The sequence below is a fragment of the Erythrolamprus reginae genome, chromosome 2 (assembly GCF_031021105.1).
Source record: "Erythrolamprus reginae isolate rEryReg1 chromosome 2, rEryReg1.hap1, whole genome shotgun sequence".
Classification (NCBI taxonomy): Eukaryota; Metazoa; Chordata; class Lepidosauria; order Squamata; family Dipsadidae; genus Erythrolamprus; species Erythrolamprus reginae.
The window spans coordinates 66,728,893-67,296,392 of NC_091951.1; the positions used below are offsets into that span (position 1 = coordinate 66,728,893).

Here is a 567,500-nt window from a genome sequence, read left to right on the forward strand (position 1 = left end):
AGCATGTCACGGCCTAAGCAAATAGTCCACCTCCACCTCAGAGCTTCATCCCATGTTCCCAGCATCGTCCTTCGCCAAAACTCATTGCAGAAAAGGACAGAATCATTCCAACCAATGTGAAACAGGTATGGAGGCCAGAGAGGAGACCCAGCCTATTTCAGCAGGGGTAGAGGAGGCACAGCATGGCCCAACTCAGGGATTTATGTTCCAGTCCCAGTTTGAGAAAATGGTAGAATGGGTTGGTGGCAGAGGTTGGGCTTCTAAATCTCCCAGCTGTCCATAGGTTCCATAGCTGGGATTTGAACAAGGTCCTTATACTTTTAAAACTCTGTAAATAAAATTGTTTTGATTTGACACTATTGATATAATTCATTCCTTTTCCTGTCTAATACAAGATTGGGATAAAAAAAATACCCGGGCAATGCCAGGTAATCAGCTAGTATTTAATAAAGTGACCCAAGATGACCAAATCAGTAAAGACTTGATATCATGTAAAAGTCAACAATATTCTCATTACAGAGTGTTCTTAGCGATGAAGTAAAAGATAGGAGTATAATACATTAGAAAAGAACAAAAAATGATATTCTGCCATAAACATTGGACTTTTAAGTATTACATATTCCCTTTTTAAATGGTAACTCAGTTTCTTTTTTTAACGTCTTTATTATTTTAAAGTTATAGTGATGATTTCATATTGAAAATTAAAATTTTAAGCATCACAGAATTTTAAGACCAGGGTTTCCATTCTTAGCATACATCTGCAATTGAAATTAATGGTAGACAGACAATTAGGAATAAGAAATGTAAATTTATCCCACTTGTTTGCAAGTGGCCCTGAAACTACTGTGTTCACTTTTATGCAGTTTTCTCCAGCTAGGCTTTCCAAAAGAATATCCAAAATTACACTGAAATGACCTACTTCTCTTCAGAATTTTGCCACCATGGCAACTGCATTGGATTTCTGGTGAAAATCATCTGCTGCCTGTGCAAGCAGCCTACCTGCAAACGGTGCCAAACAGGACATAATACTCACAGTTCAAGACAAAAAACAGTGGCTGGATAGGTAACAAAGTCAGATTCTACATACAATAGAGGCATTTCCGGGTGATATTTGATATTTGATATATGTCCATGGCATGAATATGTGTGTGTGTGTGTGTGTGTGTGTGTGTGTGTGTGTAGTGTAGTGTAACAGATACAATGCCTCAAGTGGTGCATCATAACGCCGTGAGAAAAGGACAGTAATTCAGATTTTTTTTTTTTTTAAACTGCATAGAAACAATGACCATATCTACAAAAATAAATCCAAAACACACTATATATCAGGGAGAGTGCTAGCACGACTGATTTCCCATATTATGTGTCAGTTCATGCTTCCCAATCACATTCACCAGGGGTGGGTTCTTCTTTTCTTCGCTGCCGTTTTGCTCCTCAAGACGTTTCACGCGTACACATCTATGCACAGTGGTAAAAACCCAGCTTCTGCATGTGTACAGAAGCAAAAAAACCCCAAAAAATCCAAGATGGAATTAGCTGCATTCTTAAATTCTACAGTTCTACGTGGATAAATCCAATATTAAACAAAATTAATTTTGCTTGCTATTTGGGCTTGGTCATTCTAATATATAAATCAATATTTCAAGCTTAATCCTCCATAAATCCTTAGATGAAGTCAAAAGCTATGTCTATAATACTTGAATATGATGCTGAAGAAATCAGTCTCCTGGCTTATTGACTTTTATATTGTGTATGTAGTAAACTAGCACCCACCCCTCTCCCCAGAAGAATGAAATATTCTAGGAAATATTTAAACACCCAGAATATTATATTTCCCTCATAATAAAAGGAGAAACATGTTCTTGGAAAGCAACCCCCACCTTCGCTAATAGCCCTAGAAAGGCTGGGCCAGCTTATCTATAACACAAAAGACATGGTCCTAAGGATATGATAGGATTAGCACTCTAGCCATCTAGCAACCGAACTCACCACATGGCACCTCGGGAGGTTATATCACCCACCAAGATTCAACCAAGCTTGGGACTAAAGACACTACAAAGTTACCCCTGCAGGGCCCCACACGTGTCTGACAAACAATCAGAATATATTTCTTACACAGGAACAGAAAGCTCCAAGGCGGGGCCCAAGAGTCTCTGTCTCTCTCTGTCTCTGTCTCTGTCTCTCTCTTTCCCTCCCTCCCTCCCTCCCTCTCTCTCATACTCAAAACCTTGTGCTCCTGTCCACCATTAAACAATCTTTCCAAGCAGTCTCCATGCTTCCAGTGTCTTTCTTCCCATTTGGAACTGAACCCAGATGGACATTTTTTCCAACAACTGTATATAGCTTGAAGGGAGCAGGTCAAGGACAACATATAGCTAGGGCTTTTCATTTTAAAAATTGTTACTACTGCCATAGTAACTTTCTAAGGATATTTTAAAAACAAAGAAAATAAACAAATGTTATCTCTTCAGATTTACTTTTATATTTTATAGCCTGCATACTTACAAGAGGAACCACATTTGGCTAAACTAAAATTCTAAATTAAACAGAAAAATTGTCCCTGCCTTGCTAGGCTGCTAGCCAAAATAACCAGAATAATATCATTTTTCCATGCCTCCTAGATGATGTTCTGCATGCCAAAATGTCCTAATAATACATACTGAAAAACAAGGCAAAAGAAAAGTCCTCTAAAAATTACTCTAACCAAATAGGGGAAATCTTTCAAAGGAAGCAGCAGAGCTCAACAATTTGGGCCAGATGCCAGTCCGAACCTGCCTTTGATACAAACATCAGAGAGAGGAATTCCCAGTTCATGCAAAGATCATAATACCCCAAGTAGCTGCTCTGAGGATTGACATTTGACTCACAGTAGTAAAGCAAAACACACACATATACATAAACACACCCCAAATTGGGGGGAAAAACCCCACCACCCTGTTTTTCCTGCATAACATGCCATCCTACAGAAGGCATGTTGCTATTCTCCAAATGTTCACTGCAAGGGTATTATGTGCATGGTTTAATTCTTTATGTTTTCAGGCATGTCAATAAGTCCTATTCCATTTTAGACATTCTCTTTTCCTAAGACAAGCATCTTAATTTCTTTGAAGGGATACAGTAGCAGAATGAAAAGCAAATCCTTGTGACAAAGGCGCAAATTTCTCCTCTGCCTAGAAGAGAGAGATCAACCTAAGTTGGACTTGCTTTTCTACTTTATATCTGGATAGACAAGCATTACTCATGAAGGAACAGGTCTGCAACCTGGGTATTCTTCCAGACTCACAGTTCTTACCTGGAGACCGTGGCTAAAGGGTCCTTTATGCTGCACCAATTCCAAATGTACCTGGTGCAGAAGAACCTAATTACTGCAATACAAAACTCCATTATTACCCAGTTGGACTACTGTGATGCACTTTAATGGGGCTCCCCTTAGATTGCAACTAGTTCAGAATGCTGTGACTCACTGATTTTAGTTCTGGTAGGACGTAAATCAGTTCTGTGGGTTCTGCATTTGATTATTTCTTTCTGGGTACAATTTAAAGTGCTAGCATTAACATATATATAAGCAAGCAGCCATGGCGATTACCCTGCAGAAACTATGTAGGGATGGGCAAAACAATATGCTTTTGCACCCAGAAAACTGAGGAAATGTTAGGAAGAGACTTAGACTGGTTTCTCTCAGTGCAATAAAAATTTAGTTTGAAAATGACCGTATAGTCATGAAGGGGGATCACAAAATTTCTGGGCAGAGAGCCAAAGTTGCCAAGACAATTTCATTTAGGATCGCTGGCTGTAAGCCAAAATCAGAAATATGCCCACTAATTCAGAGTGTATAAAAACCAGAACTCTGAAGGGGCTAAAGTTGCATCAGTTCCATCTGGAGAGACAGCAAGTGTTTCATCTTCCATCTGTCTTTCCTGTGTCCATGATGCTCCCTTCGGTGTGCAAGTGCTTTGTTCTGTTTCCAGGTCTGATTGTTCCGATTCCCCCTCATGGTTGCCTGATCAATCTGGTGTACAGGAGTCACCTGCTTCTCCAAATAAGTGGAATATTAACTGACCTTACAGAGCTCTATTTAATTTTGTTAACTATGTTTCCGCCTAGACAATTTTTCAAATATTTCCACGTCCTAAAAGAAGCTGAGTTTGAATGTTTGTTCTCTTTTCAGTTCCCTTTGCCGACAGGATTGTGCATCTTTCCTATTCCAACTTCCACAAGCCACAGGCAGGAACTAACACCGTGGCCCTGTGGATTTGGATAGTGAGAATAAGGGTGGCACACACATCCCTAAAAATAGTAAAAGAAATGTAATTGTTACTAAGCAGGATAGCATGTGTGATTGTCTAAATAAATGGCCTTAAAAGGAGGTGTGGTGTGTGTGGAGGGGGAGACACACAGTCAGGTTGCAAGATTCTGCTGCAATAGTTTTTCTCCGTGAAGTATAGTTCTAGCCTTCTTGCGTAATCTGCTTCCTGATCTGGTTAGTCTCAAAGGCCTAATGTCAGTCTCGCTGGATGGTTGAAATGGAGTGATACATTACTCATCCCTGCCCTGTATTATTTAACTTATACAAGTTATTAATTGTTAGTTAATTAAATTATTATTAATAATGCATGTTTATTTGTACAAACCTATACGTAGATCAGATTTTTTAAAGCACTATTTGACTACTTTTATGTTTAGTTTAAGAGTAGTTTTCAAGTTTTCAAGTGTCTGAGCACAGATTACCAGAAATTCAAACACGAAAAATTCAATACATACGTGAAAAGAATTGATCAGTTCCAAAGTCAGTTACCATTTTCTCCAACCAGAGATGCTGGATTTAAAATAAACCCAACATGTATTGCCCTACATGGACAAGTAATATAATTTCACATAACATCAACAGCAGAAACAAGAGCATTTTCTCGGGCAGACAGAAATATTTTTTTGTCACATATACCATGTCATAGCTAAACACCACATCAATGGCTAAACTGTAGCTGAGGAATGTTTTCAAATTTTCTTCCTTGTGGTTTAATTCAAAAATTATATTTTTTCAATAAAGCATACAGGCCACAGGATGTATTCTAAAAAGCCCCATATGGTGCTTTAATGTGTATTATTTTTACTCCCGTGCATAGCATTTTCATTTCAGTGCATAAAAGAAATGTGTTAAGATGAAATACTCAAGTGAAATTTAAACTAATTATCTGTCACAACATTAAATCATCTGGAACTTTCCAACAGACTGCCAAAATGCAGTCTAAAAACACAGAAGTGGTTTCCAACATATGTTGGAAGGTTAATATAATAATAATAAATAATAATAATTTATTAGATTTGTATGCCGCCCCTCTCCAAAGACTCGGGCTGGCTCACAACAATAATAAACAGTCTACAAATCCAATATTTGAAAAACAATTTAAAAACCCTTATAGTAAAATAATCACACAATCCATTCAAACCATACATAGTTGGAGGATATGTCAGTTATGTTACTGTCTCACTAAGCATTCTTCACAGATATAAAGTCAAATCCCCATCAAATTAAGTTTCACTTCTGATGATCTGATTGTCTTTTAGGGACTAGCTCTTAATTATATGAAAGAATTCAGGTGGTTATCCAGTGATGTCAACAATACCAGAAGATGCATTGCGTATTTGTTCAGTTATATTCTTAAGGTAGAAATGGAGCAGGAGGCATCTCTGATACATACTGTTTCAGTTTTTAAAGATCTCAAATATACAAAAACCTGGCTTTTGACTCCTACTGCCTTCAGATTCATTTTTGTTATATATAGAAACATAGAAACATAGAAGACTGATGGCAGAAAAAGACCTCATGGTCCATCTAGTCTGCCCTTATACTATTTCCTGTATTTTATCTTACAATGGATATATGTTTATCCCAGGCATGTTTAAATTCAGTTACTGTGGATTTACCAAACACGTCTGCTGGAAGTTTGTTCCAAGGATCTACTACTCTTTCAGTAAAATAATATTTTCTCATGTTGCCTTTGATCTTTCCCCCAACTAACTTCAGATTGTGTCCCCTTGTTCTTGTGTTCACTTTCCTATTAAAAACACTTCCCTCCTGAACCTTATTTAACCCTTTAACATATTTAAATCTTTCGATCATGTCCCCCCTTTTCCTTCTGTCCTCCAGACTATACAGATTGAGTTCATTAAGTCTTTCCTGGTGCATTTTATGCTTAAGACCTTCCACCATTCTTGTAGCCCGTCTTTGGACCCGTTCAATTTTGTCAATATCTTTTTGTAGGTGAGGTCTCCAGAACTGAACACAGTATTCCAAATGTGGTCTCACCAGCGCTCTATATAAGGGGATCACAATCTCCCTCTTCCTGCTTGTTATACCTCTAGCTATGCAGCCAAGCATCCTACTTGCTTTTCCTACCGCCCAACCACACTGCTCACCCATTTTGAGACTGTCAGAAATCACTACCCCTAAATACTACATACGCACAGACACATACACTTGTAGTTATCATCTATGAAAGGTCATTTTATTTTTTTAGAATTAAGCTCTGTTCCTTCGTACCATATTTGTAGATATAGATTTCATTTTTGAAGGATGTTTGTGGGGGTTTTAACTTCCCATATCTCTATCTCCAACTCCATTTATATAGATAGTTCTTGACCTGCAACAGTTCATTTAGTGACCATGGCACTGAAAAAGCACTATATGAACATTTTTCACACTTACAACCATTGCAACATCCCCATGATCATGTGATCAAAATTTAGATGCTTGTCCAACTGATTCATATTTATGATGGATTGCAGTGATCTGGGGTCATGTGATCATTATGACCTTCTGACAAGCAAAGACAGGGAAGTCAAATTCATTTAAGAACTGGGTTAATAACTTAAGAATTGCAGTGATTCATTTTAGAAGTGTGGCAAGAAAGGTTGTAAAATGGGACAACACTCACTTAACAAATGACACACTTAGCAACAGAAATTTGGGGCTCCATTGTGGTTGTAAGTTAAGATGTATCAATATAGGTGTATCTACATCATCTACATCATCTACATCTACACATGCACACAAGCACGCACACACACAAAATACAGTCATCATCTTCAGGCTGATGCTTTTGTCCTTGTGCCAGGGCGAACACAAAGACAAAAGCACCAGCCTTAAGATGACGAGTGGGACCTCATCGAAATGTTGCCAAAAATCTCTGAAATTTACACGGGAAGAAACCCAAATATGCCAAGACCTTCATACCTGTACCTGTGAAAATCTACAATATATATATATAAATGTCCACCCCCACCACTATTTATAAGGAACAAATGGCAGTTGCAAACAAACTATATCTACAGCAGCGCAAAGCTTACAACTTTAGCCTGATGATGGTGAATGTGATTTCACCGAAACGTCGCATAGACACTCAAAATATTACACGGGGCAAAACCCGAACTCAGAACAATCTACAGATATATGAATATGTATATGTATGTATGTATATATATACACACACACACATACATACACACACACACACACACACAGAGCGTATGTATATATGTATACCTACATACCCACATACATACACATATACATTCTTCTGAACAAGCTATGTAATTAGCACAAAGTTTCACCCAATCTTGCAATTCTTCTCAAATGTGGATTCTCTGAAAGCTTTTTGTGAATGAGTTTCCAGGCCATTTGTCAGCTGGTTAGCACCAGGTTTTTGGAAACAATTGTTAAAATTAAACAAACAGGGTTTAAAGCTGGGTAAGGAGAAAAGGGGAGGAATCAAAATAAATGTACAGCACAGATTCTGTTGTCAAAACAGACCTTGTTCTAATTGCACATATTTGGATTTAAACCAGCACTGGTACTGTGGACACACATACCTATGACTCTGAACATTCAGTCTCTAAGACTGTCAAACAACGATGACAACACTTACTGTTTATAAGGAAGAGTACAGCTTTTGAGTGATTGAAGATGATATGGGCCATCACAACATGCCAAAAAAGGACAGAAAGTCACCCTGTTTACTTCTCAGGTTTTACATTAGTATCTCCTCTTAGAACACACAATTTCACAATACTAACACTGTCCTCAAAATTAGTCAAAAGCTTACTACTGCAGTAATGGTTTTTTTTAAAAAACTACAATTGTTTTTTCCAATTTTGAATCACTCTATTAGGTACAAAACAATATATACGACTTACAGCTTGATGAATTCCATTCTTCACTTCTTTACTCAGCATGCCTTCAAATACAAAGGAATCACCAAATCTTTCTGCCTGAAGAAAGAAGGAAGGAAGGAAGGAAGGAAGGAAGGAAGGAAGGAAGGAAGGAAGGAAGGAAGGATCAGATAATTAGATAGCAATTATCTTCACAATAGCAATTGTTAAAAAATATAAGTCAGGGTTTTATTTTGGGAAAAATATGGTAAATCCAAGTGCTATTGCTATACTGCTCGATAGTGCTTTATAGCATTTTCTGGGCAGTTTACAGAGTCAGCATATTGCCCCCAATAACCTTGGTCCTCATTTTACCAACTTTGAAAAGATAGATGGGTGAGTCAACCTTTATCCAAGATGTGGATAAAACTTGCCTGCAATTCTTCATTCTATTTACTGTGCCACCAGGGCTCATAATCTGTTCCTTACTCAAACTCCCCTTTCTCATCAATTTCCTTTTAAATGTAACCTCAGAATTGCTTTTAGAAGTATTATTATTATTATTATTATTATTATTATTATTATTAATTAGATTTGTATGCTGCCCCTCTCTGTAGATTCGGAGTATGCCTTTAGTGATGGCATAAATTGAGATTTTTCAAATTTAGATATACAAAATGTGTCTTGTGTTTTCAAGTTTGTCATATGTGTTCTGAACTACCGTAATAAAAAAATATAGGCAATTTTAGAAGTAGGTTTTTTCCCCACTGGTAAAAGCAAAAATGTTTGACCTGCAAATCAGCAATTGACTCTTAAATCTGTTCTATCCATATACTGCAATAGCAGAAGATGTAGGGAACAAATAGATAATAAGCACATACATCTGAAATAAACATACCCATAACTAATGATGATGTTTTTACATTGCTAGAAAGCAGCAGTTTTTTCAGATTGCTATAAAAAAATATCTACTTCTCTGGAACTGATGACTTTTTGTCTGGCAATACTATTTTGAAGTAAGTCTATCTCTGTGGCAACATAGAAAGATATTCAATGTACCAAAATTAGGAATTCTTAATTCCCAGCCGCTATACTATTTCAAAGATAATTGCACATAATCCTTGCAGGTTTACCAAGATCTTTTCTGTCCTGAAAAGTACATAGCAGTGTATTTCTCAGCTGAATGCATTAAAAGCATGCTAAGCCTAAACAAAACAGAGGTTATGATGGGATGCATAAACCAGACATTTCTGAACTGAAACTTTATTTACCCAGGAGTTTTTCCATTATAAAATATAGCAGCACATGTTAGTGTAACTAAATTTCATTAACTATAATTATATCAGGCACTGGTTGCAATTGATCACCAAATCCAAGCTCACTTTTTAAAAATATTTACAAAAACTTCTTAAAAATTAAGTAAACTTTAAAAAACCCTTTTTATTATTTTATTTTTATTAAATAATTTAACAGCATTCAGCATAATGTTGAGTTCTAAAAAAATTCTTTGGCACAATCTTTGTTATTAAATATTGTAGGCAGGTGAATCAATATTGTAACTATTTTGGGCCGATACATATTTTATATGTCAACATTTCCCAGGATTTTGCCTTCCAGGGGTATATAAATTTAGTTCCCATTCCAGCACGCTGGTTTGGGATGTCAGACAGGGTAGACAATCATATTTCAACATCATCACCGAAATAATGTAAAATAGGTTTTGGCATTTGCTTCAGGATTCTGCCTCCCCAGATTCTTCATTCTCTGCTGATTCCTCCTGACTAATGAAAACACTATTGGACAGCATTTGGTAACATCTTAAGAGACAGATTTGAAGAATTATTTGTCACAGATTAGCAAAGCTGAATGCCATATTGCTGAACTATAAAAATGCTGCAATCACAAATGTGTATTTTTCTAATTCATTCTAGAACTTGGACCCTAATTCATTTTGAATATAAGAGATCACATTATATAGAATATAATTATAATTATAATTATTATTATTTATTAGATTTGTATGCCGCCCCTCTCGGTAGACTCGGGGCGGCTCATAGCAATGATAAAAACAATATACAATGACAAATCTAATAGTTAGAATCTAAAATAACAATAATACATTTTTAAAAAGTCTAAAAAACAAGAAAACCCAATATATAAAAAACATACATACAGTCATATCATACACAAAAAAACCCTACATAGGCAGGGGGAGATGTTTCAGTTCCCCCACGCTTGATGACAGAAGTGGTTTTAAGGAGTTTACAAAAGGCAAGGAGGGTGGGGGCAGTTCTAATCTCTGGAGGGAGCTGACTCCAGAGGGTCGGAGCCGCCACAGAGAAGGCTCTTCCTCTGGGTCCCGCCAAACAACATTGTTCAGTTGACGGGACCCGGAGGAGACCAACTCTGTGGGACGTAATCGGTCGCTGGGATTCGTGCGGCAGAAGGCGGTCTCGTAGATACCCTGGTCCGGTGCCATGAAGGGCTTTATAGGAATAGAATAACTTTGGAGGTCTTCTAGTCCAACTCCCTGCTCAAGCAAGGAAACTTTGCACCATTTCAGACAAAATGTTATCCAACCTCTTCTGAAAAACTTCCAGTGTTGAAGTCTTCACAACTTTTGGAGGCAAGTTGTTCCACTGATCAATTATTCTAACTGTCAGGAAAATTCTCCTTAGTTCTAGGGGCTGTTTCTCCCCTTGATTAGTTTCCATCCATTGCTTCTTGTCTTGCCCTCAAGTGCTTTGTAATTAAGCACACTGATCTTTATTTTCATATCTTTTTCTAGGCTCTTTAGCTATGTACTTATTTTTCTTCTTCATTAATGCTTTTAATAAACAATATGTGTCTGGCTTTTTTTACTGCTAGATGGAAACTGTGAGGATATGATTAGGCTAAAACCAGCTCAGATTAAATCACACAATATCAGAACTGCTAACACAACTTAATTACATTGGTTTGCCCGAAGGAGCTGGTTTGTGACTAGGATTCCCTGGATTCTCAGCTCCTACTTAAACAGCAGATGGGAACCATGGCCTTTCCTTAGCTCCAAAGGATGTACTGATCTGTTGGGACCAATATATTCTGCTGATAATAATCCTGTAGTACTATGATACGTTCTGTACGAAGTGAATTCAAAATGCAGCAAATAAAGTATTGCTGGGACAACCCCAGCAAGCTAGGATAATTCTTATTTTGAAAGTGCTACACTGGTTGTCTGTAGATTCCTAGGCTCAATTAAATACATTAATTAAAGTTCTGTATGATTGAGTTTCGGAAATCCATAGTATGAAACACCCTGTCAAACTTGAACCTCTACTACTGATGACAACTAATTTGGTGATCAAGAGAGCTTTTGTAGCTGTCCTTCCTTAACAGGCCCATAAACAGATGATAGACCTTCTCAGTGCCGGTCAGCATTTTATGGAATACCCTTCTTCCAGAGGTATAGATAGTCCTGATTCAGCTAAAATTTTGTAAGCAAGCTAAATCAGCTTTATTCCAGTGTATGTCTGACCCCTAAAAGAGATGAGTTTCATTTTAATGATACCAATAGTATTATTTTTTTACTTTGTTTTTTGCAAATGATTTGTTGTTTCCCATCTATAGTTCATTACGAATAGGACTGCAAATATTGTAAAATAAAGTATAAATATAAATATTTGTTGTTTTTAAAGTTTTAAATAACTCTGTAATATGTGCAGAAAATTCTTGTTACTGGGTTAATAAATAAAATAAAGGAAGTCTGGTGGCACAGTGGTTAGAATACCATACCTCAGGCTAACTCTGCCCATATCCAGAAGTTCAGTCATGACTGGCCAATGTTGATTCAACCATCCTTCCAAAGTCAGTAAAATGAAGACCCAAATGACTAAGGGCAATATGCTGACATTGTAAACCATTCAGAGGGTGGTGTAAAGTACTATGAAGTGGTATAGAAGTCTATGTGCTATTGATATTGCAAAAGATCCAATAAATAGATACCTTACAAAAAAAGGCATCCTTACGACTGCTTTTTAAATAGCTCTTTTGGTCTTCTGATGGAAGACGGATGGGTTGTATCACCCACTCATATCTTCAATTCCATCTACAGACACCATAATGACAACACACTTTGTAGATATCAGAAGTTATCCAGAGGAACATGCAGAAGGCAGACCATTAAGCAGCAACCTTGCAGTGCCGATTGAAGGGGAAAGGAAGGGACATCCTGACCTACAGTAGTAAAATCTTTCCATATGCCACTTTTCTGGCAAAAATATGCAGCCCTTGCTAAGACTATAAGGCATGTCACTAACTATTGGCCCTGGATAAAGGAGGAGAACTGAAGGATAAATGGATCAAAGCAGGTGTTTGCTCTACACAGAAAATTTGCTGAAATCTTCTATCATCCTGGATTGATACTGTATCCTGAATCTGAACCAAACTGTCATCTATCATATACATTATGTACAATTTCCCAGGCTACGATTTCTCCTATAGCTCTATAATGGTAGGCAGAGAATAGGAATGTAAACTGTTGAAGATGAAGAAGAATATCCTTTCTGATGTGTGCAACATTTACCTGCTACTGTCTTATAATAAGCAATAGTGGTGCATGAAAAGTAGTGGTTAACTTTTCAATAAGCTCCTCTAAGATGCTGCTACTGATAACCAATCAAGGACCTCCTACCCTCAAAACGTCGCTACAGAGCACTGCACACCAAGACAACTAGACACAAGAACAGTTTTTTTCCGAACATCATCACTCTACTAAACAAATTATTCCCTCAACACTGTCAGACTTTCTACTAAATCTGCACTTCTATTCTACTAGTTTTTCTCATCATTCCTATCACCCATTTCCTCCCATGTTGACTGTATGACTGTAACTTGTTGCTTATATGCTAAGATTTTTATTAATATTGCTTCTTCATTGCTTATTTGACCCCTATGACAATCATTAAGTGTCGTACCACATGATTCTTGACAAATGTATATTTTATTTTATGTACGCTGAGAGCATATGCACCAAGACAAATTCCTTGTGTGTCCAATCACACTTGGCCAATAAAATTCTATTCTATTCTATTTTGTTGGGTAGTGCAAAAGCATTTTTGTTCAGTGCAGATTTTAATTTTTTCCTCCAGAAACACTATGTTCACTCAAATAGGTCAACTCTCAGTAAATTATGTCTTTGTGTGGGTTAGGCCATTTCCTTTGTGCAGAGTGTTCCAAAACAATTCATCTTTAGGAGATGCAGACTCCAAATGAAGAGCTTCTGGGACCTGTTTTTGACAGGATCCTTTCTTATTCTACAATTAGAGCAATTGTTATAAGAGATAAATATCCAGGGAATTGGATTTAGCATTCTGAAAAGAACAAGTACCTCTAATGCAGTGTTTTTCAACCAGTGTGCCGTGGCACACTAGTGTGCCGCGAGACATGGTCAGGTGTGCCGCGAAGCTCAGCAAGAGAGAGAGAAAGAGAAAGAAAGAGAGGGAGAAAGAGAAAGAGAGAGAAAGAAAGCAAGAGAGAGAAAGAAAGAGAGAGAGAAAAAGAGAGAGAAAGCAAGAGAGAGAGAAAAAGAAAGAGAGAAAGAAAGAAAGAGAGAGAGAGAGAGAGAAAAAGAGAGAGAAAGAGAGAGAAAGAAAGAAAGAAAGAAAGAAAGAAAGAAAGAGAGAGAGAGAAAGAAAGCAAGAGAGAGAGAGAGAGAGAGAAAGAGAGAGAAAGAGAGAAAGCAAGAGAGAGGGAGAGAGAGAGAAAAAGAAAGAAAGGCAGGGAAGGAGGGAGAGATAGAAAGAGAGCAAAAAAGAGAGAAAGGAAGGGAGAAAGAAAGAGGGATGAAGAGAGAGAGGAAGGAAGGGAGAGAGAAAAGGAGGGAGAGAAATAGAGCGAAAGGGAGCAAGTGCCCCATGATTTTGTATATGTATAAATACAGTATGCTGCAGCTCAAAAAAGGTTGAAAATCACTGCTCTAATGTATTGACAATACGAAGTAAATTGCTGGCACTGATAGGTTTTACTAGTATGTCCAAGGATAACAAAACCTTTTATAGTATTTGAGAATTCTTGTGGAGGAATATCTTCTCTTTTTCCCAGGCCAACTTGATATCACATAAGACATTCCTCTGATATAGTAAACACGTATCTTCAACTCTCAAGCTCTATTTGGACACAAACAAGACTGCTTTGCAAAAACACCAACTTCCTTCACTTACCTCTGTAACATAGCCAGTAGCATTCACAAACTTCTCAAACTCTGTATTACTGACTTCGTAGCGATCCATGAAAAAATGACCAATGTGGACTCTCCTTCCAGGCCCTTCTCCATCTTGTTTTATAATGGGCTCATCAGTTCCCATTGTAAAGACTCCAGCTGGAATAGGGGCCATCTGCAAATTGAAGAAGACTCTTTCAGACATACATAAATCTTTAAATGTCTTCTCTCTCTTTTCTTACAGGATGTAGAAATAACTATTGGTGCATATCTTCAAAGTTCAGAATACTATCAGCCAACAAATGGGTGGCACGTACATTTAATAAATAAACAAATAAGACATTGTGTGAAGTATACTCAGTGAACTTCAGTAACAAAACATAAATTGGGCAATCCATGTCCAGAAAACCTGTGCAATTAGGCAGATAAATCAGAGGTACAAAAAGTAGGAAGACAATCCAAATGACTGGGCAGGAATTTCAGCTGTGAGATCTTCAGTCAAAAGGATATATCAAAATGGTGACTATACATTGTATGTAGTGGCTAGTGGCAAATATTGTTAAGAATTATACAATTTTAAATCACACGTTCAGCTCAGAAAACACAACAAAATGTAACTTTTTTCACAGTTAATTTTCTGAAGTTGAGATTGAACTTACCTGATCATGGGCAATAATTTTTGGTTATAAGAAACAATACAGCTAGAGGCATTCACACTTCTGTGGATATGGGATATATGGGGAAAAGTGACAACCATGTTTCACTTCAGACATTCAACAGTCACCCAAATCAGGAAGCCAACCTTTACCACAGTTGCTAATTTGTACATAATTCATAAATTGGTCTTAGAAATATTCAGACTCCTATATCTTTCCATGTATTGCTTGTTCCATGTCTTTTTGGCATCAGTGTTTGTAAACAAGATCTTAATGGTACATCATTAAGATAGCTTACTAGAATAACAAGCAAGAAGAGATAAAAAATAATGATGTTGTTTAAATTCCTCTCTAGAGAACCATTTCAATAGAATACCTCAGTGGATACAACTAATTTGCTCTTGTCCCCAAATTATTACGTCAGACTACTAAAAACTTCTGTAAATCTGCAAGAAAGGTATCAATTTAAAGCTAACTTGTGGGCTAAATAATAAGATTAAAAAACATTGGGCTATATTCAGTTATAGTTTGTTTAAAAATTCCATCTTCTTGTAAAAAATACATCTTTAGTTAACTGTGTCACTTGAATTACTATCCTTTCCTTACTAAAACATGTTAAAAGAAATTAATTTTAATCGGTGGCAGTATCATAATGCTCCAAATGAGTTCTAGAAACATTGAGACAATTCTTCTCAAAGAGGTCATATAATATCAGGAGGAAAAGTTTTTCACTTAAGCTTGAGCCCAACTAATTTTGTGAGTCATGCAATGTAATGCAATTATCTTGTTTTGATTAGATTTTTGACACACATTTTTAAAAATACGATACTACTGCACTTGGCATCTCTAAATGTAATAATACCTACTGCATTATGCTAGAATTTCAAAACACTTAGGGAACACCCAAACACCCCCCCCCAAGTATGATTTGTGAAAAATTACATGCTATGAAAGCATAGAAAAACACGTATTAAACATAAAAAGATGTAAGTATGAAATATAATCAAGTTACATAAGCAAGACTAAATTTCTAAGCACATGATACCATATGGATTCCTTTTTAAAGGTAGATATTATTTATTTATTTATTTATTTATTTATTTATTCAATTTTTATGCCGCCCTTCTCCTTAGACTCAGGGTGGCTTACAACATGTTAACAATAGCACTTTTTAACAGAGCCAGCATATTGCCCCCACAATCCGGGTCCTCATTTTACCCACCTCGGAAGGATGGAAGGCTGAGTCAAGCTTGAGCTGGTGATGAGATTTGAACCGCTGACCTTCAGATCTTCAGTCAGCTTCAGTGGCCTGCAGTACAGCACTCTACCTACTGCGCCACCCCTTATTGATAAGATAGGGACCCCCAACTTTGGATAGTCCAGTAGATTAAAGTGGAATTCTCACAAAATAATTACCTGCCTCCCTTCTACTCATTAGATCAAGAAAATGATATTGCAGTTGAGCTGAAAGCAACAGAACACAATGGCATTCCTTCTGAGATCAACAATGCACTAGACCAGTGGTTCTCAACCTTTCTAATGCCGGGACCCCTTAATACAGTTCCTGATGTTGTGGTGACCCCCAACCAAAAGTCTAGTGCCAATTCTCCCAACAGAGCTTTAAGCTGATTGGCAGGAAGGTCAGAGGGACACCCCCACTGTAAATGCCTGATTGGTTGGATTGTAAAAATATGTTCCAAGGTGCCAGAAAAGAAGCTTTAGTTCCTAACACCATGGGAAATTTGTCCTTTCCCATGGTCTTAGGCGACCCCTGTGAAATGGTCGTTCGACTCCCAAAGGGTTCCAACTCCCAGGTTGGGAACCACTGCACTAGACCCAAATGCTTTGCAGGTTTTCCAAGACATCTTGGAAGACATTTGTTTGAAAGGGAAGATGCTGAGTGACTTTTATAATACCCTCATTTGTGGCTCTCAGTAAAAAAAAAAAAGGGGGGGGGCTAAATCAAATTGCAGAAACTACAGAGTACTGTATCTCTCTGAGATCTGTTGCAGGCAAGATTTTTGCCCACATTCTCCTTGAACAGGCTTGTCACTGCCTCAGAAAGGAAGTCCTGAAGGCACAGTGTAGCTTTCAGCCAGAATGGAATACAGCAGATATGTTATTGGCTATGAGGCAAGTCAGGAGAAGGACATTGAGCACAACAAGCTTCTTTACTCTGTGTTCATTGAACTGACAAAGGCACTTGACACCATAAACAGAAAGGCTCTTTGGATCATCCTGAGATGTTATGGATGTCTGAAGAAATTCATGAAGTTGATCAACTGCTTCATAATAGAATGACAGAACAGATACAACAGTCATTCATCGGCTAGATTTCCTATTTCTAATAGGATAAAACAAGGTTGTGTGCTAGATCCAGTCCTGTTCAATTTGTTCTTGCATGTTGTGATGTGCTGTCCAGGGTTTAAAAGAAGGTGTGTTTATCAAGCACTGATTGGACATCTCTGTCTTTGACCTTTGCTGCACAGAAGAAGTCTTTCAAGAAACCTTCTTTGATGACTGTGCACTTCTGGCTCACAAAGACAGCAGTCTATAGTTGATGCTGAACAAATCCTCAAATGCTGCTATGCTTTTTGGTCTCCTTATCAGCCTGAATGAGATTGAAGTACTTTATCAGTCCATGCGAAATACAAAGCCTAAAATCACTACTGATTACATCCAGCTGACAAATGTTACCAGCTTCAAATATATAAGAAGCACTGTCTCAAGTGCTAGGTCTTTGGACAAAGAAATTGATTCCAGGATCAGAAAGGCCAACCAGGCACTGGAATAGCCAAACTCACGCACTCACTCACTCTCTCCCCATCAAGGACACCCTACAAGATAAATAATAGGAATTTGATCCTGACTTACTCAAAGTTGAGTCAGCCTTCCATCTTTCTGAGGCCAGTAAAATGAAGACCTAAATTGTTGGTGGCAATATGCTGATCATAAATCTCAGGTGTTATTGCTATAGCCAACAGGACTCTTGTGCCTTTAAGTGGCACCTTTAGAAATTCAATAAGCAGAATATTTCTCAAAATTGACATAAAGTTTCAGCAGCTTTCTAGCGTAAAGCTATTTTTAAAAGATTCACAAGGACCCATTATGCCCAAAGCTTGGAACAGAAAATAAAAAATATACACTTATAAAAGGACTTTCATTGAGTCTATTTATTCCCAAAGTTTGGACTAGATATGAGATTAGCCATCTTTCCACATTTCTAATGAGCAGCAGGTGCTTAAGTACAGAGAAATCAGTGTCAACATCTGGGAAAGAAAAAAAATCTAAATTTATTTTTCTTAAACTTTCCCTTAATATTTTTTTTCTGTGCCCATCTTTGTTTTCTTTTGATCAAAACATTCAACAATGTATCTTTTCCTTTCTTCCTGACAGGTGACAATTAGAGTCCTTGTTCTGAGCTGAGCAGGTATTCAGAGATAAATTTGCTCAGTTGCTTTTGGAAAACACAGGAAAGCAGAATTTCAAGTATTTGGGGATTAAATCAACCAACAATGAGGAATCAGTGCAAAATCTCGCCTAATATTGCCAACCTGCATAAAAGAGGAGGAAGAGGATGAGGAAGAAGAGCCAGGAGGAGGAAGAGAAAAGAGGAAGAGGAGGACTTGGGACGTCTCATGGCTCAGCATTGCCTTAAAACCCTATTGTAGCAAGTTTTCACTCTGTACCCACATAGGTTATTTTAAATATAAATGTAAATCTATATTTTTAAAATCTTGGCATCTTTTAAGATATGTGAACTTCAGCGTCAACTCCCAGAATGTGTCACTAGTATAAATCATATACTTCCATTATACATCGTTATTAATATTACTCTTGAACATGAGGGTTGGTTAATTCTCCACTCAGAATTAAGACACTTACCAAACTTTTGATCTCCCCCCCAACCCAACCTCCAAAATAAGTCCATGAGTATATTCCACTATCTTAGTCCAATGGTTAAGGCATCCGCTAAAAACCAGAAAGTCTAGTCCAACCTCAACATGAATGCCAGCTGGGTGACTTTTGGCCAGTTGCCCTCTCTCAGCCAAAATCACGTCACAGAGTTGTTACAATGGTAAAAATGGGAGGAAGGAGAAGTTTTAGGTATGTTTGCTGCCTTGAATTATTTATAAAAATAATAAATGTGGGCTATAAGTAACTAACTAACTAAAATTTGCTTTGAAAGCTGCTTTCAGAAGGCAGGTTAGAGAGTTATTGCAATTATTCTTTGCTCTACTTTTTCTGAAGCAGTGATGGTGGCCCCATCTGTTACAAATAGCTGGCCCTACAAACTTGTAAGGCAGAAGGTTAGGAGTGGGAGGAAAATATCATCAAAGCTGGAAAGAACTGCAATGTGACAAAAGTACACACAAAGCTTCCTTCCTGCCTGCCTTTACAATTAGAAAATATGCTAATATTAATAAAATTATAGGCAGAAATCTTCAAGATTTTTTTAAAAGATTTATTTTATTTATTTATTGTTAGAGTTGAAAGGGACCATGACGGCCATCGAGTTCAACCCCCTGCCCAAGCAGGAACCCTATAGTACACCAGTCAAGTGTCAGTTCAATCTTCTCTTAAAAATGTCCAGAGTGATGGAATTCAAATATTTATTTATTTATTTATTTATTTACTTACTTACTTCTTTATTATATTTATTTGTTACCCACCTTGCCTCAAGGCAAATAGAGATAGACCATAATGGCTATTCCTAAAGTAATTTGATTTGATTACATGAATTTTCTTGTTATAATTTTGGAGTAAATCTGTTGTGATGCTACTATGTTTTAGTAAAAACATATACAAATATAAAATAAATGCCTTTATTTATTTTGGCGTAAGAATTCCCAGTTGATAAATATTCCATTTCAAATCCTCTGAACTTCTCTCCTCTATTGATACAAATTAAACTAGGAGACAGAATTCCTAATATTTGTAATAATAAAAATGTGATCAAAATAAATTTAATTCCAAAGCTGATTTTTGAAGTCTTTTAAATATTAAGTCATATTAAAAAAAATAACCTCTTTATTATGGTCAATAAAAAAAGCATAAAAATACTTCAGAACCTAAAAAATAATTATTATAAAATTCTACCAGGTATAAAATAGAAGGATATATTTAAAAATAAAAGTCTAAAAAAAATCTAAGAGAAGAAACAGGAGCATTAAATGGATGTAGGGTAACATAATGGTAATATATATGCAGACTATCACAATACGGAACACTGTAGATTGATGACCTAATGCCTATTAATGGCATAGGTCATATGACAGATTTTAAGTGCTGCTGTGCAAAACTGGCAACATTATAGGTTGTAAAGTAATAGGTTTGGTATCTGAAGATAGCAGGGAGGTGATGTTTCATAAATATCTAGTGGTTTTATCCACTAGATATTTATGAAATAATGCTGAGGTGAGGCTAATACAAATGTTACAATACAGGCACTGGAGTCTTACTGGATGCTCTATTGTTTCTGGGTGTCCAGAGTCACAGGGACATTGTCTCTCCAGATAGGGTATCTTTCTCTACAGATATTCAAGGACAGATGAGAGGACAGTATGACATCATGCCTATAGGAGACGAGCAGGGTGAGCTGAAAGGTAGGGTTAAATGTGTCAACAGTTTAGAATCATTGCACAGTCACAAGAGATCCCAGTCCAACCCCCTGTGAATTCCCCTGATCCCATCTAGCACAAATTAGGTTGAACTGTTGCTCAGATTGTGTGTATGCAGCAACAATAATTCATTCTATGATTTGAACTCCACAAATGTTCCAAGTAAGTTGGGCTGACAATGTCAGAGTGACAGCCTTTTAAGTTTACATACTTTGAGATTGGTTAAGTATGCCATAGGATTCACTTGTTGGATTCACTGTCAATAAAGTTTGGTAGCAAACAAATTAATTGAACACTAGCTTTAGTCAGAGGGGCGGCATACAAATCTAAGTAATAAATAAATAAATCCTGGCAAGATTTGAGAACCTTGTTGGTGTGGGATCAGTTTCAATATATGCACTTAATCCCAAAGTTATAAATGGAAAATATTTGGCTATAGCTTCAATTTTGACTAATTTCCCATGAGGACATGACATTAAGGGATTATCCCTGTTTAAAAATAATGGATAAATTCCTTTCCGCGTATTTTTAGTTTGGATCAGTTCAATTGTGAGAAATCCAATCTTAGATTATTTTTGGTGTGTGTGTGTGTGTGTGTGTGTGTGTTAGTTTTACATTAGTGTCTTGCAGTGTATCCAACTTGAACATTGTATTCAAGCAATGTATTCAACTTAAGCATTTACTTAAATGTCCTAGTACAGTATACCCTTCTCATAAAGTATATAATTCTACTGAATTTCTCTGTGATTCTTCTGAACATAGTTCTTTAATGTATAATACACAAACATTGATAAATACATGCAGCACCACACAAAATAATAGGTGTTTGATTTGTTCACAGTAAGAAATCTTTGCCTTCTAAGTGGCTTTTCATTATAGGTTGAATATGTTCATTACAGACAGAGTGATAGCAGTCAAAGAGTGTTTGTACGTTTAAAGCATTCAGGAGTGTAAGCGATGCCTTGTTAAAAACAGGAAAGATAAAAAACAGTAATAATACCCACTTCATCCTTGGAAAGTACCATTATTTTGCACTACCAATACTTCCTGCTGTATTGCCAGTTTGGTTTCAGATAACAGAAAAATCTCATAAATAAATCCATCAAAGCAAACATTGATACTTTATTTATCTACCCCATCTTTATTACTTCATAAATAACTCAAGGTAGAGAAAATACATAATACTCTTACCACTTATTTTTCTCAGAGTAAAAATTCTGTGATTTGGGTTTGTCTGAGAGAATTATTGGCCTAAAATAACCCAGAAAGCTTTCATGGTTAGGGCAGGCCTAGAACTCCCAATCACCTGGTTTTCAGACCAGCACCTTTATCGCTACACCAAGCTAGCTATTAAAACTACTTTCCCAATTATCTACCCTAAGGAGAACTATGAAGGATTAAGGTAAATAGTATAGTTCATGCAGTACATAAGAATAGCTCAAGTGAAGTTTAAAGAGGTCAAGTAGCAGGATCTTCTCCTCCAAGACAGAGATCGCCATGATAAAACAATCAATATCTTCAAAGGAATATAATTCACAAGATAAGATACATACTGTCTTTCCTGGGTATCCCCATCAGCAGAGAAAATGATAGCAAATTAAGAGAAGGATGGCATAGAAATCAAATCATATCAAATCAAATCAATAAATAATGTGTCTATCAAAAACAACCCATATTAACCAAGTGTCCATTATTAAAATAACAACCCACCCTCTCACAACAGGAGCTGTTTATTCATTATTCAGGCAAGCACATACAGTACCTTAGCAATCAAGAACACCAAAAAAGTCTACATCATCTTCCAACAAAATGAATATTCACACAACTTTATCAAAAAGTATCTGACCAATCAACTCAATACAGCACAGCCAACACAAGCTGTAAAAAGGATAACATCAAAAATATGAAGAATTTGGATTTGATTTAACTTCTCATTAAAGGACGATCACATATGCAGGTTGCCTAAAAGAAGACATGATAAGGTCCGAAAAGATTTTAGGATCAGCTGAGAACACAATTCTGATTGGCAATTACAAGTGCTGCAGTATCTGTTGAAAATGAATTTATGGCCTGCTGGTTTCCATCAGAGTAAGTTAATAGGCAATTCTCAGATAAGTGAAAGGCTTTACCTAATTCGAATGTAAAGATATGAGAAACCAAGTGACGCTAGAACAGCAGTTACCAAGAATAAGAGTGTCAAAAGGGAATAGCATCATGTCACATACAGTCAATGATCATAATATCTGGTTAGCACTAAAGGTAGTTAGGAGAAGATGATAAAGTGTTCATAACAGTGTGGACCATCCAGTTATTTGTCAATTGTTTAGTGCAAGAGTAGATGCGGCCTATAATGTTTTTAAACCATTTAACCTAGAATGATAAAGAGAAATAGGACTTGTAAAGGACAGGAGTAAGTCTATCCGAAACACCATAGGTTAGGTCACATCATATATAAAAGGAAAAATATATTAAGTGCATTATGCTATGCTTGTCTAGAAATGCAGGGAAGATTCAACATATGAATCTCAGCAAATCAGTTATTGTGGTTTAGAATTGGCAATGTACTTACCTGGTAAGTAAGTGTGTAAGTAAGTAAGTAAGTTTGATAAAACCTGGCTTATATTTGGACTGATGATTTGCTTTACTTTTCTTTTTTTATAAAACTTTTCTCTTTCAATCAGTCCTGTTTGTGAATTTCTGGTTTCAGTAGTCATGTGTGTGCTAGCCGGCTGATTTTCAGCCTTTGGAACGGCTGTTTTGCCCTCTGGATGCTTCAAGGAAACTTCCTTGAAGCCCTGGAGGCAAAAAAAAATCACCCAACGGACAAACCACAAGTTTGGAAAAATGTACTTCCGGTTTGCTGTTGTGTTGTTTTTTGCACTCTGGAGGGTTCATGGAAGCTTCCTGAAGCAAAAATTTTGGAAGGAAGTACAGAATGAAATAAATAATATGCTAAACATTAATTGGATAATTACGAAAGAATTAGCAGTACTAGTTAAATATGGGGAATTACGAGAATTTAAAGAAATCAAAACAGCAGCTTTGGAAAGCGCTCAAGCAGTAGTGGTATTAGGGTGGAAGGATAGCAATAAATGGACAATCCAGAATTGGTACTGGTACATCCACTTCAAAATTATGGAAATAAGATTAAATAACTTTAATGAAAATAAATTGGAGAAGCTGATGGCACGATGGAATACGGTGAAAAATTATATCTTAAGTAGAATTTATGACGACAATGTGAAAAATAAATTCCAATCACTTTTTGTATGTAAAGAAATATAAACTGGAGTTAAGGAAGAAATTGAAATTTATTGCAAATAATTTAACCTCCTAAATGGTGGTGGGGTTTTATTGGTGTTGGGCACGTTTTCTTTTAAGTATTTTTTTGTTGTTGTTGTAATAAAATTTAATTAAAAAAAATATTATATATAAAAAAAGGAAGCTTCCTGAAGCCCCAGAGTGCAAAAAAACCAGCACAACGGGCAAACTGAAAGTGCATTTTACTGAACTTCCGGTTTGCCATTTGGGCATTTTTTTTCATGTACCAGGCTTCAGTAATGCCTGCGCGCATGTGCAGGGTGTGAATGTATGAGAGGGAGGGAAGGGGTGTGAGCACATGCATGCATGCTAACACACTCACACCCCCTCTTCTGGCACGCAAACCAAAAAAGGTTCATCATTACTGCTCTAGTTGGTTGGAGAAAAGAAAGAAAAAAGAAATTCTAACCTAAAGTTTAGTGGAAAATGCCAAAACGCTGGAAGAGAAATGTTATCAAAGAAAAACAATAAAACAATAAAAGTAAGTACTGTATGCATTTGATATACTGGCCTTTCACAAAAGAACTTGATGTCCTTTTAAGGTGATTTTATTGTAAAATTATTTATTTTTTAGGGTGTCCTTGACATCTGAATAGTTTGTTTTAGCATCTGAACAAATATCATTTTAAAATGAGGCAAAAAATCATTTAGAAACAATCCATATATAGCCTGCCTTTCCCCCCCAATTGTTCTATACACACATACACACACACACATACACACACACACACACACACACACACACACATTGCTCCAAAAAATAAAGGGAACACTTAAACAACACAATATAACTCCAAGTAAATCAAACTTCTGTGAAATCAAACTGTCCACTTAGGAAGCAACACTGATTGACAATCAATTTCACATGCTGTTGTGCACATTCACCTTTGTACAGAACAAAGTATTCAGATCTAGGATGTGTTATTTGAGTGTTTTCGTTATTTTTTTGAGCAGTATATTTAAATTCCTAAAGATAAAACTTCTCCTGCATATGCATGCCAATTGTTTCTGGCTCCTAAATTTCTCTCTGTTGATAAATAATTGAAAACGAAGAAAAATTGGAATTTTTTAAAAAGTGTAATAAATGAGCAATAGAAGTTGAAATAGCCATCTATTTAATACCTTTCTGGTACAATGCCCCAAATCCTGAGCTCGTAAAGCCTTTTGTAAGTGGAAAACTACTTTTGCTAGAGCCAAAAAAGCTCTAAAACATTAAAGAGCATCTATAAAGTTAGTGAAGTAAAAAAAGTTGAAAATTTCCTTTTAGTGTTATCAACATAGTTAAATAGTTCTAGTACAAAAAGACTCTTTGCATCACATTCTAGGGCTGGGCCAGGTTGGGCTTTGGCGAAACAAAATATGAGCCAGTTGCCAAATATCTGAATTTTGATCACATGACTATGGGGATTATTAATGTATAAACAGAGTAATCCTTGTTTACCAAGGTTGTACACACACAGAAATGTTTAGATTGAGATTAGTTTTGAATAACTACTCACCACACAGATATACTAAGTTGAATTAAAGTTTACTTTGAGAAATAACATATTCAGATAAACAGTCATACACATAAGTCAGAATAACAATCCAAATACTGTATTACCAAGTAGTCTTTCTTACCAGTTGTCTTTATCATAATCAATAAACAAAGATATCAAGCTTAAACACATTTTAGCTGTAATACATAACTACAATACGGAGCATACAGAGAATTGCAGAGCAAACCTAACAGTGAGCAGCCAGACAAGGAGAAACAGAGAGGGTGACTCAGAGAAATAAGCTATAAACTACAGCTCCCTCTTGTGGCAGTCTACAGCCAATATATTACCAACCCAATAGTTATGGACAGTCCTAACAGGGATGCTGCAAAAATTATAAGAGTCCAAAAGGATCATAAATTACTTTTTTCAGTGCCATTGTAACTCAACAGCCAATAAAAGAACTGTTATAAGACGAGTAATATCTATATTACATGAATAAGAAACAAAGGTATGTTTTGTCTGCACAGATGACCCCATGGCTGCCGTCAAAACAGAGCTGAGATGCCCCTCTTGGCTTGCTCCATCAGCCACGTGAGTCCCCTGGGATGTGGGCATCACTGTGTTTCTCCGGCGTTCCTCCTACACAGCCCCACCCACTGCTCCTTCCTTAGCGTTGGCTTGCCAGCAACACAGTGGTGGGTGTGGTAGGGGTCGGGCATGGCACCTCCACCCAACCCCCACTATGCCTGCCGCTGTGTCACCAGCCAACACCGGGGAAGGAGCAGCGGGGCATCTGATCTTGCAGCCAGCAAATGCTGCCTCAGGCGCCTGAACCATCCGATCATTGTTGCCCTTCTCCCTGCAACTGCCACTGCTCTTCAGGGGTTGTTGGACTGCGCAGGAAGAATGCCGGAGACAGTACAGTGACACCCACAGCCCAGGAAATGCGCACAGCTACTGCAGCGAGCCAAGAGGGATGTCTCGACCCCGCTTTGGCTAAGAAATCTAATATGCTTAATACTTAGATGGGGATTATTTGAGAAGAAGATGGCCTAGACCAGGATATTAAAACAAAATCCAGGAATAGAGAATGGCAAAGGTAATAGGTGAGCTTGATTTGATAAGTTTAACTTTTAAGCAAAATTCACCTGTTCAAAAACTTACCTTGTTCTTAACTAAATAGTGCAAAGGGGAGGAATTACCATTCTCTGCTTGGTGCTAAAGGGATTAAAGTTCTCCCTTGAAGAATCAAGCAGAGCACTATGTGATCCAAGAAACTCTGACCTATAGCAGTGTGGGTGAACACTTTGATCTCTGCTGCTGAAATTCCATTCACTTCCTGGAAATTTGTGCTGTGAAGGGAGGTCAGAGTGTTCTGCCCCTCCCTTCGCAGCACAAATTGCCAATAAGTGAATGGAAGTCATCAAATGATCTATGATCCTCTGATCAGGCCTCCACCAAGTCAGTTTCCTTATGCTACACTATGCCATGTCTTGCTTTAACTATGGTTAGCTGATTTATCCACAATTTGCTGGAAACAAACAGACAGTACCTCCAAAATGTAAAAGAAAGTATATATTTTGCAATGCTTCCATTGCCAGATTGACTGAAAAGAAACATCAATTTATAAATAAATGGTACATATCATGATTTATAAATTTTTAATGCATATAGGATAAGAAACACAGAACTGAAAAAAACATCTAGCACGTTTTAAGTTATGTCAGATACTCCAGCAACGCTGTTACACCTGCTACTCGCCATCCCATCATTAAACCTTCATTCTTCATTAAAGCCACTAATCTATTACCCCGCTTACCTACCTTCATGCCCTCTTTTTTCGAGCGGTCATTTGGCTGCTGGGAAACATTCGCCTCCAGAGAGTATTTCCGTGCAGCTCTTTCCGCGCTGCTTGCCCGATTGTTGCTGCAACCACAGGCTCCCTGATCCTCTTCCCCGGGCTTCCCACCTTCTTCACTATCGTCTAAGCACTCTGCGAACCGCAGCCATAGAAGCCAGCAAGCGTAAACCACCCGAAGCAAACTGTACCTGGGCGCAGCCATACTGCAAAGAAAGTCACGTGAAAGAGGTCAGCTGACCACTTTCCTCCCTCCCCCGGTCCTTCTCCCCCCCCGAAAATATACAGTATTCGTACGGGATTTTCCTCCCAGCGCGCGACGGTGCGCGATGGTAGGAAAATCTGGACGCCTGTTTGTTTTTGCTAAATCACTTTATAAACTGAAACTAAGGATTGATTCTATTTTGAAAAAAAGCTGCTTCAGTTGCCCAGCTTTAGGAAGTGAAAGGAATACAAGGCAGAAAATAGAAGTGTTTAAATGAGTTACTAGGTGTTTTGTATTACAAGAGCTCCAGGAATATATATTTTTTAAATCGTATTTCAGCAAACGGAGTGGTTTATCTTCCACTGCATCTGGTGAGTGAATGTCTTTCCCAGTAACAAGACAGTCCCAAAATTGAAGAACCTATAAAATGAAACAGGACAAGGATGATGTGGCCCTAGGAGATTGGGAGAATTTTCTGAAAAAACTTTATAATAGAATAGAATTCTTTATTGGCCAAGTGTGATTGGGCGCACAAGGAATTTGTCTTGGTTAATCATAAAAGCTGAAAATAAATCTTTGCAAATCAGTGGAAATCATACACTGGCTATGTCTAATGTAATCTTAAATATTATAAATTGTCCAGCATGTTTTTGGAATACAGTGGCCTTGAAACCTAATAAATAAATACATTCCATTGAGAGGATTTTAAAATTAAATGAAATAGGATGAAACTCTAATCTGTGAGATTTTGCTGACTAAGTTCTTAGGAAATGAAAACATACACTTCTTTTGCTAAGCTTTACCTTTTCTTAAGAGCTTCTGAATTGATGTAATTCAAATAAGCATTTGCTTTAATTTAATCCAATTTTGGAATGCACCATTAAATTCTATTGCATACATTCATATGAGGCAAATTTTGGAAGATTTCCTATGCATGGGATAAAAAATATATATATAAGCATCAAGTTTCCAACTTTAAAAAGTTCCCATAGCTAAATAGTGTACACATTTTTTAAAAAGTGTCCTACCGTAGCTTATTCCTTGCATTGTAGTCCTAGGGATAAACACATGTAATTTTCAGATCACATTAAGCCAAAAAGATAGCATTTGTCTGTCAGATGTGATTGATTGATTATGTGCTGTCAAGTCAGTGTGGACTCTTAAAGCAATCACTGCGCTATTTCATTATGGTGATGGAGGATGGGATGTTCCTGGGAAGGATGATTGAAAAATTCTAGGACTGTATATAAAAAGGAATCTAAAAAGATTACCCAAAGGTCATCCCAGTTAAAGCAGTATAGGACCCCAGACTGGGATCCTATATTGCAGCAGTTTCACGTAGTGTTGAAAAGGAGGAGGGGAGAGAATAAAATTCTAGAGAATGCCACAAAGGAGAGATCTACCAACACCAACTGCACCAGGCCCTTGAAACAGGAAGAGAACTACTATAACACAGAACCCCCATGGAGGATATCTCAAAAGGATAATGTGGTCAATGAAAAATAAAGCCATTAAAGCCCTGGTTCCCAATGTGGGGCAATTTGATTTCTCATATTGTTCAATTTTTATTTTTATTTTTATCTATCCACTTATAAACTTTATTCCAAATAGTATAAAATTCAGATTCTTCTTGGTCATTCAACCTTCTTGTCATCATATCCATCTCTGCACAGTCTAAAATTTTCTTTATTACCTCTTCTATTTGGGGGATATTTTCCCCCTTCCAATTTTGTGCATAAACTATCCTGGCCGCTGTTAAAATATGAACTACTAAATACAAAATATATTTTTTATAATTCCGCTTAGTTACACTTAACAAATAAAATTCTGGGTTTTTTTCTATTTCTTGTAGTACAATCTCTTTTAACATTTTTTCTATCATTTTTCAATATGTCTTAACTTTATTACAGGTCCACCATTGATGATAATAATAAGAACCTATTTCCTTTTTACATTTCCAGCATTTTTGGGATAGATTTGGGAACATAAATAAAGCCATTAAGGCCCTGGTTCCCAATGTGGGGCACACGCCCCACAGTGAGGCAATTTGATTTTTAATTGGGGAAATTGGAACCTTGTTTAAACCAGGTTAATGGCCTTTTAGGCTTCCTCCACGTGAGTAGGAGTTCACTTTTTGAATAGTAAAAATTACCGGTATATGTCACAGGAGGAGGGAGCAAGATTTTAGGGATGGTTAGGTGGGGCATGGCAAAAAGAAAGGTTGGGAGCCAGTGCACTAAATAGAACAACAAACACCATCTCAATTCAAGCTTTTGGAATATTAATCTCTACTCTGAAACCTAATGAAACATATCTAGATAATATGCTCTTCCAGGGCACTTACCAGATTCAATTAAAGCTATCAGATGCATAAAGTAGCTAGATACCATGGGTAAATTCTCAAATGCAAGCATTACTATATAAACTTGTACTCTTCTTATCAGAGTTAACACAAGGCTGATCTTATTCATCATGCTAAACTAAGGTTGAACATGGTGAGACTGAAATCTCCAATTTTTATGCCAGAGAAAGTTGTTTTATAAACAAAGAACAGATGGCAGAAACTATTAAGATTAGGAAATGGGTATCCATATAGCTATTGACTCTAGAAGGCAGGAGAAAGAGATAATGGATTGAAATATTGGGATCAACGTGTTGACTTTTGGCTGATGTTAGATGGAGAACATACTGTATATACTACATATATCTTCCTAATTCTCAGCAATAAATTTTGGAACAAAAGAACATGAAACACAGAGAGAGCATCTAATCACTACATTAGGTATAAAATCTTTCCAGTATTGATTTTTGTCCATATTTACTGAATCATTTGGGCTGAGGACATATCATGAATGTGCTTTGAATTGTGTTCGCCTGTCAGGGCACTGACAGACTAGCACAATTCAAAGTGTACTGACTAATGATTTGAATGGTGATGAAATGTTTGCAACCAAATTCTCAAGCTCGGAACTCAGCCCAACAGCCCAACTATCAACCCGAGCCACATATATTCAAATATATTCCAATTACTTAATTAAATTTCCTTGAATTCATACAACATGCTAACAACACAAGGAAATCACATGTTTTAACTATGAATGAAACACTTTCAGTGGTATATGAATAATATGAAAGAAAATCACTCCTTTTACCTTAGATATTAAAACCTAATATTTATTAACCTTTGTACCCTGAAATAAGAGGTAAATTTAAAAACCCATTGGGTAATTTGTTCCTTGGAGACTGAACTAATAAACAAATGCATTCCAAATAAAATTGCTCAGTTTACTAACAGAATTAAATATCAATATCAAGTATGTTGAAGAAATCTTCAAATCTATACAGTAATACTATGGTTAAGATCAGCCGGTTCTCTTCAGATAAATTCCTGATTATAATCATAGTTTATAACTATAATTATAGTTCTTTTAATTAAAAATATAATTAACATATAGCACAGTGATGGTGAACCTTTTTTTCGTCAGGTGCCAAAAGTACTTGCACATGTTCTGTCGAACTCTCTTTCCTCCCCAAAATTCAGATACAAATTTCAGACACACACACACACACACACACACACACACAAACGTTTGAAAATTCAAAACAATGTTCTTTATAACAAAAATTCACTTAAACTAAGCACTCTTTTTGTATAGCAAAGAGCACTCGACTCCAAACAAACTGGTAATTGGTACAAGTCCCTTATCAGTTTTGAGATACTTAGCTTGCAGCTGTGAGGCAATTCACAGTCCTTCTTTCACAAAGTGAAACACCCTTTGCTCTGCTTTAGTTCAAAGCGGGGGAAAAGTAACACACCAAGGTCGAAGTCAGCAAGGCAGGCACGAAACGCAATGATCAGATAATCCTCCACAATGGCCAAACCCACACGCTGCTCTTTATAGCAGCCTCACTAATTACCACAGCCCCACCCAACCACAGGTGGCTTCGTTTTATTTGATAATAATCTCTCAGTTGCTGCTGCCTATGCATTGCTCTCTGCATGCGTGGCTGTATCATTAACTCTTGTTCCGAATCCAAGGAGGAGATAGATAATTTGATCTCCTTCTGAGCTTTCTGCCACACTCTCCTCCTCCCTGTCACTCATGTGTTCTTGGTCAGAGGAGCCTTCATCAGCAGATTCCACCAGGATGTCTCCCCCATATCCATTGTCCTTGGGGCAGGAGCTGGGCCAAAGTTAACCACAACAGTACATATGCTATCCCTCATGCACAAATGCCCACACCCATAATTCAATGCCTGGTGAGGGCAAAAAAAGCCTCCTCCACCCCCACAGAGTGGCTGAAGGCCGGAAGCGGCCCATTTCCCAACTTCTGGTGAGTCCAGTACACCTGTTTTTCACTCTCCTCATTGTCCACAGGCTTTCCTGGAGCTTGGAGAGAGAAAAACGCCCTCCCATGTCTCCCCAGAAGCCAAACACTTCCTCCCAGAGCCTCCGTGTGAGCTGAAAATCAACTGGCTGGCATGCATATGCACACTAGAGCTGAGCTAGGGGAATGGCTCACGTGCCAGTAGATACGGCTCTGCGTGCCACCTGTGGCACATGTGCCATAGGTTCGCCATCACTGATATGGCATCTGTATCAATAAAATGATTCTGTGCCCTGTGAACAATTTTTGATAATAAAAATAGTCAATGACTGCAACTTAGTGCTTTATTTATTTCTCAACTTATTCGCCACACCCAACAATTCTGGGTGGTTTTATTTGAGTGGTATCTCCATCTGCCTAAACAGAAGACAAAATTATGGGAACCACAAAATAAATTCAAATTTATGTCTTATCAAACACTTGGCTTCTTGTAACAGTAGTTTTATGAGAACAGCTAGGTCATTTCTCTAAAACTTCATGTGTTCACTGACCTCAAAAGCTGCCTATCCCTCTTCTGTGTGTATAATAAACATATGGTAAAGGAGAACAAAGTGAGATTACACATCTCTTTCACTAGGGGAAAATCTGAAGAGAGGAGAAAAACAATCCTCACCTTACTGAACAAATGTTTCTAAGACACCATGATGAAATGGCTACGTACCTGTTCATTGACTGTGCAAAAGTGCTAGGAACTGTACCAGAAAATATTTTTTAACAGAGAGATGTATTGAAAACAAAACATACTTTTGTCTTGCATCGTGATAAGATTGTGATTGACGTTTGTTTTTCTTTAAATTAAGCAATGAAGAAGGGCTCTAAGAATAATCATCATGCAAATAAGGATCTTCATGTAGCTGTGCATCCAAATTGACTGCAAATTAAAATTTGGCTTAATAATACGATATCTTGCATATTAACTGAAAAAATCTCATGTACAAAAATTTAAAAAACCCTCCAATATATTTAATATTTGGGACAAATGGCTTCAAATAAATCAAACTTAACATTTTTATTTATCAGTGTAATAAAGTACAAAACTAGGTGTAGATTTGACTTTGTATCATATAGTAGCTACGATCATCCTCCTATGAATGAGAAGTCTGTGGTACTTTATGCTTTTATCAGTTCTAGATGCTGGTGATATAGCCAATCAGAACATGTGTATTCTTGACTTTTTATTTGTTTGTTTGTTTATTTATTTATTTATTTGTTTATTTGTTTGTTTGATTTTTATGCCACCCTTCTCCTTAAATTCAGGGCAGCTTACAACGTGTTAGCAATAGCACTTTTTAACAGAGCCATCATATTGCCCCCACAATCCGGATCCTCATTTTACCCACCTCGGAAGGATGGAAGGCTGAGTCAACCCTGAGCCAGTGACGAGATTTGAACCGCTGACCTACACATCTACAGTCAGCTTCAGTGGCCTGCAGTAAAGCACTCTACCTGCTACCTAATTAAGGTAATGTTTGGATTTCATCCAAAATATGGCAAATATACGTGCAGACCATTGGAGGCAATCGCTAAATTTTAATTGTTTCTTATCAAATGTTCTCTGAGGTGTTGGGGGGGTGGAGCCCCCCCCCCCAAAATATAAGATTTATAAAGAGCTGATAAAGTAATAGAGGGAGACTAGGATAGATCTATTTCAAGCTTTTTAGCTCTCGTCAGCTAGCCATACCCTCATAGCATTCAAACTTGGGTTAAAGGTTCTAATCACTAGGCCAAAGGTTCTGCTAATTTTTATCACTTGAGCCAGGGGAAATTTAAATGTTTTCTGTCAAGTTACCTGGCAGATCCAAATATGGGAGGGAACTCACTGCTCCCTTTTGCCTCTCAGCCCCACTCCAATGGCCATCCCATATATATACTTACTACCACTCCCTAACAAACACAGACAGGGCTAAGTCCTAGATTCAACTATATATCACCAGTCTGATAATAACCCTAATCTATTCCCAAGACAGAGACCAGTGCGTCTATTTCATTTCTTTTCAACATGTTTTAAAAGAGACCTTTTTAAATGAGTACTGTACTTTATATAGAAATGTTTTATTGTTATTAGAAACTTGGATAAAAACTTATTGACGAAGTATGTTTCCATGGTTTGGGAAATCTCCAGTGCGCCGGGAATACACACTAACTTTCATCACCAGGGATTCTTTTCATTTGTCTTGGACCTTCCATTGTTGTGACATTCTTAGCAAAGCAAATGGATTAAACAAAAACAATGAATTCAAACTTAATTAGGGAGCCAAGCATTCTTTGGGGATCAGGTTGTGATATATTTCATTTATATTTTGTAATAATGATTTGGTTGGTAATGTTGGTGCCTTATATGCAATACACAGAACAACCAGTTAATTTTTCCAGTAGGATAAATGCCATGAAATTATAAAATGAAAGCCTTAGTATAACAAATCAAGTCCATCTAGCACCGTTTGCAATAAATCTCCCCAGAGAGCTACAAGTACAATTCTGTACTTGGCTGCAGACTCCATGTAGCGCAAGTGACTTGATCTGTCCAAGCAGCGGATGGCAGCAGAGGCACAGAGGAAGCACACAATCAGTCTCTGGACGCAATTTATGGTGTTGGTTATCACCTATAAAGCCTTACATGGCTTAGGACCAGGCTTTTTATGGGACCGCCTTCTTCTGCATAGCTTCCAGCAATCGATAAGGACCCTCAGGGTTGGCTAGATAGTGTCAGTTGGCGGAACTGCATGAGAGGGCCTTCTCTGTGATGGCGCCAGCTTTCTGGAACTAGCTGCCTCCAGAGAGACGTACTGTCCCATCCTACTGGCCTTTCGGAAAGCCGTGAAAACCTGGCTCTGCCTGCAGGCTTGAGGCCATTGAGCAATACGATAGAACCTTGCTCTGTCCAAAAGATATGAATAACTTTTATTCTCTTTTCTTTATGGGCTTTTTGCTGTTTTTATACTGTTTTAGATGTTGCACATTTCCTAGAGTCCAGAAGGAGTTGGGCGGCCTATAAGTTAAATAAATTTAGAGACTCTATCTTATCCCTTGGATTAATATTTTAAAATTAAGGGTTTTGTAAAACTGTTTCTTTGTTTTTACATTGCTGTTAGCCACCCGGAGTCCACAAGGAGTTGGGCAACATACAAATCCAACAAATAAACAAACAAACAAGTCTCCTGCAGTGAAAACAATACATCTTGGAACTTTGTAAAGTGGCACAGATTTTGTGTCATTGGAGGTGGGGTGGGTATCCTCAAGAATAAAGTCAAAAGGAAATTAAATCTACAAAGTGCCCATTGTTCTTTGGTAATTCTGTATTTTCCTTATTTTTACTATCTCTTTGTTTAATTCTGTAAATTCCCAGGAACTGTCTTGTGAGTCCGGCGGCATAGAAACACAACAAACAACATTTTATGGCAAGATAATCAGATTCCTTACACTTTAATCCATACACTTATGTGGAAAGCAGAAGGATACTGCGTAGAAGGTCATGTCTGGCAGCTACATTCCTTAGTGGAACAGGGATAGCTTGAGCACAGTAGCCCATACTCTGTTAACTTTCTATTGGGGAAGAAATATGTGGATCTGCTTTGAAGAGGACTCAGGAACTCTTCAACCACAGGAAGCAAAAATAATACTGATTTTAATAAGTGACAATTAAGTAGGAAGTCCTGGAGAGAATCTTAACAACTGATAAGAACCTCCAATCTTTATTTATTAAGACAGGGGTGCCAAACTGGATTTCTTTGAGGGCCAGATCACCATTGTCGTTCTCCTCCACAGGTCTACTGGGAAATGGGAGAGATTGGACAGTCGCCTCCTGTAGCATCCTGTCAAAACAGGGCACTCCAGGATGAAAATAGGTCATGGGACTCATTTTTTCACTAGCAGGGGCACTCCAGGCTGATCCTTTGCTATTTCTGGGTCAGTCCGCAGGCCGGATATGGCCTGCGGGGTGCTTAAATCTGGCCTACAGGCCTGGCATGGAAATAGCAAAGGACTAGCCCATGGTGCCTCTGATGGTGAAAATGAGGGGCCTACCAGACTTGAGTCTGACACCCCTATATTAGGGGACTGTTTGAGGCTCTTTCAATACTTGAAATCAATTCTTCCCTGCCATTTTGGAAGCCTGAACTGAACTGCCAGTAATCTAATAACAAAGTCCTCTTCCACGTTGGTTATATCTAACATTCTGGTACTTCCCCAAATTCTTCATTTTCTTACATTAAGTGGTGGGAATATAGGAATGAGACTGTACTTTGACCTAAATCTACCTTTTATCAAATGATCCCTCAACAAATGTACAACAACCTATACATTCAACCTTGTACAATGCTGTAACTAATCTGGGACTGAATCAACTAATACCCAATAACACTAGACTCAACAACTGCCTTGATCTCATCTTCTGTAATAATTTAAACTCAGTTTATGGATTACAAATAAAAGAACTCTTTTCCAACAATTATCACAGTATGATTGATTTTTATCTCAACATAACCTTTACAAAAATCAACATAATGATGGGATCCCCAGTTATAATTTAAAAAAAAACTAACTATGATCTCATAAATACTGACCTCTCATCTCTTGATTTTCATTTGCTGTAACACTGCCGAAGACCACAACATTTTCTTACTTGAAGTCAACAGAGTCATTAAGCAATGTATCATGAATAACGACCAAAAACAGAAAAAACAAACTACCTATAACAATTAGTATGTATGTATGTATTATTATTATTTATTGGATTTGTATGCCGCTCCTCTCCACAGACTCGGGGCGGCTAACAACAATGATAAAAAAAATAGCATGTAACAATCCAATTAATAAAACAACTAAAAACCCTTATAGTAAAACCAAACATACACACAAACATACCATGCATAACTTGTAATGGCCTAGGGGGAAGGAATAACTTAACTTCCCCATGCTTGGCGATAAAGGTGGGTCTTGAGTAATTTGCGAGAGACAAGGAGGGTGGGGGCCGTTCTAATCTCTGGGGGGAGTTGATTTCAGAGGGCCGGGGCCGCCACAGAGAAGGCCCCGCCAAACGACATTGTTTGGTCGACGGGACTCGGAGAAGGCCAACTCTGGGACCTTATCGGCCGCTGGGATTTGTGCGGTAATTAAATTGTCTTAGTTTTAATGATGATTTTAGAAATTAGCTTTTTTCCCTTGACTTCTTTTTATTATTGCTGTTAATTGTAATTTTTATACCTTTGTAAGCTGCCCTCTGTCCTTAGGAATTGGGTGGTATAGAAGTCAAATTAAATCAATCAATCAATCAATCAATCAATCAATCAATCAGCTCCAAGCAAAAAAAAGGTTTTTGGTGAAAGAAAATAACTGGCTACATAGCCAACTGCAAAAGCTGCTACAAAACATATATAATGGAACTGGAAAAGGTGCATATATAATGGAACTGGAAAAGGTGCAAGAATGATAAAGGAAATGGAGCATCTCCCTTATGACACCAGGTTACAATGCGTTGGTCTCTTCAGCCTTGAAAGATGTCGTTTAAGGGGTGACTTGATTGAAGTGTACAAAATCATGCATGGGATAGAAAAGGTGGATAGAGAACAATTCTTTTCTCTATCACACAATATTAGTACAAGGGAGCACTCCCTAAAGCTCATAGGTAAGAAAGTGAGGACAAATCAAGGGAAATATTTCTTCACCCAGCGGGTCGTTGGTTTATGGACTTCACTTCCAGAAGAGGTCGTGACAGCTGTCAGCCTTGATAGTTTCAAGGCAGGATTAGACAGATTCATGGATGGCAAGCATATAGATGGTTATTGAAACGGATGTCCAAGTGCTGCCTCTATGCTGGTTGAGGCAGGCAGGATTCCCTTGAGTACCATTTGTTGGGGGTCAAGGGAAAGGGAGGGTCTTGCCTTCTCTTTCTGCTCAAGATCCCCATGGGCAATTGGTGAGCCACTGTGTAACACAGAATGCTGGACTCGATGGGCTTTGGCCTGATTCAGCATGGCTTTTCTTATGTTCTTACGTTATTTAAAAAAAACTTTCCACAGCCCTATCAGAACCTCTGAACATAATTTTTGATATAACTTTCAGGACCAGCTCCTGAAATTTGCGTCACCTGCAAATTCATGGCATCAATCATTAACCAATCCATTACCCACAAACAATTTGGTTTCAGAAAAAAAATATACTGCAATCTACAATTTCTACAATTTATAGTCTACTGCAGGGTTGTCAAACTCCCAGCCTGCGGGCTGGATGTGTCACGCGCTGGCCATGCCCACACCTGGTTTAGCAAAGGGGGAAAAAGTCCTGATATATCAGGTGACACTGGCATGTCGATGGAAGTTTGAGACCCTGGTCTAGTGGCTTGTCCTGTTGGTAATAGTAGTGATTTCGTTCACCTTTAAAAGTAATATTTTAAGGCAACGGTATGATTCAATAAATTCATACAGCTTGCTAAACTGTAAGGTCAATTTCTAGTTTGACACCTGCCAGAATAGTTTGTTTATAATTCAGTAAATCACAATTAAGCAAACCATATCTGAAAAGTCATTGCCCATCCAATATTACAATAAATATATATTGTAATAATAGTGTTGTATATTAATATATAAATCTATGAAAAGAAATACAGTGATACCTTGTCTTACAAACTTAATTGGTTCCCCGACGAGGTTCTTAAGGTGAAAAGTTTGTAAGACGAGACAATGTTTCCCATAGGAATCAATGGAAAAACGATTAATGCGTGCAAACCCAAATTTCACCCCTTTTGCCAGCCGAAGCACTCGTTTTTGTGCTGCTGGGATTCCCCTGAGGTTCCCCTCCATGACCGCTTTGCTGGCAATGGAAGTCTGGAGGTGGGGTTTCCCAGCGAAGGGAGCATCAGTGAAATCGCAGCATTGCAAAAACACTGAAGTCCTCAAAACCCCACCTCCAGACCTCTGTGTTGTTGCGATGCTGCAATTTCACTGAGGCTCCCCTCGCTGGGAAACCCCACCTCCGGACTTCTGTTGCCAGAGAAGCGCCCATTTTTGCACTGCTGGGATTCCCCTGCTGGGATTCCCCTGCAGCATCACAAAAACACGGAAGTCCAGAGGTGGGGTTTCCCATGGAGGGGAGCCTTAGGGGAATCCCAGCAGTGCAGAAACGGGTGCTTCGCTGGCAATGGAAGTCTGGAGGTGGGGCATCCCAGCGGTGGCGGTGGGTTTGTAAGGTGAAAATAGTTTGTAAGAAGAGGCAAAAAAATCTTAAACCCCTGGTTTGTATCTTGAAAAGTTTGTATGATGAGGCGTTTGTAAGACGAGGTATCACTGTAAATCTATATATTATACAGTACAGTGATCCCCCGCTCTTTGCGAGGGTTCCGTTCCAGGACCCCCCGCAACGAGCGGGTTTTCGCGAAGTAGCGCTGCGGAAGTAAAAACACCCTCTGCGCATGTGCAGAGGGTGTTTTTACTTCCGCAGCGCTAGCGAGGAGCCTAAGATTGGGGGCGGCGCGGGTGTTTTAAAACATCCCCGCCGACATGAGGGGCTCGCTAGCACACCCCCAAACCCGGGTTGGGGGTTCGGGGGTGTGCTAGCGAGCCTCCCATGTCGGCGGGGATGTTTTAAAACACCCGCGCGACTTTCCAATGAGTCCCGAAGACAAACGCGTTGTCTTCGGGACTCATTGGAAAGTCGCGCGGGTGTTTTAAAACATCCCCGCTGACATGGGAGGCTCGCTAGCACACCCCCGAGCCCCCAACCCGGGTTTGGGGGGTGCTAGGAAGCTCCCATTGTTGGCGGAGACCTTTTAAAACACTCGCGCGGCTTCCAAACCGAGTCCTGGAAGCCGCGCGAGTGTTTTAAAAGGTCTCCGCCAACAATGGGAGCTTCCTACCACCCCCCAAACCCGGGTTGGGGGCTCGGGGGGGGTGCTAGGAAGCTCCCATTGTTGGCGGAGACCTTTTAAAACACTCGCGCGGCTTCCAAACCGAGTCCTGGAAGCCGCGCGAGTGTTTTAAAAGGTCTCCGCCAACAATGGGAGCTTCCTACCACCCCCCAAACCCGGGTTGGGGGTCCGGGGGGCGCTGTCTCTCGGCGCTTTCGTGCTGAGTCCGGGAGCGAACTCGCTCCCCGACTCAGCTGGAAAGCGCCGAGAGACAGCGTGGACAGGCCCGTTCCTTGGCGCTGTCTCTCGGGGCTTTCCAGCTGAGTCGGGGAGCGAGTTCGCTCCCGGACTCAGCACGAAAGCCCCGAGTGACAGCGCCAAGGAACGGGCCTGTCCACGCTGTCTCTCGGGGCTTTCGTGCTGAGTCGGGGAGCGAGTTCGCTCCCGGACTCAGCACGAAAGCCCCGAGAGACAGCGCCAAGGAACGGGCCTGTCCACGCTGTCTCTCGGGGCTTTCGTGCTGAGTCGGGGAGCGAGTTCGCTCCCGGACTCAGCACGAAAGCCCCGAGAGACAGCGCCAAGGAACGGGCCTGTCCACGCTGTCTCTCGGGGCTTTCGTGCTGAGTCGGGGAGCGAGTTCGCTCCCGGACTCAGCACGAAAGCCCCGAGTGACAGCGCCAAGGAACGGGCCTGTCCACGCTGTCTCTCGGCGCTTTCCAGCTGAGTCGGGGAGCGAGTTCGCTCCTGGACTCAGCTGGAAAGCGCCGAGAGACAGCGTGGACAGGCCCGTGCGGCGAGAATGAACGGCGTGGGCGGGCGAAGGGCGGGCGGCAGCGAGGAGTTTGCGTGGGCGGTGGGGAAACTCCTTGCTGACGCCAGCAAGAGGGGGAAGACCCAGGGAAGCCGCTGCCATCTACGCATGCGTGCCCGGCACGCATGCGTAGATGGTATTTTTGACTTCCGGGTTGAAAAATAGCGAAGTACCCTATTCGCAATGGTTGGGGACGCAATAAACGGGGGATCACTGTATATCTATATATCTATATCTATATATGTTTTCATAGATTTTCACAGGTATAGTTATTTAGGTCTTGGCATATTCAGGTCTTTTCCCATGTAAATTGGATAGAATCCTGGTGGCATTTTGATGATGTCCCACTCTGGATGTTCGCCCGAGCACAAAGCCAAAAGCACCAGCCTGAAAATGATGAGTGGGACCTCGCCGAAACATTGCCAGGATTCTATCAACCTTATACGGGACATATATATATGACATTTATTTATTTATTTATTTATTTATATTATTTACTTACTTACTTACTTACTTACTTACTTACTTACTTACTTACTTACTTACTTGTTTACTTATTTATTTATTTTATATGCCACCCCTCTCTGAGGACTCGGGGCGGCTCACAACATATAAAAAGAACAATGAAATACAAATCCTAAATCCAATTAATATAAAACCCACTAATCTAATCTAAAATCCCCATTATTAAAAATCAATCATACCCACTGAACCACAACATACTGTACATATAAATACACTTTTTCCCAGTTTTCTTAACAATATTATAACCACTACTGTGTTTGATAGTTTCACTTTCTCCATGCTTTATGTTTTAAGTGTTACTAATATTTTTTAATAATGGCATTTTAAATTTTTATAATTAGTGTATATTGTTTTGAGTATTGAATGCTGTCCCATGTAACTTCTTGGGAGATGTGCACCCATATAAACGCGATAAATAAAACAAAAAAAATGAAATAAAGTAAAATCCAGCTACATCACTGAATTCTGTGATGTTTTTATCCCAGTCTTTCAGGATGCCGAGGATAATCAGAATCCTTGACTTGTTCCAGGAAGTTCGGAAAAGAGTTGAAACAAGAGTTGCTTCTCTTTTACTAGTATCATGTATATAAATATTATTTATTTATTTATTTTGTCCAATACACAATGAAGGTTATAGAGGATATGCTCGTAATAAAATATATCATAGAAAGAATAGTGTTGTATATTAATATATAAATCTATGAAAAGAAATACAGACTATAGGAATAAAATATAGGAATAAAGGTATATGATATAAGAATAAAATATAGGAATAAAATATATCAATGAAAGAATAGAGAAAGGATATAGGAATAAAAGAAAAGATATATGAGATATACCACCAATATGTACTTGACAATTTTTTTTAATAAAAATATAAATAGAAAGGAAGAAAGAAAGAAAGAAAGGAAAGAAAGAAAGAGAGAGAGAAAGAAAGAAAGTAAATAAGTAAATAAGTAAGTTACGAAAACACTGGGGAGGGGGCTGGAGAGAAACACTCCCCACAAAACTTTCTCCCCTCCTTTTTTATAGCGGAACCGGGGTGAGGGAGTATTACTAGACCGAAGAATTGGCATAAACGGCAGTTGGAAGAGAAAAGCGGCGAAAAAGGGCCATGAAGGGAGAACTTTCGCTTCTTCCACCGTCCGCTTGCCGAACATTCCCCTTTTGATGTGACAGAGAAACATTGCTGTGTTTTGGTGAGCCTTCTCGAGCCGCCTCGTCCCTCCAGCCGGGAGCATGCTGGGAACGGTAGTCTTTTTCTCAGACGCCGTCGCCTGGCAGAGGGCGGCGTGATCCCTTCGGCGGGAACTACATTGCCCATGAAACCGGTCGGGAGTATATAACCAGCTGCACCCGAGCTGGAGAAGTGCAGTAACCATGTGGCTGTGCTGTTGAGCTCTCTTGCTTTCTCCCCCCCCCTCCCGCTGAGATTTTAAGCTGGAGCAGGAGCTGCATCCCTAACGGAATTCGGCAAATTCAGGGACATGGGATTACCGAGCTGCTAATGACCCTTTTCTTCCTCCAGCTCCAGGGCGAGCCGAGCCCCCAATGCAATCAGGTAAAAAAAAAAAAAGGCAACAGAGGGTGGTGGAGATGACATCCCGGATAAAGTGTTTCCCCCGCCCCGCACACTTGGGCTCTGCAAAGCTTCTTTAAACGCTGGTCCCCCCCCCTTGAACCCCCCGCCCCAAATTTTTCCTCATCGGGCTTCCTCCATGGTGGGATGGTGGCTTTGGGAAAGGAGCAACAGTTCCAAGGAAGCCGCTTTTCCGCCTGCCACTCTTCTTCCCACCCTAAAGTTTGCAAGACCCAGTCACCTGAATTCATAGAGCGGGGTTGGTTTTTTTGGGGTGTGGGGGGTGGATGGGGAGGGGTGCGAGGAGAAACAAACCTTGTTTAAAAGGCGTCGGGTGTGAGGAGAAGACCTCGATCAGTTTTGTTTTGTTTTTAAAAAGCCCAAAAAACCCGCTTGGCTGTTGCTGCAGCAAACCGTTATAAGGGTGCGGATAAGTTGAGAAAAATGTGAACGAGGTTGGGGCGTTATTTAGGTGGTGCTTAGTGAACGAAGCGGAGGAAAAGCTCGGTTCTTAAAACTCCCCTGTGGCTCCGCATCCGCTGCTTTAAACGGGTCTGGTTTTGTGCAAATGCCCGTCCTTAAGGTCCCGGCTTTTAAGAGGCTTCGTCCGGCCCGGCTGGGTTGGGACAGGAAACTTTTGACTTCTGAGCAGCGGCGGCACTTCCTAAGTTTCGATCGCGTTTATTTCAAGGCGAGCGGAAGAGAGCTGACCCCGATTGGCTGAATGAAGTTTCGAGTGAAGAAGTTGCGTTTGCGTTAAGATGCTCCGACTTAGCTCGGGGATTTAACTTTTGGGAGTTAATTAAGCGATCGAATTGTAACAAGCCTATTAGCATGTATTTCCTGGACAGGGAAAGAGAGAGAAAAAAAATAAACCAAGATACAGTCATACAAGCAATGGCAAACCCTGTTTGACACCCTGGCATTTGGGTGTCTCAGTCCTGCCTTGTTTGCATATGTAGAAGCCCCACCCCCCTCATCTTTCTTTCTCTCTCTCTCTCTCTCTCTCTGTGGATAAAAAGCCATTAAAGAGTCATGTTTTTAATAGGTTTTAGCATGGTGATACTTTGTGTTTATTTAAAGGTAAAACAAGCAGTTATATGAGATTAACTATTTTCTATTCTGCTGCATATTGAAAGGACATTCTTTTGTTGTTGTGCTTTCCACCACAACCCAATTCCTATGATTTTTTATACTGTGTCCAATTTTTGCTCTAAGCCATCATTTCTTTAATTGCTTTTTATTCAGTAAGCATAAATTGGCTGAGTTGATGAGATGCTAACAAAACACAATAATTAACTTTACACATTGTAGTAAATTAATAAGGACAGACCACTTTACAGCTTGCCATGATGTGTGAATGAAGACAAAAAAGTTACTCAACTTAAAGTAATTGCTTCACTTAAACAACCATTTTACATGAGCCTGCGGAGAGGGGTGGCATACAAATTCAAATTCTAATAATAATAATAATAATAATAATAATAATAATAATAATAATAATAATAATAATAAAACTTTGGCTACCATTTTATTGTCACCTGCCTTATAATATTTAGACATTTAAAATGTTGTGTCACCTGCAAACTTGCTCTCTTGTTTGCTTATCCTCAGGCAGATGTGTACAGCCTTTGGTTCCTGCTTTTGCAAAAAAAAAAAAAAAGACGCCTTAGTTGGGTTGCTTATTTTTTTTTAGCAATGAATATTTCCAAACTGTTTACTTGAATTGTGATTAACTCTTTATTCAATTCAGTTTTCTGACTGTACACAGCATGCTTGTCTAAAGTGTCATTGTGTTGTGTAAGCGAAGCTAATATGATTTGTTAGCTATGGCTTGAGTTAAATGAAATGAGCCAATTGTGGCTTAGTCACCAAACTGGCTTTGCACAAACCAAGGCTTACATTGTATGAAGAGAACCTCAAAAGCAATTTAAATAATTGCCCCAGGCAGAAGTCTTAGAGATTTCTCTCTGGATGGTTTCTCTTCCATCTATTTTCCATACAGGTATTATGTTGGCTCTTCTGTCATTTCCGTTTCTCTCTGGATTCCTTTTACAAAATTAATTTTGTAGTTAGTAGCTTCTAATCCCATGTATGAAGGCTGGTTTAATGAGCAAGGTTATTCATGAAGGTACTTCTTTTGTACTTTACATAACTCATGGTGCTTATAATAACCCAGCCATTTGCAGAACAACCAATCACACTTTGCATGTGGTCTCCAGACTGTACTTGGTGTAATCTTCCAATATCTCCAGTTTTCCTTTGAAGCCCACAGAGCAAATAAAGCCACAAGTTGTTTTTGCAGTTTGAAAGACTTGAAAAGGCAAAATATGAGTGTCTTAAGGCTAGCAATCTATGGAACCCAATTCATCCCAAATTCCTAAATGCAGCTCCAAAAGGGACCTTTTCCCACTCACTTTTGGAGACATGCAATATGAAGATTAAGGTTGGGCTAGCAGAAATACCTCCCTTTTTCTCCTTGACATCTGTGGTTTGTTTGGCTTGAGTTTGGGTTTACAAGCAGGTTGTATGAAAACAGCCATTCTGGATTTGCAAACAGTAATTAAAGAGAACATTAGGTTACCACTGGGAGTTTTAGCATTCTCATTTTATTAAGGAAAATGGAGCAGTTGCTACATTGGTTACTAAGAAAGTTTCAGGTACGGCTTGAAAGACTATTTTAATTTGAACAGTCATCTATGCCTTGACTTTAGCAAATCTCCTTCCTTGATAGAAGTCACCCAGCCTGGGCAAAACTTCTTGAGATCTTCCCAATCTCACCAGAGACGTGCAAGGACTGTTGCTTGAATATGGCCCCAAAATCCTGGAATAGGCTCCCTCTCAAACACAAATCGTGGGGATTGCAACCAAGAAATTAAAAGAAACTTGGTCCTGGGGAGGAAAGCTATGTCAAAAAAAAAAAAAAAAAAGCAGAGACATCACCCTGCCAACAAAAGTGCACATAGTCAAGGCTATAGCTTTCCCAGTTGCAATGTATGGCTGTGAAACTTGGACCATAAGAAAGGCTGAACACCAAAAAATTGAAGCCTTTGAACTTTGATGCTGGAGAAGACTTCTGCGAGTCCCTTGGACTGTAAGATGAACAAACCAGTCACTTCTAGAGGAGATCAACCTTGACAGCTCTTTAGAAGGCCAGATCCTGAAGATGAAACTCAAATACTTTGGCCATCTAATGAGAAGGAAGGACTGGAGAAGAGCCTAATGCTGGGAAAGATTGGGGGCAAAAGAAGAAGATTGAGGGCAAAACAGAATGAGGTGGATGGATGGAGTCACTGAAGCAGTAGGCGAGAGCTTAAATGGACACAAGAGGACAGGAAGGCCTGGAGGAACATTGCCCATGGGGTCATTATGGGTTGGACATAACTTTACAACTAACAACAATAACAAGCACAAGTCAGCTACCATTATTGATGGCCTTCCGAAATGCTTTTGAAGACTGAAGATTGGATAGCATTTTGTACTTGTATTTACTTGTACTTATTTAGTATTTAGTGCTTATTGATACTGTGGCTGATTGGTTTTTCGTTTTTTATTTTTCTTCATGATTCTGCACTTCTTCATTCGAAATTGGTGTAAATTACATGATTTGCATGACAATGTCACAATCTGCCTGGCCTGGTTCTCTTCCCTCTTTGCTCATCCAACTGTTAGGATGCAGTGTATAATTTTAGCCAAAGATTGAACTCTGGGGCACATGTCAGATGGAACTACAGTTTTCTTGGACTGTGTGTATTATGTGAACTATATGTGTGTGTTAACTAACTATGATTTGCTAAATTCATGCAATTCATTACGCTATCAATTGCATTTTATAAATGAAAGTGGCTGATTTTATATAAAATGCTACCATGCCATAAAATCATAGTTCATGAATGAAAATATTTGAGTTTGTACAATGCACACTATCTGTACAATATAGCACACTGTTTAAATCTACCCATATCACCATATCCCTTTAAGATAAATCTTGTCTCCTTTTAAGGTATATTAGATTACCTTTTGACATAAATGTGAGGCTTCTTGATAGCATTTTTTCAATGCTGTAAAATAAGTTTATGGATAAACTGAGAATTCAACTAAGAGCTCATCAGTCATTTCTCTCAGTTTTAGGCTGCATTCTGTATGCATTGAGGTCCTCTAATATTTTCCCAAGTCAAAAAGAAACTCTAATATTACCAGTATAATTATAAATATTAAATATTCTTTTCTAAAACAGAGTCTTCGGAGAGGGGTGGCATACAAATCTAATAAATAAATAAATAATAATAATAATAATAAATTGCAAATTTTCTTTTCTGACAAATTCCACTGCCATAAAAATGTTTGTGATATACATTAGAATAATAATTTGAGTGCTTGCTGGCTCTTGCTTCTATCAAGCTTTTAAAAATATTTGCTGTATAAGTGGAAGATTGTGTTACATAAACATGCATGAATGCTGTTTCAAATTTGACTATGAATAGTTTTAAATGATCAAAATGACTTCGATTGCCTAATTCTTTAAAGTCTTTAAAGTCTTGGTAACTAACAATCTAAATATTTAGTTGTTACCTGGACTACTATAATTGGACTTTTTAAATAAAAAGTTCTTACATATTGCTCAATGTGTATTTTGTAACTTCCTGTTGATATTCTACTGCTATTAAAAGAATGTACAGTTTGTAATACAGTATACAGTATACTGTATTACAATAGTGGTAATTCGAGCACATGCTGGCTCTTGCTTTCTTCCAATCCTAGGATTCTTATTAAAGACTAATAATCAGACAATGCTCAAAATACCTGACACAGAAAATGCAATTAATATCTCCAATATATAACAGAAAAGAAATATAATATGAATGAAATAGTTGTTTGATATTACTAAGTACATCAACATGGTATATCTTGACCTGAGTTGTTGTATCCTAGTACGTTAAATTAGTGTCTGGAAGTTAGGATGCAGAAAATTGCCTTGTACTGAAAGTACAAGGGACTATTGATCATGCTAGAGTCTAGACCGCCTATGGGGATCCAGCATCTGAAGCTCTTGAATGTTGTAATTCAGCAGTTTTTGAAGGATGTAGGTTCTCTATTCCTGGTGTATATTTTGCTAGATTTGACTACCATGTTAAATTTTGACTTATTTAACCTTGATTTATTTGATTTCTGTAGCTGCCAATCAAATATACAAGATTCCAAGCTGCTTACAATATGCTACATTTACTTCACACATTATCCGTCACACTACACATGATGTATAGCAGTGTTTTTCAACCAGTGTGCCGCGGTACACTAGTGTGCCGTGAGACATGGTCAGGTGTGCCGCGAAGCTCAGAGAGAGAAAGAAAGCAAGAGAGAGAGAGAAAGAAAGCAAGAGAGAGAAAGAGCGCGAGAGAGAAAGAGAACAAGAGAGAGAGAGAAAGCAAGAGAAAACAAGAGAAAGAAAGCAAGAGAGAAAGAAAGAGAGAGAAAGAAAGCAATAGAGAGAGAGAAAGCAAGGGAGGGAAGGAGAGAGAGAGAAAGACATAGAGAGAGGTAGGGAGGTAGAGAGAAAGAGAGCAAAAAAGAGAGGAAGGAAGGAAGAGAAAGAAAGAGGGATGGAGAGAGAAAGAAGGAAGGGAGAGAAAGAGGGAGGGAGAGAGAAATAGAGCGAAAGGGAGGAAGAGAGAGAGAGAGAATTTTATTGTCTAAACTTTTTTTAGCCTCCACACTCCCCCCGCTCAATGTGCCCCAGGCTTTGGTAAATGTAAAAAATGTGCCGCGGCTCAAAAAAGGTTGAAAATCACTGATGTATAGAATGGTTTGATTTATAGCTGTTTATAGTAGCCTGGCTCAATATAATGCTAAATAGACAGTAACATGGCTTAACAGTCTGTCTGAATTCAGTTAATGGTGATCAGTAAGGCTAGTTTCAAGACAACATCAGTTATTACAAATCAATATGGATTTAACAATACTGTAATCTATAACTCACTTAAGACTGGAATGGAAATATCCAGTCTTCTCAAAGGAGAAGGTGAAACAATTCAATCAATTGGATAGAGCTGGAATAGAGCTTCAAGGTCTTCTAGTTCAATTTCCTGCTCAAGCAGGAGATCCTATCTCTGTAATGGCAAACCTATGGCACGCGTGCCACAGGTGGCACTCAAGGCCCTCTCTGTGGGCACGTGCGCTGTCCCCAGGTGCACTTCTGGGTTCTGTATGCATATGTGCAAAGACCAGCTGGTCAGCGCACATTCACGTAATGGAACCCAGAAGAGAGAATATGGCTGCATGTGCAGGTTGTGTCACGCACATGCACAAAGACCAGCTGGCCAGCACGCATGTGTGCAACGGAACCCAGAAGAGAGTGGCTGGCCGCACACGCATATATACTGGCCAGCCGCTCTCTTCTGGATTTCAGTGGTCCGGCGCACACATGCGTGTTCCTGTGTCGGCGCTCATTGCCAAAAAGGTTAGCTACCATTGTCCTGCTACAATTGACTGCCCAGTCTCTTCTTAAAAACTTCCAGTGATGAAGCGCAACACTTCTGAAGGCAAGCTGGTTAATGGTTCTTACTGTAGTAAGTTTCTTCTTAATTCCAGGTTGCTTCTTTTCTTGATTAGTTTCTGTCCATTGTTTCTGTCCTGCCCTCTCCTCTTTGTGGCAACCCCTACAACACACATAGCTTCATCACTAGGAATAAACCCAAGTGGATTTTTTTAGTCTTGAAATGTACAGGAAGCTCGGATGGGGAAATATTTGTAGCACATGAAAAACAGCTGTGTCATAGTTGTCATGAAAAATCTAAATTGGGAGATGCACTGTAAGGAAGCATTAAACACTTAGTCAGTACATCAAGTGTCCTATGTGCTGCACAGTGGAGTAAAAAGTGGTTGTGCCAGAGTCATATAAAATAGAGAAAATGGAGGAGAAGATTTTAAGAAGAATGGAGCTATTATATACATCTTTGCTTCCCTGCTAATCTAAAATAAGGCTAGAGATTTTAAATGATAAAAGCAACAGATACGCACATAGTCTGGAAAAAAGTGACTTATTCCCAGAACCTATCAAAACAAAGTCCTGCCATAACACTCTGCCCACACATATTAGGATGCCGGTTTTATTAAATCAGGTCAAGATCACGGAATAGCATGCAAGCTTTTAAGTTAGAGAACTCTCTTTCTGGGAAAATGCAGCTAACGATCATCAAATCATCAAATGAGTCACCAAAACCAAGGGCCTTTCTTCCAGGTAGAGACACATCAACTTTATCATCTGAAATTAAAACATCTTTTCTCCCCCACAGATATAACATCACTTTTCAGTATCAGTGCTAGATCCAGAAGAAAGCCCAGCCTAAAAAAAAACCTTTAAGAGGGCATGCCCTTTTATTCTGAAGTTCAGGCCCCAGAGTCATTTTTAACTTCTCTGAATTAAGTTGGAGACGATCAGCTTTGAACTAGTTGGGTATTAGAATAATACCGAACTGTTAATTCAAAGTTAATTCAAAACCTACAAGTGATCTTGGGGTTTGTTAGGGTGTGATTCATTTAATGGAAGACAAGACTATTCTAATGTTCAAGCAGAAATTTCCCTTTAATGCTTTCTCTTTATGCTGAGGGAAATAGAAAGAAAAAAATGATCCAAACTCCCCAATCATCCCCAACCTCTTCAACAAGATATTGTGATGGATGCTATCATAAACCAATCAAGGGTTCCCTCTTTATCAACAGGATTGCAGTTTTTCTGACACTCATAGTATGTGGATCATTCTTCAGAGCCATCCTTTGAACCCAAACTGGAAAGGATTGGCATAATCATTTCATCTAAGAGCCTCTGGAACTGTTCATGATTTATATGCTATTCATAAATTTGGTCGCTCAGTTCTAAATATCTTTTGGCTGAGATCTAATAGAGCAACACATTTGTTATGAAAAATTGAGTTTCCTTGGAGATAGCTTGTATATGACACACACACTCTCAATATAGACTGGTGGGGTGGAGAAAATGGATAGAAATGTATGTTTAAAATCCATCCTTGATGCTAATGCATACCGTGGCACTGTTTGTACAACATGCACAGTATGCTTTAAAAGTACTCAGTCTTTCCCCCTTTTGGTTAGTGCTTTCTGGAGGAAAAAACCTGCCATGTGTAGAGAGGGCTGTGGATAAAAATTTCCAGTCGCTTTATGTTCATAATAAAGCTTCACCATTTTTTTTTTGGTGGGAAAATTGAAAAATGAAGTGGGAGCAATAAGAGCAATGTTTCTCCCTCCTCTTCACATCATTTTACTATTTGCTTAAGTCAAGGATCGACAAACCCAGGCGCCTGGTCGCCAGTGGCGCCTAGAAAATGTTGTCTGGCGCCTAGAAAATGTTGCCTGCTGTACTGTATGTATACAGCAGTGTTTTTCAACCGGTGTGCCGCGGCACACCAGTGTGCCGCAAGACATGGCCAGGTGTGCCGCGAGGTGGCTCCTGCAAGTGGGAGCTCCAGGGCTGAGGCTTCAGCCCTGGAGCTCCCACTTGCAGAAGCCGCCCCCCGGCTATTGCCCGCCGCCGCCGCTACCCGCGCACCCCAAAATACCCCCCCTGCGTGCCCTTTTCCATGGGCGCGCAGTCCCCATTCCCCTGCCTGCCTGGGGGGGGGGGCGGGGAGGCGCCGGCAGTAGAAGGCGCAGCCCCCGCCCGCCCGATCCGCTCCCTCTCCTCCTCTTCCGCTGAAAGAAATGCGCGGAAGCTGCCTGCTTGAGCCTCGCGTTGCTCCACCCCGCTTCGTCCTGCTTGTCATCCTCCGTTGCCAGGAAAGCCGGGTTTGTTTTCCGTGAAAGCAGCGCGCCTTTTAACACGCTGCTTTCCTGCACCAGCGACGTTTGGCTGCCGGGGGGGCGGGGAGGAGAAAATCCTCCCCCCCCCAGGAGCAGCAAAAGCCTAAGCGGTGGGGTGCGCCGTTTGCCTTCCGGCTCAGTCGCAGAGGCTTTTGCTGCTTGTGGAGGGGGGGGGGGTGTTGGCGGTGCTGATGCCAAATGCTTTCCCTCCGCGGTGGGGGGTGCAGGGCAGGCGCAGTCAGCCCCAGGAGACAAAGATGGAATGAGAGAAAGGAAAGAGAGAGAAAGGGAGGGAGAGAAAGAAAAAGTGAGAGATAGAAAGGATAGAGAGAAAGGGAATGAGAGAAAGGAAAGAGAGAGAAAGAGAGGGGGAGAAGGAAAGAGTGAGAGATAGAAAGGATAGAGAGAAAGAGGGAATGGAAAGAGAGAGAAAGGGAGGGAGAGAAGGAAAGAGTGAGAGATAGAAAGGATAGAGAGAAAGAGGGAATGAGAGAAAGGAAAGAGAGAGAGAGAGAGAAAATAAGAGAGAGAGAGCAACAGAGAGAGAAAGAACAAGAGAGAGAAAGCATGAGAGAGAGAAAGAACAAGAGAGAGAGAGAAAATAAGAGAACAAGAGAGAGAAAAAGATAGCAAGAGAGAGAGAAAGCAAGACAGATAGGGAGAGGAAAGGAGAGTGAGAGAAATGAGAACAAAAAGGGGAGAAAAAAGGAGAAATGAGAAAATGATTGAGGCAGAGAATGAGAGGAGAGTGAAACAAAAGAGAGAGAGAGGTGATTCTTGAAGCATATGGTAAAAAGCACCCAAATAATAAGAAAACCCCCCCAGCCCACACCTGTTTTTGAAAAGGATAAAAGAGAAAAAAACCCCAGCCCTCAACTGGTTTTGGAAATGGTTGGAGTGTGTATACATACACACACATAAGGGGGGGAGAGAGACAGGGATGGAAAAAGAGGAGAAGTGAGAGGGAGAAGGAATGAGGGAAAAAGGGAGGAAGAGAGAGAAATGGGAAACACGAGAGAGAAAAGGGGGAAAGACAGGAGAAGTACCCAGAAATGAGACAGTGGTATAAATTTCAGGAGGGATGATTGATGATTGACTGTATTTATAAGGGGATGTTACATGGGATTGTATATATGAGGGGGTTATTTATGTATGTATGTATGTATGTATGTATGTATGTATGTATGTATGTATGTATGTATTTATTATTTATTTATTTATTAGATTTGTGTCATTTTGGTTGGTGGTGTGCCCCAGGATTTTGTAAATGTAAAAAATGTGCCGCGGCTCAAAAAAGGTTGAAAATCACTGGTATACAGTATATTTTTCCCGCCTTGTGTTTACGCCCAGAAATGGTACATCTTGGCTTCCGTAGCTCCGCCCATCAACCTCGGAGCGAGCTGCTTTCCCAGCATCCCCTGCGCTTGCGTGCGTCTCTCCCTCCCCCCCTTGCCTCCATTCCGCCTCCTACTCGAACCCCTTCACTCCCCCCCACCGCACACAGACGCTCCGATCTTGGCCGCTCACCCGCCTTCGGAGAGAAGCGGAAGCCCCTCCCCTCCCGGCGTGAGGTTTTGTTCATTCCTCCTCCGGCCGCGTGCGCGGTGACTTCCGACCAGTAACCCCTCCTCCCCCCTCCCCCCCTCACCCGCGTCCCCGGCCCGGTCTCCCTTTCCTTCTTCTCTGTTTCGGTTTCTGACTAACGGTCTCCCCTCGGATCCCGACGGGAGTACAGCAGAGCCGGCTCGGCGGAGCCAGGCCTGCGCCGGGGGGGAGGGGGTGAAAGCGATGTCAGGTGGAGACTCGGCAAAAAACCAAGTTTGCTTAAAAAAAATTCTGGCTCCTAAATTTTTTGGCTGGCTCCTAGATTCTGAACAACTTTGTCGACCCCTGGCTTAAGTGAAGCTAGTTAACAACAGATTTACTGGTCAGTAACTCATAATTTGGTCCATAGTCTGGGTTCAGAAGACATTCTAAGATAAACTGTAATATAACTTAATATATGATGTGAGTTACATCACAATAAGTAACGTGTTCATTTGTACAAGTTGGGAAACTTGTTTTCTCATACTTTATTGGGATCAGGCTGCATTCAGCCATTTTTAGTTTTAACCATGCTTCCTTACATATACGCTGGTTGACTACTGAGTGCAGTAAAATATTTCCAGTTGAGAAATTTGAGCCATCTTGTTTGAGTGGGTTTGCAATTCTTGTGCACTTGTATTTGTCCAAAACTCAAAAAAGTAATGCAAATTATATTTATGGATATAAATTGTATAATTGGTGGCATGCTATTCTCTCTCTCTCTCTCTCTGATTGATTGATTGATTGATTGATTGATTTCTATGCTGCCCTTCTCCTGAGACTCAGGGCGGCTTACATCAGGATAAATACAAAATATGTAAGAAATCTAACATTTAAAATACTAAAAACATCAAAAATTATCAAAAGTCTAACAAAAATTATGTTCTAAAATCCCTAATTCATTAAAAAAAAAACTAACCATCCACGTTCCATTCACTCATAGGTTGGGGTATCTGTTAAAATTCTGTGACCCCAAGCCTGTCGGCAGAAGTGTGTTTTTAAGGCTTTATGAAAGCCTGGGAGGGTGGGGGCAGTACGAATCTCCAGGGGAAGTTGATTCCAAAGGGCTGGGGCTGCCACGGAGAAGGGTCCCCTAGGCCCCACATGTGGCATTGTCTGGCTGATGGGACTTGGAGAAGGCCAACTCTGTGAGACCTGACGGGCCGCTGGGATGCATTTCTGTTGGTTAGTGGGAAACAATGAAGTTTGGCTTATGTGGCATTTCAAAATTGATGCCAAATGAGACTTGGAGTCAAAATATATTTGTCAGTGTTTGGGAATGAAAACAACGATGATGTAAAGGTGCATTAAAACCAATATGTTACAACAATCCACATATACCCACAATTGTATGCGTTAAGGCTTAGCCTCTTGTGATCACATTTAAATGTGGCAGAACATATTTCACTTTCTCAATGCATTTTTAAAAATATAACAATGAAGGATGCTATTGACATGTGGTAGTTATCCCAACCACACATCAGTTATCAGACTGAAACAGGCTGGTTTAGCAGGCAGCAAGCTCAAGTTTTCTCAAGGCTGTAATGCAGCATCTGAGGAGTTGATTTGTGTAACTCACTGGAATAAAGGACCAAGTATTCTGTTGGTTCTCAGTTTGATATATTGTGAGAAGTGCAGTTTCTGTCTTCTTGGAGCTAATTTTGGGCTTTGACAGGCTTTCAGGTTCTAAATAAGGAATTATTTCTGTGAATATAAAACACCAGTGTGCATTATCTTATACTCCTGTTTTTTCAGTGCCTCTGCCTGAGACTCACAGTACTGACAATTAGTGTTGGAGTCCATGCTATAAATACTTAGCATGGCAAGGTGTTCTTCATGCTGAACTTTTTGGCAGAAAAATATGATTAACTATGGAAGCGCAATAGGGGAGGAAAGGGAAAATGTGGAGCAATGAGGGGGAACAAAAATGTAGCTCTTTTTTGTTAGTCAAATTACTTAGATGAATAGTGGTACCTCTACTTAAGAACGTCTCTACTTAAGAACTTTTATAGATAAGAACCGGGTGTTCAAGATTTTTTTGCCTCTACTTAAGAACCATTTTCTACTTAAGAACCCAAGCCTGGAAAAATTTCCCAGGAAATTTGAGAGCAGCACGAAGGCCCAGCCAGTTTCCTCCCATTCCCACTTTAATCCCAGCCATCTTGGGCTTTTCTAGGCTGCCAGAGAAGCCTTTCGGTGGCACTTAAGGAGGCTTTGGCAGTCTAGAGCGAACAAAGCATTTTCCTTTCTCTGGGCACTTGGAGAGGGAATAAATCTCTGCCAGCGCCCAGAGAAAAGAAACGCTCCATTTGCTCTGGACAGCCCTGAGCGAATGGAGTGTTTTCCTTTTTCTGGGCGCTGCCTCAGAGTCCCTCTTTTTTTTTAAGCCTTAAAGTTTTGGATTTTTTTGATTCCCCTCACCTCTTCTTCTTCCTTTAGCAGTGACTGTCCTCTTCCTCTTCTTCCTCCTTCTCCCACCCAAATTCCGAGCTTTTATTTCTTTCCTAATGGGTTTGCTTTTATTTGCTTTTAAAATGATTCCTATGGGAAAATTATTTCTACTTAAGAAAGTTTCTACTTACGAACTTGGTCATGGAATGAATTAAGTTCTTAAGTAGAGGTAACATTGTATTTTGATTACTTTTTTTAGAATTGGATGGGACATCTTGGTTCTTTCTGACCTCCCAGTGGCTTTTGTCATAATCGGTGATGGTATCCAGTTTACTGGCTCTGGAGATTGGAAATAGGTGGCACTGTATTATGTTGGCTCTCCATCTCCCATGATCAGTACTACTTGTTGTTGAGGAGGTACAGGGGCTTGGGGTTTGGGTTGTATGTGGTCTGCCACAGGACTTCAGATATCTCCCATCTTAACATGACACAGTTAAATTCATCTTACTGTTTGGGGTGAGATATCATCAATATGGCTATGTCACTCGTTTATGTTTCATCGTTCCAAGCTATATGAGTCATTCCATGGACATCCTGTCTCAGTGCCTGGAGGCTATGGAGATCTGGAGGGGATACAACAGGTTTCAGGTCAGCCAAAACAGGATCAAATGACTGAAATCCAGTACAGTACTAGGGATCTTGCATCTTTTGTCCTGGGTGGGCTGGCACTGTCTCAGACTGATCCAATGGGCAATCTGGTGGTCTCCAAGATGTTCAGCTCTTAGTTAAACAGCATACCTTCAAGTTGTGGTGTGGCAGATACTCTTGCAATTTTCCATCTGGACTACTGCAATGCACTTTACATGGGGCTGCCCTTGAAGGACATTTGGAAACCTCAATTGGTGCAGAATGCTATTGACATGGATAGTCAATAGCACTGTGCACAAGTGCCCACAATTTTGTAAACTTTTGTAAATAAGCACATCATTCTGGGTGATACCCTGTTTCCCTGAAAATAAGTCACCCCCGAAAGTAAGACAAAGGATAGGTTTCATAGAATTCATAGAATTGCCTAATATAAAGAATCCCCCAAAAGTAAGACGTAGGAGACATTTCATTTCGCAGCATCCCCGAACAGAACATATATAACACTGCTGTTCATAAATTGCATCCCCAAAGGCTGCATCAATCAGATTTAAAACACATCCAACACCCATCCGGATGGAGTGAGCCTACCCCTCAGAGAAGATATATAAAGCGCTTCACACACAGGACTCCACAAAGTTTCGGTCATGGTGCACAGGTTGTGTAGTGTAAAAAGTTATAATATCTTGGAGCAGGGTGGGCAAAGTGGGCTCTTCTATGACTTGTAAACTTCAACTCCCAGAATTCCTGAGCCAATCATGCTAGCTCAGGAATTCTGGGAGTTGAAGTCCACATGCCATAGTCCACTTTTCCTACCCCTGTCTTGGAGGAAGAGACTCTTTTGTTTATCCTAGTTTTGTCACACTAGATTTGTACGGTAAGAGAAGAAGAGCAATCTCTGGTAAATGTTCTGACTGCTTGGAGGAAACGAGGCAGTAGAATAAGGAATATTAATTAAAAATGTGAATTATTCTTCATTGAAAATAAACAAGACATCCCCTGAAAATAAGACGTAGCACATCTTTGGGAGCAAAAATTAATATAAGACGCTGTCTTATTTTCAGGGAAACAGGGTGTGTGTGTGTTCCAGCAATGTAAAACATGTAGGTAGCCCATGTGTTGGATAAGTTAAAGTGACTCATTTTGTATATTTGGCAATGCACTAAACTCGAGCTGCAGACTTATAGGTTTGCACTGCACAAGATCATGCTCTCAATTGTCACATTCCTTAATGCATTCTCTGAGGTACTAATGACTTCAGAATTCAAAATTAAAATAATGTAAATATTTAAAGTGCAGGATAACACTATGGATTTAGGAAAATGATGTTTTTTTCATTTTGTTTCATTTTTGATGATTGCTTTAAATTGATATCCCAAAGGAGATTATGATCTAAACTAGTGTCAAGTATGTCAGCATTGAAATTGCAAAACCAGGACTTCCAACTCTAGCACTGATGATGTTCACTAGCACTGATGATGTTACCTAGTTTGGGTAATGAAACATCTGCAAGAAAACAAGTAAGCTCAGAGAACACCAAGGACCCCTTACTCTGTATCTATCCATCTTCCCCTTTGCTTGTGGCTGGTCCAGCCTAACCTAAATTGGATATTTTGTGGGACCTCATTTGCATCATTATTTGTTGAGGGAAAAGTATTGCTGGATTCTATCTCCCTAGACTTGGCAGCCTCCATATACCCTAATATCTCCGGGACCGCCTTCTGCCGCACAAATCCCAGCGACCGATTAGGTCCCACAGAGTTGGCCTTCTCCGGGTCCCGTCGACTAAACAATGTCGTTTGGCAGGCCCCAGGGGAAGAGCCTTCTCTGTGGCGGCCCCAACTCTCTGGAACTAGCTCCCCCTGGACATTAGAACTGCCCCCACCCTCCCTGCCTTTCGTAAACTCATTAAAACCCACCTTTGCCATCAGGCACGGGGGAATTGAGACTTCTCCCCCGGGCCTATACAATTTAAGTATGGTATGTCTGTTTTAATAATGGGGATTTTAATGTTTTCTTTTTTAATCGTTAAATTATTAGATTTGTTATGAACTGTTATTTATTGTTGTTGTGAGCCGCCCCGAGTCTATGGAGAGGGGCAGCATACAAATCTAATGAATGAATGAATGAATGAATGAATGAATGAATGAATGTTGTGACTAGACTCTATGGACAAAATTTGCAACTATAGAGGAAATGTATATCCTGGCTTAGAGATGTGACATTATTTGCAAGTATTGGAGAAGGCTTCATGCAGGACAAATTTTCATTTCTCACTTTCTAGCTTTAGATTTTGGAGACATGTTTGGGTTATTGTGAGGACTTAGAGATCAACAGAAGAATATATTTGAATATATGTATTGGCTTCTAATATTTTTTCTCCTTCCATGTTGATGAAAGATGCTGTTTGTCCTCTCTTGCTGATGGGTTGTTCTTGTTAGATCTGTTGATGTAATGTCTTTGAATGAATTAAGAGTGGACATACTTTTATCCTTGAAAATGGGAATGCATGTGTGTCCTACATGTTTTTCTTGGCTGCTGCAGTGGTTAAGATGAAAATGGCTCTGATCTCTTTGTTTTTTGAATGTCACCGCTTCCAGCCCAGTAAGATTGAGAAGTGGTGATGTGGAACTTTTCTAAAAGATTACTGGCCTTTGTAGTAGTTGCCTGAAAAATGCCATAGGAGGAGAATATATCAGGTTGTGTTGAAATCCATGTTTCTTTGCCTTTTAGTCCTTTCATTCTTGCTCCCAATATCTGCTTCTGTATGTTTCATTTGCCTAAAATGGAAGTTTTCCTTTCAACTCAGGATTTGTAGAGCAAGGTCATATTTTAGAAAATATTTTGGCATACAGGAAAAAGGTTTATATTGGTAAAAGGTTTTTTGGTTGGCAATTTCTTGTGTCTGACTTATAGATCTATTATTCTGTTGAAGGACACTTAAAAAAAAAATTCTTCCTAAGAATTAGAGAGTGGGGTATGGATCTAAGAAACAGAATTGATGCTGATATAAGGTTGCTTTGTAATCAGCTGTTTCCAATTGAAAGATCTATCCAATGGAGTTAGATAAATAGATTGCATTTTCTCTATTAATATAAGAGGATTTTTCCTCAGTGAGCACTAGTCACCTAAAATGTTCCAAAAAAGGGGGTCAGAGGAGGAGTCGCTATGGTACAGAGATGCCAGTTGCTCATTAAAAATTATGACTTAAATTAAACCTTTTTACTAGCGATTTAAATCATGATTTAAATAGTGATTTAAATTGACTTGATCAAATCAAATCAACCCTGGTTACTGCTAAGGATATTCTACCCACTTATACCAAAAAGAAAAGAGAGAGAGAGAGATTTTGAAATTGGCTTTTGAACTTAGGAACCTTGGAAAAGCCAAAGATGCAGTTCTCATTCTCCAATCGTTCCTACTGTCCCTGTTCAAATATTCCCTTGTATTTGTACTCATCTTATGTACTCAAATAATGTTATACAGTACAGTACTTATGTATATTGTCAAATTGGTACTTGACAAATAAATAAAAACATACCACATGAGTCCCAGTGGCCGGTTAGGTTCCGCAGAGTTGGCCTTCTCCAGGTCCCATCAATTAGACAGTGTCGCTTGGCGGGGCCTAGAGAAAGAGCCTTCTCTGTGGGGGGCCCGGCCCTCTGGAATCAGCTCCTCTGGGAGATTCACATTGCCTCCACCCTCCTTGCCTTCCATAAGAGTCTCAAGACTCACTTATGCCGCCAGACTTGGAGCGATTAGACCTTAGCTCCCTGGCCGACGAATGTTATGTATGGTTGTTGTTTGAATGGATATCATTCATTTAAATATAATTAAGGATTTTAGAGTAGTTTAATTAGTTTTAATTAATTGGATTTAGCCTGCTGTATTTTATTGTTTCTTTTTATATGTTGTAAGCCACACTGAGTCCTCGCAGAGAGGCGGCAAATAAATAAATAACGCTAATCTATCTATTTTTCAGGCCATATTCACCTCTCCTCTCAGTTGTAAGTACTCTGAGCATTTTGATTGACATTATCTTTCTATTTTCTATACATAGTTAACATTAGTATTCAGTTCTGGTCACCACACTTCAAAAGAGACATTGAAACTCTGGAGAAGGTGCAAAAAAGAGCATCCAAGATGATTAAGGGACTGGAAACCAAGACTTACGAAGAGAGACTGAGGGAACTGGGCATGGATAGCCTAGAGAAAAGGAGGGCCAGAGCGGACATGATAGCAGTCTACAAGTATATGAGGGGATGTCACAGAGAGGAGGGGATCACTTTATTCTCCAGGGTACCAGAGGGCCGGACGATGAACAACAGCTGGAAGCTGACCAAGGAGAGATTCAACATGGAGATAAGGAGGAACTTCCTGACGGTCAGAGTGATCAACCAATGGAACAACCTACCAGCGGAACAACCTCCAACACTCTGGACATTTTTAAGAGAAGATTGAACTGCCTCTTGACTGGTGTGCTATAGGGTTCCTGCTTGGGCCGGGGGTTGAACTTGATGGCCTTCATGGTCCCTTTCAACTCTAACAATAAATAGATAGATAGATAGATAGATAGATAGATAGATAGATAGATAGATAGATAGATAGATAGATAGATAGATAGATAGATAAAATTAACCACATCAAATGGAATATTTTTTCCTCGTTTCATTCAGCCTATTCATAATAGGCTTTGAAACAAAATTGTCACCCGTGAGTTGTACAGTCTTCTACAAATTGAGACTGTAGAAGGCTTGTCTTTGGCACAGTCTTTGGAGAGGGGTGGCATACAAATCTAATTAATAATAATAATAACAACAACAACAACAACAACAACAATAATAATAATAACAATCATGGCTGGCTGGCTGTACAAGACCGTTGTGATGCCATCTGCTTATTTCAATTTGTGACCTTCAGTTTTGATACCAGCTGTCCATTCTTACATTCATGCGCATCATAAATAAATTCAGAGATACTGTATATTCTATTAACATATGCAGTGATGGGTATGCCTCCTTGTCTGTATTATTTCCCTATTCAGGAAAAAAGATACACCCACTCTAGTTCTCTACCTTCACTTCTTACAATAGTTTCTTGTTAACCATAAAAGTTCCTCAAAGGAATAATTACCGGAACGTATTCTGGCAGTCTTGCTAGCCTTAATATATTCCTTACTCTGGCGTATAGTCAACCATTGCTGTAGTCAGTAATGTAAAAATAATCCTCCTTGTATTTTTATTATTTTTGTACTATCCTCAATCTAATTTTCTCATTATTTTTTACTCTATTTCTTAATATCTTTTGATCCCTTGTCCATTTTTGCTTGGCGCTAGAAGTCTTAGTTCAGTTGTTCTGTTTTTGATGGTCATCATTGTCATCATATGTAGAGTTGTGGGTTGTAGTTGTGTTTTTTTTAAACTAATGTGATACGTACTTTGATCTGAAATTCACATGATTTTTTCCCTTTTTGAAATACTGGATTTTTTTAAAAAGAGTAACGGCAGATGTATATTCTAATTCTGAGAAATTCAGATTTTTGCAGCTAAATAGATTGTGGTTGTTTTTTAAATGGCCTAGCTAATTGGATGCATTTTTTAGGATCCATAGACAGTAGGTGTGCTGCAGACGTATGAAAGGCGATGTATCCATAGCGATTAACACACTGTCTCACTTCATCGTATTTGGAAGGATAACTTCAACCAAGCTTACAGATAAATGATATGCTCACTTTTTTTGCCAAGAGCAACAAGAATAAATCTTGCTTTTCCTTTTTTCCGTGTTGCTGAAATACCCCATGAAATAAATTTTGCAGATGTATTATGTGTGGAAATGATTATATTGTTTCTTTAGGATTGACTGAATTCAGGACAATATATATTTTTACTGAAGGTACAGTGGTACCTCTACTTATGAACTTAATTCGTTCCGTGACCAGGTTCTTAAGTAGAAAAGTTTGTAAGAAGAAACAATTTTTCCCATAGGAATCAATGTAAAGGCATTGGGGAAACCACAGGGAGGGTGGAGATTTCTAGAGAGGCCCCATGGAGGCTTCTTCCTGCCTTTTCCGACCCTGTTTCCTCCCAGGAGATTCCTAGAGAGGCCCCATGAAGGCTTCTCCCTGCCTTTTCCGACCCTGTTTTCTCCCAGGAGATTCCTAGAGAGACTCCACGGAGGCTTCTCCCTGCCTTTTCCGGTTACAGTTTCAGAGGCTCAGGTTTGTAAGTAGAAAATGGTTCTTGAGAAGAAGCAAAACAATCTTGAACACCCGGTTCTTATCTAGAAAAGTTCGTAAATAGAGGTGTTCTTAGGTAGAGGCACCACTGTACTTTTTGCTTGATGCATTTTTTCCAATTGCTGAATCCTAAATCCAGAAAACTTGCTGAAGCTCAACTATTTATAGCCAATAAGAGTGCTGTTGAATTCAGATGCACATTTTCTCTTTAGAGGTTGAATGAGGATTTGCTCAAACCTTGCTCATTCCACTCCTCACCCCACAATTTATTTTGAGCCTATGGTATAAAATTCTTTTTTTTTGCATATGTAGATTTGCAAGCTGATATTTATTAATTGAGTCTATCCTGTCCCTGAAGGCTTCACCTCAGCTTGAGCCCATCTGTGATTTGCCACAACTTTCACTGTGTATTTTTGTCTGTTTTTGCATAAGGTAAGGTAAAATATATGATAATTTTTAGAAGATAAAATTTCCTTTCCCCACTAATAGATAGAGGCTGAAGAAGAAGCCTACTATTTTTGTCCTTTATTGTTCCCATTGTTAAAAAGAGTGCTTTCACATTAAAATGTTTTTACCATGCTTTGAAATATGGGAACTTCAGATCAAAATGTCTCTTTTATTTCAGTGATTTGAAACTAAAAATGTTCCAGCAATTTGTTCTACTGAAGTAGAGGTCATTCTTAGCTACAATTTGCACTTCAGTTAACAGCCCAATAGTGAGTCTTCTACTGGTATTATGTGCACCACAGAGATGAAAGAAGCATTTCCTTTTTATGTGGTGGTCAGTGTGAAGATTGTTCTAGCTGGGGAACTTCATGCTGGTCTGTTGTTATAAATCCTTTTATCCTTATAGAAACCTCCTCAGGTGCCATACTTTGAGAGTGGCACATTACATGTTCTCAGGTGCTACATAAAACATTATTACCTGTAATAGAAACTGTTTCTTTTTCTAACTGATTTCCAGGATTACATTTCTCTTCACTATTGATGATTCTAAATGTTGCCTGCACAACCACCATTAAATCGAACATCAAAAACATTTTTGGTTTTGGCAAACAAAACTTAATTAGACAAGTATACCAAAAAAATTTCCTCTTCTTTTTCTTTGGTTTGGAAGAAAAGTCTAGAAAATTACTATCTGCCAAAGTCTTAGTCGCAACTGTTGTTCTATCATAATATTCCACTTGAAAACCATCATGGATCTACTATTAGACCCCCTGCAATTTGCATGCCAAGCAAATGGATCAATAGATGATGCTGTTAATATGGCTCTGCACTACATCCTACCACATCTTGAATCTCCAAAGACCTATGCTAGGGTCCTCTTTCTAGACTTTAGTTCAGCACTCAACACCGTCATACTGGACATTCTTCTAACTAAACTAAATCAGCTAGCGGTACCTGAACACACTTGTAAGATGATCACAAGCTTCCTAACAGACAGGAAGCTGCAGGTGAAGCTAGGTAAAATCCCATCAGATAGCTGTATAATTAGCACAGCCCCTCCCCCCTTTCTGTATTTTGTACTCTCATCACTTCTCTCTATATACCAATGACTTCATTTCAAACAATCCATCTGTTAAACTATTGAAGTTTGCAGATGATACAACAGTGATTGGTCTCACTTGAGACATAGAAACATAGAAGTCTGACGGCAGAAAAAGACCTCATGGTCCATCTAGTCTGCCCTTATACTATTTTCTGTATTTTATCTTAGGATGGATATATGTTTATCCCAGGCATGTTTAAATGCAGTTACTGTGGATTTATCTACCACGTCTGCTGGAAGTTTGTTCCAAGGATCTACCACTCTTTCAGTAAAATAATATTTTCTCATGTTGCTTTTGATCTTTCCCTCAACTAACTTCAGATTGTGTCCCCTTGTTCTTGTGTTCACTTTCCTATTAAAAACACTTCCCTCCTGGACCTTATTTAACCCTTTAACATATTTAAATGTTTCGATCATGTCCCCCCCTTTTCCTTCTGTCTTCCAGACTATACAGATTGAGTTCATTAAGTCTTTCCTGATACGTTTTATGCTTAAGACCTTCCACCATTCTTGTAGCCCGTCTTTGGACCCGTTCAATTTTGTCAATATCTTTTTGTAGATGAGGTCTCCAGAACTGAACACAGTATTCCAAATGTGGTCTCACCAGCAGTCTATATAGAGGCATCATAATCTCCCTCTTCCTGCTTGTTATACCTCTAGCTATGCAGCCAAGCATCCTACTTGCTTTCCCTGCCACCTGACTGCACTGTTCACCCATTTTGAGACTGTCAGAAATCACTACCCCTAAATCCTTTTCTTCTGAAGTTTTTGCTAACACAGAACTGCCAATACAATACTCAGATTGAGGTTTCCTTTCCCCCAAGTGCATTATTTTACATTTGGAAACATTAAACTGCAGTTTCCATTGCTTTGACCATTTATCTAGTAAAGCTAAATCATTTACCATATTACAGACGCCTCCAGGAATATCAACCCTATTGCACACTTTAGAGTCATCGGCAAATAGGCAAACCTTCCCTACCAAACCTTCCCCTATGTCACTCACAAACATATTAAAAAGAATAGGACCCAGAACAGACCCTTGTGGCACATCGCTTGTAACCTGTCTCTGAGACAACAATGAAACCGCATAAAGACAGGAAGTTGAACAACTAGCCTCCGGTACAATCTGGAACTGAACACAATAAAAGCCGTAGAAATGGTGGTAGACTTTAGGAGAAGCCTTCTCTTCCTACCACCTCTAACAATACTAGACAACACAGTATCAACAGTAGAGACCTTCAAATTTCTATGTTCTATCATATCTCAAGACTAAAATGGTCACCTAACATCAAAAACATCATCAAAAAAGCACAACAAAGAATGTTCTTTCTGCACCAACTCAGGAAGCACAAACTACCCAAGGAGCTGCTGATAGAATTCTAGAGAGTAATAATTGAGTCTGTCATCTGCACCTTTAAACTGCCTGGTTTGGTTCTGCAGCCCAACAAGACAGACGCAGACTTCAGAGGATAATTAGAACTGCAGAAAAAACAATTACTGCCAACATGCCTTCCATTGAAGGCCTGCATGTTGCATGAGTCAAAAAGAGGCTGTGAAAATATTTATGGACCCCTCGTATCCTGGACATAAATGGTTTCAACTCCTACCCTCAAAATGTCACTGCACAGCAAGACAACTAGACACAGGAACACCCCCACTCTGCTAAACAAATATTTTCCTCACCACTCTCAAACTATTCACTAAGGCCGTATTACTATTACTACTAGTTTTTCTCATCATTCCTATCACCCATCTCTTCCCACTTATGACTACATTACTGTAACTTGTTGCTTGTATCCTTACAACTTATATTAATATTGATTGCTTCCTAGTTGCTTATTTGAACCCAATGACAATCATTAAGTATTGTACCGCATGATTCTTGACAAATGTCATATTTTCTTTTATGTAAACTGAGAGCATATGCACCAAAGACAAATTCCTTATGTGTCCAATCATACTTGGCCAGTAAAGAATTCTATTCTATTCTAACTTGAGATATCATTCAGTAAATATATGGAATGTGTCAAATGTCTGTATTACCTTAACCTTTGAAGGAATTTTCATAGCAGTCTTAATGTAGGATAAGAGGAGAAATTTATTATTTTTTCAGATTACAATAGATAACATTTTTTGAAACATTTGGAATATTCAAAGTATGTCATGACCACTTATAAATTTTCTTCCTTAGGGAAGTTTGCTAGCTGACAGAATGGCTGCCATAATAGGCATGGACAATCATAAGTCATCTAGTTACCAGGTGACAGAGTACTAAGATTAGCCTGTGTCCTCTTCTCCAACTTTCCAAGTGTGTCCTACATTTTTGGGAATAACAGTACTGGAGGTTACCATAGTACAACCATTTAAAACAAATAGATCCACAAAGAATTAAACTGTAATACATTAATTAAACTGTAATTGCCATAAGATTTCCCTTTGCTAATATACCATATAGAGGTTTTATATTACCCAAGCAGTCCCAGCCAGATGTAACTCCCGACAGCTGACATTCATCTAAAAGGTGCACTGCAAGGATTACTACTGTTGTCTATAAAATAGTTATGAAGAATGAAGCTAAAATACTTCTATTTAATAATGCCTCTTTTTAAAGCAAGGCTGACAGTGTATTTTTATCTTTCCTTAGATATAGGATTTTTAGGAAACATACAGGTTGTAACAGTATGTATTGCTTGTTTATAGTGCTGTGATTAAGATAAATGTGCTGTAGCTGCCAAAAAGCCAACCAGTTCTAGACTCCATTAATAGAGGGATAGATTCAAGATCACATCAATTGTTAATACCAGTTTATAATGCCTTGATATGGCCACACTTGGAATACTGCATCCAGTTTTAGTCTCCATGATGTAAAAAAGCTGTTGAGACTCTAGAAAGAGTGCAGAGAAGAGCAACGAAGATGATTAGGGGACTGGAGGCTAACATATATATCAAGAACGGTTGCTGGAATTGAGTATTTATTTATATTAATTGGATTGTTTTACTACTGTCTCTTTGTATGTGCTGTGAGCCGCCCCGAGTCCTCGGAGAGGGGCGGCATACAAATCCAATTAAACTTGAAACTTGAAACTATATCTAGTTTGATGTAAAGAAGGACTAAGGGTGACATGATAGCAGTGTTCTAATATGTCGGGGGTTACCACCTGAGGGAGAGTCAAGCTATTCTCCAAAGCACCTGAGGGTAGGACAAGAATGGGTGGAAATTAAACAAGGAGAGAAGCAACTTAGAACTAAGGAGAAATTTCCTGACAATTAGAACAATTAATCAGTGGAACAACTTGCCTCCAGAATTTGTAAATGTTCCAACATTGAAAGTTTTTAAGAAGATATTGGATTTTGGATATTGGATATTGGATATTGCCTGAAGTGGTGTATGGTTTCCTGCCTAAGCAGGGGGTTGGACTAAAAAAATCTCCAAGGTCCCTTCCAACTATTCTATTCTATTCTATTCTATTCTATTTGCCTTTTTCACGGAGCATTATATTTCAGTGCAATATAGTATGTTTTAAAGGGTTTCTTTTTATTTGGCATATGTTCTATTAAAATTTGGACTACAGATTGCCCATAACAGTAGTGCAACCTCGGCTTTAACAGGGAAATTTAACAAATGGACCCAGATTGTGGGGGTAATATGCTGGCAATTTATTTATTTATTTATTTATTGGATTTGTATGCCGCCCCTCTCCGGATATGCTGGCTCTGTTAAAAAGTGCTATTGCTAACATGTTGTAAGCCGCCCTGAGTCTAAGGAGAACGGCGGCATAAAAATCGAATAAATAAATAAATAAATGAAATAAATGAAATACTGAAGAGACAGGTGTTGTGCTTTAGACTCTGCTGCTTGAGTAAGTTTTTAGGATTGGGTTCAAGGACTCTTTGGAAATGGATCTTCTTGCAACCTTTATTGATTGCTGTAAAAACAGTAAATGTTATGTGCATTATATCATTGCAGAGATTTTTTTTAAAGGAACAGACATGCATAATTTATTAAACATATCTTAGAATTCACTTTTCTGATTCAGTCCTCCCTTTAGGGACAAATCCAAGTTCGAATCAGCATACAGGGAAGAATCCAGAATCTATCTACATGGTGTTCTAAAAACAACCAACATCTAAACACTAGCAAGACAAAGGAGATAGTGCTGGATTTTCAGAAGCAGAGAGGAACCTGCCCCATTGTATATTAAGGGGGTATGGAAAGGGTTTCCTCTTTTAAATTTATGGGAGTACTCATTAATCAAGACCTCACCTGGAAAAACAACACCCCCCTGGTGATTAGTAAGGCTCAACCAAGACTTCATTTCCTTAGAGTCCTGTGGAAAAATCAGATGGAACAACAGCAGATGACTTCTTTCTATCGGTCCATGATAGAAAGTGACCTCACATACTGCTCACAGTCACTCATGCCCTCATCACCTCGAGGCTCAACTACTGTAACGCTCTCTACATGGGGCTACCTTTGAAAAGTATTCGGAAACTTCAGATCATGCAGAATGCAGCTGCGAGAGCAATCATGGGCTTCCCTAAATATGCCCATGTCACATCTCCACTCCGCAGTCTGCATTGGTTGCCGATCAGTTTCCGGTCACAATTCAAAGTGTTGGTTATGACCTATAAAGCCCTTCATGGCACCGGACCAGATTACCTCAGGGACCTCCTTCTGCCGCACGAATCCCAGCAGCCAGTTAGGTCCCACAGAGTGGGTCTTCTCCGGGTCCCGTCAACTAAACAATGCCACTTGGCGGGACCCAGGAGAAGAGCCTTCTCTGTGGCGGCCCCGGCCCTCTGGAACCAACTCCCCCCCAGAGATTAGAATTGCCCCCATCCTCCTTGCCTTTCGTAAGCTACTTAAAACCCACCTCTGCCGTCAGGCATGGGGGAATTGAGACTTTTTTCTCCCCCTAGGCCGTTACAACTATATACATGGTATGTTTGTATGTATGTTTGGTTTTTATATATTAAGGGGTTTTAATTTGCTTTTAGTATTGGATTTTATTGTATATTGTTCATGATTGTTGTTAGCCGCCCCGAGTTTTCGGAGAGGGGCGGCATATAAATCCAATAAAACTTGAAACTTGAAACTTAACAGCTGCGGACAGGAAGGCACTCCAGAGAGTGACTAATTCGGCACAAGAAACCATTAGTTGCCCTCTAACACCACTGAATGACATTGCAGGTGTTAAATCAGTACAGCAGGTTTCACTGTTTCAGTAGAGTAAGGATAATTTGCAACCTGGCCTGTGCCTCTTTTCACTTTTACCATCGTGCAGAACACACAGAAGTAGCCTGCACTGGCTGCCGATCAGTTTCCGGTCACAATTCAAAGTGTTGGTAATGACCTTTAAAGCCCTACATGGCATTGGGCCAGAATACATCCGGAACCGCCTTCTACCGCACGAATCCCAGCAGCCGATAAGGTCCCACAGAGTTGGCCTTCTTCGGGTCCCTTTGACCAAATACAGTGATCCCCCGGTTATTGCGTCCCCGACCATTGCGAACAGGGTAATTTGCGATTTTTGAACCCGGAAGTCAAAACACCATCTGCGCATGCGTGCCCTTTTTTCCTATGGGCACGCATGCGTAGATGGCGCCCGGCAGATCAGCTGCTGGGCGGCTTTCCTGGGTCTTCCCCCTCTTGCTGGCGGGAGGGCGAGCGGCAGGTATCAGCAAGGAGTTTCCCCACCGCCCACGCAAACTCCTCGCTGCCGCCCGCCCTTCGCCCGCCCACGCCGTTCATTCTCGCCGCTTCCCACCTGAGTCCTGAAGCGAATTCGCTTCAGGACTCAGGTGGAAAGCGGCGAGAGCGAGCGCTAGCGAACGGCTTGTCCGCTGCCCGCTCGGCGTCCCGCGCCCACGCCGTTCATTCTCGCCGCTTCCCACCTGAGTCCTGAAGCGAATTCGCTTCAGGACTCAGGTGGAAAGCGGCGAGAGCGAGCGCTAGCGAAAGGCTTGTCCGCCACCCACTCGGCGTCCCGCGCCCACGCCGTTCATTCTCGCCGCTTCCCACCTGAGTCCTGAAGTGAATTCGCTTCAGGACTCAGCTGGGAAGCGCGAGCGAGCGGCGCCAGTGAACGGCTTGTCCGCCGCCTGCCTGCCCGCTAGCGAGGAGCCGAAGATTGGGGGCGGCGCGGCTGTTTTAAAACGTCGCCGCTGGCATGGGGGGCTTCCTAGCAGCCCCCCAAACCCGGGTTGGGGGTCCGGGGGGTGCTGGCAAGCCCCCCATGCCGGCGGTGACGTTTTAAAACAGCCGCGCCGCCCCCAATCTTCGGCTCCTCGCTAGCGCTGCGGAAGTAAAAACACCATCTGCACATGCGCAGATGGTGTTTTTACTTCCGCAGCGCTACTTCGCGAAAACCCACTCGTTGCGGGGGGTCCTGGAACGGAACCCTCGCAACGAGCGGGGGATCACTGTAATGTCGTTTGGCGGGCCCCAGGGGAAGAGCCTTCTCTGTGGTGGCCCCGGCCCTCTGGAATCAACTCCCCCCAGAGATTAAAACGGCCCCCACCCTCCTTGTCTTTCGCAAATTACTCAAGACCCACCTTTATCGCCAGGCATGGGGGAGTTAAGATATTCCTTCCCCCTAGGCCATTACAAGTTATGCATGGTATGTTTGTGTGTATGTTTGGTTTTATAATAAGGTTTTTAGTTGTTTTATTAATTGGATTGTTACATGCTATTTATTGGATTTGTATGCCGCCCCGAGTCTGCGGAGGGGGGCGGCATACAAATCCAATAAATAATAATAATAATAATAATAATAATAATAATAATAATAATAATAGCCGTACAAACAAGTTTAAAAAACAGCTTCTACTCATGGGCTGTCAGATTCTTAAACACAATAATAGCACCATAAACAGATTAATATGACAAATTTCACTGGTGGCAGTGTAGTGTGTAATATACATATACCATAATATAAGCTCATACGTCACAGTAATATACATGTTGCACAGAATATGATGTACATATGGAAACATATGACTAGTTCCCTCCCCTGACTCACTTGTATAAGGATTATTTTTATATTATTCATGTTGCCTTGTATTCTTGTATGGACTGCACCAGTAGAGGCTAAATCAATTTTGTTGTATACATGATGTACAATGCAGGGATGGGTTCTAACTTACCTCGGTGCTGGTTCATTTCCTCCCATGCCACGTGGCCACGTCCTCTCTTTGAACGTGCGCAGGTGCAGTGCTGAAAAGTCCCCCAAAATGCCCCCCAAAAGTCAAAATCAAGATGGCGATGCATGCTCAGGGCTGGAAACTCAGTTTCTGAGCATGCGTAGAAGAAAAAAAACAGAAAAAATCCCACCACAAACTGGGTGAGACCACCCAAAGGTGGTGATTGCCACTGGTTCTATGGAACTGGTATGAACTGGGAGGAACCCACCTCTAGTACAATGACAATAAAGGCTTTGAACATCTTCAAAAGTTGAAAAGCAAATTCAGTTACAGCCCTCTGACTTACATTCTCCTTAATATGTGTTTGAGTAGCATGGAAAAGCAAGACTTATGTGGGCCAAAACAAGAAACTAGAACTTCATTTTAAAAAAGTATCCCACTGGGATTTTTCCTTCCTATTTTGAAAGTAGGTTTCTTGGCCACCCATGACTCTCTACATAAGGCACATGCCATACTGCTTTGGGGGTGCTGAACATCTGTCTTGCGCAGCCACTCTGAGACTTTATTACTGTACAGACTTTGGATGTTTGTTCAAGCAATTGTAAAGGAGATTAGTTTCCCTTGCAGTTAAGGTCATCTTTGTCTTCTAACAAGAGAGGAGAGATACAGCAGAGAAAAACAGCCTACTGCCTACGGAAATTTGGAAGAGCAAGCAGCAGTTCTTCAGATTTCTTCCCAGAACTTTGAAAGAGAAGAAGGTCCATGGCAGCATCTAAAATGAGGTGCTTTGTGGGGAAGGCAAAGGGGATTTGATATTGTTGGGCAAAGTGAAGGAGGCAGTGTAGATTGGAATATAATTTCGACTAAGCCCAGGTATGATGCAGTTTTTCCTTTGTTGGATGTCAGAGGATTTTTAACTATCAGAAATTTTAGGAAGAATTAATTTTATTTCATAAGTAGAAAATAAATGTGGGTAATGTAATGTTAGATGTAGTTTAAAATTGCTTTGAGAAAAAGGAAGTACAGTGATACCTCATGATACGAACTTAATTGGTTCTGGGACGAGGTTCGTAAGGTGAAAAGTTCGTAAGATGAAACAATGTTTCCCATAGGAATCAATGGGAAAGCGATTAATGCGTGCAAACAGAAAACTCACCCCTTTTGCCTCATTGCTGCCGGCATTCAGATCGTTCGGGGGTGGGTAGAGGAGGGGGGAGACGGGGGGGGGGGGGTGAGAGACAGTGCAGACTGCCCAGAGGGAGCCTCATGGGTGGATTGGGTAGACAGTTACTGTCCGGCTGCAATGACTCAAAGGGAAGGGAGGCGGAATACGGGAGGAGGAGGGAGGCAGCCTCCACGCTCCAGGAGCTAATTGGCCAAAGACGTTCCCAGCCCAGCGCTTTTACATTGATCCCTTTCTCCGCCTCCCTCCCAGCCTCCTGACCGCATTCGCCTTCCTCCCGCCCGCAGCCGACTGACCGTGGGATCCTTCCCGAGCTCGGAGAGCTTCCTGGGAATGAAAGCTCGCGAACGCAACAAGGGCGAAAGCCAGTGCTGCGAAGACCAGGCGGCGCTCCAGAGCCTCTGCGGCATGTTAAAGACTGCCTCCTGCCTGCCCCTGCTTTTCTGCCAGAGCGGGGACAGGCAGGAGGAAGTTATGCCGGATACGGGCGATGGGTGGGACAGAGGGGTGGGGTTAAGCCTCCTTTGGCGGCTGGGGAGCTGCGCGGCTTTGCCTTTTGCTGGGAGGGCAAGTGAAGGGCCGGATCTCCTGCCTCCTGCCTCCCCCCCCCAAATGTCTCCGCTGTAGCAGCTGCTACAATAGACTTCCACGCCTTTCGTCCGTGCCTGGCGGGAGGTGAAGAGTGCTTTGCCCAGTGCAAAGTTGACAGCAAGCAGCTCCGCAGTCGCCAAAGGAGGCTTAACCCCACCCCTCTGTCCCACCCATCGCCCGTAGCCGGCATAACTTCCTCCTGCCTATCCCTGCTGTTCTGCCGGCCACGGGCGATGGGTGGGACAGAGGGGTGGGGTTAAGCCTCCTTCGGCGACTGCGGAGCTGCGCGGCTTTGCCTTTTGCTGGGAGGGCAAGTGAAGCGCCGGATCTCCTGCCTTTTGCCCAGCCAAACCCCCAAATGTCTCCACTGTAGCAGCTGCTACAATAGACTCCCACGCCTTTCGTCCGTGCCTGGCGGGAGGTGAAGAGTGCTTTGCCCAGTGCAAAGTTGACAGCAAGCAGCTCCGCAGTCGCCAAAGGAGGCTTAACCCCACCCCTCTGTCCCACCCATCGCCCGTGGCCAGCAGAAGAGCGGGGATAGGCAGGAGGAGGTTATGCCGGCCACGGGCGATGGGTGGGACAGAGGGGTGGGGTTAAGCCTCCTTTGGCGACTGCGGAGCTGCTTGCTGTCAACTTTGCACTGGGCAAAGCACTCTTCACCTCCCGCCAGGCACGGACGAAAGGCGTGGAAGTCTATTGTAGCAGCTGCTACAGCGGAGACATTTGGGGGTTTGGCTGGGCAAAAGGCAGGAGATCCGGCGCTTCACTTGCCCTCCCAGCAAAAGGCAAAGCCGCGCAGTTCCGCAGTCGCCGAAGGAGGCTTAACCACACCCCTCTGTCCCACCCATCGCCCGTGGCCAGCAGAAGAGCGGGGATAGGCAGGAGGAGGTTATGCCGGCCACGGGCGATGGGTGGGACAGAGGGGTGGGGTTAAGCCTCCTTTGGCGACTGCGGAGCTGCTTGCTGTCAACTTTGCACTGGGCAAAGCACTCTTCACCTCCCGCCAGGCACGGACGAAAGGCGTGGAAGTCTATTGTAGCAGCTGCTACAGCGGAGACATTTGGGGGTTTGGCTGGGCAAAAGGCAGGAGATCCGGCGCTTCACTTGCCCTCCCAGCAAAAGGCAAAGCCGCGCAGTTCCGCAGTCGCCGAAGGAGGCTTAACCACACCCCTCTGTCCCACCCATCACCCGTGGCCAGCAGAAGAGCGGGGATAGGCAGGAGGAGGTTATGCCGGCCACGGGCGATGGGTGGGACAGAGGGGTGCGGTTAAGCCTCCTTTGGCGACTGCGGAGCTGCTTGCTGTCAACTTTGCACTGGGCAAAGCACTCTTCACCTCCCGCCAGGCACGGGTGAAGGACGTGGAAGCCTATTGTAGCTCGCCCATGGCCGGCAGAAGATCGCTCTTGCCCGGCTTCACACGAGGCATCAGGTCAGCATTCTGGGCGGGCGGGCGGCGGACGAGGAGGGGGAAAGTCTCCTGCAGCAGCTTCCACAGCCGCCGGCTTCCCTGCCGCCCACCCGCACAGAATGCTGACCTGATGCCTCGCGGGGAAGCCAGGCAAGAGCGATCTTCTGCCGGCCATGGGTGAGCGGCGGGGAGTCGGGGCTGCTGGCAAGCGCCCCAGCCCGGCTGTGACCTTTTAAAACAGCCGGGCGGCTCCCCAGCAGCCTCCCGAAGCCAAACGCCAAACCCGAACTTCCGCGTTCGGCTTCGGGAGGCTGCTGGGAAGCCCCCCCGGCTGTTTTAAAAGGTGACAGCCGGGCTGGGGGGCTTCCCAGCACCCCCCCCCAACCCCGAACCCGGAAGTTCGGCAAGAGTTCGGGGTTCGGGAGGTTGCTGGGAAGCCCCCCAGCCCGGCTGTCACCTTTTTAAAACAGCCGGGCGGCTTCCTAGGAGCCTCCGAACGCCGAACCCGGAAGTTCGGGTTTGGCGTTCGTAACTCGAAAAAAGTTCATAAGAAAAGGCAAATTTTTTCTGAACCCCGGGTTCGTATCACAAGTTGTTCGTAAGACGAGGGGTTCGTATCTTGAGGTACCACTGTATAGTAAAATGCTAGTCTTCAGTTATAAGTGAAGGGCAAGAGTTGACTGTGCTAGTTTATATGGAGATGAATGCATAAGTTGTGCTGTTTTTTGGTTTTCTTTAAAAACTTCTTGGCGTGTCTTTTCTTTTTAATATAATTAAAAACTGTTTGGCAGGATTGCTTCCTCAGCAGTTTGGTATTTTTCTCCTTCATACTCCAACCCACCTGCTCTGTTTCATTTTTCTTCAGCAATATGACTAAGTGTTTTCTATATTTAATTCATCTTTATGGCAGCCTTCAGACTGCGGTCCCCATAACCTGTGTCAGCATGGGCAAGATGACTTTAGGGAATAGAAAGTGTGTCCCATCAGTGTTGGGAGACTGTTATGTTGGAAAGTAGTGCTTTAATGAATGAATGACATTCCAGATCATAATTCTCTGAATTACAACATGACATAGAATCTTATTTACTACTCTGATTTGGTCTCTCGCAACATAGTGGGATTCTATTGTGCATAGAATCCCATTGAAAAGTTCTAGCCTACTCTAACTAACTATATCAATATCCATAGATGATATATTACTGCTCTTTGAGGTCATGGTTTGTAGTGACCTATTACAGACAAGAAAACCAATGATTAAATTAGAAGCTCTACCATTTTCAGTGAATGATACATAAAGGTGCAATTACTGAATGCCCACACTTATCTGGAGAAATTTGGTTCTCATTTTATTATGTTAAATTAATGGAAGAAAAGTACACATAGTACACAGTATTTACAAAATAGCATACCTTCAAAAAGGAGAAAAAAAGGATCCTTAAAAATTATGTCAAGAGAATAGCTGCAAGTTTTTACGGTATTGCTTGAAATTGCCTTCCTTGATATTGTATTTACCTTTTTCCTCCCAGGTCAGACATTTATAGATAACTCCTATTTCCTGGCCCACAAATTACTGTTTTTCCTTTTAATTGGCCTTTTAATTCCATCATTAATTTTAAATAATGTACACATAATCAAAACTCGCTATAAGCATGCTGTTTTAAAAATGATCAAATTCATTCATTCATTTATTTGTTAATTCCTTCATTCTGTCATGAAGGGTTTTATAGGAAAATAGGAACTCTTTAAATTGGAGTCAGAAATTGTGTGGCAACTGATGCTGCTCCTGTAATGTGGTAGTGCATTCAAATGTACACTCAAACCATGACAAAAATTTATAGATATAAAGCTCCCTCTGTACCTTGTCTTATTGGAATAATGATAGCACCGGTACTATCTCTTGTGATGGAGTGTAATATTATTTTTGACATTCCTGTCGCTTCCTTTAAGAATGTTTCATAAGAAAATGTTTGATAAGAAAATTGCAAGATAACTGTGATGGGCCAGTTTCACGTGTGAAGTCCTTTAATTGGCCCTTTAATTCCATCATTAATTTTAAATAATGTACACATAATCAAGACTCGCTATAGGCATAAGGTTACACTGTTGTTTATTTGCAGATATTACCTTAACATCTTCATAACAGTAACCTAATTAAGGAACTGCCAAGTCAGACAAACAAGCAATAAAGAATAGCTTAATCAAGGAACTTCCAAGGGAAAACATTATACGCTGATAAACACTGTCAGGAGAAGCTACTGTATATAAACAGAGATCAAACCCCATATTCTTCTAGTAAAGTAATAAAATGTCTGCAGACAATTAAGCTCAGAGAGCACCAAGGTATCCACCATTCAATCCTGAGTTATAGACATTTTCTTCTATTGATAATCACATATTTTATGCATGAAGGAAGATTGCTCACCAAGCCACCCTAGAACTAATTGTGTTATAATAAGTAACTGTCCTCATTGCTTCAATAAATTTTTTTAAAAAAAAACTTTATTCAGGCTGTTTCTGGGTTAAGAATGTCTGATTAAAGGACAACCGTTACATACGAACATCCTATTACTAAGAATGTCTAATGTCATTCTCCTTCTTCAAGACATCAATCAATTGAAGCCACATGATACTTTCAGGAACCATTGAAGCTGTGTGATTTTAATACACAGCCTGCTTTTAATAATTCCTGAGAAAATGGTGTGGCTTCAGTCTTCATGAGCTTGAGGAAGCACAATGGTGCCCAGCATTTTTAGTGTTGTGGTTAGCTCTGGCCCTGCTCCTGCCCCAAGGACTGTGGATGTGGGGGAGACATCCACATGCTGCAGGCCTGTTTTGCCCCCCCCCCCCGGTGGAATCTGCTGATGAAGGCTCCTCTGACCAAGAAGACATGAGTGACAGGGAGGAGGAGAGTGTGGCAGACAGCTCAGAAGGAGATCAATTATCTAGCTCCTCCTTGGATTCAGAACAGTTAATGATACAGCCACGCATGCAGAGAGCAATGCATAGGCAACAACAACTGAGAGATTATTATCAAAGAAAATGAGGCCACCTGTGGTTGGGTGGGGCTGTGGTAATTAGTGAGGCTGCTATAAATAGCAGCATGTGGGTTTGGCCATTGTGGAGGATTATCTGATCCTTGTGTTTCATGACTGCTTTACTGACTTTGACTTTTTGTGTGCTGATTTTTCCACGCTTTGAAACTAAACCAGAGCAAAGTGTGTTTCACTTTGTGAAAGAAGAAGGACTGTGAATTGCCTCACAGCTGCAAGCTAAGTATTACAGAACTGATAAGGGACTTGTACAAATTACCAGTTTGTTTGGAGACGAGTGCTCTTTGCTATACCAAAAGAGGGCTTAGTTTAAGTGAATTTTCATTATAAAGAACATTGTTTTGAATTTTCAAACGTGCGTGTGTCTGAAATTTGTACCTGTGCATTTTTGGGAGGATTCTACCAGAGAGCCCGACAGACCATTTAGTAATAGGAAGTCTGTTTATAAACACAAGTTCTGTCATTAAAAATAAATTTGAGTTAAAGACAATTAGGAATGGAACGTGTCTTAACTCCAGGGACTGCCTATATGCTGCCGTTCTCTACAGGTAAGGCATTGATATTTTAGGTGACCTTGATTTACTTTACTACTGCTGTCCTATATAGTTTTTATCTAAAGTTGGATGTGTATATAGCTGAATTTCTGAACACTTTTTTGTTTGTGTGTTTTATTATGTTCAGAAAAGGGAACTCAGAAAAGGAAAATTTGATGCAACAGCACTGAAAGATTAACACATCTCCAAAATGATCCACTGATGCAATGCAACAGCACTGAAAGATTAGCACAACTCCAAAATTGATAAACAATTAAAAAAACAGAGACACAGACCTAAAAAAATATGTTAAAAATAAAACAACTCCAGTAAAAGTAGCCAAATAGCTAAATCATTAACCCCTTGTCAAATAATTAAATAATAAGAGTTCCTTAATAGTGAGATACGTGGCATATACATTTAAAAATAAGTAAACATTTAGGGTAATAATAAGACTTAAGACTACTTCAAATATTAGCAAAATATTTAAATCATTATTTTTATTTATTTATTGGAATTTGAAAAACAAAAATGAGAACAAGAATAAGAGAATAAAATTACAACAATAGGCACTATACTGCACTTAAGCATACCCCCTGTATTGGCCCCTTAAGTATGAAGTAAGGCCCATAGAAGTCAATTTGTGACTCAAACTGTGAAAATGTGTAGCTGAGACAACTTGATCAGGTAGGGCAGTCCAGAGTTTGACAACCCTATTACAGAAATCAAGTTTACAACAATTTACATTGAGTTTAAAGCGGTTGTTTACCCACATATTATTGCAATTAAAACAGAAAAAAATCATTTACAGGTAACACATTACTACATATAATTTTGTATACAATAACTAAGTCTGACTGTAAGTGATGCAGCTCTAAGTTATCCAAATTACAGGTGTTAATGAATAAGGTATTTATAACCTGTTCTTATATGTAACCTGCATCTGCAAAACCATTTTCATATACCTTTCCCCATTTTTATTTCCACCTCCCCCCAATTTAAACCTTATCATCAGTCTGTTCATTGTGTCTAATAGTACATTGCAATTCATGAAAGTTTCTGCCTTTAAATAAAATGTGTTAGAAAAAATTCTAACAGATCTGTTCTGATTTTTTTTGTCAATAGAATAACACAACTCTTCTTCTACATTCTTTCCAATATTAAATAATAACTCATTTAATCAACTCCCATGCCTGCTAAACTCTTCAATCTCTGATGTTATCCTTAACAAGTTTTAAAATGTAGATATAGGATCAGTTTCTGACAAAATTATATTTCTCTTCTCTCCTTAATGATGGATACAAGGAACCTCTTAAGTCAGTGATGGCAAACCTTTTTTGGCTTCGGTGCCAAAAGGGCATGTACGTACGTAATAATGCATGTGTGTGTGCCCTCACCCATAATGCAGTGCCTTCCTTCCACGCATGCATGCACATATTCCCCGCTGTCCCCTGCGCATGCATGCAGACCTTACTGAATCCTTCAGACTTCCTGTAGGGCCGTTGGGCATTTTTCCACCCTCCCCAGACTTCAGGAAAGCCTCTGGAGCCCATGGATGGTGAAAAATGGGCCCAACGGACTTCCAAACTTCTGGTAGGTTCATTGGGCCTTTTTTGCCCTCCCCAGGCTCCAGAGGCTTTCCTGAAGCCTGAGGAGGGTGAAAATGGCCTCTCCCGCCCTCTGGAAGGCCAAAAATCAGCTGGTCAGCACACACATGCGCGCTGGAACTGACATAGAGCAATGCCTCACATATCTCAGAAATGGCTTGCATGCCACCTGTGGCACGCATGCCATAGATTTACCATCATGGCCTTAGGTGATCCTAGTTTGAATATATTCTAACAATTTAGGTCATGGGTGGAGAAGTATGGCCTCTTTATGACTTGTGTACTTCAAACCACAGAATTTGAAGAGGCAGCATGGCTAACTCAGTCTGCAGAGAGGGGCGGCATACAAATTTAATAAATAAAATAAAATAAATAACATTTTGAGAATTGAAGTACACAGGTCATAATGGGGCCATAGTTCCTCACCCCTGATTTAACTGAATGTATAATTTATTTTATAAATCATCCCATGACAAATTGTAGAAAGACAGCCTTGGATATGGAAGTCCACAACTTTCCTTTTTAGGGGAGTTTATTGAGAAGTTGCTCGAGTTTCTGATCAATTTCATTCAGATTTCTGACCTGCATATAGTAACGAGACAGTGCTAATTGCATTGTCATTGACCTCTTTGGTATGGGAGTGGTTTTCCTCGGTCCCTCTGAATATTTGAAGCAAATGATTGTGGTATCCTTCTGGACTATCAACAGGGTATGGGGTGGATAGCACTGGGTTGCAGTCCTTAGTTCTCTATGGTGGCCCCAATTGCAATGAACACAAGCGGGCAGGGAGAGTTGAACCAACGCCCTCTTTCTTGTGGAGTTCTTCAGGACTCAGTGCTCCAGACCCTTCTGTTTAAGATCTGTCTAAGGGTGCTGGATGAGATCATTCATTAGTTTGAAGACTAGTGTTCTAGTTGTCTTCTGTTAATTATGCTAACAAAATGTAGTCTGTTGTCAATGCTTCTGTTCCAAAATAATTATTATCATGATTCTATATTATATGCTTCAGTGTCTGAATACTTCCACTTTACTCCATGTAAAATGTTGTAACTTCTGTTTGTGTTGTTGGCTTATTTTGAAATAATATGGAGATTCTAAGAATAGAGTTTTGATGTCTCTACTGAGAGTGGTGTTTATGCATTATCATCTATCTATCTTTTTGAGATTAGGTTTACATGTATGAACAGGCTTATTTTTGATACTACAAGTTGTTTGATTCTAACGTTCAGTTTATATTAATTTCACTTTAAAATAGTAAAAAAAATAATCAAATCAAATGTTAGTTGTATAAGTTTGCAGTGTTCATGGGGTTACATAATAAATAATTGTTGTAAACCAATTTATTTATTTGAACCCAATGAGAATTGAAGCATAATATTGAACAAGCCCCTTAGCAGAATATTGGTGAATCTTTTGGATTTTTTTGTAAATATGGACAGAAATAATACATTTTATATGCTACATATCTTTATCTTTAAGTGCAATAGACATTTAATTATATCACCTTTGTATGGCCTTTGACTATATTGTTATTTTTAATTGCTTAATATGATGTAATCTCTATTTTTATTATAATAGGTGGCTTCCCACAAATAGATAGATAGATGATCTGTTATGATAAACAATGCATTAATTTAGGAGATCAAATTGCAAATTCCTACTACAGTATTTCTGAAGTGGAACTCTAATGTTTACGTTTTTTACAACCAACTGCTTCTAATTTTCCAAGTAATACTTGATTGCCTTTAACGGAAATGACTAAATGTGACCTTGTGCCCTCTTTGAAAGTCGTTTATTGGGAAGAGGAGAAGGAAATGACCTTAAAATAAAACTGCACTGGGATTTCTTTTTGAAATGGAGTGGCTGATATTCTTTTATAGTTGTGACATTTATACATGGCTTTTCTTCAGAATCTCAAGGCAGCGTATATGACATTCATTTCTGCTGGGTTTTTTTTTTAAACAATCACAATTCTGTGAGAAAAGTTGAAAATTACTGTTGCAAAGTTGCTTGGTGAGCTGAAGGATGATTAGAACCTCAGATTCTGGGATTATACCATGCCGTTTCTTAGAATTGGGTCTATACCCAATCACAGTCCCAGAACAAACACGGTCCCAGCATTTGAGATGTATTTTGGGTATGGATCCAAGAACGTCTGCTGCAGCAGTTAGAGCTGAATTGGGAATTCATACAATTCATGCATTATCCAAAATTAGAGCATATAAATACGAGCATATAAATACTGGTGCAAAGTCAATGAAATAGAGACTGATAGACCCCCACAAGTTATGTCTACTAACTAGAGCAAATAAAACTACGATCACAAATCTCCTAGATCATCAAACTAACAAATTTAGTTTGTTAGTTTGCCTACAGGGCATCGGACTAGATTACTTGACTGCCTCCTGCTGCATGAGTCCCAGTGACTGGTTAGGTCCCACAGAGTCGGCCTTCTCCAGGTTCCGTCAATTAGACAATGCTGCATAGCGGGGCCTAGGGGAAGAGCCTTCTCTGTGAGGGCTCCGGCCCTCTGGAATCAGCTCACTGCAGAGCAGGGGTAGGCATAGTTGGCTCTTCTATGACATGTGGACTCCAACTCCCAGAATTCCTGAGCTAGCATGATTGGCTCAGGAATTCTGGGAGTTGATGTCCACAAGTCATAGAAGAACTGACTTTGCCTACCCCTGCACCAGAGATTTGTACTGCCCCCCCTCCTCGCCTTCTGTAAGAATCTGAAAACCTATCTATGCTACCAGGCTTGGGGTCACTAGACCCTAGCCTTTGGCTGACAAGTATGAGGTATGTTTGTGGTTTGAATGTGAATGAATGATTTTTTAATGCTCCAGGAATTTTAGAATGGGTTTTAGAATAGTTAATTAGATTAATTGGATTTTAGTAATTTATATTGTAAACTGTTTTCTTTGATGTGTTGTGAGCTGCCCCGAGTCCTCGCAGAGAGGCAGCATACAAATCAATCAATCAATCAAACAAACAAACAGACAAACAATCAATCAATCAATCAAACAAACAAACAAACAAATTTTGTAAGAGGCTGTGGCCTTCCTGTCTCTTGGGCCACAAAGCAACTCAAAAAAAGAACTGCCCAAAGAATTAAGCCTACAGAAGCACAAAATGATATAGCTCTCCTTAGTAAAGTGGGTAACTTGAAATGGTTGAGTAAATACAAACGTACTTTTCAAGTAGACAGCTATTTGAAGTTACAACTGCCAAAACATCTTAGGGAGATATTTATGTGAACAAGATTTGAACAGCTTGACACAATGGTCAGATATGGGAGATTCCATTCTATAACCTACAATGAGTGTCTTCGCATTTGTGGAGTGTCAGAGGTAGAAGACCTGGCTCACATTCATTTGATTGTTGTTTGTATAGGAGGGTGAGAGACAGATACCTTGTTCTCTATACCAAATGGATGACCCATATCAAAACAAATTACCTTATGTGTAGCCAGAACCCAAAATAACATTTAACTCAGCACAATACTTAAATAAAATGGTTTGGTTGAGATCTTGTAACGTGGAACTAGCTGGGGTAGATTGGAGGGGTGATATTGAAATATAATTGTATCATATTTTATCTATATCTTAAATTATTGTACTTTATTCAATTTCATTTTAGACCATGTTTTATTCCAACCTTATTTTAAATCGTATTTTCCAATTTCATTGTATTTTATTCCAATTTCATTTTAAATTGTATTTTATTAAATTCCATTTTAAATTGCTTTTATCAAATTTTAGTCATAATTTATTTCTGGAACTTTATACTTTGATATGACCCAAGGACCTTTCAATAAAGACTCATGTCATGAAATATAGGGCAGCATACAATTTTCATTTAACAATAAATTTGAACAGTCCTACAATCAGACAAGGTCAACCAAACTAAGAAACATTATACCTATGTCCACTGCATGTTTAACCACTTAGTCCAATAATAGAGAGATTTATCTTCAGATCCAACATTCATCTTTGGAATCCTTATAAGGGAGTTTGTTTAAACAATTCCGTTGACTTCCTTGGATGCTGGATGCAGAAATACAATTAAAATATTTAGGCACTATATAATTAATGCCATCCTTTATCAGTAGCCCTATGCTGTAGGTTACTAATGTAGTATCCCATTGTTGGGTTTCTCTAGTTCCGAGAGTTTTTGAATACGGTAGGAATTAAAGTGAATAACAATTAAATTTCAGTTTTGGAATGTGTGATAATTTTTTTGACTGCTATTATTCCTTGATCTACCATTCAGATTTAATAAGCTTTTCTTCCACCTTTAATGTAAATTAGTTAGTACTCGGTGAAATGAAGTTTATAGTTTGAAGGCTGCATTTTTGGGGAAGTGCAAATCTTGCTGCTGAAACTTTGAATCCAAATAAGCAGAAATAGTTTTCATGCCTGCATGACTGATTTCAGTTTTAGTTGACAGGAGGGAGTGAAGGAGCCTTGACCACATTCTTGAAAAACTGCCGATTTGTTCCTCAAATCCATTTTCACCTTTTGCAGCCTCAAAGGATGAAAATGACTAAGCAGAGCTTTATAAAGACCAATGTTGATGATGTCAATGTTGAATGCTGATTTGCTGATAGATGCCAAATGTATTTCTTTAGTTTTGAGGTTAATATCACAAGGTTCCATGGCCCATTCATTTGATTATTTTCTTTGTGACTGTAAAGTTGACATTTTTTACACAGTTTTTAAGTACAAAGTAAAAAAAAATTGAAAGTTAAATCTATACAGTAATAATCGTATCCAAATTTGCTGTTATCATAGTCTCCATTCGTTAATGCTACGTTAACACAATTTGACTAATTTGTATTAGTTCTGCTGTTCTCATTCTTTTCTTTTAGCAGAGTTTGTTAGACAACAACCAGACTTCTTCTATGGACTTTTTGCTGATACTGAAACCAGACAAACTTTCACAAGTACTGTACTACAAATGGTATAGGAACTATACTGCATATAAAGGAACCATACACAAAATAATAATTTTTATCCTCCTTTATTATTTTAGAATAAGAATAGAGTTGGGGGGGCCCTTGGAGATCTTCTAGTCCAACCTCCTGCTCAAGCAGGAGATCCTATACCATTTCAGACAAGTGACTATCCAGTCTTTTCCTAAAAATGACCAGGGATGGACCACCCACAATTTCTGAAGGCAAGCTGTTCCATTGGTTAATAGTTTAAACCGTTAGGAAGTTTCTCCTTAATTCCATCAATTCCATTGCTTCTTGGCTAATTCCATCAATTCCATTGCTTCTCGGTAGGACTTGGGCTTCATTTGTTGTTATTGTATTTGTGGACCATTGTTGCTCACATTATAATGGAGAAAAAAACTACTACAGCAGTTGAGAGAGAAGCAAATTGTGGATTCTTTGTATTAAATTATCTGGACCCCTTCTAATTGGGTTTCAGTCCTGGTTTTTGGACAGAAACAACAATGGTTGCTCTTGTAGATGATCTCTGACAAGGGTGGGATGGAGATAGTGATATCCTTGACCTATCAGCAGCTTTCAGTACCATTGACCATGATGTCCTTTTGGGCTCACTGCAAAATTTGAGGCTGGGTGGCTGTCTTGCATGGGTTTGGTTCCTTTCTCCAAGGCCATTCCCAATCAATGTTGATAGTGAATGAGAGCCCACCTGCAGCCATTCCTTTGTGGGGTGCTGCAAGGCTCAGTACTCTTTTTGCCCCCTTTTAACATCTAAATGAAGCCACTGGGTGAGATCTTCAGACATTACAAGATAAGATATCATTGGAATGCTGATGATATAGAACTTTATTTCTCCACCCCAGATGATCCAAATATTAATGTCACTGCCCTTTCATGGTGCCTAAAGGCAGCGGAGACCTGGATGGGGAACAACAGTCTTTAGCTGAACTCTGCTACGTCAAAGTAACTATGAGCGCATGAAGCCTTGGGATGTAGGAGTTTAGTATCTTTAGACCCTGTGACCAACCTGAGGATTCTCTTAGATACGTGACTCCTGCTAAGAGATCAGGTAGTAATCATGGCTAGGAGAGCTTTTGTGCAACTTCATGTTATGCACCAATTGTGGCCTTTCCTGGACCCTGAGGTTCTATTCTCAATCAGTCTTGTGCTGGTCATGCCTCATTTAGACTACTGCAATGGGGAAATCCTTGAAAAATATTTGGAAACTACATCTGGCATAGAACATAATTGTATGGACAGTTCTGGGCATGAAAAGAAAAAAAAAGAGGGAGAGGGGGAAGGAAATGAAGGAGGGATGGGGAAGGGGAAGGAAAAAGGTAAGGTAAGGTTTTTTAAAAAATGACCCTGGAAAAGTTTCTTATATAATGTAAATTTTTAAAAAAGGTTTTGACAGTAGTATATCACATGACGCTTTAAAATTAGAAATACTGAAATATTTAATAGTTAGAACATACCATGCCTTATTATAATTTTTTTAAGTAACAATGGCTTGTTTGATTATTGCAACAGATATAAAAAATGCAGGTTACAATACCACAAATTAGATAGAGGTTATTTAATTTTGTCCTGCTGTGAACGACTGCTATCTTTAAAAGACAGAACTTTCTTATTATCTTGATATCACAAAGTTATTAATTTAATAAACTATATTTAAAGCCTTGAAATGCAGTGATTTCAAATGCAGTGATAACACAGGGAAAAAATCCCCTTGAGCTGGTTGATTCTTCTTAATAATAAAATATTAGAAAATTACTTTTACTTGGAGAATTGAAGTTAGAAGAAATGGCTTAATATCCCCCTTGTGTGTGGACAGTGAAAGCATGGCTGCTTAAAAAATATTTCTTTCCCTTATATTTCTCCCTTTTAATATTGTTGATATGGTAGACAGTTTGACAATTAAAAACAATTTCTAAGGCTGTACTACTTAAGACTTCTTAATTGGAATCCTAAATTCTGTAGCAACGCTTATTAGAACAGATTTGATCTAATACAATTTTGGAGCCAAAATCCCCCTGATCTAAGTATATATATAGTGGCAGGCTCCTACGGGTATGGTCAGGTACGCAGTACTGGCAGCAAAATTTTGATTTTTTCCCCCTTTTTTCCCCCCTTCTGGCTCTAGGTATGTTTTTCCTATTACAGTAAATGAGGTTGAATGTGTATAATTTTAGAAGAGCTGTGCGTGTATGTGTATACATACACTTTATATAGTAGATAATCAGGGGTGGGCTACTGCCCGGACGAGGGGGAACGCAGTGGGGTAGCAAAAATGGAGCTCCACATCCAATTTGCACTGAAAGATGTTGAAACAAAATGCATAAGCCATGCCCACAGTGTGGTAGTACAAATTTTGGTAGCCCATCACTGTATATATACCTGTATAAAAATGTGATGACAAATTTCCTCAGTAAGCCATAGTTATGTACATGTTCTGTTAAAGAGGATTCAGTAGAAATTACCTTTTTTTGTTTCAGTATTTTAAATACAATTTATTTATTTGTTTATTTGTTTGTTTGTTTGTTTATTTGATTTTATTTTATTTTATTTGTATGCCACCCCTCTCTTACTGTACAGATAAGGTGTTAACTTGTATTTTCTCTTCTCAGCCTAGTCAGGTTGTTTATCTATAAAGTCCAAAGAACAATCCAGCCAGGCTTGTCTCTGTCTGATGGTGCAAACTCCGTTTTGTGACACATTGGGATCCAGATTATCCTTCCAGTAGTTCTGCTCACATAAGCCAAAGATAAAAAAGGAAAAAAAGAAAAAGGATAAATCAAATGCAACAATAATTGTCTCTATGTAAAAACCCTGTTTATATAGAATCCATGACTGAATGTGGACCACAAACAAACCAGATTCTCTGGTCTTTAAAATAATAATAATAAAAAACCAATTAAAGGCTGAGACATGACACATTTTATCAAACAACCTTTGATGCCTGCCACATATGTGTTTCCCAGAACATTTAATGATTATTTTGGCAACAGTTCAAGCACAGTAAATGCGGGGAAGCAAAAAAAACTCCCCCAAACGCGCCCGCATGTGCAACCCTTTGCGTGGGATAGGTGCAGGTGCAGGAAGCATAATTGCGCTCGATCCCGCATTCACATTCCAGAGCGGCGGAGCTCTGCCCAATTAGATGTTCCAGCAGCAGGCCACTTCTGCCTGAAGGCATCGTAAATATGAGCCAGTTGCCAAGTTTCCAAATTTTGATCATCTGGCCATGCAGATGCCAAATTGATCATAATTGTGAAAAATGATCGTAAGTTATTTATTTTGTAGCACTAAGTGATTGGTTGTAAGTCTAGGTTGTAAGTCATCTGTGCTTGTGGGTAACTCGTGTGAATTTACATTGGTGACAAACTTTCCTTGAACATCAGCCACTGTGACAAACACTGTTGCTGAACCAGTTAATATTAACAGGTTCTTTCTCCCTCTTCCTAGAGCCAGCAAGCCCCAGATGTCTGACAAGATGTCAAGTTTTTTGCACATTGGAGACATTTGTTCTTTGTATGCAGAAGGTTCAACAAATGGATTTATCAGCACTTTGGGGTAAGAGCCACCATTTGCTGCATAGCATATATTTATTGACTGTTGTTTGAGAAATATGGAACTAGTAATCAAATAGTGTGTGCCAGTCAGAGGTGGTATTCAGCCAGTTTGGACCGGTTCGAGCGAACCGGTAGTAGAGACCTGCAGGTGGGCCTGCCTCAACATTATGTTGTCCTATTTAGGCATGTTTTGAAGCCACAAACATGCGTGCAAGCCATGTGCAAAGCACGTGCACAGAAGGCATGCACATGACTGAAGTGAGAGCATGCACATTCTCCAATGCACTTGCAAGGAGAGTCCAGGATGGGTAATTCTTCAGTCTGATTGGTCGGGACTGAGTTTAATTTAAATAATAGGCAGGTACCACCCCCCTTAGCCCTCCAGTCTAAAAACTCAGTCGCAGTATAGGGACTCTGAGTTTGTTTCTCTTCAATAAATTTATATTTATTGTTTATTGTTAATTATATGTATTAATTTAATTTGTTTTTCTCTTCTTTTCTTATCTTGCAGGTGCAGTTGGGGGAAAAATTTTTTTCCTCAGGCAGCCCTGGATTCAAACCTCCAGTGGGTTTATCCAGGGGTCTGCAGCTCCTCCTTTCCCAACCCCACGAGCTGGGTTGGCAGACTTGTCCCCGGAGTGAGCACCCAGGGAGACTACCTCCGAGGTAGACCCTGGAAGAGAGGAAGGGGTTGACGCCTCGGGAGGGTCCGTCCCGCCCGTGGCGAATAAACCCGAGGACCAGGAGAGGAAGGTCCTCAGTGAAGAGGGGAGCGCCTCTCGCACCCCCCCCTTACCATCGGCGGAGGAAGTCAAAGGGGAAGCGCTGAAAGGCTCGAGATGCCTTTATAATACGGCAGGGACTGGCAGCGAGGAAAAGCCTCGGCGGTCGCCGTTTTCCTAGAGCGCTGGAGGAAGGGCGGGGAAGCCAGGGGAGGCTTCCCGCCCGTTTCCATGGCAACAGCCGGCGGCCATTTCTAAGAAGCCCGAAATCGAGCGGGCAGGCCAGTTGCTGTTTGAAGGCATCATTGGTTGCCAGGGCAACGGCCCGGCGGCCATGTTTTTTTGAGCCCGACGCACAGCAGCGTCTCCCTCAGCAAGGCTGTTTTCGCGCCAAGTGTCCCCTCTGCCGAGAGACGCGCAGGCGCACAACACCAACCAGCAGTTACTGCCTTAGACGCCATTACTGCTAGCGGTTTGGAGCAACGATCCGGTTGTGGACTCTACCTTTAACAACCTTCGATTGCTGTTCAGTTGCTTGCGTGTGCAGAAGCAGACGATCCTTGCTGTCTCAACCTTTTCGTGAGTTATGGCTGACCAATCTATTCCGGCTGGGGAGGAAGCCAGTGCTACCAGGCCCCCTACCCCCAAGGAAAGGCCCCAGAAACAAAAATCTTCGCAAGGGGCTGCGCTCAGGGAGGCTGAGAAGAGGATTAAAGCGCTGGAGAAACAGTTAGAATCCTCTCAGAGGTCTGGAGGCACGCTTGCGCCTGCTCAGCCCCCCATTTCCATCCCTCAGCCAGCCTCCCCCTTATTTGCACCAGGGGTAGTAGGCTCGGCCTCGGTGAGGGACTGGTCACCGGAAAGATACTTCCAACCCTCAACTTCTTCCAGACCGGATGTCTTTTCATTTGGAAGACAAGCAGCGTGGCCCAGCACATCTACTGCTCCACAGCCAATGCCCCCTCAGGGTGGCCAGACTACAGCAGCCACATTCACCCCTACGGCTGCTGGATTGCGCACGGCGCAGGATGCCTGGCAAACCATGCCTCAAGCCCTGCAAGACCTAATTGTCAGCGCCTACACACAGGGGCAGGCTAGCGTGGCTCAGCAGCAGCAGGTACCGGCCGGCCCTGCTCCGTCGAGATTCAGAGACCCCTGGACGGCTCCAGCCTCTCAATCCATCCTGGAGTCGGGGGAGGAGGATGAATTTTCCAGAGAAGGCTTCAGCGAGGATGAGGATGAGTTATCCGGCGATGAACAGCCACCTGAGCAACCCGCCTTACCAGGCCTGTTCAAGGCCTCACTCTTCCGGGTTCTCCTGAACAAAGCCAGGATCACCATTGACCAGGCTGGTGAGGGAGGTCAAGGGGCTGCTTCTGCTCTAGATCAGCCTACGAGTGGTCTCTTTGTATTTCCAAAACAGGAGACTGTTAATGTTCCATCCTCCCATCTTTTTCTAGAGACTGTACAACGTCCATGGGAAAACCCAGCGACGGGTCAGGGCCCGTCTAATCTGGACAGACGTTTCTACACCTTTGACCAGCACATGGAGGACCTCCTGGAGCTGCCGATAGTGGACAAGCCGGTGACCAGCCTAGTCTCAAATGCCCTGGTCCCTTCAGAATCCCAGGAGGGACTAAAAGCGGAAGACAAAAGGGCGGACAATGTTGTTCGCAGGGCTCACCAGATGTCAGCTTGGGCCGTAAGAGCCGCCTCGGCGGCATCATTCTTTAATAGAGCTACGCTCCTCTGGATAAAAGACATTCAGTCCAGAGTCGATCCGCAGGATGCGAGACTACGCCAAGACTTAAACAAACTGTTGGCGGCCACCGAATTTTCGGCAGACGCAACAGTCAATGCCGCCAAATTCTCATCAAGGGCAATGGCCGCGTCGGTCGCCTCCCGCAGACTCATCTGGCTAAGGAACTGGCAGGCCGACGTGAAGTCAAAATGGGCCCTAGCTTCTTCACCGTTTAAGGGCAAGAAGCTCTTCGGAGACATCTTGGACGATGTGCTAGTGGAGGATAGGGATAAGAAGAAGATTATGCCCAACTCCAGTAAAAAGCAGGGACGGCGTTTTACACCCTACCAACGGCGGCAGTCCTTTCGGAATGATTCCACCTCGACCAACAACCAAGGGTCGAGGCCCTACTTTCAGGGATCCTTTGGTCAGGGTTCCTTTCGCACGGACAGGAACCCACAATTTGATCGCTCCAGGTCCTACCAGGGCCGCCGCCCCTTTAGAGGTTCAGGCAGAGGGTTCAGGAAGACCAAGTGACTTTCTTCCGGACATCCCTTTAGGCGGCAGACTAACCCATTTCTCCGACGTCTGGACCAACACCTCATCAGATCCATGGGCGACTTCAACAGTTTCACAAGGACTACAGATCGAATTTCTTTGCCCTCCACCTTGTCGCTACCTGCCTTGTCGCGCCCCCTTGGAAATGTCCAAGAAGAGGCTCCTATATCAGGAGGTATCTCACCTACTGGAGATAGGTGCCATCGAGGAGGTCCCTATACCTCAGCGGGGTTTGGGATTCTACTCAGCGATCTTCTTGGTACCAAAATCGTCAGGAGGGGCACGCCTCATTCTGAACCTGCGGAGACTGAACCTCTATGTAAAGTACAGGAGGTTCAGAATGCATTCTCTGCGTTCCATCCTGGCAGCCATCAGGCAGGGGGACTACATGACGTCCATAGACCTACAAGAGGCCTACCTTCACGTCCCCATCCTTCCGTCTCACCGACAATATCTGCGCTTCAGCCTGGATGGAGTCCATTTTCAATACAGGGCCATGCCCTTCGGGCTTTCATCGGCCCCAAGATCCTTCACGAAGCTGCTGGACGTTCTCACGGCAGGCCTCAGGCAGAGGTCGGTGCGCCTAATGGCCTATCTGGACGACATCGTGATTCTGTCCAGATCAAGAGACCTTGCGCTTCAGGACCTGCATCTCACGATCCAGACACTTCAGGACCACGGCTTTTCGATCAACTTCGAAAAAAGCCACTTGACTCCCACAACACGGCTGGCCCACCTGGGTACCAGTATAGACTCCAGGAAGGGCCTTGTTTTCCTGTCCCAGGAGAGGCAGTCCACAATCAGAGAGCTCGTCCGGAGCTTGGCGACACAGCAGTTCCCCAGACTCTCGTCTCTGTCCAAGCTTCTAGGTACACTGGTGTCCTGTATCGACATCATTCCATGGGCCAGGTACCACCTACGCCCTCTCCAGTGGTTCCTCCTACCATACCAAAGGAGAAAGACCAGCCATTCCCACCTTCAGGTGCACCTCGACCCGGCAGTTCGACGGTCCTTACGGTGGTGGATTTCCCCAGCTCTAACAAAGGGGTCACTCTTCCTAGACAAGCATTTTCTGACAATGACGACAGACGCCAGCCTGACGGGATGGGGAGCCCATCTTTCCTCGAATTTAGCCCAGGGCCTTTGGGACCCATCCGACCTGAGAGAAGTCAACATCAACTTCTTGGAGTTAAAGGCAGTTTCCCTGGCTCTCCTCAGCTTCGCGAACCTGGTAACGGGCCACCATGTCCTGGTTCGGACCGACAATGTCTCCACCCGGTCTCACATCAACAGACAAGGGGGGACTCGGTCTCGACGACTGATGAGGGAGTCAGAGTCCCTGTTCAGATGGGCAGAGGCAAATCTGGCTTCCCTGTCAGCGGAGCACATCTCAGGCGTAGAGAATGTGTGCGCGGACTGGCTGAGCCGGGAGACATTGGATCCAGGGGAGTGGCAGCTGGATCCAGCAATTTTTCAGGTCATCACTCGAAAGTTTGGGAGGCCAATCCTGGACCTGTTTGCTACCCGAAGCAACTCCCAGCTCCCACGTTTCTTCTCCCGCTTCCCGACCCCGGGGGCGGAGGGGGTGGACGCTCTTCGGATACTGTGGCCGCCAGGACTTCTATATGCATTTCCCCCGATCTCCATCATCCCCAGGGTCATGCGAAAGATTCTGGAGCAACGAGCGGAGGTACTGTTGCTGGCTCCATACTGGCCGCGTCGCCTTTGGTTTGCGGACTTGATGCAACTGTCAGTGTCACCCCCCTGGAGGATTCCAGATCAACTGATTTCCCTCTCCCAGGGCTCGATTTCCCATCCAGAGCCACAGTGGTGGCAGCTGACCGTATGGAGATTGAGCGGCAACATCTAAGACAACATCTCTTACCAGAGGCAGTTATTGATACAATCCAGGCGGCTCGCAGGCCTTCGACAAGAAGAATATACCAGGCTACCTGGGTTTCCTTCTCCAGGTTCTGTGAGGAGCGGGAGGTAGATCCACAAAAGGCCTCCCCTCCCCTGGTCCTAAGTTTTCTTCAGGCGGGCCTTGAAAAAGGTCTCGCTCCAAACACCTTACGCCGTCATGTGGCCGCTTTATCCACCATCATAGGAGGGGGCAACTCCCGCCCTCTGACCAGACACCCCTGGATCAGGGACTTCTTGAAAGGGGCAGCTAACATCAGACCACCACCGATCCATCGGTTCCCTTCTTGGGATTTATCCTTGGTGCTACACGCCTTAACGGGACCTCCATTTGAACCCTTTCGCCACATACCTCTCAGAATGTTAACCCTCAAGACGGCCCTTTTGGTCGCAATCACATCCGCCAGGAGGGTTTCTGAGATTGCAGCGTTCTCAATCAGGGAGGATCTCTGTACTTTTCACTCGGACAGGGTGGTCTTAAGACTTGACCCAGCCTTTCTACCAAAGATCAACTCTGCCTTCCACAGGGCACAGGAGGTAGTCCTCCCAGACTTCTGTACCCACGGGACTCACCCTTCGGAGCTTAGGTGGCATAAGCTCGATGTGAGACGAGCTCTGAAAATTTACATTCGCAGGACTCAGGGATTCAGAGTTTCGGAGGCTTTATTCGTGTCCTTTGCAACCAGAACGTTGGGCACTAAAGTCTCCCCTAGGACAATCAGCCGCTGGCTATGTGATTGCATTAGAGAGGCTTACCGGACTAAAGGATCCCCTGTGCCTCAGGGACTCACGGGACATTCCACTCGTAGTACGGCCACTTCAGCGGCCTGGAGCACCCAGGCTTCACTAGAGGACATTTGCAGGGCGGCCACTTGGGCGGTGCCGTCCTCATTTATCAGACACTATCGAATTGACTCTTTCGCTTCCGCGGAAGCAGCGTTTGGGAGGAGGGTACTACAGCGGGTGTGTTCCTTCTCAGAGCCCCCGGTCCGACCTTCTCCCTCCCTTGGTTAATATCTTGGGTATATCCCATCCTGGACTCTCCTTGCAAGTGCATTGGAGAAGGACCGTTGAAACTTACCTGAACGGTCTTCTCGATGCACTGCAAGGAGAGTCCAGACCCACCCAAAATTGGGACCAGGGTCTCTTTTCTGACAAGGGTGTGCCTTTGGGAGTTGTTTTTTTCTAGTTACCTTGAATGTTGAATAAATTTGTGTTAGCTATACTGCTCCTTCGTTTCCTTTAGACTGGAGGGCTAAGGGGGGCGGTACCTGCCTATTATTTAAATTAAACTCAGTCCCGACCAATCAGACTGAAGAATTACCCATCCTGGACTCTCCTTGCAGTGCATCGAGAAGACCGTTCAGGTAAGTTTCAACGGTCCTTTGCGAACCAGTAGGGAAAGTAAGTGAATACCACCTCTAATGTCAGTGGTTCTCAACCTGTGGTCCACAGCTTTCTTGGAGGGTCACAAAGGTTTGAAGGAATATTATGATTTAAATCTTGGGTTAAGTCTTAGGTTTCCTTGGCCATGGTCGGTGGCCACAAAAGGTATTTAAAGTGGGTCTATGATAAAGAAAAGGTTGAAAAACACTGGTGTATGTCATCATCCAGTGTTTAACAGTACTGGGTATCTCTTTTTCCCCCTACAGCCATAAATCCTGGGTTAAGACGTTTCCCAGGTGAGTGAATACATTTCAGCCAAATCTAAATATTTTTCTTTAACAAAATCCCTGCCTCTTACTTTCCTTCCTTTTTGATGCTTTGAGGACATTCTTAAAAGGGATATCAAAGAACAGAACTATGTAGATTTATGTTCTGAGTGGAGAATTGGGAATGAAAAATGTTTAGAAAGGGTTCTTGTTAGCAATGTTGTAATGAAGATGGTGCACAGTGGGGTGTTTCTTCTTGACACGTTATGAACTTGAGACCAATCTGTTATTGTAGACTTGCTATTAATTATTTTCAATCTTTTTTCAGTAAACGTGGAACTGAGGAATAGAATAGAATAGAATAGGCCAAGTGTAAATGAACACACAAGGAATTTGACTTGGTACACATGCTCTCAATGTGCATAAAAGAAAAGAGAAATATCTTTTATCTCTACAGTGTATAGCAGCTGCCAAAAAAGTCAATGCAGTTCTAGGCTGCATTCACAGAGAGATAGAATTAAGATCATGTGGAGTGTTAATATCACATGTGTGATATAATATGTGCCTTGGTAAGGCCACACTTGGAATAGTGCATTCAGCTTTGGTCACCACGATGTAAAAAGGATGTTGGGACTCTAGAACCGTGATGGCAAACCTATGATATGTATGCCACAGGTGGCATACAGAGCCATATTGGAGGGCATGTGAGACTCAGCCTTGGGAAAGGCTGTTTTGCTTACCAGAGGCAAAAAGTTCAGGAAAATGCACTTTTGGCTTGCCGTTGTGCTGTTTTTTTGCATTCCGGAGGGTTCAGGGAAGCTTCCTGAAGCCCTGGAGTGTGAAAAACAGTACAATGGTAAAACTGGAAGTGCATTTTCCCAAACTTTCAGTTTGCCCGTTTGGGCATTTTTTTTCACCTACCAGGCTTCAGAAAGGCTTGTGTGCGGGGTACAGCGCAGGATGGTGGTGGTACGCAGGCATGGGGTGAGGGAAGGGGTGTGGGTATGTGCATGCATCCTAGCACACCCACATACACCCCTTTTGGAACATGACCAAAAAAGGTCATCACTGCTCTAGAAAGAGTGCAGCAACAAAGATGATTAGGAGACTGGAGGTTATAACAGATGAAGAACGGTCCTAGGACCTGGGTATCTCTAGTTTAATGAAAAGAATGACTAGGGGAGACATGATAATGTTCCAATATCTCAGGGGCTGCCACAAAGAAGAGGGAGTCAGGCTATTCCAGAGGGTAGGACAAGAACCAATGGGTGGAAACTAATGAAGGAGAGAAGCAACTTAGAACTAAGAACAGCATTCCTGACAGTTAGAGCAATTGATCAGTGGAATAATCCTTCAAAACGTATATTTTCCTGGTAGCTATGAAAGCAGTGGTAGGATAAAAACTTGATATGAATGCTTTCTATAAGTTATTTCCATGTTAAGATTTGATTTCATGCTCTATCTAAACTTGTAGACTAGATTCTGAGACTGCTGGTTTTCTTAAAAGTTTAAGAATTTAAAGTAAGGAAAGCGAAGAAAGGGGAGAGAAAGATTTGATTTTTAAAATATGACAGAATATGTACACACACACACACACACAGAGAGAGAGAGAGAGAGAGAGAGAGTGAGTCACAGTCACACACACACACAAGTGGTACTTTTGAGAAGTGATTTATATAGTGTATATATAGTTTATATTATATTATCTACTAACTTCCCTTTAGAAATATGGGAAGCATGCTTTGTATGCTTTCAAAAGGCAATAAAATAATATAAAATGTTACATTTTGATATGGGACTTGGCAGTGTTTCTTCTGAAAGTAATTATAAAAAGGAATCAGAAGCAACAAATCTTATATGAAATACTTTTTTTTACAGAAGGCCTTAAACTAAGGGACTTTTGCATGCTAATTACACAAAAGAGAAACAGCATTGCTTTTCTTATATATCTATGTTGCTTTTCTGGCAATGTATTCATTGGATGACAATTTAAATATTAAACTAAGAAATACATACACAGAGGTAATAATTTTTTTCATAGACTTTTCAGAACCAAACAGCATTTAGTTTCTGGCATCTATATTTCTTCAGCAGAACAAAATCTCAAATATAACAAGATACAATATACAGTCTATTACTCAGGACTTTAAAAAACACAACAGTAGCAGCAGCAATTCTTAATTAAGTTCAATAGAAATTACCAATTGGATAATCTAAAGATGTTTATTTACATATGTAAATATAGGACAAAAATGATAAAATCAAATTTCACCATCCCACTGTATTACCACATTTTAAAGAACCTTCAAGCAATAAGAGATGTAGTACTGTATATAGAAAACAAATTTCCAAAATACTCTAGATGAAGCATTATGGATAAAAGATTCTGTTTCTTTGAGCATAGGAAGAGCCTGAAGTTTTTTAGCTCAGAGCATATGTATCTGGGATGGGAAACCGAGACTAATACAACATACAGACTTGGAGTCTCATCTGTTCTGGAGGATTTGCAGGGCTCAAAACCACTTATGATTCACAATTGAATATGATTTTTTAAAATGAAAATGCAAGTTATTGATGACTGCAGCAATCTCCACTTTAGAGGATGGTAAAACTACCTTGGCTGAATAAGAAGAATTTTCTTGTTACTATGAGAATGGGAGTATTCCAGGAATGTTAGCTAGATTGGGAAAGTGAAAGGGACATTTTGGAAGAAGACAGTGGCAAATCACTTTAGCATTATTGCCCCCAAATCTACATACCGGTAGATGTATCCATGTAATCATGGGCTTGACTCAAAGGAGTTGTTATCTATTTGTTTTTACAGTGTTTTTAAGTACCCTTGACAAAAGTGTTGACAACTGCAATATGCAATATCCCCTTTATTAAACATAATTAAGTTACTGAATTATACTTCTCTGCAGGCAACTCTACTATTATTGTAAACAAGAACTGAAGCACTTGAGAACTGAAAATGAATAGATGAAGAAAATTATGGGGAACTGAGAACCTTCTATTGAGAAGGCAGGAAGGAAATCGTTATAGACGTTGCAACTGCTTTATCTGCTAAAAGAAGCAGTTATGAGATAAACAGAGAAGTTAAATAGAATTGTGAATGCCTTCACAAGATCTTCAAGTATTAATACATAAACTGTTGTGATCACATAGATATTAATAATTGCCTTCTTTGTGTTAGCAGACCTGATCTGGTATTAATTCTTGGATAGTTTTACAGTGGAACCCCGACATAAGAGCTGCTCTACTTAAGAGCAACTCGAGATAAGAGCTGGGAGGGGAGAGATATTTTTGTTCTACTTACAAGCCCAAATTCGAGATACAAGCGCCAAGGAGCTGTCTCCTGAAGCCAAACGCTAACTTCCGCGTTCGGCTTCAGGAGACAGCTGCGAAGCGGCGCGCGTGTTTTAAAAGGTTGCAGCCGGCCTGGGGGGCTCGGGGGGGTGCTTGCAGCTTTCTTTCTTGCTCTTTTTCTTTCTCTCTTTTACCTTCCCTTCCTCTATTTCTTCTTTTCTTTCTCCTTCCCACCTTCTTCCCTCCCTCCCTCCCTTCACTCATTCCTCTCTTACTCTCCCCTTTCATAAGTTTCCTTGCTTCCTTCCTCTGTTCCTGTCCCTTCCCCCTTTCTTTCTTTCTTTCTTTCTTTCTTTCTTTCTTGCTCTTTTTCTTTCTCTCTTTTACCTTCCCTTCCTCTATTTCTTCTTTTCTTTCTCCTTCCCACCTTCTTCCCTCCCTCCCTCCCTTCACTCATTCCTCTCTTACTCTCCCCTTTCATAAGTTTCCTTGCTTCCTTCCTCTGTTCCTGTCCCTTCCCTCTTTCCTTCCTTCCTTCCCACCCTCCGTCCATTCATTCACCCATTCCTCTCTTGATCGCTTAAAGCCGGTCCCTGGTGCAAAAAGGGTTGGGGACCTCTGTCCTACAGGATTGGGTGGCAGAGAAGTTGAACATATGTAAATTTAAAAGTTTAAGAAAGTTTACAAGTTAAGTGAAAGAAACTTCATTATTCATTTATATGTACATGTACATTTCTTCATTAAAAACATGTCTTTCTGCATAATTTAGACTAACTTTGTGAGTTTTTTGAGGGCTGGAACCAATTAAAATTATTTACATTAATTCCTATGGGGAAAAGTCGTTCGAGATAAGAGCTGCTCGACTTAAGAGCCCAGGTCCGGAACGAATTAAACTCGTATCTCGAGGTACCACTGTATTAGGCGTCAATTATTTGAAATTTCACTTGAAGCTTTTGCTGGAAAAAGCTGCCATGTTGAATTGTAAGCCACTGCTTAGCCTGTGTATGAATATTTCCCAATTCTTAGGCATTATCTAATATCTTATAGCTGGTGTTCAAGAAGAGTTTTAAGCATGTGGGAAAAGATAATCCAAGGGCATGGGGTGAGGTATCATCAGCACGCTGATGATACCCAGTTGTACATCTCCACCCCATGTCCAGTCAATGAAGCAGTGGAAGTGATGTGCCGGTGTCTGGAGGTTGTTGGGGTCTGGATGGGTGTCAACAGACTCAAACTCAACCCTGATAAGACGGAGTGGCTGTGGGTTTTGCCTCCCAAGGACAATTCCATCTGTCTGTCCATTACCCTGAGGGGGGAATCACTGACCCCCTCAGAGAGGGCCCGCAACTTGGGCATCCTCCTCGATCCACAGCTTACATTAGAGAACCATCTTTCAGCTGTGGTGAGGGGGGCGTTTGCCCAGGTTCGCCTGGTGCAACAGTTGCAGCCCTATCTGGACCGGGAGTCACTGCTCACAGTCACTCATGCCCTCATCACTTCGAGGTTCGACTACTGTAACGCTCTCTACATGGGGCTACCTTTGAAAAATGTTCGGAAACTTCAGATCGTGCAGAATGCAGCTGCGAGAGCAATCATGGGCTTCCCTAAGTATGGCCATGTTACGCCAACACTCTGCAGTCTGCATTAGTTGCCGAGCAGTTTCCGGTCACAATTCAAAGTGTTGGTTATGACCTATAAAGCCCTTCATGGCATCAGACCAGAATATCTCTGGGACCCCCTTCTGCCGCACCTATCGACCAGTTAGGTCCCACAGAGTTGGCCTTCTCCGGGTCCCGTCAACTAAACAATGTCGTTTGGCGGGACCCAGGGGAAGAGCCTTCTCTGTGGCGGCCCCGACCCTTTGGAACCAGCTCCCCCCGGAGATTAGGATTTCCTCCACCCTCCTTGCCTTTCGTAAACTTCTTAAGACCCACCTCTGCCGTCAGGCATGGGGGAATTGAGACATCTCCCCTGGCCTATATATTTTATGCATGGTATGTATGATTTCTTCTTAGCCGCCTCGAGAAGGGTGGCATAGAAATCTAAACAAACAAACAAACAAACAAACAAACAAACAAATAAATAAATAAATGATTGATTAACTATTCACTGAGGTTTGGGATTTTCTTTGTTTTGCTGGCTACAACTGATCTGGCAAGTAGCTAGACCATTATAAGCTCTGAGCTTTAAATTGAAATGATCTATTTTGCAACAAAGACTAAAGCATTGCAGAAGTTTACTCTTTGCAAATCAGTGGAGGTTTGGCACTTTCTTCATCATAGGATAAGGTTTTTAAAAACTGAATTGAAATGAAGTAAATGTTAGCCCCAGCCCTGCAATGGTACCTGGGGCCACCATTCGTGTGGGGATCACCGTTCCGCTGCTGAAAACTGACACATACTGTGAGCATGCTCTGCTCAGCCATTAAAGCTGGGTCTCCACCAAGGCGCATTGAGGCATGCCCTTCACTTGGACTTCCCAGTTACCTGTTGAATGATGTCATAGGAATGCGCTGAAGCCGTTTCCTCACTGTCTACCCTAGGACGCAGTGGAGCAACCCAAAAAACAGCTGAAGGAGCTTGCGAGGGATTGGAGAGGTAGGGCTTTTTTCCAGTTGGAAAATGCTGTAGGGCTGAGGAAAAGTGGAGAGATTCAGTTACATGACAATGAGTGCACATTTGGAAGACTTGAAGGAATATGTTAGGGATAGATTGTCATGGAGAAAACCTTGTGGTCACTGCGGGTGAAAATTTGAGGACACACAGTCAATTAAATTTCTGATAGATGGAATAGAAATCAAAAAGCTTTTTTTGCTTCTTTTCAAAAGAAAATATGAAAATTTAGGAGGAGCCAGAAATAGTAAAAAGTTCAGATGTATAAAATGAGCTGCATCCTGTAGAAAGTTCTAACTCAGTAGACTGCAACTCTCTTGGATTCCTTGGAGCCAAAACAGAGAGGTCACCTTTGCCTTGTAAATTAAATTCTTCATCTCAGCAAAGATCAGCTTCATGTTCTATTGAAAGTTTCCATATTTATACAGTGAAACCTGCCAGATGTTAGAAATAGCCAAGACCATGCTAAATTTCATTTAAAAGCCACAACCCTTCTGTAGCCACAACCCGTCTGTAGCCTGCAAATATATAAGAATTATTTTTCTGTTTTTAGAATAGAATATCTAGACCAGAATATCTCCGGGACCGCCTTCTGCCGCACGAATCCTAGCGACCAGTTAGGTCCCACAGAGTTGGCCTTCTCCGGGTCCCGTCAACTAAACAATGTCGTCTGGCAGGACCCAGGGGAAGAGCCTTCTCTGTGGCAGCCCTGACCCTCTGGAACCAGCTCCCCCCAGAGATCAGAATTGCCCCCACCCTCCTTGCCTTTCGTAAGCTCCTTAAAACCCACCTCTGTCGTCAGGCATGGGGGAATTGAGATACAGTGGTACCTCGAGATATGAGTTTAATTCGTTCCGGACCTGGGCTCTTAAGTCGAGCAGCTCTTATCTCGAACGACTTTTCCCCATAGGAATTAATGTAAATAATTTTAATTGGTTCCAGCCCTCAAAAAACTCACAAAGTTAGTCTAAATTATGCAGAAAGACATGTTTTTAATGAAGAAATGTACATGTACATGTAAATGAATAATGAAGTTTCTTTCACTTAACTTGTAAACTTTCTTAAACTTTTAAATTTACATATGTTCAACTTCTCTGCCACCCAATCCTGTAGGACAGAGGCCCCCAACCCTTTTTGCACCAGGGACCGGCTTTAAGCGATCAAGAGAGGAATGGGTGAATGAATGGACGGAGGGTGGGAAGGAAGGAAGGAAAGAGGGAAGGGACAGGAACAGAGGAAGGAAGCAAGGAAACTTATGAAAGGGGAGAGTAAGAGAGGAATGAGTGAAGGGAGGGAGGGAGGGAAGAAGGTGGGAAGGAGAAAGAAAAGAAGAAATAGAGGAAGGGAAGGTAAAAGAGAGAAAGAAAAAGAGCAAGAAAGAAAGAAAGAAAGAAAGAAAGAAAGGGGGAAGGGACAGGAACAGAGGAAGGAAGCAAGGAAACTTATGAAAGGGGAGAGCAAGAGAGGAATGAGTGAAGGGAGGGAGGGAGGGAAGAAGGTGGGAAGGAGAAAGAAAAGAAGAAATAGAGGAAGGGAAGGTAAAAGAGAGAAAGAAAAAGAGCAAGAAAGAAAGCTGCAAGCACCCCCCCGAGCCCCCCAGGCCGGCTGCAACCTTTTAAAACACACGCGCCGCTTCGCAGCTGTCTCCTGAAGCCGAACGCGGAAGTTAGCGTTTGGCTTCAGGAGACAGCTCCTTGGCGCTTGTATCTCGAATTTGGGCTTGTAAGTAGAACAAAAATATCTCTCCCCTCCCAGCTCTTATCTCGAGTTGCTCTTAAGTAGAGCAGCTCTTATGTCGGGGTTCCACTGTATTCCTTTTCCCTCAGGCCTATACAATTTATGCATGGTATGTTTGTGTGTATGTTTGGCTTTTAATAAGGGTTTTTAGCTATTTTAAATATTTTAAATATTAGATTTGTTATACGCTGTTTTATTATTGTTGTTAGCCACCCCGAGTCTACGGAGAGGGGTGGCATACAAATTTAATAAATAAATACATTAGAAAACAGTACAAGGTATGCACACTGTTCTCTCTGGATCTTCTGCTTTTGAGTTGGCTCAAATTACTTCCAGAAGCAAAGTTTATTTCCAGTCTTGCAATATGTACACCTACACTGATATTTATTTACAGGAAGTAGCTTGCCCTGAGATAAGACATTATCTGGTTTCCTAGGAGTTAACAAACATGAATGTCAGTCAACACATGTAATTACTTATGTATATCTCTACAGCAAATGGGTTACCTTGTCAACAGCCTTTTGATGTAAAAGTTAAGAGTATTGAAGCTTCTGTAACGACAGTACCTTCTATAATCACTTTAACATTTTTAGTTATAACTGGTCATTTTGCTATCAGAAATTTAGTTCACTTTTTAAACTATTACTTTCTAGTAAGTCTTGCTGTGTGAATGGGAATGAATGAATTTAATGATTAGCTTTTTAAAAGTTTTTTAGCTGTATTAATTGGATTTTTCAGAAATGTATATTGTATATTGTTTTGATATGTTGTGAACCACCCTGAGTCCTTGGAGAGAGGTGGTACACAAATCCAATTAATAAATAATAAATAAATAAATAAATAATACATAAATAATACATAAATAAATAAATAGTAGAGCACTTATCTTGACTCTGTATGTACATGACGATGATACATTTACCACGATTTATGGTTTTCGATAAGTTCATAGAATCATGCAAACTACTTTCTGTCTTTAGATTTATGCAACTCATCAGTGATCACTGCTAGCTTACACAGGGTTCCCATAGTTTTCTTGCTACCCAAAGCCAGACGCATAAAATCCATGTTTGTTATTTCAAGCAAATTGTAGGTTGATGTATCCTTTCCCATAAATCAGAACTATTTCTTTACATGGGCATTTCTCTACATTAGAGCTAAGTTCGATTTGTGCATGCATGCGTAGGGTTTTTAATCACAATTTTAACCAAGTTATTTCATTATATAATGAAATATGCAGTCCTTAAATATAAAATTTTCAAGGGAAGATACAAGCATAAAAAATTCATATGTATAAGAAATTAAATGAACATCTTAGGTCAATAAGAGAGTAAAAGAAACAACATCATTGGAACAACACAAAAACTATATAATATGAAATATATATTAAACTTCTTTTGTACTACTATACAAAATAACACACACACATATACACACATTACTGTCAAACTGTTTACTAAATCTGCATTACTATTAATCTTCTCATTGTTCCCATCACCCATCTCCTCTCACAAATGACAGTATGACTGTAACATTGTTGCTTGTCTCCTTACAATTTATATTGACTGGTTCCTAATATGATTTGTTTGCTTATTTGTACCTGGACTATCATTAAATGATAGTCATTTAATGATAGTGTTGTATCTTATAATTCTTGATGAATGTCTCTTTTATTTTATGTACACTGAGAGCATATACACCAGGAGAAATTACACTTGGCCAATAAAATTCTATTCTATTCTATTCTATTCTATTTGTTGTGCAGTTTCTTCTCACCCAGGAAGTTTAGTAGGAAATATTCCTCTTTTGACTGGGTTTTTTTTTCATTAAGTGCTGATAGGTATTAAAAGTTTTTTTATTCAATGGGTTATAACAGTATTAATAACAATAGCAGTCCCTGATGACAACAATTGTGACCCAGGCAGTTGTTAAATGAATTATGTGTGATTTTACTATTTCTTGGGGGGGGGGGGGGTTTCGTGATTGTTAAATTGACTATTGCAGTTTTTCAGTGAATCATGCAATCACTAAGAGAATGTGACTTCACCCAATGATTTTGCCTGTTGGCACCTGTCTGGGAACATCACAAATAGTGATTTGATGACCCTAGGTCACTGCACCTGGGGTCATCAAATATCAATACACATTGGCTGCGAAGCACCCACATTTTGATTACATCACCATGGGGATACTACAATAGTGGGAGGAGCAGTTGTGAGTGTCTGTTTTCAATGCTGTTGTAACATCAAATGGTCGTAAGTCAACCATGTGTAATTAACTACAGTATGTGTAATTAGTAAGAAATAATAGCAGCCAAATAGCATATACCCATTCTCTCATGCCACACAGCAAGACACATTCATTAAAATGTATATAATTTGCTATCACTTTATCTTCACTGGGATAGTTTCATGAAATAAATTTAATTCTTAAGCAGTGGACAGGAATTTATTTTACAGCTATTGTTTGTGTCCCATTTTTGTATAAATTTGATGTGTGTGTGACCAAGGATGTCTATTTTATTTTGTGCAAAAAGAAGGGTGCTACTGTGAGTAGAAAAGTATTTGTATTATTTCTCTGTATATTCAGGGATACATCTATATGTAGATGTATGGTGGGGATGGGGGGCCGTGAGTAAAGAGACGTAACCCCGGCCAATGTTAAGAGTGGCTAAACGCAGTTGGGATGAATGCGGATATGTTAGGCATAAACAGGGGTTTAGGAATTTTTAATTTTTAGTATTTTAATATTAGATTTCTATATACTTGTATTGCTTTTATTATGTTGTATGCCACCCTGAGTCGATTGTATCATGTATCCCAGTGACCAGTTAGGTCCCACAGAGTGGGCCTTCTCCAGGTTCCATTGGCCAGACAATGTCGTCTGGTGGGGTCTAGGGAAAGAGCCTTCTCTGTGGTGGCCCCAGCCCTCTGGAATGAACTCCCTCTAGAGATACTTTCTGTACCCTCCCTCCTGGTCTTTCATAAAGCTTTAAAAACCTACCCCTGCCGGTTGGCATGGGGGCCATGAGTGATATGATTGGATTGGACTGGATGAATGAGTCTACGGAGAGGGGCGGCATACAAATCTGATAGATAGATAGATAGATAGATAGATAGATAGATAGATAGATAGATAGATAGATAGACAGACAGACAGACAGACAGACAGACAGACAGACAGACAGACAGACAGACAATAGATAGATAGATAAATACATAAATAAATGTGTGAACATATATGGGATCTTTTAAAATGCGTTTTTAAAGTAAATTTTCATAATTTTTATAGATATTTAAATTTCTTATATATTGTTATATTTAACGTTGTATGTTGCACTGAGTCGTCTCAAGAAGGGCAGCATAGAAATCTAATTAATAAAATAAATAAATAAACACAAACAAACAGCTTTCTCTCTAATATCAAAAATTACTCTTTGAAAATTCATATTTTTTTCACCTTTATTTCACCTTCTGGTTTTTAAAATTCAACTACACTTGCCATTAGCCTTACAGATATTCCTCGAGTGAAAGTGAATGAAGTTGCATTTTTGAGGAACGCAAATGAAAATAAGAACGTCGTGTATGGGAAAAGTCAGATAACTCAGCTGCTTTTCTAACTTAATCTTGGATGACTCTTTCTTTCTATCAAAGGGATCTGAAAAATACTAATTTGGAGAATGTAATGCTAAGTTTAATTCTGTTCCCCACTTTTGCTTATTGCAGACTTGTTGACGACCGATGTGTTGTACAACCAGAAACAGGTGATCTTAACAGTCCTCCTAAAAAATTCAGAGGTAAGACATTCAACTGCACGTTCACTTACACTTTTAAATCTCTGCTTGCGGATAAAGAAAATTAATAGTTTTACTGAATGTTAGGTTATAAAACATAAAGATGTTTGGTCACTTTTAATGGAATTTTTAAGGCCTTCTTTTAATCACATGTACTGTTTGAATTTTACCCATTATAGCAAGCATTGTTTACTTGTGTCCCTTTTTGTTTCACTGATTTATCTATGTTGACAGCTATCCTAATGGCATATTCCCACAACCAGTTTGAAGTGGTGTCCATCATCCTTGAGTCATTTGTGCACTGAAAAGTCTACTAAATGGTCCAGTTTTCTTCTTTAAAATCTCTACAGATGGAGAACCCATAGTAGCCCTACATAGGCAGTTCTAATGTTGTATATAACTTGTTATCAGAAAGTGTTCCCTTGTATTGAAATGAAATCTAGGCAGCAACCTATATCTATTTCTGGTTTTGGTTTCTGTAGCAATGGAAATAGTTTCTGTCTTCTCCATGGCACCCTGCAACGTACTTGAATGCTGATATCATGTGTCTCTTAATCTATAAAGTTCATACATATACACATACATACATCATCTTTCCTTCTGACTTTCTTTAAGAGTATGCTCTCAGACCCCTGTATTGTCATCATTGCCATCTTCTGATTCTAGTTTGTCATCCCCCCCCCCCCTGGAAATGTGGTTTAGCACAGTTATGGCAAAATGAGCTGGGGTGGCGCAGCAGGTAGAGTGCTGTACTGCAGGCCACTGAAACTGACTGTAGATCTGTAGGTCAGCAGTTCAAATCCACTCAAGGTTGACTCAGCCTTCCATCCTTCCGAGGTGGGTAAAACGAGGACCTGAATTGTGGGGGCAATATGCTGGCTCTGTTAAAAAATGCTATTGCTAACATGTTGTAAGCCACCCTGAGTCTAAATAGAAGGGCGGCATAAAAATCGAATAAATAAATAAACCTGTGGCACAGATGTCACAGGTGGCATGCAGAGCCGTGTCTGCTGGCAGATGAGCCATTAACCTAGCTCAGCTCCATAGTGCATGTGCTTGCCAGCCGTTGATTTTCAAATCGCCTGGAGAATCTGGGAGAGCATTTTCAGCTTTCAAAGAATCTCTGGTGGGATTGGGAAGGGCACTTTTGCCCTCCCCAGGCTCCAGAGAAGCCTGAAAAACAGGGCTACTGGGCCAACCAGAGGTTGGGAAATGGGCTGTTTCAGGCCTCCAGAGGGCCTCCGGAGGGGGGTGGACAGGGAGGCCATTTTTGCTATCCCCAGGCACTGAATTATGGGTGGGGGTATTTGTGAATATGCAGTAGCACGCTTTTGGCACCCAAGGAAAAGAAAGGTGCACCCTCACTGGTTTAGCACATAATCATCAAACTCAGAATAGGAATGCATCTGACTTAGGTTTAGCTTCAGCTCTTCTTCCTGGGTTCATTTTACACAGCATTCTGTCATAATTTGAACCAGATAAAGTTAAAAAAGAAAAGTCACGTGAGAAACTGAGTCACAAGCAGCACTTTTATTTAGCATTTCCCTCCCTTCACCTCCCTTACTGTTCCCTTCCTTCCCTTCCTGTGTATCTACTATCACTGGTATTTCATCTGCTGCTTGGGGCATTTTTGCTTGGCAGCTGGTTTATTGCTTCTTGTTCTCCACTTTCTAATAGAGTCAGGCCCAGAAAGCATTTTCTCTCTGCAAATATTTTTTTTATTGTGTAATCCCATTTATAAATAGTTTCTATATTCCAATGGGTTTTTTTGTGTGTGTTCTTATAACTTCATTGCTTCTTTTAGATTTCTTCCAGTACTGTTCTTCAATAGCCTTATCTGTAAATGTCTTTGTGATTTGCCTTTTCTTGTTATTTTTCTCTGTTGACATTTTCAGTTAAGATGTTATACTTTGTCCTTTTTTACTGGAAAGCTTACATTTAATTATAATACTTCCTGTTTGATTATGGCTTTCATCCACTGTTCTTTCTTGGTTTCAAGCTGTTTGGATCTCTTTTTTTACCATTTTTTTCCTGATTGATTCATTTATCTATTATCTCTTTACCTGCCCCTACAGATAGTCTTTTTGCTAGAATTGAAAGTATTAATTCTATATCTTATATTAAGCTTAAAGTCTGACGGTATGTCCTCCATGTAAAGTTTTGTTGGTGTATCAATAATCTTTTTTAAATCTAATACGTGTATATGATGCTTGTAATTCATGGTGTGTTCTGCTGCATCTGGAAGTATTTTGGTTGGCTGGATGGCTTTCTCCTCCACTTTTGTTTCTCATCATTATACAGTCAAATTGATTCCAATGTTGTCCATATGGTGATCTCCAGGCATATAGTATACATTTCCATTCCTTGAATCAGATGTTGACAATGAATATAGAACTCCTCTTGAAAGAAACTACTGTACTCCTCCAGACTTTAAATACTATGGCTAGACAATCTACAACTAAGTCGCCTCCGAACTGATTTAACTGTTGTTCATAAGAGCATACACCATAACGTCCTTTCTCTTGGTCGACTAATTCACCTTCAACAACAACAGCACAAGAGCATGTAATAGATACAAACTAAATGTAAATTGCTCCAAACCTGACTGCAGAAAATATAACTTCCACAACAGAGTGATCAATGCCTGGAACTCACTACCTGACTCTGCTGTTTCTTCCCCTAACCCCAAGATCTTCAACCTCAAATTATCTACTGTTGACCTCTCCACTTTCCTAAGAGGTCTGTAAGGAGCATGCATAAGTGCACTATTGTGCCTACCGTCCCTGTCCTTCTGTCCTATTATCTTTTTTATCACCTCTTTATACTTTGCTATGTTAATACAAACTTTAATTCTATACTTGTATGACAAATATATAAATAAATAAATACCTTTCCAAATATAATACCTTTATTAACTTTGCATAATTGCGTTTGCCCAGGTTCTTCTCTTTCTTCAATTTTAATGTTCCAAACACTACATCCTTTCTGGGTAATGCACTTAGATTTGCCATTGATTTATTATGTGTCATCAAGTAATTTTCCATTCCTAGAAACCATCAAGATCAATTTTTCATCATGACCATACAGCCCTGATTTGTTCTTTTCAATGGTGCACACAACACCACGATAATCCAAGTTCATCTACCTTGTTGTTGTTGGTTTTCTTCCTCTCTTTTTTCTACCTTTCATGTAATTCTTCAACATTTGCATTTTCAGTAAAGGCACAGACATCAGCTTATTGTTATTGTTATTGTTATGCGGTTCGGTTGTAACCAAGAACGTGTCTCTTTTCAATATGTGAAAATTATCCTTGCAACAGTAAATATCCATTCTGTAGGAAAAATGTTCTGCCTTTGTTTATCTGGTTGCAGTCTGTATAACTGATGTATTGTTGCTGTAAAGAAGTTTTAATCCAATTATAGAGAGTAAATCATTCAAACCAGTTAATAATTGGAGAAGCATATGAACCTAGTTAGGAAAAGAAATATTGCCATTTTATCAGTGAAAGAAAAACAGAAATGACAAGCAGAGACCACATATTGTATAACAAGTGAAAAAAAAAGGAAAACAATTTTGAAGTGTAATTATTATGATAAGCCTCCCTAAGAAAGGAAAGATGGTCTTCCTTGGTTTTGCAAATCAGGTTGCATGGCCATTCTTAATAAGCAGTATGGTTTAGATGTCTAATTCTGATAAGAAACAAGATTTGGCATGCTGAATAATTATGGAAATCCTGTGATATTCATTATATTATTACTGTTTTACATTTGTTTCCTATTTTCTTTCCAAACTAACTATTGAAGTTCTCTCTTATTTTGAGCTTGATTCCTGTGATTTCATAAAAATGCCACAAAATTTATTTCGCTGAATTATTTGCTGCAATTAACTTCTGACATACTGCTCTTATATCTCAGTCTAGCCTTTAGTCCTGGCACGAATAGAATAGGAATAGAATAGAATAGAATAACTGAGTTGGAAGAACCTTGAAGGTCTTCTAGTCCAACCCCCTGCTTAGGCAGGAAACACTACACCACTTCAGACAAATGGTTATTCAACATCTTCTTAAAAACTTCCAGTGTTGAAGCATTCATAACTTCTGGAGGCAAGTTGTTCCACTGATTAAAAGTTGCTTTTCACCTTGTCCTACCCTCAGGAGCTTTGGAGAATAGCTTGACTCCCTCTTCTTCGTGGCAACTCCTGAGATATTAGAACACTGCTATCAGGTCTCCCCTAGTCCTTCTTTTCATTGAAGTAGACATACCTGGTTCCAGCAACTATTATTCATATGTTTTAGCCTCCAGTCATGTTTGTTGCTCTTCTCTGTATTCTTTCTAGAGTCTCAATATCCTTTTTGCATTGTGGTGACCAAAACTGAATGCAGTGTTCCAAGTGTGGCCTTACCAAGGCCTTATAAAGTGGTATTGACACTTCACGTGATCTTGATTCTATCCCTCTGTTAATGTAGCCTAGAACTGTGTTGGCTTTTTGGGAAGCTGCTAAAATTTACTGCTGTTATCTAAGTATTAATAATAAAGGAGAAAATTTGTAGCTCAGGGTTGACATGAGGGGTCCTAGGTGCTAGTCTGATGTTGTTACCTAGTTTGGATAATGAAGTGTCTGCAAGAAAACAAGCAAATTCAAAGAGCACTAAGAACCCTACTGAATTCAGTTGCTACTTTTTGAGATGTTCATTCAGAGTTTAAGCATACATTAAAATTTATTAATGACCTAGAACTGTGATGGTGAATCTATGGCACACGTGCCGCAGGTGGCATGCAGTGCCTTCTTTGTAGGTACGCAAACCCAGTTCAGCTCCATTGCGCATGTGTGCATGCCTCCTGTTGGCTAGCTGGTCATCAGGTCTCTCTCATTCATGCGGGGTATGTATGAGGTGCATGCAGGGTGCATATGCATGTGCGGTTTATGTGGGTGTGGGTGTGCATATGTGGGGGCAGGGCATGTGTGGGTATGCGCATGCTTGCACAGGGGCAATGCCTGTGCAGGGGGTGCGCACGCATGTGGGGGTGGGGTGTGTGCGGGGGCAGGGGGCATGCAGGGGCTATACAGGCATGCACGGGGGCAAAGGCACATGGGAGGATATGCACCACATTGCATTTTAGGGTTTCAGGTTGTTTGTGTCCGCTTTGGGCACTCGGTCCAGAAAAGGTTAGCCATCCCTGGTCTAGAAGTATCCACATCCGCATTTTGAAGATCAATGTGATATAAACAAAGTCTGATGTTATAAATACACAATGATAGTATGGAGTTGTAATGAATATTTTTAATCATTTTAATAATTGAAGAATATAGTAAGTAGAACAATTATTCGAAATGCAACTAGAATATAGTGAGGACACATTGGGCAGGACTATGTCATAGAAATGGATGAAACATTCTGCATTTGATTTTGAAGTAGGCTTTTTTTTTTTAAAAAAAACATGCTTTGTGTTTTCCATCTGAAAATGTCAGGAAATTATATCATTTAACTCTGATCCCAGCCAGCAATCTTTGGAAAGAGGAGGACTCGGGACTATAGGAGGTGAACTGGAGGGAAGTCCTGACCAGAGAGTGTTGCAAGGGAAGTAGCAGGAGGAAAGATAGAATGACTGCCAATCTCTTCTGTCAAGTTTAACTACTGGGGCTCCTGGTATATTTCATAAAGCATAAGGTAAAACTGTGATGAATGTAGCATGGATTCCCAGGAGGGAGAGTACGCAGAGGAATAAGAGGCAACTTGGTTCTGATAGTTTGTGGGAGAGAAAGAGGCTGAAGACAGACCCTCCCTAATTGTTCCCAGAATGTAGCTTCATGTAGGTGGTCTGCTTCAGTTTGGCAAGATTTTGTCTGTAGGTGTAGAACAATAAAGAAATCTGCTTGGAAGAATCACCGTGTGCCTGTTTTAATTTCCGGAGTCTAACAAAAATCCAACTTTACAAAAAAAAACCCCACATCTATTAGCAATAAATAATCTGAAGGCAGAAAGTCGATATGGGAAGAGATGATTTCCTGTTCATTGCATAAAGTGCAAAATGTACAACTCTCTGCCTGTTTGGCATTGCTTATGTGTTTGTGCTCAGTGCCATGAGCTTCTGGCTGTCAGGAAGCAAGATTGGCTTCACTAGAGATAATACAGAGTAGGGAATGAAGTGTGATAGCTTTGCTTGATTCTCAGGATGATCACTCTTGGAGAAGAAGAACCTTTCAGGATAATGGAGGTGTTGTCACAGGGGGGATCCAGTCCTTGGATGATAAACTCATATTATGTATGAAAGATAGTTCTCAGGGGAATAAAATGCTTGTCAGGGTTCTGACAGATGCCCTAATTAAATCATGAGCCTCAAGCCAAGCTTCAAAAGAGATCCAGTTATTTATTAGGAGCTTCATGCTGGCATGGACTAGACGGAGCCAATTATGACCTTAGTTAATTGACACTTTGCCTCTGACCCTGTTTCCCAGTCTCTCCAATATGTGTTATCAGTCACATTCCCCAACAAAGCAATTTCACAGGCTATAAAAGTCACTCCCCTCTGGCCACTGTGGGTTTCCATGGAGACGACCTCAACATATCGGTTGGAGTGTGTTTTGTTTTGACTGAGATGCCAGCTCCCTGATACAGAAGTTTGTTTCCCCATTCCCTTTGCCTATGGCAACTCAAGAGCAAGTGCGGGATGCTTTGCGAGTTTGCAATGCTTTTGGTTGTTGGTGATTTATTTTTATTTATTTTATTTATCAAATCTATTTGCCGGCTGATTCAATATTAAAAATGCAGACAGATGAGTTTATGTTGTGTATAGGCTACTGTGAAATTGTGGGTGCCAGGGGCCTATGTTAGCATCATGGAAATCTATACAATCAATTCCGGAAACCACATTTAGGCTGCTGGATAGCGGAAGGAAATTCAAGACTATGTGACATATGTGTCTTAATGACCTGACATGGCAGCTGTTCTGCTGGTATGAGCCATCTATTGAAGCAAGTAAACAGAGGAAAAGAAGCAGGTACCTTTTGGCTTGCAATGGTAGTTGTGCGATCACAAGGACTGATGAGATGACCTGGCTCTAGGCAGGACTGTTGCGGTGAAATATTGAGACACCAGGCCCATTGACCTAGCCCAGGGGTAGGCAAAGTTGGCTCTTCTATGACATGTGGACTTCAACTCCCAGAATTCCTGAGCTGGCATGATTGGCTCAGGAATTCTGGGAGTTGAAGTCCACAAGTCCTAGAAGAGCCAACTTTGCCTATCCCTGGCCTAGCCTAATATATAGGTGTTAAGGACAGAATCCTGGGGGTAGGTGGACTCCCTTCTCCTCAACTTCTTGAGAATATGCTGCTGGTCTGACTAAAAATTGGAGAGAGGAGGAGGAAAAAAAACTGTACTGGGTGGCTGCAGATAAATTGCTGAAGAGAAAAATTAAATATATGGAATAGTCGCTGTGGAGAGTCATGGTGGTGCAGTGATTAGAATGTAGTACTGCAGGCTATATTTGCTGCCTGCCGACTGCTGCAATTTGGCAGATGGAACCTCATCATTGATTCAACCTTCTCTCCTTCCAAGGTCCGTAAAATGAGGACCCAGATAGTTGGGGCCAATATTCTGACTCTGTAAACTGATTAGAGAGGACCGTAAAGCACTGTGAAGCATTTTATAAGTCTAAGTGCTATTGCTGTTGCTAGTTGTCTGAGTGGGTGGCTTGCGGGAAGAAGGGGAATTAGGCCCCAGAGTAACCATAGCTCTACTAAAGACCCAGGAAAGAAAGGAGGAACCTGGCTGTCTGCAGGTGACAGCTCCCCCCCCCCCAAGGGGAATCTTCTGTTGGTGGTAAATTCCTGGTCACTGGGGAAGAACTGGGCAAAAGATCCTGGGTGATGTTCTTCCCCGACAGGGAAGCAGTAGAGTTAAGTTGAATAGTTCCAAGCTATAGTCAAGCCATGCTAAGCACACCACATCAAAAGTCCAGCTCCTTCCTTTCTTTTCAGTCTCTCACTTGTTAACCAGTAGGGAGGTGAATTGAATGGGAAGGGTTTTTTTAGTATTCCTGGAGGGGTCTGTAATATGGTAAATGATTTAGCTTTACTAGATAAATGGTCGAAGCAATGGAAAATGCAGTTTAATGTTTCCAAATGTAAAATAATGCACTTGGGGAAAAGGAATCCTCAGTCTGAGTATTGCATTGGCAGTTCTGTGTTAGCAAAAACTTCAGAAGAGCAGGATTTAGGGGTAGTGATTTCTGACAGTCTCAAAATGGGTGAGCAGTGTGGTCGGACATTAGGAAAAGCAAGTAGGATGCTTGGCTGCATAGCTAGAGGTATAACAAGCAGGAAGAGGGAGATTGTGATCCCCTTATATAGAGCGCTGGTGTGACCACATTTGGAATACTGTGTTCAGTTCTGGAGACCTCACCTACAAAAAGATATTGACAAAATTGAAAGGGTCCAAAGATGGGCTACAAGAATGGTGGAAGGTCTTAAGTATAAAACGTATCAGGAAAGACTTAATGAACTCAATCTGTATAGTCTGGAGGACAGAAGGAAAAGGGGGGACATGATCGAAAGATTTAAATATGTTAAAGGGTTAAATAAGGTTCAGGAGGGAAGTGTTTTTAATAGGAAAGTTAACACAAGAACAATTGGACACAATCTGAAGTTAGTTGGGGGAAAGATCAAAAGCAACGTGAGAAAATATTATTTCACTGAAAGAGTAGTAGATCCTTGGAACAAACTTCCAGCAGATGTGGTTGGTAAATCCACAGTAACTGAATTTAAACATGCCTGGGATAAACATATATCCATTGTAAGATAAAATACAGGAAATAATATAAGGGCAGACTAGATGGACCATGAGGTCTTTTTCTGCTGTCAGTCTTCTATGTTTCTATGTTTCTAGTAAAAAGAGGAGATTAAAAACAAAGCAGCTAGTAGGAGACCTAAAAGGACATGTCTTTAGCACACAATAGATGCATATATAAAATGTTTTTGTAGCATATAATAGATACAAACTTAATGTAAACCACTGCCAACTTGATTGCAGAAAGTACGACTTCAGCAACAACTTGATTAATGCCTGGAATTCATTACTCGACTCTTTGATTTCTTCCCCAAATCCCAAAAACTTTAACTTTAGACTGTCTACTGTCCATTGTGCCTACAATTCCTGCCTTATTGTCCTATTCTCCTCATTTATCTGTACTTAATTTGCTTATGTTTATACCTATACCTGCTATCTTGTACATGTTTGACAAACAAATAAATAAAAAATAAATGTGAATACTTGTAAGTAGTCTCCCTGTAAATAGTTTTTTAAAAAAGCATTAAAGCCTCATGTTTTTCTTTGTCAGTTTCCACTTTTTCAGAGCAAAATATGGCTCCAGTTTGAAAAGAACCCTATCACACTGTGACAGATTGTTAAGGTAGCATTTTCAGAAATGCTATGTTGTTATGCACAGATAGTGCCAGCTAGGTAGATTGGACATCAACATACTTAGAATGTGAATGTAATGGTGATGCCAGATGAAAAAGTTTAGATCTGATGGATCCTGGGGAATAATTTGGACAAGCTGAACTTGTAAAAGGGAAACAATTTGCATATTGAACAGTATCTTTTAAACTGATCCCTGGAGGAAAACAGCAGGTACAGAGCAGTATCTCATATAAAGGGATGTAAATATTATAGGATCTCTTGTAAGTGGTAGGATTAATATTGGAAGTGGGTTAATGAGTGATCGTGTCCATCAAGAGATGAAAAGAAAACAAAAAGACAGTGAAAATGGCCTGTGTCCTCAACATTTGAAAAATGGTATACTGTATTGTATAATTTCTGCATCAATGCCAGAAGTCTCTAAACCAAGAGGAGGATTAGAATAGTCGATTGCAAATAAGAACTTAAATGATGACGCAGCTGGGGCATTGGAGCAAATTCGGCCCTAATGATGTCTGTGGATCATTGATATATAAGCCACCTGAAGTCATTTACTGAGATGGGCAGCTATAGAAATTAAAGGGAAAAAGAGAAGGAAGGAAGGAAAACAAGAAAGAGAGAGAGAGAGAAAGAAAGAAAGAAAGGGAAAGGAAGGAAAGAAAAGGAAAGAAGGAAAGAGAGAAAGGAAAGAAGGAAAGAAATAAAAATATGCAATGGTCCACCCAAAAAGATTCTCTGCCAGAGCACTGGGGAGGATAGCAGTGAGACACCAATTTTTAAAAATAAACTCAGGAAAGATCTTTGAAAATATAAACCAGGCAGAATAATTCTAGATAAAGGGATAGAAATGACAGTAGAAGAGAGAAAAAGACCCATGGTATATAGAAGACATTGCCTTATTAATGAAACATCAGCATTGATCTGCAAAGGTCAGTTTTGGTTTCATCAACTTTAGAAAGCTGTTTCAGAATGTCAGCAGGCATATATATGGAGACGACTCTGTTGACATATTATAGTTAAGATTTTCAAAAAGCCTTTGACAAGTTTATTATCAAAGGCTCTGGAATAAAGTTAGCCGCCATGAATTAAGTGGGCTGTTCTGTTGATGGACTGTTAACTGATTAAAAATAGAATAGCAATAAGTGATTTTTTTTCAGTGGCGAAAAGAAATAAATTGTGTTCTTTAAGTATGAAGCTGGCCTAATGCTTTTCATTTGGTCATGAATGTTTCTCACATGAGCTAACCAACTTTGATGGTAATGAACCATTTAGAGTTCAATGGGATTTTAAAAAGACCCCAAAGGATTTATTTACACTAGTTGAGTGGTTATCCATATTGCAAATTCAATTCAACTTTATTAACTATGATACATGTTGGAACCCAAGCAATCCCTAACTTCTAACTGCATATAAATAGTGCTATCTGTTGTATTAATAAGGAAAAAGCCGCTCCGAGTCTCCGGAGTGGTGTTGAGGGATCAAAGTTATCTGTGGATGGGCAGTATGTTATTTTATTTTATTTTATTTTTTATTTTATTTTATTGTATGCATGTGTGTGTGTGTGTATGTATGTATGTATGTATGTATGTATGTATGTATGTATGTATTTATTTATTTATTTATTTAAATGTCTAGGCTATTCAACTCTCAAGGCGGCTCACAGCAAAAATATAAAACATCAATAATGGTACAAAAACTTCTAAAAACAGTTTAAAAACAATTTACAATGCACTTAAACCCCTGCATATTATTCATGGCCAGATCTCACTGGTTACCATCATAAGATCAACGGCCCCAGGATACTGCTTTCCAGAAGGCCAATAGGGTGGGGGTACCCCAGATCTCAGGAGGTAACTGGTTCCAGAGAGCTGGGGCAGCCACAGAGAAAGCCCTCACCCACAGATCTGCCAGTCGACACTGTTTAGCTCATGGGACCTGGAGAAGACCAAATCTGTGGGCCCTTACCTGTCACTGGGAGCTATGTAGTAGAAGGTGGTCTTGAAGATGTTTCCAACAAATGGTGGCAAATTGTGCTGATATGGGTTAGTACCATGAGTCTTTTAAATATGTACTTGGGCTATTCAACCTGAGCTTAATTTTTTATGTTCCAAGAAACGTTGTCCTGCACATGTAAGGTAAATCTGAAGGTGTGTAATCATAGTTTTTCCATATAAGGCTATGTATTATTAAAAATATTAACAGTACACCAATGTACTGTTGACTGTTGCCGCATTGAAAATGTGATTTGAGTGTCATTGCTGATCAGAAAAGCTTTGTTTGACTTCTTTACCCTGTGAACACATTACAATAGCATCTTAATTTGAAGAGAAAATTCACCTCCTCCCATCCCATTTCTACACACACAGGCCATATGTTTTCATCAGCAAATGGATCTTAGTAATATATTAGTGCCTTACGTATAGTCTAAAATAAATTAAGAGCTAATTTACAAGATTTGGTCAGCTACATGAAAGCTTCATTTGGAAAATGGGAAATCAAGATTGTCACATTAAGTAATATTAGATTACTCTATACATAATAACTCTCTTCTAGTTATAGCTTTTTTAGTTATAAAAGTATTTATATTTACTTGGAGAAAATCTCCTTCAAGGATTAACTAAGTTAATAATGCACTTGTAACAATTACCTTTACAACAGTGTAACAATACAATGACTGCTTGTGTCATTTAGTATCAAAAGTGTAATAGGCAAACTTCCTTCCTTGTTTAAAAACCTATTCTAGAAGAAATTATCTTTTAAAATGGATAGAATTTAGGGTATAATGATGCTTGGGTTGCTAAGCAACAATGAGGTGTTAGAGTCCAAGGAATGTATATACCCGTATATACTCGAGTATAAGTCGCTCCGACTATAAGTCGAGGCCCCTACTTTTGCCACAAAAATTGGGGTAAATTTATTGACCCGTGTATAAGTCGAGGATGGAAAATGCAGCGGCTACTGGTAACTTATTAAAATGGAAACCAATAAAATTACATCAGTTGAGGCATCAGTAGGGTAAATGTTTTAGAATATTTATTTCAAAGAAAACCAGTAAACTAGCTCTGTAAGTTTAAAAGAGGGTAAACAGGTATATGTACCCCAAGGCAGTATAGGCAAAAAAATTGCAAGTACTATACTTACCTCAATCCCCCACTGCTCCTGCTGGTTTGGGTTAGGGTTAGGATATTTGGCCTCTCCTTGCCTCAAAGAGATACAATTTCCCTCTCTATTTACTATTACTGAACATCCAAAATATACTATTTAATTCTATGTATATATGCCATATGTATACATACATATTACACACAGGCACACAAAAATATACCGTACATTGTTTACTATATAAACTGTATATGTACGGTATATTTACAGAGAGAGAGAGAGAGGGAGGGAGCTCTTGTAAAATTACCGGTATACTGTATACGGTACATTCAACCTCACTTACTGTAATAGGAAAAACAAACCCAGAGTCCACTTTCTGCCACACATTTAACCATAACTAGAACATTACACATATGGTACCTTCAGATGTACCAGTACTTCCCTAGCTTGCACATCACTGTTAGAGCTAGGAAATGCCCGGGATTGAATAAAATGTGGTGATTCTCACTGAACAACGCTTTTGTTTAACAACCACAATTTTGGGCTCAATTGTGGTCATAGGTCTGTCTGTCTTTCTTTCTTTCTTTCTTTCTTTCTGTCTCTCTCTCCTTCCTTTCTTCCTTCTCCCCCCCCTTTCTTTTTCTGTCTGCCTATCTTCTTTCCTTTTTCTTTCCTTCTTCAGTCCCTTCCCTCCCTCCCTTTCCTTTTTTGTCTTTTTTCCTTCCTACCATCTTTCTTTGTCTCTCTTCCTTTCTACCATCTTTTTTTCTTTCTTTCTGTCTTCCTTCTTTCCTAACTTCTTCCTTCCTTCCCTCTCTCCCTCCCTCCCTCTTTCCTTGCCGCCCAACTCCAACAGGACTCTGGATTCTCCCTTCTTAACCGGGCAGTTGCCGCTTTTTTGCTGTTTAGCGCTCGAACGCTGCGTTAAACAGAAAGAAGCGGCAACTGCCCGGTTAAGAAGGGAGAATCCACCCCCTAGCCAAACGGCTTTTTTACTGTTTAGCGCAGCGTTCGAGCGCTAAACAGGAAAAAAGCCGTTTGGCTAGGGGGTTGATTCTCCCTTCTTAACCGGGCAGTTGCCGCTTCTTTCTGTTTAGCGCAGCGTTCGAGCACTAAACAACAAAAAAGCGGCAACTGCCCGGTTAAGAAGGGAGAATCCACCCCCTAGCCAAATGGCTTTTTTCCTGTTTAGCGCTCGAACGCTGCGCTAAACAGTAAAAAAGCCGTTTGGCTAGGGGGTGGATTCTCCCTTCTTAACCGGGCAGTTGCCGCTTCTTTCAAGCTGAAAGACGGCTGTCTTTCTCTAAGCCGCTTGCGCCCTCTTGTGGTGACCTGTCAGTCACCCGAGTATAAGTCGAGGTCGGGTTTTTCAGCCCATTTTTTGGGCTAAAAAACTCGATTTATACTCGAGTATATACGGTACTTAAAAATCTCTACCTAAAACAAAATCTCTTAGTACTGTAAAGCTTAAGGTAAATATTTTTAAAGTATGTTTGCCTTTTAAATCTGTTCTGTTGAGGTTTAGCACTTACACTTATATACCACTTCACAGGGCTTTAAAGCCCTTTCTAAGTGGTTTACAGAGTCAGCATACAATCAAGGTGCTCATTTTACCGACCTCGGAAGGATGGAAAACTGAGTCAACCTTGAGCCAGTAGTAATTGAACATCTGGGGTGAGCAGTGAGTTAACCATCCTATCCTTCATTCTAACCACTGCATCACCATGGTTCTATATGATACAATAACGGTATTGTTATATACTGTATTTTTCAGAGTATAAAACATACCGGAGTCTAAGATGCACCTTACTTTTGGGAAAGGAAAATAGGGGGGGGGGGGTCTACCTACCAGGTATTTATCTGACTAGAGTCCTTAGTCTGTTCAGCTTCAGCACATTATTTTATCTCCTGGTTAGGGCTGAAAAAAACTTTTTCAGCGGGAGTAGGAATGAAAACAAGCCTGCAAAGACTTAGGGCTGGAAAAAACCTTTTTTCTGGGAGAGTAGGAAACCAGGCAGATCATTATCACCTAATTAGAGCTGGAAAAAAAATCTTCGGAAAAGCTATATTCGGGTATAAGAAACACCCAAATTTTCAGCCACTTTTAGGGAGGAAAAAGATGTGTTTTATACCCCAAAAATATGGTATACATTTTATAATGCTTTAAGAAACATCCAAATTTCAGCCTCTTTTAGGGAGGAAAAAGATGTGTTTTATACTCCAAAAATATGGTATGCACTTTTATAATGCTTTGGTAGCAACACACTCTTCCTTCTTAGCATTAAACTATTGGAGCAGGATATGCATATTAGATAGGCCGTTTAGAAAACTATTGTGTTTGTCTGGGTAAACCGTGATTTGAAATAAAAGATGCTTAGTCTCCTGCCCTGTAATAAAAAGCTTATAATAAAAAAAGAAGAAAAACAACTTTAGTTGATCTATAGATGTACTTAGTAGTCCATAATTCTTTCCAGTTGCCTGCTGATTAAGGTTTAGATACTCATATTTTATACACCTCTTTTCTCAAAAACACATATTGTGTGCTTCCTATTATTGCTATAGTCCAGTGATGGTGAACCTATGGCACGGATGCCATAGGTGGCACATGGAGCCATATCTGCTAGCATGCGAGCAGTTGTCCTAGCTCAGCTCCATCGTGCATGTGTGTGCTGGCCAGCTGATTTTTGGCTTGCCAGAGGTTCTGGGAAGGTGTTTTTGGCTTTCAGAGAGCCTCCAGGGGGTGGGGGTGACATTTTTACCCTCCCCTGGCTCCAGGGAAAGCTTTATTTATTTATTTATTATTTATTACTTAGATTTGTATGCCGCCCCTCTCCGAAGACTCGGGGCGGCATACAAATCTAAGTAATAAATAATAAATAAATAAATAAAGCTTTCCCTGGAGCCAGGGGAGGGTAAAACACGAGCCTACTGGGCCCATCAGAAGTTGGGAAACAGGCCGTTTCCTGCCCCCAGAGGAGCTCTGGGGGATGGGGAAGCTGTTTTTGCCCTCCCCAGGCATTGGATGTGGGCACTCATGTATGCGCGATAGCATACACACATGCTCTTTTGGCACCCAAGGAAAAAAAGGTTAATCATCACTGCTATAGTCACTTGTATCTGATTAATATTATGATTTCCCATATGTAACATTTGAAGTTAGTAGGATTACCCATTCAGCTGCTGTGACATTAATGGGGCAACTTTTCCCTCCTGTATCTTATATTAATCGTGAAGACTAACATTTATTTTGGCTGGAATCCAATGAATAGACATTCCACCTATTCTCTATTTCAAAAGTGATTTTGATTTGACACCACTGATGAAATAAGATTCCATCTAGAAGAAAGTACCAGCTAGCATATCGATGTGTAATCTAGCCAAAAATGGATGAATGCAGCTTTTTTTGCTATTTCAGGGACATTAGTTATATTTAAATTCTTCTTTGTAAAATGTGAAATTATTGATTGAGTTCATATTAAAATCAAAATAAGACTAATTTCTTTATCCAACATTTCTAGGGTCTTCTATTTTGTTCCTTTTATTTTAAAAAGTCAGATAATTTAAAAGTGATCTACTAGTGTCACTTATGTTTGGATTTTTATAGCTTTGACAGCAGTGATCTTTCTGATTTCATGGTACATTTCTACATATTGAGGACAATCCTTCCAACGGAAGTGTAAAGAATAAAGAACATAACCTTACCCTAACCCTAATCCATTACCAAACAAGGAGGGACAAACTTGAAAATGTTACACAATACTGCATGAAGATGCCTTTTTTAGCATTTAACAGCTACTTTCCAACATTGTCAACCAAAGACATAGTATGTTTTTGTTACCATAGTTTCTGTGACCTTCCCCTCAATGACATTCAGTTAAAAGAACTAGATAATCAGTTTTCTATAATTAGTGTGTACCCTACTTAATAACCTAGCCTGAGTGTGAATGAAATATTATATGTGGACAATAGACGTCATGAGGCTGATGTACCTTGATAAATGAAGAATTAAAATTGGGGCTGCTTAACCTACTTGTAGCTTTTATGTCAGGGAAAATAAAAAGCAACCAGTAGCTGAGAACACTATGTTTTAAAATCTGTACCTCAGGTTGCACACATTTGCATAAACCTACGGTTGCCCTCATTTAATCTTGCAGATTAAGAAAATTGAGAACATGGTCTTTCACAACTACATAAAGTGAAGGAACATAGGTTTTGGACATGAGAGCAAATGTATTTCTTTAGGAGATTGTGAACACAAAATGGGCAAAAAGTCTACAAAAACTCACAAGATTTTTGTGTGGGTGTGATATTTGGAGCCCAGCAAACTCCAAAATGACTGTTCATACCTGAAATTCTCTGATGGTTTGTAAAAGAGCGTCAAAATTTCATAAGATTTGCGTCCAAAATCATACATAATTTAGAGATTTCATGAGACTTGTACAATTAAAAAGATAAATATTTCATTTTTATTCTGGTATCAGGGAGCACTTAGAACCCCTATTATTCCCCGCGTCTTCAAACTATACATTTGAAACTATTAGTCTTAAAAAACAATTTCAGTATTTGCTATCTAATTCCAGAGGCCCTGATGTCTATGCTTGTTCTGTCTGGGTCCCTCCAGAAGCCAACACCAAACCAAAAAGAGAATCCAGACACACTGGTAAAAAGCAAAGGCAGTTTATATAATTCAAAGCAAACACAGGTAACAGAAACTGTTCTTACAGACAGGAACACGCTGGAACTTCACAAAGGTTTCACGAAGGCCATGAAAGAAAACAGGATTCTTGCTGTCAAAAACAACACTGGAGATAACAAACCCACGCCTCCCCCAAGTCTTCCAGACTTCTAGGCCACAAGCCAAGATCAGAGACGCCGAAAAGCAAAGCAGGGTCACAGAACTTCCAGTTGATAACGCTCCACAAGGCTGCAAGGGCGGGCCTGCCTTTTAAACCCTGCTGAGGAGAACCACACCCAAACCCAGCAGTTGCCAATTCAGTGATGCAAATATCTTTCTAATTGGTCCGTCTCTGAGCTGCATGTCACTGTCTCATGTCAATTATAGCCTGTGTTTCTTCATCCAATGAGTCCAGGCTACTAGCTGGGGAGAGCCCGGGGGCTCTCAGGCTGCTCTCCCTCCTCCTCTTTCTGACTTTCCTCTCCCCCGTCTGCCTGGTCCTCCCCCTCCTGTTCACTGTCCTCCTCCTCTGGGCATGGATCCAGCAGAGACGCAGCCGGTCCCTGAGGAGCCTCAGGCTGAATCACAACAATGCTGGTTGTATGTATATCACCAGCAACAAGTTTCAAGGTTTTATACATTCTGGAGAGTAGTTATTTATGATTCTGATGGAGAATAAGTATTATCTAAGGATGAGGTCTGATATGATAATTTCAAATAATTGCATTAGAAGATAGGAAAGATGAAGAAAAGGCAGGAAGGGCATCTCATAATTATCTCTTCCTCTGAAATAGGAAAAACTTCTGCGTGGCACATGGACAACTAAAATGGAATGTTAGAATCTTCTGAACACTGTTACAATTATATACTGTCATCTATTTAACAGGTGTAAAATGCTCAGTGCCTGTGATAATATTTTGAAATGTTCTCTTTGAAGAAGAGCAGAAGGGGGAGGTAAGGATGAAACAGGGGAAATGGCAGGGAAAGTGTAAAAAAGCCAAATAGGAAAGGCTAGTTCCAGAACTGTTCTTAAAATGTGTTGGGTAAAACAGATGGTTGCCTTTTCCTTAGCTAACTGAACTGAGTTGTAAAAAGGACAGACCAGAAGAAAATACTGTAGGTCTTCCGCTGGGTAAGTAGATGGGAACTGTGGAGTGTGAAATCTGTTCATAATTACTGCCGTGTTAAATTCAGCTTTAATTGAGTTGAGAGCTACTGTAAAATATGAAATGTTGGATTGTACATTGAAGCAAATTCAGAAAAAGTGTGTCCAAACATAGCCTCCTTTTTCCATGCTGATAATACAAATGATCTGCCTTTTGGAAGCTTTTGCCTTCATGGGCCAAGTGTTGTGGAAGAACAATTTAGTGCTTCACTGGTTTGTCAGTGTCTACTCACGGTTAAGTATATAAGGGATACTATGATCAAAAAAAGTATAGATGGCAGCCATGATAGTGCAGCTGGAGCTTCAGCTGCATCATTGGTGGCCGCTATTTTGACTTTTTATTAATGATCTTCTGCAGGCATCCCTGACACAGACACACCTACCTGATGTTACAAGAGTTTGTTTACTCATGTATGATACAAATCATGGCAGAGTCTTGATTTCAGCTCTGAACTACAGCATAATCTATAGTTATAAGATACTGTATAGCAAATTAGAATGAAGGAAAAATCTCCTGACAGAACAATTGATTAGTGGAATGATTTGCTTCAAGAAGTTTTGGATGCTCCAACCCTGGAATTTTTTAAAAAAAGATTGGACAATCCTTTGTTTGAAATGGTATAAGGTTTTCTTGCTTATGGATTGGACTAGAAGACCTTCAAGGTCCCTTCCAACTCTGTTGTTCTGTTCTGTTTGTTCTGTTCTAGTTTACCAAAGAAGTGCACTGCTAATGTGGCCTTTCCTGCAGACTTCACAAATATACTAGTGAGCTTCTTTGTATGTAGACTGTAACTTTGTTTATATCTATGCAGGAGAGCACTTCAGCTCTTGTTTTCTGCCCTTGACTTTGCCAGTCTCAGTGGTTTTGTTATGCAACCTATCAAAACCAGCCTATCCAGTTCCTCTGTGCCGGCAATCGTCCCATTGTCCTCTGTATGAGTTGTCAAGGTGACATGTGCGAGGATTGATGGATTTCATTGAGCCCAGGAAACCACAGAGTGATTCTGTCATCTCTTTGAAGATGGAGAGCTTTTATACAGGTCAAACAGATAAAAAACAAATCTAGAGCTAGGATTCAGTATAGAAGCATCTTTTTCAAAGATATTTTAAACCATAAATATTGGCTTATTTTTTTACCCAGTTGATCCAGTTGCCAAAGTATACTAATGGTTACTCTTTGAATTTTCTGTTTCTTCATAAATAAACTTATATCATGTCTCCTTTTTAAAGAAAGATTCTGCTTTCAGTAAACAGCCTCATAGTTTCTGCTCTAAACAGAATGTACTATTTGGTTGACTGAATCCTTGTATTACTTCACTTAGATTTGCTATGTTTGGGAGGCTAGTAATCTTTTTTTTTTTTGCTGTGCAATATGTGATAATATATTTTTCTTTTTCTGTGATTTTAAATGTAAACTACATAATCTTGTGATCTGTAGTGTTTGCAAACCTAAAAAAAACAAACACCCTATCCCTTTTTTTTGGGTTGAAGGGCCTCTTAGTTTTATATTTACTGTCAACATAATTTTGGCTGGATCAGTAGCTTTGCATTTCTTTTGTGCATTGTTTCAATTTAAAGGTAAGGATGTGAAGGTACCCAGTATTACAGCTTTGTAGGTACAGCATTTGTCAAAGAATAAAGACTGCTTTGCAGCTAGGATGTATCTTGATAAGGCCATAATGTTTTGTTATCTGAAACTTAAAATAAAGGAAGATAAGGTATACTGAAGGAAAGACAGTACAGGTGAAAGGAGCTTTATTATTGAGAAAGCTTTTAAGCGCTTTTCCTATTGTCTTCTTTATAAAACTGGTTATGTGTTCTTCATTTGCTTCTTAACTATATGTATGTACACATTAATAAAAAAATAATAGAATGAATTTGGATATAATGAGTATGGAATGCCAGATATTATAAAGTAATGAAATGTCTGCTAGCAATTCAGAATTGATGCATGTGGAAGAAAAACCTCTATATTACAAGGGCTATTGCTGTTCTTTTAGTTCCTTCCCTTATTTGCACTGGAAAAAATGGATTTTATTTTACTTTTTGTCACACAGATTAAGACATTTGCTTCTTATGGTGCCACAAAGAAGATTTACTGTTGCTGGACCAGTAGCTTCAAATTAAGGAATTCCAGCATACAATATATGCCAATCTTCCCAATCTCAGTTTACAATAGCTTGTTTAGTGACTGTTCAAAATTACAGTGGCACTGAAAAAAGTGACTTGTGACCATTTTTCACAGTTATGACCTTTGCAACATCCCCATGATCATGTGATCAAAATGAAGATGTTTGGAAACTGATTCATATTTATGAAGGTCATTACATTACATGAAGGTCATGTAATTCCCTTTTGCAACTTTCTCACAAGAAAAGTCGGCGGGAAAGCTAGGTTCAATTAACAATTGGATTACTAATTTATAAACTGCAGTGGTTCACTTAACAATTGTGGCAAGAAAAGGGGGCAAGCCTCACTTAACAAATGTCTCAGCAACAGAAACATTGGGCTCAATTGTGATCGTTAGTTGAGGACCACCTCAGTGGGTTCTAACTTACTTCACTGCAGGTTCACTTTCTCTCGCATCCCATGGCTGCGTACACATTGTGTGCCACATTGCCAAACCATGCGAGCAAATGCCGCATGAGTCCCAGCAACTGGTTTGGTCCCACAGAGTCGGTCTTCTCCAGGTCCCATCAACTATACAATGTCACTTGGCGGGGCCTAGGGAAAGACCCTTCTCTGTGGGACTCTGGCCCTCTGGAATCAGCTTCCCCCAGAGATTCATACATTCTATGTCTCTAGATATTATTGTCTAATGGAAATTGAATGCTAGGCTATGGGAAAGATTTAAAGTTGGCAAAAGCTCAAAGGAAAAAGAAGTGAATCCAGAATATGAAGATTTTGAGATTTCCTGTCTACAGTTGCTTAGATCCAGGTTGGTTAGCTTCAGAGATAGAATTTCATTTGATTATTAAATCTAGTTCTGTATCTTTGCAAAATAAATACCAAAATTTTTGGAGTATAAGATGTACCTTTTTCCTTCCTAAAAGAGGCTGAAAATTTGGGTGCATCTTATACTCTGAATGTAGCTTTTTCAAAGCTTTTTCCCCCAGCTCTAACTAGGTGCTAACAATGTTCCCAGCTCTTACCGGCTTGCAAGCTATTTCATTGTTACCCTCTGCGAAAAATGTTTTTCCAGTCCTAAGTCTTTGCAGGCTTTTTTCATTGCTCTATTTGCTCCAAATATGTTTCTTTCCAGCCCTAACGAGGTGCTAAGGATGCTCCCAGCTCTTACTAGCTTGCAAGCTCTTTCATTGTTACTCTCTCCAAATAAGATTTTTTTTTAAGTCCTAACCAAGGGATAAAATAATGTGCTGAAGCTGACCAGACTAAGGATGCTAGCCAGATGAATATGATAGGCAGACCCCCCCCCCCCTATTTACCTCCCCCAAAATTAAGGTGCGTCTTATTCTCCGTTGCATTTTATACTCCAAAAATACGGTATATAAACTGGGGAAATAAGACAGAAAATGCATGAATATAATAATATAAGCCTCCTTTGAGCATTTTACAATCCTTACCTGCAGTTCAGATGGAACTTAAGTATCCCTTGGTGTACACCTCAGTAGTACTGCACAGGAAAAACAAACCCACACATGTGTTGCTTTCTTCTCCCATAATTCGTACGCTTCTAATATTTTTCCACAGTCTGTTTTCTTTTGCACCCAATTTCTCTTACAGAGATTGTGCAGGCAAGCAATAAATCAACCTGGCTACCTTGAAGCCTGTTTCTCCCAGTCAACATTTGGAGGTGATTAAACTCAAAGGAAGATGTATGTTTATATCAATTTTTTTTGCTGAAGCTGAAAAATAAACCACTTTATTTTGCAAATGGATGTAGTAATAAGTCAAATTCTGGCCTTAAGTTCTGAGATCCCCCCCCCCCTTTATGGAACCTGGGAGGGACGGCTTTAAATGTTCTCTGTAGGAGGCCTAATTTCAGATGGTGGCATTTTAATGTACTGTCAATGTTGGGAGCCAGTTCTGTGGTAGAGAAATTGGCAAAATAGCTTGGGCAACAATATATCATAGTCACAACTGATTGGGAATGGTGGCAAATTGCTTCTGAAGTAGTAGGACCTTGACAATTTGTCAAATTGCTTAAATCAAGCAAATAAGTACAGTAGTCTTATAGCCAATACAATAATTTCTATTTCTATTTTATTTTATTTTATTTATTCATTTGTACAGTACACAAATACATAGGAAGAAAAATAGACATGTAGTAATATATATAAGGGTAAAAGTGAACTTAGAGGAGAGGATATATGAAAGAAAGAAAATATATATGATAAGTGAGAGAAAGGAAAGACAATTGGACAGGGGACGAAAGGCACACCAGTGCACTTATGTGCGCCCCTTACTGGCCTCTTAGGAACCTGGAGAGGTCAATCGTGGAGAGTCTAAGGGAGAAATGTTGGGGGTTAGGGGTTGACACAATTGAGTCCGGTAATGAGTTCCACGCTTCAATAACTCGATTGTTGAAATCATATTTTTTACAGTCAAGTTTGGAGCGGTTCGTATTAAGTTTGAATCTGTTGCATGCTCTTGTGTTGTTGCGGTTGAAGCTGAAGTAGTCATTGACCGGTAGGACGTTGCAGCATATGATTTTGTGGGCAATACTCAAATTGTGTTTTAGGTGCCGTAGTTCTAGGCTTTCTAGGCCCATGATTGTTAGTCTATTTCCTAGGATATTCTGTTTCGAGTGGAGGAGTGAAGGGCTCTTCTGGTGAAATATCTTTGGACATTTTCAAGGGTGTTAATGTCTGAGATGTGGTATGGGTTCCAGACAGATGAGCAGTAGTCTAGGATGGGTCTGGCAAAAGTTTTGTAGGCTCTTGTGAGTAGTGTGAGATTGCCTGAGCAGAATCTGCGTAGGATCAGGTTAACAACTCTAGAATCTTTTTTGGCGATATAGTTGCAGTGGGCTTTAGCACTTAGGTCATTTGATATTAGTATTCCAAGGTCTTTTACTGAGTGTGGGTTGACAGTGAGAGATTGTTTATTCAGTTCGTATGTGCGGTTTGGATTCTTTTTGCCGATGTGGAGGGTAGAGCATTTGTTGGTTGATATTTGAAGTTGCCAGGTGTTAGACCAGTCTGAGACAAAGTCCAGGTCTTTTTGGAGAGTGAGTGTGTTGTCAGTGGTGTTGAAAAGTTTCACATTGTCGGCAAAAAGAACACAGTTGCTTTCTTGTGTCCTTTCTATTTCCCTCACACCTGCTCACATATTTCATTTATTTGATTGTTTATTATAATCCAGGAGATCAAGGCAATATACATATCACTCTCTTCTGGGTTGGTGGTGGGTTTTTTTTTGCCAAACCGTAACTCTGTGAGATGGGCTGGGCTAAGTGAATGGCTATTGCTGAAGATGGATTTGATCTATGCATCATTTTCACATGTGTATTTATTTAATTTATTCAGGTACCAATCCTGTGACCATTTAAAGAGTAATCCCATTTACCTCAACAGAAAATATAAGAGTATAGGTGTTGTGATTCAGCCTGAGGCTCCTCAGGGACCGGCTGGATCTCTGCCGGATCCATGCCCAGAGGAGGAGGACAGTGAACATGAGGGGGAGGACCAGGCAGACGGGGGAGAAGAACGTCAGGAAGAGGAGGAGGGATAGCAGCCTGAGACCCCCGGGGGGGGGGGCTCTCCCCAGCTAGTAGCCTGGATTCATTGGATGAAGACGCACAGGCTATAATAGACATGAGGCAGCGACGAGCAGCTCAAAGACGGGGCCAATTAGAAAGGTATTTCCATCCCTGAATTGGCAACAGCTGGGTTTGGGTGCGGTTCTCCTCAGCAGGGTTGAAAAGGCAGGCCCGCCCTTACAGTCTTGTGGAGAGTTATCAATTAGGAGTCCTGTGACCTTGCTTCGATTCTCGGCGTCTCTGATCTTGGCTTGTGGCCTAGAAGTCTGGAAGACTTGGGGAAGGCGTGGGTTTTATTATCTTCAGCGTTGTTTTTGACAGCAAGAATCCTGTTTTATTGCCTAGCCTTCGTGAAACCTCTGTGAAGCTTCATAGTGTTCCTGTCTGTAAGAACAGTTTTTGTTACCTGTGTTTGCTTTGAATTATATAAACTGCCTTTGCTTTTTACCAGTGTGTCTGGCTACTCTTTTTGGTTGGTGTTGGCGTCTGGGGGGACCCAGACAGAACAATAGGATTGCACTGGCTTTTTTTTTGTCATTGTGGTGTATCTACCTAATATTGTGTCAAAAGTACAGAGAAAAAGGAAGCAGCTTTTATATGGTTGTATTACACTAATGGAAGAAATAGTTCTAATAATACATCTCTAATGGCCATGGAATGTCATATCCTGTGGTTTCACTTTGTTCTTTTATGGAATAAGCTGTTGTTTCATTTACATTCCAAGACTTGGCGATGAGAAAAATCATGTCATTCCACTTGATTGCTGTACTTTTGTTTTCATCTGAATGTGCTTGGAATATTCATGCGAAACTTCCCATTGTACTACATGAGTTATTAATCTGTAGCTTTGGAGACATGACTAATATAGCAACCAATATAAAGAAAATCAGGAAAATATAATCTGCCTGATATGGCTTATTGTAAATCTTGGTGTGCATTATTTGGTTTACAATTTAGAAAGCACCTTGGAAAATGCTGAATGTAATCGCAATCCCAAAATATGTTTTCAATGTTAAATAATATTTTAAACAATGAAGATATCCGTTTGTAAAGGCTTCAGTGTACTGTATATCAAAGCAAAGTGAACATCTGAAGTTATTCCAAAAAGGGACAGGCAAACATTTTGTAATAAATAATACTTTCTTTTCTGTATAGCTTCTAATGGCCAAAAATCTGAGCTAATGGCTCTAAAGCTTTCTAAACAGCTTTCACAGCAGCCTAATGTCATTGTAGGCTCTAAGTATTTGATTTATCCGCCATTCAATCACAAGAGCTCTATTGGCCTCATGATCTTGCTGTGAGGTTATGAGGCATTCACCAATCTATTATGGTGCCCTGCAGATATTTTGAAGCAGAATTTCTATATAAATTATCACAGGTATTAAGCAGTATAGTCTAAAAATTCTAGGAAGAGGAGGATTAGGGCATCTGACCTATTTATAACACTCAAAGTTTTCTTTCCTGAGAAGAATCCTATTAATCAGTGTACCAATATACTTGTTTACCAAAAAGAGGCCTAGATTCAAAAGACATTCATTGATTTGCTGTTTTTCTCCATGGACAGTTCCATTTAGGCAGTCATTTCCATCACTGTATTAATATAGAGATTGTCCATCATAAAAGCCTTTCACTCTGAGTTTTAATTTGTTCCTTTCCATCTTCTTAGCTGACAACCTAGATCAGTGATAGCGGACCTTTTTTTTTGCTCAGGTGCCAAAAGGACATGCTTGCGCACGCTAGCTAGCATGTGTATGCTCACACCCATAATGCAATGCCTCCCCCCCCCATGTATGTGCACACAACCTCATTCTGGAGGGTGGGGAAAGGCTGTTTTTGCCCTCCCCAAGCTTCAGGAAAGGCTCTGGAACCTGTGGATGGAGAAAAATGGAGCCAATGGGCCTACCAGAAGTTTGGAAACAAGCTTCTGGTTGGGCCATTGAGCCATTTTTCTCCCTCCCCAGGCTTCAGGAAAGCCTTTTGAAGCCTAGGGAACGTGAAATGCCCTCCCACTGCCTTCCGGAATGCCAAAAATCAGCTGGCCAGCGTGTACATGTGTGCTGGAACTGACATAGGGCAACGCCTCGCCTGCCCTCAGATATGGCTCTGCGTGCCACCTGTGGCACCCCTGCCTTAGGTTCACCATCACGGACCTAGGATAGGATTATAACTAAGATTAGCTGAATATTGATATAACTCATTTAGTGACCATAAAGCAGGACTCTTTTAATACATGTTTCATGGACATGTTCAACACAATAGGATGAGATCCACTTTGTGGGGAAAAGAGCTCCAAAATTTACCATGTAGTGCCAAGAACAGAAAAATGGATGGAAGGACACTTCAAAAAGTAAGAATGGCAGTGTTATCTCTTGAGTACATGGAAAATTCATGAATAGACATCTGATAACTGCTAGAGCTAACTTTCAGACAAATGCCCTTCTGTTTTCCTTCCGCTCAGTTTTCCCCCCACGAGTGACTGGGGTTGAGGGATTTTACAGTTAATATTCCAATAGAGAAAAATATATGTAGCTCAGATTGATCAATGGAACCCTATTCATTCTCATTTTTTTCTCCTTTCTTACATCCGTTTTAATTATTTGGCCTGTAATACACTCTTCAACTTGAAGGTATCTATGTAGGAAGTAGTTCAGCAAGCATAAAGTTTAGTGACTGAGCTACTCATGGCTCTAGCAAAGTTTACTACTAGCTGTTTAACAATATAAATATGGCACACAGTTATTTTGATTTGATTTGATTTATTAGATTTGTATGCCGCCCCTCTCCGCAGACTCGGGGCGGCTCACAACAACAACAAAAACAATATATATTAACAAATCTAATAATTAAAAAATCGAAGATAACAATTACACATTTAAAATCTAAAAGCAAGAAACCCCAATATCACAAACATACATACAGTCATATCATGTACTAGAACTACATAGGCAGGGGGAGATGTCTTAGTTCCCCCATGCTTGACGACAGAGGTGGGTTTTAAGGAGTTTACGAAAGGCAAGGAGGGTGGGGGCAATTCTAATATCTGGGGGGAGTTGGTTCCAGAGGGCCGGGGCCGCCACACAGAAGGCTCTTCCCCTGGGCCCCGCCAAACGACATTGCTTTGTTGATGGGACCTGGAGAAGGCCCACTCTGTGGGACCTAACCGGTCACTGGGATTCGTGCGGCAGAAGGCGGTCTCGTAGATACCATGGTCCGGTGCCATGAAGGGCTTTATAGGTCATAACCAACACTTTGAATTGTGACCGGAAACTGATCGGCAACCAATGCAGACTGTGGAGTGTTGGTGTTACATGGGCATTTTTGGGAAAGCCCATGATTGCTCTCGCAGCTGCATTTTGCACGATCTGATCATTTTGCATTTTCATGGAGGAAAGTAGTAAAATAGGAGCATTTTTAAACAATACCTGAAGGGTAACGCCATAGGCAGCACTCTTCCCTTCCCCCAAGAACCTATGAGACTTAATTCTTTGCATCCAGCTACCAATAATAATAATTTATAATAATTTATTAGATTTGTATACCGCCCCTCTCTGCAGACTCAGGGTGGCATTTTGTAATTCCCAAACTGTCGGGATGAGTTGACCTTTGATACAACCTGTGCATACTTAAATGAGAAAATAGGGGAATTTCCCCAAACGTTTCTCCTAAAATAAAATAAATGCTGTTTTGAAACACACATTTATGTCAAGAGCATGCGGTCTATTTTTATTTAAGTGTAATCATGGAAATGACAAGTATTCGGTGGAGGAGTGTTAAAGAACCTTATGTTCTGTATATCACCCTAGGACACACTCTGCATTTTAAACTTAGCTGCTAATCAGGTGGATATTTATATCTCATACCAGGGAAATATTACATTTTAATTATCGCACTGAACGGGACGCTGGATTGATGGTTTAACTGCAATCTCTAATATTTCTTCTGCATTTAATATACAATATATATAGCACTTGACAATTTTATGAAGTTTGGGTTAAATGTTAAGTTCCCTTCAGGGGAGACTTTCCTCTCCTTGTGGTTTCTAAACATTTGTTCTTTCCATCTGCATCCTGCCTCTAATAATACTGGTATAAGGACATGTTCTTTTATCCAGCTGCCTGATCTTTAAAACATACACACATGAAACTCAACCGCAACAGGGCCTGCTTCTTTCTGGCATTTCGCTGTAACTTGCCTTATTTGGTAAAGCTGTGGGTTCCTCACTGCTGCTCCTGGAAGAAGCCGTTCTGCTAGTTTAGTGATTATTTTCCCACTTTCATTTCTCCTCTTTCGAAGTCAATGCAATCAGTTTTAATCATCAGGAGATCTTCCGTTTTAATGAACTTGGAGTATCATCCCTTGCAAATAAGCTTGACAGGAGTTTATTCTGCATTTGATTATGTTATTTGGTTCTTTTTGATTTGAAAGAACTGAAAGCTCTGCCATTGTAATAAACTATCCCAGAAGATAACAAATGCTAGTTCTTTAGAGCAATGTTTCTTAAAACATTTGCTCTTAGGAACCCTTTCCCGTTTTAAAAATTATGGAGGACCTTAAAGGACCTTTTGTTTGAATGGGTTACATTTATCCATGTTTTACCATATTAAAAATTAAAAATGATTCCTTTGTGGAATATTTAATTATTGTGTAAAAATTATAATATTAAACCTATTAAGGATGGACATAAGGGTCATTCTTTTGTCAAGTGGACCAATTTTCAGAATCTTCCCCACTCGACCACCTTCAATTTCAATGAAACTTTGTACATATATTCCTTATGGCATAAAACTGAGGTGTGCAAAATTTTAGGTCTAAAACTGGAGCCTGTGTTCGCTGGCAGAGCGCTTGGGCCATCATAGGCATCCCCGACAAGAGTGATGTCAAACTGGCTATGTCCCCTGGCCAAACCACTCTCAGAGATCAAACACTACCCTGAAGTGACCCTCAATGACACCATTGATATAGAGCAGGGTTCGGCAATCTTAAACACTCAAAGAGCTACTTGGATCCGTTTCCCACAGAAATAAAATCACACCAGGAGCCACAAAACCTAGGTGGCATGACCCGCTCAGTGTCACTCCCTCCCACTCAGTCACCTGATGACCCCTAGACACACCTACCCAGCCACAAAACCATTCTCTATGTATCTCTCCCTCTCTTCCCTTCTCCCTCTTTTCTGCATCTCTGTACTTCTCTCAATCTTCCCCTCCCCCCCGTGTCTCTCTCCCTCTATATCCCTGTCTCTTCCCCTCTTCCGCTCTCCCTCTGTGTATGTCTTTCTATCTATCTCTCTCACCCTTTCTCTGTGTGTCTATGTCTATGTCTCTCTCCCCCCCTCTGTGTATGTGTCTCCCCCCTCCCTTCGGGTGACCGTTTGCTCCACACGCAGCAGCTGTTTGGACAAGTGTGGAGGGCATGAACTCCAGCCCAAAGTTGCAAAAAACGAAGGCTGCTTTATATGCAAACATGGCATGAAGACAGGTACAAAGTGTGATCATACGTGGGGAGACCCTCATCAAGCGAGCTCCAAAGCATCAGGAAAGATGCACATGGGGTGGCCAGCGGCTTGCTTAAGGAGGGATGCTCCCATCACAGCCAGGGGGGTCATGAGAAAGGGAGGAGGAGAACGGTCACCGGAGAGTGCAGGAATGAAGTGGTACCTGCCTTCGTGGCATATTTGCACTAGGGAAAAGTGCTGGGGGTGGGTGAGGGATGACATGACAAGGTGATGAGCAGAACATTAGTTTATGCATGGAATGATTGTGTTGCATGGTTTTAATGTTGGGTTTAAATGTGATGTGTCTCTTGCTTGAGCAGGGGGTTGGACTAGAAAACCTTCCAGCTCTACTCTGATTGATCCCACTGCATGATTCAATTAACAACTCTATGTTTCGTTTAATAACTGACAAAAAAAAAACCCTTGTAAAATCAGGCACAACTGTCTTGCTTAGCAACAGAAATTCTAGTCCTGATTTAACAAAAAATAAAAATACTACCTCTTGATTAAGTGTGCTTTAAATATGTTTAAAGCATTCAATTTATTACATTGGACCCCTTAAAAAGGGACTTTAGAGAAAGATTACTTTCATCAAAAATCCGAGAGACTTCTATCTGCAATCTAGCAACATTATGGAAAAAAAACCCTGAATTTAAATCCTATCACACTTCATGGAATGAGACAAGAATGTTGATTATCTCCATAGCTATTTTTATAACAAAGAGAATCTGTGGTTCTCTAGGAATGCAAAATAAAAATATTAAAGTAGGTATTAGGGTGGGGAATACTTAATGAAAGATGTGGGCCATTTATATTTCACTAATGGTTCAGATTTACCTGAAACAAATGAGATATTAAAAGACAAATAGTAGATTTTGAAGGAATTTCCAATCTCTTAATTTTCAGAAATCAGAATATGACTTAATGTTTCACTACAAGTTCAAAGAAGATGAAAGAAATATTAGATATTATTTTGTATAATTCATGGATTAATTATTTAATTTTGAGATTAAAATGATAATAATATCAAACACAAGCAATCCCGGTTTTAAAACATTGCCATGTGATGAGAAGTGAATTTGAATCAGGACATGGGATTTTACGATTTTTCTCTTGAGTTTATTTATTTGGGGGATCTAAATTTCCTCATGGGATCTTGTTCTGTGGCTTCTCAAAGCAGTTAAGACAATTTTGCGAAGCTTTTGTTGAATCTTACGTATTGCAGAAAAGACAAGCAGGAGATTATCACAATACCTATATGCAAAGAATACGATTAAAATTGTTATGCGTTTTTAAAACAATGGCTTGGGTTAGATTGGGCAGTGTTCCAATATCTCAGAGGCTGCCACAAAGAAGACGGAGTCAAGCTATTCTCCATGGCACCTGAGGCAGGACAAGAAGCAATGGGTGGAAACTAATCAAGGAGAGATACAATCTAGAACTAAGGAGACATTTCCTGACAGATAGAAAAATTAAACAGTGGAACAAGTTCAGTTCTATTCTATTCTATTTTATTCTATTCTATTCCATTCCATTCCATTCCATCCACAAACTGTATTGTAGACAAACTTGATATGGTTAAATGGAAATATAAGAGCAAAAAACTGGACACCAGTTCAACTATTTTGATCAGTGGAGCTATGTCTTTTGATCAGAGAGTTTCAGAATTATCATTATCATTATTATTTTAACTGATGGGATCCATTGGTTGAAAAAGTTTGAAAATCCCTGGTTTAGGTAATTTATTATTCTGTTTCTCTTTGCTGCCTTTGCATTCACTCATGAATGTATGTGCTCATTTATGCATCCTCTCAGTCTATTTTGTCCATTATGTACACACAAACGTGGTCATTTTGGAGAACTGCTTGTATATTGATTGTGGCTGCAATCCATTTCATTAGTTGATAGAGCTAAAACGTTATCAAAATATTATTTTAATAAGAATATTCCGCTGCTACTGCCTTTCTCAGTATCTCTTGTGTCATCTCTTCAGTTAAGCAAAGAATTGCATAAAGGATTATGATATTTTTCCAGTTATTCTAAAGTTTTGTTGTTGTTTTTTGGTGCCTTTAAGTCAGCGATGACTCTTGGTGATTGTTTGGCTAGTCTCTACAATTTGGGGGGCAAGAGTTCTGAAGTGGTTTTCCATTGACTTATCCTTCGGCTGAGAGCCAGAGTGTTTGACTCAAGGTCACCTAGCTAGTTTCATGTCTAAGATAAGACTAGAACCTCCAGTCCCCTATTTCTACCCTGGAGCTTTAACCACTACACCAACTGACTCCTGTAGGAATCATAGACACAGAGACATTATTGCTTGAGCAGAGCTTATCCAATTAGAGAGAGATCTCTCTGAGCAGATCTGCCCCTGTGTTGAAGCTCTCTGCCTTTCTTGGACTTACGATTTATTTTTGATAACAATTTTCTTGTGTATACAAATATAAAAGATTAACTTTGATTAATTTAGTTACAATGCTAAATGGATAATGTATGACTTATAGTATACAGACAAGTCATTTCAAGGTGTGATTGCTAACTTAACAGAAGCGTATCTAATTAACTTTTGTACTTTAGACAAACAGAAGAGTTTTAATTAAGTTGGATAAACAGAAGCTGAGTAAATAATCATTTCCTTAAACAGATAAAATAGAATAGAATAGAACATAATTCTTTATTGGCCAAGTGTGATTGGACACACAAGGAATTTGTCTTAGTGCACATGCTCTCAGTGCGCATAAAAGAAAAAGATACATTTGTTAAGAATCATTTGGTAGAACACTTAATGACTGTCATAGGGGTCAAACAAGCAATGAAGAAACAATCAGTGAAATAAGATGAAATAAGTAGGTTTGCTTAGTCATATTAACCAGAGACAGGCATTCCACATTCTTTGGCAGATATTGACAATAAATCTGCAGACTCTATTTCAAAGTGATTCACAGGAATTCCAAAAAAATATTCTTATGACTTGTGTATTTGTTGTCACTCTCCCCAGCACAATGCCTTTGTGTGACCCATAGCATGCCATTTTGCCAAGGAGTGGTGCAATAGCCTAGAGGTGGAGCTCTTGCTTCACAATCAGGAGGCTGTGAGTTAGATCCTAGGTAGAGGTAGATATTTCTCTCTCTGGGCACAATATCTGCTAAAGAAATTATGCATTGGTGACAGGAAGGGCATCCGGCCATTAAACACTCTTCTACCTCCATTCAGTTGCCAAGAGTCCACCCCGCAAGGGATTTATGTGATTGTGAAAAGAAGATGATGATAGCATGCTATTTTGCCAATATAGTTCTCAACTCAAAACCACAATTGGGGCCAGAATTTCTATTGCTAATTAAAGCAGTTGTTAAGTGAGTTGTGCCTGACTTTATTAACTTTTATGATGTTCTTAATTAAATCACAGTAGTTGTTAAGTGAATCTCATGGTCATTAAATGAATCCAGCTCTCCCCATTGGCTTTGCTGGTTGGAAACTGGCTGGGAAGGTTGCAAAGGGTGCTCCCATGATCCTGAGATCCTGCAACCATTGTTATTTGCCAAGTTTGCACCACCGGGCACATGCCCACACTCATTCACTTCCCCCACGCATGCACACCCCTGCCTCTGCCCATATGCACAACCCCCTCTGGCCCCCATGCATGAGCACAGGCCTCACTGAAGCATGGGGCAATGAAAACAAAACAGGCAAACTGGAAGTTCGGAAAAACGGACTTCTAGTTTGTCCATTGTGCTGTTTTTCACACTCCTGAGGCTTCAGGGAAGCTTCCTGACGTCCTGGAGTGTGAAAAATAACCCAATGGGCAAACCAGAAGTTCAGAAAAAAACAGATTTCTGGTTTGCCCGTTGGGCTGTTTTTCACACTCTGGGGCTTCAGCAAGCTTTCCTGAAGGATCTGGAGTGCGAAAAACAGCACAAGTAAGCTGGAGTCTGTTTTTACGAACTTCTGGTTTGCCCATTGGCTGATTTTTTACAGAGGCCAAGGCTGAAAATCAGCTGGCCAGCACACACATGTGCTCTGGAGCTGACATAGCAGTGTCTTATGTGCCCTCTGATAGGTTCACCATCACTGCTTTAACAGTTGCAAATACAAGGAACACTTGGGGGTTTTTTTCACTGTCTTGATAACTTCAGATGCACATAAACACATGATTGTAAATCAATATCTACCTGCATATGATGCATCATGTTCCAAAAAAATGGAGTAACAACCATTAGGAAGAAAATATTTTTTTAAAATCATCCATAGTTGGGTTATTTAATAATTTAGGTGAATAATTTTTCTCCAAGGTATTTCTTTTCCTGTGAAGATTTAATATCAGAGGATATGTGAAACAATTCTACTTCTGGATTCCCACTAGTGCACTTTCTCAAGCAGAGAATAAAATCTTTTGCTATAGTCAGGATACTGGAATAATTGTCAAGGGACTGTTTTGAATTGACATGCATTTTAAAACAGCCCCTCTTTATTTCCCCCATAAGGAGGGAAAGCCACAGATGAAACAGGTGTACAGTATATGTTTTACAGGAGACCCAATATATCTGTATTGTTGCTTCTTATTATCTGACCAGAACACAATATATGTTATAAGAGTCTGTTTTCATTCTCACACATGTTCTATTGTATCACTTACAAAAAACAAGGAATGGGTAAAATATTAATTTGGGAGATATTACATTGTACATAATAGAATTGCTGTTTTTGCTTGTTTTGTTGAATTGCTTTCATAGGTATCCTTTGATCCCTATACGTAGATGCATTAAACTGGAAAACAAAACAAAACCTAGCAATCTGTTCTTGGACTATTAAATTAAATAAATATTTTAATGAAAATATTAAAAAAATGCTTGGTAATCTATTGCTCAAAATATTATTTCTTCCAGATCTTCCACATTTCATCTTTCTTTCTTTCTTTCTTTCTTTTTTTAAAAAGGTAAACACACTCCTGTGTCAGTTTCAATTCCAGGTGGACTACAAACCTACATAGAGTTTTGTTTCTAGCATTACACAACAGGATACCTTTGTTTTCTTTGAATGTTGTGCGCATTTCCCAGTCTAGCAAAGAATACAGGAGATCCCAAGGGTCAATTCAGGAGATCTCAAGGGTCTGTCCTCCAAGGAGTAACCACAGCTGCCTAGAAATTGGCATTCATATAATAATACCATATTTGTGGTAATATTGTGATTAAAGACAGTTACTCCGAATCCTAGGAGAGGGGCGACATACAAATCTAATAAATTATTATTAAATTATTATTACCTTTGAGTATTCCATGAACTTGAATAATTTGAAAAATCCCCTTTAAATCCTTTCAAGGAATGGGACCCAGCCCATCTGGTCAGACATGTTGCAAATGCCATTAATTAAAAAAATATTGACTGATGGGATATAGGAATGTCTTCTCTGGCATTGCCCCTGCCCTCTGGAAAACCTTACCCATGAAAGTGAGGTTAGGCCACCACCCTTCTGGGGTTCCAAAATAATATTAAGATTGGGCTTCAGTTGGCATGGAGTTCTGAAATGGTTATGTAACCTTGAGGGAGGTTGGTAATGTGATGCTGCATTGTCCACCTCTGTAATATTTTAATAGCTCAGATTTTTTTTTAAAAAAATCATTTTTAATTTGGCTTTAACTCTATTTTTATTTATTTTTTATACGACAGTATTGTTTAAAAAAATATGAACTGCCTAGATTGACTGAAATGATATGGACAGGGTAGAAATGCATAATTAAATAAAATAATGATAGATTTTGTAAATCACAAAAGGAGATAAGAGCTAGATTAATATTTTATGTTTTGTATTAAATGTTTTATATTTAATCCTGAGTTGAAATATTTTGTAAATATGAGACACTGAAGAATGAGTTAGGACCAAGTGTAACCAATAGAGAAATGTACTGCATTAAAACCATAACCTTGTTTTTACTTATTGTGGTCATAGACCAACATGATAAAATGTAGCAACATTTTAAAATAAAACACAAGCAGTAGAGTTAGTTTCATTTCAGACGAGCATAGAGTGGGCTGAGAGTACAGAATGGACAGAGAGTACTGAGTGGACCTTGATCTACGACCAGACTTTCTGTATTCAGGAAGATGCTGGAGGAGGAGGCAGACTTCTGCTGCTGGCCCCCCACTGGCACAGGAGACCTTGGTTCACAGATCTGGTGAACCTATCCATGGCTCACCCTGGAGGATCCCTCAGAGCAAGGTCTCCCTCAGCCAGAGGGCGTTGGTCCATCCAGGCCCTCATTGAACCCCATAGACTTTTCTTCCCTGGCTCATAGAATTCCTCCAGGAAGGACTGGATAATGGACTATCTCCAAACATGATCCGGAGACAGGTAGCTGCTCTACCTTCCATTTTGACATGCAGAGCTTTGGAATTACTCTCCAAAACACCCTCTGGTCCAACAGTTTCTCAAGGGTGCAACCAAACTCTGACCCCCAGTGGTTCATCGGTTCCCTTCAGGGGACCTGACCAAGGTTCTGAACGCTCTTACACAGGGGCCCTTCAAGCCTGTGATGGAAACCAGCCTGTGCTACCTTACTTCTAAAGTGACATTTCTAGTGGCCATCACATCGGCCAGACAGATTTTAGAGCTGGCGGCTCTGTTGATTCGGCCAGATCTTTGTGTATTCCACTCTGACAGGGTGATCTTGAGACTGGATCCTGCCTTAATCCCCAAGGTAAACACTTGGTTCCACATGGCCCAGGAACTGGTTCTCCCAAACTTCTATCCTGACCCAGTCCATCATTTGAAACATCGGTAGCATACATTGAATGTGCGTAAGCCTTCCACATTAGAAGGACAGAATCTCTATTTGTCTCTTTTCAGCCGGCCTCCCTAGGCCGCAAAGTGACCCCCTCTACACTGGGATGGTGGATTAGGGTGTATATTGCTAAAACCTATGAGGCTTAGGCATTACCTGTGCCTAGACAGGTTACTGCCCACTCCGTCAAGAGCATGAGCCACCCCGAGTTTGTGGAGAGGGGCGGCATACAAATCTAATAAATTATTATTATTATTATTATTATTATTATTATTATTATTAAATTATTATTAATTATGGCTACTACCAAGGCTTGGGCTATCCAAGCATCCATTGAGGATGGTCCTCTCCATCACCCTTTATCCACCACTATAAGCTGGATACTTAGACCTCGATGGAAGCGGCCTTTGGCAGGCGAGCTCTCCAAAGGGTCCATATGGAACAGGGGACTTCGGACTGGACTGCACCCTTCCAATAGGACTTCCAATTTTGGTATGTCCTATTCCTGGATGCTGTCTCCACCTAGATGGAGAAGGGGCATTAGTCTTACTTGATACGCTCCTTCTTGTTGACGTTGAGACAGCATCCAGTCCCACCCGGATTGGCATACGGCTCTGGGTCTATGTGAGGATACTATTTCAGTCCAACAAAACATGGCGATCTGGATCAATGCCTTCATCAAAAAGATGGATACGTAAGCGGAGGAGTTGTGTTATCTTAAACTGACACTCAGTCATATCGGATTACAAATGGAGTTAACCAATTCCTGGGATAAAAAAATCAGGAGTAATATCAGATAATAGCAGAGTGAATGAAGCCAAATATATGTATCCCAAGATAATGGTTCAGGATACAATCTGGGTTGGTCACCGGGACCAGACGTTTAGTTTTTCGAGCTTTCAGACTTTCCATCTTGAGGGAACTTCTCTGTACCAGAATGTAAAGAATGTAAAGTGACCCATTTGTTCTCTTCCATAATCTTGATACTCAATTCTGAAGTAATCTTTTCCCCCCTCTCTAATGTAATTTTTTTTTGAAATTTTACTCCTATGCGACACCTATATATAACCAGCAAAAATGAGAATACATAATAAAACTGTACATTCTATTGTGTTATCTACTCAATTACATAATAGCAATCTAAAGTTTTATTTCTGCCTAATTGCAAAGAGGCACTTGGAACAGCTGTTCTATTTTTTCCACATTTCTGGCAGCTAGAAGTTTTAATGGATACTTGGAGCAGACAGTTTTGAAAGAGCTTGATTTAATTTTTGCATTATCAGTTGCCTAGCAACTGATGAGAGGAAGTAAGGTGCTCTGAATACTGGAATGAAGTCTCTTCACTTCCTGTCTCTTCAACTGTATTTTGCAAAGCTCTTGGTGTAAACATTATTCTGTGACATATATTCAAAATTTATGTCATCTTGACAGTATCAAATGGTGGCATAGCAAATCAAAGGGATATGTTTTCTTTTAAAGTTTGATTTAAAAAAAACACCCAATGTTTGTTTATTTAATTTATATAGCCGCCCATTGCAAATTCATGCCTCTGAGTGACTTAACAAAATTAAAACAAACAATACAGTGATCCCTCGATTAGCACGGTCTCGATTAGTGCGAAACGCTACAACACGGTTTTTCACAAAATATTAATTAAAAAATACTCCACGGTTTTTTTGCTATACCACGGTTTTTCCCACCCGATGACGTCATACGTCATCACCAAGAGTCACTTCTCTGTCTCTTTCTCTTTCTTTCCTGTCACTATGCTTCAATCATTTTCTCATTTCTCTTTTTTTCTCCCCTTTTTTCTATCATTTCTCTCTCTCTCTTTCTTCCTCTCTCACACTCTCTTCCTCCCTTCTCTCTCCCCCCCTCCACTTGCCCACGAGAAGAAAAAAAGCAACCTCTGCCGGGCAGCTCCCCTTGTGCCCCCGCTTTGTGCCTGCCTCTTTTGGGGATTTTTTTTTCTTTTCTTTTTTGCGCTGGCGGCGGGAGCTGTTGGGGAGGGCTCTGCCGGGAAGGCCTCTCAGCTGCAGAGCCGAATGGGGGCGGAGGCAACAGCGGAGCCCGGCACTGGGGCCATGCGAGGCTGTTCATCCAGGGGGGCGTGGACTGGCAAGTCGCCCTCCTTTCTCTCTCTTTCTCTCTCTTATACCACACCGGTAACAGGGAGAGAAAGAGAGAGAGCGGAGGGCACCTTGCCGGTCCACGCCCCCCTAGATGAGCGGCTCCGCATGGCCCCAGCGCCGCCCAGGCAAAGGGGAAACCCCAAGATCGCTTGCCGCTTGCCATATTGCAGCGAAGGAGGCGAAGCAAGGCTCCAAGCTGCAATACGGCAAGCGGCAAGCGATCTTGGGGTTTCCCCTTTGCCTGGGCGGCGGGAAGACCAAGGGAAGGTTCCTTCAGCCGCCCAACACCTGATCCGCTCCGCAGCGCGGCAGCAGCAAGGAGCCGAAGATGGGGTTTCCCCTTTGCCTTTACCCCATCTTCGGCTCCTCGCTGCTTCCGCGCTGCGGAGCAGATCAGCTGTTGGGCGGCTGAAGGAACCTTCCCTTGGTCTTCCCCGCCGCCCACACGCAAACTCCACCATCTGCGCATGTGCGGCCATGAAAAAAATGGCGCGCATGCGTAGATGGTGTTTTTTACTTCCGCACCACTATAACGCGGAAATCGATTAGCGCGGGAGGTCTTGGAACGTAACCCCCGCGCTAATCGAGAGATCACTGTACTATTCTCTCCTAAAGTAACCATTCAAGTATTAACAACATTAAGACAGTTAACCAATTTTAAACTGCACAGGACAATCGGTCACAAGATAGCACAGTTAACTTAAGAGTCTTACTAGTATGGGAAGGATTTAATAACTGTGGAAAGAATTTTAATTCCAATTTAGATTTATACTGTCTCTGACCCTCCTTTCCATATTTACATGACCCACAAATAACTTAAACTAGAAAACCATGTTGCAAAGATCACTAATCTACTTCTGGTAATTAATGAGCAGGCTAAACTAATTAACCTGCGCAAATAATAGAAGCCAGGGAAAATCCCTTCACAATACAGACTTTCCCTGGACACAAAACAGAGGTGGCACCAAAGCCCCCCACATAGAAACACATCAAAGGGAAAAGATCTACATACTCGGCAAAGTAAGAACATTTCCATCACATCTACCAAATTAAATATTACACGGGTTACATTTGCAAACTTACCCACAGCCCATAAAAGAACTACCACTTCCAAGCATATGTCTGATTTCTGTCCATTTGTAGGAGCAGATTCTTTGTCTCAAATAAAACTGTCTGCCTCTTTTTTTAGTCTGCTGTCCAGTATCATCCTTATGCAATCCTGCTTGGATTGGATGCTCAAATACTTCTAACTCCTGCATTTTATGGGCTCTGCACCATTGTGTGTGGATTTACAAATGGCTGTTATATATAAGCTGGGTTGACAAAATCAGAAATGAGGAGGTGACAAGCCACCTGGGAAAGCCAAGGAAAATCATCAAAACCATTAAAAAGCGAAAGTTGGAATACTTTGGACACCTGGAAAAATACGGCACACTTCACTTAATCCTCAGGGACAGATTGAAGGCAAATGAGATCTATGCAGAAGAAGAACATAATGGACTCAAAATCTAAGGGACTGGTTGGGACAAAACTCAGCAGCACTTTTTCGTGGCGCTATTAATAGGGTTGCCAACATGATCGCCAATGTCCGATGACAGATATGGCACAACAACAAGAAGAATTACTAGTCTAATCCTTAGGCCAGATGGCAAAGCCAGGTCTTTCTAGACCTTTGTGTAGACCAGCAAGATTTTCCATTGAGAATCTGTGTTAAAGTTGATAAGAAGGTATTGTGCAAATCCTAGTAGGGGCTTCCTAGATTTGCAATAAACATTGTTGCTGCTTTGTTTTGTAAGTTTGGTCATCCAGCAGAGAAAGCTTTCATTCAGGTCTTCTTGTGATCTTCAGTTAATTTCCACAACAAAACCACCATTTGTTTGTTTCTTTCACTCATTTAACTTTTAGTCCTGTTAACCAAAAACTTTGAACCGAATTCCTATGTTCTAATTTGTGAATTTCTTTAGTTATCAAGCCATAATCTTTGTACAAAAGACACAATTTGTAATTTAAATTTCTTTTAAACATCCAAAGGATTGTATTTGTGATAACTTTTCAAACAGTTCTGAAAAGAATCCACATTATTTGTATTATTTAAGCCATTAATGTTTGTGACATATAGAAGTTAAGTTTTGATTTAGAGTTAGAAAAAAATGCTGCTTTATTTCTCTGAGTCTATAAAAACAGAAACAAGAAACATTAAAAATACAAGACTGCTTGATTATTTTTCTAGCAATATAAGGTATTAAAAATGTTAAAATGGATATAAAAACTTTTGAAATTTAGTTTGGGGGTCAGTACTTCACAAACACTTCTATTTTATAATGTTTATTATAATAAAATATTTCAGTTCAAGATTGCCCAAGATAATTTATAAATACTGTAATTTTCTTTATTATCTTAAAAACAGGCAAGATGCAAATCTTCCCTTCATTTAGGATCACTTTAAATGTTTTCTGGAATACAATAAAAAGTAGAAGTTATATAATGGCTTAGTTTCCCTATTGCTTTATTTCTATTTTGTACTGTATTGTAGTATTCCTATTTTCATTCCAAGAACTTTTGATTTCTGTGACTTGCTTTAGATTGTGTCCTTAAAAATAAAATGCACAGATCAATAGTAATAGCATATGTTAACAATTGTTACAATAATCCTTTTCTTATGTCTCTTTATAGATTGCCTTTTTAAATTATGCCCCATGAATCGCTATTCTGCACAGAAGCAGTTCTGGAAAGCTGCTAAACCAGGCGCTAATAGCACAACTGATGCAGTTTTGCTCAACAAACTACATGTAAGTATCTTTTCTGGAGTGACAGTCTTCAAGTTAGTCTCAATCTAATTTCAGGTTACAAAAGAATGTTGCTCTGAGTTCCAGCTAAAGATTTGAAAAGGGAACTACCGTGTTTCCCCGATAGTAAGGCAGTGTCTTACTTTCTTTTTACCCCCAAAAGCCCCCCTATGTCTTACTTTCGGGGTATGTCTTATATTGGAAAAAATAAGACACACCCGGCCAACCCACCTACCCGAACCCGCAACACCCGTGTCCGGTAAAAAGTACTAGCACCCTCCCCCCCACACACAAACACATGGAGACACATCCGCATCCCCGCCTGCCCGCCCTGTCCGGAGCTGCCGGAAAGGAGGCGGGCGAAGGAGGGCGCAGCTCCGGCCGCTCGCCTCGCCCGCCCACCCGGCGTCTCCGAAGCTTACCGGTCTCTGGCGGGCGCCTTTCGGCAGGAGAAGCCTTCGCCGGGCTGCTTCGCTGCTTGTTGCTGTTCCTGCTGCTCCCGCTGCTCTCACCATGTTGCCCGTCCCGGCTGGTAAGCTTTGGAGACGCCGGGTGGGCGGGCGAGGCGCCGGAGCTGCGCCCTCCTTCGCCCGCCTCCTTTCCGGCAGCTCCCCGCGCGCCCTTCGCCTCGAGCTCCCTCCGGAGCCTGCCGCCGCCGCCGCGCTTCCTCCGCCGGCCGAGGAGTCCTCCTTATCCGCGCCGGGTTTGGAGTAAGGCTTGAAGCTGGACTTGTCCTCGGCGGGCGAGGCGGCGGCCCTGGCCGAAGCGGCGCGGCTCTGGCTGCGGCACGAGCGGGAGCTCCGACTGCGCTTCCTGCGCAAGCCCAACGCCGACAAAGAGACGTCCAAAGGCGGACCCTTGAAGCTCAGCGACTCTTGAAGAGCATAAAACTCAAAATAAATTAATAATCAAACAAATAAAACACAAAACTTGCCATCTCCCAAATTAATTACAACATATAAATACAGTGTTCCCTCGATTTTCGCGGGTTCGAACTTCGCGAATAGCCTATACCACGGTTTTCCAAAAAATATTAATTAAAAAATACTTGATGGTTTTTTTTCCTATACCATGGTTTTTCCCACCCAATGACATCATATGTCATCGCCAAACTAATAATTTTTGCAAATAAATAACAAAAAAAATAATAATTGTTAATAAATAATTATGTTTATAAATATCAGGATCACTAAGTGTCTTATTCAATGGTGAGTACCAGTAATAATGGTGAGCAAATGGGAGTTAAGGGAATGGGAAATGGTAATTTAGGGGTTTAAAGTGTTAAGGGAAGGCTTGTGATACTTTCCATAGCCAAAAATTGTGCATTTACTTCCGCATCTCTGCTTCGCGGAAATTCAACTTTCGCGGGCGGTCTCGGAAAGCATCCCCCGCAGAAATCGAGGGAACACTGTATTATAAATATTAAATGGTAAATAAGCAGTAAGCCATACAACCAAAATGAAATGTTTAGTTAACTGGCCCCTAATGTCTAGGGCAGAGGTCCCCAACCTTTTTTGCACCAGGGACTGGCTTTCAGCTAGACCAGTTTTCCATGGCCCGGTGGGGGGGGGGAGCTAGCTGTCAGCGGCGCCGTAAAAGGGGCGATCAAGAGAGGAATGGGTGAATGAATGGACGGAGGGTGGGAAGGAAGGAAGGAAAGAGGGAAGGTACAGGAACAGAAGAAGGGTGCAAAGAAGCAAAGAAAGGTGTGAAAGGGGAGAGTAAGAGAGGAAGGAGTGAAAGAAGGGAATGAGGGAGGAAAGAAGGGAGGAAGGAAAAGGAAAGCAAGAAATGGAGGGAGGAAAGGAAGGGAGGAAAGGAAGGAAGGAAGGAAGAAAGAAGGAAAGAGGGAAGGGACAGGAACAGAGGAAGGAAGCAAGGAAACTTATGAAAGGGGAGAGTAAGAGAGGAAGGACTGGAGGGAGGGAGGGAAGAAGGTAGGAAGGAGAAAGAAAAGAAATAGAGGAAGGAAAGGTAAAAGAGAGAAAGAAAAAGAGCAAGAAAGAAAGAAAGAAAGAGAAAGAAAGAAAGAAAGAAAGGCAACTTCAAAGAAAGGCTCACTGAGCATCTCTCACTCTCTCTCTCTTTCTATCCCTCTTTCTTTCTTTCTCTTCCTTTCTCTCTCTCCTCTTCCTTTATCTCCTCTTTCTCTCCCCCCTCTCTCCCCCTTTCCCTCTCTCTTTCTCTCTCCCTCTCTTGCTATCTCTCCCCCCTTTCCCTCTCTTTCTCCCTCTCTTTCTCTCTCTCCCCCCTCTCTCTTTCTCTCTCTCTCCCCCTCTTTCTCTCTCTTCTTCTCACTTTCTCTCTCTTGTTTTCTTTCTGTCTCTTTTGCTTTCTCTCTCTCTCACTCTTTCTCTCTTGTTTTGTTTCTCACACTCTTTCTCTCTCTTGTTCTCTCTCTCTTGCTATCTCTTTCTCTCCCCCCCTTTCTCTCACTCTCTCTTTCTCACTTTCTCTCTATCTTGCTGTCTGTTGCTTTCACTCACTCTCGTTCTCTCTCCGTTCTTCTCAGCGGTGACGCGCGCACGCCCTGCCCGCCTCACATTTGCCGAGAGGACTTTCGCCCCGGGCTCTCAGCAAGGGGGTTTGCATGAGAGGCGGGGCCGGCGGAAGGTGATATTCAATGTCGGGGTCGCACGGGCGGTTTTGCGCGCGCTCCCTATCTCCCTGCTAGCCCACTCGGAATACGTATTCAAAATAAGAAAAGCCTTTGCCGGCGAAGGCTTTTCTTATTTTGAATACAGTATTCCGAGTGGGCTAGCAGGGAGATAGGGAGCGCGCGCAAAACCGCCCGTGCGCCCCCGACATTGAATATCACCTTCCGCCGGCCCCGCCTCTCATGCAGCCCCCTTGCTGAGAGCCCGGGGCGAAAGTCCTCTCGGCAAATGTGAGGCGGGCAGGGCGTGCGTTCCGGGTGCGGGAGGAGCTGCGGTGAAAGGCAGGAGGTGGCAGAGGAGCAGAGGGGGCAAATCGGGCGGGCGGTGGGCAGCGCGGAAAGGCCGAGGGGGCCCTGGCGCCGCGGACCGGCTGAAAACCCCCAACGGCCCGGTCCCGGTCCGCGGACCGGCGGTTGGAGACCCCTGGTCTAGGGGAAGAGCCTAGTCTTACATGTTTTTCCTATGACAAAACAGAATTGGTGTGTTATATATTTGGGGGCGGAGGGTCAGTCCAAAGAGCAAGGCCAAGCACTATCAAGTTTCACACAATGACAAGATCTAACCTTTAAAAGAAAGAACCAGGAGTGTGCCCTCTGTAGCAGCATATTTATTTATTTATTTAATTGGATTCGTATGCTGCCCCTCTCCAAGTACTTGGAGGTAGCTGGGGAGGGAGTTGGGGAGATGTTCTTATAAGAAAGCCCTCATGTCCTGTGAAATGTAAGTTTGAATTGCAACTGTAAACCTACTGGAAGCTAGTGCAGTCCATAGTATAAGGCCGTGATGACAAACCTATGGCACATGTGCCACAGGTGGAATACGGAGCCGAATGGGAGGTCATGCGAGACTTTTCTCTGTTTCAGCGACTAAGGCCATTTAGTCCTCCGGATACTTCAGGAAGCTTCCCTGAAGTCCCAGAGGCAAAAAAAGTATTGAGTTACTTTGTGTAAATTTTTTTTAAAAGGTGGAAGGCAGAGTCCTGAAGCAAAGCAGGAGCAGCGGTGGGCTGCGAGCCGGAATGGTAAATTGTAAGTGCTTGTAGGGCCAGCGCAATTTTGCTTCTGTACCTGTGGAGGTAGCACAATCGCACACAGAGCCGCAGGTGCACCCATGTTTCGGTGAGTTTTCTTGCTTTTGCGCATGCTGAAACACGGGCGCACCTGCGGCTCCATGTGCAATTTTGCTATCTCCACAGGTGCAGAAACAAAATTGTGCTGGTGAGCGCAATTTAGCATTCTGGCTCGTAGCCCACCGCTAAGCAGGAGCCTTGGACTTGACTACTTCCCTCACACCAATACAAAGCAGAACTGGCCTTGGAAGTAGAACCACCACATAACACTGCCTTCCACTCCCAACCCCCTTTTCCTAATTTAGTGTGCAGAAAATAGGAGAAAAAGTGAATAAACTGTCGTTACGATTAGCTTATTTATTGAGCCTTATAAACTCAGCTAGTGCTCATTTTATCTGAAAAATAGAAAGCGAAACAAATATTTACGTTTGTACAAAATGGAAGTAGAAAGTTGAAGCATGTATTTTTAATCAATGAATTATTTAAAATTTCACTGTTCTATAGGTAACAGGTTTTGTTGTTTACTTTATATTAATCTATGGGATAAATGAATACCAGTAAATATCCCTTTTCTACATGTCTGGTCTTTCTGAGAAAGGAAGGAACCAAATTGAAACCGAAGAACTAGAATTATGAGCCACGGTGGCGCAATGGTTAGAGTTAGCTACTGCTACTAACTGCTGACTGCCTGGAATTTGGTAGTTCAAATCTCACCAGAATCAAGGATGATTAGCCTTCCATCCTTCTAAGGTGAATAAAATGATGACCCAAATTGTTGGGGGCAATATACTGACTCCGTAAACCGCTAAGAGAGAGAGTATTGTGAAGCAGTAAATAAGTCTAAGTACTATTGCTATTACGGTGTGTGTGACTGGAAATGTATAACTTCTGTTTAGGGAAAATAATTAAAAATTATTTCATCTTTTATGTCAGGTCAGCTCCTTGTATTAAAAATGCCTTTGGTTAATCTTGTAAACAGTTCAGTTATTGTCCAACAGTCTCAGTTGAATTGAAACCAAGGGGTGTTTCAAAAATAACTTGATGGGATCTAGGCTGGGTAAGAATATAAAACAATCAGGCAAGCCCAAGCAAGCATTTGGATCTTAGCCATATTTAGCAGCACTAAGAAAAGGCATCTCTTTGTGTGTGTGTGTGTGTAAGATTATTTGAAATGCTACAGAGCTCTTGGCTGCAGCAGGATGAGTCTCTTCCGAACAGAGGAGTGCAACAGAAAAAGCACAGATAACACAGTGGTTGGTTTTTAATGAATAATTTATCTCACTGTAAGGAGTACACAACATCTGGATACAGATCGTTCATTGAGAATCAAGGCTGTTTCCTGTCTTGGTGCTTTTGCTTCCATGTGGTTTGAAGTAATCTGTAAAAAAAAAATGTTCAACATGCATTTTTAGTCATGTGCATTTTTGGCTTGTGTATCTAATGGTGGAATTCAGGATCTTCTGCTGTAGATCAAGCTGTGCTAAGGGTCAGGTTATTTTAAACTAATACCATTTAAGGGATTTAGGAATCTGGGACGGGTTTTAACCGGAATACAAAATCAATTCTTCTTTTAACAAAGTGACATCTAGTGGCTGCTACATAGAATGATTCCTTCGCTTGTTTTTTTAAAAAAGTACTAAAAATTGCATTGTTTTTTTTTAAAAATTCATGCTACAACTTTATCAACCACAACAATGTAAAACATGCACACTATTTATTTTTTAAAAATCTCAAGCAGATTTAATATTTTGAGATAGGCGCACTGGTTTATGGTTTCCTAAAAATCAAGACAAGAAGGAAAGGGGAAGCTAGAGAAAATAATTTGCATATCAGTTATATCGGGTTCCAGTGCCAACAATACTGGGAAAAAGTGGATTGCTACCAGTACGGATTAGGACACCGCATCGGTAGCAAAAGTTGTGCAGCTTCATTTCTCTTGTGCATGCATGTGCACATCCTTCCATGCACGAGAAGTAAAATCTCGCAGAGGGATGTGCGTGCACATGAGATTTCTGCGATTTTTTGCTTCTGTGCATGCACAGAAGCAAAAAAAAATTGTCGAAATCTCATGCATGCGCAGAAGCAAAAACATGTTGCATGCCAGAGACCCAAAGCTGCATGTGCGCCACACTAGTAGCAGTGGTAAGTGCAATCTGCTCCTGCCTATGGCCATTTTTCATGGAGTTTTCCTGCAATCCTGCATATTAACCACTGGACCAATAAGAGTCCTGTATCACATCCTGTGCTAGAAATTTATTCCACAGTTCTTGGTCCACAGTTAAAGTCTTCACATCCTTCTATTTAAGATTGATGGTCTTCCCGAAATGTTTGGTGCTAAGTTTTCTTTGGCCTTTCTCTTTTTTGCTGACCATCTGGTGGTTTCCAATTGATTGTGATCTTTGCTGAATGTTGCTCACTCATGAAGAGTACATGTCCAGCAAAGGGCATTCTTTGTTCTGTCACTATCTCTTTGGGAGTTACTTCTTTGTAGAATTTCCTAATTTGTGACAAGGTCTCGATATGAGATATTAAGTATCCTTCTGAGGTAACATTGTTGGAAGTTGTTGGTCTTATGAATACTTCTTGTGGTAGATATGTTCATCTTTTTAGTTTTGTATGGTTAGGGGTATGGCCATCTTTTTAATTGTATATGAGTAAATATGGATGTAATAATGGTTCCATCCTTATAGATATATATTTATTTATTTTTTCAATTTTTTATGCTGCCCTTCTCCTTAGATTCAGGGCGGCTTACAACATGTTATCAATAGCACTTTTTAACAGAGCCAGCATATTGCCGCAAAAATCCAGGTCCTCATTTTACCCATCTCGGAAGGATGGAAGGCTGAGTCAACCTTGAGCCGGTGATGAGATTTAAACTGCTGACCTGCAGATCTAGCAGTCAGCTTTAGTGGCCTGCAGTACTGCACTCTATCCACTGCGCCACCTCGGCTTTGTATAACCTGTCTTTTTAAACCTCAGAAGGAAAGTAAAATTTAGAAAGACATTTAACTTCTGTTTCTGTTATAAATCAGAATGTTAACCTAAATTTATCATCTGTGTCTGATTTTTAGTACATGTGTCTTTGTTTCCTACTATATTTTTCTATCACTTTCCCCTGCTTTCTACTTCCGTTTACTTCTGTTCCTCTTACCTTTATTTCTCTTCCTCTTTAGCATTTATTAAGATCCAAAAATCAATAAAAGGGACCAGCATTTCCAGCTTGGGTTAAAAAAGAACCAATGGCTGAAAGCAGGCATTTGAAGATATGAATTTCAAAAATTGGAAATGGGGGTGGAATTAAAGTGAAACAGTCAAATTTTACACAGCAACAGGAGCCTTGATACTTGAGAATGGAGTTGGATCCTTGATACTTGAGAATGGAGTTGGATCCGTTGGAGTTTAGTCTATTCTGAGGGGATTAATTACATTTTAAAAGCTTTAGTTAGTCATGAGTTACAAGCATAAATTCAGTGGGTAAATTCTAAGGGTTGTTGAATTCAGTTATGCAATAATTTGGTGGTGGTGGGAATTGAAATATTGTTTGTAGCATCTTTCATTTAAAAAAAGCAACTGATCGCAGATTTTCCCATCCTTGCTCAACAGCGAATCTTTTGTTTGTTTATTAAACTTAGCATGCCGCAGATTTGGAAAAAAAGCAGAATGAGACAGAAAATAGGAAGCTGCTTGGTACAGTTATCCAGTATGGTAATGTTATTCAGGTAAGCAGTGTCTTCCGTAAGTCTTGTGTAGTACAGGTAATTCACCTTATTTTCAACCAGCCTACAGAAGAATGCAAAATGATATTTCTGAAAACATTTTGATTTCTGTGGAAAACAAGAAAAAAAAAGGATTGCTGTTCTTATTTGTTCAGAGATTATATCCTAGTTAACAGTTTAGTAAGAATGAGAAACTTTTGGTTATCAAAGGCCAACATCTTCAGACTTTGTTATTCTTAAACTACCTATATCTCTGCTCTCTTAGAAGCATTAAGATTCTGGGAGAGAAGAGGTCTACAGAGTTTCCCTGAAAATATTGTCACGCTGGAAATTGCCAGCCACAGAGACATTCAGTAGTTAAAGAGTTAATGTGTGCCTTCCCTCTGACAACACCCACTTATACAGCATTTCCCACATATCATATCCGCCTGCTTACGTAGCAGGAAATTCCTTTCTCTTTGCCATGCTTCTAAGCTGTTTTATAGAGTGTCTACCACGGCACAGTTATTTTCTGTTTTAAAATAAAGTATGTTTTGTTTTGATTCACTCTGCCTGAGTCTCTCCTTTGAAATCCATCGCAACAAATATGACATGTCCCAAAACTAAAGCCAAGCCTGATTTTTTTGGGTAGGCATAAATATACGTCCTCCCCTGAAAGTAAGCCCTAGTGAAGGGGTGAGCGTGGCCAGCACAGGAGGCAGCCATTCCCTTCCCCGGTCAGCTAGTGGCAGCTATAGCCCTTAATTGCAACCCGCAGATCAGCTGAGCTGATAGAGAGCTGCCTCTCATTCTGTTTCTCCCCAGTATTCTTGACGCTCACCCGGCTCCCATGTACCTGCAAGCTCCCACCTAACTCACAAGAGAGCAGCCACCCGGAACCTCTTGCCATGTGATGCCCACTCAGTGGACACACCACCACCACCAGCTGGGCAGAGTGTCATTCACCGATTGAGCAGTATCCCAGGATCGCAATGTGGATAAAGCCGGTGGACAAGAAGTCCTTGAGGAGTCCACACTACCGCCACCATCCCATCACTGAAGATGGCTTCCTCTGCAGCTTCCAAATCTTAGTTGGAAGTTGCTGGAAGCAGAGAAGAGGCAGGTCGGGCCAGCTGCCTGCTGCCAAGTCTTCTGCTCAATGGTTCCAGAGCCATGCAGTTGCTCCGGCTCCTGGAAGACTTAGTAGCAGGTGACTGGCCTGACCAATCTTTTCTCCGCTTCCAGGGGCTTCCAGCCAGGTGCTTACCGGCTTCACCCACATCGACATGGTGAGGCCTGGGAGGCATGACATGCACTTGTATGGTTTAGCGCAGTGAAGGCGAACCTATAGCACGGGTGCCACAGGTGGCACGTGGAACCATATCTGCTGGCATGTGAGCTGCTGCCCTAACTCAACTCCAACATGCATATAAGTCGTTTGGCGGGCCCCAGGGGAAGAGCCTTCTCTGTGGTGGCCCCGGCCCTCTGGAATCAACTCCCCCCAGAGATTAGAACGGCCCCCACTCTCCTTGTCTTTCGCAAATTACTCAAGACCCACCTTTATCGCCAGGCATGGGGGAACTGAGACATCCTCCCTCAGGCGTTTATATTTTATGTTTGGTATGTATGTGTTATATGGTTTTAAATTGCTGGGGTTTTAGATACTGTATGTTTTATTTTTAATATTAGATTGGTTTCACTGTTATATTGTTTCTATTATTGTTGTGAGCTGCCCCGAGTCTTCGGAGAGGGGCGGCATACAAATCTAATTAATAATAATAATAAAATAATAATAATAAGTGCCAGCCAGCTGATTTTTGGCTCATACAGAGGCTCTGGAGAGCATTTTTGGCTTCCAGAGAGTCTCCGGGAGGATGGGAGAGGACATTTTTACCCTTCCCCAGTTCCAAGGAATCCTTTGGAGCTTAGGGAGGCAAGACACAAGCCTATTGGGCCCATCAGAAGTTGGGAAACAGGCCATTTCCAGCCTCCAGAGGGCCTTCAGCAGGTGGAGGAAGCTGTTTTTGCTCTTCCCGGGCATTGAATTATGGGTGTGGGCACTCGGGTATGCGCAATAGCATGTGTGTACACTCTTTTGGCATTCGAGGGAAAAAAGCCATCACTGGCTTAGTGTCTTGAGGCAGCTTGCATTCTACCATCCACCTGCAGGAGGGGTGAGGCTTCATGGTTGCCTGCGGAGAGAGCCTCTCTCTGCCAGACTTCCAGCAGTGAGATTGCAGACTGCCCGGTGGGCACCACATGTCAACAGGTGCCGGGTGGCTGCGCCCTTGTAAGCAGTGACCACGCTCACTGCCTCTTGCATCCCCCCAAAAATAAGACTCCCCCAGATAATAAGGCCAAGCCCTTATTGGGGGGATGTCAAAAGAAGATAAGGTCCTGTCTTATTTTCGGGAAAACATGGTGTCTTTTGTGACAATAGGAAGCAACCACTACTCTACCTGCTGCTTCCTTTGCCCCATAGTAAGTTACTAGGTGTTGGCAACGAAGAGACAGAATTGTAACACAGAATTAGGACTTTTTGGTTTGATCTGTTTGAACATCTGCAAGGTAGCTATGGGATATGCCAGTTCTTCCAGACTCTTGCTTTTTTTCATCAGATAAACCGGCTACTAAGTATTTGGGTTCCAATGTCAGAGTGTAGTTTTGATTCTGCATTGGCTGAAATGTCATTGTGAGAAGGGAGGGGGCTCCCAATTTTCTCATGTTTTTTTCTTTGCTAAAATTAATGTCCAGTAGAAGCTTTTGAGCTTATGATTTTTCCTAAGATGTGGATTTTTCTATTCCACATCTGGTTTTATTGGTACAGGAAGCCCGATGTACTCAGAGTTGAATTATTTCCCAGTATCTTCCTTTTCATCATGCTTCCATTACCCAAATATTTATTTAACACTGAAACATTCTTTAAATACTTTGAGAGAGTCATATGATGTACTGGTTTCAGTAACATAAAAAAAAATCCAGTTGAAAGTTCTTGCTATGTCATGAAAATTGTTGGGAAATCTGGAGTGGAAGGTTTTAGAGAGAAGAAAAGCTTTTAAACATATTAAATGCCTACTTGTTGAGTGCCCTTCACCATCTATTCTGCATGGCTCATGTAATTATTTTTATTTATTTTATTTTATTTTATTCAATTTCTATGCCGCCCAATCCCGAAAGACTCAGTCTTGAACAAGTCTTGAAGTAATTATACAAGTCTTCAATAAACTTCTTCCTAACGTGGGAAATATTGCTGGAATTGTAGAAAATTATGGGTAGAATACTCAATTGTTGCTTATCATTCTGTATTTTAATATGAACAGTAGAGGAATGCTAAAAGCATCAATAAATTACATTTCTACTTCAAACAGTAATCAGATGTTAAGCCTTGGTTTGCCGTTGCTGCATATGCCACAATGCGATGATTTCTCACATATACCCCATTACCTGTGATGCCCAACAACTATGCACATTGAATTAAGCAAAAAACAAATCAAATGATCTATATAAAATGTGAACCTTGTAAATAATTGTTGCAGTAGGCACAACAATTTTAATTTGTTATTGCTTTTCTTTCCAGCTTCTGCACTTAAAAAGCAACAAATATTTAACAGTAAATAAGAGACTTCCAGCTCTGCTGGAGAAGAATGCTATGAGAGTCACACTAGATGAGGCTGGCAATGAAGGTTCCTGGTTTTATATACAACCCTTCTACAAACTGCGTTCTATAGGAGACAGTGTAAGTTTACGGAACTGCCAGGGGAAATGGTTTCCAATATGAAATGTTAAACATTTTCTTCATCTCATATTTTCTTGTAATTAATTAAATGTGTTGTTTATATAATGCAGTGGTGCTTTTCCCATGCCCTCCAGTAAAAACAATTGTGCACAAGACAAAGAAAATTACTATAGACACAAATATTTTGGAAACAAACATTTTTAAAGAGCAAAAGTATAACTTTTTAGATTACAAATGATTATGAAAATAATGTCATTTTGTTCACTTAAGAACTCATGTGCTGGATATTTTAGTTTACATTGAGGCATCAATAATCATTTATTTATTGCAATAAATATTAGCCTCAAGACTCAAAAAATGTCTTTCTCTTCGTTCACCATGGCTGTCTAGTGCACTACCAGCAATATTCAACAATCAATCAGTGCAACAGCTTGCCTCCAGAAGTTGTGAATGCTCCAACACTAGAAGTTTTAAAGAAGATGTTGGATAACCATTTGTCTGAAGTGGTGTAGGATTTCCTGCCTAAGCAAGGGGTTGGACTAGAAGACCTCCAAAATCTTTTCCAACTCTGTTATTCGAATCATTTGTTATTTAATGCATTTAATTACTCTCCTATTAAATTTATTCTAAGTAACTTATTTTTGCTATTCTTCAGCAACTCTGAAGATTTTGTTATTGTTGGTGTATCCAAATAAAAATAGTACACTCAACTTTGCCAATCCTTGAAAGAATTAGAAAGACTGAAGCTAGAGAGGGAATTCCCTAAAGTCTCTGTATGTCACCATCCTTAAAGTATTTTCTCCTGTTACCACTTTCCTAATCTTAGATAGTTGAGTATTGAGGATACAGTGATACCTCATCTTACAAACGCCTCATCATACAAACTTTTCGAGATACAAACCCGGGGTTTAATATTTTTTTGTCTCTTCTTACAAACTATTTTCACCTTACAAACCCACCACCACCGCTGGGATGCCCCGCCTCTGGACTTCCGTTGCCAGCGAAGCGCCCATTTTTGTGCTGCTGGGATTCCCCTGAGGCTCCCCTCCATGGGAAACCCCACCTCTGGACTTCTGTGTTTTTCTGATGCTGCAGGGGAATCCCAGCAGGGGAATCCCAGCAGCGCAAAAACCGGCACTTCGCTGGCAACGGAAGTCCGGAGGTGGGGTTTCCCAGCAAGGGGAGCCTCAGTAAAATCGCAACATTGCAAAAACACAGAGGTCTGGAGGTGGGGTTTCGAGGACTTTGGTGTTTTTGCGATGCTGTGATTTCACTGATGCTCCCTTCGCTGGGAAACCCCACCTCCGGACTTCCGTTGCCAGCGAAGCGCTTGTTTTTGTGATGCTGGCATTCCCCTGCTGGCATTCCCCTGCAGCCTTGCAAAAACACAGAAGTCCAGAGGTGGGTTTTCCCATGGAGGGGAGCCTCAGGGGAATCCCAGCAGCGCAAAAACAGGTGCTTCGGCTGGCAAAAGGGGTGAATTTTGGGCTTGCACGCATTAATTGCTTTTCCTATGGGCAACATTGTTTTGTCTTACAAACTTTTCACCTTAAGAACCTCGTCCCGGAACCAATTAAGTTTGTAAGACAAGGTATCACTGTATTCTCTAAAGATTATCTTGCTTTATGTGAACAAAAGCACACGGAAGATGTCAAGACAAGGCTGAATGGCATGGCTTAAATAATGTTACTTTTACTTAAAATGTTACTTTTCATACCCTAAATCTAATGAAGTTAACTTCCAAATAAATTTGCAGCCAATTCCCAATAGGGGTAAATTTATATATTGTCTTTGCTGCCTTTGTAAATGAAAATGAAATGGAAACCTTGTTTTACAGGTGGTGATTGGTGACAAGGTAGTCTTAAATCCTGTTAATGCTGGCCAGCCTTTGCATGCTAGTAGCCATCAACTAGTGGATAACCCCGGCTGCAATGAGGTAAGTTATGACTTTATGAGAGTTAGAAATAATAGATGCAACATTTAGTTTTCCACATAACTTTCAAGAGAGACAATTAATTGTGTATCATGGTGTGTCTTTGTATTCTTGTTTTATCTGAGGCATTCTATTTTTATAGGTAAATTCAGTGAATTGCAATACAAGCTGGAAAATAGTCCTTTTTATGAAATGGAGTGACAATAAGGATGATATTCTCAAAGGAGTAAGTTGAAAGATGTACCTCATCGCTAGGTTTTTCACAAAAACACAAGCAAAACGTCTGTTGATTGATCTCTCATTGTCCTCACAGGGAGATGTTGTACGATTGTTCCATGCAGAGCAGGAGAAATTTCTTACCTGTGATGAACATCGAAAGAAGCAACATGTTTTTCTGAGAACTACTGGGAGGCAGTCAGCCACTTCTGCAACTAGCTCAAAAGCTCTGTGGGAAGTGGAGGTAAAGTTGGGATTAAAAATAGCTAATGTATTCCTACACTGAAAATTTCAAACCTTGATGAAAAGCTAAAAGCTCCGTTCTTGATTATCATATTTCTAACATAGCACAGTTGTTTCCTATAGAATATATAACTGAATAGGGTTTGCTCCAGGATGGATTAGGATTCTCCCAGTGAATAAATTTGAGTTTCAGATTTGAGTTTCATTTATTTGCTTGGTGCTCTTTATTCTACAGCGGAATGTTCACAGTGTGTTGCTGCTGAGCAATGGAAAATAAAACATTGATGTCTTCCAAAGCAAACAATAGTGATTCCTATTAAGAGCAGTAGTTTTGCTTGAAATTATTTTAATTGCAATAAAACAAAATAGCATATTTATTTTCATATAATCATCTGATTTAAAAGACCACAATTAATCTTCTATGAATGCAGCCATGATAATTTCAGCTAATATCACTATATGGTGTGTTAAAAAGAAATCCACCCTTTTATTATTTTACACACTTTCTTTAAGAGGTCTTTGAAAGCAGCCCATTAGGAATGGCAAGTAGAGCAAGAAAGAGCAACATTTTAGGGCAATACAAATTTCAGGGGAAATAGAAAGGGCTGCAATGATGGGACAAAGGAGGAGACCATTTCACACAAGAAGATCTGTATCTTCTGTATCTGTGGATTTTATTTGTTTAGTAGGAAAAATTGTTATCATTTTCAGATAATTTGAATTCTGGGGCTACAAAAGAAAAGTAATTCAGAGCCTGTTCATGGTCTTGAAATCATAGATTGCCTACTTCTAATTTAATTCTCTATAATGTATGGGAAGATAGTGCTCAAATAGAATTCTTTCTACTCCATATGACAGCAACTCTTATGTAATATTAGCAGTCTCTTCTTTTCTTCAAAACCAAATCAGCCACACAATAGTTAACAAAGCCATCCTATCTTATCCATCCATCCATCCACCCACCATCCATCATCTATTTATCTAGGATGGCTTTCTTAACTACTATGTTGTTGATTTGATTTTGAACAAAAGTGGTGTCTCATAAAGCCAACAGTCTTACTTCTAAATAAGAGTGTATGGGATTGCAGCTATAATCACTAGCTGTTCCAAGCATATACTTCGAAAAAGCTCAAAAGTAGTGCAGAGAATGGAACACCTTTTTAACAATCCAGTATAAAAGGTGAACTTTGGCAAGACAAACTATTTAATAAAATTGGCATGCATATATTTTAGTTTAGTTTTTGTTTCTTTTACAGAATATATTCTTTATTGAGACATATTTTGAGAAATCACTGTATTAGTCTTTATAGAAAAAGATTGTATTGTTATAAAATACAAATGTATATAAATAAGCTCTGTAAAGATAATTTCCCCATGCCTAATGTAGAACCTGGACAAATTTTGAAAACAAGTGGAAGCACAGCTCCCCACCCCCCTCATGCCCATAAATAGTATGAGTGTTCCTATCAATATATATGTTATATGTCTGGAGTCACTCAATAAACCTTTCTGTCCCAAAGGTACTTTTTCAAAAGGCAACTGGACTTTCTGGACGTTGTGAAGACGTTTTGCTTCTCATCCAAGAAGCTTCTTCAGTTCTTACTGGATGGTGAGGACTGGATGGTTTATATTCTTTGCAGACAGCTGGTTATTTGCATCCAGTCAGAACTGAAGAAGCTTATTGGATGAGAAGTGAAATGTCTTCAAAAAACGCCCCCAGACAGTCCAGTTGCCCCTTGAAAATGCACCTTTGGGACAATCATGACTCGATGACTGAGAATCTCCATCGACAATAAACACTTCTTTTAAACAGATTGAAGAAGAAGAATTCACCCAGCAAATAAACCAAACTTGGCCTTGTGAATGTTTCCATCTTTATTAAACAGTAACAAAAAAAGTGTAAACTCAAAAGTGATTAAAAATGTTTGGTTTAATTGAATCTTGAATCCATAAAAGGCTCTATTAAGAATTCTGAGTTTGGCCGAATACCATAACACCACCTGTTTGCAAAGACTGCAAAAATGACAATTTTTCCCATCTACTCACACAATTCCCATCGCTCTCCAGAGTACATATGGATAATTTTAAGATCTCTCCTTGGTCTGGAGAGAATTTTTAGCAATCTGGATCCAGCGGCCAGCTGTCTTTCAGTTGTAATGTTTTCCACTATTCACGGGGTACCAATTTGCCATTCCTCACTGAAAGGAACAGTGCACAACTATTGAATAGCCTTGATTTAGAAAGCATACTTTCTCATTTTTCACATATACTTTCCATAGAGAAATATAACATTACAAATAACATTTGTATGAGTCCTATTATCCCCTTGGTGTCAGGGTTCCAACTAACACCCCCAAAGTAATAAGACTCCAAGGCTTGAAATTTTCAAAGTTCCATTTTATTAAAGATGCCATATTGCACATCTGGGAAAACCCATCTGGGTTTTCTCTACCCAAACAAAAGTTCAAGTCCCTGCCCCAATATCCACATGTCCATCACACAACCCATCACACAATCCAATCAGGCACAGTCCAAAACTGAAGATGCCTCCCAATCACTTCATCACAGCTGCAGGGCACAGCTGCCTTGACTTTCTGGAAAGGATGTTATTTAGACTACCATATATCACCTACTCCATACAATCCCCCTTTCCATTTTCCCACAGTAGAAAATGTGGCAAGCCTGAATGCAAAAACTTTGCACTGTGCACTTGGTTCTCCAGCTAATGTTTTGTAGCTAATTTAAATAAGATCTTGGTTCGTTATTTCCTTTTCTTTTTCTAAATTACTATTTTTGGATATTTTGTTGACAACCCTAGCTGCTTAAAGAGAAATGACAAATATTATTCAGAAAGGCAATACTCAAGAATTATTATTACTTTATAGGTAGTACAACATGATCCTTGCCGTGGTGGTGCAGGCTATTGGAATAGCCTTTTTCGGTTTAAACATCTTGCTACTGGACATTACTTAGCTGCTGAGGTATGTATCACAAGAAATTGCCTTAGGAATTCCCCCCCCCCCCTGAACAACCTGATTTCTTATTTTCCAAGTTATAGATACATTTACTAGGTAATCATCAAGATTTACAAATGATTAAAAAGCTGATGTGGTATTTGGAAATGTCACAAGATGATACCACTGGCATTTATTTGCAAGAAATTGTGAAAATGTGCTGAAATCTATGCCAGTGACTGTTTTTTTACTATTGCTTGGTACACCTTCTATTAACCAATATTGGGGGAAAAAATAGTTACATCTTTCCTGTATGAATGAATTGAAATATTCACATATCCAGAGGTGGGCTGCTGCCAGTTCTTACTGGTTTGGGCAAACTGGTAGTTCGGACCACTGGCTTGGCCTGCCCACCCATCCCGGTGATATCCCGTCCTATCTATCTCTCTGGCTTGCTTGCCCCACCCATGCAGCCCAGCTGATTTCTGTGCCTCGCCTGCTCTACTTACCACGGCTGCCTGAGAATGTGTGCTGGAAGCTCGACACATGAAATTGGTGTGTGTTTGAAGTGTGGAAGATATGTGAGCAAAATGAGTGTTTGCGTATATGCTCACATTTTCGGATCTGCAGTAGACAAACTGGTTAAATTATGTGTAGTCCACCTCTTCACATATCCCGCATAATTTTGCTGATAACTGTTTTTGAAATAATCTTACATCTCTCAGATCTTTCCTTTCAAACTTTTTTGGGTGTCTGGTTTTTGATTTTTGTGAGTTACTTACTTAGCATGGAACTTTCTAAGTATGTAATATTTATACTAGAAATATATTTCACTACAGTATTTAGATTTTGAGATGGGAGAAGTCCAGTTGGTGGTTTTTTTTACTACTGCTTGTGACTCTGTTCCATCAGATAAATTCTGACTACATGGAAGATAACCAGGAATGTCAGTCTTTAGTTAATGTAGGGAAGAGAACCTTTAATTAAAAAGTGTTGACCAATGTTCAAATTACTAAGATAACAGGAAGGAAGGCTGTTGATAGAATCTGTGTGCTCCATCTCCTGTCTCTGAAGTTTGGTATAATTATGGCCTTTGTGTGGCTTTTCAATTTCTAATGGGAGTCTATAAGAAGACTGCCACCAGATGTAACCAGGGACAAGTTCCTATTGGTTCCAGCAATTTGAACATTCCTCCTGGTATGATATTCACTGGGAAGCAGGGGGACAAATCAAGGCTGCAAGTATTGTAGAGGAAAGATTCACCATGCTGTTACAATATGAAGTATTGTGACTAATGAATATTGAAAACTGGGCAATGATAATTGCATACAGATTAGCAGAGTTGGAAGAGATCTTGTAGGTTATCTAGTCCAACCCCTTCCCCTGCCCAAGCAGGAGTGCCTACACCAGTGATGGCAAACCTTTTTTTCCTCAGGTGCTGAAAGAGTATGCGTGCGCGCTATTGCACATGTATAAGTGCCCCCCCCACACACACAATTCAATGCCAGGGGAGGGCGAAAAACAGGTTCCCCCAGTCCCTGGAGGCTGGAAATGGCCTGTTTCCCAACTTCCAGTAAGCCTAGTAGGCTTGTGTTTCGCCCTCCCCAGGCTCCAAAGGCTTCCCTGGAGCCAGGGGAGGGTAAAAATGCTCTCCCCCACCTGCCCCAGAGGCTCTCTGGAAGCCAAAAGTGCCCTCCTAGAGCCTCTGTGCAAGCCAGAAATCAGCTCCCCAGCACACACATGCACGTTAGAGCTGAGCTAGGGCAACGGCTCGCATGCCAACTGATATGGCTCTGTGTGCCACCTGTGGCATCCGTGCCATAGGTTTGCCATCAGTGGCCTACACATTTCTGGCAAATGGCAGTCCAATCTCTTCTTGAAAGGCTCCACAACCTCTGAAAGCAAGCTGTTTCATTGGTTTCATTCTGACGGCCAGACAATTTCTCCTTATTTGAATCTCTCCTTGATCATGTCCATCCAGTATTCTTTATCTGGCCTTCAGATGCCTTGGAAAATATGCTTGAATTTGAAAGGGTTTAGTGATCAGGATATGTATCTGAAACTTGTTATTTCTGCTAAGAGAACACAGGGGACACAGGGAAAATATCTGCACAAACCTTTGAGATACAGTACCAATTTTATCTCTTTTAAGTAGAAGTACTATCCATGAGGCATAAGCATTTGAAAACCAAATACTATATAAATCTGTCAACTTACGTACCATTTGATGAGTGCATGAAACAGCTACTGTATTTCAGATAAAGAATGTCCAGTTGAAACATTGGGGTATTGTTCATAAAGATGGTATTTCAATATTAATTCAGAGGGATCATCTCAGATTCTTTACCATCACAAAATGTCAAAGCTTACAGAAAATGTTAGTGGAAAGTATGAAAAGCAAGGAAGAGGTTCTTTGTATGTTTGCTTCTTTTAGTTAATTTTACTCCATTCTGCAATCCCATGAAAACTGCCCCAGAGAGGAAGAGTATTGCACTAAAGGACCATAAGGAGGGTGGGAATTGATGAATATCCCCCCCCCCTTTCCACCAGTGGAGTGGGACTTTGTTCATGGGAAATATGATTGGCAGCTCCAGGAAAGTGAATGGAATGCTTGCCAATTATCATCATGTCATTTAATTGATAAATCCAGAAAACATTGAATAGACAACCAATGTAGATGTTTCTTGAGAAGAAGTTAAAATGGTCAAGTTTGCCCACATATTATTTTAATTTGGTCATAGTGACAGAACGTAGCCAAATCTAACTACAGCTTTTCAAAAGAGCTATAAAAGATTATACTGTACTATGATACTACTGATACTTGGATGGATGATCACCAGGAAATCTCTAGGCCCATGATGGCAAACCTATGGCACAGGTGCCACACGTGGCTTAGGAAGCCCTATCTGAGGGCACGCAAAGTCTTGCCCGATGTCAGCTCCAGCACATATGTTCACGCTGCCCAGCTGATTTTTGGCCTTCCAGAGGGCGGGGCCGGGGGTGGGGGGGTGGAGTCATTTTCACATTCTCCAGGAAAGCCTCTTGAAGCCTGGAGAAATGAAAAACGGCACAACAGGCCTATCAAAAGTTCAGAAACAAACTTCTGGTAGGGGTTTTGGGCCCATTTTTTCACCACCCATAGGCTCTGGAGGCTTCAGTGAGGTCTGTGTGCATGCGCGGAGGGGAGAGCGCAGGACAGGTTGTGCATGCATACATGGGGGGGGAGGCATTCCATTATGGGTGTAGGCACATATGTGCATACTATCGCAGGCACGCATGCCCTTTTGGCACCCGAGCAAAAAAAGGTTAACCATCACATTGAGCAACATCTGTAAAATAGTAATGGTAAACTGCACTTTTCCTGAGAAAATAATTTTGACTGGTTACCAGGAGTCAAGTTAGATGGTAAGGGAAATTCTACATATAGAAAAATACCTCAGTACCATTGAAATGAAAAAGCAGTGACTCTCAGACAATAAATCAAATCAAGAAATGGTCATTTATTGTACAAAACCTACCGGTATCATGGAAAAGTATCTTCTGTCAATTGCCATATTTGCTTTTCTCCACAAGAGGGCAAAATTACAGTAAGTTGGCACAGTATGAAGGTATCCTTCAAATTGAGCAATCTTTGTTAGACACATTGGTGCAGTTATCTTGACAACAGTATGAATGTGGTGAGACGATTAAAATTCAGAATGGAACTAAGCAGGGTTGCCCATTATCCCCAATGTTATTCGCAATGGCAATTGAGGTTTTAGCAAATAAAATTAGAAATGATAAGGAATGGAGAGGTTATCAAATAGGAAAATTTGAATTGAAATTAAATTTATTTGCAGATGATGCTATAGTGATGTCTGAGACCCCAATTGAAATGATGAAAAGAATAATGATATTGCTCCAGGAATTTAAAGACCAATCGGGACTTATGGTTAATATAGAGAAATCGGAGATAATTTGTTTAAACACAGGCCCAAAAGAGCAAATTGAGATACAAAAAATATCAGGTTTGAAACTAGGATGTAAAAAAATGAAATATTTAGGAATCTGGTTGTTTAAGAATCCGATAAAAATTGCGACAGCCAACTATAATTTAATATGGAAAAAAATTCAGAAGCAGATAAAAAATTGGAGGGGGAAAAGGTTGGGAAGAATTGCCAAGATCAGAGCCCTTAAAATGATGATATTACCAAAAATGATGTATTTGTTTCAAGTTTTACCAGGTACCCTCCCTGGGGCAAAACTGAGAGAATGGGATAGTAAATTAAACTTTTGGATTGAAGGAAACAAAAGGCCTAGAATAAGAAAAAAATGGCAGTTTGCACAAGAGAAAGAGGGGGGGGGAGTGCCCATGCTTGGTACTATATAGAGAAGCATTTCAAATAGAAAGATTAATGGAATTACAGTTATGGGGGGAAAAGAAGTGGGTAAAGTTAGAAAAGGAAATTAACAATATAAATAATAAAGAGCTATTATTTAAAAATTGGAGTAGAATACAAATCAGTAATTTAATCGACCCTCTGAAAGCATGTTTAGAAATATGGTCTAAATGGCAGAGAAAATGTGGAACTAGGAATTCCAAGCTATCAATGTTACATGTATTGAACATAGGTGATGGTGTTAATTTAAGCAGAATTATTAAAGTATTAAATAGCAAAGGTGTAATGAGAATTGAACAATTATATGAGAAGGATGGAAGAGTTAGCAGAACTCGATTGGAATGGTGGCTTGGTCAACAGAAATGGCTGCAGATTAATGCAATAAGCAAATATCTAAATAAAAGTGAGAATAAAGAAGCTTTCTTACGAGAAGAAAATTGTTTAGAAAAAATAATAAAAGAAAAGATTAATGAGATAAAAGCCCAAGCCGGTAATATTTATAGAATGTTATTGCAGGCGGAAGAGGAAGTAATAAAAAGTTTGACAAGATGCTGGCAAAATGATTTACAAATAGATGAAAGTGAGATGAAAGAAAGAGTAGAATATATATATAAGATTAAAAATACAAGAGTTAAAGAGATGAGAAGGAAAATTTTACATAAATGGTACTATACACCGGCTCAACTTGCACACTTCCAGGGGAAAGAGAAGGGTAATTGTTGGCACGGCTGCCAAAAAAAGGGAATCTTTATGCATATGTTCTGGGAGTGTGTAGAAATTCAGACATTCTGGAATGAAGTACAGAACGAAATTAACAAAATGTTAAATATTAACTGGATAATTGCAAAAGAAATAGCAATTTTAATTAAACAAAGAAAATTAGGAGAATTCAAGGAAATAAAATCTGCAGCGTTGGAAAGTGCTCAAGCAGTAGTGGTATTGGGTTGGAAAGACTCCACAAAATGGACAATACAGAATTGGTACTGGTACATGGTGGACCACATACATTTTGAAATTATGGAAATAAGATTAAATAATTTTGATGAAAACAAACCGGAGAAGCTGATGGTACGATGGAATAAGGTGAAGGATTATATGTTGAGTAGAATCTGTGATGTAAATGTGAAAAATAAACTGCAATCACTCTTTTAGTAATATCTAATGCAAGATAGAGCCAAGGAAATACAGATAAACAAAATCAAAAACTTTTGAATCCCCTTGTATGGGTGGTGGTGGTGAAGGGGGGTGTCTTGTTTTGTAAGGTGATGGGCACATGCACTGTGCACTGTTATATGTTTGTTCTATGTAATTATTCTATAAAATCAATAAAAATTATTTTTTTTTAAAAACACAGTATGAATGTGGTTTGCTATTTCCATTTTTATGTTTTTCAACTTTTCATACTATTTATTCTATGGAGTGTCCAAATGTATAAATAATTCTAAGTGTATAGATGTATTTCTAGAAACTTTGTTTACTTAAACTGATGGCTGCAAAGTATGACCAATACTCTTTCCAAAGAACATGTCCTTCTCCTTTTTGTAAAGGAGACTGTTTTTTCCCTTCCCTCCACTTCAGTCATTCATTTGAATAATATATTTTGTACCAAGCTCTGTGTTTGGCAGGAATACTGGGAAAAATCCAGCACAGCTGATATGCGCACCTATCTTTTGTTTTGGTGAAGTGCTTCCAGTTTTAACACATCTAATCCATTCATTATGTTTTGTACTAATTGAATTAAATTGCATGAAAATTCATGTGGTTGGTTGAGGTTAGCATTTTCCCCAGGCAATTCAATAATGAAAAATGAAGAGGTTTAAGAATAGCCTCTTATGACATATGGAAGACATATTCCATATGATCTTATGATGTGTGGAGGATCCATTTGTACTTATTCATTTTGTCTTTGTGCTATCATAGAACGTTCTTCAGATATCATCACATAAGTAAAAAAACAAAACAAAACCTGATTTTAATGTATTATTGCTGTGCTGTAATCCAGCTTTCTAACCATTATCGCTTCAGAATACAATTTTGATATTTTCCTTTGTTATTTTGTCTCCCCAAAATCTGTGCTTCCTAATTAAAATGTGATTCTTTGGGTTTACTATATAATTTGCATCCATAATAATAATGCCACATAAATACTTACCAATAAAATTAATATAAATGAATATTGACCATTATTTAAAAGCTATTAGATGTTTTTAAATTGAAGTCTAGATCATTTTGTGATTTCTTAATTGCTGTAAACACATGTTTTAAGCTTTGGTTTGTTGTACCTGTCAATATCAAGCCAGAGTGAGTTTTGGACCAGACTACTTCTGGAACCGCCTGCTACCGCACGAATCCCAGCGACCGATAAGGTCCCACAGAGTTGGCCTTCTCCGGGTCCCGTCGACTAAACAATGTCGTTTGGCGGGCCCCAGGGGAAGAGCCTTCCCTATGGCGGCCCCGGCCTTCTGGAACCAACTCCGCCTGGAGATTAGAACTGCCCCCACCCTCCCTGTCTTTCGTAAACTACTCAAGACTCATTTATACCGCCAGGTATGGGGGAGTTGAGATAGCTCTTCCCCCCAGGCCATTACAAGTTATGCATGGTATGTTTGTGTGTATGTTTGGTTTTATAATAGGGGTTTTTAGTTGTTTTATATTATTGGATTGTACATGTTGTGTTTATTATTGTTGTTAGCCGCCCCGAGTCTGCGGAGAGGGGCGGCATACAAATCCAATAAATTATTATTATTATGATTTGTAGACATGTGAGCTTGACAAAACCATCAAGTTCAGTTACTTGTAAAATCTTGACTAAGTTCATATATTGTTGTAAAGCATAATATATTTTGTTTCTATTTGGTTTCGTCAGATAAATACCATCAGTGAATAAAGCATGGTTTGTTTCAGAACAGTAAAATAAATCATGCTATTTGTTCACTTACAAACTGCAACTTAGCTTAGATATGATATGGTAATATGTTAATGGATGCATACAATATACAGTACTTTATTGCCAAACTTACTCCTGGCTTCCTTTCTTTTCTGTCCTTAATGACCCTTAAAATTATTCATCAATCTTTGTGACTTCAAAGCAAAAAGTGATAAAAAGGTAACGAAAGCTAAGATCTGACAAAAAGTATCATTTATCTCATGAAGCCAAATAGAAACAAAATGTATTATGCTTTACGACAATATATGAACTTAGTCAAGATTTTACAAGTAACTGAACTTGATAGTAGCTTTAGTAAAAGATTGATTAAATCCTGAGACCAAGGCTGGTAGACCAAAGTCTCCAACAGCGCTAATTGGAGCGCTGACACAGGCAAGGGTTCCTCATCACCGGTGTGGTTGCACATGCAGCACTGGGTGACCAGTGGGCACGCACACCTGCCCTGTGAGATTTGGCTTCTGTTCATGGGCAGGAAGCCAAATCTCATGTGAGGAAGTGCATGCGCACGAGATTTTGCTGGTTTTTGGCATCTTTTTGTTGCGCTAAAGCAAAAAACCTCTGAAAATCAGTGAAATCTCATGTGTAACTTGGATTTCTGTGCATGTTCAGAAGCCAAATCTCATGTGGGTGTGCACACACACCTGTCGGTCACCTGGAGCTGCGTGCGCAGCTCCATTTTCACTACCGGTGCTATGGCATCAAGTGTATTGGTCGGAACCCAATACTGCTGAGAGTTAATGATTATAGATTAACAGAGTTAGAAGGGACCTTGTAGGTGGACCCTATACCATTTTTGACAGGTAGCAGTCCAGTCTCTTCTTGAAAGCTTCCATTGATGAAGCACCCACAGCTTCCGAATGCAAACTGTTTTATTGGTTATTTCACTGTCAGAAAATTTCTCCTTATTTTAAGGTTGAACCTCTCCTTGTTCAGTTTCCAAAAATTTCTCCTTATTTTAAGGTTGAACCTCTCCTTGTTCAGTTTCCATCCATTATCCCTTGATATGTAGCATGACAGTCTCTACGTCTACGCTTGAATTGGAAGTGTGAATTCCAAGAATTGAGTTTCTGCATAGAACTTCATTGCTGTATCTGAAAAATCTTTGCAATTTTGTCTGATTTGAAATTCTTTACACAGCTGGATTCTGACCAAGATGCAGAGAGAAGGGGACTCCATAATACTTCAGAGAAGATGGCATACTCTTTAGTCTCTGTGCCTGAAGGAAATGACATTTCTTCCATCTTTGAGCTTGATCCCACCACACTGCGAGGAGGAGACAGCTTAGTCCCAAGGTATGATGCTAAAAATAATGAAGAAATCTGTGTGTTTGTAACTGAGATTATTTACCTAGGCAGATCATTATAGAGAACAGCACTTTAGTTGAAATAAATTGAATACATTTCAACTCATGGTTCTCTTTGTATGATTATTTTTTAAAAGATTGTAAACCATCCTGTTCATTCCAGCTTAATATATAGCAAAGCAAGAAACATCAAACATCACCACAATAAAATAATAACAAATTAGCCACATCTTATCTTCAAAGGAATGCTTGAGCCTATAATCTTAGGCCTTGCAACATGCAAGGAAATGTAATTTCCAAATGTACCTGCAGGGAAAAAGTGTTCCAAAGCACGAAGGTTACCACTGAATAGGACTGCCAACTGGTGTTTGTTTATTTGTCAAGCATATATAAGATTAGAGTAAAAGTATAAACATGTATAATAATTAATAATAATAATAATAATAATAATAATTTATTAGATTTGTATGCCGCCCCTCTCCGAAGACTCGGGGCGGCTCACAACAATAATAAAAACAATATTATAGTAGAACAAATCTAATATTAAAAAACATATAAAAGCCTATCATTATTTAAAAAACCAAACAACACATTCATACCAAACATAAAACAAAGTATAAAAGAGCCTGGGGGAAAGGTGTCTCAACTCCCCCATGCCTGGTGGTATAAGTGAGTCTTGAGTAGTTTATGAAAGACAGGGAGGGTGGGGGCAATTCTAATCTCCGGGAGGAGTTGATTCCAAAGGGCCGGGGCCGCCACAGAGAAGGCTCTTGCCCTGGGGCCCGCCAAATGACATTGTTTAGTCGACGGGACCCAGAGAAGGCCAACTCTGTGAGGTACTCTGCTCCAATGAGATGATTCTGAGTACATGGGAATATTAGGACAGGGATGGCAGGTACGTGGGTGCACTTATGCATACCCCTTACAGACCTCTTAAGAATGAGATGAGGTCAACAGTAGAAAATATAAGGTTAAAGTTTTGGGGATTTGGGGAAGAAACCACAGAGTCTGGTAGTGTGTTCCAGGCATTGACCAATCTGTTGATTAAGTCATATTTTCTGCAATTGAGTTTACCTTAAGGTTGTATCTATTTAGTGCTCATGTATTGTTGCAGTTGAAGCTGAAATACTCATTGACAGGTAGGACATTATAGCAGATAATTTTATATACTACTCTTAGGTCAGACCTAAGGCGGTGCAGTTCTAAATTGTCTATGCCCAAAATTTCAAGTCTGGTGGCATAAGGTATTCTGTTGCAAAAAGTGGAGGACTCTTGTGAAATAACTCTGGACATTTTCAATTGTATCAATGTCCAATATGTAGTGTGGTTTCCAGATAGATGAGCTTTATTCAAGAATTTGTCTAGCAAATGTTTTGTATGCTGTAGTTAAAAGTACAATATTACCAGAGAAGAAGCTACAAAAGATTAAGTTAACCATATTCTATGAACTTCAGGAAGGTTTGTGACCTTCAGTGAGCCCTCTCTCTATTAATAAAGCCTTCCCTTATTAACAGAGAGAGTCTATGGATGCTATGTTGTAAATGTTAAATAACAGAATTATGTTGGACAGGTGAAGGACAGACTGACTTTGTGTTTTATATCATCCAATGAGAAATCATTTAGTAGCATCATCAGGAAAGGAACTGCAGTTGAGCCAAAGCAATTCATTAAAAATTATTCTGTTCCCAGGTATTCCTAAGGAATTGTTTCCCTACCGGAAATATATGTAGATTTTGGTCACCAAAGTACATTAAGAGTTCTGAATCTAGTCTGACTCTTAGTAAATAAACAAGTGACATCGGGGCAAGAGGTCTGAACATTCAAAGATATAAGGGATGCTAAACTAATTTCATTTCAAAATGTTTTAAGTGCAACATTTCATTGGTGTTGAAATGAAATTTTTTGAACAGTTTCTAACTGCTAATGTTTGAAACAGTTCTTTCTAATCTCAAATTACTTCATTTCATGCTTGAATCAGCAGTTTTGTACTTAAAACATCATTTTATGTGATTTTGTGTTCAGAGCAGGTAGAAATGAAACATTAATCCATTAATCCATGGTAGGAACTGGGCAGTTGAATGAACCCTTAAAAAGTGGAATGATGCTTAAAAAGCAGAAGTAAGATGTTCCAGAAGCAATTTTAAATCTGCAACTTTATCAGTGATTTCAGATTTAGACAGATGCTGACAATATTAACTGGGACAGATATTCCATCTTATTTTTTTTTTACTCTTCAAATTTAGTTTAAAAGATGCATTTTAATGTAAAATGCCCGGTTGTTTCAATTCAGCTTCATTCACTAATGATATTCACTGAATATCATTCACTACCATGCCATAAAAATAATTGTTTGAAAAGTTCATTTTATTTGTTTTGTTTTTCACAAACATCTTGAATTTGTGCATCTGGAATCTCTTTAATGTAAATGGTATTTGGTCTTTTCAGGAACTCCTATGTCAGGCTTAGACATCTATGTACAAATACCTGGGTCCACAGCACAAATATCCCGATTGATAAAGAAGAAGAAAAACCTGTGATGCTTAAAGTAAGTCCTGCAAGGAACTGTTTAGAGAACAAAACTAGCAAGTCTCAGATTACAAATTTGACTTACCAATGAAGGCGAATATTTGTAGCTCAAGGTTGATATCAGGATATCAGAGTTGACATTAAGGGCCCTTGATGCTTTCTGAGCTGGGTTGTTTTCTTGCAGATGATTCATCACCCAAACCAGATTTATCTATCTGTCTGTCTGTCTGTCTGTCTGTCTGTCTGTCTGTCCGTCCGTCCGTCCGTCCGTCCGTCCATCCATCCATCCATCCATCCATCCATTTAGACTTCTATGCCGCCCAATCCCGAAGGTCTCAGGGCGGCTTAGATAATGAAACATCTGCAAGAACACAACCGAAGTCAGAGTGCCCCAAGGACCCATCAATTTTATAACGGGGGAGAAGTAACAGTGAACTAAAAACAAATTACTGACAGTGATCTAAAAACAAATTACTGACAAATCATATAACTGAAGAACCACAAGGGGATTCTCACTTCTCTGCCCCCAATGCCTGGGAGAGGAACCAGGTTTTAAGAACCTCTCTAAAGGTAGGAAGAGTTTGGGGGACGGGACGGTTGGCTCTCACCTGTAGAGGGAGAGATTATTCTAGAGAACAGGTACAGCTGCAGAAAAGGCACACTTATTGGGTCCCATAAGATGACAAGATTTAAAAGAAGAAACGTGGATCACACTCTCCCCATGGAAGCCTGCAGGGTGCATCCATGTTCTTATGAGAATGGGATCCCTCAGATAGTACAGCCTTATTCCACATGAGGCTTTAAAGGTAATAATCGGCACCCTGAATTGCATGTGGAAGCCTATTGAGAATCAATACAGGCATTACAAGAGCATAATGGAATGCGCCTATAATTATCAGCATTGCTGCATTCAGACAAATTGAAACTTCTGGATAGTTTTCAAGGTACTTCCATGTAGAGCTTGTTTTAAAAGTCCAATTGGCCAAGGTGTAAGTGACCATATTTGTACTGATCCTGTACTGATTAAACAAACCCTGTGCTGATTACTAGCTTTTTGGACTGATGTACTTGGCAAACATCCCTCTTAAGATAACAGCCTAAAATCTATTATTTTTGTTTGTTAGTTTTGTAGAGTTATGATTATTGCTTATGACAAATAGGAGAACTCCTTTTCCATAAACCTGGCATTTATGAATGTATCTGATGCATACTGGCACAACTTTCGTAAATAAATAATTGAAATACTTAAGATATGGGTTTCATGTACATCTTATAAAAAATAAATTGAATTGTACACTATGGTTTCCTATTAAAATTTCAACTACTATTTATCGAATGCAGGAGTGTCAAACTCAAGGCCTCTGGGCTTGATTCAGAACATGGGGTACTTAGATCTGGCCCATGGGGCCGCCCTGGAAACAAGAAAGGACTGGCCCGCAGTGTCTCTGCTAGCAACAATTGAGTTTTAGAGGGCAATAGGTGTTCTGCCTGACCGGCCTCAAGCAATGATTAATGGTCTAGAAAAGAAGGTCAAACACACACGTGGATAGTTAATCAGCAAAGAAAAAAGTCTAAAGCAAATGGTCCTTACTTTCAGGAGAAACAAAGAGGATTCATTGCAAAATTCAGTCAGCTACAAAGTTCAGTGAAAAGCCAACCCATACAAAACTCACGGAGCAGAAATAGTCCAAGAGTCCCTGAATATTCACAGCACAAAAGCAGCAGCTTGTCCCAGGGCTTTCAACTCCCACAACGCTGAAGTACAATCCACGAGCAGGAACTTCAGAGCAGGAACAAACGACGCCACCCAAACCACCCAGATAATCAGCCACAGTTTGCCTTGGCCCCATTCCCTTTTTATGCTGTTAGCCCTCATTAAGGGAACCACACCCAGCCCAGGTGTGCTTATGCTACTTCTTAAAGCGATCCCTTCTTTGTAAGGCCCTACAGCTGCGTAAATTGATGTATTGTCCTGCAGACGAGCTGAGAGAAGATAAACTGTCTGACGAATTGCCAGCCCCTTCCCCTGAACTGTCTGCCAATTTGTCCTGGCTCTCTGCCCCATCTTCCTGACTGCTGGCTACATCTTCCTGGCTGTCAGCTGCATCATCCTGGCTGTCAGCCAGGCTTTCATAGTCACTGTGTGCCGCGGCTCCCCCATCTGTGGGGGCAACAGCTGGCCCAGGCCCAAACACAACAATAGGTAGCTCTGTTAGGCTCTGTTTTCGGCTGTGCCGACCTCCTGCAGCCCTATGCCAGCAAAACAGGAGCTCAAGAAGGCTGTGTGATATGGCAATGCACCCTAGCCACACCTCCCAAGCCCCCAGATCAAACACAAACCTGATGCATCACTCAGAGAAATCGAGTTTGACACCCTTGCTCTAATGCATTTCTTACCACCATTATTTTTTTGTTCTTACCGTAAGTACTAAAATTACCTCTTTTTAAAAGATTGGCACCTCTCCTGTAAAAGAGGACAAAGAAGCTTTTGCCGTGGTACCAGTTTCTCCTGCCGAAGTTCGAGATTTGGATTTTGCAAATGATGCAAGCAAAGTATTGGGCTCCATCGCTGGCAAATTAGAGAAAGGAACAGTAACTCAGAATGAAAGGAGGTAAGAGGGACATAATCCAGTTTTTTTTAAAAGAGAACTACCATTCAAGAAATACAGCTTTTATATCCATTTTTGCAGCATCAATATAAAACCTTCAATGCCCCCATAAGTATTTGCAAAATGAAATAAAAATAGCTAAAACAAATAAAACAAATTTATAAAATCTTCATGTTTGCATCAGTAATTTTGTGAGAGCAGATCAATACTACAACATAGATGACAACCAGATTGAAAATCCTACATTAGTTTAGGCGATAGAAAACATTGCCAAAATCATCTTGGATTTGCACTTCTGAAATATTTTTTTCAAAGAATCTTAAGAATTTTTGAGACTGGTTTTGGATTACTAGTCTTAATACAGTAATAATTAATTAAAATTAAATAAATAAATAAATAAAATTAAATATAGTTAAAAATTCTTAATGTCTTCATAACTGAATAGAGTTACAGAATGCATTATTGTGTGGGACATGCTGGCATTTAATTTTGGACTAAGAACTAGATTGTCTTTAAAATTTATATATATACATATATATTTCTAGGTCTGTTACAAAGTTGCTGGAAGATTTGGTCTATTTTGTTACCGGCGGAACAAATTCTGGCCAAGATGTACTTGAAGTCATGTTCTCAAAGCCAAACCGCGAACGGCAAAAACTAATGAGAGAGCAAAATATACTAAAGCAGGTAGAATACACAACTCCTGTAATTACTAAGAGCTTATACACATTTCTGACTGTGATGACAGGAAAAGTAATTTCTTCCCTTCTCAAACAATGCTCCAGATTTTCAAGTTATTGCAAGCACCATTTACTGACTGTGGAGATGGGCCGATGCTGAGATTGGAGGAACTCGGAGATCAGCGGCATGCTCCTTTCAGACATATCTGCCGGCTCTGTTACAGAGTATTAAGACATTCCCAACAAGATTACAGGAAAAATCAAGTGAGTAAAATTTGAAAGAATTTAAGCTTACCAGGTTGCAGAACCTAGGTAGCCTTAGCTGATCTGAAAAAAATAAAATAAACATAACAGAAATGCTTTTGGATGGACCAAATCACCAGTAGATTGAGAAAGGAGATGGCCATGGCAAACCACTTTTTTGTTTTTGACAAGAATCGTAATCACTGAGTTGGGAAGAGACCATTTTTAGAACGCTTAAGTCCAAGCACCTGCTGTATGTAGAACTCCAAATGAGAGCATCCTTAAGAGAGTACTTGCCTCTTCTTTAATTCATTTAACAAAGATGAGTCCAGTACCCTTCTTGGTCTGTGTTCTGTTGAGCTCTCTGGTAGAATCCTCCTGAAAATTCACAGATACAAATTTCAGACACACACACACACGTTTGAAAATTCAAAACAATGTTCTTTATACAGAAAATTCAAATAAACTAAGCACTCTTTTTGTATAGCAAAGAGCACTCGACTCCAAACAAACTGGTAATTTGTACAAGTCCCTTATCAGTTCTGAGATACTTAGCTTGCAGCTGTGAGGCAATTCACAGTCCTTGCTCTGGTTTAGTTTCAAAGCGGAGAAGAATCAGCACACAGAGGTCGAAGTCAGCAAGGCAGGCACGAAACACAACGATCAGATAATCCTCAATGGCCAAACCCACAGGCTGCTATTTATAGCAGCCTCGCTAATTACCACAGCCCCCCCCAACCACAGCTGGCCTCATTTTCTTTGATAATAATCTCTCAGTCGTTGCTGCCTATGCATCGCTCTCCGCATGCGTGGCTGTATCATTAACTCTTATTCTGAATACAAGGAGGAGCTAGATAATTGATCTCCTTCTGAGCTGTCTGCCACACTCTCCTCCCTGTCACTCATGTCTTCTTGGTCAGAGGAGCCTCATCAGCAGATTCCACCGGGGGAAAAACAGGCCTGCAGCATGTGGATGTCTCCCCAACATCCACAGTCCTTGGGGCAGGAGCTGGGCCAGAGCTAACCACAACCGTCTGTGTTTGTAACACAGAATTTTCTTATTGTTAGGAAGAATAGTTCTTACTTATCACCACATATCTTTCTGCTAACTTGACCATGATATGTATTTTACAATCTGGAATGAGAAAAAACAAGGTGGTGACCTTTAATTGTGTGACATCCTTCCATGTATGAAGAATGCTATGACATCCTCCCTCCTAACTTCTTCAATCTCTTTTATTCCCAGTGCTATTATATATGCCTGTTATTTCTCTGAACCTTACTTAAATTCCTAGGATTGGATGAAGTACTTGATGTAGATTCTGAGCAGAGATACTGCCATGATTTGGAGTTTATACTTCTGCTTTTACCCAGCTATGCCATGCTGCTTGCTTATTTTCTGTTTGTGTACAACAAAAATCATAGGACCCTTTTTCACAAGAACTAAGCAATGCTACATCATGCCAAATGCATCCCATCCTATAACTGCACCTGATTTTTATTTTCTAATTGAAGAACTTTTTACTTTGGATTGAATAAATGTGGAATCATTCCATCATCCTGAGTGGATCTTCAACTTGCAGACTTCCATCATCTAATATTTGGACCGCCTATTTAAATGGAAAATAATTGTCAGTTGCTTAATGCAAAGTGGATAAACTATGATTTAATTTGAATAGTAGTTGGACCAAAAATCAGGACTGAACACCTGGTTCAGTCTTAGGAATAAGGCTGATTAAGTCTTCTTTGATTAAGAACAATAAATAACTTCTTTGAATCTATAAAAATAAATGTTATAGTGGAATTAGCATTTGTTTTCTTTCACCCTCCCCCTTTTAATACTTTGCCAGGAATATATAGCCAAGCAGTTTGGCTTCATGCAGAAACAAATTGGCTATGATGTCTTAGCTGAAGACACTATAACAGCTTTGCTCCATAACAATCGCAAACTGTTGGAGAAACACATCACAGCTGCTGAGATTGATACCTTTGTTAGCCTTGTAAGAAAAAACAGAGAACCCAGGTAAATTTTTCCTGTTTTGTTTTTTTTTAAATAGAGGATGCACAAACACTTTAATTGTGGGTCAGATAGCCATACGGCTAATAGCAGTTTGGAGTTTACTGTATATATTTGCCATTTCTTTCTGTCTTATCCTAATATTGTACTGTGATATCCCTCCTAATCACTAGACTTCTAATAATTCCCAAGATGTTGAACAGGTTATCCAAACACCTGTTTTCTGCGTCAACCCCTGTGGTTTCACATTTTGATGGAATTTATTTTATTTTTAGTTCTATTCCACTTTATATTATTATGGATTAGTATAGCTTATTGAAATGGAATTTGCTGCTATTTGAAAATGGATGCCTGCCTATCTATCTATCTATCTATCTATCTATCCATCCATCCATCCATCCATCCATCCATCCATCCATCCATCCATCTATCTATCTATCTATCTATCCATCTGATTGATTGATTGATATGCTGCCCCTCTCTGAGGACAGTGAATTAAAGCAAGCCAGTGTTTCTTTGGGTAAATGGCAGAGAATGTTCTCATTCTGTCTAACAACCTGAAATTGCACATACTGTATATACTCTACTCTTGATTCTGTGAGAGTCTTAGCAATTTTTAAAATTTAAAGATTTTTAAAAGGAGCTGTTTAGATGATCAAAAATGGTAAATCAGCTAAAGGGATATGTAACTTACTTTTTTATTAATTAATTAATTAATGTATGTATGTATGTATTTATTTATTTATTTATTTATTTATTTATTTAGTCAAAGGATATACAAGATAGTAGGTATTAGTATAAACATAAACAAAGTAAATACAGATAAATGAGGACAGTAGAATAGGGATGGTAGGCACAATGGTGAGCTTATGCACGACCCTTACAGACCTCTTAGGAATGGGGTGAGGTCAACTGTGGATAATCTAAGGTTAAAGTTTTGGGAATTTGGGGAAGAAACCACAGAGTCAGGTACTGCATACCAGGCATTGGTCAGTCTGTTGCTGAAGTTGTATTTTCTGCCGTCGACTGGTTTACATTGAGTTTGAATCTATTCTGTGCTCATGTATTGTTGTGGTTGAAGCTGAAGTATTCATTGACAGGTAGGACATTGTGGTAGATGATTTTATGAACTCCATTTAGATCAGATCAAAGACTTATAATTGAATTATGCATTATGAAGCCACAAATATATTTCTACAAATCTTTAGCATGTTGTTTATAATATAGTTCAGTGGGATCTGGAATATTGTGCCCATTTTATAGACTTTGTTTTCTTCTCTGAATAGATTCTTGGACTATCTTTCGGACCTTTGTGTGTCTATGAACAAATCTATTCCGGTCACCCAGGAGCTGATTTGTAAAGCTGTATTAAATCCAGCAAATGCTGACATACTTATTGAGACTAAGTAAGTTTAGACATTTTAAAATAGATTTCTTCATTTTAGAAAGAAGATAACTATAACAAAGAGTAGGAATTAGTTATAGCAACAGCATGGGTGCTTTTTAGATTTTCTAAGTTTTATAAACCTAGAACTAGACAATATCTAAATAAAATAAATTTTCAAACAATCAGTAAGACCCAATATTGTAAAATGTATGATTTGTTACATAAGTTCAGGCAATCCTCAACATATAACCACATTTGGGACCATAATTTCCCTTGCTAAGCAAAGCCCTTGTTGAATGAGTCATGCTTTTTTTTTTTTTGCCAGGGTGGTTGAGACTCACTGCCGTTGTTAAACGACTCATGTAGTTGTTAAATGAACTGGCTTTCCCTATTGACTTTGCTTATCAAAAACTGGCTGGGAAGATTTCAAATGGGGATACTAAGACTCTGGAATACTGCAACCATCAGCTGGTTGTCCAGCCCCAGAATTTTGATCAAGTGACTGTGAGGATGCTGTAGTGGTTGAAAGTGTAAGGATTGGCTGTAAGTCACTGTTTTCCAGTGCCTTTGTATCTTCAGACAGTCATTAAATGAATGGTGGTATGTTGATGAGGACTACCTTGAAAGGTGCGATGTTACATCAGGTTTGGAAATCTAAAGGAAATCCACTCATATATCCCTGAAGGTAGAAATACAAATAACTGTTCTTCATTCTTGCACAATTCTTCAGACTCGTCCTATCTCGTTTTGAGTTTGAGGAGTTATCATCTGGAGAAAACTCACTGGAGGTTGGTGAGGACGAAGAAGAAGTCTGGTTATTCTGGCGAGACAGCAGCAAAGAGGTCCGCAGTAAGAGTATCCGAGAGCTGGCACAAGATGCCAAAGAAGGACAGAAGGAAGACCGAGATGTCCTAAGCTACTACAGGTTAACATGACATCCTTGGCTTTGGCAGCATAACCTGAAATGTGTACACTGGAGCTGTTTGTAATTTTATTAAATGTCCTATTCTTATGATTTGAGCTCTAATATTCATAATTAATTTTAAATGCCAGCTACCAAAGCGTTTTCATTTTGGAACTATTTGGATATAGTCCCAAAGGTGTTTTTTCAAGAGACAACTGGACTTTAGCTCTTGGATGAGAAGTGAATTGTCTTCAAAGAAAAAACCAAAAGGTCCACTTGCCTCTTGAAAAAACACCTTTGGGACAGCCATGACCTGGATCACTGAGAATCTCTAAATATTTGGATATAGGAAAGAAGTTGTGGTGACAACAACTTCATAGAGTACTGATAAAGTCATTCTGCTTCATGCTGTGACAATGTACTGAGAGTAATGTTATACTGCTGCTTCTAAGTTACAAATAGCTGAAAGGATTGGGAAAATCAGCTGTCACCATGAAAATCCTTCTTTATTTTCTAAAATATAGATCTGTTATTTTCTTCTTTAGAGGATGTTCTTGTAGATGAAAATAACATTCGTCAATCTGATTTATTTTTCAAAAATATTTGGCTATATGGTAGTGTTATTCAAAACATTTTGTAAGTAGTTTGGATTCCAAGGCTGTGTTTGTGTAATGTAATATACACAATGAGATCTAATTTAATGAGAACCTGCCATCATTATAGCCTCACTTGAATGCTTCCCTTTATGTTTGATGATTTCCATGTCCTGTAATCAGGGAGTGTCCACAAGTTTGAAATCAGATGTTGGGACACTTACAATATATGTTTGGTACATGATCCAGTTTATGTAAAATATTAGCTGTTGCAGTTTCCAGTTTCGTGGCAGAATTCCGAATTTAATTAAATAGGGAATGGGGTCTTGAAGTATGAATATTTGTTAACTCAATTTACAGTTTCATTTATCCTCTATTTTTAAAAATCTGATTAATTTCTAAAATATATTTTTATAATCCATAAAATGTATTTCCCATTTTTCACATCAGAATACATATCTTATCATGTTAAGTGTACCTTCTCTGTAGCGGTGATTGTCCTTTAGAATGAAATTCCATCCCTAAGATCCAAATGTCCGCCACTCTGCTATCATTGTACCCCAAGCTTTTGGTGATGGAGAGTGAGACCTCTTACTTCATTACAACTGATTTGATTGGATTGGGTTGGATTGGATTTGTATGCCGCCCCTCTCTGCAGACTCGGGGCGGCTAACAACAGTAGTAAACAACATATGACAATCCAATATAAACAGTTAAAAACCCCTATTGTAAAACCAAACATACATACAGACATACCATGCATAAAATTGTAAAGGCCTAGGGGGAAAGAGTATCTCAATTCCCCCATGCCTGGCGGCAGAGGTGGGTTTTAAGAAGCTTACGAAAGGCAAGGAGGGTGGGAGCAATTCTAATCTCAGGGGGGAGTTGGTTCCAGAGGGTTGGGGCCGCCACAGAGAAGGCTCTTCCCCTGGGTCCTGCCAAGCGACATTGTTTAGTTGACGGGACCCGGAGAAGACCCACTCTGTGGGACCTAATTGGTCGCTGGGATTTGTGCAGCAGAAGGAGGTCCCTGAACTGTTGTGCTTGCCATCTTTTCTGCTTCATTAATTTTATTATAATGTCCTTAATGTGAATTGCATTGTGATGATAACAATTTTTCAGTCTCTCAGGTAAAATGATGCTTTCCTAATTTTTCTTCTGCTTTACAAGGTACCAGCTGAATCTTTTTGCTCGGATGTGCCTTGATCGCCAGTATTTAGCTATAAACGAAATATCTGGGCAGTTGGATGTAGACCTTATTCTTCGCTGCATGTCGGATGAGAATTTGCCTTACGACTTGAGAGCTTCATTTTGTCGACTGATGTTGCACATGCATGTTGACCGAGATCCACAAGAACAAGTGACGCCAGTCAAATATGCCCGACTATGGTCAGAGATACCATCTGAAATAGCAATTGATGAGTGAGTAATGATTCTCTAAATCAGGGGTATCAAACTCAATTTCATTGAGAGCTGCAACAGGGTTGTGTTTGATCATGGGGGTGGAGGTGGCCAGGGTGAGAATGGCCAATTCAACATGACTCATATCAGAGGCACCTGTGGTGGCCCGAGTGCTCCCCCCCCCAAAAAAAGGCTCCCGAGCTCCGTTTCTGGCTGTGATAGCCTCCTGCAATCCTCTGCCAGCAAAAACAGCTTGGGAGGTCCACATGTGGCCTTTACAAACTCCATTTTCACTGGTAGAGGTACTACAGGCCAGTCCTTTGATATTTAGAGGGCAGCCCTGTGGGTGTCAACAGACTCAAGCTCAACCCGGATAAGACGGAGTGGCTGTGGGTTCTGCCTCCCAAGGACAATGCCATCTGTCCGTCCATGACCCTGGGGGGGGAATTACTGACCCCCTCAGAGAGGGTCCGCAACTTGGGCGTCCTCCTCGATCCACAGCTCACATTAGAGAAACATCTTTCAGCTGTGGCGAGGGGGGCGTTTGCCCAGGTTCGCCTGGTGAACCAGTTGCGGCCCTATCTGGACCGGGACTCACTGCTCACAGTCACTCATGCCCTCATCACCTCGAGGCTCGACTACTGTAATGCTCTCTACATGGGGCTACCTTTGAAAAGTGTTCGGAAACTTCAGATCGTGCAGAATGCAGCTGCGAGAGCAATCATGGGCTTCCCTAAATATGCCCATGTTACTCCAACACTCCACAGTCTGCATTGATTGCTGATCAGTTTCCGGTCACAATTCAAAGTGTTGGTTATGACCTATAAAGCCCTTCATGGCACCGGACCAGAATATCTCCGGGACCACCTCCTGCCGCACAAATCCCAGCGACCGGTTAGGTCCCACAGAGTTGGCCTTCTCCGGGTCCCGTCGACTAAACAATGTCATTTGGCGGGACCCAGGAGAAGAGCCTTCTCTGTGGTGGCCCCGACCCTCTGGAACCAGCTCCCCCCAGATATCAGAGTTGCCCCCACCTTCCTTGCCTTTCGCAAGCTCCTTAAAACCCACCTCTGTTGTCAGGCATGGGGGAATTGAAATTTTTTTCTCCCTTCCCCATAGGCTTGTAGAATTTATACATGGTATGTTTGTTGGTATGATTGGTCTCTTAAATGGGGTTTTTTAGATTACTTTTTAATATTAGATTTGTTATATTGTTTTTTATTGTTGTTAGCCGCCCCGAGTCTTCGGAGAGGGGCGGCATATAAATCTAAATAAACTAAACTAAACTAAGTATCCTGAGCGCCAAATCTGGCCCGCGGGCCTTGAGTTTGACATCTCTGATCTAAATGAAGCATGGTGACCTTAAATCCTTGGATGTAGACCTTATTCTTCGTTGCATGTCAGATGAAAATTTGCCTTAGGACTTGAGAGCTTCATTTTGTCGACTGATGTTGCACATCCATGTTGACCAACAAGTGACTCTAACTGTTAAGGAATTCTATTGTAGGAGAATTGCTATGTTAGCCTGTTGTAGCAAAAACACACACACAAAAAATAGAAAATACCTAGCAACATCTTTCTCAGTTCACAAATTTTGATGCCTTTTAGTAAAATTGGTTAGTTGAAAAAAGTGGCAACTGTATTCCTTCTGGTAAGAATTTCCAGTATCACTTGTCAAATTCTATACAACTTATAAAATTGTGCAAAACATTCTGTAAATATTTGGACTCCAAGGCTGTGCTTTTGTAATGCAATAAACACATACACACAACTAATTGAGTGAGAACCTGCAATTGTACAAATTTATAAAATTGTGGTTGACTTACTACCACAGTTGAGCCCAAAATTTATGTTGCTAGGTAAGACATTTGCTAAGTGAGTTTTGCCCCATTTTACAACCTTTCTTGCCATAGCTGTTTAGTGAATCACTGCAGGTGTTATGTTAGCAACACAGTTGTTAAATGAATCTAGCTACCCTATTGACTTTGCTTGTCAGAAGATTGCAGAAAAGGATCACATGACTTTGGGACACTGCAACCATCATAAATATGAACCAGGTGCCTAGAATCTGAATTTTGATCACACGACTATGGCAACACTGCAACGGTCGTAAATGTGAAAAATGGTCATAAGACACTTTTTTCAAATGCCTTTGTAAGTCTGAATAGTCACTAAATGAACTGTTGTAAGTTGGGGGCTACCTATTTTTTCATAAAGTGTTTAGTGTTAATCTAAATCAAGTAATAAATTTCTTGTACATATTTTTTTTCCAAAGGAAAAAAAATATGAGAGGGGCGGCATACAAATCTAAGTAATAAGTAAGTAAGTAAGTAAGTAAGTAAGTAAGTAAGTAAGTAAGTAAGTAAGTAAGTAAGTAAGTAAATAAATAAATAAATAAATAAATAAATAAAAAAAAAGGAGGCAGGATTTTTTTTAAAAAGTTGTCACTTTTTTCTTGTTTTTTCTTGTTGTTTAGCTACGACAGCAGTGGAACTTCCAAAGACGAAATCAAGGAGAGGTTTGCTCAAACTATGGAGTTTGTGGAGGAATATTTAAGAGATGTTGTTTGCCAAAGATTCCCATTTTCTGATAAAGAAAAAAATAAACTCACCTTCGAGGTAAATGTTTTATTCATGAAGATGAGCTGCAAGACCTAGGGGTGAAAATTTTCCTGGTTTGCTTGTGCCTGTTGGTCGTCAGAGAGCCGATCGCAAAAGGAGCACAAGGTTCCGCCTGCTTGCCCAGATGCCACCATTTGGGTTCTTTTACCCTCTGACATGCACAAAGCATTCTGTGCATGCGCAGAGTATAAAAGAACCCTGAATGGTAGCAGGTGGGCAGAGCCTCACGCTCCCTTCACGACCGGCTCTCTGACGACCGACAAGCAAGAGTGAACTGGGGACATTTCACCCCAGCAAGACCAAATATTAATGATGCTAATCATAGGTGACTCAGTGGTCAGCTCATGAACACATATTTTAATTTCTTAAGTCTGCCAGTTCAAGTAGGATGCTTGGCTGCATAGCTAGAGGTATAACAAGCAGGAAGAGGGAGATTGTGATCCCCTTATATAGAGCGCTGGTGAGACCACATTTGGAATACTGTGTTCAGTTCTGGAGACCTCACCTACAAAAAGATATTGACAAAATTGAATGGGTCCAAAGACGGGCTGCAAGAATGGTGGAAGGTCTTAAGCATAAAACGTATCAGGAAAGACTTAATGAACTCAATCTGTATAGTCTGGAGGACAGAAGGGAAAGGGGGGACATGATCGAAACATTTAAATATGTTAAAGGGTTAAATAAGTTTCAGGAGGGAAGTGTTTTTAATAGGAAAGTGAACACAAGAACAAGGGGACACAATCTGAAGTTAGTTGGGGGAAAGATCAAAAGCAACGTGAGAAAATATTATTTTACTGAAAGAGTAGTAGATCCTTGGAACAAAGTTCCAGCAGACGTGGTTGGTAAACCACAGTAACTGAATTTAAACATGCCTGGGATAAACATATATCCATTGTAAGATAAAATACAGGAAATAGTATAAGGGCAGACTAGATGGACCATGAGGTCTTTTTCTGCCGTCAGTCTTCTATGTTTCTATGTTTCTTTTATTCATAAATAAGTTGCATAGCACTGCCCAGCATACAAAAATAAAATTAATTAAAAACCCAGATTCCAAAATGGGTTAAAAGGATGAAGGACAAGAGAAGAGAAAGATATCTCTAGTAAATCATACGCCAGCTGAAAAGATAATATCGATAGTTAAAGGCAGCTTCAAATGTTTTCCAGCAAGTTATTCTATTTGCTTAGTTTTATACCTTTCTATCCTCAGTAGGTTACCTTGAATGGGAAGTTTCCCAACAAATTAAAGCAATAATTATGCAATTGAAACAGCAGTGAAATACAATGGCATGCATCTCAGTATGCTAATAAATGTATCTTAAAATACCTGAGAGAACAAGGAGGTTTTCATGTGGCACTGAAAAGCCATAATGTAGATGCTGAATGGCCTCTCCGGAAAGACTTTTAGACAAATATGTGAGAAATTATTATCTTTTTTTGCTCCCACATGCCTCATGTAAAAGACCTAGAAAATTGATCATCTGCTATAAATGCTGAAGGTTTTCCGATATCATAGAAGTTTTTACTCACTAGGAAATATTTTTGTCATTAAAAATCCCTAACATCTAATCAACATGAAAAAAAAAAAATTAAACATATGACAGATGTAATGATATGCTAAAATGAAATTTTTATTTTGCTATTCTTTGTGTGGTGTTATATTTATTATATAAATAAATAAATAATTATTATAATTATTATAATTATAATTATAATTTATTAGATTTGTATGCCGCCCCTTTCCGAGGACTCGGGGCGGCTCACAACAAGAATAACAATAACAGTATAGTACAAATCTAATAGTTAAAACCAAAATTAAAATCCCACCATCATTAAAAAACAATCAACACTACACAATCATACCATGCTCAAATCTTATTAGTCAGAGGGGGGTGCAGTAGTCTCCCCATGCCTGGCAACATAAATGAGTCTTCAAAGTCTTGTGAAAGGCGAGGAGGGTGGGAGCAGTTCGAATCTCTGGGGGGAGTTGATTCCAGAGGGCTGGGGCCGCCACAGAGAAGGCTCTTCCCCTGGGTCCCGCCACACGACATTGTTTAGTTGACGGGACCTGGAGAAGGCCGACTCTGTGGGACCTAATCGGCCACTGGGATTCATGTGGCAGAAGGCGGTCCCGTAGGTATTCTGGTCCACTGCCATGTAGGGCTTTATATGTCATTACCAACACTTTGAATTGTGACCAGAAACTAATCAGCAACCAGTGCAGGCTGCGGAGTGTTGACGAGACATGGGCATATCTAGGAAAGTCCATGATTGCTCTCGCGGCTGCGTCTTCACGATCTGAAATTTCCAAACACTCTTCAGAGGTAGCCTCACGTATTAAAATATATTTACTATTAATAAACAACCCCCTCAACATCAGAGAACCTAAATTATCTAGAATTAAAAAATCAGCTCTCAAAAATAAGAAGTATAAAATCTAGAAAAACATGTAGGGGCACTGATTACTCAGTACTATAGCATTGGTATGTATTTTAGAAGAAGGATATTTAGAAACTTATCATTTTGCATACAAATATACTGCTCAAAAAAATAAAGGGAACACTTAAACAACAGAATATAACTCTAAGTAACTCAAACGTCTGGGAAATCAAACTGCCCACTTAGGAAGCAACACTGACAATAAATTTCATTTGTACAGAACAATGGGAGTATTCAATGAGAATATTTCATTCACTCAGATCTAGGATGTGTTATTTGAGCAGTGTATTATATCTATATTTATTTATTTGTCAGATTTAAGAACTTCTTATCTCCCTTACAGAAAAATTCTGGGTGGCGTGTAATAAAATATTAAAAGCATAACAATAGTATATAAAATTTCATTGAGGCAAGGAATGTCAAGAATTAATTAAAAGGCAGGAGAGAATTCTCAGGGCTGACTTTGGTCAGGCAATTTTATGAATTTTAAAAAGAATATTGTGTTTGTAAAAGAAAAATCTAGTTCAACTGATTATTTTTCCTTCTTTTAAAAACAGGTTGTGAACTTAGCTCGAAATCTGATATATTTTGGCTTCTATAATTTTTGTGATCTTCTAAGACTAACAAAAATTCTCTTGGCTATTCTGGACTGTGTTCATGTTGCAACTATTTTCCCTGTTACAAAGGCAACAAAAGGGGAAGAAAGTAAAGGTAAGATAGGCAAGGAAAAGTGGAGGAGATGTTGAGAGCCATTTGATCCATCAGATAAGAGGATGGCAATGTCTTTAGGACAGGTGCAGTATTACATTGCTGTCCACAATAACTTCACATTAAGAATCAGGATAGTATTTCCTTCAAATGCAATCTAATTTTGTTTGCATTATTCAGAGATGTAAGTTTATGAGACACAAAATCTTGCAGTTACAATCTTGAGAGTTTGAAATTATGTGTTTTAGTAAGAAACAAACAACATTCCTTGAATGGCAATTTGTGGGAGTATCTTGCAAAATGCCAGTGGTACATTTAATTCCATGTAAAAATAAACCACTCTTCTTTGTGGCATTCTATGGACCCTTCTGAACACAATCTTCCCTAGGATTCTTGAACTAGTATAACAAAACCCAAAGAGAATTTATGAAAGAAACAAAAGGTCAATGCTTTAAAATGATTGAAGTTTTAATAGATGTTTTATAGCTGCAGTTTCTTATTTACAATGCATATATCAAATTATTAAAGTTGGCAAAAAATATTATTTTTAGCATCTGAGTCAGCTTTTTGTGCATAATTAGATAATACAAAAGATGGCATTGTTATACTTCAAATGTATAGAACAAACGTAAGTTCTACAACAGTGAGATGAGGTTTCCCTTATGCAACTCTAGTTTTGCATAGTTTTAGTCATGTTTGAGAGCCAGTTTGGTCTAGGCTAGAAAACAGAAGACTGTGAGTTTTAGTCCTGCCTTAGATATGAAAGATGACTGAATGATTTTAGGCCAGTCAATTCCTCTTAGCCCAACTCATCTCATCTCACCGGGTATTTATTTGTTTGTTTGTTTGTTTATTTGTTTGTTTATTATGTATGCCGCCCCTGTCCGTAGACTCGGGCTGCTCACAACAACAATAAAACAATATATAACAAATCTAATAATTTAAAATCACGAAAAACCCCGTATTAAAAAGCAAAGAACATACACACATAGATACCATGCATAAACTGTATAGGCCCGGGGGAGGTGTCTCAATTCCCCGAAGCCTGACAGCAGAGGTGGGTTTTAAGAAGTTTACGAAAGGCAAGGAGGGTGGGGGCAATTCTAATCTCCAGTGGGAGCTGGTTCCAGAGGGTCCAGGCCACCACAGAGAAGGCTCTTCCCCTGGGTCCTGCCAAACGACATTGTTTAGTCGACGGGACCCGGAGAAGGCCAACTCTGTGGGACCTAACCGGTCACTGGGATTCGTGCGGCAGAAGGCGGTCCCGGAGATATTCTGGTCCGATGCCATGAAGGGCTTTATAAGTCATAACCAACACTTTGAATTGTGACCGGAAACTGATAAGCAACCAATGCAGACTGCGGAGTGTTGGTGTTACATGTGCATACCTAGGGAAGCCCATGATTGCTCTCGCAGCTGCATTCTGCACGATTTGAAGTTTCTGAACATTCTTCAGAGGTAGCCCCATGTAGAGAGCATTACAGTAGTCGAACCTCGAGGTGATGAGGGCATGAGTGACTGAGTAGTGAGTCCCGGTCCACATAGGGCCACAACTGGTGCACCAGGCGAACCTGGGCAAACGCCCCCCTCGCCACAGCTGAAAGATGGTTCTCTAATGTAAGCTGTGGATCGAGGGGGACGCCCAAGTTGCGGACTCTCTCTGAGGGGGTCAATAATTCCCCTCCCCAGTGTTATGGACAGACAGATAGAATTGTCCCTGTTGTTGTTGTCAGAAAAATAGGAGGAGGGAAGAGTATTAGGTATGTTTACCATCTTTAATTGTGGGAATAAACAAACAAACAAATAAATATGCAAATATAAAATATTTTCCTGTGGTATTTATCTGTTTCTGAAGGGAGCAATGTGATGAGGTCGATCCATGGTGTTGGAGAGCTCATGACACAAGTGGTACTCAGAGGTGGTGGGTTCTTGCCTATGTCCCCCTTGGCTGCTATCCCGGAAGGTAACGTGAAGCAAGTGGAACCCGAGAAAGAAGACATCCTGGTAATGGATACCAAACTGAAAATAATTGAAATCCTCCAGGTATACTAAAGATGACACGGCATGGACAGTTTTGCTGATGTCAATTCATTCTTATATGGTTTACAACTCTTGAAGCCTTCTTGGCTATTTTGTTGCAGTGGGCTTTGGCACTTAAATCTTTTGTTATTAGTATACCGAGGTCTTTAACCGAGGTCTTTAACCGAATGGGGGTTATTTGTTTTTATATCATGTGTTTCTGGCTAAGGTTCGCTGATATGTTAACTGTGTCAAATCTAAGATCCATCAAATGTTTATGCTCATTTGTCTCTTGGAACACAATCTGGATAACATTGCATTATTAATATTGTTTTCATTTTTGTTCAAATGTTGGAACCCTCCAGTTTATTCTGAATGTGAGATTGGATTACCGAATCTCATGCCTTCTGTGTATATTTAAACGAGAATTTGATGAAAGCAATGCACAGACACCTGATTCACCTTCAGGGAGCAATAATCAAGAAATGCCAAATGTACCAGGTCAGTAATTTGCATATTGCTGTATTACAGAGTATGAGAAATCATTTTTCATCTTTTGTTGTCTTACAGAGTATGAGAAACCATCTACTGTTTTCTCTCTCTCGATGATGATGATGTATCCCCTCTAGTGAGATCCCTCAACTCATCAAAAGAGGCAATAGAGAAAGTATAGGCCCATTATTTTTAAGATTTATGAGATGGTTTTAAGGCTGTTGGTGGTGCATTTTGTGTCACAAAAGCTTAAATACTGTATATCCATTTTCATCTTGATGTTTTGCATTAACATTTGAAGTACATTTTGGCAGTTTTTTTCCCACTGACTTTTTTTATGACAGGCATGGATATTTTTATTTTGTCTAGCACAAGATTGTCACATTCTTTTCCAGTCTAACACACTGAAAATGTCATGTAATATTAATTTTATTCAGTAAAAATAGCAATACTTTGTAGGCTATTTCTTGTGGCAACTAATAACTAGAGCAGCTCAGAATAAAATAAAGTAACATCCATTATATTTTCTAAGCAAAGTAGAAATTACGGAAATTTGCTACCATATTGTATATTGCAAAAGATGTAAATGTGGGTCAAATTAAAATTTCGTGTACCTTTGGGCTGGTATTGAGAGTTGCAGTCTCTAGTGGGACTAGAACCATGGTGGTGAACCTATGGCACGCGTGGCATTAGGTGCATGTGCATGCATAGCAAAGCTGAACTAGGATGATAGCTTGCAAGCGCATAGAGAGGGTGCTGCGTGCCACCTCTGGCATGAATGCAATAGGTTCGCCATACATCTACTGTTTATATATTCTGTGTATATCCATAAACTCAGTATCTTTTCATATATTAATTCATGAATGAATGATATTGGGGGGAAAGCACAGATGGGTAATGTACAAGTTGCTTATTCCTCTTCTGCTGAACTGGGAAAATGACAAGCATATGTTTTAAAATATATATTTTTTTAAAAAAATAGAGCATCATCTGCCACTACCTCCCTGTCTTAGTATAAACTGTTCCATTAAGCAATTTCTGTGCAACCTGTTTGCTTAATTTATGTAATGCTTTTTTCAGTTTTGTAGCAGAGAAAACAGCCTTGCTTGTTAAGTGTAGGTTCTTACAATTCACTTATTTTATTCTACAGAAAGGGAAAGAAGTGGTGACTTGATTTGAATTATTGTTTCATTGTTCTGAAATCAGCACAGACCACATTACCATATGTGTTTTTCCTTTACAGGTGCTCTTGACTTTGAAAATATTGAAGAACAAGCAGAAGGGATATTTGGAGGCAGGAAAGTAAACTATGGCAATTTGTATTATTTTGTTCTCAAATATATGTAAAATATTTGAAAGAATAGTAGATCCTTGGAACAAACTTCCAGCAGACGTGGTTGGTAAATCCACAGTAACTGAATTTAAACATGCCTGGGATAAACATATATCCATCCTAAGATAAAATGCAGGAAATGGTATAAGGGAAGACTAGATGTACCATGAGGTCTTTTTCTGCCCTCAATCTTCTATGTTTCTAAGTTAGAACATACCCCTGGGTATGGGTATGTATGTACAGGTAGTCTTTGACTTACCATAATTCATTTAGTGACCATTCTGAGTTATAATGGCACTTAAAATATGATTTATGACTGTTTTTCACAGTTATGATCTTTGCAACATTCTCATGTTCATGTGATCAAAATTCAGATGCTTGGCAGCTGGTTCATTGCTGTGTCCCAAAGTCATAGAGCCTTTTGCAACCTTCTGACAAGCAAGATCAATGGAGAAGGCAGAATCACTGAACTACTGAGTCATTAACTTATCAACTCCATTGATTCACTTAACAACTGTTACAACAAAGGTTGTAAAATGGGGCCAAACTCACTTAACAAATGCTTCATTTAACAACAGAAATTTTGGACTCGGTGATAAGTCAAGGACTACCTGTAGATATGTGTGTTTGGTGTGTATGTGTGGGTCTGAGTGTCGTTCCTGTCCTTGCCCCAGCTCCTGCTCAACTAGCGGTTCAAAAACATGCAGATGCAAATAGATAGGTAGGTACCATTTTGGTGGTAAATTAACAGCGTGTGGCATGGCATTTAGTCATGCTGGCCACATGACCATAGAAATGTCTTTGGACAATGTTGGCTCCTTTGGCTAAGTTATGAAGATGAGCACTACCCCCTAGAGTCAGTCACAATTGGACAGGGGAAACCTTTACTTTTACTTTATATACGATATACCAATTAGAAATGGGAAAAAGTAGAGAAAAGAATATTAGATCTATTCCAGGTGGATGAAAGGAAGTTGGGAAATTCAACGATTTTTAAAGGAGAACGTTGGCCTTCTGACACCATGTTTTCTCCTTTATATTCCACAGGTTGTGGTATCTATGCTAGTTCTTATTCAAGTCTTTTCTTGTATGATGTTTTCAGCTTCATTATCAAGGAGCCCTTTCTTATTAATACAAATATAATTTCTAAGAAATGAATAGTGCTCTCCTGCAAGTTATGTTTCAATTATTTTATTCTCTTTAATGGGCTTTTCTTTTTTGTGTGTGGTTGTCTTTATACTGTTTTTTTTCCTTTTTAATTCTGTAAGGCATTCAGAGTTACAAAATTGAGTATAGGTGGATATAAACATTTAATAAGCAAACAAATAATATTGGCCATGCCAATGCTTAGATCTTTCCTTTAGTTGTTTCAGTTCATTACATTTAAATGAGTTCAGTTGTAGATTTAGTCTGTTTTCTTCAGTTCTCTTATCTTGTTCTTTCCTTTACTAGAAGAATACACACAGGGGATTTTTGTATCTAAGTAGTAGAGGTTATATATGCTTCATCAATTAAAAAAAAAGCAAACAGCTTTAGAGGGAGACTGAACAAGAGGATGCTGTAGTTTAGGACCATCTTTTATTGTTTGCTGCAATGTTGGGTCATATTCTATACCACAGAATACAATGATGAATGGGGATCAGGCTACTTCTGCTGATCACCGTCTGCCAGCAGTTTGGCAGATCATATCTTACCAGGCTTAAGGTTGACTCAGCCTTCCATCCTTCCGAGGTCGGTAAAATGAGGAGCCAGATTGTTGGGGGCAATATGTTGATTCTGTAAACTGCTTAGAGATGGCTGTAAAGCACTGTGAAGCAGTATATAAGTCTAAATGCAGGTGCTTGGTGTTGAGAGAAGTATGAAGGGAGAAAGTTTCTAATGAAGAAGCTGTCATCCATTTTCTAGTGGTGATTGAATACCTGACTTTGTATCCAATTTTAATTTATAGTGCTCTTTTTCTCCTAACCACCAGATGAAGTACAGTCAGGGAAACTGGGTTGTCCTTAAGCTTACATAAAAAAATAAGAGTTCTTACTTTTGTTTTAATGTGGCTATATTTTGTGTTTTCAGTGAAGAGAATACACCACTAGATTTGGATGATCATGGTGGCAGAACGTTCCTAAGAGTTTTGCTCCACCTAACAATGCATGACTACCCTCCACTAGTATCTGGGGCACTTCAGCTACTCTTCAGACACTTTAGTCAGAGGCAAGAAGTCCTCCAGGCTTTTAAACAGGTAAATGCAGTTGTGTGGTGTTCTTCTCTGTTTGCTTTGAAATGTGTAGAGCAAGGGCATATTGCCACTAACCATTTTCAATTCATGTAAGGTTCAACTCCTTGTTACCAGCCAAGACATTGATAATTACAAGCAGATAAAGCAAGATTTGGATCAGCTGAGGTCCATTGTTGAAAAATCAGAACTTTGGGTATACAAAGGACAGGGGCCTGATGAAGCTGCAGACGTGACAACAGGAGAAAATGAACATAAGAAGAAGGAGGTAAGAAGAAGAACTTTTATCAATCCTGCTTAAGAGCTGCAGTGTGCCTTTCTGGCTTGGAATATTAGTCACAGCCTAACTTTGATAACTATAAAAATATTAAGAATCAGTATAATATAGACAGTACAGTGGTATCTCTGCTTATGAACTTAATTTGTTCCGTGACCAGGTTCTTAAGTAGAAAAATTTGTAAGAAGAAGCAATTTTTCCCAGAGGAATCAATGTAAAAGCAAATAATGTGTGCGATTAGAGAAACCACAGGGAGGGTGGAAGCCCTGTTTCTTCCCAGGAGATTCCTAGAGAGGCCCCATGGAGGCTTCTCCCCGCCTTTTCCGGCCCTGTTTCCTCCCAAGAATTTCCTAGAGAGGCACCAGGGAGGCTTCTCCCTGCCTTTTCCGGTTACAGTTTCAGAGGCTCAGGTTTGTAAGTAGAAAATGGTTCTTGAGAAGAGGCAAAAAAATCTTGAACACCCGGTTCTTATCTAGAAAAGTTTGTAAGTAGAGACGTTCTTAGGTAGAGGTACCACTGCATTATATTTTTGAGAGTCCTAGTTTCTGTATAATCTGGATGTAGTTGAATGGATCTTCCGGTACGGTATGATATATTTTTTCCAAAAAACAAATAAATAGATAAAAAATGTTTTTGCTATTATTTTAATGAAATAAGCACTTTCTTGCTGCATAAAATGTATTGGCAGATCCGTATTAAGTCTTCAAAGGCTTGAAACAAATTATTTTTGAAATATGGACCCAAACTATTCCTATCTTCCAATCCCACCAAGTTTGATTACTAAGCCTTTGATTTAGCCAGAGGTCCCCCAGTTCTCTTCTTCTTTTCCAATATAGGTAAAAGTGATAATAACTGAGCCTAACTTCACAACTTCAAAGGCCATTCATACATTGAGGATGCCTTTAATAACTATTACTAGATAATTAATGATAGGATAGAAATCGATCATATATGAAGAAAAGAATCTTCATACATATATAAGATTTTGTGAAAACTTCCATCTGCCTTAGTAAATATTGGAAAGTTCTGGTAAGAAAAAAAATACTCAAAGTGTATATTCATGAACTCCAGGATTTAAAAAAGCCATTTAATGTATTGAACTTATTTGTCCCCTAGGAAGGTCGCAGCAAATCTTCTAAACCGGAAAGTACTAGTAGCTATAATTATAGGGTAGTGAAAGAGGTAAGATTCTCCCATTCCCAAATATCCATTTCTTCTGTATTCTTTTTTTATGTATACACTGAAGAATTTTAAATATATAACAGGGTAATTTTGTTTTTGTTTGAATGTAAAATATTCTTTGATTTAGTGAAGATAAAAAAGCAGTTATTGGAATACGTGGAGCTCTGTGGTTAAAGAGTTTGGTTCCTAAGGAATGATTAAATGGATAACAGTAACAGGGATAAATATTTGTTAACAATCTTAAAGATCATAACTCGGTATAACTAGATTTTAACAAGCTCAAGATGTGATAAATTAGGCAAATGAAGTGTTGATAATATGTGTGATCTGTATATGTTAATTTGCATTTCAATTGGGAAAATAGCTTTCAATTAATCCAAATATGTTCTCCCATGTTTGCTTGGGGCTTGCTGTATAATTTCTACCTTTAAAATATGTGTAGTATATGGTCAGGATTCTCTCTTGCCTCTCTCTTTCCTTTCCACATTTCAAAGAGAAAAAAAAAATAGGTTGACAGATTAAGCATTTTTCTCCATCATTCTGCTTCTCCAATTTTTGAAATGTAGACTTAATACACTAGAGAAGTTCCCTGAAGAAGGGCTCCAGTACATGTCCAAAAGACAAAACCCCTGGTTCCAGTGACCGACTCAGATTGGATCCTGTAAACCTGATATTGTTAGAGCAGGGGTCTTCAAACTTGGCAACATTAAGACTTGTCAACTTCAACTGCCAGAATTCTCCAGCTAGTATAGCATTCTGAGAGTTGAAGTCCACAAGTTTTAAAGTTGCCAAGTTTGAAGACCTCTGGTTTAGACCAGTGCAAATACAGTGTCAGCTTCTGGGAATGTTGATTTGTCCACGTGAAAATTCTGTGATTTGGATGAAGTTTTTTGCTGTATGTTTGTTACTGAAATATGAAGAGACAGCTTGTTTTCCTTGAATATAAAAACTGAAATGAGGGTCCAACATCGTTCTTTAGTTGTGGTAGCCACAATCCTAACCAAATTGCTGCCTCATTTAAACAGTTCATTTTCTGGGTTTTCTCTTAAAATTAAACTTTGTTTTGCATCATTTTTTGTTCTGTTGAAGAAAGTCATTTTTCTTCTGCTTTGTTTGGGGAGAAAAATCAGTTTCTAAAAGGAATATTTATTTGCAGATTTTGCTTCGCCTTAGCAAGCTTTGTGTCCAGGAGCAGCAGAGATTGCTTCGAAACATGGGGGCTCATGCGGTGGTACTGGAACTCTTACAAATCCCCTATGAGAAAGTGAGGTTTGCATGCATCTTTTACTTTAACTTTGTTTTTAATTCCATCTGAAGATGATCTCTTATAAAGGGCATTGAGCATCAAAGAAACTGCTGGTGTTAAATCTCTATAGCTTTGGAAGTGGTTTATTCATTTAATGCTTAGCAATAGCACTTAGACGTAGATATTTCTTAAAGTGTTTTACAAAGGTTTACAGAGTCAGCATAAGGCATTCCCATGTTACACCAACACTCCGCAGTCTGCATTGGTTGCCGATCAATTTCTGGTCACAATTCAAAGTATTGGTTATGACCTATAAAGCCCTTCATGGCATCGGACCAGAATATCTCTGGGACCGCCTTCTGCCGCACGAATCCCAGTGACCGGTTAGGTCCCACAGAGTTGGCCTTCTCCGGGTCCCGTCGACTAAACAATGTCATTTGGCGGGACCCAGGAGAAGAGCCTTCTCTGTGGCGGCCCCGACCCTCTGGAACCAGCTCCCCCCAGTTATCAGAGTTGCCCCCACCCTCCTTGACTTTCGCAAGCTCCTTTAAACCCACCTCTGTCGTCAGGCATGGGGGAATTGAAATTTTTTCCCCTTCCCCCTAGGCTTATAGAATTTATACATGGCATGCTTGTTTGTATGATTGGTCTCTTAAATTAGGGTTTTTAGATTATTTTTTAATATTAGAATTGTTACATTGTTTTCTTTATTGTTGTTAGCCACCCCGAGTCTTCGGAGAGGGGCGGCATACAAATCTAATAAATAAATAAATAAAATATTGCCCCCTCTGGGTCCTCATTTTACTGACCTTAGAAGGATGGAAGACTGGGTCAGCCTTGAACTGGTCAGGATCAAACTTCTGGCTGTAGGCAGAGTCAGCCTGCAATACTGCATTCCAGCCATTGTGCCACCACGGCTCTGTTGCTTATTGAAACAACACTGGACAGAATTTCTGCGAAAGCTTTCTCTATTTCAAGGATGAATAAAAGAAAAATCCAGGATAATTTGGGTTTTATTGAGAAGGAGATATAAATGTCCATGAAGTGTCTAAAGCAATGTGTGATCCTTCAGTTATGTATAGAAATTAATATTGTAATCTCTGTAGCTGATTTTATTCCCAATTTAAAACTGGTAAATGTATATAGCCTTTGACCATTCAATAAGAGAAGCAAAGCATCACAAAGGATGAATGGTAAGAAGTCGTCCAGAACAGTTGGGTCCTCTGAGTTTAAAACTGTTGAAAATGGAGGTGATCCAGTTCCCCTTCATTGGGCCAGTTGCTTTCTCTCAGTCCAACCATTTCATAAGATTAGAGTTATAGAGAAAAAAAGAGAAGGGAGCATTAGGTATCTATGATACCGTGACCAAAAATCCAACTCATGTAAGGGAATAAAGAATTTCTTACTAATGGTGTTTGAACGTTGTAACAATTATGTGCATACGGTATATATGTTGATTGCTAGCTAAATGGTATGAGGATCTTCAAAAGAGAACTGTGGAAATCTTGGCTAGAATAGTTTTAAAAGGTGCATCTATTCTTCCCATTAATAAAATGATCTGCGCTAATGTTTTATGAGCACAGACTGTTCTGTAATTGGCTATGAAATATTTAAAAACCTTGTATGTGACTGGTGATGCTAACATGCAATTTAATCCTTTAAATCTCACAGAACCTTACCCTGTTTTCTTTAATTTGCTTAATATAATTATTATGTACAGGCTTGGATTCTAATTGCCTAATCCCAATGTAAAACTATAAGATTAGTTCATCCTGAAGCTGTTGTATTCTTAATCCTCCTTTGGGAGATTTATTTTGTGTGTGCTATAATCACAGGCTGAAGATATACGCATGCAGGAGATCATGAAGCTGGCCCATGAGTTTCTACAGAACTTCTGTGCTGGCAATCAACAAAATCAGGCTTTGCTACACAAGCATATTAATCTGTTTCTCAACCCTGGGGTAAGAAACTATTCAATTAATGTCTATTCCATAAACCTGTTTTATATTTGTCCCAGGTTGTTGAGCTTTGAGTTGCAATGAATACATATCCAATTTTAAAGTCCCCATTTCTGCTTCATGCCAAAGCCTATGTTCCCAAGAATGGTATAGCACACCAACCGGGAATGGCTCATTTTCTGAGTGTTTCTTCCCCTCGCCCCCTTGCAAATGTGGCATACTCTGTTGAACAGGGTTGTCAGATTCCAGGCCCATAGGCCAGATGTGGCTGGCAAGATGCTTAGGTATGACCCGTGGGGACACCCTGGAAGCAGCGAAGACTAGTCTGCAAAAAGAGAGCCCTCTGCTACTTTCTAACAGCAAAAATGGAGCTTGGGGGGAGGGCCATTGCTTAGAGCTCTGGATAGCCTGTGCCACCTTTTGGGGGTCCTCCGTGTGGCTTAAGAGGGACGCGAGGTGCCTTTAGACTAGAGGACAAGGGTTTGGCCCTCTCCCTGGTCCACTGGAGACAATGGACCCCCCCCCCCCCAGCCCCAACCCTATGGCCAACACAGGTGCCCCTGGCATGAGTGATGTCAAGCTGGCCATGCCTACCCTGGCCACACCTTCGCAACCCCCCAAGATCAAACACAACCCTGATATGGCCCTCAATGAAATCAAGTTTGATGCCCCTGCTGTAGAAGATGACTAGGCTCAGCTTGAGATCAAATGTATCCCCAGTCATGAATCGCTTCATGCCTACAAGAGATCCAAGTCCAGCCTACGTTAAAATTTCATTGATTATCTACCATCAATTTGCTTGGACTGTTAGCAGTTCAAATGCTTGTAGAGAGTGTTAAGCTTGCAATAAATCTTTACATTCATTTGAACTGCCTGGATCTTCTGATATTCCTAGTGTTTGACATTCTGTCTTTCTTGGTGTAGATTTGTAATCTGTAGTAATCTGTAAAGAAATAATCCCCAAAAGCCGAAAGGTATGGATGAAGCTGTCTCATTAAATTAAAGGATGCCAAGATATTTGGAACACAAGATTTCTGAACTTTCTAAATTCAATATGCAGCACCTCTTGCTGGATGGTTCATATTGTTATCTTCTGTTGTTTTGCTCTTTAATAGATTCTGGAAGCCGTGACAATGCAGCATATCTTCATGAATAATTTCCAGCTTTGCAGTGAAATTAATGAGCGAGTGGTTCAACACTTTGTGCACTGCATCGAAACACATGGAAGGAATGTTCAGTACATTAAATTCCTCCAGACAATTGTTAAGGCTGAAGGGAAGTTCATTAAAAAATGTCAGGACATGGTCATGGCTGAGGTGAGAAATATGCATCTGTACTGCAAATTTATAGATATAAGATCAGTCTTAAGAAGCTCAGAACTATGAGAAACTAGCTAGTTATTAGAAAGCAACGTTCAGGAGTTGGTATTAAAATTTATGCTGGTACTATACAAGGTACAATAGTAATAAGGACTGGAACTAAACAATGTAATCATAAAACACAATGCCACTCAACTACATCCTCTAATGACAGCAATCCTGGCAGTCCCCATTTGCTTTTGTTAACTGAATGCCAGTGATCATTAGGCAAGGATTGCCCTGGTGCAAAGGGGCATGCATAAGTGCACAAGCGTGCCTCCCGTCCCCTGACCTATTGTCTCTTCTACAACTCTCTATCTTTTTCTTCTATCACTATATCTTTATCTCTTCTACTACTCTTCCTGTTTTATATTATTCCTACATCTTCTCCTCTATTCTTCCGTTGATTGATGTACTATGTGTATATCTCCTGTGACCTCATTGTGTTTTGAACTAACTAACTAACTAACTAACTAACTAACTAACTAACTAACTAACTAACTAACTAACTCAATCAATCAATCATTGCCATTCCCAGTCCCAAGCCTTGGTTAAAGAAAGGGAAGGGAAGATAAGCTCTTAAATTCCCACCACCTGCTTATAACCGAACCCACATCCTTGCCCTTTTGGCCATCATGCAGAGCTGCTCCTTGGCAGCATGGCATTGGGTCTGACAGCTTGGGGCCTTCAGCAATCTCATCCAGATGCTACTGCCCCTTTATGGTCTCCCTTGTTATTACAACTTTTATCACAGTTATTTAACCTAATGTTTCAATAGGTTGGGAAGTTAAAATAAAGGATAATATGTTATTTTTGTGTATCTGTTTTGTCTGTGAGAAAAACAGAGCTATAAAAAAACAAAGATCAGATGAAGTAATTTATTCTCTAAGGATTTTTTTTTTAAAAAAAATGATATTTAAAGAAATATCTTACTAACAAGAGCTATGTCAATTTCTTCTAAGACTGCAAGTCAATATCTTGTTTTAGATGTAATCTCACATTTTTCAGTATGTCTCTTCTGATTTTTTGCTAAGAGATGTACCTAGACTTGCTTTGTGTACTAAACTCAAGACTGTGTATTAATGGAATGGAATGGAATTCTTTTTTGGCCAAGTGTGATTGGACACACAAGAAATTTGTCATTGGTGTATATGCTCTCGGTGTACATAAAAGAAAAGATGTGTTAATTACTTAGGATTGAAGCCACCATACCAAATTTCTGTAACAAAAGATCCCATATTTACACACTTTCCCCAGACTACCATTATTCATAATATAAATTTAACAAACATAATCAAAATGTTGCAGTAGAAATGTATAAACTGTCAAAGAAAGATTGTAGCAGATAGTGGGTGCTGATTTGCTAGGAGCCTGTTGAACAGGGGTGTCAAACTCACGGCCTGCAGGCCAAATGTACCACACGCTGACCACGCCCACATCCGGTTTAGTGAAGAGGAAAAAAGTCACGATACATCATATGATGACACCGTGACAGTTCGACACCCCTGCTGTTGAATGTATATTTGTTCTTCATGTAGGATGGAAATATGACTCTCTTCTCTTGATAGTTGGTCAATGCAGGTGAAGATGTCCTTGTGTTCTACAATGACAGAGCCTCATTCCAAACATTAGTGCAGATGATGAGATCAGAACGGGACAGAATGGATGAAAACAGTGCTCTCATGTATCATATCCACTTAGTAGAATTGCTGGCTGTTTGCACCGAGGGCAAAAATGTCTACACCGAAATCAAGTGCAACTCTCTTCTCCCCTTGGATGACATTGTTAGAGTTGTAACCCATGAGGATTGCATACCTGAGGTAACATGCTGTTTTGCTCGTTCCCACTTGTTAGGCTTTGATGAACAACCGGGATTATGTCTTAATCAGGATAAGGAACTTGATGGAAGCTTTTATAATTTCTTTAATTTGTGGCAATGAAATGTTCATTGCCCTCTCCCCACTTTCCCCCAGGGGCGATATCGTCCCTCCTTACATCAAGGATTCAATTAAGGACAGATTACCATTTTCATTATACTTTAAACAAGAACAGATAATATCAAAAGCTCTTATTAGAAATTAATTCCCTTTTAGTAACTTCTAGTGCAACACGGAGAAGATTTTTCCATTTTCACAGATAGCTAAAGTAATGTTAAGGGTTTGGGTTGTTTTTTTTTCCAATTTATGATGTTTTCTTCAGTTTGGCCTTTGTTTTTTAGAAGGAATGTGCCTATAAGCATTTCCTTGGTATCTATCACACTTTTTAGCTTCTCAGTTAGTGAGAAACACTTTCTCAGCTACAAAATGTTGTATTTTGTATTTTATGGTTTACAGGAATAACTCTGAGCCTAGCAATCTCCTTAGAAAATAAACATGATTGATGGCAATCTTCTGGTTGTTTAAAATAAAGTTTTATAAATATTCATTCATTTATTCATTCATTCATTCATTCATTCATTCATTCATTCATTCATTCATTCATTCATTCATTGGATTTATATGCCACCCCTCTCTGAGGACTCATGGCACCACTTTGTACATAAATAATCCATGTTCAATTAAATTTTGATTTTGTTGTCATTAAGACTATCATGAACTGTATAATGCTACAAAAAACTCTATTAAGATTGTAAAAAGATGCTATTTAGTATTACATAGGTTATACATAAAATGTTACAGCTGTATCAGGACTAATATTTGTCTTTGATATATAAGAAGAAGGAATAGCTGTCACCTACCAAACATACCATGATTTTTATAAGGATTTTTGGATCTTATTTGTTTCAGACTGAAATACGGTACAATTGGCATTTAAATCCTGTTTGAAATTGCACCAAAAATAATTTGGTGTCTGCTTTCAGTAATAAATTTCTGCTGTCTCCCAGCTGCCTCACACCTCCTTTTTTGACAACAAAAAAAATCTCAGTTAAGCATTGTGAAGGCTAACTGCCATTTCTTTTCAGTCAAAGTCTAAAATGATGCTTTGAACTGGTTTGTGGTTTGCAACAACTAAACTAATGTTGATAATGATTAACAGATTAACTAAGCCAAATAATATTTTATAAAGATTAAAAAAAAGAATGTGGCAAGGAAGAGTTTTATATCTGGGATTGGAATTATTTATTTCCCATCACTGTCCAGACTTACCTGACAGTTTTAATCTATTTTTAGAAGGGTATATAAATTGTTTGATTTGTTATCTGCAGGTGAAAATAGCCTATATTAATTTCCTAAACCACTGCTATGTCGACACAGAAGTTGAAATGAAAGAGATTTATACGAGCAATCATATGTGGAAGCTCTTCGAAAATTTTCTTGTGGATATCTGTAGGGTAAGTGTTTGTTGCTGGAAATATAAAGCATAAATCATGCAAGCCTCATCTGAATGCTAGTTATAAAATGTCAATTTGGAAAGCACCGGAAAAATCATATCCATTGTTTCAGGTTTATTATCACTTTATTATATCTTTTATATACACTGAGAGCTTTTGCAGCAAAGACAAATTCCTTATGTGTCCAATCACACTTGTCCAATAAAGAATTCTATTCTATTTGAAACATTCTCTGTTACCTTATACATATATGGGAATTTACAATAGTAATTAATAACATTGGCTTTCCTCATATAATTACAGTGATAATACGTCTCTGTTTAGATTTCTATGTGGGTTTCCTATTTCTGAGGTTTGCAGCCCTCTAATCCTTGTGTAATTGCCCTCAGCTTCTAGTTTCTAGTTAACTTTTGATGCTATTGGTTTTCTGTTCTGAGGTAAGCATATGAGAAATTATATTTAGATTTATTATTAGAGTTGGAAGGGACCTTGCAGGTCATCTAGTCCAACACCCCACCCCACCCGCTCAAGCAGGAGTTCTTACACCATTTGACACAGATGGCAGTCTAATCTCCCTTTCGCACCGCTCCCCGCTCTCCGCTCTCCACTCTTCGCTGCAGACGTTCACGATATACTACTTTCTATAACTGTTCTCGCCTCCGCTCTTTTCTCCTCTCTCTTTGTCACCGACCACACCAGCCACACAGCACCAGATCCTCCATCAAGCTACCATCTCCTTCACACAGAACTTCCTCTTTTAGCTTTCTAACCGGCTGCGACTACTTCCGCCCACCATCAGCAACTTACTTTTCCCTTCAAAAAAAATGAAAAGCTCCGCTCTCCTCAATCGCCGCTCGTTAATCACAGGAGACTATATGAGTTCTCACAAAGCCGTTGTTTAGCACCTCTAGATCATTCTGGGTTAAGTAATATTTTTTTTAACCCAAAACCGCTGCTGCCGCCGCTCTATTTCTTTAACTTCCTTGATGACAGCTCAGTAAGCCAGGCCTTCGGGCTGAGGACAAACCCCGGCTTTTCCCCCCGCTCAACTACGGGGGTTTACCACCCGCTAAGGGAGGGGTTGCGACCCCCCCGTAACCAGATGCTTCCCCTAACTATAAATCTTCTCACCAAGAAGAATTAACACCACTAAGTGGTCTTTTAAGCGAGAAATCTCGAGTACAAACCAGGGGCTACTGATTTGCACGTCGCTTCAGCCTGGCTCCACCCCGGAAGCTCCGGCAGTCCAATCTCCCTTTAACGGTTGCAAGTGTTGGAGCTCTCACAACCTCCATTGACAAGCTGCTTCACTGGTTGATCGCTGTCACCATCAGAAAATTTCTTGTCATTTCCAGGTTGAATCTCTCCTTGGTCAGCTTCCATCCATTGTTCCTTGTTTGGCTTTCTGATGCCATAGGGAAGAGCCTGACCCCCTCCTCTCTGTGGCAGCCCCTCAAGTATTGGAACACTGCTATCATGTCACCCCAGGTCTTTCCCTTCGCCAGACTGACCAATCTCAATTCCTGCAGACGTTCTTCACATGTTTTGTTTTCCAGACCATTTATCATTCTGGTTACTCTTTTCTGCACTTCTCTGTTTTTTATTTATTTGTTTACTATTTATTATAAGCCTTTTTAAAATGCTTTTACTATAATTCCTGTTTTAGATACTGCTATTTTTGTCCATGTTGGGGGGAAAAGTGAAACAAAACAAGACAGAATAATAGAGTTGGAAGGGATCTTGGAGGTTTTCTAGTTCAACCCCCTTCTCAAGCAGGAGACGCTAGCATTTCAGACAAATGATTTGTTTGTTTATTTATTATTTATTTATTAGATTTTATCTATTATTTATTTATTTATTAGATTTCTATGCTGCCCTTCTCCAGCGTGGCTTACAACAAAACAAGTACAAATGTGCAAAAAATCTAACATTTAAAATTCTAAAAAGAAAAAGAAACATCAATCCATTGTAAATATATGCTAGTTGCTGAGCAACCTAATTTTGATTATGTGACCATAGAGATCAGGGGTCGGTTCTAATTTACCTTGCTGCTGGTTCGCTTCCTCCTGCGCCTCGTGGCTCTGTGCTTTACAGGGGCGTGCCATAGGGTGCCAAAAAAATCCTAATTTTTTTAAAAAGCCGAAAACAGGATGGTGACCACATGCACTGCAGGAAACTCAGCTTCTGAACATGCTCAGAAGAATTTTTTTTAACATTTTTTTTTTTTAAAGTCAAAAACAAGATGGTGACTGCAAGCACAGTGCTGGAAACTCGGGTTCTGTGCATGCTCAGAAGAAAAAAATAAAATTTAAAACATTCAATTGAAAATTAAAAAGAAGATGGCGGCGCCCATAGACCAAACCGGTTCCATGACATAATTGTGATGTCACCAGCGCGTCACTACCAGTTTGGGCGAACCGCTTCGAACTGGGAGGAACTCACTTCTGATAGGAATTCTATAAGTGTCGTAAGTGCAAGAATTGACCATAAGGCACATTGTTCTGTTGTAACTTCAAACAGTCATTGCATCAGTGATTGTAAGTTGAGAACTACCCATTCTCTCCCCAAATGTGATTTACATTCTTACAGAATATCTAAAAAAGTTATCTTCCTAGGCATATTAAATTTAACTGCTTGGTATTTGTGAGAGGATTAGAATTCTTGCATCATTTTGTTTTAACAGATTGCATTATTTTCCAGACTTGCAACAATACCAGTGATAGGAAGCATGCAGATTCTATATTGGAAAAATATGTTACTGAAATAGTGATGAGTATTGTTACTACCTTCTTCAGTTCTCCATTTTCAGACCAAAGCACAACTTTGCAGGTAAGAAAATAAATAGAAAATTTGCTTCCAGCTGTACGGATTCAGCTCCAGTGATCTTAGAAGCCGATTTCTTAGAAGAACTTGAACAATTAAAGATAAATAAGGCAATGGGTCCAGATGGCATCCACCCCAGAGTTCTTAAAGAACTCAGGTTTGTCATTGCTACCCCCCTGATTTGTTTAACCAATCCCTGTTAACAGGAGATGTTCCTGAGGATTGGAGAATGGCCAGTGTTGTGCCTATCCACAAGAAGGGCAGTAGAGAAGAAGCTGGTAACTACAGGCCAGTTAGCTTGACATCAGTTATAGTTAAAATGACGGAGACTCTACTCAGCACCTAAAAAACAATAATTTATTGGACCCAAATCATCATGGCTTTACTGAAGGCAAATCATGCCAGACTAATCTCATTGATTTCTTTGACTATGTCACAAAGGTGTTGGATGAAGGTGGTACAGTGGATATTGCCTATCTGGACTTCAGCAAAGCCTTTGATACGGTTCCACATAAAGAGCTGATAGATAAATTAGTAAAGATTGGACTTAATCTGCATAGTTCAGTGGATTTGCAGCTGGCTGAAGCGTAGACATCAGAGAGTTATTGTTAATGGCGAGTATTCTGAGCAGAGACAGGTTACAAGCGGTGTGCCATAATGGTCTGTTCTGGGTCCTATTCTTTTTAATATGTTTGTGAATGACATAGGGAAGGTTTGGTAGTGAAGGTTTGACTATTTGCCGATGACTCTAAAGTGTGCAATACGGTTGATATTCCTGGAGGTGTCTGTAATATGATAAATGATTTAGCTTTACTAGATAAATGGTCAAAGCAATGGAAACTACAGTTTAATGTTTCCAAATGTAAACTAATGCACTTGGGGAAAAGGAATCCTCAATCTGAGTATTGTATTGGCAGTTCTGTGTTAGCAAACACTTCAGAAGATAAGGATTTATGGGTGAGCAGTGTGGTCGGGCGGTAGGAAAAGCAAATAGGATGCTTGGCTGCATAGCTAGAGGTATAACAAGCAGAAAGAAGGAGATTGTGATCATGCTATATAGAGCGCTGGTGAGACCACATTTGGAATACTGTGTTCAGTTCTGGAGACCTCACCTACAAAAAGATATTGACAAAATTGAACAGGTCCAAAGACGGGCTACAAGAATGGTGGAAGGTCTTCAAGCATAAAACGTATCAGGAAAGACTTAATGAACTCAATCTGTATAGTCTGGAGGACAGAAGGAAAAGGGGGGACATGATCGAAACATTTAAATATGTCAAAGAGTTAAATAAGGTTCAGGAGGGAAGTGTTTTTAATAGGAAAGTGAACACAAGAACAAGGGGACACAATCTGAAGTTAGTTGGGGGAAAGATCAAAAGCAACATGAGAAAATATTATTTTACTGAAAGAGTAGTAGATCCTTGGAACAAACTTCCAGCAGACGTGGTTGGTAAATCCAGAGTAACTGAATTTAAACATGCCTGGGATAAACATATATCCATCCTAAGGTAAAATACAAAAAATAGTATAAGGGCAGACTAGATGGATCATGAGGTCTTTTTCTGCTATGTTTCTAAAATTAAAGTATGGTATGCAAATACCCTATTTTGGTCTTGGAACCTCTTCTGATATTTGTTAGTTATAAATTATGTCATTGTTTTTGGAGTTGGGAATAATTTCTGGAAAGATTGAATGGTAGGTAAAACAAAGTGGCTGATTGTTTCAATATTCCACATTTCCAAGAAGGATGCTTTCTGTAGAAGGGCAGGTGATTCCTACCTTCTAATTTTTAATGTTTAGCATAATTTTTAGTAATGTTGCAGAGCCATCTACTGGTCATTTCATTGCTTTCCTATGAGCAAATTCTGTTTATAAAATATGATCTATAACTTATTTGTAACCTAACTGATACACTAGCATTATTGAAACATGGTTTTTTTCATTGAAATTGGTCTTAACAAGAGTTACACAAAGAAATAGAACTAGATTTAGATACCACCCACAGCTTCCAATAGATTTTATTGCCTATTTTAGGGTAAGTATTTTAATATTACTTGATCATTTAAAAAAAAACATTGCAATTGGTTCAGTAGATAATAGTGCAACTATATATATCTTTAAAATGTTCTGGGTATCAAATCACTTTTCATGCTTGGTTGCACTTTTCATGCTTGGTCTTCACATTTATAGATCTCTATTTTTTTTTGTTACCTTCCTGTTTTTCCTTGAAATTGAAATGTACATATTCTTGGTGTCTTTTTAGACTCGCCAGCCAGTGTTCGTGCAACTTTTACAAGGTGTGTTTCGAGTGTATCACTGTAACTGGCTCATGCCCAGTCAAAAAGCATCAGTGGAAAGTTGTATCAGAGTACTTTCAGATGTAGGTAAGAAAACTATATTGATCTATTGACTTATTAATCAATTTTCTACCTGCTGCAATCTAAACAGATTAAATGGATTAGGACCACCAAAGGATATGATAGTACAAAATAAGCAATTCTATGATATATACTTAAGCCCACTTGCAACAATGACACGCCTTCATCTCCAAACATGCTCCAGAATAGTTCTATCTTCAGTTTCTTTTGAATAATTTTGGAATTTTGCTGGAGAGTGTTATGTAACATTGTAATGATTAAGCCATATACACTCTTTCTCTTCAATATATCTATCTATTATAAATATCTCAAGGGCTGCCACAAAGAAGAGGGAGTCAAGCTATTCTTGAAAGCACCTGAGGACAAGAAGCAAAGAATGGAAACTAATCAAGGAGAGAAGCAATCAGAATTAAGGAGAAATGTCTTGAAAATTAGAACAATTAATTAGATTGGAACAGTTAATCAGCTTCTAGTGTTGGAGCATGCACAACTTCTGGAGGCAGAGGAACATTGTTCCAACACTAGAAGTTTTAAAGAAGAGATTTGTATGAAATGGTACAGGGTTTCCTGCCTGAGCAGGGAGTTGGATTAGAAGACCCCCAAGGACCCTTCCAACTCTGTTATTCTAATTCTAATCTGACATCAAATATTCTTTCTTTTCATTGGCTACTTTAAATTAAGATGTTTGTATTAATAACTTGAAATACTGAGCATCAGAACATATTTCTACAAGTATTTTTAGCAGTCTAATCAAATATAAGTCTGTGCTATCTTTGGTTATAGAAACTTGTTAACTTGTGCGAATTGGGAAACGATCACAGGAATAGGCTGCGAGATATTCATATTTGGCTTGGGTTTCCCTTTGGTGTTCATTTGTCAAATTTAGATATTTCCCATTTCACTATCTAAATGACTCTGAGCAGTTTACAAATGAAACTTTGGTTGACCATTATAGGTACAGAATGCTGTACTAAAAGTGTTTTGCCTAATTGGAAGCTGCTGTAGCGTACGTGCAAATCCAGTGATATAAAAAATCAGTGTTCCCCTTTCATTTCTCAAGATGCAAATCTGGTTCATATCCTTCTGAAACGCATGTCATTGGCTAAAACAAATGACAGTGCATTATATATATTTCAGCAAAGAGCAGAGCGATTGCTATCCCAGTTGATCTTGACAGCCAGGTCAATAACCTCTTCCTGAAGTCTCACAATATAGTGCAAAAAACAGCAATGAACTGGAGGATGACAGCAAGAAACGCTGCTCGGAGAGATTCTGTGATGGCAGCGTCAAGGGATTATCGTAATATCATCGAGAGGTTGCAAGTGAGTATAATATCAATACCTGCTTTTTAAGCATTTAGGGGGTAGGTGATTTGTATGAAGAAATAGCAAGTCATTCCTTTGAGGTGGTCCAGGCAAGAAGCACCAACCGTGAATACTACCTTTATTGTAAAGTTACAGTAACAGAATCTTGCAAGATTGAAACTAACTCCCCACACATACACTTTCTGGGATGTTTGCCATTCTCCTGGTACTGTAAACTAAACTGCCTTTTATCTGATCTTTGTCTAGTCAGTGTCTTCTCCTGCTGTCTTAAATAATTTTTTTAAAATAAATTAAAAAAATATTTCCATTAAACAAATATTTATAACTTTAAGCATAATTGTGCTCATTTACATACTATTTGCATACCATAACATTACCAAATAAAATATATTCCATACATTTTAATTATACATTTCATTTCTACTTCTATTTTATCTCTTTTTTTTCCTAGTCTTGATCTGCTCCTGCCATTTCTTCCATATTACATAATATTTGTCCTTTCAATTAATTAGTCCATTTTGACACAGTCAAATACTTTTTTTATTAATAAGCCTCCAGAAGGTATTCTTTGTCTCCAACATTGTGCAAACACTATACTTGCTGCTGTTATTATATGTAACATAATATATATTATTTTTATATTATTCCTCCTTAATGATCCCTAACAAGACTAAATCTGGAACCTGTTATTTTCTGTATCCATCTGTGAATTTTTACCCAATATTTTTTTCTTTCTGAACATAGCCACTATGAATGATAAAAGGTACCTTGCTTTTGTCCACATTTCCAACAATCTGGTTCTAGGTTTGGGTAGCTCTTCACTAGTCTAGAAGGTGCCATGTACCATTGGTAAAACATTTTATACTGGTTCTCTTTGTAAATTGTGGATTTATTTATTTTTATTTATTTTTTATTTATTGATTGATTGATTTTGTCCAATACACAATGAGGGTTTTAGTGGGTATACACATAATTAAATACATGATGAAGATTATAGAGGAGATACTCATAGTAAAATATATCTAAGAAAGAATAGAAGAGAAGTTATAGGAATAGAACATATCAATGAAAGAATAGAAGAAGAGATATAGGAATAGAAGAAAGGTATAGGAGATATAGGAGAGCAATAGATCAGGGGACGGAAGGCACTCTAGTGCACTTGTACTCGCCCCTTACTGACCTCTTAGGAATCTGGATAGGTCAACCGTGAATAATCCAAGGGTAAAGTGTTGGGGGTTTGGGGATGACACTATGGAGTCAGGTAATGAGTTCCATGCTTCAACAACTCGGTTACTGAAGTCATATTTTTTACAGTCATGTTTGGAGTGGTTAATATTAATTTTAAATCTGTTGTGTGCTCTTGTGTTGTTGTGGTTGAAGCTGAAGTAGTCGTCAACAGGCAGGACGTTGCAGCATATGATCTTGTGGGCAATACTTAGATCTTGTTTAAGGTGTCTTAGTTCTAGGCTTTCTAGGCCCAGGATTGAAAGTCTAGTCTCGGAGGGTATTCTGTTTCGAGTGGAGAAGTGAAGGGCTCTTCTGGTGAAGTATCTTTGGACATTTTCAAGGGTGTTAATATCTGAGATGCAATATGGGTTCCAAACGGATGAGCTGTATTCGAGGATGGGTCTGGCGAAAGTTTTGTAAGCTCTGATAAATAGTGTGAGATTGCCAGAGCAGAAGCTACGTAGGATTAGGTTTACAATTTTTGAAGCCTTCTTGGCTATGTTGTTGCAGTGGGCTTTGGCACTTAAATCTTTTGTTATTAGTATACCGAGGTTTTAACAGAGTGGGGGTTATCTGTGATAATTTGATTATTCAGTTCGTATTTGGAGTTCAGATTCTTTTTCCCAATGTGTAGGACAGAGCATTTGCTAGTTGAGATTTGGAGTTGCCATGTGTTAAACCACTCAGAGACAGAGTTCAGATCTTTTTGGAGAGTAGTTGTGTTATCGGTGGTGTTGAAGAGTTTTACATCGTCGGCAAAGAGAACACAGTTGCTTGTGATGTAATCGCAAAGGTCATTGATGTAGAGAATGAAGAGCATTAGTCCCAGTACACTACCTTGCTTGGTACCCTTGGGGGACACCACTTTTAACTGGGATTTCTATTCTACAAAGAGAACCAGTATAATATTTTACCGATGGTACATGGTACCTTCTAGACTAGCAAAGATCTACCCAAATCTTGAACCAGATTGTTGGAAATCTGTACAAAAGCAAGGTACCTTTTCTCACGCAGGGTGGTTATGTTCTAGATATTTTATTTTTTTTCCGATGGGATCCGCCCTGAGTCTGAGGAAAAGGGCAGCATAGAAATCTAATTAATAAAATGAATGAAAGAATGAAAAAATATTGGGTAAAAATCCACAGATGGCTACAGGAAATAACAGGTTCTCAGATGGACATAGTATTGAAATGAAAGATTGGGAGAAAATTATTTCCATTAACAATGACGAGAAATGTGGAAACAATGAAATCTGTATCTGCAGGTTCACATTATAATGTATTAATCTTGTTTTAATTAAGCATATTCTTATTTTATTGGCACAATTGTTTTAAAAAGTACTTGTCTATATGATTTCTCCATGTAAGTTTCAAACTAAATATATACCTACTTCAGGATATAGTATCAGCTTTGGAAGATCGCTTACGACCACTGGTCCAAGCTGAATTGTCTGTGTTGGTGGATGTCCTTCATAGACCAGAACTGCTTTTTCCAGAAAATACAGATGCTAGAAGGAAATGTGAAAGTGGAGGTTTTATCTGCAAGTAAGTTGAGGGTCAGCATTTTCTTTATTATTTTAAAATAATTCTTGCTGTCTTCTGAACTGTTACTATAGGTTAGAATATTTTGCTCTCATTTTGCTATCAATTTGTTACCATGCTTTGTTTCTGGTTTTTTATAAGATTCTAGTAGCTTTCCATATGGATCTACTGTTACTAAAGTTGATAATAATGGCTTCTGAAAGCAGAAAGTAATTTTAATAAAATTGTACTATAGGTCATGCGCCATTAATGATGGGATTCATATATTGCATTAATCGTGGTTTGTTTCAATCACAACAGCATCATTCACACCATATGCAAAAACAGTCATATACAAACCACATTGTAGATTAGCATGTTATGTGAATCAGTTATTCATCTTATTTATTTATAAAATGACAATATTGCCCCGGAAGTGGAGTAAAGACGTTGAGACATATTGTGGATTAAATAAGGGTCATTTTATTAAATTAGCATAAATTTAAATAACGTAACTTTAAATACGTAAATTTAAATATTTAAATTCAACATAACTAAGGACCTGCAGAGGCCAAAATTAACGGGGCAGAAATTCCTACCAGAAACTTCCTTGGCAACATTGGGCAAAAACTCCTTGCTGAACCAGGTGAAGGTAGCCACCTTCACCTGGATCCAAGCCACGCCCCTTCATCGTGTGGGAGGAGTTCACCCTCCAATCCCCGTGGGAAATTGGATCCGGTGATTCCCATGGACATCCTCTCTCCAATCCCCGACGTTGTTCCAACCTCTAGTTCCTGGAGAGAGGCGGTCCATCACCCTTTAAAGGATGCCCAAAGGAGCATGCGCAATCGCTTCTAATTGACTATTTCTGCCCCTAACCTGCCAAACCCCAGTGACCAAAGGGAGGCCTATACTAACATCTAAGTGCACCGCATCCCCTAACCAATCCAGTCCGCACCGTCAGTGTGGAATAGGCGAAAAAACGGCCGCCTCTAAAGGGGAGGCCGCAAAAAATTCCTATTCGGCCCCAAGGTGACCTCCTTAGGACACACTGTTAATAGCGGAGGGTGGGCGGGTGTTCACTTCAGAAGTGAAGAAAGCAGGGGGGAGGTCCTGTTCGGATCTCCCTTAAATTAGGGCGATCCAGGACGTCCCCCAGTGACCAGCAAGCGGCACACCGACCTGGCGCACTGCCAAAAGCCGAACTTCCGGGTTTTTAGGAACCCGGACGTTCGGGGCTCTATAGAGCCGCCCGCAGCGTCCCCCTGCTCCGGGGGAAATTTCGGCCGCCGGTTTAAGCCGCCAGTCGTGCATTTGTGTCAATGAAAAATTAGGCTGAAAATAGATGGATAGGCAGGAGTCTCTCAAATCTGTAAGAAAATGTATGACATAATAATGTGGCATATTAAGTTTTCTTACCCTCTTGATGTAAAAATGTAGCTGGCTATTTATATTTGCTGGACTGCATGGAATCTGGTCAAGAAAACGTAAGAATGATTCCTTCTCTTAGCAACCACAAATCTCTGGTAAAATTTATCCTTAGTTTTTAAGTATGAGATTCCTGGTTATGCTAGTGAAACAGTCAATTTTGAAAAATATGTTTATTCCTAATTTTAGAACATTTTGTTATGAATTAATTAATGCTTTCTTCAGTAATCCTTGTAAAATATAAGTGTGTTGTAGTTTTTTTGTTTCTGATATACCATCTCAGAACCTCCTAGTTCTTAAACCATGAGAAGCAACTTGTGTTTCATGAAATAAGCTACAAATATTGTTATTCCATGACAGAGCTGCTTAACTGTAGTTCATTTATTCCACTTTTTTGCAACTTCATTTCCTCAGAGCAGATTATACTGCACTTCAAAGCTTTCTGTGTAGAAGGGCTATGGAATAAAGTTTATTTATTGCTTCACATATATATTTAAAAAAAACTATGCTTTGAAGAGAAAATAATGACAATATGGTTGTCTTTTGGACAATTGTTTTTTTTTCTATCTACTTCAATGCAAATACCTACAAATGCCTCCTAATTAAGTAGAATTCTAGTATTGAAACAAACTGATCAATTGGTTGTTTTCAGGTTAATAAAACATACTAAGCAGCTGCTGGAAGAGAATGAGGAGAAACTTTGTATTAAAGTATTACAAACACTCAGGGAAATGATGACCAAAGATAGAGGCTATGGAGAGAAGGTACTTTGATTTATAGTCTACTGTTTTGTCTTTTATTCTGTCTTTTTTTTTTTGCAGAGTAGTTGAAGAAATGGCAGTATGAATTCTTTATAATTGTTACACTTATTTTTTTAAGTTGAAAACAATGGCATACACAGTTGAATTGTTTATTATTTCTAGTTTATTTTAATAGGACAACAGACTTCTAAATTCTGCGGCATCTCTTTTCTTCACTATTGAGGATAATGGATTGTACATTACTTAAGTATATTATATAATGCTTATTTGGAGTGGTGTGGTGGCCTAGAGGTGAAGACACAGTTGCCTCCCATTTGGAAGGTTGAGAGTTCAATCCTAGGCAGTGACAGATGTTTCTGCTGTGAACTGTGCACAAGCATCAGGAAGGGCAAGTGGCTCAGTTCTATTCAGTTACCCCGACTCCACCCTAATAAAAGGGATTGCAGGATCATAAAAAATGCTTAATAGCTTTTAATCACTTTGGTAACAACATAGTTGATAGAAGGAAGAAATCCTGTTCTTTGAGGGTTGTGGTCTAGGCATTTTTTGTCTTCAAAATTTGCTTTCTAGCTCATTCAATAAACAAATTTTGAAGAGGCAGAAATATGTAACCACTAACTCTCCAGATATCTATTTACAAACCAGTTGAGGGTCTTGAAATGGAGCTTCAGCAAAACCTGGAGGATTATAGATTCCCCATCTCTGCATTCATTCAATTGCATTTAATCTAATTTCATATGGATGCTCAGGAACCTGACATTCCAAAATTGATTTTTTTACAGATATAAAACATGTCTTCTATGAACTTAATGGATATATACGTCTAGTAGACTAGCAAATTTAATCTAGTACAGGTTTGCATAAGAAGTGTAAGCACTTATAAAAGAACTACCCCAAATGAAATTACCAAAATTCTTCACTGGCTGAAATAAGAAAAAGTGAGGTGGAAAAGATACCACATTTTCCCATCAGGCCTGAGAACTAGTCCTGACAGATATTCTCCTATCTACATTCCTATATAGTTAAGCAGACTGGATGTGCAGATAGGAAGAGGTTTTGCTTCCCTTCATTATTGCTGCAGAAAACTAAGTTAGGAATCCTAGGAAACTGAGAACAATGCATTAGTGTTGAGCGGCTGAAGTTGAGAACTATATATCCCATGACACCCTGTCGTGCTGCTGCTACGGGAGAAGAGAAAATCAAAACAAAACTATCAAGTCTTCTCCCTATTTGCGGCTGGTGTTTTAATTGCTGCAAAAGAAAAAAAAACATTGAATGGGCAGTAAAGAGAGATGGGAGTGTTTATTGGCATTAAAATTTAAGGCACATCATATCAAGGCATATTTTCTCCCAAGAAATGTAATTTGACTGCCATAATTATAAAGGAGATGGCCATTAATCTGTGGGTTGAATGGCTCACTAAACGATGATAAATTTGGCCTTTAAATGAGTTTTCTTTGATCCTGAAATAGTTGTGGCCCAAAGAGTTCCACAGAGGTGAAAGAATATATGTCCAAGTTGATTGGGGAACCAATGAATGGTTAAATGGCCTGACATGATAGATGCAAAAAAAACCCCACCTCATCGAACTGGATGAACTCCTCTGCTATTTTAGGTCTATGTGCACTTCTGATAAAAGAGTCATGATAAACAAATTATATTGAACTACACAATCATTTAACTGGTCAATTGCAGAACTTTTATGTGTCTGAAAAACAATCAAAGAATAAGCTTTAGGAGGAAAAGGTGACAGAAATGTTTTTTCTAAGAAATCTTAATTATTGATCTGTTAAGCTGGAAAGGGCTTAAGCCATCAAGTTATTTTCAGAAAGTAGCATAACAGGGTATTTTATATATATAAATAGATAAACATCTCTGAAGACATAAATGTGATAATCCCAAACACTGTAAAGGGAACGCAAAGGTGCTTTTCCAAGAGGCCACCAAAAAAAAAAAAAAATCCAACCCAAAAACTCCAAACCTGGATGACTGAGAATCTCTATGGACACTCTAAAGGGAAATTGCTATGAAAATTTGTAAATCTGTTCTAAGGCCCTTAGGTAGTGAAAAGCAAGAGGCCAATCAACAGGCTATATTGCTAATTGAGATCTAAGTGCACTTTAGACTCTCAGAAGCAGCCCAGAGCAGCTGTGTGTATATTAGGAGGCTCTCTAATATGACCTGCTTTTAGTTGTACAGAGAAGGGCATTTATACTTTTTACACTTTTCATAAACAGTTGTCTGGAACATGTCTAGTTTAATCAGCTGCCTAAGTTTGAGCCAATGCCCAATATTTAAAATGCATTTCCTGAAAGTTCCCAACAGAAGAGAATCACAAGATCAGTGATTAAGAAAGGACAGTTTTCTTTTAGATTATAGTATTCTCACAGTTGTAACTGTGACTGGTCACCATAAATGTAGATTTTAACTTGATAAGAACATGCAATAGATGTGGCTCAATGAAAACGCTTATTCACAGCTGCATCCTTTCTGGGTCTTAGCCATACTCAAACAAAGGCAGTCACCTATACAGGTGGTCCTTTCCTTTCAAGCTATCACAACTGAAAAAATGTTTTATTTGTAGGTTTTGCTAGATGCTTCACTGGAAGCTCTTGACAGCTTGAAGCTCTCAAGTTTATGAGAAGAACAGTTTGAAGCTCCATGCAATTACTATGGAAAACATCTTAAGAAAAGCAGTTAAATGAGCAGAAATGTTCATAGGAGAGTGGAAGGGGAATGTCAAAATGGAAAAGATAATGATACTAAGATTGATATGAAAACTAACATGGCATCTAACATTGGCAGCAATCTATTTTAATTCTTTGCAGGAGGAACAGAATGCACACCAATTGTGTGGCTAATCATTTAGCTAACATTCAACCTGATTCTGCTTTAATCAAAATGTAAATCTACTATATTGTGTACCTCTTTGAATTTATTTAGAAATAATAATTACCTTTTTCCTATTTATTTATTTATTTATTTATTCATTTATTTCACTTAGTTATTTTTTTTAGTGAAAAAGTCAGAATAGAGCAGATTCTAAATGTTATAACTTATAGTCTAAAGAACTTTGTGACTATTAAGATTTGAATTCTTTATGTCAATCTTTATGATCAAGACACCTGATTTTAATATTATTAGACATGGCAGATGCTAAAAGCATCCTTCTAATACAGGTCGTTCTTAACTTTAACCACGAGTAATCCCAAAATTTCTGTTGTTAAGTAAGACATTTATTAAGTGAGTTTTGCCCCATTTTACTACCTTTCTTGACACAATAGTTAAGTGAATCACTGCAATTGATAAGTTAGTAACCTGGTTGTTAGGTGAATCTGGCTTCCCCATTGACTTTGCAAAAAGTGATCATATGACCTTGGGACACAGCATGGTCAAGAGTATAGACCAGTCACCAAGCATCTGGATTTTGATCATATGATCATGGGGATATTTCAAAGTCATAACTGAAAAACAGTCATAGGCCATTTTTTTTCACTCAGTACTGTTACAAATTGAGGTCTATCTGTAACCTGTAGCCACTTGATACTTTGTAGATTAACTATAGTAAAAATAGTATATTATAATCAGATAAGTTTTCATAATTAAAAAATTATATGAAACAACAAGGAATAATAATGCTTAATAATATAAGGGTGTAAAATAGATGTTTACAGCTCTTAGTTCTGTTTATCCATATCTGATAAAGGATCGTATGTCATGCTAACATATGTTAAATATCTAGTGTTGCATTCTGGAGAGAAGATGTGGTGTGTTTTTTTTTCTCCTTTTTGAATCAACAATCTTACAAAAGAACTGGGTGGAAATTATGATTCTCAGTGTCTATAATGACAAATTATTTGCCATTTCTCTCTCATTAATATTTATTTTCAATTTCTTTTTGTCTCCCTTTTGTTTTTTTCTTTTTAGCTGATTGCACTTGGTGAATTAGATAATGCTGAGGTTTTGAATTTCTTACTTTATTGTTTCTTTAGTCTTCCCTGGTAGTATCCTGAAGTCAGTGGCCATGTAGTATGTCGTGCTGTGTTGTCAGTGTTTATGTATTGTAGTTCTCACGTTTGTACTAGTGATGTAGTGGAGTGTAACTTGTCATACCATGAACTATTTAATTTTAATTGTGTATTTTGTTTTCCTCCCAGAGTATTGTCTGAATATATTTTTAGATTCAGTCATGTTGTGTTCCTTCAAATGGTAGAACACTGAATGAATAACTCTCAAGTGCAGTATAAATGAAGACACTGAAACATTTCACATTCTGTTTTATAAGAATTCTTTGAACTTAATGTGCAAAGATGAGACAATCAAATCTTGAACCTTGAATTTGCCACTCTGTATAATTGAAAGAAAAGATGGCACCTAGAATTAAATAGCTGTTTTAGGTAGCTTGCCTGGTTAATTTTGTTATGGTATTTAATTTCTGTAAATTAGCAGTTATAAGTCTGCTATGGTAGTTTCTTTTAACTTGAACATATGATCCAAAGACATACATGGGAAAACATGTGCTTTCTTTGCAGTCAAACTATCTGACACTAGTATGGACTTTCTAACACAGAGAAATTGAAGCAACTGGCTTGCATGTTTTCCATTGATCATCTCAATTTAGCTTTGTCTTTGGTCTGCTGGATTTTCTACCATCAAAATTCCACTCATATGTTAATGATGTTTGTTTGTTTATTTATTTATTTATTTATTTACTTACTTACTTACTTACTTACTTACTTACTTACTTACTTACTTACTTACTTACTTACTTATTGGATTTGTATGCCACCTCTCTCCGTAGACTCGGGACGGCTAACAACAATGATAAAAACAACATGTAACAATCCAATCCAATACTAAAATAACTAAAAAAAACCTTATTATAAAAACCAAACATACATACAGACATACCATGCGTAAATTGTAAAGGCCTAGGGGGAAAGAATATCTCAGTTCCCCCATGCTTGACGGCAGAGGTGGGTTTTAAGAAGCTTACGAAAGGTGAGGAGGGTGGGGACAATTCTAATCTCTGGGGGGAGTTGGTTCCAAAGGGCTGGGGCCGCCACAGAGAAGGCTCTTCCCCTGGGTCCCGCCAAACGACATTGTTTAGTTGACGGGACCCAGAGAAGGCCCACTGTGGAACCTAACTGGTCGCTGGGATTCGTGCAGCAGAAGGCGGTCCCTGAGATAATCTGGTCCGGTGCCATGAAGGGCTTTATAGGTCATAACCAACACTTTGAATTGTGACCGGAAATTGATCGGCAACCAAGGCAGACTGCAGAGTGTTGGTGTAACATGGGCATATTTGGGGAAGCCCATGGTCGCTCTCGCAGCTGCATTCTGCACGATATGAAGTTTCCGAACACTTTTCAAAGATAGCCCCATGTAGAGAGCATTGCAGTAGTTGAGCCTCAAGGTGATGAGGGCATGAGTGACTGTGAGCAGTGACTCCCGGTCCAAATAGGGCTGCAACTGGTGCACCAGGCGAACCTGGGCAAACGCCCCCCTCGGCACAGCTGAAAGAGACAGACGGCCAGTATGAGTGCTCATGGAGACTAATGTGACCAGAAGAACTAGAGGGGGTGAGAATTATGGAATTAAATGCCAAAATCATCATGGCCAATTAGATTGGGGATATTGTTTATTATCTAATCCCTGTTTTTGTCATTGTTTGTCATCTCCCCCCCCCCACACACCATTTTCCCATTTTCCCATCTCCTTCTCAACTACATAAATAAATAAATAAGATGTTTCTCTAATGTGAGCTGTGGATTGAGGAGGATGCCCAAGTTGTGGACCCTCTCTGAGGGGGTCAATGACTCCCCCCCCCCAGGGTGATGGACGGACAGATAGAATTGTCCTTGGGAGGCAAAACCCACAGCCACTCCGTCTTATCAGGGTTGAGTTTGAGTCTGTTGACACCCATCCAGACCCCAACAGCCTCCAGGCACCGGCACATCACTTCCACTGCTTAGCTGACTGGACAAGGGGTGGAGATGTAGAGCTGGGTACCATCTGCATACTGATGATACCTCACCCCATGCCCTTGGGTGATCTCACTCATATGAACTATGAGTGGAATTTTGATGGTCAAATGCTGCTCCATGAAGATATTAGTATCAGAGATTTTGGGGTTTGGAGGGTTTTTTTGCATTACAAACATTGTTGGAAAGAGCATAAATTAGGTGGAATAGTTGGTCAAGTACTCCAGTGCTTTGTTTTATTTTACTGAATTTGTCAACTAAAAACAATTCTCTTTTAAAGTTGATTATTGTCTCCAGAGTAATTTAAACCAAACTCATTTAGCACCCGGGTGTTGAGAAGCACACTATATTCTGAACTTATGAACATATATGTGGAATTTAGGCTGCTTGTTTTTACTTATTTTATGTCAGATGAAATGCTTTCACACATTCTGACTGCCTTTGCATTAAATCAGGATTGAGGTCAAGGCCTGTTTAGAATTTAGCCCTTGATTACCAGTGAAAACTTTGTTGGATTCATGCTAGCAGCAGGCGTGTTTATAAATATAGGAAATGAACACTACTGTATCTGTTTATTAAAAGTGTCTTCCGGCAGGAGTTTACATTCTCTGAAATTTTTCTGAGGAAGCAGTGTTTTCTTTTTCCACCAGCCAGTTGACAAACACATGGCACAAAGAAAGAAATGCCTTTTTAAAACTCATATTCTGTGTCTAGTGAGTTTCTACTATTGAGGAGAAGAATAAGAAAATTACAGTTCTCTCTCTTTTTAAAAAAAAAAAAATTTTTTTTTATTATATACATATATACATACAGTACATAAATCAATATTAATACATTTAAAAGAAAAAAGAAAAACAAAAAAGGAACAAAAAACCAAAGAAAAATATTTGGATGAATTTGCAACATATCCTATAGAAAAAACAGTTCCAACTATGTTAACATTCTATTATAGCTCTATTTAGTTGTTTGCGTACACCTGTTTTGGAAAAGAATACACATCTTAAATTATACAAACCATTCTATATCTTTATATTAACAATAGATTCTAATACCAGGCAATAGCTTTGTCAAATAGATATTATTCTGATCATATTTTAACCACAATTTTTTTCTTTTTTGTCTAACCACCTATAGAACCTCTCCCAACACTTATAAAAGTCCGATTCTTCCTTATTTTTGATTTCTAATGTTAACTTATCCATTTCTGCGCAGAGTATGACCTTTTTTATGATCTCTTCCTCCTGAGGGATTGCTTCATTCTTCCAATATTGGGCATAAATTAACCTGGCCGCTGTAGTTATGTGGATAATCAAATATATTTGATGCTTTTATAGTTTTTGCTGAAATATTCCTAACAAAAAACTTTCTGGTTTTTTTTCTATTTTAATGCCTAAAATTTCTTCCAACCAATTTGTAATTGTGTTCCAAAAGCATTTTGCTTTCTCACACTTCCGCCAAAGATGGCAGTAAGAGCCAATTTCGTCTTTACATTTCCAACATGTTGATGAACATTTTTTTTGTCAATTCTGGCTAATTGTACATGTGTTATATGCCATCTATAGTACATTTTGAACCAATTCTCTTTATAAGATGTGACTAGGGTCATTTTTAAGTTTCTTTCCCATGCTTGTTGCCAGATATCAAATTCTATACTGTATACAAAATTTTGTTCCCATTTCTTCATGTTGAGAAAATTACAGTTCGCCCAGAGGAAGAATATTCTTGTGATTCTGATGCATATTTCTACCAAAGTTGTGTTTCTTCAAGAGGAATTAGAGATAAAGTGGGCTTTTTGTAAGCATTTTGTTAAAATGGCACTTTAAAAGTAAAGTACATACTGAAATACTCTGGATAAATTTATTATTAAATCAAACTGGCGTGTGTGAGAGAATGAAAAATTAAAATATACAGTAACAAAAACAACAACAACAATGGTAGAAGTATTTAATTTTGTTCTTAGAACTGGTCAAGATATATAATACAGCCCAGAATCCCAAAGGAGTTGGGCATCTTATAAATATAATAAATTAAATTAAAAGGAATAATATATTATTTCTCAAACAGAGTTCCCCAAAACGTCGAATTTTATTCATCTGAATGTTTCAAGAATTCTTAAATACCAAAAAAGTATTAAATAAGCTACTGTCTCTCTCAGTCTCTCACATCAACGTATTTAGTAAAGGATATTTGGAAATTACTTGTTCTTCCAATAGAAATTTATACCTTTTTCAGAAAGAGGAAAAGAAAGACATATTAGCCAAACTTTTCTCTTCTTCATAACTGGCCTTGGAAACATAGAAGATTGATGGCAGAAAAAGACCTCATGGTCCATCTAGTCTGCCCTTGTATTATTTTAATATTTTAATCTTATAAGTCAAAGGGGTCTGAGTCTAAGAAGGGCTGCATAAAAGTAAAATAAAATAAAATAAAATAAAATAAATAAATAAATAAATAAATGGACTTTTTAAAAAACTTACTATGTTCAATACTGTTGAAGTCTTGAACTAAATTGCATAGCTGTAGTTCCAAGCACATCACATTAAGAGCACAACTATTACAGCGTTATCAATGCCCTGCTCATGCATTTATCCCAGGTAGCCTGCTTTTATTGATTTATTTGTTTATTGAGAAAGACCTTATTTATAACAGTGGTATTCAGCACATGCTAGCTAGTTCACCGGAAGGCTTAATCTTAAGGCATGCCAGAAGGGGGCACCCTAACGATACTGAACAAACTGAGCGATGTCCTACTTTGCTTTCCCTCCCTCCCTTCCTCCTACATTGCAGTGAACTGCTCCATTGGACATCTGCCAGCGTTCAGGCAGCAGTTACATAAGAGGCAGCTTTTTTTTTTCTCCCCCTGGAATTTAGGCTCTCTGCTGATGTGTGACCTTCAGCAGTAATTGCCAATAGAATGTGGTGGGGCTGTTTACTGTTCTGTCCAGACTGTGGCTTCAGTATCCCAGACTGCACTGGCAGATACTGCGTCTGAGTGGATGTTAATTCTTTTTTTAAAAAATAACAAAATAATAAAAGGCTACGACAAGCTAAAAAAAAGAAAGAAAGAAAGAAAGAGCTGGGCCCAAAGCTTTGACATCCCTTTAGTGCATATGCAAAAACCTGATTCTCCCCCCCCAAGCCCCCCCCCCTGCATCCATATCAGTTAAGATTTGATGAAATAAAAATCATATAGGAAGCAGGAGGAATTTTTTAAGACAAATATTTTAGTGTAAAATATACCCAGATTTATTTTTTTCTGAAAACAGTGGATTGCAGCATAGACGTTATTACCCTTGGCTGCTATATTCTCTGTAGTCGAATAAAGATTTCCTGTTACTGTTTCCATTTAAACCAGTGGTTCCCAACCTTTTTTTTGGCCATGCCCCACCTAAGCGTCTCTAAAACCCTGATTTCTCTCTCCCCCCCTGACAAATAATTCTTACTATTCAAAAAGCGAACTCCTACTCACACGGAGGAAGCTTAAAAGGCCATTAACTTATTTTAAACAAGGTTCCAACTGCCCCCCTCAAAAATCAAACTGCCCCCCTGTGGGATACTGCGCCCCAGGTTGGGAACCAGGGCTATAAACCATTGTCTCCTTGTACCTGTAGAAGATAGTCCTGCCAGAATAAATTATGATAACAAAGAAAACTCGCAGAGGAGAAGGTCTAAGGGAGCATTTTTGCTGCCTGGTAATTTTGACTGCAGTTCTTTCACATAGGGAAGTATTTTATTCCTCGCTTCCCAAATGAGTGGAAAAGAAAAAAGAAATGCACATCAGACTGAGACGAAGAGTTTCTTTGTATATTTTTCTCCATTTCTGACAGGCACACTGAGTCATAACATGTGTGTTTAACAAAAAAAATAAAGTTTGCAGAGCAGCGCACAGTAGTATTCACCAGTGCTGACAGAAATGCGGTGATTGCCCAGTTTTTTTCCAGTCTCAAATAAAGCAGCTGGTTTTACACGTAAATCGCTTAAGGCCTACCTATCTTAGAGGCTGCCTCTCTAATGATCTCTTTTAACTTGACTTTTAAACCCTTTAGTTCAGGGGTGTCAAACTGGATATCTTAGAGGGCCAGATCAGCATTGTAGTTCTCCATGGGACAGCTGGGTGGGGGGTGGGAGAAGACGGGACGGAACCTTACTGCACCACCCTGCTGGCCAAAATGGCATGGTGGTGCATGGCCCACACACATCATTTTCTGTCTGGATGCTCTCCTGCAGCACTTTGTGGCCCAAAATGGGGCATGGGAGCCAAATTTATTTATTTATGTGTTTGTTTGTTTGTTTGTTTGTTTGTTTGTACACCGCCCCTCTCTGAGGACTCGGGGCGGCTCACAACATATCAAAACAATATACAATATACAGTGGTACCTCGGTTTTCGAACTCTTCTCAGTTCGAACAAATCGGTATTCGACCAGGAAGTTCAAGAAACTTTTGCCCTGAAATCCGAACAAATATTTGGAACTCGAACACTCAAGAGAGCTGAAGACAGAAGCCAGCAAGCTACACACACACATAGAGAGAGAGAGAGCCAGGGACAGAAGCGATCGATCGAGAGAACGGAAGCCGGAAAGCTACAAAGAGAGAGAGAGAGACAGACATGGGGACAGAAGCAGGCAAGCTAGAGGGAGAGACAACTGAGGAGGGGAATTTATCTTAAATTGTTTCAGTTATCAACCAAATCGGTTCTCGACCACACTTCCAGAACGAATAGTGGTCGAGAACCGAGGTACCACTGTACATATCTATAAAATCCAATTAATGTGGCTAAAAAACTCTAATAACATTTAAAATCATTTATTCCCATTCACACCTACTACACTCTACACTCATCGGCCCGGGGGCTAGAGTCCAGTGGCCCCCAGCCTGGCAGCACAGATAGGTCTTTAAACTTTTACGGAAGGTGAGGAGGGTGGGGGCAGTGCGAATCTCTGGAGGGAGCTGATTCCAGAGGGCCGGGCCCCCCACAGATAAATCTCTTCCCCCATGCCGCATTTGCCCTCCCCATGCCCCATTTTGGCCTGCAAAGTGCTGCAGGAGGCCATCCAGACCAAATATGGGACACTGTGAGCCAGACCTTTGCTATTTCCAGGCCGCCCCCAAGGGTCAGATTTAAGCACCTTGTGGACTGACCTTGAGTTTGACACCCCTGCTTTAGTTGCTTTAACTGTATAGTTATTATACACCACCATAGAATAGGAAGGCAGAAGGGCAATACAGATATATTAATAATGGGATGACTCAGAATGATAAAAAATAGATGTCCTAGATAAGATGCAACCTTGCTGGGTACCAATACTTTAAGGAAACTGGCCAGAACCACAGAGGGGCATGAGAATAACTCCAGGTGTGCTATTCAAATTGCACTGCTTTAAGAATATACTGTTCTCCTTTTAAAGGTCACCCTAAATTAAAGAAGAATGAATCTGGCTTGTGATTACCTTTTATTTGTACAGCCAAGTTCCAGTAAAACAAATGCATTGGTACACGGGTTGAAGGTGAAATATTCTAATAGTTTGAGGTTGATTTAGATAGATGAATTTTTAAACATTTTCTAATCCACATATTTAAGCAGTTCTCAAACTATTAATTGAGAAACCCCTGGAAGAAGTCTTTAAAAATTGGCAATGGTTCTAGTTTTGTTTAAAAGCTACCATATTTTTCAGAGTATAAGACATACTGGAGTGTAAGACACATTAGTTTTGGTGGAGGAAAATAGAGAGGGGGAAATCTGCCTATCTACCTATTCATTTGGCTAGTGTCCTTAGTCTGGTCAGCTTCAGCACATTATTTTATCCCGTGGTTAGGGCTTTTAAAAAAAACTTATTCGGAGAGAGTAACAATGAAAGTTTCAAGTTTCAAGTTTAATTGGATTTGTATGCCGCCCCTCTCTGAGGACTGGGGCGGCTCACAGCATATAAAAGAAAGAGCTTGCAAACCAGTAAGAGCTGGGAATATCATTAACATCTGGTTAGGGCTGGTTAGAGCAATGAAAAAAAGCCTGCAAAGACTTAGGACATGGAAAACAGAGAGTAACAATGAAAGAGCTTGCAAGCGGGTAACACTGGGAACATTGTTAGCCCCTGGTAAGGTCTGGAAAGAAACTTACTCAGAGCAACTTAGATAAAAAGCTTCGGAGGGTGGGGGAGCTACATTCAGAATATAAAACGCACCCAGATTTTAGGGAGGAAAAAGGTGCATCTTATACTCCAAAAAATACGGTAATTGGACTGATAAAGCAAGAAGCAGTCCAGAAATACTCCGGTCTTTCCTCTTTATTTTGCCCATGCAAAGCCCAATGGACAGTTGCGAAACTGCAAAAATAGAAAAGTAGTGGTTATAGATAAATATTATTTATTAGAAGAATGTAATGTTTTATTTCCTAACCCCAGTGATGCTTTATAGACCTAACTCCAGTGAAAGCATTTGTTTTAATGTAACATTTTAGGGATCACTGTTCCACAACATTTGAGAATTCTTATTTTAAAGCAAACATGTACCATGGCTTCACAAGCCATATGCTGAATAACTTATACTATTAAATTGATGGTCAACATTTCATTCTTTGCTCTTGCAGAATAGAAAATCTTTGTATGAATTTTGCAAAAAGTTGAAAACCACAATGCAAACTCAACATAAAAAATTAAACAGCAGTAAACATTACAATACTATGAGCAATACCATTTCTCAAAAGCTCTATAGTATAACTCTGTTGGCAGCTTTTTGAAGGATATCAAAGTTAGTTCCAGCATGATCTCTGGATGAAGATTGTTCCATTAAATGGGGGATATTTGTAATTGTATTTAAATAGTGAGAAATTCTTACATTTCTCTTTCTCATACAAGTGAAGAGAGAATGGGGTAAAAAAAACACCCCTCATTTAAAACTCTGTATTTTAGCAAATCGATTATTATTATATTATTATTTATTAGATTTGTATGCCGCCCCTCTCTGAAGACATGGAGCCATAGTTCCCTCTAAGCTGAGTAGTGAGCAATCGCTCACTTAAAAATCATCATCAACTCAGAGTTTTTCAAACCTGCCCAGAAGCCGAGAGGGAAAGAGTGAGAGGGAAGGAGAGAGAGAGGAAGAGAGGAAGAGAGAGAAACAGATAGAAAAAAGAGAGGAAGGAAAAGAGAAAGAAAAAGAATGGGAGTAAGGAAGAGAGAAAGAAAATCAAAATCTATTTTGAAACTAGCTCAACTATTTAAGTGGCATTTTGATATTGATAGAGTTGCCCTATTATGAGCTCACTGTTATAGACACACAGTACAGTATTTTATTTTTAAATTCTCTGAGGCAAAACAGGGTGGGTTTTTTGTTTGTTTGTTTGTTTGTTTGTTTGTTTATTTATTTAATATTTCTGTGCCGCCCGAAGGGACTGCCGCTCAGACACTATACTTTTCCGCCCACCCCCCCCAAAAAATTAGAGGGAATACTGCATGGAGCGGCTCAGAACAAATTGATCCATCCTTATAGTTTATATTTTAATTTGACTGCTTTCTTTGTCATTGTTTTAATCATTTGCTAATATGGAACAGTGACCTTTCCCTAAAGGCTTGTTGTCTATATATGTATCTGTGAATTCTGTCACTGGGCCAAGAGACTTTCAACAAATACAAGAGCCAAAACCTTATATTAAAGAACTGAAATGACCAATATATATAGAATGGAGAAATTTTATACATAGTATTAAATTACCTTTGTAAAAGAACTTGTTTTTATCTGAAATTGTGGTGAAATCCAATATAGAAAAGATATACAGGTCGTTCTTTTGTTGGTTTGTTATTTATATACCCCTTTTAATTACTAAGATGTCAGCCACATTCATTTGTATATCCAGTGTAGCATTCCCCCCCCCCACCATATCATTCTTGTAGCCTGTCATTTTTAAATCCACTGTCAGATCCCTTTCATTCTTGTCCAGCATGTCTTGTCTCTCTACCCCAACATGTTTTAAACACAGGTTGTCATCTTCTGCTTGAAAGTATATATCATATAATTAGCAGAAGTCTGTCAGACATTTGTTGGATTGTTTCCCAGCTGTCCTGGGAATTACGTTATTGTGAATTACTTGTATAGTTAGAAGACCATGTGAAAGCATTTGTCCCTGAATATTGTAATTAATGATAAATTTCTGTAAAACAACACAGGGGTGTCTTCTTTCATTCAGCTTGCTATGAGACTGTAAGACAAACATTGCTCTGAAATGATTTACAAGGCCTTCATTAGCTTAAAAAGTGGCTGCAACTATGTTATTTAATAATGTAGAAAGCTAGTGTGGTACAATTAGTTCTTGATTTGCAACCACAATTGAGCTTAATGTTTCTTTTGCTGGACAAGACAGTTAAGTGATTTTTATAATAGCAATAACACTTAGACCTATATACCGCTTCACAGTGCTTTACAGCCCTGAGTTGGTTTAGAATCAGCATGTTCTCCACTGCACTGCTCAGAGAGTCCAACGTGGGTAGTACTTCAGTCTTATTGGTAGGAACTGAGTTTAGAAATTAGCATAATTAACATGTCCCGCCCACCACTGCCCCCTCTTAGCCAGTTTTAAAAACTCAGTTCATAGAGTAGGGACATATGAGTTTTGTTCTCCTTGTAAAATAAAGTTTGTACACTAATAATTTTTTTCCTTTTTTCTCCATTTCTACAGGAAGAAGAAGAGTTCCTGGAAAGAGAGCCTCTGCCCTCTGGGGTATAGTTCTCCAACTTGTTAAACCCTGAGAGGCCTCTGCTCCCCGGAGTATTGCCTTGCTGACAGGGTCCGCTGGTATGGGGTCCCTGACGCCCGCGATCATAACCCCCTTGTCCAAATTGCCCTCCTGGACACCCAGCGCAAGCAGACACCTCCAGGATCGGCTCCGGCCATCAGAGAGGAGCCGCAAAATCCCCCGGTTTGCCACGAGCAGCTGAATCAGCTGGGAGTCGGCTTTAACAGCGGCGGCTAGCAGCGAGGCGAAGGGAAAAGCCTCAGATTGCCGCGGGGATCCCAAACGGCCGTAGGGCGGCTTTGGAAGCAGCGCGGCGGCAAGGGGAAGCCCCGGACAGCCGCGGGGTGTCCATCAGCTGTGAGGCGGCTTTGGAAGGCGGCGCCCAAGCGGCTAGCACCAGGCAGCCCTAAGGCAACGATCGAGGAAAAAGGGGGAGAGCGAAATAACTGGGAAGCGGTAGGCAAAGAGAGCCCGTTTTTTACAGACCGCAGGGAGAGTCTTCTTACCTCCTAAACCAGCACTGGGCAGTTTGTTGGACTGCAAGTCCTTTCCCGCCATTATTCGCCCCCTAGACTACGTCACGGCCGCCATATTGGATGAGAAGGCAAAATCTATCCTCCCGGGCAGCCATTTTGGAAGGGCATGACAAGGAGCCGAGGGCATAGGTCACGCCCTCCTGAACCAATCAGGGCTCCAGACAGCTATGACGCCTTAAGTAGGCGACACTAAGCTGAATCATTCACAGCGGGGTTTACATTGAGAAGCCATTTCCAACTGCAATTATTGTGAACAATTACTGACTCAGAAATGTCGCAGTTACCCCAGAGCAATACCGGTGAACCGGCTGCCCCCTCAATTAGTAAGGGGAAGGAGAAATCTCACAGTAGCAAATCTAAGGGAAAATCATCACAATCAGCAACTGCCCTCAAGGAGGCTGAGAAAAAGATCAAGGCCCTAGAGGCCCAACTGGAAATGAGTAAGTCCAAGCAGGGTCCTAGCCCCTCCAGTATGTTTCCCACTCAGCACCTAAGCCCCTCGGTCACTGAAGCACCATTAGAGGGCATGCTACTCTCTGGGACAGGGGGATTATCACCAGATCACCCCTTGAGCGCCCCCCCATCACAAGGAGGGCAGGAGACAGAGTGGACTAGACAGGCTATTCAACCAAGGCCACAAGCCACTCAGGCTGCAACATTTACTCCTACTGCAGCGGGCCTTAGAGGACCCACAGACAATTGGCAAACAATGTCTCCATCTTTGCAAGACATGATTGCCTCTGCATATTCGCAAGGCATTGCAGTAGGCGCTCAACAAAGGCCTTCACCACTGCCTAGACCTAGCAGACAGAGCCCTTGGACTGTGCCAGAGGTAGCCACATCTGTGCAGGACTCCTTCCAGGATGAGCAGGACATGGGGGAGATGCCCATGGATCAGGAGGATGAACTCTCAGGAGATGAGACCACCTTACCTGAGCAGCCTCCACTGGCAGGCCTTTTCAAGCAATCTCTTTTCAGAGTCCTATTGAATAAGGCTAAGGCCACCTTGACTCCTGACAACTCAGCCAAGCCAGCAGCCCAGGAGGTGGGCATCATGCCAGCAGCTAGGCTCATCAACGAGCCCCAGAGGGAGTCTGAACACCTCCCTGCCATTCCTATATTCGCAGAAAACATCAAAAAGCCCTGGCAACAGCCAACTGCAGCCCTAGGACCATCAGCCTGGGACAGAAAATTTTATACTTTCGACCCTGAGGTAGAGGAATTGCTCCAGTATCCTACAGTGGATACCCCGGTGACATCCTTGATGTCTAATGCTCTCGTACCATCAGACATGGCAGATGGGCTAAAGCCGGATGATAGGAAGGCGGAGAATATGACCAGAAGAATGCATTTGTTGACAGCCTGGTCTCTCAGAGCGGCATCGGCCGCATCGTTCTTTAACAGGGCCTCTATTCTTTGGTTAAAAGACATGCTAACCAGACTAGGCCCGGAGGACGCCAGGCTGCGCCAAGATGTGAATAAATTGATTGCCACTACAGAATTCTCCGCAGATGCCACCTTAGCAGCAGCAAGGTTCTCCTCCCGCGCCTTGGCATCAAACCTTTCAGCACGACGCCTGCTTTGGCTCCGTTCGTGGCAGGCAGACGCCAAGTCGAAATGGCGTCTTGCTGCGGCCCCGTATCAGGGCTCCAAGCTCTTCGGGGAATCCCTGGACTCGGTTCTTGTTGAGGACCGTGACAAGAAGAAGGTCTTACCACGTTCTGCGAGGCGCCAGGACAGGAGGGGAGCCCCTTATTACCGACGGCAGTCCTTTCGTTCAGACACCACCTCGGTTTCATCCCCGGCCTCCAGACCATATGGACAGGGGACTTATAATCCCACCTATCGTACCGAGCGAGGAGGTTATGGGAACAGGGGCCAACAGTTCCAGCAATCCCGTAGACCATTTCGAGGAGGTAACCGGGGAGGCTACCGCAAACAGAGATGACTCCTTCCGGGACACTCCCATAGGTGGGCGCCTGCAGTGCTTCACCGACTTTTGGGAGTCCATCTCCACAGACGTTTGGGTTCTGGACTCCATAGCCCAGGGTCTGCAACTAAGATTTCTTCACCACCCTCCCAACAGATTTGTAGAAACCTCATTACGACAACCACAAAAGAGAGTCATCATCCTGCAGGAGGTCCAACACCTCCTAGACATAGGAGCAATAGAACCTGTACCAGTGCATCAGCAGATGCTAGGGTTCTACTCCATCGTGTTTGTGGTCCCCAAGTCTTCCGGCGGCTGCCGTCTCATTTTGAACCTGAAGCAACTCAACCTTTACATAAGGTACCAACGCTTCAAGATGCATTCCCTGCACTCCATACTGGCATCTATCCGGCACGGGGACTGGATGACCTCCATCGACCTCAAGGAGGCATACCTCCATATCCCGGTTCATCCGCAACATCGGCAGTTTCTCCGCTTTTATCTTCTCAACCAACACTTTCAGTACAGGGCCATGCCCTTCGGCTTGTCCTCCGCCCCGAGGACATTCACCAAGATCTTGGACACTTTGACAGCGAGTCTCAGGGCTCGATCTATCCGTCTTCTAGCATACCTAGACGACATTATCATTCTCTCCAGAAACCCTCAGCAAGCCAGGCACGACCTGGCCAGGACAATAGATGCGCTGGAGAGGGCAGGTTTCACTATCAACCGAGCCAAGAGTCATCTAGAGCCAACTATGCGCTTGCTTCATCTAGGCGCCATAATAGACTCCTCAGCAGGTCTCGTCTTCCTCTCATCAGAGAGGAGGCAGAAGATACGGGCGTTAGTTCGTTCCGTCTCGCATCACAGCAGGACCTCCCTAGCACAGCTGTCACAACTACTGGGGATGTTCATTTCCTGCATCAACATCGTTCCTTGGGCTCGGATTCACGCTCGCCCCCTCCAATGGTACCTCCTTCCCTTCCAAAAAGCTCGTCTCAGCAATTCAAAACGAAAAGTGCACCTGACCACGACAGTGCGACTTTCCCTCCCGTGGTGGACCTCACCAGCCATCTCCAGGGGCTCCCCCTTCTTACCTCATCAGGAGGTAACAATAACCACCGACGCAAGCCTTTCTGGCTGGGGGGCACACTCAAGGGGACAAGTGGCCCAGGGCAGGTGGTCCCCAGAGGACTTGGGGGACCCCAATATCAACAGACTGGAGCTACGAGCAGTATTCAACGCTCTACTGGCATTCACGGACATGGTAAGGAACCAACATGTCCTAATCTTGACGGACAATGTGGCAACCAGAGCACATGTGAACCATCAGGGTGGCACGCGCTCAGGCCGGCTGATGCAGGAGGCCCACGAGCTAATGTCATGGGCAGAGAGACACTTAGCATCAATACGAGCGGAGCATATTTCGGGAGTGGAAAACACCCAGGCGGATTGGCTGAGCCGCACGACTATCGACCCCGGGGAATGGTCATTAAACCCGGAGGCCTTCCAACTGATAACCCAGAGGTACGGGGTACCGGTAGCGGACCTCTTTGCCACACAGCACAACAGGCAGTTACCACGATTTTTCTCCCGCTTTCCGACACCAGAGGCCGAGCAGGTCAATGCACTGCTATCACCATGGCCCAAGGGGCTTCTCTACGCCTTCCCTCCAGTCAGTCTCTTGCAGAAGGTGGTGGCCAAGATTCTGGCCGAGGAGGCGGACATCCTCCTCGTGGCCCCATACTGGCCCAGACGCCCTTGGTTTGCCGACCTCATGGGACTGTCAACCTTACCACCATGGAGAATCCCGCTCCAGCACCTAGTCCTGGCACAGGGATCCATTGTGCATCCAGACCCACAGTGGTGGAAGCTTGCCGTGTGGAGATTGAAGGGGACCGCCTGAGGGAGAAACAGCTTCCGGAGAGTGTCATTAACACCATTCAGGCAGCACGGCGACCATCAACGACACGTATTTATCAGGCTACCTGGAGGGCTTACAGCACCTTTTGCAGGACCCAACACATCACGCCCTCGTCGTCATCAGTACGGCATCTTCTGGAATTTCTCCAGAAGGGACTAGACCAGGGGTTGGCGCCCAACACACTCCGCCGACAGGTGGCAGCTATAGCGACAATCCTGCGTCCAGACCCATTTTCCCCAATCTCTCATCACCCTTGGGTGAAGGACTTCCTCCGAGGAGCGGCAAACCTGTCTCCTCCTGTCATACACCACTTTCCATCCTGGGACTTACCGCTGGTCCTCAGGGCACTAACAGCTCCACCCTTTGAACCTCTGAGGGAAGTATCGCTTCGTTTTCTCTCAGCCAAGGTGGCCTTTCTAGTCGCCATCACCTCCGCCCGCAGGGTGTCGGAGCTTGCAGCACTATCGGTCCGGCCGGACCTCTGTGTCTTTCATCCGGATAAGGTTACTCTAAGACTGGACCCCTGTTTTCTTCCCAAAGTTAACACCAGGTTTCACAGGGCCCAGGACATTATCCTCCCAGATTTCTGCACCCATGGCTCTCACCCATCAGAGCTGCGGTGGCATAAGGTGGACGTTAGAAGAGCAGTTAAGATTTATATCCGCCGCACTAGCACCTTTCGGAAGTCGGAGGCTCTCTTCGTATCCTTTCTCCCATCTTCACTGGGGGGAAAGGTTTCATCTAAAACCATCAGCAGATGGATCAGGACTTGTATTATCGAAGCTTACCGAACCACAACGACACCGTTACCAGGTAGAATTACAGCCCACTCTACCAGAAGCGCGGCGACCTCAGCCGCTTGGACTACTCAGGCGCCATTAGAGGACATTTGCAGGGCAGCAACCTGGGCTGCCCCTACAACGTTTATCAGACATTACCGTATAGACTCCTTTGCTTCTACGGAAGCAGCCTTCGGCAGAAGAGTGCTACAGGGAGTTTGTATTCCTGCGCCCCTGGGCCAGCCGATCCCTCCCTGAAGTGTGGCTTGGGTATATCCCACGTTGGACTCTCTGAGCAGTGCAGTGGAGAAGAACCGTTGAACTTACCTGAACGGTCTTCTCGCTGCACTGCGAAGAGAGTCCAAACCCGCCCGGCCTTGTTTTGGCCCAGGTGCACAGTTTAATTGAAGTTACAGTTGTTAAATAAAGTTTTTGTTCCTTTACTATTCCTTCGTTTTTATCACTGGCTAAGAGGGGGCAGTGGTGGGCGGGACATGTTAATTATGCTAATTTCTAAACTCAGTTCCTACCAATAAGACTGAAGTACTACCCACGTTGGACTCTCTTCGCAGTGCAGCGAGAAGACCGTTCAGGTAAGTTCAACGGTTCTTTCCCCTAACAATCTGGGTTCTCATTTTACCCACTGGGAAGGATGGAAGGCTGAATCAGGCCTGAGCCTGGTAAGATTTGAACTGCCAAATTGCAGTTAGCTGGCAGTCAGCAGAAGTAGCCTGCAATACTGCATTCTAACCACTTGTTAAGTGAATTACAATAGTAGTTAAGTTAGTAACACAATTGTTAAGTGAATCTGGCTTCCCCATTGACTTTGGTTGTCAGAAGTTTTCAAAAGGTGATCACATGACTTCTGAACACTGCAACCATCATAAATACATGTCAGTTTCCAAGTGTCTGAAATTGAGCACGTGACCAGAGGATGTGGCAACTGTCGTAAGTGTGAAAAGCAGTCCTAAGTCAATTTTTTCAGTGCCATTATAACTTCAATCACTAAGCAAACTGTTGTAAGTTGAGGGCTACCTGTACTATAAGATGTTTAACTAGAATTTGGTAGATCAAACTCATTTTCAGCTAGAGAAATTTCACTGGATGAGTTTGGGTTAGTCATTTTCTCTCGCCCATTTTATTTCACTTGGTTATTACTATGGTGGATACTGGGAGGAAAAGAACGTAAAATAGTTTCCCATCAAGTCCTTCAGGAAAAACAGGAAAATCTAACAGTTAAATAAATAAAATCTATCTGACTATTTGATGACTCTGTATATGTGTGTGTAATATCTACATAATAATGTAGATTATTATATAATAGATGTGATTCTGGTAGTCTAAATAAGTTTATCATGTTTAATATTTGGCAATTTTATGCATATATTTCCCTCTTCCTAGATTCTATGTGGTTTACAGACATAAAATTCCATTTATTTAAACACTGGTTATAATTTAGCTGGGGAGGGTGTAGCATAAATGTAGTTAGAAATTATTTTAAAATTTAATTAATTGGCAATAAAACTATTTTTTTTTCATTCACATTCTGTGTGTTGTATCCAATTAGATTCATTTAATTGCTGGAGGGTGTTCACAATTGAAAAAAGGATTTATGGTTAGTTACTCCCCTTTCTTTCTAAATTACTTTAATATGAGATCTTTGGGCACATTCATTTATTCACTGAGCAATGTTTATACTTGTCTCAATCTATACAGTATTTTTCAAAATACTTTGTGTTTACACATGTACACCTGTAAGTATGGGATTTTATATCAAATATCATTCAAATGACGGATGTAACTACTTATACCTTGTATGTTTAATTTTTTAATGTGTATTAATCATATCAGCACTGTATTGTTGTTATTGTTTAATGTTATTTATCTTCACTTGTGTGTCTTAGCCATGCATTTAAATGTAAAGTTTTCTGTTTTAATATTTGCTTTTAAATAGCTGCCCAAGTCACCTGAAATGGAAAACAATATAGAGGTGTGTCACTTATTCACCTTTATTTGAAAAATGTAGAAATATTGGTGATTTTGAAAATAGCTGTGGTTGAGCATAGATCCATGTTTTGCTATGTTGGAAATGTTAAACTATTTGTTAGCTATTATTCAGTGACCCTTATATGTTTATCTCTTAGCATTTGAACCTATCATGGAAATGAACACTAAAATTAATGAATTAAAATTAATGTGAATTATTTTTAAAAAATCATTGTAAAGTAATTATGCAGTGATAAAATTAGAAATTTATACAGTGCATATAAGTGTATACGTATTTACTTATCAAAAGTACCACTTCAGATTTATTTTGGTTTATCAGAAATTTCACCCTGAATCTGGATATTGTAAACATTAATCACAGTAATTTCTATCTATCATAATCTTCTAATTAGGAATTTGAAGGTTTTTTTAAAAAAAGAATAATTGACTATAAAGTCAATTTTCAACTCTTAGTGACTATAGAGATCTACCTCTAACTCTTTTTTTCAAGATGTATACTCATAGCCATAGTTCCCTCTAAGCTGAGCAGTGAGCAATTGCTCACTTAAAAATCATCCTCAACTCAGAGTTTTCCAAACCTGCCCAGAAGCCGAGAGGGAAAGAGTGAGAGGGAAGGAGAGAGAGAGGAAGAGAGGAAGAGAGAGAAACAGATAGAAAAAAGAGAGGAAGGAAAAGAGAAAGAAAAAGAATGGGAGTAAGGAAGAGAGAAAGAAAATCAAAATCTAGTTTGAAACTAGCTCAACTATTTAAGTGGCATTTTGATATTGATAGAGTTGCCCTATTATGAGCTCACTGTTATAGACACACAGTACAGTATTTTATTTTGAAATTCTCTGAGGCAAAACAGGGTGGGTTTTTTATTTGTTTGTTTGTTTATTTATTTATTTATTTATTTATTTATTTATTTATTATTTCTGTGCCGCCCAGGCCCGAAGGGACTGCCGCTCAGACACTATACTTTTCCGCCCACCCCCCAAAAAAATTAGAGGGAACACTGCTCATAGCTACTAAAATTGGATCCATCACCTTTTTGCTGGTTTATTGTCTTCTATTTCCTTCCAATTCTTCAGCATTGGAGCTTTTTCTAGAAAGCTGGATGTTTGCATAATGTACCTGGAATAGGATAATTTAACCTTGGTCATTTGTTCAGTTATCTATCAGTCTGCTCTATTGGCTGTCCATTGTATACTCAGGAATCATAAAATCATAGGGCTGGAAGAAACCTTGGAAGTCTTCTAAACCAGCCCTTGCTGAGGGCAGATGCCTTATACCAGTGGTGGTGAACCTTTTTTCCCCCTCAGGTGGCAAAAGAGCGTGTACGCGCGCTATTGTGCATGTGCGAGTGCCCACACCCATAATTCAGTGCCTGGAGAGGGCAAAAACACTCTCTCAGAGACCCTCTGGAAGCTGGAAATGGCCTGTTTCCCAACTTCTGATTGTTGTGATTCAGCCTGAGGCTCCTCAGGAACCGGTTGGATCTCTGCCGGATCCATGCCCAGAGGAAGAGGACAGTGAACAGGAGGGGGAGGACCAGGCAGATGGGGGAGAGGAACGTCAGGAAGAGGAGGAGGGAGAGCAGCCTGAGACCCCCGGGGGGGGAGGCTTTCCCCAGCTAGTAGCCTGGATTCATTGGACGAAGACGCACAGGCTATAATAGACATGAGGCAGCGACGAGCAGCTCAAAGACGGAGCCAATTAGAAAGGTATTTCCATCCCTGAATTGGCAACAGCTGGGTTTGGGTGTGGTTCTCCTCAGCAGGGTTGAAAAGGGAGGCCCGCCCTTACAGTCTTGTGGAGAGTTATCAATTGGGAGTCCTGTGACCTTGCTTCGATTCTCGGCGTCTCTGATCTTGGCTTGTGGCCTAGAAGTCTGGAAGACTTGGGGGAGGCATGGGTTTTATTATCTCCAGCGTTGTTTTTGCCAGCAAGAATCCTGTTTTATTGCCTGGCCTTCGTGAAACCTCTGTGAAGCTTCATAGTGTTCCTGTCTGTAAGAACAGTTTTTGTTCCCTGTGTTTGCTTTGAATTATATAAACTGCATTTGCTTTTTACCAGTGTGTCTGGATACTCTTTTTGGTTGGGGTTGGCGTCTGGGGGGACCCAGACAGAACACTGATAAGCCCAGTAGGCTCATGTTTTGCCCTCCCCAGACTCCAAAGGCTTCCCTGGAGCCAGGAGAAGGTACAAATGTCCTCCCCCATCCCTCCAGAGGCTCTCTGGAAGCCAGAAATGCCTCCCCCCTCCCAGAGCCTCTGTGCGAGCCAGAAATCAGTTGGCCAGCGCACACATGCACATTGGAGTTGGGTTACAGCAACGGCTCATGTGCCAGGAGATATGGCTCTGCGTGCCACCTGTGGCACCTGTGCCATAGGTGCGCCATCACTGCCTTATACCATCCCAGTCAAATGATTGTCCAGTCTGTTTTTGAAAATCTTCAGTGGTGAAGCAACCACAATCACAGGAAGCAAACAAATCCTTCGATTTGTTCTCCTATCAGAAAAAAATTCCTTACTTCTAGATTGGATCTTTCTTTTAACAAACTTCCATCCATTATTTGTTGTTTTGCCTTCTGGTGCCGTAGAGAATAAGCCAACCCCTGTTCTTTGTGGCAGCCCCTCAAGTACTAGAAAACAATTATCACTTCAAGGCATCAATACCCTTCTTATATTTCCTCTGTAAAGTTTTTTACTTCCATAGGGAATATCATGGCTTGCATAATTCTGATCTTTGCAATTACAGGGGGGGGGAATTCTACAAGTTAGTAGATGCTACAGAATATCTACAGTGTGTGCAATAGAGATAGCTAATCTATTTACCCCATCTTCTAATTATTGTAGTAATTTTGTGGAACACATCAATGTTTTTAGTTCAAGAACACATATTACTTTAAGTTTATAAACAGAATTAATGTATCATAGCTACAAATGTCTAAGCTGTTCTTGTTTTATTGGTGTTAAGTAATAATAGAATGGTTAAAACTATAGTTAATGTTATATACATGACCAAAAATAAATCTCAGATTTAAGAATAGAATAGAATAGAATGTTTTTATTGGCCAAGTGTGATTGGACACACAAGGAATTTGTCTTGGTGCATATGCTCTCAGTGTACATAAAAGAAAAAGATACATTTGTCAAGAATCATGTGGTACAACACTTAATGATTGTCATAGGGGTCAAATAAGCAATGAAGAAACAATCAATATTAATAAAAATCTTAGGATACAAGCAACAAGTTACAGTCATACAGTCCAAAGTGGGAGGAAAAGGGTGATAGGAATGATGACAAAAGCTAGTAGAATACAAGTGCAGATTTAGTAAAAAGTCTGACAGTGTTGAGGGAATTATTTGTTTAGTAGAGTGATGGCGTTTGGGAAAAACTGTTCTTGTGTCTAGTTGTCTTGGTGTGCAGTGCTCTGTAGCAACGTTTTGAGGGTAGGAATTGAAACAGTTTATGTCCAGGATGCGAGGGGTCAGTAAATATTTTCCCTGCCCTCTTTTTGACTTGTGCATTATACAGGTCCTCAATGGAAGGCAGGTTGGCAGCAATTGTTTTTTCTGCAGTTCTGATTATCCTCTGAAGTCTGTGTCAGTCGTGTTGGGTTGCAGCACCAAACCAGACTGTTATAAAGGTGCAGATGACAGACTCAATGTCTGTGCGGTCCTTCAGAAAGTTAAAAATCAACTTCCTGTCAGTATTAAACTAACTGCATTTCCCCAAAAGAAATGCAAAAGACGTATAACGCAAAATTGAAAATAGCATGAGCTATCCCTAAACTGATATTCTTTAGATACAACATATAGTTGTAAACACATCAGAAAACAGCCATTCTCAGGCTACTATAAAACTGATGTATTAAGACAAAAGAGGTAGATCTGGCCTGAAGGTAGAGATATGAGCACTCAAGTATATTGACAAGAAGGGAAGAAGAGGCTTCATATTAAAAAAAATCTTAAAGCTATTAAATGGCTTATTAATAGGCCTTGCTTTCTGTGTTCTGCGATAGGCAGCTGTTCTGCCTTGCATCTTGTTTGCAATAAATCATACCACTAAGCCTTGATTGGGATTATGTTCCTGGATGCAGTATTGTGTTTCTAGAGAGAAGAAAATTATAGCTATTTTGGATTTGAAGTTGGGCAGCGAGACCTGCATGCTTCTCATCTCAGGAGGTAAATGCTTCAACCATGAGAGTAAACACTTTATCCAAACATTACTGCAATGCTGTTGGCTGTGGATCTTTGCTCCAAAACCAAGTTGCTATCGACTTGGACCAGACAACGTCAATGATTGACCAATCTTCCAGCAGTTAGGTGGAAACTTCCTCAATAGGTGGACCGTTGGATGGATGTACAAATGGTTGAAAAATCATAACCAAACAACTGCTTGTCATTGGGTCCACTGATGTTCATTCATCATGTTTGAGGAGGACCTTGTCATCTAATGGGTTGTGGGCTGTACATGATGTGTCCACAAGTGGCTGGTAAGGCCACTGAAGAGAAGTATCAAATAGCATATTGCAAGTTGCAGTGATGATCAACCTTTTTTGGTTCGTGTGCCAAAGAGGGGGTGCACATGTCTGTGCTGAAACCCATAATTCCATATGCTTCAGCACGCATGCGTGCATGATACTACCACTATCCCACTCCCAGAATGTGATGGCATGCCCGCTTTTCCCTCTCCCTAGGCTTCAGAGCCTTTCTAGGGGATTGAGGGGCTCAAAAATTAGCTGGTTGGTGTGCACATGTTCGCCAGACCGGGCTCACATTCATTTTCAATTCAATTCAATTTATTAGATTTGTATGCCGCCCCTCTCCAAAGACTCGGGGCGGCCCACTGATATGGCTCTGGGTGCCAATTGTGGCATGCGTGCCATAGGTTAGCCATCACAGGTCTACACCTTCTGCTGTTCAGTGTTTTTATTAATGCCTATTAACCATTGGAACATGGGGGCAGGAGACACACAGAAAGGAAGCTCTTTTTGTGCCTGATTGAATCTATATTCATCAGGAGCAAGACCTGTATGCATGGGCTGGGATCAGTTTGTCTCCAAGGAACTTCCTTCTGTCTCCATTTCTTTTCTTATGAATGGGAAAAACTGCACCAGAATTTATTTTTAATTCCCCTTTATTACTTTAATAATTTCCTCCTTCTGTTGGGGGAAAAAAACTTTTCCAGCTTTTCCATGACATCTGGCCAATGGAATATTTGACTATTTGAAATTCCTGTCTCCTTTGTCATGACTTTTGGTGATCTTGTGTTAGAACAGGTTTCAAGGCTCATATCCTGCCAAGCTTCTTATCTGGATGAAAAGTTAGTTCCTTTCATCTTTCTCTTTTGTTCCTGGGATAGCTCATCTGATTATTATTCAGTATGTTGTTTTATTTTTAAACTGTAACTTTTATCACAACCTCATTTATGATAGAAGTTCTTTTCTGGCATGTTTTTGGAATTTTTGTGTTATCTTTTGAATGAACAACATTTCCTCTGCTCATTGACAAAAATTACGTAATAAAAGAGAGGCGGATAATGCCCACTTTAGAATAATACTTCCATGGGTAGGTATACTACCAATAGAACGATTGATCTTATCTTTTACATGAGGCTGAGTTTGTTTATAAAACTTTGTTCATATTTCCATTCCGATGTTAACATTTTAATAGCAATAGCACTTAGATTTACATATCACTTCAGTGTTTTATAATCTCCTCTAAGCAGTTTACAGAGTCAACATATTATCCTAACAATTTGGGTCCTCATTTTACCTTTTTTTTAAAAAAAAATTTAAATTAATTTTTAACAAATTTATATTACACACAACATAAAACAGTGCATAGTGAAATGTGTCCCCCCACACACACACATTCCCCACCACCAAATCGGGGGTGTTCTTGTGTAGTCCACTTGACCCAAGAGCAATATATCTATTTACATATTATAGAGTGATTCCAATTTATTTCTTGTAGCTTGGTCTCGGATTCTGCTCGTCATATATCGTCTTACCTTGTCCCACCGTCCCATCAGTTGTCCCAACTCAGTTTCATTACCGAATTTATCCTTTTATCCATAATTTCAAATTGAATATGGTCCACCATGTACCTATACCAATTTTGCATTGTCCATTCTGTTGCATCCTTCCAACCAAAGACTATTACTGCCTGAGCGCTTTCTATTGCTGCTTTTTTTATTTCTCTAAATTCTCCCATCGCATTGCTTTTAACTAGTACTGCCATTTCCTTAGTGATTGTCCATTGTACATTTAGCATTCTATTGATATCCTCTTTCACTTTTTGCCAAAATTCCTGCACTATTGGGCATTCCCAGAACATGTGCATAAACACTCCTTTATCTTGACACCCATGCCAACAATTCCCCCTGACATTCTGCTGAAAGTGTGCAAGTTGAATGGGAGTAAAATACCACTTATGTAATATTTTCCTTCTCATTTCCCCGATTCTTGTATTTTTAATTTTCCTTATATTTTCTACTATATTTTCCATTTCTTGTACCTGGGTCCTCATTTTACCAACATCGGAAGGATGGAAGGATAAGTCAACCTAGAGCTGCTGGGGACCAAACCTCTGGCAGTCAGCAGAATTAGCCTGCAGTACTGAATTTCGACCACTGCATCACCACAGCTCTTCATTTTAAGCTACCTGTAATAGCCACCACCTCTTTTCCTGACTCCCTCCCATTCCAGACATCTCCCATTTTTTCATGGGAAGTCACCCAGAAGCACTTCAAAAATCAATTGGATCATGTCATGAGTTCCTACAAGTGCTCTGCTCAGCAATGAAATCTACCTACCTTCCCTACCAGTTTGGAAGTGCTTGCTTCACTCGTGTATGCACACACTTTTTCACCCTCTACACATGCACAGGGAGTTAAAATAAGAAAATAGTGATGTTCGGGTAGGTAGGCAAAGCCTCACACTACTGCCACTACTTGTCCTCTGAACCACGTGCTATCGCAGCTACTGGTATGTCTGTACTAGGCCAAACCGGTAGCATTTCATGCCCTGGCTCTGATGTCTTTAATGGTTTTTTGTCACCACTATTAAAAAAGGGCTATGTAGATATGGGAAGATTATGGAAAGCAGCTGAAGACACATATGCCTATTGTTTCACCTGAGAGTAGTATTTGCAGCACCTTAAGAAGAGCCCTTCACTCCTCCACTCGAAATAGAATACCCTATGAGACTAGACTTTCAATCCTGGGCCTAGAAAGTTTAGAACTAAGACACCTTAAACAAGATCTAAGTATTGCCCACAAGATCATATGCTGCAACGTCCTGCCTGTCGGCGACTACTTCAGCTTCAACCACAACAACACACAACAGATTTAAACTTAATATTAACCATTCCAAACTTGACTGTAAAAAATATGACTTCAGTAACCGAGTTGTCGAAGCGTGGAACTCATTACCTGACTCCATAGTGTCATCCCCAAACCCCCAACACTTTACCCTTAGATTATCTCCAGTTGACCTATCCAGATTCCTAAGAGGTCAGTAAGGGGCGAGTACAAGTGCACTAGAGTGCCTTCCATCCCCTGTCCTATTGCTTTCCTATATCTCCTATACCTTTCTTCTATTCCTATATCTCTTCTTCTATTCTTTCATTGATATGTTCTATTACTATGTGTATACAGATATATACCCACTAAAACCCTCATTGTGTATTGGACAAAATAAATAAATAAAATAAATTAATGGCCAAATCACCTAATGGGACACAAGTTCTATCTTCAGTGCCTCCCAGGAATTCTTACTCTTAGACAAAAGGAAAGTGGATTTGAGTTAGGGAGAAAGTTGTAGAGAGGAGTTTTGAAATGGAGGGAGTGCTGACAAATATAAGAGATTAATCTCCACCTACACCTATCTTTTCCTATTGTCTGTAGAAAGACATAATGTATTCCTCAAAATAAATGAATCACCCCTAATTTATGTCAAAGAAATTAATCTCCACCCAGGGGGACAAAAATGTAGAAATGGAAGAGTATTTCATTTCCTCCTGATCAGAAAGTAGGAATTGGAGATCCATGTGGGGCTTCTAGTTACAGTGGAAAAATAGACAAGGAGGCCAAACAAAGTTATTATATGGACAAAATAAATGTGAATTCCAGGAAAAGAACCATCAAAGAAAATAAGATGACTAAAATCCTTGGGTCATTAGTTTATATGATTTCTATACAATATTTTATATCAGGCAAATATCCCATACATATGTAACATCTGTGTAGCAATAAAACTCTTATTTATTTATTTATTTATTTATTTATTTATTTATTTATTTTTTGGATTTGTATGCCGCCCCTCTTTGTGGACTCGGGGCGGCTAACAACAGTAATAAAAACAGCATGTAACAATCCAATACTAAAACAACTAAACAACCCTTATTATAAAACCAAACATACATACAAACTTACCATGCATAAAATTGTAAAGGCCTAGGGGGAAATAATATCTCAGTTCCCCCATGCCTAGCGGCAGAGGTGGGTTTTAAGAAGCTTACAAAAGGCAAGGACGGTGGGGGCAATTCTAATCTCTGGGGGAAGTTGGTTCCAGAGGGCTGGGGCCACCACAGAGAGAGCTCTTCCCCTGGGTCCTGCCAAATGACATTGTTTAGTTGAGCCTAATCATCTTCTAATTCCTATAAAGCTTTACTATACCTCATTCACTGCCTATTAAGCCATAATTTTAGCATTGTCTTAAAAAAAGTCATTCGCCCGAATAATCTTTTAAAAGGTAATCAAGGCAACACAAAAATGACCGTATCTAGAAAAAAAAAATAACTATGATGAAGGGAGGATCTCTCTTCAGGCAGAAAATAAATGTTTTTCCATGTTTGGAAAGATTTTGAGTTAAGTGAATTGTATGTAAAGTTCAGTGTGGTCAATGTAAAATATGTGTTTGCATGGTGACCGTGAATTTTTTTCTTTCGTTTTTCTTTTTTGCTTTTGCTATTACACAAATCAAACTATTTCCTGTATTTATTATGCAAAACAGCAAACAAACCATGAATGCAAATAGTAATATTATCAAAGTTAAATGTTGGAAACGTTCAGTAGTCAGGAGTGGGCAATCTTTGAGTTTTAAACCACCCCCACCACCCCCACTGTGCTGGTCTCCAAGATACACACAGAATGAACCTAGTGATGTCCATAAGAGACATGAAAGATGAAAAAAGTGGATCTTTTGGTGAGAATTTCTTTAGACATAAGATACCAATTTTCACTTTTATCCTGAATTTTTTTGCTGTTCAAGATTGGCCATATTTTTTGAGTGTGTGGTGGCAATTGGGATCTGCGGGCTCAGATTGCCCACCCCTGCACTTTTAAAAATCCACATGGTTTAACCTGCCATATTATTCTGAGCGATATAAACCATTGTATGAGCAACACTTGTTTATTTTAAATTTATTTAGTATCTCTGTAGTACCAATCTTTTTAAAACTTTCTCCACACTCGCCAGGAGCTTGATCAAAGTCTACCAGAGAGACAGCTTGAAGATCAAAAAAGGGTATGTATCTTCAGCAGTGGATTAAAGATGAATATGGTGTGAATTGCAGAAGGTCTTCATTATTTTGATATATTTATTTTAATTAAGGAAAATACATATCTAAAGAATGAGAATTCCCCCTCAAAATGTTATGAAAACAAAAGAGGCTTTAATCAATTTTTAAAACATGGATTGGTCATTTAGAAGTTGTATAGGTTGTTAAATAATATTCTCTCTTCCTATCATAATTACATTGCTATTGCTGAATTTTAATTTCAGTTTGTTGATTCCCAATTTGCTTCATAAGATATTGAAAAACAAGTCAATCAACTATGTTCCTAAAATCTGTGGGCTGATGAAGTATTTGGTGATGCATTGTTGCTTTGATTATATAATGACTTTATCACATCAGATTTCAGGGAATGAATTAAAACAGAAATACTGTAATAGAAGAAAAATTCCATTTAACTCTGAATGACTGGAGCCTTAGTAAACCATATTTCCTTATCTTTTTCTTCTCAGTTGAGCGTTGTGCATAATCTCTCTGTGAAGAGGATGGGTGGTTGGATAATCAATCAATCAAATATCTATTGCACAGAGAATTAGAAACAAAAATATATTTACAAACTGAATGGTTATAATCATACTAAAGATTTATTGTGGCAGTATAAAATGTACAATTATTTTACATATAACACTAATTTCAGAAAGGATTAATTATGCAAGATTTTATCCTTTTGCAATAGTAATAGCTTTCTTTTACAAATACTGCACTTCCTGGGTTAATTACTCTTTATTGGGAATAACCCAGACACCCAAGACCTAATTATCATGAGTGCTTTCTTTTCTTCTGTGAAGATGAGAATTAAGCTTATCTTCAATGTATATCTAAAATATATGTGCCATAGTGATATCATTGTTGCTACGGGTAACAAATTCTGTAGTTTTCTTTGAAGCAGAGAGATGACTTTGTTGAAGTATAATTAATTTGCTTGATTTTTTTGTTTTCAAATTATACAAATGAAACAAGTGATTTCAATAGATAGATTGATAGGTAGGTAGATTATTTAGTTTGTTTTATGTAACCCAAAACTGCATGCAACCATGGTTAGTTGAATTAAGCTTTTATCAGGCCTGAAAATTATTATCATTCAGCTCAGATTTGATATGTGTAATCATGTTCTGTTCTTACATTAATACTATTTACATCAGATATTAGTATTGTCTAATTTGGGATATAGATATGCTAAGAATTATAGGAGTGAAAGTTCAGTGTATCTGAGAGCATGATACTGAAAAGTCTGCTTTAATAAATCATATTTAAATATCACTGTAACACTATAACTTACTGCATGAAAAACTGCTACTAGAGCATTGTCCCTTGTTGGTCAGGTAACTGAGCTGAAATTCTTTCTACCCGATAAAACTGACTCAAATATTTTTAAACTGTTTTTTTAAGGGCAATTATGTGAAGTGGAGGCAAACCAAATTCAATCTCAGTGGCACTCCTTTCTCATTTGAGTCAGTAGATTATGTGAATAAGATCTCTTACTGAAGTCAGAATTCATATTACCTTGTTATTACAGTGGTACCTCTACTTACGAACTTAATTTGTTCCATGAACAGGTTCGTAAGTAGAAAAATTCGTAAGAAGAAGCAATTTTCCCCATAGGAATCTGTTGTGGTTAGCTCTGGCCCAGCTCCTGCTCCTGTAAAAGCAAATAATGCGTGCAAACCCATCCCAAAAATCACCCCTTTTGCCTAGCACCGCTGGTAATCCCCACATCCAGACTTACGTTGCCAGCCAACGCGCCTGTTCCTTTGCTGCTGGGATTCCCCTGAGTCTCCCCTCGCTGGGAATTCCCGCCTCCGGACTTCCGTTGCCAGCCGAAGTGCCTGTTTTTTGTTGCTGAACCGCTCCGAGTCTTCGGAGAAGGGCAGCATACAAATTTAATAAATATATAAATTTATTATTATTATTATTATTATTATTATTATTATTATTATTATTATTATTAATTTCCCTGAGCCTCCTCTCGCTGGGAAACCCCGCCTCCGGACTTCCATTGCCACCCAAAGTGCCCATTCTTGTACTGCTGGGATTTCCCTGAGCCTCCCCTCACTGGGATTCAAAGCGGCACCGGCAAAAACGAAGGGAATCCCAGGGAGGGGAGGCTCAGGGGAATCCCAGCAGCTCAGGAATCTGTGCTTTGTGTGGCAATGGAAGTTTGGAGGTGGGGATTCCCAGGGAGGGGAGGCTCAGGGGAATCCCAGCAGCAAAACAATGCGTGCTTCAAGTGGCAACAGAAGTCTGGAGGCAAGGGGAGGCTCAGGGGAATCCCAGCAGTGCAAGAACGGGTGCTTGGGCTGGCAACAGAAGTCCGGAGGTGGGGATTCCCAGCGAGGGAAAGCTCGGGAATCCCAGCAACGCAAGGACAGGCGCTTTGGCTGGCAATGGAAGTCCAGAGATGGGGTATCCCAGCGGTGGCAGCTCAGGTTCGTAAAGTGAAAATGGTTCGGAAGTAGATACAAAAAAATCTTAAAAACCGGGTTCGTATCTCGAAAGGTTCGTCAGTAGAGGCGTTCGCAAGTAGAGGTACCACTGTATTTGAGGAAATGCTTTCTATAATCCTTGATATAGTTATCTTTAGTCACGGTAAAATCAGTACAGATTCTGAGAAATCTATTATCTGTTCCTGTAAAACAGGAGATCCACATAAAAATGAAAGATAAAAAAGTGATTTTTATTTGCATAAAATTATTAATATTCTTTCTCCCGTTCTCTTAAAAAACTATGTACATAGAAATGTACATCTCAATATCTTAAATGTTTAAAGCACATGGAAATAATAACTTCAAAATTGTAAAAATGTATAATCACTAAAGTTATTTCCAGGCTGTTTACTGCTATTGTTATTTATTTTATTCTATTTTTTAAAAGATACTGAACATCTTGGGAGATAGTGACATATGCCTCTCACTATGTTGAATGGGGGAGACCCATGTGTAACCTCCAACAATCTATTTAGTATTGTTATATTTCAGGAATCAATTGAAAGGAAATACATATCCAGTGCTCAGACAAAGGCTGCCAAATTTGGGGATATCATAGGTACTGTGTTTAACTCCTCAAGAAATTTGGAGGTGGCTGATTCAGTTCCAAGGATATGTTGTGCAACAAAGGAATGCTTAAGGGGCTTGCTTATACTGAATTTTCCATGCATTTGAGTTTTGTATAACTCTTAAATATTTTTTTTTTAAAGTTGCTTCATGCTATCTTAAAATGAGATGAAATTGCACTTCAGGAATATTTTGACAGTGTTAAAGGCGTTTCAATCTCATAAAAAAGTGGCCAATATTCACTTCTTGCAGAATTGATATATTGGGACTTTGAACTATTTTAATCTGTTCTCCTTTTCATAACAACTAGAGTAGTGCTGAATGTGCCAGAAGTGGATGTGTCAAGAATAGTGGTTCATTTGATGGGGTGATGGGACATAAAATGAGACAAAATACAAATGGACTCTGATTCTATCCTGCAGATTCATTGCTGACAGAAGAAAAGCTCTTCCCTTTTTTCCAGAAGTCCAGTAATAAGACAGAAAAAAACCCCTGAAACAATATTTATTATTAGATTTACAGTGTTAATTTTAACTTCCTTCTAATATCACTTCTCAAAGATATTTGGATGTGCTTCTTTTTATGGCAATCATCTTTGCAATATTCTGTAAAACAAGAAAGCTTGTTTACCCTCATATGCAGCTGCTGAAAATTAAAGGAAAAATTCTTCTCAGAGCGCAACAAGTGTACATTAAAACTTTAATTGCTTAGTCTTATATTTGTAGACAGTTCTAATAATAACAGTTATCATTGTGCTTTTGAAGGTAGGAAAGAAGGTGATAGGAAAAGGGCAGTGGTACCCATTTCCTATTATGTGTGGCATTTCTGTTAAAATATTTACATTTCGTGATCTTCCTTTTTGAAATTTAAGAAATTGTTAGTAGGTATGTTAGGTTGTAATTATCTGAATTTAAAAATTAATATAACTGAATTAGGAAATTCTAAAGCAGAGGTGTCAAACTCGATTTCATTGAGGGCTGCATCAGGGTTGTGTTTGACCTTAAGGGCCCAGAGTGGCTGTAGCCAGCTTGATGTCACTCATGTTGGTGGTGCCTTTAGTGGCCTAAGTGCTTTTGTAGTGAAAACAGGCTCCCAAGCTCTGTTTTCAGCTGCGATGGCCTCCTACAATCCTCTGCCAGCAAAACTGGAGTTTGGCGGCCCTCCTGAGCTCTGTTTTCGCGGGCAGAGTCATCGTCGGTCAGTCCTTCGCCATTTCCAAGGCATCTCACAGGCCATATCTAAGCACCCTATAGGCTGGATCTGATCTTGAGTTTGACATTCCTCTTCTAAAATAAAGGACAGCTTACTTTACTGATAGAGAAATAGATGTACATATATTTTATTTCATACATATGTTTTATTTCATACATAGATTTTATTTCATACATACATTTCTGGAAGTTTAAGACGTAGTGAATTTAATAATTCAATAATTGTAATCAGTCACAGAACTATACTGTAATTAGTTTTCTAAACATTTAAGGGTAGTGTCCGATATGTAATTTTCACTGCTTTTTCCATGTTTCATTCGTATTAGAATATGCTGGGGTTTTTAGTACTGGGCTATTTATGATTAGCATTTATAAACGTATCTGAAGATCTAGACATAACATTTCTAAATGGGTACACCGTATTTCTGTTGTTGTTTATTCATATCTCTTCTTCCCAGTTTTATTTCTGTTGTGTCTCTGACCAGCTGAAATTCAGTTTTGCTACTTTTGTTGGCTCACTTGTTCCATTCATTGTGTGTTTCTGTCTTTCAATATATTTGAATTAAGGGGGAGGCCCTGAGACAGGTTTTGGTAAATCGTTACTACGGGAACATCAGAAGTGGAGGAAGACGAGAGAGCCTCACCAGCTTTGGCAATGGACCTTTATCTCCTTCAGGGCCCAACAAACCTGGAGGAACAGGTAGGATGTTTTGAATGCTGCTTGATAACTTGTGAAACAGCTACTATATGTTGGCTCTTCTGTCGTGTACTTGCTAGATGAATCTGGCTGACAGTCTCTGCAGCTGTTTCAGCAGGTATTTTTCATTATCTATTACCTCTCTGTCACTTAGAAAGTTGGCGCTTGAATTCAAATATTGGAAATTGGTCTGTTGATTAACTTCTTCCCATTCTACCTTTTTTCTAATTTATTATGCATGCATTTTTACAAGAACAAGGGGACACAATCTGAAGTTAGTTGGGGGAAAGATCAAAAGCAACATGAGAAAATATTATTTTACTGAAAGAGTAGTAGATCCTTGGAACAAACTTCCAGCAGACGTGGTAGATAAATCCACAGTAGCTGAATTTAAACATGCCTGGGATAAACATACTGTATATCCATTGTAAGATAAAATACAGGAAATAGTATAAGGGCAGACTAGATGGACCATGAGGTCTTTTTCTGCCATCAGACTTCTATGTTTCTATGTTATTGATATTCATAATTTTCTTGGTACAGTCTCTATTAAAAACAGTACAGTGGAACCCCGACATAAGAGCTGCTCGACTTAAGAGCTACTCGAGATAAGAGCTGGGAGAGGAGAGACATTTTTTTATTTTATTTTATTTATTACTTGGATTTGTATGCCGCCCCTCTCCGCGATACGAGCCGAGAAGAGCCGGGCTGGCTTACTTTCCTTCCTTCCCGCGCTGATGCAGAGCCACTCGAACAAAGCGTCGCGCCCCTCTGATGCTTTCGGCGGCTTCCGAAGCGACGCTGGGCTCTTTTGCCACCAAAAGCGTCAGGGGGGCGTGACGCTTTGTTCGAGTGGCTCTGCATCAGCGCGGGAAGGAAGGAAAGTAAGCCAGCCCGGCTCTTCTCGGCTCGTATCCCGGCACTTGGTGATTGGAGAGGCGGTCGCCTCCCCTGCCGCCCCACTCTGGGGGTCCTTGGCTTCTGCTGGGGGTGGGGGGATCCGAACGCTGTTTTGAATTTCACATTCTGAGTGGCCCAAACGCCAAAGGCGAACTTCCGCACCTCAGGAGTTAGCTCGCAAACGGCGCGGCTGTTTTAAAACATCGCTGCTGGCCTGGGGGGGGAGAGGGAGAGGGGGGAGAGAAAGAGAGAGGGAGAGAGAGAAAGAGAGAGGGAAAGGGGGGAGAGGGGGGAGAGAAAGAGAGAGGGATAGAAAGAGAGAGAGTGAGAGATGCTCAGTGAGCCTTTCTTTGAAGTTGCCTTTCTTTCTTTCTTTCTTTCTCTCTCTCTTTCTTTTTCTCTCTTGCTCTCTTGCTCTTTCATTCTTTTTTCTTTCTCTTTCTTTCTTTCTTTCTTTCTTTCTCTTTCTTTCTTTCTCTTGCTTTCTTTCTTTCTCTTGCTTTCTCTCCTTCCTTCCCTCCTTCCATTTCTTTCATTCTCCCTCTCTATTTTTATTTCTCTTTCATTTTCTTTCTTTCTCTCTTGCTTGCTTTCTTTCTTGCTCTTTTTCTTTCTCTCTTTTACCTTCCCTTCCTCTATTTCTTGCTTTCCTTTTCCTTCCTCCCTTCTTTCCTCCCTCTACAGGATTGGGTGGCAGTGAAGTTACTCTCCCCTTTCATAAGTTTCCTTGCTTCCTTCCTCTGTTCCTGTCCCTTCACCCTTTCTTTCTTCCTTCCTTTCTTTCTTTCCTTCCTTCCTTCCTTTCCTCCCTCCATTTCTTGCTTTCCTTTTCCTTCCTCCCTTCTTTCCTCCCTCTACAGGATTGGGTGGCAGTGAAGTTGAATAAATAACTACAGTTTAATGAATAAAAATAAAAGTTTGCCATGTTGATTGTTTTGGGTAAAAAGAGGAAGGGAAGGAAAGCTCTCAGCTTATCATCTTATTAATAAGTAAAGTTACATTTATTCTTGCAATGTCTTTTTGCATAATTTAGACTAACTTTGTGAGTTTTTTTAGGGCTGGAACCAATTAAAATTATTTACATTAATTCCTATGGGGAAAAGTCATTCGAGATAAGAGCTGCTCGACTTAAGAGCGCAGGTCCGCAACGAATTAAACTCGTATCTCGAGGTACCACTGTAATTGGTTCAATTTATTGTTTATTTATTGTTTATTTGTGTGTGTGTGTGTGTGTGTGTGTGTGTGTATCACATTTTTTAAACACCCATGTCTCTCACAGAGAGATTATTTATTAAATATTAGCATTTATTAAAGAAATAGAAATAGCAAAAACCAAGTAACTCTTAGTCCTTTTGTGTAGTGGGTAACGTGCTTGGCTAGAAACCAAGAGACTATGAGCTAAGCAAATCCTGCACAGTTGTCAGGCAATGTCATGTGATTGTCATTTGCGACTACCTGTCTCCTTCCCTATTGACTTTCCATGTTGGAAGCTGTCAGTGAATGACGTAAATGCCAATCACAGAACTGTGGGGTACAATGACATTTGTATCCTGTTTCCCCCAAAATAAGATATCCCCTGATAATATGCCCAATTGGGCTTTTGGGGAAACATGGTAATTGTGAGCTCATTGCTAAGCACTGAAATCATGATTTTGTGATGGCAGGCAATTCCAAGGACTGATCATAACAGCAATAGCGCCTAGGCTTATGTACCGCTTCAAGGTGCTTTACAACCCTAAGTGGTTTAGAGTCAGCATATTGCACCCAACAATCAGGGTCCTTATTTTATTAATTTTTTTAAGGATGGAAAGCTGAGTCAACCTTAAGCTGGTCAGGATCAAACTCCGGCCTTTGAGCAGAATTTGCCTGCAAGACTGCATTCTAACTACTACATCATCAAGTCTCATAAGCCTTCAAAGCCATCATAACTTAGAACAGTCACTGAACATGTGGTCATTAAAGGAGGGCTATATGTAATGACAGGCTATCTGACCTAAGAAAAAAGTTGTGCTATGAGATTATAATTTTCAATATTTACATGACGATTGCCCAGTGATACAGTGCAGTGTATTACAGTGCCCAGTGCAGTGTATTACAGTGCCCAGTGATAAAGTGCAGTGCATTAAAGACTGCATTGCATTAAAGACTGAAACAAGAGGTGATAAATTTGGAAAGATCACATTGGGTACAAATAATAATCTTTGTAAATCCTAGATTCTGATCATAATATGTATTCTAACAGGCTCAAATGAGAATTATTTTTATAATTTATAAACTAATCTTTTTAGACCAGTTTTGTAGCCTTCCTTTTTCAAATGGTTTGAATTACGTTGGTTAAATCTATTCCTGGTTTAATAATTTATGATTGTTTTATGATCGTTATGAAATGGTTCTAACATTGTATCTATTTATAATGCTATCACATTTGAGCTTCTTGAGTTTGGAGACAATATTAAAAAATAAACAACGTTTCTAATAACACCATCACTTGCTAACACCATAAAGAGCAACACATGATAGTGCAAAGCAGATAATAAACAAGAACACATTCACAGTTAAAACATTTTTGCTTCTTTTTCTTGTTTGAAGGAAAGCAACACATTTTCTAATGCTGAGAAGCACCAAAAGGTTTATTTTTTGATTGTTTCTTTTTGTAGGAGGTGGGTCGGGATCCAGCTCAACAAACCGTGGTGAAATGAGTTTGACAGAAGTCCAGTGTCACTTGGATAAGGAAGGAGCATCCAACTTAGTTATAGATCTTATCATGAATGCCACTAGTGATAGAGTTTTCCATGAAAGCATCCTGTTGGCTATTGCCCTACTGGAAGGTGGCAACACAATTATACAGGTAGGAAAAGTATTCCCATGCTTCTGTTTCTGAATCTTTACAGAAAACAAACAAACCCCAAGAAGCAGGAATCTGCTATATATGTTAGTGTACAATATTGGGAATCCTGTATGAATTCTCAGAAATGGCTGCCATGGGAGAATCAATGGTCAAAAAAATATTTTTACTCAGAGGCAGATGGGTAAAGTACCCTGTTTCCGGTATCTCAATCACCATAGCTTATCGTTTTTAGACAAAAACAAAGAGCTCTATTGCAGGTTGTTGTTTTTTTTGTTCCTTTGAATCAGTTTTTACTCCTGGTGACTTCCTGGACTACTCCCGGAGATTTTGACAAGATTTTGCAAGTGGTTTGTTGTTGCTTACTACTTACAGTTTGAGATAAAAGGACTGACCCAAGGTCACCCAGCTGACTTATACCTAATGTGGGACTATAAGTCACAGTCTCCTGGTTTCCCAGCAGTTTGAGTCTCTGGCTCAAGGTTGACTCAGCTTTCTGAGATCAGTAAAATGAGGACCCAGATTGATGAGGATGCTTAGAAAGGTCTGTAGAGCATTGTGAGGTGGTTTGTAAGTCTAAGTGCTATTGCTATTCCAGCCTGGTGCCTGGTGCCTTGTATGGATGCCAAGCCCATCAAGTCCAGCATTTTGTGTCACACAGTGACCCACCAATTCTCCATGGGGATCTTGAGCAGAAAGAGAAGGCAAGACCCTCCCTTTCCCTTGACACCCAACAAATGGTACTCAAGGGAATCCTGCCTGCCTCAATTAACATAGAGGCAGCACATGGATATCCATTTCAATAACCACCAATACACTTGGCATCCATGAATCTGTCTAATCCTGCCTTGAAGTTATCAAGGCTGACAGCTGTCACAACCTCTTCTAGAAGTGAATTCCATAAATCAACAACCCTCTGGGTAAAGAAATATTTCCCTTTATTTGTCCTTGCTTTCTTACCTATGAGCTTTAAGGAGTGCACCCTTGTCCTAGTATTGTGTGATAGAGAAAATAATTTTTCTCTAGTGAAAATAATTTTTCTCTCTCCACCTTTTCTATCCCATGCATGCTTTTATACACTTCGATCAAATCACCCCTTACAACCTGGTATCATAAGAGAGGTGCTCCATTTCCTTGATCATTCTTGTTGTTCTTTTTTGCACCTTTTGCATTCTAACTAATGGGTCCCTAGGATGTAATTCTTATTACATATTGTAACAAGTTGTCCAATGTTTAATTTAAAGAAGGAAACATGAAAAGATCAATTAAATAAGTATGAACAGAACCAACTAGAATCATAGGGACTCGAGCAGAAAAGGAGGACATATCAAAAGGTCCTTGGAAAGGAGACATGATAGCAGTCTTTCAATATTTGAGGGGCTGCCACGGAGAGGAAGGGGTCAAGCTATTTTCCAAGGTACCTGAAGACCAGACAAGGAATAATGGGTGGAAACTAAACAAGGAGAGATTCAACCTGGAAATAAAGAGAAATCTTCTGACAGTGAGTGCAATAAACCCATAGAACAGCTTGCCTTCTGAAGTTGTAGAAGCTTCCTCACTGGAAGTTTTCAAGAAGAGATTGGACTGCCATCTGTCAAAAATTGTGTAGGATCTCCTGTTTGAGCGGGCAAGTTGGACTAGATGATTGCCAAGGTCCCTTCCAACTCAATTAATCTATTTTAAAAATAATTGAACAGTAGAACCACAGCAGCAAGATAAGGCTTAACTAGAACTTGAGATAAGAAAATGTAAGAGAAAGATGTTTGGTAGGCAGGAGTGTTATTTAAGCAACCTTCAATTATTTTAGACACAAATCTTTCTTCCCCTCATCTCTATATATAGAAGACCAACAACATATCTCCAATATCTTTTTTTCCAAAATATCAGGGGTTACCACAAAGAAGAGGGAGTCAAACTATTCTCCAATGCACCTGAGGTAGAAACTAATCAAGGACAGAAGCAACTTAGAACTAAGGAGAAATTTCCTGACACTTAGAACAATTAATCAGTTAAACAGCTTGCCTCCAGAAGTTGTGATGGCTCCAACATTGGGAGGTTTTAAGGAGATGTTGGATAGCCATTTGTCTGAAGTGCTGTAGGGTTTCCTGCCTAAGCAGGGGGTTGGACTAGAAGACCTCCAAATCCCTTCCAACTCTGTTGTTGTTTTTGTTGTTGTTGTTGTTTGTTGTTGTTACATTGCTTATTCTCCCCCAGCCCCTGGCCCATACCCAAGTCTTAAAAGCTGTTTTTCAACCTGATAAATGCACAGATATTAAAGCATCATCCATTCCTGTAATACTTTAGCTGGAAGAGGTGGGTAAGCAATAGCATTTGGATAATGAGCAGCATGATGTGGTCATGCTGGTGTCATAGCAGGTATGACTCTCCTTAGAAGCTCAGAATTATTTTTGACCTGTCTTTTTTTCAGAGTTCAAAATGTTTTTGTTGCATGCAGAAATAAAAATATTGTTTTCTCTGCAGCAATTCATTGAGTTCACAAATGCAACACACTGTACATTTTTTTATATATAGCATAAAGGTAAAAATGATATGTGCAATGTTATCTTCATGTTAGATATCAAAAGGGTTTTGTGGCTCCCGGTGTTTTCTGTGGGAAAAGGGTCCAAATGGCTCTTTGAGTGTTTAAGGTTGCCAGCCCTGGTATAAATGAAATATAATTATCCAAGCTAATTAAAATGGTTTCCTAAAATGAGATTTGCCCCGGTAATTAATGTACAAATTTTAGAGTATCTCAGAAAATCAGGACAGACCAGCACAGCACAGAGCTTTCTTCTTTTTAATGTAACTTTCTTTCAGCATGTATTTCAGCTACAGGTGGATTCAGGTTAATCCCTATAAGGATTAGTCCTTGATAAGCAGGAAGAGGCAGGCTTTTTAAAACAAGGTCATGCTCCTTTTTTTTTTTTAACAGGAATCAACAAGGATGTTATATAACTTCTATTTATATTCAACTGGCTATAGCTGCAGGCATACAAGGCAAGCGAAGGGAGGAATTTAATGAGCTCTGAGGGTTTGCTCACCTTCTCAAGCTGGTAGAGACAGCTTGAGATCTTTTGGTCGCCTTTTTTTTTTTAATGCGTCAGCAAATGAAGCTAGTGGGTGGTGTGGTAGGTGGACTGACTGGTTGCCATGGTTTTCTTCAGTTCCTTTTTCTCTGCTGTCTCTTCCAAACTATATATATATATTCTAAATCCTACACGGGAAGAAACCCGAATACACCAAGACCATCATACCTGTACCCGTGAAAATCTACGAAAACATATGTATATATGTATGTATGTATGTATGTATATGTATATGTATATATGTATGTATATGTATATGTGTTTGTGTGTGTAAATACACACACACACACACACACACACACACACATATATATATATAATTGGTTTATATATATATAAATATGTGACACACACACACACACACACACACACATATATGTATATATATATATATGTATGTGTGTATATATATATATATGTATATATATGTGTGTGTATATATATATATGGGTTGCTGTCTTCCAGGAGCCAGTATAATGTCCTTCTTCTCACACCCACATACAAATCCTTCATTCAGGAAGGAAGTAGGGTGTGTGTGTGTGTCTCCTGTGCCAATAATGTGTGGTTTAAAGGCTCGCTATACTTCTGTGGGTGGGTGTTTGCTGCAGCTGTGTTAAATGTGTGAAGAAAGTGGTATTTTTTTAAAAAAAAATATTATAAGTGTAGTCCCACGACTCCCACAGACCCAGAACCATCTGCTTGTTCTGCTACATTTTTAATCAGTGGGAGAGAAAAAAAAGCAGAAGTTGTGATATTACCTGTAATTTTTGCACATTAACCCACCCTTTGCTCACCTGAAATCTTCTTTCCTTTTTTTTATTGCTTTCTATGCTTGCCCTAATTAGTATGTGGGCCACAGAGACTCATCTCATGCAAGACTTTTTCAGAAATCAAGTGGTAGCCCTGGCCCATTTGATAACGTAGATTGCTCCCAGTAGAAGAAAACTAGTAACTCCGGCCTCAGTTCTGAGGATTGATGTGTCACAGCATCACTAATACTGGACTGTCTGTTAAAATTACAGTCTCTAATTATAGATAATTACTGGTGCTTCTGGTTATTCTAAAATCACAACCTAGTTCCTTGTCATAACTGTTAAGGAGCAAAAGAGAAATCCTTACCAGACGTCTTGCTAGCTGTAAATCTGACCTTGCCTTAATCCAGGGGTGTCAAACTGGATTTCATTGAGGGCCGCATCAGGGTTGTGTTTGACCTTGGGGGGTGGGCGTCGCCAGGGTGGGTATGGCCATCTTGATGTCACTCATTGGCCCGAGTGCTCTACCTGCAAAAGCGGGTTCCTGAGCTCTGTTTGCAGCTGCTGTGGCCTTCTGCTGCCCTTTCCCAGTGAAAACAGAGATAGGGGCACGTATCCCCACCCCCCCCGAGCTCTATTTTCACTAGCAGAGGACAGCAGGAGGCCATCGCAGCTGAAAATGGAGCATGGGAGGGCTGCACTTAACCCTCCTGAGTTCAGTTTTTGCTGGCAGAGGCACTGCGGGCCACTCCTTTACTTTTTCTATGGTGGCCCCACTGTCCAGACCTAAGCACTTCACAGGCCATCCTCAACCTCCGGGCCTTGAATTTGATATTCCATCCCTAATCTATTTCCATGCATAGGATAATAATAGAAATTTAATTCAACTATGGTATTTCATCAACAGAAGTGGCCAATAGACAGTTTCTGGACAAGAGAAAATATCAGTGCTCCAATTAACATCCGAGAAATAAAACAGAGTCCAAACCTTGGCCTTCTTCCAAGTTCCAATTTATTAACAGAGTCATGTTGTCCACGAACTGTAGGCAACCCAATACTAACTTTTCTTACAGTTACAGTACCCAAGTTAAGGTTCATCGCTTATCCCCACACCTACAAGTTCATCACATGGACCACTCCAGTTTTCTCAATGTCCATGATCCTCACATATACTTCCGCCTGGTTCTGAACAAAAGATTACCTTGAATCTCTGGAAAGAATTTGTTGTGGCTGGTATTTTTCCCTCTCATGCAACCATACCTCCCCATTACCACAGTACTATTCTACTGGTGGCAGGCCAAAGTCTCGAACTCAAAACAATGGCTTCGGCCTGACAGGAAGGTTGTGTAATGAACATCTAAAATGTTTTTGTTGGCTCTGCACTTCTTCGTCCAATATTTGATTGTAAGTATAAAGTCAAGCTTAACTTCAGAAATAGTTAGGAATCTACATAGATCCTAATGAAGGTGACCTTGAGCCAGTCACTCTCTCTCACCCCAACTTGCCTTACAGGGTTGTTGTTGTGAGAAAAATAGGAAGAGGAAGAGTATTAGATATGTTCATTTCCTTGAATTGTTTATAAAAATAAAAGTGCGATATAAAATTAAGTTGGGTTGACAAAATCAGAAATGAGGTCGTAAGTCTCCTGGGAAAGCAAAAGGAAATTCTGAAAACTATAAGCGAAAGTTAGAATGTTTTGGTCTTGTGATGCGACACCCAGAAAAATGCAGCATACTTCACTTAATCCTCCAAGGAAAGATTGAAGGCAAACAAGGTCCAGGCAGAAGAATATCATGGCTTCAAAATGAAAGGGATTGCTTTGGACGAAACTCCAACAGCACTTTTTTGTATGACTGTTGATAAAAATAGAATCACTGACATGTTCGCCAATGTCCAATGATGGATATGGTAGTAGAAGGAGGAGGAGAAGGAGAAGAAGTAAAAAAATAGATAAATACATGGCTGGCTAAAAGGCACCCAAAATGCTAATCTTCTGTAGAAGAACTGTCTATCAGAACTAACCAAGCTGAGAGTGTTTCTTCAATTCTTACTACCATGTTTTCCCCAAAATAAGACACTGTCTTATATTATTTTTTGCTCCAAAAGTTGTGCTACATCTTATTTTCTGGGGGTGCCTTATTTAAAGCAGCTGCCACAAGATCTGAGGGGACGGGATGACACGGAATGGGAGTTGAGATTTGACACGCCCCTCTTGGCCGCCCGGTTAACAGCCTCCCAGTCTCTATCGTCTAACCGCTCCAAGCTGCAGGAAGGGTAAGGCAGGCTGCAATACCGGCAGCTTCGGGGGCTCCTTTCCTCAGCGGTTCGTTTTGTTACCTCTAGGCAGCTGCACCAACTTTTTCCTTCCCGGCGGCAGCGATGGCGGTGGCTTCTCTTCAAGGAGCGGCAGCGCCGGGAATGTCATGTGATGAAGGGAAGCTGCTGGAGCCGCCGCCGGGAAGGAAAAAGTTGGTGCAGCTGCCTAGAGGTAACAAACCGAACTGTTGAGGAAAGGAGCCCCCGAAGCTGCCAGTATTGCAGCCCGCCTTACCCTTCCTGCAGCTTGGAGCGATTAGACAGTAGAGACTGGGAGGCTGTTAAGCAGGCGGCCAGGAGGGGCATGTCAGATCCCGACTCCCATTCCGTCTCACCCCGTCCCCTCAGATCTTGTGGCAGCTGCTTTGCAAAGTTGCCCTGGTTGCATGTTTCAGATAATAAACAAAGTGAGACAGCAGCAAAGTGAGACAGCAGCAGACTGTGTCTGCTGTGCTGGACGGTACAAAGCAATGGAAGGGGCCAGCAGGGGACGCCACATTATTACGGTACCGCTATGAACAGCTTTGAATGGTACCGTATGTTTTTCTACCGTACCGTATGTAAACTTGACTACGCCTTATTTTTGGGGGGTGCCTTATATTAGCGAATTCTGCATAACCTCTGACATGCCTTACTTTCGGGGTATGTCTTATTTTCGGGGAAACACGGTATTTGCCTTCATCCTGAGTTGTATGTAATAAATCAGTCTTTAAATATTTATCTGTGAAAAATACATTTTCAAAATTCTTATTTCATGCAAGTCTGGTTTTCTGCTTCAGCTGCATTACTGTAAGTGATTTGGATTCTTGGTATGTTTTCGTATTTTCCTTTAGAAGTGGCACATGATGAAAGGATCCTGCTCTGATCACACGGAGCTGGAAAGAGCTGATACTGTAATCTACAGTACTTCCCTGCTGTCTTACTATCAATTATTAGCTCAACCATAGCTGATATAAATTCAAGCTTTTGAAATAAGATTCATTTGGCATGATTTCTTTTTGAAAAACAGGGAACAGAATAACAGCTTTGGAAGGGACATTGGAGGGCTACTTATCCAAGTCCTTTTTAGGGAGGAAACCTTATACCAGTGATGGCAAACCTTTTTGGTTCACATGCCAAAAGGTGTGTGTGTGTGTGTGCGCCCATACTCCTTCCTCCCTCCTGCATGCGCATCCTCCCGCACTCCCCTCCCCCCCCCGCACATACATACAGGCCTTACTAAAACCTGATAGGTGGAAAGAAATGCCCAAATGGGCAAACCGAATGTATGGGGAAACACACTTCTGGTTTGCCGTTGTGCTGGGTTTTTTGCACTCCAGGAAGTTCAGGGAAGCTTCCTGAAGCTGCAGAGTGCAAAAAACAGGATGGCAGGCAAACCAGAAGTTCAGAAAACACATTTCCGGTTTGCTGTTTTGCTGTTTTTGGTACTCTGGGGCAGTGTTCCCTCTAATTTTTTTGGGGGTGGGCAGAAAAGTATAGTGTCTGAGCGGCAGTCCCTTCGGGACTGGGCGGCACATAAATAAATAAATAAATAAATAAATAAATAAATAAATAAGCAAGCAAACAAACAAACAAATAAATAAATAAATAAATAAATAAATAAATAAAAAACCCACCCTGTTTTGCCTCAGAGAATTTCAAAATAAAATACTGTACTGTGTGTCTATAACAGTGAGCTCATAATAGGGCAACTCTATCAATATCAAAATGCCACTTAAATAGTTGAGCTACTTTCAAACTAGATTTTGATTTTCTTTCTCTCTTCCTTACTCCCATTCTTTTTCTTTCTCTTTTCCTTCCTCTCTTTTTTCTATCTGTTTCTCTCTCTTCCTCTCTTTCTCTCTCTCTCTTTCCCTCTCACTCTTTCCCTCTCGGCTTCTGGGCAGGTTTGGAAAACTCTGAGTTGATGATGATTTTTAAGTGAGCGATTGCTCACTGCTCAGCTTGGAGGGAACTATGCTCTGGGGCGTTCCGGGAAGCTTCCTGAAGCTACAAAATGCAGAAAACAGAATAAGTTGGGAAATGCACTTGTGGCATGCCCATTGTGCTGTTTTTACACTCCGGGGATTTAAGAAGCTTCCCTGAACCCTCCAAAGTGCAAAAAGCAGCACATTGGCAAAACGTAAGTGCATTTTTATGAACTTCCGGTTTGTCAGTTGGGCTTTTTTTTTTTGCCACTGGGGCTTCAGGAGCAAAGTCTCTTGTGCCCTCTGATCTGGCTCCGCATGGCATGCGTGCCATTGTTTCGCCATCACAGCTTTGTGCCATTTCAGACAAATGATTGTCCAACATCTTCTTTAAAACTTCCAGTATTATAGCATTCACAACCTCTGTAGGCAAGCTGTTCCAATGATTAATTGTTCTAATTGTCAGGAAATTTCTCCTTCTAAATTGCTCCTCTCCTTAATTAGTTTCCACCCATTGCTTCTTGTTCTACCCTCAGGTGCTTTGGAGAATAATTTGACTCCCTCATATTTGTGGCATCCCCCGAGATATTGGAACATTGCCAGCATGTCACCCAGCGCCTCTTTTCATCAAACTAGACATATTTTTCAGCAACATGAGGCTCTTTAATCTCTTGAAAATTGAAAAATGATCAGACATTTTAAAAGTTCTTTTAATCCCATAATCTCAGGGCAGAAAACGTGCCTTTGTCCTCCTATTTTCCCCACAACAACAGTTATGTGAGGTGAATTGGGATGAGACGGAAGTCACCCAGCTGGCTTTTATTTCCAAGGCAGGACTAGAACTCATAGTTTTCTGGTCTTTAGCCTGGTTTCTTAACGGATAGACTAGGAGTCTCCAAATTTGGCAACTTTAATTCCTGTGGACTTCAGCTTCTGGAATTCTTCAGCCAGCATTGTTTGGAGATCCTTCACTGGACCAAGATGACTATGTTGGTATTGCAAAACTCATAGAATCACATTTAAAAAATGATAAACGCTTAGCAAAGTGTATTTGTTACCTATTAGAATAAAGACAAAAATTACACTTCCATTTGGATTTTTATTTTTACTGTTGCAAATGAATGCTTTCCAGAAGGATAATTCTTGTCTCAGGCATTTAGGCTTGAATTCTATAGCCTATATACTCTTCTCCTCATCTACCAAAAATCTTGGGCCACTGGAGACCTACCAGAAGACTGGAAATGAGCAGACGTAGTTCCCATCCACAAAAAAGGGAAAAAGACGGATCCAAGCAACTACAGACCTATTAGCCTGACTTCAATACCTGGAAAAATACTGGAGAAAATAATAAAAAAACAGCTTTGCCACTACCTGGAAACAAACAAGATAATATCCAACAGCCCACATGGGTTTCTCAGAAACAAATCATCTCAAACCAATCTCATATGCTTTTTCAACACCATAACCAAATCAGTAGACCAGCGCAACATGGTGGACCTCATATACTTAGACTTCAGCAAAGCTTTCGACAAAGTCGACTACTATCTCCTAATCAACAAATTAGAAAAAAGCGGAGTAGACTACAACACATGCAGATGGATCAATAGCTGGCTGACCAACCGCACCCAACGAGTTGTCCTCAGCGGTTCCAAATCCACATCGAAGAACGTAGGCAGTGGGGTACCACAGGGTTCAGTCCTGAGCCCTGTGCTCTTCAACATTTTCATCAACGACTTGGACGAGGGAATAGAAGGGCAACTGATCAAATTCGCAGACGACACCAAGCTGGTGGGGGTAGCCAATACCCTAGAAGACAGGCTCAAATTACAGAAAGACCTAGACACACATACAACCTGGGAGAAACCCCTCTTAGCAGTAGCGACTGCGAAAGAGACCTCGGAGTCTTGGTGGACAATCAACTAAACATGAGCCAACAATGTGTAGCAGCAGCTAAAAAAGCCAACACAATCCTAAACTGCATCAACAGGGGAATACACTCCAAGATCAGGGAATACCACTCTACTATGAATACCACTCTACTATGCCCTGGTCCGACCACACCTGGAGTACTGTATTCAGTTCTGGTCACCACACTTCAAAAGAGACGTTGAAACTCTTGAGAAGGTGCAAAAAAGAGCAACCAAGACGATTAAGGGATTGGAAACCAAGACTTACAAAGACAGACTGAGGGAACTGGGCATGGATAGCCTAGAGAAAAGGAGGGTCAGAGCGGACATGATAGCAGTCTACAAGTATACGAGGGGATGTCACAGAGAGGAGGAGATCACTTTATTCTTCAGGGCACCAGAGGGCCGGATGAGGAACAATGGCTGGAAGCTGACCAAAGAGAGATTCAACATGGAGATAAGGCGGAACCTCCTGACGGTCAGAGCGATCAACCAATGGAACAACCTACCAGCGGACGTTGTGAACTCCAACACTCTGGACATTTTAAAGAGAAGATTGAACTGCCACTTGACTGGTGTACTATAGGGTTCCTGCTTAGGCAGGGGGTTGAACTCGATGGCCTTTATGGTCCCTTTCAACTCTAACAATAAATAAATAAATAAATGAATATACATCCTATAGCCTATTACATGTAGAATTCTGATTACAGATCTGCAATGTCAGGTTAAACCAAGCAGACAGTAGGGAGTTTCTGATTACTAAATTTGAGGGAAAGCCAAACTTCTTTATGCAAATTTCCATGTTTCCTGTTGTCTAAGTTAGCACTATAAATAAATAATTACAACTACAGCACAAACCTAGCTAATCCCATTTGAGGTAAATGTTTCCAATACAGATGATAAAGGAGAACATTCACAAATATGAGCAAAATCTAATAAGAACAAAACCATCCTCAAGGCATCATTAATTCAGCTTTTTGTTCTAGTAGGTCAGCTGCATTGCTGTATCACTCATAGTTTCATGCTAGGTTTCTACCATTTAAACAGCAGTTTCCTGGTGTACTGTGGAATTAAAACATCAGTGGGGCATGCAAACTGCTATTCAGTTGAGTTTGATTTATCTGTGGATGAGCTTATATTGTACAGAAATATGTAAAACATATACATATTTTATATATGCAGATAAAGCTGTAGATAATCCAACCCAATTTGGGGAATATATTTTGGCAACTAAAATTCTTGACTTATCTGCGATATATACAATATTCAGAAATCTATTGAATATCCAAAATAAATATACTCTAGGAATACTAGGGTGCTTAAACTCAGTTCTGATTTTTGTAATGCCCAGCACTTGTGAAATGTATATAGATTAACATTTCAGAGAGATTAGTAGAACCCAATAAAATATAAACGTTAAAAAGATCTAATGTTCAAATATCAATGTCTAGACCTGTGATGGTAAACCTATGGTACGCATGCCACAGGTGGCACGTGGAGCCATATTGGAGGGCACATGAGACTTTGCCCTGTGTCAGCTCCAGCGCACATGTGTGTTCTGTCCAGCTGATTTTTGGACTTGGGAAAGGCCATTTCATCCTCTGGATGCTTCAATGAAGCTTCCCTGGAGCCCCGAAGGCAAAATAATCACCCAATGGGCAAACTAGAAGTTCAGAAAAACGCATTTTTGGTTTGCCATTGTGCTGGGATTTTTTGCACTCCAGAGGGTTCAGGGAAGCTCCCTGATGCCCCAGAGTGCAAAAAACAGCCCAATGGGCAAACCAAAAGTGGGTTTTTTGAACTTCCAGCTTCCCCGTTGTGCTGTTTTTTGCACTCTAGAGCTTCAGGAAGTTTCCCTGAACCCTCTGCAGTGCAAAAAATAAAAATAAAAAATAGCACAACAGCAAACCGGAAGTGCATTTTCCCAAACTTCCAGTTTGCCTGTTTGGGCATTTTATTCACTACCAGGTTTCAGTAAGTCCTGTGCGCATGCGTGTGGGGGCAGCACAGGGGATGCTCATGCACGGGGAGGGAGGGAAGGGGTGTGGACACATGTACTCATGCTAGCACACCTACACACCCTCTTTTGGCATGCAAACCAAAAAAGGTTCACCATCACTGGACTCTAGACCATCTAACTACTGAAGCACAACATTGTTTATATTAAAAAACAACAACCAGATATTGGACTGGTATATGCCCTCAGCTTATAGCCAGGCATTTTATGATCTACAGTTTTATGTGGGACCCCACTATGCCCCATTTATACAGAATATTCTGGCAGACACCATGTGAGATGCAAATCCTATTCAGGACTGACTGATTCATTCACAGATTCTGTTTACCTGAATACTTCAGTGTATATTTGAGATACATGTAAGACTTCACACAATTCGGTTGTATATTAAGGAAGCAACCTTGTAACACTTATTTATATATTCATATATTCTACAGTATGTGTGTCTATGTTGGTCCATATCCCAATTTTCAGCAGTTATAAATATATGATATTATAAATATAAACTTTTTTATATAAATGGCAAACCACATTGAGAAGAAACTATTTCATAGTCACTGTTTTTTACTCATTCAGCTCTTACTTCCAAGTTAGAAATTTGTGGATAGTTGGTTCATAATTCTGTTTTGACTGTCAGACTACAATTGTTTATCTTTAACAGTATTTATTTAGTAATACTTCAATAGTTCCTTCAATGTTTGTGGAACTCATAAGGAGTGTGTTTAAGGTTTTTTTGGAAATTTATGTCTTTGATGTTAAAAATATTTCATTTTTATTTTTAAACTATCCGTTTCCTGGATTTTTATTTTTCTACAGCACTCCTTTTTTTGTCGCTTATTGGAAGATAAGAAATCAGAAAAGTTTTTCAAAGTTTTTTATGATCGTATGAAAGTTGCTCAACAAGAAATCAAGGCCACAGTCACAGTTAACACTAGTGATTTGGGAAACAAAAGGAAAGATGATGACTCCGACAGAGATGCGCCAGCAAGGAAGAGAGGTAAGGTTTCAGAGCTACTGTAGAGTATGCCCAAATGAAAGGAAATAATTGATCATGTGATTAAGTATTTTATTGATCCCTTGATTCTGGTTCACAGCAAGGGAAAGAGTGCTATCCTGCCATGACATCATCTTCCTTCCTCAACCTTTTGGGAAATGGCAATTACTGAAATGGCAACAGGTATTCTCAATATGAATATGCCAACCAGCTTGATATGTTGCTTGATTTTTTTTCACTTAACATTCTTTGCTCTGCAGGCAGTGGGATCTAGAATTCTGTAATCAAAAGCAGACTTTCTCAATTCAGTCTCAAGGTGAATTAGATTATTTTTTTCAATCGCTTTCGTGTTGGAAAGATTAGCTGGTGACATCATCATTTTTGGGGGCAGAGGGCTTAGAGATTTCTTTCATATCCTTGGCAGGAGCTGGAGCAAAAAAAAAGAGCTCATCCAGAAGGCAGGCTTTGCTAAATTCCAACCCAGCATCTTAACCATGAGAGCTATCATGCTCCTATGAATTAAGATGCACTTTTAGGATTAAATCTTCAACATCTCTATCACTTGGTGCACTGTTCTGACCTGCATATATGATGGATCAGTACATTTAGTCAGTAAGAATGAAATAAAATAGATTCTTCCTAATATTTTATGGAGTGAATGATAATGAATGTTTTAAACTATTTTAGGAGTTTTAGGGTTTTTTAATTATATTAATTGGATTAGATGTACTACTATGTTTTTATATATGTTGTGAGCCGCCCCATGTCCTTGGAGAGGGGCGGCACACAAATCCAATTAATAAATAAATATTTAATAGTTGTTGCATTAGGAAGTTGTTCATAACATTGGTGTACTAGGTAGTTCCTTCTTGTCAAGAATATGAACTGCCATATACAGTTTGTAATTACATCTATGGTAAAGACATAATTTTAAAGAGCAGAAAAAAGATATTTTTATACTACATATTTTAAGTAAAAATAAACATGTACTAACTGTGGATCCAGTGGATAAAATTAGCACCATATTTGCACGCACACACATACACACACGCCAAAAAATAAAGTTCATCCCTAAGTGGTAATTACCTATGAGTGGGGTGAAGGGGTAATCCTACATTTGCTGACAAGCATAAACTACACTTCTAGAAATGAAAGATCAAGAAGCTTAAATCGGTGCATATGTTCCTGCTGAAAAGCCTGGATCCATATGGTGAACCTATGGCAGCCCTCTCTGCTGGCACACATGCTATTAACCCAGGTCAGATCTCCATGACATTTCTCCCTGAAAACAACAAAACAGAAGCTCACGAAAGAAAAAGATCTTACCTTTTGGCATGTGGACGGTGTTGGTTTGCCCCGCCTCCTGCCAGCCAGCTTATTTTCGGGGCTCTGCTCTGCATGTCTGTGCATGCAGTTTGGGCACTCAGTGTCTAAAAGGTGCCCTAGATAGTTTTCAAGAATGGTGAAGAATGCTATTATTCAGAGGAAAATCACTAATTTTACATAGGGTGCCTTGTTGTAAAGGTGATTGATTTCAATCAAGCATTCTAAAGTCAATTAATATACCGGTAAGTAGTCCTCAGCCTATATTTTGTTTAGTCATGACGGAATCTGGATCCAATCCAGTAAGTTGAACTGTGAAAGGAGGAGGAATTTCTGTTGATCCAAAAGAATATTACTATACTCTCAGTGAACACAGAGAGAAAATTAGGACTTGATATTGTTTCATGTATTAGGCGTTTCAGTGGCAGTTCCTAGACCCCTGCCAGCAAAAGTCTGTTTTACAATAACCAAACATCATGTACTAAAACTTTTAATTGACTGTATTTATGTTTACTTAATGTATGCAGAGTCTTTTTGAGCCTATTGCTGTGTCTTGCTGTGTTTTGCTAAGAAACGAGATGAATCGGCCTGGCTTGTTAAACTAATCTAGATATTATTACTACACAAAGACAAAATGCTGAGTGGCAGATATGTAAAGTTTTCTGGAAATGGTGAAGGAGGGAGACCGCAACGTCATTTGCTAAACAGATTTGTCATTGTGCATTATAGCATTAAGGGAACCCCTGACCCAAATAACAGAGGAAGTGAGAGATCAGTTGGTTGAGGCCTCCACCGCTACAAGGAAAGCATTTAACACCTACCGAAGAGAAGCCGATCCTGATGATCATTATTCTGCCGTAGAAGGAGGACAGTCGGTGGCAGATAAAAACAAAGATGAACTGGAGATGAGTCCTGTCATCACAATAATGCAGCCCATCTTACGGTTTTTGCAGTTGATGTGTGAAAACCACAACCGGGATTTGCAGGTACGTAAGCTGCGTTGCCACATGAGTGAAACACACTCGGGGACCTCCAGTGTGTCAACACCTTACAATACCTGACAATATCTTACATGGCCTAATCTGAATTTTGAATGCTTTTAATTATCTAGTTGAGAAGCTAGACAGTTGCCAAACCCAGCATCAGCCTCAAACCTCAAATCTTTATTTGGGTGGATGGCTGGACTGAAATAGTCAAGTTATTGTAGGAAGTGAAGAAGGAGGGAAAATATTCTCACCGGTTTAACTACTAGCACACAAGCACTTTGGGCCTAGCAAAACACCCCACAGCAACCCTATTGTAAGAACATCCATAGCATCCTCTCAAATTTCAAAAGAACCTAGCAATCCAGAAAGTGGGAATGCCTGGGGTACGTAAGAACATGTCTAACAATTATGTTGCATAGCTAGAGGTATAACAAGCAGGAAGAGGGAGATTATGATCCCGCTATATAGAGTGCTGGTGAGACCACATTTGGAATACTGTGTTCAGTTCTGGAGATCTCACCTACAAAAAGATATTGACAAAATTGAACGGGTCCAAAGACGGGCTACAAGAATGGTGGAAGGTCTTAAGCATAAAATGTATCAGGAAAGACTTAATGAACTCAATCTGTATAGTCTGGAGGACAGAAGGAAAAGGGGGGGACATGATCGAAACATTTAAATATATTAAAGGGTTAAATAAGGTCCAGGAGGGAAGTGTTTTTAATAGGAAAGTGAACACAAGAACAAGAGGACACAATCTGAAGTTAGTTGGGGGAAAGATCAAAAGCAAAGTGAAAAAATATTATTTTACTGAAAGAGTAGTAGATCCTTGGAACAAACTTCCAGCAGACGTGGTTGGTAAATCCACAGTAACTGAATTTAAACATGCCTGGGATAAACATATATCCATCCTAAGATAAAATACAGAAAATAGTATAAGAGCAGACTAGATGGATCATGAGGTCTTTTTCTGCCGTCAGTCTTCTATGATTCTTTGTCTTCTCAAAAGAGAGTTGAATTACTTAAAATTAGAATAAGGACTAATTGGTTAGTTTTTCCTTCAGCAGAAGGAATTTGAAGCAAAACCAATGGTGCTTTTCTCCTATGTCATGATCAGGATTGCAAGAAGCCTTACTGTTCCCCCCAGACCACTGATTCTAACACATATGGTTACATTATGAACCGGAAAGCCCAACTCACTGAGCAGCAAAAGGATTATCGTACAGAATCTGAAACTGAAATTGTGTCATAATGTTTTTTTTTCTTGATTCCCTTGTGGGAATGTGGAAGCTAATGGAGGCTGCAAAGTAGGGCAGGAAGTGCAAACGTTTGCCACCTATAACTTGCCCATCTCAGAGATAAAGAGTATTTCATCTTAGACCTAAACTGTTGTGCACAAGATTATTTGGATTTTTGTTGTGACACTCCAAATCATCTGAAAATTATTTTTTATTTTCTTCGATTGTTTCCCTATTTATCTTAGGGCTTTTCCATGCTGCAGCTTGAAACTGCTTGACACTGGCTGTAAACTGGCTAGAAAAGAAACAGGTTAAAGAAACCCCCTTTACAGACTTCAACTTCTTATTGACAGAATAGTTGTGGTCTATTTTGTTTTGACTTTGTTTACTACAGCTCCAAACTGTGAACTCTCCTGCTTCTTTATCCTTCCCATCCACCCTGGAAAAACAAAATCCAGTTATTTTCCTTTCTGTGGCTGGGTATTTGGGGAAAGTGGTTTCTATTGGTTAACCTTTTCAATGGGTCCATTGATTGCCACTCATATTTAACTTCTTCCCACAGTACTAGAGCAGGAGGGCAAAAGAAACACCATCATCTTTACCACTTCCCCTATCAATTGGATTAGAGGAAGAAAGAGGCAGAACAGTTGAATCCCTGACTACACCAGAGAATTCATAAAGAATCCAGTTGTTCAATATGAACCCAGCTGCTGTGGCCTAGAGGTGGAGCTCTTGCCTTGCAATCAGGAAATTGTGAGCTTGATCCTAGGCAGAGGCAGATATAGGGTCTCCTGCTTGGACAGGGGGTTGGACTAGATCAGGGGTAGGCAAAGTTGGCTCTTCTATGACTTGTGGACTTCAACTCCCAGAATTCCTAATCCAATCATGCTAGTTCAGGAATTCTGGGAGTTGAAGTCTATGTCATAGAAGAGCCAATTTTGCCTACCCCTGGACTAGATGATCTGCAAGGTCCCTTTCAACTCTGTTAATCTGTTAAATATTCCACCAGTAAACCTTTAAAAACAAAACATCTTCTTGTGTGTCCAATCACACTTGGCCAATAAAGAATTCTACTCTACTCTACTCTACTCTACTCTACTCTACTCTACTCTACTCTACTCTACTCTACTCTACTCCATTTTATTCATTGATTAACTTTGCACATTGAAGAAAAGCATTGTCATCTGCAAATTTTAACACATTTTTGGCTGAACTGAATGTTATTTCCTTTAAATTGTCCTCATCGTCTCCTCTCTAACCATGGAAACAATGGAAAACAAAAGGAAACTTTCTCTTTTGGCTGTCTGAAAGAGAGGAGGTGAACAGAAATTAGAAGATCAAAGGATCTGTGATTTATCATGTACTTTTCCAGGAATACTGACAAAGATGCCACCAATGTGGCAAAGATGATTTAGCAAGCATCAGAGAAAAATTTGGGGAGGTTCTCATGCCTTGTCCCTCTCACCCCATCCATGTGATGAAAAATGCATACAAAGGACTGCTCAGATCTGTCTGCTTCTGCTGTTGATGTAAATATGCTTCTCAAAGACTATGCAGCAGAATTTCACACTGCTGTTTAGATGGGATAGTCTGTTCATACATACGACAGTATTACAGAGGATTGTTTTGCAATGGGTTGACATAATTAAGTGTTTCCAGTAGAGATGCAAGCAGATACTATTGAATTCGAAAAGTTATGAGAATAGAGGAATATAGAGAAATAGAGAAAAGTTATGAGAATAGAGGAATACTCATATCAAATGAACTAAGTGCCAAAGCCCACTGCAACACCATTGCTAAAAAGACTTCAAGAGTTGTTGACCTAATCTTACATAGCTTCCTCTCTGGTCATATCACACTACTAACCTGAGCATACAAAACATTCACCAGACTAATCCTTGAATACAGTTCATCTGTCTGGAACCCACACCACATATTGGACATAAATATATTAGAACGTGTCCAGAGATACTTTATGAGAAGAGCCCTCCACTCCTCTACCGGCAACAGTATACGTTACACAACCAGACTTAAAATCCTGGGCTTAGAAAGCTTAGAACTACATTGCCTTTGGCATGACCTAAGCATAGCTGATAAAATTATCTCTGCAATGTCTTTCCTGTCAATGACTTTCAGCTTCAACCACAGCAATACAGGAGCACACACAACAGATACAAACTTAAAGTGAACCATTCCAAGCTTGACTGTAGAAAATACGACTTTAGCAACAGAGTAGCTAATGCTGTTGTAAGCTGCCCAGATTTGTTCGGGAGTTGGGCGGCATAGAAATACAATAAATTAAATTAAATGCCTGGAACTCACTACCTGACTCCGTGGTTTTGTCACCTAACCCCCAAAACTTTACTCTTAGACTGTCCACTGTTGACCTCACCCAAATCCTAAGAGGTCAGTAAGGGGCTTGCATAAGTTCACCAGCATGCCTACTGTCCCACTCCTGATCAGTACATCTTATGTACATAGAAACATAGAAACATAGAAGTCTGACAGCAGAAAAAGACCTCATGGTCCATCTAGTCTGCCCTTATACTATTTTCTGTATTTTATCTTAGGATGGATATATGTTTATCCCAGGCATGTTTAAATTCAGTTACTGTGGATTTATCTACCACGTCTGCTGGAAGTTTGTTCCAAGGATCTACTACTCTTTCAGTAAAATAATATTTTCTCATGTTGCTTTTGATCTTTCCCCCAACTTACTTCAGATTGTGTCCCCTTGTTCTTGTGTTCATTTTCCTATTAAAAACACTTCCCTCCTGGACCTTATTTAACCCTTTAATATATTTAAATGTTTCGATCCTGTCCCCCCTTTTCCTTCTGTCCTCCAGACTATATAGATTGAGTTCATTAAGTCTTTCCTGATATGTTTTATGCTTAAGACCTTCCACCATTCTTGTAGCCCGTCTTTGGACCCGTTCAATTTTGTCAATATCTTTTTGTAGGTGAGGTCTCCAGAACTGAACACAGTACAGTGATCCCTCGAGTTTCGCGATCTCGATTATTGCGAAACGCTATATCGCGATTTTTCAACCCGGAAGTAAACAACACCATCTGCGCATGTGCGCCATTTTTTTTTCCTATGGCCACGCATGCGTAGATGGTGGAGTTTGCTTCCCCCTGGCCAGATCAGCTGCTGGGTGGCTTCCCTGGGTCTTCCCCCTCTTGCCGGGGTTTCCCCTTTGCGTGGGCGGCGGGGAAACCCCAGCGTTGCTTCCCAGCTGAGTGGCGCGAGCAACGGCGTGGGCGGGCGAAAGGCGGGCGCGCGGACATTGGCACACGAGCGGTGTGGCGGCCGGACAAACGGCGGCCGCTCCTGGCGGCAGCACGAGCAACACGAACGGCATGGCGGCCGAACAAACGCACGAGCAACGCAAGCGGCGTGGCGGCCGGACGAATGGCGGCCGCGCCTGGCGGCAGCACGATCAACACAAACGACATGGCGGCCGAACAAACGCATGAGCAACGCAAGCGGCGTGGCGGCCGGACAAATGGCGGCCGCGCCTGGCGGCAGCACGAGCAACACAAACGGCATGGCGGCCGAACAAACGCACGAGCAACGCAAGCGGCGTGGCGGCCGGACGAATGGCGGCCGCGCCTGCCGGCAGCACGAGCAACACAAACGGCGTGGCGGCCGAACAAACGCACGAGCAACGCAAGCGGCGTGGCGGCCGGACAAACGGATTCTCCTCCGACCTGCCCTCACCTTAGCTTCCAGCTGATGCTTCGATCCTTGGAAGAGGCCAGAGCGCCTTTCTGCACCACACTCTGCGCTCGGGTTCCTTTCCAGAAGATGGAAGTTTCTCTCTTTCCATCCTTTCTAGCAATACAATACTCGATGGTTAAAATGGTTTTAACCATCGAGTATTGTATTGCTAGAAAGGATGGAAGGATGGAAGTTTCTCTCTTTCCATCCTTTCTAGCAATAAAATACTCGATGGTTAAAATGGTTTTAACCATCGAGTATTGTATTGCTAGAAAGGATGGAAAGAGAGAAACTTCCATCTTCCGGAAAGGAACCCGAGCGCAGAGTGTGGTGCAGAAAGGCGCTCTGGCCTCTTCCAAGGATCGAAGCATCAGCTGGAAGCTAAGGTGAGGGCAGGTCGGAGGAGAATCCGTTTGTCCGGCCGCTACGCCGCTTGCGTTGCTCGTGAGTTTGTTCGGCCGCCACGCCGTTCGTGTTGCTCGTGCTGCCGGCAGGCGCGGCCGCCATTCGTCCGGCCGCCACGCCGCTTGCGTTGCTCGTGAGTTTGTTCGGCCGCCACGCCGTTCGTGTTGCTCGTGCTGCCGGCAGGCGCGGCCGCCATTTGTCCGGCCGCCACGCCGCTTGCGTTGCTCGTGCGTTTGTTCGGCCGCCATGCTGTTCGTGTTGTTCGTGCTGCCGCCAGGCGCGGCCGCCATTTGTCCGGCCGCCACGCCGCTTGCATTGCTCGTGCGTTTGTTCGGCCGCCACGCTGTTTGTGTTGTTCGTGCTGCCGCCAGGCGCGGCCGCCATTTGTCCGGCCGCCACGCCGCTCGTGCGCCCCTTGTCCGCGCGCCCGCCCTTCGCCCACCCATGCCGTTGCTCGCGCCACTCAGCTGGGAAGCGGCGTTGCTCGCGCCAGCAGCGGCGGCACGAGCGGCGCGGCGGCCGGACAAGCGGCGGGCAGGCGGGTCCTCAGCTGTTGGGCGGGGGTCTTCCCAAGTGCGGAAGTAAAAAACACCATCTGCACATGCGCGAGGGCACGCATGCGCAGATGGTGTTTTTACTTCCGCACCACTATATCGCGAAAAATCGAGTATCGCGAGGGGTCTTGGAACGTAACCCTCGCGATACTCGAGGGATCACTGTATTCCAAATGTGGTCTCACCAGCATTCTATATAGCAGGATCATAATCTCCCTCTTCCTGCTTGTTATACCTCTAGCTATGCAGCCAAGCATCCTACTTGCTTTCCCTACCGCCTGACTGCACTGTTCACCCATTTTGAGACTTTCAGAAATCACTGCCCCTAAATCCTTTTCTTCTGAAGTATTTGCTAACACAGAACTGCCAATACAATACAGTGATCCCTCTATTATTGCGAGGGTTCCGTTCCAAGACCCCTCGCGATAATCAATTTTTCGCGATGTAGGGTTGCGGAAGTAAAAACACCATCTGCGCATGCGCGCCCTTTTTTTTCTATGGCCGCGCATGTGTAGATGGTGGAGTTTGCGCTCCCCGCCGCCGATGCAAAGGGGAAACCCCGATTCGGCTCCTCGCTGCTGCTGCGCTACCGAGCAGATCAGCTGCTGGGCGGCCGAAGGAACCTTCCCTGGGTCTTCCCCCTCTTGCTGGCGGGCGGGCAAGCGGCGGGCATCAGCGAGGAGCTGGGGTTTTCCCTTTGCGTGGGCGGCCGGGAAGACCCAGGTTGGGGGTTCGGGGGGGTGCTGGGAAGCCCCCCAGGCCGGCTGCGACCTTTTAAAACAGCCGCACCGCTTCCCAGCTGAGTCCTGAAGCCAAACGCGGAAGTTCGCCTTTGGCGTTTGGCTTCAGGACTCAGCTGGGAAGCGGCGCGGCTGTTTTAAAAGGTCGCAGCCGGCCTGGGGGGCTTCCCAGCACCCCCCCGAACCCGGGTTGGGGGTTCGGGGGGGGTGCTGGGAAGCCCCCCAGGCCGGCTGCGACCTTTTAAAACAGTCGCGCCGCTTCCCAGCTGACTCCTGAAGCCAAACGCGGAAGTGGGGTTTTTTTAAATTAATATTTTTTTAAAAATCGCGATATAGCGTTTCGCGAAGATCGAGATCGCGAAACTCGAGGGATCACTGTACTCAGATTGAGGATTCCTTTTCCCCAAGTGCATTATTTTACATTTGGAAACATTAAACTGCAGTTTCCATTGCTTTGACCATTTATCTAGTAAAGCTAAATCATTTACCATATTACAGATGCCTCCAGGAATATCAACCCTATTGCACACTTTAGAGTCATCGGCAAATAGGCAAACCTTCCCTACCAAACCTTCCCCTATGTCACTCACAAACATATTAAAAAGAATAGGACCCAGATGTATATAAACAATGTTATACCTATGTATATTACCAATACAGTGGTACCTCGAGATACGAGTTTAATTCGTTCCGGACCTGGGCTCTTAAGTCGAGCAGCTCTTATCTCGAACGACTTTTCCCCATAGGAATTAATGTAAATAATTTTAATTGGTTCCAGCCCTCAAAAAACTTACAAAGTTAGTCTAAATTATGCAGAAAGACATGTTTTTAATGAAGAAATGTACATGTACATATAAATGAATAATGAAGTTTCTTTCACTTAACTTGTAAACTTTCTTAAACTTTTAAATTTACATATGTTCAACTTCTCTGCCACCCAATCCTGTAGGACAGAGGTCCCCAACCCTTTTTGCACCAGGGACCGGCTTTAAGCGATCAAGAGAGGAATGGGTGAATGAATGGACGGAGGGTGGGAAGGAAGGAAGGAAAGAGGGAAGGGACAGGAACAGAGGAAGGAAGGAAGGAAACTTATGAAAGGGGAGAGTAAGAGAGGAATGAGTGAAGGGAGGGAGGGAGGGAAGAAGGTGGGAAGGAGAAAGAAAAGAAGAAATAGAGGAAGGGAAGGTAAAAGAGAGAAAGAAAAAGAGCAAGAAAGAAAGCAAGAAAGAAAGAAAGAAAGAAAGGGGGAAGGGACAGGAACAGAGGAAGGAAGCAAGGAAACTTATGAAAGGGGAGAGTAAGAGAGGAATGAGTGAAGGGAGGGAGGGAGGGAAGAAGGTGGGAAGGAGAAAGAAAAGAAGAAATAGAGGAAGGGAAGGTAAAAGAGAGAAAGAAAAAGAGCAAGAAAGAAAGCTGCAAGCACCCCCCCGAGCCCCCCAGTCCGGCTGCAACCTTTTAAAACACGCGCGCCGCTTCGCAGCTGTCTCCTGAAGCCGAACGCGGAAGTTAGCGTTTGGCTTCAGGAGACAGCTCCTTGGCGCTTGTATCTCGAATTTGGGCTTGTAAGTAGAACAAAAATATCTCTCCCCTCCCAGCTCTTATCTCGAGTTGCTCTTAAGTAGAGCAGCTCTTATGTCGGGGTTCCACTGTACGTACTTGACAAATAAATAGATAAATAAAAATAAAATAAACTGTTTTTCTGTTAAAAAATAGAATTCATAACTTTTTTTCTTTCTCCGTGTTCATCTCTAGAACTTCCTGCGTTGCCAAAACAACAAAACTAATTACAACCTAGTGTGTGAGACATTGCAGTTTTTAGATTGTATCTGTGGAAGCACAACAGGAGGACTTGGACTGCTTGGGCTGTACATTAATGAGAAAAATGTAGCATTGATCAACCAGACTCTGGAAAGTTTGACAGAATACTGCCAGGGACCATGTCATGAAAATCAGGTATTGTAGCTGGGGCAAATGGAAGATGTGGCTGACTTGGTGCAAATTAAGAGACTGACTTGGAACACTGAGAATTCCTGTTAATATTTTGGAATGTTTATGTTTCAACTTGTGATGTTAAGAAAGGAAACATGCATGTGATTTTATGGATGCATACCAGTAGTATAATCAGAGGCTCACCTGCATTGAGGATTATGGCAGTGTTAGCATGGACATTTCCTATTAGGGGGAAGAGAATTATAGGTAAACACTGTTCCGCCACTATTACCAAATTATAAATCTCCTTTGTCTGTGGGGGCACTCAGGTGGGTAGCTCTAATCTTGACTCATGGCAACTGCTTAAATAAGTCCTTGAAAAATTTCCTGCAGCATTTGGAATGGGTTTGCCATTGCCCTCTTCTTTCTGAGGACTGAGAGGGAGTGACTGGCCCCAAATAATCTTACTGCCTTTGTGCCGAAAGTAGAATTAGAATTTACAGTCTCTGGGTTTCTAACTTAGTTTTTTTTAATCACTACATCAATCCAAATTTCACTGGGTACTGCTTTTCGGAAGTTCCAAATGAACCCATAATTATTTTATTGTATATAATCATACATATTAAGTTCATGCCCATATCGACATTTTCAATGATTATTTAGAAAGGTTACTATAATACCACTACAAAGACTGCATTGTAGCTCAGGTGTCTGTTTTGTTGTAATTCACTGGCGTTTCTCCAATATTTCGGACTACATTCTTCTCTGTTCTATAGTAAAGTAACTTCAAATAAATCTGTGATTAACTAAGTCAACCGTTTCCAAACTATTGCACAAACTGTGGAACGCAATAACAAAAGAATCAAAATTCTCTAATAAAAATGTGAGATCAAAATTTTAAGATATGAAAGGAAAATTAATCTTCCCAGTTCTCCAATAGTAAATCAACAAAACAGGAATGAAGTCATTAATTATGGCAGTCTCATTTTCTTCCAACTGTTCTTTCTATAGCAATATATATGGGGAAACAATTATAAATATTGTATCCAATGGGTGGGGATGGGAAGAACTTCCCCTCTTAATTTTGACCTGCAGGTTATTTTTATAAAATAATCATACTATATATTGTTATCTTTTTCCACTACCTTGCTCTTCATGTAGAACTGTATTGCTACTCACGAGTCCAATGGTATTGATATAATTACAGCATTAATTCTCAATGACATCAACCCCTTGGGAAAAAAGAGGATGGATCTTGTATTAGAACTGAAGGTAAGTAGATACTTTAACAGTGAAAATGATCATTATTACAAGAGAAAAAAACATTTTATGGTCAAAATGATTGTACCAACTCTCAATAACCCCAAGGAATTCACTGAATGTCTTGGACAAAGTAGCATGCAGAGGAAATACGTTTGAATAAGACTTAAGCTACACTAAATTAACTAAACATGACTTAATGTGAATTTGAAGGAATGCAGCTTAATTAATTTCTTGTATGTTTAATTAACCATTAAAATGCAGCCTCCAAATTATGAAATTGAAGTCACCAGGCTAGTTATCACAGCATCTCATGAATATACCTTATCAGATGGGTTTGACACGCCTTGTAACTGAAACTCTATAGAAAATGTAGTCATTGTGGAGCTGGCAATTCAGCTCTATGGATAAGAAAACAAAATGCAATAAAATAAACTTCATGCAGTGATACTTTATTTGGGAACTGAAGTTAACAGAATCATATGTTTTTAAGCATTGTAGTTCAAAGAACACTTATCCAAATAATTCTTGCTAGAATTTGTTAGTCATACTCTAACTTTTAACGTAGACTGCTGTGTGACCTTTTATTGTCCATATACTGTTCAGTTGCCAATTTATAAATATCACAAAATAGTATATGTATATTGCTTCCTATGATAATTCACAGGAAGGTGTGTGTGTATTATCAAAAACTCTGATCAAGTACAAATCTTCCTGTCCATAATCATATGAAGGAAATAATAGTCATGGCAACAGTATTCAGCCACTGCAGGGGTGGAATTCTGCAATTTGTATTTAGCAAAATTTAATTTGATTTAATTGACATCTATGCCACCCAATCCCAATGGGACTGGGCGGCATACAAGACTTTGTAAAACTCAACATTCATGTTTTTAATTTACTATGTTTAGTATTATGTTAGAATGAGGTTTGTTTCATAGCATCTTAAATATCAGGTGTGCTTTACTGCCAGAGCCCTGATTTGAATGTAAATTACTTTTCCTAAGTGCACAGGTTTTAGCAGTTGGTTTTGTCTTCATTGTACGTACAGATACTTTTTAGATGTTTTCACTTGTTCTTTATTGCTTTGTCATATGTCAAGTTTACTAAAATGCAGTAGGTAGTACTCATATTCACCTGCACTTTCTTTAAGCTGTTTTTGTTTTTTGTAATACATGGATATTTTAATCAGCTTACTTTCCTTAAAGTTACTTTTTCTTCTCCAGAATAATGCCTCAAAATTACTCTTGGCTATAATGGAAAGTAGGCACGACAGTGAAAATGCAGAAAGGATCCTTTATAACATGAGACCAAAAGAACTGGTATGTTTCCAAGAATTTGCTTCCATTAATTTGAACAGCACGAAATTATCTTACTGCCAGATGTGTGATTAAGACACGCTATTTTGGACCTTATAAATTGAGGGCCTATTATGCTTAGCAGTAAATTGAAAGAGTTTGTTCTATATACAGATGTATATTTTAAGTTGGCTTAACTTGAGAATTTAAGAAACATTATTTTCCACTGCAGTCACAGTATCATTTTAACTGTGATCATCTGAACTGGCAATTGTTTTATAAGGTAAAATTACATTGAACTATATAGAAATACTGTATATCTTGGCAACATGGTAGTATTTATATCCAGGATCAGATTAGATGGCAAGGACATTTTTGTTTCTTTTTTTTCCCCATCAGCTTTTTATGATCTTGAAAGATGTGCTCCAAGGGATAGGAGGACTTTCATGGGTACTGTGGGAGCCAGTTCAAGGGATGAAAAAAGCAATTCCTCTCTTTCTCTTCTATTATCCAGACTTCCCAGTGGATCAAAATGAAGCAAAAGCATTTGTGGACAGAATGGTTTTATTTTGTATGTTCAGTGTAAAAGACTGAGTGAAAGAACTTGAAAGAAGACATGATGAAATAATTAGCTGTTCCCATTTATTTTCCTTTAAAGGTGGTCCTTGACTCACCACCATTCATTTAACAACTGTTTGAAGTTGCAACAGCACTTATGATCAATGCTTGCATAGCAACCCAAGGTCACATGATCAAATGTCAATGATCAATCATGTCATTGATTTCTTTGACTATGTCACAAAAGGGTTGGATGAAGGTGGTGCCGTGGATATTGCCTATCTGGACTTCAGCAAAGCCTTTGATACGTTCCACATAAAGAGCTGATAGATAACTTAGTGAAGATTGGACTTAATCCCCAGATAGTTCAGTGGATTTGCAGCTGGCTGAAGCATAGATATCAGAAGATTTTTGTTAATGGCAAGTATTTTGAGCAGAGCCTGGTTACAAGCGGTGTGCCACAAGAGTCTGTTCTGGGTCCTGTTCTTTTTAATATGTTTGTGAGTGACATAGAGAAAGTTTGTTAGGGAAGGTTTGCCTATTTACCGTTGACTCTAAAGTGTGCAATAGGGTTGATATTCCTGGAGCTGTCTGTAATATGGCAAATGATTTAGCTTTACTAGATAAGTGGTCAAAGCAATGGAAACTGCAGTTTAAGGTATCCAAATGTAAAATAATGCACTTGTGGAGAAAGAATCTTCAATCTGAGTATTGTATTGGCAGTTCTGTGTTAGCAAAAACTTCAGAAGAGAAGGATTTAGAGGTAGTGATTTCTGAACAGTGTGGTCAGCGGTAGGGAAAGCAAGTAGAATGCTTGGTTGTATAGCCAGAGATATAACAAGCAGGAAGAGGGAGATTGTGATCCTGCTGTAAAGAGCGCTGGTAAGACCACATTTGGAATAATGTGTTCAGTTCCGGAGACTTCACCTACAAAAAGATATTGATAAAATTGAACGGATCCAAAGACGGGCTACATGAATGGTGGAAGGTCTTAAGCATAAAGCGTATCAGGAAAGACTTAATGAACTCAATCTGTATAGTCTGGAGGACAAAAGGGAAGGGGAGGATATGATCGAAGCATATCAATATGTTAAAGGGTTAAATAAGGTTCAGGAGGGAAGTGTTTTTAATAGGAAAATGAACACAAGAACAAGGGGGCACAATCTGAGGTTAGTTGGGGGAAAGATCGGAAGCAATGTGAGAAAATATTATTTTACTGAAAGAGTAGTAGATGCTTGGAATAAACTTCTAGCAGATGTGGTTGATAAATCCACAGTAACTGAATTTAAACATGCCTGGGATAAACATTTATCCATATAAAATACAGGAAATAGTATAAGGGCAGACTAGATTGACCATGAGGTCTTTTTCTGCCGTCAATCTTCTATGTTTCTAAAATTTGGAAGCTTGGCAACCAACATGTATTTTCAATAGTTGCAGCATCTTTAATGGACCTCTTAATATCTCTATGTTGATGAGATGTATGTATATGATTTAAAATAATACGTTATAAGCTAATGATTTGAAGTAGGCATTTAGATGTTTTAAAAAAGCTGTCTAAGTATTCTTTTGTCCTGCTTTAAACAAACAATTAAATGCAAGCAAGGAATTCGAACTTATATAGTTACAGTAATTGCCTACGTCAAGAGTTTGACAGCATATATTATTCAGCAATAAAGGTGTGGGCGGGAGATAAAATTTATGGCTTTATTTTTGGCATTCATTCCACTGAGTCAGTTTATTTCTAATATAAATTATAAAACAACAACAGTATCAGTAATCTGAGCCAGTGATCATCGGCTTCAAAGGATAGAAGGAAATAAAAATGACTTCATTTAAATTTCATTTTCCGAATATTTGAAATAGTATGAAAATATGAATCAGTTCAAATACTTGGATTTTGTTTTCTATATCAGGGACAGATTCCTGTTATCTTTCCCTACCGGTGCACTGCATACGCATTGTGATGTTTCACGCACATGTATCCCCTAGTGTGATTTTGCTTTCACGTATGCGCAGAGGGATGATTTTCCTTCTGCACATGCTTAGAGAGCCGAAAAAATCACTGAAAATTAGATTAAAAAGATGGCAGTGCACACGGATTGGCAATACATATATATTTTCCAAACTGACAGAAAACTGATAAAGAAATAAAGGGAGACCAGTATAGATCTATTTCAAGCTATTTGGCTCTCATCAGCTATCCATATCCTTCTAGGTCTCGAACCTGGGCTGCTTTTGCCTTGCTAGGTAGTGCTTTTACCCTCTAAGCCACAGGCTTTCCTCCCTTTTATCAGCTGAGCCAGGGAAAGATTACATGTTATTCTCTTGAGTCACCTGATATGCGCAAATATGGGAGGGAACATACTGCTTCCTTTTGCCTTTCAGTCCCATTCCAGCAGCCATCCAGACACCAAACCATATTTTCCAAACTTTGGAATGTGATGGTGTCTGGATGAAAGGCAAAAGGAAGCGGTATGCTCCCTCTCATATTTGGGTAAACGAGGTGACTCGACAAAAAAACCATATATACTGTTGTGGTTAGCTGTGGCCCTGCTCCTGCCCCAAGGACTGTGGATGTGGGGGAGACATCCACATGCTGCAGGCCTGTTTTGCCCCTCCCCGGTGGAATCTGATGATGAAGGCTCCTCTGACCAAGAAGACATGAGTGACAGGGAGGAGGAGAGTGTGGCAGACAGCTCAGAAGGAGATCAATTATCTAGCTCCTCCTTGGATTCAGAACAAGAGTTAATGATACAGCCACGCATGCGGAGAGCGATGCATAGGCAACAACAACTGAGAGATTATTATCAAAGAAAATGAGGCCACCTGTGGTTGGGTGGGGCTGTGGTAATTAGTGAGGCTGCTATAAATAGCAGCCTGTGGGTTTGGCCATTGTGGAGGATTATCTGATCGTTGTGTTTCATGACTGCTTTGCTGACTTTGATCTTTGTGTGCTGATTTTTCCCGCTTTAAAACTAACCCAGAGCAAAGTGTGTTTCACTTTGTGAAAGAAGAAGGACTGTGAATTGCCTCACAGCTGCAAGCTAAGTATCACAGAACTGATAAGGGACTTGTACAAATTACCAGTTTGTTTGGAGACAAATGCTCTTTGCTATACAAAAAGAGTGCTCTGTTTATTTGCATTTTGGGTATAAAGAACATTGTTTTGAATTTTCAAACGTGTGTGTGTCTGAAATTGTATCTGTGCATTTTTGGGAGGATTCTACCAGAGAGCTCAACAGAACACATACATACATACATCTTGTAAAATGTATTTCTTTTTCTTCTCTATAGGTAGAAGTAATTAAAAAGGCCTATCAACAAGGTGAGGTTGAATTTGAAGATGGAGAGAACGGTGAAGATCTTGCTGCATCTCCTAGAAATGTGGGGCATAATATTTACATATTAGCCCATCAGGTAATTTTTTATTTATACCTGAAGAATTTAGCCCAAAGTTTCAAGCATCTGATTCATAGTAGTTGAATCATACACTGCAGGAATTCATTTCAGAAATGTCAATATGAACCTTGTTGGATTATTAATACTGACACAAACAGTGAAAGTAGTTAGGCGGAAGTAAAATGCATTTTTAGTCTAATATAAAGCATTGTTGTCTGTTGTTCACATTTGCCTGAAACCTGCTGTTGCCCACTTTAGTTATGCTTTTGGTGCAAATTAATTTGTCTTTTCTTAAATTAAGTGCTTTGTCACACAGTTATTCTCAGTATGTATTGAAACATATATTTGTGGATAAACATTCTAAAAGCATAACATTTCACTGATTCTCCATTCTTTAGTCCAGTGTTTCCCAATCTTGGCAACTTGAAGATATCTGGACTTCAACTCCCAGAATTCCCCAGCCAGCAAATGCTGGCTGGGGGATTCTGGGAGTTGAAGTCCAGATATCTTCAAGTTATCAAGGTTGGGAAACACTGCTTTAGTCTGTCTCAAGCTGATATACCTCATATATAGTAACAGACTTAGTACACTCCAAATAAAAGAGAACGATTGGTAGCCTCACACTGCAATGAACAAGGACATACATTCAATGTTGCAGCTTCTAAGATTGTTGGATGAGCAGGCACAAAACCAGCCAGGGAAGTGATTGCAACCCCTCATCAGTCAAAAAGAGTGCTGATTTACCACCAGTTTATGAAAGGCTTTAGCAGCACAATGAAACAACAGCCAATTACTTAATAGCCAGCCATCAATACCCCAATCGACATCTAAAAAAGCTACACACATCAGGTACTATATAACTACATCACACACAATAGCCCAAAGCACACATTCTGGTACAGAAAACTCCCTGAAGAGGGGACCCAGCATGAGTCCAAAAGCTTGGAAAACTAAACCTCTGGTCACACAGTGACTGACAGATTGAAAATAGAACCAAACTGTTTTCATTTTGAAAATAGTTTCTTTAGCATTATTCATAAATAACAGAAAGGATTGCTTACTAGTGGCTTTTTGCAAAGTAAGGGTTGTACTTTTTGTCTGGTCATTCTCATACTCAATTTGCCAAACTTTTGGGGGATGCATTTTAAACTACCCTAACAAAGATTGGAGAGAGGAGTCCTTTGATTTGCTCTAGGTTTTGTTGTTTGCTTGTAGATGTTTCATTACCTGACTAGGTAACATCAGTGCTAGTGAATGTGGGGTATTCCCTATTTATATTCAGTAGCTTAAGTACAGAGTAGCAGTACTTATCTAGTACAGTATTAGTATTGATAATTTAACATTGATTTAAACTGACCCAGTCAATAATTGATTTGTTTTTAAGTAAAGTCAGATATTTCTATAATTTGCAATTTAATCTTTCAAGTTTTGAGTTTTTGCTTTGCTTTATTTTATTTTTTTAAGTAAACGTTTCCTTCTCTTCAAAATTGTTCATTTATTTTATAGCTTGCTCGCCACAACAAAGAATTGCAAAACATGTTGAAGCCTGGAGGCCAAATAGATGGAGATGAAGCTTTGGAATTCTATGCCAAGCATACAGCTCAAATTGAGGTAAATATCTCAAATTATATCTAATTAATCTTAAATGGAACAGTAAAAAGAAAATTAACAATTTGATGTAGGTCTTACATAGTCTAATAAAATAATAATTGAATTCTACTGCATGTCCTGAATTTACTTATTTATTTTATTTGTCGAACAAGTATAGAAGTACAGTTTGTGTTAATGTAACAAAGTAGGATAATAGGACAGTATGACAGAGACTGTAGGCACAATAGTGTGCTTATGCATGCCCCTTACAGACCTCTCAGAAAAGGGGAGAGGTCAACAGTAGATAATTTAAGGTTGAAGATTTAGGGTTAGGGGAAGAAACAACAGAGTCCAGTAGTGAGTTCCAGGCATTGATCACTCTGTTGCTGAAGTCGTATTTTCTGCAGTCTAGTTTGGAGCGATTTACATTTAGTTTGTATCTTTTACGTGTTCTTGTGTTGTTGTTGTTGAAGGTGAAGTAGTCACTAACAGGAAGGATGTTATGGTGTGTGATTTTATGAACAACAGTTAAATCAGTTCAGAGGTGACGTAGTTGTAAATTGTTTAACTGTAGTATTTGAAGTCTGGAGGAATAAGGTAATTTGTTTTGAGAGGAGGAGTGAAGGACTATTCTTGTGAAGTATTTCTGGACTCTCTCAATTGTATTAATGTCAGTTATGCAATATGGTTTCCATACAGATGAGCTGTATTCAAATATTGGCCTGACAAATGTTTTGAATGCTCTGGTTAGCAGTTCAGTGTTTCTAGAGAAGAAGCTACGTAAGATTAGATTTGTCACTTTTAATGCTTTTTTGGCAATGTTGTTACAGTGGGCTCTAGTACTTAGGTCATTGGATATGAGTATTCCAAGGCAGAGTGAAGGTCAGCTACCAGTTCATTTTTTCCAAGTATGTATTTAGTATTCTGATTCTTTTTACCCGGTGGTATTAAATAGTTTAATATCATCGGCAAAGAGAACACAGTTACTTGTAATATGGTCACAAAGATCGTTTATGTAGAGTATGAAGAGAGCTGGTCCTAAAACACTGCCTTGAGGGACTCCACTGTCGACAGGAGCTGGATTAGATATGGCACTACCTATTTTGACCACTTGTTCTCTTTTAGACATGAATGCTGTTAACCAATCATGCAGTGGTCTAGGACTTTAGTTTATGAAGCTTTTAGCCGTGAACTACAGAATCAAAGGCTTTACAAAGTCAATGTAGATTTTGTCTATTGATTTACCCTGATCAGGTTGAGTAGTACATATGTTTTTGCAATGTAAGAGTTGCAGATTACAGGTTAATTGTTTCATGAAGCCAAATTGTTTGTTGGAAAGTAGATTATTAGTTTCAAGATGGAGTGTAATGGATTGGTTTATAATTGTAATAACTAGTTACAAAAAAATTCCACTCAATCTTTAATGAATCTGAGTTCTTCCAAAAATGATTCTACTTCATTTTTCTTTCTTTCTTTTTTTTTAAAGGCTAATACTTTGAAAATGTGTTTTAATTGGGCAACTGTAGATTTTTTTAAAGTAAACAAATTGAAAGTATGCTTTAGGAAAAGTCTTGGGCTAAGCATAAGTAACTCCTTACAGTGGAAATGAAATAGTATCAGGAAAGGCAGTGGAATTGGCTCTTTAGGATCATCTTGTTTCCTTCATTAGACAGACCAACTGAGATATACAGCACAAACCCTAGACCAGTGATGGCAAACCTTTTTTTGTTTGCGTGCCAAAAGGGGATGTAAGTGCGCACTGCCTCTAAAATATTGAGCAGCTTCTCAGGTTCCTGGAAGTCATGCTCTAGTTCCATAATGCTCTGGGGCTTCACATATGAAAGTTACCTTTCAAGCAATATTACAAAATATCTCAAATTCTTAAATCACACAGATTGTATTACATTGTATTAACCCACTCAAATGCTATCTCTCTCTCACACACACACCGCAATTCATTGCTTTTATGAAACAAAAATAACTAGCTCTTTGAGGAAATGTACATGTTTAAAATTTTCACATAATCATCTTCTTATTTTTAATTCATGGAATCAATTTAAAAATAGGAAGAAGTGATTATATTGATTGGATTTGATTTAGGTATTGTCTGATTCCTAAGTAAGTTTGGATGGAAATGACCAGTGCAGGTTTATTTGTCTTGTATGACTTTTTGTACGCCAAAATCATTTCAATTGGAACAGCAAGATGGAGGATGGGAGGGGGGGAGGAAGGAAGGAAGGAAGGAAGGAAGGAAGGAAGGAGAAAATTATCCATCTACCCAAGCAATACTTGGTTAACAACTGAAATAATATAATTTTTGTAACAATTCTGATGAGGAAATAACCTCCTTTTCCTAAGTGACTTGAAATGTGAAAAGAAATTGTGGCAATAGAATTATCAGTGTCAACAGGAATGCAAATCAGCAAATATTTTTAAAGATACCAAGTTTTGCATACTGAGAAATAATATAATCTTGTTGCGACCATACGCCGTGCAAATTAACTGTTTAATCTTTTCATGCAGATAGTAAGATCAGATCGTACTATGGAGCAAATAGTCTTCCCTGTGCCCAGCATATGTGAGTTCCTCACCAAAGAATCTAAACTCCGGGTTTACTACACTACAGAGAGGGATGAGCAAGGCAGCAAAATCAATGATTTCTTTATGAGTTCTGAAGACCTTTTTAATGAAATGAACTGGCAAAAAAAGCTAAGAGGTAAGTTTGGGCTGGGAACACAAAAGGTTATTGTATAATATTGTATAATAATTCCAGATATAAAATTGGGAAGTTTTTCCCCTGAAACAAAAGAAATGTTAGATTTCCGTGGCTTTTTGTTTTCATCTCCCCCCCCCCCTTTCTTTTCCTTTCCTTTTTTCCATACAAACGTCCTACTCTCAGGTTTCCAGAAGGGCTTTGCTTATAAACACTGCTTGAGCCTGTTGTTATTTATTCCCATTATATCAATTAATGTTTTAAATATACAGCACAAGGAAGCAGCTAAATGATTCTAACCATGTCCAGTCATGCCTAACTCTAGAGCTTGATACTCCAGAATCTGGTACTCTTCTCTATTTTTTGGCTGAGGGAACCAGTGTTGTCCAAAAACATTTTCTGTGGTCATGTGGCCATCATGGCTATATGCTAGAGGCGCTCAAAACACTCTTACCTTGCCACTGAAGTGGTACCTATTAATCTATTTGCATTTACATGCTTTCTTGCTAGGTTGGCAGCATCTGGGGCAAGGAATGGGAGCTCACCCCATTGCAGGGTGAGCTGGGCTGTCAGCTCAGTTCCCAGATCTTTGTGCAGGTTGCAACCTTGTGGCTAAACTATACAACCAACCTCTAGCAGTTTTCGTTTTATTTACCGTATATTAGTCTGCTTTAGTTTAAAGCAACTCTGCTGGAATTAACAAAAAAACTAACAATTTTATCATGGCATAATATTTCTTGAACTACTCTAATCCATTTTATTGGATGCTTAAAGACTTGTCTTTAATACGGGAAGACACGATGTCTTATATTTAGCCTGATTACTATATCTACATCTTCCAACCTTCTAAGCTATTATCACCACCTGGATGGAATAAATATTGCATGTATTAGCTTGTTCTTCTTGTTGTTGTTGTAGAGCAGATAGCAATGCCAACTGTCCCCCAATCGTGCTTTTCTAAGCAATTATTTATTCATTCATTCATTCATTCATTCATTCATTCATTCATTCATTCATTCGATTTTTATGCCGCCCTTCTCCTTAGACTCAGGGTGACTTACAACATGTTAGCAATAGCACTTTTTAAGAGAGCCAGCATATTGCCCCCACAATCCGGGTCCTCAAGTTACTTCTAAGGTGGAACTATAAATAATAATAAATAGAACTTGTTAAATCCTGGGACTGAAGAGGCTTGAGACCAGCTTAAACAACAGCTCTTTATTGTAAGAGTGAAAAAGATCCAGCAAAGAGCCAAACTGACAGCTTCCTCTTTTATAGGGAGCTATCAGATGGCTCAACCAATCAACAGTCTCAATTTTCCCGCTTGAATAGCAGACCTTGGAGTAAACTATGCAGTCTCAATACTAACAGGCATTCATGCGTCTCTTGTGTGATATAGATAATCCTTGATTTAACAACCACAATGGGGAGCAGAATTTCTATTGCCAAGTAAGGCTGTTGTTAATGAATCACGGTCAATTTTACAACCTTTTTTTTTTTGTTTGGCCACAGTTGTTATGGGAACCACTGCAGTTGTTAAGAGAATCATTGTTAGAGTGACTCTAGATTCCCCCACTGACTTTGCTTGCCAGAAATTTGTGGCTCAAGTGTCCCAATTTTGCTAATGTGACTGTGGGGATGCTATGTAAAAACCACTCGTAAATCATTTTCCCCATGTTTTAACTTCAAACAATTACTAGATAAGTGGATGTAAGTTATTTATTTATTTATTTATTGGATTTATATGCTGCCCCTCTCTGAAGACTCGGGGCGGCTAACAGCAATCATAAAACAGCGTACAATAATAATCCAATACTAAAAACGATTAAAAACCCATTAATATAAAAAACCAAACATACATACAATTAAAAATTACCTGTATTGCTATCATGCAAGTTCACACCTGATGGCTTGTATATAGTTTCAGCTACTATGTGGGGATAGAAAGGAAGGAAAGGAATACTAAAAATGAATTGTGAAAAAAATACTAAAAGATACATCCCTTTGAAATGACTAAAAGGTTGATCCAAATACCACATTCTCTGGATTTCATCTGATTGCTCAGTGAAGGAACATCCATTTTGCGAGCAGAAGCATTAAAATAGCATGTTTAATTCATTATAGATATTGCTGAGGTAAATGAGTCTCATCTCATTCAGCACATGCCGTTTCCTAAATCACAGATTTAGGAAAGCAGAACACTATTCAAAACATTAGATTCACATTTAAAACCAGTGGAATACATATACACATTATGTACTGTATACATGTCGGATTTGAGCTTATGTTCTCTAGAGCTCCTTGCCATCTAAGGCTTAATGAAGGACAGTCATTCTGTACAATATAACACTCTTATCACTCTCATTTTGTCTGATAGCCTACAACAGGGATGTCAAACTCACAATGGCATGTTGTTATCACTTGACGTATTGCAACTTTCGCCCTTTGCTAAACTGGGGGTGGGCATGGCTAGCAGATGACACATCTGGCCAGGTTTGGGAAGACATCCTGTAGTGAAAAACACATAAAATGAAGGCTGGAGACAAATAGCCCCATCATATAATGTGAGTGAGCAATATTTGCAGAGGTTGGGGAAGGGGCTACTTCTATAATATTTCCATAAGCAAGGGGTTGAAGATCTCTAAGGTCCCTTCTAGTCTTATAATTCTATGATTTCATTTCCTCATTAAGCTACAGTAATGAGCAGCATTTGGATTGTCTGGGGTCTTCTCTTTCTCCTTGAGTACTCTTTTTTCAAACACAAGTTTTCAACCTGTCTTGTTTTAAAAGAAGTAGGCTTTCAAGGAAATGTTGAGATCTGTACAAATGTCAGTGGAGCTTCATGCACAGATTTTATGTGAACAAACAAGATAAACTGTCAATGTTTAAACTGAACATGAAAAGCTAGGGAATGTAAGTCATTTGAATGTGGGTTCAACACAGACTGGGAACTTGTCACTTACTAAGACAAAACACAGTTCTCTTTTGCTGCCAGATATTTCTTGCTAATCCTACAGTTTATTGCTGGGAATCTGCTGCTCCAAAACTTGGGATCTTAGCATAGTCTTCTTGTGCCAAAATAGACTGGGTCACAGTTTGTCACTGTTGGGTTTTTTATTTTTTGGTGGGATGGGGGAAGAAGGGTATTACAAGTTTTATGAGAGGTAAGAAAATTTTCTGGAGTACTTCTGGAGTACTTGGTCCTAAAGTCAAGCTTTTTTTTTGTTTGATTTTGGGCATTTTCTGAGTTATTGTGTAACAAATTTTAATATGTTCCTCTTCCAGCATTTTGTGTCTATGTGTTTTCCCCCAGTTGTATAACCCAGATCCATCCACAAAGGGGATCAAGGGGAATAAATGGCAAAAACAACACTGCACACTTTTATTTTATTTATTTATTTATTTTGTCAATCTCATATTAGATAATGCAGATAAGTATATACATAATTTGAATACATGAAATGAATAAAAGTAAAAGGGGACATTAGGACAGGGACGGTTAGGCTCCCTACAGACCTCTTAGGAATGGGGTGAGGTCAACAGTAGACAGTCTAAGGTAAAATTTGGGGGCTTGGGGGTGAAACCACAGAGTTGGGTACTGTATTCCAGGCATTGACCACTCTGAAATATGACTCTGCTGAAGTCATATTTCCTGCAATCAAGTTTGCAGTGATTCACTTTAAATTTGTATCTATTGTGTGCTCATATATTGTTGCAAATGAAGCTGAAGTAGTTATGGACAGGTAGGACATTGTAGATTCGAAGGTGGAATAGTTCTAAGTTGTCTAAGCCCAGAATTTCAAATCTGGCGGTGATAAATTATACTGGTGCGAGCAGAGGAGTATAGGATTTGGTGATGTTGTTACATTGGGCTTTGGCACTTAGATCATTAGATATGATTAGATATGATTACTCTGTCAAGGACTTCAAGATCCTTGACAGAATAAGAGATGTCTACAAGGTTATGCCCACTCAGTTTGTATTTTGTGTTCTGATTCTTTTTTGCCAATGTGTAAAACAAAGCATTTGTTGGTTGAGATTTGGAGTTGCCAGTTGTTTGACTATTCTGACAGAAAGTCAAGGTCTTTTGGGGTACAAGTATTGTCAGTGGCGTTAAATAGTTTTACATCATTGACAGAGGATGCAATTGCTTCTAATATGATCGCAAAGTTAATTTGTGTAGATTATAAAGAGTGTTGGTTCTAGAAAGCTGCCTTGGGGGACGCTGCTTTTAACAGGTACAGGATTTGATAGGGTGTTCCCTATTTTGACCACTTGTTGTCTGTTTGACAGGAATGCAGTTACCCAGTTATGTCCAGAGATTCCATAAGATTTTAGTTTTAGAAATAGTTTGTCCTGTAACACTGAATCAAAGGCTTTACAAAACTCTATGTAAATTGCATCTATTGCTTTGCCCTAATGAAGTTTTTTGGTCCATATGTTTTTGCTGGGTAGAAGTTGCAGATTACAGGATAATTTTTTTCTGAAACCAAATTGTTTATTAGAGAGTAGGTTGCTAAGAGGAGGGTACTGGATTAGTTAATTATTGATTCCATAATTTTGCAGGTGATGCAGCATAGAGAGATTGTTCTGTAATTTTCAACTTGTCTGGGGTCTCCCTTTTTGAAGATAGGGATCACCATGTCTAGTGACCAGAGGTTGGGTATGGAGTTGGTCCTGAAAGATTTTTCAGCTGTAACAGTGGAAATATTTTTAAGAAGTACGTACATAGTCCATCAGGTCCAATAGATATATGGTTTTAGGTTGCATAGTGTCTTTTGTCCTTACCTCATCACACCGCATGTATGAAAAATAGTGATGGAGCAGATTGTGCAGCACTGTTTTTGTCACCTTGATGGAAGCATCTTCTCCTATGGATCCCAATCTGGCAGGTGTGCGCAATGTAGTTTGATAAAAAATAAATAAAAAAAATTAAGGTTAAATTTTAACCGGCAACGTGCAGTTTTAATCTGAAACTAAAATTTCACTGTTATAAACTTGTACATGGGTATTTTGCACACCTGATTTCTGTTCGTTTGGTATTTACAAGTGTAAATGGTTATATAAAAGCTAGTTCATGTTTAATGTGATATTTGATCTGGAAAAAAACCCCACATGAACTTTTGAACTTTGCAAAGAGCAATTAAAAAGATACTTAAATCAAATGATAAAGATTACTCTTGTGGCTAGTGTGTCATTCTAGGAAAAGCTGGTAATATATGTTTGTTTTTAAAATTTATTCCTTCTTAAAAAAATACCTTTGAATCCATCAAACATTTGTTTTCCTGATTTTGCAGCTCAGCATATCTTGTATTGGTGTTCCCGCAACATGTCTTTCTGGAGCAGTATTTCATTCAACCTTGCAGTCCTTATGAATCTACTGGTAGCATTTTTCTATCCATTTAAAGGAATCAAAGGAGGTACCAATATTTCAAGTATATGAAACATAGAATTTAATAGTTACACTACAAAGTTCTGAGGCAGAGGGAGAAGTAAATGAAGGATATAACTTTGGCAGCTACAACACTAATTGTGATGCTAAGCGATTCACCATTTCCTAAATGATGAGAAACCTGAGAAGAAAGTATTGAGAGTATAATTTAGGAGTAGACCACCATGACCCCAGAGATGAGTTGAATTGAAGTCCACAGGTCGTAAGGGAGCCATAGTTGACCATTCCTGGTATATTTTATTCTGATTTTGGAAATTGGACTTTTCTGATGTCTGTCTTATTTACAAATATTATGTGTAAATATGCAAACAGAGAATAATTATTACACATCCCTTAAAGAAGGCACGAGAACAGCTAAACCTTTTTTTAGATATCAAAGAAGTTGAGCGAGAACCAGTATAATTAAAATCACTGCTGTCCCTTTTCATACTACTTCTAGCATTGTCTTTGTTTGCCCTTCAGATTCTCCCTCAATTTTTAAAAATTATATATTCCAAGACAGGAAACAAAATTCGGACTATCAGGAATAGTGAATATTACTTTGTCAAATCACCTGTTAATTTATCAAGTTCACTTAAGCTAATCAATACCACCAAAAAACATTATACTCTAAGTGTTTGCTGTGACAAAGCCTGGAAGATGGGAATAATTAGATGATTAGAATAATTAGTTCTAACTGCACACATCAGAAAATTAACATTTGCCATTAAGACATTTCAAAATCATTTCAGAGTGCTTGCTTTCTGGTCCAGATGGTTTTTATTGATACTTCCATCCAGTTTCTTATTCAATTTTGAAAAAGATGTATTTAAATATCCTTGAATGCCTATTTAAAGTATATGCATTATAATGATGCATAATATTTTTGCATAATTTTGTTTTAAAATAAGGACATTGGTATACGTTTTCATACATTGTTGAATTAAGAACCATGCTTAAACTTTTGCAGAAACATTCAGTCTAAAGAAATGGTAACTCTAATCCTCAGGGTAAAGTTAGGTCAGTTCACACTGAACTGTGCAAAGGTCAAATTAAGGCATGTTGTATTTTATCTTAGCTTAAAATTCGCTGTTGCTTCGGGAAGAAGAAAATCTCATACCAAATCACTGTAACCAACTACAATGACCGGAATTCTTTAGAGGCATGTCATTTCAATTGACAAGGAACAGATGCCTCTCCTAAGGAGTAGAATAACATGCTGGGAGATGCTGTCATCTTCAGGTTATTAATATTTGGTATTAGATCCAAGCAGATCTAGGTTTTACAATCCTGATTAAAATAGTATTTCTTCAATACTTGCAAAATTTACAGGCTTAAAGATCCACAATAGAAGAATTGTCATTGGGGCAGGCCACTGATACATTTATTTGAATGCAAACTAATTTATTCAAGTGTAGTGGAAGAGCAGCACAAGTTCATCACAGCATTTAGTAAGATAAATGAAGAAATCAGAAAATTACATTTCTCTGGGAAATCTTGAAAATGTTTCCTGAAAGTAACTGCCAAGCTGGGTCAGTTTGTCCATAAGTTTTGTTTTCAGAAAATTCATAAGGTAATAGCTGAATTGATAAACCTTGGTTCATTTGTTTGGAAAAAGATTGCCCTATCATACATTTCCCAGAATCTGCTGGACAGCTTTTCTATTTTTACTCTGCTTATAATTTGGGGTCTATGAGTAACGATAGTTTGGCATGCTGCATTGTTTTAAATTATTGTTAATGATAATAATAATAATAATAATAATAATAATAATAATAATAATAATAATAATAATGGCAAGTGCAAGGGCTATGAGGGGGGAAGAAATAATAATGAATTCTGGATGTTTCCTTTTGCCAGGTACACTGGAGCCCCATTTATCAGGCTTACTCTGGACGGCCATGCTGATATCACTTGCCATTGTTATCGCTTTACCCAAGCCCCATGGCATTAGGGCTTTAATAGCTTCTACAATATTGCGATTAATTTTTTCTGTAGGTTTACAGCCCACGTTGTTTCTCCTGGGGGCTTTCAATGTAAGTGTAAAATATATTTTCCTGGGATGTGTTGAAAAATTGTTTACTTATCAAACTAGGAATTTTCTTATATTTTAAAAAAAATTAAGTTGTTGTTCCCCCAAATACTAGTTGTATTAGATTGAACAGGAAATATTTCAAAGGAAGTCCTCTGATACAGTTTTGCAACTATATCTCTTGTATATATCTCATAGTGTCACATGACAAACAGTTTTGGTCGCTACAGTGTAAAAAGGAGGTTGAGATTCTAGAAAGAATGCAACAAAGCAACAAAGATGATTAGGGGACTGGAGGCTAAAACATATGGAGAATGGTTGCAGGAACTGGATATGTCTGGTTTAATGAAAAGAAGGGCTAGGGGAGACATGATAGCAGTGTTCCAATATCTCAGGGGTTGCCACAAAGAAGAGGGAGTCAAACTATTCTCCAAAGCACCTGAGGGTAGAATAAGAAGCAATGGGTGGAAACTAAACAAGGAGAGAAGCAACTTAGAACTAAGGAGAAATTTCCTGACAGTTAGAATAATTAATCAGTGGATCAGTTTGCCTCCAGAAGTTGTGAATGCTCCAACACTGAAAGTTTTTAAAAAGATGTTGGATAACCATTTGTCTGAAGTGGTGTAGGGTTTCCTGCCCAAGCAGGGGGTTGGACTAGAAGACATACAAGGTCCCTTCCAATTATTATCATTAATCTTCTGTGTTTGCTCTGCAGGTTTGTAACAAAATTATATTTCTGATGAGTTTTGTTGGTAATTGTGGAACATTTACTAGAGGGTACAGAGCCATGATCCTGGATGTAGAATTCCTTTATCATCTACTATATCTTCTGATTTGTGCAATGGGGCTTTTTGTTCATGAATTTTTCTACAGTTTATTGGTAAGTGTTTCTGCCTGGTAACTTACTCGTGATAATGTTTGTTGACGGTAATGTGCATAGTGTTACATGGCAAATATATATAACCAGAGACCTTTGTGATGGTCTGCAGAAAACCATTCTGATTGTCATCATTGAAAACTTACAGTAAATGTTTATATGGTAATTGGGAAAGAAATTATAAAAACTGTAGTTGAGGCATTAAAACCGCAGTCCCTGCAAAAATCTAGAGAAATAATCAAAAATTCCAGTCTCACTCAAGTCTGTGATGACTATGTCAACTCTGCATAGTGTGCTTCCGCCCTCCCTGTACTATGCAGGTAATCCTCAAGTTACAGCAATTCACTTTGCGAGCGTTTGAAGTTGCAATGGCTCTGAAAAAAGTGGCTTATGACCATTGCAGCAGCCCCATATTCATGTCAGTTACCTTCAGATGTTTAACAACTGATTCATATTTATGACAGTTGCAATATCCTGCAGTCATGTGAGCACCTTTTCCAATCTTCTGAACAAGCAAGGTCAATGAGGAAGCCGGATTCACTTAACAACTATGGCAAGAAATGGGCAAAATGGGCAAAACTCACTTAACAAATGTCTTCTTCAACAACATAAATTTTGGGCTCAATTATAGTCATAAACCAGGGACTATGATCGGGGAGTCTCTAATTCTAATCTTCCCTTGTGAGGAAGTTGGCTAAGTGACTTGTCCCAGTCTCTTTCTCCCGAGAGTTGACCAGAAAATCTAAAAATTTCCATCTATCAACCTACATTGAGACAGTGTTGCAGATTATGACTCATAATTTTCAGGGGCTTCCAACTTTCTGCAATATGGTGATTTGAGATGAAATTGGTATCATTGTCGCATCAGTGTGATCCATTGATGACATACTTAGAGGATGATGCTAAATATATTTATATCTATTCATTTCTGTATCAAATTCATTCTTTTAGATCTACAACCTAAGAAATTATATATATTATAATCTGTTGCAATATACTTTGTTTTGAAAGAATTGTCTGGTATGGATGGAATGTAAAAGAAATGTTTAGCCAATTCTGTATCTGCTAAGCCACTTGATAAATTTCACTGTAAAATGCTATAGTGTGTTTCTTTCCAAAAGGAAAAAAGGATTCCCAAAATGGTCTTGACATCCTCATTTCTGCTTTGAAAGTATTTTTTTAAAAGCCCGAGTGCCTTTTTTTCTTTCTCTGATAGAGAGGGGGAAAATGTCTCAACCCAAATAAAATTGATGTCAGTGAAACTAATTAATTAAAAGGGGAAATTACACATTTTAAAAGGATACATGTAATGACTAAACTGCCTGTCAGTTCAGTTTGGTTACAGATCATCAAATTAATTAGCAATTGTTTTGAGGGAAAGCATCTGTTCTTTTTAGAGCTTTGTCTTGAATTGTAATGTGTTGTGGAGTTGCCAATAAGGCTATGTCTTAACCTACTGATTCCTGAGAAATCGGTTTCAGCCATGACACAAAACTGATAAGAAATTAGCTATACAGTACCATTTCCCTTCCAAAACATATGTAAAATCAAATCCAAGAGAGGTGCTCATTAAGATTCAGCTAGGGAATCAACAAATGATTGTATAGTTATTTGCAAAAAGCCATGGTGAGAATAATCAAACTACGGAGATTCTTTCTGGGAAAAATTTTGATCTGTCCAGAAATTTGGCTAATAGCTTCATTGCAGTCAAAATAAGTTTAACCAAGATTAAGGTCTTAAGGTAAAAAATAATTATGTGCGTATACTAAAAAAAGCAGTCCCCTGTTCTGTATCCACTAGATCTTTGTATTTTTCTTTCAATTTCTAGTCAGAGAAATTATGAAAAAAATGATACTTAGTTCATGATTTCCTGCTCAGGAAGGGGGTTGGACTTGATGACCTGCATGGTCCCTTTCAACTCTAACAATAAATAAAATAAAATAAAATGATAGAGCTAGTTGTGTGAGGAAATTTGGAGTTTCCTGTGATTTGGTGGATTTAAAGTGGCACATGTTCAGCAGTTGGTTATATCTGGCTGACCTTATCAGAGTTTGAATACTAAGCGGGCTCTGATCAAGGGAGAGCCAAAACTTTAGAGTAGGCTGCAAAATACTTAACTAGTGGTGGTGGTGGTTGTTAAGATAATAGGTGGAAGAAGAAATATTAGGTATTCTCTCTGCCTTGAGTCATTTGTAAAAATAATAAAGATAAGATTTTTAAAAAAATATTGAAGTAAACACACAAAAGCATCACAGAAGAAGGCAGTTGCAAGTTAATTCCATACTGTTGCCAAGAAAACTTAACAATTCTGTCCATAGACTGGGGAGAGGCACGCTTAACCCAAAAGAAGTTTAACATTTTGCTTTATCAAGTGGAAGGAACTGTTTTTAAGACTTCAAGAAAATATTCTCAATTTGATTTGAATATCCCTTTTCCCTAAAGAATATTAAAAATTTAAGAATAAGCCCAGATGACGATGAAAAAAGTAGACCAAAAATTGAAGAGGGTTTAGGAAGAGAAATTCATCAGAGACATTACAGCTACGTGACTCTTTAGCTTTTAACATACATCTAAGTTTCTAGAATAGAAATCAAAGACAACTGTTGGCAAACCAACTTTGTTATTTCAGTTTATTTGGTATAATAATGTTGCTGGGGATTTGTTTGTTTACATAGAATCACAGAGTGGAAGGAGCTGTTAAAACCATCAGTGCAGGAATTCAAAATAAAGTGTCTATCCAGGCTCTGCTTAATCATATCCAACAAATGGAAGGTCATCATTTCCCTAATTCCACTGTCACATTGCTCTTACAGTTAAGAAACTTTTCCTAACATTCATCCAGGATCTGCGTTCCTGGAACTTAACACTCTTACTTGTTTCTTGTATTCTGAAGCAATTGCTTAACAAGGTGTGGCCTTCTATTTGGTTTTTAGTCAAGATGTCACAAAAGATCGACCTGTCTTTTCTATTAAAAAAAAGTGTGAGGATTTTATTTAAAGATCATGTTGTTCAATTGTTTATCTAAAGTTAATGTATTACCTCATTTATTGTTAATGCATTGAATAAATATTTTGAACTGTCTTTTTCCAGCTTTTTGATTTGGTATACAGAGAGGAGACCTTGCTGAATGTCATTAAAAGTGTCACTCGCAATGGACGTTCTATCATCTTGACCGCTGTTCTTGCTCTTATTTTGGTTTACCTGTTTTCAATAGTGGGATATCTGTTCTTCAAGGATGACTTTATCTTGGAAGTAGATAAGCTTCCTAATGAGACATTATTGCCAGGTTTGTATTCAATTCTTGAGAAAAGAAATGACAAATGAATGAATTAATGAATTAATTAATTAATTAATTAGTAATAAATAAGGAATTTATTTTGTGAATGCTAATCCCTCTCCAGCCCACAGGCAATTTCTTGCTAAAACCAGTTGTGCTTATAATTTGAGTTCTTAGTGTTTTGAAAACTTGACTAATGAGATTGCGAAGCAAATCAGGACCACATGTCGAAATGTATACATTAAGAAATGTAACTGAAAATAAATGTACAGTTGTCCTGAACAGTCTAATTCTATACAATGTATATGGAAATAATGTGATTTGGATGATATATGGTGAAAAATGTAATGGAAAAGTCCCTTTCCCCCTGTCAATTATGTTGTTCCCAAATATCACATTTAACAAGAAATTAGACACATTTATATGCCCCTTTCCATATCATAAAAAGCAACCTCTGTCTATGGTTATAATTTCTAGAATACAGTAATACCTCGTCTTACGAACTTAAGTGGTTCCGGGAGGAGGTTTGTAAGGTGAAAAGTTCGTAAGATGAAACAATGTTTCCCATAGGAATCAATGGAAAAGCCAATAATGCGTGCAAGCTCATTAGGAAAATCCAAAACATTAAGGCTTTTTTTAAAAAAAAGCGGTGGGGGGGGCACACTAAGCTGAGGCAAACGGAGTGGGGGAAGGGACAGCAAGAGGTGGCAGTCCCAACGAAGCAAGGCAAAAAGAGCCTCTCTTGAGCTCCATGGGTCTTTCCCTCCTGTTTTTGCCCACCCCATTCTGCTCATTTTCCCCACACCTTTCTCCTCTCTTGAGCTCCATGAGTCCTTCCAGTTTTTGCCCACCCCGTTCTGCTCATTTTCCCCACACCTTTCTCCTCTTGAGCTCCATGGGTCCCTCCTGTTTTTGCCCACCATGTCCTGCTCATTTTCCCCACACCTTTCTCCTCTTGAGCTCCATGGTTCCCTCCCGTTTTTGCCCACCCCGTTCTGCTCATTTTCCCCACACCTTTTTCCTCTCTTAACCTCCATGGGTCCTTCCTGTTTTTGCCCACCCTGTTCTGCTCATTTTCCCCACACCTTTCTCCTCTTGAGCTCCATGAGTCCCTCCTGTTTTTGCCCACCCCGTTCTGCTCATTTTCCCCACACCTTTCTCCTCTCTTGAGCTCCATGGGTCCCTCCTGTTTTTGCCCACCCTGTCCCGCTCATTTTCCCCACACCTTTCTCCTCTTGAGCTCCATGGGTCCCTACCGTTTTTGCCCACCCCGTTCTGCTCATTTTCCCCACACCTTTCTCCTCTCTTGAGCTCCATGGGTCCCTCCTGTTTTTGCCCACCCTGTTCTGCTCATTTCTCCCATACCTTTCTCCTCTCTTGAGCTCCATGAGTCTTTCCCCCATGCAGTTTGGAAGGGGGGGGGGTTGTCACTGGGATTCAAAGAATCACTGGCAAAAATGAAGGGAATCGAGGAGCCTCAAGGAAATCCCGGAGGCTGCTTTGGTTCATAAGGTGAAAATAGTTCGGAATAAGAGGCAAAAAAATCTTAAACACTGGGTTCATATCATGAAAAGTTCATATGAAGAGGGGTTCATTAGTATGAGGTATCACTGTATCTTCCATGTATGAATTTATGAATTAATATGAATCTATATGTTGAGTTACACAAGTGACAATAATCAAAACCTGAATGCACATGTAATGGGTACAATATTTAGGGCATGCACTGAGCCCATCTTTTGCTCTCTCCAACCTCTCTGGGCTCAGCCTGTAAAACCCGGAGATGATTTGTACTCATGTTGGGTGTGAAAGCAGCTCTTTATGAAAAAAAGGTAGCCTACCTCCCACATTTTTTTTCTGGAATATTTGGTGGGTAGAAAATAAAAGCACTATGCAGTCTGCTTTTGCAACACGTGCATAAAAATACTTCACTGAGTTTAGATGAGCAATATTGCTTTTGCTTTTTATATAATTCATTATCAAGAATTTCTTAATGTTAAACCCTATAAATTTAACAACTGTTGACAGCGTGTTATGTCATATACCAGGAAAATAAACTGTGTTTTTTCAACAGAAATAGTACATATTTAAAATTAGTATGTATTATAGTGAGTAACAGTAATGTTTGTAAAATAGATGTCCTAGTTACATAACAATTTCAAGTATTATTTAAAAGTATTTAGGATGTTGTGTTTTACCCAACTGTAGATCAACATAATGAAATTGGAGAGCCAATGACTAGAGAGTTCTTATATTCTAATGTGTGCACAATAAAGGATGGTGAGAATTGTTCTTCTGTTCTTCCTTCTACAGGCAAGTTATATTTCATTTGTTTTTTCACATAGTAATTTGTAAAGTGCAATTATTTCTGAATGTATCTAATATCATTGGGTGCTTATTCATTATGGCTCTCTCTCTCTCTCTCTCTCTCTCTATCTCTGTGTGTGTGTGTGTGTGTATGTATGTGTTTGTATGTGCAACATTTTTGCTGATAATGAAAATGAAGGAAGACTAGTATAGATCTATTTCAAGCTATTTAGCTTTCATCATGTAGCCATACCCTTGCCGGGATTTGAACCTGGCACTCTGCCTCTAGGGCAGTAGCTTTTAACCTCTAGACCACAGGTTCTCCTCCTGTCTCAGCTTGTACCAGGGAAGAGTTATATATAGGGGTTTTTTTTCTGTCGAATCGCCTTGGTATACCCAAATATGGGAGGGAGCATACTGCTTCCTTTTTGCTTTTCAGCCCCTCCAGGGCAAATTATACTTTTATGGCCAACAAATTATATTCTATGTGTGTAACATATTTTTGCTGATAATGACTGGCCTAGAGGTTAAAAGCTACTGCCTTATAGGCAGAGTGCTCAGGTTCAAATCCTGGTAAGGGCATGGCTAGCTGATGAGAGCTAAATAGCTTGAAATAGATCTGTACTAGTCTCCCTTCCTTTTCATTATCAGCAAAAATATGTTACACATATAGAATATACCATATTTTTCGCTCTATAAGATGCACCTGCTGATAAGACGCACCTAGATTTTAGAGGTTCGGGGGGGGTGCTGGGAAGCCCCCCAGGCCGGCTGCGATCTTTTAAAACAGCCGCGCCGCTTCCCAGCTGTCTCCTGAAGCCAAACGCCAAAGGCGAACTTCCGCGTTCGGCTTCAGGAGTCAGCTGGGAAGCGGGTTCGGGGGGGTGCTGGGAAGCCCCCCAGGCCGGCTGCGATCTTTTAAAACAGCCGCGCCGCTTCTCAGCTGACTCCTGAAGCACGGAAGTTCGCCTTTGGCTTTTGGCTTCAGGAGTCAGCTGAGAAGTGGCGCGGCTGTTTTAAAAGATCGCAGCCGGCCTGGGGGGCTTCCCAGCACCCCCCCGAACCCGGGTTGGGGGTTCGTGGGGGGGGGGGTACTGGAAAGCCCCCCAGGCCAGCTGCGATCTTTTAAAACAGCCGCGCTGCTTCTCAGCTGACTCCTGAAGCGCGGAAGTTCGCTTTTGGCTTCAGGAGTCAGCTGGGAAGTGGCGCGGCTGTTTTAAAAGATCGCAGCCGGCCTGGGGGGCTTCCCAGCACCCCCCCGAACCCGGGTTGGGGGTTCGTGGGGGGGGGGTACTGGAAAGCCCCCCAGGCCAGCTGCGATCTTTTAAAACAGCCGCGCCGCTTCTCAGCTGACTCCTGAAGCGCGGAAGTTCGCTTTTGGCTTCAGGAGTCAGCTGGGAAGTGGCGCGGCTGTTTTAAAAGATCGCAGCCAGCCTGGGGGGCTTTCCAGCACCCCCCCGAACCCCCAACTCCGAACCGCGTTCAGATGATTCCCCCCCCTGTCCCCGTCCCCGCGCCTACCGCGCACCGCTCGCCTTCCCGGGCAGCCCGACACGCCGGATCGCTCGCTCCCTCGCGCGTCCCGCCCGCCGCCAAGCCCCGCCCGCCGCCAGGCTCCTTCCATCCACTCGGCCCGGGCGGCCGCTTTCCCGGGACGCAGGCGGAGCTGCTGATCCAGTTCACTGCCAGTACTGTAGTATCCAGCTTGCACGCATTAGTCGCTTTTCCATTGTTTCCTATGGGAAACAATGTTTCGACATACGAGCTTTTCGACTCACGAGCCTCCTTCCGGCACCAATTAAATTCGTATGTCGAGGTTCTACTGTATATCACCGCCCCCCCTCTGCTCCAGCGCCTCCCCCCCCTCCCTGCCTGCATCTTCGCTCCATAAGACGGGGCTGATTTTTCATCCTACTTTGGGAGGAAAAAAACTGCGTCTTATGGAGCAAAAAATACGGTAGTTTGTCAGCTATAAAAATTAACTGTCTTGAATGGCCCCTGGAGGGGCCAAGTGGCAAAAAAGAAGCAGTATGCTTCCTTCCATATTTGGGTATACTGTACCAGAGTAATTAAACAGGGGGGCGTGAAGCATGTAACTCTTCCCTGGTAGAAGCTGAAACAGGAGGAGAACCTGTGGCACAGAGGTTAAAGCTACTGCCTTACAGGCAGACTGCCCAGGTTCAGATCCCGGTAAGGGTATGGCTAGCTGATGAGAGCAAAATGGTTTGAAATAGATCTATACTAGTCTCCCTTCCTTTTCATTATCAGCAAAAATATGTTACACACACCCTGAAACACTATAATACCCTGTTTTCCCCAAAATAAGACGTACCCCAAAAGTAAGGCATGTCAGAGGTTTTGCAGAATTTGCTAATATAAGGCACCCCCTGAAAATAAGGCATAGTCAAGTTTACATAGGGTACGGTGGAAAAACATACGGTAACATTCAAAGCTGTTCATAGTGGTACCGTAATAATGTGGCATCCCCTGCTGGCCCCTTCCATCGCTTTGTACCGTCCAGTACAGCAGACACAGTCTGCTGCTGTCTCACCGCCATTACAGTCTCCACTACAGTGCGTAGACTGTAGTTCCTCTGGTGGCCAGAAGCTGCAATAGCGGGAGTATACTGTTGTACCATATAAGTGCCGTCGTTTGTGTGTGTGGGTGCCATACTGACAGGTACTGTACCGTAATCAGTGTATCGTACGGTACACTTTCTTTGGGGGTGTCAGCTTTTCTGCCTGCGAATTTGTCTTATTTGAGAAATATAAGCCCCCCCCCCAAAAAAAATAAGACATAGCACAACTTTTGGAGCAAAAATTAATATAAGACAGTGTCTTATTTTCGGGGAAACACAGTAGATGTATATATAAGGCATGAAGACCAAGGACACCATGCCATAATCATAAAAAGAATAGAATACAAAATACATATTGCTATGCTCTCTATTGTTAGCACCCAGTAAGGGCAACAAATCAACATTATTTACAAGTTACCCTCAAGAGTGCTTTCCCAGAGCAGAGGTATACCAACATTTCATATAGTCCTTCTCTATAGTATCGCCAGATATCTCACTTTTTGCTGTTCCTTATTTTTAGCACTGCAGGGAGCAGTAAAATTACTTACTGTGTTGAAAAGCTAGGCATGGAACATATAAACTCATACAGTTTGTCGTAAATTATTTCTGTCCTGGAAAATGAGGCATAGGACATATTTATATACTGTCAGAAATGTTTTCTTCACAGCAAGAGTGCCCAGTGTCATCTGAAGAGATCTCTAATTCATTTTTCTTAATATGTAACATTTACTACTCAGGGATGTGTTCTAAATTGTTTTACTACCGGTTTTGTGGGTGTGGTTTGATGGTCATGTGACTGAGTAGGCATGGCCAACTTGATGTCACTCTTGCCCATGCCCTCAATCACATGCCCCCCACCTAGCCATGCCCACAGAACCAGCTGGGAGGCTGGCAAAAGATGCAGTGATGGGTTGCTACTGGTGTGGTCCAGAGTGCACACCTGTAAGAACTCACCAACAATGCAATTTTTTTCCGGCGTCTCTGTGTGAGAAGAAGCCCTCCTGTCTACCTTTGTCTTAATGCTGACCTTTATTCTTCACATCTGAGAAGCTCCTTCTCAGGAGACAGTGGGGGGGGGGTGGAAATTGCCAAAAATTGCATCATCAGTTGGTTCCTATTGGTGCAGCTCTCTGGACCGCACTGGTAGGAACCCACCACTGCAAAGAAGCATGGCTTTCCCCGCCGCCATGGCTGCTTCTAGCTACACATACATACACACACACAATGCTTGCCCTGGCAGCACTCTGGCAGTAGCAGCTGAGTGAGGAAAGGAGAGGGACTGGAGAACAAAGTGGGCGCAGCAGCAGCCAAAGCCGCCACTTATTCCAATAGCCAAGGACCAAAGAGGCAGCTCTTCTGTCCTTGGCTGTTGCAAAGAAGTAGATGTGCCACACCCATTTCATTCTGTTTGGGAGCTGCTTTGCACCGGGTTTGCAACCCACTCTAAAGGGAGCTCAGATTATGTTAGTGTTCTGGCTTCTGCTGCCTTGTGGGGTCTGAGGTCGACCCAGTGACACAGGATCCTGGGCAGATCCTCCCTGGCAGCTGCTCTCCACTGCCCTACCCAGAGGAGCTCATTTCACCTGTAGGTTCTTCACCCAGCAAGAGCCGAGCCAACTGTAGCTGGGCTGCCTGACCTCAGGAACAGGCAAATTAAATGGGGGGAGGGGGACTGGTTGTGACCAGCTTGGACTGAACCTGGCTTCCTGACTTAAAATTTATTTTTTAAAAAGATGGTGGTGTCCACAGACTGGCCCCGATAGAATTGGTTCCATGTCATCATCGTAACATCACCAGCAGCTTATATACAGTGATCCCCCGGTTATTGCGTCCCCGACCATTGCGAACAGGGTAATTTGCGATTTTTGAACCCGGAAGTCAAAACACCATCTGCGCATGCGTGCCCTTTTTTTCTATGGGCACGCATGCGTAGATGGCGCCCGGCAGATCAGCTGCTGGGCGGCTTCCCTGGGTCTTCCCCCTCTTGCTGGCGGGAGGGCGAGCGGCGGGCATCAGCAAGGAGTTTCCCCACCGCCCACGCAAACTCCTCGCTGCCGCCTGCCCTTCGCCCGCCCACGCCGTTCATTCTCGCCGCTTCCCACCTGAGTCCTGAAGCGAATTCGCTTCAGGACTCAGGTGGAAAGCGGCAAGAGCGAGCGCTAGCGAACAGCTTGTCCGCTGCCCGCTCGCGCGTCCCGCACCCACGCCGTTCATTCTCGCCGCTTTCCACCTGAGTCCTGAAGCGAATTCGCTTCAGGACTCAGCTGGGAAGCGCGAGCGAGCGGCGCCAGCGAATGGCTTGTCCGCCGCCTGCCTGCCCGCTAGCGAGGAGCCGAAGATTGGGGGTGGCGCGGCTGTTTTAAAACGTCGCCGCCGGCATGGGGGGCTTCCTAGCAGCCCCCCAAACCCGGGTTGGGGGTCCGGGGGGTGCTGGCAAGCCCCCCATGCCGGCGGCGACGTTTTAAAACAGCCGCCCCGCCCCCAATCTTCGGCTCCTCGCTAGCGCTGCGGAAGTAAAAACACCATCTGCACATGCGCAGATGGTGTTTTTACTTCCGCAGCGCTACTTCGCGAAAACCCGCTCGTTGCGGGGGGTCCTGGAACGGAACCCTCGCAACGAGCGGGGGATCACTGTATTTATATTTATTTATATTTATTAGATTTGTATGCCGCCCCTTTCCGTAGACTCGGGGCGGCTCACAACAATAACAAAGACAATGTAAGAACAAATCTAATAATTTTAAAAACACTAAAAACCCCATTATTAAAAGCAAACATACACACAAACATACCAAACATAAACATAGCTTGCTAATAGTTCGGGCAAACCAGTCTGAACTGGGAGGAACTCACCTCTGTTACTATTGCCAAAACAAATGCAGCATTTTCTTTGTAGAATGAATGCACAATTAAAATCATTGAGGGGAGTTCAAATTTATTTTTTATTAACTTTAAGAGGGCTAGGATGCTGCATTAATTGTGGAAAAATTCTTGCTGCTTCTGAGACTCAGAAACATTCCATTCTTTCTCAAATGCTATAATCCAATGTCCATCATACAATAATATAAAATTATTTAATAATAATAATAATTTATTAGATTTGTATGCCGCCCCTCTCCGAAGACTCGGGGCGGCTCACAACAACGATAAAAACAATATTATACTGGCACAAATCTAATATTAAAAAAACCCTAAAAACCCTATCATAATTAAAAACCAAACAGCACATACATACCAAACATAAATTATAATAAGCCTGGGAGAAAGGTGTCTCAAATCCCCCATGCCTGGCGGTATAGGTGGGTCTTAAGTAGTTTACGGAAGACAAGGAATCTGGGAACCCCCATGATGGCTCTCGCGGCCGCGTTCTGCACATAGTTCCCTCTAAGCTGAGCAGTGAGCAATCGCTCACTTAAAAATCATCATCAACTCAGAGTTTTTCAAACCTGCCCAGAAGCCGAGAGGGAAAGAGTGAGAGGGAAAGAGTGCCGCCCAGTCCCGAAGGGACTGCCGCTCAGACACTATACTTTTCCACCTACCCCAAAAAAAAATTAGAGGGAACACTGGTTCTGCACGATCTGGAGTTTTACATATATAATTTGCCTTATTTCTTCTTTTACCCACATAATTTTTTTCAGTTCCCCTAACTCTACTGCTACCATCAGTGGCAATAACATCCAGGACTTTTTATTCATCTAACTTATTTTCCTGATGTAGTGTTATATGCATGGAGTAAAACTTTGCGAACTATTTTTTTGCTGGAAAATTGGCAGCGGTTGTGTGTGTTTCTGAATTTAGGGAGACTTATACGAGACGACAATGCCTATTCCTATCTCACAATGGATAGGTGGACTCCAAAATTTGTCATAAAGTGAGAAAGAAGAACAAGAGTGGGCATTGGGGAATATAGGAACCAGAAAGTGGGTAGACTAAAAGTTCAGTTGTTTATTATCACAGTCCGGGTCATTTTATGAACATACAAATATGCATCAGAAAAATATTCAAAGTTTTTAGTAGACAAAAATAAATGTGCGCATCAGAAAGATGTTCATAGTTTTCATTAGACAAATTATGTATAGTATGTATAAATAAATTTGGTTGGAATCAGTGGCTCCAGAATTATAAATGTATGTTGCTACTAAGCATTAATGACATGCTTACTTCTGAATTTATTTTATTTATTTAGTCATTAGATTTCTATGCTGCCCTTCTCCTCAGAATCAGGGCGGCTCACAACAAGAAAAAAGTACATCATCTAGAAATCTAAATCTAAAACCATCCTAAAACTCCGATTTCTTAAAACCAGTGACTTACATTCACCTAATCACATATAAAAATTCATTCGTCGGCCTGGGCTAGATGTTAAACTTAGTGTCCCCGAGCCTGTCAGCAGAGGTGGGTCTTTAAGGCCTTATGGAAGGCAGGGAGGGTGGGGGCGGTACAAATCTTTGATGGGAGTTGATTCCATGAAATTAGAGATAGTCTAATGCTTCTTTATATGCTTCCATTGAAAATTTGCTGATATTGTTTCTTGTAAAGACATCCCAGATACAATGAGTCATCTTCTAGGATGAGATTAAGACAAGTTTCCAATGTTTAAGAAATTCATATAAAAATTCTGTGTAACCCAAGGAATCACAAAGCTCTGCAGGTAGGTTCTTGAACTATAGGAGAGAGGGCGAAAAGCAATTAATGGTCCTTAGTTGGCTTTAAAACGCTTGTACAAAATATGAAAGTGATCTTCAGGCTCCCACTCCCTCACGGTCATATCCCAAAATTCTTTTATTTAATAGAGCTAAATTCTGAAGAATCTGAAGAGGATAAAGAACATACATGTGAGACGTTGCTGATGTGCATCGTTACCGTGCTTAGTCATGGGCTGAGAAGCGGGGGCGGAGTAGGAGATGTACTCAGGAAACCATCTAAGGAGGTAAATTAACATTACATGTGAAAGGAGTAGTACACCTATGTGATAGTAATGAGGTATTGAAGAGCCATAAATAATTTTTAAAATAAAGATTGAAATGATATTTTATACAATATTAATATTGTGCAAAGTATGACTATGTATGGTGCCAGCTAACGATGTTGATGTTTTAATAATAGTTATATTATTATTATTATCATTATTTATTATTATTTATTAGATTTGTATGCCGCCCCTCTCCACAGACTCGGGGCGGCTCCCAACAGTGATAAAGAACAATATGTATTGACAAATCTAATAATTTAAAATCTAAAATAGCAATTGTACATTTAAAAAATCTAAAAACAAGGAACCCCAATATAAAAAACATACTTACAGTCATATCATGCACTAAAACTACATAGGCAGGGGGAGATGTCTCAGTTCCCCCAGGCTTGACGACAGAGGTGGGTTTTGAGGAGTTTACGAAAGGCAAGGAGGGTAAGGGCAGTTCTAATCTCTGGAGGGAGCTGATTCCAGAGGGTCAGAGCCGCCACAGAGAAGGCTCTTCCCCTGGGTCCCGCCAGATGACATTGTTTAGTCGACAGGACCCAGAGAAGGCCAACTCTGTGGGACCTGACCGGTCACTGGGATTCGTGCGGCAGAAGGCAGTCTCATTATAGTTACTCTAATACAGAATTAACTAATTTTGCAGTAATTACATCATATTACCAGGCCAGGAACTTTCCCAAAAGTCCATTTTTTTTACTGCCTGTAAACATATTTTTGACCACGAATAGGTTTTCTATCAAATATGGCAAGAGTGCTGTAAAACTGTCTCCAATGCCAATTTAGTCGTAAAATCTTAAAACTGGCAATTCTGTCAAAGGTGCTATTAAATTTAGGAATCTAAATTAAAACATTACTGGGTGTCCAGTGAAGAAGAATCCATCAGTGTTTTGATTCTGTAGTAAGAATCATCCATGTCATGTCTTTTTTAAAAATATTAGGTAAGAAACTGCCTTCTTGCAAGCTACATTTGTTTTATTCAATGTCCTACATTCTAGGACAATCACAAACATATCTTGACATTTTTCTATGCAGGTTTTTCCCCCACTGTAATTTCATCCTGTTCTCAAGGCTATATCTTTCCAGTTCCTTCAAACTCTCATCACAAAACCTAGTTTCAAGTCTCCTATCGTCTTCTTTGTCCTTCTTTCAACATACTGCAATTTATCTAAATCCTTCTTAACTGCATACAGTTACAAGGTGAAAAATGAATAACAGAATACAGTGATCCCCCGGTTATTGCGTCCCCGACCATTGCGAACAGGGTAATTTGCGATTTTTCAACCCGGAAGTCAAAATACCATCTACGCATGCGTGCCCTTTTTTTCCTATGGGCACGCATGCGTAGATGGCAACCGGGAGATCAGCTGCTGGGCGGCTTCCCTGGGTCTTCCCCCTCTTGCTGGCGGGAGGGCGAGCGGCGGGCATCAGCGAGGAGTTTCCCCACCGCCCACGCAAACTCCTCGCTGCCGCTCGCCCGCCCTTCGCCTGCCCACGCCGTTCGCTCCCCCTCTTGCTGGCGGGAGGGCGAGAAGCCCTCCCCAGCACCCGCTCGCCCGCCCTTCGCCGCTCGCCCGCCCTTCGCCCTGGCGGAGAAATTTCAGCCCCCACCTGGTCCCGCCCGATCCTCCTCCCTGAGGCAGCTCGCCCTCCCATGGCCGCTTCCTCCACCCTCCATCGCAAGCCCTCGCCACCGCAGCCAACGCGCGCTGCGATCTTCAAGCGTGGCTCCTTTCGGCCCAGCATCCCGGGCCAAGCAGCTGCCTTCCGTGACTGAGCCTGGCTGGCCCGGAAGATCGTAGCGCGCGTTGGCTGCAGCGGCGAGCGAAGCCAAGCCAGCAGCAATGTCGCTGCCGCTGCAGCCAACGTGCGCTACGATCTTCCGGGCCAGTCAGGCTCAGTCACGGAAGGCAGCCGCTTGGCCCGGGATGCTGGGCCAAGAGGAGCCGGGCTTGATCCGCTGAGCCTGGCTGGCCCGGAAGATCGTAGCGCGCGTTGGCTGCAGCGGCGGCGACATTGCTGCCGGCTTGGCTTCGCTCGCTCGCCGCTGAGGAGCCGAAGATTGGGGGGCGGCGCTGCGAGCGAGCGAAGCCAAGCCGGCAGCAATGTCGCCGCCGCTGCAGCCAATGCGCGCTACGATCTTCCAGGCCAGCCAGGCTCAGTCACGGAAGGCAGCCGCTTGGCCCAGGATGCTGGGCCGAGAGGAGCCGGGCTTGATCCGCTGAGCCTGGCTGGCCCGGAAGATCGTAGCGCGCGTTGGCTGCAGCGGCGGCGACATTGCTGCCGGCTTGGCTTCGCTCGCTCGCCGCTGAGGAGCCGAAGATTGGGGGGCGGCGCGGCGAGCGAGCGAGCGAAGCCAAGCCGGCAGCAATGTCCCCGCTGCTGCAGCCAACGCGCGCTACGATCTTCCGGGCCAGCCAGGCTCAGTCACGGAAGGCAGCCGCTTGGCCCGGGATGCTGGGCCGAGAGGAGCCGGGCTTGATCCGCTGAGCCTGGCTGGCCCGGAAGATCGTAGCGCGCATTGGCTGCAGCGGCGGCAACATTGCTGCCGGCTTGGCTTCGCTCGCTCGCCGCTGAGGAGCCGAAGATTGGGGGGCGGCGCGGCTCTTTTAAAACATCGCCGCCGACATGGGAGGCTTGCTAGCACCCCCCCAAACCCGGGTTGGGGGTTCGGGGGGGTGCTAGCGAGCCCCCCATGTCGGCGGCGATGTTTTAAAAGAGCCGCGCCGCCCCCCAATCTTCGGCTCCTCGCTAGCGCTGCGGAAGTTTAAAACACCATCTGCACATGCGCAGATGGTGTTTTTACTTCCACAGCGCTACTTCGCGAAAACCCGCTCGTTGCGGGGGGTCCTGGAACGGAACCCTCGCAACGAGCGGGGGATCACTGTAATCTGTTTTGGGGATTTAAGAACTATAGTGTTGTTGATGCACTCTAATATTGAATTTGCCCTTTGTCCCACGTTTGGTAACAAATAGCACTGTCAAGCCAGGAATCCCCTATTTTGATTTGTGTTTCCTAAAATGTTATATTTTATATTTTCATTTTCATTTCTCACAGCATTCAAGATTGTGTGAATTTTGTCCCAAAGGTGATTTTTTTCAGGGGGCAACTGGACTTCATTGTCTTTTTCTTTTGAACACGTTTTGCTTCTCATCCAAGAAGCTTCTTCAGCTCCGACAGGATAGTGGGAAATGGAACGATTTATATTTCTTGCAAACAGCTGGTAATCTGCATTCTTTCAGAACACTTGCATCCTTCCATTCCCAACTATCCTGCCAGAGTTGAAGCAGCTTCTTGATGAGAAGTGAAACGTCTTCAAAAGAAAAAACAAGAAAGGCCAGTTGTTTCCTGAAATAAGCACCTTTGGGACAACCATGTGACTCTCTACAGATTGTGTGAATTTCTTTTTGTCATCCGAGATAGAAATTTTGTTCCACATCTTCATCCAATACATTAATAAAAATGTTTGTGACTACAGGCCCTTTAAATGGCACTCTGTGCAGTATCTCACTACAGTTTAATAAAGCATTTGTGAACCAGTTGTTTGTCCAGTTAATAGTCATGCCATTCATACTACATTTACTCTATTTTGCTAATTGAACATTATGGTTAGTTCAACAGATACTTTGATGAAAGCAAGATGTGTTTTATTTATATTATTCCACTGAAAAAGAAGTTACCCAATCAAAAACTGCTATTGGGATAGTCTAGAAAAAATATGTTTAATTTGTAATCATTGCCATATTATTTCAAAGTGCTTACACGTTGATCGTTTTCTTACATATTCATGCTCTCCGGATCTTCCTTACTTCCTCTTTTGAAGATAGAAACAGTTTTGCTTTTCTTCAATCATCTGGCATTTTACCCATTCGCTAGGATTTCTCAAAGTTACTACATAAAGGTTTCAATAGACCCTCAGCAAATTTCATTGGTAAACTAAAGGCTATTCGTTTGGCCTTGGAGAATCAAAGCAAAATCCCTGGGTTATATTTCTGTCAATTTGACATTTCAATCTTTGTCTTTTATTCCTTTTACTTTAGTACCAATCTTACTTTTCCTCTCATCACTGAGCAGCTAATACAACACTGAGCAGCTATCTTTTATTTTAATCATATCTAAATAAACCTTTTTGTTGTTCTTAGCGTTCTTTGCCAAGTTTCACCTGAGTTTCACATCAGTTTGAGCACTAAGTTTGAGCACTAAGGATAGAAGTGTGGTATCTATTACACACATAAGTGCCCATCGTGATCAGGATATTATATAAAACAATGCTATATGCAAGAAAGCAATGAGCCAGGGTGGCGCAGCAGGTATAGTGCTGTATTGCAGGCCACTGAAGCTGACTTGTAGATCTGAAGGTCAGCGGTTCAAATCTCTTCACCGGCTCAAGGTTGACTCAGCCTTCCATCCTTCCGAGGTGGGTAAAATGAGGACCCGGATTGCGGGAGCAATAGCCTAGCTCTGTTAAAAAAGTGCTATTGCTAACATGTTGTAAGCCGCCCTGAGTCTAAGGAGAAGGGCGGCATAAAAATCAAATAAATAAATAAGAAAGAAAAGAGATAAGCAATATCAAAACAAATAAATTAAAGGCCTGAAATGAGAGGAAAATAATGGAAGGGAATATAATTAGCACCAATACTGTTTGCTAGTATTTCTTCACATATTTCATATATTTCTGTCCTTGAAAACCATTCTTGTTTATAGGTACATACATTATTTACAAAATAATGCTATACATAAAATACACTGTAATTTGTTCTTACCTGTCTTTTTCTGAGCATCCGATCAAATCAGAATAACAGAGTTGGAAGGTACTTTGGAGGTCTTCTAGTCCAATTCCCTGCTCAAGCATGAAACCTTATAACATTTCAGACAAATGGTTGCCCAATATCTTCTTTAAATTTTTCAGTGTTGGAGCACACCCAACTTCTGGAGGCAGGTCATTCCACTGATTAATTGTTCTAACTGCCAGAAAATTTCTCCTTAGTACTAGGTTGCTTGTCTCCTTGATTATTTTCTATCAATTGCATCTTATCCTGCCTTCCATCCAACCCAACTTTCTCAGGCTTTTCTTTTGACCCATTCATGATTCCTTCCTATATTTGTTTTGTAATTCATTCATCCTCTCTGTATATTCTTTAAACTAGTAGTTCACATTGTATTCAGTCCTTATTCAAAAGCAATCCATATTTATTTTAGCTTTTTATTCTTGATGGGTTTTTTCCTCTTTTACTTGATATACTTTTTCAATGTGACATGTTCACTGTTTTCAGTTACTTCTCTATTTCTTCTGATATACTTTCACTTCCATTGAACAAAGTATCTCTCATGCAAACCCAATTTCATATCTTTCAAAATCCATTTCTTGTAACAGACAACATATTATTGCATTTATGTATCTTCAAATATACTATCTACTTCCCTATATTTATAAACATTCTACCTAAACAAGCATGTTCTTTTACTTGCTCTAGGTTTTCATCATCTGTGTATATTATATCATTCATTCTGTTTTTCATATCAAAATCTGGGAACTGGATCTTCGATACATACTTTTGTAGGCTTGTTGCATAATACAGTCTACCTAAGACTCACTGCATATGCTTACTTCCCTACCCAATGCACCTATAACATCCCCAAGTCATTTCTAAATATAGTACTTCAATGCTTTAATCCAAAAACATCACACACCCATGTCTTACTTCCTGTTTTATAATCCACAAGTATATAATGTGACCTAGTGTGGTATGTATTGTACATAGAAATAGAAAACAAAAAATAGAAAATAAAACCTACAAAATATAAATGATTTGCCAGAAAAGAAAGCCTAATCTATATGTAGCATCTATATATCAATTAATCAATTTAATTTAAAGCCAAAAGGCCCTAAAGTTAAAAATATAATCTAAACTTGGTAGTAGATACAAGCTTTTACAAATAAATTAATTTTTAAATATTATATCATAGATTTAAAACCCCAACTCATTGATTTGTTACTAAGAGCCTTGTTTTTTTATCATCATAGTTAAAAATCTGGTGCTGCTATAATTTTAGGATTTTTATCTGCAAATAATTTTTTTGCATAATCAGGAGTTTGTAGATATGCAGTTTAAACAGGTGATTTAAAAGATTAGTCAGATTGGCATTGATCCTGATTATTTATTCTCCAGAGGTATGTCATCAACAATTCATTGTATCAAACAAAGACATCTATAATGTTCATTCATCAAGTAATATTCCCCTTTGTAGCTTTGTTTCCTTTAATAACTTTCCATTTACTATTGGAAAACTATCTGCATTTTAGGAACCTCTCTTTGCTGCAAGAGTGATATATGACCTCCTCTTCTTCTTCATGGTGATCATTATTGTCCTTAATCTGATTTTTGGTGTCATTATTGATACCTTTGCTGATCTAAGAAGTGAGAAACAAAAGAAAGAAGAAATTTTGAAAACAACATGTTTTATTTGTGGTAAGTATCAGAATCAGCAGGAGTTGAGTTCTAGGCAGATAGAGAAATGTCTTCATTCCTCAAAAGAAATGCACACATTTTGTGATGAAATCAACATTTTATGAATGTTTTTAGAATAAATTGCTAGGGGGCATGTAACGTTAAGGCTTGGAAAAGTCCTTTCTGAAGGCTACTGATTTCAGTTGCCATAGGATAAGAGATTAGCATTCTCATGGATTAGGCAGGTTTAAATAGGAAGGCACGGGCAGTTCTAACATTAGAGAGATGTACAAGGTAAGGTCCCCTGGAAATTTGGTGCTGAGATAATGTTTTATGAATTACAAAGAAGAATTGTAGTTAGGGCCAAACAACATGAAAGCTGTGTAAACAACCCAGACTATTCCTATACTTTAGCCAGAGATTAGCTGCTGTAAAAAAGGCAGATTCTATGCATCGAAAAGTTAGAAAGGAACTCAAAAACAGAACTACCAATGTAAAAATGCCTTGTACAAATATAAGATGTGATGTGGAGTACTGTGGATATTACAGAATAGGAAAGTTAAAGAGAAAAATCTGTCATTAATCTCTTTCCAACCCTAACTCTATGCAGAAGAACTGGAGCCATTGGAACTGTTCAGCTTCAAATGAAAGTAGAGAAAGATACACATTTTTAAAAATAGCTAAAATATAACTTCTCTCATCATATTAAAAGCTGAAAGTCCTTTTGAAAAGTTATAATCACCATCTTGCCCCTGACTTATGGAGCTTCCCAAATGCATTTTATTGGCTAGTGTGAGGCTGCAATTGATAAACTTATTATTGGATCCAGGTCTCTTCTTATAGTTGTTTGTTTTAAATTTTCACACACTTATAAAACAGAAATAATCAGTTCTCAGCTATTGCTGAAGGTCTGTGCTTTTTTTACATATTGTAAGTCTTCATTTTCTACATAATTGTGTATAGCCTGTGAACCACCCAGAGAGTCATTGGCTGAAATTGGCAGCCATATAAATTGAACAAACAAATAAAATGTGGTATATTCTTAATCTTTGAAAATATTTAAGGGCCAGACAATATTCATTTGAACCTTATCATTACCCTCCAAAAATGCCTACAATCTATAAAGGTAAAGGTTCCCCTGCACATGCATGCTACTTGTTTCCATCTCCGTTTCTAAGTGAAGAGCCAACGCTGTCTGCAGACGTCTCCATGGTCATGTGGACAGCATGACTAAAGGCCAAAGGTGCAGGGAGCCCACTTACCATCCCACCAAAGTGATCCCTATTTTTCTACTTGCATTTTTATGTGTTTTCGAACTGCTAGGTTGACAGAAGCTGGGACAAGTAATAGGATCTCAGTCCATTACATGGTGCTAGGGATTCAAACCACTGAGCTACAGACCTTCTGAATGACAACTGAGTGTCTTAGCCATTGAGCCACCATGTCCCTTGCTACAATCTATAGGTAGTCTTAAAATACAGTAAAACCATGGAAGGCTGTTACAAAAGAGCTGTTTTATATTACTGGGGTTGTTGTTGTTTTTTTAAAAAAACTGCAGTGGAATTCAGTCATCTAATTAACCGGTCAATGCTGTAGGTGGTTGAATAATATTTATTTATTTATTATTAGAGTTGAAAGGGACCTTACAGGTTATCGAGTCCAACCCCCTGCTTAAGCAGGAAATCCTACAGCACCCAGCCAAATGGCAGTCCAATCTCCTCTTGAAAATGTCCAAAGTTGGGGAGTTGAAACAATCTTCCTCCATTTCATTTTCTTCCTTAGGTTTGGAAAGAGACAAGTTTGATAACAAGACAGTGACTTTTGAAGAACATATTAAAGAGGAGCACAATATGTGGCACTATTTATTCTTCATTGTTTTGGTAAAAGTAAAAGACTCTACAGAATACACAGGGCCTGAGAGTTACGTAGCAGAAATGATAAAGGTGAGTTTTGTCATGTTGTGTTTCTAATATGGCTTGTTCTTACTTCTTTTAATTCTTCTAATGCCAGAAAGTCTGAATTCACATTCAATGAAGATTTTAAAATATATTTTAATGAGGATTGATGTGTAGGAAAAATGTTGTTCCTAAAAAACAGTTATAATTTGTTTTCATAAAATTGTCACAAAATAATGTCTTGCCAATGTCTGATACTCATATTTTTGCAAACTCCATGTGTGTCTACTCATTTTCTTTGGGCCCTCAATAGATTAAATCAGGCCCATAGTTGACAGAGTGGTTGTAGGCTACTGTAGGCTGTAGGCCTATTCACTGTAGGCTACTCCAGAACTCTTGCAGAAGGAAGGAAACAGGTGTTCCACTACTACTAGGTGGCCAGAATTTGAAGATGGAAACACCCCTTTCTCTGCCATCACATTTTCGCAACCGAACCAAAGTCTTCTCTTGTAGAGATAGAGGCCATGTGGAGGTTTATTTATTAATTGGATTTGTATGCCGCCCCTCTCCAAGGACTCGGGGCGGCTCACAACAAGTTGTGTGCAGCAAACTGCCTACCTCAAACGGGTCTCTCATACCTACATAATCTCACCCAGTTCACATTGCCAGGGTGATGAAGGATGCTATCTCTGGCTGGTATGTGATCTCATCTAGGTTGTAGTAACAGGATGTTCTTAAGGATTGGCAAGGAGAATTCACCAATAAAAATGCTCCTACTTTCTTCTACCTTTTGCTGCTTGGAAAACTATAAAAAGCAATAAACACTGAAGGAAGTCAGACATCTTAGCATCATGCAATGACTTGTCTCTAACTCCATCATTCTCTCTCATGTGCAGTCTAATTGGGAATACAGATAATTTTGTTATATTTTATTAGGAGCAGACTTGGCATTTAATAGCAGCCATCAAGGCTCTTGGGCTCCAGAGATCTGAAATTGTGGATCCCAGTGTAAAAATCCCCTGGAAAAGGGAGTTAGTTGAAGGTTCCTAAGTCACATTTTCTGAATGATGCTTACTCTCATCTTCCTGTCATATTTTTTCTTATGAATCATGTCCCATTCTTCTGTGCCCTCTCTCCCATTCCAATATCCCGGGATAATGTTGTAGGATCCAATCTCGTTCAGTCACTCGTTCAGGACCAGAAGTGAGTCTGAAAGTTTGGATGCTCCCAGTGACCAATCCAGATTGCATCCTATGATATCTGTTCTTGCACTATATTGGTTCTTGCACATTACATTCAAAATCCCATTATTCTATGATTCCCCACCCCACTCCAAAAATACTGACCAGCACCTCCAGATTCCATTTCTATCTAAAGTTATAATTAGATTACACTAAAGCAAGTGATTATGGGTCACTTGCTTTATCATCACTTCAGATTTACAGATTAATCAGTCACCAAATTGCCACCCAAACTACCTTCCCTTCTACCACTTCAGTCATCTGTTGGAAGGATAATACAGTAGAACCCCGACTTATGAGACTAATTGGTTCCGGAAGGAGGCTCGTAAGTCAGAACGCTCGTATGACGAAACATTGTTTCCCATAGTAAACAATGTAAAGTCAATTAATCCGTGCAACAACAAAAAAACCCGCTGCTGCCGAACGCGGAAGTTAGCGTTCAGAGACAGCTGCGAAGCGGCGCGCGTGTTTTAAAACGTCAGAGCCGGCCTTGGGGGCTCGGGGGGAAGCCCCCGAGCCCCCCAGGCTGGCTGCCACATTTTAAAACACGCGCGCCGCTTTGCAGCTGTCTTCTGAAGCCGGAACGCTAACTTCCGCGTTCGGTTTCAGAAGACAGCTGCAAAGCGGTGCGCGTGTTTTAAAACGTCAGAGCCAGCCTGGGGGGCTCGGGGGGAAGCCCCCAAGCCACCCAGGCCGGCTCTGACGTTTTAAAACACGCGCGCCACTTCGCAGCTGTCTTCTGAAGCCGGAACACTAACTTCCGCGTTCGGTTTCAGAAGACAGCTGCAAAGCGGCGCGCGTGTTTTAAAACGTCAGAGCCGGTCTGGGGGGCTCAGGGGCTTCCCCTCGAGCCCCCCAGGCCGGCTCTGATGTTTTAAAACACGCGCACCGCTTTGCAGCCTCCCCCTGAGCCCCCCAGGCCGGCTCTGACGTTTTAAAACACGCGCACCGCTTTGCAGCTGTCTTCTGAAACGAACGCGGAAGTTAGCATTCCGGCTTCAGAAGACAGCTGCGAAGTGGCGCGCGTGTTTTAAAACGTCAGAGCCGGCCTGGGGGGCTCGGGGGCTTCCCCCCAATCCCCCCAGGCCGGCTCTGACGTTTTAAAACACGCGCACCGCTTTGCAGCTGTCTTCTGAAACCGAACGCGGAAGTTAGCGTTCCAGCTTCAGAAGACAGCTGCGAAGTGGCACGCATGTTTTAAATGGTTGCAGCCGGCCTGGGGGGCTTGCCAGCACCCCCCCCCAGCACCCCAGGCCGGCTGCAACCTTTTAAAACACGCAGGATACAAGCGCCAAGGAGCTGTCTCCTGAAGCCGAGACGCTCGTATCCCGAATGTGAGCTCGGGAGGCGAACAAAAATGTCGCTCCCCTCCCAGCTCTTATCTCGAGTAGCTCGTAAGTAGAGCTGCTCGTATGTCGAGGTTCCACTGTATAGTATTCTCATCTGGCTGTTAGGCCAACTTCAAATATTGAGTAGCATTTGAATGTGTATAGCTCCCAGATGCCATCCTTCAAAAGTAATAGCATAAAAAATAATTTTCCAATTAAGTTTAATCCATTGTTGAATGTTAACTCTAATTATATTTTGATGACTCTAATCACAGAATGTTAACCAATATTCATTTTGTGATCATGATAACATTAAATTCATTTAATAAAAGATATGATGTAATACTAAACTTTGAAATGATCCTTGAAATAATCAGATCAGATTGATAAGATAGTAGTGCTGCCATCATTTTCATCTTTGGGGTTATTAAACTTCTAAAAAAACCTATATCTGTGGGAATCAAACAAACTGAGCTAAAGAAGTATTCTAATTTTTCTTTTAGACTTCTCTTTAACAGCAAACCGTTTTAGAGGCAGAATTCCTTTGTTTTGCCCAATGCTCATTTAATCCTGAATTCAGCTTCCTGATTAACTTAAAGCACTAATGGGCCAGGAGTGTATGTTTCATTTTTCTCATGCCTTCTGCCCAGTGGTGAGATCTACTTACCTTCCCTAGCGGTTCAGAAGTGCACACTTTGCTCATGCACAGAGGGTTAAAAACAAGAAAATGGCAATGTCCAGGCAGGTGGGCACAGCCTCGCGCTCCCACCACTACAGTTTTTTGAACCACCAGTGGCCATCACTACTGGTACCCAGACCGGGCTGAACCACTAGCATTTCACCCCTGCTTATGCCTCATCAGAAGTCTATCTTCATGACTAATCCTCCTGAATATTTGCCTCCATTTGTAATAAAATACATGCGGTTGCCCTTGGAAGACGCATTATGTAGCACATATTTAATAGTTTTTGAAGATAAATCCCCTTAAACTCTCCCGTTATGCAATCCATTCTGCTTTGAATTCTTTTAAGTGTCCTACTTCTGAATATTCCCTAAATAATAGCTTCTTTTAAAAAGTGTTGTGAGTAATCGTCTGACAGTAGATTAATGGGTTAGGAAAAGCTTGTCACCTTATCTTGTTCTCACAGGGCTAGAAAGTTTTTGGAATGTAATTTTTGTATTTAAGTCAGAAAGCATTTGCCTGTAAAAATAATTGAATGTTGTGTTTGTAATGGCATATAACTGACAAACAGGCGATAGCACATATTAAGGAACTTTTGCTACAGAAAACAGCATGGCTTTTAAAATATACAATAAATATAAATACAGTAATACCTCATCTTACGAACCTAATTGGTTCCGGAAGGCGGTTCGTAAGGCGAAAAGTTTGTAACATGAAACAATGTTTCCCACTGGAAACAATGTAAAAGCGATTAATGCGTGTAAGGGGGGGGAAATCCCAAAATGGCGCTCCGCTGGGCGCCGCTGCCCGGCTGTCACCTTTTAAAACAGCCTGGGGGCTTCTCGGCGTTCTCCCGAACCCGAACTTTTCGGGTTCGGGAGGCCGCTGAGAAGCGGCGCCGCTCACCTGTCACCTTCTTAAACAGCAGGGGGGCTTCTCGGCGTTCTCCTGAACCCGGAAATTTGGGTTTGGGTTCTGGAGGCCGCCGAGAAGCGCCCAGCTGTTTCAGAAGGTTTACAGCTGGGCGCCGCCGCTCGACGGAGCGCTGTTTTTGCTATCAGCGGTGGCGTTTTCGGCCGATCTGGAGGCTGGAAAGGAGGTGTGGGAATTCCAATAGGGAATTCCATGGGTGGAGCTTTAACGTCACGAAGACGTCCTTCCTGGTCGGCTTAAACGATTCCTCATGCTTTGTTTGGTCTAAGTAACATATACCAAGTCAGCTTTCTCATCTTGGATTAGATCCCAGATGAGATTAACTTTATATCCGGCCGACCGGATATTTAAAAAGTACCAGCGGGAGTACAGAGATACTCAAAATTTGACTACTGTGAACTGGAGATAGAGGCAGGGGCCTGGAACATGGGATCTATAAGAGCTATTGATTTTGTGTTCCCTGTGAGCAGCCCATCCCGATTCCCACAATATCTCCCATTGCCCACTACTACAACAATCTTATTCTTACCTGCTCTTAATTCTTAGAACAGTTAGAACAATTAATCTGTGGAACAGCTTGCTTCCAGAAGTTGTGAATGCTCCAACACTGAAAGTTTTGGATAACCATTTGTCTGAAGTAGTGTAGAGTCTCCTGCCTAAGCAGGGGGTTGGACTAGAAGATCTCCAAGGTCTCTTCCAATTCAGTTTTTTTATTACTATTATTATCCAACAATACAACACAACAAACAAGATCACTATGCTGGATTTCGTATTTCATCACCAGTTGAGCACTTCCCAAGCATCTAACACTGTGTGATGTAGCTGCGAATTATGTGTGCTGATCCCAGTAAAGTGGCTTTCTGCAGTTGACAGATGGAGATTTTTCCAATTCCGATGGTTTTCAAATGTCCTCTGAGATCGTTTGGCACTGCACCCAGTGTGCCAAGGACCACTGGGACCACTTTCACTGGCTTATGCCAGAGTCGTTGCAGCTCGATTTTCAGATCTTTGTATTTCGCAAATTTCTCTAGCTGCTTCTCCTCAATTCTACTGTCTCCTGGGATTGTGATATCAACAATCCACACTTCCTTTTTCTTTACAATCATGATGTCTGGTATATTATGTTCCAAAATTCAGTCAGTCTGAAGTCGGACGTATCACAGTAGTTTTGCTTGCTCAACCATTGTTGTATTATTATTATTATTATTATTATTATTATTATTATTATTATTATTATTATTATTATTATCATCATCATCATCATCATCATCATCATCATCATCATCACAAAAAAACAGTAATACACAGCAAACGAGATTTATATGCTGGATTTCAAATCACAATATCACAAGTCGAACACTTCCCAAGTGTCTAGGTTTGTGTGATGTATTTTCGTATGATGCACGCAGATCCAAGTACAGTGGCCTTTTGCAACTGACAGATCGTGATTTTGTCAATGTTTCTTTTTTTCAAATGCCGGCTGAGGTCTTTTGGCACAGCACCCAGTGTGCCGATTACCACTGGGACAACCTGTACTGGTTTATGCCAGAGTCATTGTAGTTCAATTTTAAGATCCTGATATAAGTTTTTCTTGTTGTTTTTCATCAATTTGGCTGTATGGCAACATCAATGATCCACATTTTTTTTCTTTTCCACAATCATGAGGTCCGGTGTATTATATTCCAAAACCTTGTCAGTTTGAATTTAAAAGTCCCAAAGTGTTTTGGCATGTTTGTTTACAACTACTTTCTGAGGTTTATGATCCCACCAGTTCTTTACCACTGGTAGGTGGTAGTTGTGGCCTTCAATTGTTCATAAACTTCATTTATGAAATTCAGTACTGGGTAGTGACTGCATTTCAAAAGAAAAGTGATATTAAGCGATATTAAACAATAGAACATTGTGCAAGTAAAAGAATATTTTTGTTAGAAGGATTAAGACTACAAGCACCTTTTCTGTTTATTGGTATAGTGTATCTTTCCAGGTTTAGTTTGGTTTTTCTTAAAACCAATTATGGACATTTTCCCAAAAAGACAAGATACACAGGGGTTTAATGTGGATTTAATGTGCCCAGTTCATTTTCTAGCTGTAACAATCGGCTTTTAAAAATGGGCTGTGCCATAACATGCTGCTTCAGCATAGAACAAATCCACTCTGCATATATCTAGTATCGTCTGCCCTCTAGAGGTATAGTTGGTATCTACATTTGCCATGGCCAACTGATGTTTTGTGTTAGCCTGTTGTAAATTTGCTTCATTAATTGAAGATAAAAAATGGAATGGTCTACAGCAGTGTTTTTCAACCAGTGTGACGCGAGACATGGTCAGGTGTGCCGTGAAGCTCAGAGAGAAAGAAAGCAAAAGAGAGAAAGAGCGAGAGAGAGAAAGAACAAGAGAGAAAGAAAGCAAAAGAGAGAAAGAAAGCAAGAGAGAGAAATAGAGAGAGAGAGAGAACAAGAGAGAAAGAAAACAAGAGAGCGAGAAAGAGAACAAGAGAAAGAAAGAAAGAAAGAGAGAGAGAGCAAGAGAGAGCAAGAGAGAGAAAGAAAGTAAGAGAGAGAGGGGGGGAGGGAAGGAGAGAGAGAGACATAGAGGGAGGGAGGGAGGGAGAGAGAAAGAGAGCAAGTAAGAGAGGAAGGAAGGAAGAGAAAGAAAGAGGGATGGAGAGAGAGAGAAAGAAAGAGGAAGGAAGGGAGAGAAAGAGGGAGGGAGAAAGAAATAGAGCAAAGGGGAGGAAGAGAGAGATATAATTTTTTTGTCCAAACTTTTTTTACACCCCCCCCCCCGCTCAATGTGCCCCAGGGTTTCGTAAATGTAAAAAATGTGCCACGGCTTAAAAAAGATTGAAAATCACTGGTCTACAGAGCTGACCATCTGTATGATCGGATCTGTAAAATCAATTTGTTTTTATTGTAACTGGCCACATATATGGATCTTTCTGACTTTATTTCAAAGACTATTTCTTGCTGGTTTGGTGATTAGGCTAGTTGTCAGGTTGCCATACAATTAATATAATTCTTTATTGGCCAAGTGTGATTGGATACACAAGGAATTTGTGTTTGGTGCATATGCTCTCAATGTATATAAAAGAAAATATGACATTTGTGAATAATCATAGTACAACACTTAATGATTGTCATAGGGTTCAAATAAGCAATCAGGAAACAATCAATATAAATCATAAGGATACAATCAACAAGTTACAGTTATAGAGTCATAAGTGGGAGGAGATGGGTGATAGGAATGATAGGAAAAGCTAGTAGTAATAATAGTGCAGACTTAGTGCATAGTTTGACAGTGGTGAGGGAATTATTTGCTTAGCAGAGTGATGGCGTTTGAGAAAAAGCTCTTCTTGTGTCTAGTTGTCTTGATGTGCATTGCTCTATAGCAATGTTTTGAGGATAGGAATTGAAACAATTTATGTCCACGATGCGAGGGGGTTAGTAAAAAGTCTCACAGCCCTCTTTTTGACTCATGCAGTATATAGGTCCTCAGTGGAAGGCAAGTTGGCAGCAATTGTTTTTTCTGCAGTTCTGATTATCCTCCGAAGTCTGTGTCGATCTTGTTTGGTTGCATAACCAAACCCGACAGTTATAGAGGTGCAGATGACAGACTCAATGATTCCTTTGTAGAACTGTATCAGCAGCTCCTTGGGCAGTTTGAACTTCCTTACTTGGTGCAGAAAGAACATTCTTTGTTGTGCTTTTTTGATGATGTTTTTGATGTTAGGTGTTCTGCCAGCGTGTCACAATCATCTGTAATTACAGGGTAATTAGTCCAAAAAAGACACACACCACACGATAGAAGGAAAACCAAAAAAGTCTTTATCAACAGAAAAGCAGAAAAAAAAATCCCTTTTTAAATGTCAAAGGGATTTTCTAGTACACACAAGGCACAGGTTAAATGCAATCCAATTTCTCACCCAGTAACTGGGAAATTGAGTCCAATTCCAAAAGTCCAGAAATTCCACACACAGTCTTGAACAGGGAAACAACAAACCACGATCTTGACGAACTATGAATCAGATAAACTTCCACGAGGCTAAACCAGCACGCTGCTCTTTTTATCTGTAGCACTAATTACAGCAGCCCCACCCAACCACAGGTGGCCTCACTTATCTCCTGTAATAATCCTTCAGTTGTTCTCTCCTATGCATCACTCTACACATGCATGGGTCCGTCATAAGTTCTTGTTCAGAATCCAGGGATGATAAGGATGATTGATCTCCTCCTGGGCTGTCTGCCAAACTCCCCTCTTCCCTGACACTCACACTTCCTTCGTCAGAGGAGACTTCGTCGGGAGATTCTATCGGGAGCAAAACAGGCCTGTGGCATGTAGATGTTTCCCCCACCTCCACCTCCACATTCCTTGGGGCAGGAGCTGGGCCAGAGCCAACCACAACATTAAGTGACCATTTTAGATCTTGAGATATAATAGGATGAAATAGGGATTGCAACCCCTTACATGCTTAGATAGAATTATTAATAATTTTTCCAAATAATTTGCATTAGAAACTCTTTCAGATTGAAAATTGCAGATCTGACTACTATAAAAGGTAGGTAGACATCCTGACTCATTCTTTTACTGATCTGTACCATATTTAATCTGTGTTATTTCTCTTACAACATGCCTTTCTCTTTTTCTGTGGTTTCAGGAAAGATCATTTTACTCCTTCCTTTTGTGTAGCAATTTAGCTAGCTAAATATTGATTGCCTATCTTAATGCTTCTAGGATTCCCTGTCTTATGGAACTTCCTTGCCATCAATAATTTTATTTTCCCAAACTTGCAAAACTGTATAAAAGAATTTACAGTTGCCTTTATAAGAAAACACATGGAATTTGTTGAGGTTATTACATGAGCTGATCAATATTCTCTCTTTGTGATCAACACAGGGCGAAAAAAACCCAACCTCTACTTAACTAGTACCTGAGATGCTGTAGTTCTTTTAGAAACAAAATTAGCATACATTTGTACACTAATTCCCTTACCATATTACTATGATGGGGATGGATGGATGGATGGATGGATGGATGGATGGATCTTTTCTGCCATCCGCGTATTGCATAAAAAGGCAGTGGCACTTTTGTAACTTATTTTAACCTACGTATTTATAACTGTATTTGCAAGATGCTGTAGTGCAGGGGTCCCCAAACCTGGCAGCTTTAACTCCCAGAATTTTCCAGCCAGCTATGCTGATTCAGGTTGCTTTGACTGCTTGTAGGTCTCTTCTCCCACACACTGTAGCTAAGACAAAGTGAGCAGGGTGAAATTGAAGGCTTCGGTTTGATTCTCCCTTCCCTTTGGCATTGGACCAGCCAGCATGCAAATCACCAGACTGCTCTATGTCAGTTATGTTTTTTTTAGCCTTGAACAAAATAGCTTGCTTGAGCCAGGAACAGGAAAATGAAAAGAGCCAAAAGTTTCCAACAGTAGGAAAACAGATTGCCCAGAGGTTCATGTATTGCAGTTTATAACAACCACAATCTAATTCCAACATATCGTTGACCAGATAGATCTAGAGCAGATTTTGAACTGTCACAAGTCACAAAGTCCTTATATGAAGTTTATTTAATAATTGTACTCTGCAGTCAGTGGTGTGTGTGTGTGCGTGTGTGTGTGTGTGATATTGTCAAGATACTATAGGAACTGGAGATTCTCTGTTAATCTGCCATGTACAGTGTTTTGGACATTATTCACAGTCAAATAAAATACTAGAAAAGCCATTCTTAAAAATTAAACTTGAAATTTGGCAGTTCAGCAGTTTCAATTCCTAGTATAGGTCTCCTGTGAGAGCAGGGGGTTAGATTAGATTACCTCCAAAGTCCCTCCCAACTCTGTTACTGTTTAAGAAAAGATATATAATTGGTTACTCACATAATTTACTTACATATCTTGTTTGCCCCCCCCCCATCTCATCTAGAGGCATTTTTACTACTTTGGAAGTATCAATATAATTATAGTATTGGATTGATGGGACATGAGTAGTCTTCTGTTGATTTGTAGATTTGTCTTTAAATTAGAGAATCTAACTCACAGAGAAGAATTTGCAGATACAGTAGTACCCCTAGATGCAAGCATAATTCGTTCCATAAGGGAGCTTGTATCTCGAGGCAACTCGTATCTGGAACAAGTTGTTTTTCCCCTCCGAGATAACCAAAAGCAAGGATTCTTGCGCCACCTAGTGGACGCTCGGCTCGTATCCTGAATTTGAGCTCGGGAATAGAACAGAAATGTCTCTCCCCTCGTGGCTCGTATTTTGAAATACTCACATGTAGAGCAGCTCGTATCTAGAGGTACTACTGTATTTGAATAAAATTAGGTTTTGTCTCATACTGGCCATAATATGTCAAAATTTTATTTTTTTTATTTATTTATTTATTTTGTCCAATACAAATTGAAAGTTAAAGAGAATAAAAACGTGTAGTAGTAAATATCAGGGAAGGAATAGAAGAAGAGATATGAGAATAGAATACATCAATGAAGAGTAGAGGAAGGATATATGAATGGGAGAAAAGATATATAAAATATATGGCTGACTGTAATCTACATATGACTACATTTTATAGTATTAATTATTATTATTGCTGATACTTGTATGCCATCTAACTCCCAATGCCTCACAACAATTAAGTAACAAAATTACCATAAAATCAATAAAAGATGGCGAGTGGAATAGACCAGTAGGAGATCTCTCTCTCCATTGCCAAAGATCTGGTTGAAGAGCCAAGTCTCCACTCTTCTGAATAACAGGAACTGTCTGGTTCTTGGAAGGAACTTCATTCCAGAGGGTAGGCATGGCTGCAGAGAAGGTGCACTTCTGTAGTCCTAATGATTCACATTGTTTAACCAAACTCAGATGGTGCCAACCTTACAAGACTGCAGTGGTCAGGCAAATGCTATGGAAGACAGGTGGTTCCTCAAATAACCAGCCCGTATGCTGTTTAGGACTTTATAAGTAACAATCAAAACCTTGAATTGAACCTGGAAATAAACTAGCAGCTCATAGAAGGAATAAGGAAAAAATGAAAAGAAATCAAGTTCTAGGTCTAGGACATTATTTGAAGTGACTAAAGATCAAGACTGTTAAAAAGTAAATGATAGGAATACAGTGGTAGCTCTACTTAAGAACTTAATTCATTCCGTGACCAGGTTCTTAAGTAGAAACGTTCTTAGGTAGAAGCAATTTTTCCCATAGGAATCAATGCAAAAGCAAATAATGCGTGCAAACCCATTAGGAAAGAAATAAAAGCTCGGAATTTGGGTGGGGGGAGGAGGAGGAAGAAGAGGAGGAGGAGAGTCGCTGTCAAAGGAAGAAGGTAAGGTGAGGTGAATCAAAAAAATTCAAAACTTTAAGGCTTAAAAAGAAAAAAGAGGGACTGGGGCGGCAAAGAGGAACACGCGCCTCCAATACACCCGGTGCGAGGCTGCCTCCCATACACTGGCTGCTGCTGCTGCTGCTGCTGCTACCTGCTGCCTCTTGCTTCCCATGCTGAAGGCCTCTCCACTCCTCTCGCTCGCTCGCTTGCTTTGTAGCTGGTGCCTTTCCTTCGCCGTGGTGACTCCTTGGCTGCCCAGAGCAAAGGGAGCGTTACTTTTCTCTGGGCGCTGGCAGAGAGTTTATTCCCTGTCAAAGTGCCCAGAGAAAGGAAAATGCTTCATTCGCTCTGGACTGCCAAAGCCTCCTTAAGCGCCACCAAAAGGCTCCTCTGGCAGCCCAGATGGCCAGGATTAAAGGAGGAATGGCAGGAAACTGGCCGGGCCTTCGTGCTGCTCTCAAATTTCCTGGGAGATTTTTCCAGGCTCGGGTTCTTAAGTAGAAAATAGTTCTTAAGTAGAGGCAAAAAAGTTTGAACACCTGGTTCTGATCTATAAAAGTTCTTAAGTTGAAGCGTTCTTAAGTAGAGGTACCACTGTATATAGTTTTATTTGATCTGGGGTAAATAAGTTAGCTTTTTCTGGTAACCCTATGAAATTTTGTACTGAAGAAACAAGGCTTTAAGAATTTGTTTATAGATGATATATGGGAGGAAGAGATGGTTTATATTTTAAGGTAAGATGACAAGTTACCGTGATGAAGGGGGAAGCGATTTCTTTCTATATATATTTTCTTTTTTATGATATTCTTTTTTCTTTTCTATTTTTCCAATCTGTACCTTGTATTTTTCCTTTTTGTTTATTAGTTTTCAATTGTAATTTTTAATAATAAATTCTGTTTAAAAAAAACATAAATTTGATTTGATATGAAGTAGTTTTTTTAAAAAGTGCAGATAATTGTATCTTTAAAATAAAGCACAATACAGACCCTATTTTGGAACATATCTCATTCTGTAGCACCAGGAAACATCAGTCTAACCTCTTTCAACTACCGGTATATCTGTCAAAACAGAAGAAAAACTGGGGCTCAGCATTACCTGTTCTGACCTTCTATTCATTTGGTCCTTCTCTCCTATATCTATTGCTCAATATTTTCAGAGTCAGGCTCCATTACTTTGAGCAGGTTACAAAATATTACTGTACATAGACGGTGAGTGTGCAGACAGTGTTTTTGTTAAATGACTCTTTTTATGCAATTAATTCCAGTATAGCCACTCATGCTATAATCTGTCCTGGTTTATTTATGTAATTCCTTTTATGCCAAACAGCAAGAACTAGGTTAGCAGAAGGCTTCGCACTGTCATAGAATGAAAGACCCAGAGGAACCTCCTCTGGGCAATCCCTCAGCTGCTTTTCATCACTGATCATGTAAAACCTTAGTGGCGCTTCCTTGTCATGAAAATTATTTCATCATAGGAAACAGCTGCTAAGCTCACTGTGAATTTCCCTGTAGCCTTGAACTATTTCCAGATTATTTTAAACTGCACAAGTCATTGTACATCCTAGCTTTTAAATCATGGAAGTTAACTTTATTTCCTTCATTATTTTAAGGGTTGCCACCTGGCAAAGTTCAGAATATCAGTCAAGTAGTTGCCCTGTTTTATTACTTTGCCTTTGCTTCTGTACAAGGAAGCACATGGGTGGCACTAGCAAATTAGGTGTGGTTAAGTTTGGTTAATTAGGAGGACGACAATTAACTCCAGACACAGAGGGCAGTCAACATATCACTCTTAGTTGTATTAAATAAGCTGGGGAGAAAATAAGTAGTTGGTTAGTTTCTTTCCCTCCCTCCCTTAAAAAAATAATAAAGGGAAGAAGTAAAGAGTGACAGAAGTTCAATCATCTTGCTCATTTCACTTAGATTTTTCAGAAATTACTAAATAATAAGAGTTCAATCCGTCCACAGTTCTAAAAAATCCCCTTTTAAACTCTTCCTATTTTTTCCCTGTTCCATCTCATTCTACAATGTGAAAAAAACTTTAGCAACTTTTTCCTTGCATTCATCCTTTCCACATCATGTGAGTGCAATTCTGAGAATCAAAATTGAAATGTGGAAATGGGTCTGCAAAAAGGATTTTCTCTTCTCATAGAAATGGCTAAGAAGTTATTCTTGAATTATTTTTCCTACTGATTTTAAGTATCTACCCTGAGTGCCTGTTAGTTAATTTGCTGAAAGCAAAATCTTTTGGGGCAGGGATTGGATTGTTTGTTTGTTTGTTTCTTAGTTATAGGAGGATGTCATGATTCTAGACAATTGTTATTGTTTTGTAGTAGGTATCCCTCTTGGAAATGTTATACAATTCCTAGTATATACAGTACTACAACCTCATGTTATCACAATAACAGTGCAACAACACGTAATCAGGGGTGGGCAGCAGGAAGGATGGTGTGGAACGCACTTCCACCGGCGGAAATGAAGTTGTGTGCGCAGCTCCAACTGATCAGCGGCTGTCACTTCCTGGATTACTGGTCTCAGCTCAACTCTCCTTTTTTTCCCCTATTGCTGCTGCTGCATCTACGCTCCTTGCTTTTTTCCTCTTTCCTGGCCTCGGACGAGCTTCCCTCTCTCCTGCTTGGCCCCCTCCAGCCTCACGTGGCCACCTCCTGCTTGAGGTGGAAGCAGAAAGCGTGGGTGGAAGGGGCAGTAGCAGCATTTATACTTTTGGCAGCACCCATTCGCCTAGCTGCCCAGCCTTAGGCGGGGGGGGGATGACCCAGGAAGGAGAGCGCAGGAAATGTGAAGCAAATTGTCACCCCAGCAAGCGACACTGGCAAGGTTGTAAATTGAGAACTTAACAGTTCACTTGAACGATGATGATCCTTCAAGCCATTCCCACCTGATTACATGGCCGGCAAGCCACTCCTATCCAATCACATGGCCATTATGCCACACCCACAAAATAAGCCACACCCACAGTGTGGCAGTAAAATTTTTTGCTGCCCATTACTGCACGTAACGTATGGTGCAAATGTGCCCCTGGACCTGTACTTTAAAAAAAAACAAAATTAAAATCTTGATCTGTTAATTTTTCCATGCTAACAACTCTTTTTTTAATGAGACATATATTTATTTATTTGCTTGTCTGTTTGTTTAGAAAATTTATATTGCTACCAACTCTCCCATGGTGATTCAAGGTGGCTTACATGAATATAAAAACATCATATGAATTTTTTTTTAAAAAAAATGAATAAAAAAGGACCACCATCCCCAATCTCAGCGATAACACATATTCATACAAGCCATTTAATGGGCTCCATCTCGCTCTGGGTTCCCCAGGTCCATTGACAGAACCAGGTCTTCAGCACCTTCCAGGAGAGTGCTAGAATGGGGGCCAATCTAATCCCTGGGGAAATGATGTCCCAGAGAAAGGGAGCCACCTTGGAGAAGACCCTTCTTCTGGGTCCCACCAATTGTATCGCCCTAGGGCCATGATGGGGAATGTATGGCATGAGAACGTATGGCGTTCAGAAAAAAGCACTTCCAGTTTGCTAATTTGGGTATTTTTTTTCACCTACCAGCAGTGGTGGGCTCACACTGATATGGTCCGGAGAGTCGCACTGATATGAACCCAATGATTTTCAGTGATTTTTTCCCCCCAGCATCTCCATGTGGAAGAAGCCATCAGCTGTGCTTCGGATGGGGCAGGAAGGCTTCTTCCGACACAGAGACGCCAGGGAAAAAATCACCAAAAATCAGTGGGTTTATACTGGCGAAGCTCTCTGGACCACACTGGTATAAACCCACTACTGTCTACCAGACTTCAAAAAGGCCTGTGCGGGTGTGTAGGGAGGTAGCATGAGGGGGTGCATATGCATGGGGGAGAAAGGAAAGGTGTGGGCATGTACACGCATGCTAACACAGCCGCACGCACACCTTTTGGCACACAAACCAAAAATGATTTGCCATCGCTGCCCTAGAGGTTGGGATCCATAACATTACTTGCCTTCCCGCTCTATTGGGTCAGGTGTATCACATTCAGGCAGTATTATCTCCACCACTACCCCATTCTTAAATTTCTCCACCTTTTCCTTCATTCATGACGTCTTTTTCTTTTTCTATTAAACCATTTGCTACATTTTAAAAGAAAGTTGCTGCGGGTGAGTGGATGGAATGCCAGAATACTTATAGTACAAAGTTCTTTTGAACCACTGCCAAGGTAGATGATGTTTTAAAAATAAAATCCATTTGGAAAGACCCCCTATAATGAAATTCAGTGAAAGCATGGAAGAGCATTTCTCAGAATGCATTAAATTCCCCATCATGTGGGGAAACTTCCTTTTAAATATTTTTTTTAAAAAAATTACACGTCGTAGTGGATGCTTTAAAGCTTGGCCATCACCGCCCCCATGTCTGAGATTCTGATGATAGCTACTTGAAAGGGACTTTTCCAACATTACCTAGAAAAGAGCTAGCCAGAAACAACACTTGTGGTTAGCCAGCTTCCGTCAGTGGGTTAATTCAGTTTGTCTGTTTCAATAGAGGAAGCTTTGCTGGGAAGTGGGAGTTGACAAACTCAATCAGGGTGGTTGGAGGGTCACAGCAGATAGTACATAACAACAGTGGTGTGGGGAACAACAATAGGAAGAGGGATGTAGATGGAAACATGGAAACAAATCCATTAAATAATAATTTTTTTGGATTGTGGCTCACTTATATTTAACGTATTGTGCTTGCATAGTCAGACATCAAGGGTGTTATTGAACTAACCGAAGGATTATTTGACATGAAGATTTATTTAACTATGGCCAACAACCCACAAGTTAAGATAAGTCAGAAGCAATTACCAACTACATAAAAAAACAATGTAATAGTCATAGAAGCCTTGAAAATTTAGAGTCAAAAACAGTGTAAAAGAGAGAGTGAATAAAATAAACAATTGTTCCCCAAAACACTGTAAAACAATGTAAAAGAAAATTTTAAATAGGATTAATAGAAATGAAATGTAATGAAAGAGGAGGCTTTATAATATCACTCCAAGATCAGAACTACCTTATACCTTCTAAAGGAAATTTGCTGCAGATAGAATCTGTTAGTGAGAGAAAGTTCAGATCTACTACTAAGAAATGGATTGCTTCTCCTTCACAAAAGATTAGGATTGTATTAAAAGTGGGGTGGGGAAGTTATTTCTGTGTTTACCTGGCATAAGAAAGAGCAACAGAAGACAAATAAACATGTGACCCTTTCACAAGCATTTTTCTGTTGCTCTTTCTATGCCAGTTGAACACAGAAATAACCCCCCCCCACTTTTAATACAATCCCAATCTTTTGTAAAGAAGAAGCAATCCATTTCTTCTCCTAATAGAAACATAAAAAGACCTCATGGTCCATCTAGTCTGCCCTTATACTATTTCCTGTATTTTATCTTAGGATGGATATATGTTTATCCCAGGCATGTTTAAATTCAGTTACTGTGGATTTACCAACCACGTCTGCTGGAAGTTTGTTCCAAGGATCTACTACTCTTTCAGTAAAATGATATTTTCTCATGTTGCTAATGAAAGAGAAAACTTCATATTATCACTCCAAGATGAGTGAATCGAGTCACTCTATCTCCCATCTAATGCTACTAATGGTAAAATGTCAAAGTGGGCTAAATAAAACATTCTACTGAGAAAACAAATGGAATAAAGTAATTTGTTGATTTTAAAAATCTCATCGTGAACCCACCCCTGAGTGCTGGTTTTAGCACCTGGATTCATTTGCCTGGCAATGTCAAAGACTGTTTGACAGATTTCAGATTTAGCTCTCTCTAAATGTAGAGGCAGCAGAGATAAATGCCACAGGCCAGCTAAGTTTTTTTTTTCTTTCCAGCTTGATGAAAAGCCATCAAGGAAAATTAATGAGGCCAAATGGCCATTAGAAAACAAGAATTTAAGCCAATGAGAGTTTGAATGTGGACTCTTGCTTCTGGTGAAATCATATCCACCTCTGTGCAGATGAAAGCAGTCAAAACACAGTATGGGATGTGAAAGAGCAATGACTAACAGGCTTTAAACCATAGTAAATGCATACCTGTGTACCACATAGCACATGGGATATGTTTCACCTCTAGAAAGCTTAATGATAACAGGACTACAGTGATCCCCCGAGTTTCGCGATCTCGATCTTTGCGAAACGCTATATCACGATTTTTCCACCCGATGACGTCACTCCCTTCCTTTCTCATCTTTCTTTCTCTCTCTCTTTCTCTATCTTGCTTCTTCCTCTCTCACACTCTCTTCCTCCCTCTCTCATCTCTTTCTTTCCTTCTCTCTCTTTCTCTATCTCTCCCCCTCTTGCTCTCGAGCGGCAAGCGAGCAGCCGGGCGGGCGGGTGAACGGGCAAGCGGAGCGGCCGGGCGGGCAGGTGAACGGGCAAGCGAGCAGGTGGGCGGGCGAACGGGCAAGCAGAGCGGCCGGGCGGGCGGGTGAATGGGCAAGCGGCAAGCGATCTTGGGGTTTCCCCTTTGCCTGGGCGGCGGGAAGACCCAGGGAAGGTTCCTTCGGCCGCCCAACAGCTGATCTGCTCCGCAGCGCGGCAGCAGCGAGGAGCCGAAGATGGGGTTTCCCCGTTGCCTGGGCAACGGGGAAACCCCATCTTCGGCTCCTCGCTGCTGCCGCGCTGCGGAGCAGATCAGCTGTTGGGCGGCCGAAGGAACCTTCCCTGGGTCTTCCCCGCCACCCACACGCAAACTCCACCATCTGCGCATGTGCGACCATGAAAAAAAGGGCGCGCATGCGCAGATGGTGTTTTACTTCCGCACCGCTATATCGCGAAAAATCGAGTTTCGCGAGGGGTCTTGGAACGGAACCCTCGCGAAACCCGAGGGATCACTGTATATCTTTGGAGTAAAAATATTGCCTTGGTACTATTGTTAGCTTTGGAAGAAATGGCTCTCTTTGATTCTGGATAAAGGGTGGTGGCTTGAGAAATTATATGAAGGTATGTAAACTTACGAATTGCTCAATATTATTGTTTCCAATTTGTCACTGGTTTTTGTTTTTTATTAATTTACAAAGCTGAAAGCACCAGTCTGAGGATGATAAGTGGGACCTTTTCAAAACGTCGCCAGGATTCTCTGAATCTTACATGGGGAAAAAACCCAAATATGGCAAAACCTACATGTGTGTGTGTGTGTGTGTGTGTGTGTGTTTGTGTGTATGCCAAAGGGGGGGGGAAATGCATAAATGTGTTTTAACAAAAAATAAATAATTATGACAAAAGAAAAAATGGACGTTATTGGTACACTTTCAGTGAAATGATAGTCCAGACACGCCTGTATTCAGATAATAGTCAAGAGAGGACAACTGGTGTGCAACAGACAATTGACTTGAGGGATGCAGACGATGACGTGCTGTGAGATTTTTCTCTAAGTGCAAGAAAAACGCTTTTAATAAGTTCCAGAGCAGCCACTCTGCTGGAGCTGATTGACTGGTTTGAACGTATACATATGAACCTTTGATGTTCAAGCTGACTACAGCGGAAATTAAAAAGTTCATTAATGAACCAGTGCAGGTACTACAGTGGCCCTGTCATGCCCAATCAATAGATTTGTGAAACAGGTCAGAGAAGGCAGCAAGCAAAGTGTGTACATCAGTGGTGGGTTGTAAATTATTTTGCTACCTTTTTGCACACGCAACGCTTCCGCACATGTGCAGAAGCATCCTGGGTGGTGGGTGGAGGCTCCTGCCACCTGCGCTACCAGTTCTAAGAACCAGTCCAAACTGGGAGCAACCCACTACTGGTATACACATGAGAAACATGAGGGTTATATTAGAGGTCAAGAAGCAAGCCAGCAGCAGATGTCGAAGAACGAATCAAAATAAGACTTGATAAAACCTGCATTTTTGTAACTCAGATAATTTCTTTATGATGTTGTTTTATGATTGCATGGATTATTTTTTTGCATAGCTAGATAACATGCAGACAAAATCTTTTAATTTATGTAGCAAAAAGTTAATTTTGAGAAGATAAAGTTAACAGTATTTGGATTACAAGAGACATTTGTGGGGTATGGATTCAGACGTGGATTTACCAAGCTCAATGTTGTGCAATTGCAAAAATAACAGAAGATTTGAATTCTTGGTGTAAAACACATATTTGTAGACGCACACACACCCTGGTCAAGGTCAACAAAAGTCACCAATATCTTGCGCACGCATGCATTCGCTCATGAGATTCTGCTTCCTGCGCGTACGCAGAAGCCAAATATCACTCTGATGCTCCCACCCGCTGGTCACCCAGAGCTACACGCACAGCTCCATTTTCGCTACCAGAACGCCGTTCCCATCCCTGTCCAGGTAGGAATCCAATACTGAAGTAGGCGTATCAGGGCCAATGGACAGAGATGGTTTTAGGTAGCATTATATATGAGTTATATATAATTCCTTATGTACATGTCTAGTACAAATATTGAAATCCATATACATTCAACTTGAAACATATTTCTAATACGTTTATACAACTTACAGGAAAGATTGAAAGATAAATGGTTGAAAACTTGCATCACCAGATTGCCTACAGATGTGCACATTGTATAATCAAGTATAATGAAATATGTCATTTATACGGAATGCAGTTGGTTTTTTTTTAAAGAAAGGTGGTCTTGGCAGGATTGATAAACCTTTTCTCCTTAGAAAATTTTGCTAAGGTCTGCCAACTTCCTCTGAAGCCCACCTGTTATGAGTAAAAAAAAACCAAAACCTTGCATCATTGGCATGCACCATCCTTGACTACTGAACTTGAACAAAAATTGATTGCCAAGCTTAATCTTTTGATTTGTCCTTTAGACTAAAATCTTTAAATGAATACAGTTTTGAGTAGGAGGTAGCAAAATGAGTCAGTGTTCTTACAGAGACAAAACAACGTTATGGCTCAAGAAGTAATGTTCCTAAATAATTGATATTAAGCTGATGGGTTATGTTTGCTGAGAATAGCTATATAACTGATTAATATGGTGAATTAAATGGCAAAGCTGATTACTTTCCTATGAAAGTGTTCTGTACATAACCTCATTTATAGTTTTACTTCTTCTAACCACATAAACATTGAGTGCCTATGGGGGGGACAGACCACAATAAGTTATCTAGAATAATATTTTTTAAAAAATTATTTATGAGTGTATTTGCAATAAGTGCTTTCCAAAGAAATACAGCTTTCTATTCCCATATCCACAATGATAGGCATTGTATAGAATTTATTAGCTATGAGCGTAGTTATTTTCAAACAGTCACATTTAAACATTCCTTTGAAAATCAAATTATGGGAAGTCCTCATCTTATGACTACAATTTCAGCCCAAAATTCCTGTTGTTAAGTGAGACATTTGTTAAGTGAGTTTTGCCTCATTTTACCATCTTTCTTGCTACAGTTCTCAAGTGAATTACATAGAAACATAGAGGACTGACGGCAGAAAAAGACCTCATGGTCCATCTAGTCTGCCCTTATACTATTTCCTGTATTTTATCTTAGGATGGATATATGTTTATCCCAGGCATATTTAAATTCAGTTACTGTGGATTTACCAATCACGTCTGCTGGAAGTTTGTTCCAAGGACCTACTACTCTTTCAGTGAAATAATATTTTCTCACATTGCTTTTGATCTTTCCCCCAACTAATTTCAGATTGTGTCCCCTTGTTCTTGTGTTCATTTTCCTATTAAAAACACTTCCCTCCTGAACTTTATTTAACACTTTAACATATTTAAATGTTTCACTGCTATTTGTTAAGTTAGTAACACAGTCGCTGAGTAAATCTGGCTTCCTCATTGGCTTTGCTTGTCAAAAGGTCACAAAAGGGGATCACATGATCCTGGGACATTGCAATATGAGTTATACCTTGAGTCACTTGCCAAGCCTCTGAAATATTATCAAGTGACCATGGGGATGCTGCAATGATAATAAGTCACTAGGTTTTAGTGCCATTGTAACTTTGAAACAGTCACCAAGTAAACCTTTATAAGTTAAGGACTACCTGTAATATGTAGAGGTTGTGTTAAAAATGAAAAGGTGAACATTATAGAATGGAACCAATCAAGATGGAACTGAAGGAGTCAGATGTCCTCTATTATTGTGATTGATTGACCACCTCAGATACTCTTTAAGGAGATGACTGTGTTTGTCTCTTTAGTTCACTGCTGCATTTGGATATAAGGTATAAGTGATTAAACAAATAGCAGAAGCAAAAGTAGAGCAATGAATATGCCAACATGGTTGAATTCCCAAATAATATGCAAATATGTTATTTCATTATTTTTATTGATATACAATTTGATTTACAACTTTGCTACTGTTCAATGAGTTGAAATTGGTATTTTACAAGATATGGATCAGGACGATATATAAAACATGCTGTGTTTCAGTTTCAGAAGTTATCTCTCTGCGCAGCCCAGCTTTCTTACTTCCTCCCCAAACTTTTCTCTGAATTTTAATGTTCCCAACGTGGGAGTACAAAGAATGAAAGCACCAAAAGAATAGTACTGGATTGCAGTATTACAATAGATTTCAATTATTGTAATATTGTATTGTAATATTGAGATTGATGTAAATATATACCAGTATATACATGAAATGGGCAGAGTTACTTTATCGACAAATATCCACATCATTAATTTGTTAATATGAAGTTAAAACTCTTGTCTGTGACTGGAGTTTAACAGGTTACAGATTGGATTCTGTGCTAAGTCCATGTTTGGCCAACTAGTCAAGCAAATTTTCTTTCCATTATCGTAATCCTCCATATTCATCAGCTGAAAATAACAAAACTATTCAGGGCTCTCAGGTGTACCAAAGTTCTTGACTTACGGGACTGTAGAAAATAACATCTGCCTTTCTAGGTGGTTGTTTCCTGTAAGAATAGGAAGGCCTATCCATTAAAATGAACAGTTCTTCCACAGAATGGCCAAGGAATACACCCCAAAATGGCCCTCTTTCACCTTTGGTAGAAGCCCAAAAGCCAAGTAAACAAACCCACTTTCTCTCTTGTGAACGTATCTCATTATTTTGTGTCCAATACTTTGAAAAATATGTTATATTCTTCCCCGGGTCCCGTTTGGTGGGACCCAGGGGAAGAGCCTTCTCTGTGGCGGCCCCGGCCCTCTGGAACCAACTCCCCCCAGAGATTAGAATAGCCCCCACTCTTCTTGCCTTTCGTAAGCTTCTTAAAACCCACCTCTGTCATCAGGCATGGGGGAACTGAGATATTCTTTCCCCCTAGGCTTCTACAATTTATGTATGTATGATTGGTTTTAAAATAAGGGTTTTTAGCTGCTTTAGTATTGGATTGTCACATGTTGTTTTTACCACTGTTGTTAGCCGCCCCGAGTCTACGGAGAGGGGCGGCATACAAATCAAATCAAATCACATCAAATAAATAAATAAATAAATAAATAAATAAATAAATAAATAAATAAATAAATAAATAAATAAATAAATAAATAAATAAATAAATAAATAAATAAATAAAATCAATAAATAAGATCAATAAACTAGACTTAACCTTTCATTTGGGAGAAAAAACGGATTCTTTTTTACCCACAATACAATTCTTTCCAATAAAGCTTCAGTGTTGTAAATCAGGGCATCAAACTGGGTGCCAGGGTTGTTGTCACATGATGTATCATGACTTTTTCCCACTTCACTAAACCTGGTGTGGGCATGGCCAGCCTGTGATGCATCTGATCTGCAGGCCACAAATTTGACAGCCCTGTTCTACATCCTTGCTCCGCCTTAAAGTTTTCTCAGTTCAAGCAATTTCAGATTGCTTCCCGGAAATTGAAGAAAAAATGTCAATGGGAAAGAATTAATGGGGGGAGGAGCACATGTTTCCAGGCAATCAAGTCCAAATATTTATTCACTTACAGCTAAAGATTAAATTGCTTCAAAACTATGAGATGCAATTATTCTAATAATGGTTTGTTTTATAACTTCTGAACATCAGGCAAATTTTCCAAGATAAATATTTCAAGGCAAATATTTTAGGGTTTGAGGTTATTTGCTTTTTTTCCTCTTCTTTACAGTAGAATTTTGTGAAAGGTTGACAATATAGCTTATAGCTTATAATTAAAATGCATATGATTTTAATAAATTACATTTCAGGAAAGAAATCTGGATTGGTTCCCCCGGATGCGTGCCATGTCACTTGTTAGTAGCGACTCAGAAGGAGAACAAAATGAACTTAGAAACCTGCAGGAGAAGCTTGAATCAACGATGAAGCTGGTATCTAACCTTTCCAGTCAGCTGACGGAACTTAAAGATCAGGTACAAAGCATAGAAAAAATGTTTATTAAAATAAGACCCATAGGGTTGGTTGAGAAAGGTGTAAACCTGATTAAATGGAAAACAGAAAAATTGGCAGTGTATATAGGGTGTCTAACTCAAGGCCTTGTGGCCAGATCTGGCCCATGGGATACTTAGATCTGGCCTGCCGGGCAGCCCTGGAAAAAGTGAAGGACAGGCCCACAGTGTTTCTACCAGTGAAAATGGGCTCCTGAGCTGTTTTTGGCTCTGGAGGGCCAAATGCAGACCTCCCAAGCCCTCCTTCACTGGCAAAATGTGTCAAGATACCATGGCAGCTGAAAACAGAGCTCAGGAGTCCATTTTTACTGGCAAGTGCCCACGACAAGTGATGTGGAGCTAACCATGCCCACCCCTAGCCACACTCCCCCCGGCCCCCAAGGTCAAACACAACCTTGATGCAACCCTCAATGAAATTGATGGTATTCAGAGTTAAATCACAACGAACTATTGGCCTAACAGAACAGATCTTCTGATCAAATAATAGGATCAGCGTTGGATTGCTTCAGTTCCCTCTGATGGTTTCCAAACTTTGTAAATAAATGGATTAGCTTTGTTTTCGCTAACTGTAGCAGGCAAGAGTGCATCACTTGTTGCAATAAACTTTGGGAAATAAAGATGACCACAATAAATAGCAATAGCTTATTCTGTGGTCTGACGTACAGGAAGTATTTGTGTCTACTGAGTAAATGTTTCAATTTTCCAGATGACAGAGCAGAGGAAGCAAAAACAACGTATTGGTCTCCTAGGACATCCTCCTATCAATGTGAACCCACAGCAACCAGCATAAATTGGATGGGTGGTTTGTCTCCCTATTGTATTTTCTTCCTTCATACCAGAGTTGAGATCCAGTTCTTAAAGCTGCTTCGATGTATTTCCAGTTCATGTAAATAAATATGTTTTCTTAAATACTGTATGTATAGATCTGTTCTGAGAAAGAAAAAGGGGTTTATAAATATTGGCATATTACGAGAGGAGGATTACATTTGTACCTTCATAATGTGTTTTTATAGGAAGAAAGGCACATCTAATTTGCACTTGAAAAAAGGATTTATGTCTAAAATAATACATGATTTGTATTTTGTATTTAAAACCTCAGATAGCTAGTATTTATGTTTTATACAATTGTGCAATATAAATTATGCAATCACACTAGTAACTTTAGGAATGTATCATAGAGGGAGTGCACATTTTTGAATCTGGTGTCACCTTATTCCATTTGCAAAACAGCATCAAGTGTCCACTGATATGGGCTGCTGCCAAATGCTGTTCCTAGTGCGGTTTACTTCTCCAGGCCCAATTCCCTGTTTGATTATTGCTACTATTATTATTATTATGGTTCGGTATGGTAAAATACAGTATTTGAAACAGTTTGAAGTACTGTGGCAATAACGCCTTCTTTTGATCCATTTCTCTATTTTAAAAAAGGCTTTAAAAAATCTTATTGAGCGAGTCCAGCAACCATGATGCTGGAAATGTTATCCAAACATTAATTAATGAATAAATCATGAATGGAATCTTTTTTGTTATGACAGATTATATAAGGCTGGTTCTCAAGGACTGGTAGTCAGGGTAATCTTCTAAAATATTTTTCTTGATTTGGGTGCCATTTTGGTTTAGAATAATGTAGATCTATCCGTCTATCATCTGTACATTTTGTTACTGTATTCCAACAGAGATATATTTCCTTCAATTATACTTTGTACCAGTTAAAAATAAACTTGGCCTTCTAGGATCCCTAGCTGAGCACTGATTTTCCAATACTTGTGAAAGAGCCACTAGATATAGATTATGCTTTAGTTTTTCTTCACACTTTGTTAATCTTAAGAGATTATATAAATATATATATATATATATATATAAATGTCATCTAGTTTTGTACATGATCCTCAGAGATTACAGAAGCAATCTCTGCTTTTAATAAGAAGCAGGGAGATGAGTACTTATTAAAGTTTGTAAATGCAAAAAATATAAGATATTTAAATAAATGATAAAATAAATATGTACAGTGTTCCAGAGTGAAAGCTTCATTCCTTGCAAGAAACTGAAATTTTCTTTTCAGAAATAAGATTTGGTGAAAAGAGCATCCTCAAATCAATGTGGTTTGTTAGTCTGTTCGTATTTCCATCTGTATTATTTTTATACATAACTCAAGTTGGCAACATACTTAATTCTCCCTCTTCTTCCTATTTTTCTCACAACAACAACTCTGGAGATAGGTTGAGCTGAGGGTGACTGGCCCAAATTCACCCAGCCAATTTTCATGCCTAAAGGTAGCAGGATTAGGACACACCATTTTTTGGTTTCTGCATTAGATGCAACTGGCTTTGAAATCGTAGAAGAAACTTTGAAATAGTAGAAAAAGCTTTAAAATCGTATCTACTCCAAGAAGGACAAATCTTGCTCAAAGAACTACATGTTTGCTATAATAAAAATAACTTTCAGCCATTGCACATGATCTGTATTAATTTGCTCTGGAATGGAACCAGGATCTTGTGAATTTTCCCCTAGGCAACAGTTGCATGTTTACGGGATAGCAAATGTTCAAATGTAATTGCACTTACCAATAAAGGAAACCAGTAAACAGCCCAACCAAAAGATCTCTAAAACCACTCCCACCAACACGGACAGGCAAGCCATCAGAATATTAACTGACAGCAAACAACACTCCTTACTAGCACTGATGATACTACCATAGTTAAGGGTAATGAAACGTCTGTAAGAAAACAAGCAAGCTCAGATAGCACCAAGGAGTCCTAATTACATGGAACAACGTTAGCACATTTTGCTAAAATATTTCTTTTTGAATTTTCTCATTTTATAAAGTAGTTCCAGCTGTGCTTTTCTGCTTTGAGTTTTATCCTGCAAGCAGAGTAGGAATATGTTCAGAAAGCATTGCTCCATTAGAAGGAAACAGGCTACATTTTTTAAACATAGCTGAGAGTGTACAAAACCTGACCCTACATTGGTTTATTGCTCATAATCAAAGCCATTAGCCCTCTGAATTCCCCTATAACCATAATATGCACCTGTCCTATACAGCCAGAGCCAAACCAAATGAAACATATTATTATGGTTTATCATTATATATGAACCATGACTGAAGTTTAATGTGATGATTTGTCTGCAACTTTCTGAGGTTTAATGCTGCTATTCAAATCTAGGTTAGCCAGTAGAAAGGATGCATTTTTCAAATGTAATACTGAGAACAGCTCAAAGAACAAGGAAATGGAATGTTCTCCACTTGCACTGCTTCGGAGAGTCCAACATGGGTTAATCTTCAGCCTAGCTGGAAGGGACTGAGTTAAAAATTAGCATAATTTACTGGTCCAACCCCCATGCTGCCCTTCCCGGGTCAGTCTAAAAAACTCAGTCATAGTGTAGGGACACATGAGTTTTTCCTCCTAGGACTCTTAGAGTCTAGGAGTAGTTTTAATTGTTTTTTAATTGATTTTAATTGTATATTTATATGAATTTAACTATGCTAAATGTGCTTAATGATTTTTCTCCCTTCTGTTTCTCTTTCAGAATCATGGAGCAGCTCACCTCGATGTGATTGGGCCCCTACTCTGTGGAGTATTGCCCTTAAATCGTCTTCCCCAGGTCGGAGCCTCTTCCCTGCGTGGGTACAGCTCCCAAGACTGGGTGTTACCAGTGATGGAGGTCCCTGGCCTGCGCGGCCATACCGTCCTTTGGAGCGGTTTTTTTGGACACGGCAGGAGGAGATTCAAATCTCCCGCCACAGACCGCCATCGACAGAGGTCCCCGGCCTGCACGGCCATACCTCAGGGCAAGGCGTTTTTCGAGCAAGTTGGGCCAGGGCGAGCAGGAATTTGAATTTCCCGCCCAAAAACGCCGCCCGGGATCGGAGCTAATCCGACGATTCCCTTTTGCCGCCTGAGACGGCTACGTAAGGGAGCGGCCATTAAAAGATGGCGCGGCACACAGGGGGCCGCCATTTTGGAGCAACCGACTTCCGGCTTAGTGCCTAGAGAGGCAGGAAGAGACCGGATTTCCTGTTACACAGGAAAAGGACAGCGGTGGCCATTTTTCGCTCGGTAATACTTGTTATAACAAAAGAAAAAGTTCTTTTCTCTACCCTTACGTTGCGGAGGCTTGGAATTAATTCCCCAATGGCTGATCTTCCACAGCAGGGGACAGCAGAGCCCTCAGCGGCAAAAGCCAAGGAGAAGACTCACTCCTCAAAGGCAAAGTCAAAAACCTCTCAATCATCATCCGGATTAAGAGAGGCCGAGCGTCGAACTAAGGCATTGGAGGAGCAACTGGAGGCTCAGAAGCAATGCAATGCCGCTGTGTCATCAGTGCCAGGTCAGAGTGGGAGCATGATAACTGGGACCCCCCCAAGACTCCCAGAAGGAAGTGGTTTGGCCACAGACAAGGACTGGTCTCCAGATAGGTTCGGGGGCCCATCCCAGGTGGCAGAACCTATGAGGCCTGAGGTTACCAGGCCACCCTCTGTTTCTCCTGCATGGCACATGGCACCTCAACCATTGCCTACAGCCACATTTACCCCAACAGCTGCTGGGCTCAGATCATCTCTAGATACCTGGCAACGCCTACCACCAGCCTTGCAGGATATGATCGCTTCAGCATATTCGCATGGCATAGCAGCTGGGGTACAACAATACACGGCAAGTGCACCCCCTGCCTCTCCACACCCACTTCCTCCTCCTTCCCTGCAAAGAAATATTTGGGCAGCCCCAGCTCCCTCGTCACCTGCGCATGATTCATTCCTTGAGGACCCTGCGTTCAGAGGACAGGGATCAGAGCCAGATGATGGCCTGTCTGAGGATGAAGGGGCACCCCCGGAACCACCAGCGTATACAGGCCTCTTTAGGCCCGCTATCTTTCGCGTACTGCTCAATAAGGCAAAGATGACTGTGGCTCTGGGCACCCCTGAAAAGCCCACAGATCCAACATCAGCTCCTCCTCTGGCCTCGAGGGTGCTCACGGAGCTCCAAAGGGATGCTGACCTTATACCAGCCCCTAAACTTTTTTTGGACAATGTACAGAGGCCTTGGCAATATCCAGCAGCTGCTCTAGGCCCAACAGCCTCTGAGCGTAAGTTTTACGCATTTGAGCCAGAATTGGAAAAGTTACTGGAATTTCCATCGGTGGATGCTCCAATTGCAGCCCTAGTATCTAATGCATTAGTCCCTTCCGATGTGGCAGATGGCCTAAAACCGGAGGAGGGCAAAGTCTTCCTGTCATCAGACCGCCAGGTCAAGGTCAAGGCGTTGATCACAGAATTGCAGCGCAGCCGTACAGTAACACTGGCTTTTCTGTCCCAACTGTTGGGAGTTCTCATATCCTGCATAGACATTGTTCCCTGGGCCAGGCTCCATGCCAGACCACTGCAGTGGTTTCTCATTCCCTTTCAACAAAACCGGACCAGCCACTCTTCCAGATTGGTGACAATTTCACCAGAGGTGCGCCGATCGCTCCCATGGTGGAAGTCGTCAGCGCTACATCAAGGGTCGCCGTTCCTGCTACAACAAGAGGTGACAATAACTACAGACGCGAGTCTCTCAGGTTGGGGAGCTCACTCCAAGGTAGGAATGGCCCAAGGATTATGGAGTCCAGAGGACCTCGCATGTCCCAACATCAATTACTTGGAACTCAGAGCGGTCCACCTGGCTCTCCGACACTTCACGGGCCTGGTGAGGGGCCAAAATGTACTGATACTTACAGACAATGTGGCGACCAGGGCACACATCAACCATCAAGGCGGCACGAAATCAGGTCGCCTGATGAGAGAATCTCAGTCCCTGTTCAGGTGGGCAGAGCAACATCTCGCATCTCTACGAGCAGAGCACATATCCGGCACCTCCAACATACAGGCGGATTGGCTCAGTCGGACCACTATCGACCCGACAGAGTGGAGCCTGAGCTCAGATCTTTTTCTGGACATTGTGCGCAGATTTGGGACTCCGGAAGTGGACTTATTCGCCACCTGCCACAACAGCCACTTACCGAGGTTCTTCTCAAGGTTCCCATCACCAGGAGCGGAACAGATCAATGCTCTAGCCTGCCCGTGGCCGGAGGGTCTGCTGTATGCATTCCCTCCCGTCTGCCTAATACCGAGGGTAATACACAAACTATTACAAGAACAAGCAGAAATTCTCCTGGTGGCTCCTCACTGGCCCAGACGCCCTTGGTTTGCGGACCTCATGGACCTTTCAATTTCTCCCCCTTGGCGCATTCCACATCACAAGGTGGTACTGATGCAGGGGTCAATTTGCCACCCAGACCCCCAGTGGTGGAGTCTTGCCGTGTGGCACTTGAGGGGGAGAGGTTAAGGAAGGAACGGGTTCCGGATAAAGTGATATCCACCATACAGGCAGCACGCCGTCCTTCCACGACACAAATTTACCAAGCTACCTGGAAGGCTTACTGCTCCTTCTGCAGAGGTCGTAATCAGGATCCTCAGTCACCGTCAGTGATTCAGATTCTGGAGTTCTTACAAGCCGGTCTGGATAAAGGATTGGCTCCAAATACACTTCGCAGACAAACGGCAGCTATTGCCACTATACTTAAGATGGACTTTGCTACTCCAATCTCCCAGCACCCATGGATTCGGGATTTTATTAGAGGAGCAGCGAACATCAGACCTCCTACTATACACCGTTTCCCCACATGGGATCTGCCACTAGTGTTACAGGCCCTCACGGAGCCTCCCTTTGAACCCTTGAGGGAGATACCGCTGCGTCTGTTATCACTAAAGATGGCTTTCCTCACTGCAATCACATCAGCAAGGAGGGTCTCCGAGCTCTCAGCCTTATCAGTACGACCGGACTTATGCATCTTCCACACCAACAGAGTGGTCCTCCGACCAGATCCTGCCTTCCTACCTAAGGTGAACACGGTTTTTCACAGATCTCAAGACATTGTGCTGTCGGACTTTTGTGCCCAGGGGTCTCATCCACTGGAACTGAGATGGCACAAGTTGGATGTTCGACGGGCCATCAAGTTGTATATTAGACGGACTAACATCTTTAGAAAAACGGAAGCCCTATTTGTCTCATATTTTCCAGCATCTATGGGGAGTAAAGTTTCGCCCAAGACAATTAGTTGCTGGATTCGTTCCTGCATCATCACTGCCTACAAATCAAGGTCTACACCGATACCAAGAGGCATCACAGCACACTCAACAAGGAGTGCGGCCACTTCAGCGGCATGGACGACACAGGCCCCGATCGACGATATTTGCCGTGCGGCAACTTGGGCCACGCCTAATACATTCGTTAAACATTACAGATTGGACACTTTCGCTTCTGCTGAAGCAACCTTTGGACGCAGAGTACTGCAGAGAGTTTGCACCGATACTGCGCCCCTGGTCCAGCCTTTTCCCCCCCTAATAAGTTAAGCTTGGGTATATCCCATGTTGGACTCTCCGAAGCAGTGCAAGTGGAGAAGAACCGTTGCACTTACCTGAACGGTCTTCTCGCTGCACTGCAAGGAGAGTCCAAACCCACCCGGCTGTTTGGGCCCAGGGTCTCAGGGTTGTCATAGTTTGAGTTACTTCCAAGTTAGTTGATTAATAAAGTTCTTTGGTTTACTATCACTATGACTTCGTTTTATTGTAAGACTGACCCGGGAAGGGCAGCATGGGGGTTGGACCAGTAAATTATGCTAATTTTTAACTCAGTCCCTTCCAGCTAGGCTGAAGATTAACCCATGTTGGACTCTCCTTGCAGTGCAGCGAGAAGACCGTTCAGGTAAGTGCAACGGTTCATCTAGAAAAGTTTCCATCTTCCTTATTAGGGACTTCTTGTTTGACACTGTCAAATGTCTGAAAATGTGTTGGGAACTCCAGTAGCAATTCTGCTGCTGTCGGACTCACTCTACTGTCTAAATAGTCTCTCACACAAGTTCATGGAAATACTCTTAAGAGTTGTCAAAGGAAGGTCAGAATTTTTTGACCAACCTTCATCAGTTAGTTGAAGAAGGGCAGCAATTGTTGTCCTCGATCTGTGATGGTGAATTAATGGCATGCATGCCACATGCCATAACTGAGGGCATATGACGCATTGCCCTATGTTGGCTCCAGTGAGCATGCACGTGCTGCCCAGCTGATTTTCGATCTTTGGGAAGACACTTTTTGCCTTCTCCAGACTTGAGGAGGCTTCCCTGAAGCTTCCGAAGTGGGAAAAATGGGCCAATGGGCAAACTGGAAATTTGGAAAAATGGACTTCTGGTTTGCCTGTTGGGCCATTTTTCACTCTCTGGAGGCTTCAAGGAAGTCTGAGGGTGAAAAAACCCAACAGGGCACATGCAGGGGCATGTGTGCATATGCAGTGTGGTGCACATGGGAGTTGTGTGTTGGCACACATACAAACCTATTTTTGGCACATAAGAAGGAAAAAGTTTGCCATCACTGTCCTAGATGTTTCACTACTGTGACATACAATTATTCATTTAGTGACTGTTCAAAGATACCACGGCACTGAAAAGAATGACTTATGATTGGTTTTCACACTTACAACTATTCTAGCATCTCCACAATCTTAATCAAAATTCAGGTGCTTGGTAACTTATGTATTTATCACTATTGCACTGTCCCTGAGTCATGTGAGTACCATTTGTAACCTTCCCAGCTGACTTCCAACAAGCGAAGTCAATGGGGGAAGCCAGATTTGCTTAATAACTGCATAGTTCACTTAACAACTTCAGTGATTCACATATATGTGGCAAAAGTATCATAAAATGGGACACAACACTAAACTTGCCTTTCGTAAGCTCCTATATTGCCAGGCATGGGGAAATTGATATACCCCTTAGCTATTATAGTTTGTGTATGGTTTGTTTGGGTTGTATGATTGCTTTTTATTATAAGGGTTTTTTAAAACTGTTTTTTAAACATTGGATTTGTACGCTGTATATTGTTTGTTGTGAGCCGCTCCAAGTCTTTGGAGAGGGGTGGCATACAAATCTAATAAATTATTATTATTAATTATTTAGCAATGGGAATTTGGGGCTCAATTATAATTATAAGTTGAGGATGACCTGTATAATATCATTCTACCATTTTAAAGTATTTACCTGGTGTTCATCCTACATGGATTGAGGCACCTTATGAAAATGGCTGTGGTCTTTTCTTGAAGAAGATGGAATTAGGGAGACTGATTTTTCACCTTGTGGATTTTGTAATGCTATGGTATTCAAGGTAACCCCCATGCTTTTCAATAACTTCATAGAATATCTGGAAAATATTATAAGGGGACTTTTATTACTATGCAACTCTCATGCAGCAGAAAAGACAATATTTCATTAGCCCATACATAGCACTGTGTCTAAACATGTGCCCTCTTCCAAGCCATTCAACTCAAGTAATACTCAAGTCAATACTGTAACATGGCCAGACTCAAGTTTCTGTTTTTCCATTTTTAAGAATAATAGAAATTTCTGCCAACTGAGAATGATCTATTGGTTTTTACTTATGTTAATGCCACCTAAATCCAGCTGCAACACCAATAGAATCCTCTTACTCTTTGCAATAATTTTATCAGAATCTCCTAAGATTTGGTTAAGCTTTGCCACTGATTTCCTTCCGCATTTGGGTTCCTCAATTAATGGTAACATCTACATTAGGATTATGCCGCAGTGAAAAGGAACCAAAGAACTGGAGCATATTTTTTTGATACTTCTGCTTTAGATAATTATACCCATACCCTGTTTATGCCAATGACTAATAAGCAAAACCAAAGCCTGCTGATTTATTTATAAGGGCATTTAGCTTTACAGCTCCACAAAGATACTGTTTTGTATCAGTCATTTATGAATTGATTGTAAATGTTTATAATGCTCTACTTTCAATATAGGAAGAAATAAGAATGTTATACTACTCACTGGCCATTTTTATGTGATGATGATTTTCTTATTCTCAGCTTCATAAATGTAACATGATGTAAGAGGGAGGACTTTTTATTATCAAGTTGTATTCATTTCTCAGATTAGCATATTTAATCTTTTATCCAGATTCATGTATTCAAAAATGCAAAATTACAGCGGGTTTCCCCTCCCCTAAACTATCCCACATTTTTCATTCAAGCTGTTTTTATTAAATATTATCTATTTGCTTAATAATCCAAAAAAAATAAGGTAATTTATTCAGAATATATATAGATATAAATTATATATCTATATATATTATTCTGAATAAATTACCTTATTACCTAAGACCTTTTGAAGGTCTTGGCATATTTGGGTTTCTTCCCATGTAAGTTTCAGACATTCCTGGTGACATTTCAGATATGAATCAAATATTACAGCACTTTAGAAAAATTTACTATAAAAGGGAAAAATTTAACTAAAACAACCCTCTTTTTCCCCCAGACCTATAAATCTTTATGTTCTGTGTTATGGACAAAATCCCAAAATGGGTGATTTTCTCTTCTTTCTGCACAATTTTTTATTTATCAAATACAGTGATCCCCCGGTTATTGCGTCCCCGACCATTGCGAACAGGGTAATTTGCGATTTTTCAACCCGGAAGTCAAAACACCATCTGCGCATGTGTGCCCTTTTCTATGGGCACGCATGCGTAGATGGCGCCTGGCAGATCAGCTGCTGGGCGGCTTCCCTGGGTCTTCCCCCTCTTGCTGGCGGGAGGGCGAGCAGCGGGCATCAGCAAGGAGTTTCCCCACCGCCCACGCAAACTCCTCACTGCCGCCCGCCCTTTGCCCGCCCACGCCGTTCATTCTCGCCGCTTTCGAGCTGAGTCCTGAAGCGAATTCGCTCCAGGACTCAGCTCGAAAGCGGCGACAGCCAGCGTGGAGAAGCCGTTCGCTGGCGCTGGCTGTCGCCGCTTTTGAGCCGAGTCCCGGAGCGAATTCGCTCCGGGACTCGGCTCGAAAGCGGCGACAGCCAGCGCGGAGAAGCCGTTCGCTGGCGCTGGCTGTCGCCGCTTTTGAGCCGAGTCCCGGAGCGAATTCGCTCCGGGACTCGGCTCGAAAGCGGCGACAGCCAGCGCGAAGAAGCCGTTCGCTGGCGCTGTCTGTCGGCGCTTTCGAGCCGAGTCCCGGAGCGAATTCGCTCCGGGACTCGGCTCGAAAGCGCCGACAGCCAGCGCGGAGAAGCCGTTCGCTGGCGCTGTCTGTCGGCGCTTTCGAGCCGAGTCCCGGAGCGAATTCGCTCCGGGACTCGGCTCGAAAGCGGCGACAGCCAGCGCGGAGAAGCCGTTCGCTGGCGCTGTCTGTCGGCGCTTTCGAGCCGAGTCCCGGAGCGAATTCGCTCCGGGACTCGGCTCGAAAGCGGCGACAGCCAGCGCGGAGAAGCCGTTCGCTGGCGCTGTCTGTCGGCGCTTTCGAGCCGAGTCCCGGAGCGAATTCGCTCCGGGACTCGGCTCGAAAGCGCCGACAGCCAGCGCAGAGAAGCCGTTCGCTGGCGCTGTCTGTCGGCGCTTTCGAGCCGAGTCCCGGAGCGAATTCGCTCCGGGACTCGGCTCGAAAGCGCCGACAGACAGCGCCAGCGAACGGCTTGTCCGCCGCCTGCCTGCCCGCTAGCGAGGAGCCGAAGATTGGGGGCGGCGCGGCTGTTTTAAAATGTCGCCGCCGGCATGGGGGGCTTGCCAGCACCCCCCGGACCCCCAACCCGGGTTTGGGGGGCTGCTAGGAAGCCCCCCATGCCGGCGGCGACATTTTAAAACAGCCGCACCGCCCCCAATCTTCGGCTCCTCGCTAGCGCTGCGGGAGTAAAAACACCATCTGCACATGCGCAGATGGTGTTTTTACTTCCGCAGCGCTACTTCGCGAAATCCCGCTCGTTGCGGGGGGTCCTGGAACGGAACCCTCGCAACGAGCGGGGAATCACTGTACAGCTTTTGCCAAGAATATCGCTATCGCTATCAAATATAATCAGTATATTGTAAATTTCTGGTCTCTCTTTCAACATAATATAGTGATACCTCGTCTTACAAATGCCTCGTCATACAAACTTTTCGAGATACAAACCTGGGGTTTAAGATTTTTTTGCCTCTTCTTACAAACTATTTTCACCTTACAAACCCACCGCCGCCACTGGGATGCCCCGCCTCCAGACTTCCATTGCCAGTGAAGCACCCGTTTTTACGCTGCTGGGATTCCCCAGAGGCTCCCCTCCATGGGAAACCCCACCTCCGGACTTCTGTGTTCCGTGTTTTTGTGATGCTGCAACAGAGGTCCGGAGGTGGGATTTCCCAGCGAGGGGAGCCTCAGGGGAATCCCAGCATCGCAAAAACACAGGTCCAGAGGTGGGGTTTCGAGGACTTCAATATTTTTGTGATGCTGGGATTCCCCTGCTTGGATTCCCCTGCAGCATTGCAAAAACACAGAAGTCCAGAGGTGGGGTTTTCCCATGGAGGGAAGCCTCGGGGGAATCCCAGCAGCGCAAAAACAGGCGCTTCAGCTGGCAAAAGGGGTGAATTTTGGGTTTGCATGCATTAATTGCTTTCCTATTGATTCCTATGGGAAACATTGTTTCGTCTTACAAACTTTTCACCTTAAGAACCTCGTCCCAGAACCAATTAAGTTTGTAAGACAAGGTATCACTATGTCTTAAAAATGGACTCTGCAATTCAGAATTGAATTGTTTAATTGCATGAATAGGTGAATTGATTGAAGTGAATTCCTTCATACTGATGGCTGGGTAGCTTTTTGGATTTAAGCCATCAACACCAAACATTATTAATTTTAAGAATAAAATCAATCGAATTGATTTTATTCATTGAAATCAATTCAAAGTATTGATCGGTGCACTTGGTAGTTTCTAAACATTTGTTGCCTTTAAGTTAAAATAGCTGTGTGTGTGTGACTATATTCATATTCTTGCACGTCTGAGAATATGGCGTCATGGTAAGGTGCTGATTTGGGAGTGGGGAAATCCAGGTTCTCATCCTCCTTTAGGTATGTATGTCACTTTGGGTCAGTCACTCCTTTTCAGCCCTGATGAGCTTCAGGCGGTGTGACAAGTTGGCTGAACACCAACACCCTTCATTGCATCACGCATTGATTAGTTTTACTGTAAGGACTTAGGAAAATGTGTTGTGAAACAGAAGTTCCCTGCAGCCATGCGTGACAAATCAGCCTTCTGCAACTGTTACTATCATACAAATTTGACAATAATTAAACTAATATTTGTAAAGACCATCTAAAAACATAGCAACTGGGTCAAACAGGATAAATTCCAGAACAGAATAAAATAGCTTTAGATTATAGATTATAGATGTGACTGTTGCAACAACTGCTATCTTCTATGTATGACAGGAAAAGTAATGTATAACCTCTAACTGTAACAATATAATTGACTACTTAATAGTGTGAACTACTGAATTCTACTTCAATTCTAGTTAAACTAAGCTGCCGAAGAGTTAATTAAATGTAACCAAAGACAAGATTGCAATTGAAACCTCCTAGTCAAATGAATTCTGTCATCCCTATTGTTGTGGTTGGCATTGGCCCAGCTCCTGCCCAAGGAATGTGGAGGTGGATGCAGGGGAAACATCAACATGTCATAGGCCTGTTTTATTGCCAACAGAGTCAGGTAGTGCAGTTTCCTCGGACGAAGAAGAAGGTCGGGTTGACTTGGAAGAGGGGGGTTTGGCACATAGCCCAGGAAGCCAATCTCCATTATCTTCGGTTGATTCGGATGAGGAAGTGTTAGACCCACGCAGGCGCAGAATTATGCATAGAAGAGACCAATTGAGGAAATATTACAGGAGATAAGAGAGGCCACCTGTGTTTGGGTGGGGCTCCAGTAATTAGAGCTGCTGATATAAATAGCAGTGTGCTGGTTTGGCCGTTGTGGAAGATTATCTGATCAAAGTCAATATGAAAAATCAGTGTGCCTAAAAAGCACCAGGTTGGAGAAGGCAGCACTGACATCTATCCCACCTTTCTCCCTCTGAAGTGCATCATGTATGAAATGTCTCTGCTTTACTTAACCTAGTACAAGCCCTGGTGGCATCTTTGTATCCATCATCCTTTCTTAATCTTATCTTCATCTTACTCCCAGCTCCTAAGTGAGACAGGCTTAAATAAACTTTAGCAGCAGTAAGGAAATACACTGCTCAAAAAAATAAAGGGAAAACTTAAACAACACAATATAACTCCAAGTAAATCAAACTTCTATGAAATCAAACTGTCCACTTAGGAAGCAACACTGACTGACAATCAATTTCACATGCTGTTGTGCACATTCAACTTTGTACAGAACAAAGTATTCAATGGGAATATTTCATCCATTCAGATCTAGGATGTGTTATTTGAGTGTCCCCCCTTTTTTTTCTTTATCAGTATATTTTCCTCCTTGTTTGGATGCCATTCAGAAGCAACCTCAAGGTATGTACAATCTATTAGGCTTTGTCATCTTTTACCTTATAGAGAAGCCAATAGCACGGATTGGCTTCAAACAGTGGTGGGATATGGTTCAGCCCACTATAGTGGTTTACCAACTCAGTGCTTTGAGGAAAAACTAATGAGAAAGGGCCCTTAAACCATTGCCATTCACTTGCACCTGAAAATATAAAGTTGCTTTCTCTGAAATTTGAAAAGCAACTTGAAAACCTTTGTTTGATCAGCAGTGGGTTTTCATGCATGGAAGGAATGACTAATGTTCATATCAGAAAGTGACAAACAAGCAAATATGAATGTCAAGGCTCTAAAATACATAGCATAATATTATATGTGTATTATAAGTGTGATATTGAGCCAGAGTTTACCAGAGAGGCAGTTACATATGAAAACAGAAAACAGGAGCAACAGAAGTGGAATATATGCTTAGGAAAATGTTTGGTTTCAAAGTTAGATGTCATATATCAATTGTACTCACTAAAGGGAAAAAAAGCATAAAAGTTGCTGACTAGCTATATGTGGGGGAAATCCCTTTGTTGCTGCTATTTCATTGGGACAGAAAGTTTACCTGTATTGTTACGTTATGTAGCATTTCATTCTTTCCAATATCCAAACTTTTTGAAACTATTGCATACTTCATTGGAGAAGGAAAAAGGAAATTAAAGGGTAAGAGATAAACTGCTTCAAGAGCTCAGAGTCCTTCCAGATTGGTAAAATTACCAATCAAAAGGCATTGTGCAGAATGGGTTCATGGGCAAAAATAAGAAGAAAAAATGGAAGGGTAATGGGAAATAATGGAAATGATAGAACAATTTTTAGCTCAAATGCAATTATTCTATGTGAGAAAATACTCAAGGTTTCCAGATTCAATATAGACTAGTTCAGTGATGGTGAACTTTCTTTTCCTCAGGTGCTGAAAGAGGAGTGTGCACATTATCGCATATGTGCAAGTACTCACACCCATATTTCAATGCCTGAGGAAGATGAAAACAGTTTCCCCCATACCCTGGAGGCCCTCTGGAGACTGGAAATGGCATGTTTCCCAACTTCTGGTGGGCCCAGTAGGCTCGTGTTTCGCCCACCCCAGGCTCCAAAGGCTTCCCTGGAACTGAGGTAGAGTAAAAACGTCTTCACCCATCTCCCCGTAGGCTCTGTGAAAGCCAAAAATGCCCTCCCAGAGCCTCTGTGAGAGCCAAAAATCAGCTGGCCGGCACACACATGCACAGTGGAGCTGAGGTAGGGCAACAGTTCACATGCTAGCACATATGGCTCCGTGTGTCACCTGTGGCACCCATGCCATAGGTTCACCATCACTGGACTAGTTACTTGTTACATCGGATTTTGTCTGATTAGAGCATTCTAAAGGCACAAAAGAGAAATGAGGCCATAGCTAACTGACACTTTGAATACCTAGCCCTGCTATGAATGAATTTCTCTTTTTACAAACACACACACACACACACGCATATATGTTTTAGGGGTGGTTTCTAACTTACTTCGCTGCTGGTTTGCTTCCTCTCACACCATGTGGACATGCCATGCATGCACAGTGGCAAAAAATCCTCTTTTTTTTTTTTTTTTTTTAAAAGGCAAAAACAAAATGGCGACAACATATACAGCTCCGGAAACTCAACTTCTGCACATGCTTAGAAGAAATTAAAACAAATATTTTTTAAACAAAATAAATTTCAAAAAAATTTCAAAAACAAGATGGCGGCACTTACAAAGCAGCATCAACCGAACCTGTTCCGTGACATCATTGTGACATCACCAGCAGGTCGCTAACAGTTCAGGCAAAGCAATCCAAATTGAGAGGAACCCACTTCTGGTATGTATAGAGAGATGGGGGAGGAAGAAGGCGAGGGAGGAGAGTCAGACTAAGAGAACAGTGTGCTAGAAGCATTTCAAACAATGAGAAACAATAAATCAGGACAGGCTTATAAAACTTGCTGACTTTTTCCTTGAAAAATAGGTTTTCAGAGTAAGTCAAAAGGCAGGTAGGATGAACAAACCTTTTGACTTTTTTAGGTAGGATGGTTGAGATGGTGGTTGGACTATATACTGTACATTCAGTTCCATTTATGTAAAGCTGATGTGAAAGGTCATTCAGCAGCATGCGGTGAAGTCAGAGGTGGGTTCCTACTGTTTTGGACTGGGACTATAGAACCGTTAGTAACTTGGCAGCCTGGGTAGCTGGAACCAGCAGTGACCCAGGCCTGCCGAGCCCCTGGGCAGTTCTCTCTCGGCAGCACCATAGGCACTGCCATCTTGTTTTTTTGCTTCTGCTCATGCACAGCTTTTTTTATGATGCGCAACACATTCCATTATCAATATCCGGAACCCACCTCAGATATGGCTCCATGTGCCACCTATGGCACGGGTGCCATAGGTTTGCCATCACTGTTCTTGGTGAGTGCTCAGTGCTGGTAATCACCTTTGCCATCCTATATGTCCATGACTGCCTTCTTAAACTGAATCTGCCTGTGGAGTAAGATTTGGAAGAGATGGCTGGCTGAGAGTACCACAACCAAGGGAATGCCTTCTTCAGCGATCCCAGGCTTAAGACTTCTCAGTGCTCATCCTTCTCCTTTGGACAGCATGTCCTAGAAGCTGAGAGACCATGACTTCTAGTCCCATCCTAGGTACAAATTCAATTATTTCCTGGCAGCCCTGGGAAGAAGATAGTGGCAATCCAGTTCCAAAATGTTGCCAAGAAAACTCCATGGATTATTCAAGCAGTCACTACAAGTAAACACTGATTCAAATATGGCAGGTTATATAACTGTATTCATTATTTTTGTTATTAATCTTAGAAACATAGAAGACTGATGGCAGAAAAAGACCTCATGGTCCATCTAGTCTGCCCTTATACTGTACTATTTCCTGTATTTTATCTTAGGGTGGATATATGTTTAGCCCAGGCATGTTGAAATTCAGTTACTGTGGATTTACCAACCATATCTGCTGGAAGTTTGTTCCAAGCATCTAATAGTCTTTCAGTAAAATAATATTTTCTCATGTTGCTTCTGATCTTTCCCCCAACTAACCTCATAATGAATAATGAATCTGCTACAATGATAAAGCTGCTTATTTATTTCCTATTTCCCTCTGGAAATTAAGGGGCGTTTAAGTTACAGTAATAAATCTTGATAGGAACATTTTTTGTTAACATTTAGATTTTTCTGGTATATATATATAAACTGCTCAAAAAAATAAAGGGAACATTTAAACAACACATTATAACTCCAACTAAATCAAACTTCTGTGAAATCAAACTGTCCACTTAGGAAGCAACACTGATTGACAATCAGTTTCACATGTTGTCAGCACATTCAACTTTGTACAGAACAAAGTATTCAATGAGAATATTTCATTCATTCAGATCTAGGATGTGCTCTTTCAGTGTTCCCTTTATTTTTTTGAGCAGAGTATATAAACGTTATTCCTCTCAAATATTTTACATCCCAATTACATCCCAATTATGTATCTCAATGGTAGCATGTAGAAGGAGAGCAGGCTTAGCTGGAAGGCAGACTTAAACAAGTCATTAGTTTGAAGTCATTGTATTGCCACAAGAGACCTAACTCCAACCCCCCCCCCCCCAAAAAAAATTATATTGACTCTTATCTGATGCTAATTTAGATTTGACTGTTGGTTGTTGTGTGATTCTTGTGTGGCAAATATTAACACTTCTTTGCTTTGAACTCGAAAATGCTCTGAGTATTTACACTGGGCATATCCAGTATGAATGATTCTCCAGTAGCCTTGCAAAGCATTTTTAAAGTTTTATTCTGAAAATTCCCATCTAAGCAGTATATCATGCTTGTAATAGTAAAAGCTTCATCTGCCATCTGTCACTTCCGATTTGTATTTTTAAATAGATATGTTGTTTAAATTACGGGTACTATGTTTTCAGGAAATACCTTGCTCATATATGTTCCTTTATTGTTGTTAGCTGTGAAGTCATGTCCGACCCATCGTGACCCTATGGACAATGTTCCTCCAGGTCTCTCTGTACTCTACCATCCCCAGGGCCCATTTGAGCTCAGAACAACTGCTTCAGCGACTCCATCCAGCCACCTCATTCTCCATTGACTCTGGAAGGAGAGTCCATCATGGGTTGTTAACCAATCCTATTGGTAGAGACTAAGTTAATTTAAATAAATAATTAACTGGCACCGCCCCCTTAGCAGCCCCCATGAGCCAGTTTTAAAAACTCAGTCTAAGTGTAGAGACGTTTGAGTTTTTTCTCCTGAGTTACCTCATGTTGTGACATATCTGGTTTAATTAAAATTGATTAAATTTGTTTAGATTATTTAATTAATTATTTAATTAATTATTTTTAAAAAATTGTTTTTGACAGTTTTAATGTTTTTTCTTATGTTTCTACAGGTGACTTCAAAGGTTCCTGTAAGGGGTCTCTGCCCTCCGTGGGCACTCCCCCACCGTTTTTTCTCCTCGGGGGCCCCTTCCCTCAGCGGGTACCACCCCAAGCGAGGAGCGTCACAGCCTGGGGTCCCTGACCTCCGAGGTCAGACCCGGCTGCGAGCCGAAGGTGGGGGGGTCCGTCCCCCCCACTGGGAGGCTTGGGGGAAGTTCCGATTCCCCAGAAACTGCGCCTTTGAAAAGCTGGCTGGGCGCCAGCGCCTCTCAGCTGTTCGGCGGCTCGAAAAAAAGCCGCCGCCGAAGCCGCCGCCGCCGCCGCTTCCAGGATCGCCGATTCGGCGAAAAGTGAAAAGAAGCTGTTTGAAGTGCGGGGCTGGCTGGAAAGAGGCTGATGTCCCTGGGGGGGATTGCCCCCCCCCATAAGGGTGAGGCGAGGAGCCAGCAGCACTAAAAGTGCAAGTGACTTTAGAAGTGGCTCTCGCGCCCGCCATTTTGTGGCCAAGGCGGGAAAAAGGTTGCTCTCCGCTCCGTTGCTGGGCGCGAACAACAGGAGCTGGGCTATTCTGCGCATGCGCAAGGCCCAGGGGTGTCGGATCGCCATTTTGTGCTCGTTTTTTGGTGAAGAAAGCTGTCAGCAATTTCTAATCTGTGAGTACAATGGAAGATCAATCACTTCCAGTGAAGCTGCCCTCTCCCAGCACGGCTCCCAAGGCCAAAGCTAGGTCCAAAGATAAGGCCAAGGCCCAGCACTCCTCTTCCTCACTTAAGGAGGCTGAAAAGCGGATTCAGGCCTTGGAAAAGAGGTTGGAGGCGGCCCTTCACACCCCCTTGACCATCTCTCCTCTGTCTGCGCAGTATTTGCCCCTGGCCAGGGACACTTCTACTGTTAATCCCACTGTAAGACCAGCAGAGGTGATGTCAGACCACGATTGGTCTCCAGACAGACAGATGCCAATTATGCCTCAGGTGCTCCCTTCTCCTGGTCCTATCCAGCCTAGGCCAGGGTCAGCAAGTCAGTCTCTAAGGAGCGGCCAGGGACCCTCAGCCACCTTCACGCCAACAGCAGCGAGGCTTCGTGGTCCACCTGAGCCTTGGTCTTCTACAGGGATTAGGCCTCAACCAGATACTTGGCCTCAGATGTCCCCTTCAGTTCAGGATTTAATTAATAATGCCTACACTCAGGGGATGGCGGCGGGGGTGCAACAAGTTATGCAGCAGCCTCGCCAGGTGCAATCAAAAAACCTGTGGTGCGCACCGCCCCCCTCAGGCTTGGGGTCTTGGGCTGAGGAGGCCAGCCCGTCAGAGGAAATTGAAAAAGACTATGAGCTCTCTGATGATGAGACACCACCAGAACAGCCTGTGGCTGCTGGGCTCTTTAAGGCCTCAACTTTCAGGGTATTGCTTCATAAAGCAAAACAGACTGTCGACTTGCCAGGCCCTGAAAAAGCAGCAGACCCCACAGATGGGACAAAACCAGCTACAGTCCTCTTCAAAGAACCCCAGCCTGAGTCAGAGCACATCCCATCCTCTGATATCATCCTGCAAAGTGTCAAAAGACCCTGGCAACATCCAGCTGCCGCTCAGGGCCCCTCTGCAGTAGAGAGAAGATTCTACACATGTGATGAGGAGGTAGAAAAATTATTGGAATTCCCTCCTATAGACCAGCCTGTCATGCAGCTGATTTCTAAGTCTTTAGTGCCCTCTGAGACAGGCGATAGCCTAAAGCCTGAGGACAGAAAGGCAGAGGTGTTGATCCGAAAAACCCACCAGATGGCGAGCTGGGGATTTCGAGCAGCGGCGGCTGCTTCCTTTTTCACCCGAGCATCTATCGTCTGGCTGCAGGAGATGCAGGCCAGACTTGGACCGGATGAGGGTCGCTTGCGACAGGATCTTGGGAAGCTGTTGGCAGCAGCGGAGTTTTCAGCAGACGCCACTCTGCATGCTGCCAAGTTTTCGGCCAGGAGTATGGCAGCAACACTATCATCAAGGCGCCTACTCTGGCTGCGAAGCTGGCCAGCGGACCTCAAGTCCAAATGGAACCTGGCCTCGGCTCCTTTTCAAGGGGAAAAGCTTTTTGGGGAGGCGTTAGATCCAGTCCTTGTGGAAGACAAGGATAAAAGAAAGTCCCTCCCCAGAGCCTACCGGCGCCAAGAGCGTCGCTATACTCCCTACCAGCGCAGGCCGTCCTTTCGGTGGGACTCTTCTGCTCCAGCGGGTCAGAATGCAAGACCCTACTCTCAGGCCCCATATAACTCCAACACGTTCCGGGGAGATAGAGCGCCCTTCCAGGATCGCCAAAGAGGGTATCAACAGTCGAGACGTCCCTTTCGTGGCAGCCAGAGGGGCTTCAAGCGCTCTAAGTGACTCTCTTCAACAACCCCTGGGAGGAAAACTTCGGTTTTTCGAAGCCGCCTGGCAGACTACATCCTCCGACAGGTGGGCGTTAGCAACTGTCTCCCAGGGCTTGCGCTTGGAGTTCCTGCAGCCCCCACCTTACCGTTATGTGCAGTGCCCAGTTCAGCGGGACCCTCTGAAGAGGTCTCAGCTTCTGCAAGAGGTTGCCCATCTGTTGGAGATCCGGGCAATAGAGGAGGTGCCCAGGCACGAGATAGGTACCGGCTTTTATTCAAAGGTCTTCCTTGTGCCAAAGTCATCGGGAGGGGTTCGCATGATCCTCAATTTAAAGCACCTCAATACTTACATCAAATATCGGCGATTCCGGATGCATTCCCTTCAAACCATCTTGGCCGCAATTCGAATGCAGGATCTATTAACATCCATAGACTTAAAAGAGGCCTACCTGCATGTGCCCATCCTACAGTCTCATCGGAGATTTCTCCGGTTCGCCCTGGGAGGCTCTCACTATCAGTACAGGGCAATGCCGTTCGGCCTGTCTTCGGCCCCTCGCACCTTTACAAAGTTGCTCGACGTTCTGACGGCGGAGATCAGATCCCTGGGTATTCGTGTTCTGGCATACCTGGACGATCTCATTATCCTGTCCAGTTCCTCCCAGAGGGCGCGGGCAGATTTGGCAGTTACCAGACTCACGTTGGAATCCCATGGGTTCACGATCAACGAGAAAAAAAGTCATCTTCTTCCGACAGCCAGGCTGTTGCACCTGGGTTCCATGATAGACACCTCCACAGGGACTGTGACTTTGTCTCCAGAAAGGACAATTGATTTCGCATCTTCGGCAGCAACAACGGGTGTCTCTCGCATTCCTTTCCAAGCTCCTGGGCACCCTTGTTTCAACTATCGGCATTGTACCTTGGGCCCGTCATCATCTCAGGGCCCTTCAATGGTTTCTTCTACCTTGGCAAAAGGCCAAACTGAGTCACTCTCAAAAATCAGTTCAACTTCCTTCCTCGGTCAAGGCATCGTTGGGCTGGTGGACTTCCCCTGCATTGGACAGCGGAACCCTCTTCTGCAACCGGGACCGCTTAATCCTCACAACGGATGCCAGTCTGTCCGGTTGGGGGGCCCACATGGGGCTTCACATGGCCCAGGGCCTTTGGTCTCCGGAAGATCTGAGCCCAATCAACATCAACTATTTGGAGCTCAGGGCTGTCTTTCTGGCTCTTCAGGCCTTCCTCCCTTGGGTTCTGGGCAAGCATGTGTTGGTCTTAACCGACAATGTTGCTACCAGGGCCCACCTGAATCATCAAGGGGGAACAAAGTCGCTCCGCTTAATGGTCGAGTCAGCGGCTCTCTTCGACTGGGCGGAACCCCGTTTAGCCTCTCTGTCGGCCGAACATATAGCCGGGACCAGCAACGTTCAGGCAGACTGGCTGAGCAGATCTACCCTGGACCCCGGAGAGTGGAGACTGGATCCCGGAGTATTTCACCTGATAAGTCAACGTTTCGGGACTCCTCTGGTGGACCTCTTTGCATCTCAAGCCAACACGCAGCTGGTGAGGTTTTATTCACGGTTCCCTTCACCGAGGGCGGAAAAAGTCAACGCTCTCTTATCTCCATGGCCCAGCGGCCTACTGTATGCATTTCCCCCAACGTGTCTACTACAACGGGTGCTGGACAAAATAATTCAGGAGGCGGCAGAGGTCATCTTAGTGGCGCCATATTGGCCCCGTCGGCCGTGGTTCGCGGACCTGGTAGCTCTCTCAGTGTCCCCTCCTTGGAGGATTCCGGATCGCCTGGTCTCCCTCACTCAGGGCTCCATTTGTCACCCGGAGCCTCAATGGTTCCAGTTAGCCGCCTGGCATGTGAGCGGGAGCGACTAGTGCAGCAACATCTACCGGACACTGTCATTGCGACTATGCAGGCGGCTCGTCGGCCATCGACAGTGCGGATATACCAGGCAACGTGGGCAGCCTTCTGCAGATTTTGTTCGACCCGTCATTGTGATCCAAAGCAGGCCTCGCTCATTGCAATTCTTGAATTTCTCCAATCAGGCATTGAGCGGGGTTTAGCCCCCAACACCTTGAAAAGGCAGGTGGCAGCCCTGTCCACTATAGTCCGTGTATCAGAATTCCGATCTTTGGCTCAACATCCTTGGGTGAGAGATTTCATCAAAGGAGCTATTAACCAACACGCTCCTCCGGTAAGGAGATTCCCGACATGGGATCTCACCCTAGTGTTACGGGCCCTCACGGGACCCCCCCTTTGAGCCAATGAGGTCAATTCCCTATAGACTGTTATCAATCAAGACATTGTTTTTGGTGGCAATTACATCTGCCCGTAGGGTCTCGGAGTTGTCAGCACTTTCCGTCAGGCCAGACTTATGTGTGTTCCATCCGGACAGAGTGGTGCTCCGGTTGGACCCTTCATTTATCCCGAAGGTGAATTCCGATTTTCACAGACGGCAAGAACTGGTTCTACCGGACTTCTGCACACATGGTCAACATCCCTCTGAACTTCGTTGGCAAAAGATCGATGTCCGAAGGGCCTTGAAGCTCTATATCAGGAGGACAGCACCTTTTCAAAAGACGGAAAGACTCTTTGTTTCCTTTGCTCAGACCTCAATGGGTCTAGCAGTGTCTTCGCAATCCCTTAGTCGCTGGATTAAAGATTGCATTGCGGAGGCTTATGCATCGAGATCTCAATCTCCCCCCGCCGGGGTCCTGGCCCATTCCACCAGAAGTGCGGCTGCTTCGGCGGCTTGGTCAACGCAAGCTTCCTTGGAAGATATCTGTCGGGCCGCTACTTGGGCCTCCTCTTCTACTTTTATACGCCATTATAAACTGGACTCATGGGCTTCGGCGGAGGCTTCATTTGGCAGGCGTGTCTTACAGCGAGTGTGTGTCACTCCAACGACCTCGGCCCAGCCTTTTCCCTCCCAGGGGACTTGAACTTTGGTATATCCCATGATGGACTCTCCTTCCAGAGTCAATGGAGAAGAACCGTTGTACATACCTGAACGGTCTTCTCAGTGCTCTGGAAGGAGAGTCCATACCCACCCGGCATGGTGTTTGGCCAGGTCGCCGGAGTGCTGGGACTGTTAAAGTTTATTGTTTGGTTATGAAGTTAATAAAATTTCTGATTTTTACATTGTCTTCGTTTTTAAAACTGGCTCATGGGGGCTGCTAAGGGGGCGGTGCCAGTTAATTATTTATTTAAATTAACTCAGTCTCTACCAATAGGATTGGTTAACAACCCATGATGGACTCTCCTTCCAGAGCACTGAGAAGACCGTTCAGGTATGTACAACGGTTCTTCTCTGTCCTCCCATTCTTCTTTTGCCCTCAATCTTTCCCAGCATTAAGCTCTTCTCCAGTGAGCCCATGTGTTTCTTAATATGCAGTTATTCTGTAGAATCAATTAAGACACACCTTTGTAAATAATGCCAATGTGTGAACAAATTAAGAAAATGAGTAATATTTATTGGCATATGCCTATGGCTAAATGGAAAGAGCAGACTTCTGTTTTTCTTAGGTTGCTCTTGTTTGAACAGAACAAACATTATAAAATATTATTCCAACTGGTTTCTGGTTTCTTTCTTTCCATAGAGAATGTCAGGTGAACGAAGTACAATTTCAAATGTAGGTATGCAGTTGAAAACTGCACGACAGTTCCATTTCTCCACTAATATAAACATTTTTACACTAGCTCATAAAATGTGAATCAAAAGCCCATCCTTGTTGATCTCGCAATGCCCATTCATTGTGGAGCTAAAATAGACTGGATTGCTTTTAACAAATAGATAGCACTGCTATCTGAACATTTTATCACCTTCATTTTTCCTTCAGGTTAAAAACTTGGATGATGAGCATCAAACATTACCAGAATAAACTATCTCTAGAGACGCCCACTACCCCCAGCTGTATAATTATCTGTGATGCTGGAAAACCCCTGTAAAATAGTTTTTGCTGTAAACAGAAAGTACCAAAAATTCCACCAGTTTTGCATTGCAAAGCCCTGGGTAAAGATTTGAGTCAGACCTCAAGTCTGTGGCTTTTGTGGGAGGTTGCCTCTCAGAATTACTGTCATCCCCCATCAAAAAGGGAAATCTGCATGTCATGTCTGAATAAGATTAGGGAAATCTATGGTAATGAATATCTTCCCATCAGTTAAGGCCCACATATCTCTCTGACCAGCCAAGCTTGCATTCCTTTCAAGGTAGGCAATTTGTAAAATGCACACAAAAGAGAAATTGGCAGAAGAGAAATGCCAGCGGTTTCATAAAGGTAATTCTGGGCTGCCAGTGGGCTCCTCAATGAAGAGGAGGATTATTGTTAAATTATTATGTGGTACACCTACATATATGTGATACGCGTTCCTTTGATGCTTGAAAACATCAGCACCTAAGGATGCATGTTTTAGAAGAATGTATAAATTTATCAGCATTAAATGAATATCAATTCCCATTGCATTATCATGGTCTGTTATGCTTAATTTATTCTGTGGGCTAAAACATCCCAATTCCTGCAAGCAACAGAAGAGGCAAATGCAGAACTATGGTATTAATATATTTTCTCTTTTTCTTCTCAGGGTGGATAGTTTGGGCCACAATCTCTTCCTATGTGGCACATTGCTCATCACTTCCTGGTCTATTCCTGAATAATAGGATGCATTTATTTAATTTTAACATGCTTTCCATTAAAAGTAATCTGAAATATAATTACATTTGCAAAAATGTAATAGCATAACAGATATGAAATTGAAGATAATACTGTTGTTTTTCTTTGAGTGGCCTTTTTCAATTTCTTGGCAGTTTAAGAAATATTCAGACCTTAAATGAATCCTGTGAAGTTGGTTCCAAGGATTTGATATTATTCAATGGCAATCTAACCCAACACTTGTGCTTTGGTTAATTAAAAAAACCTCCAAATTCAATTCAGGGAAATGGCCTAAGTGAAATTGTGAAATACAGTAGTAGCTACCTTGCAGCATTAATTCTTTTCTTTTTAAATATTTTTATTAATTTTCAATTGATTTAATTTTATATTATGTCATACATCAGAGTATAAGATGCACCCAATTTTAGATGAGAGACAACAAGGAAAAATTCATTCTGAACCAAATGGTGTTTAATAAAATACCAGTGTAGCACAATATTTTTTACAATACACTTTTTACAAACTTTAAACTTTAAACACAAGATTTAAGACTTGTGGACTTCAACTCCCAGAATTCCTCCTCCAGTCATGCTAGCTCAGGAATGGGAGTTGAAGTCCAGGTTTGAAGACTCTTGCATCTCTAACCCCTAAGTCTTCAAACTTGACAGCTTTAAGACTAGTGGACTTCAACTTCCAGAATTCCTCCTCCAGTCCTGCTTAGATGGAATAATTAGAAGAAAAAACAGCCCCATTTTTGCAAAAGAAACCTGGGCCATTTTTTGCCCATTTTTTGGGAAAAAATGGGGTGGGCAAAGGATCTGGGAAGCCTGCAGAGAGCTCCTGGGTGCTGGCAAAATTTTCCCTGTTTCTGTGAAAAATGGGCCGTTTTTTGCCCCCCCCCTTTTTTTTTACAAAAATTGGGGCATTTTTGCCTTCCCCCAGTCCCCAGGAATACTCTGCAGGCTTCCTAGACCTTTTAACCACCCTATTTTTATGAAAAAAATGATGAAAAATGGCCCATTTTTCACAAAACAGAGGCATTTTTGCCATCCTCAGCAACATGGAGCTCTCTACAGGTGGAGGGGTGTAGTTTCAGGACAGCAAAAAAAAAGGCTTTGTTCGGTGTATAAGACACACTGACATTTCCACCCTTATACTGTGGTGTACCATATACTCTGAAAAATACAGTAAGCCATGTTATGATGTATAGTGCCATTTTCTCTTTATCAATGTCCAAAAAGGCTTCTGTGTTGAGGTTTTTGGACTAACAGAGTTGAACAAACAACTTGAGTTAGAGACCCTAACATAGATAAAGATACAGTATATGGTAAATTCTTAGGTAGAGTCTCTAGTGCAGTGTTTCCCAACCTTGGCAACTTGAAGATATCTGGACTTCAACTCCCAGAATTCCCCAGCCAGGAAATGTTGGCTGGGGAATTCTGGGAGTTGAAGTCCAAATATCTTCAAGTTGCCAAGGTTGGGAAACACTGCTCTAGCGCATGGGTATCAAATTCATTGCATCATGTTGCCATTCAATGACACTTTTTTCCTTTGTGGAGCTGGGGTGGGCGTGGCCTGCATATGACTCATCTGGCCCGCAAGCCGCCAGTTTGACACCCCTGTGTCAATTGCGTGTAAGGAAAGGATCACTCTTCCATTTTTGTTTTCATCTCATTAAGTCTCTACTGCAATAGCTGAGAAAGAGCTACACACCAAACCTTCCAATGTTTTCATTGTTTCCTCAGTTCCAGGTGTCCATCATACAAACAGATAACATGATCCTCCAAAAAGATGACCAATCCAGTTATGAGAGACTCAGTAATTCAGCCAGTCTACATTTCTCTCCTCAATTGGTGTGCATACTATACCAAAACTTGTCTCCAGTTGTCACCTCAATAGCCACAGGTAAAATCACTCACTCCTCTCACAAGTAGAGTGGGCTATGAACCCTTCCCTCTTCCCAACACCAACACTTTGTTTGAGCAGCTTCTACCAAAAACTTCCAAACCAAAGATCAATAGTGATCTTGAAATGTTACGTCTCAAAATCATCTTATAATCCATCATCCATTAATAATTTGATCCCAAGAGTGGAAAATACTCTTTTACTTTATAGCAACTATGCCAAATGAGAATGAAAATATTTTTTGCAGACTTACTATTTCAGAAATGGCCAGTGCAAGGTTGTGATACATTGTTTAAATAGTCTACAAGGCTGCATATCAGTCACCACAACAATGTTTATCAAAACCAAGCCCACCCAAAATAGTTTGTCATTTGAAAGGGCACGATTGCTCAGTCAGACCAATTATTATTTATCTTATGACAATGAGGTAATGTCTCCAAATTCCAGGCCAGTTAAATGTTACAGTAGATTTTGGGTTTTTAAATTATCAGCTGGTCTTTATGAGCCAGTGTAAAAGGAAAGCATCAGAAGAAAAAAAAAATCAGATTTTTTGCCAGAAACAATATGCATCCAACATTTTTAAAGGATACTAAGTTTCTAATCACTTCAGAAATTGCATGTTAAGTATTTAAAAGCTTTTAGAGAACCTTAACCCTAAATCTAAGAATAAGAAATTTGAAATGTCCTTACTAAATGAGTTTATCTTCAATTCTTAAGAAAAGAAAAAAATATTTATAAGCTTAAGAACATAAAGAATCTGAAATGTACAGCCAAAAGCTAACTAAGATTATCTTAAAAAATTATAAATGCACATTTCCAGATAAATTTGGAATATTGAAAGTTTTACAGCAATATCTTAGAATTAATTATAAAGAAAAATAGCTTCTTGTGGGAAACAGATGTTTTGGAAGACATTACAGAGATAAGCAATTTTATAATTTTAATAATTGAATACTAAAGAGAAGAAAGACTTTGAGTTAAAATATTAGCCCAGTGATGGCGAACCTATGGCACGCATGCCACAGGTGGCACATGGAGCCATATCTGAGAGCATGTGAGGCATTGCCCTATGTCAGCTCCAGTGCACATGCGTACACTGGCTAGCTGATTTTTGGGCTTCTTTTCAGCCATTTTTACTCTTCCCAGGGTTCAGGAGGCTTTCCTTAATCCTGGGGATGGTGAAAAACGGCCAATGGGTCAACTGAAAGTTCAGAAATAAACTTCTGGTTGATCCATTGGGCCTTTATTTGTCATTCCCAGGGTTTGGGAGGCTTTCTGGAACCCTGTGGTTGGCAAAAAATGGCTAACAGGCGAATCAGAAGGCTTCAGTGAGACCTTTGCACTGTCCTGAGAAATATTTTTCTGCTGGATTTACAAAGAAGGCTAATTAAAGCCTTGAAGAAATCTCTTATAGAACAAAAGAAGAAAGGATGATTTAAAAAAATCCTACAATAGTTGAATGAATCCATGATTAGGATTGTTAGAAGTAAAAGAAAGATATATAAAGTTGGTCAATTGATCAAAATTAAATCAAGGTATGTTGCAACCCTTCTGCTAACAGCAGGACTGAAAAGATAATATCCGATGCTTTGTTTATAGACATGAGATGGACTGTGGGATGAGGAAATATTTTTTGTAAGCTTAGAGGAGTTGAAGTGAAGGTTCTATATTCTATATATTTATTTTCCCTTTCTTTATTACATTCTTATATTTGGAATTGCACTTTCCACTATTGGTACTAACAATAATACTATCAATAGTACAAAAATTGATACTATCTTTGCTTTCTTTTGCCAGTCATTCTACTATTTGCAGGTCTTTGTAGTTTGTGACTTTATACAGTTCCTTATCTTCTATTTTGTTGTTTCCAGATTCAGTCACATCCACTGTGCAGACTTTCTTATCTTTTGCATCAACATTATTAAGTCTGAAATGTTATGTGGGAGGTGCTCATATGTTTGAATTCTAAAGTCCCAGAAAACTTGTGTTTCTTCATTTTCTATTACTTTTTCTATTTTGTGGTCCCACAAGCTTTTGCTAATATGCATTGTTACTACTTTGTCATCTGTCATTGCAGTCAATCTGCCCAATCTTCTTGCAGCAGCTACCGTATTTTTCGGCGTATAAGACGCACTGGAGTATAAGATGCACCTTAGTTTTGGGGGAGGAAAATAGGGAAAAGAATCTGCTTATGAGGTATTCATCTGGCTAGCAGCCTTAGTTTGCTCAGCTTCAGCACATTATTTTAGCCCCTGGTTAAGGGCTTTAAAAAAAACTTTATTCTGAGAGTAGCAATGAAAGAGCTTGCAAGCCAGTAAGAGCTGGGAACATCATTAGCACCTGGAAAGAAAGTCGGAGCATGTAGAGCAATGGAAAAAACCCTGCAAAGACTTAGGGCTTGCAAAACAGAGAGTAACAATTAAAGAGCTTGGGAATATTAATAGCACCTGGTTAGGGCTGAAAAGAATCACCTGGAGCAAGTAAAGCAATAAAAAAACCCTACAAAGACAGCGTTTGGAAAACATTCTTGGCAGAAAGTAACAATGAAGGAGCTTGCAAGCCGGTAAAAGCTGGGAACATTGTTAGGCATCTGGCAGGACCCAGGGCAAGAGCCTTCTCTGTGGCAGCCCTAGCCCTCTGGAACCAACTCCCCCCGGAGATCACGACTGCCCCCACCCACCTTGCCTTTCGTAAACTCTTGAAAACTCACCTATGTTGCCAGGCATGGGGAAATTAATATACCCCTTAGCTATTATAATTTATGTATGGTTTGTTTGAGTTGTATGATTATTTTTATAAAGGTTTTAAACTGTTTTTTAACCATTGGATATATATATTATGTATTGTCCTGTTGTGAGCCACTCCAAGTCCTCGGAGAGGGGCGACATACAAATCTAATAAATTATTATTATTATTAGCACCTGGTTAGGGCTGGAAAGAAACATTAGGAGTAAATAGAGAATGAAAAAACACTGCAAAGACTTAGGGCTTGGAAAACATTCTTCGCAGAGAGAAACAATGAAAGAGCCTGCAAGGTAAGAGCTGGGAAGATCGTTAGCAGCTAGTTAGGGCTGGAAAAAAGCTACATCCAGTGTATAAGACGCACCCTAATTATCAGCCTCTTTTAGGGAGGAAAAAGGTGCATCTTATACACCGAAAAATACAGTACATCTTTATTTAATTTGCTACTTACTGATACATCACTTAGATGTATCATTTTAGATATTAAATAGAGGCAGGGAAGCCAAACCCCATTTAAGTTCATAAATATAACAATATAATCATTATACTTCAAACTTCTCAGCAATAGGATGTAACATTACATGTGCCAAAGATTACAGTGACTGCCTATAGTGTAGCAAGGTTTTTATTGTTCATTGCATTATGTCTCTTTCATTGAGATTTAAGAGAGATCCAGATAGCATTGTCTTTAATTTTTAACATTTACATGTTTTACATCATCTTTTTAGTTGCCATGTGTACATGTACATACATGGACACACATGCTTTCAACCCAAGACTGTGCTAAAGAAAGAAATATGGAATGTTTTCATAATGCTGGCTGGTCTGTCATTTTGGGGTTTTCCCGCCCCTGTCTTACGAACTCTCCTGACCTCTTAGTTTTTTTCTACTCTGTGTTCCATGTCTCCTATGACCTTTTTATCAAACATCTTGCCCTGACTTTAACCTTCTCCAGTTCTTCTTTCTCATTCATGCCTCCTCTGCATACTTCCTTCTCTTGCTCTGCTGCTGGACTACCCCTCTGCCTCATGTACTCCTCTTTGAGATTTTGCTGTATAAAAAATTACAAACAGAATGAAGGTAAGAGTTTACTTAGAGCAGTAATGGTGAACCTGTAGCATGCATGCCACGGGTGGCACATGGAGCCATATCAAAGGGCACATGAGGCATTGCCCTATGCTGGCCAGCTGATTTTTGGCCTTGGGGAAGGTCATTTTGCCCTCTGGAGGCTACAGAACATATCAATGAAAGAATAGAAGAAGAGATATAGGAATAGAAGAAAGGTATAGGAGAGTAATAGGACTCTAGTGCACTTGTACTCGCCCCTTACTGACCTCTTAGGAATCTGGATAAGTCAACCGTAGATAATCTAAGGGTAAAGTGTTGGGGGTTTGGGGATGAGGATAACTTTTTGCCTATCACTTTTGCAGCCCAAACCACCTCAAGGGCAGTGGTTGTGGAGAAAATAATAGGAAGACAAGCTCCTGTGGCCAAAGCTGGATAGAACTCTAATAACAAATATAACTCAGCTCTAAAGTGTTTATTACCATTCTCCATTCATGCATGACAGAGGTCTTAGCAAGCCAGAATTGGAATTTTTATGACACCACTCACAAAACCCAGGGACCCCATTACCTTCTGCAGTACCAATCCCAATGCATGCAATAACCAGGTGATACCATGAAAATCAGGCTGAATGCATCAGAAATGAAGCTTTGGGCCAAAAGGTTGAATTGGAGAGACTATCCTGAAAAAAGATAATCATCTTAATATGAGGTCAAATTTTTAAAAACAAAGTTTCTGTCCTATTATGTTTATTTACATTTAAGGTTTTAAGTTTCACAATACTTCTATTATCAAAAAAATGATGAATTTTTTTCATTTATAATTATTATCAAGTGTACTAAGTGTGGCTTTTAAAAATATACATGAATACCTCCAATTTATACAGGAATACCAGAATGGATCTTGGAAGTGGTTGGATTTTGACTAGCACATGTAGAAATATTTGTGCTTCTGAAAAGAGGGACCTGGCAACCTTTCATAGCAGGAACTGAATCTGGTCTGTCAGAAAAGCAAAATACTTCTAAAATAAACATTTTGCCAGCAATTCCAGAACTTTACATCCAAGCATTTTATTCCAATTGCTCATACAACAGATTTTATTTATTACTGTATAAGCATTGAATAAATTCAAGTTTAAGATATTCTTATTCTGTCAAGTAGAGGTAGTATTTAGCGTGTTCAAGCCGGTTCAGGCAAACTGGTAGTGGTGACCTGGGGCTTCAGCCTATGCTGTCCTATTTAGGCATGTTTTGCAAGCACAACAAAGCACATGTGCAGATGGTCAAGCACATGCATGGAAAGGATTAGGTTTCACATTTGCAAACCAGTAGTGTAGCTCACATTTGCGAACTGGTAGGGAAGGTACCGGTAAGTGAATACCACCTCTGCTGTCAAGTTATAATTAACTTAAATGAGGGTAACTTAAATTCTAACTTCCTTTTTCCAAGTTCTGCAATGAAAAACTTCCCAATTCTTAAAATATGGACAAAGCAGAAGTAATCTATCTTTAGGAGGTTGAGATGTAAACCTGTCTTCTGATAACAATGACTTACATTTTTAATGTAGCACTAGTATATCAAGAGAACTGCAATATCTGAGTAAATCAGTAATTATTAGTAAATGAGGTCAATAAAGAAATTTGGAAAAAATAAACCTAGGACTAAATAGAGGCAAGTCTTGCTTGACACCAAATTATTCAGGGTAGTTAAAAAGAACCTAATGGGAATAGAGAAAATGATCCCTTTATCCAATTTTAAAAGTCAACAAAACAAAAAATGCAACTCATCTTTAGTTAAGTATAAAATGGTACACATTGGACAAACAAAACTACCCCAGAAAGCATAATTACTTCTTCACACCATGCATTAATTTATACATGTGGAGTTTATTACTGCAGGATATGATAGCTATTTTAAATAGCTTTAAACAAAGGTTGCATAGGTTCATAAGAGACTAGTGTAACATGGTCCTTAGTCTCAAGAACAATATTACTCCCTCCTGGGATCAGCAGACCACCAGATTGCAGCCAAACATTATTATGCCCTCACTACCTGCTTCAAAGTTACCCAGAGGCAAATAATTGTTTCCTAAAAAGTAAAAGAGGCCTTGCCAAATACAATAAAATTATTCTTATAAACTTATTTCACCATGACAATCAATTGCTTTTAATCTGCTTTTCAGTCAAGTCTTCCTTATCTTCTGCTGGTGAATTTATCCACTAGATAAGAGGTACTCCTCAAGTTACAACAGTTCATTTAGTGACCAAAAGTTTATAACAGCAGTAAGAAAAGTGATAATTTTTCACACTTATGACCGTCCCAGCATCCCCATGGTCATATAATTTACTTTCAGATGCTTGATAAATGGTTCATATTTATGGCAATTGCAGTGTCCTGGAGTCACATGTGATCATCTTTTGCAACCTTCCTACAGGCAAAGTTAATGGGGAAGCCAGATTCATTTAACACCCTTGTTACTAATTTAGTAACTGCAGTAACTCACTGCATATCAAGTGTGGCAAGAAAAGTTGTAAGATGAAGCTTTGACCTAAAGTAGGTTGAAAATGTTTCAAAACCTATGAGCCAAACACAATTTGAATACTTCTTTATATTTTTTCCTGAACAAGAGATATTAGAAATAAGGTATCGTTCGGCCATCACTGGCGTGGATAATATGCACTCCTTGGATTGTACAAGGCAATCCAAACTTTGGGCTTGATATATTCTATGTATCTAATTCTAGCCACAGGCATTTATGAAGGAGTGGCAGTATCAATATGCAGATAGTGGACAAGACCATTAATGTGTTTAAATAAATATTAATCACTACTAATTTTTCCAGTAGTCAAACAATGTTGTGTTACTGAAAAATGAAGCTGTATCCAAAATGTATCTGTTTATTTATCAAATCTATAAGGCTCTCCAAATTCAGGGATGCTGGGAAGCATACATTAAAAGCAATAACAGCAACAATTAAAGTTAAAAACTGAAAATAGTAAAACTAGTATTCTGTCAACATCTAACATTCCCACACAGGATCCACAATGTAAACTTACCAGAAGGAAGAGTAAAGCCTTAAAGATTTGTTAAAATGAGGATCTCTAAGTGGAAGTTGTTCCAGAGGGCAGGCATCAAAACAGAGAAAGTTCACTCCCTGGATCTCCAACAAGATGGCATTATTAAATTGATGGGATATATGCCAACTTTGTTGAATTGAATAGGACTGGGAAACACTATAGGACAGTGATGGCACCAAGTGCCCAAACCAGAATATGCACGCTCATATGTGTTGCCTGTGGCAGAAACCCAAAGACCAGCTGGTCAGTGAACATGGTCTTTAGGTTTCCAGCATTCCGGCGCATGCGAAGACCAGCACACCAGAAACCAGAAGAGCAACTGGCGATGGCGTGCTTGCCCACAGTGAGGACTCTGTGTGTCACCTTTGGCATGCGTGCGATAGGTTCGCCATCATGGCTATAGGAGATAGACCAGTAATGGCGAATGTTTTTTGGTTGGGTACCAAAAGGGTGCATGCCCCCATGCATGGACAGGCTTCACTGAAACCTCCGGACTTCCAGTAGGCTCGTTGTGCTGTTTTTCACTCTCCCCAGGGTTCAGGAAAGTCTCCTGAAACCTGAGAATGATTTTAAAAAATGCCCCAACAAGCCAATTGGTAGTTTGGAAATGAAAAGGGAGTGGAGCTGCCCTATTACTTACCTTCAGATAGTTACAACCAGGCCTCGCATACCTCGGGCCATTTCTTCTGCAGCCAGATAGGCTTTCCTGAAGGCCTGTCTAACCAATAACAGAGCTCCGGAGCTGTTATCAGCTGCAGATGTCCTCCCTGAAGGCTTGTGTGGCCGATAACAGAGCTCCAGATCAATCCAATACGTTCTCCATCACTGAGATAGACCTTCAAAAAGCCATACACCATACCATAAAGCAGTGATGGCAAACCTATGGCATGTGCCACAGGTGGCACGCAGAGCCATATCTGAGGACACGCAAGGTGTTGCCTTAGGTCAGCTCCAGCATGCATGCATGCACTGGCCAGCTGATTTTGCAGCCAGGCCTCTCACATTTTGGCCCATTTCTTCTGCAGCTGAGGCTTTCCTGAAGGCCTGTGTAGCCAACAAAAGAGCCCTGGATCGATCAGGAGCTCTGTAATTGTCTAGAGAGGCCTTCAGGAAAGAGGACTTTGATGCATGGGCGGGAGGGAATGCAGGGGGTTGTGCACATGTGCAGGGCATTGAATTATGGATGTGGGCATGCACACACACGCTATTGTGCATGCATCCTTTTGGCATCCAAGCCAAAAAAGGTTTGCCATCACTGCCATAAAGGATTTTACAGATAATAAATAGCACCTTGGTTTTCAAAATATGTATCAAGCAACTTTTCTTTAAATGCATATTAATGAAGTTAGTCAGTGGGTGTTAGGAATGAACAGTCATTCATATTTTTTCATATTCCACATTTTCCTCTTGTACTATCAATCTGCTGAACCCCTAATTCTAACGGTGTTGTCTACTGTCTATGTATCTTCACCCATGTGGATTGTCTGTTGTATTATTATTTACAATTATCCCCTTTACTCCTCCACTGTTATCGGCATTATAATTACAATGATCATGCTATTACAATGATTGTTATTCTGTTGCTCTGTTGCATGAGAGACAAATTCCTTCAGCGTTTAATCACACTTATTCTATTATGCACTGCTTTTTCATTTTTATTGTCTGTAGAACAGCAAAATATCCAATCAATTTTCAACAGCAGAGCACCATTTGCCAGTAAATTGGAATATTTTGTAAAAAGATTGTGTATTTTTTAACATTTATGTGAAAAGGAAATAATGCAATACAAAATTTCATCATCTCAAAAATAGCATTATGATTTTTAAAATGTAACCAGAAATTTGAGATGTTAATACAGTGTTTTTCAACCAGTGTGCCATGGCACACTAGTGTGCCGCGAGACATGGTCAGGTGTGCCGCGAAGCTCAGAGAGAGAAAGAAAGCAAGAGAGAGAAAGAAAGAGAAAGAAAGAAAGCAAGAGAGAGAAAGAGCGAGTGAGAAAGAGATCAAGAGAGATAAAGAAAGCAAGAGAGAGAGAAAGAGAACAAGAGAAAGAAAGAGAGAGAGAGAGAGCAAGAGAGCGAGAGCAAGAGAGAGAAAGAAAGCAAGAGAGAGAGAGAAAGAGAGGGAGGGAAGGAGAGAGAGAGAAAGACATAGAGGGAGGTAAGGAGGGAGAGAAAGAGAGCAAAAAAGAGAGGAAGGAAGGAAGAGAAAGAAAGAGGGATGGAGAGAGAGAAAGAAAGAGCAAGGAAGGGAGAGAGAGAGAGAATTTTTTTGTCCAAACTTTTTTTAGCCCCCCCGCCCCGCTCAATGTGCCCCAGGGTTTCGTAAATGTAAAAAATATGCCGCAGCTCAAAAAAGGTTGAAAATCACTGTGTTAATAGACTCTTTGACAAAGAACTGTAACAAGGCGTTGAAATGTCAAGACTGTTTAAAGAAATATATAAATCTAATAATCAAAAAGTTTTGGGTGTGGGCAGCAATACAGTGGTACAATAGTTACATCCAATAACTGAATATAATATTTGGGATTGAAGACTATTCTTGAGTGAGAAAAGGAGCAGTTGGCTGCCTCTACAAGTAGTACTCAATTTACAACCACATTTGAGCCCAAAATTTGTATTGCTAAGTGAAATATTTGTTAAGCGAATTTGGCCCCATTTTGTAACAATCGTTAAGTGAATCACTGCTATTGTTAAGTTAATAATATGGTTGTGATGTGAATCTGGTTTCCCCCTTGGACTTTGCTTGTCAGAAGGTCACACAGGCTGATTGCATGACCCGGCATGCTGCAACCATCATAAATATGAATCAGTTGCCAAGTGTCCAAAGTTTAATCCCATGACCAGGGGGATTCTGCAACTGTTGTGTGAAAAATTGTCACAAGTCCCTTTTTCAGGACCATTACACTGAGAGCATACGCACCAAAGACAAATTCCTTGTGTGTCCAATCACACTTGGCCAATAAAAAATTCTATTTTATTTTATTGTAACTTTGAAAGGTCACTAAATAAACAGTTAAGGCGAAGACTACTTGTACAACACTGGACTCATCAAAGGTTTCATGCCATTCCCTACATAAGTAGTCCTATGCATAGGACTTGGTTTAGCAAAGATCTACTTACTGTATATACACTGCTCAAAAAATAAAGGCAACACTTAAACAACGGAATATAACTCCAAGTAAACCAAACTTCTGTGAAATCAAACTGTCCACTTAGGAAGCAACATTGATTGACAATCAATTTCATTTTATTGTCAGCACATTCAACTTTGTACAGGACAAAGTATTCAATGAGAATATTTCATTCATTCAGATCTAGGATGTGTTATTTTGCTTTTATTTTTTGTGAGGAGTATACTGTATATAAGCGCCGTGCACCAGCGTGCCTTCCGTCCCCCGTCCTAATGTTTCTTTTTCTTTTTTACTAGCATCATGTATATAAATATAATATCTTAGTATACCATCAATACGTACTTGACAATAATAATGATAAATACAGCGGCAAAGCAGCCAGCGTTCCCGTTGCATTTATTTCTAGAACAAGCCAGATTTTTTTTTCTAACTGGGAGGTGGGGGGAAAATTCGACCCTGAAGGGTATTGATTCACACATGGCCGCCCTACCCTTTATCTTTAAACGAGCTTCAGTTTCCGAGGAAAACAAAGCTTTTCTGTGCCAGGATTATTGATTTCGTCAATGGAGATCCGCCCACGGTCGAGGGCAACTGAGGCACCTGCAAAGGCGTCACAATCGCCGGCCACCCACGTTCATGAGGCGCCGATAAACGCCGGGTGGGCGCGGACATTTCTCCCCACCCTTCATATTTCCCTTCCCCCAAAGCAATTTAGCCGTATTCCCGGAAACGCAGGAGGAGGGGGGAGAAGGTGTCATTTGTTTGTAGGAGTTGGTTAGAGGGAGATTTTTTTGGGGGGGGGGGGAGGGGGAGGCTGAGTGCCCAAGGCCAACCCAGACGGGCCAGAGCGCGGAGGAGCCCAGCAGACAAGAAGGGAGATGATGAGGGGGGAGATGGAAGAAAGCCCAAGAGGGAAAAACAGAGAGCATAAGGCAACGCGGAGCGTTTCTCGGTCGTGAGGGGGGGGGGGGGGGGGGAGAGAGACTTGAGGATGACGGCTGAGGGGAGACGCGACGTTTTAGGCACCGCGCTCATTCTTCAGCCCCGAGCCAAATCTTGTCAGACGCGATACGGGTCTCAACGAACATCGTTCAGTCACGTATCACTCCAACTTTCGGACCCGTGATACGTGTTTCAGTTCCGACAAGATCTGCCACCGCGGCAAAAGCCTCTCCCTTCCGGCCTTCTCGGAAAGCCCTTTTGAATCGCTCCCCAGACGGAAGTCGGCCGGCCAAAGGCGGGGCAGAATTTCGACCCGAGGGTGGCCGCAAGCCGGCCCGAGTGAGGGGAGGGGCCGAACCAACGCTGGGCCACCAAAAAGAGAGAGAGAGAGAGAGAGAGCGAGCACGAGGCGGATCCGCCCCACCCGATTGGAGCCGCGACACATCCGCGCCGCCGCAACAGCCGCCCACGCTCTCTTCCGCGCGCCGCCCCCTCACGCGGCTCCGCACGCTGCCAGGTCGGCAAGGGGCAGACGGCGGAAGAGAGAGACGCAATTGCGCCACGGGGAGACTGCGGGGGGAGGGGGGGGGCAGGAAGGAAGGCGGGGCTGCCGACGTCAACGGGAGACCTTCTTTCCCGGGTTGGCTGGGTTGTATAAACCCAAGCTTGGGTTTTCCGGTCCCTGTCAGGATTTCTAGGTTTTTTAAAGTGTTTTTATGCTTTTAAATAAATTTTAAAAGCGTTTCTATAAACTACATTATATATGTTTTAAAGGGATAAAATAACATACTTTAAAACGGTTTTATTTAGGGTTTTTTTTTTTAAAAAAAACTGGTTTGTTGAATCTTGAGTCGATCTGAGCACAAATCTTGCGTTTTGTTTAGGAAACCCCCGTTGCGCCTTTCCGGCGCTTGGTCACGTTGTCCTGAGGTTTTCTTGACACGCAGTCGTAGTAGCCAAAATGTATTCCAGGGCAGGTGCCCCTGTTTTCAGAAGGACGTGGGTAGCAAAAGAGTTTGCCTCTGCTTGTGGCTGGGCGTTTTGCCTTGCGCAAAGACCGGCATGGCAGCTCTTGATAACGTCCTCCCAATGCCTGCCTGGTGACTGACGTCACCTAAACTTTCCTCCAGTGTCCCCAGGGGACCTGCTCCAGGTGGCTCTGGAGGACACTTGATGGAAATCCAGGAGATTAACAGAGTTGGAAGGGGCCTTGCAGGTCATCTAGTCCAACCCCCTGGCCAAACAAACAGGAGATCCTACATCTGCCTCTACCTAAGATCAAACTCACAACCTCCTAATTGTGAGGTAAGAGTTCTTCACTCCTTTGAAGGCTAGGGTAGGCTAGAGTTAATCCTTTTCATAAATACAGGTGGTTCTCAATTTACGGCCACAATTGACTCCAAAATTTATGTTGCTGTTGTGAGCCGCCCCAAGTCTACACAGAGGGGCGGCATACAAATCTAAATAAATTAAGCAAGTAAGTAAGTAAATAAGTAACTAAGTAACTAAGTAAGAAATATCCATCTGGGTTCAGTTCCAAGTGTAGAGAAAAAACACTGGAAACATGGAGGCTGTTTCAAAAGATGGTTTAATGGTGGACAGGATCACATAGTTTGAGTGAGGCAGTTGAGCACATGTGAGGGAGTGTGTGTGTGTGACACCATTTCTTAGGCTTTGAATTTGAACTTCTAGTGGTTGCAGCTTCTGTCCTAGGTTTGGTTGAATCTTGCTGAGTGATTCAATGAAGGGTTCCTATTCTGGCTGAATGGCATTGCCCTGAAGGATATTCCCATCATTCTGGAGTTGAGGTTCTCACGGAACACCACAATGGTAATAATGTTTTGTGGATAGACTGTGTTGTGGTTCAGTCTGGGACCCCTCCGGGAATGGCTGACCTTCTGTCGGTTTCCAGCTCAGAGGGAGAGGCTGAGGAACAGGAGGTGCAGACTGACGAGGAAGAGGAATCCCAGGCTGAAGAAGAAGGACAGCCAGAGTCCCACCAGGGGGAGCTCTCCCCAGCAAGCAGCCTGGATTCCTTAGGGGAAAATGCTCAAGACATCATAGATATGCGACAAAGGAGAGCTAATCAGAGACGGACTCAATTGGCTAAGTATTTCCAGCATTAGAGGTCACAGCTGGGTTTGGGTGTGGTGCTCTTGGGAAAGGATAAAAGGCGGACCCACCCTTCCTGGCTTGTGGAGTTTTATCTTGGAGATTCGTGAGACCTGTCTGTGAACTTTGGTGGCTTACAATCCTGGTTTGTGCCTTGGACTATTGAAACCTTGGGGGGGGGGGGGGGTGCCAGCAAGAAGCTTGTGGTATTGACTGGACATCAGGACCCTGCTGTAACGTATTATAGCCTGTCTGTTGTGAAGACAGGTTTTCCTTTGTGCTTATTTTTTCCAGCTATAAAATACTTTTGGCTTTTACCAGAGTGTCTGGCTGTTTTTTCAGTTGGTGTTGAGGTCTGGGAAAACCCAGACAGAACAGACTGGCCTAGTTTTTTGTCTTGTAGATAGGTTGGCACCAATCTCTCTGATGCTATTAGCAAAGGTGGGGGATGCTTTCCAAGAGCATGTTTATCCTTTTCTCATCCAGGCAGGTATAACAGAAACAGAAGACTGACGGCAGAAAAAGACCTCATGGTCCATCTAGTCTGCCCTTATACTATTTCCTGTATTTTATAATATAACATTCTGCCTTTTTAATGTTTCCTAGAATATTTCATTCTTGCAATCATGCTAGCTCAGGAATTCTGGGAGTTGAAGTCCACAAGTCATAGAAGAGCCAACTTTGCCTATCTCTGATTTAGGACGTAGGTGGGTGCTAACTTCCTACATTGCTAAGTGAGAAATTTAAGGGAGTTTTGTCCCATTTTATGACTTTTTGTGCAATGCTGGCTAAGTGAATCATTTCAGTTTTTAAATTAGTAACAGTTGTTAAGTGAATCTGTCTTTCCCATTGACTTGGCTTGCCAAAAGGTGACCACAAGATCATAGAACACCACAATGGTCATAAATATGAGTCCATTGTCAAGAGGCCGAATGTAAATCATGTGACCATGGAAATGCTGCAATGGTCATAAGTGTGAAAAACAGTCATAAGTCACTTTTTTCAATACTGTTGTAACTTTGAACAGTCACTGAGAAAACTATTGTGACACAAAAACTACTTGCAGTAGTCTGTTGATTAGCCTGGAAAGAGCAAGGTTTGTAAGACTTCATATGTTTAACTTCCAAAATAAAGCAGTCCCTGGCATTAATTTCAGCTGCCCCGTCATCAGAAGTAGAGCTCTCTGGGTCTTCTTAGCTAGGCTTAAAAGGCAACATGTAAAAAACTGACTTACCAACCCCTGTGATAAGTTGCTTACAATGGTAAATCCTCTGAAAGCAATTGTTCAGGAGAGGTAGAATATGATCAGCTATGATATCATGAGCTGAGCTTGTAAAGTCATTGGAACAATTCTTAATTTATTTATTTATTTATTACTTAGATTTGTATGCCGCCCCTCTCCGAAGACTCGGGGCGGCTCACAACATGTAAAAAACAAATCATAAGCAATCCGACAGATTTAAAATATTTAAATATTTAAAAAACCCCATATGCTAACAGTCACACACACAGACATACCATGCATAAATTAAACGTGCCCGGGGGAGATGTTTCAGTTCCCCCATGCCTGCCGGCAAAGGTGGGTTTTAAGGAGTTTACGGAAGGCAGGAAGAGTAGGGGCAGTTCTAATCTCCGGGGGGAGTTGGTTCCAGAGGGCCGGGGCCGCCACAGAGAAGGCTCTTCCCCTGGGGCCCGCCAACCGACATTGTTTAGTTGACGGGACCCGGAGAAGGCCCACTCTGTGGGACCTAATCGGTCGCTGGGATTCGTGCGGCAGGAGGCGGTCTCGGAGATATTCTGGTCCGATGCCATGAAGGGCTTTAAAGGTCATAACCAACACTTTGAATTGTGACCGGAAATTGATCGGCAACCAATGCAGACTGCGGAGTGATGGTGAAACATGGGCATACCTAGGTAGGCCCATGACTGCTCTCGCAGCTGCATTTTGCACGATCTGAAGTTTCCGAACACTTTTCAAAGGTAGCCCCATGTAGAGAGCATTACAGTAGTCGAATCTCGAGGTGATGAGGGCATGAGTGACTGTGAGCAATGAGTCCCGGTCCAGATAGGGCCGCAACTGGTGCACCAGGCGAACCTGGGCAAACGCCCCCCTCGCCACAGCTGAAAGATGTTGTTCTAATGTGAGCTGTGGATCGAGGAGGACGCCCAAGTTGCGGACCCTCTCTGAGGGGGTCAATAATTCCCCCCCCAGGGTGATGGACGGACAGATGGAATTGTCCTTGGGAGGCAGAACCCACAGCCACTCCGTCTTATCCGGGTTGAGCTTGAGTCTGTTGACACCCATCCAGGCCCCAACAGCCTCCAGGCACCGGCACATCACTTCCACCGCTTCGTTGACTGGGCATGGGGTGGAGATGTAAAGCTGGGTATCATCCGCATATTGATGATACCTCACCCCATGTCCTTGGATGATCTCGCCCAGCGGTTTCATGTAGATGTTGAATAGCAGGGGGGAGAGGACCGACCCCTGAGGCACCCCACAAGGGAGAAACCTAGGAGTCGACCTCTGGCCCCCCACTAACACCGACTGCGACCGGCCAGAGAGGTAGGAGGAGAACCACTGAAGGACAGTGCCTCCCACTCCCAACCCCTCCAACCGGTGCAGAAGGATACCATGGTCGATGGTATCGAAAGCCGCTGAGAGGTCAAGGAGCACCAGGACAGAGGATAAACCCCTGTCCCGGGCCCGCCAGAGATCATCCATCAACGCGACCAAAGCGGTTTCCGTGCTGTAACCGGCCCTGAAACCCGACTGTTGGGGACCTAGATAATCGGCTTCTTCCAAGGACCGCTGGAGCTGGAGTGCCACCACCTTCTCGACAACCTTCCCCATAAAGGGAAGGTTGGAGACTGGACGATAGTTGTTAAGTACGGCTGGGTCCAGAGAGGGCTTCTTGAGGAGGGGGCGCACAAGCGCTTCTTTATAGAGTGATGGAAAAACTCCCCTCCCCAAGGAAGCGTTGGTAATCTCCTGGGCCCAGCTCCGTGTCACCTCCCTGCTGGCCGAAACCAACCAGGAGGGACACGGATCCAGTAAACAGGTGGCGGAACTCACAGCTCCGATGGCCTTGTCCACTTCATCAGGTGTCACCAGATCAAACTCTTCCCAGACAGGTGGACAAGTACGTGCCCCAGTCACCTCGACTGACTCGTTGTCAGTCGACTCTGTTCCACAATTGGAGTCGAGATCGGCCCGGATCCGAGCGACTTTATCAGCGAAAAACGTGTTAAAATCCTCGGCACTACTCTGTAAGGGCTCCCCAACTCCCCCCTGGTTGAGAAGGGAGCGGGTCACCCTAAACAGAGCGGCCGGGCGGGATTCCGCTGATGCAATCAAGGCGGCATGGTACGCGCATCTTGCCGCCTTGAGCGCCACTTTGTAAGTCTTAATAAAAGCTCTTACAAGTGTTCGATCGGATTCAGACCTACTCTTCCTCCATCGCTTCTCTAGACGTCTCTTTTGGCGTTTCAACTCCCGGAGCTCCTCGTTGAACCATGGGGCTCTACGGGGTCTAGCGCCATGGAGAGGTCGCAAAGGCGCAATCCGGTCAAGAGCCCCCGCTGCAGCCCTGTTCCAGGCCTCCGCGAGAGACTCCGCCGAACTGTGGACGAGTGCCTCTGGAATAACCCCAAGCGCCGTCTGAAAGCCCTCTGGGTCCATCAGGCGCCTGGGGCGGAACATCTTCATTGGTTCCGCCTCCCTGCGGGGGAGGATTGGAGCCAGGAAGTCAAGCCGTAGTAGAAAATGGTCTGACCATGACAAAGGCAACACTTCTAAGCCCCTTAGTCTCAGACCATTACTCAATTACTCGGAGAGGAATACCATGTCAGGTGCGTGCCCTCCCTCGTGAGTCGGACCCTGAACTACTTGAGTCAGGTCCACGGCTGTCATGGTGGCCATGAACTCCTGTGCCAACCCAGAGGTTTCGCCGAGTGACGGCAGATTGAAGTCCCCCAAGACAATAAGTCTGGGGAACTCTACCGCCAACCCGGCTACCTCCTCGAGTAGCACAGGCAGGGCTTTTGACACGCAGCTGGGAGGCAGGTACGTGAGAAATAAGCCCACCTGAACTCCTAAGTCCAACTTCATTAATGGTAGTAAGTTGTGGGCAAATAGAATAGCCAGCTTCAAGCAGCAGAGCTATTGCTGGCTGGGGAATTCTAGGAATTGGTGTCCACACATCTCAAAGTTGTCATGGTTGAAAACCACTAGACTCAAAGCTCCATCTCAGGCAGTAGCTTTCAAGTACCATCCTTACATATCTTCCATCCAAACAGATTTTGAAATTATACAGTATTGATGTCCACCTCAATCTCCCCATATACTTTCCTGAACTTTAGCAGTTTGCTTTGGTTAACACTGCATTATATTTTGGCAGTTCAGTAGTAGAGGCATTGTTATGTACCATTAATCTTAGTAAGATACCATATTTGAATGGATAATTGGACATTGAACAAAATATTGCACCTGTCAAGAGTTCCAGCCCTCAGCTATCATTGCGAGTATTTAATCTATTTCCCTTTCTTTGACAATGTACTAGGCCAATGATTTTGAGCTATGAAAAACATGTATTGATTTAAAAGATTTAGCAGTACTTCCAGAATGGTTTGCAACTTTCCAAGACTGTGATAAATTGCTGTGACATCTTTATATGTGGATGTACTCTAGGCAGGAAGATATTTGGAACATCTTTTTATAGCAAAATATCATAGAGCATTTACCTTGGCATACTTTTATATTCTTCACTCAGCAGTTCGGGAATGCAGACTTTTTATCTTATTATAAAAGATTCTGCTCCTATAGAGAAAATATATTGCTTCTTTTATAAGTATGTTCATAATACTTCAGTATGTCCAAGAGTTATGTAAAATGTTCTGTACATGGAAGGGCTGGATTTGCATGGTTCATGCCTTAACTGAGATCTTTGTATTTTAGATGTAGAAGAGGAGGAATACTAGGGGGGGAAAGTTATGATTGAGGGGTTGTTTTGGTAATGGTTTGCAGACATGAGTGATGATTGAGGAGAGGGAAGAAAGAGAAGATGCTGGATGGATGGATGGCTAGCTATGCTACACAGGCCAGCAATGGCAGCTGAGGAGAATCTGAGGAGAGGAGAAGGTACTAGAAGGATCATGGACAGGTGGTCTTGTCGAATATTTAAACCAACAGTAGAAATAGCAGCTCAGAGGAGGCAGGAAAGAAAAGGAAGAGAAACTGCTTGGAAAAGAGCAAAAAGTAGACGAGGAGAAATGCTGTAGTTGACCATCAGTGGGAGTCACAACTTGACAGCATAGAAAGAAGAGAAGGTGCTAGAAAAACGCTGATGGTGTGTTGGGAGATATGCCAAACCCTAGCACTGGTAGCAGCAGCTGAGGGGAGGTAGGCGAGGCTGGGGGCCAAGAGATCAAAAGTGAGTTGAATCAGTAGGATAGGGCCTACTTGTATGCCAACACAAGTTGAGGGAACAGAGGGGAGGTAAAGAAGAGAAAGTACTGTACTGGCAAGATCAGGGACTAGTGGTGGGCTGATATTCTGCCTTCTTTTTACACTAAATTGTCTCTCACCTTGTAAAATCACTATGAATTCCCTCCAGATTATGTTTCTTCCATGACACATCTACCACATTTTCCAGAGTATAAGATTCCCCCCCCCCCAAAAAAAAAGTGGGTGAAAATTTAGGTGTGTCTTATAGACAGAATACTGTTGTTTTTGGCTTCCCAAACCCTCCATGTGTTTTGCCTTCCCTGGCCCCCAGAGTCACAGCCCATTTTTGCCTAAAGTGGGCCTGTTTTGGGGCTCCCGAGCCCTCCACGTGTCACATTTTCACCCTCCCCGGCCACCAGAACCATTCTGCAGGCCAAAAATGGGTGCGGTTTTGCTGAAAATTGGCTTTGCAGAAGAGCACTGCAGAGTGCTGGGAGCCAGGGAGGGCAAAAATATGACATGCAGAGGGCTTGAGAACCCAAAAACAGTAATTCAAATCTGGAGTATGATTATTTGTTTTGAATTCAAAATAAAACATATTTTCATTTTGTGTACTGCAAAGTTTTATGTAACGAGGTATCACAATGTAGTCAAGTAGAATAACAATCGATATGTACAAAATGTGTGATATAACTTACTTTAATTGAATATTAAGTTCTTGTCTATTCAACACATGAATTCCAGTATTAGTAATTGATTGGTAATTAATCAATTAGTAATTGAACATTATTGTAAAATTATTTCACACAAATTCTCTGAGTTTCTTTAAACTGGAGACCAGCGTACGACTCTTTTGAAGTAGGATTTTTTTATTTCTGTATCGGAAGCAGCCAAAAGTTAATGAGTGGGATGGAACTCTTCTAAGAGAATTATGCAAATTTGAATATACACATGATCAATACAGAATAGTTGATTAGATGTGCCTTGTGTAGCATGATGAGTAAGAAAAGTGAGGTATAGAAATGGTAATACAATTATTAAAATAGACAAAGTGTATTCTTTGATTCAAATGTACTATTAATGTGCTACTTTCTTAAGGTTTTATGTTCTAATGTTCTTATTTGTAATGAACATTTTTGTCTCTAAATGTTGCTTTGACTGAGGCAAAAGCAGGTTTAAGGGAGTGGGCAATCTATTTCCCTTAACTAATGCCATTTTCTTTCCTTTCTTTGCAAAGACTCAGACACATAGACACACACAGTCACACACACACACATACACCACATTTTAAAGCTTTTGGTTTCCAAGAAAACTACAGAGGCATGTCCATAAGTCACTCCAAAGAGGCGTCACTGAGGAGTGTTGGGGATAGTACTTTTAATAGAAAGGTAATGGGACAATCTGAGTTTTAGGTTACATGACAGCCATTTGACAAACCTATTTGCAAAATTGCCTGTCTGCAAAGAGTGTGTTATTTATAGTTACTTCACACTGTTTTTCTCAGCAGTAACCAAGCTAACTTGTGATCAAACCCTTGGTCTTCCAGTTTGAAATGTATTCCAGACTTCAAGTTTGAAGTCTGGGAGAAAATGATGTAGATTACTTCTTAATTTTAAATATTACAATTAAAACAGAGATACTATAGTGTAGATATTTTGCAGAAACAGAAGTAGAAGATGATTTTTAAACTTTTATTTGGGAACATATTATTTTCAGTTTACATATGACAAGTCAAAAACACTGAAGTGTACTTTTATTGCCTTCTAAATTCAACTTCAAAAGATAAAATAAATTTGAAATGTACCTTAGATCTAAATTTAATGTTGGTGTAGTTTGCAACACTCTGGTATCAATCTCGATATTTCTGTTCACATAGAAACATAGGACCACATGTGAATTATATGGACAAATTTCCAGATGTCTTTCTCATAACAATCTATCTCTCTTCCAGCAACTTTCTAACAATATTTCTGATTCATCCACTCTATCCATTGCCCTCCCCTTCTGCTTCCTTCACTCCTGCCAGCCATATATTATTTTATAGTCCGCTGTTAGCATGCCCAACGTATGTGAGTTTCTTCCCGAAGATTGCAACCTTAGGAGACCACTTCATCTTTGTTTGGCCTGGAGACTTCTTGCAGTCTCTGATACTCTTAGCAGCAGTGTCCAGATGAATAATTCAAAGATGTCTACTTTCTTTCACAGCCATACAGTATCACTGGGGGGGCAGCGGGGGGGGGGGGGAGGGAGGGGAACAGTACTTTAACTATTCCAGTGTTTCCTGCCATAACATCATAATTCATAATCTTTTCTAAAATTATTGTTATCTTCTTTTTTAGACTTAACATTTTCTTTTCAAAAATAGGGTCCTTTTTATTTTTAAGAACCCTAACACAAAATTGCCTACTGCCTTCCCATAGTCATTAATCATTTAGTTGACATTATCTTTTGTCTTTTTAATTTTTAACATTAAGCCAGTTTCCTTATTTTTAATTTTTGTTCCTATAAAACGTTTTTCTAAGTTTTTTTAAAAAATCACCTAAATTATGGGGGGGGGGGGGGGTGCATATCCCAATCTATTTCATACAATTATTTAGTCACCCATCTCAGATTTGCCTAGCTTATTAAAACATTATTTTTAAAAAATAAAACATAAAAACATATAAGTTTTGTGTGGTTTTATATTTATCTGCCTTTCTAAAATCTGCTTGTCCTTTTGGTAGTTCTCTTTCATTGATGGTTCTAATCCTTGTAATATTTTAAGAAAAACGTTGCTTCTGTGGGAAGTGTATGCTAACAGTTAAGTAATATACACAATCTCTTGCAGTTTGGTTTTTCAGAATAAATAAATGCACATTTTTGGAATCTGTAGGCCACATAGTCTCGTTAGGTATGTGTTGATATAGAACTGTTAGCACTTCTGCTACCTCTTCTCCTGCAGCTTTAAACAGTTCAGTGGATATTCCATCTGTACCTGGCACTTTTATATTTGACAGCTGGTCTTGTTTTCTAGTAGAGCTGGTTCCTGAATATATTATCTCACTACAAATGTTTTTGTAATTCTTCATTTCCTTTTGAACAATATTGAAATATAGTCTCTGATCTTCTTTTAACCTCATTTTGTCTCCATTTTTCCTTTTGATAATGTTTTTCCCCCCCAGATTTCATTTTACTTATTTCTTCACATAGGACCCCAGGTTTTTCACATAAGTTAAGTGCATGTGAATCTATTTCCTTACAGGGACCTTATAATTTAATTATACAACCTTCATGTCAATTCCTGTTGACATATTCTCATATCTGCCTTCTAAATTTAATCTATATATTAAACAATAATAATTCATAATCTGTGCCACAAGAAAATGTCTTGGCGTATTAGATTGTACTTTTTAGTTCTCCTTTTCTTCTTATGAAGCTTGTTTGATCATGTTTTTAGGCCAGAGTAGTAAAATATATGTAAACTATATTATTTTCTGCATTTATTGCAAGAAGTTCAATTCTTCTTTAAGTTTTCCAACTCTTGTATTCCACTCATTCCTAGTACTCCATCCTGTCTAGATGTTACATTTATCATCTTTTGCAATTTGCCATAGAATTAATTGTGTTGCATTAGTACATCTGAGGTTACTACATATACTTTAGAACAGTGTTTCCCAACCTTGGCAACTTGACGATATTTGGACTTCAACTCCCAGAATTACCCAGCCAGCATTTGCTGGCTGGGGAATTCTGGGAGTTGAAGTCCAAATACAGTAATACCTCGTCTTACGAACTTAATTGGTTCCCGGGGGAGGTTCGTAAGGCGAAAGGTTCGTAAGATGAAACATTGTTTCCCATAGGAAACAATGTAAAATGAATTAATACGTGTAAGGACCCCCCCCCCCCCGAAAAAACCCGCCGCCGCCCGGCTGTCACCTTTTGAAACAGCTGGGTGCTTCTCAGCGTTCTCCCAATGCCGAACCTGGAAGTTCAGCAAAAGTTTGGGTTCGGGTGGCCGCCGAGAAGCCCCGCCGCCCAGCTGTCACCTTTTGAAACAGCCGGGGGGCTTCTCACCGTCCTCCCAAACCCGAACGCCAAGCCCGAACTTTGCCGAACTTCCGGCTTCGGCATTCGGGAGGTCGCCGAGAAGCCCCGCCGCCCGGCTGTCGTCTTTTGAAACAGCCAGGGGGCTTCTCGGCGGCTTCCCGAATGCCGAACCCGGAAGTTCAGGTTTGGCGTTCAGGTTCGGGAGGACGGCGAGAAGCCCCCCCGGCTGTTTGAAAAAGCGACAGCTGGGCGGCGGGGCTTCTCGGCGACCTCCCGAACCCGAACTTTTGCTGAACTTCCGGGTTCAGCATTCGGGAGGTCGCGAGAAGCCCCGCCGCCCGGCTGTCGTCTTTTGAAACAGCCGGGGGGCTTCTTGGCGGCCTCCCGAACGCTGAACCCGGAAGTTCAGGTTTGGTGTTCGGGTTCAGGAGGACGCCGAGAAGCCCCCCGGCTGTTTCAAAAAGCGACAGCCGGGCGGCGGGGCTTCTCAGCGGCCACCCGAACCCGAACTTTTGCCGAACTTCTGGGTTTGGCATTCGGGAGGCCACCGAGAAGCCCCGCCACCAGGCTGTCGTCTTTTGAAACAGCCGTGGGGCTTCTTCCCATCCTCCCAAACCCGAACACCAAACCTGAACTTTGCCAAACTTCCGGCGGGGCTTCTTGGCAGCAGCGGGGGGGTTCGTAAGATGAAAAAAGTTCGGAAGAAGAGGCAAAAAATTTCCGAACCCCGGGTTTGTATCTCGGATTGTTCGTATGGTGAGGGGTTCGTATCACGAGGTACCACTGTATCTTCAAGTTGCCAAGGTTGGGAAACACTGCTTTAGAACATTGATAATCATTGGATAGCCATTAATTCTGATAATTTTAATTTGGCTTTATTGGGTTGTAGGCCATGAAAACAGTAATGCCCTTTTGATTATCATTACTGCTTTATTCTATCTCACACTCTCATGATTATATGATAGGATTGAGTTTTCCTTGGCTGATGCTTGTCTCATTCCACATTCCCATTGTACATGTCTTGTAAACTGAGAAGCTCCTTTTTCTGTATTGGCACCATTAATGCCAAGACTTCCTTCCAGCTTTAATAGGATCGCATCATTGAGATCTGTAGTTAGTAAAATTAGTGGTGAGGCTATTTTGCTGTTCATTAGTTAAACAGCAGTGGGTTTAGGATGTAGATATAGAATTTTATAGATATACAAGTATTAACTTTGATTGTGGTTGGAATGTGACCCAGTAAAGGTGCATTTATAAATAATTTTGTTTGCCTCCAGATTTACTTAGGAAAGTTAAATGTTCTGTCCTAGTAACTGAAGGTATGCTTTCTCTCATTGGGATTTCCTCAACTGATGACCCAAATCTCCTAAATATTGCAGAAATATACATGTTTTTAATAGCAACAGCACAATAGTTTGCCAATGCCTTTTCTGAATTTGATTTTGAAATAACTAATTCTAGAGTGGGTTAGTTTCATGCTTGTAAAGACCTACTTAGTTTTGTATTTTGAATTATTGGTACTTCACCTCTTGTGGCCTGACCAATAAGTTATTAGTCAGCAGGCTCTGCTTTTTGCTGTCAGTAACTGGAGCTAATGATCCCTCTCCCCAAATTTGGAACAGATAATCCTCTGAAGAGTCTGTCAGTGACTAAGTCAAAAAAGTTAAGAAGAATGAGTTAAACAGGTTCAGTGATTCATGAATAATAATAACATTCATAATAATTGCCATACTTCTATATCTGAGGCCCTAAACACTTTGGTGAATGTGGTTAAATTTGAGAATTCATTGCAGCTGATAATAATTCTAATAGTATAAATCATGGGTATGAAACTCGCAGCCTGCGGCCCAGATACGTCATGTGCTGGCCACTCCCAGTCCCATTTTATTGAAGGGAAAAGTTACGATATGTCATGTGATGACAATATGATGCTGCGAGTTTGACGCCCCTAGTATAAATGTTCCAATAAATCAAAATAACATTTTATTTATTTGTTTGTTTATTTGTTTGTCTGTCAAACATGTATAGTATAAACATGTAGTTTGTATAAATATAACATAAGTAAAAAGTAAAGATAAAAGAGGACAATAGGACAGGGACGGTAGGCACAATGGTGCGATTATGCATGGCCCTCACAGACCTCTTAGAAATGTAGAGAGGTCAACTGTATACAATCTAAGGTTAAAGGTTTTGGGGTTTGGGGGAAAAACTACAGTCAGGTAGTGCATTCCAGGCATTGATCACTCTATTGCTGATACATATTTCAGATGTACCTTATTTGTGTGCCATATAACTTTAATATAAACAAGAAGTTCACACAGATTTTCAATACTGTAATTTATCTCTGATGGGAAATATAACATGAATTTTGTTGTTACATGTATTTTTAGTTATTTTTATTATCCTTTTTTTATGACCATGAACTTGCTTAGATTTTTATTGTTCCTCAAATCTAATAATAGTGTTATCATTCAAAACGTAACATTAAATTAGAACTCTTATGCAGATTTATTTGCCTACTTTCTGTAATTTAATCTAGTTTAATGTAATATACAAGCATAGTTATTTGACAATTTATATTTTCTTCTTTGAACCCTTCTATGCATCAGAAACTTGAAGAAAAGAATACCAAAGTTATAATTCTATGCTTACTGCTATTTTTTTAATGAAAATACTGTGAAAGTTTATTGATTTGCAAATAAACATTCTTTCCAAGAGCAATATGAAGTTGAACATTTTCACTATATATTCTGGACAAACAAATATTATTTAAAGGGCATTGAAGAACATCTGTCCAGCACAGTTCAGTAAAACAATGTCAATGCAGTCTTATTATAGAAACTTTTTGAATATCCAATTATCTCATCTTTTTCGTAAATTTCTCATTTTCATGGTAGCTTTTCTTACCTGTCATTATCTCAGTGCTTATCTCACAACATGCAGTGATTATATCAGGGGCAGATTCATTTTTCTTTGACACCCTTTAATTAAATTATAACTCATGCTGAGCATAAAAGGGAAAATATTGGAGGAAAAACATGTCAGTGAACTCTTATTAGAGTTCCACTTATGAAACAGCAATTTTTACAGAAATGGCTGAAAAAAAGGTACTCTACCATTGAATAGGCCACTTTTTGCCAGCGCATTACAACAACAACAAACAACAACAACAACAGAGTTGGAAGTGACCTTGGAGGTCTTCTAATCCAACTCCCTGCTTAGTCGGGAAACCCTACACTAATTCAGACAAATGGTTATCCAGCATCTTCTTAAAAACTTCCAGTGTTGGAGCATTCAGAACTTCTGGAGGCGAGCTGTTCCGCTGATTAATTGTTCCAACTGTCAGGAAATTTCTCCTTAGTTCTATGTTACTTCTCTCCTTATTTAGTTTCCACCAATTGCTTCTTGTTGTAGCGTCAGGTGCTTTGGAGAATAGTTTGACTCCCTCTTCTTTGTGGCAACCCCTGAGATACTGGAACACTACTATCATGTCTCCCCAGTCCTTTTCACTAAACTATAAATACCCTGTTCTTGCAACCATTCTTATATGTTTTAGGCTTCAGTCCCCTAATCCTTTTGGCTCCTCTTCTCTGTACTATAGAGTCTCAACATCCTTTTTACATTGTACGACCAAAACTGAATGCAGAATTCAAAGTGTGGTCTTACCAAGGCATTATAAAATGATATTAACACTTTGCCTGATCTTGATTCTGTCCATTAATGCAGCCTAGTGTTGGGGGTTTTGTTTTTGTTTTTTAGTAGCTGCTGCACACTGCTGACTCATATTTAAATGGTTGTCCACTAGGACTCCAAGATTCCTGTCACAGTTACTGTTGTTGAGCAAGGTACCACATATACTGTACCTGTGCATTTTGTTTGATAGCGCCAATGTTCAAGTCTGTCAAGATGCTTCTATATCTTGAGCCTATCTTCTGGAGAGTTGGCTATTCCTGCCAGTTTGGTGTCCTCTGCAAATTTGATGAGTTCCCCATCTATTCTCTCGTCCAAGTCATTGATGAAGATGTTGAAGAGTACTCGGCCTAAAACAGAGCCTTGGGGTATTCCAATGCATACTTCCGTCTATGTAGATGCAGTTCCATTGAGCATTACACATGAGAGTGGTTGGTTTGCCAGTTTTGAATCCATCTGATGGTGTTGCTGTCCACCCCATACTTTTTAAAATTTATCTAGTAGTAGGTTATGGTCTACTTTGTCAAATGCCTTACTGAAGTCTAAGTAAACCTCATCGACAGCATTTCTCAGGTCCACTAATTTTGTTATTTTGTCAAAGAATGCAATAAGATTAGTCTGGCATGATCTGTTTTTGACAAACCCATGTTGGCTTTTGGTTATTACTTTGTTTGCTGCTAGATGTTCATTGATTTGTTGCTTGATTATCTTTTCCAAAATCTTCCCTGGTATTGAGGTCAGGCTGATAAGTCTGTAGTTTTCTGGATCTGTTTCCCCCCCCTTTTGAAGATGAGAACTACATCAGCTTTTTTCCAGTCCTCTGGCAATTCCCCAGTGCTCCAGGATCTTTGAAAGATATACTATAGTTCAGTGGTTCTGAGATCTCATCCGCCAGTTCCTTCAGAACCTTGGGGTGTAATCCATTTGCTTATGGTTATTTGAATTTGTCTAGGATATTCACTTACCATTTTCTTCCCTATTTTAACTTGTGTTCCTAATATGTTTTTTGTGATGCTGTTTTTGATAGGTTGGACTGTTTTTTCCCTTTGTTTAAAGACAGATGCAAAAAACTTGTTAAGTAGCTCTGCTTTCTCCCTGTTGTTTGTCACCTCCTTGCCACTTTCTCCCTGCAAATGACTAGTTGCTTTTTTTCTTGTTTTTAATATGTTGTAAGAAACTTTTTTTGTTACTTTTTAGTTTTTTTCGCAAACCTTTGTACATTGTGGGCCTTAGCTTTCCTCACTTTATCTTTACAGGCTCATGCTATTTGCTGGTATTCTGCCTTAGTTATTTCCCCTTCTTTCCACTTTTTATACTTGTCCTTTTTGTCTTTCAATTTTTCAGAGAGTTCTTTATTCAGCCATGCTGGTTTCTGTTTAGATCTATTATTTTTCTTCTTCATTGGTATTGTGCTAGTCTGGGCTTTTATAATCTCACTTTCAAAATTTCCTAAGCTTCTTGAGATTTCTCATCCATGGAATCTTTCCCAAGTTCTCTCTAAGTTTATTGAAATTATCTCTCTTAAAGTCTAAGATTCTAGTTTTACTTTGTTTTATTGTTTGTGTTTGCATAATGTTGAATTTCAATATTGCATGATCACTTGCCCCAAAGGTTCCTGTAGCTTTAACACATTCTATAATTTCATCTCTGTTAGTGAGAATTAAGTACAATATGGCTCATTTCCCTTGTTCCTTCTATACTTTTTTGGGCAACAAAGTTGTCTGCTAGGTTTGTTAGGAACCTGTTGGATCTTCCACTTGGTGCAGAGTTTGTTTCCCAGTTCATGTTAGGATAGTTAAAATCCTCCATTACTATTGTGATGTGTTTCCTACATACTTTAGTTAGCTGACTAGCAAAAAGTTCATCTAATTGCTCTGGTTGCCTATAGCATAGACTAATGAGGGAGAACTTTTTTCCCCACAGATGCCGAAAGTGCATGCATGCACGCTATCACACTCGTGTGATAATAATAATAAGTTAATAATAATAATTAGATTTGTATGCCGCCCCTCTCCGAGGACTCCGAGTGCCCACACCCATAATTCAATGTCTGGGGAGGGCAAAAACGGCTTTCTCTGCCTCCCCCCCAGGCCCTCCACAAGCCAGAAATGGCAGTTCCCCAGTGCTCCAGGATCTTTGAAAGATATAGTTTTTGAACGGTGGGACCGTAAGAGCAAAACTGGACTCACAGTCAGTGTTGTCATTCCTTTGAAATAGTAGAGGGAAGAACTTGCTCACGATCAGTTCCTGCCTTTCTAGTCAATGATTCAATTTAAGAGCCATCCAACTCTAGTCTGTGTGAACCTTATGAATAAAAAACAGAAAACAGACTAAAAAACAGAGATCTTACTTTCTAGCCCTTTGGTCCTTATTGGCTTCGTTATTTGGGGTATGGGTTTACCACTCTTAGAAGACCACTAGGCTTGTGCAGTAAATTAACCCAATTAGATCACACCCGGGGAACATCACTGTTTTTGTGACCTTTTAATTTTTTTTACATGTGGTTAAACATGCTGTTTTACCTATATTCATTTAACTTCAGGAGTTTAGAATTTGACAAATTGCTGATGGAATTTCATACCTGAACATTAGGGTTTGACCAATAGCCCCTCCTTTGTGACAATCAGTGATAAATGCAGAATGAGTTTCAGCCCAAATGTTTCAGGTACTTGAGTTTAAAATTTTCAGTAAAGTTCCCAATTTTTAGAAGTTTGGGTTTACAGGCAATCAACACAGATTGTCTTTTAAGCACATCTCTGTTCAAGACTTCAGCCTTAATGGGAGATTAATTCGCATGTAAAAAAAATTGTAAAAAATATTCAGGCCGAAGTTTTGCCCTTTTCCCTGACTTTCCAGGGTCAAGTAGACCATTATACACAAGTGGGTGGGGAGATACTCTTTTATGCAATTAATGTAAATTACCTTCTGATTCAGAGTGTACTGCTCAAAGTCACAGGCATTAACTGAAATGATGAAGAGGTCTAATGCCCTTGGGTCACAGGGAAAGTGTGGCCTTCTTCCTCTTAATGCGAGTAAACTTCTCTTCCAACCAAGTGCTAATTAAGTCCTGCAAATACAACACAGAGCACATGATGATGAGCAGATTATTGTGGTGTTGACCCTTTCAAAAGAGCTACATAATATTTAGAAAGTGTTTTGAATTCAGTTATCTCTTCAACACATTCTTCAACACTGTGACCAAACTAGTAGATCAGCAAAATGCAGTGGACATAATATGCATGGACTTCAGCAAAGCATTTGACAAAATAGACCACAACCTACTTCTTCACAAGCTAGAAAAAAGTGGGATAGACAACTGCACAACCAGATGGATTAACAACTGGCTGACCAACTGTACTCAGCAAGTAGTCCTCAATGGCTCTAAATACACATGGAGAGAAATAATGATTCTTGACAAATGTATATTTTATTTTATGTACACTGAGAGCATATGCACCAAGACAAATTCCTTGTGTGTCCAATCACACTTGGCCAATAAAAATTCTATTCTATTCTATTCTATAAGCAGTGGAGTACCACAAGGTTCCGTCCTAGGCCCAGTACTCTTTAATATCTTCATAAACGACCTAGATGAGGGAATAACAGGAAAATTAACTGAATTTGCAGATGATACCAAGCTGGCGGGGTAGCAAACACTCTAGAGGACAGACTCAGAATCCAGAGCTAGTCCAGAGATAGTTTAGAAGAGAGCAACTCGGATGATAAAGGGTCTGTAAAATAAAACATACAAAGAGCAGTTGCAGGAACTGAGTTTGGCCAGTCTGGTGAAGAGAAGGACCAAGGGTGACATAACAGTAGTGTTCCAATATTTGAGGGGCTGCCACAGAGAGGAGAGGGTCAGGCTGTTCTCCACGACACCAGAAAGCCAAACAATGAATAATGGATGGAAGTTGACCAAGGAGAAATTCAACCTGGAAATGAGGAGAAACTTTCTGAAGGCGAGAGTGATCAACCAGTGGAACAGCTTGCCAGCGGAGGTTGTAGGAGCCGCATCATTCGCAATCTTCAAGGGGAGATTGAATTGCCATCTGTCTCGAATGGTGTAGGAATTTCTGTTTGAGCGGGGGTTTGGACCAGATGACCTACAAGGTCCTTTCCAACTCTAATAATAAATCTTTTTAAAAATCTAAATCTCATAGATATTTATGGGCTCATTTTTTTCTTGATTCGATAGCACAGAGATGAAGTTAGCTTCACTTTACGCTAGTTAAATTACAAGGGGAGTAAATCGGTGTCCGATGAAACGTACATAACAGTACTTAAAAGTTATGCATTTCACTCTCACCTCACTCCTACACATGACTTTGTATGTGAATGTTTAAGGAGGGTGGCTTCCCCCTCCCCACACACATTCTAATAGTGCAATTATTCACATTATATAACCAACTCAATGGTATTTTTAATCAAGGGTTTGAAAATACATTTAAATGACATAAGGGGTCTGTCTTGAAGTGAATATGCCACCATATGCATGGAGGAAGGAGGAGGATGTAAAAGCAACATCTTCCTCTCTAACATTGAGTGCTTTAAAATACAGCGCATACAGTGGGTTATGTAACCTAACATAATCATTACTGACTCACACACTTACCTCACAATGGAGCTGGCTAAAATTAGATTCCCATTCTTAAGAGTTGGTTCTTTTCCTCTTCTGCTTACTGGGATTTAAATGTAGTAGATTGGATAACTTGTTCTTTTTTTGCTTCCTTAACTTGAACCAATGTGTGTTGTTTGCCCCTTTTACTACTGACCTATGCTCAATGTAAATTGGTAGAAATTCTAGTCTTTTCTGAGTGAATATTGAGACCTTTTTTTGTTTCGCTTTTGTCTCTTGAAATGGGTGTGGGTTGTTTTAAAATACAACATACACTTCCATTAAACTGAAGCAACACAACAGGTAGTCCTCGACTTACAACCATTTGTTTAGTGATATGAAATTGCAAAGGCTCTGAAAAAGTGGCTTTTGATCATTTTTCAAATTTATGACCATTGCAGCATCCATATGGTCGCGTGTTCAGAATTTGGATGGTGGCCAACTGGAATGTATTTATGATGATTGCGGTATCCCAGGCAAATGTTCATCGTGATTTTCTGACAAGCAAAGTCAATGGGAAACCCAGACTCACCTAACTGTTATCAATAACACAAATAACAGAATAACAAGAGTTGGAAGGGACCTTGTAGGTCATCTAGTCCAACCCCCTGCTCAAGCAGGAGTCCCTACACCATTTCCGACAAATGGCAGTCCAATTTCCTCTTGAAAGTCTCAATTGTTGGAACTTTCACAACCTCTGGGAGCAAGCTGTTCCACTGGTTAATTCACTCTCACTGACATAAAGTTTCTTCTTATTTTCAGGTTGTATCTCTCTTTGGTCAGTTTCCATCCATTATTCCTTGTCTGACCTTCTTCTGGTGCCTTGGGAAACAGCCTGACCCTCTCCTCTGTGTGGCAGTCCCTCAAGTATTGGAATACTGCTATCATGTCTCCCTAGTCCTTCTATCATGTCTCCCTAGTCCTTCTCTTTGCTAGACCAGCCATTCACTTAACCACTGTGCTAAGAAAGGTTGTAAAATTGGCCAAAACCTGCTTGATAACTGACTGTCTTAGCAACAGAAATTTTGGAGTCAATTGTGTTGTAAGTCAAGAACTGCCTGTAATGTCTTCCCACTAATCAACACTTCTTCCATATTTATTAATTTGTTATTTATTTATTTATTTATTTATTTATTTATTTATCAAAACTCGATGCTGCCCATTTCAGAATAACAACTAGACTGTCCCTGTTAAAAAAGAATATATAACACTATTATATGTGAAATAAAGCAACAAAAATGTCTACAAGGAGGATGTAGTTAGTATCAATAACCATAAAAATAATTTCCAAAATATTTTAGAATCAAATGAAATACGAGATTAATTATATAAATGCATTATCGTTCTTATTAAAACACTGCTATCTTTGGGTACAGCAGAACCAGAGCAGGAGTGGGAGGAAAAGTTAAACATTGCTTCCAATTTATATTTCTAACAAAAATAAGCTACCAGGTACCAAGCATTGTGAGGCAAGATTTCAGTGGCACTCACAAATGTTGTGGATGTGCATAATGTTAGTGCAAAAGTAAAATATTGAAACTGCATTATCTTATTCTACCTTACTTTAGAAGTCAACGCTATTGTTTTTCTTTTCCCTTTTATCCTACGTTTATTCCTTCCCTATTTTCCCATTACACTGTATTTTAAGTTTTCTTTGTATTTTATATTTTGATAAACTAATAAAACTTGAGAAATATCAAATATCAACATCAAAGGACTATCTTTGTCAGGTTGGTGCCACATCTCCGTTTGAAGCTACAGTATCCTGTCTATCTTCAGCTCATATGGAGTAATGTTTGTGATTGCCACTCACACAGCCAATGCAATTAAGGTTACCAATTAGTATTGATGTATTTTGAAATGATTGTTTTCAGGCTGCTTGTGAATGCTATTTAGTTATACTCATCCTAGCTATTCCATAATATTCATTCATGCTTTATCTTGAGAAGTGCATTAAAGACATATATGGCAGGTATGGGAGTGTTAATTGTTTAGTTTGTTTATTTTTTGTCTAGCTTTTTTTTTAAAAAAATCATTTTACGGAAAAGTTTTAAAGAACTTATAAAATTGTATGACAATAAACAAATTGTATGACTTATCAAATTAGAACATTGTGTTGCTGTTAATTTGTTGACACAAACTCAGAGAACGCCTCATATTTGCCTCCCAAGGACAATTCCATCTGTCCATCCATTACCCTGGGGGGGGGAGTCATTGACCCCCCCAGAGAGGGTCCGCAACTTGGGCGTCCTCCTCGATCCACAGCTCACATTAGAGAAACATCTTTCAGCTGTGGCGAGGGGGGCGTTTGCCCAGGTTCGCCTGGTGCACCAGTTGCAGCCCTATCTGGATCAGGAGTCACTGCTCACAGTGACTCATGCCCTCATCACCTCGAGGCTTGACTGCTGTAATGCTCTCTACATAAGGCTACCTTTGAAAAGTGTTTGGAAACTTCAGATCGTGCAGAATGCAGCTGTGAGAGCAATCATGGGCTTCCCTAAATATGCCCATGTCACACCAACACTCCGCAGTCTGCATTGGTTGCCGATCAGTTTCCTATCACAATTCAAAGTGTTGGTTATGACCTATAAAGCCCTTCATGGCACCGGACCAGATTATCTCAGAGACCGCCTTCTGCCACACGAATCCCAGCGACCAGTTAGGTCCCACAGAGTGGGCCTTCTCCGGGTCCCGTCGACTAAACAATGTCGTTTGGCGGGGCCCAGGGGAAGAGCCTTCTCTGTGGTGGCCCCAGCTCTCTGGAACCAACTCCCCCCAGAGATTAGAATAGCCCCCACCCTCCTTGCCTTTCGTAAGCTTCTCTAAACCCACCTCTGCCATCAGGCATGGGGGAACTAAGATATTCTTTCCCCCTAGGCTTCTACAATTTATGCATGGTATGTTTGTATGTATGATTGGTTTTATAACAAGGGTTTTTAACTGTTTTAGTATTGGATTTTTACATTCTGTTTTTATTACTGTTGTTAGCCGCCCCGAATCCACAGAAAGGAGCGGCATACAAATCAAATCAAATAAATAAATAAACAAATTAAATAAATAAATAAATAAATATTTTAACAAAAGTGGGGAGCCATAAGTATACTTCTCCTTTAGAGTTCCCAGAAATGCTACCCCTTTTCTGGTGACAAGGAACTGATCAGTGGTGGGTAGCTGCCAGTTCTTTAGAACCAGTAGTGGAAATTTATCACCACTTGCTGAACCGGCAGCAATGACCGGCACTTCTTAATTGGTAAGAAAGGTCCACTGCTGTAGACCAACGTTCACCAACAGGTGGTCTATGGTCCATGAGAAAATTTTGGTGATCTGCAAAAAAATTATGTGCATTGCACTATATTAATCTCAATAGAGCCAAGATGGCGCAGCAGGTAGAGTGCAACAGGCCACTAAAGCTGACTGTGGATCTGCAGGTCAGCAGTTCAAATCTCATCACTGGCTCAAGGTTGACTCAGCCTTCTATCCTTCCGATGTGGGTAAAATGAGGACCCGGATTGTGGGGGCAATATGCTGGCTCTGTTAAAAAGTGCTGTTGCTAACATATTGTAAGCTGCCCTGAGTCTAAGGTGGAGGGCAGCATCAAATAAATAAATAAAATCTATGGCCCCTGGGCCAGATATGTGCAATGAATGCTTGTGTTGCTGCTGAGAGCCTCCCACTTAGGGGTCTTTTGTGCGGACTAGAGTGGGGCAGAAATTCCAACTTGGGGTCTTGATACTTTGGCCTTTTGATGTGAGGCTTTGGGCAAAGGCTGGAGGGAAGTGCCGTTGATGATGAAGAGCTGGAGGGCGTTGTTCCAGTGGGACTGCAGTGGCCTGGAACTGGTTGACCACCTCAACCCACAGCCCACAGGCCTTGCACTGCCGCAGGTCTTCCCTCTGCTTGGAGAACTTACGCTCGTAGTTCTCAGTGAGGTTCTTCTGCTAAGCCTCCTCGGTCAAATCCAGTTTTAACTGAGCCAGCTGTTTTGCCAACTTTTGTGATGGCTGCTTAGCTCCAACAATTGCTTCCTGATGGCACTCTAAGGAGCCCAGGAAGGCAGGTGAGGAGTGGCTGGGAGGGTAGCGGCAAGTAGAGGTTGATGAGTAACATCAAGTTGGCTATGATGACCACTTACCCACCAGCTGGTTATTAGGTAGATCATATTAGTGGTCTGCAGGATTTAAAATTATGAATTTAGTGGTCCCTGAGGTCCATAAGGTTGGTAGCTTTAGACTCACAACTTGGTTGGAGCTTAACTTATTCTAGAGGCTTTTGCAAATCTAGAACAGGAAGTGTTTGAATTGTAACCAAGTCTTTTAGAGGAAAATCACTGTTATTAACTTGCCACCCACTGCAGGTGCTCAGGACTGGAGAACAGAAACATTGCCATTCCTTTAGTTTCTCCTCTTCTTTTCTTATCCTTTGTTTTTATAAACATAGGATCTATGGTCTCAAAACAAGAGTTTACTACTAGAAAAGGTATAACCTGGTGTTGAGTTGTGGAAATAACGACCAAACAATCTGCTGGAAATAACGACAGGAGACAGACTTCAAAAGGAACTTCTTTACATGGCAACTTCTCTGTACAACCAGCAGTCTGATAACTAGTTCTTTTATAGGAAGCTGTCAGATGTAACAACCAATAGGAATTGAGCATTCTCCCACTCAAACACTGGACCTGGGTGAAACCATGTATGCAGACAGCACATAACACCTGACATTTTGCCTGTGAACCACAATCCAGTTCCCAAGTTCTCAGCCACATATTTCTCATAGTAGCTACCTTTGGAGTTATGATAACCAAATAATCTGCTGGAGAAGCAGTTAAGTCAATCTTTTAAATTCCACAAGCAGCCAGGTTTATATAATATACTCTTTCTAGAAACTAGCATTACTGCATTAAATAGGGCTATGTTGACTGCAATATACATCAAAATCTCTGCAATATACATCAAAATCTAGTTGCCTTGACCCTCTTTTCATAGGAATCCTTAAATAATGATGAAAAAGGCTACTGCTGCCATCCCATACATAATGCAGTAAGGCTAGGTTTAAATTACAGGGGGGGGGGGGGGTTGTGATGAAAAAAAGCTATTGAATAAATTGTGTAAGAAAAAGAATGCCTGTGGATTATTTCCTTTTTCTCGTGATTTCCCTTGCTGCGGAAATGAGCATATTGCCTCTTTTCTTCTTTTCATTGCCTTTTGTCATCTCATACACTTGACCTCTTCACATGTACAGCTACTCTTTTTTCTTTCTGAATGCAAAAATATATGATACCTATCTGTCTATTATCTGCCTGCCTGCCTGCCTGCCTGCCTGCCTGCCTGCCTGCCTGCCTGCCTGCCTGCCTGCTTGTCTGTCTGTCTGTCTGTCTGTCTGTCTATCTATCCCTCCCTCCATCTATCTACTTTCTATCCCATATGTGTCAAATTTGCGATGTCACCTTGTCACATAATGTATTATGACTTTTTCCCCCTTGGCTAAATCGGAGGTGGGCCTAGCCAGCACGTGTTATATCCGGCCTGCGGGATGCAAGTTTCACACCTCTGCAATCCTCCCTCTCTCTATCCCCCCTTTAATTTATTTGTTTCTTTGTTTGTTTGTCAAACAAGTATAAAATTATAGTTTATATTGACATAACATAAGTAGAAAATAGTGATAGAAATGATAAAAGCCAGTAGGACAGGGACAGTAGGCACAATGGCATGCCCTCTTACATCCCTCTCCCTCTCTCTTAAAACCTGCAGCTCCAAATGAGTTAGAGGAGTGGAGCCAGTTGAAGAGTTGGAACTTGGTCCTCTGAGAGATATCAATCAGGTGGTGATAGTGTCAAACTCTTCAATGTATCTCTACCAAGTCATTGTTACTTTTTTTCTTTCTCACAGGTTTAACTGGGGGAAATCCCCACCCCATTTTTTACTAATGGAAGTACTGTACCAACCTTTGGGATATTGACTGATCAACATCCCTGGAAATATTTATAGTAAGAGGTTTGATAAGCCAAACATAATTTTAATTCCAAAACCATTAAATGAAAATTGGTTTTGATCAAAATAGTTTAAATGTTAAAGTTATACGCCAGTTCTTTTCTGAAGAGAGTTTAAGGGAATGTAGAAAATGGTTTGGAAGAAAAGGTTGAATCTGCTATCGAATGAAAATGAAGGCTGGTTGCTTTGCTGGTTTTCAACCCCAGAATGGAATTTTTGTTCTTGCAGGAATAAATATCAAGCTGACCAGTTTCAGCAAGCATGCAAAATATAAAGCAGCTTCATTCTTGTATTTAATCTATGTTGTAAACAACCTGTAGCTTCTTGTAAGTAAAGGGCAAGATTTCAATATTCTTCGTGACAGGTATTAGAGAACAGATTTGTCTGCTGTCTCGAAAGGCTCCAGGGAGAAACAATTGCTTTGAAGATTATCCCTGAAAATAAATATTGTTCTGTGAATTCAAACATATCCTCATGATGCAAAGATCATCGGAAAGGCAAAGGGCTATTATCTCATGTTCCTTATATGAAAGCTCCTACTACTAATAGAAAAACAAACCTTTCAGCCATATATTGGTTGATCTTATGAGCCCAAATATAAGTATCATCGCTGTGAGCTGACCAAAGTCATATAGAGTCAGATGGCATGTAACTTAATAGATAATTATATGCATTCACAACAATTTGAAGGCACAATTGCCATTTTTTAGCTGGTGTTGGCCTTCATAGGCATTGAGTTCTTCCCAAGAACCTAGGATACTGTAAAGCATGGATATCAAACTGATGTCATCACACCATCATCACATGACATCCCCATGATAAACTGGAGATGGGCGTGCCCAGCATGTGATTCATCCGACCCATGGCCTGCAAGTTTGACACACCCGCATAAGATATTAGTGTAATATACTGTATGTACAGATCCAAGCAGTGTTGCCTTTTGTGTTTGAGAGATGAAATTATTCTCAAGACACAAATTTTCTAAGTGCTATCCAAGATATTATTATTATTATTATTATTATTATTATTATTATTATTATTATTATTATTGGTATGGCACCCTATGAACCAGTTTACTAGATCATCACAACCCGTATATGCCAATTTTCAATTTTGACTTTCAGATCTTGATACTTCTTTTCATGATATTTTTACCTCTATTCTTCAAATGATCACCTCTTATCCTAAGTACCTTTGTATGGCAACCAATGCAAGGGCCACCACATTGGGATGACAGCTCACCTCACAGGCCAGTTGTGATCCTACTCCCTGGATATGACCATATAGTTTTGTGATAGGCTTTACTGTTTCCTGACATATTTTTGGTCATTACTGTATATTGATTTTGTGATTTCTGATTTTCCTTTTGGGTCTTATATATTTTAATAGTAATAAACCACCTAATGTTGCAATCTGCAGTGGAAGCAACCTATGTGCTTGTTTAATAAATACTTAAATACTAGATGTTGAGATTCTAGAAAGAGTGCAAGGAAGAGTAACAAAGATGACTAGGAGACTAGGTTAAACATATAAAGAATGGTTGCTACAATTGGATACGTCTAGTTGAGAGGTGACTTCTAGTTTTCTTTGCTGCTGATTCGCTCCTTGATATGCTGTCTGGGCAAACGTATGTGCATGAAAAACCAGCTACTTCGCATGCGCAGAACAGAAGACAAGATGGCACTGCTGTCACCGACGCCACAAGAGCTGGGCATGGCAGGCCTCGGTCACTGCTGGTTCTAGCGTCCCAGGCCACCAAGTTACTACCGGTTCCATATAATCAGTCCAAACTGGGAGGAACCATCTCTGGTTTAGTTTATTGAAAAGAAGGACTAGGAACCACATGATAGCAGTGCTCTAGTATCTATGGGATTGCCACAAAGAAAAGGGGGACAACCTATTCTCCAAAGCATCTGAAGGCAGAACAAGAAGCAATGAATGGAAGCTAGTCAAGGAGAGAACCAACCTAAAAATAAGGAAAGGTTTCCTGACAATTAGAACAATCAGTCAAAGGAACGAATTGCTTCCAGAAGTTGTGGGTGCTCCAAAATTGCTGGTGTTTAAGAAGAGATTGGACAACCATTTGTTTGAAATGGTATATGGTCTCCTGTTTGAGCAGAGGGCTGGACTGTCCAATGTCCCTTCCAACTCTGTTATTCTGTTAAATGGGTTTATTTTATTTTATTTTGCTAATCCAAAAAGTTGTTAGAATTAGAAATGAACCCCAATAGCATCTATCAGCAATACATGATGTATCAAAGAAAGATAAGCTTGCAACATTTTATTACTATTATTTATTGCATTCATATGCTGCACATCTCACTATTGAAATTTATCCAGCAAGCCCTATTCACTAAGCAGAAATAAGTTTCAGCGAACTTCATGTAGCTACTTATGAGTAAACCAAAACAAGATTGCATTGACAGTTGCAATTTCATGCATATTCATAAGAATGGGAATGCATTTTGTTCATCCATTCCTTTTCCTTGACTCTGTTAGCACAGAGTCAAGGCAGAGCACAAGACAGTCACAGGACAATGAACCTTACAGTGCTTTACTTGTGTAGTAAGATGTTGTTCTCCTAACTTTATATTTGGAGTTTATGGACTATAAAACTATTTTTTTAGATTCCGTGCCAAAATTCCATAGACCTTTACTGCTACCTCATAAATGCCGTAGTAGTCTATAAAATAATATAGTATTCTGCAAGTTAGAAAAGACAATAATATTATAGGTTATGTTGGTTGTGTATTATTTTAAGAGTTGAAAGAGGAGATTGCTTCACCCCGCTAATCTTTGGTTTATGTATTGGGAGGGTGTAGGGATTATCAGCTGATGTTTTTTTGTGACCAGCTGAGTTATAATGGCATGATCAAATGTCAGTTCCTTGATGGATAAATAGATCTGTTGAATTTAACTATGAATAGAAGTCTTGTGCTGAAAGAATCCATTAAAACACTTTAAAAGGTTGCAATTTATGGAGAATCAGCCTTATTAAATATACATATTCAGGAGAGAAAACCGTTTTTAAAATGTTTGCTCCTCCACCCACATGACCCAATCATCATATACATGCACTTATAAAAAAGATTGTAATGGCATTAACAACATAAAGTACAGAAAACTCTTCACTATTTAAAAAAATGTTTTGGTTTTGTAGTTATTGTTCCAATTTATTGTTTGTGGTGTGGTTAACAGAATTACACTAGTTGATTACAAGCCCAAGTGCAATCAAGGAAAGTCCCAGTACAGAATTGGAGGGACTTTTTCATCATGTGGTTCCATGTTTAACTATCACAAGATGAAAAGGAAAAGAATCAATTGAAGTCTAATCAATGTAGAAAACATCAATAAAGCTGATTAAGCAAAGAGAGTAAATGATCACCATGTTATTAGGCAACCTTGACAGTCAGATAATTTTTATGTTGTTTCTTCTATTTGCAAAACTTTTAAATCTCAATTTTCATTTAATGTCCATTTTACTGATTATATTGCACACTGCCCAGAGCCTCTGACTGAGGGAGGGAGGCACTTAAAAATACAAAATATAAATAAATTCTGTGAAATACAAAATATAAATAAATTCTACTGCAATTTATCTCCCCAATATAGTAGCAAAGATACAATGTACTAACTGGTATGTTACTGCAACGATATGGGGAGTTTGGATGAAATACTCAGAATTATTTGAGCTGAGAATCTTTTAGAAGATTCAACATACCTGAAAATCATGTGTTATTTTTCATCTCTCTTCATTACTGTATTGTTCATTTATGAGGAATTTATAACACTAAAGGTAAATTGACTCTGTTATTAAGAAGAGCTTGGACTTAACTCTGACCTGAAACACAAAGGAACTTTATACAGGTAGTCCTTGACTTATGACCACAATTTCTGTTGCTAAGTGGAATATTTGCTGAGTTTTGGCCCATTTTACGAACTTTTCTTGCCACATTTGTTAAATGAATCACTGCATTTGTTAAATTAATAATACTGTTGTTAACTGCATCTAGCTCCCTGATTGACTTTGTCACAAGATTGCAAAAGGTGATCACATGATCCTAGGACAGTGCAACCATCATAAATATGAGTCTGTTGCCAAGCATCTGAATTTTCTCACATGACCATGGGGATGCTGCAATGGTCGTAAATGTGAAAAACGGTCATAAATCATTTTTTCCAGGAATGCTATAACTTCGAACAGTCTCTAAACAAACTTGTGAAAGTCAGGCAGTACCTATACAATGGTACCTCTACTTAAGAACTTTTCTAGATAAGAACTGGGTGTTCAAGATTTGTTTCCCTCTACTTAAGAACCATTTTCTACTTAAGAATTTGAGAGCGGCACGAAGGCCCAGCCAGTTTCCTTCCATTCCCCCTTTAATTCTGGCCATCTGGGCTGCCAGAGGAACTTTTTGGTGGCGCTAAAGGAGGCTTTGGCTGTCCAGAGTGAACAAAGCATTTTCCTTTCTCTGGGTGCTTGGACAGGGAATGAACCTCTGCCAGCTCCCAGAGAAAAGAAACACTCCCTTCGCTCTGGGCAGCTGAGGAGTCACCACAGTGAAGGAAAGGTGCCAGCTACAAAGTGAGCAAGCAAGAAGAGAGGGGAGCCCTTCAGCATGGGAAGGAAGAGGCAGCAGGTAGCAGCAGCAGCTGCCAGTGTATGGGAGGCAGCCTCGCGCTGGGTATATTGGAGGCACGTGCTCCTCCTCGCCGCCTCAGAGGCCCTCTTTTTTTTTAAGCCTTAAAGTTTTGGATTTTTTTGATTCCCCTCACTTCACCTTCCTTTGACAGCGACTGTCGTCCTCCTCTTCTTCCTCCTCCTCTTCCCACCCAAATTCCAAGCTTTTATTTTTTTCCTCATGGGTTTGCAAGCAAATTGCTTTTACTTAAGAACGTTTCTATTTAAGAACCTGGTCACGGGACAAATTAAGTTCTTAAGTAGAAGTACCACTGTATATTGTGAGGAACAAGCCATTATCCCCCATAACTTATGTACTTCTCATACTTTCTTCTCATATTCTACCTGCTTCTGTTTGTAAATAAAATCATTTAATTATATTATATTATTTGCAGTATATCCCTCCTTGATTACTTTCCTGCTCTGTGTAGCTCATATAGAATATAATTTATATCATTTTGATATTCTTTGTCATATTCTATTCATATTGATTGTTCTAAATTTTATGCTGCTCATTCTTCAAACTGCTCTGTGTCTGAGTTTCCAAATGGAACTGGAAGATGTTTTAGATTACATAAAGAAATCTATATTCTAACCCTGTTTTGACTCAATGGGATTGTGATGACTTTGGCTATGTCATAAATGACTCAATATATTTTAGATCTTTTACTTTGACATTTTTATCATTCTGGTAAGAATTGTGTGTGCATTTCTTCTAGCAGTGGAGGGTTTCTCCCAGTTCGGCCCGGTTATGTGAATCAGTAGTGATGGTATTTAGAACCACTACTGGCTTTTAGCCTAAGCTTTATATAACCCTTACAGGATTTACATGAAAAGATGTGTCATTAAGTTTCTCCCAAAGTGAGGAGAGGTCAACACTGACCTAGAACAAAAAGAAACTGATGGTGTTGCAGGGAATAGATTATTATTCTCCATAACATTGGCAGATTTCACTTTTGAGAAATGCTAAGTTCCTCTAAAAGTTCTGTTTTCAGTAATAGAAGTAATAGAATAAAATGGAGGTTGGGTAAATATCTTTCCAGAAAAGAAAGTGATGCTATTTCTCTATTTCAGTGGTCAAATATAACTTTGCATTAAATAACCTGCCAATAAATACAATGTAATATGAATGAGATCAAACTAAGTTCTAAAGAAGTAAAGAATTATATTGCTAAATACAATCCTGGTTTAAAATAGTATGAATGAAGCAGGCTGGGAAATAGACGTATTTTAGAAGAGAAGTTGTATGATGCATTTTATGAAATCTAGCAGCGACAAAGAATTTAACTCAGAGTGATTTTTTTCTAATGCTTAAAATTTTGTATCAAATTGTTGGTGATATTATAAGTATTCAATATCTGTAAGACAAAGCTGCCTATCCCATTCACAGTTTTAAACCAGGATTTTATTTAGCAAACTTAGTTTTAAAAACATAATTATCAAATGGCCACACAACCTTTGTGTGTGTGTGTATGTGTGTGCATGTACTAAGCTATCTGTATATAACTTAAGGAATAAAAAAAGGCTAGAAAGGACTTGGTTGTAATCAGATCAAGAAATTGCTATATCCATAAAAAATGTATCTATCTCAAAGACTGTCTCCTTTCATTAAAAAGTTATGCACCCAATTTATTCTCTGCAAACCAAATACATTGTGGTTTTTCTTTTCAGGTTACTTAAATCGAGGATTGTGATCATGGGTCTCAGCAGGGAGGGCTTAAAATGTTAAGACTGCAGTCACAACCACATGATGCGCAACATATGTAAAAAAGGGCAAGGTTTCCATCATGCTTTGATGGCTATGTTCTTGACACATACCCTTCTTCCCCATGCCCCACTTCATCCGGGGAATGCCCTTGGTATTGAGGAAGGTTTGGGACCTGAGTCATAGATTTTACTGCTATGATTCAGGACAAAGCTGTTTAATGTTTTACTACTTTCCTATTTATTAATACACATTTAATAGCAGATTTACCGTCTGAAATTGGACTCTTAACCTACAGAGCTATTTGAAAAGGCTGAAGTGACTATTTATAAAGCACTGACATAATGCTGATAGCCGCATACACCTTCTTGAATCCAATTGTTATCTAAGAAGTCCAAGTGCAATTAAGCTCTAATGCAGACTCCTCTGATCTATATGATACAGGGATGCAGGACTGTTAATCTTTGTCCTTCCACTACAAGCAGCAAGCACTTCCTAAACAATGGAAATAACACCATTATTACTGTTGTAGGACCATCTACCTCAGCCAATGGGCCATTGCAGGGTGCAATTCTACAACCTTTGAAGTTGATAGACCCATTATTACATTCCTTTTAATTTTCTAAACTAAAATTTTACTTAGCATTCAAACTCTTTAGTAGCAATTATATTTTAGACACTAAAATGTTAGTAAACAAATGAATGTGATAGGGCCAACAAAAAGTGTGTGTTTGTCTGCATTCCTCTCATTTCCAATGTTAATCACACTCCCATATTAATAAGCTCAGGACCAAAAAGCAGTCTACTACTAATTAGAATAATAATGAAAACTTTAAAAAGGCAGATATCCAGTGTGGATACATAGTGAAGGAGGAGTAGGGACAAGTCTCTGGCAAAGATGGTTTCCAGATGGTGTTTTCTGGTCAGTGAAGTCTTTCTGGAAAAAGGATAGATTATCATGTACTCGAGAAAGCTGCTTCTTATGAGTAGACTGCAGGAACTAAGGTTTTTGTGATTGACTTGTAAGTTGAGTGGCTGGAAGTCAATGATTCCAACAAAGCTCACAGCTGTAATAAAGGCTATATGGCTATAAAATTTGCTGAGTCTTATTTCTTAATTATTTTCAGCAATTGCTTTTAATTGCTGTTTAACTATTAGGAACCTTTGCAACAGCAAGTTTTAGAATACTGTGTGAGTCTCTTTCAATTCTTAGCAAAATAAGCTTTAAGTAAAATTTAAGAAATGCACATACACACAAATGTACCAAATGGTGATTATATCATTGGTTTTGGAAAATTACAAATGGATTAAGGGTCTAGTTGGATTTGAAATAAGATTTTTTTAAAAAAATCCTTCATGTGGAAGGATTCTGTTGTTTTGAATTCTTACAAAACATAATAGAATAGGACTTGGAAGATCGAACACCACGGCAAAAAGCAAGGAACTGAAGAACACAGTTAAAGGAGAAGAACATCTATTTGACTTACTAATGCTGAATGAAGCAAAATACATTAATACTGAAGGATATTTCTGAACAATGGCCTTAGAAATTAATTTTTAAACTTCCATTATAGATAATCTGTATTTAAAAGATTTGTAGCAGAGGAACAATCTTTACTGGACAAGACTGATTTGAGGATGATTTGAAAGTGGATTTAAAAATGACAGGTTACAAAAAGGATATAAAAGATTCTACAGTGGATATGCAAATGAAACTAGCAATGTCATAATTAAAAGGGATATACAAATAAATTTTAAAAGGTGACCTGGATATGTTTCCTATGTTGGATTTACAAAAGAATGATCCCCCACTAACACCGAGTGCAACCGACCAGAAAGGTAGGAAGAGAACCATCGTAAAATGGTGCCTCCCACTCCCTACCCCTCTAGTCGGCGCAGAAGGATACCATGATCGATGGTATCGAAAGCCGCTGAGAGATCAAGAAGCACCAGGACAGATGATAAACCCCTGTCCCGGGTCCACCAGAGATCATTCATCAGCGCGACCAAAGCAGTTTCTGTACTGTAGCCGGGTCTGAATCCTAACTGCCAAGGGTCTAGATAATCAGCTTCTTCCAAGGACCACTGGAGCTGGAGCAACACCACTTTCTGGACAAAAGTGCAGAAATAAAGGGAAAGTTGGAGACGGGACCATAGTTGTTAAGTGCAGCCGGGTCCAGGGAAAGCTTCTTGAGGAGGGGAAGCACAAGTGCCTCCTTGTACGGAGCCAGGAAGGACCCCTCCCTCAAAGAAGCATCCAGGTAATCTCCTGGACCCAGTTCCATGTCACCTCCCTGCTGGCCAAAACCAGCCAGGAGGGGCACGGGTCCAACAAATAGGTGGCAGAACTCACAGCTCCAATGGCCTTGTCCACTTCATCAGGTGTGACCAGGTCAAACTCGCTCCAAATAGGTGGACCAAGACGAGCCCCTGTCGCCTCAACTTACTCATTGTCAGTCGACTCTGCACTCCAATTGGAGTCAAGATCAGTCCGGATCTGAGCAATTTTATCTGTGAAAAAGTTATTAAAGGCCTTAGCACTTCCCTGCAAGGGCTCTCCAACTTCCCCCTGGTTAAGGCCTCTGTTTGGGAATTGAATTGAATTTGGGAATTGCCCAGAATGGCAGCTAAACCATTTACAACTCCACCACTTTAAGAAAACAAAATCTGTTTTTAATATTGTTGATTTTTAGGATGAATCCATCTTACCTGGCCTGTCTGCCAACAAAAGAAAGCCCCAATAGATCATTGAACAATCAAGTGCTGCTGCTGTAAAAAAATTGCTCATTCTATACTTGTTTTAGATAATTTTGTGACGAAAGAGCTTCCTTGATCTCAGTGAGAGGATGATGTATACTAAACATCTTTATCCTGGTCAAAGAAAGAGCAAAAATTAAGCTTCTTCCTCCTTTGTGACACTTGAGTTGATGGACTACAATTTGACACCTGGAAATGCATATCTTTCATCAGTTATGAGAATAATGATATTTGTGATGCTCGGTAATAAATGACTGTAAGTGTACAGAATGTGGAACAAAAGAGAGCACATTTGTGAGTCAAAATATAAAGTGACTGTGAAACCAGTGAAAAGTATGTATTCAGTCACAAGCAAGAAACTGGGTCAAGGGATTGTGAACAGAACAAAATGTGAGCAATTCTAAAATTGGCCTTCCTTCCTTCAAATTTTTTGGGTCAGTAATGATGAAAGAACTCACTCTTCAAGGTTTTGGGCTAGTAAACAACTTACTGAACTCTCTCCCCAAGAAAATGGCTCATGGTGTAATCACACAAAATTATATTTGCCTCTTTAATCCTTTTCTATTTCTGTTTAAATACTAGTTTCAAAACACCCATGTTACATAACCTGACTCACAAACTAGTTAAGCCAAATGCACATTCTGAATATTCAGAATCAAAACTGCAAACGAACCGACATGATATGTGTTGTTGGTTTGTGCATAGGATATGCGTAAAAATATTTGAAACTCTGGTTTCTGTGGAGATAGCAGTCATCGCTCTTTGAAGGAATAGGCCTGAAATGCAACAAAGGGCTGATTAACACATTATCTATTTTTCTTTCTAAAACCAACACTAATTTAAGAAGAAGAAGAACATGGATGGCATCCAATAGTGCAGAAGCATCTCGGAGAAATAAACAGCATTGCACATTTAGACTTATATTCTTATGCCGAGGGATTGTGACAACAGCAAGGGGGGAGGGACCAAGTTGAGGACAGGTCATTCTGGGAGAAGGCTATCTATGTGATCACAAGAATTAAGACTGACTTGATAGTTCATAATCAGTTACGGAATAATTAAAACCCATATAATTGCAAAGATGTACATAGGAGGAAGTTCCCTCAATTTGTCTCCCTCTTGAAAGCCTGCTGAAATGACTGAGTATTTACCATCTGTTGCTTCTATTAGCCCATAGGTCCATAGTTGTTTTGAGCCAGAAGGCACTTAGGACATTTTCAGAGCATGCTGTGGTGTTGAAAGAAAAAGACTGGGAAGAAAAGCAAGAGGAATCTTGGCAAGTTAAAAATCATTGTAGCTGTGAATTTGACCAGTCCCCCCACAACCCCGCCCCAACTAATTTACCAGTACAGTGTTCCCTCGATTTTTGCGGGGGATGCGTTCCGAGACTGCCCACGAAAGTCGAATTTCCGTGAAGTAGAGATGCAGAAGTAAACACACCATTTTTGGCTATGAACAGTATCACAAGCTATCCCTTAAGACTTTAAACCCTTAAATTACAATTTCCCATTCTCTTAACAACCATTTACTCACCATTATTACTGGTACTCACCATTGAATAAGACATTTAGTGATCCTGATATTTATAAACATAATTATTTATTAACAATTGTTATTTTTTTGTTATTTATTTGCAAAAATTATTAGTTTGGCGATGATGTATGACGTCATTGGGTGGGAAAAAACATGGTATAGAAAAAAACCTGCAATGTATTTTTTTAATTAATATTTTTTTAAAACCGTGGTATAGGCTATTCGCAAAGTTTGAACCCGCGAAAATCGAGGGAACACTGTATATAATCTGGTGAGATTGATTCTTGCTATCCTCATGAATAATTCTCCCTTACTTTTTTTTGCTTCTTTCTGTGTTTTGGAAACAATTGTAAATATAGTACCAACCTGCAAACTATTCACCATTTAAAAGAAAGAAATTCTGTGGCCTTACATTGAAACTAGGTGTATGAAAATAAAGTTGGCTCTGAAAGAGTGCTGTGCTTTACAACATACCACTATCTTTATATTATTGTTTAAGATTAAATATATGTTTTAAACTTTTTTAAAAAGCAGTGGGTTAATGGCTTGGCAGGGACTAAGAATTTAGGAAACATCATGTGAAGAAATAATCCTAATGGTTTGCCATGAAGCAATATGAACAGAATATTTGGTATGTGTGTGTGTATGTGTAACTTCCATCTATGCAAACATATCTTGTGATACAATATTGAATAAGGCTATTTATAATTTCATATTGCTCTTTAAAATTACAAATGTACTTCTAATTACCAAACTATGCCTCATTAAAAAACAAAAATGGCTGCAGTTGGAATTGATTAGGATTTCATTGTGCATTAATATTTTAATAATTGGTTGATTCACTGTTTCAATAAAAAGTCTAAAATTTTTAGTTATACTACATTTTAAAATTTCTATTGTAAACAACTCTGAAAAGATCATAGTAGTTTATATATCCTAAAAACCCAAGTTATTTTTAAAGAGAATATAAGGCTCTATAGAAAAGCAGCCTACAGTCACTTTGATGTCCAGCATGTAAATTTAACAAACAAACAAATATTCATGCACATATAGAGTTCAAAATAAATGTCACTAAGCATTATTTAAAATAACCTGTTAAGAAGAAAATACATTTCTTATTCCTTGATTTAAGAAGCAAAAAATGTTGCAGTTGTTTTATATATTTAATTATATATTTGATTAAACCATATATGTGTCAATTTCAGATTGTAAGTTCTTCAAGGTAACTTGCAGTTAATGACACCGTGTGAAATAAATCATATATCAATATTTGTAAATAGCCAGAGTCATCCAGGGAAGCAAAAACTGTGGATGCTAGTAAGAGTAAGCCAGTCCACTGATACCCTAATCTTCCATCTCTCAAATATTCAGACTTAAGCAATGCCTGTAATGTGCCTCAATCTATGGAAAGAAATATATTTTGCATGCCAAAGGAGAAGAATAAAATCATCCAATGGTTAAAAGTTTTCTCAAGTAAGGTGTTGTGGCCCGGCAGTGGTTAGCAGAGCTGGCAGCAGACTTGGACAGTGAGGAGGTTGGGGAGAAACATGGGCCAATCCTGGAGTCTGGGGAAGGCTCTGATAAGTGCTCTGCGTTTGAGGCAGAGATGGGGCCAGGGCCATCCAACAGTTATCAGCTACCTTCAGAGTCAGAGATAAGTAGGGCAGAAGAACAGCTATAGCCTATTCCTGATGTACATATGTGCAGAGCTGTCAGGAGAAGGGAACGGATCAACTTGGAAGTAAAAGTGTAAGAACATAAGAAGAGCCATGCTGAATCAGGCCAAAACCCATCGAGTCCAACATTCTGTGTCACACAGTGGCCCACCAATTGTACATGGGGATTTTGAGCAGAAAGAGAAGGCAAGACCCTCCCTTTCCCTTGACCCCCAACAAATGTACCCAAGGGAATCCTGCGTGCCTCAACCAACATAGAGGCAGCATATGGGCATCCATTTCAATAACCACGGATACACTTGGCATCCATGAATCTGTCTAATCCTGCCTTGAAGCTATCCAGGCTGACAGCTGTCATGATTTCTTCTGGAGGTGAATTCCATAAACCAATGACCCTCTGAGTGAAGAAATATTTTCCTTAAAGCACGAGGGGATGCTGAATGGCCCCTCCCATAGGAAATAAATAGGAGCAAAAGGGGAGTGCTGTTTACAAGAGACAAATAGTTCATTTATTAATGTGAATATTTGCTTCACAGAGACTCCTTGTCAATTATTTTATTGTACAGTGTTGCGCCCGGAAGCTATCGGCCTGGCAACTATTCAAAGATTGATAAGGTCTGTTGTTGCAGTTCACCCTTAAAAGGCTTATTGCTAGAACATTTCTATATGTGAATGCTAGAAATTCACATTAGTCAAATAAAAAGATGGGGGGGAGGGTTTCGGGACAAGGTTTCAAGACATTTTGTGATTTTGTGAGGCCTAGGTCAGAACATAGAATGGAAAGACTGCTGCTTGGATCCAAAATGATCACTGTTGATCATTTAGATCAGTGTTTCCCAACCTTGGCAACTTGAAGAGATCTGGACTTCAACTCCCAGAAGTTCCCAGCCAGCATTTGCTGGCTGGGGAATTCTGGGAGTTGAAGTCCAGATCTCTTCAAGTTGCCAAGGTTGGGAAACACTGATTTAGATCACAGGTGTTGATAATCTAGATCACAGATGTAAAAAGCGCTACCATCATGTGACACTTCACAACATTTTCCCCTTTGGAGAGATGGGGTGGGCATGGCCTGAACATAACACATCTGGCCTGTCGGCTGCCTGCCATAACACATCTGGCCTGTTGGCTCCTGATCTAGCTGGATTAAGAGCCCTCACAGTGCGGTGGTTACAGCGAAGGACTGCCATCTTCAACACTACCGTTATGCCCTCCCAGGCTGTTGTAGGCATGTGCACATCCAGCAGGCGTGTACGCACACGTCAGCATAAGAGTGAGATTTCGGCGATTTTTGATGATATTTTTGCTTTTGCACATGCACAGAAGCAAAAAAAGGCAAAAAGCGTTTAAATCGCCTCACGTGAGCATCTTCACACAAGATTTCCCTTACTGCGCATGGACCTGGCTCCTCCGATAGCAGGCCATTGGTGAGTGGTTAGTATTGCAAGCTGACTCTGCCCACTGTCAGTGGTCCGATCTTCACTGTCTCAAGATTGACTCAGCCTTCCATCCTTCTGAAGTCAGTTAAGTGAAGACCCAGACTGCTGTGAGCAATATGGTAATTAAACTGCTCAGAGAGTCCTATAAAGCAGTGTTTCCCAACCTTGGTAACCTGAAGCTATTTGGACTTCAACTCCCAGAATTCCCCATGCTGGCTGGGGAATTCTGGGAGTTGAAGTCCAGATATCTTCAAGTTGCCAAGGTTGGGAAACACTGCTATAAAGCACTATGAAGAGGTATATAACTCTAAGTCCTATCGCCAGTAATTAGATATAATGATTTCTCTAGTTCAGTTTCTTTGACCTACATCCTAATCTCAGAAAGTGAATGGATAGTAATTGGTCTCCATTCACCAGACACATGCAGCCTGTAATTACAATGTGCTTGTTCCTTCGCTTTTCCAAAGTGGATTGGCAACCATGTTCCAAAGGTCAAGGGTCCATGTGACATCACAGGCATACCTAATTTGTTCAGCAGCACCTTTGTTTCTTTCTCTTTATGACCATTATCTATATGACCATTAATTTCAGGTCAGCCCAATGCAGTGTGTTGCATCTGTTGAGCCCCATGTCTTTAGTACAACACACTTCGTCTTAGATATGCTTTTTAATAAAACAAGAAAAGATGTGCATGAAGCAATAAGAAAAATGTTCCAAACACTACCCCTGTATTGGTTGCTTCTTCTAGAAACATACTATTTCCTTAGTTGATTTTATTTATTTGTACAGTGGTACCTCGAGATACGAGTTTAATTCGTTCCGGACCTGGGCTCTTAAGTCGAGCAGCTCTTATCTCGAACGACTTTTCCCCATAGGAATTAATGTAAATAATTTTAATTGGTTCCAGCCCTCAAAAAACTCACAAAGTTAGTCTAAATTATGCAGAAAGACATGTTTTTAATGAAGAAATGTACATGTACATATAAATGAATAATGAAGTTTCTTTCACTTAACTTGTAAACTTTCTTAAACTTTTAAATTTACATATGTTCAACTTCTCTGCCACCCAATCCTGTAGGACAGAGGTCCCCAACCCTTTTTGCACCAGGGACCGGCTTTAAGCGATCAAGAGAGGAATGGGTGAATGAATGGACGGAGGGTGGGAAGGAAGGAAGGAAAGAGGGAAGGGACAGGAACAGAGGAAGGAAGCAAGGAAACTTATGAAAGGGGAGAGTAAGAGAGGAATGAGTGAAGGGAGGGAGGGAGGGAAGAAGGTGGGAAGGAGAAAGAAAAGAAGAAATAGAGGAAGGGAAGGTAAAAGAGAGAAAGAAAAAGAGAAAGAAAGAAAGAAAGAAAGGGGGAAGGGACAGGAACAGAGGAAGGAAGCAAGGAAACTTATGAAAGGGGAGAGTAAGAGAGGAATGAGTGAAAGGAGGGAGGGAGGGAAGAAGGTGGGAAGGAGAAAGAAAAGAAGAAATAGAGGAAGGGAAGGTAAAAGAGAGAAAGAAAAAGAGCAAGAAAGAAAGCTGCAAGCACCCCCCCGAGCCCCCCAGGCCGGCTGCAACCTTTTAAAACACGCGCGCCGCTTCGCAGCTGTCTCCTGAAGGCGAACGCGGAAGTTAGCGTTTGGCTTCAGGAGACAGCTCCTTGGCGCTTGTATCTCGAATTTGGGCTTGTAAGTAGAACAAAAATATCTCTCCCCTCCCAGCTCTTATCTCGAGTTGCTCTTAAGTAGAGCAGCTCTTATGTCGGGGTTCCACTGTACATGTAAACAGCTTGGCTTTCTTTGTACTGCTATGGAGTACAATTCTTTTGTGTCGTTTCTGTGTCTAGGAAATTTTTAATAAGTATATTTATTTCATGTACTGTATATGTCTCGTGAGTCATTTTAATTTGTATTTTTCAGACTTGTGGCAATACAGTAACTTTCTGGAAGGTGATCTTTGTAATCTGCCGTGGAAGACAAAAGGAAGGCAGGACCTTTTAAAGAATCATTGACCTAAATTGCATTTTAATGCACATACCATGCTGTCCACACCACCTACGTGTCTCCAGGAACACTACTAAATAACCAGCACTAAATGTTTAGTCATTTCCTGCCTCACGTTTACAAGGAGTGCTTGACACAATTAGCATATGTAAGTGCACTGCAGTTCAAACAGTTGGTTTCCATATCAGCAGCTGTTTGGCTTTAATCTGCTTTTGGGAAGGGTGCCACAGGGAACATTTCAGACAACGTCAAGTTTGCTTTCCTGGGAATTCTCCGCCTGATGATTCAGTATCGCTGGAAACTCTTTTTCTTTATTTAAGAGTCTGAGTCTTAACTGAAGTTTCCCATGCAGCATTTAAATGATTGTAGTTGTAGAGCGTTTTATTTACATATAAAACCTTACCTGCGTGGAAAAGGTGACGCACAATGTAATAAAATGCCTGTTATTATAAGCACTAAAATCCTGGGCTGGTGGGCTCGGCCAGCTTTGTGATTTGTTTGGCTCAGCATGAAATGAGAACCCAGTGGTTGTCATTAAGACCATGAACCATGCTTAGATCCATGCATGAACATAACCTCTTCATTTGGCTTTCCCTTCAATATTGCACAGAATCGACCCATTCACAACCAATTTTCTATTGCAGAAAAGGTAGGGGCAGGGACAGTAGGCACAATGGTGCGCTTATGCACGCCCCTGATCTTTGAATAGATAATCGTTGATCTGAAAACAACTTAATTAATTTCTAGAAATTAATATAACTATGTGTTCCTCTCTTTTTAGCACCAAAAGTATTGGAGTAAATGTATTTTTTTCCAATTGTCCCATGTTCTTGTCAGAATTTGATTTCATATGAACATGCAAGTTGTTGGAGCTTGGAAAAGGAACCACCAAAGCATTAGCATCTGCAGAAAAAGAGAGCAAGTGAAAAAACACATGCTTTGCATCACAAACTCTACCTCTTATCTATTTATTGCAATCTAAGTATGGGAAAAAACTCCACAATTAGAGTCACAACATCATAATGCTGATTATGATATTTTGGGATTGTTGTGGCTAGCTTTGGATGCCTATTCAGGAAAACAATTATGGTCTTCCCAGCAAAGCAGCTGACTTCTATTCTTGTTCCTCTTCATCATCTAACATTGAGGTGATAGGGATTTTCATTAAATTACCATAGTTTGCAGTGTCTGCATAGTTACAAATAAAAATGTCGGTGTTTTCCCTGTGGATCATCAAAGCTGGCATTCTTGGTGAAACCTTTTTCCAGTTAATTCGTTTACCCAATGCAACTGTTATAACTGAGATTGGTTTCGTGGTTCCCTGATGCTTTTCATTCCCACTGGAGAAGTTAGTGATGATGTAAATGAGGAGGAAGGTTCCAGCTGCTTTTCCGTCAGTTTAATTTCCTGCTGCTCCATCTGAGATACATACAGGTGAAATTCAGAATACAAATTTCTGAGCTGACATAGAGGCTTATGTAATATGTGTGTCCACTGAAATTGCGCCAGTATCACTTAAAGGGGGGGGAAGCACCCCACCCCCCACTCATCATGCACACAGCTCGTATAAGAGCTTCTACCCTGGGAGACATTGCAGTGTGTTGTATAAGCCTTCCCATTAAAAAAAAAAGCATATGGTTGCCCACAATCAGAACATTATTTATTTATTTATTTATTTATTTATTTATTGATTGATTGATTGATTGATTGATTGATTGATTTTGTCCAATACACAATGAGGGTTTTAGTGGGTATACACATAGTAAAATACATGATGAAGGTTATAGAGGATATACTCATAGTAAAATATATCTAAGAAAGAATAGAAGATATAGGAATAGAACATATCAATGAAAGAATAGAAGAAGAATAGGAATAGAAGAATAGGAATAGAAGAAAGGTATAGGAGATACAGGAGAGCAATAGGACAGGGGATGGAAGGCACTCTAGTACACTTGTACTCGCCCCTTACTGACCTCTTAGGAATCTGGATAGGTCATCTGTGGATAATCCAAGGGTAAAGTGTTGAGGGTTTGGGAATGACACTATGGAGTCAGGTAATGAGTTCCATGCTTGGACAACTCGGTTGCTGAAGTCATATTTTTTACAATCAAGTTTGGAGCGGTTAATATTAAGTTTAAATCTGTTGTGTGTTCTTGTGTTGTTGTGGTTGAAGCTGAAGTAGTCGCTGACAGGCAGGACGTTGCAGCATATGATCTTGTGGGCAATACTTAGATCTTGTTTAAGGCGTCTTAGTTCTAGGCTTTCTAGGCCCAGGATTGGAAGTCTCGTAGGGTATTCTGTTTCGAGTGGAGGAGTGAAGGGCTCTTCTGGTGAAGAATCTTTGGACATTTTCAAGGTTGTTAATGTCTGAGATGCGATATGGGTTCCAAACGGATGAGCTATATTCGAGGATGGGTCTGGCGAAAATTTTGTAAGCTCTGGTAAGTAGTGTGAGATTGCCAGAGCATGACATGAGTCAAAAGCATAATTAGACTTGCAATGTAGGAGTCAAACTTGTCCTGGATGCAAAATTAGCCAGAGAAAAAGATTAATCAGAGCAAAATTATAACAGCCGGTCCCCTTAACGTGATGGCATTTGTTTCAGTTAGCAAAAGTAGCAAGAGCACATTGCCGGATAAATAGATAGGCAAGCGTTATTGAGGAAAAAGAAACCGGCTGGTAAAGAGCAGCCTAGAAAAGAAAAATTGCTGCAAAGTGACCTTGTGCTCCTCAATTTCTTAAACTAACTTCCTCTTAAATTTATTGCAGATTAATTTTACCTGGAATTTGGGATACTTGTTAAATTCAACAGTTCTGTATATTGCTGGAATTTAAGTGATCACAGAAAAGCAGTTATTGAGCTCTGCTCTATGTCTCATCTCTGCTTTTTATAAAATTACAATCCATTAAGTGATTTCCATAGAGGTATTTCACTTTTGGAATACTGTAATTGAAAGATCCCTCATATTTTGCAGGTGGCAAGAAGCAGTAGTCGTACTGAGTCAATAACATGTTGTGGGAATTGTCACAATGTTTCTGGCCAACCTCTAAAGTGTCTATTTACCGGTTGGGAATACTTCTGAAGGAATCAATGAATTGCATCCTACAAGTATGTCTCCGGAATGCATGAGACAAAGTATATTCTGAGAAATAAGGATTTGCCCTGCTGTCTAGTGCAGTAATTTTCCCATATTTATGGTAAGTTATAAGATCTAAAAAGTTAAAGAAAATCAGTGGAGCATAATGCCTGACTGCCATCAAGGGGGGTGTAGTCCCAATACGATATACAGAAAGCAACCCAGGTCTCTCATATGGTGCATCAATTCTGGTTTATGGTTATGGTTTATTGGATTTATATGCCGCCCCTCTCCGCAAACTCGGGGCGGCTCACAACAATAATAAAAAACAGTACAGTACATAATACCAAATCCAATGCCCACCCATCTAGTTACAATTTAAATTAATAATCTCATAAAAACAGTATATATAAAAAACAGGCACACAGTCAATCAATCAACAAAACAACATGGGCAAGGGGGAGGTGTTTTAGTTCCCCCATGCCTGACGGCAAAGGTGGGTCTTAAGGAGTTTACGAAAGGCAGGGAGGGTGGGGGCAATCCTAATCTCAGGGGGGAGCTGGTTCCAGAGGGTTGGGGCCCCCACAGAGAAGGCTCAACTCATAAAGATGGTTTATGAAGTCTGTTACTGAGACTGTATAATTTACTCCAAGGTCCGCAATTCAAGCAGAAAAATTGAGAGTGTTGATTGGTTGAGCCATCTGACAGCTCCCTATATAAGGGAGAGCTGTCAGCCTGGTTAATTGCTGGATCTTACACATTGCTACAGTAAAGAGCTGTTGTTCAAAGTCTTCAAGCCTCTTCAGTCCCAGGACTTAACAAAGTTGATTTTTGATGGTTTCAAAACCCATGAAGGAATCAATGTAAAAGCAAATAATGTGTGCGATTGGGGAAACCACAAGCAGGGTGGAGGCCCTGTTTACTCCCAGGAGATTCTTAGAGAGGCCCCACAGAGGCTTCTCCCTGCCTTTTCTGGTTACAGTTTCGGAGGCTCGGGTTCACCAAGTGGAAAATGGTTCTTGAGAAGAGGCAAAAAAATCTTGAACACCTGGTTCTTATCTAGAAAAGTTCATAAGTAGAGGCGTTCTTAGGTAGAGGTACCACTCTATCAGTGTTTCTATATTTTAATCACTCAGATGAAGGCAGGTGGGTAATAAAATACATAAATTATATTTCTTCTACATTTCTCCCTTATAGGAAGTTATCCATCACAGTGACTGGTAACTGAGAATCCCCAAAACATGTCCATACCTAAATTGAAAAGGGACAATGCCCTGTGCCTGCAGACACCTTTTAAATATTTTGCCCAAAACAGAAGTATTTGTGACTGAATAGTCATCAGCAAAGTTCTGAGGCTCCAACAAGGGTTGGTTTGTTGTTGTTGTTGTTGTTTTGAGAGGCAGTCGACAGATACAATGGAGACTTCTTGGGAGATTCCATCATCAGGTAACAGACACAGCATTTACATGTCTAGGTAGCCAATGTAAGCATTATATACACTTTGTGCTCCTGCTGTTTCCTAGCTTGTTACAGTACTAGGAATCACCCAGAAAACCAAGGAGAGGACTGCTAACAGCAATTGTGTTAATAGTCTATTTTATTTTCCTACCACAAAGGTCAACAGGGGCTTTGGCAATATCATTAATGTCTGGAAATTTCTCTGGAGTATTTAAGATGCTTTTTGATTTGGTAGGTTTGTACACACAATTGTTAAGATAAAAATTACTAGTTGGAATGAATAGTCATGCCGTAGAATAGCAATACATTCTTCACATTTATTTATTGCATTTATTTATCAAATTTAGGCACCACCCATCTCAATATCTAAGTGACCCTGGGTGGTTTACAGATAAAAAGTCATAAAATCATACAAAAGATATACAGTAGTTACAAGAGAATTAAAATCGAATGATGAACTAATAAAAGCAAGAATAAAACATTAGTTAAAGCCGGAAGGAGCCATCAACCACTCCTGAGGTTGAACAATGCTCTTTGATCTGCATGTGAGTTGGCAGAACCAACTCTTCACTTAAATAATACCATGGTTAATGGTATTGAAAGGTGCTGAGAGGTCAAGGAGAATCAAAATCGATCTGCTATTCCCATCCTGCTGCCATCATAGATCATTCACCAGCAAAATAATGTTTTCTCTGTCGCATATTTAGGCTTGAAATCCAATTGAAAGGAGATCAAGATAACCCATTTTATCCATATTCCTCCAGAGCCACAGAACCCAGATGATAATTATCTAGAACAATAGATATTATGATGGCTTCTTGAAGATAGGGTGCACCAGCACCTCTCTAAAGGATGTTGGGAATACCCACACCCTCAATTATGAATTAACCATTATCAGGACTCACGTCACCTCCTGGGTAGTGGCCAACCAGGTGAAGCATGAGCTCAGGAGCTCTTGAGGAGACTGTCCACTACATTAATCCAACAAAATCAAATTGTTCCCAGATAACCAGATAAATCAGCCATCCAGGTATCTCCACTGCCTGAGAGGGTCTGGGTAATCTTAAGGCCACTGAATAACATCTTAGAGATCAATAAGAGTGGAGGTGTAATCCTATCCAAGGCCTTGACCACCTCTCTATTCTAAGCAGTGCCCAAGGCCTCAGAAGGACCATACAGCAGAGATATACGTATATGTATTTTCTGGAGTCTGTGACCCACCCTTTTCTCCCCTAAAAGATTGTGGAAATGTTGGTGTGTTTTATACACCGAATACAGCCATTTTTGGCCTCCCGAAGCCCTGCCCCTGCATTTTTGTGAAAATTGGGCCCTATTTTTTGCAAAAGTTGTGTGTGCAGAGGGTTTGGGAAACCTGCAGAATGCTCCTGGGAACTGGGGGAAGGCACAAACACCCCTGTTTTTGCCAAAAAAGGGAAGGGATGACAAATGGGCCCATTTTTGCAAAAAAACCAAAACAAGGCATGCAGAAGGTTTGGGAGGCTTGCAGAGTGCTCCTGGAGGTTGGGGAGGACAAAAACTTCTTTTTCTTACTTACCTTTTTGAAATCATGGTGTGTTTTATACACCAGTGTGTCTGATAGTCCGAAAAATACATTGGGCCATCACTCAGTCAAAAAGGTCCGGTTTTCTTTCAGAGCAGGGCAGCATAAAATAATCTCAAAGTCACAAGGTCACAACTCAGCTCCCCTTTCAGATCACATTGCCACTGCTACTGAGAGCCTCTTTTCAGAAAAAAGCACCTCACAACTGGCAACTTGTGCAGCAGGGTCCCTGAAGGCTAACAGAGATTCCTGAATGATGACTCATGCTGTTAGATTCATGCGTAAATGAAGAGGCGAGTCACAGGAACGGTTCACCACCTTTATTATCTATTAGCTAGAATTAGTACAGGCTGCCGGCAGGCTGCAGGAAAGCCACTTTTAAGGGCTTCCCTGAAGCCTCCTAGCCAATGATAGGAGTTTATTTCGCCCACCGCTAGGTAAGCTAATCAGTGGTGGCTGGGAAAATAAACACAATGTGCCTCCATACGTAATGCAATGGGGTCTTGTCCAATGTCATACACTAAACTGGCTGGCACATTTCAGAAAGAAGCATCCACCCTTCAGGACCCAGTAACACAAGCTAGATCAGCTTCTCAATAATAAGGTCAAAAATAAGAGGAGTCTTGTTATTGATTGAGGGGGCATTAGGCAACAACAGTTGCAATAACAATTAAAAACATAAGGGTATCTATTATCGTCTGCATATTCTACACAGAAATGCACCCATCCATCCTCTCCTAGGTTAATCACTAACATTACATAATTATAATCTGTACTAGAAACATTTTCTGAATTTGAACTAGATGGGCGAAAAAAATGCTAATAATTTAGTTCGGCAATTGCGTGATGGAGCACTGTTCCCTAGGAACATACGGTAGAAACCCCTATAGCTGAACTAAAATAGAAGAGAAATACCTAAAGGTTGCTTTTCACAAGATAATTATCCCCAGGAGGCACCTGAAGAGGGGGAAAATGAATGCATAGTTTCTGCAGTGCATGATGTTGGTTTCCTTATTATTAACATTGAAAGAAATGGAATCTGTCTTTTATTGTTAGATCCTTACCCAAGCAATTTAAACGGAAATAATAGCTGAAGCATATATTAAAGAACTAGAACTGTTACCTAGGAACAGACACAAACAATGGACATGATGCGTAAGCATTCATTAAAATGCTTACGCATCAATGCCGATGAGTTTAGCTGGTATTCAGTTAGGGATGGGGTGAGCAACGTTATAAAGCTGTGTTACATAAAGTTGGCTTCGTGTCCTCTTCCAGCAGGGTTACAGAAATGTCTGAGACTCCGGGGAGAAACTTCCAGTTAGAGAGATCTTCTGGATAACGGCACAGAGCTAACAGTGGGGTGACATGTAGTCTCTGAATATTGCATGATGATAAGCAATTTCAACATTCTTGTGTCAGTCACATACCTGCAGACAGGTAAAATTCAGAAATGACCTAAAGTCCTAAAACAGTGACACCCCCCAGGTGCCAAAAGAGCATGCATGCGTGCTATTGCGCATGCACACCCATAATTCAATGCCTGGGGATGGTGAAAACAGCTTCCCCCAGCTCCCGGAGGCCCTCTGGAAGCTGGAAACAGCCTGTTTCCCAACTTCTGTTGGGGCCAGTAGGCTTGTACTTTGCACTCCCCAAGCTCCAAATGCTTCCCTGGAGCTAGGAGAGGGTAAAAACGCCTCCCTCCATCCCCCAGAGGCTCTCTGGAAACCAAAAATGCCCTCCCAGAGCCTCTGTGTGAGCCAAAAATCAGCTGGCTGGCACACACATGCAAGTTGGAGCTGAGCGGGCAACAGCTCAGTTGCCAGCAGATATGGCTCTGCGTGCCATCTGTGGCAACCGTGCCATAGGTTCACCATCACTGTCCTAAACCATTGCTTTGGGCTTTAAAACAGGGGTCTCCAACCTTGGCAACTTTAAAACTTGTGGACTTCAATTCCCAGAAACTGGCTAAGGAACTCTGGGAGTTGAAGTCCACAAGTCTTAAAGTTCCCAAGGCTGGAGACCTCTGTTTTAAGAGACACTTTTGTAATTACAGCGGATTCCCCGTCTTCCAGTATCTTGTGCTGGTATTAGAGAAAGTAGTTCTGAATATAGAAATCCAGGGGCTTGAGAGTTTCAAAAAACAAAACATCCTATCAAAATATATGCACTCAACCAGGGTAAGTATCAAAACGCAGGAAAGTACTAGCAATACATATTGTGAAAAGGAAGAAAGGATGTATGATTGGGCACTGGCCTGTGGATATAGGATGAACAAAGCACTATTAAGTAGCTGGCTGACTAGCACAAGTCTTGTGGCCTCAGATCTTACCCAGGAAGGGAAAGTGCTGATTGGGTGATGGCTCTTTGGAAACTCAAGACTGTAATTATATAACAATGCCTATATTTGCAGTGTCCTGACAGCTGAATGGAATACATTTGAAAACAGTCAAAATAACCCAGATCAGTCTCAAATACTGTACATGTAAACCTGGATTAAGAGGTGCAGGACATGGAAAATCTGATTATCTAAAAGATTCCTAATTATTCTAGTTTGTGTGAGAATCTATACTAGCAGTTTCTTATGTATTCAGGGAGTCCTTGAATTGCAACCATAATGGAGTCTGCTCATTACAATCCTAAATCATGATGGTCACCCACATGAGCAACCTGATTTTACGATCTTTTTTGAAGTGGTGGTTAAATGAACCAATGAGTTTGTTAAGAGAATCTTGTGGTCGCTACAGGATGTTTTTGCTGAAAACCAGAAGTAAGGACTGTTGTTCTGTCAAAATGTCAAGAATTACTGTCAAGTGACTGTAGGATGCTGCAAACAGCTTTTAATGTAGGCTTACAGTTTCTGGGCACCCAAAATTCAGTCACCTGACTGGAGGGGTTGAACCATTTAGAAGCTTGGAACCAGGTCATAAATATGAGGTGGAAGGGCAGGGCTGGGTTCCAACTTACCTTGCGGCTGGTTCGCTTCCTTTTGCGCTGCGTAACTGTGCGTGCACAGTGCAAATCCCCCCTGCAATTTTTTTAAATTCCAAAAACAAAATAGCGATGCATGTGCAGTGCCAGAAATTCGGCTTCTGCTCATGCACATTTTTTTTAAAAAAATGAAAAAATAAAAAAGATGGTGTTGCCCGCGGACCAGCACCAATTGATCCAGTTCGGTGATGTCCTCATGATGTCACCAGTAGGTCACTACCTGTTTAGGCAAGCTGGGATGAACCCACCCCTAGGAAAGGGAGTGTCCATTATAACTTTAGATAATAAAGTGACCAGCCATAAATCAAGGACAATTCGACATAAATTTTCCTGTTGATTCTTGCAAACAGTGTTTGTATGACCTACGTCATCTAACCATTATTTCTTTCTGCCCATTGTACGTGCTCCAAAAGAAAAAAGAAAAAAGACGCATACACTTGGGTATATTTGACACACAACTTAGTATTTCTCCTTTTGTTAGGCAGAGAGAAGGAATGGGATCTACCCTTTCAGACATCACATGGTTTGCAGATGTGGGAGGAAGCGAGAGATGTTTCATCCTGACTGGTTTCAAAGCCATGCAGAAATCCAGACTGGCAATAGCTTGGCAATAGAGTCAGAAAATGTGGGCTGTTGAAAGGTTTCAGTTCCCATTAGTTGTAGGATGCTTGGAAATCTCTAGTTGACTCACAGGCTCTGTCCACGAATCGACAAAATTAGAAAACTGCCCTGCCCTTCATTAGAGATGGACTTTTCCTTTCCACCTCCAAGAGTTTGGCCACCAAACCTTGAGAATAACAATTTTATTCACTTGCAATTTTATAAAACACTGCATTTTTTAAAAAAGTGGTGGTGGTGGGCAAGGATTTGTCTACTCTGGTAATCAACAGCTTAAAGCTTAAGACTGTACCTAACCACTGGAAGCCTTCTGACAATGTAGTGTAGACTCTAAAAGAATTTCAAATAATAAATAAAATTAATTAACTGAGTTTTTGAACAGTTAAGTGGGAAATCCTGCTCTTATTTCATGATGTAATAATAATGATTGTAGGTGTTGTTCTTCCCATTCTTGCTCTTCTCCAGCCCATGTGTAATATAGAGCCTCTTGTGGCTTACATAGAGTGAGATCAGAAGTTGGAGTTGAGGTCATTGTGGGCTATATGTGAGCTTCCTTGTCACAATTGCTTAGCTGTGGAGCAAAACTGCATATTGTACGGTTGGCGTTCTGACATTTTCACAACTGAGGGATCTGGAAGAGTTTCTACCTTTCCAGCAAAGGAAGAATGAAGGGAGTCCTTCATTAAGCTATTTTTATTCTCCCCGTGTTATTATTGACAAATTTGCAGGCCAGGAAATTGTAACTCATGGTTCAGTTTTGTTCTGGGAAGACGGCTAAAGGGTAAACTTTGACCAATTGAAGTTTGCCAAAGCTGAAAGTTTCTAAATTTTGTCCAAAACACCTTCCTGAAAAATAGCTACGAGAAGTTTGAAGAAAACATCAACCTGACAGTTTAATGATCAGATTTTCTGATATATTGGTTGTGGAACTGTAATTAAATTTCGCAGTATACCTGGAAGAAAGCTTTATATGGAATATAGAATAAATGTTAAATTTACCCCTTTGTCTCCAGCCTATTGAGCTTTTCTGTATGAATTTTTTAAAAAATTGGTGGCTCATAGGTAATATGTAAAACATATTTATAGGCTGTAGCACAGATGGGGGTAAAATCCCATTGGGAGTTCTATATATGAGATCATCAGTATGGATTACTTGGCAGAGCATTTCAAAATCCACCCTCCCCCCAATTTGTACAACAGAAGGGTTAATTCTACCTCACTAGCAGCAGCAAACATCAGCTTCTTCAAATGTTCTATTCTTAAAGATGTTTGTACATCATGTTCGAAGAGAACCTTGATATCTAAACTGGTGTGTGTGTGTGTCTCAAGACTTACATGTGAATTGAATTAAAGTGAGGGAGAGGTGCGCATAGTCAGCCTCACTCTCTCTTCCCAGATTCTATCTTACTCCAATAGCAGGACAAGAGTCAAGATAGCTGGAGATGGGCTGGGCACAGTGGTTGACCAGGGGATTTTTCATGTCTTGCTGTGCTCCTAGAGTACCACATCACTTGCAGAGACTGCCTTCATGACCGTTGTCCTATTCTAGTAGATTTCATCCATTCAGTCCACCGGAATCTATCTTCACATGCTTTGGATAGACAAGTCTCTATCTCACTGAAGGTTGATAACCCAATGGCTACTCTCAACTTGGTTTGGCCAGCTTGTCGAAGGTGTTGCATGGGGCATGGCCTTTGCGCATGCTACAGCTATTAGGAACCACAGGTGAGTGACAGGTGGTCACCAAAGGTGAATGAGCTACCCTAAAACCTGCCATAAAATGAGCTGCCATAAAAGGACATGACATGCACCTACACCAGAGGTAATACCAATTCCTGAACACCCCATACGCCCCACTAAGCATTGTTCTGTCGGGCTCTCTGGTAGAATCCTCCCAAAAATTCACAGGTACAAATTTCAGACACACACACATTTGAAAATTCAAAACAATGTTCTTTATAATGAAAATTCACTTAAACCAAGCCCTCTTTTGATATAGCCAAGAGCACTCGTCTCCAAACAAACTGGTAATTTGTACAAGTCCCTTATCAGTTCTGTGATACTTAGCTTGCAGCTGTGAGGTAATTCACAGTCCTTCTTCTTTCATAAAGTGAAACACACTTTGCTCTGGTTTAGTTTCAAAGCAGGGAAAAATCAGCACACAAAAAGTCAAAGTCAGTAAAGCAGTCACGAAACACAACGATCAGATAATCCTCCACAATGGCCAAACCCACAGGCTGCTATTTATAGCAGCCTCACTAATTACCACAGCCCCACCCAACCACAGGTGGCCTCATTTTCTTTGATAATAATATCTCATTTGTTGTTGCCTATGCATCTCTCTCCGCATGCGTGGCTGTATCATTAACTCTTGTTCTGAATCCAAGGAGGAGCTAGATAATTGATCTCCTTCTGAGCTGTCTGCCCCACTCTCCTCCTCCCTGTCACTCATGTCTTCTTGGTCAGAGGAGCCTTCATCAGCAGATTCCACCGGGGGCAAAACAGGCCTGCAGCATGTGGATGTCTCCCCCACATCCACAGTCCTTGGGGCAGGAGCAGGGCCAGAGCTAACCACAACAAAGAATATATATAACTTTGGAAATGGTATATATTCTTAGTTTTTAAAGCAAGTATATAAATTACTTCAAAATATAAATATAACTTTGTACTCTGATTCTATACATCATACATTTGACTTGAAATTGTGATATTATACAATTCAAATATATTTTAAAATATTGTATAGTAGCAACGGTTTTGTTTATGCCACAAAACGGCAAATCCAATTTGTATGGTCCTTTTTCCTCTGGTCAAAAAAAGGGCATTCAACCAAACATGAATGTAGATGCTTGTTAAGCTTCGCATCTCATGACAGAATTTATTTCAGTCTTATGATTTTGTTTTATTTGTTTTCGCTGTTTCTTGTGTTCTCCCTTGGCACAAAATATTTTGAAAGATATGCCAGGCTGATTGAACATAGTGAAGTCAACCCCCCCCCTCTAATAGTTACAAGAATAATGATCAAATGCTCAGCTGGTAACAAACAATCCAATAATTCCAAAGATGCAGTCAACATTTTGGGCAAATGTGGGTGGCTTTCCCTCTATGACTTCTTCCTCTCCCTTCTCTTTAAAAACTACTTTAAACTACCTTTGCATATTATGACTGAGATGAGGAACAATGATTTAATGTCAGTTTACTAAGTAGGAATTTAAGACATAGTTTGATTTTGGTTATTACCAGTGGTGGGTTCCTGCGCTGCATTGGTAGTAAACGTTGAGCTGCGCATGCAGTTTTGGGTCTGTGGTGTGTGCGCATGAGCGGTCCAACATGTTTGTACTTTTGCGCATGCACAGGAAGCAAAATCTCATGAGCGCAGGTGCGCGAGGGAGATTTGGGCAATTTTTTTGTTTCTGCACAGGCAAACTTGGGGGTTTTTTTGCTTCTGCACATGAAAAAATAAAAAAAGTTTTAAAAAATTGCTGAAATCTCGGGTGTGTGCACGTTCCCTTTTGACAGTTTTCTTCCTGCACATGCGCAGAAGCAAAACTACATTGGGATGCACACGCATGCATGCCACAGACCTGAAGCTGTGTGCACAGCGCACCGGTGGTAGCAACAATAAATGCAATCCGCCCCAGTTATCTATCTATCTATCTATCTATCTATCTATCTATCTATCTATCTATCTATCTATCTATCTATCTATCTATCTATCTATCTATCTATCTATCTATCTATCTATCTATCTATCTATTGGATTTGTATGCCACCCCTCTCCGTAGACTCAGGGCGGCTAACAACAATGATAAAAACAACATGTAACAATCCAATCCAATACTAAAATAACTAAAAAAAAACTTATTATAAAAACCAAACATACATACAGACATTTATTACCTCCTGTAAGGTTCAGTTAGGATTTCTCTTTCAATCATAAGACGCAATTCAGTTTTAAAGACAGAATGATTAGAAAGTAAAAGTATGTATGACTGCAACATATTTATTTATTAGAGTTGAAAGGGACCTTACAGGTCATCAGGTTCAACCCCCTGCTCAAGCAGGAAACCCTACACCTACCCAGCCAGATGGCAGTCCAGTCTCTTCTTGAAAACTTCCAGAGTTAGGGCATCAGCTCCCCCCAGAGATTAGGACTGCCCCCACCCTTCTTGCCGTTCGCAAACTTTTGAAAACTCATCTATGTTGCCAGGCATGGAGGAATTGATATATCATTAGCTGCCTTTGACTTTATGGGTGGTGTGTTTGGGCTGTATGACTGTTTTAATAGGGTTTTTTAAAATACTGTTTTAATGTTGGATTTGTATATGATGTTTTATTGTTGTGAGCTGCTCCGAGTCCTCGGAGAGGGGCGGCATACAAATCTAATAAATTCTTATTATTATGTCAATACAACACAGCAAACGAGATCACTATGCTGGATTTCGTTTTTAATCACCAGTCAGGCATTTCCCAAGCACCTAGGACTGCATGATGTAGCGGCGAATTATGTTTGCCGATCCCAGTAAAGCGGCCTTTTGCAATTGACAGATGGAGATTTTGTCAATTCCGATGGTTTTCAAATGTCCGCTGAGCTCCTCCGGCAGCTTCCCCTCATCACGTGACATTCCCGGCGCTGCTGCTCCTCGAAGGGAAGCCGCCGCCATCGCCGCCGCCGGAAAAGAAAAAGTTGGTGCAGCTGCCTAGAGGTAACAAAATCAACCGCTGAGGAAAGGAGCCCCCGAAGCTGCCAGTATTGCAGCCCGCCTTACCCTTCCTGCAGCTTGGAGAAGTTAGACGGTAGAGACTGGGAGGCTGTTAAGCGGGCAGCCAGGAGGGGCGTGTCAGATCCCGACTCCCATTCCATCTCACCCCATCCCCTCAGATCTTGTGGCAGCTGCTTTAAGTAAGGCACCCCCCGAAAATAAGACGTAGTACAACTTTTGGAGCAAAATTTAATATAAGACAGTGTCTTATTTTCGGGGAAACAGGGTAGTACTGTAATAGAAGGAAGTAAATTGAAGGGGAAATGGTTTTCAATGTATGTGTATTTGTGGGTGTGTGGTGTCTTATGAATTACAATTTATTACAGGTAGTCCTTGACTTACAACCACAATGGAACCCCAAATGTCTGTTGTTAAATGAGACATTTGTTAAGTGGAGTTTTGTCCCAGTTTATGATATTTCTAGCCACAGGTGTTGCGTGAATCACTACAGTTGTTCAGTGAATCTGGTTATTCGATTGACATTAATTGTCAGAAGATTGCAAAAACTGATCACATGACTCTGGAACACAGCAACTGTCATAAATATGGACCAGTTGCCAAGCATCTGGATTTTGAGCACATGACCATGGAGATGCTGTAAATGTTGCAGCTGTGAAAAATGGCCATTAGCCATTTCAGTGCTGTTGTAACTTTAAATGATCATTAAATGAACTGTTGTAAGACAAGGAATACTTTTAAGTAACATACTTTCGGTAAGTAAGGAACACTTTGTCCAAAGTTTCCCACTTTAAACTAAGAGATATGGGTATTTATTTCATACAGCCACACTTTCAAAAACTCTCTATCAACTGTCAATCAGTTTTATTTGAAGAAAGAAATTATAACAATCCCTTGATAAAACTTGCCTTTTCATATTTAATTGCTTAAAACCAAGAGTGCAGATTAGTTATTTTGCAGGAAATAATTAACAGTTCTGCCACCAAGCCTTTAGATCTGATAGGGGGTTGAATTAAATTTGGAGGAAATACTGCTAGGATTCATAAGTGGCACCAGGGAGCCTTTCAGAGAAGTGGCACTTGAAAAGAAAGCAATTATTCAATTTTATAAGGAATTGAAAATTAAAATGAAAACTTTGGTTATATCTGAATTAAGGAATGAAGACATTGAATAACCAAGCTTGGAGAATCAATGAACCCAGCTGCTAGGGAATACAAAACAGCTATTCATTATTTAAAAATAAAATTAATTTATTGGAAAATATGATTTCAGACTTATTCAACTTCTCAAAGAATTTATAAAAAGGAATGGAACAGGGGTGGGTTCTGGATTGTGTTACTGCCAGTTCTCTCAAGAATGTACCACGCGGGCACACGCATGTTGCACTAAAACGATGCTTATGCGCATGCACAGAAGCAGGAAATAAGTTGGTGTCACCTATGGTGCCGCTGAGAGAACCGGCTTGGGGGATAGGGTAGGGCAGGCCTGGGTTGCTGCCGGTTCCAGCAACCCAGGCTGCCAGAATCACATTCACCATCATCAGGCTGAAGTTTCAAGCTTCGTGCTGTTGTAAATATGGAATGTTTGCAACTGCCATTCCATATTTACAACAGCCCGAAGCTTGAAACTTCAGCCTGATGATGGTGAATGTGATTTCACCGAAACGTCGCATAGACACTCAAAATATTACACGGGGCAAAACCCGAACTCAGAACAATCTACATACATATACCCGTGAAAATATACGAATATATATATATATATACACACACACACACACACACACACACACGGTAAAATACATGATGAAGGTTATAGAGGAGATACTCATAGTAAAATATATCTATGAAAGAATAGAAAAGAAGATATAGTAATAGAACATATCAATGAAAGAATAGAAGAAGAGATATAGGAATAGAAGAAAGGTATAGGAGATACAGTATAGGAAAGCAATAGGACAGGGGACGAAAGACACTCTAGTGCACTTGTACTTGCCCCTTACTGACCTCTTAGGAATCTGGATAGGTCGACCGTTCTATTCTATAGAACCGGTCTGAACCAGTAGGAACCCACCTCTGAAATTGGATTTGTGTGTTTGTTTGTGTGTATGTGTATCTGTGTAATCACACTGATATTGTAAGATGTTTAAATATCTTTTTACTCAGATTTACCTAGTCTTTTCAGCTTTGCAGACCAGTGGAAGTAGGGGAGGGCTGCTCCCGGGATGGGGGGGAACGCCGTTCCGGTAGTGGAAATGAAGCTGCGCATGCAGCTCCATCCAACTGGCTGTCGGGTACGAGATTTGCTTCCTATGTTGGGACATGCGTGACCGTGAGATTTCAGCCATGTTAGCATGCGAAAAAGCAAAAACATAGGCAAAACCCATCAAAATCTCGTGGTTGTGCGTGTCCTCGCATAAGATTTCACTTCCTCTGCATGCACAGGAAGCAAATATTGCACCGGGCGTGTGCACCTGACTACCACCTGCGTGCCCGCGATCACCACCTACCTGCCCACACCCGTTGCCCACCCGGAGGTATCTCAGTAAATGGAGGAAAGTGCAGCCCCTCACTGAGTGGAAGAGGAGTTGATTCGATGTGAATGATTGGTGAGTGTGCATGAGTGCGCATCTCTATTTGCACCCCGCATGAATCCCAGTGACCGGTTAGGTCCCACAGAGTTGGCCTTCTCCGGGTCCCGTCGACTAAACAATGTCATCTGGCAGGACCCAGGGAAAGAGCCTTCTCTGTGGTGGCTCCGACCCTCTGGAACCAGCTCCCCCCAGAGATTAGGATTGCCCCCACCCTCCTTGCCTTTTGGAAACTCCTTAAAACCCACCTCTGCCGTCAGGCATGGGGGAATTGAAACATCTCCCCTTTGCCCATGTAGTTTTTGTGTATGATTCGATTGTGTGCTTGTTTTTTATATATTGGGGTTCTTTTGGATTTTTTTAAACTTAAAACTGTAATTTAGATTGCGAAATGTTAGATTTGTTACTATGTTTTGTTTATCATGGTTGTGAGCCGCCCCGAGTCTATAGAGAGGGGCGGCATATAAATCCAATAAATCTAATCTAATCTAATCTAATCTAATCTAATCTAATCTAATCTAATCTAATCTAATCTAATCTAATGGAACTGTTTGCGTACACATGCCCACCCACCCGCCACTTGCACAAGTGGAGCTGCGCATGTCTGCATGCTAAAACGCTTGTTCAGCGGCCTGGTTCTAAACAGGCCATGGCATAGTACTGGGCCATGGCCCAGGGATTGGGGACCCCTGCTTTAACTCATATGACCTGGAGATTTTTCAGTTGCGGCCTTGTTTTGACATCAAATCATTACACATGTCAATACAATCTTGGAGAGAAGTACTATAGTTAAAGATAATAATATTTGAACTGTTTAGATATAATCCCACCTCTAAACAATGGAATTTTTCATTTTGCGAAAAGCTGTGTGTCTGTCAAGGTTGGAGCAGAGCAAAGAGATCATTTTTACGTCACAGGAAATGACTGAACTCTCAATTTTAAGAACTGGATCCCATTTTTGAAATAACTCTTAGGTCCTAAAAATGAGAAAAGGAACCAATATGATTCAATATAGTCTATAACTCTAAAGATAAACACTAGAACTGGTTTCTTAACTAAGTGTTACATTGACTTTCTTTGCTATTTTTTCCCTGTCACATTTAGTTAATTGTAATCACCATAATAAACATAGGTTTTCTTTCTCGATTGCATATAATTACCCTCTATTTTTTTTCTTGTTGGTACTGTATTTAATTTGCATTCAGTTAAAAGTAAATAAATAAAAGGGAGTCAATCAATGGCTTTGGGAAGCTGGAAAGTGTTTCTACCTACATAAAAGCAGCCATTACAACATCTCCTTTTTTTTAAAAAAAAACCCCTCTCTTGAAAGGAGTGTTCTTTGTAATACTATGCCAGTTTCAACGTTTCTTTTCTGGGCAAAGTGACACTCTGGCAAATCCATATCCAATTGGGTAGAATTGATTTGTAAGATTCTTTTTAAAGGTTGAGGTTTCCTGTGGGATATGATATTGATAGTGCTTTGTTGCCATTATGGTTCATCTATATATCCTGGAAACTGAACAGAGGGAAGGGGTTGCAACCATATTGCTTGTCAGTGACTTTCAGTACCATTAATTATGATATAAGTCTGGGATGCCTGACAGGGCTAAGACTTGGGGCTTTGCAGTGATTCTGACCTTTTTGACTGGTGTGCATTTAGAAGGTGATTCTGGGAATCTGTTTTTCAGCTCTTAGTTCATTGACCTCTGGTATAACACAGAATTCCGTTCTGCCCTCAATGATGTTTACTAGCTATATCAAGGCTGTGAAAATTCCAACCCATGGCCTGGACATGTCACATGCTGACCATACTATGCCCAGTTTCATGAAGTGAGGGTAATCCCAATACATCACATGACGACGCCATAAAGCTGTGAATTTGACACCCCTAGTCTATATGAACCACTCAAGAGATTTTATAGCTTTGGAATTGGATGAGATCAGAGAGAAATTATAGCTCTAAGTTCCTGATATTGTATCCATGAATTTCTTAGTGCCATCTGGATGGTCACCAAAAAAAGGCATCCATTTCTTCAATATTGCCTATTCTTGATAATGGACTGGATGAGGAAGAAGGTAAAATTAAATCCAAACAAAATGGAGGAGCTGTTGGAAAGGAGATAACTGAATTTTATTGATTGATTGATTGATTGATTTTGTCCAATACACAATAAGGGTTTTAGTGGGTATACACATAGTAAAATACATAATGAAGGTTATAGAGGATCTCATAGTAAAATATATCTAAGAAAGAATAGAAGATATAGGAATAAAACATATAAATGAAAGAATAGAAGAAGAGATATAGGAATAGAGGAAAGGTATAGGAGATATAGGAGAGCAATAGGACAGGGGACGAAAGGCATTCTAGTGCACTTGTACTCACCCCTTACTGACCTCTTAGGAATCTGGATAGGTCAACCATGGATAATCTAAGGGGTTTGGGGGTTTGGGGATGACACTATTGAGTCCAGTAATGAGTTCCATGCTTCGACAACTCGGTTACTGAAGTCATATTTTTTACAGTCAAGTTTGGAGCGGTTAATATTAAGTTTGAATCTGTTGCGTGCTCTTGTGTTGTTGCGATTGAATCTGTTGTGTGTTGTTGTGTTGTTGTAGTTGAAGCTGAAGTAGTCACCGACAGGCAGGACATTGCAGCATATGATCTTTTGGGCAATACTTAGATCATGTTTAAGGCGTCTTAGTTCTAAGCTTTCTAGGCCCAGGATTGAAAGTCTAGTCTTGTAGGGTATTCTGTTTCAAATGGAGGAGTGAAGGGCTCTTCTGGTGAAGTATCTATGGACATTTTCAAGGGTGTTAATGTCTGAGATGCGATATAAGTTCCAAACAGATGATCTGTATTCGAGGATGGGTCTGGCGAAAGTTTTGTAAACTCGTAGTGTGAGATTGCCAGAGCAGAAGCTACGTAGGATTAGGTTTACAACTCTTAAAGCCTTCTTGGCTATGTTGTTGTAGTGGGCTTTGGCACTTAAATCTTTTGTTATTAATATACTGAGGTCTTTAACTGAGTGGGGATTATTTGTGATAATTTGATTATTCAGTTCATATTTGGAGTTCAGATTCCTTTTCCCAATGTGTAGAACAGAGCATTTGCTAGTTGAGATTTGGAGTTGCCATGTGTTAGACCACTAAGAAACAGAGTTCAGGTCTTTTGGGAGAGTAGTCGTGTTATCGGTGGTGTTGAAGAGTTTTACATCATCGGCGAAGAGGACACAGTTGCTTGTGATGTAGTCGCAAAGGTCATTGATGTAGAGAATGAAGAGCATTGGTCCCAGTACACTAACTTGGGGAACACCGCTTTTAACTGGGACAGGGGTGAATATGGTGCTTCCTATTTTGACCACTTGTTGTCTGTTTGACAGGAATGCTGTAATCCAGCTGTGGAGGGATCCTGAGATGCCATAGGATTTGAGTTTTATGAGTAGTTTGTCGTGGACCACTAAATCAAATGCAGAAGTCGATATAAATTGCATCTATAGATTTCCCTTCATCTAGATGAGTTGAATCAAGAGATTCAAGTGAAATCTTTTTTTATTAGGGTTTCCTGACATTCACCTTTGCAGTTTGGATGTGTTTTTTCCTCCCCATTTCCACTTCTCCCTGAATTTATAGCTGGTGGTTGTGGTGAGAAGCACATGTGACTTAGTGACACTTTCTATGTCTTGGCTACTTCTCTTGACAATTGCAGCAGGCTGGCCTTCTTTGCCCGTCTGAAAAGTATTTAGAAATTTGTCCTAAGGCTGCTAATCCTTAAGGTATGGGAATCACAAGATGCCTCTATTGAAAGAACTGCATTAGTTGCCCATTGCTTCCCAAGCATAATTGAAAGTGTTGTGTGTTGACCTTTAGATTCCTAAATGGCTTAAGATCAGACAATCTGAGGAATGCCTCTCCTGCTGTGAACCCGCCAAGTTACTTAGACAACAGGAGGATGCCTCTGCTGCCAGACACTTGGCAGATGCTTCTTTATAGTTCCCAGGCTATGGAATGATTTTCCCAGTGAGGTGCTTTAGCAAAAAAATAAAAATGCATTTCTTGCACCAAGGTTTTGACTATTAATTTACATTCATGGTGTACTTTTGAATTTGCCTGTTGTGTTTTATGTTTTATATGTTGTTTAATCTTATTAGAAATCTAACAGATAATCCAACAGATAATATGATTATAAAGAAACTTATGGATCGCACTGAAATGTCCAGGCTCATTTTTGAATTACAAAATAAACAAGAGAAAGACTTTTACACAATTTGGGAAAATCTGTATGAATGGCTTGAAACCAGAAGAAATAACTAATAAACAAGTAAATAATACATGGATATACAGGTAATTGATAACTATAAATAACACAATAAAATGTAAACAATTGATATATGGATTAGATAAAGCAACAAGGAGATATATAGAGGTTGCTTTTTGATTCATCAGGAATGCAAGCAAAATGGAAATGATGTACAATGTAACCATTTTCCTTTCCTTTTCTATTTTCTTTTTATTCTATTTTCTTTTCTCTCTTTTTTTCTCTCTGTCCATCTTTACATGTTAAGAATAGTCATTTACTATTCTTTTTGAATTGTCTTGTTTTTCTATTTGTGAATAAAAACTTATTTTTTTAAAAAAGAAATCTTGAATGTGTGGAAAGGCAGAATATGAATATAATGACGAATGATATGTTAATCTTATTTACGAAATCCTTGTTGGTATAACCCAACTGTAATGAGAGACATTAACTAAAGCTTGTTTTATTTTCTTTCCACCCAAATCAAGTTGGCTAGATCCAGTGAAGGGCTACCAAAATTTTTACTGCTACACTGTGGGACTGGCTAGATCCATGCATGATATTTTCAGTTCTTGATAAACGAAAACAGCTTTAGCATAAATACAGTATAGACATTTGGATTGGATGGGCTAGAAGGAACACTAATCTCAAATCATCCAAGTCTTACAAAAAGATGCAGCTTTAAGGCAACACAGAAACACATACAATATACAGTATGTCACAGAAGTCAGTACACCCCCTCACATTTTGTAAATATTTAAGTAAATCTTTTCATGTGACAACACTGAAGAAATGACACTTGACTACAATGTAATGAGTATACAGCTGGTATAGCAGTGTAAATGTATTGCCCCTTCAAAATAACGTAACACACAACTATTAATGTCTAAACTGCTGGCAACAAAAATGAGTTCATCCCTACATGATAATGATCAAATGGCACCTAAAGTGTCAATATTTTGGGTGCCCATCATTATTTTCAAGCACTGCTTAACCCTCTTGGTCATAGAATTCACCAGAGCTTCACAGGTTGCCACTAGAGTCATCTTCCACTACTCCATGACAATGTCATGAAGCTAGTGGATGTTAAGAGACCTAGCACACCTCCACCTTCCATTTCAGGTGCCCCAAAGATGCTCAATAGGGTATAAGTCTGAAGACATGCTTGGCCAGTCCATCACCTTTACCTTCAGCTTCTTTAGAAAGGTAGGGGTCATCCTTATGTAGAGCAACAATTCTATTTTTCAGATCCTCAGAGAGTTCATTGCCATGAGGTGCCATTGGTTGCCGATCAGTTTCCGGTCACAATTCAAAGTGTTGGTTATGACCTATAAAGCCCTTCATGGCACTGGACCAGATTATATCAGGGACCGCCTTCTGCCGCACAAATCCCAGAGACCAGTTAGGTCCCACAGAGTGGGCCTTCTCCGGGTCCCGTCAACTAAACAATGTCGTTTGGCGGGGCCCAGGGGAAGAGCCTTCTCTGTGGTGGCCCCGGCCCTCTGGAACCAACTCCCCCCAGAGATTAGAATAGCCCCCACCCTCCTTGCCTTTCATAAGCAACACAAAACCCACCTCTGCCATCAGGCATGGGGGAACTAAGATATTCTTTTTCCCCTAGGCTTCTACAATTTATGCATGGTATGTTTGTATGTATGATTGGTTTTATAACAAGGGTTTTTAGCTGTTTTAATATTGGATTTTTACATTCTGTTTTTATCACTGTTAGCCGCCCCGAGTCCATGGAGAGGGACCGCATACAAATCCAATAAGTAAGTAAGTAAGTAAGTAAGTAAGTAAGTAAGTAAGTAAGTAAGTAAGTAAGTAAGTAAGTAAGTAAGTAAGTAAGTAAATAAATGTTGAACTTCCAGTGACCAGTATGAGAGAGTGAGAGTAATAATACCAAATTTAACACATCTACTCCCCTTTCACATCTGAGACTTTGTACCACTTACAAGTCACATGACACCAGGAAGGGAAAACAGCTACTTGGGTCCCATTTGGACATTATCATTTAGGGGTGTACTCACTTTTGTTGCCAGCAGTTTAGACATCAATGGCTGTGTGTTGTGTTATTTTGAGGGGACAGCACATGTACACTGTTATACAACCTGTATACTCACTATTTTACATTGTAGCTAAGTGTTATTTCATCAGTATTGTCACATGAAAAGATATAATTAAATATTTATAAAATGTGAGGGGCTGTATTCACTTCTTTGACATACTGTACGTATACAGGGGCAAAATATATGTAGCTATACTGGTGGCCTTATTTGTGATGAACGTCTAGCTTGGTAAGAAACAATATACTATATACACATACACAAACAGATACACTCATCATACTATTTGTACTACACAGAAGAAAATTGAGATTCTGCCTATGGTCCCTGGTGGTAAAAATATTGGAGAGAAATCTAGCAGTCATGCTTTGTATGTTTTTTCCCTTGCTTTTTTCATTTTTTCTTCTTCTAATTTTATGCCACTTTTGGCTGACTCAAATGTCCTAATCTGATTCTTGTTTCCCTGTTGCTCTGTTTTGCCTTCAATCCTGTCAAAATGCAACCGTGTGTGAGTGTTTATTAATGGAAGGAGATAGGATTAATCTCTCACGCAACACATGTTATTCTAAATCTTTCAGAATGTAAACATCAGTATCCTGATTTTTCTTGACTACAGTTGGATAGAGAGTTCTTTAGCCAAACTGGAATGAGATCCAAATAAAGTGTTCATTTTATGCAGGTCTCAATTCCTTATTTTCTTAAATGAAATGAAGGCTTATTCAGTGGATGGTAAATTGTCATTTTCTAGCCAAGTCTATCCCATAGCATTATGAAGTTCAGAGTTCTTTTAGGAAGGGTGGAAAAATATAGAATTAGCAATTAAGTAAACATGGAATAATTATTAGTCTCCTACTGGAATACAGTCAGTTGTTTGAACTTTATTTTTTCTTACCTGATAAAGAAAAGTCTGCATATAAGGCATAAATCAGTCTGCTGTTTGCACAAGACAAATGACTTAGTGCTTTGTTACAATTTTTTGCATAGACTTTCTCTCCTACTGAGTCACATCCTCCCCTTAAAATATACCTTCTGAGAATCCAGCTCTACAAAGCAAATGGCATTCAGAAAAAAGATGGGCTCTTGGCAAGATACTAGGAGTGACAACATCATTCCTTGCTCCCACCCACACTTTACAGACAGTGCAAATAATTTCAATGCAATCAGTTATACCTGACTGAAAAGAAAGAAAAAGCTATTTTCAGTATCCATAGTAAAACAGTTGTCTGGCAATGCTTTAGGCTAAGGATGTGATTCAGTGATTACTCTCTGATTGCTAGCATCAGTGGTCAGTAAATGCCTTATTATAGATATTAAAACAAAAAGAATAGAAATAGTGACTTACAGTTTTGTCTGGCTGAACATCATCATCTAAGTCCTCCAACTGACTTGGATTTGAACATTTATTTTATTATTTTATTTTATGTTCTAATGTGTATTTTGTATCTACATAGAGAGAAACTCTTTTGGGTTAGTTTTGATTTATGGCAACTACTTTGTCTGGAGGCTGTTGGGGTCTGGATGGGTGTTAATAGGCTCAGACTCAACCCTGACAAGACAGGGTGGCTGACGGTCTTACAATTCCACAAGTGTGTCCATTACCCTCTGGGGGCGGGGCTTTTGAACCCCTTAGACACGGCCCACAAAATGGGTATCCTCCTCGATCCACAGCTGAGCTTAGATCACACCTCTCATCTGTGGCGAGTGGGACATTCGCCCAGGTTCACCTGGTTCATCAGTTGAGGCCCTATTTGGACTGAGAGTCTCTCCTCACAGTCACTCATGCCCTTATCACCTCGAGGTTCAACTACTGCTATGCTCTTTACATGAGGCTACCTTTGAAGAACATTTGCGAACTTCAGATGGCGCAAAATGCAGCCACCCGAGCAGTCATGGGCCTTCCAAGATACGCCCATGTCTCTCCAGCACTCTGCGAGCTGCACTGGTTGCAGATTGGTTTCCGAACGCAATTCAAAGTGTTGGTTATGACCTATAATCCCCTACATGGCATCGGACCAGATTACTTATGGGACTGTCTTCTGCCTCATATATCCCAGCGCTGGTCAAGTCCCACAGAGTTGGCCTTCTCCAAGTCCCATCAGCTAAACAATGTTGTTTGGTGGGACCTAGGGCAAGAGCCTTCTCTGTGGCAGCCTTGACCCTCTGGAATCAATGAACTGCAATGAACTCCCTCCAGAGATTCATATTGGCCCCACCCTCCCTGCTTTCTGTAAGAGTTGAAAGACCTATTTCTGCCAGCAGGCTTGGGGCCATTAAGTATATCATCTTGCCCCGGCTGGCGAATGAATGTACAGTAATACCTCATGATACGAACTTAATTGGTGCAAGGAGGAGGTTCGTATGACGAAAGGTTCGTAAGACGAAACATTGTTTCCCATAGGAAACAATGTAAAGTCAATTAATCCATGCAACCAAAAAAACCCCCGCAAAAAACCGGCTTTCAGCGACAGCTGGGAAGCCGTGCGGCTGTTTTAAAAGGTGACAGCCAGCCTGGGGGGCTTCCCAGCACCCCCCCGAACCTGGGTTCGGGGTTCGGGGGGGTGCTGGGAAGCCCCCCAGGCCGGCTGCGACCTTTTAAAACAGCCGCACGGCTTCCCAGCTGTCTCCGAACGCCAAACACAGAAGTTCGGCTTTGGCGTTCGGCTTCAGGAGACAGCTGGGAAGCGGCGCCGCTGTTTTAAAAGGTCGCAGCCGGCCTGGGGGGCTTCCCAGCACCCCCCCGAACCCAGGTTCGGGGTTGGGGGGGTGCTGGGAAGCCCCCCAGACTTCCCAGCTGTCTCCTGAAGCCGAACGCCAAAGCCGAACTTCGGCGTTCGGCTTCAGGAGACAGCTGGGAAGCGGCGCGGCTGTTTTAAAAGGTCGCAGCCGGCCTGGGGGGCTTTCTAGCACCCCTGAACCCCGAACCCGGGTTCGGGGGGTGCTGGGAAGCCCCCCAGGCCGGCTGCGACCTTTTAAAACAGCCGCGCCGCTTCCCAGCTGTCTCCTGAAGCCGAACGCCAAAGCCGAAGTTCCGCGTTCGGCTTCGGGAGACAGCTGGGAAGCGGCGCGGCTGTTTTAAAAGGTGACAGCCGGGCTGGAGGGCTTCCCAGCAACCTCCCGAACCGAACCCGGTGTTCAGAAAAATTTTGCCTCTTCTTACGAACTTTGTTCGAGTTACGAACCGGCGTTCGGGAGGCTTCTGGGAAGCCCCGCCACCCGGCTGTCACCTTTTTAAACAGCCGCGCGGCTTCCCAGCAGTCTCCGAACGCCGGTTCGTAACTCGAAAAAAGGTCGTAAGAAGAGGCAAAATTTTTCTGAACCCCGGGTTCGTATCACGAGTTGTTCGTAAGACAAGGGGTTCGTATCTTGAGGTACCACTGTATATGCTTGATTGACTAAATGTGAGTGATTGGTTTTTTAAGATATGCAGGTTTTAGTATGTTTTAATTTTAGATTTCTATATGCTATGTACTCACTGTGTTGTGAGCTGCCCTAAGTCTGAGGAATAGGGTGGCGTATAAATATAATAAATAAATAAGTAAGTACATGTTGTGGTTAGCTCTGGCCCAGCTCCTGCCCCAAGGACTGTGGATGTGGGGGAGACATCCACATGCTGCAGGCCTGTTTTGCCCCCGGTGGAATCTGCTGATGAAGGCTTCTCTGACCAAGAAGACATGAGTGACAGGGAGGAGGAGAGTGTGGCACACAGCTCAGAAGGAGATCAATTATGTAGTTCCTCCTTGGATTCAGGACAAGAGTTAATGATATAGCCACGCATGCGGAGAGCGGTGCATAGGTAACAACAACTGAGAGATTATTATCAAAGAAAATGAGGCCACCTGTGGTTGGGTGGGGCTGTGGTAATTAGTGAGGCTGCTATAAATAGCAGCCTGTGGGTTTGGCCATTGTGGAGGATTATCTGATCGTTGTGTTTCGTGACTGCTTTACTGACTTTGACCTTTTGTGTGCTGATTTTTCCCCACTTTGAAACTAAACCAGAGCAAAGTGTGTTTCACTTTGTGAAAGAAGGGCTGTGAATTGCCTCACAGCTGCAAGCTAAGTATCTCAGAACTGATAAGGGACTTGTACAAATTACCAATTTGTTTGGAGATGAGTGCTCTTTGCTATACCAAAAGAGGGCTTAGGTTAAGTGAATTTTCATTATAAAGAACATTGTTTTGAATTTTCAAACGTGTGTGTGTCTGAAATTTGTACCTGTGAATTTTTGGGAGGAGTCTACCAGAGAGTCTGACAGAACAGTAAGTAAGTAAGTAAGTAAGTAAGTAAGTAAGTAAGTAAGTAAGTAAGTAAGTAAGTAAGTAAATAAATAAATAAATAAATAGGTAAATAAGTAAATAGGTAAACAAACAAACAAACAACACAGCTAAGTCCCTGCAGTTTTCTCTGCAATCTTTTCAGAAGTGGTTCATCCTTGTCTTCTTCCTAGGGTTGACAAAGGATGACTGATCCAAATCACCCAGCTGGCTTTTATTCCTAAAGCAGAATTACAGATCATGGGCTTTTACTTTCTAGTCCAACAAGGTAAGCCAGATTCACGTAATGACTGCATGATTCACTTAGCAACTGTGGCAAAAAGTCATAAAATGGGGAAAGCCTCATTTCATACCTTTTTATTTATTTATTTATTTATTTATAATTTTATTTATTGTTATTTATTTATTTATTTATTTATTATAATTCATTAAACAGAAGCAAAAAACAGGAATAATATAAAAATATAATGACAGGGATGATAGGCATGTTAGTGCACTTATGCATGACCACTCTATGGACCTCTTAAGTATGAAGTGATGTCCACGGAAATCAATTTGTGACTGAAATTGTGAAAATTTGTAGCTGAGACAACTAAATCACATAGAGAATTCCAGACTCTGATGACTCTATTACAAAAATCGTATTTTTATAGTCAAGTTTAGCATGATTTACATTACATTTAAAGTGGTTGTTGACATAAATATTATTGCGATTAAAGCAGAAAAAGTGATTTACAGGTAAAACGTTACCACATACAATTTTGTATGCAATACCTAAGTCTGGCTGCAAGCAACTCAATTCCACCTTATTCAAACCAAGCATTTTGAGCCTAGTAGCAAAGGGAGTTCTATTATGTATAGAAAAGTGCAAAATCTTTCTTGTAAAATATTTCTGAACCTGTTCGATTTATTTATTTGTTCAGTTGTTTTATGCCACCCGTCTCCTTGGACTCAGGGTAGCTTACAACATGTTAGCAATAGCACTTTTTTAACAGAGCTAGCATATTGCCCCCACAATCCGGGTCCTCATTTTACCTACCTCGGAAAAATGGAAAGCTGAATAAACCTTGAGCCAGTGATGAGATTTGAACCGCTGACCTGCAGATCTAACAGTCAGCTTTAATGGCCTGCAGTACTGCACTCTACCCACTGCACCACCTCAGCTCATTGTACTAATGTCAGATATATGGTAGGCATTCCAAACATTTGAAGAGTACTCTAAGATTGGTCTAGCGCAGTGTTTCTCAAATAGTGGGGCAAGCTCCCCACTAAAACATGCTCTTTCTTTGCCACAGGGAGTAGGGATTTTTTGCACCGAACAATAGCACCCAGTACAGAGTAGGAGATATGAAGTGCATATCACAAATCCTTAAGAGACACCATGGAAAAATATTTAACAGGGATGAAAAGAAAGGAGGAGAGAGACGGAGATAGTGAGACAAATGTAAGTGTCCCAAAAGCTAAGATGAGGAAATATGACGAAACGTCTGTAAGTGCTTGGCTTCACTGTGACTATGGTGGGAGACGAGGAAAGACTGGTATGTTTACTGTGTCTAAAAATGTTGGCAATGGACAACATGAAGCCAAATAAATAAAGGTGTCACTTAAATATATTATACCTCAATCATTCTGATAAACCACTTGAGTTTTTTCAGCGAAAATGTGTTGAATATTGAGTTGGGGCGCACGAAATATTTACTTCTTCCTGAGGGGAGGGCATAACAGAAAATAATTGAGAAACACTGATCTAGCGTAAGTTTTACAAGCTTGGTTAATAATACAATGTTTCCAGAAAAGAAGCTTCGTAAAATTAAGTTCACATATCTTAGTGCTTTTTTAGCAACACTGTTACAGTGAACTTTGGAGCAGAGGTCATCAGAGATAAGCACACCCAGCAACAGAAATTTGGGGCTCCCTGTGGTTGTACGTCGAGGTCTACCTGTAGTTGCACTCACACTCTGATGGGACAGTAGATTTCTTTCCCTGAATATAAAATGATCTGTTTGTCAATGTTCCAACCGATGCCCTAATTAAATCATGAACCTCGAGACAAACTTCAAAAGAGATCAATTTATTTATTAGGAGCTTCATGTAAGCATATTCCAAGTGAAGCCAACTTTGACCCCATGTAATTTAAGTTCTAGCTCTGACCCAGTTTCCCTCCTCCCACCACCGCCCTGCAAGGTGTGTCATCAGTCACATTCTCCACATCATATTTTGCAGATTGTAGAGCTCATTCTCCTCTGGCCCCTGTGGGTTATCATGGAGATGGCCTTGACAGAGATATGGCTGGAATGTGCTTTTGTTTTGACTGCCATGCTGCCTTGTTTTCCCATCGTCCTTGCCTATGGCAACTCTAGAGAGGCCAGGGATACTTTACAAATTGACACTGTTATATGATAAATTCAGCTAAATATTTGTGTTATTTCAAGACTCTCTACTTTAATTAGCAGTTGTCAAACTCATCAGTGAAACTGCCAACATTTCTGCATGGAAATGTTCTCTTGAGGTTCATGTTTGTCCGTGTTTGTTTTTCTCAAAAGAATAAGTTCACACAATTGCTGTGATTCTTACAATTGCAGCTTTCTCAAAATTATGTTGTAATTGCCACAAATTCATTTGGGGTGTTGAATTAATAAGTAAATGGGTCCTTATCATTCTATGATTCCACCTAGCTCACATTTCCTTAAAATAATCTGTTTTAAGAGATTACAATTTGGGCAGTGTGATGTCTCTGAGCACCTATTTGACCATAACACCTCTCATGGCCCTTGCAAAGGTTCCTTGTAACTTGATTTTTTAAAATAATTAAACTGATGATTTACAAAGGAAAAACTTTAACATATCTACTTCTTTCCCATAGAATTCCCAGTAGGAATCACCAATATGTTGATAAAATAATGTGGATACAGCCCAATGCTTTATTTACAAAGGTATAACTTTTTAAGAACAAAATCAAAGATAAGGTGGGTGCCCAAAAACATGACAGAGCAATAAAGAGTGATAGAAACAGCCTAAGTAAACATCTGGTCAGTTGATTTTCATGATTGCCCATGTACATCATAGGAGCCATTTCTCAGTTCTCCTACATCATGCTATCAATATTCCAATTCATCTCATGAGCCCAGAAAAGTTGTATATTTCTTTGTAAACAATGTTAGTTTACTCCATTTAGAGAAGAAAAGAGAAACATAGATGTTGCATATTTATTGAACAAGTAATTGTATGATCATGTCTCTTGGGTTTGAAATAGTGTAGGTGGTCCTCAAGTTATGACTGCAATTGAGCCTGGCAGTTATGGTTGCAAGTCATGACGGTTGTAAAATGGGTTATAGGATGACCAGATTTGAATTTATACTCTTTTTCATGGCAATTGTTAAGCAAAACCAGTATGGGCTAGGTTTTTCTGTAAACCAGAAGTAAGGACCAGTTTCTGGCAATAGCACCATACATCACAGTCAACATGAGCCATTGCAAATGGCTCTAAGTGCAGGTCATTAATATGTAATTAAACAATTACAATTCTATATATATAATTATATAATACAATTGTGTTTATGCAATATACATATACACAAATTATTTTGTAATATACATATGTAACGATCATGTTTTTAACCTATTACATTTTAAATAAGTCCCATATTTCATTATATTTATTCACACCAAATTTATGTCTATAGGCAAACCGTTCAATTAGCAAGTGTAATAAAGACTTAAATCCATTGAGGGACTATATATTTATCTTTCCAATGTTGCAGATCTGTCTTTTAGCTATAGTATGGTCATGGAGACTCCATTTATACTCTCCAGTTGTCATTTTCCATGTATGCAGTTCAAGAGAATATTATCTTTTGAAAATGTTAACTTTAGTAAGAATAGGACATTGTAAAAATGTGTTTTACATGAAGCTACCCTTGAAGCATAGTGCAGGCAGCTGTGCATATTCCTAGAACTACCCATATTACATTTCTGCCCCATAGATGCATTGGTTGCTGTTGTGTTTGGGCCTGGGCCAGCCGTTGGCCCCACAGATGGGGGAGACGTGGCACACAGTGACTGTGAAAGCCTGGCTGAGAGCCAGGAAGATGTAGCAGACAGTCAGGAAGATGTGGCAGAGAGCCAGGATGATTCAGCAGACAGCTCAGGGGAGGTGGCTGGCAGTTCTTCGGACAGTTTGTCCTCTCTCAGTTCGTCTGCAGGGCAATACATTAATTTACGCAACCGAAGGGCCTTACAAAGAAGGGATCACTTTAAGAAGTATGATAAGGCATGATAGGTGCACCTGGGCTGGGTGTGGTTCCCTTAATGAGGGCTAACGGCATAAAAAGGGAACAGGGGCCAAGGCAAACTGTGGCTGTTTATCTGGGTGGTTTGTGTGGCGTCGTTGTTCCTGCTTTGAAGTTTCTGCTCTTGGATTTCAACTCAGCGTTGTGGGAGTTGAAAACTCTGGGACAAGCTGCTGCTTTTGTGCCGTGAGAATTCAGAAACCTCTTGGAACATTTATGCTACGTGACTTTTGTATTTGTTTGCTTTTTCATGAACTTTGTAGCTGGCAGAATTTTCAACTCAACCTGTGTTTTACTCCTGAAAGTAAGGACCATTTTCTTTAGACTTTTTCTTTTCTGTTTAATACAAGTTTGCTGACTAACTATGCACGTGTGTGTCTGACCTTCTTTCCTGGACCGTTAATCATTGCTTGACGCCGATCAGGCAGAACAGTTGCCAGCCTGTTTCTGGGATCAATTCAAAGCTCTCTGTAGCATGGGGCCAGGTTATTTGAGAAATTCTCTCTCTCCATTTACATCTATCTGTCCTGTCTGGTTTAGCAGGAGGGGAATGTCCAGTCTGCTATGGAATTCCATTTGATGGGACCAAGAGCAGAGGCTACTTTGCTGTGGCACCCATGTCTCAGAACAACATTTCACTCAAGGTGAGATTAGTCCCGAATCTGTACAATTTTCCCCAAATTTCTGTAAAACATGATTCTGTCAGTAGTTTGGAGTTCCCATGGTTATTCTGCATGTGGGAATTTAAGTGGTTGTCCTCATGGTTTCAATTATATATATAATTTTTCACTGTTTTAATAGTTTTTAATGGTTCTGCTTGAATTTTGTGCACTGCCCATATGTGTGAGATGAGTGGCTATACAAATTTGATAAATAAATAAAAATAAATAATATATATGTAAACTGGTTTGGCAATCCTACTCTTTTTTTTTTGTAGAACATCCTAAGAACTATATTTCTGTAGAAAATGAAATGAATTCCATCTGGGCATTTTTAATACCTTCATCTCAATGCAATGCTCTGTGCTTTTCAGAGAGCTAAAGCTAGTATAAAAATCGTGTTTGCTTTGCAAGGAATCCAATAAGAAATATGTCAGAGCAGCAATTAAATGGATTTCAAGGATGCCTGGGTGCTTGAATGGAAAAATTAAGAACTGAATGACGGCCTCCACTGAGTCAGCAGAGGGACATCTGCTATGACACCAACGGCAATGGAAATCTGGAGGAGGTTCTGTGGTAGAGGATCAGGCTAAATAAAAACAAACCTCCTCCGTAGTTCCGGCAGACAAATTTCAACAATGGATCTATTCTTGACAGGATATATTCTATCATGATAAGTAAAAAAGCCATGCCTCATCCGATGTGTGGTACTGAAATATATATATATATGAATGAAGTGGTCTCTGCTGAAATAATTAGTGGCTAGTAGACAACCCATGCCATGTTGGGCCATCCTTTCAGGGATATTTCCGTTCCCAAAAAAGGAAAAGAAATAAATGACCATAGGTGGACAAAAATGTAGTGAGAGTGGGGATGATTTCCAACTTCCTGCCAATTTTCCCATTGATTTTCCTTGTGGGCAGCTTCCTTCCATCCTTCCTTCATTCCTTTCCGCCTGCCTTGCCCTCCCTAGAACCCTTCAGACTTTCCCATTTTCTTCACTTGTAGGAAACTTGCATTGAGAAAGTCAGTGGGAAAGACAACAGGATGTTGAAGAGATGTGATAGCAGTCTTAGGTTATGCGAAGGGTTGTCATACAGACAACAGAGTGGACATATTCTCTCTCACCTCAGAACTGGATTGAAAATAGAAAAAAAAATAGAATCAGGTTAGATAGTAGAAGGAATTTCTGGATGGTAAGTATCATTTAACAATGGAATTTGTTACCTGCACAAGTGGTATCTTCGCCTTTCTTAAACTTCTTCAAATAGAATCGGGACTCCATATTTCCACAATGCTTTAGCAGATTCTGCATGAAGCAGAGTTTGAACTGGATAACCCCTGAAGTAGGTTTTTTTATCTACCGGTATGTTTTTCTGTGTAACATTATAGGACACAAAAGATGTAAAAAGGAGACTCTAGAAAGAGTGCAGAGAAGAGCAACAAAGAAGATTAGAGGCCTGGAGGTTAAAACATATGAAGAATATTGCAGGAACTATATATGTCAAGTTTGATGAAAAGAAAAACTAGAGGAGGCTTGATAGCAGTGTTCCAATATCTCAGGGGCTTCCACATTGAAGAGGGAGTCAAACAATTCTCCAAAGCACTTCAGGGTAGAACAAGAAGCAATGGGTGGAAACTGATCAAGGAGAGAAGCAACTTAGAACTAAGGAGAAATTTCCTGACAGTTAGAACAATTAATCCGTGGAACAGTTTGCCTCCAGAAGTTGTGAATGCTAACCATTTGTTTGAAGTGGTATAGGGTTTCCTGCTTAAGCAGGAGGTTGGACTAGAAGACCTTCAAGGTCCCTTACAACAGTTCAAAATAAGTTTATTTCTACCTTCATCCTAGTTGGCTCCTGGTTTATTCAGTCTTCAGCTAAGGTATATATCACGGTGTGAATGGTTTCTATAGAATAGGATATGCTTCTTTGCATTAGAAAACTATGGGTCTGATCAAAAAGTTTGCTCATAATGCCTGGTTTGCCTCTAAAGCATACAAGTTATCCCGTGTGTTTTGGTACAACCCAGATAACTGCAGGACGGCAAATTAAAGCACTGGTTGGCTTGTTTTGGCTACAGTTAAATGAGTAATGGCAGAAGAGAACCATCTTGACAGCGAAAAGCTGAAATAAACAATTGGCTGCCTTTGGTCTGACTCTATCTCTGGCAGAAGAGACAATTCTGCAAGAGGAAAGAATGATTTGTCTTCAGGTATAAATGATTTGCTACCTAGCATTGCAAAAAGTACTTTAACAAACACGGTGGTTGTATAAACTGCAAAGCAAGGTACTATAAAGAATCACAATGGGATGCCCTGTCACTGCCATACACGGAAGTTTGTGCATGCTGATCTCCATTACCTATTGAATCGAAAGGATGTGATTCAACAACTTTTTAGAAATGCCATAATCTGAAAGATTAAAGAAAGAAGGACGTTTTCCTGCTGTGTATTTTTCTTTGAAATGTTAAAAAAAATGTTCTTAATGTAGCTGGTCTTATGAAATAAACTTTCAACCTACGTTTGTCTGAATTCCCACAATTACCAATGCATGGCTCTTGTATGACAGCAATAAAAAATATCACATTGTTTTACTTTGACAAAAACAACAGTCGGTGTGTTTTCCAACATTTTGATCCAAATGTTAGTAATTGTTGCTAAGCGGTAATCTATTTTAAAATAATAGGAAATCAATATAAGTTGATAAAAATTATGCATATCTTTTTGAATAATATCTCATTTTCATCTCTGTAGTCAAAATCCAGACTCTTCCAAGTCTTTTTACCTAAATGGATGAATGGATGGTACAAGTCATTTTGCTAAGATGGATGAATGGATGGATATACAGATGTAGATATTGACACAATAAAATCACAATAAAAATGTAAGGCATTTCTCTTTCAGACCTTCTTTCAGGATTTTCTTTCTTACTATGTGGGAAGGAGGACATAGAGTAAATCAACAGGAGTATCTTGACAATATATCTTCCCACTGTTCATATGCTCTTCTTCCATACTATAAAATATGGTTGTATTTGGAAAAATGTATCCCGGCTTTTCTGGGTGTTTTGGACAAAAATTCTTGAGCATTAGATATGCTGATTGGATCTGGTTGGAACTGTAGCTCAAAATGCTGGAGAATGTCACATCAGTGTAAGCTGCTATAAAAGTAGAAAGGGCCATCTCAATAGTAGTGATTGCCTGTCAATCTCCCTCTTTCACTGCTCTGTTGAGTACACATCTTGCTAAATGAAGCAGAAATACCTGGGGCCAGAATCAATTAGTCATAAGCTGTCCTGGCATTTAGAATGTCTGCAATTAATCCTGATCTTTACAGAAGAGCACTGTCATATTTGAAAGTTGCAAAATAAAAGGATAATCCAAAGAAAACCTGCAATAATTACCATATAGAGGAGATACTAGAAACCACTATCTCCGATCATATTCAAAGTTAATCATTCAAATCTATCACTAGAGCAACAGTTTCAGTCAGGACTGATAAATGGGTAAAAAAGAATCCCTTCTTGATAATAAGGGCAATAATAAAATACCCTTTAATTTGGGGTAGTTGGGGGCAGATGGATGAAGCTAAGCGTTTACTGGCCAGATGCCCTTCCTAATGCCTATGTGGAGCTTGCAGCAGATATTTTTTCTTCGTGCCCCAACAGGGAAACATTTCCTGCTAACTAGAATTGAACTCTCAACCTTCATGTTTAAAGCAAGCATCTTCACCAGTAGGTCACTGTGCCTGAGGGTCAAAAATATGATTGTGGTATTCAGATTGCTACATAACATTTATCATGTAGGTTCTCCACCAAATAGTTTGAAGAAGCACGTTCATCTTGCAAAAAGACACGGATGTTGACAAAAAGAATATTTTTTAAAAGTTTCCAGTATTTTAATTTCTATATGTTCTAAACTGAGCAGTTTAAAAAAATACTTAAACATGTTGATACTGAATGTGAAAGCCATGCCTACTATCAAGTCTGCCCCCCAACAGTCTGAGGGATTGTGAAGTGTCCCCCTGTTCAAAATGTTTGAGGACTCCTGTTCTGGAGTGTTGACTATTCCTGCAGCTTGGTGTTGTCTGCAAATTTAATGAGTTCCCCCATCTATCCCCTTGTCCAAATCATTGATGAAGATGTTGAAGAGTACTGGGCTTTAAAACAGAGACTTGAGGTACTCCATTCCATACTTCCTTCCATGTAGATGCAGTTCTATTGAGCAGTACATGTTGAATGTGGTTGGTCAGCCAGTAACAAATCCACCTGGTGGTGATGCTGTCTAATCCACACTTCTCTACTTAATATAGTAGTAGGTTATGGTCTACTTTGTCAGATGCCTTATTGAAGTCCAAGTAAATTATATCGACAGCATTGGACCACTAATTTTGTCACTTTGTCAAAGAATGCAATAAGATTAGTCTGGCATGATCTATTTTTGACAAACCCACGTTGGCTTTTGGTCAGGGGTGGGCTACTGCCCAGACCAGGGGGTGGGGATGTGACGTAGTGGTGTAGCAAAAATGGAGCTCCACCCCAGAGCACCCAATTTGCACTGAAAGATGTTGAAAGAAAATACAGGGCGCCCTGCATAAGCCACACCCACAGTGTGGTAGTAAAAATTTTGGTAGCCCTTCACTGCCTTTGGTTACTACTTTGTTTGCTTCTAGGTGTTCGTTGATTCATTGCTTGATTATCTTTTCCAAAATCTTCCCTGGTATTGAGGTCAGATTGATATATCTGTAATGTAGTTTCCTGCATCTATTTCCCCCCTTTTTTGAATATGGGAACTACATCAGCTGTTTTCCAGTCTTCTGACAGTTCTCCAGTTCCCCGGTGCTCCAGGATCTTTGAAAGATATAATGGTTCTGCAATCTTGTCTGCCAGTTCTTTCAGAACCTTGGGGTATAAACCTTCTGGTTCTGGTGATTTGAACTCCTCTAGGGTAGACAGGTGCTCACTTACCATTTTCTTCTCTATTTTAACTGTTCCTAATCTATTTTTTGTGGTGCTGTTTTTGATAGGTTGGACTGGATTTTTTTTCCTTTGTGTAAAGACAGATGCAAAAATTGAATTAGGTAGTTCTGCTTTCTCCATGTTGTTTGTATATAAACAGTATATATTTTCAATAATTCTCAAGTGCAGAAGGGCTTCCAGAGAACTCAATAATCTTGAACCATGTGTTGTCCCTTACCAGGTTTTCTTCCACCTTTCTGCTCAGCTTCTGTAATTGTGTCATACTTTCTGTCATATTTATAACAATTGGCCTTATAGCCAAAATAAGGAATTTGAGTTCAGCTTCTGGCATATTTCTGATTTCTTCAATCCACTCATCATCTGATTTGTCCAAACACCTCATTTAGGAAGGAGGAACAGCTGGAAGAGTCATTCTCAGTTTCTTCTCTTCTCTAAAGTATCTTGGGAGGGGCCAATGTTTACTACTAATTTATCTGTACGGTATCCAAATCCCCTAGCAAATGAAGATGATTGACTTAATAGGATCCTCTGGGAAATGATGTCTGCTATCAACTCTGCTTTAACTAGCAATTATTACATGCTCTGCCTTTTAATGAGAACTGGACATATGTCCTAATCAGTGTCAAAGTTTGGGTGCCTTTTTGTCATCTTAATACCTATCTTGGGCTAATTCAAATGGGGTAGATTGATGAGAAATATAATAATAATAATAATAATAATAATAATAATAATAATAATAATAATAGCAACAATAACAACAACAACAATAATAATAATCAACAAATGAAAAATCAACAGACGATCCAAAGTGCAGACTCTGTAAAGAAACAGATGAAACAATCGATCACATATTCAGCTGCTGCAAAAAGATCGCACAGACTGACTACAAGCATAGACATGATGCTGTGGCACAGATGATCCACTGGAATTTATGCTGTAACTACCATTTACCAGTGGCAAAGAACTGGTGGGATCATAAGCCTGAAAAAGTGGTCAAAAATGAGCAAGCAAACGTACTGTGGGACTTCCGACTTCAGACTGACCAAATTCTGAAGCATAACACACCAGACATCCTGATTGTGGAGAAAAAGAAAGTATGGATCACCGACATTGCAATCTCAGGGGACAACAGAATTGAGGAGAAACAGCTAGAGAAATTAGTGAAATACAAAGATCTAAAAATCAAGCTACAACGACTCTGGCATAAGCCAGTGAAAGTGGTCCCAGTGGTACTTGGCATGCTGGGCGCAGTGCCAAAGGATCTCAGCGGACATTTGAAAACCATCGGAATTGACAAAATCTCCATCTGTCAATTGCAAAAGGCCGCTTTACTGGGATCGGCAAACATAATTCGCCACTACATCACACAGTCCTAGGTGCTTGTGAAGTGCCCGACTGGTGATGAAATATGAAATCCAGCATAGTGATCTTGTTTGCTGTGTAATAACAATAACAACAACAATAATAATATTATTAATAATAATAATAATGATGATGATGATGATGATGGTTTATGTATCTAATATCTAATTCGAAACAGAAATAGAATCTGTTCCATTTAATGTTCCATCATATAAAACACTGTTTTAATTTGCACACACACACCCCTCCACATCATCTTGATGCTAAGTGAGAAACAAGGCACATGCTAAATAGTTTTTACAAAAAATAGTCTACTAATATGCTGCTAGGCCAGCCTTCCTTAGATTGTTGCCCACTTCGTAGTCGAAACTTCAGTTCCTAGAGTTTTGAAGTAGCACACTGAAAATCATCCCTTTGTTTTACATACCGAATGATAAAAAAACATCTAGCAGTGGAATTTTCCTATCACAGATGCTTTAATTTGATATACTTGATTAATCTATTTATACACAAACTTTATGCCCATGACAACAAGACGACATATACTTTTTTCTATAGACATTCTTATCATCCAGGCTTTTGATAAATTATGACATTCAAAGCAGTTCATAATTCCAGAAATATTTTTGATAATTTCTTAATTGATAGTGACTGAGATCTTTTCTAAATTCAGTTGTGAAACTCTTCTGAAGTACATTTCTATGTTTCTAACCAATAGCATTACATTTTATGTGCTTTTATTATATTTTATTGAATGTATTTTATTGTAAAAAATATATTTTAATCATGTATGCCACTCAAATGCATTGCGAGACAAGCAATAAATCTGTTAAATAAATAATCCACAATCTATATCAAAACGCTGAATGCCATTTGAATGACATTTGCATTTTCTTTCCTCTATTTCATACTCTTCCTTTCCTTGTATCAAATGTAAGCAATGAAAAACAGAAACAAAAAAAAGTTCTCTCCTTAGGTAAAGCAACACATGTTACTGAGTATCATCTTTTAAAGAAGAAAAGTCCCAAAGTCTCACTATTAGATACAAATAATCATAATAGTTTATTGTTTGCTACAAAAACTGATTCTGAAGGCAGAAAAACAACCTTCCACAATTAATGTTTGACAGAATGGCATGACTGTTAATTACTATTCTCCTGTATCTAATAAAAAGGATAGTATGATTCAATTCATGTTACTATTACATAATTGCAAATTGATTAAAATAAGTACTATAAACTGTTAATGAAGCTTTGTATTGGGAAAGCAAAAAGATGCTTATCAAAAATGCAGTTAGGCATAAGGCATCTCACTGTTTTACAAATTTTCAATTTTTTTTTAGTTTCAGAAATGAAATGTGATATTTCTTAATGAATTTCACATGCTGAATTCAAATATAATAATGAAACTTGTTAGTTGACTCTAGTTTCCATGCAACCGACATTTTATATTTTCCAACTACAGGTAATAGATAAATAATTCGTGAAAACTTAATACGTATATATAAACCGGTATATTTTTATTAAAATTAAGAGAATTATATTTGCAACAGTGAATACATGAAATACTCTATTGTATATGTTTATCAAGAAAAATTAAATTATTAAACACGTTTAAAATGTTCATAAGTCGGTTGAGAAGGGTGGCATAGAAATCTAATAAATAAATAATAAATAAAAGTTTAAATTTCTCATTAATCTTGCCTTCAGTTTGTGTCCCTTTTGCTTCTCTTGACTTTTCTTTTGTATTCAAGGAAAGGATTGTCTCTTACAATTGTCCAACAGTAGCCTGCAAGAATTGATGGGCTCCGTTTACCTTGATATCTTTTTTCCATATCTGCAACATCTTGATGGAAGCGCTCCCCATGCTTTTCAGTCACTGCTCCACAATTCGATGGAAAGCAATTCAGATGAGAGTGTAGAAAAATGAATTTTTAAGGACATGTTACAACCAAGATTTTTGTAGGGCTGAATGAGTTTTTCAACCACTTCTTTGTAGTTTTCTGCTTTATTGTTTCCAAGAAAATCTGTCACCTTCCTGGTCAAAGAATGGAAGATCTTTTTGATGGTCATGGTATAGAGATGTACGGACATCATTTACCAAGAGATTCCACAGTTTTAGTTTTGAACCTAAAGCATCTGCCTTGTTCTTCGGAAGATTCAGATCTGTTATTAGGACATTCAGTTCCATTTGTGTTCTGAGGTACAGTTCAGTGGATGTGGATGGCAGATAATTTGGGTTATGTAAGGCTGTTTGTTCACCACTACAAACTTATTGGGGTTCTTCTTCACTGGACTCAACTATGAAAGATTCAGTCACTTTCGGTAGTCCTTCTTCATGAGATACTGGACGTATTGCTGATGGAATGTTTGAATACTGCACAAAGAACTTTTTGCTGGAGAGACGGAGTAACGACACGGACACCAGAGCTGGATTTAAATTGGGTCATTTTTATTAACATAAATTTGCATAATTTATTCAAATACTTTGCATAAATTAGCATAAACAACTATGACCCGGAAATGGACCTGCAGGGTCAAACAACTACTTCCGGGGCGGAAATGACGTTATGCCAACAAACATTCCTGGGCAACTCATGGGCGTATCTCGATGCAAGGTCCAGGTGAGGGCCAGGCCGTCACCTGCGACCTTTTTCTGCCATGCTGTGCATGAGGGGGGTCCCACCGGCTAACCCGAATCGGGGAATTAAAGGTGCAGGACCCAAAGACAGGTTCCCCCCAGCTGCTCAGGCAGAAACTCCCTCCATGAGCTTGCGGAGAACCTGTCAATCATCCCCAAAGATGCCCAAGGGAGAACACGCGGTTGCTAAACCACCCCAGTTTTCCGCCCCTAACCTGCCTACCCAATGACCAAAGGTAAGCCAATTAACCTAATTAATGCAAGCATCCCCTAACCGCACATCCATCACCTCAGTGTGGAATGGGCGAAAAAACAGCTCAGCTAATAGGCAGAACTGCAAAAAATTCCCATTCGGCCCCCTAAGGGCGACCCCTAAGCACACTGCAAAATAGTGGAGGGCGGGCGGGTGTCTGCTCTTCTCTGTAGTCCGGGCGAAAAGGGAGAGCCTCGGGCCTGCTCGCCCTTATATAGGGCAAGCAGGCCCCGCCCGGACCACTCAGGAGCCTGGCCAATCAGGCCCCGATCTCCCGAGCGAAGTCTCGCAACGCGAGACTTCGCCCGGGATCCAAGATGGCGGCCGCCATGAGGGACCGTGTCTCCCGGTCCCTCCAGCAAAGCCTGCCAGCCGGGTAAGTCCGGCGCTGCCCTTTTTTCCTTAGTAAGACCTTTCTCAATTGGAAACACCATACAAAAATAACAATTACTGACATGATCCATTGGTTTTCTCCAAATCATTGGCACTGCAAAAGGCATAGAAGGCTTATTCCCATTCAACCATTGGACAAGGCTCAATCCACACATACAGCATATGTGTGCCACAAGTTTTTGTTCTGGTCTCCTATTTTGCAACCAAAATACAAGTTTTAAGCTTCCTTAATCACAGGTGGGATTCTTCATTTTTGGGATGCAAAAGTAACTTCACTGCAAATATAGCAGAAATTATCTGCTTTATTTAAACAGGTTCGAGGCATAACTAAATTTACTAGAATAAAACAATATTTAAAGATGCCATCTAACTCACCAAGCAACAGATACTGTGACTTTTATAGAATTTTGTTATGTAATATTAGCTAATATTGCATCATTTGGTGTTGTGGTTAGCTCTGGCCCAGCTCCTGCCCCAAGGACTGTGGATGTGGGGGAGACATCCACATGCTGCAGGCCTGTTTTGCCCCCGGTGGAATCTGCTGATGAAGGCTCCTCTGACCAAGAAGACATGAGTGACAGGGAGGAGGAGAGTGTGGCAGACAGCTCAGAAGGAGATCAATTATCTAGCTCCTCCTTGGATTCAGAACAAGAGTTAATGATATAGCCACGCGTGCGGAGAGCGATGCATAGGCAACAACAAATGAGATATTATTATCAAAGAAAATGAGGCCACCTGTGGTTGGGTGGGGCTGTGGTAATTAGTGAGGCTGCTATAAATAGCAGCCTGTGGGTTTGGCCATTGTGGAGGATTATCTGATCGTTGTGTTTCGTGACTGCTTTACTGACTTTGACCTTTTGTGTGCTGATTTTTCCCCGCTTGGAAACTAAACCAGAGCAAAGTTTGTTTCACTTTGTGAAAGAAGAAGGACTGTGAATTGCCTCACAGCTGCAATCTAAGTATCACAGAACTGATAAGGGACTTGTACAAATTACCAGTTTGTTTGGAGACCAGTGCTCTTTGCTATACCAAAAGAGGGCTTGGTTTAAGTGAATTTTCATTATAAAGAACATTGTTTTGAATTTTCAAATGTGTGTATGTCTAAAATTTGTACCTGTGAATTTTTGGGAGGATTCTACCAGAGAGCCCGACAGAACAATTTGGTATGCACGGCGGTTTTTTATTGATCACTGACTATGTAATCTATGCATCATGCATTTTATAAACTAGTTGGTTGCTTATATCATGGAAACTAGAGCCAATATACATTTTTAAATGTTATTTTCATTTTTATCACCCCAAAATTATGTAAGAACAGCTGTTTTCATGCTCGCAACTTTTTATCTGTAGGACAGTATAATGTAAGAACAGTGTAATGTTTCTAGTAACAAATAGTATATTTCTGTAGAAAACTACATTCAGGTCCTCTAAAATTTGTGTATTGCTTTGCAATCCCATATGTGTATATCTAGGAGTATTGAACATGGTGCAAATTATATCTGAACAGAATTGCACTTATAAGTTCAAAGCAGGAAGCCTACCCTTAAATATAATATCTCATGAAGATGGCTGTAGCTTCCATCCCTCTCCAAATCTTCAAAGTTCTTGAGGAGTTTATGGAACAGCAGAAATTGTTATGTTTTGTGGTCAAATCCAGTCAGTTAAAAGATTCCCTTCCAGATTTAGCCTGCAAAAATCAGCATGGAATAAAAGCTATCTAGTCCAGTCCTCTCCTCAACTAAATCATTTAAGATAGTTGGCTATCTGGTGTGTTTCTTATCATCTTGTGGTCATCCAGATCTTCTCATCCCAGATAAGGATGCCTTTTCCATGCATATTCTACACAATGTTATTTAAGATTTAAGTGCCAAAGCCCACTGCAACAACATAGCCAAGAAGGCTTCAAGAGTTTTAAACCTAATTCTATGTAGCTTCTGCTCTGGCAATCTCACGCTACTTACCAGAGCTTACAAAACTTTTGCCAGACCCATCCTCGAATACAGCTCATCTGTTTGGAACCCATATCGCATCTCAGACATTAATACCCTTGAAAATGTCCAAAGATACTTCACCAGAAGAGCCCTTCACTCCTCCACTCGAAATAGAATACCTTACGAGACTAGACTTTCAATTCTGAGCCTAGAAAGCTTAGAACTTAAACAAGATCTAAGTATTGCCCACAAGATCATATGCTGCAACGTCCTGCCTGTCGGCGACTACTTCAGCTTCAACCACAACAACACAACAGCACACAACAGATTTAAACTTAATATTAACCGCTCCAAACCCACTAAAACCCTCATTGTGTATTGGACAAAATAAATAAATAAATTGCCTGGGTGTGGGGGGTTTTTTGGGGGGGGAGGGGGTCAGCCGATTTCTGATACCTGGTGAATCAGATTAAAACTTGAATTTGCTTCCCAGTTCTAACAGGGAAGTGCAATTATCATATACCCTTGTCCTAAGTTTCTAACACTACTTCTATCTAGATTGGTCATTCTCTTCCACTCTGGATGCAGCTTCAGGAGGGATGCAGTGAGGGAAGAAGTAACATCTGCTTAGTCAGTCAGCAACCCAGCAATCAATAGGGTGTCAGATGTCTCAGTCAAATGTCCTCACATCTAGTTAAACTAGAGAAAAAAATATTTGGCACAGTCTTTCCCAGGGTGATGTCTCCAGACATCGACAAAGCAACAAAGAAGATCAGGGGACTGGAGGCTAAAACATATGAAGAATGGTTGCAAGAACTGGGCATGGCTAGTTTAATGAAAAGAAGGACCAGGGGAGACATGATAGCAGTGTTCCAAAATCTCAGGGGTTGCCACAAAGAAGAACCAGTCAAGCTATTCTCCAAAATACCTGAGGGTAGAACAAGAAGCAACGGGTGGAAGCTGAACAAAGAGAGAAGCAACTTAGAACTAAGGAGAAATTTCCTGACAGTTAGAACAATTAATCAGTAGAACAGCTTGCCTCCAAAAGTTGTGAATGCTTCAACACTGGAAGTTTTTAAGAATATGTCGGATAACCATTTATCTGAAGTGGTATAGGGTTTCCCTGCCTAAGCAGGGGGTTGGACTAGAAGACCTCCAAGGTCCCTTCCAACTCTGTTGCTGTTATTCTTATTGACACTATGGGTATAAATTCATAGAATTCACAACCAGCACAGCCCTGGATGCTATAAACCCAAAACATGAGGTTAGCATGAAGTTGAGGAAGCAGGCCAATCAAGATTAGAGTTAAGACCAAAGATACAATTTAGATTACCTGTCCATTATTACCTAGGAAACGGGATTACTAAACTGTCAAATAGCTCCTTATTTCCTTATAATAGCTGTCCCCAATTTAGTGTTACTAGCTATAGTGCCACTAGCTACTTTAGTGCTTATTTAACCTTGGCTATTAGAGTAATTGTGTATGTTACTTATAAGACAGTTTATCACATTTAAAGCTATAATGTCCAAGTCAGTGACTGAAAACTAGCCTGAAACTTATAAGTAGTGAATTATTATTTACATGATGGAGAAGAAGTGCAGTGTGATGGATTGAAGACAGAGCAAAGTGGACATAAATCAGCATAGTGATGAAACAAGCTATCAGGTAGATTTAAAAAATGCTTCCAGAAAATATGATAGCATGGCATCAGATATTAAAAATAACTTTGGAACAAAAAAAAACACAAAGAAACATCTGACTCCTTTTTTTACTTTACTTTTCTTTAAAGAAAGATATTTTTAAAAATATTATTTGTATTCCTATATCTGATGAATTTTCTCATAACATGGCTACTAAAAATGCTATTTTATTTGCCATCAACAACTCATAAAAATGCTTTCATGTACATGTAATGTAATAATTCTGCATCAAAGTTGACTCAGCCTTTCATCCTTCTGAGGTCAGTAAAATGTTGAAGGCAATATGCTCACTCTAAAGCAGGGATGAAATCCAGCAGGTTCTGGAGAACTGGTAAAGGAAATTTTGAGTAGTTTGGCGAACCGGCAAATACCACCTTTGGCTGGTCCCAGAGTGGGGTGGGAATGGAGATTTTGCAATCGTCCCCCCAGGAGTGAGGAAGGAATGGAGATTTTGTAGTATCCTTTCCCTGCCTCACCCACTAAGCCACGCCCACCAAACCAGCAGTAAAAAAAAATGGATTTCACCACTGCTCTAAACTGCTTAGAGGGGGCTGTAAAACACTGTGAACTGGCATATAATTTTAAGTACTGTTGCTATTACTGTATACAGTATTCCCTTGATTTCCCTTGGTTTGAACTTTGCAAATAGCCTATACCACGGTTTTTCAAAAAAATTAATTAAAAAATACTTCACGGTTTTTTCTATAGCACAGTTTTTCCTGCCTGATGACATCATACGTCATCGCCAAACTTTCAGCTGCCATTGCAATGCAGCCAATCAGCGTTGTTATCATAAAAATTTCACCCGTCATTGCTGATGGCCTGAAATCTCAGGCAATCAGCGGTGTTATCCCGGTCTGCATTAGTACTTTTACAACTATTAACACTTGTTAGAAGACATGCCCAAGATGCCTCCTAAACATTCTACGCGGATTGGAAGCAGCGACAGTAAAAAGAGTAGGAAGATGCTGATGATTAAACAGAAGATTGAACTGTTAGATATGCTAAAAGGGGGTCGCTCATATGGGGAAGTTGGGCGGCATTATGGAATAAACGAATCGAGTGTGAGATACATTCGAAAGGATGAAAAGAAGATAAGACGAACAGTTGTGATCACATTCAACAAGGAAGCAAAAAGGATGGTGACACCTAGAAATAAACGTCTTTTGAAAATGGAAGTTGCTTTGTCCATGTGGGTACAAGACTGCTCTAAGAAGAGCATTGCATTGGATACTATTGCATTGCATTGCATTGCATTGTGTCTAAAGAACATTCAGAATGCCTTAACGTATATGAAGACACAGACAATGAATGACTGTTGGAAGAAATTGTGGCCAGAAGTGGTGCACGATTACAAGGGATTCGCTCCCGAAGAAATTCAACATGCTGCGGTCCAGAAATCTGTGAAGCTGGCACAGTTACTGGGTGAAGAAGGCTTCATTGGCATGACACCCGATGAAGTCAATGGTTTGCTTGATGAGCATGGCCTACCACTGACAGACAAAGATCTGGAGGAGCTGACCAAAAGGAAGGAGAGGAAGCTGAATGAACTGAGGAGGAAGAAGAGGTTGGCCTAACGCTTGAACAGCTTGCAGAAGTACACAGAAGCGCTGCACATCTCCAACAGATTGTGGAACTTTGGAATCCCAACATGACTCGCTCTATACAATTTAAGGCCTCCCTTGACAACATTGCTGCACCGTACAGAGCCATGTTAGCCCAGAAAAAGAAACTGTACCAACAACTACCCATAACTATGTTCATCACAAAAACGAAGAGGGCTATCACTCCATTGCCTTCAGCGTCCATTGCAGAAGTGCCCGATGAAGTGGTGATTGATCCTTAGTAATTTTTGCAAATAAATAACAAAAAAATAATTATTGTTAATAAATAATTATGTTTATAAATATCAGGATCACTAAGTGTCTTATTCAATGGTGAACACCAGTAATAATGGTGAGTAAATGGTTGTTAAGGGAATGGGAAATGGTAATTTAGGGGTTTAAAGTGTTAAGGGATGGCTTGTGATACTGTCCATAGCAAAAAATTGTGTATTTACTTCCGCATCTCTACTTCGTGGAAATTTGACTTTCGCGGGCAGTCTCAAAAAGCATCCCCCTCGAAAATCGAGGGAACACTGTACCATGCCTTTAGCCATCTAAAAGGATTCATTGCATGGGCTTCCCAAAGTCTTGAGAGTTGTGTTCTGAATATTTTAATGATTAATGTCTGAAGCTTCCTAGAGTGGCTGGTTGCTTTCTGCACAAACATGATTTTGACTCCATTTCAAGCAACAATCATACCGTTATTCTGATTGTGGTTTCTTTTTAATGTCTTTTTAATGTCATTTAAGAGCAACTATTATTGGAGTTGTCCAACCCATTTATTTGTCTGATATAAAATGCATAGTGCACAAAGAAAAAGTAGTCAATGAATCCTGTTGAAAATTTGGAAGAAACTAAAGGATTAAAACTGATCAACATATTTTCAGAAGAGCTTAATTATTGGGATAATACTGGAGTTAAGAAATTTAGTTCAGATTAAAGTCAATGTTAGAAATGCCAAAGGTCCATCTCTTCTTTGCAGATCAATACAAGAGGGCTTATTTCATCAAACCACATACTGGGTGGGGTCCATAAATTGCTGATTCAGATTTAAAAAATAAAACCAGACACCATATGATCTCTGTCGGTTCAATCTCAGGATCTAATTACAACTTTCCAAACTCAAGCTATACCAGATGTTATCAATCCAGAATGCATCATTTTGGCACTAAGAGGAAATTCAGAATGTAGGTGGGAGTGAGATGAATTGGTGACTAGCAGCCCAACGTTATGAATCACATCAAGGAGGAAGAGGTTTGCAACATTTAGTGTAGGAGACTTAATGCCACTGTGGGGAAAACGGAGCTACAGCCTGACCCCAACTTGGCTGCTGCTGATAAATTCTTCAGAAATATTTCCACTCGCTCAGGAAGAGGCAATCCAATGTCCAAGAATATTCAGCATCATTCATGTAGGAGTATAATAGGTAGGAAAGCATCTCCCCAAAACAATCTTGAAAGTTACATTAAGAAGTAAGTTCCCAGATGGAAGTTCCTACCACTATAAGATTTTGAGAATAGTTGCTTCAACACTATTGCTTTCTTTTGAAAGTAGCAATAGCAAATAGCAATAGCAACAGCAATAGACTTATATACCTCTTTGCAGTAGTACCTCTCTAAGTGGTTTACAATGTTGGATATTGCCCCTCCCCACAATTATGGCTATTCATTTTACTGACCACAGAAGGCTGAGTCAACGTTGAGCTGGTCAGAATTGAACTCCAGGCTGTGGCAGTGTTAGCCTGCAATACTGCATTCTACCCACTGTGCCACCATGTCTCCTAATATCATTCTTCATTCATTTTGAACAGACTAGCTGATAATACCGTAATAAAATCATTGCACTTTATGGAGATATATAGTAGATTTGTGTGTGAGTGATTACTTTTGATTACTTATAATCTGATTTGAAGTGGTGGCCATGGTGTTGGAAATGATAATGATAACTATAAACGGAGTAAACAGACATTTTAATTTAAAAAGTCTCCTCCTCCTCCTCAGATCAATGGCTCCTCATTTTCTTTTCTATAGAATTGCTGATTAATAGTAATCTAAAATGGGTTGAACTTCAAGGACACATTTAATTAAAATGTATTGATTTTTTTTTACTGTATATCCTGATCTCCAGTGAGTTCCAAACAGTCTATATGGCTTTTGATTCCCACTGATTTACCAACTGTTATGTGAATTCACATTTTTTACTTTATGGTTAGCTAATTGCAAGAAAGCAAAAAAGCTTAGGACAGTAGTAATTCAAATTGTTAGTGAAGAAGCTAGAATTACCCTTCTTGGCCTAGAAAGTTTTGACGTTTAAGGCAAGTGAAGCAGATCAATCAGTTAGTAGCAGTACTGCTGTTCCAAAGAATAGTTTCTTTTCCAGAGAAGAGTGCCACACCCTCTATAATTCTGAGCAATGAAGGGATCCAGATGATTGCAACTCATAATTTACAAATTCCTTCAATAATTAGAATAAGATGGGTTTTTTTGGATATCTTATAAAGGGAGCTTTTTTGTCTGGGAGGTTCATTTGCAGAAGAGAGTGGCCAACAGGCACTAAAATCCTGTCCTTCTACTTTTCTAAGAAATTTTAATTTTCCCTTAGAAACTTAAAATTCCTTAGAAAAGTAAAATCCTGTCCTCCTACTTTTCTAAGGAATTTTAAGTTTCTAAGGAAAAATTGCAGTAAATGCTCAAGTTGCACCAAATGACTTTTTTTGTTTTATTGAATCAGACTATTGGTCCATTCAGTAGTGTTTTCTATTCTAACTAGATTGCCAGAGATTCAGGCAAGAGTTTTTTCTGTCTCACTTTAGAGATTAGAGGAAATTAACCTAGGACCTACTGTGTCCTTCCACTGAGTTGTGACTCCTCTGTGATAAAAAACCAGGGGAGGTAAAATTTACATTCATCACTATTTGCTTTCTTCTTCCCCTCCTTTCCTCCTCTGTAGCAGTTAGAGACATATAACTGGGGTGGGCTACTGCCAGGACAGAACGGAGATGCAGTGGGGTAGCGAAAATGGAGCTCCACCCCAGAGCACCCTATTTGCCCTGAAAGATGTGGAAAGAAAATGCAGGGCGTCCTGCATAAGCTACACCCACAGTGTGGTAGTAAAAATTTTGGTATCCTTTCACTGCATATGTCCAATTCTCGAATACAGCTCATCTGTCTGGAACTTCCATTGCATATTGGACATTAATACAATTGAAAGAGTCCAGAAATATTTCACAAGACGAGTCCTCCACTCCTCTGCTTGCAACAAAATACCTTATTTCACCAGATTTGAAATTTTGGGCTTAGATAACTTAGAGCTACGTCGCCTTCGATCTGATCTAAATGTATTCCATAAAATCATCTACCATAATGTGCTTCCTGCCAATGAATATTTCAGCTTCAACTGCAATAACACACGCGCATACAATAGATTCAAACTCAATGTAAACCACTCGAAACTCGACTGCAGAAAATATAACTTCAGCAACAGAGTAATCAGTGCCTGGAATGCACCACCTGACTCTGTGATTTCTTTCGCAAACCCCAAAAACTTTAACTTTAGACTGTCTACAGTTGACCTCACCCCATTCCCAAGAGGTCTGTAAGGGGCCTGCATAAGGACACCATCATGTCTACTGTCCCTGTCCTACTGTCCTATTGTCCAAATTTACCTATACTGTACCTACTTTGCTTTTGTTTATGTTTATACCGTACCTGTTATCTTGTACACATTTTGACTAATAAATGAATGAATGAATGAATGAATAAATAAATAAATATCCTCTGCATATATATTTATTTGAAACACTGCAAAAGCATGCAAATAACAAGAGGCTTGTAAGTATTTTATCAGCTCCATCAGACTTGTCTTTTCCATGTTTTATTCTGACAAGTCCATTGACTTTAATTACCAGGAGAAGGAAGAGAAGGAGATAGGAATTCATCCTTAAGAATAATAGGATCTTGAAAATTCTGAATGGGCTGATTAGGAGTAAAAACTATATGATTATTTCCTTCCACTAGTTATCTGGAAGATATATTGTACTACTGGAGTATTATTGGAGTACTAACTAGAGGATATTTTATGCACTGGAGAATAATATACTATAGAAGAAAATAATACCTCATTGATACTGGTCAAGCTTTTGTATATAAACAGGGAGCAAATGTCTACTACCTTTCTGCTATTGAAACACTCAGCAAACACTAATCTCAGAGAGCACCAAAGACTCAATAATTCAACCCTAGGTTGAAAATGGATTTTTTTTTAATGGCAAAGTTATAAGATTATCAAGCATGAGACTTCCAGTAGGCCCACAAAAATCTTACAAGAGTTAACATTTCCATCATCCATTCAACATTTACATATTTAAAATATCTTGTTCTTAACTTGGAGATACTCCTATACATATGTATACTCCATGTTGTTGTCCACAGGTGTTTCTTTGACTACCCCTGGATCAAACGACAGTTCTCGCAAGTTTCCTGTGCTAATGTCCTGGCCTGCATAAGAAAAGGTTAGGAATCTTTGATCAATGGCCCCAAAGTTTCCATATTTTAGGTAATTCTTCTCCCATTCGGTAGTTCTTCTCCACAGTTAATCAGTGGAACAGCTTCCCTCCAGAAGTTGTGAGTGCCCCAAACACTGGAAGTTTTTAAGCAGATGTTGGATAACCATCTGTCTGAAGTAATGTAGGGTTTCCTGCCTAAACAGGGAGTTGGACTAGAAGACTTCCAAGGTCCCTTCCAACTTCTTCTTGTTGTTGTTGTTGTTGTTGTTGTTGTTGTTATTATTATTATTATTATTATTATTATTATTATTATTATTATTGCTGCCTCTCTGCCTTTGTCTTTTAGACAACTACTGTATTAGATTGTCACTGAAGCCTAGGTGAAATTTTCAATCGTTCTAAGTCATTGATTGTAATTGCATCCACATCTAAGCCACATTATTTCTTCCAGTAGTTTGTGGCCTAAGTTAATGAACACTCACTTGAATGCATAGCGCTATGCAGCAGTGTTTTCTCCCCAGAAAGATTGTGGGTAGACTTACTTTGCAAACATACCGATATGTGTGCGCATCTCAATCTCACATAAGGCTTACTTCTAAATAAATATATCATAGGACACTCCAGTCCCTCAGCACCTTTGCCCATGTAAAAAATTTGGATTATTGTGTCATACATATTTATATAAATGGCCTTCCATCCAGAGTGGAATGTAAAGGGTGTATTTCAAAGCATCGGATAACACTTATTCAGCATGCCCTACAGCTAGGAGCCATATGAGGATTGTTAATTCCTAGGCTGACCCCGACTACTTCAAAGATCACTCTTAATGAAGATAACAGACATCCAAGGAATGATAAGTTTGCTCCTATTGGGATCTCTTTCTTGAATTATATTATGGGGTTCTGCATTCTTTGCACTGCTGATGCATGTCCTATGCTATAATAGCTCTTCCTGATTCCCTTTCATCTATGCTGCCATCATATCTCCTCAAGTATGATGTTACCTTCCACCAGTGATCAATTCTTCCTTCATTGTTTCTTTCACGTCATCATCTGAATGTCCTTGGTTCTAAATCTTTTAAAGAACCACAAGGGTAGCAATGGAAATAACATCACCATTTAAAATGCACTGCACACCTGAAATCTGATACTGTATAAAAAGCATTCCTGGCACTAGGACAGATATTGGTCAGTGGTACACATAGATAATTTTAGATCTTAGGCTTAATGACTTTACAGAAAGACCATGCATTACTTGAGAATAAGCATACTTCCATTGTAGAGAAGAAAAATCCGAGTCTACGGAGAGGGGCGGCATACAAATCCAATAAATAAATAAATAAGTAAATAAATAAGTAAACAAATAAGTAAATAAATAAGTAAACAAATAAGTAAATAAATAAATACATACATACATACATACATAAATACATACATAAAAATGTATTTTTAATTCTTTTTATTAGACTATTATAATATAAAACACAAACAGAAACAAAGAAAAGAAAAGAGAAAGAAGAAAAGAGGCAAAAAATGCAATCAATGACTTCTGACTTTTTTTTCAATGCTGTAGAATACAAGTAGTCATTCGTAGTTATGCGCATGTCCAACTATGAAGAAAAATATTGATGCCAATTCATCAATCATCTACTTATTCCATTATCTTGATGGTCATTTGGTATACCCCAGACTATAGTGTTCTGTATTCAGTGAAGGGCTACAAACTTTTTTACTACCACACTGTGGGTGTGGCTTATTTTGTGGGTGTGGCTTGCTGGCCATGTGACAAGATGGAGATACAATTTCCCTCTCTATTTACTTTTACTGAATATCCAAAATGTACTATTTAATTCTATGTATATGTGCCACATACGTACATGCGTATTATACACAGACACACAAAAATATACATTATCTACTATATAATGTACACACACGCATAGCTCTTCTAAAATTATACACATTCAACCACATTTACTGAAAAACATACCCAGAGCCCAGAAGGCAAAAAAGAGAGAAAAAAATCATTTTTTTTCTACCGGTTCTGCGTACTTGACCAAAATTTTCCTACCGGTTCTGCGTATCTGACCGTACCTGTAGGAGCCCCTCACTGTCTGTATTTCAACTCTAAGAGCACCAATTGGAATTCATAACTGGCTGTAATTATTAAGTTTTGTGCTACATATCTGAAGACTAAAAAGGTGATTCAGAGTCTCTGAAGTCATCAGCCCCGTACAGCACTCGCCCCATAAAGCAGCAACATTTGTTCCCAGGATCATATAAATGCCATCCAAAGTGAAACTGCCTCACGTTCTGTTCTGTTCTGCTCTGTTCTGCTCTGTTCTGTTCCGTTCCATTATGTTATCATCAAAGGAGAAAGGTCCATTTGATTTAAGAAGTTGCTATCAGATGCTACACAGATGGTCAGGCATACTCTAATATACATTTTTACTTCGGATTTGAAGAATTATAAAGCCCTGATGGTTACTATTCATTCCATAATAAATTATACGTGCGTCTCTGAAAGTGGAGAATATCCTCAGAAGAATCTTACTGGTTGATCTGGAAAGTTCATAATGGCAAAGGAAGTTCCCCAAATAGTCAGACCCAGAATTGTTTAGAGCTTTAAAGGTTAACACCAACATCTTAAATTGTGTCCAGTAAGCAATTGGCAACCACTGCAAATCTTTCAGAACAGGCATCGTATGACATCTGCACATTGCATCAAATAGCACTTTAAGAGTTACATTTGTATCAGTTGAAACTTCTGGACACTATTCAAGTTAGCCTCACATAGGGTGAGTTGCAATAGATTGTCATCAAGGTATAGATAATTTTTACAAATCCAGACAATGGTTGTAGTTGCAATTAGGCAATAGCACTCAGCAACCAGGAAACCAGCTAGTTGCCATTATAGGATAGTGTAACTTTCCTGGAAACATATGTGTGAACTGTCACTCACATCTATTAAAGCTGTGCTGCTTCATATTTGGAGGGGTGGAGGGGAGCTTCGACAAAATCTTTTGACTCCTGGCAATTGCCTGGACAAGTCTCTAATTTTTTTTGACAGCATTTTCAGAATTGATTTGCCCTTACCTACTTCCTGGGATTGAGAGAAAGTGACTGGCCCAAGATTAGCTACCTGGCTATATGTTTAAGGTAAAAAGCATCGTCTCCAAATTTTTAGCTTGATTCCTTATCCACTACACCAGTGAAGGGCTGCAATTTTTTTTAAGGTTATGTGACTGGCTTAAAGGTGGCCAACTTGACGTCACTCACGTCAAGGGTTTGGTTTAGGGTTAGGCTGCCTGGCCTCTCCTCATCTCAAAGAGATACAATTTCCCTGTCTATTTACTAATACTGAACATCCACAATATACTATTTAATTCTATGTATATATGCCATATGTGTACATACATATTACACACAGGCACACAAAAAGTTATGTAGTGATAGTAGCGGCAACCCATGCCTGGTGGGGGGCTTCCACTTTGAAGTCTGTAGACAGGTCTCTCTTACTTGTTCTCAGTACTTATCCCCAATTTTATAGAATTTATAGGGATAAATGAAATACAGTTTCATAGTGGGTACTGGTTTACTTTACTCAGTCAAAAACAATGTTCCATCTCCTGAAAGGTTATTGAAATCAGACCTTACTTAGGGGCTAAATCCACCTTCCTAAAAACCACAGGTGGAAAGATACTCTGTTTTTTAGATACTCTTTCTATAAATAGGATTACATGTAAAACACCTATCTGGGAAATGAAGGCTGGTGTACTTATTAAGGCAGCATGGTGTCATTTTATCAATTGTTTTAGGGGCACTGCAGAGGCATACCATCACTAGGGGTTATGGTTACTCTAAAAAAATTCTTTTTAACATTTATTTATTTATTTATTTACTTACTTACTTACTTACTTACTTACTTATTAATTAGATTTGTATGCTGCCCCTCTCCGCAGACTCAGGGCGGCTCACAACAATAACAACAATGTAAGAACAAATCTAATAATTTAAAGACACTAAAAACCCCATTATTAAAAGCAAACACACACACAAACATTCCATGTATAAACTGTATAGGCCCGGGGGAGATGTGTCAGTTCCCCCATGCCTGACGGCAAAGATGGGTCTTAAGAACTTTACGAAAGGCAAGGAGGGTGGGGGCAGTTCTAATCTCCGGGGGGAGCTGGTTCCAGAGGGTCGGGGCCGCCACAGAGAAGGCTCTTCTCCTGGGTCCCGCCAAACAACATTGTTTAGTCGACGGGACCCGGAGAAGGCCAACTCTGTGGGACCTAACCGGTCGCTGGGATTCGTGCGGCAGAAGGCGGTCCCGGAGATATTCTGGTCCGATGCCATGAAGGGCTTTATAGGTCATAACCAACACGTAGGAAGAAGAGGCTGAATAGGGCTAGATTTGGGAGGAAACAAGGAGATGATGCTTATGATTTCATTAAGCCCCTCTTTCCATCTCATAATCCAGATTGAGTTACCCAGATATTCTTTTCAATTTTCCTAGCAGTAAATGCCACACAAAGACAGCTTGGCCCTATGCCTTCTGTGTCACAAAATTGAATGGAGCTAATTAATTTTTCTTTAAAAATTTCCACACTATCCTATTATTACAACAACATATTTGCTTCTTTAACTCTTTTTTTTGGTATTCCTGTTCCAACTTACAATTATCTTAGGCTTTATAGAAGAGAATATTATGTCAATTGGTCTCGGGAAATTGGCCTCAATGTGGCAGCACAAAATACAAAGATATACATCAGCACATACGAGATCCTTATCCTGTATGTTAATTAAGCTTTTAGAATAGGTCAGACATGTGTTAAAGAGCTTACATATCAATTTTCTTACCCTAGATAACTTCCAGAGGACCTTTGATATTTGGCATGGCTCTTGTAAAACCTCTGATGCCAGTTATCCAAAATGAAACTGCTTGAAATAAATCCTCTGTCCCACCCCCACCTCCTACACAGGGTTTGATACAGGCCATTTGTCAATAAGCCTCAGATTCTTTCTCCCGGCCTACATTGGTTTGGTCATTAAACCCGCGTCCTACAATGTTTCAGCTGTTAATACGTCAGTTCTATTTTATTTTTCATTTTATTAATTCATGCCTGATAGTCACTAAAATTTGTGAGAGGGTTTGGGGCAGATCTGGATATTTGATAGCCAAAAAAAGCTATATCTGGCCTTTTGGCTGTTCCTGTTTGATCGTGGTAGTGGTAGCAATGGGCAGTGAAGGGCTGCAAAAAATTTTACTGCCACACTGTGGGCGTGGCTCATTTTGTGGGCGTGGCTTGCCAGCCATGTGACTAGGTGGGAGTGGCTTGATGATCATGTGACTGGGGAGTGGCTTAAGGATCATGTGACTGGCTTAAAGGTGGCCAACTTGATGTCACTCACGTCAAGGGTTTGGGTTAGGATTAGGGTGCCTGGCCTCTCCTTGCCTCAAAGTGATACAATTTCCCTATCTATTTACTATTGCTGAACATCCAAACTATACTATTTAATTCTATGTATACATGCCATATGTGTACATACATGTTACAAAAATATACATTATCTACTATATAAACTGTATGTGTATGTACACAAACACATGCATGCACTTCTAAAATTATACACATTCTAGCTCATTTATTACGATAGAAAAAACATACCCAGAGCCCAGAAGGGAAAAAATTAAAAAAATTCAAAAAAATTCTGCCGGTTCTGCGTACCTGACCGTACCCATAGGAGCCCATCGCTGGCAATGGGGCTGCTGTGGCAGCAATGGTAGCAATGAGGGCGGGACAGTGACAGGGTGACAGCCCTCCGCAGTAGAGGAGGTTTCTTATATGGCCCCTTAGAAAAATTAATTGCCCACCTCTGGCTTGGGAAGATAATCCTCTAGGGATTATCTTCCTTGAACTTTTGACATAGCATCTAATAAGGGATCTTCTGCAGTACGTAATACATTATGGAGGACCATTTTCAATTTTTGTGGCTGAAGAATGTGACCAACATATTTTTAAAATCTTTGCCCATCTTATATTAGACAATACATGATTGTGTGGGTGCCAGTGGTGGGTTTTCTTTATCTTTCCAACCGGTTCAGTAGTGCGCACATTGTGTCGGAAGTGTGTACTTTGTGCAAGTACATTACATCCAGGTACGGACCCTCTGAGCATGTGCAGAAGACTTTGCACATCTGCAGAGGATTCGTTGCCAGCCACTTTCAAGCAGTGGCGATGGGGGAACTAGGGGGGCGTGGCAACCCGGCCATCACTAGCGGTTCAACCGGGGCTAAATTCCCGCCACTGGGTCATCCAAACTAGTCCAAACCAGTAGCAACCCATCAGTGGTGGACTCAATATAAGAAATTAACATATATTTTCAAGAGTAAAAGCTTCTACTAGCCTTGAAAAAGGTTGTGGTGCACGCATAATTGAAAACCACTACCTTCTTTGGATTCAGGAATTTATGATAATTACCACATAATTGATTTCACATATGATATCATTGCAGAATCCAGGGAATGCATTAGGATATGATTGAGAAGCTTGAAGTGGAGGCCTTCACAGTTCGACTTCAAATTAGTACCATGAAAACAAAAGTTATGCAACTGGGAAAAGCTACAGGAACCACTCTTATCAGACATTAACAGTTTGCCTCTCTGGGAAGCAGTAATGGGCAGCCAATTTTTTTACTGCCACACTGCGGGTGTGGCTTATTTTGTGGGTGTGGCTTAATGGTCATGTGATTGGGTAGGAATGGCTTGCTGGCCATGTGACCAGGTGGGAGTGTCTTGAACGATCATCATCGTTCAAGTGAACTGTTAAATCCTCAACTTACAACCTTACCAGTGTCACTCGCTGGGGTGACAATTTGCTTCGCGTTTCCCGCGCTCTCCTTCCTGGGTCGCCCCCACTGCCTCAGGCTGGGTAGCTAGGTGAACGGGTGTTGTCAGAGACACAAATGCTTCCAGCACTGCTTCCACCCACGCCTTCTGCTTGCACCTCAGGCAGGAGGTGGCTGTGTGAGGCCAGAGGGGAGCCGGGCAGGAGAGAGGGAAGCTGGTCCGAGGCCAGGTAGCAGGAAAGAGGGGAAAAAGCAAGGAGCGCAGACGCAGCAGCAGTGGGAAAAAATGAGAGCCCAGATGAGACCAGTAATCCAGGAAACGACAGCAACCAATCAGCTGGAGCTGCGCACGCATATTCATTTCCGCCGGTGGAACTGCATTCCACCCTGTCCTGCTTGCTGCCCACCCCTGCTGGGAAGCACATTTTACAGTGATGGAGATGTTAGGGTTAAATAAGGTCCAGGAGGGAAGTGTTTTTAATAGGAAAGTGAACACAAGAAGAAGGGGACACAATCTGAAGTTAGTTGGGGGAAAGATCAGAAGCAACATGAGAAAATATTATTTTACTGAAAGAGTAGTAGATCCTTGGAACAAACTTCCAGCAGACGTGGTTGATAAATCCACAATAACTGAATTTAAACATGCCTGGGATAAACATAGATCCATCCTAAGATAAAATACAGAAAATAGTATGAGGGCAGACTAGACGGATCATGAGGTCTTTTTCTGCCGTCAGTCTTCTATGTTTCTATGTTAAGATAGACATGAAATCCAGGACTAAGAGAACATTATTATGATTTAGCAGTTGTTCCCAATCTAGTCAATTATTAACACTGAAACAAAGCTTCAATGTTATTACAATATTGTTTGGCAAATGCAACCTATGAAGTGAAACATGGAATATGTCATAGTGGAAAGAAGACCAAAGACAATGGTTGTAGTTGCAATTAGGCAATAGCACTCAGCAACCAGGAAACCAGCTAATTGCCATTATAGAATAGTGTAACTTTCCTGGAAACATATGTGTGAACTGTCACTCACATATATTAAAGCTGTGCTGCTTCATATTTGGAAGGGTGGAAGGGAGCTTCGACAAAATCTTTTGACTCCTGGCAATTACATATTTCAATTCTGTTACTAATGCTGAGATCGTGTCATGTCAGATACAGAACATCATGGCAAAACAGAAGTTCTGCTTCATGGGAACACATTTTACTTTTTCCAGATAACTGCCATGCCAACGCTGCAATCAGCTGGACACCATCTGGAAGAAAATAAAGTCAGGCAGACCTTAGAAAACTTGGCACAGAGTTATCCTGCTAGAATAAATGGAAATTATTGTAACTGATTGAAAACATTGGATATGCCCAGTAGCACAAGAGGAACTACTACTATTATTATACCCTAATCATGAATACCCTGTTTAGGGAGCGATGTATTATAAGAATGTTTATACAGCTGAAGATAGTCTCAAAATAAACTTTTTATTTGCATCACTTCAATCTGTACTCCGGCTAGGTTTTGGAATTAGCCACACACTCCCTTATCAAAGACCTTCCGCAGGAAAGAAGCTAGGCCAAAATGACTATTGATCCTTTTAAATATCTGATGGTTTTTAATACTGCTAAGAATATTAATTATGGAACAGGGGTGGCTTCCAATTTTTTTCCCTACCACTCTGTGGGCGTGGCTTAATTTTGTGGGGGTGGTTTAATTTTGTTGGAGTGGCTTTGCACTCATGTGACCAGGTGGGAGTGGCTTGGTGGTCATGTGACTGGGTGAGTGGGGCCAACTCAATGTCACTCACGACAAGGGTGCCTCACCTGCCCCCTCCCCTCCCAGCCATTCCTTGTCACATCCAGCCTCAAGGTATCTATAGGTCTGTAAAAATGTTGTTTAACTTTTTTCAATTTTATTGTCTACATACTATAGATGTCCTTTCATAGACCACTGAAAGGAGGAAATATCTCACATGCTTTGCCCAAGAGTGTGATACACCAGGGGTCTCCAACCTTTTGGACCTCAGGGACTATCAAATTCATAATTTTAAATCCCACCTATCTGCTTCTGCGAGGTGTCCAGGTAGGGGGCCTGAGAAGAAGTGCCTGGTCCAGGCACACAGCTTGGAGACCTCTTTTGTGTTCCTTCTCTCAAGAAGCTTGGTCAATCTGAGTGAAGGAAAACAAAGATGGGCAGACTGACGATGGCTTGCTCATGTTGGTGGGAAAGTCAGTCCCATATTTGACTGTAAAAAATACGACTTTAGTAATCGAGTTGTTGAAGCATGGAACTCATTACCGGACTCTGTAGTATCATCCCCTAACCCCCAACACTTTACCCTTAGATTATCTACGGTTGACCTATACAGATTCCTAAGAGGTCAGTAAGGGGCGAGTACAAGTGCACTAGAGTGCCTTCCATCCCCTGTCCTATTGCTCTCCTGTATCTCCTATATCTTCTCTACTATATCTCTATTAGCTTCATTGTATATTATTGTGTATTGGACAAAATAAATAAATAATAAATAAATAAATAAAATATTCCAGAGCTGTAACCGTAGTCCCTCCCCTCCCCTTTTCCTTTCCTTTCTTTCACCCTCTTCCATTCCGTTCCTTCCATTTCCTTCCCTCTCCTCTCCTTGCCTCCCCCTCCCTTCTTCCCTTTCCTTCCCTTTCCTCCTTTCTTTTCCTTTCTTTTCCCGTTCCATTCCTTTCTTCCTTTATTTCCATTTCCTGCCCTCTCTTTCCTTCTTTCTTTTCCTCTCCTCCCTCCCTCCCCTTCTCTTCTCTTTCTTTCCTTTCCTCTTCTCTCCTCCACTCCACTCCCCTTTCCTTCTTTCCTTTCCTCCTTTCCTTTCTTCCTCTCCTTTCCTTTCCATTCTCCTCCTTTCCTTCCCTCCTTTCCCCCTTTCCTTTCTTTTCCCCTGATACATTCATTTCCTCCTTTCCTTCCATTTCTTCCCATCTCCTCCCTTCCCTTCCCCTTTTCCTTTCCTTCTTTCCTTTCCTTCCCTGATGCCGGAGCAGCTCCATATCCCCAGTCCCTTTTCCCCCACCCACCTCCCATGCCACAAAAGCATAAGCGGCAGCGAGCCAAGCAAGTGCCTTCAGCTCCCCCTCCTCTCACCCCTTTGCAAAAAACGGCAGTAGTGCCTTCGCTCCAGCACCCAACCACCAGAGGCAAAAGCAGCTCCTATCTTTCCAATTTCTGAACTGTACTCTTTCCATTCATCTCAGCTGGGGCTCAGCCTGTCGTTGAACAGATTGGCTCACAATTCCCTTCCGCCTGTTGTCCCCTCTTCTTGAAGAGAACAGCAGGCCATCTTGGGAGGGAAGAGGAATACAACCTAGTAGCTAGTCCTACAACATGTTGAATTACATGAGGGCAGAGCCAGGGATAATTCAACCTCTTTTTACCTGCGCAATGGGAAAGATTACACTGCAAGAAAGATGGAAACATAGAAACATAGAAGACTGACGGCAGAAAAAGACCTCATGGTCCATCTAGTCTGCCCTAATACTATTTTTTGTATTTTATCTTAGGATGGATCTATGTTTATCCCAGGCATGTTTAACTTCAGTTGCTGCAGATTTACCAACCAAGTCTGCTAGAAGTTTGTTCCAAGGATCTACTACTCTTTCAGTAAAATATTTTCTCGTTGCTTTTGATCTTTCCCCCAACTAACTTCAGATTGTGTCCCCTTGTTCTTGTGTTCACTTTCCTATTAAAAACACTTCCCTCCTGGACTTTATTTAACCCTTTAACATATTTAAATGTTTCGATCATGTCCCCCCTTTCCCTTCTGTCCTCCAGACTATACAGATTGAGTTCATTAAGTCTTTCCTGATACGTTTTATGCTTAAGACCTTCCACCATTCTTGTAGCCCGTCTTTGGACCCATTCAATTTTGTCAAGATCACTTCAATAATCATAAATTATTGATTAGGAATGCCTGTCAATAAAATAATCTTTGATATCTTATTGCACTGAGTTAATATTCTGGGATAGCCCCTCCAGCTTGACCAGTATACATATGCAGGGAGTTACTCTCAGCACAAACAACCACAGAGTAACCTCTAGAACAGAGGTTTCCAACCATGGCAACTTTAAAACTTATGGACTTCAACTCCTAGAATTCCCCAGCCAGCATAGCTAAATAAACTAACTTTGTGCCGCTGCCTGCCTGCCTGTCCACCAATGTTTATTCTCTGCTGAGAATAAACATTGCCCCGAATCATTTGAGCTGGGAAAAATCCCCACCCACCTCATACTTTTATCTACTGGAGTTGTCTTTGGGCTTTCCTTGGTTGCTTCCCTGATTTCGCCTGTTGCTTCCCCGCCCCTTTCAGTAAAGTTTTGCTTTGCACAGCCACAAATAACTCACGCGGAGAGGAGCTGTTGGGTTCTCTTTTGAAATTCAGCAGCCACTGCCACAAAACTGGGAGGTTGCCTCATACTGATTTGGTGTATTTCTACTCACCACCCCTTCCCTTCTTTTCATGCTAGGAGAACCTCCTGCAAAAAGAGCCAATTGTTCTGATTTTTTAAGGGAAGCCACTGTGGAAAGCAGGACAATTCCAGTGGATAAAGGTGTGTGTTGTGTGTGGTGTTTTCCAGCCCAAATCAGGGGTGAGATTCAACTTACCTCGTTGCTGATTCGCTCCCTCCCTTCCTCGCCTTGTGGGCTACGCATGCGCAGTAATGAAAAATCCAGGGGGGGGGGACTAAGCAAGAAAAAGGATAGTGATTACATGCACTTGGCTTCTGAGCATGCTCAGAAGGAATTTTTTTAAAAGAAATAATAGAAAAAAGATGGCAGCGCCCTCAAAATGGCATCACCAGCGGGTCACTACTGGTTCTTGCAAATTGATTCGAACTGAGAGGAACCCACCTCTGCTACGGAAGTGTTTTTTCACCATGGCAACTTTAAGATGCATGAAGTTCAATTCCCAGAATTCCCTAGACAGCATTCTAAAAATGAAAGTCCACACATTTTAGAGTTGCCACGGTGAATAAATACTGCTCTACAGCAACCTTTTGAATAATATTTGTGAGATAGTGATTGGAATCATAGCTCTTGTTGAATCCATGCCTGCTTGTAGGGATGATTTAGGAAAATAACTTTGGATGATTGTGTTTTGATATCCGAGCAAAAAATTACACAAGTCTTTGTATTCTGTGCTTTTAAAATATTGTTATGATTACTGGAGTGATTATCTAAAGTTCTGGGATGAAATATTATCCATATGCTGTTGATGCAAAGTTTTATTTCTTCATAACATTTGAATCATAAAAGTATGTGTTTGTTCTGCATAAAATACTGTGTACGAGTGCAGTAATTGATTGGATGAGGCTAATAAATAGAAGCTGTTTATTTATTTTATTAGATTTATAGGCTGCCCTTCTCCTCATGGCTTACAAGAGTCAAAAAGACAAGGTAAAAATAGAATACAATTTTTTTAAAAATAGAAAAAGTAGATAAAACCCAATATAAAAACAATCAATCATCCCTCATTAATACTAGTGGCTGGAGTGGAACTATTGCTCACAGTTCCCAGGCCTGCTGACATAAATGTGTTGTTAATGCTTTTCAGAAGGTAAGGAGAGTGGGGGTTGTAAGAATCTCTGGGGGGAGTTGATTCCAGAGGACCGGGGCCACAACCAAGAAGGCTCTCTCTCATGGACCTACCAGTCGGCATTTAATTACAATAGTCAATTTCTTTGTATTGCCTATTTAAATATAAATTGTTTTTTCTTGCTGTTCTCTAGAACTCGTGTTTAATTGAGCAGTTTCTCTATATTCTGTTTACATTTGTTTACATGATGGATTGACAGATGGAGTTGTCCTTGGGAGGCAAAATGCACAGCCACTCCATCATGTCAGGGTCAAGCTTGAGCCTGTTGACACCCATCCAGATGCTCACAGCCTCCAAGCACTGGCACATCACTTCAACTTCTTCACTGAATTGGTACGGGGTGGAAATGTACAGCTGAGTGTCGTCAGTGTACTGATGGAAACTCATCCCGTGCCAACAGATGATCTCACCCAGTGGTTTCATGTAGCTATTAAACAGTAGGGGGGAGAGAACTGACTCCTGAGGTACCCCCACACAGGAGGAGCCTATGACCCGACCTCTGTGCCCCCACCAACACTGACTGCGACTGACCGGAGAGGTAGGACAACCACTGCAGAACGGTGCTGCCCACTCACAACCCCTCCAGTCAGCGCAGAAGGATATCATAGTCGATAGTATCAAAAGCCACTGATAGGTCAAGAAGCTCCAGGATAGAGGAATATCCATGAGTGCAACCTGTTCTGTCTGGGTCCCCCCCAGAAGCCAACACCAACCAAAAAGAGTAGCCAGACACACTGGTAAAAAGCAAAGGCAGTTTATATAATTCCAAGCAAACACAGGTAACAAAAACTGTTCTTACAGACAGGAACACTCTGAAGCTTCACAGAGGTTTCACGAAGGCCAGGCAATAAAACAGGATTCTTGCTGGCAAAAACAACACTGGGGATAACAAACCCACGCCTCCCCCAAGTCTTCCAGACTTCTAGGCCACAAGCCAAGATCAGAGACGCCAAGAATCGAAGCAAGGTCACAGGACTCCCAATTGATAACTCTCCACAAGACTGTAAGGGCGGGCCTGCCTTTTCAGCCCTGCTGAGGAGAACCACACCCAAACCCAGCTGTTGCCAATTCAGGGATGTAAATACCTTGCTAATTGGTCCCTTCTTTGAGCTGCACATCGCTGCCTCATGTCTATTATAGCCTGTGCGTCTTCATCCAATGAATCCAGGCTACTAGCTGGGGAGAGCCCCCTGCCGGGGGTCTCAGGCTGCTCTCCCTCCTCCTCTTCCTGACGTTCCTCTCCCCTGTCTGCCTGGTCCTCCCACTCCTGGTCACTGTCCTCCTTCTCTGGGCATGGATCCGGCAGAGATCTAGCCGGTCCCTGAGGAGCCTCAGGCTGAATCACAACAGCAACCAAAGCAGTTTCAGTGCTGTAACCAGACCTAAAACCAGACTGATAAGGGTCTAGATAAAATTATGGTTAATAGTTATATATTATACTAGGTCCTTGGCAGTCAGGATTCAGGCCCGGCTACAGCACGGAAACTGCTTTGGTCACGTTGATGGATGATCTCTGGCAGGCCCGGGACAGGGGTTTATCCCCTGTCCTGGTGCTTCTTGACCTCTCAGCGGCTTTCGATACCATCAACCATGGTATCCTTCTGCACCAGCTGGAGCAGCGGTCCCCAAACTACGGCCCGCGGGCCGGATGCGGCCCAACGAGGTCTTTTAACCGGCCCGTGGCAAGCTCACGAGATTTTACTGGTTGATAAAATAAGCTCCCGAATCTCCTGTCAACTCACCGCAGTCGGCTGCTCAGCGAGAAGGTGGAGAGGCAAGGGGGCGGGGAGGAAAGCGGGCCTGCAATTGGCCCCTTCCTTTGTCGCCTTTAGGGAGAGAAACTGTTGCTGCCCTATGGCAGAGCAGCAACAGTTCCTCTCCCTAAAGGCGAGAAAGAAATTGTCCAATTGCAGGCCCGCTTTCCTCCCCGCCCCCTTGCCTCTCCACCTCCTCCTCCCCTCCTCCTCCGCGGTGAGTGGACGCGAAATTCATGAAAAGGCAATTGGCAATTGAAAAACTGTCCACTGAAAGTCACAGCTAAGTGCACCATGGCTAAGTTTGTGTGTGTGGGGGAGGCGGCTGCTTGAAAACCCCTGACCTCCATCGCCTCCCCCCCACGGCACAAGGCGAGCACACCTCGCCGCTGACACAGGCGGCGGGGACTGCCCTGTCCCCCTGTCCCCCCTGCGCAAAACTACGCAGCCCCAGATCGCTCGCTTCTCCAGCCAGCAAAGCCGACTGCCCGGCTTTGCTGGCTGATGCAGGAAAGGAAAGCGTCACATTTAAAAAGCACGCCACTTTCTGGGACTGCGGCGCTGTGGTGGCCTTCAAGTGCGGCCCTTTGCGGCGCCCCACCACCCGTTCCTGCAGGAAGAGATCGGGCACTTTACAGGGAGGTGGAGGCGGCTGGGTGCCGGGGAGGGCGAAGGAGTGGATGCGCCTCTCAGCTGCAGAGCGGAACGGGGGTGGAGATCAGCGTCGGAGTCCGGCGCTGGAGCCATGCGGGACCACTCATCCAGGCTCACGTGGACCGGCAAGCCTGGATGAGCGGTCCCGCATGGCCCCAGGCCCCCAACGCCGGACTCCGCCGCTGATCTCCACCCCCGTTCCGCTCTGCAGCTGAGAGGCGCGTCCACTCCTTTGCCCTCCCCGGCACCCAGCGTCCGGCCCCACGCCGCCTCCACCTCCCGGTAAAGTGCCCAATCTCTTCCTGCAGGAACAGGTGGTGGGGCGCCGCGAAGGGCCGCGCTTGAAGGCCACCACGGCGCCGCAGTCCCAGAAAGTGGCGTGCTTTTTAAATGTGACGCTTTCCTTTCCTGCATCAGCCAGCAAAGCCGGGCAGTCGGCTTTGCTGGCTGGAGAAGCGAGCGATCTGGGGCTGCGTAGTTTTGCGCAGGGGGGACAGGGGGACAGGGCAGTCCCCACCGCCTGTGTCAGCGGCGAGGTGTGCTCGCCTTGTGCCGTGGGAGGGAGGCGATGGAGGTCAGGGGTTTTCAAGCAGCCGCCTCCCCCCCACACAGAGATAAGAGAGAGAGAGAAAGAGAGGGACAGAGAGAAAGAGGGACAGAGAGAAAGAGAGGGACAGAGGGAAAGAAAGAGACAGAGAGAAAGAAAGAATGACTGAGAGTAAGAAAGAGAGGGACAGAGAGAAAGAAAGAGGGACAGAGAGAAAGAAAGAGAGGGACAGAGAGAAAGAGAGGGACAGAGAGAAAGAAAGAGGGACAGAGAGAAAGAGAGGGACAGAGAAAAAGAAAGAGAGGGACAGAGAAAAAGAGAGGGACAGAGAAAAAGAGAGGGACAGAGAAAAAGAAAGAGGGACAGAGAAAGGGAGAGAAAGAGAAAGGTAGAGAGAAAGAGGGAGAGAGAAAGAGAGTGAGTGAGAGAAAGAGAAGAGAGAGAGAAAGAGGGGGGAGAGAAAGAGGGAAAGATAGAGAGGGAGAAAGGAAGAGGAGAGATAGAAAGGGAGAAAGTAGGAGACAGAGAGGGAGAGAGAAAGAGGGAGAGATATAAAGAGAGTGAGTGAGAGAGAGAAGAGAAAGAGAGAGAGAGGACAGAGAGAGAGAGAACTAGAAAGACAGAAGGACAGAGAGAAAGGGAGAGAGAAAGAGGAAGAATAAATATTAAATATTGTATTTGTTCCCATTTTGTTTTTTACTTTAAATAATGTATGTGCAGTGTGCATAGGGATTTGTTCACACGTTTTTTTAATAGTCCGGCCCTCCAACAGTCTGAGGGACAGTGAACTGGCCCCCTGTGTAAAAAGTTTGGAGACCCCTGAGCTGGAGGGTTGAGAATGGGAGGCACTGTCCTTCAGTGGTTCTCCTCCTACATCTTTGGTCGATCGCAGTCGGTGTTAGTGGGGGGTCAGAGGTTGACCTCTAGGCCTCTCCCTTGTGGAGTGCCTCAGGGGTCGGTCCTCTCCCCCCTGCTATTTAATATCTACATGAAACTGCTGGGTGAGATCATCCAAGGGCATGGGGTGAGGTATCATCAGTATGCGGATGATACCCAGTTATACATCTCCACCCCATGTCCAGTCAACGAAGCAGTGGATGTGATGTGCTCGTGCCTGGAGGCTGTCAACAGACTCAAACTCAACCCTGATAAGACAGAGTGGCTGTGGTTTTTGCCTCCCAAGGACAATTCCATCTGTCTGTCCATTACCCTGAGGGGGGGGAATCTTGCGATTATCAGAGGGTCCCCAACTTGGGCGTCCTCCTCGATCCACAGCTCACATTAGAGAAACCTCTTTCAGCTGTGGCGAGGGGGGCGTTTGCCCAGGTTCACCTGGTACACCAGTTGCGGCCCTATTTGGACACAGTCACTCATGCCCTCATCACCTTGAGGCTCGACTACTGTAACACTCTCTACATGGGGCTACCTTTGAAGAGTGTTTGGAAACTTCAGATCGTGCAGAATGCAGCTGCAAGAGCAATCATGGGCTTTCCTAGGTATGCCCTTGTTACACCAACACTCCGCAGTCTGCATTGGTTGCCGATCAGTTTCCGGTCACAATTCAAAGTGTTGGTTATGACCTATAAAGCCCTTCATGGCATCGGACCAGAGTATCTCCGGGACCGCCTTCTGCCGCAGAAATCCCAGCGACCAGTTAGGTCCCACAGAGTGGGCCTTCTCTGTGTCCCGTCAACTAAACAATGTCGTTTGGTGGGGCCCAGGGGAAGAGCCTTCTCTGTGGCAGCCCCAGCCCTCTGGAACCAACTTCCCCCAGAGATCAGAGTTACCCCCACCCTACTCGCCTTTCATAGGCTCTTTAAAACCCACCTCTGTTGTCAGGCATGGGGGAATTGAGATATGCCTTCCCCCTAGGCCTATACAATTTATGCATGGTATGTTTGGTTTTTAATAAGGGCTTTTAGTAATTTAAATATTAGATTTGTTTTATGCTGTTTCTTATTATTGTTGTTAGCAGCCCCGAGTCTACGGAGAGGGGTGGCATACAAATCTAATAAATAAAATAAAATAAATACTGTTAAAAATATTAGATATGTGGCTCACGGGTGGGTTATAACTTATCTCATTACTGGTTTGCTTCCTCCTGTGCTGCGTGGGTGCACCTTTTAGGTATGTGCATGCACAATACTGAAAAATCTGAAAAGAAACAAAAACCCCTGCCAAAACCCCCCAAGATGGCAACACATGTGTAGTGCTGGAAACTTGGCTTCTGTGCATGTTCAGAAGAAATTTTTTAAAAATTCAAAAAAAAAGGATGGCAGCACCCTCAGATAGGCACTGAGTGAACCGGTCCGTGACATCACCAGCAATTTGCTACTGGTTCAGGCAAACCAGTCCAAACTGGGAGGAACCCACCTCTGTTATGGATATGCAGTAGTAAACCAATAAGAAACTACCAATACAGAAGATTTTCTCTGTGAATCCATTGCATGCTGTGGCATCTTAGCAGAAATGCAAGGATTAAAAAAGGAGACACTCGCTGTAAACATATTATTTATATTCAACTAAAAATGTTTTTTTTAGAATTCCTATTGGCTACGAGTGTGACTGAAGCAGCAGTGTTAGAACTTCAACCCTACCATCTGAGCATTTTTCTTCATCAGAACAGTGTGTGATTCATTAACCTTTGAACTTCAGAGTTTTCCTCAGCCACTCCAATTCCAACACTGTATTTGCTGACCTTAGACTACGAGCAGTTTGGCTTTGTTCGGGAATTAGGAAAGTCTTTGACAAATTCTTTGTGCTAAAGTTCAGATTTCTTATCTGGTAAGTATACCTTCCATCTAGGCATCACTTTATTTAATATGTTTACAAAAGATACGTAGCATCTAGAAGACTAAAACCAGACTTCAATTGAACAAGGGAAGGATAAATTTATTTCAAAACTACATTGTCCTAAATTGCTAGCAGTCTGATTTTTAAAAGCATTCTTTTCAATTAAGTGATCTTTACTTCTGTAAAGACTACTTGGTTACCAATTGCTTTATTTCTTCAAATCTATTGCAAAACATTTATTTCAGCTCTTGTTTTTGTTTACCTCTAGTGTTAAAATCTCATATGCAAATATATACCCACCGTGGATAGTGTTGATATTCTTATTGTGATGATAGTAAGAGCAAATAAATTTGGAGAGGCAACTTTCAGTCATTGATCAATAACCCTAAACCATTTGATGTAGGGAGAAAAAAGGATTAGACAGCCACAATAGTAAATATAATTGATTAGTGTGCAAAACTCATAGTGGGGGAAAATTGGTAAGCAAAAAGGAGCAAGTGCTTTTATTTCTTCACTTTTTAACCTAAGGCTGGCATAAACCCAGATGGCAAGCTGACAAAAAATATCTACAGTCTTTCCAGCCATTCTAGAGGTCATCTAGATTTCCACAGTCTAGATAGGGCAGCCCGTCTAAGCAATGAAAATCCTTCAGTCTGAGCTTGTCATTAAAGCTAATTATATTACAGGATTGTTTGCAAGCACTCATTTTTCAAAGGACTGGCTGCTGGATGAAAGCAGAAACTTCTTTTACAACTTCAGCTCCTATATAATTATGGAAAACAAACTTGTGTTGAAATTTCAACAGATGACGCTGCATGATGTAATCGTTCTGATTCCATGCTAAATTAACATATTTAACAAACCGATTTATTAACAGTAGAACTACTGTAAACCACATGCTACCGGGTTTTCCCAAAACTAAGACCCTGTCTTATATTTTTTTGAATCCTGAAATAAGTGCTTAATCTTACTGAGATGCACTCAAAAGACCGATTGGGCTTATTATCAGGGAATGTATTTTGGGGGGGAAACAGGGTAGATTAATTACTCCAAAAGAAAACATATGGGATAGAATAGTTAAATCCTTCAATGTTGATCAGTTCTTTCTTTAAAAGTTGCCACCTGCAAAAAAAATAATTCTTAATTAGCGTCAATTGAGATTTTGATAGAGGATTCATGAAGGGGATAATTAGAGAAAAAAAAGGATAAGCTTTGCTCTGCGCAAATGTAGTGTCTTACTTACACTTACTTTAGAGAAAACAAAGAGGAGAGAAATACATGATTAACATACTATCCCACTTTTATCTTCAGAATCATATAGGATCAAGATGTAGTGTAGATATTTCAAAGGCAGCCAAAGATACTTAAAGCTACTTTTTAAATTAAGGCATGGCAACTTACAGGGTTCTTCTTGTTGACCTGTAAGGCAACACTGTCGCTGCACAAAAAAGACTTGGCACATGTCACATTTGTTACTTTCCTGGAACTGAAACATTATGCACACTGGAAGATGTTAGCAGCACTGACACTTTCAGATTGCGTAATATATATGGGGTTTTTTTCTGAAGTAATATACAGCAGTCATTTTGGAACAAGTGAAATCTGACGTAAGTGAGCAGAGGCAGTTGGTGTTCAGAATGGAGAATTGATTGTTAAAACTTAATTTTGTCATAGTGCCTTTCTTCCTGGCACAATTTTCACACCTGCTTGCAAATAGCCCTGGCTGCATAACATTACTACTAAACTACTTCCAATTGGAATACCTGGAAACAATGCTTAACATTGGAAAACAAAAATGCCAAGAACTGCCCCAATATTTTTATTGCATCATCCCAGATTTCAATAGGGCTTTCCTTCCACCAGTGGGTATATAATTGTTGCCCAAGTGGCATGCGCGGAAGCAAAGACCACATTGCCCACAGGGGGGCAATTTGATTTTTGAGGGGGGCAATTGTAACCTTGTTTAAACCAAGTTAATGCCCTTTTAGGTTCCTCCGCATGAGTAGGAGTTCACTTTTTGAATAGTAAGAATTATATGTCCGGGGGGGGGGGGATCAGGGTTTTAGAGATGCTTAGGTGGGACATGGCCAAAAAAAGGTTGGGAACCACTGCTTTAGATGTATGGAGTGAGGGGGGGAAGTAAAGCAAGCTGGAGTGAGAAGGGGAGATACAGAAAGAAGGATGGAAAGAAGCAGACAGCCTACGGATTTAGTTGAATGTATGTGAAGGGGAAAGGGCTAAAAAAAAATCCCCTGCTTTTTTTGCATGCTTTCTCCATGGGGATTTCCTTAGAGGCTCAGACTTGTAAAGAAATAAAACCGATGTGGTTCTCAAATACCACATCAACTCAATCAGCTAGCAACCCTGGCAGCAGTTAACTGGTCTTGTGGAACACATCACTGTACTGTGGTTTCATCACCAGTATTTTGGTTTTAGCAATAATCCCTGATTAACCTCACTGACTTCAATGGAAAGAAAATTCATCTACAGGATGCTGCAAACTCATGCCTTTTGATGAGTTATCCTGGGAACTTTCTTGCATGTTTTGTGGGTTATCCAACTACTTTACATCCTGATTCTCAGCAATCACACCAAGAATCACATGGCTTTCAAAACATAGCCTGATTTGGCATGCAAGTTCTAAGCTTCTAGCTCTGCACAGGAAAGTGCTGTAGACTACCTCAGACAAATCATTCTGCACAATTGCCTCTCTGTGATCTGAAATAAAAGGCATCTAATATCGAGATTTGAACCCAGGGTGCTCTGAATACAAATCTTTGGGTCCTTCAATGACACAAGATCTTCCACACTATCCAGCTTCTTGCAGAGTTCGCCACCAGTTCCAGCATCTTCTTTTAGCTATTTCCTTGCTTATTACTTCTGGGAATTTCCAAGAGAAAGCCTGCCAAAAGAGAAGTATTTTCATGGTTGCCTTTGTCTCCACCCTGAATGACTCCTTCAGTATGAATAACGTTAAGACTTGCATCACAAGCCAGGTGCAGCCAATTTGATCTGTCTGCTGGACCCAGACCATTGCTCCTATCAACTGCAATCATCAAATACCTGATAATGCAGCATACAATAATCTACTGAGATAAGCAGCCATAAGTGACTGGTAGAAAGAAGCAACTCAGATCAGGTCTACAAAGGATATTTGTACACGGATAGCCTGGACACATAGTAATAGGGATGTCCTCCCATTGTGATTGGTATTTAGCAAAGAAACAGCAATCATCTACAAAAAGATATTGATAAAATTGATGGGCTACAAAATTGATGGGCTACAAAAATGGTGGAAGGTCTTAAGCATAAAACTTACCAGGAAAGACTTTAATCTGTATAGTCTGGAGGACAGAAGGGAAAGGGGGGACATGATCGAAACATTTAAATATATTAAAGGGTTAAATAAGGTTCATGAGGGAAGTGTTTTTAATAGGAAAGTGAACACAAGAACAAGGGGGCACAATCTGAGGTTAGTTGGGGGAAAGATTAGAAGTAATGTGAGAAAATGTTATTTCACTGAAAGAGTAGTAGATGCTTGGAACAAACTTCCAGCAGACGTGGTTGGTAAATCCGCGGCAACTGAATTTAAACATGCCTGGGATAAACATATATCCATCCTAAGATAAAATACAAAAAATAGTATAAGGGCAGACTAGATGGACCCTGAGGTCCTTTTCTGCCATCAATCTTCTATGTTTCTATATATTTGTTGCATTCTGAGCTTCTTTGGTTCAACCGTGAGTAACAAATCATATCATTGCTGTTTGTTGTTTAATCTAACCTGTGACACAATCAACACAGGATTTGGGGCAGACGTCCAGGTCACATTCACAGAGGGAGGTGCAATCATGGCAAATATCTGACTTGATGTTGAAATATCAAAAGTAAATAATATTACCATCTTTAGAAAAAGAAAACTAGGATGCCACAAAACTAGAGAATCAAGCTGCTTCAATGACCCTAATGTGATTTAATTTTTCCTTCTTCTCATAACAGTTTTGAAATATTATTATTATTAGCTTCATTTTTAAAGTGAAATGTGAAGCAATACCATTCAATCCAATGTATGTTGACTCAGTTCCATGAAATTTGATGGGACTTTCTCATTCCCGATTAGGGTTTTATTATGCAACTAGCATGACCCATTCAGAGAATTCTACAGGACGGGGAAGCGAGTGAGGGCAACGTCCTTCCACTTCTAATCTTACTTCTTCCCCATTACTTCTTCTGCTTTTTTTTTTTTAACAGAAAAACATCCACTAAGAGTGTGATGCCAGAAACTGTCAGAAAGTGACCAAAGTATGCATATTTACTAAATAGCCTGAACCCAGACTCCTTGGGTTTCTCAGATATGGTGTTGCTTTAGAATATTATCATTCCTATTCTTGATACAAAAGAGTGTGCTAGTGAATCTCTCTGTCTCTATCTTATATATATTCACTTTCATTATCAGCAAAAATATATTACACACTTATGTATGTATTCGTGTGTATATGATTGTTTTTAAATATTGGATTTTTAGATTGTAATTTTAAATTTAATTAGATTTGCCTTCTGTGTTGTATTGTTATATTATATGCTGTGAGCTGCCCCGAGTCCTCGAAGAATATACATATTTGATTCTGCAGAAGCTACAGGATCAAATCCCAGTAAGGGTATGGCTAGCTGATGAGGCCAGAACAAGGCCGAAATAGTGTTATCCTAGTCTCCTTTAATTTTAAAAATTCAGCAAAAACATGTGATACATATATATGTATACACACACACACACACACACACACACACACACAAATACATACATTTTTTCCAATACATACACACACACACTCAACCTTTATTTCATATATATAAATACCCCTTCCCATTTTTTTCAAAACAACCCTGTGAGGTGAGTTGACTGAGAGAAAGCAACTGGCCCAACGTCCCCCAACCTACTCTCATGCTTTAAAAGGTATTAACTAGAACTCACACTCACCTGGTTTCTAGCCTGATACCTTTATCCACTACCTCAAATATACCTTAATAGGTTTTTGAAAGTGAATGCTCGGGCTGGGCATACAACATTTCCATACTTCTCTTTGGAATAATTTTCACTTGAAAACTTAAATAATGACCCTGTAGGGGCATTAGTGGGCAAGGTACTAACTGTAACCCACATTACAAGGATGTGTTGATATACTTTTTATCTGTTGATAGAAAATGCGTATATAATATTTTGATGCTTCACTCAGGCTAATTTTGAGAGTGACCTCAACTATCATGTCACCTTCAAATGTCAAACTATCTACAGCGGTCTCTGACTGGGAATAGGTATTTAATTTTGAACAGATTTAACTACAACTTGTTCTTATAATCTTTGTTAAGAACATTATTAATATTATTGAATCCAAGCGAACCCATCTCCCTGGTCATTTAGCACCAAATCAAGTCTTTCACCAGTTAGCTCATCTTCCTAATCTGTGGAAAAGACATCCTCATTCAACTGCAAATACGCTGTGGGGAATGTCTGATTCAACCAGGGCTTCCCCGAAACGGCCTTCTGGAGCCTGGAAACCCAGAATTCCCAGATGACATTGCTGAAGGCCAGGGAGGATGGAACTCTCAATTCTCAGATAGACATCTGGCTGAGGCTTTTAATCCTCCCTTCCGTATAATTTTCCTGATAGAAACAAGCAAGGAAACACTTACCACTCTTGCCCCTTGAGTTCCTTGCAAGTCCCATTTGTCAACACTTATTTGAGATCTGACTCACAGTCCAACCCGGGAAGATATCTGCACTGCCCGCCCCGCTGGGCTATAGGGATACCTGGCACCTCTGCAACCAAGACAGCAAGGCCTCACCCTGCTCTTCACCCCTAAGAGAGCTTTACGTGGCACCCAGCAAATCGGCCTGCCGTCCCTTCGGCTGCAAAAATCTAGACGGCCACCAGGTGGAGGCGGAGAGTCGGGGGTGGGAAGAAAAGGAATCCCTTATCTGCAGGACTTTGGTTGCACGCACACCGCGTGTCCCTTTTGTATACAAAACGTGCAGTTGCCAGAAAAGGGGCGACGGAAGCGCCCACCCCGCCACGATTGTACCTGAAAAACTGCCCGTGTCTCCCGGGGGAAAATAAGGCTGGGGTGCTTCCCCCTCCCTCCCTTGGGGAATGGGGATGTGGTGGTGGTGGGGAGGGCAGGCCTTCTTCGTTTACAGTGCGTGGAGGTTTATGACATGGGAGATAGAAAGTCCGAGAAGCAGCACATCGCCAACCTGCTTCTCCGCGGCAGCACGCGGACGCCCGTGCTGAAGTTAAGGCTTGCGGGGGGGACGGGACTGAGGAGAAGTCGTCGCCGAAGGGCAGATTTGTGTCCCAGAGGGAAACCCACGCGGCTGCGGCGGCTCCCTCCCTTCCCTGTCTCCGGACCACGCACATTGCACAGGTGGCGGGCGTGGGGTGGGGGGGAAGAGAGAACCAGGGATCGCCTCATCACGTTTCGACAGCAGCAGCAGCCACCGCCGCCGCTCCCCCCACCCCCCTCATGCCTGCTTGTGTGGCCGGGAGCGGAGAGGCTGGAGCGTTGGCCAACACGTGAGGCTCATGTGATGAGGCGGGGAGGGCGAGCGAGAGGGAGAGGCGAGGCTCGTTCCTCCCTCCGGTAGCAGCCAGACGTGCCTGGAGTCACAGGGTAAAACGCGTCGCTCGCCTCCGCCCCCTCGCTCACATTTAACCCAGCCTTGCAGCCTTCCAATTACTCCTCTCAGTTCGCCGGCGCAAGGGCGCCCCTTCCCAACCAGACGCTTCAGGTAGCCCGGGGAGGACATGAACAGCAGCAGCCGCCGCAGCAGCCGACACCGCTAACTTGACTTCACTCGGCGCAGCCCTCGGCATCCCCCCCCACCTGCTCGATTCCTTTGAGGCAGGAGTCTTGTCATTGGCTTCGCCTCGAGTGGGGAAAAAGGCTGTTCCGGCCGGCCAGGTGTCAAGCCAGCTTTCGGAGAAGCCGAAAACCCCAATGGAGAGAATCCCCAGCGCTCAGCCTCCTCCCGCTTGTCTGGGCAAACTGGCTGCGCTCGACAACGGCGACATGTCCGGGTAAGAAGCGCGCGCCGAAGGTCTTGACTGGCTTTGCTTTTTCTACCGGGGGGAAAAACCACCCGGTTCGGCTGCTCGGCGTTGGCCCCCGAGACCTTCCTCAGCGACGCCTGCACTAGCCGTCTGGGGGGCGAAGAGGGGAAGTTCGCCGCCTTACCGGCGAGTTAAAATATTGTTTTTATTTAAATATATTTATTTTATATTATATTATACTATATTATTCTTATACTGTATATTATATATTATATTCTTCTTGTCACCAACAGGTTGGACTTCGCCCACATGTATCAAGTTTACAAGCCCAGAAGAGGCTTAAAAAGAGGGGACGACAGTAAGGTAAATGCCAATTACATGTTTTGCTTCAGTGGCTTCCCAGCTGGGGTGAATGACAGTTACCTCCCCTTTTTAGTGCAGAATTGGGGTTCTACTTTTAAAAATAGATTGCGGGTTTAGAAGAAAGCTCCTTGCTTTGGGGAGGAGAATGCATAAGTTTGGGGGATAACATTATTGTAGTTGCCTAATACTATGAAAATCTATTTGGTTAGAAGTGTTACCTAAAAGTATTTTCCTGGACATGTCTGTGGTAATTATTCCCCAGAAAAAGTATCTTGGTTCAGGAGATTTTCCCTGTTTGCAAAGAAAATGTTTCTATCTTCTTCCAATCAATTTCAGGGTTTTTAAATCTAAACCAGTCCAGCTCTGAGTGATGTTGTTTTCTCCCCCTTCCTCGTTTTTTTTCCTTTCAGGAAACTTACAAGTTGCCTCACAGGCTGATTGAGAAGAAAAGGCGTGATAGGATCAATGAATGCATTGCCCAGCTGAAAGATCTTTTACCAGAACATCTCAAACTTACAGTAAGTAAAAATCTGGCCACTGTCCAGACTTGTCTTCCTTTTTAGAGAGGTTAGGTTGAATAGATTTTTGTATGGATAAAAGCGCCATCTACAGGGTTCCTTGGTAACCACAGACGAAAGTGAAAAGGGTTGTGTCTGGGTAGCATTGCAGTTTTGTGCCTGTGAAGAACTTCAGATTCAGAGTATACAATACCTCAAATCTGACAGGAGACCACAACTTATTTTGGAATGATTGGGTAGCTTTGATTGCACCCCTTTTTTCCCCTAGATTGTTACTTCAAATTCCATGTTCTAATTTATCGGAAAACTCCAGAACTTTCAAACTTAAAGTTTCCTGTTAGGTATCTGTGATAAGATATGACTGCAGTCAACGCCTGCACACTTAAAAAAAAAAAATAAGGAAAATGTTGCTCAAATGATCCAGATTCCATTTGAAAAACGAGTCCTGTTTTCGGCTTTGTATTTGCAATGGATGTCAATTAGTGTACATTCAAAGTGACAAAGTTAATCTATTTTGGATTTTTTTTTTTTTAAAAAAAACACTTTTTCTCTAGTAAAATATTGTTTTATTTATTCCAGATTTTAAAATCCTGAAATAGTTATATAAACATAACTGTAACTCCTATTACTGTACTTATTCACAGGGTAGATTTAAGTAGCTTTTCATCAGAATAAAAGTGTTATGCTGTGTTTAATTCTGTCCCTGCCCATTTCCTCCCATACTTTGCAAGTACATATTGCTCCCGCATTCTGTTTCCTTCAGCTAACCAACCCACTCCTTTCCTGTTTTTCAGACTTTAGGACACTTAGAAAAAGCGGTTGTTCTTGAACTTACCTTGAAGCATGTCAAAGCATTAACCAGTCTTATTGAACAACAGCAACAGCAGATCATAGCCCTCCAAAAAGGTTTACATGCTGGTGAGTACTAGTCTTTAACATCTTTCCTAGAGTCACAGTCAGATGCCTTTCACATCAAAATTCTCTATTAAAAAATAGTGCTGCTCATCACAACAAACTTCTCATGATAAATGATCTTTAATTTACCCTTGCCTCATCTTTTTTTTTTAAAGCAATATGAAACTTGGCAGCCTTTGTCCTTTCATTTTGAACTTAGGTTCTTTTCATTCAGAGTGAGTTCTTTATTTATGTTCTGAATACTTTAAAAAAAAATACCAGATTTGGCTACTGAGCCATGTGTCATCTACAGATCCAAAGGATTTTTTCTTATATTACATGTCACCAGGCTAGAAATCTGGACTAGTGGTTGCAGTTCTAATTTGTCAGTAGGTTCCTCTCTTATTTCTTTAAATGTGCTTCTTCAAGCTATATTATGTTATTCTTTAAAGCAGTCCTCCAAATGTGTTGGGATGGTAGTTCCCAGAATTTTATGTGCATTGCAGTCCAAATTAATTGAGAGAGCATCAAATTGAGTGCAATTGCTTTCAAGTTTAAATTATTTTAAATTTTGATCCAACATTTCCTTATATAACTGAAGGATACTATTGGATACTATTACCAGTAGCATAAATATCTTGTCTACATTAACAGTGATAATTTCTCATTTAAGATGTTCTAAATGTAACAACAAGGTAGACAGAGTGGGACTTGTAGAAAGGGATATTCTGAAGAATTAACTTCCTGGGCCAAGAGCTCCCTACCTGTCTCTCATATTTAGGATTGCTTACTGCATGGATGACTATGGATAGCCCTTTCTTATGGTTTTGTGAATGAGCTCCAGGAATGTGGAGGAGAGTCCATATGAAGGGGCGGCTCCATCTAGTGAAATAATCTAAACATTTAAACATTAAGCAAAAAGTGCAATTACGCAGGGTTAATGTAAGAAGCTATTTTGTGTTAAGTTGATTTTTTCCTGGTCTCATTGAAGCCTGTAGTACTCTGATGTTTCGGTTTTCGATTCACTAAAAAATCTGACAAGATAGTATCCTATAAAGGATTCTTTTTTCATACCCACTTTATTTTCAACTTATTCTCATCTGTTAATTTGAGACTTACCCTAATAAAGAACCAATTTCATTCAGCTGCTTCTCTCCTACTCCAATCTGGATTTTAACATTCCATTGAAGTGATTATTTTTTTCATTAAGTACAATAAAATATTGATTTCACCCTTAGACACTCAGATAATTTAACCCATTACAGCCAAGTTTCCTTCTGAAGCAGTTCTCATGTCCATACTTACCTGGAAGGAAGCGGCGGTGACTTAATGGCTTTTCAGTAAATATTCTTTATTAAGGGTGCCTGACATTCTCATGTTTGCTAAAACTTTTTGGTGTATCAGATTAATTTGTGACTGATGTCTTTTTCAGATGAGCTGCCACCACGAAGTCTTGAATCTAGCCAAGAGATATTTCGGTCTGGGTTCCAGGTGTGCGCCAAAGAAGTGTTACAATACCTGGCCAAGCACGAAAATGCCAAGGATTTGAAATCATCTCAGTTCATGACCCACCTGCACAGAATGGCAGAAGCTCTGCAGAGTGGAATCAGCCGAAAGCCTGGAGACGCCACCCCAAAGCTTACAGATCTGAAGGATAAAACTCCATCTCTGACCAAAGCTGCTGAGGCACATGGGAAAAACTGTGTGCCTGTGATTCAGAGGACTTTTGCCCATTCCAGCGGAGAGCAGAGTGGTAGCGACACAGACACAGACAGTGGATATGGGGGTGAGCTAGAAAAAAGTGACGCTAAATCTGATCCACAGTATTTTAAAAAGGACACGGAGCTGAAGTACACTGCCCAAGAGAGAATCACTTCTATTAAACAAGAAAACAAGGATCCACCAGCAAAAAGGACCAGGATGGAGATGTCAGAGGATGAAGACCATTTTAGTAGTAATGTACTTGGCTCTTCCTCCAACAGCTTCTTAGGTCCACATCCCCACCAACCTCCCCTCTGTTTGCCTTTTTATGTTTTCCCTCCCTCAGCGACAGCCTACCTGCCTATGTTGGACAAATGTTGGTATCCGGCCTCTGTGCCTATCTTGTATCCAAGCCTCCCAACGTCCACTGCAGCACTTTCAGGGTTAATGAACCCAGAGAAAATGTCTTCTCCTTTGCTATTGCCTCACCGACTCCCTTCGCCTATACCGTCCCATTCCCCCATGGACTCTACAGCTCTTCTTCAAGCTTTGAAGCAGATGTCTCCTTTGGATCTGGAAACCAAAGACTAAACAAAGAGAGCCTCTCTTGTTCTATTTGGTTGAGTTTTGAAATTATTTTGGATTTCTCTCCCATTCTAAACAGTGTGTGTGGGGGAGGCTACGTGCCCAAGTCCTAGAAAAGATTTCAAAGATGCATCCCAGTTAGTGAAAAAGAGGAAAGGTGTGTGTTTAATTGCTACATTAAAATAATATTTGGATATGCTTTTACTTTCAGCTATCTGAAAAACCTTAAATTGGCTAGGATTATACTTTGAAGCTGTGAAAGAAAACAAAAAGATTAAACCGATTTAGAGAGCATGCAGAAAAAAAAATCTGGTGTATCTGATGAGAACTTTTCAGGTAATAATCTCGAGCAGCAAAAATTCATTATTGGATACAATGGCTTCAGTAGCCTTCTGGCACCAGCAATACCTGAGATCTTAACATCCAGATAGATAACATTTATTATAACATTGCTATGAATCGTTCCAGTAACAGTCATTGGCTGGCAAAGCATAGTAAGTAATTCTGGGAGATTTTGAATCTAGTTTCTTGCCTATTTCAGCTGAACAAAATCTTTTCCCTCTGCTGCAAATACTGTCTGGAAGGTTTTTTTAGTTTGAGCTGCTACATAGGTAATCCTCTGAGGAGGCCATTTTGGGGGGAAAAAACCAGACCATATACTTTCTTTTCATTATTGCAGACATTGTTTATCCTAATTTCTGGACAAAAGCCTTAGGCATATTTGCTAGGAAAGGACATTGGCTACCATAATAATTAGTTACTGGTCCATTTCTGACCAATATAAATTGTCATCAGGTTGCTGCTTTGATATGGGAATGGCTGTTACTCTGGATCCAATTCTGTTGTGAAGTATTAGTAGATTCCTGTTGTCTGCTTGGTTCTCAGTTTTTCTCCCAAGTGTTGTATTACCTGAAAATAATCAAATATATTTTCTATTCTAAAGTGGTTTCATATCTGTAGTTGAACATATATAGCTTCATTCTTCTGAATGCTAATATAAACTGGTATCTAAATCAACACCATACAACACATTATAATTTGACACAATAGAGGCCTTACTTGGAATATTTTGACATAACAGGTAGTAGCCCTTCACATGACCATATTATGCAAACCCAGAGCCATTTCAAACTTATCCTTTCAGCATCTTCTTTCTAGACCTGCAGGGATCTGAGTGTAGCATTTTATATTAGAACCAGAGAGAGTTTTCGTGGTTGTAGCAAAAACTGGACAAGTGGGAGCTGATGAGAGAGAGAGTGAGAGAGAGAGAGTGCGTGTGTGTACATCCATCGTATTTCCCCATCCACACTCATCCATTTAGGGCAGTACGTAAATTCTCTTACAAAACTAAAGTTTCTAGTTAGGGCAGAAAAGTATAAGTCAGAAGAGTCCAACCCTCTGCATAAATTGAACAAATCATTTTTGAAAAGACAATTTCCTACCAAGGTTGGTTATTGAAATTGGATTAGAGATTATAAGAAGCAGACAAGCAACAATCTCTCTGTAAGGAGGAAAGACCACTTTTTTATGTGGTTAAAAAAAAAGTGTGTGGTATGATTTTAGGATAAAGACCAGATGTGATATTCCAGGGCTTCATTTCGCAGGCTAAGAACCACAACCACTCCCAGGGATGAATTGTGAGTCATGGATTGTGGTCTTTGCCTCCTGCTTGTCATCTTGGTTGCTGGAGCATGACAGTGCAAGGGAGATGCCTGCCATTTTCCTGGAAGATGGACAGCAGAGCAACACAGCACAATAGAAAAACTGCCAGCCTGTAAATTGACCCTAGATGGAACACATCCTGTAGGAAAGAACAACCTAACATGATTCTGAATATTAAAGTTTTGAAAGATCAGATGAAATGGTGGTATTAGTAATTTGTTTTTGAGAAAGGTTGTACTGTCCTCTGATTTTCACTTATATTATTGCACCAACTGCTAGAATGCACTGTGCTCAATTACAGGTTGTGTTTGACCATTTATATTTTATTGTTGGTTTGGAAAAAACCCCCCCACAGTTTTTGTACACAGTTGTTGCCTTTCTTTGCAAAAAAAAATAATCTATTATAAATGTGTACATATGCATATTCTATGTTTCAGAAGTCTATTATTTGTAAAACTACTTGAGTTCAAAGAAAGTGGGAAATATGAATGTATTCATGTTGTTGTTTTTTTTAAGGAGGGGAATGTTTTGTTCTTCCTCTCGGGAGAAATAGAGTGTTTATATTTTTGGAACCTTCTTGAAGGTGGGTAGAGTGTAAATATTTTTATCAGACTAAAAGTTAAGTAGTTGTTTAAAAAATACTTAATAAAATTATTTTCCTGTGGAACTTGAGTTCTTATTCTTCTTTGTGTCTGAAGAACCTGTTAATTGTAATTATCCGGAAATGTCTAAGATGGATGTACTTTTAGGGAAATAGCAAAACAATCTAACTTGTGTTTAAGACCACTTAACTGGATTTCACTGGAACAAGAGGTCAGTGGAGGTGATAAGATGGACATTGGTGTTCCCATACCATCAAAGGACTACATGTCAGTTTCCCATGTGGTTCATTTACACTATTGTATGAATGTAATCAAAGGACGCGGTGGGTTAGTGGCTAAGATGCTGAGCTTGCCGATCAGAAAGTCAGCAGTTCAGTGGTTTGAATCCCTACAACCATGTAATGGAATGAGCTCCCATTACTTGTCCCAGCTTCTGCCAACCTAGCAGTTTGAAAGCACCTTACCATTACCTTTAATAATGTAATCATGTGCCTCCCCACTCCCTTTTTTAAATGAAAGAGACGGGGTTACAGTGGCATGTTCTATGCATTGTTTGGTTTGTATTTCATGTCATAACCAATGTTCTTGGGCCAATTACAAAGCTACTGTATGTTAAAAAAGATAAACAAGTAATAGAAACTACAAGTACTATCCTGGTATAATGAGACATTATTTTAGATGTTTCCAAGATTTGTCTGGAATAAGGTGAATTTAGGATGATGTCAATGGATTAAAATGGTCATCTCACCATGTCTCGTTGAGGTACTTCCATAAGCTAGGGCCCTCAGGGCCCTCACCCTTGTTACCACATATCTAACTTTAATTGTCAAAAGATTCCAAAGGATGAATAAAATATTTGACCATCTACATATCAGATACAGTATCATCCCCTCCCATTAAAAACAAACAAACAAGTAAAACTCTAAAGGGAACTGCACACTAAGTCTTGTAAAAACACAAGCAGCATAACAAGTGGCTCATGAAATTTTGGCACCTGAAAGACAGACAAAGCATTCACCTGGATTACTTATTTCACTATTATATTTTTATTTACATTGTAATTATAGATTTCACATGTCTCCATATATATTACCTATCTCTTGACTATCTTTTCTGCTTTGCTACTTTTTGGGGGAGTGGGGGGGATGAAACACAACTGGTCCTTCAGAATGAATGTATGTGGTCTTGGAGCTGGCCTGTATATCATTTTTTCCTTAAGGGCATGTCCTTGCTTCAAAATGTGAAGGAAAGGCAAAGGCATTCCAGAAGGAACAAAAGGCAGAGCCCATCCCCCTAGGTGCCAAATAGTGGCGCCACTGAACTATAGCAGGACAAGCTACTGCTTGCAGAGCAATCACATCAGCAGATCTTTCTAGCTTACCTCAATGGCAAGCCAATTTTTCCATTGGCTTACCTCTAAATACTTCACCATTCATTCAAATCACATTCGGAATTGACACCCTTACATGGCAAGTGCCAACACTTTGTCTATGGAGATTTTCAGTCATTCAGGTCATGGTTTTCCCAAAGGTTCTGTTTTTTTCCCCAAGAGGCAATTGGACTTTTGAGTTTTTCTTTGAAGACGTTTTGCTTCTAGTTCCATCAGAGCTGAAGAAGTGAAACGTCTTCATAGAAAAACCAGAAAGTTCATTTGCCTCTTGAAAAAAAAGCATCTTTGGTCAACAACACTTTGATTTTTTTATGTTTTCTCTCTCTTTCTCTGTCTCTCTCTCTGTCTCAGACTGATATATCTCAGTCCTAAGAAGGAATACCAATACAATACTGTCTTGAATGCACCAAAAATAGAATGACAATCTTGATATGACAGGATTTGGCCTATGCGCTCATATGGATAAGGGTAACCTAAACCAATTCACTTTTTGAACCTTGGAATATGGAATTCAGAAGTAAGAAGTCACCAGTTACCCAAAAGCAAAACAAAAAACAAAAAAACCCCCAAACCTGATGAAATTGAAGGACCTGCCTGTCCATTGCTGTTACAAGGTAGGCAGCTGCTTTTTATGTAATCAACGGTTAAGAGCCTCGGTGGTGCAGTGGTTACAGCACAGTACTGTAAGCTACTTCTGCTGTTCCCTGGCTGCCAGCAGTTTGGCAGATCAAATCTCACCAGGCTCAAGTTTGGTTCAGCCTTCCATCCTTTCAAAGTAGATAAAATGGGGACTCAGATTGTTGGAGGTAATAGGCTTACTCTCTGCAAACTGTTCAGAGAGGGCTGTAAAGCACTGTGAAGAGGTATATAAATCTAAACGCTAAGGTTTCAAATCACACCTGTCTCAATAAGAGAAATCAAAGTTCGAAGTTACCAGGCGCACAGATCAACGTGGCAAATTCCAACGTATCTAAAATAAATTTATAAAATAAATATACTCACAGCATGCATGCATGATTAAAAAGACATAGCTCTAATACCAATACAGCATGCTTTCTCGGTCCATCAGGCTGACTTAAGTAGGAGTTTAATCCATAATTTCATTTCAATCCCAAAGTAGATAACAATTCCAAATGAAAAGCGATATTTTCAAAGAGGCTGCCATGGTTTGAATTAAAATATGAATCACACAAAATTGCTCCTCTTTTGTTATTTAAACCTCGAAGCTTCCGGAGTCGAGGGAGAGATCACACTTAATTTAAATCAGCATTTTTCAAAGTTGGCACTTTTAAAATTTGTGGACTTCAGAGTTTCCCAGCCAAGTTTAAAACTTATTGAAAGTTGCCAAGTTTGAAAAACACATTTTTAAAAAAGTGATTGTGTTTACCATAATATAGATGGGAGGCGTGTGCTGCCTCAGAAATAGCCATGCTGATGGATCATTGCTATAAACTTTACAACACACTTGTCTGGATGTAACTAATGTACTGCTTTCTCTGTTAAGGAAATGGTTCTCAACAGCTGCACCAAGTCCAATTTGATGAGAGGTTCCTGTACTGCTTTGCTCACCTTAGAATTTCAGTGTTTCCCAACCTTGGCAACTTGAAGATATCTGGACTTCAACTCCCAGAATTCCCATGCTGGCTGGGGAATTCTGGGAGTTGAAGTCCAAATATCTTCAAGTTGCCAAGGTTGGGAAACACTGCCTTAGGCTTAGATAACTCCAAATCGCTTTTATAATTTTAGTTTTGAATCCTAGTCTCTTTCACACAAGACATTTATTTTTAAGCCCCAACCCCCGTTGCTCTGTTAGCATTGGTGTTGTTTCTCTTTTCAGACATACGTTCAAGTCGTTACTAACCATTTCTTTTGACCCAAAAGATTCTGAAATACAGTGCTAGCATTTCATATTCTGGAGAGAAAGAGAGAAGTTCCCTGAGGATGAGTCCCAGCGTGAGCCCCAAAGCTTGGAAGAATAAACCTTTGGCTCTGGTGAGCAACTTAGATTGGATCCCACTACCATTTCCATTGATGATTCTAGCAAAAATACCAGCCACCAGTATAGCAGCAGGGGTGAGATTCAGTCAATTTGGATCAGTTTGGGTGAATCAGTTGTTAAAATTTTGCACAGTTTGGAGAACTGGTAAAATTGACCACCAGCTGGACCCGTCCACCCTGCCCTATATATTACCTTTCTTTCACCATGTGGTTCAGCTAATCTCTGTGCCTCGCTTCCACACCTCACCTGCTCTGCTCACCAAAGGTAAGCATGCCACCCGCTCGCTACGCATTTCCGCCAGGTCAAGGAATGCACCATTCCCTTGATATAACCTTGCCCCGGAGCCGCTGTCCACTTGGCTAGGTCGGGGAATGTGCCATTCCCCAACTCCAGTCTTGCCTTGGGCCTCTGCCCACATGCTGCTGGTCAGTGAAGGGCTACCAAAATTTTTACTACCACACTGTGGGCGTGGCTTATGCATTTTCTTTCAACAACCATCATGCAATTTGAGTGCCCTGGGGTGGAACTCCATTTTCGCTACTCCACTGCATTCCCCTCTGTCCAGGCAGTAGCTTATCCCTGCTGCCGCCCAACTCTGGCCTCAAACTACCAGACAATTCTTCTTACCTAAAGTGCTGGAGGGGAGATCTTGCAGCCTTCCCTTGACAAGTCTCAGTCACTCGCGGAGACACTCCATGTGGTCTCCGGTTCAGCAGCTGCTTCTCCTTGCTGCTGCTTTTGCTAGGAGAGAGTATCTCTTGTGCAATTCAGCAGCTGTGAGCCATGTTGAATGCTGTTCACATCTGCTAAATTGCACAAGAGATGGTCTCTCTCCCAGCAAGAGCAGCAGCAGAGAGAAGCAGGCTCTGCTCCGGACAGCAGAGATGGAATGGAGCAGGCCCCAAAAGGCTGCTCAGTTGACCCTTGCTGCATGACAGAAGCAGGGCATGCACAAGTTGTGTGCATGTGCATGCATAGAAACATAGAAACATAGAAGACTGACAGCAGAAAAAGACCTCATGATCCATCTAGTCTGCCCTTATACTATTTTCTGTATTTTATCTTAGGATGGATATATGTTTATCCCAGGCATGTTTAAATACTGTGGATTTACCAACCACGTCTGCTGGAAGTTTGTTCCAAGGATATACTACTCTTTCAGTAAAACAATATTTTCTCATGTTGCTTTTGATCTTTCCCCCAACTAACTTCAGATTGTGTCCCCTTGTTCTTGTGTTCACTTCCCTATTAAAAACACTTCCCTCCTGGACTTTATTTAACCCATTAACATATTTAAATGTTTCGATCATGTCCCCCCTTTTCCTTCTGTCCTCCAGACTATACAGATTGAGTTCATTAAGTCTTTCCTTTTAAGCATACGTTTTATGCTTAAGACCTTCCACCATTCTTGTAGCCCGTCTTTGGACCCGTTCAATTTTGTCAATATCTTTTTGTAGGTGACGTCTCCAGAACTGAACACAGTATTCCAAATGTGGTCTCACCAGCACTCTATATAGCGGGATCATAATCTCCATCTTCCTGCTTGTTATACCTCTAGCTATGCAGCCAAGCATCCTACTTGCTTTCCCTACCGCCTGACTGCACTGTTCACCCATTTTGAGACTGTCAGAAATCACTACCCCTAAATCCTTTTCTTCTGAAGAAGAAAATGCACTCACATTTTCAGCGAACTGGTTATTAAATGGCTTGAATCCCACCACTGTTAGCAGTAAAATTGTTGGAATAAGTTTTATTCAGACTTACGTTCCCACCAATACAGAACTGTTTTATTCCGGCCCTATGCAGATTGGAAAAAAAGGAGGATATTTTTTATCCTGAGATTTGGATAACATCAAAATATTATCCAAATAATGGATATTATTCATATAATAATATCCATTATTTGGATATTCATGCATGTGAGTTCACCTTGGCAGTGAGAGGAGTTAAAAGATAACAATACAGCGGCTAGGCTACTGCCAAAGATCAAAGCTAATTTGTGCATTCCTTTATGACATAAAGAGTCTCCAGTTTTACTCACTTACATTTGCAGCTTTCCAGATTTCCCACAGACAGGGAAATTCTACTCCAAGGATTTTAGCAGAGGAATAACAGTTGGCTAGCGTAACATGGCTGGAAACCCCACACATCAACTGACTCCGTTACAAAACATTGAAACTCCACCCCGAATTTCCCATCAGCCACCCTTAAATATGGGAAGTGGTCAACAATTCCCTAGAGCAGTGTTTCCCAACCTTGACAACTTGAAGATATCTGGACTTCAACTCCCAGAATCCCACAGCCAGCATTCGCTGGGGAATTCTGGGAGTTGAAGTCCAGATATCTTCAAGTTGCCAAGGTTGGGAAACACTGCCATAGAGTTAACAACTACAGACTACTTCCTTGTCCCATACAAGTATTCTTGTCTTTTTCTTAGTCTTCTAAAGTGGGCATCTAACAAAGGCTCATAGTCTTCCTCCTCCTCTAAGTCAGACCCTACTGCCATTGGCATATCTGCCACATCTGGTGGTCTTTCAGGTTCATCCATGTCTGTCTCTCCCTCACCCTCACTCTCTGCATCAGCTGGCAAAACCACTGGCCCAGTGTACCAAGATGGGCCTGGCTCATCCTCCTCAGAATCTCTCATTGTCAGAGCTGGTCAAGGACCACTCACAACACAAACTCACTAGGTATCTCTGCGACAACTATTCTTCTTCAGTCCAACTTACTGAATTGCTGTGGTGGGTACAGAAATTAAGAGAGAGCCTCATGTCTCAGAAAATAGATGGGATATAATTGTAACAAGGCATTCAGAAAACTGTAATGACAAACCCAGTTCTGGTAATCCTTGTAACTTGTTACTGGAAGAGGTGTTTCTAATAACATATTTAGCTCCTTTTGAAATTTGAATGGGAAATAACTTGTAATTTACTACAGGTGATGCTGGGAGCACTGTGCATGTACAATTGCTTTTCTAAGAAGGAAAAGTCAAAGACGATGCTGACAATATATGCCATTGCATGTTCTAATTAATTCTCAGAGATGTTGCCAGCATATTAACTGTTCTAATATTGAAAACAGCAAGCAAACCTTGGGATTAAACTACGCATAACACAGTTCCATTTAATGTTATCTAGGAGTAAGCTTTCTTTAACAAAATATATCCTTGTGCTACTAACACAAGGTAATGTTTGTAGCTCAGGGTTGAACTGTATGGTCCTGGGTGCTCTCTGAGCTCGACTGTTTTCTTGCAGCTGTTTCATTGCTGAACTAGGTAACATCGTCCATGAAGTCTGCAAGAAAACAACCAAGGACCCCACATATACCTTACTTAGTCATCCTCTATATACATGGAGCAAAAAAAGCATCGACAGTGTTGACATTGCTATACTGTACATGGTGTTTTCTACTATAATTAAGGGTTCCCTGCAGGTATGAGGATGGTTATGGATGGGTTTTCAGTAAGCATTGCAAACAGCTTTAGACACAACCACAATATATACATGAGTCTAAAGTATACAATTTCTGGGTTGTGGCACAGTTTGACCCGTAGGTTACCAAAGCCCAGCTTTATTCCAACATGTTCGTGCTGTTCTGGGCAAACTAGAATCCTAGACATACCTTGCAAGCCAACATACCATTGGCTGCATCTTATCAACAATGAGTTATATCTAGTGTACTGACACACACCAGTGTGCATTGAAACAAATCTGAAAAGACCACACTAGTGTTTCACATGGAAAGTAATGCATAAACAGAAAAGGTTAGACCAAGCAGATGACTGTGCACATCTGGTAGAATGTTAAGTAGAGGCTGAAGAGTGGAGACATTTTAAGATGTTCTAAAATTAGTAGAAAAGTGATGAATAACTTGTCATCTCCTGCAATGTCCAAGGAATGTTAGTTTTGTTTAAAGAAGCAAAAACAGCTGTATGTGAAAGGGTATTGAAGTGGGAGACAAGTATGAGCCGGGGTGGCGCAGCAGGTAGAGTGCTGTACTGCAGGCCACTGAAGCTGACTTGTAGATCTGAAGGTCAGCAGTTCAAATCTCATCACCGGCTCAAGGTTGACTCAGTCTTCCATCCTTCCGAGATGGGTAAAATGAGGACCCGGATTGTGGGGGCAATAGCCTAGCTCTGTTAAAAAAGTGCTATTGCTAACATGTTGTAAGCCGCCCTGAGTCTAAGGAGAAGGGCGGCATAAAAATCGAATGAATGAATGAATGAATGAATGAATGAATGAATGAATGATTGAATGAATGAATAAACAAACAAACAAGCAAACACACAAATAAATAAATACATAAATTTAAGGAGAAGTATAAAAGTAAGCTGAATACACCAGGCATGGAGTACTTAACTATGTATGGTAAAACAAGAGGAGACAATGTCAAGCACTAAGAGGGCGATCAATGAAGGTGGATTGAATACAAAAGTGAGTGGCCTGCATGAAATGTGCTGAGGTTGTCTGCTCATGTGCAAAGAATAAACAATCACTGAAATGCAAAACCATTACATAAAGGACGAAGGATAGGGTTGAAAGCAAAGTTGAGAATAAGAATAGTGGTTGGATGGAACTGATGAGATCACCAAAAAGGAAGAGTGAGATGTTTATAGAGCTAAAGGCAATACAGTATTTGAAATGATGGAAGCAAGGATGCTGGGATGGAAAAGTTCCCTGTCCATTGTCAATGAAGTGGAAGTGAATTGCATTTAGCTGTGTTTCCTTTTCATTTCTTGCCTCGTTTCATTGGGTATTATTTCTTATCCCTTTTCGGTACTTACCCTAAAAAAGAATACAGGTAGTCTTTGACTTACAACCACAAATGGGACCAAAACTTGTGTTGCTAAGTGAGACAGTTGTTAAGTGAATTTTGCTCCATTTTATGATCTTGCTTGCCACAATTGTTAAGTGAATCACTGCAGTTGTTAAATTAGTAACAGTTGCTAAAGAATCTGGCTTCCCCATCGACTTTGCTTGTCAGAAGTTTGCAAAAGGTGATCACATGACCCTGGGACACTGGAACATTCATAAATACCAGTCAGTTGTCAAGCATCTGAATTTTGATCACATGACCACGGGGATGTTGCAATGGTCTTAAGTGTAAAAAACAGTGTTAAGTCACTATTTTCAGTACCGTCGGAACTTTGGTCACTAAATGAACTGTTGTAAGTCAAGGATATACATGGTAGATATACATGAAGGGATTTCAAAATCATTCATCTTTACAAATATGGAAAGGAACAGCAAGTACGTAGTAAGGAACCCTTAAAATAATTTAAAAAAATATGTTTTAACGGGCCTGGTAGCCAGATAGTCCATGAATAAAAGGAAGCTTATTTATATTAGAGAGGCTCACATACAATGACTTTGAAAATCCCTGATAGATAAACACGGGAAAGTTTTAATTCAGAATGCAATACCCCTATGGTGTGTGTGTGTGTGTGTGTGTGTGTTAATTTGCCCCACAAATACGGTCTTCTTTATTTATCCCCAGAAGGAAATTTGCATGGTGCTCCGATTTCCTCCCTTGGAGAATCCTACAGAAGTGCCCTCTTGTTATATAACCAGCTCGGCAGATACAAATGACTATGCTAATTTGCTCTGCCGTTCCTGTCTATCCTCTCCCTTTTGCTATGAAGCCGTTTTCACCCAAAATGATCCTCGGCATGCGATCTGTCCTGGTTGAAAAACAAGGATCAGATTAGAGGGAGGGAGGGAGCTAGGGAGCCTCTGTGCAGCTGGAGTTATCAGCTTGTGAGGGGGTTGCTTTGCACACCGCCTTCGCACTTGGACTGTTCAGACAGGGTGTGTTGAGTTCCCCTCTCCTGGCTTGTTTTCATGGTCTCACCCAGCTCTGACCTGCCTCGAATGTTGACACAATGTCACGTTTCCGACTCCAGTCTTTCATGTGCAGCCGGAGGCTAAATACGGCTGCTGGTTCCTGGAAACAGACGTGCCTGGCACCCTGTCAGTAGAAACCCAATCTCTATGCGGGCTTGGCACAGCACGCTGAATAACAGGGCCATAGCTCTTTCAGCAGGCTTTCAGCCATAAATAGGGCTTCCCGAGAAAGCTTCTGGGAATGTAGCAACATGGTTGATTGGCTTTCTTTCCACAGAACAGGGGGCTGTACAGAATGCAAACGTGGGAATGCACCAGAGATGACAGCAGGAAGGAGCATAATCCGTGGTGGGGATATTTAATGCAGTTTTCCTGAGCGTGGTGCATTCCCTATAAGTGGAAATACTGGTCCTGGTTGTCCTGACATACTAATGGTCAATTAGACTCACTGGAAAGACATTCTATTCTCGACTGGGGAGACATTATAATGCCTCTGTGAATCTGTCAGAACTGCGGGGGATCACGAAACAATGGAAACCTCCATCCAAGGACTCTGTGCCAGCTGAAGCTGGTTCCAGAATCTCTCACTCCCACAGCATCAGCAGTGGTCACGAGCTGAGCTAATTTATTTTCAGCCAAGGCTGCAACGTGTTTGAAACTGCAATTAAAGTGACTTCCTTTTTGTTCCTAGTAAAGCTTTCAGAGCTGCTGGGCCACTCCGCCTCCTGGAGTCAATCCAGACTCTCCTGTTTCCCCACTGAGGATCAGTCCCCCACTGATGATCCCCACGTCCCAGAGAAAGGATCCAGAGCAATGTACACATTATGAAATAAAGCCTGAGATGGGAGGGAAGGAGAGGAGGGCAAGGCACCGAGTGCATGAAATTTGCACTCCCCGATGAATCATCTGCAAGAGCACCGAGCAGCTTGTGGTGTTTTTAGTGTTTTGAGGGGTGGTTGCAACAATGAAGATATCCACAGAAGTGGAAGCGGTCGTGGCCGGAGACCGGCCCAGTTGAACTTCCTGTGCTAAAATCTGCATATTGCAGTGTTTGGGCTAAGAATTACCCTGTTTTTCCTTTGTAACTTTAAGACCTGTCTCAGCTGGCAAGAAAATAGGAACCCCAAGATGTCTTTCAACGGTTCAGAAATTTCCCTGGAGATTCTCCCATGTCCATTATGCATAAAATTATCTACTACAATATCCTACCTGCCAGTGACTTCTTCAGCTTCAACCACAACAATACAAGAGCACATAATAGATACAAACTTAAGGTAAACTGCTGCAAACTCGATTGCAGAAAATATGACTTCAGCAAAGAGTGGTCAACGACTGGAATGCACTACCTGACACGCTGATTTCATCTCCAACCTCCCCGAATTTTAACCTTAGACTCTCTACTGCTGACCTCATCCCATTCCTAAGAGGTCTGTAAGGAGCGTGCATAAGTGCACCAATGTGCCTACCGTCCCTGTCCTAATGTCCCCTTTTATTCATGTATCCATTCCATGTATTAATAATCATGTTTGTACCTATATCTGTTATCTAATAATTGCTAGACAAAATAAATATTTTTTTAAAAAAAATTCTTCCCTTCAGGGAGCAATATTGGTTGGGTCTTGACTTTGAGGTTGCTTCTCCTTTTTGCATACCACACAGAGACACACAATTTCACACTTTCCAGAACTTCAGTGATTTTTTTTCCCTCTGACTTTCTAGCTCATGGTTTCAAATGAACCCCATCCTATTGCTATCAGTGCCGCACCCTTCTTTCAGGCTCCTCCATTCCCAGCATGTGGGCAGAGAAGGAAGCTGCAAGAAACATGCTCTTCTGCTGACACAAACTTGGGTTTCCCTATTTGCTTTTCTGAACAGCTCGGGAACTGTATTGGAACAGGCACAGGTAGTTTCCATGCAAGCTCACAAAGTCAATGTTTATCCACAAAATCGGAAAATGTTGGCATTAGATTACTTACATGTGTAGGGTTCTTTTGCTGCCAATGTAGGATTAAAGGCAGGCAGTGTGGAGGCTGGACATTTTGTGCTTTACCCTATAACCTTAAGCATTTTCTCAGAAACGGGATGTATTTCTGTCCCGAAAAATTCAGCAGTAACTGAGAGGCTCTCATAATTTTAGCCTTTCATCATCTGCTTGGGAATCTACCATGGGCAGATGCTGTTTTCCTGGAGGAGAAATCTAGTCATGTGCTCCAGAAGCTTCTTATCTTAATCTCTGACCAAGGTCCTAAATTAATTCCCTGCAGGGGTAGACAATCTTTCGGTTAGCCAAATAATGGCTTTAACAAAAAGCATGCTGGGGAGGGGGGGCATGTTGCAAAATAACTTGGGACAGTGACCTGGATGTGGATATTTTTTTGGTCTTCTTTGGGGAGACAGGCATTGGGTTTTCACCTAAGCTAAATTTATTCTACCCTGTTTTCCCCAAAATAAGACATCCCTTGATAATAAGCCCAATCGGGCTTTTGAGTGCATGACACTAAGTCCAAGGGCTTATTTCAAAGTTCAGAAAAATATAAGACAGGGCCTTGTTTTCAGGGTAACACGGTACAGGTTTTCAGTGTTTGTTTTGGTCAAAATTCTGCTTATAAGACCTCTAGAAGTTGCCCCGAATGGTTTGGAGGCTTCCTGTGTGTTGCTCCTAACGGGAAGCTGGGGGAGGTTGATTTATGTGTTAGCTATTCGGAACATGCTTACTATATTTAAAGAGTGTTTGCAGAAGGCTCTCGAAGTATGCACACAGAGACACATATCTGTTTTTCCACCCATCCTCACACACATTGTGGCAGAAGAGCTGCCTCTATCTATAAAGCGTGCAGTGACAAGTGCCGAGTGTTTTTGCTGGGCTTTGAAAGGTTCCTTGAACTGTGTCCTAGTACAAAAGAGGCTTTGAAAGGAGGACAATGTTGTCATGGAGTGTTTCAGGCCAGCAGCCCTAATATGAACCAGAAAATTGTGATTTTAGCTGCTCTGGACTGGGGGGGAAAGAAAAAAAGAAAGAATAGAAATCTCATGACAAATCAGCTTCTCCTCGCACAGATAACTGAAGTGGTGTGAGAGGCCTTTATGTATTCTCAGGAGGAGTGCACTTGAGGAGAGGGAAAATGAAGGCCACATCACCACCATTTTTTAATCCAGAATGCAGCCATGCAAGTGGTTGTGGGTACACCTATGTACACCCACATTGTATCAATCCTCCCCGGGCTGCATCTCTGGATGCAATTCAAGGTGTTGGTTATTACCTTTAAAGCTCTACATGGCTTAGAGCCAGACTACCTTCGAGACTGCCTTCTATCACATAGCTCCCAGTGACCAATAAGGGCCCAGTTGGTCTTCTACGGGTCCCATCAGGTAAATAGTGTCAGCTGGCGGGCCCATAGGGGAGGGCCTTCTCTGTGGCTCCTCCGTCGCTTTGGAACCAGCTACCTCCTGAGATCCGGATTGCCCCCACCCTACTGGCCTTCCAAAAAGCCATCAAAATCTGGCTTTTCTGGTAGGCCTGGGGTCATTGATCACTTGGCATGCCATCAAGATTGAACCAGGAAAGATATGCATGGTTTTTTTAGTAGTTGGTTGTTCATTGTGTACTGTTTTTTATGAGGTTTTATATTGTATTTATGTCTATTTGACTGTGAGCTGTCCAGAATCTTCTGGGAGTGGGGCGGCATGTAAGCCTAAATAAATAAAAGCAAGCAAACAAGCCAACAAGCCAACAACCAACCAACCAACCAACCAACCAATCAAACAAACAAACACTACCAATGTCTTCTATTTGGCTCTGCCTACTACAGGCAAAAGGTTATTTCCCAGCAAAGGCTGTTAAATGAATTTCTACCTTTCTGGCTACGTAACTGACATAATCAGTGTCAAGATTGAGTGATACTGTGAAATAAGATATTGTATTGGCTTTTGGTAACTCTTAGTTATGTGACAAAAGATTCTCACCAAAGGACCAAGAATAATATACACCCGAGTAAGAGGCACAGAAAGAAGAGCAGCAGTCTTGCAGCATTTCTACATGGCTTTGGTCAAGAGCTTATTATCTTACCGGGTAGAAATCTTCATCATACATATATGTCAAGGAATTATCACTGATAATTCTGCATGATTCAGTTGAACCATAGGGCTGCTCCAAGATATGATGCTGATGCCTGGATGACTCCATATGAGAAGGATTGTTATTTTTATGGTGGCTTTACAGAGCGACCATGGGTTTGATACCAGCCAATGCCCTGCAGGAATCAAAAATAGAGACTGGTAATCTATACTGTGTAATAAGACAAGAAATCCTGCCATGATTTCAGCATAAAATATGATGATCTGATCTAAGAACTAGGAACGGTGTTGCAGCCTGGAGCATAGTATAACGTTTGGCTCTTGGGACGTAGAAAAAGGTCATCTGAGCATTTTATGAGAAACTCTGGAGAAAGCCTTAAATCTCTAAAGGCCGCATGAGGAAGTGGAGGCATGCGCCTGATTTAGCTTCAGAAGGTGAAACAGTCCATTCCCAGGAAGGGTCACATTCAAGTCAGAAGATTTCCAAGTAATTAAAGCAAATTGGGGTGAATGAGTCATTTCGTTGCAGGAATTAGAAGCTAGGCAGGAGACGCCCTCTGCAACTTAGCTCAGAATAAATCCTTGGGGCATCTGCATAGTAATCTGATTAAAGGCCGTTTCCCTTTAAGATCAGGATGTAAGAACAGAGTGGGAACTTACTAAACAGTCACACACCTCATAAAAATCAGGACAACCTGAAATTTCCTCCGGGGACTTTGGGTTACACTGTTATAGGGTTGGCTGCAGAGGGCAGGGACTTTAATTTGAGTTCGTCTCTTTCTTTGAAAGCCTGAGAGTTGCAGTAGACCTAGTGATGATGATGCAAATGTGTCATCATGGGTGGGGCTGGGGTTTCCCTTTGTTTTTGGTTTTCTCCCCAAATTTGCTGCTAAGTCTATTTTAGGTGTAAATTGACACTTTCCATCCTCCACCACCACCTCCAACAGTTAGAAAGCAATACAGACCGAAATAATTCCAGGGATTATAAAATAGAAGTTTGAGGGCCATCAGCTGTTCATCTCTGCACCACCCCTTGGATATGTCTGACAGCACAGATCTGCACTTTCTGCCTGGCCCAGTGCTTCCCATGACATGATATAACATCATATGACATGATATTTCTCCCAATTGCAAATGCAACTGATGGCCAATGCAATCCATGTTTAATGCTCAATATTTATTATCTATGGAGATTCTCAGTCATTCAGGTCATGGTTGTCCCAAAGGTGGGGTTTTTTTCCCCAAAAAACAACTGGATTTTCTTTCTTTTTTCCATGACTATGTTTTGCTTCTCATTCAAGAATCTTCAGTTCTGCATTCATTATTTATTACCTTTTTTATTACTGCCTGACTTCCACCAAGCTTTCATTCAAAACTACCATTTTTCAACCAGAGCCCTACAGAACAGATGGTCTCCAGTACTTTATACCCAGAATGGAATACAGTAGTCCCTGCTCTGATTGGCTGTAACGAGTGAAGGGCTACCAAAATGTTTACTACTACACTGTGGGTGTGGCTTATGCAGGATGCCCTGCATTTTCTTTCAACATCTTTCAGTGCAAATTGGGTGCTCTGGGGTGGAGCTTCATTTTTTTTACCCCACTGCATCAAGTCTATGTGCATATAAAGAACAATACTTAACTGAATATGTTTTATATGTTGTTCAAGTTTATATGTCTATCACTCTGTTTTTCTTGGTTTTTTTTCCTTTCTTTTTTCTTTGTATGTTTTGTTTGTTTATTTTTTTTCTTTTCTTTCTATTTTTATATGTAGAAACTTAATAAATATTATTTTGTATAAAGAATAGATGGTCTCCAGTACTTTGTACCTAGAATGGAATACAGTAATACCTGTTCTAATTGGCTGAAGTGCCAAGTATGCCACACCCCTCCCCTCCAGCAAGGGGTGTGGCCAAGCTACTACTTTTCCACTGGGAATCAGAGATCACTTTAAAAATCTTCAAATTAATCCAATAATGGCTTTCTTCATCTATGTTATCCATTTGACACATTCATCTCCCAACTGGGGTTTCTGCCAAACTGTACCCCTTGCTTTTCCATATCATGCCTAGAGCACCTCAAAGACTTAAAAAAACCATCTTTCTCCTTATAAAAAGGTGTAAATATAAGCACATCACTGCTATGTTTCTTTGAATGGAATTTTCATTTCTTCTTTGCTACCATGGGTTTACAAGAGGAAAATGGGGAGGAAGGACAATCTGTTCCACTGTTGCTTTGATTATTGAAGCATCAAAGCAACAAGGGGGAAAACAAACTCAAAGGGTGTCCCTTAGTGCCATTAGAGGCAGACCAAGTAAAAGTACAGTTTGTTCAACAACTCTTCAAAGTTACAATGACACTAGACAAATGGTACTTACGACTGGTTCTCAGAGTTCCAGCTGTACCAGCGTCCCTGCCAGGCATGGTTAGATTGGCTCATATAGGACTGGAAAGGCTAGTAACAAGGAAAATGCAAATCAGATCTTGAAATGGTTATGTTCTTGACTGACACTGGCACCATTGTTAAGCTCCTGCAATGCAAACTAGTGGCATGAAACAGAACAGCCACATGAGACAAGCATTGGTATGGAATTGCCCAGAATGGAGATTAGCGGATTTTAAGTGCAAACTAAAAATTAAAGTAGAGTATCCTTAAGGAGGAGTGAACAGTATCTGAATGTACCACATTCTTACTTAGGCATCCATATAACAAAAAAGGAGAAAGGATAATTGAATGACTGCATGTTTCTCAGTAGCCACCAGTCATAACCTTTTGGTTAGTAAGCAACCAATAAGTATTTTCTCAATTATTGAGATGTATAAGAAATTGCTGCAAGGTCTTGCAGATACAGTGATCCCGCGTTTATTGTGGGTGTTACATTCCACGACCACCCATGATAAACAAAAAAAGTAGGGACAATAAGCAGGAAAACCGAGGCAGAGGACGGTGAGCCTTCCGCTTCCCCCTCAACTCCACCACAGCCTCCTGACCCCCAGGCAGCCCTAGAATCCCGGCCGCCAAAGCCTCCCTCCCATGCCCAGCCACTCACCCGCCTCTGGCTCCGGCAGACACCGCGAGCCCCTGCCTACGCATGCACACATATATAAATATACAGTAATACCTCATCTTATGAACTTAATTGGTTCTGGAAGTAGGTTCGTAAGGCGAAAAGTTCATAAGACGAAACATTGTTTCCCATAGGAAACAATGTAAAAGCAATTAATGCGTGCAAAAAGAAAAAAAATCGCAAAATGGTGCTTCGCTGGGCGCCGCTGCCCGGCTGTCATCTTTTAAAACAGCCGGGGGGCTTCTCGGCATTCTCCCGAACCCGAATCTGAACCTGAACTGTTTCAGAAGGTTACAGCCGGGTGGCGCCACTCGGCGGAGCGCCGTTTTTGCAATTGGCGGCAGCGTTTTCGGCCGATCTGGAGGCTGGAAAGGAGGTGGGGAATCCCAAAAGGGAATTCCATGGGCGGAGCTTTGAAGTCACAAAGACTGATCGCAAAAACGGTGCTCTGCAGAGCGATGGCGCCCGGCTGTCACCTTCTGAAACAGCCGGGCGCTTCTCAGCGGCCTCCGGAACCCGAACTTCCGGGTTCAGCGTTCAGGAGAACGCCGAGAAGCCCCCCGGCTGTTTCAGAAGGTGACAGCTGGGCGGCGGCGCTTCTCGGTGGCCTCCCAAATCCGAACTTTTTGGGTTCGGGAGAATGCCGAGAAGCCCCCCGGCTGTTTTAAAAGGTGACAGCCGGGCGGCGGCACCCAGCGGAGTGCCATTTTGCGATCTGAAGTGGGTTCGTAAGCCAAAAAAAGTTCATAAGAAGAGGCAAAAAAATTTCTGAACCCCAGGTTCGTATCACGAGGTACCACTGTACTATATAAACACCCACAATGCATCGAATGCATCGAAGCCGCGAAAGGTGGACTGCCAAGTGGCGAGGGATCACTGTATACCCCTTTTTCTATCTGAGCTTAGGATATTATTCAAATCAGCAAGATTTTCAAAAAGGACAAGAGGAAACTGGAATGGTTTTAGAGAAGAAGATGTTTAGCTTTGAGTTCTGGAAAGTACTTTTGGTTAATGCTTCTATGGAGATCTGATGTGAGGCAATACAATTTGCTCTTGGTTAGATGAAATCTGCATTTTAAAAGATCCTTTTTTATTCTTTAAGGCATCTGACATCTTCCTGTATAGTCTCTAAAGGGGAAGAGACAGGAATAAATCCAAACCGAACATTATAATACTGGAATCTGAAAAACTTCCTTAAAATAATCTCAAATCTTTTAAATAAAGCTGGTGAATACTTAATAAAGCAAGCTAATATTTATGAACGACCATTTTAGAAGATCTTTAGTGAAGTATTTTAGATGCTTTACTAAATAAACATTATTAAATAAACTATAGCTTAGTGTCATATGTGAAGCCATGATCACTTTCTCCAAAGGAAATGAAGCCTGAGAAAATCTTGTTCCTGTTACATTGATATTGATCAGATAATTGGGGTGGGTGGTTAAGATAGTCTGATCTTTCTTCCTTAAGTCATGAAATGCTTCAGACAGGATGTCACTAGCTGTCATTTCATTTCTCTTAATACGACAGACACTTTTGAAACTAGATCGAATATAAATACTAAAGAGTCTTCCTGTGGAAAACCCATAGTTTTAGAATAGAATAGAATAGAATTCTTTATTGGCCAAGTGTGATTGGACACACAAGGAATTTGTCTTGGTGCATATGCTCTCAGTGTACATAAAAGAAAATATAGATTTGTCAAGAATCAAGTGGTACAACACTTAATGATTGTCATAGGGGTCAAATAAGCCAGTGTTTCCCAACCTTTTTTGAGCCGCGGCACATTATTCATATTTTCAAAATCCTGGAGAACATTAAAAGGGGTGGGCGGGGGGGGGGGGCGCTAAAGAAAAGTTTGGACAAAAAAACCTCTCTCTTCTTCCCTTTTGCTCTATTTCTCCCTCTTTCTCTCTTTTCCTTCCTTCCCTTCTTTCTCTCTCTCCATCCCTCTTTCTTTCTTTCTTCCTCTCTTTTTTGCTCTCTTTCTCTCTCCCTCCTTCCCTTCCTCTATGTCTTTCTCTCTCCCTTGCTCTCTCTCTCTCTCTCTGTGTGTCTCTCTTGCTATCTCTTTCTTGCTTTTTTCTCTCTTTCTTGCTCTCTCTCTCTCTTTCACTGTCTCTTGCTATATGTCTCTTTCTTTCTCTTTACCTCTCTTGCTATCTCTCTTTCTTTCTCTCTCTTTCTCTCTCTCTGTCTCTCTTGCTATGTCTCTCTTTCTTTCTCTTTCTCTCTCTCTCTGCCTCTCTTGCTAAGTCTCTCTTTTTCTCTTGCTATGTCTCTCTTTCTTTTTCTCTCTCTCTGCCTCTCTTGCTATGTCTCTCTTTCTCTGCCTCTCTTGCTGTCTCTCTTTCTCGCTCTGTCTCTCTTTCTCTGCCTCTCTTGCTATGTCTCTCTCTCTCTCTCTCTCTGCCTCTCTTATATGTCTCTCTTTCTTTCTCTCTCTCTCTCAGCTGACTGCAAGCGGGAGCCCTGATGGTGGCAGCTGGACGTGCTGCTGGACGCCGTATATGCCAGGCACGCAGCGCCAGCATGGACGGCATCCAGCAGCACGTCCAACTGCCACCGTCAGGGCTCCTGCTTGCAGTCAGCTGAGAGAGAGAGAGAGAGAGAGAGAGCTCCCTCTCGCCGCCGCCTGGAGCTCCCTCTTGCCGCCGCCTGGAGCTCCCTCTTGCCGCCGCCTGGAGCTCCCCCTTGCCGCCGCCTGGAGCTCCCTCTCGCCGCCGCCATCTCCCCGCGACTGCCTGTGGCCGCTGCAGCCACCATCCCCCCCGCTCCCACCGCCAGTGTCCTCCCGCCGGGCCCCAAAGGATACTTGCCGCCGATGCCAGAGAAGCTCCTGCTGGGCGGGGCGCTGCTGGTGCCTCTGACCTGGGGCTCCCACTCACAGCTGTCCCTCGGCTCCTGCCTGATGCCACGGTTTCTGGCGCTCTCCTGCTGGGCCCCAAAGAAGGAAGGCGAGAAAAAGGCACGAAGAATGAAGCTCTCCTTCTTCCTGCCTTCGTTCTTTGGGGCCCAGCAGGAGAGCGCCGAAAACCGCGGCATCGAGCTGGAGCCGGGGGACAGCTGCGAGCGGGAGCTCCAGGTCGGCACCGGCAGCGCCCCGCCCAGCTGGAGCTTCCCTAGGAGCTTCGCGGCACACCTGGCCGTGGCACACCGGTTGGGAAACGCTGAAATAAGCAATGATGAAACAATCAATATTAATAACATTAATATTAATAATTAATTAAAATTTATATTTTATTTTTATTCCTGGTTTTTCTATTGCTCTAATTATATTTGAAGGATAATTCTATGTCTAGTTTTCTATTACCATGATATATCAATTTTGCTGTGGTGATTTGGGGACCATTATTTCCTAGCATGTCATGTAAATTTGCTGTGCTATGTTGAACAACCTTTCGTTGAATAAATCATGACTCACCACAATTTGTAAAGCCAACCTTCATCTGAAGTATTTCTCAAGGTTTACTAAAAGGACCTTAATAGTTCAATGACTTTGCAAACAAGGCTGTTTTACCTACTTCTTATAAGCGCTATAAACTTCCAAGAATGTAATCTTAGAATTTATACTTGGCGCTGTGGCCTTGTTAACCACAAAACATCCCTTAAACTTTATACATACAGTACAATTAGAATTTACTGTAATTTATATTGCATTTGAGAGGAGGCCCCACCTTGGAAAGCACAGTGTCATGTCTTTTAGGCCCTAAATGGTTCTCAACCTGGGGATCAGGACCCCTTTGGGGATTGAACAACTGTTTCACTGGGGTCGCCTAAGACCATGGGAAAAGACAAATTTCTCATGGTGTTAGGAACTAAAGTTTCTATTCTGGTGCCTTGGAACACATTTTTACAATCTGGCAAATAAGGCATTTACAGTGAGGGTGTCCCTCTGACCTTCCTGCCAATCATCTTAAAGCTCTAGACTTATGGTGGGGGTCACCAAAACATGAGGAACTGTATTAAGGAGATCGCGGCATTAGTAAGGTTGAGAACGGTTCTGGTTCCGGTGGGGCAGCGGGAAGGACGGAGAGGTCCGCTGCTCCGCTGGACTACGGTGGTAACATCGCTGCATAGAAACAATTAGCATATGCAGTATTTCATTCTTGTACCATCTGAGAGGGCAGAAGTCTCTGCCTCAGAAGACTTGTTTGTTTGCTTCTGAGGAGACACCGGAGACATTGAAGAGCCGACCAGCCTAATCAGCTAGGATCAGCTGGGGCTCGGGAAATGGCGGCCGCCTGATTGAGCCGCCTGTCATCTGCCACTCAAATCGCTTTACATTTCGCTATCCGAGCTACCTGAGTCATCTACTGCCCGCCATTTGACATTGGAGCCACCTGCCGCTTGCAGCACTAGGCCACAGAAGGGGAGACAGAGGCGTTGAGGGCACCAAGGACTGACTAGCCGATCAGCTGGGGCTTGGGAAATGGCGACTATGTGCAAAAACTGAGCCGCCTCCTGCCTTTCGCCTCCTGCACTGACTTGGAGATCGAGAAATATCACGACCTTCTTCATGTAAAGATCAGTGAACCTAGCCAGACAGCTTTGCCAACCCTGGCTTATCGGACTAGATGGGCCTAGGACGTCGGGTTGCCAAATGGAGGGGCACCTGGCATCGGAGGGACCGTCACCTGTTGTCGGAATTCGAGCTGCCGATGAGCATGGCTGAAGTGGAGAGTGGAGCTTCCGTGAAAGGGGAGGACAAAGAGTTTGCAACTGTTTGTGCTGTTTGTACGGGGATCATGTGGGGGCTGTTTAGGGGCATTTTGCGAGCTGTGCAGAACCACGAAGGGCGAGGAGAGCCGGAGATGTTACCCAGTGGGTCTGATGGCTACTGGAGGGAGACTGGGGCATTCGGTGAGAATTGGAGTTCCCACAGAGAGAGAAGAACTTGGGACAATTCAAACCGAGGTAAAGAGATAGAACTCTTACAGCGCTGGTCAGTGTCTGTGGCCAGCATTGTGAAGACCACCTTACATTGTACCCTGAGACTCAGATATTGGCATTGGACCTTGTTAGAACTAAACCAACCCGGAGTCTGGCGCCTTCTTGCTGCTGCTCTTCTTTTTCGATAAGAACTATTGCTAATTTAATGATTTTCTATGCTATTTTGTCTATGTTTTTATGTTTTATATTTATTGTTTTTAGCCAATTTTAGGGGGATTATTTTACTAGTGTTTTAATTAATTTTATTAATTATATTTTATTCTATTAATTTATTCTATTAATTATATTTTAATCACTATTGGGGTTCTTTTTAAATGATGGATGTTTATGATTATTGGAATGAATGGGGTAGATTGAATGGGGGTGGATGGGATGGGTGGGATGGGAGAGATGGATGGGGTGGGTGGGATTATGGTGTGGATGAGATGAATGAATATGGTATGAATGAAATACTTGGCACACCTGACAGTGGAGAGGCAGGAGGGGAGGGGGCAACTATCTCTGGGGTGACAGAGGGTCGGAATATTCCGGTCTTGCTGGAGAGAGGCAGATATGGCGGGAGCCATGGAGCTAGCCATTCCAGGGAAAGGAGGGATCGTTGCTTAATAACGATCCCTTCTTCCGGCTATTCCTATATCTCTTCTTCTATTCTTTCATTGATATGTTCTATTCCTATAACTTCTCTTCTATTCTTTCTTAGATATATTTTACTATGAGTATATCCTCTATAAATTTCATCATGTATTTTACTATGTGTATACCCACTAAAACCCTCATTGTCTATTGGACAAAATCAATAAATCAAATCAATCAATAATCACTCCACCATTCCAAATTTATTATCTCTGTATTGGCAGTTGGAACGCTTTTTGCTACAATGACCATTAACCTATCTTAAAATATAATTGTTCCTGAATTCCCCAGAGAAGTAATCAAGAGCGCCAGTTAAAACTTAGCTGGCGGCCTCTTTTTTCAGCCACATTTTGAAACCTATAGGCTGATTCCAGCAAATAATTGGAAATCTTTAACCTGAATAGGAAGGTTTTATAGTTGTTGTTTTTTTCTTCTTCTAGTTAAAATGAGTCATGGCTGAATCCTCCCATTGTTTAGCTGCCTTTCATAGATAGTAACTAACATATAACATGATGGAGATGGAGAGGAACCAGTGGGTGGTTGTATCCCCAGCAGAATCATCCCAAATATTCCAGTAGTGAAGCTTCTGCTGGGAATTCTTATAAGTCTGAAGAAGTGAAAAGGCAAACAGAGAGCAATCTCTTTTACAATGTGAAAAGTCAGAGCACTGAGTCATCCCTTGTCTTTCCATGCTCCCTACTGTTAGCACAGTTCACAGAGACCCTTAACTTTGTAAGTTAACATAGAAGTACTGTGGTATTTGCTGCTTTACATAATCTTTTAAAAAGTAATTAGGATTTTCGTAAATGAGAAAAACGGTGGAAAATCCAGATATAGTTCTCTGAGAAAGTTTTAAAACAAAGATAGATTTATTTCCCATGGCTAACCTTTATATTCCATTTTATTACTTAGTAAACAATCCTTTATTTGAGTTTTTTTTGCCAGCTCACAGCTTCATGTGACAAATCAAGTGTCTGTTGTTTAAAACATCTTACATGGTCAACTATGAAACACTCCCTACCACATGCAATCTTGCCTGCTGTCCGTTTTATTAACATAGTTTTAAAACAGAATTTCTTTGATATTTAAGTATACAGTTTTTCCCTCACCACCAACCATGGAGGGAAAAAGAGGGTGCATTGGATTGAAAACCCTGCTTAATCAGCACATGATGAAAATTGTTACTGTTGGGGGCAATATGCTGACTTGGTAAACTGTTTAGAGTGGGCTGTAAAGCACTCTAAAGCAGTGTATAAATCTAAGTGTTATTGCTATTAATCAGCACATGATTAAAACATGATTGCTACTTATGTTATCATTTAAATTGCAAATGAATTCATATTGCTTATGGTAGTTACTATTGCATATTTGACTTCTTCTTAATTGTTTTTATATTTTATATTGTGGTAAGCTGCCCCAAGTCCTTTGGGATTGGTAGGCATAGAAGTCGAATTCAAAATAAAATGTACTTTGACTAGAAAGTTATAATGGTGATGTGTTCTTGAGAAGGTTTTGAGAATTTAATCTTATTTCTGAAAGTAAAGTTCCATATGAATTGAGTTTAATTATTGGTGATACATGAGCAAATCCATGCTTTTTGGAGGATGACCAGGTTGTCAGGTGACGTGACTCTTGAGCATGACACATAGAACTGGCCATGGGAGAAGTAGGCAGCTTCCCTTACTTGTGTCTTCCTAATCACGTCTGTAAATCCTTTCCTGCATTTTTGCCTCTTTTCCCTTTAACTGGTGGTTACAGTAGATGGAACAGATTCATCTGAACTGAGGAGGAAAATAAGGGAAAAAAATCTGTCTCTGCCTACCAGCATCCATTTGTACCCATCTGACTAATGTTATGTTAATGTGTGAGAGAGTTGAGGGGTGTTTGGAAACTCAGACAGTATTTGATGTATGAGCAAGAAGGAGCCAGAAAGGAGTCTGTATAGCTTGACTCAATTGTTCTGTAGTAAAATTGCATACTGCTGGGAAAGCAAAAGTGAAACTGAAACTCCTCTGCTTATGTTTTGCATTTGGATCAGATTTGGATCAGGGAAGCTTCCTTGAAGCCCTGGAGTGTGAAAATTGGTTAAACTGGAAATTCAACAATCTAACACAAATCGGTTTTACAGAAGACAATGTTGGAAAAGCTTTATGCTATCTAAAACCATCCCTATTTATTGGACCCGATGGACTATGTGCATACTTCTTTAAAAAGCTGCCCTCATCCATAGATGAACCATAGCATAATTTTTGAAAAAATCCTTTAGGACTAGCTTCTTATACAACTTATGGTCACTATCTATAGTCCTCGCTATCTTCAAAAAAAGGAAATCCAAGTAGTGTTGAAAATTACAGACCAATCTCTTTATATTGCATCACCTGCAAAGTCATGAATCAATCATAAACCAATCCATTATCCTTCACCTAGAAACCAACAACTTATTCTCTAACAAACAATTTGGTTTCAGAAAAAAATCCTGTAACCTGCAATTCCTACACTGCAAAAACATATGGACTACACATTTCAATCAGGGTAAAACAAAAGACACAATTTACATAGATTTCTGTAAAGCCATTGACTCAGTGGTACATGACAAACTTCTGAAACTCAAATCCTTGGCATCTAAGGTCCCCTTCATGATTGGCTAACTGCATGCTTGTCAAACTACAACAAGTAGTTAAAATAGGAAGTGCCCTATCAAATCCTGCACCTATTAATAGTCCTTCAAGGCAGCATTCTCGGACCAACACTATTCATACTTCACATAAACAACCTCTGTGATCATATTACAAGCAACTGCGTCCTCTTTGCTGCTGATGTTAAATTATTTAATACCACTGACAATAATGCTACCCTTCCAAAAGGCTTTGACCATGTATCAGAATGGTCAAACAACTAGCAGTTTCAAATCTCAACCAATGCTCTGTCTTACAAATTGACAAAAAGAAGCAGAACACAAAATACAAACTTGGAGGACATGACCTTATAGATGACCCTCACTCTGTCAAAGACCTTGGAGTACTCATATCTAATGATGTATGTGCCCAGAGCCCACTCTAACAACATTGCCAAAAAGGCACTAAGAGTTATTAATCTAATCCTGCATAGCTTCTCTTCTGGCAATCTCAATCTACTAACCAGAACATACCAAACATTTGCTAGACCAATTTTTGAATACAGATCACCTATCTGGAACCGAGAGAGTCCAAAAAAATTCACAAAAAGTGTTCTCCATTCCTCTGGTCTCGACAGAATACTTTATCCCACCAGACTTGAAATTTAGGGCTTAGATAGCCTGAAACCTTGTCGCCATCAATCTGACCTAAATGTAGTTCAAAAAATCATTTATCACAATGTCTTACCTGTCAATGATTCTTTCAGCTTCAACCACATCAATACATGAGCACACAATCTATTTAAACTTAATGTAAACTCCTCCAAACTCGACTGCAGAAAATACGACTTCAGCAACAGAGTAATCAGTGCCTGGAATGCACTACCTGACTCTGTGGTTTCTTCCCCAAACCCCAAAAACCTTAGACAGGGGTGGGCAGCAGGCAGGACGGGGTGGAACACAGTTCCACTGGCGGAAATGAAGATGCATGTGCAGCTCCAGCTGACTGGCAGTAGTCACTTCCTGGATTACCGGTCTCGGCTCAGCTCTTCTTCCCCCCCCCGCTATTGCTGTTGCATCTGCGCCAATGTTCCCTCTAATTTTTTTTCGGTGTGGGCGGAAAAGTATCGTGTCTGAGCGGCAGTCCTTTTGGGACTGGGCGGTATAGAAGTATAGATAGATAGATAGATAGATAGATAGATAGATAGATAGATAGATAGATAGATAGACAGACAGACAGACAGACAGAAAGACAGACAGACAGACAGACAGACAGACAGATAGATAGATAGATAGATAAGAACAAAATTCCCTTCTTTTTTTATTAAAAGAAATTAATAATAAAACAAAACCAAAATCTATTACTATTATTACTATCTTCTCCTCTTTTTCCATCCCTGTCTCCTCCCCCTTGTGTGTGTGTGTGTATGTGTGTGTGTGTGAACTCTTGAACCATTTCCAATAACAAGTGAGCTATTGGAAATGGTTCAAGAGTTCACACACACACACACACACACAAACAAACAAACAGCTGGGGTTTTTTTTCCTGTTATTATTTGGGTGCTTTTTACCATATGCTTTAAATCAAGAGTCATTTCTCTCTCTTTCTCTCTCTTTCTCTCTCCCCCTCTTTCTCTCTCTTTCTCTCTCTCTTGTTTTCTTTCTCTCTCTCTATTGCTGTCTTTCTCTCTCAGTCTTTCTTTCTATCTCTCTTGCTTTCTTTCTCTTCTCTCTCTTGCTATCTCTCTCCCCCCTTTTTCTCTCTCTCTCTTTCTCACTTACTTTCTCTCTCCCTCTCTCTCTCTCTGTCAGTGAGGGGGCTGCGAGAGCACTTTCTCCAAGTGCTTTGGGAACACCTGCCCTGCCTCTACTGCAGCCCCCTTGCTGAAAGCTTGGGACAAACACGATCCCAGTGAAGGGGCTGCGAAAGGGGCGGGGTGGGCATTCCCGAAGCATGCGGAGAAAACCCTCTCTCGCAGCCCCCTGGCTGGGAGCCAGAAGTGGAGAAGGAGAAGCTGCAGCCACCGCTGTGGGAGAAGTCATGCCCCAAGGCAGGAGGCGGCGGAGGAGGAGAGGGGGGCGGATCGGGCGGGCGGGGGGCAGAGCCGAGAGGCCAGGGGCGCGAGGGGGCCGGAGGCACTGTGGGGAGGCAGGGGTGACCGCGGCTCCCTTTCCTTCTACTGCCAGCGCCTCCCCGCCCCCGCACACCCCCTGCGGGCTGGCAGGGGGATGGGGAGCACGCGCCCGTGGAAAAGGGTGTGCGAGGGGGTATTTTGGGGCGCACACATGTGCACGCCCCAGCTTACAGGGAATGCTGATCTGCGCTCCTTGCTTTTTTCCTCTTTCCTCCTCCCTGGCCTCAGATGAGCTTCCCTCCCTCATGCCTGGCTCCCCTCCAGCCTCACACAGCCACATCCCAAAGTCAGCAAGAAGAAAAGAGGGAAAAAGCCAGGAGCATGCAGCAGCAGCAGCAGGGGGAAAAAGGAGAGCCTTGCTGCGCCAAAGTGGTCTGGGCTGGTCTTTTCCCCTCGCGAAGCCCTCACTCAGTCTGCAGCTGAGATGAAAAGGCATTGTACTGCAATAATAACCTTGTAACTCTTCCTCAGCTTTCTGATATTTTTGAATCCCACCCTCCTGTCCTCCTCATCCTCCTTGGAAAGCGGCAGGGAGACCAGTTGCGGGGGGCGCTTCTCCTCCTCCCTCTTTTCTCAACAGCTGATCTGTACCCGTTCACATAGCTATGCAGCCTGAGATGGGGGGGCGACCCAGGAAGGAGAGCGTGGGAAATGCAAAGCAAATTATAACCCGAGTGAGCAACACTGGTGAGGTTGTAAGTGAAGGACTCAACAGTTCACTTGAACAATGATGATCGTTCAAGCCACTCCCATCTGGTCACATGGCCAGCAAGCTACTCCTACCCAGTCACATGACCATCAGGCCGCACCCACACAATAAGCCACACCCACAGTGTGGCAGTAAAAATTTTGGCTGCCCATTAGACTACCTACAGTTGACCTCACCCCCATTCCTAAGAAGTCTATAAGGGGTATGCATAAGTGCACCTTTCTGCCTACTGTAGTTAATACTGTCCTATTGCCTAATTTTCTATGTACCTACTTTGCTAATGTTTATGCTTATACCAATGTCTACTTCCTTGTACATGATTGACAAAATAAATAAATAAAATAATAACTGAAAGCAGTTTGGAAGCAATTTCTGAAAGTGATTAAGAAATGAGACTTGGAGAGGCTTATGTCTATACAGGCTACATTATGGTTGTGAGCCTAGTTTGAATCCCTTGATTCCAGTTGACTTATGAGTTGACTACAAAAACTTCAGTTTCTGCGGTCTGCTCAAAAGAAGCATCTGTCTGCAGTACATGTGGACAATTTCATGATCTCTCCTTTTTTCAGTCTGGCTGAATCTATTGTGTGGCTGATGATCTCCATTGCATCATCATGGGATATAATGCCCCATCCTTCAAGACTCCATAAAAATCTCACCAGAGTCTTCGGAGAGGGGCGGCATACAAATCCAAATAATAAATAATAAATAAATAAAGTCCACAGACAATACTATAGAATTCTGTACAGATGTATAAGACTGCCCTAAAGTACCTTTTTTATATACCGTAATTAGAACAACATAAATCAAAATATTTGAACCCTAAATTTTCAAACTCAGATAAGCACCTAATCCTCTTGATGGATGAAAAAATATATTGGAAAGTAGAAAGTATGGTTCTCTTTAAGGAGGAAGCAATATGATTTTGTGACAGCATTTGTTACTTGAAAAAAAGGAGAAAAAATGAAGGAAGTCCTATACAAACAAGAAAAACAATAACAACAGAGGTGATGTGTAGTTGAGAGGATATCCTTGTGTTTCTTACTTCCAGGCTGCAGCTCAGTGTAAGGGGTTTTTATTGCATCAAGAGTTTTCAGGAAAAGCCAACCCTTTGCTTGAACTGATGAGATTATTCCTTCCCTTAAGAAAACTGCTTGCTGGAGCAGGATCCATAGGCAATCGGTATTGTATGTATCAACATGCCCACTCACTCACTTTGCCTGCAGGGCCTCTTTAATACAGCATCTGGCTGGGACCAGGATGACTCAGAAACTTCTTGAAGCAAGAAAGAGGGGGGGAAGGAGGGAGGGAGACTGAAGCAGTCTTATTTGGTCATGGAAAATTGTTTCTGTGTGGTTGTTCAAACGGAAACTTACTGGAATGACCAATTCAGAGATTTCCCTGGAATTCTTACCACTTTCAAGTTGCTTAGTTCAAGAGACTTTTTAAAAACCCCTTTGCTCTCTGCAACAGTCACAGGATTACTCCTTTTCATCCCAAGTAGAGTTAATTACTCAATCTGCCTTGCATTCCTCTTATCTTGGTGCTCCAAATATGATACTTTAAAAAAAAATAGAACCATTCCTTTTTATAAGTTATTATTTCCATCATATGGAGACAATATGTTAATATGTTAAGATCGTCTTTGAATTAAAAGAGAAAAAGTAAAGGGATTAACAGCACAAATTTTGATCCATTTAAGAAATCACAATATGTATCATAGATGCCCAGTGGAAGTACATATGATGCCAAACCCACATTCCAAAAATATACACATTTTAAAAGGTTTTATGTTCAAGCATGAATGCTAAAGACTAAAATATTTAAGTTTATTAACAATTTATACTTACATTGTGATCTAATCTTATTTAATCTATGGTTTCCTGACTTTTACTAAATATTAAAATAGCTTTAATTTTTAAAATCCTATTGTTTATGCATTAGATACTTGCAAGATACTAAAATCTTGCAATAGTTTTCATTGTAAATGTGCTATATTGATCAAATGATAACTATAACATTTGACTCATTTTATCAATTCTGTACTCAGGGCCACCATCAGGAATTTTGGGGCCCCATACAGCCTAAGTGTCTGCCCCCCCCCCCCCGCCATTTTAAAACTATTTTAAGTCGCCAAGCCACTCCATCCCCCGGGGATCATTTCCTGCTTCACGCCAAGCGAGGCGGTCCCATAGGCCAGTGTTTCCCAACCTTGGCAACTTGAAGATATCTGGACTTTAACTCCCAGAATTCCCCAGCCAGCGAATACTGGCTGGGGAATTCTGGGAGTTGAAGTCCAGATATCTTCAAGTTGTCAAGGTTGGGAAGCACTGCCATAGGCTATTTCAGGAACTAGGTTAAGCCGATGTGTGGACTCGTCCAGGAGAAAGAAAGAAGCGGGAGTGACAAGGGAAAGAAAGATCCTGGCATCGATCAGGCGGAGCGAGGCTTATTTATGGCTCCTTGGCACTTCTCCCTTCTTGTTGACAAAACCATGTGCTTTCTAGCGAGGGGAGAGGGGAGGGGGATCCCACACCCGGCAGCCACTGGCGAGGAGCTGGAAAGGACGAGGGGAGAAAAAAAGCAGTGTACTAGCAGTCAGGCGGGTGTCTTGAGGGGGCACTCCCATCTGGAAGGAAGGGAAGAAAGGCGAGGGCGAGCTATGAAGGAAGGAAGGAAGGAAGGAAGGAAGGAAGGAAGGAAGGAATGGTAAAAGGGGCGATCAAGAGAGGAATGGGTGAATGAATGGACGGAGGGTGGGAAGGAAGAAAGGAAAGAGGGAAGGGACAGGAATAGAGGAAGGGTGCAAAGCAAGCAAGGAAAGGTGTGAAAGGGGAGAGTAAGAGAGGAAGGAGTGAAAGAAGGGAGTGAGGGAGGAAAGAAGGGAGGAAGGAGAAGGAAAGCAAGAGATGGAGGGAGGGAAGGAAAGAAAGGAAGAAAGAAAGAAAGAAAGGGGGAAGGGACAGGAACAGAGGAAGGAAAGAAACTTATGAAAGGGGAGAGTAAGAGAGGAAGGACTGAAGGAAGGGAGGGAGGGAAGAAGGTAGGAAGGAGAAAGAAAAGAAGAAATAGAGGAAGGGAAGGTAAAAGAGAGAAACAAAAAGAGCAAGAAAGAGAAAGAAAGAAAGAAAGAGAATGAAAGAGAAATAAAAAGAGAGAGGGGGAATGAAAGAAATGGAAGGAGGGAAGGAAGGAGAGAAAGAAGGAGGAAGAAAGAAAGCAAGAGAAAGAAAAAAAGAATGAAAGAGCAAGAGAGAAAGAGAGAAAGAAAGAAAAAGAAACGAAATAAAGAAAGAAAGAGGAAAGAAAGAGAATGAAAGAGAAATAAAAAGAGAGGGGGAATGAAAGAAATGGAAAGAGGGAAGGAATTAGAGAAAGCAAGAGAAAGAAAGCAAGCAAGCAAGCAAGATAAAGAAAAAAGAATGAAAGAGCAAGAGAGAAATAGAGAAAGAAAGAAAAAGAAAAGAAAGAAATTGTGATTTTGACTATGACGGCTCCTTCCCTCCCCCGCTCAGCAAGAGGGAAGCGGCCGAGGTGCCGGGTTCATCCCTTTCTCCCTTGCCCGCATCCTTGCTGCTGTCCTCTGTTCCTGTCCCTTCCCTCTTTCCTTCCTTCCTTCCCACCCTCCGTCCATTCATTCACCCATTCCTCTCTTGATCGCCCCTTTTACCATTCCTTCCTTCCTTCCTTCCTTCTTTCCTTCCTTCCTTCCTTCCTTTCTTCCTTCCTTCCTTCATAGCTCGCCCTCGCCTTTCTTCCCTTCCTTCCAGATGGGAGTACCCCCTCAAGACACCCGCCTGACTGCTGGTACCCTGCTTTTTCTCTCCCCTCGTCCTTTCCAGCTCCTCGCCGGTGGCTGCCGGGTGTGGGATCCCCCTCCCCTCTCCCCTCGCTAGAAAGCACATGGTTTTGTCAACAAGAAGGGAGAAGTGCCAAGGAGCCGTAAATAAGCCTCGCTCCGCCTGATCGATGCCAGGATCTTTCTTTCCCTTGTCACTCCCGCTTCTTTCTTTCTCCTGGACGAGTCCACACAATCGGCTTAACCCAGTTCCTGAAATAGCCTATGGCAGTGCTTCCCAACCTTGACAACTTGAAGATATCTGGACTTCAACTCCCAGAATTCCCCAGCCAGCATTTGCTGGCTGGGGAATTCTGGAAATTAAAGTCCAGATATCTTCAAGTTGCCAAGGTTGGGAAACACTGGCCTATGGGACCCGCCTCGCTTGGCGTGAAGCGGGAAATGATCCCCGGGGGATGGAGTGGCTTGGCGACTTAAAATAGTTTTAAAATGGCGGGGGGAGCCCAGACACTTAGGCTGTATGGGGCCCCAAAATTCCTGATGGTGGCCCTGCTCAGGGGGCCTTGCGGAAGGCGGCGGCGGAAGCCCCCATGGCCGGCGCTGGGTGCGAGGAAGGATGCTTTCTGCGTGGGCGGAGGCCGACCTCGCCGGAAGAGCTGCCCATCTAGCAGTCCCCGCTGCCCCATTGCCTGGCAGGGGATGATGGTCAAGGGACGCCTCGGGGAAGGAGGGCAGGGCGGGAAGGGAAGGAGGGGGCTGGCGGGGGTTTAGGAAAGGGGAGCCCGCCGGGCATGAGGGAATGCTGGCTGCGCGGGGCTCCGAGGCCAGCCTTGCAGCTCCTCGGCGGGAGGAGCCGAAAGCCACCGGGAGAGGACTGGGCTCAGCAGGAGAAGTGCCGGGCCTCGCCCCCCCCATTATTCAATTGCCCCAGGCCCGTGACACCACTCCCACTAGTACTCAAAAATGACAAGACAAAACACAATCTGCATTTATTTTTCTACTTCTGTATATATTGCCTGTAACACTTCAATTGTTTCCTCTTTTTTTCCTGACATCTTGGTACAGTCCACAAATTGCAGAAGTTTATATTACATTCTTCATTTATAGTACCCAGGGGCAAACTACAGGACATGTTAAATATTTATCAAATTAAACTAGTGTGCCACCTGACTCCCAATGACTCTGGGCAGTTCATAACAATCAAAACAAAGAAACTACAATAAAACTAATTAAAAAGAGAGTAAAAAGGATGAAAGATGGCAAAATAATATATGGATCATGTAGCTTACATTCATTTTTTAAAAAGCACTTGACCAAGAAGAGTGGAGTTAATTTTGTTTCTCCCCCCTTATTAATATGCATGGGAAAATTCAGGCTCACATTGACTGTATATAATTTGCATACTGTGTAGTAACATTTTTTAAAAATCAAACTGTGCAGGAAGGAGCAGAAAGCTTAATATTCCATACACTGCCAGCACATTTGTGTGTGTGTGTGTGTGTGTGTGTGTGTGTGTGTCTGTATAGCGTGCACTTCCGAACTGGAAGGAAAGCTAAGTAGATTTCACCACTGTACTGGATCATGTGAGAATTCTATTTCATTGGTTCTTGGTGCTTTTCCAAGCCCAATTAAAACCATGGGTGTTAATCTTATTGCCAGAATCGGGAAGACAATCCAGCCTGAGGGACAGATTGCCTCACCAAAATCCCAGCTGGTCAGATGAAAAAAAGGATGACACTTCAGAGTAGGGGGTGGGGGGAAGCTCCTTGCATCATCAGTTTATTCACACAAGAGGAAGTGGAAAAATGATGAGTTGCTTTTTTGCCATGCTTAAAGCATGTTTCTCCAGAATCTGATGGAGCAGGGGTGTCAAACTCACGACAAATCTTCACTAAAAAAAAAAGGGTGGGCGTGGCCAGCACATGACTCATCCAGTCTGTGGGCCTCAAGTTTGACACACCTGTGATAGAGGGAGAGGGAACCATCACACTTGTTTTCTTTGCTTCCCTGTGTCCCATTTAGGGTGAAAATGGTGTAAACCTGTGATTTCCACCTTGCATACATCACACCCGATCAAGAAAACATACACCCAAAGTTACCTTTGCAAAGTGGCTAAAGCTACCCTTGCAGAGTGCTCCTTCTATATGAGTCGTAAGCAGGGGTGGGCTACTGCCTGGATTGGGGGGAGGACACAGTGGGGTAGCGAAAATGGAGCTGCACCCAATTTGCACTGAAAGATGTTGAAAGAAAATACAGGGCGTCCTGCATAAGCCACACCCACAGAATCACATACATACTATCACACTGAGTACATTCATTGGGCAGAGGCTGGGGTGTAATAATGACCCCAAGCCTGGCAACATAAATGTGTTTTCAAATTCTTTCAGACGGCAAGGAGGGTGGGGGCAGGGCGAATATCTGGGGGGAGTTGATTCCAGAGGGCCGGGACTCCCACAAAGAAAGCTTGTAGTAAACATTTTGGTAGCCCTTCACTGATGGTAAGGAAGCATGGAGATAGGCTGCCTGCCCTTATACTGATTAGAGATATTTCAGGCTCATCATTCTCTCAACTGTTTGCTTCAATTGTGTGAGTGTTTTGCTTCAACCATTAGTTTCCTTTTCCAATTGAGGGAAACAAGGGGGAGAGGAGAGGTATATCCAGGGGTGCCCAGACGGGGGGGGGGGGACACAGTGGGGTAGCAAAAATGGAGCTCCACCCAGAGTACCCAATTTGCACTGAAAGATGTTGAAAGAAAATGCATAAGCCATGCCCACAGTGTGGTAGTAAAATTTTTGGTAGCCCTTCACTGAGTATATCTAGCATTAGTGGGGCGAGAGTCTGAAGGAAGAATGGCCCAGGGAACACCACTGCTGTGAGCTCCATTGGCTGCTGGTCTGCTTCTGGGTCCAATTCAAGTCATTTAAAACCCTTCATGGCATGGGTCCAGGCTACATGAGAGACTGTCTCATAGAGACTGTCTCATCCCACTGAAGATTGCCATGGTGAGGAGGGGGTCTCTTTATTCCCCAGGGCACCAGAGGGCTGGACGAGGAACAATGGTTGGAAGCTGACCAAGGAGAGATTCAACCTGGAAATAAGGAAGAACTTCCTGACAGTCAGAGCGATCAACCAATGGAACTGCCTGCCAGGGGAGGTGGTGAACTCCCCAACTCTGGACACCTTCAAGAGGAGATTGGACTTCCATTTGGCTGGGGTGCTGTAGGGTTTCCTGCTCAGGCAGGGGGTTGGACTCGATGACCTAACGGTCACTTTCAACTCTATTAATAAAATAAAAAATAAAAAAAATAAAAAAAAATAAAAAAATAAAAAAAGATCTGCTCCAGCTTGCTGGCAGAGGAGGCATGCTGTGATGCATGATGGCCCTTTTATTCCAGCTGGTAGAGACCAGGAGAGGTCTCCTCTTGAACCTGCCCTCTGGATTCTGGAACATCTTGGAGCGAAGTTGGCTCCAATCATTCTGATCTTCCATAAGAGCTTCAAGATGTGGCTCTACTTGGGGTTCCAATATGGGAATATCACAATGGAGGTGGTTGATCAATCAACATCAGAGCCCCCCCCCTCCTGCTTCTGCTTTCCCCATCTGAGGCTATGGAGAAGGGAGGCCTAGAAATACAAACAAATAAACAAACAAATAATAAATAAATAAATAAATTGTGCTGCAGTGATCAACTTTTTGTACTAACTCATTTATTTCTTTTAGTTTCTATAGTTCTTATCTTTTATGATTGTAAGAATAGAATAGAATTCTTTATTGGCCAAGTGTTATTGGACATACAAGGAATATGTCATTGATCCATTTGCTCTCAGTGTACATAAAAGAAAAGATACATTTGTCAAGAATCATGAGATACAACACAATGATTGTCATATGGCACAGGAAACAATATTAATATAAATCTTAAGGATACAAGCAACAAGTTACAGTCATTCAATCATAAGTGGGAGGAGATGGGTGATAGGAATGATGACAAGACTGATAGTAATAGTAATTCAGCCTTAGTGAATGCTTTGACAGTGGTGAGGGAGTTATTTGTTTAGCAGAGTGATGGTATTCAGGGGAAAAACTGTTCTTGTGTCTAGTTCTCTTGGTGTGCACTGCTCTATAGCGTCGTTTTGAGGATAGGAGTTGAAACCATTTTCAGAATGCGAGGGGTCAGTAAATATTTTCACCACCTTGAGGTAAGATGGACGACCAATACATTTTACAAACAAAGAAAGGTTTTAAGATTTAAGATTTAATTGGATTTGTATGCCGCCCCTCTCCAAGGACTCAGGGCAGCTCACAGCATGTACAGAAAAAAAATCAGGAAACAGTAACAACAATTCAATTAATAATACATAAAAAACAATCTATAAAATTCTAATTAAAAAACTATCAATACCATTCATTCAACAATCAAACTAAAACATTCATTGGTCAGGGGGGACGATCTACAGAACCCCAGGCCTGGTGGCAAAGATGAATTTTTAATCTCTTTCAGAGGCGAGGAGGGTGGGGGCAGTACAAATCTCCGGGGAGAGCTGATTCCAGAGGGCTGGGCCCCCCACAGAGAAGGCTCTTCCCCTAGGTCCCGCCAGCCAACATTGTTTGGTCGATGGGACCCTAAGGAGACCAACTCTTAAAACCCACCTCTGCCACCAGGCATGGGGGAATTGAGATCCTCTTTCCCCCTAGGCCTTTACAATTCTATGCATGGTATGTATGTATGTATGTTTGGTTTTTATATTAATTGATTTTTAATCATCAATACCAAATTACTATTGTACACTGTTTTATTGTCGCTGTTAGCCGCCCCGAGTCTCTGGAGAGGGGCGGCATACAAATCCAATAAATAAATAAATAAATAAATAAATAAATAAATAAATAAATAAATAAATAAACTCTGTGGGACCTCATTTGTCGCTGGGATTCGTGTGGCAGAAGGTGGTTTTGGAGGTAGTCTTGTCCTATGCCATGTAGGGCTTTATAGGTCATAACCAACAGTTTGAATTGTGTCTGGAAACAGATCGGTAGCCAATGCAGTCTGCGGAGTGATGACGAGATATGGGCATGTCTTGGAAGGCCCAAAACTGTTTGCGCAGCTGCATTTTGGATGAGCTGAACTTTCCAAACACTCTTCAAAGGTAGTCCCATGTAGAGAGCATTGCAGTAGTCGAACCTCGAGGTGATAAGGACATGAGTGACTGTGAGTAAAGACTCCCTGTCCAAGAAGGGCCGCAACTGGTGCAGCAGGCAGACCCGGGCAAGCGCCCCCCTCACTACAGCCGAAAGATGGTGTTCTAATGTTAGAACCAAGTTGCAAACCCTCTCTGAGGGGATCAATAATTCCCCCCCAGGGTGATGGATGGACAGATAGACGTGTCCTTGGGAGGCAGTACCCACAGCCACTCCATCTTATCTGGATTGAGTTTGAGCCTGTTGGCACCCATCCAGACCCTGACAGCCTCCAGACACTGGCACATTACTTCCACTGATTCACTGAGTGGACATGGGGTGGAGATGTACTGCTGAGTGTCATCAGCATACTGATGGTAACTCACCCCATGCCCTTGGATGATCTCATCCAATGGTTTCATGTAGATATTAAACAGCAGAGGACTGACCCCTGAGGAACCCCACAAGGTAGGGACCTAGGAGTCGACCTCTGACCCCCCACTAACACCAACTGTGACTGACCAGAGAGGTAGGAGAAAAACCACCGTAAAACAGTGCCTCCCACTCCCAACTCCTCCAGTCGGCACAGAAGGATACCATGATCGATGGTATCAAAAGCCGCTGAGAGGTCAAGTAGCACTAGGACAGAGACTAAACCCCTGTCCCGGGCCTGCCAGAGATCATCCATCAGCGCGACAAAAGCAATTTCTGTGCTGTAGCTGGATCTGAATCCTGACTGCCAAGGGCCTAGATAATCGGCTTCTTCCAAGGACTGTTGGAGCTGGAGCGACATTACCTTTTCAACAACCTTCCCTATAGTTGTTAAATATGGCCAGGTCCAGGGAAGGCTTCTTGAGGAGGGGGTGCACAAGTGCCTCCTTGTATGGAACCAGAAAGGACCCCTACCTCAAAGAAGCGTTGGTAATTTCCTGGACCCAGCTCCGTGTCACCTCCCTGCTGGCCGATACCAGCTAGGAGGGACACGGATCCAGCAAACAGGTGGCAGAAGTCACAGCTCCAATGGCCTTGTCCACTTCATCAGAAAGAAATAAAGCTTTACTCTTACAGCTTTGCAAGCTAGGCAATTCCAGGAGGTCTATTGCTAGGTGTTGTCCATCCTTGCTTCTAACTTTAACTGGTTGGGTTCACATTACTTGAAGGTATACCTTCACCCATATCTGCTTATACTTTCAGATCAACAATGGAGGGCTTTCTCTTTTGCCTATTTTTGAGGACTATTAATTAAAATACAAGGGAGGGGCTTTTTCTGATATGACCTTCTCTAGAATGGGTAGCTACTTTTGATTGTTCTAGGGCTATCACTACAAACTTTTAAACAGATGCATTCTCTTTTGCTTTAATCCTTTGATTTTCCATAAATGTTAAATAGTATACTTTTTGGCATTTATAATTTTAATTATAATAATAAACATTAATAAATACATGTAGTCCTTGACTTACAACTGTTTGTTTAGTGACCGTTCAAAGTTACAATGGCACTGAAAAACACGACTAACTTAATTACTGTTTTTCACACTTAGGACTGTTGTAACATCCCCATGGTCACATGATCAACATTCAGATGATTGGCAACTGACACATATTTATAACCATTGCAATGACCTTTTGGTCATGTGATCAACTTTTGCGATCTTCTGACAAATTAAATCCATGGAAAAGCCAGATTCACTTAATGACCATGTTATTCACTTAATAACAACAGTAATTCATTTAACAGCTGTGGCAAGAAAGGTTGTAAAATGGGGCAAAACTCACTTAACAAGTGTCTTGGTGAACAACAGATATTGTTTTTGCTAGACTTATTAAGGGTTTTTGTGTGTGAACTATCTAGTATTGTTTAGAGTCAAATGGTATATAAATTGAATAAAATTTAAAAAACAACCACCATCCTATCCATACAATACAAATGCTTGCTCTTACATTATTCAAAAATTCGATTCACATAACTGCTTTGGGAGGTTTTCTGCTGTTAAAGATTAACTATTTATTAACTATTAACTATTTAACAAACAAAGTGATGGATTCATTTCCACGGATCAGATAGTAATGCATTTCATACACTATACATTTCCATTTGATACGTAAATCCTGTCTGGGGAATGGGAAAGGATTTGAAGAATGATAGACAGAAAGGATTGGAAAAGGGTTGATGCAAGAGCAAATAATGTCGCCTGGCGGGGCTTAGGGGAAGGGCCTTCTCTGTGGTGGCTCTGGTCCTTTGGAACCAACTCCCTCCAGAGATTCATACTGCCCCCTCTTTCCTGGCCTTTTGTAAGGCTTTAAAAACACACTTTTGCTGGCAGGCCTGGGGGCCATTGAACATTGATACCTGTTCGGGCTGAATACTATGATTTTGATGAGACAAAATCATTGAATGATTGAATGATTTAAATGTTTCAGGTTTTTAAGAATAAGTTTTAATTATTTGGATTCTTAAATGTAGCTTTTAATTAAAGTATTTTATATTTTTGATATTGCATTTTTTAAATGCTGTAAGCCGCCCTGAGTCCCCTGGAGAAGGGCGGCATAGAAATCCAAATAATCAAAGAAATAAAAGAAATAAATAAATAATAAAGATTGAGGAGGAAGGAATTATAGATAAACATGGCGGGAGAAGTGAGTATAGAAAATCAGTGCTAAGGAGATAGAAAGATCAGTGTCTGAAAAGCTGATTGAGATAAACCCCCAAAATTGATGAAATGACAGATGGTGAGGTATAGGTTACTTTGTAAACAGAAGATCTGGGCATAAGGGAGGAAATAGTAGAGATGTAGGAAATATGAATCAAAGAGAAGAGAAAGCAAAGTTCAAAGACATTCTGGGATGAATGAGGAGACCAGTACTAAAGCTGCCCTGGATTAACCCCATACATAGATGAGGTATTAGGAACGCTGAGTGCTGCTGGCAGGAAGAGCTAGGTGGGCCAAAGATTAATGGGAAAGGACAATATCGCAGTTTTATTAGAATTATCCAGCCAATTCTTCGGCTGCAGCTTGCAGGAAATGTCACAGATTCTGGCTAAGTTCCTAGTTAGCACTTTTTCTGTCTGCTATCCGATAGCCTGCAGTGCAGCTGCACTATGTTGACACTGGCTAGAGAAAAGAACTGTCTTTTCCATCCTATAGCTAGCACTGCGGTGTTTTTCCCCTCCTGGGCTTTAATAGATCTGAGATGGGCTGAACTTCAATAAGTGCACCCTCTCTGATAGGGAGATCTCCTGGGAGAAGAGTTTTGGCTAGTGCATTTACATTGCTCATGAAGCTATTAAAAGGCCCAGGAGTTTTGCAAGGGGAAGAAACGTGAATATCTCCCTGGCACAGCATGTCTAGCTCTGTATATGCAGCTTCTGCCTATGTTAAATGTCACAGTAATTGCAGCTTTTCATGATGGGAGCTACTGCTGATAATTGTGCCAGCTGTGGCTTATCCATTCTGCACTTACGTAAATCATTACACAACCACTTTGCACGCATGGCTTCTCACTGGTGTAAATGGAAATGGCTCACGTACAAGATTTAATTTTTAGAGCAACCCTTCACAATGCAGATACTGTAGTTGTTGATAGCTGTCTAAGGTGCAGGTAGTAGATGATAAATTATTCCTCCCTTCTACAAAAGACTACACCTACTAGTGGCTATAAATGAAGCTATTCTTAAAGGCAGAGAAGGAAGGATATGTTTTTCCTAATTGATGGGCAAGCACAATGCAGAAACAGAAAACATTATAAAACACTCTGGGTTTGGGCTCGATGCCAGGCAAGACTAAAATGGGATTGGATGCTATGTTGTATTGCACAATGCTGCACAAACTTACAATTGTCCTTTCTGCGTTGTCATGAATAATTTAAGAGGGTTTCAACATTTGCAGTTGTTTTGGGTCCCTGGAAAGTAGGGGGTTCTAAGAAGAGCAGTAGGCAGAAGTGGGCTTTGGGCAAATGTTTTTCAATGTGTGAAAGGAAATTGGCTAGGCCTGCTTTATTTATTTATTAGATTTGTATGCCGCCCCTCTCCGAAGACTCAGAGCGGCTCACAACAGGAACACAAAATACAAATCCAATGGTTAAAAAAAGCAGCACAGTTAGAAAAACCCTTGATTAAAATCATTCATGCAACCCAAACAAACCATACATAAGTGTTTCCATCCCAAGAAAACAATTCATGTTGGCCTCAGTTCATAGGATGTCTTGGGTAGACAGGTCTACCAAGAGCCTAACACTATTCCCTGTATAACAAGTATTCATTGTGCAATAAATGGTGCTGTTTTATTCCCATAATGCCAATGCACAAGGGCTATTTCCATTAAAGTACAGTACATGATCTTTGCCTCTTCATTTATCATCTCATTTTGTAGGACTCCATATGCAGCATTTATATAGGGCTCCTCTAAATCTGACGTTGCATCAGGTCCCCAAGTGAATGTTGTATGAAAGTGTCACACATAAAGCAATAATGTTTTTTGGGGCATAAAATAAATGTGATGTGTTTGGTTCATATGATAAGGATTTAGAATGGTGTGCAATTGTGGCAAAAGAAAGCAAAGGTAACACCAGTAGTAATGAGAATTTTAGGTGCAATTGCAAAACATTGGAACAACAATTGAACTAAATCGCTGTCAGTTGCAACAGGCCTACAAAACCTTTAACATTTTGAAGTAACATCTGCCTATTCCACGTCCTTGGATTCAACTGGTGGATAAAAATGCCAAATTCAGTCTAATCATCTGGCTGGCTGTACAACCAACAACAACAATAATAATCAGGTTTACCTATACGCCATGTTATTTTAGCTAGTGATTAGATTCAAAGTGTCAGGATTAAAAAGATCTCCCCATAGGTTTAGTAAAATGTAACATTCTCATGATCTTTTAATTTCTGGAAGCTGTCCATGCTTTTGAAATAAATTCCTGCGATTCAGTGCCTGTCCCTAATTTCCTCCACCCACTGAGAGGGGAGAGAGAATTCCTTAGTAACAATTACTCATACCTATGATTCTTTCTGTGAACTCCTAGACAATGTTTACATAAACGACGTAAACCAATTTAAGAAGAAAGCAAAACCGGATTAATGGAGATATGAAAGAATGCTGAAAGCTTTTGAAACTTGCTATGTTACAATGATACAAGTTATTACTATTCTCCAAAAGAGGAAGGGCTAAGAAAATCAAGAATAAAATGTGTGGATGAGAAATTGATCACACAGGACTTTTGTTTAAGCTGGATACTTTGATTTCTTACATTATTTGAATTATATTTGGTGAATCATAGCACAAAGAAGCTATGGCTATCTTGATAGGTTTTACTTAGAGTATATTCCTGTGAATGTTTAAACGTGAGTACTTTCATAGCGCTTGATAAGGTTTCTGGTACAGAGACGTCTGGGCAATTTTGTTGGGTAACTAGCAGTTATGGTTTAGCATTATTTGAGAGACAAAGATTTTCTACCATGGATATAAAATAGTGGTCGATAGAACAATTCAGATTATAGATTACAAAGTAAAGAGTACTTTAGCTACACAATAAGGCTACCTGATATTTCTATATCTCTTTTCTGCTCATTGACATTGATATACATTTTTGCAGCCAATCTGGGGGCTGTGTCTTACCAGCAAGGAAACAATCAGACAAACAAAATAACTATCTCAGTCTTCCTCAACATGTTATCCTCTAGATACAGTATGATGCAAGCTCAATTCCCAGATAGTTGGGAAAACTAAAAATTGAAATCCCAGCTCATTACAGAATACTAAGGTATGGAGAACTGTGTTATGTTTTTAACAGATATCACTGACCACACATAGTCCTTGATTTATGACCACACGTGAGCCCAACGTTTCAACTGTTAAGCGAGACAATTGTTTTGTGAGTTTTGCTCCATTTTATGGCCCTTTTTGCCACATTTGTTAAGTGAATCACTGCAGTTTTTAAGTGAATCATAGTTATTAAACAAATCTTTCTTTTCCCATTGCCTTTGCTTGTCAGAATCTGGCTGGTAAGGTTACCAATGGTGATTGTGGGACAGTGCAACTGTCACAAATACATGCCAGTTGCCAAACACACAAATTTTGATTACATGACCATGGGGATAACTGCATTAACTGTAAGTATAAACACTAGTCATAACTCACTATTTTCAGTGCCATTGTATCTTTGAACAGTCGCTAAAGAAACAGTTGTAAATCAAAGACTACCTGTATAGATTTCCGTAGGCAGGTTGTTTTTAAAAATAAATTAGTTTTCTATCAATTGATTTTCAGAGCTGATGTGTTTTATGATGTTTAAATTGGCTTTCTATATTGTGATTCCAGGTAGATTAGTATATCAAATAACTAGCATCCCTAGATTCAGGCAAACCTTGGTTTCGAGAGATACATAGGTTTTGGAAATATGTATTCAGATATAAAGTTTATACAGTATGTTTGTTTGTTTGTTTGTTTGTTTGTTTATTTATTTATTTGATTTTTATGCCGCCCTTCTCCTTTGTCTCAGATTATACAGATCAATTATATGAAACACTTTTGAAAGATACTGTGCAAATCTGAGGCTGTAGCTAAAGACTTAATAGTATCATTCTTTATGGATGTGGGTGAAAGAGGGAGGGAGGGAGAGAATGGAAAGGAAAGGAATGAAGGAAATAATAATAATAGTAATAATAATAATAATAATAATAATAATAATAATAATTTATTAGATTTGTATGCCGCCCCTCTCTGAAGACTCCGACGTAAGTAAAGAAAAGAAAAGAAAAGAAAGTAAACCATTACATTTAAAGTCTAAAGATTGCTCTGTGCCTTCTGATTTCAGATGGTGATGTCATGATGTCTGTTGCCTCTCTTTTATTCAATAACTGTTAGTGCCAAATAAAGGAAAAGATGCTGAGGACCAGGGTATCCATGGCAACATCAGGCTCTGCAACATGTGGGAAAGGCGGGACCTCCTACTCTAAGCACCTTGTGCATCATCCAGCTGCTATGTAACACAGATAAGTTGAAGAAATCTCCTCAGATAATACTTCATGTCCCTTTCCATCCATTTCAGTCAGTATAAGGTCACATCACCTGCACGAAGCAGGAAAAAGCACACACCCATTATGTAATTCCAGATTATCCCTCCCAATGATGTAAGAGCTAATTCGAGCTCTCTCTATACCTGGAGGAGTTCATTCAGGCCTGCTTTAAAAGTTCCTGCTGTTGTTGAAAGGCACACCTAGCAGTAATTATGCCTTAACAGAAGTTTGTTAATTTTCTCAGCATATTATATAAGGGGGAATAAAAACTGGGTTACCTTCTAAAAGAAAAAAAAATCACAGCATGCCGAGAGGTGGAAAGAGAGGATGTGAGTGTTGTTTAAAAATTGTTATGTTAGAGTTGATTTGACATGAAAATGCATCACATCCCTTCTCTGTAAGAAAAGGTTTTAGGTGGTCTGAAAGAGGGAGAGGGAGAACCTGTGACTAAAAGTGATGAAAGAGATTAGAAATTGTAGCTCAGGTCAGCAACAACAGGGTTACAAACCTCTTTCAGTCCAAAAGAAACGGTCAAGTTCATTTACTGAAAGGCTGCTTCAAAACCTGGACTCTGGCTTTCAGGGTTTTTTTGCTATAAAATGTTCTTTATTTTTCTCCAACATACAGTAAAAACAACATAAGCAGTAAAAAACACAGAATCAGTGCCTAAAATAATAATAAATGATATTTCTTTGTTACATTAAACATTCAGAAAAAAATTCAAAAAACATTCAGAAAATTTTTTAATATACACTTTTTAATGAAGTGATTTTCTCTTCTTTGTTGAATACATTAAAATTAAAATTAACTGCACATGAGACATATTTTATCTACAGATAGCCATATTATAAAATCTATTCCCTTTTCTATCTAGAATAAAACATAAACATCTTAACTCGATATCTAATTTAATCCTTTCACCTCTGTGTTAACTCCTTATCAGTTGCTGCCACCAATTCTTATTTTGTCATCTGAGCCTTTAGTAAATTAAAATTAAATCATCATTTATTCCTTCAAAAGTGATTAAGAAGATCATTTCTCAATTATTTTTAGTTTCCAACTATTCATAAAACTTTTCCCAGATCTTATAGTAATCATACTCTTCTTTATCCTTAAGTAAGGCTATTCATTTCAGCACAATCGAAAAACTTACATAATATTTATCTTTCATTTGGAATTTTATTCAACTTCCAATTTTATGCATATGCTATTCTAGCTGCTGTTACAATATATACAATAAAATATATTTCTTCTTTGTTAAAATTTTCTGGTAAAATACCTAATAGGAATATTTCTGCTTTGAATTCAATAGTCCTTTTCAAAATCTTCTGTATCCAGTGCTGAATCTCTCTAAAATTTCTTGACTTCCGTGCATGTCCACCACATATGATAAAAAGAACTTGGTAACTGATTGGCCTTCAGGGTTTACAAGTCCTTTCCAGAGCCAGCTTAAGACCTTTTTTCTTTCTGAGGCATAAGAAGTATGCTACAGTTCCTTGAGACTGGCCAATTTTTTTGAATGCCTCCAAGTTCCAACCACCTTACCAACTATATCAGTGAAATGACTTGTCTCCCAAAGTTGTGGGTGCTCCAACACTAAGGTGACCAGATGTCCTGATTTTGGTGGGACAGTTCCAATTTTGGGCAGTTTGTCCTCTGTCCTGCAATATTCTGGGGGAGTCCCGACTTTTTGAGGACACCAGCTGGGGATTGCCTTGGGGCCGGGGGATTGCGTGGCTTGGGGGTATCGCCCGGTGGGCAGTTCGGCTACTGCACTGCCTGGGATCAGCCAGTGCGGGGCTAGGCTTCCTTCTTTGATGATTCTACTCGCCAGTGCCAGGAAGGGATTTGGAGGCCATGGGGAACAGCAGGTCAAGCTGCAGTGCATGGGGGAAAGTTTTCTTCAGCCCCGAGGGAGGAGGATGGGGTGGTGGCTCAGGCTTTGGCGCTTTGCGGGTGCCCAGCAGTGAAGGGGAGGGAGGGGGTTGGGGGGTTGGTGGAGGCTGGGCACGTGCCTCTCTGGCATTGGAAGGAAGGGAGGTTTGTGGGTGGCTGCGGAGCATGGTGGGATCTTGGGGTTCTGTGGGCACCATGCTGAAGAGGGAGAGCCTAGACCTGGGGAGCACGGGTGCCCCGGGGCTTTGGGAGGCATCCTGATGCAGCATTGGAGGGGGACAGGGCTTGAGGAATGTGTGGCCTTCTTGTTCCCTGTGGTGGTGGGAGCATGGATGGGGGCTCCCAGGTCTGTAGAGATTTTTCAGTTGTCCATCTCCCCCCCCCCCGGTCAATGGGTTCCCACTTTACCAAAGGTAAAATCTGGTCACCTTATCCAATGTTGGAAGTTTTAAGAAGGGATTAGACAAAGTCATTGTCTGAAATGCTATAGGGTTTCCTGCCTGAGCAGGTGATAGAAGACCTCAAGGTCACTTCCAACTCTGTCATTCTGTTAACCAAGAATTTGCTGCCTTTCTTCCCACCACAATCTCTACTAGGTGAAACTGTAGAGATTCTCAGTCATCCAGGTCATGGTTGCCCCAAAGGTGCATGACCTGGATGACTGAGAATCTGTATAGACTTTTGAGATGAACACCTTTGGAATGATGTGGGAGTAGGAATGGATTTCTTGAGAAAAAAAGAAAGAAAAAAATTGCAGACTACAGGAACCAGAAGCAGTACTCAGGTGCTGGACACAGATAAACAGTGATGGGCTCCTACGAGAACGGTCAGGAGACAGTTCTGGTAGCAAAATTTGGAGCTCCACCCCAGAGCACCCAATTTGCACTGAAAGATGTTGAAACAAAATGCATAAGCCATGCCCACAGTGTGGTAGTACAAAACTTGGTAGCCCATCACTGCAGATAAACCTCCAAGTGCTTCAATGACCCTCTAAAATAGGGGTGTCAAAGTCATGTTGTCACATCGTCATCATGTGATGTATTGGGACTTCCCCCCCTTCATTAAACTGGAGGTGAGTGTGGCCAGAGCATGATGTATCTTGCCTGTGTGCTGTGAGTCTGACCACCCTGCCCTAAAAGGATGCAAATGACCAGCTATCTGCAAAGAATATAAATATTTCCATTTCCCACTGTCCTGTCAGAGCTGAAGAACCTTCTTGGATGAGAAGTGAAACATCTTCAATGAAGAAACCAGAAAGTCCAGTTACCTCCTGAAAAAGCACCTTTGGGGTCCCTATTAGCTGCTTGCCAGAGGTCTGACTCGAACACAACTCTTCAGAGCATGTGGGGAGGGGAGAGGTTTGACATTAGGACTATCTGGACATAGTTTTCCAGAGCTGTTTTCTGGAATGGATTGCTTGGTCTTCCCAGTTTTGCCTATAGCCTTGGCTGTCCCCTATATATGTGCTAATTAGGCCCATCCTTGCTTAGCTTCTGAGAGCCAACCATGACAGCCAAATTCTGTGTGTGTGTGCATGAAAGAATAAGAGGCGGTCTTATTATTATTATTTTTCCCTCCAGGGCTCCGTGAGAAGACTGTGCTCTTTCAGTAAGGCTTGGCAGATGAGGCATAATCTTCTGGAGCTGGCCAGGGGATACTCAGCTGACTTCACTACCTCCTCCGCTTTATCCCCCCCCCCGCTACTGTTTTTGTACTGCTAAATTTACCAGTGAAGAACTGGGCTAAACAAAAGCTTAGGAAATAAAAAGACAAAAGGGAAGGGACTGTGGTTTCAAAACAGGGAAGGGGTGAGATACTTCTACATAGTAGATTAATTCACTTCAGCATTTTCCCCAGGCTTCCTTTAGCACAAGGGCATGCATCTGAGAGAAAGAGAGAGAGAAAGGAAGATTGAGCCAAGTTCATTTATGCAGAAAATGGCCTGGGGGGTTAGGATGCCTAGGCTGACCTCTCCCTTGCAATTGGTTCTCCTTGTTCACACAAGGCAATTGTTTTACTATGGGTGTTGCTGAGACAGATGGCACCTGTGTGGCATGAAAGGGTAGTCTTGGGTCTTGTTCCTGCTACTTATAAAACCTGAGACAGGATCTTTAAAAACACAGTCCTTGTGTCGATCTGATGTAACAGGTTCAAAGTAGGCAAGAAACCTGACGGGTTTTACTGCAGCTAACGAGACTGGTCTCCAGTGATGACAAGGAGGAAAAGAAAATGAGACTGTGGCGCAATCCTTAGCAGGAATTCCTACATGTGCCACCTGTGGCCTGGATTGAGTGGGTGGCTCCCCAGAGGGTTGGGGTTGGAGATGGGTGGTGAGTGACTGTTCCTGCCTTTCGGCCTTGACACAGGGAAAAAGTTTCCTTTTTTTAACATGAAAGGAACCGAACAAACTAGGGAGTAGACAAAGCTAACCTTAAAAGACAGTTCCAGTCAGATGATCTAGCCCAAGATTGAATATCTGAAATATTGTTTTCCTGCTACTGAAATCTTGCAATATCTTGCAAATGTTAACAGCAACCTGTTACATAGATTATTTTTTTGAGCGGGATCCCATCCTAGCCCCATTCATAGCCCCATTCTATGCATGTTGAATCCTTAGTGTATCAATGTAACTTAGTTCACACAAGATAGTATTCCTCCATCCTGCTCCTAGATACATTTGCCCAGGATCACTATTAGAAACATAGAAACCTAGAAACATAGAAGACTGACGGCAGAAAAAGACCACATGGTCTATCTAGTCTGCCCTTATACTATTTCCTGTATTTTATCTTACAATGGATATATGTTTATCCCAGGCGTGTTTAAATTCAGTTACTGTGGATTTACCAACCACGTCTGCTGGAAGTTTGTTCCAAGGATCTACTACTCTTTCAGTAAAATAATATTTTCTCATGTTGCTTTTGATCTTTCCCCCAACTAACTTCAGATTGGGTCCCCTTGTTCTTGTGTTCACTTTCCTATTAAAAACACTTCCATCCTGAACCTTATTTAACCCTTTAACATATTTAAAATGCTATTTTTAAAGCTTCATTTTTCCTCCGGTAAGTATGTAGAGTGTGCTGTCACGGTTCTTTATTTCAATTGATAACATTTTTATTGGGTTATATAAAATAAAATAAGATACAAAACACAAAAATAAATAGGAAAACGGTGGGGAGGAAGAGTGAGAAGAGAAGTAAGAAAGGATAAGAAAAAAGAGAGAAAGAAACATTGACTTCTGACTTTCTCTATTGCAGTAAAATAAGGCATTGACATCAAATTGCAACTTCTTGTTTTGCCATACGCTTATAAAAGGGGGATGTGCATCCATTGTGTTTGAAGAGGACCTTAACATCTAATAGGTTGTGGGGTGTCCACGATGTGTTTACAGGTTGCTGGTAAGGCCTGTAGAGGCATGAAATGTTCTGCCACATGCTGGGCAGACATGTGTGGGCACCATTGTCACAACATTTGCAGTTCTGGCTTTGTGGAGGGCTCACTTCTCTTCTGCTATGATTGTTCTTCTATCCTCAGATGTCTGGCATCCTTGGTGGATCAGCATGCGCCATGTTGGTCGATCTTGTGCCAGGATTTCCCAAGAGGTGGTGTCAATATCCAGGGACTTGAAAGTATCATAAAAGGTATAGCATTTCTAAAATATTTTCCACCTTAGTATTTCAAAGCTCCACAAAGAGTTTAGCAATGTCTCCCCATTCTGTGCAGTTGGACTCAGAAGTCACTCCCGCTAAGCCTAGGTGTGACTGCTTCTGCCGGGTTACTGTAAATAGGTCTGTGGCTTCAGTGAGTTACAAAACCCCTTCTTGATTTTTTAATGCTAGTTTTTTAAAACCCATGGAGAACTTTTGCCTAACCGATTGAGCTCACCTGAAGCTGCCTTATGCAATACTGTGACTGTAGCTGCTCTCCAGGGTTTGGCATCAGAGTGAGGACAGGAAACTGAAACTAGAATAATTTCCATGTACATTGTGGGATATTTTACCAAGTGGTGGCCTTTCTTTTCTCCTCCCTCCCATTGGCACATTGATAATGTCTTCTTTTTCAAATCATCAAAAGGAAAGCAATTGTCACCAAACTATTCCATAGCAGATGATAAGTCCTTCCCCCCCACCATCGAGTAAACAAACATGCCTTAGCCACATGGTGTCCTCTGAGTATTGGTCTATGACTCTTGTCCCCTATATAGTCCCTCTCATCTCTTGACCCCATGACTAGGACCTTGCTCAATAAGGAGGCTTGGAGGAGGAACTCGGCCCTTCTTCCTTGGCTGGGAGGAGAACATTTGCTAAGAGTGGGGAGAATTAATCACAGGGAGGTGAAGAGCTGGGTTGCCTTGGGGTGAAAAATGTTTGGCAACACATTGCAAAGATCTGTCGCTGCCCAAGAGCGAAGCCTGTGCACGGGGAAGGAATGCCAGCAAGTGCTTTGCATGTGACAGCTGCACAAGGAGAATATTGAAGTGTTTCCTGCTGAGGGGGATACCCGAGGTAACGTCCGCAGTTGGAATGATGCTTTGTTAATTACATGATGGGCTTTCTCAATCAAGAGCCTGTAAGAACTCCAAGGTCTGGCAATACCTTTATTTTCTGAAAGGGAGATTTTTCAGGTGACCTGCTAAAAGGTAGACAATCCTTCAGAAGGAAAATGTGGGCCATTTGCATTCCCAATCTTAGGAGGGAAACGTCTGCAAGACTTTCTTTACAATGCATTGTAAAGTAGCACATGGCCCCCGCCATTGTGATTTTCAGTGAAGAAAATCAGCTTGATCCCACCACAAAATGGTGGCCTAAGCACTCCTCCTTTAGAAAGAGATGGAGATTCCTTTTCAAGAGCTTTCATTTCTCTCCTTTGATTTCTCCCAGAAAAACAGCCCTAAGGTTTTCCAAGGCCAACAAGTGTTTCATCACAATGCGCACATTACCAGAACATATTTTTCCCCCACATGGAGATGAAGATCTGAGTCACAGATTAATAGCCACAAAACGGTGATGCATGATACATACCAATTGTACAAACACACAGAAAGAATCTATCTACCTTTAAGCTTGTGACAGGGTTCACATATTGCACCAAGGTACGTTGATTTTATTCATAGGAGCTGGAAATTAGCCTTTTGGAGTTCTTAAAGCTAAGCAAGATGCAAATGAGAGGGTAAACAAATATGTAACCATGGTTCTCTGAGTTCAAACAATACACTAAGGCAGTGGTTCTCAGCCTGTGGTTCATGGATCTCTATCATATAGGAACCAGTCAATGACAATCAAATTCTTCAGTTCCAATTGCCTTTGCCTCAGGAATCTTGTGTTTGTTATTAATTAATTAATTAATTAATTAATTAATTAATTAATTAATTAATTCATTGTTAAATCTCTATGCCAATCATCTTCCCTACAAAGTGACTCTGGTTGTCAATAGGGGTTTTACATCAATGTATTTTAATTTCTTTTTTTCTAAACTAGGCATTTCAGTCAACAGTATTCATGTAGCACCTAGGGCAGCGATGGAAAACCTTTTTTGGCTTGGGTGCCAAAAGGCTTGTGCACATGTGCCACACCCATAATGCAATGCCCTCCCCGCATGCATGCACACAACTCCTGTGCTGCCCCCTGTATGCATACAGGCCTCACTGAAGGTAGGCCCACTGGGCTATTTTTCACTCTCTCCAGGGTTTGGGAAAGCCTTCTGAAGACTAGGGATGGTGAAAAAAATGGCCCAATGGACCAACAGGAAGTTTAGAAATGAAACGGAAATGGAGCTGCCCTACTACTTACTGTCAGATAGCTGCACCTCAGCCCATTTCTTCTGCAGCTGGCAGTGCTGTCCTGAAGGCCTCTCTAACTGATAACAGAGCTCTGGATCAATCTGGAGCTCTTTATTGGCTGAAGAGGCCATCAGGAAAGCCTTTTGGAAGGCTTTCTTAAAGCTGCTGAAGAAATGGGCTGAGATGTGAGAGGCCTGGCTGCAACTGTCCAAAGCTGAAGAAGCTTCTGAAGACCTTTGACAGTGAAAAGGAGGCTGGGGATGATCCACATAAGTGAACTTCAAAGTTGGCCCATTTTTCATCATCCCCAGGCTTTAGGAGGTTTCCCTGAAGCCTGGGGAGAACGAAAACAACCAAAAAGAAGCCCAAAAGTCAGCTGACCACACGTGCCCTCAGATATGGCTCAATGTGCTACCTGTTGCATCTGTGCCATAGGTTCACTATCACATAGAAACATAGAAGACTGACGGCAGAAAAAGACCTCATGGTCCATCTAGTCTGCCCTTATATTATTTCCTGTATTTTATCTTACAATGGATATATGTTTATCCCAGGCATGTTTAAATTCAGTTACTGTGGATTTACCAACCACGTCTGCTGGAAGTTTGTTCCAAGGATCTACTACTCTTTCAGTAAAATAATATTTTCTCATGTTGCTTTTGATCTTTCCCCCAACTAACTTCAGATTGTGTCCCCTTGTTCTTGTGTTCACTTTCCTATTAAAAACACTTCCCTCCTGAACCTTATTTAACCCTTTAACATATTTAAATGTTTCAATCATGTCCCCCCTTTTCCTTCTGTCCTCTAGACCAGAGGTCCCCAACCTTTTTTGCACCAGGGACCGGCTTTAAGCTAGACCAGTTTTCCACGGCCCGGTGGGGGGGGGGCTTTGGTCAAATGGGGGTGGGGTTATGGAGGGGTGGAGCTTAGTGACACAGCCCTCCACACTTCTCCACAGGGCGGGGAGAATCAGGAGGCTCCTTTGGCGGCTGGGGGCTGCCTGGCTTTGTGATTTTGGCTGGGGGGGGAGTTAGGAAGGTCCTACTTCTCCCCCCCCCAGCCAAAAATTCAAAGCCTATCTGCTGGATACGGGTGATGAGTGGGACAGAGCGGCGCGGAAGCCTCTTGCAGCAGCTGCCACAGCCACCGGCTTCGGCACCGCTCGTCCCGCTCATCGCCCGTATCCAGCAGATAGGCTTTGAGTTTTTGGCTGGGGGGGGGAGAAGTAGGACCTTCCTAAGTCCCCCCCCAGCCAAAAACTCAAAGCCTATCTGCTGGATACGGGCGATGAGTGGGACAGAGCGGCGCGGAAGCCTCTTGCAGCAGTTGCCACAGCCACCGGCTTCGGCGCCGCTCGTCCCGCTCATCGCCCGTATCCAGCAGATAGACTTTGAGTTTTTGGCTGGGGGGGGAGAAGTAGGACCTTCCTAAGTCCCCCCCAGCCAAAAACTCAAAGCCTATCTGCTGGATACGGGCGATGAGTGGGACAGAGCGGCGCGGAAGCCTCTTGCAGCAGCTGCCACAGCCACCGGCTTCGGCGCCGCTCGTCCCGCTCATCGCCCGTATCCAGCAGATAGGCTTTGAGTTTTTGGCTGGGGGGGAGAAGTAGGACCTTCCTAACTCCCCCCCAGCCAAAATCACAAAGCCAGGCAGCCCCCAGCCGCCAAAGGAGCCTCCTGATTCTCCCCGCCCTGCCCGACGCCCCACCCTGTCCTGCATAATGTCCTCTGCCGGGAGGGCAGCGGCGCCGCGGACCGGCTGGAAAACCCCAACGGCCCGGTCCCGGTCGGCGGACCGGCGGTTGGGGACCTCTGCTCTAGACTATACAGATTGAGTTCATTAAGTCTTTCCTGATAAGTTTTATGCTTAAGACCTTCCATCGTTCTTGTAGCCCATCTTTAGACCTAGGGATCTCTTGTGCTTATTGAGAAAGAAGTATTTATCATCCTTTCTTTTCTCCAACAGGGAGGAGAACCTTTTTTTTAAGGTTAAAACTTTTTTGAAAAGTTTCTGTTGGAAGTGGAAAATAGCTAACTTACAGCACATACTATGCATGTAAACCACTGTTGCCATCCCTAGTTTAACAAATCAGTGGTACAAGTAATCCTCACTGAACCATCAATCATTTTATGACTGTTCAAAGTTACAACAGCCCCGGAATGGATTTTTTTATAACCTGTAAAGCATCCCTGGCTATCATAAATGGTCATGCCTACTTCCTGTGGTTGCATGGCCACATGTTGGGTGGGTCAGATTTATGACCCATTGTGGCATTCTGTGGTCACATGATTATGATTCATGTTTCTTTTTGCAGTTTGTGGGATGTTTTACCAGTTTCTGGGGAAATGTCCATTCAAATAAATGAGTTCACTTAATGACCATGTGGAAAAGGGCTGGCAAATTACTTCTGGTTCCAAGCAGGGGTGGGCAACAGGCAGGACGGGGTGGAATGCAGTGGAAATTTATTTATTTATTGGAGTTGTATGCCACCCCTCTTCGAGGACACAGGGCGTCTCACAACATAAATGAAGCTCTGTGCCCAGCTCCAGCTGACCATCCCACCTCCCATCCTCCTCCTCCTCCTTGGAAAGCGGAAGGGAGACCAGCACCGGCAGGAGTTGCAGGGGGCCCATTTCCTCCCCCATCTTTTCTCAACTGCTGATTGGCACCCGTTCGCCTAGCTACCCAGCCTGAGGCAGGGAGTGACCTAGGAAGGTGAGCACGGGAAACGCAAAGTAAATTGTCACGCCAGAGAGTGATATTGGTGAGGTTGTAAGTCGAGGACTTAACAGTTCACTTGAACTATGATGATTGGTCAAGCCACACCTACCTGGTCACATGGTCAGCAAGCCACTCCTATCCAATCGCGTGACCATCAAGCCACACCCACAAAATAAGCCACATCCATAGTGTGGCAGTAAAAATTTTGGCTGCCCATTACTGGTCCCAAGGATGCCTTGGCTTATAACCATAATGACATGACCAGCTTTGATTATCAGTTGATGTCTATCTGTAGTATGGGTATACTAATAATCTTGGGTTTCTGACAATTTGTTACAGCCAACTAACTTGCAGCAGCCAACTTGCATGGCTCACTTGCAGCAGCCAACTTGGCCCGCCTTCTGCCGCACGAATCCCAGCGACCGATAAGGCCCCACAGAGTGGGCCTTCTCCGGGTCCCGTCAACTAAACAATGTCAGTTGGCGGGCCCCAGGGGAAGAGCCTTCTCTGTGGCGGCCCCGGCCCTCTGGAACCAACTCCCCCGGAGATTAAAACTGCCCCTACTCTCCTTGCCTTCCATAAGCTCCTTAAAACCCACCTTTGTCGTCAGGCATGGGGGAACTGAGACATCTCCCCCGGGCATATACAATTTATGAATGGTATGTTTGTATGTATGTTTGTTTAGTAAATGGGGTTTTTTAAATATTTTAAACTTCAATTTAGATTTGTGATGAATTGTTTTGTTTTGCTGTGAGCCGCCCCGAGTCTGCGGAGAGGGGCGGCATACAAATCTAAATAATAAATAAATAAATAAATAAATAAATATTAAAGAAATAGTGGAATCGGGACATTAAAGAAAGGATGCAAAAGGAGGGACAGAATGAAATGTGAATGGCTGTATTTTTTAAATTTTAAATCATTAAATAGAATTGTTAAATTATCTGGCAGCGCATTTCCAACAGTGAGATGGTCGTGGCAAGTTTTCTTGCAGCAAATTGGAAATGGTGAGTTGGCCATGATGAGTTGACCATGGCAAATTGGCCACAGTGAGTTGGCTATAGCAAGTTGTCCCATTCTGAATAATCTCTACTAATGATCTTAGACAGTAGCTGCCTGTTCGAATGAACACTAATAATTTAGATGAGAATGATCCTGCATGGACAGTAAAGGGACTGCAGTTCACATTGTCCTCTGCTCAATGTCTTTGCTAAGGTTATGTTTGAAGAAACCAGCTTAGAAAATTCTACATAGAAAACAGCTCAGGATCAGGGTACATTGGCAGAAGTTCCAGTGCTATTTTCAGTTCTTTAATAGAAGACTAACATCTAGGCGTGACTTTCTTTCTTTCTTTCTTTCTTTCTTTCTTTCTTTCTTTCTTTCTTTCTTTCTTTCTTTCTTTCTTTCTTTCTTTCTTTCTTTCTTTCTTTCCTTTCTTTCTTTCTTTCTTCCTTCCTTCCTTCCTTCCTTCCTACTATTACAATAATTTACTGTTTAATCACATCCAAGCTCGGGACAGTGAAATAAAAAATAGGTCAGGCTTTCTCAATGTTATATTTGTTCTATTCCAGGAGTCTGCTGATTATCCCACTTCCTATGATTTTCTCACTCTTTATTGAACTTCTTGACTTTCCAACTAACCTTTTCCTTAGATTACAATCATTTTTTTCACTGCCAAATAATAGGTCCGTTTAGCTGAAAAGGGCAAAGCAAGTGGATGGAATTCCATATGAGTAGACATGCAGACTATATTCAAAGACAGACCACCGAGCAGTTGTTTTGGGATTCTGAAACATGGGCTCTTCATGTCAATATTAAATATGGGTTATCTATTCTATTACTGATGCAAGAGTTGAAGCCAATTGTGAAAACAGTTCTTATAACATGGTAAATTACAATTTGAAAATCCTAGCATGCTATGTTTTTAAATAATATGTACAGATAACAGATAGAGATAATGTTAATTTATTGTTTTAATGTTCTAATTTTTTATATCATAATTTATATCTTCTCGTAAGCCATCGAGAGGTGCTTGAAAACGAAATGGGTGGCATTTAAATTTAATAAACCATAGAGCACAAGTGAAAAATTCATGGGCATAATAGCGGGAAGCTATAGCTCCATAACAGCTGGCAGGTACATAATTTTCTCCCCTATAATAGAGCATCTAGTGCTTTCCAACGTGAAATTTGTAAAGTGGGAAGTGCAACTGCAGAAAGGACTTAAAACTGCTCTTAGCAACAGAAGAGCAGTTCACATAAAGAACAGCTCTTACCTTGTGCAGTGTTTTGCAAACAGCTAAGCAGCAGGGAGTTTCTGAAGAATCTATTTGCTTCTTCAGGCAGAACTGTTTAGTCATTTACATGAGTGAGTCCATTTGTGCTTTCATGTGACCAGAGATGGGAGGTCTGGAAGAAATGAGTAAAACTTCTTTTGGGGGGAGAGATTAAAGACTCATATTGACCCTTGCATGAGCTTCTAGGCAACTAATCTTGCCCTGATCCTATCTTACACCAAGGGTGGGTTCATTTCACTTTCTTTAACCGGGCTTTCCTGATTCAGTCTCCACTCCCTAGTCCAGACATGCTTTAGTAAGGATGTCAAAGGCCCACAAGCCTCTCCTTTGCATTGATTTCTGCATGCCAGAGATTTGGACTGGGTGCAGCTCACCAAAAAAAAAAAAAAAAGCCAGTGTGGATAACAGACGGGTGAGCAGAGTTCTTGGAAACCACTCCTAGTGCACACATACCCACGGAGACATGCTGAAATGGTTATTCAAATCACAGTGAGGGTGAGGTTTCAGAATGTTTGGCAGTTACACCCAATGTGTGAGAAAAGATTTACAGTCAAGGAAAGGTGTTCTTGGTAAAATATCAGGGAAAGAGCTAAGATTGAATTTAGGACATTGGTTTGACAGAATCTTTGAATCTCCTTCTGGTTCATCTTCTCTCCTTGCTTAACTGAGATAACATACAGAGAACATTCATTTTACTAATCCACTCTCAACCAAAGGTTGCTTTTCCTGCATTGTTCAAAAAGTCCCCAGTGATCTGTGACCTTTGAGTTGTACTTCGGGGTTCTATCCTTGAATCATTTCATTGCAGCAAAAGCTTCAGGTTGTCCTCTTTCCTCAGTATCATGTTAATGTAGCTATTTTTAGTTATCAAATTATTTATTAAATTTATTTAATATTTTAATTGCCACAAAGAAGAGGGAGTCGAGCTATTTTCCAAAGCCCCTGAGGATGGAACAGGAAGCAATGGGTTGAAATTAATCAAGGAGAGAAGCAACTTAGAACTAAGGAGAAATTTCCTGACAGTTAATAGAATAGAATAGAATGGAATGGAATGGAATGGAATAGAATAGAATAGAATAGAATAGAATAGAATAGCAAAGTATGATTGGAAACACAACTTTCCATGTCTTGGTGCATATGCTCCATATTACAATTAATCAGTGGAACAGCTTACCTCCAGAAGTTATGAATGCTCCAACACTGGAAGTTTTTAAAGAAGATGCTGGATAACCATTTATCTGAAGTGGTGTAGAATTTCCTGCCTAAGCGAGGGTTGGACTAGAAGACCTCTGAGGTCCCTTCCAACTCTGTTGTTGTTTGTTGTTGCTGCTGCTGCTGGTGCTCTTGTTGTTGTTGTTGTTGTTGTTGTTATTATTATTATTATTATTATTATTATTATTATTATTATTATTTGCCCATCTCGCCACGAGGCGACTCCAGAATGCTCCTAAGGTCCATGAACAAGCAGAACCACTTATTTTCCAAGTGATGTAGAAGTAGAACATGATAGCCATAAATACAGCCTTGCTTCTTCTACTTCTTTACATTATCACTATACAATGTCCGTAGGCAACGTCTGTGCTTACTCTCCCAGCAGCAATCACCACTCTGTGGAGGTGGGAAAACAATGTTTTCAGCATCCAGCAAAAATACACAAAAAGGATTCAAGATTTTGCTTGAGTGCAGTTACTATACTTTTACTA

At 40.7% G+C, this 567,500-nt stretch overlaps 3 protein-coding genes across 6 annotated transcripts in view; 2 read left to right on the top strand and 1 right to left on the bottom strand.

Annotated features, from left to right (window-relative positions):
• The window catches only part of SUMF1 (sulfatase modifying factor 1), a 54,209-nt gene extending 26,713 nt beyond the window's left edge, over nt 1–27,496 (bottom strand). The window contains exons 1-5 of the mRNA XM_070736721.1: nt 27,247–27,496; nt 14,346–14,519; nt 8,191–8,265; nt 3,290–3,340; nt 920–999 (exon numbers count right to left, since the gene is read on the bottom strand). Of these exons, the coding sequence (XP_070592822.1) occupies nt 920–999; nt 3,290–3,340; nt 8,191–8,265; nt 14,346–14,519; nt 27,247–27,486 (620 nt within the window). The 5' untranslated portion in view covers nt 27,487–27,496. The remainder of the gene's footprint in view (nt 1–919; nt 1,000–3,289; nt 3,341–8,190; nt 8,266–14,345; nt 14,520–27,246) is intronic.
• Nucleotides 27,497–42,418: 14,922 nt separating this feature from the next.
• Nucleotides 42,419–347,861, top strand: ITPR1 (inositol 1,4,5-trisphosphate receptor type 1). Of its 4 annotated transcripts, XM_070738262.1 has the most exons (59): nt 42,422–42,611; nt 87,786–87,893; nt 94,486–94,515; nt 105,866–105,936; nt 147,082–147,197; nt 154,556–154,642; nt 158,196–158,354; nt 160,192–160,290; nt 160,430–160,513; nt 160,601–160,747; nt 163,632–163,727; nt 172,164–172,318; nt 174,775–174,874; nt 177,307–177,467; nt 178,010–178,151; nt 178,250–178,408; nt 180,238–180,410; nt 181,691–181,810; nt 182,522–182,716; nt 184,459–184,710; nt 187,166–187,307; nt 190,307–190,460; nt 192,313–192,500; nt 192,842–192,977; nt 194,212–194,263; nt 196,369–196,537; nt 196,629–196,799; nt 197,925–197,990; nt 199,147–199,254; nt 201,072–201,197; nt 202,310–202,510; nt 204,121–204,372; nt 205,758–205,883; nt 208,584–208,712; nt 210,970–211,090; nt 212,222–212,406; nt 215,032–215,180; nt 217,237–217,348; nt 248,702–248,749; nt 253,627–253,759; nt 257,314–257,504; nt 270,303–270,483; nt 272,533–272,789; nt 281,200–281,400; nt 282,538–282,648; nt 283,863–283,958; nt 287,790–287,912; nt 289,401–289,505; nt 292,008–292,200; nt 297,495–297,617; nt 299,489–299,664; nt 300,376–300,540; nt 303,628–303,823; nt 306,023–306,127; nt 313,493–313,629; nt 319,980–320,145; nt 321,907–322,067; nt 345,653–345,814; nt 346,557–347,861. In XM_070738262.1, the coding sequence occupies exons 2-59, from the start codon at nt 87,802–87,804 to the stop codon at nt 346,638–346,640; spliced, it is 8,139 nt and encodes a 2,712-aa protein (XP_070594363.1). In that variant the 5' UTR covers nt 42,422–42,611; nt 87,786–87,801; the 3' UTR covers nt 346,641–347,861. The 4 variants fall into 4 exon arrangements, with proteins under 4 accessions (XP_070594365.1, XP_070594367.1, XP_070594363.1 ...); XM_070738264.1 differs by lacking the exon at nt 94,486–94,515 and having other exon boundaries at nt 42,419–42,611; XM_070738265.1 differs by lacking the exon at nt 248,702–248,749 and having other exon boundaries at nt 42,526–42,611.
• A 154,755-nt stretch (nt 347,862–502,616) lies between these two features.
• Nucleotides 502,617–509,760, top strand: BHLHE40 (basic helix-loop-helix family member e40). The gene is made up of 5 exons (XM_070738261.1): nt 502,617–503,397; nt 503,664–503,733; nt 504,144–504,251; nt 505,046–505,169; nt 506,578–509,760. The coding sequence occupies exons 1-5, from the start codon at nt 503,318–503,320 to the stop codon at nt 507,435–507,437; spliced, it is 1,242 nt and encodes a 413-aa protein (XP_070594362.1). The 5' UTR covers nt 502,617–503,317; the 3' UTR covers nt 507,438–509,760.
• Nucleotides 509,761–567,500: the final 57,740 nt, after the last annotated feature.

Coding starts and splice junctions, on each gene's coding strand:
- BHLHE40 (XM_070738261.1), top strand. CDS start 503,318: ATGGAGAGAATCCCCAGCGCTCAGCCTCCTCCCGCTTGTCTGGGCAAA. Junction 503,398..503,663: donor GACAACGGCGACATGTCCGG/GTAAGAAGCGCG, acceptor TGTCACCAACAG/GTTGGACTTCGCCCACATGT. Junction 503,734..504,143: donor AAAGAGGGGACGACAGTAAG/GTAAATGCCAAT, acceptor TTTTCCTTTCAG/GAAACTTACAAGTTGCCTCA.
- ITPR1 (XM_070738262.1), top strand. CDS start 87,802: ATGTCTGACAAGATGTCAAGTTTTTTGCACATTGGAGACATTTGTTCT. Junction 204,373..205,757: donor ATGAGGATTGCATACCTGAG/GTAACATGCTGT, acceptor TGTTATCTGCAG/GTGAAAATAGCCTATATTAA. Junction 322,068..345,652: donor ACGTAGCAGAAATGATAAAG/GTGAGTTTTGTC, acceptor ATTACATTTCAG/GAAAGAAATCTGGATTGGTT.